The sequence below is a fragment of the Trachurus japonicus genome, chromosome 12 (assembly GCF_045865225.1).
Source record: "Trachurus japonicus isolate A0001 chromosome 12, Traja_1.0".
Lineage (NCBI taxonomy): Eukaryota > Metazoa > Chordata > Actinopteri > Carangiformes > Carangidae > Trachurus > Trachurus japonicus.
The window spans coordinates 7,372,792-7,928,485 of NC_140918.1; the positions used below are offsets into that span (position 1 = coordinate 7,372,792).

At 42.2% G+C, this 555,694-nt stretch overlaps 12 protein-coding genes across 43 annotated transcripts; 9 read left to right on the forward strand and 3 right to left on the reverse strand.

Moving 5' to 3' along the window:
- Positions 1 to 1,429: 1,429 nt before the first annotated feature.
- On the forward strand, positions 1,430 to 186,287 carry LOC146977016 (netrin receptor UNC5D-like). The gene is made up of 18 exons (XM_085792877.1): positions 1,430 to 1,771; positions 109,909 to 110,115; positions 136,288 to 136,431; positions 136,695 to 136,798; positions 151,918 to 152,092; positions 153,261 to 153,428; positions 156,458 to 156,622; positions 157,030 to 157,062; positions 160,290 to 160,475; positions 163,511 to 163,660; positions 164,442 to 164,660; positions 165,572 to 165,656; positions 173,012 to 173,183; positions 176,260 to 176,490; positions 180,429 to 180,578; positions 182,365 to 182,532; positions 182,792 to 182,970; positions 185,446 to 186,287. Exons 1-18 carry the CDS (start codon positions 1,684 to 1,686, stop codon positions 185,651 to 185,653), a joined length of 2,832 nt encoding a protein of 943 aa, XP_085649003.1. The 5' UTR covers positions 1,430 to 1,683; the 3' UTR covers positions 185,654 to 186,287.
- A 15,446-nt stretch (positions 186,288 to 201,733) lies between these two features.
- On the forward strand, positions 201,734 to 224,204 carry tnfrsfa (tumor necrosis factor receptor superfamily, member a). Its single transcript, XM_085792878.1, has 10 exons — positions 201,734 to 202,034; positions 213,043 to 213,229; positions 215,876 to 216,007; positions 219,878 to 219,989; positions 221,091 to 221,230; positions 221,312 to 221,413; positions 221,505 to 221,551; positions 221,721 to 221,999; positions 222,263 to 222,299; positions 222,877 to 224,204. Exons 1-10 carry the CDS (start codon positions 202,002 to 202,004, stop codon positions 223,176 to 223,178), a joined length of 1,371 nt encoding a protein of 456 aa, XP_085649004.1. The 5' UTR covers positions 201,734 to 202,001; the 3' UTR covers positions 223,179 to 224,204.
- Positions 224,205 to 226,308: 2,104 nt separating this feature from the next.
- LOC146977018 (uncharacterized) lies at positions 226,309 to 231,805 on the reverse strand. Its single transcript, XM_085794311.1, has 3 exons — positions 231,533 to 231,805; positions 228,011 to 229,790; positions 226,309 to 227,015 (listed from the first exon to the last, which is right to left on the reverse strand). Exons 1-3 carry the CDS (start codon positions 231,803 to 231,805, stop codon positions 226,516 to 226,518), a joined length of 2,553 nt encoding a protein of 850 aa, XP_085650437.1. The 3' UTR covers positions 226,309 to 226,515.
- Positions 231,806 to 234,773: 2,968 nt separating this feature from the next.
- Positions 234,774 to 237,586, forward strand: LOC146977019 (lysosomal membrane ascorbate-dependent ferrireductase CYB561A3-like). Its single transcript, XM_085794312.1, has 4 exons — positions 234,774 to 234,961; positions 236,397 to 236,605; positions 237,074 to 237,228; positions 237,382 to 237,586. Exons 1-4 carry the CDS (start codon positions 234,775 to 234,777, stop codon positions 237,584 to 237,586), a joined length of 756 nt encoding a protein of 251 aa, XP_085650438.1. The 5' UTR covers position 234,774.
- Positions 237,587 to 239,676: 2,090 nt separating this feature from the next.
- trappc13 (trafficking protein particle complex subunit 13) lies at positions 239,677 to 250,120 on the forward strand. Of its 2 annotated transcripts, XM_085792879.1 has the most exons (13): positions 239,677 to 239,789; positions 240,869 to 240,937; positions 243,581 to 243,680; positions 243,806 to 243,890; positions 243,987 to 244,114; positions 244,211 to 244,283; positions 244,601 to 244,645; positions 245,023 to 245,040; positions 247,246 to 247,379; positions 247,471 to 247,669; positions 247,770 to 247,870; positions 249,539 to 249,686; positions 249,776 to 250,120. In XM_085792879.1, the coding sequence occupies exons 1-13, from the start codon at positions 239,744 to 239,746 to the stop codon at positions 249,881 to 249,883; spliced, it is 1,254 nt and encodes a 417-aa protein (XP_085649005.1). In that variant the 5' UTR covers positions 239,677 to 239,743; the 3' UTR covers positions 249,884 to 250,120. The 2 variants fall into 2 exon arrangements, with proteins under 2 accessions (XP_085649005.1, XP_085649006.1); XM_085792880.1 differs by lacking the exon at positions 245,023 to 245,040.
- A 2,243-nt stretch (positions 250,121 to 252,363) lies between these two features.
- sgtb (small glutamine rich tetratricopeptide repeat co-chaperone beta) lies at positions 252,364 to 260,981 on the reverse strand. Of its 2 annotated transcripts, none has more exons than XM_085792883.1 (12): positions 260,806 to 260,981; positions 258,703 to 258,815; positions 258,204 to 258,307; positions 257,531 to 257,606; positions 256,713 to 256,812; positions 256,375 to 256,479; positions 256,138 to 256,276; positions 255,975 to 256,037; positions 255,049 to 255,086; positions 254,814 to 254,897; positions 253,851 to 253,972; positions 252,364 to 252,481 (listed from the first exon to the last, which is right to left on the reverse strand). In XM_085792883.1, exons 2-11 carry the CDS (start codon positions 258,800 to 258,802, stop codon positions 253,861 to 253,863), a joined length of 921 nt encoding a protein of 306 aa, XP_085649009.1. In that variant the 5' UTR covers positions 258,803 to 258,815; positions 260,806 to 260,981; the 3' UTR covers positions 252,364 to 252,481; positions 253,851 to 253,860. The 2 variants fall into 2 exon arrangements, with proteins under 2 accessions (XP_085649009.1, XP_085649010.1); XM_085792884.1 differs by having other exon boundaries at positions 252,364 to 252,507.
- Positions 260,982 to 261,007: 26 nt separating this feature from the next.
- On the forward strand, positions 261,008 to 269,086 carry nln (neurolysin (metallopeptidase M3 family)). Of its 2 annotated transcripts, none has more exons than XM_085792881.1 (13): positions 261,008 to 261,171; positions 261,759 to 262,018; positions 263,159 to 263,307; positions 263,758 to 263,862; positions 264,135 to 264,237; positions 264,333 to 264,493; positions 265,169 to 265,304; positions 265,790 to 266,156; positions 266,883 to 267,084; positions 267,188 to 267,374; positions 267,484 to 267,612; positions 267,747 to 267,883; positions 267,983 to 269,086. In XM_085792881.1, exons 1-13 carry the CDS (start codon positions 261,128 to 261,130, stop codon positions 268,142 to 268,144), a joined length of 2,142 nt encoding a protein of 713 aa, XP_085649007.1. In that variant the 5' UTR covers positions 261,008 to 261,127; the 3' UTR covers positions 268,145 to 269,086. The 2 variants fall into 2 exon arrangements, with proteins under 2 accessions (XP_085649007.1, XP_085649008.1); XM_085792882.1 differs by having other exon boundaries at positions 261,010 to 261,028.
- Positions 269,087 to 269,348: 262 nt separating this feature from the next.
- On the forward strand, positions 269,349 to 322,053 carry erbin (erbb2 interacting protein). 2 transcript variants are annotated; one of them, XM_085792886.1, is made up of 29 exons: positions 269,354 to 269,988; positions 278,986 to 279,060; positions 295,417 to 295,611; positions 295,836 to 295,953; positions 297,561 to 297,639; positions 297,795 to 297,884; positions 299,227 to 299,283; positions 301,450 to 301,513; positions 301,846 to 301,920; positions 302,666 to 302,810; positions 303,577 to 303,649; positions 305,494 to 305,623; positions 305,736 to 305,851; positions 307,269 to 307,338; positions 309,084 to 309,183; positions 311,251 to 311,372; positions 311,780 to 311,953; positions 312,099 to 312,284; positions 312,381 to 312,498; positions 312,771 to 312,954; positions 313,049 to 313,544; positions 314,027 to 315,037; positions 316,176 to 316,319; positions 317,647 to 317,703; positions 317,892 to 318,062; positions 318,287 to 318,379; positions 318,481 to 318,555; positions 318,665 to 319,678; positions 319,721 to 322,042. In XM_085792886.1, the coding sequence occupies exons 3-28, from the start codon at positions 295,426 to 295,428 to the stop codon at positions 318,770 to 318,772; spliced, it is 4,242 nt and encodes a 1,413-aa protein (XP_085649012.1). In that variant the 5' UTR covers positions 269,354 to 269,988; positions 278,986 to 279,060; positions 295,417 to 295,425; the 3' UTR covers positions 318,773 to 319,678; positions 319,721 to 322,042. The 2 variants fall into 2 exon arrangements, with proteins under 2 accessions (XP_085649011.1, XP_085649012.1); XM_085792885.1 differs by lacking the exon at positions 316,176 to 316,319 and having other exon boundaries at positions 269,349 to 269,988; positions 318,665 to 319,676; positions 319,721 to 322,053.
- A 1,619-nt stretch (positions 322,054 to 323,672) lies between these two features.
- srek1 (splicing regulatory glutamine/lysine-rich protein 1) lies at positions 323,673 to 336,623 on the forward strand. 8 transcript variants are annotated; one of them, XM_085792896.1, is made up of 13 exons: positions 323,673 to 323,981; positions 324,162 to 324,295; positions 324,980 to 325,491; positions 325,937 to 326,068; positions 326,462 to 326,577; positions 326,740 to 326,904; positions 328,700 to 328,878; positions 328,971 to 329,101; positions 329,213 to 329,324; positions 329,432 to 329,536; positions 329,917 to 329,988; positions 331,142 to 331,256; positions 335,562 to 336,610. In XM_085792896.1, the coding sequence occupies exons 4-13, from the start codon at positions 326,038 to 326,040 to the stop codon at positions 335,739 to 335,741; spliced, it is 1,206 nt and encodes a 401-aa protein (XP_085649022.1). In that variant the 5' UTR covers positions 323,673 to 323,981; positions 324,162 to 324,295; positions 324,980 to 325,491; positions 325,937 to 326,037; the 3' UTR covers positions 335,742 to 336,610. The 8 variants fall into 8 exon arrangements, with proteins under 8 accessions (XP_085649022.1, XP_085649018.1, XP_085649017.1 ...); XM_085792892.1 differs by lacking the exons at positions 324,980 to 325,491; positions 325,937 to 326,068 and having other exon boundaries at positions 323,681 to 323,981; positions 335,562 to 336,623; XM_085792891.1 differs by lacking the exons at positions 324,980 to 325,491; positions 325,937 to 326,068 and having other exon boundaries at positions 323,685 to 323,981; positions 329,210 to 329,324; positions 335,562 to 336,088.
- A 2,410-nt stretch (positions 336,624 to 339,033) lies between these two features.
- On the reverse strand, positions 339,034 to 347,001 carry LOC146977025 (leukemia inhibitory factor receptor). 2 transcript variants are annotated; one of them, XM_085792888.1, is made up of 16 exons: positions 346,570 to 347,001; positions 346,374 to 346,430; positions 346,122 to 346,178; positions 345,907 to 346,021; positions 345,660 to 345,817; positions 345,403 to 345,548; positions 344,065 to 344,206; positions 343,827 to 343,915; positions 343,499 to 343,709; positions 343,205 to 343,390; positions 342,952 to 343,083; positions 342,070 to 342,231; positions 340,707 to 340,850; positions 340,517 to 340,604; positions 340,321 to 340,402; positions 339,034 to 339,802 (listed from the first exon to the last, which is right to left on the reverse strand). In XM_085792888.1, the coding sequence occupies exons 1-16, from the start codon at positions 346,643 to 346,645 to the stop codon at positions 339,296 to 339,298; spliced, it is 2,352 nt and encodes a 783-aa protein (XP_085649014.1). In that variant the 5' UTR covers positions 346,646 to 347,001; the 3' UTR covers positions 339,034 to 339,295. The 2 variants fall into 2 exon arrangements, with proteins under 2 accessions (XP_085649014.1, XP_085649013.1); XM_085792887.1 differs by lacking the exons at positions 345,907 to 346,021; positions 346,122 to 346,178; positions 346,374 to 346,430; positions 346,570 to 347,001 and having other exon boundaries at positions 339,195 to 339,802; positions 342,061 to 342,231; positions 343,205 to 343,381; positions 343,493 to 343,709; positions 345,660 to 345,811.
- A 10,540-nt stretch (positions 347,002 to 357,541) lies between these two features.
- Positions 357,542 to 448,842, forward strand: mast4 (microtubule associated serine/threonine kinase family member 4). 19 transcript variants are annotated; one of them, XM_085792897.1, is made up of 30 exons: positions 357,542 to 357,999; positions 373,233 to 373,386; positions 379,002 to 379,142; positions 400,168 to 400,195; positions 419,948 to 420,036; positions 424,011 to 424,080; positions 424,261 to 424,281; positions 424,832 to 424,910; positions 427,534 to 427,688; positions 427,774 to 427,849; positions 427,950 to 428,159; positions 428,908 to 429,009; positions 429,421 to 429,553; positions 430,660 to 430,721; positions 430,857 to 430,948; positions 431,239 to 431,447; positions 431,535 to 431,673; positions 432,590 to 432,722; positions 432,828 to 432,993; positions 435,041 to 435,142; positions 435,826 to 435,948; positions 436,204 to 436,313; positions 437,074 to 437,195; positions 438,023 to 438,237; positions 438,845 to 439,063; positions 439,497 to 439,723; positions 440,606 to 440,728; positions 441,337 to 441,473; positions 442,060 to 442,244; positions 442,375 to 448,842. In XM_085792897.1, exons 1-30 carry the CDS (start codon positions 357,781 to 357,783, stop codon positions 446,115 to 446,117), a joined length of 7,584 nt encoding a protein of 2,527 aa, XP_085649023.1. In that variant the 5' UTR covers positions 357,542 to 357,780; the 3' UTR covers positions 446,118 to 448,842. The 19 variants fall into 19 exon arrangements, with proteins under 19 accessions (XP_085649023.1, XP_085649025.1, XP_085649024.1 ...); XM_085792899.1 differs by having other exon boundaries at positions 427,552 to 427,688; XM_085792898.1 differs by having other exon boundaries at positions 379,002 to 379,135; positions 400,164 to 400,195.
- Positions 448,843 to 473,842: 25,000 nt separating this feature from the next.
- Positions 473,843 to 495,233, forward strand: pik3r1 (phosphoinositide-3-kinase, regulatory subunit 1 (alpha)). 2 transcript variants are annotated; one of them, XM_085792916.1, is made up of 15 exons: positions 473,843 to 474,153; positions 475,363 to 476,011; positions 485,989 to 486,081; positions 486,267 to 486,341; positions 486,655 to 486,786; positions 487,456 to 487,657; positions 488,096 to 488,178; positions 492,955 to 493,156; positions 493,279 to 493,459; positions 493,566 to 493,691; positions 493,787 to 493,929; positions 494,025 to 494,201; positions 494,330 to 494,404; positions 494,503 to 494,673; positions 494,793 to 495,233. In XM_085792916.1, exons 2-15 carry the CDS (start codon positions 475,675 to 475,677, stop codon positions 494,980 to 494,982), a joined length of 2,187 nt encoding a protein of 728 aa, XP_085649042.1. In that variant the 5' UTR covers positions 473,843 to 474,153; positions 475,363 to 475,674; the 3' UTR covers positions 494,983 to 495,233. The 2 variants fall into 2 exon arrangements, with proteins under 2 accessions (XP_085649042.1, XP_085649043.1); XM_085792917.1 differs by lacking the exons at positions 473,843 to 474,153; positions 475,363 to 476,011; positions 485,989 to 486,081; ... (2 more) ...; positions 487,456 to 487,657; positions 488,096 to 488,178 and adding an exon at positions 490,036 to 490,340.
- Positions 495,234 to 555,694: the final 60,461 nt, after the last annotated feature.

The window sequence follows — 555,694 nt, forward strand, 5'->3', positions numbered from 1 at the left end:
TGAGATTAATTACATCATTTGAAAGTGGACATTTGGAAAGCAGTGGTCCAGTTTAGCTGTGATAATGTCTGCTTAATTGGCAATAGGACACCAATCAGAGAGGCCATATGCTCAAAGGCTGAGGACTAGGCATTAATTAGACAAGGACAGTGGAGAGATCTGACCAGAAACCATGTTTTTTTATTTTTTATTTTTTTCACAGGAAACAAACAGGGTGCAGCTGGAGATGTGAAGAAAAGAATGCAGGGGGGGGTGGGGATCTTAAAGGGATAGTTTGACATTTTGGTAAATTCTCCTATTACCATAATCCCTATAGTCATAGCAGTAGGTTCATTACCTTTAATTATCGGTGCATGTTGTTTTGAGATGCGCGGGTCAGAGCCGTGAGCTGCTCAGTGAACACAATGGAGGTGAGCGGTACAGGTCCCCTGTCCCTCATCAAACTCATCAAATACACAATCCAACAACTCCAGGGAAAAGTTGTGACCTGCACATTCACCACGCTATGAAATAATAATGTAACGTTACGAGATGGAGTTGTTTTCGAGGCAAATGCATAGCTGGAACTGTATTCCAGACATGACTGCTGGGCAGAGAGATTTCAAAAGCACGTCATATTTGCCAAATGCAATGCTACATATTTATACATGATTATTTCATAGCGTGGCAAATCTGCAGGTCACAACTTGTCCACCAGAGCGTTTTTTTTTTTTTAAAGTATATTTTTTTGGCTTTTTGGCCTTTTTTATTTGATAGCACAGTGAGATAGACAGGAAAGGGGGAGGCAGAGAGAGGGGGAATGACATGCAGGAAAGGTCTGCCCGATGCGGGACTCGAACCGGGGACGTCTGCGTTGAGGACTGTAGCCTCTACATGGGGCGGCCGCTTTAACCACTGCGCCACGCACCGCCCCTCCACCAGCGCGTTTTGGAGTTGTTGGATTGTGTATTTGATGAGTTTGATGAGCGACAGGGGAACTGTACCGTTCACCTCCATTGTATTCACTGAGCAGCTCACGCCTCTGCCCCGCCGATCTCAAAACAACATGCACCGATAATTAAAAGTAACGAACCTACTGCTATGACTATAGGGATTATGGTGATAGGAGAATTTACCAAAAACGTTGAACTATCCTTTTAAGAGAGAAAAAGAGGAAGAGAGATATCACCGAAAGACATTCCCTGGTCATTGAGGGTGGCGGGCGCGTGCATGAGCACACCTTTGTAATTTCTCAACAGGTCCACAGAGGTTTGGACAAGACCACTCTCACTCTCACTCCCTACTTCCTCTCCCTCTCTCTTCTCTCGCTCTCCCTCTCTCTCCTAAAACCAGAAAGCTGCTGGCTCGCGCGCCTCTCTCTGTCTAATTATTCCACTCTGGCGCGAGGCACAGAGCACCGGCTGCTGCTGCTGCTGCTGCTGCTGCTCAGACCACCGCGCCACTTTCCACCTTCTCTTTCTCCCTCCGCACTGCGCTTCCGCGAGGTGACGGCGGCTCTCCTGGCGGAAACTAATTAGTCCCCCCCCCCAAAAAAAAACAAAACACCTGGAGAGAGACGTTCCGCGAGGGCGGTTTTTTCGAGGAGCGACAAATGCCCGAGACCCGCGCCCGGTGCCCCCGGACCCGCAGGGGAGGGAGACCAGGACCAGGACCCGGACCCGGACCAGGACCAGCAGAGCAGTAATGGGACAGTTTTCGGGAGGATGCTACTTGAGTTTTGCCACCCTCCTCGTGCTTCTCGGCTCGCGGGTCCCGGCCACGTTAGCTAGAGGTAAGACACAACTCAACACAACACAACTCCACACAGCACGGCACGGCACGGCACGGCGCAACACAGACTCTGTCTTTGATGAGCCGCGGCTGCTGCTTTTTGATGTCAGTCCTCGAGGATAAACTCGAGGAAAAAAAGGTGCGCGTGCCTCGACAGACAGACAGACAGTGTTGGAGCTTGTGTGTGTGTTTTCTTTTTCTTTTTTAGTTGGTTTGTGTTGTGGAAAGTGATACCAGGTTGTGTTTACGTGTGTGTGACTGTGTGGGAAAAAAAGACAAATTTAAGAAAAGTAAAGACATTTCTCAGGCTGCCTTTGATGTAAGCCAAGTTTTTATTTCTAACACGCCACGCTCTGGCTGATGAGGAGTGTGTGTGTGTGTGTGTGTTTCTTCTTTACCCACTGCTGTAAAATGAAGCTAATTATCACTTAGGTTTTTTTTTTTTTTTTGTCAGTGCATCAGTTCTGCTCAGATCTTACCTACACTCTCACAAGATGCAATTTCTGCTCTGTTGTGCTTCGCCATGTTTTAACAGTAATTCAGAGGGGAGAGTGTTTTATCTCTTTGACCACAGCCCATCGTATCTATTTGACAAATCAAAAGAAAGTTATTTTTGCACCCATCATCTCATCTTTGAATCCAGATATCACAGAGCCGCCTTAATTATACGTATCCTCTCATTGAGAAATTGTCCTAATGAGTAAAATATCAGTGCAATTGAAGAAGCTGCTTGTGGCTGTCCCTGTTTTTTTGTGCTGCTCACCCCTGTGGTCTGAGCTATTGTTTCACACACAAGAATAAAAAAGCCCATCTACTCCCTAAGCTTGATGATAAATGGAGATGATTGCTTGAGAGCTGCTGTGCTTCTTCTTCTGCAACTTTAATTGGTTGTTTTTCCTTGCTTTGCTTTGACAGCTGTGGATGCTTTTTATTTTTGATTTCTCTGCACATGCAAAAAAAAAAAAAAGATGTGATTAACAAAAGGCTGGTTGATGCAGGATAGGAGGTGTGATCTACTGTCTTTCATTATGGTAATGCACATATGTGATGTAAAGCTGTTTGTGATGCAACCCTGAGATGTTATGCGCTGTCTTCGAAATGTCTCCATTTGGTCAGTGTGTGTGTGTGTGTGTGTATCTTTTCCTCCTTTCTTCCCTGACCTATTGACATCCATTTAGCTCACATGGCAGTGTAACAAAGATACATTTGCAATTCAATTAGTTAACTAGCCCCAAGGTTTTCATTTTTTTTTTTTTTTTTTTGCATCTCAAGTTTTGAAATTAGCTTTGACTTGAAAATCTGCATTGCATAAATATTAGATTACGCATGTGTATCTTCAGGGCAACTTTGCATAGGGATCATGGGGGTTTTTTGTCATTCTTTCTAAGTCGGTCTGAAAGGCGAGGAAATATAACCTTTCAAAACAGAAGCTGTACGTTGTATTTACTCAACTGGCATTTTCACAGTGGCAACATTTACATGTGAAACAATATTGGAAAGGAATGGCCTATGCTTGATGGAAAAAAAACAAAACAGAAACATTTGCCTTTTGAACGCAAGATGCACTTCCCTTAAGTTGAATAAGGTAGATTTTTGTGATACATCTGGCAGCTTTTCAGCATTTGTGACGGCTCTTTGCCAAGCTGTATAATAAATATTTATGTTATGTAATGGTATGGATGTAAACAGTCAAATACTTTGACTCTACTTTTAATGTAAAATCTGCAGGAAAGAGGAGCTCAGTTGGAAAAATCATCTCTCCAGCTCCATGTATAGTCCTACAGATGGTAATTTCCTTGCCAATTAGGAGCTAAGCTGTAATTCAGGCATCTGAATTTATTCTTTATCTTGCAAGGGCGGGAACTTAACCACTCATCTGCAAGCGTAGAATTTAAAGCTCTAGTGCACTAAAGGGGGTATAAGGAGCATGAAATGACAATAACAAACTTACCCCAAGGAGAAACCTGGAGTCAGTGCCCACAGGTGGATGGAGGGAGGAGGAGGAGGAGGAGATGGAGGAGGAAGAGGGGGGCTGATGATGCTGAGCAGCAGCAGTGAGTATAACAGAGGTGTTCGCAGCAGCAGTGACAGAGTGAACGAGCACATCACAGCTCGGATGTGTTCACATGTGAGTGTGTGTGTGTGTGAGTGTGAGTGTTAGCAGCACGACTTGAACTGTGCCTTCGTGGGATTTTCTCCATGAGTTCCTCCATGAATGTAAATGAATGTCTTTGGAGAGAGCTATTCAGAAATTTCTGAAAATGCTCAATTGTCAATAATTTCAGCTAAAGCCAACCACAAAACAATTTTTATTTGATAGTTCATGCACAGACTTTTAGTTAAAAAGGAAAATGGAGCTTTTCCTGAAACATCAAAACATCAAACATTTGTGGAATATTTTCTGTTTTTTAGTGGACTGATCATTTTTGTTGATAAAATACTCACTCCACAAGCTGAACCATGGTAAAGTTTGGACTTGTTGCATGGGAAAATCACAAGAAATGATTAATCAGTTATTCTTTCTCTTCATTGATCATCTGACTACTTCAGATCTAATTTAGCGATACCTCAGAACGATGCTCTTTCATGTTTTGTCCAATTGAAGATTGAATAGGAGCATTTAACATAATCCAGTTCTGAAATTCAAGTTTCTTTTTTAAAAGCACTTACAGATCCCAAGGCCATTTGTAAGGCCACCGAGGATGTCACGCAAGAAAATCACTGATATCAGACGTAATGGTCGAAGTTGTCACATACTGACATTTAATGCATGAGTTGGTGCTGTGAATCACAGAACACACCTTGAGCAACATGCAAGTAAACATCAGGCCCAACAGTTGCCGGTAGCCTCTGAGTCAGCTGTTACCTGGCTTCTACCTACAGTAGCTGTGGGTGAGAAGGCAGCACTCATGGTGTTTTGATTTGCTGTGCCTTTTTAGAAAAGAAACATTATGAAACTAGGGCTGCACCTAACGATTATTTTCATTATAGATTAGTTGTTTGGTCAATAAAATGTTGAAAAATGTCAATCAGTGTTTCTCAAACTACAAGATGACGTCCTCAAATGTCTTGTTTTGTCCACAAACCAAAGAGATACCTGGTTTATTGTCACAAAGGAACAAAGAAACCAGAAATATTCAACATTAAAGAAGCTGAAATCAGAGAATTTGGACTTCTTTTCTTAAAGAAATACTCAAACCGATTATTCGATTATCGATTTTTGTTCGATTAATAGATTAATTGTTGCAGCTCTATATGAAACCAGTTTATCAAACTGGCAAAGGGGTGACTGTAAATACATGTAACCAATTTGGCTTAGCTTAATTCCCTCGGCATGACAAAATGAAATCATTTAATCAATCAGATGATTGTTATAGTTGACCTGTGATTGTTGGGGGGCAGTGGTTACAGAACCTTTTTGAAACGAGCCATAATTAGTGTGTGTGTGTCTATACAAATGGCTCAACTCCTATTTCCATTAACTCTGACTAATGTGCCAAATGTCTTTTTAGTCCATGGTTGAAAATAATCCTCCTCCCTCTAAATGCAGCTCTTGTTGTTGTTGTTGTTTGCCTGACTTTCTGCTGTTACTTAGAAACTCCACTGGCCAGCTTTTTAATTAAAAGACTAACATTATATCTTGAGTGGCCTAATGAATGGGCTGAGTGCCACAGACATGGGAGGGGGAGGGAAGTTAGAAATTATAGAGAATTGGATGAACATGTGGTTTGTTTGGTGATTTGTCAACAGTAATAACAAATACAGAATAATACCAAACTTTAAGGCTGAATGGTGTGAACTTAATTGGACAGGCTGCTTGATTTAAACCGTCATTTAGGTGCTCTGTGTGGGTGAAATCAATAGATGCACTGTAGTATCCCCCCACCCCCCCCTGCAGCAACGCTGACGTGACACACACAGTTGTTAAGACATGTAACTGGTCAGCTGCCTGAAGCCAGTTAGCTGCCTCTCTGACCAAACGTAAAAGAAGCGGCGGCCTGTCACGCTGCATGACAGACGCCTGATTGACCGGCGCAGATCATCCGCCACTCCACCAACCTTCCTGCAACCACAATGTCATACAGAAAAAAATAAAAAAATAAATATAACAACAGAGCAGCACAGTGGGACGTCTGCACAAAACAGAATTTCATTTAATTGCAGTTGCATAAATTTCCTTTTAGGTTAATAAGATCCACAGAGCTGTTAGTGGCTGAGGCGTTGAGCATGGCATGAGTGGAAAAAAACTCAAGAGAAACATGAATTGGGTGCAGGGAGAGAGGGATGGAGGGTGGATAAAGGGCAATGGAGTCATCTCTGCCATGTTTTATTTATCCCCAAAAGAATGACTGCCAGACTGTTTCTCAAGCCCCGGCTTTGATTTAACTGACATTTCACATGAGCTGAATTCGCGAGCGCAGCCGGTGCTCGGTCTCTCCACTGTTGTTTCTGCTCTTGTAGGAGATTGCACGGTGGTCGTACACTCACTGCCCAGTTTCAGTCGTGCATTATTCAAAGGGGAGCCCATCTACTCCATCCAACTCTCTCTCATCATTCCTTCTTCACATTCAAAGGGGGGGAAACTAAAGCTCACCACAGAGAGCCAAACGAGGGTGGTGGGTGTGTGTGTGTGGGGGGGGGGGATGCTGTCAATGGTGAAAGCACAAAGAGCTGGGGAAATGATATAGGTAATGTTATTCAGTATGCTCGGAAATAAATATACACACATACTCATTACGCTGATAAAGTGTGATGAGAGTCTGCTTTGGACACAGCTATTGTGTTTTTTGTGTGTACGGGATATTGAGACTTTGGATTCTAGTCAATAAATAAGCTTTTGTACGCGGTATTCCTCAGAGAGGGAGGATTGATTGGAAGAGAATCCCTTTTGTTTGCTCCAATAAAAAAACAAAAAAAAACAACAACAATGCTTTCATTATAAAGCTGCTGATGTAACTTCATATTTCTGCTGCGGGTCCATTGTGGTTATGTACAGTATGGATTCATGGAGGTTCTCTCTCCACTCCAGTTTGTGGCTAGTTTAGTTTTTGTTTGTATACACTGGTGATTCTTCATGTTCATTTATGATCTCATGTAGAGTCTGTGAGTTTTTCTTTGGCTCTTTTATCCCTTTTTTAATTCAGTGCACATCCAACCAGGCTGTACAACCTGAACGGAAGCTTGAAGATTGAACTTAATTAATCCTGAACTTTTAGCTCTGTTGAAGTTGTTGCTACTACAAAAGGAGTTTTTCTGCACCAGTGATCTTTGCCCGAGAACAAACACCGGACCTGCAGAGACGAGCACAGAAACCTCTGACAAACTCCTGCAGCCAAGTTACTCTCAACTGGCAAACAGCTGACGTTGCCCTCGGCCAGCAGCGACATCGTATGTCATTTCAGTCGGCGAAATGAGAAGCTGTTACCTAAATGTGCTCCTCGCTAATAAGAGCAATTTAGCCCAACAATCATTTTTTGGTCAATTGGGGCAGCTAAACTCGGTCATTTGAACCGGGGTGCAGGAATAATTTACCACATTTAATTCTACACAGCAGAGTGCGGTAAAGGAAGGATTGGCGTTTGATCAGGTTTACGTCAACGGTCGGAGCAGCTGTTGTTAGGAGGATCGGCTCTCTCTGGCTTTTCTAAGTATAAACAAGACTTTTTATTGATCCCACTTATGTGAAATTAACTTGTTACAGCAGCAAGGAAGTAAACAACAAGCACAAGTAAAGAATATCATATAAATAGACAGTCTATACAGTCATGTACCAAGATATATCAGAAAATATATACTGTTTTAAGAATAGAGATATATAATATACAATGTTGCTTATTCAGTTGTTGAGATACTGCAGAGTGTGGGTGGGCATGAATAGGAATACATGTACAGTTTGTACATACAGAATGGTAATACTACACATACACACAAAATAAATAAATAAATGCAGGCAAACTTTATGAATACAACAATAGGAGGTAGTGGAGAGTGACGTGTGAAGACGGCAGATGGTTATGTACTCCATAGTGATGAGCATCCATCATCATCTATACATGTTGTATCTGTGCTGAATGTTTTGCAGACAGAGTGACAGGGATGTCAGATGTTGCCACTCCGGTCGCCTCCTGCAGATTTTCTCCTTTCAGCCTTGTCGACGCGGCCTTGAAGCTTTCTGTTCAATAAGAGCTGGCAACGCTGTCATGTGTTTCCTAATAACACAGAAAGGGGAAGCCTTGGAGATAACTGCCCATCCACAATGCACCATTCAATGCCTCACTGGCTAACTCAAGGGCATCGCCACAAAGGCTAGATTCACGCCATACACCGTTCACTTCAATGCCAAACACCCTCCCTCTCTCTTCCTCTCCCTCACAGCTCTGAGCTGCACTTTTGTTTCCTTTTAAACCGCTTTTATTTCATAAATACCCCCCCCTCTCCCTCCCCTCTCGTCCTGTCCCACCCTTCTTCATCCTTTGCTTTGTTGTTCACTCCTCCCGTGCAATTCCTTTCGGTGTAATTTAGTTTCAGTGGATTGTTGCTGTGACAAATGTTTTGGTTCTGGTATCATTTCTCAACTCACCTGACTGAGGGAGAAAGGAGGGCTGAGCCCGGAGAGGCAGAACGAGGGAGCCCGGGGTATGTAGCAGGAAGCAGAGAGGAGGAGAAGGAGAAGGAATAGAAGGAGGAGAAGGAGAAGAAGAAGGATAGGGGGGTTACAGTGCAGAATACTTAAGTATCTCATGTTATCAGTAACTGCCACAGCAGTTTGTCAGTAACAGCGAGCACCTGTCACCGCTCTCCCTGATGAATTGCTTTCAAAAGTAATCAAAGGCAAATACATATTTAATCACATTGGATTAAAGCAGGGCTTCAGTGTTTATTTGTGTAGTGTGCGATTTAAGATGCAGAAGTAAACATCCTCTACGCAATCAGAACATGTTTTTTTTTAAACATTATTATTATTATTTTCATAAAGGATCTGTGGGTTTCTGAGCACATGTCAGATCTAATGTGAAACATATTGGAAACACATCAAAATGACAAATGTAAAAAAAAAAAATCCATTGAGGTAAACATGTGATTAATTTCCTTGTTAGTGTGCCACAGAGCCAATACAGTGCTTCATGTAACATACGCTGTCATGGCCTGTACGCCCGCTGAGCTCTCTATCAGAACAACCACCACCAGCAGCACCGCCACCGCCGCCGCCGTCGCGCTAACAACCGGTTAGTTCCTCCCTTTTGCTCTCAGAACAGCCTCAGTTATTCACGTCGTGGAATCCACACGATGTTGGAAACGCTCCTCTGAGATCCTCTCCTCTGTGTTGACATGATTGCATCACGTGATTTTTTTTTTTTATTCGCAGATCTGTCGGCTGCACTCGTACAGTCGAGCTGCCAATCTTCTAGCCTACTCATCCCCGAGGTGATCTGCAGGGTTCAGATCTGGTGACTGGGGAAGGCAGCTGAAGTTCACTGCAGCTCACCATCATGTTCAGGGAGCCAGTTTTAGGTGACTTTTTTTATGCGTCTGTGTGACAAGATTCATTATCATTCTGGAAGAAGCCATTAGAAAAAGGGCTCCTAAATTCAGTCGGGCCAGATTTTTTCAAACAAAAGAAATTTATCTGAGCCAGACGTTTTCAGCGGCTGGTGGTGAGCAGCAGGCAACCAACATAAATGAATGTATTGAAAAATAAGTGATGTTCAGTCTTTGTTTCCCTTTAAAATTTGGTCACAGTTGAATCAAAGTGCATATAAACAATGCAAAAAAACCTTAACAGAACAGAAATGTAGGTAATAGCAATACTTAAAGGGACATTGTGTAACTTCTCCCGTTATCTATTCACAAAAATCGATTATTTCGTTCAAAAGTATGTTTTTCATTAATCAGTAATCACCCCCATCAACAAACTGAAGTGTTCCGGTAAGCTCTGAATTTGCCGTTCATATCATTCATATATACATCGATCGTGACAATATGTCGCCATGACAACATATTGTCACGTGCATTGTTTTGCCTCCTGCTGACGGACCACTTGTTTACATAGAGGCTTGTTTATGCTGTTCGTCTGTCGTCCGTCTGCCCAATTTCACGTGAATGCAGCATGAAAAATACGATTGAGTTGCTTGCGATATACAACCGCAACGCTAGCTGACCAGGACATCCTTGAAAAAGAGATTGTTAAATCTCAATGGATCCTTCCATAAAGGTTAAATAAAAAATACAAATAAATAGATGGGAGTAATTCCTACACAATATACCTTTAACTCCACTTTGGAAATAAAAAATAAACATTTTGATCTCATCTAAACCTTGGCCCACCTCCAAAGTGCATAAAAACCAAAATAGTGCCCAGTATTAACAATAACTTGCTTCTCTTATGTATTAAAAATAAACATTTACTTTGTATGAATTTCTGAAGGCTGACAAAATGTGATTTCACCATTTGAGTCGGCCTGTTTTAGAAGGTGATGCACTGAGGCTAAGTGAAGGGATGCATGATGAGCAGGCAAACCGTGATTGATTGATTGATTGATTGATTGATTGATTGATTGATTGATTGGTATTAAAGGGCCTAAAGTGAAAACACCTGGACTGGAGTGTTGATATAATGCAGACGTGGTCCATGCGTGGAGTCTGACCGTACCATCTGCAGCCTCAGCAGAAATTCAGATTCCTCAGACCAGCTATGATTTCTCCAGTCTTGATCTGTCTTGTTCTGTTCAGCCTGTGTCCACAGCAACCTCAGACTTCTGTTTTTGGGCTGTCTGTCAGGAGTTGGACCTGACATGGTCTTCTTCTTCTTCTTCTTCTGCTGCTGCTGTTGTAGCACATCCACCTCTAGGTTGTGGCGTGTCATTCACCCTGGGAAGCTTCTCCTTGTAATGCGTAGTTATCTGAGGTAACTGTCTCCTCTCTGTCAGCTCTGACCTCTGACAGCATCTACAAGGCGTTTCTGTCCATGCAGCTGCTGTTTAGTAGAAGTATTTTAGGGTTTATCCTGGATAAACTCTTTAGAGACTGACTGGCTGTTTGTGCCTGTGTGTGTCTGTGTGTGTGTGTGTGTGTGGAAAATCTCAGGAGATCAGCAGTTTGAGAAACGCTCACACCAGCTCCTTCGACTCCGACAATCGCAGCCACAGTCAAAGTCAGTGAGGTCACATTAAGTGAAGCTCCTGATCTGTATCTGCCAGATCTTCTGCAGATGATTGGCTGTGAATAAGCAGGTCTACAGGTGTTTTCGACGCCACCAAGGTTTTGTCAGTACATGTTAGTGAGAAATGTGCAGCCACATGCACCGGTGCAGTTTCTTTGAATGCTGTGGCACTTTCCAATTTGTTGGTATTTACAGGGAGAGGAGAAGCTGACCCTGCTTTTTTTTTCTTTTTGTCTCTCTCCTGACTCTTGTCGTATGAGCACAGTCTCACTGGAAAAGGTTGGTTAATGGTTGAGAGGCTGTTTCTTGTGGCTTATTCACATTTCCCATATCTAGAAATCTTTTTCTGACTTCAAGGAAGGCAAGGTCTCTCTCGCTCTCTCTCTCCATCGAGTGAAAGGAAGAAAAAAAATCAGATGACAACCCCAAGCTGCAGAAGAGAAGGACTGTGCCTGGTTATATTTCATGCAGCTTCAGTCTGTCCTCGGTGGCTATTTGGTGCTTTTTTGTGAGTGTCAGAGATGCAGTGTTGGGATTTAAGAGTCCCTGCTGGTGTACGAAGCCCACATAATGCCTCTGTGAAGCCACGCGTAACTATATGTTGTAAAAAACCAACAAAGCTCTGTCATTCACAAAATAAAACAGAAAGTGGAATACCATTGGCCTTTTGAAGAAGATGCCTTCTGTGTTGTTCAGAAGAAATCCTCGGTCCTGCAGATAAAGGAGGAAAGGGGAGGGGAGGGGGGGTGATTCAGAAGCTGAAATGCATCAAATACCAAGTTGAACTCGTAGATGGAAAAAATGATGATTTACATAGACTTGTTTGTATCACACTGAACTCAGGTCAAACAGACGATATCAAAGACAAATGCAAGTCTTAAATAATAAGAATCCAGAGTCGCATTGACAGAAATGGCAAATAAACCTAGAAATAAACTGCAAATAATTGGACGCCCGTCAAAAAAAAAACATCCCTCACAAGCAGAAACATTTTAATTAACCTGTGCAGGATTAAAGAAAAAACATATCTGACTTCAGTTCCCCCAGTTACTGTATCAACACAAAAGACCTTGACAACATGATCAGACTTGAAAGAGGCTAATCATATTTTAAAAATCTACATGAAGTTGACTAATAACAATTTAATTACATTCTTATCTAAAACTCAATTTCACGAAAAACATTCCTTTTTTTTCCAGAAAATATTTCAAAGTCATTAACGCCTTCGTTCTGGATGTCATTGACATGTCTATATGAGTCTGAATGTTTAGATGCATGAATTATCAGCCGTTTATATAAAGTCCAGCAAATATTTACATCATTGCCACCATCAGGCTTAGATTATAGGATGGAGGGACTGAATCTGCAGTGAAGAGTGTTGATATGGCTTTATTTGTTTAGACACTTCATCCATGCGAGCATTTCATTTCCATAACAAGAATAATCTCCGTAGATACCAACACATCATGTGCATATAATGGACATGCCTGTGTTGGTTTGCATGGTTGCTTGGTAGCAGCACATACAGTTGCAGAGAATACAGTAGCATAATTTAATGCAACAGCTGCTGTTTGCAAAAAAACAAGCACAACTACGCTAGTTCCTTTATCTGAACCTAGGAAAGAGTCATGTGATCGAATCGTGACAATACATGTCGTTTCTATTTGCATTTTACCTGTATAAATAAAGGTTAATTAATAAAAATAAAAAAGTCTCCAAAGGGCCACATTCAAGGCTAAGATGGAGCTAATGAGGGACCAGCAGCATTTCCAAACATCTCTTTTAAGGAAAGTCGCTTCAAAACAAAAAAGTACGAATGGGGACGTAACCTGTGAGCCACTGCAGCAGCTATCCTCTGTAACCGTTTACCCCCGCTGTCTCCTTTCATGTTTGTATTTGGCAGTGAAAAGCAGGCGGCAACTTGATAAAAGGGCAGTTTTCAATAAGCACAGAGTTCAGAGTCCACTAAAACGCTGCAGCTCATCTCCCGGGCTCGACGGCTCGACGCTGTCCACCTCTTTGCTGGCCTTCCTCCATCACCTCTCAGACCCTTTCAGCCTACACAAGTCAACCGTCCAATCACTGCGTCTGCTCCCTGCTCTTCTCCCTCCTCGCTCGCTCCCTGCTACGATGTCACTCTTCAAGTCAAAGCTGCAGTTTCTCTGTCCCTCTTAATGCTCTGGTACTTTACTGCAGCTCCCCTTCAAACCCCAGCTGGTGTCTTTTTAATCTGACTGATGCTCTCACCTTCTTGAAGTGTGCTCACCTCTCATTGTTTTACGTTTTATACCTTCTTCTCTTTTTGGATTGTTGAAGAATCATCTTTTATTTTTCATTTGCACCATTCTCCATTTACATATTGTCCTTGCACAGATCCATCTGGGTATAATCGTGGCAGCGTGACCTCCTGCAGTCTTTGCCCATCGGTCGATCACGTTTGTTAAATATGAATTTTAAGGGAGGAGCTGAAAATCATATTTGTTCTTCTGATTTACATTTAAATGAGAATGAATTAAGCATCTTCAAACAAAATGTGCAAGAAATATGGACATAACGTATATTAATATTCGTCCATGCATGTGTTGAATTGGCTCCCTCTTGCATATTGACATTGCTTAATGACTTGAACAGTTGAATTTAAAGGCTTTACCCTACGTGAGCTCGTGTGTTTTCTCCTGCTCTCCGAGCGCCGTTTGCAAGGTTATGCATGTGTAACTTTGATGAGGTTCCCCTTCAGCCAAGGACTCCCCTTTGTCATTAAGATAGATAACATCTATTCTGTGCATCGATGTGGCTACATTCATTTTAAAGACCACTTTTGTTTCAGCTCTCAGACAGCGGAATCAATAAATAGCTTTGCCTATTTCTGCTTCATTTCATCTTAGCTGGTTTTCAGACCAACTCAACCACAGTGCTGGAGACAATACTGTGAAATAATACAAGGTACAAGGCTCCTGTGCACGGTGCATGTTTTATTTAGGACCTAAATAATTAACGTTGGTGTTATATTTTTATCATTATCAACCTTTTCTCTGAGGAAATCTGACCAAAACCAACAATTTGTCCTAACATGTATTTCTCTATAGCCTCAGTCTGAATAGCTTATTGTTTGCCTCCAAGCTATAGCGCTCCACTGTCGATGGCAACCAGCACAAGCTGATATGTTCCTTTTTTATTACAACCAGCAGCTTTATAACCGAGCCTTCATATTTTAAAGGCCGCCTGAGCCTCTCTTCTGATTGGCTGAAGGAAAATAAAATTAAAACATAGCAGATTTCAGGTGAAAACCCTCAGAGAAACCAAATCCTGCAAGTGTCGGATGGTTGGTGGGTTCAGGTGGGCGGGGCTTAGCGACTGCTTTGGTGTGACATCACAACGTCACAGGAAGTCCTGATGGCTCGTTTTTAAGGCTCAGTTTCTGAACACAGGCTGCGTGCATTTCTCTGTGGACTGAGGCTTTTATATGTTCACAGTAATAATATAAAACCTGAGAGCTGCTTTATAATCAGAAACTCTCAGTTCTCTTTATATTTCTTGACATTTGACAAGCTGAATGCACTTAATGCAACTGGTCCATTATATTGAGAGGCTGAATGCAAGTAAATGGTCTTTGGTTTAAAAAAAGGAACAGGCACTAGTGAAAAAAATCTGAAATGTATAGCAGAGCAGCCATTGTCCACATGTCAGACTCACATTGAACCTGGTGATCTAGGTGCTTGAGTGAAGAGCCTATAGATTCGCTTCAGCCTTTCATGCCGAGTGATGTGATCTCTCGCGGTTTTGCTATAAATTACTTTCGTGAGAGAGCGACTCTCGTTGTCACATGTCACGGCGGGAAACGGGTATGAAACACTGCGTATTAGACAGTAAGATATCTTACAGTATTTCTGCTGCGGGACGTTGCAATTGGCAGGCCTGTCGCGGGCTCCAACCAGAGTATACACATGTAGTGACAAGGCCCATATTCAAAGCACTGAATTGGAGAAGCATCTGAAATTGAAATGTCAGGTTGAAATGAGCATGCTGTGAATTAGAATGTGGAAACAGAAAAAGACAAGCTATTGTGCAGCAGCAGTGGCTCGCGTTGACTTTTTTTTTTTCTTTTCGTTTTGTGCGCGTGTATGTGTGTGTGTGCATTGTGTTTACCGACTGTGTCCAATACCTTGATGCTAGATTTGGGGGTTAGAGTGGGAAAGCTCAGAGAACAATCCAGCTTTTCTTCTGTGGAGGATCATAATGAGACTGCAGCAACACTCTCCTAATCGGTTATCTTGAGATCTGCTAATGTGTAGGTATACTTCTCCTTTTTTTTTCTCCCTGTCTGTGTGTGTGTGTGTTGTATAGCTGTAATCCAAAAACAAGGGCTGATAAAATGAGAGGATAAAACCCAATTACCCAGTAGGCAGTCCTGAGTCATCTCCCATTTGTTCCAGCCATTTTCTCCTCTGTCTGCTCCTCTTTTATCTCGACTTGTATGGTTTACTCAAAGACCACCCTGGCCGATTGTAATCTGGAGGTGAAAAAGAAATGAGATAAAAAAAAAAATTCAAAAAGAAGCTGAAGTGATAGAGTGAGCTAATCGATGCCAAGCGGCTTGCACACAGGGATTCTCTTTTCTCTTCAGTATAATCTTCCAATGTGATTGTTGGGTTTGTGTGGACCGGGGCTTCTGAGGGGACCAATTAAGGAACGGCAGGGCAGGAGCCTGAACCGCTGGCTCCCCTAATAGCCTACAGGCTGGAGTGGTCCTGATCCATAGTCAGTCGATAACACGCAGGCCTCTGCAGCCTCGGCCGATGAATGCCAACAACCAATTCAAAATGGCAGAAAGGGAAAATAAAAAAATAAATAAAGATGCATGTTCAAAATGTTGATGTATAAGGAGAAGGTTTACCCCAAAGCTGAATAAATATTTCATCCCCCAAAAGAGTCGTTGTAAGACAGGCCACAGCCGGCTCTTGACCTTTTGCAGAAGATTAGAGAATTGGCCATCCTTTCTGAACTTTAAGTACACTGCAGTTATATGTGTGTGTGTGTGTGTGTGTGTGAGTGGGTGTGACTGTGTGATCATTTTTCTTTGCTGGATTTGAACGTCCTTGTTGGCCATTGAACACAGTGTTTGTTCCGCTCCTCACACACACACATACACACACACACTCGGAGAGAAAATGGGTTGCAGCTTCTTTCTCTCTCTCTCTGCTGACCTACAAGGTGTGTGATAACCTACAGGAGCTGCAGGTTTGTTTTGTCAAAGCTACAAGGAAAAAAAAACTATAGGGATGGGAACATTTCACATTTAAACTGATAAAGTACCAATAACAGGTTTCTGGAAATGCAACGCTACCTGTTTTCGGTGCTTTTTTGTGTGTTTGTGTGGTAATTTAAGTTATTTAATAAATTAAATTAATCAAAACGTATGAATTTTGAATATTTATTGTTGTGGTTCAGTGTGAACAAACAAAGTTTGCATAATGAGGGGAGAGGAGGGGCTGTTTATAGACAGTAGGGTTCTCAATGGGCCTGAAAATTAAAACCCAAACCCGCTGTCAGGTCCGGTGTTGAAACTCAAACCCGACTCACCAGCATTGATATTCTCTGCCAGAACGCGGCCAAAAAAAGAGAGGAAGCTCGAGGTCTGACCGGACCCGAGTCATTTGTAGATATTTTCGGCCTGAACCAGCACATCCGGTCGGGTTGGTCTGCTCGTAGAGACGGCTCTCTCGATGTGTTTGTGAGAGATGGACAGCGGGGGAAGGAGGGGCAATGCGCCGTGTGTCAGCCAGACAGACACTCCTCCATTATCTCACAGAGAGGAGGGTGCGTTCAGGCACCGAAATGTGGTACCGTTTGATTTAACATGAATTGATATTCGGGATTACTGTGGGTATTCGGTCGGAGTCAGTACCACTAAAAGTAGTGGCTCATCCCTAGTAAAAACGCTCCCAAGTAGATGATTTTTTTTAAACACATCTCAAAGGGATTCTCTTCTCCGCTCTTATTTTGAAGGGCTACAGTCAGGTAGTCCATAATGCGGCTGCTTCAATCTGACCAGGAGCCATACTGTAGGTATCACTTGCTCTTTGAATTAGTGGTCTGCTCATGTTCCTCTGTGCTCCATTTGTGGATGCGCACCACTAGATGTCCACTCACAGGTACAGTAACTGTATAATTATAACAACTGGAGAATATCTGCTATTGTTCCCTTTTTCTTCTTCTTCTCTCCGACCTCTGCAGCTGCTTTTTATTCCACCTGTTCGTGACTGATATGATTTGCTTTTCAGTGTCAAGAGCTGACACATGAGAGTCCCTGTAATCTTTCCTCTAATACAGAGAAGAATACAAAAAAAACACACACACACCCTCTAATAACAAAGAGCAAATATTGACTTGGGAGACATTTATTTTTCAGTTTTGTTGTCAATTGAAGGAACATTCTCGTTATGCCTGGTCCAGCCTGACGGTAGTGGTGGTGGTCGTGCTTTTCTTTTCAACATTTTGAATTCAGCATGGCAAAAAAAAATAAAAAATTGGAAAGAACCACTGGCCTTGCACTCTTAATTTCAGAACATCTTTTTTTTTTCACTAGGAGCTTTTATAACAAGATTTTTACAGAGGAATCTACAGAGAAGACTAAAAATGTTTACAATTTACTATGCCATTATTATTTTTTGGCCATTGCAAGTTGTTCCAATAGCCCCTATATGCAAGAAACAAGGCTTACTAGTATCAAATCTTTTTCTACATAATATAATATTCGAGAGCTCTGGTTTCCTTGTGCTTGCGAGAAGCTCTACCTCAACATTATGTGTCTGCTTTTGCATCGTTTCCATCTGTCTTCTCTTTCCCTTTTTCCTTTCCACCATGACGAACGCAGCGGTAACATTTTTACACGTCCATTCTTCTTTCCCCTGTGTCATTTCATTACAGCAGCCCATTAGCTCCTTCGGGGAAATATTACCTATATTACTATGGCGCGTTGATAACTGGCAGGGGGAATCTGTCTGCCGTACTCTACCACTCCAACCAACCTGCGCTGCACTGTAATAACGACGAGGTGTTACCTGTGAATATCTGAGAGATCGAGTGACAGAAATTCACACTTTTTTTTTTCTTGGTGTTGATGCAAAAATAACAGTAAACCACTGCAGCGTATAGACCTAATCAACCTGAGTATTGATGCAAGATACATTTGTAGCTGTCTGTATCTCTGTACTGTGTCAATACAGTCACACACTATAGGATTTATTTATAGTACGTTTTGGAGTGTATGTGTGTTCTTGTACTTACTACGTTGTGAGGACCGGAAAGAGTTTTTAACCCACAGAGTGAGGACATTATTGGGAAGTGAGGACATTTTGGCCGGTCCTCACTTTTTGTGTTTGAGGGTTAAGACTTTAGGTAATTAGGTTTATATTAGGTTAAGAGTAATGGTTAAGGTTAGGCATTTGTTTTGGATGGTTAAGGTTAGGGTAAAGGGCTAGGGAATACAGTACATTATGTCAATGAGTGTCCTCACAAAGATAGCATTACAAGGGTGTGTGTGTGTGTGTGTGTAAATAAATGTGATTTGTTGATTGTTTTTAAGTGTCTTCCTGCGGAGGCCATGAGATCTCATGAGACCTAATTGTGGTTGTAGTTTCTATTGATTTTGGTTATTGTCTTTCCATCCTATATCATCACCCATTCATCTTAATGTATGTCTCCTCTGCTCATGGCGCAGTGGTGCAGTGTCACCTCTAGGGTTGCAAAGGGGCGGTAAATTTCCAGAAACTTTCCATGGGAAGTTAACCTGGGGAATTTTGGAAATATTCCAAATTGGAAACTTTCCATGGGAATTATGGGAATTTATGGGAATTTATGGGAATTAACTGGAAATTGGGCATAATTTTTTTAAATATTTTTTTTTGGGGGGGGCTTTTTATTGCCTTTAATTGATAACACAGTGGAGAGAGAGAGAGACAGGAAATGGGCGGCAGAGAGGCGGAATGACATGCAGGAAAGGGCTGCCCGATGCGGGATTTGAACCGGGGCCGGACTGTAGCCTCAACATGGGGCAGCAGCTCTACCAAGTGAGCATGTAGGGGGCGTGCCCTCAATAGCCCTGCAGTAAGCAGTGTGCTGTGTGAGGAATGAGGAATAGCATAGATATTCAAGTGTACTTGCATTGGTGGTTTTAGCCAAGATTATGCTACAATCTATTTTCCCCAACTATATTTAAGTTCCCTGTTAAGGGCCAACCTTCAATTTTGTAAATTTCAGATTTATTCCCATTTATTCCCATATATTCCCGTTAATTCCTATGGAAAGCTTCCAACTTTGAAAATTTCGTCACCTCACAGCGAGGTGCAGTTCTGGACTTGGGTTGATTTCCTGTTCCGGTTCCCCCTCCCTCCCCCCACCCTGAGCCTCTGCAGGTAATCTGGTAATTTCCTGCAGGATAGAGACACACGGGTTAAACTGATCGGCAACTCTTGGGAGCGAGCGAGCGCTGGCTGTGAATGGTTGTCTGCCTCGGTGATGGACTGCTGTGACCTGTCCAGGGGTGGGCTCCACCTCTGGCCCCACCATCACTTATTACTGGCTGCGGCTCCACCGTGACCCCTCAAGGATAAGCTGCTATATCTAACGGATGAGTGGACCTTCTTTCATCTCTACACAGTTTTTCCACTTTTTTTTTCTCTTTCTCCTCCTCGCTTCACGAGTCGTATCTCCCACACAGCGATGTTTACCGGCATCAAGCCGCAAATATTAGTGTTTTTATCAGGCACATATTTATCCGCGCAGTGTTTAAATTTGTGAATCCACAGGTTTTTCGGTGTTTATACAGAAAGTGGGGATCATGCATACGTCAAATAGACCCATCCACTCTCTGTCAATCCTTTATTCACATATTCTCTACTTATACCATGCCATTGCTTGCCTGCTTTGCAATGCTGCACTTTTTTTTTTTTTTCTGCTTTCCATATAGAAATCGGATGAGGGCCTGTGACAGGTGTCATGTCGCAGCAGGTGCGCCCCAGCGATGCTGAGAAGTGTAGGAAGACGTCTTTAACTTAAGTGCAGGTTGTGGTTTCCTTAACAACCCCTGATTACCACTCCACAGCGCAAAGTATGGAGTTGTAAAGCAAAATAAACATCTCGTTACATCTGTCTTTGCGCCTTGCTGTCAAACATTAACACAGTCTGTGTCCAGGCGTTTCTACAAGTGACCCAACACTGTCGTTTTACCAATTGGAGCCGTCCTCGTCAGGTTGCAGTTTATTCTCAGAGACACAAGGTCAGCATCAAAGATTGATTTGACCTCCAGTGTATCCTTCACTTGAGCCGATGCAGCGTCTTCATACAGTATCATTAAATATTTAAATTCATACAGCATTTATATACACTATAGGCCTCTTTTATACAGCCGTTTCAGACAACTGTCATTTTCATTGACCATATCATGTTCTGCAGTGACGTTAGGGCATGAATTAATCAGTGCAAATTTTTATTAATGTTGTTTTTACATGTCAATTATTGAGTTAATTTACCAGAGAATACAGTGTTTATGCAGGCATTTACACATTCATATTCACACAGTTAACATTTACATATTCAGTATTAGAAGCAGTTACTGTATAATGGTTGTAGACTTAGTTTTCCTCTTATTTACCTTAGTCCAACTCCTCCCAGCTTCTGATTTGTTGATAGCAGCTTGGAGACAGGAAGTGCTTCTCAACATGTGATTTAGACATTATAACTCATCACTGCAGTGATATCTCACTGCATTCATTTCAAGTGTCCCACTAAAAGAACCATAAAAATGATGAAACTCATAGGTATGCATCCAACACTTTTTTGATGAGGCGGAGTTAAAGTTTTACATTTTCTACTGTGTTCCAAATGAAATTTACTCTGGCACAGTAACACGTATCTTGATTCTGACACTTGTGTAGGAATCTCACAGGTCTTAGCTTTCTTTTGAGACCAAGATTATTTCTACAGCCCTTGTAGTTGTGAAGCTATACTCTATTTAGTTTGAGTCGTTAAGTCGTTTTGGACAGGAGGAGCAAAAATAGGCCTTGTATTGAAAAGGTTAATGATTAAGACATGTCACAAAATCTGAACCAAGACAAGTCTTTATGCCACAGTGTTATGTCCGCTTAGCTTGTCTTTTTCTTTACTTTGGTTATCATTATCTAAATTATCATTATGTATTCATTATTTGGGAGCTTTAGTGGTGTTGTGCTGTAAATGGGAACCTTGTTAGTTTTGTGTTTAGCTGGAGGACAGGATGTGATGGGGAGAATATGAAAATGTGAATTCTCTGATTGGAAACAGCTTTGTGACCAACAGGGTGTTAATAAGTCTGACACTGTGTTGTCACGTATTCTCCTTTGCTTCCCATGCCGTTTATCCCTGATGGCTTTCAAAGATCATAATGATTGTGCGATACTGTAGCCTTGCAGGTGCTTGTGTGGCTTGTTACCAAAACGAAGACATGAAGCTACTTTAATAAATTACCTTTTATCCTGCTACAGCACTTGAAAACAGTCTCTGCCTTTGGTTCGACTGTGACAATAGAAAAAGGCCGTTTTCACATTCATCTGCTGAAGGATGAAAGTTTCTCTGTTCACCTTAAATCCTGTGCGTGTCTGTGTGTGTGATGTGGAAATGTAAAAAAGCCTCCAGTGCACACGCTGTCTGCTGACAATGGACCGTTCAGTGCAGGGAGGCGGTAATTGAACTTTTATGGAGGGAAAACCCGTATCAGACAAATTATAATTATTAAAAGCTGTAGTTTTGTATGTCGTAAGATCTGTCGGACAGTAGGAAATTAATTAGGACAGTTTTATTCAGAGCTGTAGCTTCAGTCTGATGACTTTACTTCAAAGCTGGGTGTATAATACCCAGACTGTACCACTGTATTTGGTCTTGGCTTTAAAGCTAAAAGTTTAAGAGCTTAAAGTTTCACTTTTTTATGATGCACTTGATAAACCTGTTGCATTGTGGCAAACTGTGAAGCAAGTCCATACTGTGAAAATAAGTAAATTCATAATAAAACATTTATCGCTGCCTCGCTCTCACAACAACTGCCAAAAATGTTTATGAAGTCATCACTTTGTGCCAGGACAATAAAATGATAAGTAACACTCTGCTATTTTATTTAGCGCTCATATGGTTATGTATCACCTCATAAATTAGAGACAGCTTGCCTTGGATGTTGATGTGAAACTGCAAACCTGTTGTCATCCTTCAAAGACGTCTGAGGGTGAGAGCTGAGATCCAGTCAAGAAAAAAAAAGAAGAAGCCAACTGGATCTTTCCTTATTCAACCTCCTTTCTCAGCCGAGCTCGGTGCTTCACTAATGCATTACGCAGGGAGATGGCATTGATCACACGGCAGCACAGCAGCCCAGGCGAGGCGGTCATTAGGTATTCTTTTTCATCGCCGGCCACACCTCCTTTGGCATAGTTTGTGCTTTGACAGTTTTATCAGAAATGAAAGCGCTTATACTCTGTTTGCAGAATTAACAAAATGCTTTGTCAGACTCGGGTATTGTCGTGCCCGCCTCCGCCCAGCGAACAGGGAGCATCTCATCAAATCAATTCAATTCACAAAAATCTCTCTCGCAAAGTGGTGAGAAAGCCAACAACACCCATCCTCACTTCATCACTCGCTTCGTTTTGTGTGTCTGAGGACAGCGCGGCCTGTACATCATCCTCTGTACGTAATGTGTCAGCGGTGGGAGGCGAGTTTGGCCTCGGGCCAATTCATCTCTAATCCATTAGGTGGCAGGCCAGAGCATAATCAAAGGTTAATCTCAGAAATTGATTGATGGAAATGTAAGTGGGATTTTTTTTTCCCAATGTGAGGCTCACAGTTTGTGTGTGTGTTTGTGTGCATCTTGGTAGTTTGAAAACGAACACGCTTTTATTTTGTATGCAATGAGGAAGTGATTCTGTGCCTAACTATGTTTTGGCTCCAGACGCCGCGCGCTGACTACAGAGCATCCCAAAATCTCGTTATGAAAATACAGGCCAGATGTTGTGTCTCATGGCTGCAGTGCAGGACGGCCTATTGAGCCCCAGCTGCTGGAGACAGAAACACTCAACACTTTATTCAGTGCATCTCTGGTTCCTTTATGATGCTGCAACCACTGACACATGGATTCATCTGTTATGTCTTTGTTTTATTTATGCAGATGACGAAGAAGTGGTGGTGTTTATTATGGTGGTTATTGGGTGGATGCATTAGCTAAAGGTCCAACTAGGGTGGCAAAGGGGCGGAAACTCTCCATTATGTTTTGTCATAAGCAGACATCCATGCAAAATAATACAATTAAGAAACATGACATTTCAACAGATTTATTTGTGAGTAGAACTTAATCAAGTTTTAATTCTTGTATGAACAATCAATTCCCCAAATCAGGAATAGCATAGATATTCAAGTGTACTTGCATTAAATCTGGTTGTTTTAGCCAAGATTATGCTATGATATATTTTCCCCAACTTTATTTAAGTTTCCTGTTAAGGGCCAACCTTCAATTTAGTAAATTTCGGATTTATTCCTGTTTATTCCCATATATTCCCGTTAATTCCCATGGAAGGTTTCTGTGCAAACTGTGAAAATTCCCTTTGCAACCCAAGGTCCAACCCATCCAATGAGGAGTTGTTCACTTTTGATTTTGAGGTTTTGTGTATAGAAAAGTGGAAATGAATCATTTTGACAAAAGGTGAGATGCATTCTATCTTGTGTGGTTCTGGCTCACACCGCTGCTGTCCTCTCTGTGGGTCAGAGATATTGATATACACTCTCACGCTCCCAGTCAGTTCTCCAGTTTATCCAGTGGGCCCTGTTGCAAACAAAAAGAGCTGACGGGGCAAAACACTTTTCACATTTTGACAAGTGGCAAACAGGAAGAAGAGTTAACGCAGGGAGCAGGCAATTTAGCAGGAAAATGACAGCGTGTAAGAGGCTCGCAGTCAGTTTGGTCGACAGACGACAGGGAATCAGAAATGGAGAAACGGTGCCACGGTGCTACGGCAGGAAACCAGGGGGAACAGGTGTGCAGGCAGGTGGCTGAATCCCAAAAGTGTCAGGGTGGGAAAACAGAACAGGGGCGACAAGTGGGCAGGTGAGGAGTGACGGGGTCCCGGAGGAAGAGGAGGAGGAAGAGGAGGAGGAGACGGCACAGGCGTCAACATGCCACATTTCTGAATGAGACACGATGACACAGGAAGCATTAACCTCATTAACCTGAAACCTGTGACCCCACTACATCAAAAAGAGGATATTTTTCTTGAACTTTCTCAATATCTATAATTGCAAATGTATTAAAAAAAAATGAATATAACACATAGGAGGACCTGAGTGAAATTCATTTCATTTGTAAAATTAATAATTTCCTACTTTAAGAGCCTGAGCTGTACACAAGAGGATTTGCTGAATACCTCTTTCTTAGATATTATATTTTTTTAAAAAAGTGAACCAGATTGCCCTGCTGCTACTTTAATATTTCCATATCCCAAAGCTGTGCCGCTGATAAATGGTCTTTGATTAGATTTCCTATGGAGTTAACTCCACAGTATATTGCATTAGTGGCTCAGTTTGGGAACTCTACTTTAATTGTATGTTTTGAACACTTTAAGAAGTTTATGTCCTGGAGAAATTTCTTAAGTGTTTATGAGATTATTAGGTTGCGTGTGTGTGTGCGGATATTATTTTCCAAACCAAGGCGTATATGAATTCTAAAATGTTCAGAAATACATCCCTAAAAGTTTTGATCCCCCTGCTCCATTTCCTCTGCAGGTAGCTGAGCATTAACCTTTAGCCAGTGCTTTTGAAATGATGGTTGGGGTGGTTGGGAGTCTGGTACCCTTGCAGCCCCCACCCCACCCCACCCCACCCTCCAGTCTCCCAACACCTCTGCTTGTTGCCCCTGTGAGCCTCTTCCATTAAAAAAACGAGGGTTTGGTACAGTAATGGCAGCAGGCTTTGATCAAGAACCCTTTCTCCAAGGTGAGCAGAGCAGAGGAAGTGAGGGGCTTCACATCTGTAAAAGAGCCGAGGACAAACATATTAGGTAACACTTTATAGTAAGTACACACTATTAAACATTAGTTAAGCATTAATACTGAATTCTTAATTTATAACGCATGAATACTCATTAGTATTTAGTTTATAAATACAGTTAGTGCTTATCAATGATGAGTCAAACATTTTAACTGTGTTTATAAACTACATACCAATGAATATTCATGTGTTTATAAATGAGGAATTCAGTATTTAATGCTTAGTGGTTACCTATATAGTGTTACGACAACTTATTTTATTTAGTGGTATGGAGTACTTCCTGTTTAGCCAGTTTGTGGTTATAATGCATCAGTGCTCAGTGATAGAAATGTTCACATCATGATCTAAGAGCAGATGAGCTCTCCTTATCAATTCATCTAATACAGGGTTGTCAACTTCTTTTTAGTTTAGGGGGCCACAAGCCAGACCAGGAAAATAATAGCATGATACCATATAAATAATAAGAACATTGAATTTTTCCCATTGTTTTAGTGCATTATTAAGGTGTTTACAGTTAATGAACTATCCTTTTACAAAACATATCATGAACAACTTTTCTTGATAAAAAACACAATATTATGCCTCTTCTTTGTCATTTTCACAGTTGGCAAATTCATCCTGAGGGCCGGATTGAACCCTCAGCCGGGCTGGTTTTGGCCCACGGGCCACATGTTTGAAACCCCTGATCTGTAACACATGTAACATGTCTTCTTTTCTCTTTTATGCCAGTTTTATCTTTTTTTTCCCTTGCTACATAATTCAGACAGTAATTTCCAAACACGCCGTCCAGCAACCTTGAGACTATGCTCAAACTCTTGCATCAGCCCTCCTTGTTAAGACGAGCTGTGTAAACGTCTCGTGGCCGCGGCACGGTCTGGTGGAGTGATCTGACATCTCACCACTTCATTCATATCAATGCATTTCTGCTTTCTGCATCCGCTGGACCCTAAGCAAAAAAGCCTGCATGGGACAAAGCCTCATTCAACATCACGTTAAGAAGTCAAAGTCAATGCAGCCGCAATGTGACTGTCTCAGTAGTTTCCATATCAGTGTGTTTCACCGGCCACAGGAGGCCCTATGCTATTTAAATGAAAAAGTAGCATGGTTCAGATTTAGGATGAGTGTCCCAACGCTGGGTAATTGCCTCTGAAACCCTGATGAACCGCTGCAGAATTAAAAAGCAGCTGTAAAGTCTCATTTGGAAAAGAACTGAAGGAAAGTGGGATCATAACTATGTCACGGGTGGATGACAGCCCACTAATATTTTATCCGAGATAAAAAGAGAACGATGAAATTATGAATCTAGCTCATCAGCCATCTGCTCCCTCCTATTTCATTGTGGGCCTCTGTTCCTCGCTGACACACATTAGAAAGCTGACGGGTAGCGAGTGTGAGATCTCAGTCTAACCTTTTGGGGGAGGGCTAAGAATAAACACTTCAATAAACTGTTTTTGATGGCTGCTAGCTGTTGCTACCTGGACATTCAGACGGCGCACCACCGTGGAAAGGTCACTTGTCCCAAACATATGGGTAATTGGGCCTAAAATACCAGCTGGCATGTTTTCTCCCCCACAAGGTGCACCGGGCTCTGTCAACCTTTACAAGACATCCTATTATGTCTCGTACAATATAGAAAGGCAATTATGTTCTGTCGATCCTCATAACAATGGTTTCAATTTATGCCTCAGATTTTTTTTTCCTACATTCAGCAGATAGTGTGAGAACTGATAAGTGTGAAGCCTAAAGGCTAACACTTGTATAATTGTTGATATGAGGTTGTGACTTTGGAAAAGACACTGAGGGATTATATTTTAGAGTAACTAACCCTTTTTGTAGTCGGTGGGGAAAAGGCTGCATTTTTCCTCTCGCAGGTTTTTTCACTCTGTCTGGCTTTAGCATCACTGCACACAAGGCACAAGCTCTCAGATCCCTGATGGAGGAACAAGCTGACACCATGGGTCTGCCTTCAAGAGTCTCTTGACCCCTCCCTCCTCTCCTCACCCCTTTAACGTGCCTAACTAAGCACTTCTTTACTTAACCTCGTTACCTTATTGAATAGACTTATAGGCCTTGTTTACACAAAGCAAAAACTGTGATATTTCCATGTAGGGCTGTCTGATGAATGGTATTTTCATTGTCATTGTGATACGAACATGCATGATAAACACATTGCAGAAGGTTGCCTGAAATGCAGTGAGACAGGAGAGGAGGCAGCACAGGGTTCGATTAACCTGCTGTTTGTTTAATTGATTATTCATGTGCAATTTGTTCAATAAAAGTATACTCAAATTATTACTATATGTAGTGTTTCTGGGTAGTTACGGTATCAGCAAGGCTCCCATTGAAACAGAAAGAATCAAGAACTGTATGGTGAATATGCACACTTGAATATTTGCTTATTTATTGCAAGTCATATTGTCATTGAACAGCGTCATTGCACATCGCACATTTTGCTCAAACTCTGCAGGCCTACTCCAGGTGTGTTGTGTTTTTTGGAGGGGGGGGGGGGGGGGGTTGGGGAAGAGTTTTAGGCTTCAGAACGTCACAGTATGCAACAGGAAATGCATCAGCGGCATGTCTGCAACAAACCTCCTGCCATTTCTGAAGGAACAGGATGTAACTTGTGTCATTCGTCGTTGGTGTTGTGTTTTTTCCAGGAGTCTGATTGACTAGTATGGCTCGAAGCTCATAGTAGCTCTAGATGGCATATTTATGTGAGTTTTTTGTATTTTTTTTTAAATGATCTGGTGTGTGAACGATATTATGTTTAAAACCGTAGCGGGGGAAATATCCATTTTTGTAACTGGTTATGTGTAAACGTGACCTTAGTACTTGGCACTTACACCCAGGCACTGAAGCTTTAGCGACGTTCTCCACTTTTTAGTCACTTTGAATAAAAGTGTTAGTCAGTAAATGTAACTTTCTTTCTCGGCCACTGTGTTTGTAATGAACTGATTACCTTTAAACTTAATGTGCATAATAGCACTGAATTGACTTTTCCAAATCGTGGCCCACTTGAAAAAATAAAATCTCTGAAATGTTGGCGGCACCACGTCTGACCCCCACAACAATACGGAGAGGCTAAACGATGCCCTCGCCACAGAGCTCTCTTCATTTCAATGATAACCATCACACACTACTGAAAGCAGAGGAAGCTCAGTATTTCGTTTTTTGTTCGACGGGGGAGGAGGAGGAGGAGAAGATCACTTGTCAATTCACCATCTGTCTCCTGACTCTTTTTTTTTTTTTCCTTCCTCCTTTTCAGTCTTCCCGTTGCTAAACGACTTGGTTCTTCAGTTTTTCCCCTGGATGCAATCTTTTACCACACAATCAGAAAAACAAGTGGTCCGACTGGCACAGAAGCTCCTATCACTGGCTTATCACAGTGATGGCTCTTATTATTTCTCAGGCCTCTGTGGTCTAGCGTGGGTACAGCATGTTTTACTGTCAGTGCATTGTACATTCCTGTTTTTATTGTCATTAGCCTCCCATCTGTCAAATCTGTCATGAATTGTAAAACCCGTCAAAGGAAAAAAAAAAAAAAAAAGAAGACGTGCATTCATAGCAGGAGACAGGGCACGCCAAAATGTCATCACACAGTGCAGAAATTAATGTTACTATGACGAGGGATTGTTTGGTGATTGAATGGCTCTGACACATCCTGCTCTGTGTTTTGTCATTGTACTGATTGTTGTCAATTCTTTGACAACTTTTGTGTAATTTCAGCACATTTACCTCAACGTCAGGACATTATCAGGACATTCCTGGGTTTTGCAGAGTGAATGTTTTTTCCCCCTCTGTCATGAGAGAAGGCCGTCAATAAGTAAGTCGTAGCTGTTTCTAAAAGTAAGAACACAGGCGGCCTTGGAAGTGTAGATGAAAAACGATTTTCTCTTTTACTTTTTCCCTTGCAAGAGTTTTTCCCCTCTTAAACCAACTACAGAGCACAAACTGATGTGTATACAGAGCTGCAATAGAAAATATATATAGCCCAAAGTCAACAAATTACAATTTACTGCTTTTCTGACACCAGCATCTCATGGTCCTGCAACGGCAAGGACATTCAGTAAATGGGTTTTATGAGTATTAAAGGAGACATATGATGCCCCTTTTCCACAAATTAAAATAGTTCCCATGTGTCTTAAAGACATGTCTGTGACATGCTTTGGTCAAAATACCCCAAGGATCAAACATCACAGCTCTTTACATCCGCTAAAAACAGCCCTGTTCAAAACGGCTGGTTTCAGTGCCTGTCCCTTCAAATGCAAATCAGCGCCTGCTTGCCCCGCCCCCTCTACCGATCCCAGGTAGGGGTGGTATTATGCAAATTCGAAAGCTAGTTACATCACTGGAAGACAACTGAGGGAACAGCTCATAAAACCACATGATTTCAACCTAGGGAGCCTGAAAATTACAGATTTTTTTTGTCAATTCTAGCATTTTGGGGGCTGGAAGGCAAGACAAACACCCAGATATTTGTTAAAGAGCCTTCAAAAAGTGATATTTCCATAATATGTCCCCAATCCAGATTTTTTCAGTCCCAGTGCTGATCCCTTTACCTGGGCTTAATGTAACCAGATACCGGTCTGGTTGTGTTTTGCAATGCAATCAGCGTGCCCAGCACCTACTTCCATACAGCTCGCTCTGTGTTTGTATGCTTGATGCTGCTGACATGTGATGTAGCATGTGTCAAAAACACAGACTTTAAGTGAATAGATCGGCGTCATGGATCAGCCCCGTTATCCCAAACTTGATCTAGCTGTTTGTTCAATATCTGTGCTGACATCTTAATATCAAATCAGTGCAGTTGAAAAGCGTGCTGCAGTTATATACTGTTATATTGTGACAGTGGTGCAGGAGATAGAGTAAGAGATGAGAGTGGGTCAGCCCAAACCGGACTGTTGGTGGTTGAATCCCGCCCCATCCCAGTCGCTGTCGCTGTGTCCTTGAGCAAGACACCTTACCCACGTTGGCTTTTGGTGGCCAGTATGGGCCGTTTGCCGAACATTGGCAGCCATGCTTGTGTCAGTCTGCCCCAGAGCAGCTGTTGCTACAGATGTAGCTCACCACCACAGGTGTGAATGTGGTATAATGTTTTTTGTAAGTGCTTTGGGTATCATGAAAAGCGCCATATAAATCCAACTCATTATTATTATTATTAGTATAGTCTTCATAGAACATAAATTAGACTGCATGGTGTGATATTAGATAATGTTATTTTACTTTATATCATCACGTCTCAGCAGGTGAATTCCCAAAGTTCTACGTTGGAGGTTTTTCTTTTGTTGTTTTTACCTTTTGGTTTAATCACCGTCTTCAGATCCTCATTTACAACAAAGCTTTAGAGTTCCTTTTTTACTTTTGATGTTATTCACTTGTGTGGAGGTGGGAAAATGCTGTTCGCTTCAGAAATGCCAACGCCAAGGGGAGTTGTCAAGCTCTGATCTGCGTTAAGGGCATACATCGATCTGACCTGCGCTTGAGAGTCCCCCCGGACCAACCGCACGCAAACCCTGCTTCCCACTGCTAGCTGATGGGTGTGGGAGACCACGAGGTGCCCTCCTCAGCTCCTCGTTCTCTCTCTCTCTCCAGTTTTTTTTTTTTTTCCAACTTACCACTTGTCTCACTGTTTGCGAGGATGAGTAAGGGCTCTGTCCTGGAGGCATTTCACTCGGAGCACCTCTTGCACGGCTCTGCTTGTTCCCTCCGCCGGCTCCTCTCTCTCTCTCTCTCTCTCGAGCTGTTCTGTTTTTAAAAACTCGAGTGTCAAAGTTCTCCGCTCTCCTCGCTGTAGACTCTCCTGCACTTTGTCTTAATTTGAGCGCTGCTGTTTTCATCCTGCCATTTGAGGAGCCGCGGAGAGCCAAAGAGCAGCTTTGTAGATTTCCGAGCCCCTTTTTACAACCTACACCACCACCACCACCACGGTGCAACTAATTCTTGTTGTTTGAAGTCTTGTTTATTGCTTGCAGTTGTTACAGGAGCATGTAGAGAATGACAGAGGGATGAAGTGTGATCTGGGAGCTTTTCAAAGCTCGCTGTCAGACGCCTGCTGGAAAATAGAAAAGTGGGAGGAAGTGAACAAGCTGCTTGGTCACTACGGTACCCGAACAAATGGATTCCCACTTTTTAAATTTTTTTTATTTATGTTCATTAATATTCAGGCTCCTGTTGTATTTAAAACATGCTGAATTAGACTTTAATTATGTTTCTAATCATACATTGGAATATGATAAGGCCTGTAAAACTAACTCTCTGTGAACTACAGTAATAGATAAAGTCGTAGTGAGTAACTGCTACAGAGGCTCCGAATAGATCATAAATTCATTATTCCCACTAGACTCACAGGTAGCTTCCCAAAGATGGAGAGTATCATTTCACCTTTTTTTTTTTTTAACTTTGAAAAATTACATCAGCGGAGCCATAACTCATGTGTTTCTGTGTCCTAATTACATATTTTAATGCTACAAAATCTACATTATGAGTTAATTTTGACAGTGCAAGACTTGTTTGAACAGAAATGTGGAGAATATGATGACGTTTGTGTGGGTTTTTGTTGTTACAGCTGCTTTGTGCAGATGTTGTCTCTCCAGGCAGGTGAGCAGTGCATGTGTCAAACAGCAGAGCCAACTGCCCTCAGTGACTAATTGGTGTATGTATGGTATTAATATTTTTGTGCATAAATGAGTGTTTTGGGCCGTCAGAGCTTCATGTTTAATGATTGAGTGCGGTGCAACCAGCTAAAACCCTCTGAGTAGGTGCTGCAGGTAGGAGTTAAGATTTATGTACTTGCAATTCCAGGTTCTTATGATCTGTAGATGTTTGTATATACAGTATGACTACTAATTAGGGATGTGCAATCATTTTTTTCCCTTCACTGATACCATTAGGTGATAACTTCCTGCTTCTCATAACCAATGTTGATACCGATAACGTTCTTAATAGTTTATATTCATTCTTGAGGTTAAGAAAGGCTGAGATGTAGTGAGTTAAGATGAATTTAACATTATAGCTCTGCCTCTTGTTGTGATAAAGTAATATAACCGACATGAGTCCAACAGTTATGACTCAACATTTAAAATCAACATTTATTACTGTTTGAAATCAACGTAGGGGGCAGACGGACTGATTGGTGGCTGATTATAATTGGCTCTAGTAATCAGAATAAAGAAAAGATCATTGGACTTGGATCTGTGTATTTTGGTCGATTGTAACTGGCCGATATCGGGCCGATAATTAAAGGTACCGATAGTTATCATGTTACTGCTGATCTGTTTGAAGTTATATGACAAATATGTGCCTTTTAGTGACTGCACACATCACAACTCTCATGTTTCCTCCTTATTTCCATACAGTATCATTTAATTGAGCAATAAAACCATAGTGCAGCAGTGTGTGTGGAAACCACCATGAGACCATATGCAGAAACAGACATCAAGCAAACTGCAACAGCTAATGAGGAGTTACCTCAGAAAAAGGTATATTTTTTAATGCCAGCATTAAACCTTTCAGAGATGAATCCACCTTGTTTTTGTCTTGTATAGTGTTTCCAAGATTTCTGTTGGAAAGTACAGAGACCTCTAGCACTGTAACTTCTTCTCATGAAGTGAATTTGTATTGACAGTTTGGGAACACAGCATGTGTGTGTGCAGTGTGAGTAGATTTGTAAGCAGAGGTGGAGTAGAGTCGGAGCCGTGGAGCGAGATTCGACCATTATGTAACTATGCAGCATTGGTTTTTAAAATCCTGATAATGACTCTGTTTGCGTGTTGCGAGTTTCTTTGCCTGGGTAATAATTAACTTAACTTGAATCTAATTAATCCTCAGTCAACTTCCTCAACACTGAGATATAATGAGGCTAGTGTGCATTTCATGAGTTGTTTTTAGCATCATCCTTTCATTTGTAATTTTTCATTGTGGGAAAAGTAGAAAGCTACCTCCGTGATGAATTAGGCAGAAAAAGAAGAGAGATACGCTGACTTCTTGTTAGTTTCAGATTCACCATGACCGACAAGAGACCCAGTCAATCTATATCACAATCAGATTTTTAAAAGGAGGCCTTGTGAATTATTCACCATCTGATTGAGCTCGTCGTCTCGCTCCGATGCAGGAAGGACAGGAGTGTAAGACACCTGCTGTAAAATTAGAAAAACAAAAAAAGATGACAAAAACTATTTACACGCCTTGACGTGGCGTGGAGAGAGAAATCAAAACGCAGTGTACAACAATCACCTCACTAGTTCTGCTATTAAAGCTCTCACATTTAACATTTAACTTGTTTTTAGATGTTTTATTTGAAGCGTGGATCCATGAGGAGATATATTTATGTCGATTTTCCATTGCAGATAACAGCAGGACAGTGAGCCAATCAAAAGAGAGGGGATTCTGAGCCTCTCCTCTGATTGGCTGTCTGTGTTTTTTATAAGTGATCATATATAGCAGATTTCAGGCATAGACAAACCCTGCATTGTAGGAAGGTGCATGCAGGTGGGCGGGGCTTGGAGCACAGGTGAAGACAGGGACTGTGTAGTTGTGACATCACAAAGTTGCATGAGTCCTGGCAGTTCGTTTTCTCTGATTGAGGCTAGTATTAACATAGAACATTTACCTTTTTATTGTTAATCCAAAAAGCATGGATATATCACTTTATACAATATAACATGGGACATTTAATTATTACTTATCATTATTATATCTATTACTAGGAGAAGAGCAGTTTATACTGTACTTAAATGGGCATAAATAACAATCAGAAGACAATGATGGTTATTAACTGTGTCTGGAAAAGCATGAATTTACTCAACACGCTGCTCAAACACCTTTGGCTTCTCACACACACACACTCACACACACAGCAGGTTTTCAACCACAGCCCAGGACAGCAACAATCAAACACTTAAACTGTGGGCGTCCTGCCCTGTTATTGTGTTGCTTTTTTTTTTGTTTTTTCTTCCGGTAGATGAATTAGAATATGTTGTAATTACAGTCTATCAGAATAAAAGGGAAATGCCAAGTCTGAAAAAGGAATGAAAATTCAATAACCCCGCATTGTGCAACCATTAGTTCTGCTCCAAAAAATCTCTTAGAGTTCACTTAAGTGATTAATTACGACAACAAGAAAGTGTTCAGCCTCGGAAAAACACCGGCCCTACAGTAATTATTTTGCACTCACTCAACGTTAAAACTCAATCGGTCAAAAAAAAACTCATTTGGTCAAATCTGCTTATCTTTACCAGTCACACACACACCCACACACACACACAGGCGCAGGCTTGTTGTGCTGAAGTCGTCGGCTCCGCGTGGCTTCTTAGCGAGCCCTTCATGTTTTAAGCCTGATGAAATGCTGATCATAGCAAGACGCACTTGGTGATGGAGAAATACTGCTTTCATTTCATATTTCAGTAATCTTGTCCACATTAGCCCTGGAGGGCTCCCAATAAAACACACACCACCCCTCTTTTTGCTGACGGTACTGTACTTCTCTGCAAATGCCAACAAGAACATCCCATCTTCAGTTGTTCTCTGATCTTCATCCCGTTGAATGTAATTTCATTTTTGATTTTTTTTTTTTTTTAATATCACAGCTTTTTCTTTTCATGCTGTTAAACCTGTTTTGTTCTTTTAATTACTTTTATTCTCCGATATGCCTCTCCTGTGTATTCACAGCGTTCATGAACTTATAGGAGAGTATTTTAGCACTACAGTACAGTATATGTATTGAAATTAGATTTTTTTTCCCCCCATGTATTAAAGCTGTCAGCCTTATCTTAAATGTCAAGCCAGTTATCTTGTCCCTGCATATCACATTAGCCCTCCTCGCTTTTAACCCCAGAGGTTCAACCGTTCCCTCAGATGCAGCTCAGATCACAAACTTCATAACACTCGATGGAGATGCGGTTCATGTGCATTACTGTACGTGCGGACTGCCCGCGCATAATGCTGCCTTGTTATTCCCCCGTGCTTGTGGGAGTGTGTGGGGTGGGGTGGGTGGGGGTGTCGCGACCCCTCCATCATTACGACCACCCACTCCTCCATCTCCCATCTACCAGTCTGACTCGGCCACGTATCTGCACACAAAAAAAAAAAAAAAAACACAGCTTTTTAAATAAATTCTCTCTCGCCCACGTCGGTCGCACCTCTGAACCGGCGCAGATGTTATCCCATTACCAAACAGCACTTCAGCAATTCAAATGTGGCAAAGTTTTAATAGATTGATTTTTATTTTTTACTTTGCAAATAAAGATTTAAAACACAAAAGTTACCCAAAATGCCAAACAAGAGCACAGAGTCGCTCTGTGAGGCACTGCTTGAATGCAAACGTCAGGATGCTAATATGCTCATGGTGATGGTGTTAAGGTGCAGAAGAACAGCAGGTGTACATTTACCAAGTTCATTATCTTTTATTTTAGTTCAGTTTGTTCAGGGAAAATGCTAATTAGCACTAATTAGCACTAGGATGTGATGCACCAACCACTGACAGACTAAAGTTGTCATCCCAAGAGCCACATTTGCTTCATCTGCATCTGTTAAAGCTACAGTACTGTGCAACAGCTTTAGGGTCACTTCAGATGTTTAGATTCTTGTCCATGATGAAGTACAATCAGGGAGGCATCCATGTTTATTCTGCAGCATGACAATGACCCAAAAACTACAGCCAGTGTCCAAAATCACTACTTTAATTCACAAGAAGAAGACTTGACTCCTGCAACAGATGGTATAGCCCCACCCTCACAGAGTCCCGATCTCGACATTATGGAGTCAGTCTGGGTTTACATGAAGAGATAGAAGACAGTGAGACAACTTCAATCCACAGGAGAACTATGGCAAGTTCGCATGGCAAGATGGTTCAACAACCTGCCAGTCAAGAACCTGGAGAAACTGTGCAAGTATTTGGAGGAGAACTGGTGCTGTTTTAAAGACAGTATTGATAAAGGTTTCTTCTGTTTACTGAACTTTGTATGAAGTTAAAGAGGAACTATGCAAAATTTGTATCTTTTGATTAAATTTAAATGATTAACTTATTGAACAGCGTTAGAGTAATTATGATGGTTGAATGACTTGTTACATGGAGAATGGAGGCTCTCTGCCTTCCACCTAACGTCTCTTGGCTGAAAACCAATGTTGCAAGATCAGAGCCTCCAACCCGGTGTCTCAGATCTCGTCTCTGAGGCACCATGACATGCATACGCCCCATAATCTGTAATCTCTTGTTTATGACAGATAAGACTACACAAATATACACATCATAAAACACTTATGATATATAACATTATCCACTGCTCCATGGATTGCTTTCTCGTCGGTTTGTTGAAAACAAATGCACATGGCCAGGAGGAGGGTTAGCAAAACAGAGAAAAAGCCACCAGACATGCATAGTTTCCATTTAATCAATAAATAAAGTCTATTAATGGCATTATTTTTGAAAGCATCTCCACAAAATGCAGATTTACAAAAAGGAGAATGATGAGCAGATGAATGAAATAAGGATAAAAGCCACTTACGTTCTTGGGATGAACTGGTGGAGCTGCAGGTCTGATGCAATGAAGTTTAAACTGTGATATTCAGTGTCAGTCTTGTGATTTGTTGTTGCGTTGCTGGTGGATATATTTCATTCAGCGTACAGCATAAATTATTCACCTAGCAACATAACGACTTCAGACGCAGATCATCCTGCCTCTACCTGATGCATGAAGGTGTGACTTCGACGCTGCTTTGCACGCACAACTGCTGAATGTGTCGTCACCACCGTGGTGTTAACACATTCCCTACAGCTCGATTATAGAGCAGCTGTAGATCTGAGGAGGTGTCTGTTAAAAAAAGTCATTCCCGCATCATATTTTGACATGTTTTGAGAAGGAGCGTTATTAACAAACCAGACGCAGCACTCTTAAGAGAAGAGTCGTCCTTGTGGCTTTTTTTAAAAAACAAAAAACTTGTGTTGCTTTTGCTGCAGAAACACAAACAACAATAACACAAAGGAGATGTGGCGCTCTCTTAAAGCTAAAGTGGAAGGAAGTGTTATCGCATTAAAATGGGGTTTGAGTCACATCTTAAGTTTAGGAGAGATGTTCGATATCAAAGTGTTTGTAGTTGCGGGTAGCACAGTCAGTTGTGTAAGAGAGGAATTAGAGCTCAGGTGTTTGAGGTTTTATACAAAGTTTCTCTGTAATTGCGGTGTCAGTACAGGAGGAAAAACACATGAAACACACTTTTTTTTCTGTCTATTCCACATCCCTCTGTGAAAAAAGAGGAAGGCAGAGCTTCCAAACTTAATTACATTTCAGTATCAAAGAGCAGGCAGCAGTTAGAGCTTAAGGCCCCCACTCCAAAAAAAAAAAAAAAAAATATATATATATTATATATATATATACAGTCCAACCTTTTTTTCCTCATTACTTCACAAGACAGGGGCGGAAGGGCTCCTTTTCATTTCACATGTGTGTGTGTGTGTGTGTGTAGGCTGCAGTGGTGGTGGTGTAAGTAGTCGTAGTGCTCATATGTTTCTATGGGTCAGGAGGCTGAGCTGTGTATTTGTGTTTGCATATTGTTTGTCGACGTGTCTCTGACTGGAGCCTTTATGCTTCGGAGAACAAAGGCAATGTTTCCAATTGTGGTGGATTTCATTTGGTTGATGCATTGTCATGGCAGCGGAGTTGGACAGGTGTTGTTAGTTATAAAATGTATGCGTTGGCGCCCACGTCTTTCTGCGATGGCGGTGGCGGTGGAGGAGGGAGTCTAAGAGGGTTTTTTTTTTTTTTTCTCCGTGGCCTGGGGAACAGCTGTAGCACTCTGTGTTTTTTATTCATTACACAGTAGAAAAACCATCAGTACTCTGGTCCTCTGGGGAGTGTTTTGTTCGCCGCTGTATGGCCTTCGCTGTACGTCTGGCGTGCTTGTTTGAATATTAAAGCGCCAGGAGTTGAATTCTAGTGTGTTTCTGTGATGTTTTTTTTTCCACTGGAGGTGAGGTGATGGATATCAAATGGAAATTGACATTCTGGGGCGTGGGATAATGATGACAGTGATGACAATATAGACAGTGGAAACGGTGACACAGGGGCGGTGGTAATAATTAAAGATGTTGATGATGATGACGATGACGATGACCGTGCACCAAGGTAATCATGATGTCAGGTTTTGACGAGGCGCCAGTGATGGGGAGGTTGAACGCGAACACCCATATACTATATATGTATAATATACGTAATCAATCTAAAGCCTCATTACTTCAGAGGTAAAAGACAAAGACTGCAAAACTAGATCATAATTGTGTCCTTCTATATCGGACCACTCGTGTATAGAGAGGCCCAATAACCTTCATTGGCAGGAGCGCTGTTCAAGCAGTGTCAGGGGTAATCAAGCGTTCTATTTTCCCACTCTCATCACTTACTGAAAGTGGGCCGCCATCTCCCTGACTGGACCTAGCAGACACACACACACACACACACACACACACACACACACACACACACACACACACACACACACACACACACTGTGGCCTATACAATTATCATAAGCATCGCATAAGGTCATGTCTGCTATCAGTGGTAGTTGAGATGGAAAGTAAAGTTAATGACAACCCTCGTATAAGAGCCATCGTGGAGAATGTCGCCATCAGAGAGGTTAAAATGACTCAGGGTGGCGCTTCAGTGCAGTGGAGTTCAGGGATTTTATCTTTCTTTTCTTTTTTTCTTTTTTTAGGACTTTATCGAGTTATAGAAAAAGAATTTAAGATTTCTTCTTGCAACACAAATCAACCACAAAATAATTCCAGACCAAATGAGTAGTGGTGGTGTTGATCAAAGTTATGAAGTTTAAAGGTATAGCTGCTCAGAGCTACGCTACGGAGGCTAATGGAATTTCTTGGTTTCCCTCATCAAACTCATCAAATACACAATCCAACAACTCCAAAACGCTCTGGTGGACAAGTTGTGACCTGCACTTTCACCACACTATGAGATAATAACAGAATGTTACCAGACAGAGTTGTTTTAGAGGTAAATGCAGAGACTGCGTGCTGAAAAACTGCCCCCGACGGGAACGCGCATCAGCTGTTTTGCATGAATTTACCTCGGAAACAACTCCGTTTTCCGTTATTATCTCATAGCATGGTGAATGTGCAGGTTACAACAAGTTGTTGGATTGTGTATTTGATGAGTTTGATGAGGGAAACCAAAAAATCCCATTAGCCTCTATAGTGTAGCTCTGAGCAGCTTGCGGCTCTGCTCTGCCGTTCTAAAAATAGCTTGCACTGACAATTAAAGGTAACGAACCTACTGCTATGACTATAGGGATTATGGCAATGGGCCAATTTGCCAAAATGTTGAACTATCCCTTTAAATTACATGTCCTGGTTAAAGTGAGGTCCAGAGCAGAGGACTTTTGAGTTTTTTAGGAGGAACATTGAGAACGAAATCAGTTTGTGACGGCGGCAGCAGCGGAGGCGACAGAAAACTCTAGGACGTGTCATTTGAGTTTCATCCGTCCCCTTTTTATTCCATCTCTTCTGTTCCCTGGCTTTCTAAATTCTTACAATGTCCTCAACAAAGCTGGAAACCTCTCTCCACATTCCTCGAGGCTTTGAATCCCTTGTACCCCGTGTACGATTTTTAATGAAATAAATAAAAGCCGCCTTAATATTTCATGAATGGTGTACCCACTTCGTTATGCGAGTTCCCGATGAAAGGTTCCCGTTAAAATGTGAGCAGAGAGAGAAAGAGAGGCTTACTTCCTCACCTGCCAGGTGAACTGACTGTAACGTCTGATGGAGCTGCGGCACATGAACGCATCACGTGAGCAGTTTAACATCTGTTTTTTTGTTTCTCAAATTGTTTTTCTTTTTTTTTTATTCGTGAGAGTGCATCATGTGTTCTTCATCAGCCCTCTCCGTCTGTCAGTGTGTGTTTTGCAGCCTTTGTACTGTGCGTTCACTCATCATGACAATGCTCCTCGCCTCCCCGCATTGTCTTGCCTTACGATGCAATTTGTTCCAAGTCCTCTCTCATGCACACACTCCTCATGTCTCCATCACCACCGCTGCTGCTGCTGCTGCTGCTGCTGCTGCTGCACCCTCGCAGTCCAGTTAGTCAGCTGAGAATCTCTGGGATTTTCAGAAGTGCATCGCTTGCCAATTCCTATCTATCAACTCTGCATTGTGACCTTGGGAAGGTGCAAAGAATCACTACTCAATCAATGCTATTAATTAATCATGTTTCCTGCTGGAGCGCACTGCACACGCCTGCAGGAGCTGCTGCTGCTGCTGCTGCTGCTGGTGGACAAACACACTTTAACTTGAGGCGGTGGTGGTGTGTGTGGCTCCAAGTTGGGAGGCCTGGCCCCTGTAGCACATGAAGCAGCCAGTCATTAACGTCTGACTGGCTGTCGTTGCACTCTCCCCTCACTCCTGTTGGTCTGCCACTTCTTTTCTGATGAGGACATATTGAGTGGAGAACCGCAAACCCCAGGGTTGTGTCTCAGCAGCCTGCTGATGTGCTTGAACTGTGAAAATGAGAACGGAGGAGGGGGAGGGAGGGAGGGAGAGAGGGAGGGAGAGAGAGGGGTTAGGGTTGTGTTGTGGTAAAGGTGGGAGAGGGGGCATGGAGTTCTCATGCAGGTGGAATTGTTTTCTATCTGCTGAACTGGAAAACATTTCAGAGAAAATGTGTGGGAGTTTTTAGAGGAATGCCAAAACACTGTGTTGAATAGTAAAGCTTCAAAATGCAGCAGTGACTCGGCTTCAGTGAAAAGTGCTTCACCTATAGAACCGTTTTATCAGCGGAAACAGAGTGTGCATGGATACAGCACAGAGAATCTGTGCATCTAATTATTATCATTATTCACTATAATCATCCAATGTTATTGGCAAATATAAGTTCTGCTTGAGCCCAAGTGAACTATGTGGACGTTAAAGGGATAGTTCAACATTTTGGCAAATTGGCCTGCACATTCACCACGCTATGAGATAATAACGAAGCATTGAGATTGACATTGAGTTGTTTTCGAGGTAAATTCATGCAAAACCACTGATTTGTGTTACTGTCAGGGGCAGTTTTTCAGCGAGCAGTCTCTACATTTACCTCTAAAACAACTCTGTCTCGTAACGTTCTGTTATTATCTCATAGCATGGTGAATGTGCAGGTCACAACTTGTCCACCAGAGCGTTTTGGAGTTGTTGGATTGTGTATTTGATGAGGGAAACCAAGAAATCCCATTAGCCTCCATAGCGTACGTAGCTCTGAGCAGCTCGCGGCTCTGCTCTGCCGTTCTAAAAACAGCTTGCACCGACAATTAAAGGTAACGAACCTACTGCTATGACTATAGGGATTATGGCAATGGGCCAATTTGCCAAAATGTTCAACTGTCCCTTTAAGGTATCCCAGTTCACTGACACAAGTAAAGATTGCAGTTTGCTGTGAATTCTGGGAGTTGGAGTGAAGCTGTGAGTGAGGTGGGGAGCCGGCTTTCTTAAGACGTATCACTGTAACCGTAGAGCTTAACTCTGATCATCCAAATCTTTCACAGTGAAACGTCCCACACCGCCACCAGGAACCACGTTAAAGTGAAATATCACGAATGAATGAATGAATGAATGAATGGGGAGGGATTATGGGTATGATTCAGAGAGGATTGCAAGGGGGGTAAAAAAAAAAGAAAAAAAAAAAAGAAGTGAGACATGGAACAGCGGTAGACACAGCGAGGGAGTTTAAAACATGATAGTGGAGTCATGTAAAACCTTCACTCTGTGGTTTTGACAAAATGTCCCATCATTCAGCTGTTCAAGGCCACGGTCTCACTTCAGCAGGTCTGTGTCACTCCTGCTGTGTCCTACCAGGTGTTACACTCCTCTTCTCTTCTGTGCAGAGCCAAGGCATCTGCAGCTTAATAAAACCATCCCATAGTAGTTTGCGCTTCTGTTTACTCTTGTTGTCTTGTTTTCTTCCTCTTACCCTCACGTTCACCTCGTTGTTTCCACTCACCGTCTCCCTCCCTCTCTCTCTGTGTCTTCTCCCACAACTGTCTTTGTTTTTGTTGTTTCTCTCCGTCTCTCTCATGTTAGAAAGATTCATTCTTTCATGTTCTGTTTTGTCTCTTCAAACTGTTTTGGGTAATGCAGCATATCGCTGGTAATTATAGCGGCTTCCAAAGAGCACGGATTAAGGTGACTTCATTCAGAACAGAAAAGATGAGACGACGTCTTTTTGAAATTGGGTTGCAGAGATTGTGTTTTCCCCCCTCGGTGCGGGGCGTCTGGCAGGCAGAGGAGTGTTTTGCACTTTTTGTTTCTGATGTTTTTGTCATGACTTGTGTAGCGTAGCACTTACTACAGAGTCAGGTGAGGTGTTGCTGCTTGAAATGTTGACATGGCCTGAAGGTAACGAGCCTGACTCCCAAGTACTGTATGTGAGATGGATTTTTAAAAGTGAATACAGTTCCTTGAGCCTCCAACACATCTGATTCTCCTCAGGCTGAGCCCTATGTTGTGTAAAAACTATTGGTGGGACTCGATTAAAAGAATTAATCTAATTAATTAGAGCCTTTGTAATTAATTAATCTCGATTAATTGCATATCATTATTTGACACAAGAACAGCATTTTTCAATTTAAATGGATTTTGGTACATGACTGAATCAATGAATAGACACATAAATGAGCTTAAACAACAAAATCTTGCGTTAACATTAAGTGCAATATGAATATAGAACATTATGATTGCATTGTTCACAAGGCACAAACTTAAATTAAAGTTAGCTATATTCAAGCTTTTTTAGGACTTTTTGTAAACTTTATATGCCTTAAACACATTTGTTTATTATGTTTTTAACAGGGCTGGGACTTTATCGCATTAATTACGATTAATTAATCACAGAAAAATAACGCAACAAAAAAATGTACGCATTTAATCGCAATTTGTGTCGCCAATCCACACTCGACAAGATGATTTTTTACTTTAATAAACAAAACCTCTTTAGGTCGCAAACTGGAACTCTTCTGATCCCACAGGATTAATGGGTAAAACAATTAAAGCGTTCCATTAATGAGTTATCCTGTGTATGCAATAACCTCCACTGTCGGCCCATATACAGTTCTTTATGTGGTTAATATAAGCGTTGGAGTGAAAACAGCCGACCGCCACGGGGCTCCGCCTCGCCCTTGGAGAGAGTCACCTCCAGCAACGCCACGGTTGTTGTCGTCGTATTGTGCTTTCCAGCGTTATTTGTATAAACAGCTATTGATCCTACGGGAAGGACTGGCACAAGTCAGCAACTTTATCAACAGCTGAAAAGAAATGAAATTACATTTTTTGATGGATGCTCCTGTCAGACAGAAAGAAAAACAAATGCCTACAGCGTGAGGAGGAGGGTGTGTGTGGGGGGGTTGCAATCCTCGCCAAACGTTGATTGTGCAGGTAAGCCAGGCCTGTGCTGGAAGTTAATGCAATACTTTTTGGGATGCAGCTACTACAGGTATTGGTATTATTTATTTATATGAACAGTGCACCCCTGACCCTCTTGGAGGTTACTAATTTGTCTCTTTTTTTGCCTGTTGCACCTTCACATTCCTTTAATGTTGCCTTGTTAACTCCGGCCCCGGTGATCGAATTGTAATTCCCCAGAGCGGGAGTAGGCTTGAGCAGCAGCCCTTAGACTGAGAGTGCTAATGAGATCCCAGCGAGCTCTTTCATAATGAAACATCTTTGAGGCCAATTGTCCATCACTAATAATCATATGGTAATAACCACCGCACAAAAAAAAAAAGAGAGAAACCCTGCGCTGAGGAATATAGTTACACTCATTGACTCTTTTAAGTGCATGCGCTCCTCTTCTTCTCCAGCAAAGGAGACGAGACGGAGAGGACAAAAAAAGGGGAAGGTGATAAAAGTTAAAGCGGCAGAAGAGGACAGATAGAAAGAACGGAGGCGTGAGTGCAAATAAAGTAAGTTTTTAATAGGAGGGAAAATATGGAGGCGGGCTGCGATAAGAGAAGGGAGGGCAGGAGGAGAAGAAAGGAAACGGCGAGAGACGGCAATCCCACGTATTTAATCAATAATGAAAAAGTGCAGATGACAACTATGAATGTTAGCGTGAATAAGTGATCAATTAAATCAGTTGTTGGTGCATGTGTGTGTTTGTTTTTGGGGTTGTGGGGCTGTGTGTGGACTGTGTGTGAGAGTGTGTGTGCGCGCTAATGTTGCTTTAATGTAGTTGCTAGCAAATGGGCCATTCATCATAACGCTCCCTGCTCATTTACAACTGGTGCAGGTTGGGAGGACTGCATTAGCGCCACCACTGGGACCGGCAAGCACAGAACGTAATGGAATCTAAATTGCTGCCATCCAAAATCATGTGTGTGAGCGCTAATTAGAGATTCAGAGATTTTTTTTTTTTTTTTTTGCATGTCATTATGGGATTTGTTCAGTTGAAGTGGCAAAAAATAAACTTCTTGAAACATGTTAAAGGCTCGGAGCGTGGGCCGGGAACAAATTTTCTTACCTGTGTTAAACACCCCGAAAGAAAAATGTCGTCTTCAAAAGGCTGAACATCGGGCATAGAAATGTTGCATCACTTGAACCCCTCTGAAAGAATAATGAATACGGAGCCACAGACTGAATATCATTTTAAAAAAGAAAGAAAAAAAAATCAAGGTTTTTTATTTATTTATTCCATCTCCATGGTTACAAGGACAAGCCATGTGACCGGTTTTGAACAGAACGAGCGTCACTCTGTGATGTCCTTCATGATATTTTATTTCTCTGCTCCTTTTCTTTTTCTTTTCCTCACTGGGGTTAAAACACACAGGAAATGAACAGAAAATATATAAACTTATCTTCTCAACAACTTTTCCTTTCTGGTCATAACACCATTCAGCCTGAAATGGTTTTTAAAAAAAAGAAAAGAAAAAATGAATACCTTTAGAGGAACGTGTTGAAAATTGGCACATTAGTGGTGTAATTACAGCTCGGCGGAGACGCACCATCCTCTGAGTTTTCCCAGAAAAAAGCCATTATCTGTGTGGTGGCGGCGGCGGCGGTGGTGAGCGCTGGACTCGGAGTGAGGGGTCAATAAGAGACGGAGGAGATGAGCCAGGATAAACAGAAATGCCAGTGTTGGGGCCTGGCAATGGTCACACACTCCCTCCCACAAACAGACACACACACGTACACTCCTATATGGACAAATAAACATACAAATACTGGAGCAGCCGACTGTGACAGACTGTAGCTGCTCCGGCTAAAAACAGCAAGTTAAAGATATGGCTCGTTGCCCAGCACATCCAGGCCTCTCAAAGCATGTATATCAGTGTTTAAAGAAGTCAGCATAATTCACTATGTAGTTAGTTATGTGTATCGCGGGCCAACGTGAGATAAAAGCAATGACAGGCCTCAGTATTAACAAAAGAAAAAGACTTGACTGAACTACAGGAAAGTTATTTAATAAGAATTTAAATGCGTGATTCCTCATCTGCAGTTAAGGGCTGCACAGTGTATCTTTAATTTGAAGTTTCTACCAAAGTAAGAATGGAAAAGAAAATGATTCATTCCATCAGACGGGTGCTAAATGTTGCATTTTAAAAGGCTTAAACTTGAACCTTAAGAAACGTGGATGGAGAAAAGTTCCTCATCGTCTAGGAGTTTAAACGTGAATGAGCGGCAGAGTGTTTAATGTTATCCTCGTTAATTGCTGACAAATATTGCAAACATCAATTCTTTAAACAACAGTGAAATAATTACGTTAATGAATTAACCTATTCTCTGGCGCAGACCCGCCCTCAATTAACAGAGCCAAACCTAATTATGAAGAAAGAAAGGAATTACACTTGACTTTCAACCTTGGGTTAAAGAAAAATAATGAGCACATTATTTAAGGCCCAGCCGATGAAGATGCTGACGTTGATACGCGGCTACAGGATGCAGTGTGTTTACATCTAAGCTGCCCTGCTTATTTTAAATATATAATTTACGTTTATCAATACACATCCACACATAATCACAATTCTCCAATGTATGGCCTGCGTCCTGCGGGGGTAAACACCATGCAGCCGTAAATTAAGGCGTTCTTATGCAGGGATGTCAAGCAATTATACAGATAAGATATTTGTTACCTGCTAAAAATAACAAAACCAAGAAGGAAAAGATGCAGCTGATGCACCGGCTGCAACACGGCCACATTGATCTGTTGTGTCTGTGTCCACGATGAGACATTTGTGGAATTTACTCTATGTAATACAGATGCAGTAAATGACTTTATCATGAATGTAGAGCACAATTCCTCACGTAACTTTGAGATTGAAACACTCGTACACACCTCCAATGTAGGATCAGGAACCAACATTAATATTTTCCCTATTGCAAATGTTTATAAATGGTCCCCATTTATTAAAATACTAACTCTTAATCACACAAGTGCAAACACTGAGCCTCAGGGCTACGTCTACGTTTTGCAACCCCCAAAATGGAAACAATCTTGAAAATGAGGCTGTTTTTAGTCTAAAAAAACTCTGCAGTTGCACGTCACAGTCTGAGCAGGACTTTTGGGTATTTGGAGGAAAAACCGAGGCAAAGAAGTGAATTGAAGGTGAATGAAGCGAGTTGTGAGGAGTTGAGTTTGCAGGCGATTGGTTCTTTAAAGAAAGTGGATTTGTTGTGTTGGTGAAGTTGTTGAACAAACTTTGGTCATCTGTAAAAAACAAAACCAAGCAAAAAACAAATCTGCAGCAGAACCTTTGCCACAAACAGTAGCAGAACCACAAATTGGCTCACTTGAAAAAAAAAAGAACGGCTGAAACTCCACAAGTTCACATTTCCACCCCCACACCAAATGAATCGCCAAAGATACCTGCCTGGAAGCAAATGACTCTGACTCTTCTTTGTTTTCCAAATCTATCAGGTTTATGTTGCTCTGAAGGGTCCATGTTGAGCTTGAGCCCAGCCAGGTCCTACAGTACATATAGTCCAGGGGCCATTGGGAAAGAAATGGTGATTTCTAAAGGCTTTTGTGGAGCAGGACCTTTTTGTTACGAAGACATTTAATCACGAAAGGTCAAAAAATCAAAGAGTCACAGGCTTGAGATGGAATTAGAGATGGACGGATGAAGAGAGTTGAGGTTCAATTGAATTGCTGCCATTTACCAGCATGCACCAATCCAGCAGATATAAGTGTGGAGCACAAATATAATGGTAGTGGTGGTGGCAGGGTGTTTAGTTTGACTCATTAACATTTGTATGGATCACAGCAAAAACGATGGTGAAATTATTAACGGCTAACTAAGTGAATAATTTGATAGATTACATAATGTTCCATCTAAAAATGACATAACCTCCACCCTCTGCCATCTCCATTAAATTGAAATTATGAATCATCAGCAGATAGATACCTCTGGTAATGTCCCCAAATAAAAACGGTAAAAAAAAAAAAAAAAAGTCACTGGACATAGGACCAGGGGGAAAAAAAACACTGATCATTGATCCAGGCAAATGTGCTGCACTTCTCATTAAACAAGCAGTAAACATGACTCCAGCACCTGCTATAACAGAGCCGTCTCACCTTGAACCTTATGTGTTTTTACCTCGCTGTCTCTGGGCAAAGACATTCACCACATCATTAAAATCCAGGGCTCGGACCAGATGCGACTCAATTCCCATCCATGGCAAAAAAAAAAAAAAAGATGTGGGAGCCCTCGGGGTCATATTGTCTCTTAGTTCAATTTTTTTTTTTTATTATTAGATGTGGCAAACAGCAATTGGCTGATCTTCATAGCTTGTGTTCAGCTTGGCACCTATACCATAGGCCTCAGGGAATATATGTCATAAAATGTGCATTGATATGTCTGTATGATAAGTTTAAATGACATGATAGTCAACATGAAAGAGGTTGTGCAGAGGAATAATCTGACTCTGCAGCGTTTTATGGTCTTCAATCACCAATCATCAACCAGTTAAAGAGGAACTATGCAATTAAACAGCTTCGGAGTAATTGTGATGATTAAATGACTTGTTATGGGGAGAATGGAGGCTCTCTGCCTTCCACCTAGCGTCTCTTTACTGAAAACCAACCTTGTGAGATCAGAGCCTCCGACCCGCGAGAAACATGGACTGCTTTACGGCACTATGACACAAACATGTCCAGACCAATAGGTTTTTCTATCTGGTTAAATAAAAAAAGAAATCTTGGTAACGTTACCCACCTTGGTAGACGTCGGCCAACTGATTGCCTTCTCGCCTGTGTCGTTACAAATAAATGCACATGGCCGGGAGGAGGGTTAGCTGTGAGTTTTTACCACAGTGAAAATATGCACTCCCAAACACTAGGGGGAGCTCTGTAGAGGAAAAAGCGCCTGAACTTGCACAGTTCCCCTTTAAATACATTTTCCCTTTGAGTTGGAGGAGACCAAAACGGAGCTAAAAAGAGACTGAATATCAGACTCGACATCCACTTACTGGCTGAAATTGTATTTTGCATGTGCCAGAATAGATGAATAACACCACTCGGGAGTGTGTTTTTGCCCGATTTTTATCATCCTGACCCTGCAGGAGCTAAAAATACGACTAATAAAATAACATGTCTAAAGAGCCAAGCTGCCGTCCCAGTCATCCAGCTTTTTCTCATCCTTATTAACCAGTTGCCGTGGATGAGGGTGGAAGTGGCGAGACGAGAGCAGTTGGTGGCATGAGCAAAGTGAAGTGAAAATAATTTAAAAAAGCTGTCAACAGTGATAAAATATTCTTTCTCGTGTTGACAGAACATACAGTACTGTGCAAACACAACAGATGCTCTGACAGCTCTGTAACCACAGTGAACATATTTACTATAGATCACATTTAGATAAGAGTTGCTACATTATGTTAATAACATTAATACATTAATATCACTGATGCACCGTGATACATGGCTTTTCAAGCACATGATACATTCTCTCCATGTATACAAGTGAAGAATAATGAGTTACAGCCACATCTTTACCCTGTTGCACTTGTTGGTAAAAAAAAAACACAACAAACACTTAACCCTGCACTGGCACTCCGCCAGCCATCAATCTGTTCTGTAATCAAACAACGCGCTAACTCGATGATGCACAGGAGATTTCCTCCAGAGAACCACTCTAGTGCGCTGACTTAAGAATCGGTAACAGCTTTTTTTTCATCGACTTCCGTGACTTTGAATGTTGGAATTTGCTTATCAGTGTTTTGTTAGACACAACATCATTTGCATAGATCCCTATCTACGAGTGTGTGTGCATCTCACTGAAGGATGTTTATTTTGTACCTTGAATATCTTTAAAAAAAAGCTCGCTAAGACCAATAAATCATCCTCCTAATCATATAGAAACATAAACTTTTAGTAGATGATAATGATTTGAGATGTGACGCTGGAATATTATGTCACACTCTGATGGTTATAACGTGGAAGCTAATTGAAACCGAAAACACACGCCCACGAAACGCCTCGTTCAAAACATCACCGATAATACCCAACAATGGCTTTCTTTCTTTAATGATTGGCGTGCATTGACAACACGTCTACCTCTAGCTGTTAATCATCGTAAAAAACCCTTCTTAATTACAAACTGCACCTAAATGGATATACAGAGACGGCAATTATATTCATTCAGAGATGCAGAGTGAGGGAGCGCTGACAAAAAAAAATCAGCCGTCATTTAAAATCCTCCCGGCGGTATACGGGGCTTTTATCACAGATATCTCTGCAGCACGTTGTCTAGAAACCGTATCTGCAAAAAGTACACACCCATCAGGCAAATAAACACATTTCACACTGCAGCACAGTGCATCACTATATGCTCCTATCTCTGGCCATACATACGCAGCAGCAGCATCATCCACACACACACACACATACACACAAAAGCTGCATACCAAACCCTGGGAGTGCATCCTAAATGAAGGTAAGCAATCATACATAGCTGACCAGTTCGTTATGATGTGATAATTGGCTGGGAATCATCAGACTGTGAGATGGCAGGCTGCAGGCTTGTTAGTTTGAATTGCACCTCCATTACACTACACTAGTGCATGTTTGTAAGTGCAATATGGATTAAGATGTGTGTATGTATGTGTGTGTGTGTGTGTTTGTGTTTACCCCAATGCCTTTCTTTTTAAATATATCTCTTCAAGCCAGGAAACTAACCAACCTCACAGAACATTACAATAACGAGGCCAGTTCAATTACACAATGTAAGTTAATGTGGTGATGTATTGAATTATTGAAGTGTAGGCTTCCCCGTGTCACGTTTTAAACTTTTCAAAGAAGCATCCCTCGAGTTGAAGCTGTAAATATTCCACTTCCCCGTCTCCTCCTCCTCCTCCTCCTCCTCCTCCCGTGTCTTCTACAGTCTCACACAAATAGCCCAGCCCTGTGGTTTACCCCATCACTCTCACTTGACTGGCCTTGCGCACCAGTTGGATATGCATGGCCATGTTAATAGATAGAAATAGATGCAGGCAGTGACTTCATAACCAAGTTCATGATTCACCCAGTGCAGCATCTTTGTCAGGCCAAGTCACATCGGACTGCTGCCTCTTCTTCTTCCTCTTCTTCCTCAGTTTTTTCCCAGGAGCGCATCATCAACTGTAATGTCCTGGGATAGTAACATTAATGTCTCATGCGCTGCAGGCTGGGAGCCAAGCCAGGCCAGGCCAGGCCAGGCCGGGGCCATGCTGAGGCCACAACCAGCTGGGGACTGACTCATGGACGCAGCACTAATTCCCATATGCTGTGACTATCACGATGACTAGTTGGCAAACTGCTGTTTCCTAAACGCGAACACTCAGACTCTCTGGTCTCTGACTGACGTCGTATCTCACATGGATTTTTGTTTTTTTTTAGTATGCATCAATCTGTTTTTATTAAGAGGCTTTAATTATCCCCTCGGTAATAAACGATGCAGTAAATTAAAACGATGGCACCACCAGCCTTCAAAACTTTGTGCTGAACTTTATAAATAATTTGTCTTTCTTACTTCAACACGTCATAAATCAAAGTTAATGTCAGGGTTGTTATTGTAAAACGTTACAGTAAAAAACAAAACAAATTTATGCCTCACCTGTCAGATAATGTTTATCCAAAGTGAATCGATACTTTTATCACCTTGTTTCCATATTGGTAAATATGTCAATACTGTCTTGGAAATAGAAGATGAAGCCATGATACAGAGATGAGTCGATGAGTCACCTTCCAGTATGGTTTCAGCATAATAAACCGATTCTGTGTGTTGACATGATTCAAATTTCTAACATTACATTAAACACAACATTTAAGTCGGTGTCATAATATCTTATCCACAGCTCTGTATTCAGTAGTTTATGATTGTGTTTGCCTTGGAATATGAATATGTTAATGCAGAAGAAGGTGGATTATTAGTAAAGGGAGATCAAGGACAGAATAAACAGGAAGTGGAGACAGAAACGGAGGACAAGAGAAGAGAAGAAGAGAGTCAGGCTGCAGGAGGAGGAGGAGGGACCAGTTTCCAAATATGAATCAGGGGTCTTGGCAGTGACAGGGCCCCTAAAGCTGCATGACACCTGACATGTTTCATCTCCAGCCGTGTCACGTACCCCTCGCCACAGTCCTCGAGCTACGGATGCCGCGGCGACGCACCGAAATAGAAATGACAATGTGCGAGAAAAGAAAAGAGGGGAGACTTACGAAAACCAGAAAGGCCTCAAACGCAGCGGGCCACGTGCAAGGAGAGGAGAGACCAGAGAGAAAGAGGGAGAGAGGGAGCACAGCCGTTTTGCTCCGGATCTATCCATATCACTGATGCAAAGACGACCCCAAATCCATTACAAGCCAATTATATGTGCTGGGCCGGGGCTGGGGCTGGGCGCTCACTCGTGAACTGCAGTGCTTAATCCACAAAGAGGAACTAATAGGAAATTTGAAAATAGAATCCACACTTGAGTAAGTTTGGAGGGATTTGGTTGGATTAATGAACTGTCAGGCTCACTGTCAACATGCTGGGGAGTGCAATCCTTTACCAGCCTTTGCCTAGTCTCTTTCTAGTCTTCGTCTTTCTAGTCTCAAGCACACACACGCACGCACACACTCAGACACACGTGGAGTCTTTAAACTGACATGTTCAGGATGCCAAAAAGAATGAACATGACTGGTAAACCACCTGCGTGTGATCTGTCTCCACTAATGTGTCCTCTGCTTTTTAACCGTCTCTACATCTCATCTATCATGTGAGCACAGACAAAGGTGCACACACACACTCACACACACACAGAGAGAGAGAGAGAGAAGTGCTCAGGAATATAGGACAGACCACTGCTCCCTCATGAGTGAAGAGCCTAAATGAGCTTCCCCCTCCTGGAGTAAAGGCAGCGTGTGCTGTAGTCCAAGGGGACACATTCTGCAATCACAGGAGCAACCAGTCACACTCCACGAGCTGAACGACAGCGGAAGAGGAGGGAGAGGGAAAGTGGGGCCCTGAAAGCAAGAATCAGAAAGGTACAAAAAGCGACAAAGAGTGGCTCGCATTCGGTTTTGACTGCAACGCTCTCGAACAGATGGGGAAAAACACTCGTAGAGAAGAAGTGAAGGAGGGTTATAGAACAGAGCCGGTGATAAGGAGGATGCACTGCGAAAATGATTGAAACACGGATATTTATTCACACAGATCCGATCCCACGCTGCGGCTGCCACATTGTTTTGGAGAGAGCCTGATAGAAAATAGCCAGCGCGACGCCTCTCTCGGCGGTTGGAGGTTCGTATCATGGCAGAGGATAAAAAAGATAAACCCATCAGAGCGCATGATCTGTGACACAGGTACGGGCAAACAAAGTGAATCTGTTTCGGGGACAAATTAAACAGGAAATGAAATTAAACACCAACACAATAGGTCCTGTGGCTAACCTGAGGCATAGTAAATGTCTAATCAACACTGAACGCCTGTTTATGTGAGACTTTCCATCCAAGCAGACGTAAAAATACAGAATACAGAAAAATCCTCCTGCTAAACTGGAGTCATAAGCCACTCAATGGGCATCGACAGTCCCACTTTTACAGCAAGGTGATTTCATGTTCAAAAAACGTTTTCCCACCCGCACAGTACACCAGCGTACAAAAATGGAGCGCACCTCAGCTCCCCCTTTACGCTGCATGAAAAAGCATTGGTTGAATTGAACGGACTTCCGCCCAATCACAGCCCATTGACCGAAATCAGAAGTTACATGCTGCTCGGTGCTTCTATCACTCACTGTTGGTTCTGATGATACAAGTCAGCGGTCCTGCGATGTTTGTTTCTCTTCTATAAAACACATTCTACATCTCGGAGGCGACGTCTTTCCACATACGTACAGGCTTCCGTCTCCTTACAGATGGGGCAGAGCTCCGTGGGAAACGGTAGGGGAGACACAACCTGAGGGGGAACCGGGATCTGACACAACAACGGCGGGAGAAGCAGGTCCGTGCAGATGTGCATGAAAAAACAAGCGAGTTGTACCAAATGCACGTAGTTACTGCGTCCTTTTGGTTGCAAGCGCGCATGACGTTTGTCTACATTGAAAGTAATTGGTTTTAGAGTGAACCAGATGAGTGTGGTTCAGTTTCACATGAATGTCAGCCTTTTAGAAAAACCTTTTATTGACATGCCCCATCCCTCGCCCATGGCCACAGTGATGGATGAAAGTAGTGGGTTGTAACATAACAGGTGCATAAAGGACCAACCATGTTGTCTTTGTGTTTCGATAAACTTTGTTTGATCTGATAGGACGATGAGTTTTTCTTTTCTTCGAGGCTGTTGAAGTGAATCCCACCAGGACCAGTTCGACCTCGGAGTCGGAGGCAGAAACTCCACTCATTTCCAGCTTTAATTTCACATCTTTATCAAATGTTTCACTGCAGCTAATGAGCTTCAGCACCCCCAAAAGTCAACACTGTCGAGAAGGTTCGCTAGTGCACAAGTCAAAGTTCGCTGGAGTCGATCCACACACACATACACACACAGAGAAGGACGGTGTAGGTTTTTACTGTGTTTGAATTTGTTTTGTGTTATAGCATTATTACTGTTATTCCAAAGAACTCTCAATTGCCCACAGGTTTCACATAATAACAAGACTAGACCAGAGTCCTACAGGTCTGAGTGTTTGTCAGGACCACGTAGTTAATCAGTCACTGACCAATGGTGACTCAAAATGTAGAGATTGATTCTCTTTTGTACCACAAAGACTCAATCTGAACCAACCCATGGCCCTTTGAACCACATCATCCTTGCACTTTTGCACTTGTTATTCTCTGCTTTTAACTTCAAGCATCACAATTGGGCATCAGACAACAAGTCCCAGCCTGGTCCATCACTTTTCTAAAGCATGTGATGGGTTTTTTTTTTTTTTTTAATTTCCAGCACGTTTGTGTGTGTGTTCACATGTTTTCTTCAGTTGTGGAGCTCCCAGGGCCAGTGTGATGAATAGCTGGCAGCAGTGCTTTTTAAACTGGCACCGGCCAATCAGGAAACAAGGCTCTGACTTCAATACTCCGAGAGTCAATCGGAGCCATTCATGTTTCTAGAGGAGGCCTCACTGTTTGTGGCACCGCCAAAAAACTCGAAGCACAACTTGCAGCTTCTGTAAAGTCATAGTCAAAGGAAATGATGTAATTTTTTATTTTTTTAATAAGGATGGGATGAGGCTCAGGGTTGGGCTCTGCTCTAATAAACACACCACACACTTGGCATTAAGTTGCCCTGCTCTGTTCTTCTTTTTCTTTTTTTCTGGCTTTGGTATCAGCACAGGAAGCCAGGACAATAAGGAGTGAATGCTGGCAGATGGCCACGCTGGAAAAACAACAACACTGCTGCTGTTGCTGCTGCTAAAGACGGATGTTGCATGGTTGGTTTTAGTGGAGGAGCTGCCCATCTGACTGTAGAAGAGCAGAGTTAAAAACAACACACACCACATAGAAGATACCTCAGCAGTGATGGCTGTCCTCGCCCCTTGCAAGCAAACAGCAGTTATACTGCAAACAGAAGCGCCGTTCACTTCCTGTCTGATCCTGTTGCCAACACCAGTCGGTGCTGATCCATAAGAATGCAAACACACACATTACAGCCAATGATGACAGAAACTAGACAGTGTGTTTGCTTCATGACTTGATATTTGTCATAAGGACCAGTTGCCACAAATGGAAAGCTGGAGTAGCAGAAGAAATTGTTTTTTTTTTCTTTTTACATTACTGACTATATTTAAATAATTTACCATCAGCTTGGACGTGCACCGTGGGAAAAAGAAAAACAGACAGCAGGACATTATTTAAATGCACAGGAAAGCAGCTCTTCATGCGAGGAAACCATATTATTCCATCACCACCCACAACCACCACATGAAGTCTCAATCTCATTTTTTATTATCAGATCTTGTCCGTCATCTACCGCCCGTCTCGTCATCTCAAATTTCTCTCTTCTCCGTCCACCTCGGACCCCCCCGTTATCACCTCTCCATCCCGCTCTTTGTCTTCACCCTTCGTCTCCTCTGGAGGGCAGTTCACATGTGAGTGTGAGTGGGCGCGCAGAACGCAGATAGCGCTCCTCCTGCCCCCTCCTCCTCCGCTTCATTTGATTGCCTTCGTGCATCTGCACCGCGTCCGTCTGTACTATAGGGAGCTCCAGAATGGCTTACATCCAATTAGACTGTCAATCCATCAGTCCATCCCTAACTAGAGGGAAGAGACAGGGCAGAGAGTGTGTGAGGCCATTTATGTTTCAGTTCATGTGTGTAGTGTTTTTTTTTTTACACTCACGTCGGTTCATGGCTCTATTAAAGCAATAAGAAATGTGTAGTGATAATCTGCCAGCAAAGACACAAAGCCTACAGTACAGAGCGCACACAACACACCGGCCACTACATCCTACTCTTTTTTTTTATTGATTTTGCCCTAGACATGATCCATGTTTTTCCATTTACTTGTCAGATTTTATGTTCTCAGACACAATACTGATCTAATAAAAGGCCGTCTCAGATCCATTCTTGCTATTTGCCACCAGCTAACACAAATGTATTTGCCCGTCCCTGTTGGAGCTGCTGCTGCTGGGGAGGTGGAAGTGCGTCAGTGTAAAGTACAGCAATCCTTTGGCATTTTGTTTGAATTTGAAGGTGCAACAGAGAGAGAAATGGTGTGTTACTGGAGGCGTTGTGTGTGTTTTTTCCCCCCCACCTGTTAACAAAGACGAGTCGCTAAAGTTTCACATTCAAACCGAGTTAAATGTGAAAGAGCAACACTTCACTCCTCTGTTAATACCAACCTGCTCCAATTCAGCAGACAAATGAAACTGCACCTGAGTCAATAAGATCTCTCTTAAAAGCCCGACTGTACGCCCTGGGGAGCCCAGTGTGTATGTGTGTGTATGTGTGTGTGTTGACACTGAATGTATATATACTCTGTTAGGGGCAGTATGAGGAGGGGAACTGATATTTGCAATGAGATGACAGTGGGAAAACAAACAAGTCCATTTGTCTGGGTATTAGTCCGGTACAGGGTAAAGCCTGATTGATGCAGTCATTACTGTTCCTGGGCTGGAAGCAGCTTCACTAGAAAAACCTGTTTAATCTTGATAAAATACAATGCAGAAGGAGATAACAACAGGAGATGAAGACGTATCTGTCAGGGTGGATTATGACTGGGACTGGGATCAGATCAGATTTTAAAAGCACATTATCCTTCAAAACATAAACTACTGTAGGAGAATTCAAAAATAATCGACGCAGAACTCGGTGGTCCATGTGTTGTTGTTGTTGTTGTTGTGCCTTGTGTCTGTGTGGTCAGTCAGTGCTGCAGCATCCATCCCGTCCTCTCCTCTCTCCTCTCTCCTGCTGTGATATTCAAGGCAGGATGCATCGGCTCCCCTGCCTGCACGCGCTCGCTCGCCGAAAGTTTCCTGACATTGCTCCCGAAAAAGAGATAAATATGAAATATGAGAGCTTTCAGTACTGCTTAGGCCGGCAAAATAAGTCAATTAGTCACGGCAGGCGGCAGTCAAATGGAGATTCTGCATGATGGTCTTAACGAGGGCCGCATAGGACAAGCGTCCGACAGCTTGTTAAATTAATCCTTTGGGTCTGCTGCGAGTGGAATGAGGCATGTGTCTGTGTGACCTGCTTATGTCCTCCACATTACATTACAGGGGGAAATGCGCACACACACTCACACACACACACACACACACACATACTCACACACGCATAACAGACTCTGAGCTCCAAATGGACTGTAGCAAATATTTCTGATCAAAGTTTCTCTCTGGCCCCCGTGGATGCACAGACATGAAACCTCCAGCCAGAAGGGATCTCTCTCTTTCTCTCTCTCCATTTCTCTCTATCTCTTTTTTTCTCTCCCTTTTTCATTTTGTTTTCCTGTGTTGTTGTATTTTTCCTTATCTCTGACTCATTTCATCCTATAAACACACTTCACCCCCCCTCCTCCCCTGCAAACACAAGCGCTCTCATTATGTAGGATCTAATGAGTATGTTATGTGACAGCTTGATTCAGGAAGCCTGTGTGTTTCTCTGCCTGATTTACAAACCGCACTAAATAAGTTTGACTTTTTTTTTTTTTTGGCATCGTGCGAGTCGGCTACATGTGCGTCTCCGCTTCTCTTTGTCTTCCCCTCTCCCTCGCTCCCTCTTTCTCTCTCATCTTCTGCAGTTAACAAATTCCCAGTGTCAGGCCGTTTGCCAACCTCACATCACACCTCTGTCATATATCATAGATACTATCTGACCCCCCCCACCACTACCCTCCGCCTCAACCTTCACAAAACAACCTTATGAATATCAAAGCCACCTAGGCGCTCTATATTTGAGGAAGGATATCCAGCTGCCCTGGGCAGTTTTGTCCAATCCATCTCAATCTCCCCGGCTCCTCGCTCTCTGTTTACCCACCTCAGAGGAGCAACGCAGGCTTTGGGCTCCGTCTCCTCGTGTACGAGCGTGTACGAGAGTGTGAGGCTGTCTGATCCTCGGAGGTACGGCCCGGGCAATTTACTCCTCTGTTCTCATTTCCAAACCATAACAGAGGCCTATAAATTGCCCTGGGGGAACTATTCTTGACCCCGCTCATGTTTTTTTTTCTTCTGCTTTTCCCAGCGCCTCCACCTAAATCACTGCCTCACCCTCTTTGACACCTGTGTGTCTGTGGCACAATTTAAACATCCTTCAATAAGAAAGCGCAAAGTAGCTCCAATAACCTTCATATGGACTCACACATTCACACACACACACACACTGTACTTCAATGGCCCCTGTGTGTAATTGCAGTTAAAGCATAATTAGAGGTGGTTTTAAAACAGGGGGTGTTGCAGTAATGGGTATTATTAAGGACTGTTTTAAAGCACTGTAAAAGGATGCAATAACACAGGGCCGTGTTAATGACTTAAAGAAGCAAGAAGTTCCCCCGGTAAATGAACAGGATGAAGATGTGAGGCAGGCGATTGGAGCTGCAGCTATAGCGACCGGCGTCATTTGTTTTTTCCTCCTCCCGTCTGCGCGCGTGGAGATTATCTGGTTGAGTGATGGAGGTGGCCTTGATCAGCCCCCTCTCCCTGCATACATCCGTATATCAGATGTCACACCGCCGCGAAACCATCAACCCTTCACTGGCCTGGGACGCACATATTTACCATGGTAAATGGCACCCCTACTCAGTAAACACTCCTGTTTTTCACCAACCGTCAGCACGCGGGGAATTGATGATGCATCGTCCGCTGTACATTCCCTGTAATTGCTCGCTGGGTGATATCTGGGAAAAAATGACAAGCTGTAGTATTCCTTGAATGAAATGTCCTGCAGGCGAAGATGGGTTTGAAGAGTTGGCGTGCTGCCTTTTTTTTTTTTTTTCTTTTACGACTGCCTCTTTCTTTCCTCTTTTTGATTATAGCTCACCCTCATTAAGCTGCTGGCATTTGAATTGGGCGAATCTATCAAGTCAATCAGAATTAGCTGCAGGTCTTATTTTGTTTAAAAAAACAAAAAAGAGTAAAGGCCTGTCATGATAGAGAGAATGAATCAGTTCACTGAACAGAGAATGGACCAAGAAAGCTGATTGCGAGGACGGAGGAGAGGGAGAGAGAGAGAAATATGTTCAGCCATTAATTAATCTAATAGTTTTCATGGGACAAAGAGTGCATATCTCTGCTGCCTGCATAATGAGAGCCCGGGAACAAAGTCATCGACTGCATCCCATTTAAAATGATGTGAGCGTGGGCTGAAGTCCAGGAGAGGAGGCAGAATACAAAACTGTGGAAATCAAAAGGCTTCACCATACATACCCCCCTCCCCACCCCTCCATACCTCTTGATGCTGTTTATTTAATATGGCTGTTCAGTAGTAAACACTTTACGTGCTAAATCCCTGGAAAAACAGTCTGAGAAAAAAAAAAAAGAGCTTACTCTACATCTCTCTCATTTTTAATCAGTTATGAGTATTTCACATTGGAAATCGTCAAAATTAATTTTCAGCTCTTTTAATTGGTTGAAATAGCAGTGAGAGAGTGGCACCGGGATTTGATTGGAGAGTTGGGGTGATATCACAGCTCACTGGTGCAAAACGGTTTGGGAAACAGCCTAGATCGTATTGAATTTTAATTCAATGGATCTGTGATGCGTATGATACAGACTGGGGGTGGGAGGGGGAGGGGGAGGGTGAGGATGGGGAAGGTGGGGTTGTGTGGGGGAGCAGGAGGCCTTCTGGGTAAACGTAATTTACCTTTCCCATCATTTTTCCACAGATTTCATATGATATCAATTTCATCTCGGGTATTTTATTTCACACCAACGAGCAAACACACACGTAGTATACAGATCCCAACACACACACACACACCCAAACAGACAAAGGGGTTTTTATATCAGCCGTGTTGTTCTCCCTCTCCGGGGGCCATTTATATGAATTCCCCCGTGGAGATGAATTGTGGGTTTTTATAGTTAAAATGCGTTGGACAGTTTAATAAATGAATACTCAACGTCAGGCTAAAGGTCTTGATATATTCTGTCATTAGATCTCATTCAACTGTTTTGCACAGTCACATAGGTTCACTGTCTAAATAGACTCTTGAACCAAGAGGTAATTATCTCCACCCACACGGGCAAGATGTGGTCGTTTGTGTAATTGCGGCTGAATGTTGGTTTCCAACTAACGCTGAGAGGTTTTTCAAGTTCGTCCCCTATTAAATATGTTGACTTTTGCCACAGGGAGTTGACATTTGTATCCCACAATGCTTTGAGAAGAATGGAAGTTAAATGCACAAATGCATGATTTTTTCTACTGTGCAGTGTTGTGCAAGTTAATGAAAAATAGTAACTAGTTACAGTTACTAGTTACTTCATTTAAAAAGTAACTCAGTTAGTAACTGAGTTACTTAAACCAAAAAGTAATGCGTTACTGAGAAAGTAACTTTTTCGTTACTTTAAAACGTTTTTTTTGGTGTTTTTTTTCCAATGCTCCCACTAAATAAAGGTTGATGGAATGGGCTTTATGCACAGCTCCACTTACTTCCTGAACTTAAACCAGCTCCTTTATTTCCTGTCTTGCATTATTGGACAAACTGATTAATCCAGGTGTGTCTGTGACTCTGACCTCAGTAGTCACAACAATGGTCAGACACCTGGAATCAGGAGCAGTGGAGCTGTGGAGCTGTGCATAAAGCCTTTTCCCCTCTATCCGTCATTTCTGTAGACTGATGCTGATGAAAAAACGCGTATTTTTATCTGTAAATTTTACCATCATCATCATGCTGCATCTTGACCGAGTTACATTCAAGAACCTGACGGAAAGTAGGTAAATTCACTCCAGCGGTCTTTTTTTTTTTTTTTTTTTTTTTGATCTATCAGCTGTGTTTACCCAGAGCGATTGCTCTGTGTTTAGCGTTTCAGGCGTCAATTGGAGTCCGTCTGTCTGTCGGATTCATACCGCTGCTGCTGCTCGGGTGGAGTGGGTGCTTGTGTGTCTCGCTGTGACTCTGGAGCTGTGTCCCAGGGGCTGCAGGCTGCACTGGCGCACAGCTGATGGGTCTCGGATGCTGCGTTAGCTACGTTACCTTAGCTCGCCGTCATGCCCTGACCTGAGGCAGCTGATGTGTGGTCGAAACCACCGTGCGTTTCATTCAACCGAACTGTAGTAACGCGCCACTTCACATTCTCAGTAACGGCAACGGCGTTGTAACGATGGGAAAAGTAATCAATTAGATTACTCGTTACTGAAAAATATAACGCCGTTAGTAACGCCGTTATACTCTAACGCCGTTATTACCAACACTGCTACTGTGATAATGACATTTGTAGCTTGTTATGTTTATTTTATTTGATATGGACATCACAAATACATTGAGACTGTTCCAGTGGACAGACTGAGATGCTTTGCTTGGGTGTATTAGCACACGTGCTAATTTTCAACACCAGTCCATAGGCGGCTATTCTAACACAGAGCATATTATCAACAGTATGAGATAAAACAAAGTGCATGATCACAACAGTAATATGCTATTCTAAAAACACAGAGCACAAGATCAGCGAGAGGAGATGAAACAAACAGAAATCATGGTTGCAACATTAATATTAGCTTGACTTAATGAAGTTGATTGGCATCATGGGAGTTGTCGTCTCCACTGTCATTGCTGGATTCTTTCAGTTAAGATTCCTCTGATGTGAATTATCAGCAAGATTTCTAACGGAGCCTTACTATCTGCAAAGAGCTCCTCCTCTCCAAAGCACATGGACAAATTCAGTATAAACACTTAGGAAACGAGTTTATTCCTTTAAAAATCTGTGTTTCTGGACAATGCTCCAGACACAGGACATCTAGGGCATCAATTTCTCTGACAAGTTAAGACCTAGTTGTCCTAAAATTTCATCTGATTAAGTTAAAAACAACTAAAATCTAAAAACTGTATTTTAAAAATGTGGATTCATACTGTTGCTGGAAACATTTGGGATGTGTTTTATTGCAGAAAAGTTACATCATCATTAAAGGTTAAAGGAGCATTGGTAATGGCTAGAAACCCCAGTATGAAGCAGTGCAATTGCATTATTTTTCCCTAGGCCAGAACCATATCAGAAAAATATGTGATCGTGATGTGCGATGACACTGTTCAATATTGCAATTACGATATGACTTGTGATAAATAAGAAAATATTCAGGTGTACATATTAACCATACAGTTCCTGTGTCTTTCTGAAAACATCTCAATACGCTGTAGTTCATATGCCAGGCCTGTAGTGGCGCTGTAACACTGCCATACAAATACACCAAAAACAGAGACGAAGAGTGGAAAGCCTGCGCGCTGTAAACAAACTCCAAATATTATAAGTCGACTAAACACGAGAAGTCGTGTCAGTACAAATATGACGGTCGATGTTGCAGGGACGCGTTTCAGGTGCGTTATCCAAGGGACGCGATGGAAGTCTGTTGTTATTGTTGCTACGTTACGTCGGTGCAGCTCAGGTTACAGGTGTGAGGTGTATAAGTGTGAAGCTAGTGTGTTAATAAAACTTCCTCATCACCCGATTCAAAAGGAGGAGAAGGGTTAATATAAAAAAAAGGTTCAAGACTTGTACGGCAAATGAGGATGAGCAAGAGGGAAAGTTGGAAAAGATGTGCTAAAGAGATTTAACATAGAGAGAGGAAGGTCTAACTTTCAGAACTAAATCATTCGACGTGGGTCCCAGGAGAGGGCTCAACCCCCCCCCTCTCTCCCCACCCCACTCTGTCGTCACGCTCCTTCAGCTCTCACGACACTGTCACGAACCAGCGCACACCTTGTCACCCTCTCAGAGGAGATGACGGGTGACATCAGGGGATAATAGGCTCACCAGCATTATCAGGACCTCAAATCATTACCTCTGGTTCGTCAGCATTTATCTGCAAGAAATTACCTTTGATGCAGTTTCCTGTAAGTTGGTAAAGGTTTTTTTTTTTTTCCCCCCCATAAAGTGAGTCAATCAGCTTCCTGTCATTTCTATCAACAGACAAAAATAGCTGTGTGTCATTTGCATGACAATGACAGGAGATGGCAAGACTATGAATATTTTGCCGCAGGGGCAGCATATAAACCGAAAAGGAAAGCAGCTCGAAGAAGCAGAAACCTTTCAGTTCCCCAATGGTCCAACACGGGGGAGAAGCTGAAATTACCAATAGATAAAATTACCATAACTCACCAGACACAAATAAAACCATTGAACCATAAATGTAACCCGCGGTTTAAGAGCTTCCAGCAGCCTGCAGTAATCGACGGTATCAAATGTAGAACCAAAAGTGTAAAAGAACAAAAAAAAAACCAAGGACTTTCCGTCATCAGCTGCTGAAAGAGGCTCACTCAACACCCGGATCAATAGTGGTGTAAAAGAAAGGCCTCGGCAGAGCTTTAATTAATGTGATCCTGAAGCCACAAAAGATGTTTGGACTAAATCATACACCACTTTGGAAAACTGCTGTGTGTTTGTGTTTGTGTGGAGCACAGGAGGAAGGTTTCATCCTATAAATGACCTTTCTGAGCGGAGGCTGGGCAGAGGGGGGATTAGAGGAGTAAACAAACAGTAGATTTTTTAAAGAGTTACTGTTACTACTGCTGGAGGAGTTGGAGAAACGATCCGCGACCCCTATTTTGAAAATGGCCTAAAAAATTCCTTCGGCGTGTGCAGTCGGCGGCGGCTCTGACATTTGGGGGAAGGATCTGGGATCTATGGTTCGGTCAGTGAGCTGGGAACCCACAGGAATATGACACTTTCATTTAATAATGCCAGAGAGAGACAGACTGGAGCTCTCGCAGTCTTAACCTCCCCTCCCAATTAGATCTTTTACTTTTACTAAGTCCTGCCGTGCTCTTAAGTCCACGGCTTTGTCGCCCTTTGAAAAGTTCCCTCTCAGGTGCAGATGTTATCCAGGGTGGAGAGGAAAGACGCAAAGTTTAACATGAGCCGCTATTCTAATGGTCTTAAGTTTAATGCTGCTCTGTGATTCCAGGAGAGCTGTGACGCTGAACTACACCGTGCCGTGCTGCAATTTAGGGCAGATAAAGGCTAAAGTCTCAAATTAAAAATCAGTACAATGAGTGCCATACAAAAGTTTCACAGTGTGGTGGTAGATGTCCATGTGTTGTTTGATTATGAAGCAGCATAGATTCTATATTGATACTGTGAAAAGTATCAAAGCCTGAGAGAAATGCACACAGAAACTGAGTCTGAAAGGGGACATAATATGGAAAGATCACTTTTTGAAGGCTCTTTAACATATCTTGGGTGTTTGTCTTGCCTTCCGGCCCCCAAAATGTGAGAACTGACAAAAACATCTGTAATGTGCAGGCTCCCTAGGATGAAATCCACGTTTTACGAGCTGTTCCCTCAGTTGTCTTCCAGTGATGTAACTAGGATTCGAATGCATAATACCACCCTTACCTAGGACCAGTAGAAGGGGCGGGGCAAGGAGTGGCTCATTTGCATTTAAAGGGACAGGCACTGAAAGCAGCCGTTCTGAACAGGGCTGTTTTGAGAGGATGAAAAGAGCTGTGATGTTTGATCCTTGGGGTATTTTGACCAAAGCATGTCACAGATATGTCTTTAAGACACCTGGGAACTATTTTAATTCGTGGAAAGGAGGCATAATATGTCTCCTTTAAAACATGCTGTCAGGACTTCCTGTGACTTTATGATGTCACAACAAAGCAATCACCAAGCCCCGCCCAGTCCACCTTCAGCCAGGGTTTAGCTCCTCTGAGCGTTTACTTGAAATCTGTTATTTTATATCAGATAACTCTGAAAACAGTAATCCAATCAGAAGAGAAGCTCAGATCCTCCTCCTCCTCTCTTCTGATTGGCTGACACCCACCTGTTGTTACTACAGCTGCTATATCTTAAACACTGTAAGTAAAAAACACTATAAAACTGTAAAATATGTGACTTTTAAAATCTGTGAGAAGATAATTAAATATATTTTCAAATTAAAAGGTTTTCCTGTGAGGAGACAGACTATAAGGATAGGATACAGTTGGATATTGTTTTGTTGGGGACTTTTGATGAATGTTCAAGCGAGAGCACCTGCTGGGGTTTCATCAGTCATATTAAAACCTTGGAATAACATTAAATTCATTAAAATATAATTGCTTTTTAACATGCTCAGTTTTTAATTGATTTGCCCAGACTGTATATTCTGACTGAGAGTTAATCATATATAGAAATAAAAAAGGGAAACGATTTGCAGGTTATAACATTGATGAGCTCCGTCTCTCATAAACAGTCTGAAGTGATTACAATATACTAACATCAGGCTTTTGTTTTTGTTTGTGTGTCTTTGTTGTTTAGTGATGATTTGTTTGCGGTGAAACGGGAAACAGACATGACTGGAAACAGTGGAGGGTGTTGCTGGAAAAACTGACCTTTGCATTGAAGATTACATTTGAGTCGGAGAAATAAGCTATGAATATCATTAAAAATAAATGAAAAGCGAAACAACGTGACACATGGCGGGTCATTTTATAAAACGTGTTTATGAAGACATTTCCATTATGCTCAAAGATTGCCATACGTACATACATTTCCTTACATATCATTTTCATACTCTTCTTTGGTTCCAAAACTAAAATGGAAACTTCTTACTCACAACTTTGTTTCAAATCAAAAGCTATTTTCATTGCACTGTAGCATTGTTAAAGTCTGTGTGGTGTGAGATCATTAGCTGTTTGATTTGTCATCTTGGGCTAGCTCCATTTCAACTGAGCTACTTGCTCTGAAGCTTGTGATTGTGGAGGAGGTGAAGCAAACTGAGGCCATATTTATAACCCTCATCGTTGCAACCTAAAACACTCAATTCTTTCCCACTGTGGGTCCAAAGCAAACCCCCGTATTAGGGCTGAGAGAGACATTTATCTTGACTCCCAACTGTGTGTTATAGTGGTGGCTTCATATGGACACATGGTACAGAAGTGCTGTGGACAGTGCTCAGAGGGAGTCGGACCCTTAGGCTCTCACGAAGAAGGATGACAAACCTGAGGTGGCAAGTTGAAAGTCAATCCATCAGTGTGAATGAATCTCCAGTAGCACTTATGTGGACAGGGGAGATAAAATAGAAGGAAAAAAAAAACATTATTGTAAGACTGGATTGACGGCAGGTCCAGGGAGAACTGCACATCCAAGCATTAAGCTTCAACATAGCAGCATTTCTTGGCAACAGGGATTTGTCACAACACCCTATTTTAGGTGCAGAGACGAGCTGTGTTTCTAGGATATGTTGCTCTCTATGGTTTGTACAGGCTGCATGTGCACCAGCTTTTAAAGGTTGACACAAAATCAATGGATTTGAGTGGAGTTTCAGCTATTAGTGGATTTTATAGTGACAAAACCGGCACAGATCATACAATGCCAAGTCTGATCAAGTAAATTTGCTCCAAATTTCCTGATCTTAAAAGGGGAAGAAGGTTTAGAGTCAAAAATTGAGGGAAATGACTGACAGGAAGGTAAACAAACACTCGTCTTCACACATGCCCCGCCTCTTTTTGGATGAGCCAGGATTAAGGCGGAGTCAGCTGCTGCCAAGACGGTGAGGGAGGAGCAGCTCACTCTGAAACTTGTGAGCGACAGTTTATAATATCCTAGATGGTTAGCATGTTGGAGATTAGCACAGCTAGCCCCACCAGTCATAGTAACATCACTGAGCTTTTAGAGGAACATTTGAATAGAAAATGCACAAATTAGTTTCACTGTGCCACCTTCTGCTGAGGCCTGTGCTTCATTTTTTTCCCTCATGTGTTTCTTATTCTTTGTGAGTTTTTTCTCTGTGTTTTGAGGAATATTGTTGCCCTGAGACAGATCTTGATACCACAGTAATCTGAGATTTACCTTCCATCGATTTTCTATTATCAGTTATCCTCTTCATGCTCGGGCGGGGGTGGCGTTGGAGAACACTGATCAAAAAGGCAGGGAACTACCCCGCAGAGAGAGAGTCTGCGAAGAGAAACACTCCCTCGTTTCATTCCTGGGAGGAAAAACTATAACCTTTCCTTCAAGTATCAGCTGGATCAGTGATCTCTAAAACTGATTTCCTTTATCTTGGCAGAGAAAATTTCCTGAAATGTCTTTAAATCCGCAGCCATTTGGGGTAACGTCAGTCAAACAAAGTGGCACTGTTTGTTCTCCGTCTATGTGTGATCCCCATTTGTTTATTTGTCCTATCACTTTTTCTTTTTTCTTTTTTTTGCTTCGTCACCTGTGTGAGAGCTCGAATATTCCACAGGCTGCACTTGATAATCTAAGCAGGTGTGCGCTGATCCTTTGGCAAACCAGGAGGTAATTACACTATTTGCGTTATTGACAGACTAACCACCAGTGATTTCACACCCAAACAATGAAGGGTGAGGAGGGGTGAGGTGAGGGAGCGGAGTGGAGTGGAGTGGAGGGGGTTGGTCGGCTCAGAGGGAAAGGGTGAACACTGTATAAAGAGAGCTTAAGAAAAGACCCGAAGAAAGCAGGCTGGAGTGCGCCACAGTGAGCCAGTGTAAAAACGGAAGAGTGTGGGAGAAAGAGGAGTGAGTGAGTGAGAGGTAATGAATAGCAAATCAGCTCCTTTATAAAACTCCTGCTTTCAGTGTTCAATCAGAGGAGCCCTGGATTGGCAATTTTCCTCCGGCACAATAGTACAGGCCCGAGAGTACCCTGGCCTCGGTTCAGAGAGAGGGAGAAGGAAGAGTAAGGCAGAAACAGAGACGTAGATAAAGAGAAAGAGAGACCTGGCCGGGGCCCAGCCCCCCCACCCACCACAACCCAGTCCTCTGTCAAGTTTGGCGAGAACCGCACAGACAACAGGGGGTGCTCAGCAGCGACTTGCTCTTTGACCGCTCCACACACATCCGCTCTCTTCTTCATTGATGTATGAGGTAATGAGAGCTGAGAGACTCTGTGAAGGAGCAGCAGCAGCAGCAGCAGCAGCTTCTCTCCTCACCTACGCTCATTTGCATAAAGGAACTCCCAGTTTCCTGCCAGTGATAGGAAATAGCCTCAGGGGTGGAGGAGAGGAGAGGAGAGGAAGAGGCAGGCGGTGCATGGATGGAGCACAGAAAAAAAAAATATGACTGACAGTCTGAACTCTGCGGGGTCAAGCTGCCGCACCTGTATTAGCATTTTTCAACCGTGTGCGTGACCTACCTGTGCGTGTGCACACGTCTCCTGTCTCTACATCTTCCTGCTTGAAACAGATAACGTGTGACTGATGTGTTAATGATGAAATTTTAAAGAATTGCAGGGTGGATTTCATCTGTTTTCTACATCGTATCTGCAGATCGAAACAGCCTGCTGTGGGAAGCTGCTGCTGCCTTTTTTTTTTTTTTAAGATAATTGTTATTGTATGACATGCCAACTGAAATTGGAATGGAAATGCTCATTAAAAGTGAACTGAGCATGAAAGAAAAAAGTCAAACATAACTAATTTAGTCCAGCCTAATAAGACCGCTTGAGCATTTATGCTATTAATTTTGCCAGGCACAATTTTCACTCCTTTTTAAACTGCGGTGGTTACATAAAAGAGGAGGAACAAAAACATCCTAATTGCCACTATAAATTGAGATGAAGTGCTGCACAGCAGGCCAAACAGTTGAATGGCTCAGTTCACTCAGGGCAAACTGAAATCAACAACAAACACACACACACACACATAGAGACAAGCTGACTAACAAACACATTCTTTCACCTATAGATATATATAAAGCTGTTCCCACACACACACACAAACACACACACATCACAAACCACACTGCACGCTTTGTATGGAAAGCAGCAGCGAGCATTAAAGGCGACTCTCAGGAGAAATAATTACTCTGGACAGTGGTGGGGCTGAATCCAGATGGACTTGGCAGCGCCGTGCACAAACCTGCTGCCAGTGTACACAACTCATACCTGCATCCCAGCGCTGGCTGCCAGGCCACCCAGCCCTTTAAACACCAATTTTTTTTTTTCTTTGTTTGTTTTCCCTCTTGCATAAAGTCTTTTTGGTAGATTTCATTTGTACCAAATTCCTTGTGCAGCACTTCACAACAAAAGCAGGCACAGGAAGCTCAGCAGCACACTAAATGCAAAAAAACAAAACCAAAAAAAAAACAGTATGGGCGCAGTGGGAAAGCCAGAGTTACTGGAAAAATAGGTGAAATAAAGAAAGACGAGATTGCGGCAGCGGTAATCAAACATAATAACCATTATCGGACTGTAATTGTTATGGATGTTCGCTTCTCGGAATTTCATTTTCTATGTTTTTGCTGCTGATGAAACCTGAAAAGTGTGAATTTAACTGCTTTCTCTGTGTCATTGAGTTTGAGATTTGAGCTGTAACGCCACCGCTTTTAGCTTCTTTCAAAATATCCTCTTAAAAACCCATAAAGTAGCCTGGCTGTGTGTCTTTATTTGATGTTGTGTAAGGCTTTTATTCTATTACTCAGCACTCAAGGACAGAAGGAGCACTTCTGACATCTTGATGTGTGTGATTGTGTTTTCTAGTTGGTTCTTTGGTGGAGTTCTTTTTTTCCTTTTAGTATTTGTTTAGACTTGGATGAATATATTCCTCCAAATAACAAGGAATATTTTCGTCCTGTTGGATATGGACACATTTTCAGCATCATGTGTCCGTGTGTTTGTCTGTTTTGTCTCCTGCTTCTTCTGGATGTTGCTACATCACGTTTCTGGCTGCAGGTGTTGGAGTCGCTGGAGATGATTTCCTGCCAGTGTGCACAGGAAATAACACGATATCTGTCCCTGGCTTTGCTTCTCTGAAGCTAAAAATGCGGAAATGTATTGATATTTAGGGATACAAAACCCTGCTGTGTGTACAGTACCAGCAAAGTAAAGCAAGAGTGTCACATTGAGTGACATAATAAGCTCCCAATGTGTGTACAGCTTCTTTGTCCTTATTTCCTATAAAACAACACTGGAAGTGTGGGAGGTGGGCAGCAGCAGACGCTTCACTTCTGAACAACTCTGTCTCCCGGAAATGATGTGCAACAAGAATGCAACAGCAAATATGCATTATGGGAAACATGGTGGTGGCTGTCGCTGGCTGGATTATGATTAGGGGAAATGTGTAATGTAGAAACCAAGAGGTGGTGAGTGCATGGTGCAGAGACTGGAGTTCATACAGGAGTGGTATTTTGGTAAATGTTGGGGAAACATGGTGGATTTGATTCGATTCAATGTAAATGAACTCACCACAGACTTCTCTAATAAAGAGGAACTATGTAGGATTTTTGTCTTAACTGTGCTACATTTGTACCTTAATTAAACAGCTTTGAGGTAACTATGGTTAAATAAATGTCTTGTAACTTGTTACAGGGAGAATGGAGGCTCTCTGTCTTCCACCTAGCGTCTTTTGGCTGAAAAACCAACCTTGCAGGATCAAAGCCTCCAACCCGGTGTCCCAGATCTCGTCTCTATGGCGCCGTGACACAACACTCGCCCCGTAACCCGTAATCTCTTGTTTGTGACAGATAAGATAACGTTATCAACCACTCCATGGATTGACTTCTCACCGGCTTCGTTGAAAACAATTACACATGACGGAGAGGAGGGTTAGCAAAACGGTGAAAAAGCGACCAGACTTTATAGTTCCCCTTTAAAAGTTATATATATTGTATAAAGTGAGATTTGCACACAGCCTGTATTTGCTAGTTTTGTGATGTCCTTAAGCCCCGCCCATGTGGACCAAACATCCAGCATCATGCAGGATTCGGAAATCTACGCGATTATTATTTGATTTACTTAGAAAAACAGTCATCCAATCAGAAGCTCAGAGCCTCCTCTCTTCTGATTGGCTGCAGAGAGAGTAGCCTGGAGCTCTCTGTTTTGTGGGAAAAACAAATGTAAAACATCGACTGTGAACATTTGAACTGATGTATTCAATAGATTTGGGCTTTGCCAAAATATTTAAATGAACATTTCTCCCACAGAAAAGCGGAGCCACTGTTTCCCCCCGAAGGCCTCGGCACATCACAGCTTCCACCAGTCGATACAGAGTGATTACAAAAATCCATCAACAAAAGTCGATCTGCGCTGTGATCGACTGCCATCAACGGACTGATTGGAAATATTCAAAGTAACCGGTGCATACGCTGATAATGACGCTGCGGAGCTGGTTGAACTTTGGTTAACTGAAGTTCACACAGTTTTCAAAGGGGGTCCAGTGGGGATGTGGCAATATTCATCCAGCTGTGTGAAATACAGATCATTGCCAAGTTTGAACTCTCTTGCTATGGACGTCCAATTGAAAAGAGAGAATGAGAGCGAGGGCCGAGAGGGAACAGGCAACACAACAGGAGGTTGTTGTAGCTCTGTCAGAGATGAGGGGTGTGAAGAATCCCCTTTGTCAGGTTTTCTTGGGAAAGCTGCTTTTTTTTTTTAACTTTAAAGAGCCTAAAACACACGATCTGGAGTCTTGTTGTACCACTTTATATTCAGCTGTGTTTCAACCATAAGAAAGTCTTCATGTATAATTTGGAAGTTGATATTCAGGGCATGAAACGCCTGCAAGACAGATTGGCGCCAGCTCCGGAGGAAGCCTCAGAGGAGTCGTTTGTGTCACTTCAACAAAAATGTCTGTAGGAGTCGCAGCTTCAGATTATTTTCATGATCAGTTAATCGATCAGTTTTTTTTACAATTAATTATTTAGTGTCTGAGAGAAAGTCATGAGAAAGGCTGAAGGGTGATGCGTGCGCTCGCTCGCCTTGTTTTTGTTCAACCAAGAAAAAACAATGTTTGGTAATCAAGTTGAGATACTTTTGGATTAACTTTCCTCATTTAAATATCCCATCAGTGTTTTTCTGTTTACTTTATATCATTGCACTTATTTGTCCTGTCGTGTTATTTTTCTGCCGCACCTCAGGTCACTCACTTAACTCTGTGACTTTGTTCATCCGTGGCCGTTAACGTGCGGCGCATCCACTCGACCACATGTTTTGGCCCACATGCGGTCGTCCTCTCTCTGCTATCAGCAGGCCCCATATGGATCCCTGCAGGACGGACACACAGATGGACACAGTGGGGGACTCGCAGCCAGCCCTGGCTGACACCGCCAGCCTCCCGTCTCATCAAGCCCCCCCAACCCCCCACCCTCCCCTCACGCAATGGCAGCACATCAGAGTCACATCAGGAGGATTTCTGATTTATCCATTAGCAATGAAATGATTTAAATGCTAATTTGCCTTAGCCTCATATTTGCTCTGGTTGTGTGCTTTTCAGACTAATTAACATCCAGAGTTGCTCGACAGAGTTACCATTCACCCATGGAAGAGGACATAAGTGATGATCTCAGAGTTACACATCAATCATTTCAAAAAAAAAGGAAAAAAGCTGCACACATCCAGAGGTAAACAGTTTAACAGACTTAATTTACATTATTAAAGATATTTTCAATTTGCAGAATAATGTCCACAACAAGGGTTTTTCCCTTCTCCTTCTCCTTCTCCTCCTCCTCCACTGAGCGTTGTGTAGTGAATCATGGAGCCTTCCCGGTTTTGTGGCATTGAAAAATTAAAAAAAGATGAAAGATTAGAAACGTAGAAAATATATTAAACTTCCAGCGCTTGTGTGGCGATAATAACTGAGCGATCCAATTCCATCTCAAACAGACTGTTTGAAGATCAAAGCTTGCGACTTTATCTCCAAACTAAGTTGAACGCGTCCAGAAAGAGGGCAGCGGACGCCGAGGCATCTCCCATTCCACACTTCCTGCTTTTCCAGGCGTATGTTTCCATATGAATGTATATGGAATATAACTCTAATTTAGCTTGAAATTGAATTTTTCCTGGAGAAAAAAAAACAAAACAAAACAATTGCCCTTCTGCTTACAGATACATCATAAGAAGAGTTAATGAATTTGTCTGATGATAACTGTTGTGGATTATCACACAAAATTCAGTCGCTACAGCGGAAGTGAAATCTGTAGCATCTGATAACGACTTCTCTCTTTGCTGCTTCCATATCAGCTTTTAGTTTGGGTGTTAAAGGATAAACAGACATACTATAACTACATGACAACAGTCTACAGGACCATAAAGAAAATGGTTGCAGATGGAGCAGAGAGGAGGAAACAACACGTGTAATTGATTCTTTCTGAAACATGAATGACGATGATGATGATGGAGGAGGAGGGCTAATGGTAGGACAGAAGATTTAGATCTGACGTGTTAATTCATGTGTTCACGCCGCGTTCGAGAGCAGCTGCTCATCTGAGCAGACTGACTAAACAACCATGGCAACGATGAAAAGTGAGGTTATTGATAAATAATTGAGGGTGTGGTCGCTTTGAGTGACAGGTGGGAGCTATGGAGTCTCGCCAACAAATATTTAAGCACATAAAGGTTCAGATCAATTTAATGCCCTGAGGTTTCTCCGATTTTTCCCTGTTAAAAGGGTTTTCCATGGAGTTTTTCCTCAGTCGATGTGACGGTCTAAGGACAGAGGATGTTGTTACGATGCCATGTAAAGCCCTTTGAGACAAACTGTTTGTAAAAACGGGCTATACAAATAAAATTGCCTTGCCTTGCCTTGCCTTGAGGCCTGAAGGCGCCTGTAAGAAAAAACTTATTGTATTTAGATAGATAGATAGATAGATAGATAGATAGATAGATAGATAGATAGATAGATAGATAGATAGATAGATAGATAGATAGATAGATAGATCATTTATTGTCTGCCCCAAGGGTGGCAGAAATTTGTCTTTGACAGGGCTCATCACTTTACATACACTCAATAAAAACACAATAAGGCAATAAAAACATTTACAACATTTTGAGGCGACCTTTTGCGTAGTGTTGATCATGCATGTTGTTATCACCCTAATACCCTATATAGTGGACTCATAGTATCCCATAATGCAGTGTGAAAAGTAGTTTACAACCGACGGTCTTTGATTACGCGACAGTAATGACATGACTACCTGCGCGGCAGAGTAGTTTCCTAAAGTGTTTTTCATTTTCTTAATGAGTTCACTATATAGAGTATAGTCCTCTATAGAATTCCCCATATGGTGAACAGGGAGAAGTGACTGAGTGAGTGATTCTGGACAGTCCTGCAGTTGGAGTTGTGCAAAATTATCATAATTTAAATTGCATCAATACTTCTACATATCATGAGGCTTCAGCATCTTGTAATCAGTTGTGTAATTTCTTTTACACAGATGCATTTTGGGATTTCTTTCTTCCCTCTCCCTCCCCCTCAAAGTCCTCAGCATAATTTCTTGAATGTATCCAATGAGGCTCCTGCAGAGCAGAGACTTGAAACTAATTACAGCTGTAGTTTAATTGTTCTTGGCAGTAAATTGTTTAAAGACAGCGACAAGGTGTTTCCTAAAGTGGCAGGAGTAGTGTTTCCTCCTTAAGGACGGCGTGTTGCGTGTTGCGCGTTGCGTGTTGCGTGTTGCGCGTTGCGTGCACCTTCTCTCCCTCACACCTGATGTTGGTATTGTGATTAAACACAATATGCCGTACACCTCTCCCGCTGCTTCATTAGGAATCCAATTTATTGCATGTTTTTTTAAGGTGAAAAGGCACACTTGAGATTAATTTTTCGGAGTGTTGTGAAACCTTAATCATTTATTTATTTTCACGGCCCGAGGCGCTGAATATTCATCAGCGTTTTGATGTATAGGTGTATTAATTTACTTCAGTTTTAATTGTTGGGAGGCCAGACGTTTATGAATATTTTGTGTGCAATTAGCATGCCGCGCGGTGTTGATGAAACATTTCAGTAAATTACAGAGGATGGATCATGTTTTAATTATCTGCTAATTTATCCGTACAATGCCGGGGAAGAAAATGCGTTGTGAGTTACGGCCCCCGTTCGCTTCATTATTCAGCAAACACACAGAGAGAAAGAGAGAGACGGAGGACTCCTTTATTTGTCCTTCCTGGGAGTCAACACCTGGAGAGAATGACCGGCGTTGGATCCACGTCGACAGCGTCCTTGCAGCTCTTTAGCTGAAGAGCGATGATCTCTGGATGGAGCCAGAGTCCGTAGCGGTGGTGGTGGTGGTGAATCCTCTAACAAGGACAGCGTTTGGCTCCGGAGCTGAGCTTCTCCCCAGTGGGAAGCAGAGAGGGCCCAGACCTGTGACTGTCAGGATAATTGGCAAAGGCACCGGGATCATACAGCAGCAGGATGACAGACTGACATTCATTACCTTTAATAGTATTTCCCCCCCATCTCTCTGTCACTCTCTCCTCTCTTTATTTTATTTTATTTTGTTTGTGCCTTTGCCCTCATCAGCAGTCCCACCTGCCGCCCTGCATGGGGTCACACCATCCACTGTCTGCCCCCCCCCCCCACCACCCCACTGTTGTTGTTACCCTTGGCACCTGAGAGATAAAGACACTTCCTGCTGACTGATGACCGCCGGCCTGTGCAGGGATGAGCCCCGCAATTTGTAACGATACAGATATGCCTGTGTGCGTTTTATGCGGGTCCTCAAGGCTGCGCGTGTCGGGTCACAGGCCGGAGCAGCAGCAGCAGCAGCAGCAGCAGCAGCAGCAGCAGCAGCAGCAGCAGCAGCAGCAGCAGCAGCAGCAGCATTATGAAGCACATCATAAAAGTCCTTGTAAATAAAGCAAAATGTTCTTTGGAGCAGCCCCCGCCGCGTGGAACCTTGAAATAGCCGAGTCCTTAAGATGAATAAATGGGAGTTTCATCAACCTCTGGTCGCTGGGTCGCGGCGGAGGAACTACCTGCCTGAGCTTTGAGGGCCTGTTTGAAGAGCTGTTTATGATTCTGCAGCGACCGGAGCAGATAATGACCAGCTGTGGGCATCACTCACCGAGCTTCTCAGGGACCTCATTGGCACACTAAAAGATCTCATTATGACACTTTACAGATGTCACCCCTGCTACTTATGAGGTTTGCCCGTTGGCCCCTCATGATATGTTGGTCCTGACAATCTGGCCATGGTCAACCCCCCCCCATCCCCTCCTCCACCGCCGCCATCGCCCGGTCGTGGACCTCTGGGCTGCTGGAGGCTGCAGAGAAACGAGGTCGGCGGCCAAGTTGAGAGTGTGTGAACAGTGAGCGAACTGAGCTGCTGCTGATATTTTTATTTTTCGAGCTGAATTATTCCACAGCTCTCTTTTTTAACTTTCTGTTCCCTCAGGTTTTTTTTTTTTGAAAGTTCTCATAATGAAATGTGAAAATCTGTTATAAATAGACTTGAAAATAACACACAGCATTTGTATTATTATTTTTTCTTCCAAGGTGTAAATTATGCAATCACAATCGTATATTTGCTTTTTAGCTTCAGTTTTGTTAACTCAAAGCTCAGCGTGCACTCTGTGTAAAGTGCAGGCTGATAGACTCTGCTGTAAAACAACAATTGTTAAATTGCCTTTGCAGTTTTCTGCAAATGAAACGGCATTAACCGGGGCGGCTCCTAACCACAGGCGTATTACAGTCATCATTTACACACGGACCAGTTTTTTTAATGAGTGCTATCAGCAATACTTTGGAGGCGCCTGATTGGACGGCTGTCACCCTCGAACGCGTAAATCAAAGCGTAAATGCGGGATATTGTGAGGTTTTAAGATGCGTCGTATCCAAAGGTTAGTCGAGTGTAAACGCAACTGACTTGTTAAAACCACAGACGTCGATTTCTAACATCACTCAAACGGAAGAAAATGATCCAAAGTGCAGTTTTTTTATTCATAAAGCACGTTTAATAACAAGAAAACTCCATGTGCTCCTCAATGTATAACATATATATATGGAAGAAAATATAATGAAATAAAAAACACTCATATAATAAGAATAGAATAAGAAAAAACACACACACATACAGCGAGTACTAATAACATCATGATTGTGTATCAGTTTATCAATATCTTTATTATTGAATCGTGAATTCTAGAGGATCCACCACAAATCTATCTACAAATAAGTTACCTATATTATGAAATAATCTATTTCTCTTTTCTCTATGGCCACTCTCAGCTCTGTGCTGATGTGCAGCTTAATCTTGAATATAAATCCAGTCAGAAAATCAATGACACGTTGCTGCGTGTTCACAGAGGAGTGAGGTCAGAGCAGGTGAAGGAAGCTTCATTCACCTGCTCTGACCTCACTGCTGCTGCTGCCACATAATCACCTACCTGCAAATCACTGCCACGTTTATTACCGTCACACTCACACTCACCAGCTTTCTGTGTGTGCGATGATGTTCAACATGGGAGATAAACCCAGCTTCAGTTCAGGACGTTTTTTTTTTGTTTTTTTTTGCCGTTTAAATATTCACACGATTTGCAATGTATTTTATCCAAGGCCGCTCAAAACAAGAACCTAATCCAGGTGGTTGTTACTGTAGCCATGACGACAGAGGTCTTCTAACCTTAAGTAGGAAGTACTTGTTATATTCCTATTGTCCACTCGCTCACCCACAGTATGTTGTTTGCAGCACAGAGGACTCAGGAGGGGACAAGTGTGGACTCGGCAGCGGTTCGTGCATTTTAGACCCTACGTGTTAAATTGTTCCATTATTATGTGTTGGGTAATTTCACATGTACATCTGAGAATCACATGTCTGAGGGCTGATTACATTAAAATGCATGCTGTCCTATAAGATGTGCACCTCCTGCACATTATGGTGTTTTAATTTGTGGCTACAGAGCGAGTTTGGCTCTTGTTTTGTGTCTCTTATGTTTGTTTTGTGTTGTTTTATGTGGTTTGGATTGTATGGATCGCACTTTTGCCTGAGGCTAATTTCCCACTGGGGACCACAAAGTATATCTTGTGTTATCTTAAAGACACGGTAGCTCCATTGTTGTTCCAGCTCACGTGCAAGTGTTTTAAGCAATAAGGGTTTGAAGAAGAAGAAGAAAACGCTGCACTAGTGAGGAGTTTCTTTATCTGCTCTGGAGACGTATTGAAATCACATTAAAGGGATAGTTCAACATTTTGGCAAATTGGCCCATTGCCATAATCCCTATACTGTAGTTTTAGGAGTAGGTTCGTTACCTTTAATTGTCGGTGAAAGCTGTTTTTAGAACGGTGGAGCAGAGCCACGAGCTGCTCAGAGCTACGCTACGGAGGATTTCTTGGTTTCCCTCATCAAACTCATCAAATACACAATCCAACAACTCCAAAACGCTCTAGTGGACAAGTTGTGACCTGCACATTCACCACGCTATGAGATAATAACAGAACGTTACGAGACAGAGTTGTTTTAGAGTTTTCATGCAAAACCACTGATGCGCAAGCAGTCTCTGCATTTACCTCTAAAACAACTCTGTCTGGTAACGTTCTGTTATTATCTCATAGCGTGGTGAATGTGCAGGTCACAACTTGTCCACCAGAGCGTTTTGGAGTTGTTGGATTGTGTATTTGATGAGTTTGATGAGGGAAACCAAGAAATTCCATTAACCTCCATAGCATAGCTCTGAGCAGCTCGCGGCTCTGCTCCGCCGTTCTAAAAATAGCTTGCTGCGACAATTATAGGTAACAAACATACTCCTAAAACTATAAGGATTATGGCAATGGGCCAACTTGCCAAAATGTTGAACTATCCCTTTAACGATCAGTTAATGTTAGCGCCTAAGAGTAAGAAAGTAATGCAGTGCATGGTTGTCTGACTTGATTAATGTAGGATACAGCCTCTCTACACCAGAGGTCATGGGTCACGTACAGAGGCAGGAACAAAGTGAGATGTTTGAGCTCTTGTTGGACGGTGCTGCAGCCTGCAGTTACTTTCATGTGATGTTTTCCAAAGCACAAGCAGCAGAAGTGTGTTCAGCACTGTTCAATATTCAAAGTATGAATGTCAGGAGTAAACAGGGCCCAGCTGAGCAACACTGAGCGCTCACTGACGCCGTCCTCTGTGTGCGATCGTCTCTCTCCTCCGGCATGAAGCTTCTGCCGTGGCATGAGAGCCATCCTGGAAGGCTGCTCCACAATGTTAGCCTTGTTAAGTGTTTATCTGCAGCCTCATTAGTCACACGAGACAGACACATTAATACTGGCAGTTAATGAACTGCCTGGAGCCTTTAATTTGATTTGACTGCGCGTAGAAACGGGTCTACTTTTGATCACTACTGTAGCAGCGGCAGCGGCAGCAGCAGCACGGATCAATACGATCACATGTTGCACTGCAGCCTGCTGGATGAAAACAAATATCTGTTATTCACTGTAAACAGACAGAATCGGCGAGAACGGTTTCTTCTGTGATATTAATGAAAACATTTTGAAAGCAGAAACGGTGAGCAGGTGGTTTCCTCGACATGTCTTGATCATCATCGATGGCATAGAGATCAATACGGGCGCCGCGTTGTTAGGCTGATTATGCAGGTCCAAGCGCTCGGGGGGGTGATGACCTCACAATCTGCAGCCACATTTAGCCTACAGGAGACACAATTTTTCCCCGACGGTTTCTAGGAAATCAAGCTGTTCCTCGTCGTCTTGACAAACCAGGATTGACACACGTACACGCGGCGAAAGACATCAGGAATTCACTTTGTGGCGAAAAATTAGAATTATGCATACATTTGCATAAATGTTTCCTTAAAACGCTTTTGTTTTGTACTTTTTCCCCGCAGTGAGCGAGTGGCCTATATTCCCTCTGATTACAATCTCAACCCGACTGCTGCGGCGCCACAGGTTTTTTTCTTTCTTTTTTTTTCCTTTTTTGATTTGCAGAGAACTCGGTGTGGTCAAACACTAATAAGCGTTTTAACTGACAATGTTATTGACAGTATCATTAAAATGTCAATACGCTATGAATATCATTACAGCCTGGAACCACTTCTCACAGCAGCAGCAGCAGCAGCAGCAGCAGCAGCAGCAGTAGTGGTACTACTCTGTTGAACAGGATCCTCTCAGCTCAGCTTTTGTTCAATATTTAACTGTTACCTTTCTCTCAAAAGACTCATAAATGTATTTTTTCTTGCCTTTGTATTGATTTGGATCTAACGTAATTGATCATTGGGGAGGCACTTAAGACACTCGCACTGTTTTTCTACTTCTATAGGCAATTCAGCTTCATCCCACCCCCCACTACCCCCCCCTCCCATTTTCTTTTGTTTTGTTTTTTTATTCATTACAACAAGATTCAACCTCCTGGGATTCCCCATGATGGAGAATCACAGATGGGGAAAATAAACGCTGGAATAATGTTCTGTACAAAACTGTTGGTAACTTCGATTCAAAGAAAATCAACAGATGAAAAGAACGTGTGTGTGTGATGGAGAGCGAGGAGAAAATCCTCCGAGTGCAACGCCTTCCTGGTGTAATATCCTACTTGAATGTAATGTGTGCATGTCAGTTTCATATAATTAGTATTTAGCTTCATTTCAGTAATCCATGAAATGATGCTTGTTGATGCTACGCGCTGCTCTGTTGTTGTTTTCTGCAACACACACACTCACGCTGCAGTGATCAAACGCTCTGTGTTTTTCTGTGCATAACATCACTCCACTGCAGATCAGATGTAGCACAGGCAAAGTGTGTGTGTGTTTCCCTGTGAGTGTGTGAGTGTGTGTGTGTTGTGAACTTGTAAAACTTTTCACATAACTGGATTCCTCAGAGCTTGTGTATGTACACGTCTATAGAAAACACTCTTCAAACAGCCGTTCAACTGCAATTATCCCCCTAAACAGCCTGAACCATGCAGCCAGAAAAACATGAGGAGAGAGTGTGTGTGTGTGTGTGTGTGTGTTTGTGTGTGCGTGTGTGGCAGCAGCTGCTGATCTGAGACCAGTGTTTACTCTGCTGTTACACACTGGTCCAGTCTCTGTAAATATTTGTCCACGTGCACTCTTGCTGCTTCCTGGTGCAACTTTTTGATGATGATTGATGCTGTGATGTAATAATGACATCATGACACAATGACCAGATTTAAAGGGACATTGCGTAACTTCTCCTGTTATCTATTCACAAAAATCGATTATTTCGTTCAAAAGTCTGTTTTTCATTAATCAGTAATCCCCCCCATCAACAAACTGAAGTGTTCCTTTCAGCTCTGAATGAGCCGTTCATATCATTCTTATCTACATGGAGCGGGTAAGCTCGGTGCTGGTTGCCATGTCGTGTCGCCATGTTTTTACGTTCAGTGGCAGCGTGACGGTAGGAAACCACGGAAACTCACCGGAGACACCGGAGCTGTCGGCTCAGGTGGAGGTGGCGTCTGTGAAATGTCACCGCGGTAACGCAGTGAGGAGGAATGGAGCGTTACACTGATGCTGCATTCACCTGCAGTCGGGCAGACGGCCGTCGCTAACAAACCAGATGTCATTTTAGTCTCAGAAGTCCAGAGAAAGCCGGTAAAACGTGGGTCAGGTAAACAATAGGACATCGCCATGACAACATATTGTCACGTGTATTGTTTTGCCTCGTGCTGACGGACCACTTGTTTACATAGAGGCTTGTTTATGCCGTGTTATGTGCAGCGGCTGTCATACGTCTGCCGTCTGCCCAATTTCACATGAATGCAGCATGAAAAATACGATTGAGTTGCTTGCGATATACAACATCAATGCTAGATGGGAGTAATTCTTACACACCGTACCTTAAAGGAGCATTTACACCATATTTTAGAGCTTTGATGTCCAAACACAAAACCCAGTGTCCCTGTTTTACACAGCTCGCTCTCTAAGAAGCAACGGCCCTCGAGCCGATGGCTCTGATTGCTCTGCAGCTTCTTTAAAACACACAAGTAGATGGATGATGTGAACTGATGATGTGCCAGCACGCTGTCATATGTTTTTTTTCCCCCTTCTTCTTCTATTTACATCGCGCTGCTACAATTCACCAGGCAGTCATCATGGCGCGAAGTGACAGCCTCGAACGGATATTGTACGATCTGTCACAGATTGTGAAGCAGCGCAGTGTGACACACAGTGAGTTTTATTGTCTGAAGGCGCCTTCACAAAGGAAACCGGCTCAGCTGTGTGTGCTCTAATGAAGTAATAGCAGCAATCTGTCCTGATGTTGACCTCTGGATGGATTTGGTTAGGGGAAGAAGGAGAGATCCTCATCATCCTGACTCCTTAACGTTTTCCTCCGACCTCATTAAGCCGTGAAATTATAATATTCCCATCATTAGGGCGACTGGGTTTTTCGAGATCATATATAGGAGACGTGCGTTCTCTGTGGGAAATTAAAAACATGGAACATGACACATTAAATATACAGTGCAGGCAGATGCGTCTAATAAAGGCCTGCAGCCTGTGGCCATTATGGTGATGATGATCAGCAAGTTCAGATTCAAGTTCACAGAGCACAGGCTGCAACATTAGTAATCACATAGTGTGTGGTCATCTGTAATCATTAGTTCTTTTTATCTCTGCAGTTATAGATCGGTATTTTTTATTAGCTTTTACATTGTACTCACAGATTAAACACAGCTCTTTTGATACTTTCTTTCTTATCTGTTGTTCAGATTCCTGTAGAATAAATGCTACACCACTTTTCTTCCTTTTGTTTTGGCTTTTCAGGGTTATAACAGGAGACTTACCAGCAGAGGAGGTGAAGAACTGCTCATAAAACTAACTATTATAAACTGTGACCCTGTAAATCCAGTCTAATCTCTGGTAACAGGTCTCCACCTGTTGTTTATTTCAGTTCTTCTCCCAAAATGCACGAAACAGAGAGGAGAGAGGTAGCTGTTAGCAAATATCCTTCAGGATGACATGCAAACTGCAGCTCCAGCCTGTTGGGGCTCTGTGTAGTTGTGTGTGTTAGGAAAACAGACTGAAAAAACCCTCAGTAAATGGGGAGCCTTGACTTTCTGCTCTTATCACATTGTTAACCACCAATTTTCCATCTCTTCCTCTGGCTGTGGGGCGTCGCTCCACTTCAGTTCAGATATACTTCAGAGTCTGATACTATATCAAGTTTGATTTCATTTCCGGCACATTATACCACCTGCATGGAGATGGAGGAGGAGGAGGAGGAGGAGGAGGAGGGAGGGGGGTCCTTTAACTTTGAAACCAGACCCAAGTGACTGAAGTGAGGGATGATTTCCATCTGCTGCTGCTGCTGCTGCTGCTGTGGAAGAAAAACATACATAAGATGTGAGGTGACACAGACACATACAGTCCCTGAACACACTGTTTGTTAAAAGGCAGAGGTGTGAGAGGCGGCTTTGCTTTCACAGCCTCCCTGTCTTAATTAAAGCAGACTGTATATCTGATGTATATTCTCTCTGAGCTATAAAGAGCCTCCACATTGTCAGCGGAGAGAGAGAGAGAACGCGTGACCCGTACGACCCCGAACGCGGACGAGCAGCCGGCCTCCCCGAGGAGAACATCGGGCCAGTGACACAGCCTCAGAGGAGAATTATGATGAAGGGAAACTGATGGACTTGAAGTGTTTTTTTGTTCAGGAGGATTGTAATTACAGCCCAGAGAGCCGGGGAATAATTATGTGAGCTCTGTCAGCGAGTGATAGAGGGGCAAGAGGAGAAAATGAAAATCAGACGTATCTCCCACCTCTCAAGAAGGAGGGACAGGATAAAAAGTGGAGCATTACTATTTTTTCTCTCCCCCCCTTTGCACTGCAAAATGAAAAGAAACAAAGAACGAGGCATTTCTTTCTTTCTCCCCTCTATCTCCCAGCTGCTCTAATCTTTTCCTGTTCATTTGTCCCTTTCCTCCACTTTTTCTTTCCCCTCTCTCTTTCTCTCTCTACTCTGACTCTTTGACTTTTCTATCACTCTCACATTGGTCCACCACCACCGCCCCTCTTCCCCTCCTCTCCTCCCCCTCTCTCCGACACTGTTCCCGGCTACTCGGGGGGCAATTACAATTTAAAATGACAAAATGGAGATCATCACCATGTCACAAGATCAAGTGAAACGAAATGGCCCATGAAAAAAGCCGACGTATGCTAGTGTGCAGCTCGCCCGTGCACCCGTGCATGCACGTGTTGTGCAGCTGCATGCGTGTGTGTGTGTGTGTGTGTGCAGCTCTGCTTTTGTTGTGCGTTTGCTCTGCTGTACAGTACTTCCTCTAACAGTGTATGACATCTGCCCACCACAGTTGTGTCGTTGGATCAGTTTCTGAGTGAATCACCCTCGGATGCAGTCGGGGGTAATGTAGTGTAGCAGAAGGAGGGTCGCCCCCGGTCCTCTCATTTTCCCCCAACACCATTTACTCCCAACGTTCACCCGCTCCCATGGAAGCAGCTGCATTCACTCTTCCAGTGAAGTCAGCATTTTTTTTTTTCGTTTGCCAATAAAATATGTCTAAATCCTGCACGCGCTGCTTCTTGATAGTCATGATCCCTGAGCGGGATTTCATTCTGCATCATCCCACACTTTGACTCTACTTCATGAGGTTTTTCTTTTTGGATGAGGAAAGAGAATTGGAGTTAGTCATTAAAAACACACACACACACTCACATTCACACTCACATTGCTTGATGTCTGAATCCTCTGTGGCTTTCCTGAAACAGATGGGCTTATAAACTTTAACACAAGTTCTGGAAAAGCCAAGGAGACGCTGGGGTGGCATCAAATCCAATTGTCTTATTATTTAAATCTCAGCAGCAGTTTAATGTTTTTAAAAGAAGTGATGTTAAATTAAAACCTGGGGTGCTGCTCACATGTCTTCACCCCGGCTGTGGCGTTTCCTCATTAGGAAACTTTTTTCTCGGGAGTGGGGGGGGTGAAGCAGCGCCGCTGTCGATCCTCCACATCCTTTGCCTCAGCTTTAATTACACTACAGTCAGACAAGTAATACAGGCAGCCGCCCCCTCCAGTCGCCAGGCTGATCAATAAATGGACCGACTCCAAAGCCGTTCGCTTTGGAGTGTGTAAGGAATACGAGCAGGAGTGGGGCGGAAAGAAAGAGAAGGAAATGTGAGAAAATTGCCTTGTTACTCTGCTCAGAACTCTTCCCTCTGTTCATTACTTCATTTGTTTCATCACCTTAAAAGCAAATTTGTTCCTGGGTGTTCATTCTAAAAAATAACAAAAAACATCTGATTAGAGGAATATGGGCTACGTTGCCTCGTGTTTGCAGCAAATTAACAAAAAGCTTTTGTGTTTTTTTTTGTTTTTTTTATGTTTCCCCCTGGAGCATCAGCACTCACAGCACTGGAGCTTGGTTAATGTACATACTGTTTGTTTAAATGCAAAGCGCAAGGCAGACAGAACCAGCAGGCCCGTGCTCGTTTGAAGGAGTGATTTTTTTCTTTTCCAACAGCTTTCCTCAAGAAAATGTGTTTCTGATATTCAGATATAAACAGAGTCACTTGGGGGACGGCGCTGAAATGAACGCTGTGGCAGAGTGCACCATTACTGTACTGACAGAGAGAGGGAGGGAGGGAGGGAGGGAGGGAGGGAGGGAGGGGGAGAGAGGAATATGAAGTGAGGGAGACGGCGGACAGAGGAAGTGCTCCGATGGGTCGAGTGAAAGATTTGTGGGGACGGAGAGCAATATGGAAGAAGATGATTGAGAAAGATGGATAGGAAAAGATGAGGGACAGAAGGAAAGAAAAAAAGGGGAGGATGATTTAGAGACAGCGAGAGAGGGGCGAGGAAGAAATAGAGCTGAAAAGCAGCGAAAAGGAGGGAAAGGGAGCTAAGGAGCCGGCGACAGGAATAGAGTATAGAGGAGGTGTCACCGTCAAGGGTGTCTCAATGAGATGCCATAAAACACTCTCTTATTCTGCCTACTGTCACAGCAGAGAGTCAGCAGCCCACAAATAGAGGTGTGAGACATGCACACCAATGCTCACACGCTGACACACACACACACACACGCATACCCACACACACACAAATGCTTTAACATACTCCTGTGTTTATTCGCCCTCCTGAGTTTGCAGCGTGTTGCAGTGACAGTGTTTTTGTTTTTCATTTCTGCAGGAGCAAAATAACCAGCGGACAAATTTGTGTCCGGAGCCGTTTCCAGTGTCTCTGTGATGGCTGTAGGAAAATCATTTAAGGAGAAGCAGTTGTCAGAATAAAGGAGGGTTGTGTACTTCCTGTTTTTCTTTATTTTCATGCTGAAGGGACTGAAGAGTGTCTTTGTTGCAGACTTGTATTTTTTTCTATTATCTTTTTATTATTCCTGTCATTTGTAATCAGGGGATGTAAACAAAAAAGATACCACAAAGCCGCCATCTGTTCCCAGTTCACTCATTTAGTAACAGTAATAGTGGGTTATTTGGACAGTCGCTATTCAAACAAGTGGCAGTGATATTCAACATTATGTTGTTTGCTACAGTTATAATGTGCAGAATGGTGTTTATAATGACAGTGATGTTCAGCACAGCATCTTATAATGGATGCTGTTGTTTTTGTAGGAGACAGAACAAAGTGATAAACCCGTCAACAGGGCAACAAGTGCAGGTGCATCACTGTTTCCTGTCCCTTAGAAACAATTGCTGTGTTGTTTGAGCTGAACTGGTTTAAAGAGGAACTTTGCAAGATTTTGTACCTTAATTACACAGCTTCGGAGCAATTGTGATGGTTAAATGACCCTCTACCTTCCACGTAGCATCTCCTGGCGAAAAACCAACCTTGCAAGATCAGCACCTCCGACCCGGGGTCCCAGCTCTCGTCTCAGTGGCACCACGACACAACACACCCCGTAATCTGTAATCCCTCGTTTATGACAAATAAGACTACACAAAAATACAAAATAAACTGCAAAAAGGCGACCGGACTTGCATGGTTCCCCTTTAGGACCAAAGTTTTTTGGTGGGACTTGATGTTCATGTCATCTTCTCTGCAGTCCGTGGGTGGCTGTGGCTCAGGAGGTAGAGCAGGTTGTCCACTTACCAGACGGTCGGTGGTTTGATCCCTGACTCACATACTGTATGTCCAAGTGTCCTTGGGTAGGACATTGAACCCAGCATTGCTGATGTCTCATCGCTGTGAGACTGTGTGTTAGACACCATGCGATGCCAATATCGGTAGAAGCGCTGTATGAATATGTTCTTGAATGAATGAATGTGAGTGTAAAGTAGTGTTAAGTGCTTTGAGTGGTTGTAGAGATGATATAAATACAAGTCCATTTATAATCTGCCTTGGCTCTCTCTATAATTGCTCCTACTTGGAGGCATTATCACATACGAGTTCCTCCCATACGCCGACGATACTCAGCTTTATGTTGATTTGTCTATGATGCAAACTATCTTAGATTTTAATGTAAAACCCTTTCACCTGCAATTTTCCCTCATGAAATTGTGAGATCGCGCTCTGTTAATGAAGTTTACTATTAGAATTACTTGCAATGTGTTTCTGTATTTGGTTGTGTTGAGTTTGAAGTCTCAGGGCCACCGTAGGGCCAGCTCACTTCTTTGTAATGTGTGTTGAATAAACACACAGATCCATCCAGTCACCTCTTCTGTCACCTGTCGGCCTGTCTGACTTCATGTTCACTGCTCCTGGTTTGTCTGTTTGTAAACCAGAACTACAGCGTGTTTCCTGCGGTCAGGAGCAAATAAAGCGAACTGCAGGTGTGAAATCTTGTATCTGAAGAACACAGTGTGTCTGAAACCAGACAGGCAACGCTGTGGTTAAGTAAGTTGTTGGTAAGCAAGGAAAAATAAAGCAGGATTTGATCTATGTGTCCACAAATACCTGTTTGTCTCCAGGCAACACATAGCATGCAGGAAAAAAAACAACAACCACCACCACCACCAGCACCTCGCTGAAGGCAGTGATTATTTCTTGATGCCCTAACTGTCAGAGCACACAAGAACAGACGGAGCGTCAGCTGTGTATCAGTACAGTGCCACCACCACACTCACTCACGCACACACACACTCACACTCACACACACACACACCGTCCATGATCAGGTTGTGCTAATGAAGATATTGCAGGGCTGTATGAGCAGGTGGAGCAGCAGAGCCACAGAAAGGTCAATGAGGCAGCTGAAGTTACACTCAGCTCAATGCTCCTAATTGCTGTGTTTGAGCACCGAGTGGGAACGTGTGACACATTCTCGCTCGGTTCGCTTCAGTGAAGGGGCCCCATTAATGACAGGCTTGTGTGAGTGTGTGTGTGTGTGTGTGTGTGTGTGTGTGTGTTGTGCTGTCATTACCAGATGTTGTTATTTGTTAATGAGACCTGTTAAAAAGAAAAAAAAGTCTTGGAAGTGGTGTTTATTTCTGATGATATGTCTGGAAGGGATTCTCCTTAATATGGGTACACACATTTGAGCTTTTCATTAAAAAAAAACAACATCCCAGAGCTTGAATGTGAATAGGAAAAGTGTCCGTGGTTTTAATTGGAAGCTGGGTGGGTGATGTCCGTTGTTTGGAGGTGAGTTGCAGTCGCCACGTTTAGAGGAGGAGGAGGAGGAGGTGCTGCTTTGTTATAGAGTCATGAAATAAACATAGTCCTGTGCATAAATAAAATATATCCAGTGTGTCTATACTGCTCAGAGTAGGAACTGCACCTATCACGGATTCAAAGACAGCCAGAAACACGTCTCAGGCATCCAAGACAATCCCCGTCTCTGAGACCCCAAAAGACATTTCAGTGTGGTGTTCAGCACTTTTTTGAAAAGTCAGCATCGTGTATTTGTTGATATGAGGGATTTAAGAACATCCCATTAAGCAGCTGCTCTGTAGATTCCCATTAGAGAGAAATGGCCAACAGCAAAACAACCACAGTTTCCTCACACAGTTTTTCTTTTTACCTCGGCTTCAACTATTTAGTTTTGTTGCTAGAACAAGAGCTGCAGAGCTTCATGGGAAATAGTAACATCATGTCTTTTTTCTCAGAAGCAGAGCTTTGTATCTTTTGGGTGTATTTACAAGAACATCAGTGAGATGAGTGTGCTTGTTAGAAGAGGAGGAGGAGGAGGAGGAGGAGGTGTACTGTACAAGTTGCTGACACTTGTAGACTTGAAACAGCAGGTGAGTGTGGAAGTGCACATGAAGGTGAAGCTATGACACCAGTCAATCATCCACACCTCCTTCATGTGTGATTCCCCCTCCAGCCTCCAGACCCTGTGACATGCTGGTGGTATCTATTCATACCGCGCGCCGCCACCATTTTTAATATTTCAAAGGCGGCTCGAGCTTGAAGAGAACTTGAACTCCAACACATCACATCAGCCCCCCCAAGTCCCGTCTTCTTCAGCTGTAGCACAATTTAGTCACTTAACCGACAGGGCAGGAGGCAGCAAGTGGAGTTGGTAAGTGGATTGCAGGCACCTAAAGCCGATTTATCTGATAGATGTTTGGACCTTGTCCGTCAGGCTGACCTCTGGGGGCAAACTGTAAATTAGATTTTTTTTCCCCCCTCTCTCTCTCTCTCTCTCTCTCTCTTTCTCTCCCACTCTCTCCCCCAGCACAGATTGTGTTGCTATGTGCTATGTCACCTCTGTATGTCATCGCTCCACCACTGTCAGCAGAGGAATCACCCAGTACACAGATATTATGAACTCCCCTCGAGTCGATTGCGTGCGTTGTGTATGTGTGTGTGTGTGTGTGTGTGTGTGTGTGTGTGTCTTCCGCATCTCCCGGGACCGTCGACGGCGCGTAGATGGCGCGGAGGGGAGGACGGAGACAAAACGAGTGATAGATGGCGCGGCGAAGGAAACGGTGTGGAAGAGAATGCTGCGTCAAGCAAGTCGAGCGGCCGGCCATCGATTTAATCTTGTGCGCTCTCCTGATTCGGCCGTGTCACGGAGAGATTGAAAAGCCTAAGTGGACGTGGGGGCTGTGTTCACTCACCTGAGCACACACTGCGCTGATAATCCCTCCCCCCTTGCAATGAACCCTAAAAGCGGGCCTGAAACAGTGGACCCCCCGGACCAAATGGAACAGGAGGAAGGAGGGGAGCGGGGGCTCTCGAAACATCACAAGACACGGGGCGGCGAGACAGCTGTTTCAGGTCTGCTAACAAGCAGCTAAATCCACTAGAGGGGCCGGTCTATCGATTTACGCCCCGGCTTGGAGGAGTCACAAAGCTTGTGCAATTGGATCCTTTGTATCCAATGAATTCTGCCTCAGATATCTACAGAGATCCCCTCGGCTCAGAGACCATCGATTGAGCTAAAGAGATTTTTATCTAATGAATATTCTAATTGCTGTCATATGAAACGCCGGCTGCTAACTGTATGAGGAATGTGTGTTTGAATAGATTTGATAGATCCTAATAAAGCAGCGGGATTAAGCTGTGGGCTGATGTTTATGTAGAGCAGAGGGAAATTGATATTGATCCCAGGGGCCATCCCTTGATTTCTCTGCGTTAACATGGCGCTCCCTCCCTCGTTTGTTCCTTTCTATTCCTTCGCCGGCTCGTCTCCTGCCCCCCCTGTACGGAGCGCGCAACAAATGTCACCAAATAATCTTTAATTAAAAGAGAATTTGTCCGTGAATCAGATTCAATTTAAATTATCACATTTTGACATTTAGCCCGCTCACATTGCATTGTGGGATCAGTCGATGTTTGGGATTAGTCATAATCCCGGGTATTTGCTGAATACATTCATTAATGGAGAAACGTGTTCAGACAAGTGTGCACGCTTCTGCTGACTTACAGTGCTTTGGGATTGACGCACACATGAACACACACACACATGCATACATACACTGCCTCGCTCAATAAACCAGGTCTCAGTCCTCCTGCATATTATACGCTGATGCCACGTGCACGCCGGGGTGGACGCACGTGCACACTCCTGACAAGCTGCATAAGCAGGAGCCACGCAGGGTCGACGCGCCATGTTTTTTAAGATTAAGTGGCAGCTTCACCTTGACCCGCCCCGACCTCTCTCTGTTCCCTTTTACCATAGATCGTCCGGGCCAAATCAAAACTGTATTAATTTAACCACCGTGTTGTGTGTTGATCATAACAGCCTCCTATTTTCCTGTAGATAGCTGCTGCCATATTTAATCACCATCACTTCACCGTCCTCACACCATTTCTCATCAGATCCATTAGCAGATAAAACAGTTCCATTCCTGACGACTCGATATAGCCGCGCAATGTCAAAGCTGAACTAAACTCCCCGGCGATGCCACCTGCGTCAGGCCCAAAGCTTGTTTAACTGCCTACTCTTACAAATTAGTTGCTGTTTCAGGGCTCTGAATCGGCCGCGTGATGAGCCAGGATGAGCAGGCTTTGCATGGCATTATCCAAACGTTGCTTAAGCATCGATTCATTCAGGGCGTTAAGAGTAACACCACCGCTGCTTCACTTTCACAGAGCTACACACACATATGTGGGGAGAGCTGTCCAGTATAGTATTTCAACCCTGCTCTTCTCCTAAGATGCACACACTGAGGGTGTGTGTGTGTGTGTGTGTGTGTGTGTGTGTGTGTGTGATGGGAGAGTGAGAGGTGGTGGTTGTGTGTGTGAGGGGCTCAGGCTGCAGGCTGTCAAGGTCTTCTAATTGAGGTGTTATTGCCTCTGATGTGGGCTCTGGCAGCAGGTTTATAGTGGTCTTAACCCGTTAATTAAAGTCCAGTAGGATTCACTAATGAGGAGCGAGGTGGCTCCTGCATGCGTGAGGCTGTGCAATAAGACGTGATCCTCACCGAGTCCGTACGGACAGCTGACGGCACCGCCCCCTCCTTATGGCGCCCGTATACTGTCGCCTTCTCAGCTACAGCTACTTTTTTTTTTTTTTCCTGGGCTCCCTCTTTCCTGCGTCTCGGCACCTCGTTGTGCTGATGAAGCAAAGCCGGGCTCGACTCGGCTCGGCTGAGTAGCCCCGCAACACTCTGAGACACTGAGCAATGAATCTCCCCGTCTTATTTTTTGTTTGTCATGAGTATTTGTACGGTGTGCACAAATAATCAGGTTACATAAGGGAAGAATCTGGGACACTGTGCAGAGGATGTGCCACGAGGTGCTGAGCTGAGCACGCCCTGCTCGCTCCCTCGCTCTTGCTCCCTCACTTGCTCATTTGCCTGGTAATCTGAAGTGAAGCGTCGTTTGTATGACAACAGCAAAGAGACGGTGTTGACATACTTTTGCCATGTCCATCTGAGCTTGACAAATGAGGGTATTCAGCCTTAAAAGATCTCAATTCTTGTTGTTTTGCTACTTTTCTCTGTTTTCTTTAAAGATTCATCAGGAATCCTTGGCACAGTACACTGCAACTCTTCACTTATTAAGGGGGAAAATGGGGAAATTGTTCATTAGTGATGTATTGCACAGCGGAGCGTTGCTTTCATCCGCCCTGCTCTGCGGAAATCATATATATCCTTCTGTCACCAGCTTGTTAGATGTTTTTCTTTTTCTTTTTTTGCGGCTAAATATTTCTTGTCCCATTAAAAAATCCGTGTCTGACATGCCCAGCGGCGGACTATACAAACACAACCTTTACCTCAACTTTGTTCCCCCTGTTTATTATTCATGTTGTCTTGATCACATGCCATTCACTTCAGAGCTGTTTGGGGCCGGATCACAAATTGGCCATTCCACTCGGATTACTTTACCTGGGCAGTTAAAAGTAGCGTTTGATGAGCTCCACTGGGACGGAGGGAAGGAGAGCAGGGGCCGGCCGGGGCCCCGGTGCTTTGAACCAACTGGTCGTCTGCTCGCTGAAGCAAATGAGAGATGAGGTGAGAGGATGGTGCTCGGTGCAGGAGGAGGCGCCGGATAAAGTTTTTTCTAACTTCGCTGCATTTTTCAGGTGGCCATTAACACCGTCCCCCTTTTGACACGTTGCGAGCACGCAGGGTGACACGGAAAAGCACTGCACAGGTGTTTGATCGTCATGAATCTTTCATGTCATACAACCACGGATGGACTTTTGGCCAATATCCATTTTTTTCCTCTGCCCTGCAGTCCCTGGAGGTTCTTTAAACTCTTATTTTGAAATTCTATTCAGGAGTAATGTCATGAGACATGAGACAGTCATTACTGGAGAGCGGGTGGAGGATTATGTGGACCATCTTTTCTGCTGCGTCTTCTTAATTCTCCAGAGGGGAAGAAGAAGGAAAGTGAAACTCGTGTCGCTGAGTCTGAGTCAGACTGATTGTGGCAGGAGTGAACATCTTCCCATCATGCAGCAGACTGAGCCGTTCAGACGATGGCGACGTCCTTTGAAAGCGTCGTCGGATCTTGGAAACTCTTAATCTCCTCTGTAAAGCTGGAGGTGAGACTGTGCTGCAATCACAGTGTCACAGGTTGAACGGTGATACGTTCTTACACTTGCAAGCTTTGTTTTTTTTCCTTTTTTTTGTGTGCTTGATGTCCTCCAGTTTGATGGATGCAGTCTGGCACAATGTGCTCACTCATCAGAAAGACAATATCCAGCAGACAGGAAGTTCTGGCTGAGCTGTCAAAATAAAATATAAAGGCAGAACACACTACAATATTAACCACTGACGGCTGTCTCATTCATACCATAATATGTATGAGTATGCTACTCATGCTTATGAGATAATGTAATGCTAGAAACACGTGACATATTTCATAAAGATACTAAATAAGCAGAGGTAGATAGATGTTCTACCTGTAAACCTTCCAGTCCTTATATTAGCCCTTCATATATAGTTATTATAGGTGTATTATAATATCCTTATTCCACTTGTTTATTGTTAATCAATGAAGCATGCCATTATCATTATGCTATTATGCAATATTATTGGCACTATGGCTATCACGCTAGCATGCCAATAATAGTGCTTCTGTATTACATATACATATTAGATGGAAATGTAGTATGCTAACTGAAAAATCAGGCCAGAAATTGAATTTATAAAGTCAACCTAGTGTCATCTTTACATCCTGCATCAGTTATGAAACTTAAATAAAACACAGCAGCCACCGCGGCTTAATGATGTTAAATATTTCATGCAGTAAGAAACGTAACGCCGCCTTCATCACATATGAAGACACACATTGCTACATTTAATCACCAGCTCTCCAGCACAACGACATCTATTTTTTAAAGCGGCACACTGAGAAACAAAACACTGATCTCTGCGGGAGATCCTGTCGTATGCAGCTACAACATGAGAGTGAGGTCAATGAGACTCTGATCATCTGAAGGAACATATCGGTCGCTTATATCGCTGATAAACAAACACCAATGCCAGCAGTGTGGGGTAAAGACTTTTAAAAATGTTTGAACTAAAGAAAAAGAGACCAGTGACATGCAGCTGAGAGGAGGGAGGAGAAAAAAAAAGCTTCAAGTGTATCACCCTCATAATCAACCTTGTACATAATGACAGATGATTAATGATATTAATACAGCAGCCGTGTGCTTAGTCATTTGCAGGATATTAACTTTTTTATTGAATCTCATTTTGCCCCTGCCAAACATTTAATAATAAAATGACAAAACAGCACTGTTTTAAAATAAAGTTGGGGGCTCTAAACCTTTTCTCACATCTGGCCGCACAGCAGTAATTTATTCATAAATCCATTCAATAATAAAAATCCCACTTTCATTTGTGGTCATGTTAAAGTTCTGCAGAAGGCGTGGAGGAGGGAAAATGTGAGAAAAGGAGTGAGAGAAGGTTTTTTTTTTTTTAAAGAGGATTTTACTTATTTATCGACTCCCCCACTCCCCACACCCCCGCCCACTCCACAAGAGTACACTCACATTAGAGTGAGCTGTCAGGTTGCCAGTGTGATTGCAGCCGAGATTGTATACACCACACAATGCCTTTAATTATGTCGCTGTCTCTCCTCTGTCAGAAAAGACAAAATGGATCAGAGGCTATATGGGTACGAGTAAGTAAGCAATTATCTTCTTTTGTCTGCGATCACTGTCAGTCAGCGGCGGCTCGCTCTCCACGCCGAGCGCGCTGGTAGATGAGGTAATAATGGTGCTGCATATAACCTGTCAATAAGGCCTCTCTGTACCTGTGTCATTACTCTGTGGTGACTGGATTGGTGAAAGTGATCCGAGAGTCTTGGTGCAATCAGATATCACTCCCCCAGCAGACGATGAAACAGTGAAACACAGTCAAGTGGCCTCTAGAAGAACAGGTTAGATGTTATGGATAATAGTTTGACATCAAATACATGTGCTTTATGGCGCTTTTCTAGCCTCGTAAACAGTGGTGTAGTGGTCCCTGGAGAAGTGGGTATACTCTAAATTTTCATCGTTATTTAACCTCACCTGTGAATTTCCAGCCTCTCCTCCATCTCCTTCTCTACCTCATCCAGCTTCTCCTCTACCTCTTCCTGCCTCTCCTCCTTCATCTGTTCTAGCCTCTCCTCCTCTACCTCCTATGGTCTCTCCTTCTCCATCTACTCCAGCCTCTCTACTGTCTGTCACCTGACAAAAATATGTTGATGCATGACATATGAACAGATACATTAGGGATACAATAGAGCTTGGTGGTAGGCCTACAGTTATTGCCTGAGGAAAAAAGGATTTTACTTTCACACACTTATGTGTCATTTATTCCCCCAAAATGTATAAAATTACACGAGCATCTGGAATCTGAGGTTTTTTTCTAGGCCTTTTCCTGACCAATGTTATTTATTTTTGTTTTTTAAACAGTTGCTCCCTTTCACACAAAGGATAGGCCTACATGGAAATAAGCTAGTAGTAAAAATAACTTTTTTTTAAAAAAAAGTGTTTGCCATTAAATATTGGCTTTTATTCATTATCTGTATTGTTGAGGCTCTACAGTTAGATACCATTTAAGTAACTTACACTTTCACTGATAGAGAAGTGTTTTATGTCCATTTTCCTTTTCTTTGACATCCTTATTACCAAGCACAGACCCACAGGCAGAGCACACACGCACGCACACACACACACACACACACGCGCACGCATGCAAACAAACAGACAGACAGACAGACAGACAGAAACACATGTAAATGACACCACTGATGTTAAAATCCGTCTAGCTAACGTGACCCAGGCAGAACAAAAGCCGAACATGTTGACAACTTACATTCGCGGTTGCAGATTCAAGCACCGTGACCTCCTGTCCCGTCCGACCAACGAGCAGGTAACTTTTACAAGCAGACGGAGTGACAGCGGGGACAGCCAATCACATGTACGTTAGCGAGAAACGGCAGAGCCAATCGGAGATCGATATTCAGGTTAGAGGCGGGACTTCTAGCAGAGACCGACTGTTAACCCTTTGTGCGCATCAGGGGGGATTTAGAAGTGGGTATACGCAATCCTGACTGAAAAATAAGTAGGTATACGCCGTATACCGGCGTACCCCCTCGACTACACCACTGCTCGTAAACCAGCCTCTCGCGGAAGTGCATTTCATTTCATTCCGAGGGAGAGTCTGGTCTCATCCCCATTCTAAGCGTTTGGACTGAAACCCTCAGAAGGCCGAGCCAATCAGTGTCGCCCACTGTGATTGACACAGCACGTTGGCCAATCAGGGACCGACTGGTGCAACGCCCCGTCACTACACCAACTTGCTGATTGGCTGAATGGGGTTGTCTGTCAACGCTACTACCAAAGATATTAAACCGTCTTTGCTACTACTCCCGCCCAGCTCCCGCCCAGCCCAAACACTTAGAGAGGGGATGAGGCCAGACTCTCCCGAGAAATGAAATGAAATGCATTTCCGCGAGAGGCTGGTTTACGAGGCTAGCGCTTTTCCACAAGAACTACTTAAAGGGCCAACAAGCTAAGTGTTTTCACACTACATTTCCCATGAGCCTCCACGCACACGGTGAAATTCTTGGACCGGCTCAAGACAGACAAAAGCGAAAAAATTTGCCAAGAATGTTTTCATTGGTCAAGAATGAAAGTAGTTCTGACTATAAACGGCGATTCGGCGGTGTTATCCCGTCCGCGAAACCGAAAGTAGGAAATGCTGGGTGAGCCGACCACTAAATTTTAATAACAAAATAATGATAAAGACAAAACGATATATTTATCGAAAATGGACCCAAGTGTGGTTAACGTAGATTCATCCATATTAAAGGGACAATGAGGAGTTTGTATTTGGTTATAAAAAAGTCTCATCTTAAGTCAACTAAACAGCTTTTCCACTAGGTACTTTTTTTGGTAACACCTCAGCCGAGGTTTCAAGCGAGCCGAACCGATGCTAAAATGTGACGTCAACCGACTGTCGGCCACTGATTGGCCAGAGTGTCGTCACTGGAAGAATCAAGAGCACAAGAATCCAACACATCATCAGCAGCGACCACTGCTCTGTACTATGACTGTTGTCATTCTTTCACTCGAGTTAAAAAGCTGCTGTGAGTAAAAACCACACTGTTATCTGTCGACAAGGTGCAGACGAGTGTGTTTGGTGGACGACGAGAGGATCTACTGTAAAAAAGAGAGCGACTGTAGCAGCAGTGCTAAGATGACCCATGTTGAGGAGGCACTATGAAGTACTCAGTTGACCTGAGTCGAGTCGAGTCAGTCCGAGTAGAGCTGTAAGTGTGTACTGGAAAAGAGCCATTTGAGTTTTCTGCAAGTTGGACGTACTTAGACACACAATAGTTTTGTTTTTTAAAGTTATAATCCTCCAAACTTTGGTCCTGATTGACAGAGTAGAACTCATGGTTTCCTGTTGCAACATGAAGTGAGGTTTATTAGTGAATTTTTGTTGGCAGCCCAACAAGCTTGTGTTGTTTGAATAACATAAAATCTCTCAATAATTGGCTTCTTCCCATCACGAGCAGCCGCTCTGAGCAGCGGGGTCAGTGGAGGAGCCGGTTACCTTCCTGAGAAGCTGCTGCTGCTGCCGCTGCTGCTTCCTGCTTTTCTTCTCTTTGCAATATTTAAAACTGATCCTCTGTCAACCAAAAAGCAGAAAAGATCTTGTTGTGTTGATGAATGTTTGATGACCGTTTCTCTGTCAGCAGTAACCTCAGTGTCACAAACATCACGTTGTTCTGTTGTTGCCTCAATATTTTTGCCAGCTGCATGTTTCCGCAGCAGCAGCAGGAAGTGTGGAGTTTGTCTAAGAGTTAACAACTAAAGGAAAGTGAAGTGAACAGTAAACACTGATAAAGGCTGATAAAACTTCCTGTGAGTCAGTCCTCCATAGAAACCACGTATGTTCATTAATGTGCGTTTCTATGGTCTTATTAGGGCTTCTGTTTGATTTTGTTCTTGTTAGCTTTCACATACAGCGGGGAAAATAAGTATTTGATCCCCTGCTGATTTTGTAGGTTTGCTCCCCCACAAAGAAATGGACAGATATTTATTTTATGGCAAGTTTATTTTAACAAAAAGAGACAGAATATCAAGAAAACATCCAGAAATAATATCATCATATAAAAGTTATAGATTGATTTACATTTTATAAAGTGAAATAAGGGCAAAATAGGATGTGATTTACATTTTATCAAGTGAAATAAGGGCAAAATAGGATGTGATAGGGTACATTTATAACAACCTTGTGCAGATAGATAGATAGATAGATAGATAGATAGATAGATAGATAGATAGATAGATAGATAGATAGATAGATAGATAAAGCCTACTTTAGTGATCCCAAGATGGGAACTATACAACTAATGACTATAGGCCCAACCCATTTCAAGTAGACAGATGTGTACTTCATATGTCCATCCACATACAGTATGATTGGCTGTTTTATATTTTCTTTGTCTCCTTGTGATCTTATTTAAATGTGCACTAGTAACCGGTATGAATACAGTGCAGGGACAGTGGGTGAGTGTGACGGTTTGTTTGAAACTGTTCTACTTTAATCTACACAGGAGATCAGGTGACATATAAATCACAATCTTTCTCTTACTGTGTTTCCAAACTGTCACTTTACTGTAACACACCAACATTTGTATTTCGATTTAAATTGCTACTGTCCATCATCGATGCCCGGTCTCTGAAAAGTGGAGTCACAAGTTTGAGTGGATTTGGGGGGGATTATCCCTGCTCTCTGTGCTGATGTACACGAGGCTAAAGCTTATTTGTCATATTTTTTTTTAGTTTACACTCCTCATTTCTTTTGAGCAGGAAAAAAGTCTCTGACACGCCGAATATGAAAGGCGCATTCAGACGTCTGCTGCGTTTATTCAGATGAGTTTGTTTCCTTCCTAATATTAATGTATATGAGCAAAACTTAGTTCGCGGTGGCTGATGGGATAGAGACGGGAGACTGTTTTTGTCAGTTTGACATCCAGGTAACCCACTTTTGCTTCAGCATGTTTACTCTTTGATTATTGGGAGAGCTGAGGGAAGCAGTGTCTCCCGCCTGCCAAAACCAGGCTGGCGAGCTGTCACAACACCGATGAAGACGCACACACCACCTGGGTGTTTGTAGGTGGTGCGCAGTCACAGACACACACTGTACACGGCTTGTTTGTGCACATGTTCACACGCACTCTGTATCTTCTTTAAAAAGAAAATTGGTGGTTTGTTTTCGCACATAAAGATATATTTTCTTCTTGTGGTGCTTTTAGAAAAACACTGTACATGTCAAGGAATTAAGATGAAAACAAAACAGCAAATTCACACCAGAGTTTCTAATACAAAACTATTAAAGGTCCTGAAACTGCAATTAAATATTTTCCATCACACATACAGTATCAGTTTCTGTTCAAAGGTTAAAGGTCGTGTAGTTCACACTTCTTCAGTAGAAAACCCCATGTATCTCCATCATAGTGAAGCTTTTATCTTCTCTCTGGAGCTTTAGCAGCAACAGGTGTTGTGAGCCAATGGGAAGAGAGGAGACTCTGACACTCTCCTCTGATTGGCCAATTGTTGTGTGAGTGGTCAAATGAAAATGTAGCAGATGTAAGAGAGGAACCAAATCCTGAGAGATTTAATTGAATGGTCTCTTGGTGGGCGGGGTCAGGGGCTTTGTTGTGACATCACAAAAGTCAGGAAGTCCTGTCAGCCTGTTTTAAGGCTCAGTTTCTGAATACAGGTTGTGTGTGTGTTTCTCTGTGGACTGTGGTTTTCATATTTCCACAGTATTAATACAGAACCTTGAGATGCTTTACAATTGAAAACAACATTGACATCTACCTCATACAATATCTAACCTTTAATAAGAGACAGAATAACAGAATATCTTCACTGCATCACTTACATATTTGCAATGGCCACTGTGCTTTATTTTCCATTAATTCAACATTTTTGCAAGTATAATAAGTGAATAAAAAGCGGAGAAGAGCAGGAAGGGTTGCAGTCTTCCCCTCAGCTTCCTCTGCATCTGCCCCCAACAACCTTCACCAGGAGAACAGCTCTGTTCGTTTGCCTGAGAGACAAAACCCAGGACCGGAAAGTGTAAAAAGTTTAAGGCAACTCAGACGAGCGTATCGACATAGCGAGCTCCTCAGATCCTCTCTTTTCTCCCAGATGTGTCAAAGTGTCAAATGTGCTAGCAGGCATGTTATACAAAATGTTGTAGCATTACTATTAATACACCTAAAATGTAAAATAACCAAAAAACCTTTCAGAAGACGGAGCAAAAAGAATCAGGCATCAACCCTGTCTCTTTTGTTCGCGCTTTGCACTTTGATAATCTGGTTTCATTTCCATTTCACTAATGTTAAAGCAGCACAAGTCTGATGCCATACGCCCACACACACACACACACACACACACACACACACACACACACACACAATATCCCTGCTCTTAGATACACAGGATAAATCTTGATGGGAAGTGCTGTGCTTTCCCCTCCTCCTCCTCTCCACCATCCAGGTGTCTTTAAACAAGGCTCCTAGCCCCCCACTGCCTCAGTGAAGCTGCTGTCCAACAGATAAGAGCTTGGTCGCACTGAGCATGCGTGTGCGTGTGTGCATGTTTGTGTAACTTTGAGTGTGAAGCGGGGCATTGCTGATAAAGTGAAACGAAGTCGACTTTTTTTTTCTTTTTGACATTTTTCCTGCTTCGTTTAAGCAAAAATTCATTGAATCAACACAGGAAATGAACCCCCCAACCTCAGACAATGTGGCTGCCTGAGTGTGAAATAGTTCATCAGAGCAAAGAGTCAACATTTGTCTGGTCTTGTTTTGATTGGACAACACTTGACATGTGTGTGTAACTGCCTTTGCCTGCCAGTGCTTCAGTTGTGCCGCACACATTATACAAGTGTGTGTGTGTGTGTGTCTGTGTGTGTGTTGTGTCCTGAGATGACAGATGAGAGGTTTGCATCAATATTTGAACAAAGCGCTCTGGCATCTCTTTCTGTCGAGGCCGTGCTGTTTTTAAGAGGCAGTAGAAAATGTCTCGCTTGTGTGCGCGTGTGTGTGTGAGACTCTCGTTACAAAGAAATTACAAGTTAAAGTAGATTTGGAGCTCCGGGCTCCTCCGCAGTCAAACTCAAGTCGCTGTCTCTCCGAGAGACTCGCCTCAGGACAGGGAGGAGGAGGAGGAGGAGAGGAAGAACCAGGAAGGAGGCAGAGAACCTGGCTGTTTCCTGGTTACCACCACTTCGGATTCAATCCAATATTTTGGAATATTGTAGCTGCTCTGAGGTCAGATTTCTTGAGCAGTTCCTGGGCACTTCATCACCTGTTGGAGCTGCAGGCTGCTGTGTTTTGATGTGGTTCAGTCACGGGTAGTATAAGCCGCGTTTCCACTACGTGGTACCGGCTCTACTCAACTCGTCTCAACTAGGCTCTGGTAGCCTACCAGGTACTATTCTAGAGAGCGTTTCCATTACAGGATAGTACCGCCTTTAGAGTAGCCGGTCGACAGCGCTTAACAAAATAAAAAGGAAACTAAGCAGGATTTCTGAGTAATTGTGTTGTCCTAATCGTATATGTTATGTAACGTTATCCACCGCTCCGTATTTATTTTTTGCTGGCTTCATTGTAAACAAATGCACATGGCCAGGCGGAGGGGTAGCAAAACAGCGGAAAGGCGACCAGACTTGCATAGTTTGTTCATTTTAAAGTATATATTTTTCGGCTTTTTGCCTTTATTTGATTGTGATGACAGTAGAGATAGACAGGAAATGGGGAGGCAGAGAGAGGGGGAATGACACGCAGGAAAGGTCTGCCCGACGCGGGATACGAACCGGGGACGCCTGCGGCGAGGACTTTAGCCTCTACATGGGGCGGCCGCTCTACCCACTGCGCCACGCACCGCCCCATAGTTTGTTCATTTTAAAACATTTATTTATTGAAATGTGGTGATATCTGATGACCCACGGCCGCTGGTGACGACTCTCTGACCAATCAGCGGTCTGCAATGTTTACACGTCACATTTTAGTACCACTTCTCCCGTTTTGGAACCGTGGCCGAGCAGGTATTAAAAATGTAGAACTGGGTACCAGATTCCAGGTACTTTTATGTAATGAAAACACAAAAAGGCCAAGTCGAGTCAAGTCGAGTCGAGTCGAGTCGAGCCGGTACTATGTAGTGGAAACGCGGCTATAGTGTCTGAAAAACACTGAAGACAGTCAGGCTTTTTTCACGTGTCGCCACATTTGCTGTTGTGTAACTTGAGAGATCAAGAAATCCCACCCAGGCCTGTCTGTCCTCCCCCCGTGGCGAACTTGTCATTCAGAAATCTCTGCAGATGGAGAGAGGAGCTGCATATGTGTGGCTATCTATGAGTGAGAGAGTGAGTTAGTCTGTGTGTGTGTGGGTTGCGGTCCACCAGTGGGCCAACGTCAGCCGTGGAGCCAAAAACAAGTAACTTCATCATGTTAATGAACATTTCCTGAAAATGTGGAACTATTCATTTTTATTTTTTGTTGTCTTCCGTGCACTTGGATGATCTGAGCAGATGCTCCCCCAGCGCCTCGCACTATCTTCAACACCCACCTATCATCTGCTTCAGCAGTCTCCCTCCACCCCCACCTCCTCTGCTGTAGCTTCACCTCTTATCCTCCATCTCAACCGTCCATCTGCTGCGTGGATCTGCGTCAGCGCCGTCTATGGAGGAGACGCCACCTCACACACACACACACACACACACACACACACACACACCGGGCGTATATCATTAATACAGTGCTGACCGATGCCAGGCTGTATTTATTCATATATTTACACAGGCGCGTTAGCCTCCGAGTCGCTGTTGTTTACACAAAGGCAGTGACACAAAGCGGCGAGGAAAAAAACCCCATAAAACTGAAAACTAGCCTGCGCCTCGCTCCTCAAACCTGTTACTGAAATGTCAATGTGGAGAAGTAATTAACAAATAATCATGTCACTGGCTTTTAATTAAAAAATGATGAATTAATTAGTATATTTGTTTGTTAATTCATGGCTGAGCAGCTGCTTCTGTTTTAAAAATAGCAAATGTCTCGTGTATGAAAGCAGTTGAATAACTTCTACGTCCTTTTCTTCTACTGTCCAGTCTTTTTTCAGATGTTTATCTTCCCCATAAAATAAAAATCCACGACGTCTTTTAGTCGGTAATATTTAAAAACTGGAGTTCTGCTCAATATTAAAGGATGGCCCAGTTTCTTATTATGGGAGAATAATTCTGAAAATGAGATATGCAGTAAAATGTTTTGGGCTTGGAGCCACTGATTATTGGGTAACACATTAAGGCAATGTTGCATTTTATTAAAGCCATATTTTCTCCTCCTCTCTCTGTTTTTTTGCTCCTTTTCTTTCATGCAAACAGACACAAAGCGCTGCCTCCTCTCTGTTTCCTGGTGACTTGCATGCAGCAGCTCCAGTTGAGAGGGTCGGTCATTCAGTCAGTGGTGCCTCACACCTGTCGGAGGTTTGAAATCAGAAATAAAAATCGGTTGTGTGCCATTGTGACAGTGGCTGTTTTGAATTCAGCCCAGTTCAGTGGACGCCATTCATGGGGAGCACTCGGATATGGCAACACAAAAGGGACACAAATGAGTAAACTTGTATTAAAAAACCAGCAAAGCGTAGAACGGAGGTGGAGGTGCTGCTGCTGCTGCTGTGTTGACCCAGCTTTATTCATCTCCATTATAAGTCGTGTTGCTTTTCAGTGTGTCAATAGCAATGATCAGACCTGTTTACCCACGTCAGGCTTTAGTGCACAACTATGTCAACAGCAGGTACAGTATCTAGCAGCAGAGACATGAGCAGATACAGGAAGTCTAATCCTCTGCACCACATATTCAGCCCTGAACGTGATTAAAAACACAGAAACAAAGGCGACACATCCTAAAATCTTCCTAAAAATCTGCGGCGGCTGATTCTAATCCTGCAGAGACTTGACAACCCTGTTAGACAGGCGACACAAGCCGCAGTTGTTTCACAAGCAATGACCCATATTAACCCGGTACTAATTGTTTTGTGCAAATTGTCAAAAGGCCATCAGATTTGAACTTGTGTTCAACAGCCCATGTCAAACAAAGTGTGTGTATAATGTGTGTGTGTGTGTGTTAAAGAGGTATTGTAATGACTTCCTGTAAAGTGCAGCAGAGGCAAAAGGTCCAGGTTCAGAAGGCAACAGCTGCTTGAACAAAGTAGGATCCTCGTGCAATCAATTCTGCATCCCAGGAAGTGGAGGTGTTCGCCATATGGGAGCCGTTCACAGTGTGTGTGTGTGTGTGTGCTGTGTGTGTGTGTGCAGGATGTGGGATGCGTCACATGCAGGCTTGTCATTTGAGGCTTGTGTTGAGACATCAGGTGGTGGGTTGAGCAGAGCGGAGCTGCACCAAGGGCACTTGTTTTTTTTTTGATATTGGACGAGCGGAATCAGCAGATGGATGAAAACTTTATGGAGCTCACAGCGAAAAGAGAGAATAAGAGTTAAATATTAATAGCAACCTCGGCTCACTTTGAAGGATAGCACCTGAGAAACTCTCGCTCTGTCTCTTCACCAGTGACTCGGCACCGCTCTGTTGTCCTGCGAGATCCACCGGCATTTTTCCTTTGATCCGAGCAGGACTGGGCATCAGGGGGCGGAGCCAAACTCTGTAAACAATCAAACTTTAGACGCTGAAAATGAAACCGTCAAACAACTGAGAGAGTTAGCTAAGTTAGCTGGTAGCTAAAGGAGCTGTATTGATTTAGAGAAAGACTGAGGAGAAACTGAAAAAGATTCAGGGCTTCTGGGAAAAGTATCTGGAGCAGGATAAGATAAGCTGCTGATCGTCATGGGCAAACTCACCCTGGCATGGGATTTACTTTTCAGGTGAATCAATCTGGGGCGGGATTCACCAATATGTTCTTAAGAGAGATCTTAAGAAATGTCTTAAGATCTAAAATTAAGAAGTTCCTAGGAAAGTTCTTGAGTGCAATTCTCTTAAAATACGTCACTGCATTTCATTGCATGCACCAACAAACAACATATAGTTTGCATCTTAACCGTCAGTCACTCACTAATCATGGAGAAGGACAAAAAGAGATGCAGAAACTTTTCAAGGCAGGAGCTTGATGTTATGGTTGATGAAACTAATGTACAAAGAAAATTAATAATATGGGAATTACAGCGGAAAATGCAAGAGGGTGGGCCAAAGTGGCTGAAGCTGTGTCAGCGGTGGGAGAGACCCTGAGGGACGGTCCAGGCATTAAGAAGAAGTGGACAGACTTCAAGTCCGAGGTAAAGAAGAAGGGAGCTTAACAGGCTCTTTGTGTAATTAATGACAAATTATAGTATTTACTTAAACTATTAGTCTAAACTTTGTTGAAAAAGGTGATATTAGAGGCTTACCTATTCACCATAGGAATTTTAAGACTGAGAACAAATTTGAGAACTTACCTAAAAAATACCTAAGAACTTTTTTTGGAGAAGATGACTTCTTCCCTTTTTCTTATTAAGACTGAAGTTAAGAAAAAATGACACTGAAGACTATTTTTTTTCTTAAGAAGGTTTTGTGAATCTGGCCCCAGATCTCTTTATTAATAGGTGCTATGTTTAAATAGCCATGTAGTTCTACTATACAGTAATTCAACACCTGCTACATAAAGCAGGTGGACAATGAGGGTCAGAGTCAGTCTGCCAACAGCAGGTAGCGAGTCGACAGCACACCTGCATCATGGCCTGGACTTGCAGTATCTTGCACACCTTCCAGTCAAGACTTTCAAAATAAAACGAGAGTGCATGCAGATTGTTAAACATTGAGAGATTGAGTGATGGATGATCTTTTGTTGCCCTCTCAGCGCCCGCTCCTGGATCCAAGCCTGAGTTGTTAGAAGACACTTGGCCTTGATCTGCAGTGTGAGCTGTCAGGTGGGCAGACATGCAGGCTGATGTACAAACCGCTCTGGCTGCTTGTAAACAGAACAAAAGGCAGCAGGAGGAGAGCACACTGCTGTCACACTGGGTCTGGCTGTTTGTTTAGGTGGGAGGGGGAGGTGGTTCGAGGACCCGCAGTAGCTTCTGACCTTGATCCTACAATCTGTGAGTCGAGAAAGTCGTCCTCTCTCGGATCAGCCGGAGTTTGGAGGTGGCGGCGTGGCGGCGGGGTGGCGGTGTCTCTGCCAGGATGTGATTTTTGCCAACGTGGAGGTAGAATCTGGCCAACAGCGCCGGCCCTTTAGTCTCTCTGCAAATCACTGCGAGCGTGCTGGAGCAGCAGTCACGGTTGCTCTGTGTGTGTGAAGTAGCCCGTGCTCGCACCCAAAGGCATCACTAAATTAGTCCAGTCAGCTGGGGGCTCTTTCCCCCTCATTTCTTTTAGATTCCCACTAAAAGCTATGAATACATTGAACTGACATAAGAGACTGCACTTACCCATCGCTTTTAAATTTGAATGTGAATAGATGGAGCATTCGCTGCACTTGAGGAAATTAAAACGTCTGACTTTCCTTACAGCTGAGGCTGTGTCCACACACACACACACATACATAGGGTTGCAAAATTCTGGGAATTTTCAAAGTTGGAAAATTTCCATGGGAATTAATGGGAATATATGGGAATAAACTGGAATATATGGGAATTAATGGGAATATATGGGAATTAATGGGAACATATGGGAATAAACTGGAATATATGGGGAATAACGGGAATATATGGGAATAACAGGAATATATGGGAATAAACGGGAATAAATCCGAAATTTACAAAATTGAAGGTTGACCCTTAACAGGGAACTTGGGGGGGGGGCAAGACGAATTTCAATAAAGTTTATCTAATCTAAATCTAAAGTTTCTGGTAATTTACCGGAAATTTACTGGAAATTTTCCGCCCCTTTGCAACCCTACACACACACAGGGTGTGATTCCAGGACAAAAGTTTGTTTGTGTGTGAGACAGACAGGGAAGCAGACAGAGGAGAGGGAGAGAGAGTGTCTGATAGAGCCATCACTCAGGCCTCTGGCATTGATATCTTGTTTGGCTCTCAGACTGGGCTAGATGTTCCTGCACCCCCTTATGTGTTATTGCCGGGCCGCAGCGCCGGTTGTAGATCAGTGTGAAAACTGTGAAGCGCCGGGCGCAGCGGGTTCCTGACTGACGGCTGCTCAGCAAATTGAGCAGAGATTATAACCGGGTCCTGCATGTGCACGTCGTCCGAGGGAACATGCAGATGAAGCAATAACAGCCGTTGTTGCACATGCTGGCCTTGCTCCGAGATGTAAATGCGTGTAGGATGCTGGAATGGCAAACAGAATACCAGCAACCCCCCACCGCCACCGCCGTTGACACCATCGCCCCCCCCACGGCGCTACGATCTGCAGCCACTTCGTCTGAGCTACATCTCACATGATAACAGCAGGAGTTATCTCATTGCCATGTGTGTGCCGACCACAAGGTGCAGAGCCGGAGGGAGTCGGTGTGTGTGTGTGTGTGTGTGTGTTGGGGTGTGGGGGCTTATAGTCGCTGCACTTTGTGATCTATATTCAGCAATTTCAGGGGCAAAGTCGACGCGATGCAGCTCCCACAGACGGTTAAGTGCTTGTGTTTCCCCCTTGAGTCGCATGTCCCACCACCAGCCTGAGGTTAAATCACACCAGAGTTCCCTTTCCAGTGTCTCTCCTAATCTGTCTGCTGCAATCCTATCCACCTGCTAAATAAAGCATGGAAAGTGAAGAGACATCTAACTCTGAGCTAAAGCCTGTGACGCTTTTACTACCTTCCTCCTCCTCCTGCTGCTGCTGCTGCTGTTGATACTCGAGGTATTAGTTGCAGCGTCATTAAATAGTCGCTAATATAATACCTGACCTATAAACAAATGAGTCATTACATGGAAGGCTGTGGCTTTGTTCGACAGCAGCTGTGTGTTTGTGTATTCATGTTCCCATCTATCATTGTCTGAATGCACACTCACGTCTCATGTTTTTGCATCTATCCAGACACAAACATGCCATGTCAATGCTCCGCGTGCAAAACAAATTGGAGCACTCTGTACAAGAAAAGCTTGCCTGGGGCTAGTCATTTTGAAATTAAAAGCATGTCTCTTTGTTCAGCAGCCTCAGTTCCAGGAACGAGGAAGAGAATGCGAATGCGTCGCACGGAGGGGAGAGAGACGAAACACCGAGCAAGTGCTGTGATTTTCACAGCCAGAGAATCACAGAGTCTTTTATCTATTCGCCTCAATCAGGAGACATCCGGCAGGAATGGTAGGAGGATTAGATTAGCTGGAGAGAGGGAGAGAGAGAAAGAGGAGAGTGGGTTCTCTAATCCTGATGGGGTTTTCAGGTACAGCCATCGCTGTGGAGAAAGCGTGCAGTGTGCAGTGGGGAGTTGAGATGGGGAAGGGGCGGGGTGCAGGACAGTTTGCCTCACTAAACCCTTCACACTTGCATGAAAGAGGTTCCAGCAAACCAGGGGATTAGTCAGAGTGTAATTACACTTGCGGGGGCTCCAGAAGTAGCAAAACGTCCGGAATACACCCCGGACTGTCAGAGGAGGACAGGGAGTAATACCTGATAAATGCTGCTGTCTGTGATTCTGCAGCTTGAATCATTTTCTCTGTTGATCAACACTCGTGTGCCTTTTTCTTGTTAACGTCCAGTGAAGTGTTTACTCCTCTAATTTCTACTGCTTTTATTCAGGGAGACAGAACCTGTCAACATGTTGGACAAAACCGTCATTAGGGGTGCAATGGTTAAACAACGTAGTTGACAAAAATCAATAACAAAGTTAGTCGGCAAGGAATTCAGTAGTCGATAATTAGTTGGTAGCGTCATTGCCCGTGTTTCTCACACTGTGGAGCTGAACTAAACGTAGCTCCTTCCAATCTCTGCTCGGAGTTGCGCAATAGTGTGTGTATTTGTGTGCATGGGGGGCTGTTTAGATGTAGCATCTTTTGACGCGACGCCGTAGCACCGTATGTGGAAGGACGTTGCCTCCAAGATGTAGAATGTGTATCATAGAAGTGAAAAACACATTACAGGACCACGACTTGTATCATCAGAACAGACATGTCTATGATTTTCAGCATCCTTTCATATTTAAAAGAGGGGGGACAGAACCTGACAGTATCCACAGTTGTTTAAATAATAGCCATTGAGTAATTCTGCACTTCATAATCCAATTAGTTGATTAACTGTTCAGTAATCAATGGATTAATCGACTATCAAAATAGTTGTTAGTTGCAGCCCTAACCATCATACATTGTTGTTACACGCTGCTCATCTTAAAGTATGTACAGTTATTACTATGAGAGGAGCTCAGACAACAGCTGCATATTTCAGCTGTCGTCCCACTGCTGCACCACTTCATAAAACCAGGATTTTTCATATTAGCGCTGAGATAACTCAACGTCTCCCAATTCCTACAGGACCTGAACACCTCCTCATCCTTTGTAGCAAACAAAAGCACTTATGACATAAATAATTTCTGAAGAAACATGAAATGTATTATTATTGTAAATATATTTTGCAGGTCTTGCAGCCTAGTTTCCTGCAAAATATCCCCTGTAGCGCTGTGTTACATCTGTGAATATTTAAAATATTTAAACACTGACGCAAATGTGGAGAAGTTCTACAAATGGTCATGACAGAGGATGGACTGTGGGGACGGGCCGGTGCTCTGTTGTTGTTGTTGTTGTTGTTGTGTTATTTCTCACACAGAGCTCCGGAAACCATTTGTTTGAGGGAGACGTCTCTGGAAGGAGTAATGGCTACCGGTCGGGTGTGTTTGCAGGGAGGTGTGGGGGGAGTGAGTGATGGTGGTGGAGGAAGCTGGGGCGAGACAGAGAGAGAGAGAGAGAGAGAGAGAGAGAGCTGGTTTTGTTGTTTTGAAGACAACGCTGCCAAGTAGATATCTTGTTTCTCTCTTTAATTCTTTAACCCTGTGTGATTTCCCAGGTGCCCGAGGTGAAGCCCTGCAGCATGGCCAGTCCGGGACGCTGCCCCACTTCCTGGAGGAGCCCGTCGACGCCTACATCGTCAAGAGCAACCCCATCAAGCTCCGGTGTCAGGCTCGGCCCGCTCTCCAGATCTTCTTCAAGTGCAACGGGGAGTGGGTCCACCAGAGCCAGCACATGTCCCAGGAGCACACCGACCTGGGGACAGGTACAGCAAAACACACATCGTCTATACAAACATATACACCCTGCAACTTAAACATGGATCCCCCTCCTGTTTAAGTGAATCTCCTGTCACTTTAAGTTATGAGCGTAGCGTTCATATCTGTGTTAGCAAGAGACGAAGTCTCCAGAATGAACTTTCCAAATGGGGCTTTATGACAAAGCCCAGGGCTGTGTCCAACCCTGCAAATATATTTTTGCCTCACTTCTTGAGCGCATACTGTGTGTCACATTTGATCTAAACTGAAATGACAACTGTTAGACCATGAAAGGCACCAACTTGTTCAATTTTAGGATTTGACTTTGAACTCTAAAAGAGTGTCTTTTTTTTCCCCTGATGCAACTTGCAGAAACGCCGTTGTTGTTGTTTAACTTCAATATGAATCCATTCAAACCACTGACATTTTTCCTTTCCTTTGTCTAAAGCTCCCGCTTTTTTATTGCATCATCCCACAATGGAGTTTTAATATCTCAATAGTTCACAGCAAATTGAATAGCAGCAGTACAAAGACTTTTCTCCCTCCATAATTATGACACTGTAATTAAAAAGACTAGGTCAAAACCTGGTAAATGTGTGGACCGTGTCATACGGGCCTGTCTGCTGCTGGCTTCACCTGTTTGACTCCTCTCTGTGCTCACACACGCAGTGTTTTCATTCATTCAGCTGAGCCCCAGTTAAAGCTGCTCTCATTTACATGTTAGTATGAAACAGTGACTGAAACGTGGCTCATTAAGGCTCCATGATAACCAGTGTCAATGTCATTTTAAAAAAAGTAATCACACACGAGTTACAAGACAAAGACTGGGCTGTGATTTCAAACATGTTTTTTAAGTTATTTTTTGACAGTGTAGAGACAATATATAGCAAAGATCCCCTTGGACAAGATTAAACCTAATGATTTGCTGTTTCTGGGGGCAGATGTGCTCTCACCACTTGACCGCCCGACTATTACCTATTTCAGACATATTTACTTTTATGTTGGAAAGATTTGTGCAAAAAAAAAAGTAGTCAGATTTGTCACAAATTGCTTTTTGGGGAAAAAACAGAACAGAGGTTTTCTAAAAACCCATGAAATATAGTGACAACATGTGGCTACACTGCTTGTTCCTGTTAAATCATTTTGAAAGACAACCAATCAAATAGAAACTCCACTACACAGCTGACAAACCAATCAAAGGTGTAAATATACCACCCACTCAACTCTATCACTCAGTCAGTCACAGATATTTACCTTTATAGGACCCGCTGGTTTATTGTGGGGCCCTCTTATTGAAAACCTTGTATGTATACATATAACCTGCAGCCAGCACTACTGACAAACCAAGTGACCTGCCCTGACCCAGCAGGTCAAATACCTGCGACTCCCAGTCATTCAGAACTGAAGAAGCCGATAGGATGAGAGGTGAAAAGCCCTCAAGTGTCGACAGCCCAGTCCTTGATTCAGACCTTTTCTCGGGTAACCATGACCTGGATGGGTGAGAGTCTAAACTCTGTGGCCTCAAGTCTGCACTTAACTTCTGATGACCGCCATCTTTTTTTTTTTTTTTTGAATTATAACTTTTCTGAAAGGTGTCAGGATGAAGGCTTCCTCAGTATCATCTCACTCCTGATGCTTCTACTTAACAGCACACCCCCTCCTCGTCAATATCTCCCTCCAAGAGTTAACAATGGAGCGCTAACATTTTACTGTCTCCGCTCTGGAGTCATAGCTCTGCTCCCATCTGGCTCTTATCACCATTCATATCAGCCTCCGTTGGGACCGATGAGAGGAAGCAGAGGCACAGACAGGGTGAGAGAATAAAAAGCAGAGCACCTTTAAAACCCCACCTGTGCTGGACTCTCATAAAGCAGCAGGCTGACCTGTGTCAGGACGTGTCCTCCTGACTCCAGGCCGATGGAGGATGAGACAAGATAGGACTGTTTTATTGGTCTCCGTTGTAACCATGCCCCTCACAAATAATATAGAAATAGATACAAGAGCAGATTGAGAAAGACTGAAGCCTGCAACATCAGGACACATTAGTCACATTAGTTGTTTTTCCCCCATGCAAGAAAGAAGAATTTGCATGAACGTACTTCAACAATTTCATATTTGAGTCATCGTGGAAGTTCTGTGTGTGCTATTCTGAGGCCTGTTTCCTGTCTGTCAACACTTCACACTGTTGCTATACCACCAGATCTCAAAGGGGAGATGACAGTGTTACAGACAGACAAGCAAAGTTTAGATTTAATGAAGGCAGAAAAAAAAACAGTCGTGCTGTTTATTCAGCATCTGTTCGACGCTGCCTCCATGAACTCGTGGCTTCATCTTCCTGGCAATACTATCTGCATCATCCCATATTAGAAACAAGTCTTTTAACCTTTAAATATTGTGTTAGATTTAAAGGAGCTGTGACAAATATTTCTCTAATCGATAACAGGATTATATAGATTTCCTCTCAGCTGTTTGAAGGAGCTTGTTTTAGTTTTCCAGATTGTGACTTCACTATTCAGGTTCAGCTGTCACTGGTCTCATCGTGTTGTTTTCTCTGGTTTTTAGAAAACAAAGGGGGAAAAAACAGTACTCAAATGCCGAACACTGAACGACAGACAGACAAAACAAGTTAGCAATTAGCTGGTGATCATATTGTAGTGGAGCCTTTAGCAGCTAAAGAGCCAGATTGTCCTCTCAGGAGTCAACACAGAAAGCTAAAAGAGCTGAAAGTGAGTGGATATTGGATTTGCATTCACAGGGAAGGACCATGAGGCACGACACAGACTGAATGGAGAGAAGGCAACTGTTTACTAAATCAACTTAAAAAGGTGGAAATATATATCAGTGTTGTTGTGCTGAGCTTGTTTCCGCCGCCCCCAAAGTGGCCGAAACATCAGTTATTGCAGGTTTAATCTACCGCGTTTGGAATGACCGCAATCCATCCCATATATCCCATTACTACCTCGGCCCAGCGGCTCGCTGTGTTTCCATCCAGCTGAGAGCGATGTCAGGGCAGCTCCGGTCCACACAGCTAATTTCACTTTCAGCTGAATACAACTTTTTTTTTTTTCCTCCTCTTTAGTAATTTTAGCAAAAATATATAAAGAGCTTTATGTTTTCACAGGCAGTGGCTCTCACTTAACAAAACCTAATGGAGCAGTGTCATAGACAGTGATATGGAGCCTTTAGTCCATATTTATAGGCAAACTGGGGACACTCTACTGTGAGTCCTTTTGTTTAGCATTAGAGGTGCATGCGATTTATGGATTATAACACAGTGTAATGTGGCTGAAAGTGGATACCAGGACATTTTTGAGTGTTAATGAGTTTTTATAATTAATGTTCATGATTCCTAATATGACATACGATATAGATACGATATGATACGATACAATGTGATATGATACAATACAATAAAATATGATACAATGTGATATGATATGATACAATCCAATGCAACAAGACAGAGCGCGATATGATACGATACAATGTGATATAATACAATACAATGCAATATGATACAATGCGTTGATACGATACGATACAATGAATACAATGTCTTACTATGTCTATAGTTTTGACTAAAGTACATTAATACACATGCATTATCTGGGGATGGTGATTGATTGATGATTTCCCAAATTGATATTCCCCATCTGATGTTTGATTCAATATTGATATCAATATATTTCACCAATTATTCAGAGAACTGATGCTGCAAATTATTTAAACTGTGTGAGTTATGTTAATACACTTTGCCACGTCAGCCATGTTTTGTGTGTTCATACAACGAGGTCACAGCTTCACACATGCACAGGAGACTGTAAAAGGCAAATATTCAAACCAATATCGATTTGAATAGGAGGATCCATTTATTAAATGTGTCTGCAGATAGGAGAACCAGTTATCTTTCAGTCATGGCTTTTGCTTCATACTTGTAACACAACCCTCCAGTTTTGCTCTGTGGTGAAGAGTCCTCATGAGGCTTCAGTATTTTTCTTGTCCGTGTCATCTGAGTGTAAATAAAGTCTCATAATCAGACACAGGAGGGAGCAAAGTGAAAACGAATGGAGCAGTTCAGGGTTTTGGCAAACAAGAAGATAAAAGCACAAAATAAGTGTGAAGAGGAGGATTCTCTGACATGATATCAAATATCTAGAGACTGTTACAGCCACACACACTCACACACATGATGAAAAATAAAGAAGTGGTGAACAAAATGTCCCCAAATGAAGCCAATAGCAGTCGATTTTTTAAGAACACTGGACCTGGCCGTGGTTTTACAGCCCACACTTGACTTGGATTTGTGTGTGTGTCTCTGTGCACGGCACGCTCCAGCAGCCTCCCTCTGAAAGTGGTAAATAACTTCAAATGTTGAAATCATCATTGCTTAACACACCATTTTCACACGGTGGAGATGTTCCTCCAAGCGTGGTGTAATTTTGAGATTCCACATCCAGCCTCCTTTCAATCTAACACTAAATCAGCATGTTGATGGCTTTTGCTTGCGGATGTTAGTCCATTATGTCTTTGTGTTTGTTTTTGTTCACGCAAATTGTAATGGCTTTGGAAAACTATAATGGAAAATATGATAGCCAGTAGCATCATTTGCTGTTTTTATTTATTTTATTTTTTTTTAATCATGTTTTTTTATGTACTGTTTTAGAGCTTTTTGAAACAAGAATAACACAAAAACTCTCCAACAGATTTTAGTGACATTGTGTTAAAACTTAACTAATGTGTAAAAAATTATATGAACACTGTGTGATGTGTCTTTTCTAAAACCTGACTAATATATAATTATTGCTGTAGGTAAAAAAAAAACTTGTCAGAGGCCCATGCAGTTTCACATCTCAACACAACATCCATTTATTCACTGTCACACGAGCAGTTTGGCTCTGAGAAATATTGAAATATTGTCCAGACATTCACAGTCCCCATGGTGTTTCACCTATAGCGCCACCAGCTGGTCAGATTTTAAAATTGTCTCCACTTTTGTTGGATGAGCTGGTTCAAAGTTGAGCAGACATACATATTTAATGCATGTGGTGAATTCTTATGATTTGGGGCCTTTCATCTAAAGCACCACAATGAGGTCACTGACATTTTTGGTTTTTGATTGAAGTGTATAACAGCTATTACCATGAAACTCGGTAAACACATTCATTCATTTTTTTTCTCCCCACTCTTGATGATTTGATTTGCGATGCCTTTTGATCAAGCTCTGATTTTCATCTGGGTCGAAGTTTGAATTTGTCAAATAGTTTGGTTTTTGACCACAGACCTGCAAAGCTGAACTCGCTGTGCTATACGGTATCTAGCAAGCTAACATGCTACGTAGATAGCATGGGAAACGCATTCTAATCATCAGCATGTCAATATGTTACCATGTTAATATTTAGATAAGATAAGATAAGCTTTATTTTTCATTTGCACAGATATTTGTGTTGCACGACAAGCTCCACAATCATCACATCTCCACATTATACAGAGTATATTTCACTCATATTATAAAAAAGAATTGCTATACAATAAATAGATCAAATTACAGCTCAAAGCAGGCCTCTTGAACCCATTTACTTAACCGTAGACTCTTAAAGCCCTTCTCTACTGAACAGTGCAGGTGCTACAGTTAGGGTTGCCACCTTTGAGTTGTGAAAATAAGGGACACTCGACCAAATGTCGGGCGGGGGGGGGCACGGGTCAAAACGCCACACTTTTCATGTAGGCCTATGTATTTTGTACACGTTCAATTTCTTGTATTAACACATATTTTAAACTGGAATGGGGGCAGGTACAGTGCACCTCATTGAGGTTATCACTTGACGTAGCTAAGGCCAGGACGGGCTAGCCTACTTGTTTGATCCAAAACATAAAGTTGCAATATCCCACTTAAATATAATAGTAATACATATTAATGCCTATAGCCTATGTGCAGTCTGTATACTGCCTGCTGCCAACATGTCATGTCAAATGTCATAAGTAAAAGTATGTTACATTAAATGTAAAAAAAAAAAAAAATTATGTTATGATCTGTATACTATCTACTACCGTAACATGTTATGTCAAAATGTCATAAGTAAAAAAATGTTACATCAAAATGTAGTATGTGTGTATGTATGTATATATATATATATATGTATGTATGTATGTATATATATATATATATATAATAATAAGAAAAGAAGAAAAAAAAAGCAAAAAGATATGTATGTATGACAAATATTCTTATTCTGTGGGTAATGGGGGCGGGACTAGATAAGCTTTTGCTTCTCCCGCTTTTCCCTTTCGGCCATGTATTGTATTATTTGATGATGAAGTGTGATGATGATGATTTAAATTGACATGCCCGAAATAAACAAATTGATTGATTGATTGATTGATTGAAGAGGCTGTCACATGTTACACATGTAATGATTCCTCACAACAGCCTAATAGGCTTTATGCACAGCTCCACTACTTCCTGAACATTTAAACAAGTTCCTTTATTTCCTGTATGTATTATTGGACAAACTGATTAATCCAGGTGTGTCTGACCTCAATAGTCAGAGAGCTGGCCAGCTTAATGGGAGGACTGGGTGGTTTAAGTTCAGGAAGTTTAAAGCCTATTATTAACAGTGATTTACCATGGTTTGAAACGTATGCAAATCAAATAAAAATGCATCTGCACAAAATGATCAGAAATAACACTGTGCTAATGTTCAGACCAGTTCAAGACCAGCGGCATAGGCTACCAGCAACAGCAGGTCAGACGAATAAACAGCACCCACTGAGTTAGTTTGCTTTTGTTTATGTAATAATAATAATATAAAATAGGGCTGTCCCAAATGATTATTTTTCTCCCGATTAATCTATCGACTATTTTTTCGATTAGTCGATTAGTCGATTAGTCTAGCGATTAATTTTTTGACAAATCTAACAATTAATTTTTGGTTGACGATTAGTCATTTACAAAAAAAACACTTCTCTTATTTAAATTCTTCAGATACTCTTTCTGGTGTGCATTCCTCTTAATCAGTGGTTCCCAACCTTTTTTCCTCAAAGCCCCCCCCCCCCCCTTGCTTTTGTCAAAGACAAGCCTTTTTATTCTATTTTGTGCCATCCTTATTTTGTCTTTATGTCAGTTTTCCTTTGTTGTGTCATAATTGTTATCACGTCCCTATAAGCAGGTAGGTTGTATGTAGGCTTTTGTTCCTATTGATTTTGATGGTTTTGATTATCCAATTGGATGTGTTATTGGAATTTTAAAATATCAATATGCACAAATCTAATTTTGATAACCTCACAACCTCAGAACAGACAAAGCTCTGTGGACCCCCTGACATCTCTGACGTCCCCCTGAGGGGGGCCCGGACCCAAGGTTGGGAACCAATGCTCTAAATAATCTTTTTTTTTTTGGAGGGGAAAAACTATGCCACATCAGTTTGCTTTAACCTGGAAAATAGACAGATGAGTGCACACTGAAATATTAGCACAGTGATTTTGAATAGGCACATTTATTTAGTATAGTCATAGGCAGAGCAGTGTTTCCTCTAGGATTTTTTTTTTAAGCCGGGGGTGCAGGACATCACCCTCACTTACGATCTGCTGCTGTGCTGCGTCCGGGTGCACAGAGCAGCAGCGGATTTAAAAAACAACAACAACAACAAAAGACAACACGAGGACGTGTTTACATCTATGGATACATAAAGCAAGGAGACTGTGGCGGGTGGTCCGATTGTCCGACGAGGGAGGGGGGCGCGGGGGGTCCGCGTTCGGACCTATGAGTTCGCTTTTACCGCGCACTGATGTCATGCATGCGCCCTTCGCTCTGTGTGTGTGTGTGTGTGTGAGAGAGAGAGAGAGCGTCAATAACGGTGAAAGAGCGATGGATAGAAAGTGTCCTACAGAGAGATCTCTGCTTTGTTGTAGTTCTGACAAATGCTGGATCTTTACAGAACACGTGCGAAGTGATGCAGCATTCATGACAACTCTACGGGACAAAGCCCGTCCCGTATTGATTCAAAACGGGACGCACTATTTTATTTCAAAACACGGAACGATTCCGTATTTTAAGGGACGGGTGGCAACCCTAGCTACAGTATCAGACAAAAGCTGTGGGTAGCACCTGACACCTGCTTCCTTTGCTTTCCTTTTTTTTTTGTTATCACCTCAATTGAGCTTCCAACTGAGCCGAGGTGAGGTGATACCAGAAGGTGACATGAAAACCCTGCAGACTGTCAGACAGGGACCTGGTGTACAGCCAGTACTCTGCTTCACTATACAGCCTGTTTCATTCCTCTTACTGTATTATATTATACTTTTATTATCACAGCTGGTGAAACCACGGCACGGTCAAAGTTCCTGTGTTTTGTGTGATGTTAAAGGGCATTTTCTAGTCGTAATCAATGTTTACCTCAGATATCAGGTCACCTATGATCAGTTCATTTCATACCATCCAGCGTTTGGACGTTTATATTTGTTTTTGTTCAAGAATCTATTGTTTTTTTTGTTGATCTAATTTAATTGTAAAGCGAATTTTAAAATTTAAATGATGGTCAAAAGGACGTTACTTGCGACCACGGAACAATTTTAAGATTAGTCCGGAGCCGGAACGATAGATTCATGAACAAAAATAAACGTCCATACGCTGCAGTTGGGAGTATGGATGGTACAAAATGAACTCATCATACAGTAGGTGACCTGATATCTGAGGTTAACATTGATTATGACTGGAAATGCCCTTTAAAGACGACAGCAGAGTGACAGTCTGCTGGAAACACAGTAACCTGCTCCACAAAGTGAGTTCAGTTGAGTTGAGTTGAGTAGCATAGTGGAAAAAAACACCAGTCATCTTGTTTGCACACTGATTTTACTTGACACTTTCTTTTTATTGGATAAAATGACAACTTCTCTTGAACAGATGCCTGGCTCTTGGCGCACATGCTACATGATTAGAGAGTAACATGTTTTTCTTCCTCGCTCCTGGTTTTTTTTTTCATTCTCATCTTGTCAGTCTCTCCGTTGCCAGTAGCCATTCTTTCTTTTCTTTTTTCCTTTTTTCCTCTTAGCACTCACACAAACAAAATATATCTGAGCTCAACTTGTATTATAATGTTGTGCGCTTTGGTTGAAACTGCTAGGAGGTTTCTCCGCCCTGCATGTTGATGTGCGGCTTTGCTGCTCGGGCACGCTTTAGTATTCACAGGTGTGGGGGGGATTCAGAGGGATTTCTCAGAACCTGACCAGGGATTTAGTGAGTGTTTCTAAACAGCATCTGTCACTTACTGTGTCTATGTTACCGCGCCGCGCCGGCAAGAGGTGCGGGCCGACATGCTACATGTTGAGAAAATGAACATCTTTGCACCCAGTCGAAAACACTTCTGGCTGTCTATCCAGCTTCATCTGTTGGAGGCGGTTGAACAGCTGTATCTCAGTGCAAAGCTATTATAGTCTGACTCAGGTGGTAGAATGGCCCCTGGGTCCAGCAGCGAGCAGGGGGCTGTAGCTATTAAAGCAGTAAGCTGTGAATTAAATGCAGACAGACTCAACAACACATGCCCTAACGTTGTTTGACCCAGGGGGGGGGAGAGAGGACAGAGACCGTGTCTGTCCGGCGGCAGCAGCTAACTCGGCCGGGGGAGTTTTATATTTCAGCCTTGTGTTGTGTTGTGTTGTTTTTCTCAGATGTGCCTCGCAGGTGACGGAGTGGCAGGCGAGGAAAAGAAATGTCGAAACGGGGAAAGAAGGAAATATCCATTATAGTTTCAGCCGATGATGTTGCCAAAAGCACGAGAGGAAGAAGCTGGCACTAGGCGCTCCGGATCGTGCTGCGTTTCTCAATCTGTTCGATGTGGTGTGTGTGGCAGAGAGAGAGAGAGAAAAAAGAAGAAGATATTTTTAACAGCATGTAATGACCAAATATTCCATACCTGCACCTCATCTTCTGCTCTTTGTGAGCTAATCCTGACAGTTCAACTTTCCGTGACGATAAGCGAGCGTGAGCTGCATTTGTCTCCTGGCTTCTTAAAATTTTTAACACAGAGGAAAATGAGAAGTACTTCCCCCCACACCCACACATAAGTCAAATATACGCAGTTTCCAAACCTTGCGTGCAACCTCCAGAAATGTTTTCTCCTCGCAAAAAAAGGAAATGCACAAGATTTGAATCCATATTGGTGCCACAGAGACACTTTATGTTGCACCTCAAAGAAAAAAAAGGTTGTGCACTTGACAGCTTGCCTGTTCTGGGCAGACCACATTTATCTAAAGCAGGAGGGAAGCCACATGTAACTTAATTCTTCAGGAGCACTTCACTGACACAGCAGCGACTAAAAGTACAGACGTGTCGGATGATGAAGGAAAATCGTCTTTTCTTGACTCGCGGTTTTATGTATTTCCTCGTGGATCTGAGACACTGTGGTCTCAGCGTCAACGTCGGTAATTTGACAAAAAGCTTTCTGCCCAGAGACATGAGACTCCTCAGATGTGTGTTTATGTGCGAGTGTGTGTTTGACAGTCGCCTCTTTAATTTACACATCGTACACTACACACAGGCGGCGCCGAGGACAACAACACCTCCGTTTGTTTTCTGAAGATTTGAACCGGTCTCTGTCTCGCTGCAGGACACGGTGTAGGTTGTAGAGGATCTAATGAAAGCCCATTTATTATCATTATGCAGTTATCATGAATATCAACATTGTTGCGCTGCTCAAACCATTAGCTGAGCAATGGTGTGCTGTCAGGCTGAAACATATTGTGTCTGTCAATAAAGAAGTGTTCATCAGATGAAAGAGGGCAGTGAACAGTTTCTCTCAGTTTATGATGAGATGCTCAGTGCTTTGTCTTTTGTGGTTTATTGTGTTTTATGTATTTTTGTACTCTCTTTTTGTACTATTTGAGTAAAGTGACTAAAACCTGTTTAACCCTTGTGTTATGTTCACATTTTGGACCCTTTGGAACTGTTCGGGTCAAATTGACCCGGAACATTATTGTTGGTTTTAAAAGAAATATAGAACTAAATATTTACATAAAAAAACTCCAACATATATTTTCTTTATCTCAGTTCCAAACAATATAGATAACATACATGAATCATGTTTGCAATTAATCTCTGCTAGATCACATTTAACAATGGAAGTGTCATTTGTTTTTTGTGATAAAGTTATAATGTATGTAAAAAATCCACTATAGTAAAGCCTTGGGGTGTTTGTGTGTGTCTGTGTCCTTGTAAGTTTGTGTGTGTCTCTGTGTCTGTGCGTGTGTGTGTGTCCATGTGTGTGTCTCTGTGTGTGCGTGTTTGTGTGTCTGTGTCTGTAAGTGTGTGTGTGTCTGTGTCCATATAAGTGTGTGTGCGTGTGTTTGTGTGTCTGTGTGTGTCTATGTCCATGTAAGTTTGTGTGTGTCTGTGCGTGTGTGTGTCTGTGTCCATGTGTGTGTCTCTGTGTGTGCGTGTTTGTGTGTCTGTGTCTGTAAGTGTGTGTGTGTCTGTGTCCATATAAGTGTGTGTGCGTGTGTTTGTGTGTCTGTGTGTGTCTATGTCCATGTAAGTTTGTGTGTCTGTGTCTGTGCGTGTGTGTGTCTGTGTCCATGTGTGTGTCTCTGTGTGTGCGTGTTTGTGTGTCTGTGTCTATGTAAGTGTGTGTGTCTGTGTCCATGTAAGTGTGTGTGTGTCTCTGTGTGTGCGTGTGTTTGTGTGTCTGTGTGTGTCTATGTCCATGTAAGTTTGTCTGTGTCTGTGCGTGTGTGTGTCTGTGTCCATGTAAGTGTGTGTGTGTCTCTGTGTCTGTGCGTGTCTGTGGTCCATGTGTGTGTGTGTGTGTGCGTGTTTGTGTGTCTGTGTCTGTAAGTGTGTGTGTGTCTGTGTCCATATAAGTGTGTGTGTGTCTCTGTGTGTCTGTGCGTGCGTTTGTGTGTTTGTGTCCATGTAAGTGTGTGTGTGTCTCTGTGTGTGTGTGTGTGTGTGTGTGTGTCCATGTAAGTGTGTGTGTGTCTCTGTGCACGTGTGTGTGTCCATGTAAGTGTGTGTGTGTGTGTGTGTGTCTCTGTGTGTTTGTGTATGTCTGTGTCCATGTAAGTGTGTGTGTGTCTCTGTGTGTGCTAGCATGTCTTTGTGTGTCTGTGTCCATGTAAGTGTGTGTGTGTCTGTGTGTTTATGTGTGCGTGAGTGTGTTTGTATATGTGTGTGTGTTTGTGTGTGTCTGCATCCATGTAAGTGTGTGTGTGTGTGTGTGTGTGTGTGTGTGTGTGTGTGTGTGTGTGTGTGTGTGTGTGTGTGTGTGTGTGTGTGTGTGTGTGTGTGTGTGTGTGTGTGTGTGTGTGTGTGTGTCTGCCTGTCTGTCAGTCAATGTATTTCATCCGGGTCAAATTGACCCGAACATCCTATGAAGGACATAAATGCGTAGGGGTATTGTAGCATATCATGTCAATATTTTTTTTTTTCTTTCACACGTTCTTCACATAAAATAAGCCAAGGCCATGGATTTTCAGGTCGAAAAGTCGTATCCTTGTATATTTTTTCTTTTAGTAAAAATTTGAAACGGGTCAATTTGACCCGAACACCACATAAGGGTTAACAAGCAGCAGCAGAGGGAGGCCAGTGTTAAGGGTTAAGTTAATATAACACATACAGTAAAGCATTCTTCCTACTTTGATTCTAATTGGTACTTAATTTATACACACAGTTACACTGTAAATGTATGAACTCTGGATCATGTTCATTGCTAATTGATTGATTCATAAAAATGGATTCTGCATTTGTAATATATCAGTTACAAACCAGTTATTTAGGAGATGACAGTGTCTCATAAGATAATTTATCAAATGTTTACTTGACTTGCAGCACATGTACAATGTTTTAGACCTGTACCAATGGTTAGTGAGCATGTCAATAGATGTTTTACTATAGATGAGCTTAGTTTTTTTTTTTTTACTTTCTTTTTAATTTAAGATTTTCTTTTTGTGACAAGACAAGCTCATCAAAAAAGCAACACAAGATCACAGCCTTCTGCTGTCACAAAGCACAACATACAAAAACACAAACATATGTAAAGGACAAAAATAAATAAATATAGAGCTTAGTTTAACATTCATAATTGTGTTTATAAATGACATACTAATCACAGTCAGTCTAGGAAGAACACTTTATAAAGGATGAATTCATTCATACTGGATGTTTAATCATGTGTAGTTATTATAAAGTGTTACCCAGTGTTTTATGTTGGAGATTTGCTGTGGTGTAAAGCACTTTGAGACTCCAAGAAGAGCAAAAGAGATGACATAAAAGTGCAGCCCACTTGTTATTTATCATATTACTGCCTTTAATACATTTATGCTTTGTTAATGAGTTGGTTACCACTGGACAGGGCCATGCAGGCTGCTCCCGTGTGTCCAGCCTTGTTGCTGCTAAGTTAGAGCAGCTGGTGATTATTTCATATTTAGTGACCAGGTAGAGTGTTGTTGATTTTCCTCCAACACAAAACTGCCCAGAGAAGATTTTTTTTTCTTTTTTACATGTAGATCCAATAGTCCTGCTCCATCCATGTGTCTCATGACCTCTGACCTCACCTCAGTGCAGGTGGTTGCTCTCTGTCGGGCCGTGTTAGATAGTTTTAACAGTGAACTCACCCTCTCCTCTGCTGGCAGAGCGTCGACAACTGGCCTCAAGTGAACTTCCCTCTTAAACGCACAGATTTAGCAGCCATTATAAAACAGCAGCGGCTCATGAGAGGAGAGATGAGATGAGTGTGCTGCGTGGTGATGGCGAGAAGCTTCTGATGGGATAATCAAGATCAACAAACTGTGAGGTAAGAACTTGAAGAGAGAAAGAGACGGGGAATCTTTTCAGCCCGGTCTCATTACTGGCCTCGTATACCTTTTGAACAGCTGTGGCAATCAGAGTGGCATTTTGAAAATAGCTCGGTAAAAAAAAAAAGAAAAAAAAGAGAGGGAGCAGAGCGTTTCTCCAAGAAGGAAAATAATATTGTTTGAACGATGCAGAATTTGTTGACGTGGATATAATAAGGCACAACAAATCTGCAGCCAGAGGCAGATGGTGCAGCATTTAAAAGACGGAACTGTGGAGCTCCTGAAAGAGCAGAGCTCGAGCTGTGTCATGTCGTCTGTGATGTTTTCCACTGATCCACTGAACTTAACCTGCTGCATCACTCCACCAGTCTGTCGTATAGGCTCATACACAACATGTACAGTGACAATACAGCAGAAATGAATAATAGAAGCAGCATTCAAGTGTGATTGGATGACTGAAAAATGAAAAAGCTACATTTGTAATTCAGATGCATCACGTTACATCGGCGCTAAAAATACATCTCGAGAATTAAAAATCCGAGATGCCAGACAAAAAGGAGGCCGTGACGCATGGGAATAATTGCCTACTGTTAATCCAGTGTTTATGGATGAGAGAAAGAAAGAGGGAAGAGAGAGAGAGAGCAAGAAGGAGTGGTAACGAGGAGCGGGTGAACTTTAATTGTCTCTGTGCTTTTCATTGCCTTCGCAGCGTGTCACATCAAGTGGCAGGATGACAAAGATCTCACCTGATGTGTGCACAAGTCTTTCTGTTATTCTGCTGCAACCTGCTGCTGTTTGCTGGTGATTTCATCAATGTAAACACGGCGAATCGCTGTTTGCAATCGCTCTGCCCAGCACACTAGTTTTAAAATTGGAAGCTGCAGATTTATCACGTATATATCTGTGTAGCAGCCTTCAAATGGTCCAAGAGAGTTTGGTTAAAGAAAGTGGAAGAAGGGAAGGCTTTCATACACACCACCTGTGGATGACAGATACTCTTGTACTTGTTGCATGTTTCTTTCCCCACCCAAAGTATTTAATATGCACTCATTACAGAGTCACTAAATTATCAGCCTGAACCAAAACAGACCCAGTTCTCTGATGTTTATTCCCGGCACGTCTCGGGTTTTCACCAAAATACCAGCGCTTTGCGTCTCAAACCACCATCTGTCTGTGCCCCTGTCGCACCTTAGTGCCAAATGTGCTCCGCTGGGGGATGAAAAATACCAAACAAACAGAAAGAAAAAAAAACACCTAGTGTGTCAAAGTGCTGCCTATTGTTGTTGTTGTTGTTGTCTTTGTGCTGCCGTGAAAATCAGGTGGTCGGTGAACCAGAAAAACAAAGATGCTTCAATAATTATTTCCCCCTAATATTGAAAATCCCTGGCTAATGCTGTTAATTTCATCTGCAGCTTATTATTTAGTCCTGGTCCTGTGTCGGATGTCCTTGACAGAGCCAGACTGTCTCCTGACATCTCACAGATAAAACGCAGGAACACATGAAAAGCGCCAGGGGGGTAAAGACAAAGGCCTGGATGCAGATCAGATTTTAACATCTATTTATCATCTAGTTTTAATCCTCATGTTGAGCTTTGATGTTCCTCTCTCCTCTGGTTTCCGGTGTTCTCAGCAGTAAGGTGTTCTCAGCAGTAAACCTACAGTACATGTACGGTAAAGTGTTTGGTTTCTCCTTTTCGGCTTCATTGTGATGGAAATGAACCCAAACGCACCTTGTTTCTGTTTCCTAAACCCTCTAGTTGTCGTCGTTAACCTCTGTGAAGTCACTGCGAGCGCTCTGTGTGTGTCTGCTGCCAGCGGGGAGGGGATGCGGTTCACGCAGCACAGGAAACACGACGACAACGAAAAGAAAAAGAAAACAGTCTATTGATATTTTAAGCTTAACTTTGCACTTAGTTTGTGTTGAATGACGCCTTGTCATTGTTTCTCCTTAGTCATGGAGAAGTGGGTCGTCAACAAACTTTATTAAATTAACACTATACGAGTTGTGTGAGATGATGAAACGGTAGCTGGACGTTTTGATAGACAGTGCAAAATGAAATGGAAGACAGCAGTGTCTAAGTCCAGATCAAACACTCTGAATTCAGAGAGAGAGAAGGCAAAGAAACGTGTCTTAATGTGTCAGAGTGCAAATATCTCCCTGGTCCTGCAGGATCTGATCTCATAAATCTCAAATATGAACAAAAAAAAATCCTAAATCTTTTATAATTAACTGGCCAGAGGTGCGAGGTTATATTGGTCGATAACTTAAGAATCAATACCACCAATGCCAAGTCTATAGTCCCAGTCCAACTTGTCACATCCCAAATATAAACATCTCTTTAGCCGAGCCTGTTTTTAGCTTCCTGATGATGCATCTAGTTTTTTTTGTGTTTTTCTTTAGTTTATTTAGCTCAAGAAGTTGGAGAGTTGGTTTCTCGGCTGGTGGAGGAACATCTAATCCTTCAGTTTATCAAGAAACATGAAATCAACACATTTGATGACCGAATTATAATGATGAAGAAGGACTCTCTCTGTTTTAACATCTGCGCCGTTAATTCACAGAAAAACAGTGAACGGACACGCTCCGTGTTGCACACCTCCCCCCCCCTCCCCCACCCGGCCCTGGTTCTGGGTCTTATTCTATGGAGACCTGCAGACTCACTGCGGGCTCGACATCATTACACGGTCTGAGCTAGTTTTGATAGACTGAAGTCAGTGATGCTTGTAAACACCTGAAGGGATTTCATTTAGGTACATTTCATCTAGTAATTACTGCTCTCATTCACATCTAATGTTTTTTTGTTTTGTTTTTTATTTTATTTTGCAAAGGCTGCTCGTCACAGTTTTTCATTTTAAAAGCATAACAGAGACTGAGAGGGAGCAGAGGGAGGCAGGATGTAATAGTCCACCACTGGGAGGTTTGTTGCTGCAATCCACATCTGTTGAGTCAGAGCGGGAGTTTGAGTAAGTAAATGAAATTGAATTTACTGTATCTCATCACATTGGGTGTATAAAGCCGGTTTTTAGAGGCAGCTCTGAGCTCTGCTGGTGCTCGGTTGCTAGTTTTCCTGTGGGTATGTATGTGAACATGTTGGAGAGAGAGTGTAAACCTGTGTTGTGCGCACGTGACCGTGTTTTTACGAATCCCAAGTGGATCTCATGGCGGTGAGTAAACTCGGTCTGCGGCTTTACGAGCGTCATCGGAGCACTGTAATGTATGTGTGCCCTCGCTTTAGCACCCGCGATAACTGGCCTAACGTGAACCATGAAACAAGAGACTGATCAGGGCTGACAGTAATGGCCGCCCCCATGTAAACACAAATGGAGAGAGCTGTCTACTGAGGACACGTTTGAGTCTGTATTTAAATATTACTGTGCAGCAGTGGCTGGGAAAAGAGACGTCCAGCTTAACAAAGACAAAACGTGGAAATGCACCATGGGAGAGAACGAAAGAATGAGACACGGACTGCAGAACATCCATCCATCTATTAGTTGTAGGGTTTATCCATGGAGGATTGTAGAGGCTGAAACCAACTCCAGCTGCCACAGTGTGAGGTCGGGCACACACCGTGGACAGGTCCCAGTCTATCAGGGCCGACATATCCATATTCATTTTCACACCAATGGGTGACTTAGGGTGCTAGTCGGGGCCGTTTAGTGGCTGTTTTGGTAAGAAAACCGGAACCAGTCAAGAGAGAGACAGGATCCGGAATTTGATGGATGCACCTTTCCGTCAAAATAAAAGCACCAAGCTAATAAAAATGTGGTGAAACTTTTTAATTTAAAGAATATAATAACCTCTTCTAAAACAGATTTTTGTACATCCATGTTTAAATGAATAACATGTTTCAAAACCAGAGATGGAAATCGATCAAAGTTTTATTTTGGTGAACACTTTTACTTTCCTCTTCTCCTCTCTGTATGAAGAGCCTGGTGAAGCAAGGCTAGGGCCAGTTGTTCCGTAGGCTACTGTGCTGAAACACGAGCGCGATCAAACTTTGACGTCAGTCACGTGACGAGCGACCAAAGCGGCTGAAAATGTTTGCCGTTTTGGAAGCTGTCTTGTCTGAAGCGCACCCTCGAGCATTTTTGACACTTTGGAAGCTTTTGGTGTGAACACACAGTTACAGTATACGTTAGGAGTTTCACGTTTTGCGTACGTAGTCGTGCTTGTGCACGTGACCAAGTGTACCGTACTCAAGCACGGTTCACTGGCACTCACACTGGCCAAATAATCCAGATTTCAGGGGGCAAATGTGCTTGGGCACGGTACAATTGCCTAGTGTGAGTGTGGCCTTTAGAGTCACTAGTTAACCTGCTGTGCATGTCTTTTGACCGAGGGGTGGGGCTCCAGACCAGGGAATTGAACCCAGAACTTCCCAGCAGTAGCTGTACCTATATAGATTATAGTTAGACATAAGTATATAGGCTTTCCTGGGCAATTTTATGAGGATTTCCATAACTTCTAGATTGTCAGCCATGTCTTTCTACATTTATGTGGGGTCATCTGTCACTTTACACGGAGCATTTTCCACTTCCACCTTTCCTCCTGCTGGTTCTTATGCTAAAAGTAGGTAGATAGGAAGCACTGAAGCTCTTATCCCGGCTGCCGCTTAGACACTTTGACTTCATTTCACTCAGATAGGATCCTTAAGAGAGGAGAAGAAAAGTCATTATGACACAGAAAGTTTAGCACACTGAGGCTTTAGACTCATTTTAAACCACATTGTTCTGTCACTGATCTTAACTCATCGCTGTGAATATTTCTCATGCACCCTCTTCAAATTGAGCTTGACCTGTTAAATGAGGTCCATGACCCGGTGAACCCAGGTGCGGCGGGAGCAAGTTTTTAGAGGATGGCTTGATGACGCCTGAGCCGCAGAGCCAGATGGAAGGAAACACAAGGGCGAAGCGAGAAAACCAGGAAGACAAGTGCAGGAGCCAGAGGGGGTGGAGGGAGTGGGGGGGGCGGCTGGAGGCAGGTGGTGGAGATGGAGCAGATGGTACCGCAGGGGAGAGGAGACAAGGGTCAGGATGCAGGTAACGGGCTAAATCAGAATAGCATCTTATCTAAAAAATTTTTTTTTAAAAAGGTGTGAAGGTGCAGACTGAGTGAAGCAGAAGCTGCGATGTGGCAGCAGCAGAGCTGGGTATTTGTACAGGGCTTGATTACAGTGATGAGGTGCAGCTGGCGTGGCTCGACTCTGACTCCAGAGCACCGACTTCCACTCAGACAATCAGACACTGGGAGGAGGCAGAGAGAGAAAGTGTGTGTGTGTGTGTGTGTGTGTTAGGAGGGAGGGAGGTTAGAGAGGCACAGAGGAAGTGACAACAGGTGAGGGAGACCCAGAATGAGAAGTGGAGGAAGTGCCAGGGAAGCAGATGTGACAGGAAGATAATCTTTTCCGCAACCAACATTTGGATTTTGCCAAGAAGGAGAGGAGGAGGTGCATTGTCGGAGCTCTCTGGACAACGTGATTATTGCTGCACAGCGGAGTCTATCTTCAAATTCAGCGCAACAGCGTTTATTTCTTTATCCCTTTTGCAATTGCTAAGCCTTTTGATAAACCACAGGCAGACAAGGCTCAGCTGGATATTCCATGTAATCATTGCTACCCAGATTTTCACCCCCCTTCAAGGAAAACAGCTCGCACCGATAAACTCCTTAGAATGATTTTAGGGAGCTGTATCGAGTCTTTACAGACACTAAATCAGAGGTTTAAATCCAAAGACAAAATAAAAAGCGGGGTGGTTACTGTAAACACGGCACAGCCTCGGCTGCGGCGCGCTGCTCGCACGCTCTGACCTATCAGAGAAGACCGCTTTATTTTTGTCTCAGCTGAAACGCTGCGAGAGGGGTAGGGGGGAAATAGATGGAAGTGAGTGATAGAACTCAAGAGATTATTGAAGGACAGAGTGAAAGAAGAGGAGAGAGGACAGAGGAACAGAGGGGATATCTGTGCCGATAGACTCCAGCTGAAAGGATGATACCCTGATGGAGAGATAAGAGAAAGAGGGGATAAGGGAGAAAGAGGACACTAGAAATGGGAGAGGGTGGGAGAGAGGCTGAAAGTGGACACCACGCTGAGGGAGTTGGGGGGGGTGGCAGCTCTTTGCAGATTCACAGATGAGGAGATAATGATTGAGGGAAAGCGTATAAATACGGGAAGTATGGATATATATGTCCCTGTTGATGCTCCGTTAAAGGGATAGTTCAACATTTTGGCAAATTGGCCCATTGCCATAATCCCTATAGTCATAGCAGTAGGTTTGTTACCTTTAATTGTCGGTGCAAGCTATTTTTAGAATGGCGGAGCAGAGCCGTGAGCTGTTCAGAGCTACGCTACGGAGGCTAATGGGATTTCTCCGTTTCCCTCATCAAACTCTTCAAATACACAATCCAACAACTCCAAAACGCTCTGGTGGACAAGTTGTGACCTGCACATTCAGATAATAACAGCATGTTAAGAGACCGAGTTGTTTTCGAGATAAATTCATGCAAAACCGCTGATGTGCATTCCCGTCGAGGGCAGTTTTTCGGCAAGCAGTCTCTGCATTTACCTCTAAAACAACTCTGTCTCGTAACGTTACGTTATTATCTCATAGCGTGGTGAATGTGCAGGTCACAACTTGTCCACCAGAGCGTTTTGGAGTTGTTGGATTGTGTATTTGATGCGTTTGATGAGGGAAACCAAGAAATCCCATTAGCCTCCGTAGCGTAGGTCTGAGCAGCTCACGGTTCTGCTCCGCTGTGCACTGACAATTAAAGGTAACGAATCTACTCCTAAAACTATAGGGATTATGGCAATGGGCCAGTTTGCCAAAATGTGAATGAACTATACCTTTAAAGAGCGACCCTGGTGTTGAGTATATGGGCATGAAGTCAGGACAGAGAGAGAAAGGTAGGGAGTGGTTGGTGGTGGTGGTGGTGGGGAGGAAGCGAGACGCCTCGGAGTCTCTGGGTGTCACAGACTATTAGTTAAAGAAATAGCAGTGGAACAAATGAAGTGGCCCACAGAGTGAAAATTACTTGTGTATGCAAAACTGGCTCTTAATAAGAAGACATGCAGGTTTTTTGGATAAACATAAACAAGGCGACCGGGGGGACGACACGAACGAGGACTCACAGCATTTTAATGGTTGAATTATCATGATTTTTTTTTTTATGCATGGAGTAATGCGTCCCTTTGGTTCCAGGATTAAGTATGACACACACAGCTGGGACCAGACTGAAGATGTTGCTGGGAGCATGTTCCGCTTGTCTAGCAGGGTTCGTCTGCTGCTGGCCCTCAGCCAGCCCTCGCAGCCCCCACACACACACACACACACCACACACACCCCACACACATGCCACGCCACACCGCAATGTCACATCACACAAGCGTTTCCCCAAAGCCGGGTTCACATCAGACAGTGGCTCTCCTAAAGCTCCATCCATCCACCTCCTAGCTGTCTCGCAAAAGGATCCCTCAGACAAACTCTGCATGAATATCCCCCCATATATACACACACACACACACACACCGTTACCGTGGCGATAAGTACCACATCCTGGGACATCCTGGACCCGTTTGAGCTGCAGCAGCCGGACCAGTCGAGTTTCTGCTGAGCCCACTTGGATCAGAGACCACTTGTAGCTGGCAGCGCCTCGGCCCCCTCAGAGCCTTTTTCACAGAGCGGGCCAAGGAGAGACAATGGGCCAAAGCCGGGAGAAATCACACCACAGGCCGCGAGCCAGACACAGCACAACACAGACGGAGAAAGACACTGACATGAGATGATAAGTGAGCGTCAGCAGCACTGCTACAGCTCTGTCCTGACTCCTTTTTACATTAGAGACATATTAAAGGACATGATTGAGGGGGCAAGTAGAAGCCGCTCCAGCTTCAGGTCTGTTGTCAAGGCTTGGTGGCGTTTTGTCAGGAGCCATTGGCAGGAACCTGAAGGGAGACAGAGAGAGAGAGAAAGAAATAAATAAACAGGTGGCCAGGGCTGAATGCATGTTTGTTTTTTCTGTGAATGCGGGGAGGTGACCACATGCCATCGACATGACTAAGTCGTTTTTGGGTAATTTTTCTAACGCGGTGTCATTTGAAGATACTTGGAAAAGAGACAAAGTTCTTTGATCGTGTCGCCAAACGTGTCGGTGTCTCTGATTTCTCTCCTTTGTTTATCTGTCCTGCAGCAGAGACACTGTGGCCTCTCACTCAGACAAATGAAGCCGTCTCTTCATGTGGAAGACTTTATTTATTACCAGGGCTTCATGCATTTTGTTGTGTGTGAAGGCTTTCATTCATACTGGAATCATTTCTTCTTCAACTTTTTGATTATGATGTGATACGGGCGGTACGATGAGGTGCTGGTTAGCACTCTTCAGGTTCTCCAGCTTCCAAAAACATGCACGCTAGGTTGAGAGGAGACTCCAAATTGTCCGTAAAGCGTGAATGTCAGTGCATGTGTTGTTTGTCTCTGTATGTGGCCCTGTGTCAGCTGGGGTTGGCTCCAGCCCTCCCTGCAACCCTGCACATGGATGGATGGATGGATTATGATCTGATACAGGCTGATGTGGAAAGCATCACCGTTGTTGTTCTGCGGTCTGTGAGCCAGAGAAACAGTTTTTGCAGAGCTGCAGCTCACTCCGCCCTGTGTGAGTTTGTCTGCTTTCAGCACAACACGTTGCATCAGGAACAGTAGAGACGACTGTTGTTTATTCATTAGTTTCTTTCTGTTTTCCTCATCATTAATGAAGATGAGTGGGTCTGATTGTGACAGAGCCAGTGTGAATTAAGAGACAACGCTCCCCATCAGGCTGCTGTCAACAACATCCTGACAAGTTGTCCAACTTAAAGCACCGTATAGGTCGCTCACCTTACGGTCATACCTGTTGTTGTCACCAACAACTTTGACAACACATAACTTTTTCCTGAAAACTGTGAGGCCTTCAGTTTTAACAGTTGCACTGTTCGCTGCTAAACTGAGCTGAAACCTAATATTCACATTTCAAAGTGTCGCCCTCGGGCTCCGCGGGTGTTGTTTGCTGCCGTATTATTTTCATTACCAACTCGCAATTACCGGTGAATAAATGATGGTTAGTGCATGTTTCTCAAACACATAAAACCCCCTCTCACTAAGATTTGAAGGTGTGCAAGAACCTTTATTATTATTATGTTATTGTTATTATTTAATTTTCACCTCTGTGTGTTTTTAGCCTGTAGCTGTATGAGCTTCCATTTGTAATGTGAAAACACCTGTTTCAGATGCAGAAAAGCAAAAGCACATTAACCTGAATGATGCGTTCGTGTGCATTTACTGTATATCTCTATAAACAGCGACGTCTTTGATGTGATGACAAACTTGCCCCCGCACTGTAGAGTGTGTCGTGTTTTCATTTTCCTGTAGTTAAATCTGCCTCACTCTCTTAATCAGCCACGTTGATTAAGCCTCTAATTTGTAGTGGTGTAGAGGAGAAGTAGTTGTGTGAATGTGTGTGTCTGTGTCTGTGTGTCTATTGTGCATAATATCAGTCAGTCATTGCAGAGGATTACAGTGTCTTCAGAGAACGGATCTGTTTGTAGACAGAGTTTTGAAGCCTTTTCTCTTGACCGCGAATTGACAAGTTTATCAAAAGCTGGAATCAGAGAGTCGCTGCAGAGGATTACAGTGTCTTCAGAGAACACGTCTGTTTTACATTGCTTCATTAGGGCCTCCTTTGATAACCTTTCATTTCACATTATTAGTTTTCATTTAATCCCGGCCCATGTCTAAGCCGCCGCGCTGTCTGCAGCGTACGGCGCGGCGGTGGTGGCGAGAGCCTGTGGAGAGACGGCTCCTCTACAAGTGTAGGGCTGCGTAATTAAGCAATAAGCCACGAGAGGCTAAGCTTTACAGTGATTTCTCAACAGCTGCTGTGAGATTTGCCGTCAGGCACGACTTGTTCGCCGTTTCCAAAAATCTGTGTAAAGGACAACCTCCTGCAGGAAATCCACAAACTAATCTTTTGGGTCCAGAAACACAAGATTTTAAATTCTTCCATAAATTTTTGTTAAAGTTTTCCTCGTACTGTCAGCTGGAAAAAAAATCTAAATTCAAACAGACATTTAATGTATTTCTTTTCTATATTGTTGCCTAGTTTTCATTCCAATCTCTATTATTCCTGTGCACCATTAAAGGGATAGTTCAACATTTTGGCAAATTAGCCCATTTCCATAATCCCTATAGTTTTAGGAGTAGGTTTGTTACCTTTAATTGTCGATGCAAGCTATTTTTAGAACAGCGGAGCAGAGCCGCTAGCTGCTCAGCTACGCTACGGAGGCTAATGGGATTTCTTGGTTTCCTTCATCAAACTCATCAAATACACAATCCAACAACTCCAAAACACTCAAGACAAGTTGTGACCTGCACATTCACCTCGTTATGAGATAATAACAGAACGTTACGTTAGTTGTTTTCAAGGCAAAAAACTGCCCCCGACAGGAACGCGCATTAGCGGTTTTGCATGAATTTACCTTGAAAACAATTTGCCAAAACGTTGAACTATCCCTTTAAATTGCTGATGGGAGGAAGTGGTTTTCACTGTGAAACAATCACAGGAAACACAGCGTATCTGTCACTGGGGTTCACGCCAACGCCAAAAAGATGCACACAGGCTAAATACAGTAAATATGGTGAGAAAAGACCAATTACTGACAGCTGTTTATTAAAACAACATGTGTTTGTTTGTTACACCATGTCACTTCCTCTCGGCTTTTATTTAAAACATCGTAGCAGCTCCATTGGGTGTGAAACACAGTCCTCAACCGTGTCTCTGCTGCTGCTACACCTGATGCCATTTTAATCAGAGCCACCTCAGCCCTCTACAGTTGTTGGCTAACGCTAGTTTTTTCCTTTGAGGGGCAGTGACACTTGTTATTGTCACAGCCTGTTCTCCTCCATGACGGCTTCATTCAGTGCAGCCAGAATGAATTTTGAGATGGAGGAGCATCCAGTTTTGGATAATGGGAATTTTTTTTTTTTTTTTTTTTGCAGCTTTCTCTCAAGCTCAGCCAAACCGCCAAACCTGTTGTTTTGTACGGCTAAGTGCTGAGAGTATGAGGTCCTTCGACGGTGCACAGCGCTCCTCTGAAAAACTCTTCATGTGCATTCTTACGTTAGAAAATCAAGGACAAGTGGTCGCTGACTCAGAACGAGCCGGAGCTTATGTTTTGTGTTTTCTGTTGCACTCATGTTTTGCAGTAAGACGAACAATCACAAACACACACACACACACACACACACACATGCACTTACACAATTCATACCTAACCATACTGAGGCAGATTGCTGCCAACGCTCCTCCTGGGGCTTGAATAGTTGCCACTTTATTAGCATAAAGCCCGAGAGTGGCTGGAGACAAAAAGTTTCCTTGTCCAGCCTTGTTCCAGCAGCAATAGCAGCAGGAAGAGCTGTGTGCGTAATGGCTGTTTGTATCTCTGCATTCACATTTTAATAAATCTGTTCAGCCGGTGCTGGAGAGAGAAGACATCACATTCTTTGGATGAAAGCTGCAATTTCACCAGACACCCAATAAAGCCACCTTATTATACATTAATGGTTCGAGGCTGTCATCTTTTGTGAGTAGTCTGGCATAATTGAAATACCGGGGCTTTTAAATTCCCATCAGTTGTCTGGGAAAATGCTCATCTCACGCCTGGCTCATTATGGGCTGCATCACAAGACAATATACAGATATTAACAAATGACCTGGCTGACATTAACTCAGACTCTCTGCTGCAGAAATAGAGGATTTGATTGTCATCGAAAGTATCCGTGTTCAGCTGCGGCGTTTAATTGCACTGTTATGCTACCTTAAATTATAGCCTCTTCAAATGTTTTCCAAGACAACAATAAGAGGCAGATGTGCTCCTCCTCTCCGTTAATGCCTCCACTGGAAAGCATTTAGTGTCACTTCTCTATAAATGGATTATAGGTTGATTCTGAAAGAGGATATAAGAGCTAACTTACAATTTCTCTCCGGCACAAACCACCGTTTTCCCACCGCTGCCCCTCTGTTTGCCCAACTCAAGCCTTAATGAGGGTTTGTCAAAAGAGCAGTAATGACATGTATTTGCTGTGAAGTGGTCAGCTCTGTGTGTGTGGACCCACTTAGAGAAATAACACATTATAACGTCCAAACAAAATCCCTGAAATGTTTTTTGGCTTGACGAGCAGCCTCCGCTCCGTCTCTCCTCCTGGTCAAACGGTAGATCATCTGTTTACCGCTGATAATCTTATCAAATTCAGATTTCACTCATCATCCTGTCCCCGACGATTCTTCATTCATCTCTCTGATTGATCATCGCTGTGTGATCTAATGAAAGCTCTAATCCCAAGCAATCCAAAACCATCTTGTGTGTCCGCAGGGCTGAAGATCCGCGAGGTGATGATCAACGTGTCTCGGCAGCAGGTGGAGGACTTCCACGGCCCCGAGGATTACTGGTGTCTGTGCGTCGCCTGGAGTCACCTGGGAACGTCCAAGAGCCGCAAGGCAACTGTCCGGATCGCCTGTAAGCAAAGCTCCGTGTCATTTTGATTCCCAGACTTGACCTTATTGTCTCGGAAAAGGTCATCCTTCTTCAAAACCGGTGGTGTGATCTTTTATTTTTTCTTGCAGAAGGCTTCATTCTTTATGTCTGTCTGCGTTTGTGCAAGGAGGAGGTCGTCAAACATGAAACGAATCTGACTTTTTAATGTGCATGTTTAGATGCTGCTTCATGCCGCTGCTGTTGCTGTTGTTGTTTAATGCAGTGCTGTTTATTCTCTCCCACAGACCTGAGGAAGAACTTTGAGCAGGACCCCCAAGGCACCGAGGTGCCTCTGAATGGCATGATTGTGTTGCATTGTCGTCCCCCAGAGGGAGTGCCGGTGGCTGAGGTGAGGGGGCTTCTTGCACTTCAAACAAGTAACATTTCCTCCTGTGTTGCCTGGAGAGGAGCAGTCATCTGTCTGCTGCACTGACAGAATAACTCTGTCTTCATGATACAATGTTTTGCTACTCTCCAGCCACAGCAAATCAAAGACATTGGTGCACTTTTCCTCTCCCCCCTCCCCCAACCACCCTCAACCCCAAGTCTGGTTTACGCCAGAGCCGCCAGTTTGATGAGCTGAAGACAGCCATTGGTATTAATTTCTCACACTCATTCTGTTCAAGTCTGGAGCCATCACTCACACACCGGCGATAATAACTGTCCGTGTGCGCCGCTATGTTCTCTGTTTCCTGTGTTCACGGGTAAAAGGATGTACGGCTATGACTTATTTAGATGTCATGTATTCATTTCATTCTCAGTATCACCTCCCCTCTCCCCCTTTGAGTCCTGTCTATGTGTGTGTGTGAAAGAGAGTGGCTGTCATTGCCATTTTAATTTTTACTATGAATATAAAATGAGGCTCTCACGGACAGTCCTGTTGAGTGGTGTGTGTTGTTCTGCGCTCTGATGTTGTCTGCCTTCATGTGGAGGCTCAGTAGGCAGATATGTCAATATCAAAGCCTGTGTGCCCAAGCTTCTGAAGCTTTGCATTTACTTAAAGGCACAGTCCGTGATCTATGGGTAAACAAAATGACAGCCCTATACCAGCACATTTCAAAGGCACAGGACTTGGATCCCTGCTGTTTTTCCTGCAAGTGATTGACATGCTTTTACATACACTAAGAAGTTATTGATGTTTTTATGAAGCTAATGGTTAAGGCTTTGTTTACATCTCTATATTGTAAACAGAACATTAAAACAGACATGTGTTTTTTTATGTTTTCAAACACCATCAGTTGAGAAACACATTGATTTTCTTCAGCTTTTAAGTCAGACTTCACTCAGAACAGTCACATTAGGGACCAGTGTTCCCCAAGTTTGGCTCTTTTCAGCACGTTTGGTTTTATGTGGAAAAATTGACGGCGATGGAAGATCAAACTGTACGCTTTAGATGTATTGATGGAATTAACTTTCATATTGGAAGACATCTTAATATTCTATAATTTCACTTATTTTGAATTCCCACTCTACTGTATGATTAGGCCTGCAAGGAGTTTTAAAACATCATTCACCTCCTGTAAATAATATGCAAACACAACCCTGCATCAGTGTTGTTTGCTCTGTATGAGGCTGCATTCACAGAAAACTGCAAACTGCAAATGATGAGCTAGTAGAAGCTAACAGTTAGTATAGAGATCCTAAATGAAAGTGAGCGGGAGTCAAAATTTTGTTTCGTGATCCGATTGAATTGTATCATGAGAAAAATATATGACCTCTACCTATTTAAAACATTGCATTTAATGCCAAAAAATGTGTAGTTTTTCATAAAACGGCAACGGAAGAATTAATTTTGTGTGAGACCGCTCTACGGACTACAGTAGGCTAACAGGCAGTGGAGTAGCTGACACGGGAAAGGGCGACATGTGGTGTGTGGCGTCACCTACGCGACCTGTAGTCTTTCTGTTTACGGATTTTTGGAATTTTATTTTTTAATAGTTTAAAGAAACAACCCATGCCTTCCTTAAATCTGTATCACCCAGGAAGAAAATGAAAGGAAAGCAGTTTATCAGATTCCTGACATTTATACGGCTTGCAGCCAGGGACGCAGTTACGGTTTGTTTACCCACCCCGAGTTATGACGTAAGGAAAGATGGCGACGCTGTGGATACGGTCAATTGTGTACATCAGTTATAACTGATAACTACAAACAGATAACAACAAACATGTAACTGATAACTAGTACTAACAGCTAACAGATAACTGAACTGATAACTGATCATTACAAACAGCTAACTGGTTGTTCAACCACCTGTTGACCAGAAGTTTCCAGGTTATATATCATCACCACTTTGCTTCATAATAGAAGCACCAATTGTTCATGCTTTCGTAGGCTACTGTCATTTGTTGATTATAGGCTACAACAGTTATTGAATTAACTATCAGGTAGAAGAAAGGTATTTTAAGGCCTACAAACCACAAATACAAGCGGCTTAAGACAGAACTGAGGGGTTCTTAGCAACGATGCTGCTAAAATAAAACTTGGATAGATTGACTGACATGCAGTGTTAAAAATTAAATAAATAAAAGTGAACAAAAATTGCAATAGAGTGAAATATAGGATTGCACTAGGTTACTTGTAGAATTGCAACACTTAAAAATTGTCAGACAACTGGTAACCAAATGAGAAGATAGGATGCCGTCTACAGATTTCACCACGTTTGGTTGGGAAGGATTTTTAACATACGATAATGTTATAGGGTAGTATGTTCACTTCTGTTAATGGCTTTTGGTCGCTTAAAATTCAAACAGCTGCATTAAAAGTGCTGCAATTCAACACCATCTTAAATTCAGGCTGAATGCCGGCACTTGTGTGAGTGTGTTTGAGATTTATATTACCCAAACATTTCCTCTGCAGGCTCTATTGTTGGTTCTGAATTGTTGTATTAATAAAAAGCTTGATCCCCCCCACAAAATATATATATAGTTTTGGGTTTTAAGACTCCTTGAAGACAGCCATGGATTCCATCCAAAGCACACATAAAGCATGTAAAACTGTGTTTGTGCATTTGGTGTTGTGTGTGAGAGTGTGTGTGTGTCTGTGTGCACGCTCTGTGTGTGATGAATGATTCAGCTCACACAAATGGAGCATCGGTGTACCGCGAGTCTCCCCCATGCATTGTGGTCATCAAATAGGCAACTCCTCATGCATTCATTAATGTGACTCCGGCTAACAAAGAGAATGGTAATAGTAAATAATGCAGGGACAAATCCAGCTCTCTCTAGTATGAGTTGCACTGGAAAGGGGAAAAAAAAAGAAAATACGACATCCAGAGTTGGAGATGCGGGTGTACTTTTCTCTTTTCGTGACTTTAGGCATTGCTGAGAGGTTAAAGCCTTTTTTTGTAACCAGCACTGTGAAATTTGGCTCAGAGAGAAGCCGGAGCTCAGCTACAGTTTGAGTTTTAAGGAATTGAGGTCAGGATGCTGTGTGATCTGTTGAACTCTATTTGTATTCCGAGGCATATTTATTTTGGTCATGACATCTATTTGAATATTTCATACCACTGCGATTTGCAACGGATCCTGATGGAAATTAATACTTGTGCTGCAGAAGACACATGAACAGTTTTTTTTTTTTTCTCCCGGAGATGACAATAAACGCTCAGTTGACAACATGCAAATGAAATGAGTTCCAACTTTGCATGCTGTTTTAAGACATAAACGCTGTGCAGCCGACTTTACAGCTCGAAATCCCCTTATGCCGCTGCTCTGTTCCTGTTCTCAGAGGCAACAGTAACAGTGAGGGGAGGAAAAGAAGTTTATCCGTGCCTCGCTGTAACTAAGCCACCCGGGAGTTTACTGGGCTGCTGTGTAGGATGTTAATGAAAATCAGAGAATGCCATATTATCTGTCCCAGCAGTGATAGAGGCAATAATCTGCGCACATTGTAAGCCAGACCACCAGAGAATGTATCGTAGTAAAACAGCTTAAGCCTGCTTCAGTTTATTGGTGACAAGAGTTGAGATGGCCAAAGCTCCACTTTTCATAAAGAGAGAGGGAGAGAGAGCATGCTTTGTATTCATTATAGCCTAATACTTATGTTATTATATGATTGGCTGTGATAAGAGTAGGTAAAGGAACAGGAGGAATATCTTTCATTAAACCATTCAAGTCTATAATGACAGAGTTGTTGCAGGAGATGGATCATGACCATAATAATGAGAGAAAAAGCAGAAATGAAGAGACGTGGTCGTCTCCAGAGGGATCAAAAAGGATCATAGTGACTTATCAGATCACAGATACAGTATAAGCATGAGCCTGACCATGCACGGCTTTAAAAACAAGCAATAAAATCTTTAAATCAATTCTAAAACTGACACATAGCCAGTAAAGGGCAGTGAGGATTTGTGTGGCGGGGTCACTTCTTCTTCTTCTTCTTCTGAGAACTTGTTTGTTGTATACTCCCAAGATCAATAAACTACCTAAGCAGAAAAAGGCAGCTCTGAGTAAACAACTGCAACATCATTAGATACGGCTCCCAGACTATATGAGAGACTTTTAATAATACATGCGCTCCTCTGACCATGAAGGTTATTAGAACGACCTCCAGTCTGGAGTCGTTCAAGCTGCAAATGTCTTTGTCCGACACCCAGGTCTTAATTTCAGCGGCGCGGCGCGGGACAAACGTAACACACACACACACACAGGGGACAATCTCTAACCTGTTGGACACACACGGGATGAGAGCCTCCATCACCGAAGCCGGCGGAGTTTTTTTTTTCCAGACAGCTGATTAAGACGTCGTAATCCACTGCGTCAAAGGCTGATCTGAGATCAAGGGGGAATTACAATAGAGAAGCTGAATCAGCAGCCGGGGCGGTGAAGAGCCAGAGCCAGAGCCATAGACTCGAATAGTAGAAACTTCTGATTCTTCTTCATAAAAGAGAACAGAGGAAATCATCAGTGTGGAGGGAGACTTAGATAAAAGATATCAGCGCCGGGATGGGTCTTTGAGTTTGACACTCGTATTGACAAACAAATTATGTGTTGTAAATGTCAAGCCAAGCGTGATTGTGCAACTAGACGGTGCCGCTTCTGCTTTAGATTTGTTAAATACTTGATTTACTTACTGCCACAACCGCAGGCAGTGATTGCTTCATCCAGGGTTTTGGTTTCAAGTCTGAGCCAGCCTATTGTCCGGCCTGTTGCTCCAAATGTCATGGAGGGAAACACCTGCTGAGGGCTGAGTGGAGTGAAGTGGAGTGGAGTTGAGTGGAGTGACGTCTGTGTCTTTGTGGCTTTGTGAGGCTAAGGCCTTGTCCACACCAGCCCGGGTTATTTTGCTACCAAAGTTTTGTTAAATAAAATTCTGCATCCACACGCGTGGTGTAATAAAAATACTTTGTACACACGCAACCGTAAAATACGCTACCAAGTGATGCAGTGTACGTGTAATATGCCACAGCAATAGGTGGCGATGTAAGGTAAAATGGGAAGGCTGTTTTAACCAATCAAAATAGTTTATGCCGGGTGCTTTGCTGCTGTCTTCTTCTAGCAGGTGTTGGGGTCGCTAGCAAGAGGAGCAGTCTCCTTCGTTGCTATTTCGTCCTGGGTGAGGGATCCCTCCTCTGTTGCTCACCCTGAGGTTTCTCCAATTTTTCCCTGTTAAAAGGGTTTCGGGGAGTTTTTCCTCAGTCAATGTGAGGGTCTAAGGGCAGAGGATGTTGTTATGATGCCATGTAAACCCCGTTGAGACAAACTGTTTGTAAAAATGGGCTATAAAATTGCCTTGCCTTGCCTATTTCAGGTGCCTTCATTGTTGAATTAGGTTGAGCAACTGGATATGACAACCGAATACAGCTGACAGCATGCCAACAACAACTTCCAACTTCCAACTTGTCCATTTTAGCTAGCAAGCTAGCATTAACTCTAGCTAACAACCTCTACGTAGAGATGTGTAGAGGAGCTCAGCTCAGGAAATAATAGCGGTTGTCATATCCACACACAACCGCTGAAACCCGAATCGGCAGAAAACTTCTCTCCAGTTTCAAAAGACCACGGTTTCAGTGTTCCAAAAGCACGGTTGCTTGTGGACAGAACAGTAAAACCGGGAAGTTCGCGGTTGCAAAATAACCCGGGTTGGTGTGGACAAGGCCTAAAAGTTTTTTGGTAAAGTCTCCTATAACTTCAAGAAGAAAAAAAAGAAAAGGAAAAAAAAAAAAACAGTTTTACAATCATTATCTCCACATTAACTGGCCAAGTATTCTTTACCATGTGTAATTAATCATCAAGGCCTCTCATCCAAAGTCATTTGAAGTGCTTAAAATGTAATTATTCAGTGATAAACATAACATTTCCAGAGACCAGCGCGGAGATAAACCAAGGACACGACAAGGGTTTTTTAGCCACCCCCGCCTGGAGAATATGCTGCTGTCAGATTTGGAGGGCTCATTTGTTTAATGTGATTTCATGAAAGTCATTGTTGCAGTGAGAAAAGGCCATACATGGCTTTGGGAAGGCGGGGAGGGGCGCAGGCAGGAGAGGGGAGTGAGAGGAAGAGGAGGGGCGCTTGTTAATGAAACTCAACCTTAATTGAATCAGATGGAACAAAACCTAGTGCGATGCCTTGTAATCGTCTTCATGTCACTTTCACTTCCTATTTGAATGATTGCGAATGTAGGTCATTACATTTTTGCTTTCAGAATAATTGAGTGTTCGGGGCCCGATGCGGGGAGGAATTGGGATGACTCGAGGAGGGCATACTTTTTATTGTGAGCGTGTGAATGTGTGTTAACTTTAAGATACCTTTTTTTCCGTAAATAAACACGCGCTCCTCGGGGCCTGCATGTCGGCTCTCTCATCTCCACATCTTCAAACAGCTTGAAGCTATCAGAGAAATGAAACTCAGCTGCACGGTTACATGCGGCTTCCCTGCTGACCATTTGATGCTGATTTCAATACATCATGACTTCATTTTGTTTGCTCTCGCACTCTCGCTTGCTCTCCTCTGGCTGGAAATGAACTGTTACCAAACAAGTCAAAAGTTATACGGGAAACTTTCAGGGGGGAAACATGCTGCAGAGAGAGTTTTCAGTTCAGTTTTCTTTCTTTCTTTTTTTTAACTCGGCTGCTGCTGTTTATTGGTCAACACTGTGACCTTCACAGCCACATAAGCCCGCCACCGGCAGCCTGCCCGCCAGGCCTGATGGGCCTGATGGGCCTGATGGGTTAGGTGTGGTGTAGCTCGCCACTGGTTGCTGCTATCTAAGTGGAACAAATTTACCAATTAAGCAAATCCGTTTCCTGCCCTCCCCAGGCGCTGGCTTATCAGGCTCATTTGAGTCTGTCCTGTCTCTCTGCCTTCTCATCAGCATGTGCATCTCTCTATCGCTTCTCCCCACCCCCACAACCCCCCACACACACCAAAGGGGACACTCTAGGACCAACGCAGAATGCAAATCACACTCTGGCTTTATACACTTCCTGCAGCGAACACTGGAAAGGAGAGAAGGAGGGGAGAGGAGGGGAGGGCCTCAACGAACAAGATTAATCAAAGCAAAAAAAAACATGAGACAGGAACACCGACCACAGAGCAGGACGATTATTTTAATTCATTTCGGTTTGAGAATTTGCTGCGATAAAACTGAAAACTAACCAAAGACAGCTCAAATGTATTCCACTCCTGTGATCACAGGGAGACTAGAGAGGCAATTATGAGGCCAGAAGACGATGGTTTAATGAAGCTACACCTCTCCACTTCTGATGTCTACCTCAGCTCAGCTCATGTTCCCTTTTACAACGGTGTGTTTAGAAATCGGGGACAAACTCATTCATTCATAATATAACATTAGTATGAGCCTCAAACAAACGTTCAAGAGCGTCCCAGTTTGAAACGTGTGTTTGAAATTTGTCATCACTGAGGCTGTTTTAAGTTGCTTTTTCTTTCTGAGGGTGGCTTGGCAGCAGTGGAGGAGTTTCATCCTCACACTTCATCCCATGAATAAATACAAACTCTATATTTTAGTCACAGACGTACAGTAGGTTCAAGTCCCTTTTAATACAATACGATCCTCTTTCTCTACTGCAAAAACTCAAAATCTTACCAAGAATATTTGTCTTATTTCTAGTCAAAATGTCATTTCTAGTCAAAACAAATCTAATTATACTTAAAATAAGACTCATCACATTAAAAAGTAGCTTGTTTTTATACACTTTTTACTTTTTTCAAGCATATTTTTACTTGAAATAAGTAGAAAAATCTGATAGTGGAGCAAGTTTTTCTTTCTTATTACAAGCACAAAAAAATGGCTTTCACTGGCAGATTTTTGAAATTGATTTGAAAATTAGTTTGAAACAAGTGAAAACTGTCTAAAAACAAGTTAATTTTTAGGTGATGCGTCTTATTTTAAGTGGAAAGAGATTAGTTTTGACCAAAATGGAGACATTTTGACAAGAAATAAGACAACTATTCTTGGAAAGATTTTGAGTTTTTGCAGTGTATCTAAATGAAGGCCTATAATATCTTTAAAAAGAAGCGGAAATGGCATACAACACAAGATCTGGTTAAACAAACAAAGCATCCGATAGAAATCACACACCCTACAGAGAAACTGGGAGCATTTTCCGAAGACGTGCAGCATCCTGAACAATCCAGCAGCGTAACAAAGGGAGTGAGTGAGTGAGGAGCAGATCGATGCCACGGTGACTGATACTTCAACACTCAGAAGGATTGATTTGTAAATTGTCGGTCTGTTTCGGTGTGGTTGCCAGGTTCTGACAAACACAAAAATGAATGATCTTAAATAGTCTATGATTGTGCCACTTAAACATCCTGATGATGACACAAGTGTCCCAGAAATCCACACCAGTCATCAGTCTGCTATTGTCAGATCACTTCACTGTAGATCTGGAAAATTGACCACTTTTTTCTCATTTTCATTTTATGAATTTGAAAATCATTTCAATAGTTGTGTAATATAAGGATTTACCTTTATTCTACAGTACAATGAATGAATGAATTGGGACTTTATCGAAAATAATACAATAAAAGAAGAGGCAAATCAAATATAATAGAATAAATACTAACGTATCTGAAAAGGAGCAGGAAGAAGCATCATCTTATTTAATCCTATTCCTCCTACAGCTATTAATAATTAGATTCTAGGTTACCAGTTAATCATCTGTTGACTGAGAAATGATGCTGGTTTGCAGTCTCCCGTACTTTGATGAATATCTCATCAAACTCTGCAGACCTGACCGTTCCTGTCTTCAGTTGTGTGCAGCCTGTGCTGTTATCTGTGTAAAAACACACTCGGGCAGGTAGGGCTGCATGAGCCTGCCAAAAAAAAACCTTTTGCCCGCATCCTTGAATCTTCATTGAAAAGTGGAGCAGCAGAGTCGGAGAGCTCGACGCCAGCTTCTCAGAAGTGTGTATGTGTGTGTGTGTTACTGCCACAATGGCTGGAAAACAGTACACACTCTTTTGGCAAATGGTGGAGGAATTTTAAAATTACCCAACTTTGTATGCGAGATAGAGAGAGAGAGTGAGTAGGGGAGCTTTCTAGTAGAGATGAGTGCCAACGCTGACTTAATTATGCAGATTGGGCTCCATGACGTGACTGATCCATAATAAATTAAATAAAACAGATATCAACAGTGTCGGTGGCCGTAAAAAAAACAAAACAATCTTTCCACTGTAAGTTACACTTATTCAGCCATGGCAAACCACCAACTCAGCTTCCTGTGCCACAGTAATTCCTGGCCTGGAGTAACCGAGAAAAAATATATATATATCCCAGTGAGTCTCAGTCAGTCAGTGAGAAATATGGAGTATGAATGTGGGATAAAGGATGACTGGTATCAGAAAACGCCGGATCGATGCATGTCTACTTTCTGGATCCATGCTGTGCTGCTTATCTGCAAACATTGATAAGAGAATGAAAGTTTTTACATTTCAAGAAACCAGTAGCAGTTTTACCAGGTATAATAACTGTTCCCCACGTCTTAGTGTATTTCAAGCCACAGGTATATATAAGTATTTTCTCATATACAAGACCGTACAAGAAGGTTTTTATTAATTTCCATGAGCTCGTCCCCTGGTCTCATATTGGCATATACCGAATCTGATGCCATCTCCGTGACTTGTCAATATACTATTAGTGCTGGAGCCGAGGTTTTACAGTGAGATATAAATAGAACAACAGAGGCAGCAGCCGTGTCGCAGACCACTGAAGTGTCAAAGCAGCAGCAGCAGCACCACATGCCACTTGCCCACCCACTGTATCTATAACGCATACATAGCATTCATAATGTACATACCTCCATGGAGAATGCAGCAGAAAATGGCCTCTTATATGTCCTTGTATAATTGATTAAAAGACTCTCCATAGTTAAAGTGCTGTGCGGCTGGAGCCACAAGTGCGTCCTTGGCTCACTTTAATATTACACGTTCACCAGCAGTCATTCGTGGGTCAAAACCAGCAACTCTCTTCTTCTAAAAGCCTAATAAAGTTGCTTAAAGGGATAGTTCAACATTTTGGCAAATTGGCCCATTGCCATGATCCCTATAGTCTTAGGAGTAGGTTTGTTACCTTTAATTGCCGGTGCAAGCTATTTTTAGAACGGCGGAGCAGAGCTGCAAGCTGCTCAGAGCTACGCTACGGAGGCTCATGGGATTTCTTGGTTTCCCTCATCAAACTCATCAAATACACAATCCAACAACTCCAAAACGCTCTGGTGGACAAGTTGTGACCTGCACATTCACCACGCTGTGAGATAATAACAGAACGTTACGAGACAGAGTTGTTTTAGAGGTAAATTCATGCAAAACCGCTGATGCACGTTGCCTTCAGGGGCAGTTTTTCAGCAAGCAGTCTCTGCATTTCCCTCTAAAACTCGTAACGTTCTGTTATTATCTCATAGCGTGGTGAATGTGCAGGTCACAACTTGTCCACAAGAGCATTTTGGAGTTGTTGGATTGTGTATTTGATGAGTTTGATGAGGAAAACCAAGAAATCCCATTAGCCTCTGTAGCGTAGCTCTGAGCAGCTTGGCTCCGCCTAAGCGGCTCTGCTCCGCCGTTCTAAAAATAGCTTGCACCGACAATTAAAGGTAACAAACTTACTGCTATGACTATACTGTAGGGATCATGGCAATGGGCCAATTTGCCAAAATGTTGAACTATCCCTTGAAGTGGTCTAAAAAGTGTTGGTTACTATAGTAACAAAAGTTCTAAGTTGGCAGCACTGCACTGTAAATCCCCTGGTGACATTATAGACAATTAATGCACATATTTGTGTTGTAAGAGCAACAGCCAATAGGGAAACTCCAAAACTCCATCAATGGTAACTTAACTTAACTTTATCACTCACTCACTCACATACATATATTTATACAGTTGCAGTTCAAGCGGTATGGTTTTAATGACCCTGACTCAACACATTAAATTCATTTCGCTGATACTCGTGATAGATTTTCTTCTTTTCCTGTAATGTAGAATTTATTACCTGGTGGAGAGCCCTGCTACGTCTGCAGTGTGATATATATAATTTATAATATGTTCAACTCCTCGTCAATAGAACTAATTTAATGACCGATCTTATTTTCAGGGTTTGTTTTCTTTTTTTTTGACCTTGGCAAATGACTGTTGATCCATCTCAAGGATAATAAGGTCATGCATTAATTGTAATAGATTGTAAAGTATCCAGGTTATTATGTCCACTGGATTTATTCAACACACATACACACACACACACACACACACAGGTCTATGAGTAACACAGATTTAATGCACAAGCGTCATCGCAGTACACTGTAAATGAGGAGAAACACTTCTACGCAGCGTTTAATGATTAATGTGAAACTGCTGATGAATAGACAGTAGCTGCACATTTATCCAACTCATTATTTTTCCACTCGCTACACCGTGATAGAAATTAGATATGCCGTTGTAATACAGGATAACCCACACCCAAGTTAGTTTTTGTTTTGTTTTTTTTCCTTTTTGCTTCAGGCAGTGTATGTAGTTATACTCCTGCGTTTCCTGAGGTGACATATTATCCACTAAATGTTGAGATATATTTAATTTAAATTGCATAATGGTGAAATCTTATGTATGTGTCGAGTTCAATTTTGCCACCAATCTATAAATATGCACCACATCTGAATACGTGTCAGGAGTGAACAAAGGTTTGAGGGTTAATTTTCAATTCAGTGAATTTCCCACATCATATTACTCCATCACACTTGTTTGGAGCTGCCTGCAGGAAAATGGCTTTTATTTATAGTTGTTTTTTTGTTTTTTTTCCTTAACCAAACTCCAAGAGCATTTCAAAGTAATATGATCTCCTTTAACTTAATGCTCCGTAGCAATTTGTCTTGGATTGATATAGTGTTTGTAGTTACAAAGCTGACTCTACAACACTTACTGACTGTCCTTAGATGACTTAGTAATTAATGTGACATTTCCCCACATCATAACAACACAGACAGCTGACTTAAAAATAGCCAGTGTTTCATCCAGAGTGACAATATAACACTAAAGCAATAATCCTGGAGCCGTATGAGCCTACGAATCTTCCTCTAAAATGTAATTTGTTGCCTATGTGTGAGGCTGCACAACCCGTCGGTCAGCTCGGAGTCGGCTCTCGGTTCATTATCAGCTCAGCAACATCTAAAGGCTGTGTCTCTCGATGACATTAGAGACGCCTTTGAGCTGGAATCTTTTCAAATACAACAAATAACACACAGACTATGTAAAATGTGACCCTGGTTCAAAACAACAACAAAGCTCGTCTCTGTCGCCCAGAGAAGGTGACAAAGCACAAAACCTCCTCCCTGTCAAGGTTAATTCCCTTCTTCATAGATAGTAGATAAGGCTGCAGACAGTAGGAGAAGGTAAACTTTGCACAGTCTGAGAGAGAGCAACAATACTAAACCAGGGTTTCTGTAGACTGACGGGTAGATAATAATGATAGATCTGAAAAACCATAATATAAAAGCAGATTTTGTCTGAACAAAGTAAAAGTCTGCACCGTTTTCCTTTTGTGGGAAGTTGAACGTTGGCTGCTGCTGCTGCTGCAATGGAGTAAATTGATGTTAGCAGCTGTGCAGGATATAATACAGCACAGACGGCAACACAAGAGCTGATTAGACATTGAAGGTGTGAAATGGTGAAAGGCGAGAAATATAAAGAAAAGGGGGAAGGGGAGGAGGGTTTGGGGTTGATGGAGTGACCGATGCAGCAAGCCAGTGTGGTCGCTCGGTTTGTCTTGAAAGCTGTGCAGCCAAATGATGAAAAAAGTTAAATTAAAGGCACATGATGAAAGACTTCTCGAGCCATCAAAGGGAGAAAAAAAGGAAGGAGGAAAAAAAAAAAACGCTTGTGACAACGTGACTCCTGATTTATTGATTTCCCCCCTCGCTCAATTTTTTTCACCCAGGGTGCTTGGAAAGAGCAAAGCAATCTCTGAGTTTGTTGGCTGTTGTTACATTCCCTTGGCAAATGGACACTCTCAACAAACACACACACACACATACATTGACACACACATACACACAAATGCTCTGGAGTGCAACCCCGTGCACAAACATATGGAGCTCCCAGTGGGGCGGAGTTTTTAATCCTCAAATACACTGCCATAAATCAAACCCCACTCCCCCATGCCCCAGCTCGTCTCTCTCAATGAAAAGCTCAAGCCAGTGGCACATTAATAGCAATTTACAGGGCCAGTCATGCGCGGAGAGGAGCATCAGCAGAGCGTCCTTTATTTTGTAATTCCTTATTACTTTCACTCGCTACACGGCCACTGAATCGGTAACGGCAGAGGATGTGACCTACCTACGCTGCATCGCTCCCGCCAAGCCCGTGTCACTCAATGTTGTTTCTTTTTTTTCCCCCGCTAGCCCCCCCTACTAATCTCACAATGAGAATCAGTCTCTTCTAACCTTATGTAGTAGTACTGACAGGTGTTCCTATTATTTTGTGCACCCCATTTTTATCACTGAGGGGTTAGGAAATATTACAGACACCTCTCTGGATTGAGTGATACAGCTGGTAAATGGATGGACTGCACTTACAGAGCACTCTTCTGATCTCAGAGACCACTCCAAGTACTTTACAATACATTTATACTTTTTATACATCACATCCATACTCGCTGTCATACATCACACCTGTACACAGACAGACATCCACAAGGGAGCTTCAGCACGTGGACCAGTGGAGCTGGGAATCAAACCTCCGGCCTAATGATTATCGGGAGACTTGGGAGGCACATTCCCTTCAGGGTAGAGACATCCTTAGTCTCTTTTTTGAAGGAAGGAGTGGGGTTAAAGGGATAGTTCAACATTTTGGCATATTGGTCCATAATCCCTATAGTTAGGGAGTAGGTTTGTTACCTTTAATTGTCGGTGCAAGCTATTTTTAGAACGGTGGAGCAGAGCCGCTCAGAGCTACGCTACGGATTTCCTGGTTTCCCATCAAACTCATCAAATACACAATCCAACAACTCAAACGCTCTCGTGGACAAGTTGTGACCTGCACATTCACCACGCTATGAGATAATAACACAACGTTACAAGACAGAGTTGTTTTAGAGGTAAATTCATGCAAAACTGCTGATACGAGTTTCCTTCAGAGGCAGTTTTCAGCAAACAGTCTCTGAATTTGCTTGGAAAACAACTCTGTCTCATAACGTTCTGTTATTATCTCATAGCGTGGTGAATGTGCAGGTCACAACTTGTCCACCAGAGCATTTTGGAGTTGTTGGATTGTGTGATGAGTTTGATGAGGGAAACCAAGAAATCCCATGAGCCTTCGAAGCGTAGCTCTGAGCAGCTCGTGGCAAGCAACCAAAGGATTTTAAGATAACCATTTCACGTCACGTTTGGTCACCAGTGTTCTGTTTGTTTGTTTGCTAGCGTTGCATCATTATTGCTGATTTGCATCCACATTTTTACTTGTTTTCATGTCTGATGCTAACCTGGCTAAGACTAGACCACGTCTCAAGCTGCTAGACATCGTGTCTCTGACATCATTGTGTTAAGCCTGCCTATTCTTCTCCAGATGGATCTGCAAAGACATTGAGCAGGGGCGAATTAGTTGAACCTTTTTCCAGCTCATCTAATATCAATGCATTATGATGCAGATGCTGACATATTGTGGATTAGTGGTTGTATTGGGGTGTTGGTGGAGGAGGGGGTAGGTAAGAGGGCATCAGTGGGAAATGGCATCAGGCCTGACTCTTCCTCCTGAGCCACAGTCTACGGTTCAACAGCTCCGCAAATTAAACCCCCCCCAAAAAGATCCTGAAGTTGGAGCAGCAGCTTTCTGAATCGCTTTAACCTCAAACCTTCTTGAATGTGGGATTTATTGCAGCACTGTTGCATAAACTGGTTTAAGCGCTGATCTCATTATTTCAGCTTTCATCTTCCAACGTGTTTATGCCCACATACAAACCTTTAGCCCGTTGAGTCACCACCAGTGTCTGTGTGTGTCTGTGTACACACTCTCTCTGCTGATTTCAGGTGGAATGGCTGAAAAACGAGGAGCTGCTGAACTCTGACGGCATCACCGACACCAGAGGCGACCACAATCTCATCATCCAGGAGGCTCGTCTGTCTGATTCGGGGAACTACACCTGCGTCGCCAGCAACATCGTGGCCAAAAGACGCAGCGCCACAGCCACCGTTGTCGTCTACGGTAGGAGAAAAAAAAAAAGTCAAACTCCTGATATCCCTCCTTCCTTTTTATTCAAATTGTTCAAAAGAAAAATGCATCTAAGGTTAGATCCTGTCTCAGCCCCCCCCAAAAAAAATAAAAGAAGAGGACCTGACAAGAAAGCGCTTCAGGTTTTCACTGCAAATGATCAAAACAATGTCAAACAGCTTTTCTTGCCTGCATCAAAATATCAGCTTTCGCTACAGAAGCAGCCTGTCGAACAAGCACCTCAAGCAAATTCCCCAAAGTCATTAATATAAAAAGCCGAGCTAAAACCGCAACGTGTGGCCTTTTTTTCTTTTTTCTCTCTCAAGAGTCTAATGAGCAGGTAATGGGCGAGTGATCCCTCATGTGTAAAAACAAGGAGACACAGGCACAATATTTACAATAACTCAATTATTAATGATGGAAAGGCAGTGACGTGGGCTGTCACAGCTCCTTGCCTTTTATCTGCCAGCGCTAAACACCTTGTGTAAAGCACTTTGTATTGCTGCAGGCCAGCACGCAGTGTTTCCAGCATTTTTACAGCCCTGAAGCGAGCTGCGCCGAGACAAAGGCAAGTAAGTGAAATCGTAATGTCATTCTAGCGCTGCCTCCTCTCACACTACAGGAACACCTTGTTAATTGGAGGATTTCTGATGCTCGTTTTAACCAACCTCTCATACAACCGCTTTTTCTTTTTTTCCCCCCTGACGAAGGGCATTTAGCTTTTGTACAAATACATCTGATTCTATCTGACACCCCGTTGCTGAGGCCCATCAATCATTAATTTCCACAGCGGTAATGAAGTCTCTGACAGGATGACTATTCCCAGTAGCCTCAGACAGATGTACAATGGTTGAATGCTAGTATTTCTGCCTTTCCTGTGACAGCAAATGAGCTGATTAGTCAATCATGCCACATTATTCCAGGCAACAAATCACAGGAGGAAGTAGATGGAAAGGGAAGACATCATTGATCATCATGTCAGAGACACCTCTGTGTTTTTCCTTCCCCTCCCCTGATGAGGCGTTTGTTGTCACATCTGATTGATCTCCTGTGATGTAAACACACTAATACTGTACATTGTTATCCACAGAATATAGGACAGATTTTTTGAATTTTTTTTTACCATCTCCAGCTGTCATCTCTCTCTCTCCCTCTCACACAGTGAACGGTGGGTGGTCATCGTGGACAGACTGGTCGCCCTGTAACGTGCGCTGCGGTCGCGGCGTGCAGAAACGGTCCCGCACTTGCACAAACCCGGCTCCTCTCAACGGGGGAGCGTTTTGCGAGGGCATGTCGGTGCAGAAAAGCACCTGCAACACGCTGTGTCCAGGTGAGCGCAGGGACGCCGTCCACGCGCTGTCAGTGTCTGAGCAGCAGCTTTAAAGCGTGAACGTCCTCCAACTTCACAGGCCGCAGTTGGTGGTGTTTTAATGAAAAGCCACTGACATAAAAAGGTTCACATGCTGGGAAAGTGGACTGAAGTGGTATTCAGGCAAACTCTGCAGCTGTTCGTGTATATAACTTATACAATATACTGTAGTTTCTTTTCTGCTACTTTGATTCAGTACTTCCTCTTCTTTTGTTGGCCCATTCATTGTTTAATTGTATGCAATATTTGACTTGTTTAAAGGGATACTTCACCCAAAATTGATAATTCACCAATTTTCTACTCACCGTCATGCCAAGGAAGGGTTGGGAGAACTTTCCGAGTTATCAAAACGCTTTTGGAGTTCCAGGGGGGGTCCGGCTGGCTACAGATTTTCATATAGTGGCGGTGGATTGTGCTCACTTTTGAATCATCCAAAACACAGACTATGAAACATCCAGATACCTCCATACTGCTTGTCTGTACTGACCCAAGTGTCCTGAGGCCGCCACATGAAAAAGTTGTTCGGAAAAAAATAATGTGATCTCTGTTTTTAGCCTTGTTGTAGCAGTAGCTCCCAGTGGCTGCGCGAGATGTTCTTCCGTACATCATACATCCAATGGTTTACGACGACGAACGAACATCTCACAGCGAATCTTGCGCATTTGCACAAACATCAACAGAGCCACTGAGAGCTACTGCTCTCTTCAAAAGTGAACTCTATCCGCCGCCATTATATGAAAATCCGTCGCCAGCCGGACCCCCCCCTGGAACTCCAACTAAAGCATTTTGATGACTCCGAAAGTTCTCCAGACCCTTCCTTGGCATGACGGTGAGTATATTGGTGAATTATCGATTTTGGGTGGAGTATCCCTTTAAACATGTTTTGCATGAAGACGCTACATCTGTCAACCTATGTTGTGTGAGGACAGTAAAGCTGTCAACATCCTGCTGCACACAAACTCCCACACATTGTTATTTTATACCAAACTTTGTGCATATTTAACAACTGTTATTAATTAGATACTTAGACGTAATTAGGTGGATTTATCTACTCTAGGCTAACTCTGTCCTCCTGCTTCCTGTCTTATGCTACGCTAAGCTAAGCTAAGCTAACCGCCTCCAGCTTTGATCCTCTCAGACTCCTCTCAAGAAATCAAACGAGTGTTTTCCCAAAAAATGTTAAACTACTGCAACTGCTGCTGCTGGCAGACATCTCTGGGGATTTGAGCAGCTCGTCCTTGAATGCATCAGCATGAAAAGGGGCTCTCTCTACTCACATGTGCGTTATCACACAACAATAAGGTAAATGCGCGGGGGGGAAAACGAAAGGCAACAAAATGGTCTCTGTGATGCTCTCTGTCTTTAAAATACCTGAAATTAATAGAAAGTAGCGACTTGCCTGGAAGGAAGGAAACATGTTTGAAAGCCTCAGGCTGCGCTTTGTAGTTAGCTTTAGTCTCCTTTTGAACTACTTACATTTCACCATGAATGCGTCACATGTTTCCACTGCTGATAGTGACGGAGGTCCGCATCTGAAATCTAAAGCAGCAGACCATGGAAAAATAGCAAATGAAGAGAAAACGTATGGGGGAAATAAACGGAGAGAGGGGGGTGAAAAACAAACAGGCGGAGCTTATAAGTTGGTTAGAGGAAGAGCTGAGCAGCAGTTCCAGTTATCAGAAGTGCCGTGTAATCTGCTCTGCCCAAGTGTTTTTTCTAGACAAGCCCCAAATTTATGATTTCAACCACAGCACCAGTATAAAGGAGAATGCTCATCAGGTTTAAGGAAAAAAAAGTTATCAGGGGCAGGCAGTGCACTCCTCCAAACATTATCTCCTCTTTGCCAACAGCCTACTTCTGAAGGATTCTTTCTCTGCATCTGACTTCTGAACATAAACAGAGTGCATTTGCGTTTAGATTAGCAAGGAAGAAGGGAACTTGAGAGCGTTTGGAGGTGGAAAGGAGACTTGATGGAGTGTGGCATAAACAGAGTGTCTCTATGCTCCGAGTCAGCAAGGCGGCACAATATTTCGGCTCCCTGAGGAAGAAAATGTTGGTTGTTTTCACTTTTTTTTTTTTTTTGGAAAGTTAGAGGTGCAGTCGCTGCTAACTTGAGTGTTTTCTAATGAAGTTCCAGAAAACTATTAAATGACTCAGTTTAGTCTGTATATTTGAATATTTTCCCACTAAAAACCTATATTCTCTTGTACAAAATAAACCTAAAATAAACCTAACAGTAGTAAAACAGAGTTTGCATTAGCACAACAGCTAATTCTGCTGATTCTAACGCTAATTGCTGTGAGAAGTCGCCATCTGTTCTCTTGATTTTACTTTTTTTCTGTGCGTGTGTATATATAGTATATATATATACAGTATATACATACACATATACACGCACAGAAAAAAATCATATATGTAGCCTACGTATATATTAATAGTTTTATTGACAACAACACAGTGTATAACATTATAAAATATATAAACATACAAAGGAAGAAAAAAGGAAATATTTATCCAATTCATATTTTGTAAAGTTTAAATAGATCATATGTTTTAACAGCTTTTTTATTTTCACAATCAGAGGTATTGTTTAACATATGCAGAAAGTTCCAGAAAATGTGTCTTCTTGCCTGCAAATGTAGATTTTTGTATGTGAAATTTGGATAAAATAATTAACAAATAAATCAAGTAAAACTGGGAATTGAGATTCTTATCAATTCATTCATTCAGTGTAACCAAACAAAACATTTTTCCAGCATAAATTAAACTGGGGGTAAATATGATCACTGATAAAAACAGCCACCAGTTTACTCTGGTGTGTGGGCCAGACCAGAATAAATGAACCAAAGTTTCATTAACAGAGTCACAGTGGAATCTGTGTACATTTCACATCAATGTTTTGATTTTACTTTTTATTCACATTAAAACAAACTGTATTTGTAAGGAGAAGAGGAGCTTTTAACCCTTTGTCTTTGTGTCTGATTGGTCAGTTGACGGCGGATGGGGCGAGTGGAGCGAGTGGTCGCTGTGCAGCTCGGACTGCGAGAGGCAGCGCAGCAGAGAGTGCACGGCCCCGGAGCCCAAACACGGCGGGCGGCTGTGTGACGGGGTGGCGCTGGCCACGGACAACTGCACGGGCGGCCTGTGCACGCAGAGTGAGTTGCATCATCGACATCATCATCATCATCATCATCACCATCACCTCATCCTCTCCTCTCTCCGCCGGTTCACAGTGAGAGAAAAACAGACAGTTTAACATCATTAGCGTCAGTCCCACTGTGTGCAGGGACTGTGCCATTATAGATTTACTGTTCATAATTTTTTGGCAGTGTGGGCTAGATCATGATCGTCATTATAATCATGCTCATTACCAGCGCCCTCATTCATCTTCATTACTCATCCAGTCCACTCCACGTACAGAACACAGGGAGTGTGCGCGCAGGCATGGATGCATACACACACACACACACAAAGGAGTAGTCATTAAATAAACAAACACTTGTAGTGCTGAGAAAAGGTCATAGAGAAACTGTCAAAGTCTGATGTTTCTCTGTCTTTGCAGATCGAAAGTTGCTACATGATGCTAAGCCGCAGGGTGAGTTTCTCCTCAGCTTCCACTTCCTACTCTCACCTTATTTTAAAGGGATAGTTCACCCAAAATTCAAATTTCACTCATTATCTACTCACCCTCATGTCGACTAAGGGCTGGGAGAAGTTTCAGAGTCCTCCGTGCCTTCTCTGAGTTACAGCGGGGCTCCGTGCAGCACTGCATGTCCATATGACGGTTGCGAACGGAGCTCACCTTTCTTCGTCCAAAAAGACACACCAAAAAAACATCCACCATAGTGCTCGTCTGTAATGTCCCTCTTGTATTGAAACCCCAACATGAGAAATTGTTCCGAAAAAATTATTAAAAAAATAAAAACGTATATGTTTTAAGCTTGTTTGTAGCGGAGGCTCCCAGTGTTGCTCTGCCAGAATCTTGCACGATTTGCGGAGCCTTAAACAGGGTGTCAATGCAAATCGTGCGAGATTTGCACGGACCAGGAAGAGCAGTGCTGGGAGCTTCTGCTACAAACAAGCTTAAAACATATACTTATTTAATTTTTTTCAGAACAATTTCTCATGAACATTTCTCAGCCCTCGACATGAGGGTGAGTAGATGATGAGTGAAATTTGAATTTTGGGTGAACTATCCCTTTAAAGATTATCAACTCCTGACTTTGTCTGTACACAGTGACCAAAGACATAACAAATGGTGCATTCAAGGACTGCTTGTTTTAGTTTATGCCAGACTGCACCGTCTACTACTATAGTAGCATTAAGTCCAGGTTTGACGAGGGGGGTTAGCACGAACACTCAGCAGAGCCTTTATCATCGATTCAGCATGGAGAACAGGCAGCATGTGAGGGAAACATCTGACGGGCCGTTCAGCCGTGGAAATCAGTGATTTTCCTCTTTGAATAAAACGACACTCAGCTTTTTAATGGTTTGCAGGTCGCCTTGATGTGAGAGGAACCAATCACTGTGACAGGTGTACTAGTTCTGTGGGGAAGGAAAAAAAAAAGTCGGTGTCACTCATTATGAATGCACCTGTATTCAAAATAGATAGTTATCTGAGATATCGGTGTCCCAACAGACAGACAGAACACATCTTGTATGAATAATGAGCAGCAAATACAAGTGAAATGAATTTCTGTGTGTGGTTTCTGTGTCTTAGTCAGAGGATGATGATGATGATGATGGTGGTGGTTAGTGTGCGTTCTCTCCACCCCTGACATCCAGTCCCACTTTAACGTAATGACATACTGTATGTTGAATCATGTCACTTTCACTCCATTAAGTGGTGTTAATGGTCTTTAACAGTATTTGAACCCGAGCACTTGTGCATGTTAGATTTTCTCTACACACGACTATCGCTTCCCCAAATAATTAATGAATTTACCTCAATGTGATTTCTTCAAACTCAGATACAATACAATACAATACAATACAATACAATACAATACAATACAATAAAACTTAATTGTCCACCATCATGGAAAATTGCCTCCGGCTCACCATAAGAGAAATACATATTTCATTAAAAACAAAAGGAAACGGTTAGAACACAATTAAACATAAAAAATAAAAATAAAAAGTTGAGAGCAGTTCATTGCTAGTGCCATTGAATTCATTTGTTACATTCATTTATACCGAACAATTACACCTACACCCACCTCCATGGTGTAAAAACAACTGATAAACCAAAGAACCACAAGGCCAAACATCTGCCATCACCATATTATCATATGTCTGTTATCAGCACAATATTGATATTTCATTTTTTTTAAATATCACAAGTTTTGTCTTCACTAATATATTACAATATCCCTATATGAAACTAGTTCAACTGCTTCCAACTTATTATTACCTCAGTTTGTGATAGTGATTTGTGTCAAATGACCCTCTCTTTTGGAACAATGTTTTTTTACTCTGTTAAAGTACCGTATCCCTCCACATAAGTGCACCTTCATTTAGTCTGAGCTAAACTGTGGAGAAATACAGAGCACTGTAGTTGTGCTTATGCATAGTAATATAGTAGAAAAGTCATGTTTGACAATGCAGAAGTGAAAATATTCAGAATAAACGACACTAGCAGCTTCAACTTCTATTAGCTTTTTTTTTTTTTTGTAAGTAGCTAGAACTCTTTTTAGTGGAGCCGCCCATCACTCAGTTTCTGTGCTGGTGCTCCTGCTGCTTCTCTGAACCAGCAGCACACTGAGCTGAATCTACTGCAGGTATAACACTGACGACTGGAAAGCTACTGTAAGCACACACACACACACAGCATCAAACAACCCAGACTGTCACTTTGTACTGTACTCCCACTAATGCTATTATTTTTGATGCATCTGATGAAGCATTTCATGCCAAGCAGCCTGTGGTTTACCGCTGCATATTCATCACTTTGTGCATAATTGCTGTGTAGAGTAATGGGCCGTTTATGTGTTGATTAGTGTTGCGTGGTAGTTGGTGCAGTGAAAAATCAATTTGATACCTACTAAGCTGCTGGCACATGTTCTCCTAAGTCGTCCTTTAACACAGTTGTGTGTTTTTTTTGTGTTTGTCAGAAACAAGAGGAAGAATCCAGCCAGGCTGCCAAAACTTCCCAAGCCCTCAATTAACCCGCTACTGTAGCTGTTAATGCCGCTTTGCATATTTTGTCAGTTTCTCTTCATTTGAGCTTCAGGTTACTTAGAGGATTTCTCAGCATGTCCTGTTTCAGCACAGATCTCATTATCTTGCGAGAACAAGCTAGCAGCTCCTTTATTTCCCACTCATTCTTTTCCTTTGTGGACTTGGACGCCACAGCACTGGTGGGACCAGATAGAGCATAATCATCGCAGATGAGCTAATTTAATGAATTGGTTTTGTCACATTATCCCAGTGGAAAGCAGAGTGCCTGCAACACCAGAGCCAAGCAGTGTTTGAAATGACAGTCAGGTGCTGGGTTGATTATAATCGCTTTTCCTTCCGAGGTTTCTCATTAGTAGCTTTAACACTCTGGGATAGAACAATGAAGCTGTGTATCAGGAGGCACGGCAGATACGGAATAGAAAACAAAAAAGGCGCTAAAGTAGTTTGAAAACCAAGGTAGACTTGCCTCCTAGACTTTCACAAGTTCAGCTCAGCTGAAATTCCTCAGCAACACAGGTTTTATTTTTGGGAGGGGGAAAGATTCCTAATTAAGACTCAGCAGACAAAAAAAAAAGAAGTGTCAGAAGAAAAAAGTCACTAACAACGTGTTTCTGTCTCTGACTCTGACTCCAACTTTCCAAGGTGTGGAGAACAGCAGCGACGTGGCCTTGTACTCGGGCCTGGCAGCCGGGGTGGTGACGGTGGTGCTGCTGATCGTCGCCGTCACGCTTTATCGAAGGAGCCAGAGCGAGTACGGCGTGGACGTCATCGACTCGTCCGCCCTCACCGGGGGCTTCCAGTCCTTCAGCTTTAAGACGTCTCGTCAAGGTGAGACAACGACGGCGAGGGTGCAGTGACTCAGGCTCCTCCACAGCAGACTTTTACTTGGATTTAATCTTCATTTAAAGGGACAACGAGGAGTTTTGGAAAGCGAAGTGTTTTCACACTACATTTCCCATGAGCCTCCGTGCACACGGTGATTCTTGGACCGGCGCAAGACGGACGAAAGCGAAAAGAATGTTTTCAAATCAAGAATGATGAATCAGATACCGTCGTAGTTCCATAAGTTCCATAAACGGCGATTCGGCGGCGTTATTCCGCAGTAATAACAAAATAATAACAAAATAACAATAAAGACGAAACAATATATTTATCGAAAATGGACCCATTAACAAGTGTGGGTAACTTAGATTCATCCACATTATTATGACACTTTTTTCTAACCAAATACAAACTCCTCATTGTCCCTTTAATCAGGCTGAAATCTCTTAATTTGATTCAAACAATCAAAAACAAGGACAACACAACCACACAATACAAAAAAAACTAAGACGCACGCAACAAAACATTACAGTCCAAATGAAATATGTCAAATAATCAAGTTCATTCAGCGCCTGAAAGCATCAGTGGGGAGACGAGGTGAGGAAGTTCCTGGATACTGGCGATGATGGTGAGGCTGTTTGGAGCTTTGTATCAATTATAAATGAAAAACATAAGATGGCTGTTTCTTCCCGCCTGTAGGTAGTAGATCCAACCCACGGAGCCACACAGAGAGCAATGATGAAGCTTATAGTGCTCTGTGATGCACTGGGTTTAGATGCTGGAGAATTGATGAGAACTCCCTCAGACATGAAGGTTAACTGCACCATCGGTTTTTTTGTTTTTTTTTACGGCTGGAAGGAGACACACGTCCTTTAAATCTACAGCAGAAACTTTATTTCCTAACTGTATCCACACTGCAGAATAAAAATCAGAAGGGACAGATGTTATGTGAAGTTGTTTTTGCTCAGAAAAAGAAATCATCAAAGGTTTGGTGGTTATACAGTATAATATAATTAAGAGTTTGCGGACATGCTGAGGAGGACGTCCTCTATATTTCACTGTATGCATCCACACTAGTTTAAACCAGTGGGGTGTGTGTAGAGAGTTGTGTTGTTAATTTGCTGTAGTCTGGTGGTGTCACATTTGATGATGTAATTAAATGATTCATGCATAATCACACCCCATAAATTAGAGAGTGGAGTTGAGATGCGTCTGTCATTCCTGCTGCGATATGACAGCCGCAGGTATTTTCTCCTCTAACTTATTTATATCCAGTACAGGCGCCGATTTAAATTTTGATTTGTACTCGATTTAGGGAAAAAGAAGAAATAAAGAGGCTGAGAGTTGGTACATGTAAAGGGGGTGTGCGTGATTTTTGAAGTGGTCTGTTTTTGCCTCTTCACCATCTAAAGGTACTTGACTTTGCAATAAGAGGTTGTTCAGGAGGAAATTGAAAACACAGTGGTGTGTTCATAAGGATCCCTGCAGCCACGACAACACAACACATTACATTTTGTGTGTGCACTCAAAATATTATATACAAATATGGTCATGTCATAATCAAAAAAAATATATTGTTTTTGTTTTTGTCAAACAGCAAATTGAAATATAACTCAGTAACTGCGTTTGCAATTATTTCAAGTGAGTTCGACGCTTGAGGTTCAAAGAGGAAAAAACCTCAGGATATCAAATGAGGTCTGTAGCCTCGCCTGGTGCCACAGTCAGATGCTATTATGATATAAATGAAGTGTCACTCTCCTCCCAATGTGAGGGCTCAGTATGAATGAGGAGACACTAGTCTACTGCTATTCTATTGCACTTTATTTTTATTCAAATACCATCAACGTCCTCACATATTGATGTAACTGTACGGAGTTTAAACCACACAACATGCAAACAGGCCGCGCAGTTTTGTATTTGTATGTATATTCATGAATAATGCATGTATTTATTTTGTATTGTGATATAGTTACATCAATTATTAAAATGCTTTAGGGGCCTGAGTGACTGGATTTTTTTTTTTTTTTTTTTTTTCCCCAGTTTGTTTACTTGAGCCTTCTGGAGAAGCTGTAGTGCACTAAAAGTCCAATAACATACAGTACGAGGCTTAATCTATAAAGCACATCATGTATTTATTGCTTTATTGCAAACATCACTTTGCCCTGAGCAATAAACGCTCAGTGAGAACATATGGTAACAACCGCTGTTTGTGTTCTCACAGTGTAACTCTCGCCTGTTGGAGCCGAGACCTTCTTCTTTACTGGCACTGTATAACTTAAAGGCCAGCGCATCAGTTTGTTGTTATCATCCTACATACATGAATTATTCATGATTCCAAAATTAAAAATGTAATTTATTAGTGTTTTTAATTTTTTATTTGTCTTCGTTTATTTATTTTTGTCCCCCAAATGGAGCATTTGTGCTCCCGTGTCTCCGAAAAACACTGGAGCAGTGTTTTTTTTTTTTTGCCACAGATTGAGGCATATTTTTTACAAGGCTGGCATTATGGGTCGCCACAGCAACAGCTCTCAGCGGGGCATAATAAAGTTCATTTTGATAACACAGCAGGAGGCAGGAAAAGCTTTAATCTTGATCCATGTTCCCCCTCGATAGAGAAGCTGAACCAGCCCAAACACCTGGAAGGTGGTCGCTGCTCCATCCACACACACACACACACACACACACACACTCTCTCACACACACACACACACACACACACACACACACCTCTGACTGCTACTGTACAGGAAAACTGTAAATATTCACATCCTAATGCATTCAAACTGTGATTCAGTGTCAGTGTTATTACTGAACCCCCAGACTCTGTTATTTAACATTTTGCTATTTTATTCTAACACAGTACAGTAAATTGTCTGCCTCTCTAGTTTCCATGGTAATAATATTATAGCAGTAGTCACCATGACATCCTCTGTAGGTTTTTTTTTTTTTCCCGCTGTTGTAGGAGGAAGTTTAAAGTGTTAGTCTCTCATTTAAAGATGTCTAATGAGGATAATTGGCGATGCCTTCCTGTGTCTTCCCAGCGAACCCCCTGCTGATCAACTCCTCCATGCAGCCGGATCTGACAGTTTCGCGTACGTACACCAGCCCCATGTGTTTCCAAGACTCCATCGACAAGGAGCTGATGGCCGAGCGCTCGCTCCTCGACCCACTCCCCGATCTCCAGGTCAAAGGTCAGTGATTTTTTTTTAAAAACTGTCACGGGAGCTCTCGTCTCGTCTTGTGGTTGTCGGCTACTTTTTTTGGAAGAGAGGTTGTTACAGAGAAGGTAGCAGCTCTGCAGTAGCAGCAGTCCGGAGGATAATCCATCCTGCTTTGAACCTGTTTTTTTTTTTCTTTCATACAGAGACAGAAATGGTCATGACCTTGTAAGGGCATGACAAACTGACTATCCGATAGGCCACATCCCCCGTAGTTACTGCTGCCTCACCTGTCAACACGTTAGCATCTTCACCAGTTGGTTATCCAGGAAAGAAACTGTGTTGGTTTGTTGTGATTCGCTGCTTAGCTTTTTTTTTTAAGCTACAGCAGTGGTTCCCAACCTTTTTTGGCTCGTGACCCCATTTTGACACCACAAATTTCTGGCGATCCCCGTCAATCAAGATGCACCAGCTCAGATTTTATATGCTGCATTTATATTTGAACTCGATTTATATTTGAGAAAGTGAAAGTATAGAATACACTTGTTTAACATTGTCTGTGTTGTTTTTAATCATAATTTTAAAAAGAATAATAATTAGTTAAAAAAAAAAATGTCAGTCTTTTTTTTTTAATCAATTACTAAATATTTCAGACGACCCCATTTGAATTCCATGCGACCCCACGTGGGGTCCCGACCCCAAGGTTGAAAAACACTGAGCTACAGTATATATTTCTTACTGGAGCTGTATCAGTGTTTGATCTGAGTTTGTCTCACTGCACCAAAGTCACTGCTCTTTCCCTTTGCATCTGCAGGGGTGGCGGAGAGGGCAGAGTACCATGTCATGTCGCACCCTCAGACGTTTCCGAGGGGCCTGGCTCCGGACTACAGAGGAGTCGCCGTGGGGACGACGCTGGGCAGGAGAAGCAAAAACCTCTTCACTCCTCAAGTCTCTCTGACTCCCAGCAGGCCTCTCCACAAAGCCACCGCCGTGTTTGGACACGCTGGAGGACGGCTGGTTGTCCCCAACACAGGTCAGCCTTCAATATGTCCAAGCTGAAATCCCTACAATGAGAAAGAAAAATAAATCACCAACAGAAGCCACAAACTGGAATTTAAGCCGACTTTGAAGCTGCAGCAGAGACGAAACAGAACATCCAGCGCTGCATTTTGAAGTTGTTTGACCTTGTCAGTGTTGGTCCGCAGCGAAAATGTGAAAATGCCATCGATCGACCGAGTAACATTAAGACGAATATATTATGTACTGAAGTGATGAAGTTAGACAGCATTGGCATTTTTAACCAACCGGTGGGGTCCTGACAAACACAATCCATATTTCTCAGAGTGCACGGGGGAAGTGTTTCCATAACTGCAGTGAATGCATCATTTGGAGAGTTTTGCCAGATGAATGAATTTAAAAGAAAAAAAAAGCGGAAATTGTGGATTTCAGCTTTAACATTTTTGAGAATGCATACTGTACTCTGCATGGAGAAAATGTTAACAAGTCTATGTAAAGTAAAAAAAAAAAAAGCTCTGATGCTCAGTCAAGCAGATTATTCCTGCAGCGCTGTCTCGTGGCCTACATTCATCATCCTGTCCACTGCGGGCCTTTATCTACTGCAGCGTAGATTGGCAGTAATTGTTTATCATATAGTAGAATATGGTGTTTGGGTCTAAGACAGAGACACTCTCTCTATGTATGTGTGTATATGTGTGTGTATGTGTGTGTGTGCATGTTAGAGGGAGAGAAACTGCAGGCAGCATCGATTCACAGGCGCTGTGGGACCTTCCCTCCGTCACCTTGTTCTGGGGCCGTCACCTCTCCGGCTGTCACCCTCCGTAAAGAGACCTGACAGCCGAGTAGGTGTGCGTGTCCTGTGTGTGTGTGTGTGTGTTTGTGTCTGGCTGCGTGTTGATCAGCTCTTGCATACCTCCCTCTCTGCAGGTATCAGTCTGCTGGTGCCTCATGGGGGGATCGCAGACGACACTACCTGGGAAATGTACATGATCATCAACCAGGAAGACAGCAGGTGAGGGACTCCGACTGAGGAGCTGCGTTCTGCCGTCTTTTAAAGGGATAGTTCACCCAAAATTCAAATTTCACTCATTATCTACTCACCCTCATGTCGACTAAGAGCTGTGAGAATTTTCAGAGTTACAGGGGGGTCCGTGCAGCAGTATTTGTCCATATAATGGTTGTCAATGGATACCAACTTTCTTCGTCCAAAAAGACACACCAAAAAACATCCAAAGACCTCCATAGTGCTCGTCTGTAATGTCCATCTTGTATTGAAGCCCTGACATGAGAAATCGTTCCGCCAAATCACGCGAGATTTGCACTGACACAGGAAGAGCAGTGAACTGAGACACTGGGAGCTTCCGCTACAAACAAGCTTGAAATATAGACTTATTTAATTTTTTTAAATAAAAAAAATATATATTATATATAAATATATAAAAATAAATTTCTCATGTCGGGGCTTCAATACAAGAGGGACATTACATACGAGCAGTATGGAGGTATTTGGATGTTTTTTGGTGTGTCTTTTTGTTACGAAGAAAGTTAGTATCCATTGACAACCATTATATGGACAAATACTGCTGCACGGACCCCCCCCCGTAACTCAGAGAAGGAACGGAGGACTCTGAAAATTCTCACAGCTCTTAGTTGACATGAGGGTGAGTAGATAATGAGTGAAATTTGAATTTTGGGTGAACTATCCCTTTAATCTTTAAGACCCCTTCACGCCGCGTCTCCCCGCCCTCTTCCTGCCACGTCGGCTCCGCCTCTTTCATGCACAGATACACAGTACACTCAGTACTCAGTACATGCAGACGTACAGATGTATTCCCACCTCAGCATGGGGTCCTTGCTCGTCTTTGAGAGACTACAGGGGAGGACACGATGTGTCACAAACACACATCATGCAGCTGCAGACTGATAGCATTACGGCCTTAAGCGACTGTCTCAGCGGAGGAAGATACACTCTACACGACTCTGGCGGCACTGTTTTGTGTTTTTTTGATACAGCTGACAATATCTGCCTCCATCGTGATTTGGTTTTTAGAGTGGTAAACTTTGTTAAAGTCATGACGATAGATGATATTGATTTGGTTTTTGGTTTTGACGGAAGGAGATACGCCGCAAAGTTTAGGTGACTTGTTGCCTGCCAGCGGGAAGTCTATTTCTGTAACGTTGCCGTCAAGATTTCCACAAAGCTATTACTCAAGGAGAAAATGGAATGACAGATAAGATCCGTTTTGAAAAGGGAGAGTCTTAATACCTTTGACTTCTTTTGCAACTGAGCCTCAAAAGCTATGACAAGCAGAAATCAGTTTTTTTTGGACATGTTCTTGACTTATAGCAGACAGTATCAGTATGTGTCAGTGTGACTGTAAAACCCTGCTAGAGAGATATCACCCTAACAAAGGCGGCTAAGCGCAGCGAAACTCAATTTCCACGTCCAACAGAGAATCAAGTGACATTTAGTGGCGTATGAAATTCAGCTGTCATTTCACCTCAACCCCTCCTCCTCCTCCTCCTTCTCCTCCCTTCCCCCGTCCGCCGCCCACCCATTAAAGGGATAGTTCACCCAAAATTGAAATTTCACTCATTATCTAGTCACCCTCATGTCGACTAAGGGCTGGGAGAAGTTTCAGAGTCATCCGTGGCTTCTCTTCGTAACAAAAAGACAAACCAAAAAACATCCAAATACCTCCATGCTGCTCGTATGTAATGTCCGTCTTGTATTGAAGCCCCGAAATGCAAAATTGTCCCGAAAAAAATTAAATAAGCTTATATTTCAAGCTTGTTTTCTTCCCAGTTCGTCTAAATTTGACGAACCGGGAAGAGGAGCTTCGAGAAGCTTCCGCTACAAAACAAGCTTGAAATATAGACTTATTTAATTTTTTTCGGGACAATTTCGCATTTCGGGGCTTCAATACAATACGGACATTACATACATATGAGCAGCATGGAGGTATTTGGATGTTTTTTGGTGTGTCTTTTTGTTACGAAGACAGTTGGTATCCATTTGCAACCGTTATATGGACATGCACTGCTATGCCGAGACCCTCTGTAACTCAGAGAAGCCACGGATAACTCTGAAACTTCTCCCAGCCCCTAGTCGACATGAGGGTGAGTAGATAATGAGTGAAATTTCAATTTTGGGTGAACTATTGTTTTATTGTTTTATTTGTTTTATTGTTTTATTTGTTAGGATCCCCATTAGCTGCGCTCTAGAACGCCGCTAGTCTTCCTGGGGTCCACATTTAAAACCAGTACATTTAAACATAAATCTGCAATCCCAACATGAAAAAGACAAGTCAACAAAATCTTACATTAAATCTGTACAATCAGATTGTCATTGTCATCTACATCAAAAAACATGTGTAAGATAACTCTGTTGTATAGCAGTTATGAAATAAAATAACAGAAAAATAATAAAATAAGAGGGTAAAACAAATGAAAATGACAACAAGAGATTATTACCCTACATAAGACCCTTTGATCCCTTTAAGCGCCATAGTCTTGTGGGTAGAGATACAGATCAAAGGTCACATATAGGCTCAGTTAGCCCCGGCTGGTTGTACAGTACACGCCCCTACCCCCAAAGTCTCCCCCCCCCCCTCCCCCTATTTCAGCCAGTGCTGCTGCCCTCTAGGCTCCTGCTTTGCTCTGATAAGCCTGATGCTGTTTACTTCTCTGGCTGTCGGGTAGGAGGCTGCAGGAGCCCGTGCACCGCTGAGCTGTCAGTCAAAGCCTATCTTCTGACAGCCGCAGAGTCCAGGGGAGAAATTGGATCCTTTCTTCCCATTCAAACCCGGGCCATCTACATAAGACGACGCTTCCCCGCTCGAAGAATGGGGAATCGATCAGCTCTGGCTCGGTTTCAGGTGTTCACAAGAGGCTTTCCGTCCATCCTCTGGTGCTTTTTACAAGGATGTTTTGTGTGTGTGTGTGTGTGATCTCTTTCCCCGGCTCGGCTCGGCTCGGCAGGGGTCAGTGGGTAGTGCAAGGACAGAGAGCCATTGTGTAACAAAATATACCTAATGTGACGTGACTCGCGCAAGTCTGGTTGAATGTGCTCAGCAGTTTAATCCTCATTTCCTGAGTATCCTTTACAGGAGGAGGCAGCTACAGTAGTTCTCTGTGGCATCGGTCACAGCTGCATTAGACCGGGTGTCATTTAAATGGTGTTGTTGGTTAATTGAGCCTTTGTTGGCCTTCTGATTGGTCTGCTGATCCACCAATCAGAGCGCTTCTTCCCACGTCACGAGTTGTGCAACGTTCTACGGTTGGACAACCCTAGGATGAAACCGTACGAAACGAGAGAGGAAGACAGCAATTTCTTCGGCAAAAACTACTTTTTAATTTTTCAATACGGTTATAAGTTGTGCCTGCAATAGTGACTGCCGATATCCGGAACATTATTCCCGGAGTCATTTCTATCCCATTCCCCAAACCGAAGACATCAACATACTTATTACTTTAACCTTCAAAGTTATCTAGCAAACATTACGTTACCGTTGCTAATGTCTTTTGAACTTTGTGAAGTTTTATGAGGAGAAATGGGAGATCGGAGATTAAACGTTATCTAGTAGCTAATGTTAGCTAGTGTCGTTAGCTAGCTAGCTAGTGAGTGCCCAAAACAATGATTTTTCCCCACTTTTCGGAAAAGTCATGTAGGCCCTAATGCCCGTGTAACGGAGGGTCTGGGTGCACTCAGTCACCCATAAAGAACATGCAACACCTGACTACCAAGCTGTCATTGACCTCTTGGCACAACCCCACCTGGGGCAGTCCGTATCGAAACACAACGTAGAGGGCCAGATTAACATCGGCTACACCCGTTCAATCGCTCTTAAGTATGTCTGTCTTCTATCACGGACACCGTTTTTCTGAAATAGAAGTTAATTCAAATTTTCCTTACAAGCAATTTAAATCTGCCTATTTTTCAATGGTTTCCAATGGGAGTTAACCCTTTTGTGACCATTGTTTGTCCAACCTAGCAACAGTAACTTGACAAAGGGTAAATTATTCTCCTCTGTCTGCATGAGTTGACCCAGCGGATCTCTGACCGCTAGGACCATGTGCAACAAGCTTTAGCATTACATGCAAAAAAAAAGTTGCCTCAGCACCGTGGCCTCCTAATGAATGTGCAGCATCTCCGATATTCACTTTGTGTTTGTTAAGGGAATATCTGACTCTGCAGAGGCCGAGTTCCCCATTAAGTTCACCAGCGAGTCACTATAACTTTGTGTGTCTGCCATTTGTGTTAGAGCTTGTTCCCTAAAAATACCTGCCTACTGCAGAGAGCAGCACTGATGAGAGCAGTGGCATCCAGAAAGCAAAATAAATGTGACTCAGACACTTATTTTTTTCTTCCTGTATCCGCCCAGTGCCACCGACCAGATCTGGTCTGCTACATTATTTTAAGACAGCAGCTCCACATCTGGACCAATTCTGTTGAACACACATAAGAAAATTCTTCGGGCTATCAGTTAATACAGACGGATAACAGCCAGACTCAGGCAGGAGGACTCGGGCCAGAAGTTTAATTTTCTACCATCAGGGAACACAGGAAGACATTACATTTGTTGGTCATGAAATCGGTTAATTAAAAGACATTAAAAAACCTGTGTGTGACTGCAGAGCCTGGTGGTAATTATCTGCCTTAAAAAGGTATTGATTCGTGCAACTTAAAGTAGCTAAAGTTGGGGGGGAAAAAGTAGGCTACTTTGTGTTTTGACAGAATCAGATTATGCATCCCTACTTTTCACTGAAGCTATCGAATGTTTACATTGAGCCGAATATTAAAGGTGAACTCGCAGGGGAACAGCTGGATCTCTGATAAACTGCCTCAGGTGAAGTCAATTTTTATATTTTTTTCAGACTACCTGGCTGATATAAAATCCTAATAGTAACCACAGAGGCTTGAATAATAAAAGAAAGGGTTGTTAACAGTTTTTACTGTGCTGTTGTGCAAATCGTCCTCTATGGAAACGTCCAGATAGATGTGCACGGCCTTTTGTCCAGTAGTTTTCTGTTTGTTTGAAATTTTAAAAAACTGACTTTTTAACGAAAATATTGATTCTGTTCCAGCTCAGTTTTCTGGTTGTTTAACTCAGAGAGCTTGACAGACAGACTCTCAAATACTAATGAGGCTTTTTGAAAAATGATTTATTCAGAATCGTGATCGAAGCAAATACAAACCATGAATGTCACACTGGATAGTGATGTGTTGATGTGTGTGAAAAGGTGGAGGCTGCGCATATAGGCTACAGTACAAGACTTATCGCTAATAACCCCCGATCTACTATCTATACCGAAACCATCATCCCGGCTGTGATATTTCTTTGTTCTCATAACCACAGACAGTGATGCTAAATAACCATCTTTAATCTTTGCTCACAGGCAATCTGGCTAATTACCATAGTCTCAGCAGCAGGTAACCTTGGTTTCCTCTGAGCCCGGGGCTGATTAGCACAAAAGTGCAGCTGCAGGGCCACAGTGCTGTCTGGATGTGTGATTTTATTTTTAGACAGCAGATCATAACCTCTTTTAATATTTTAGTGTTGATTGGTAACAGCATAATGAAGAACAAAAGTTTCACACCAAACTCGGCACCAGGAGCTGTTAAAACAACAGGAGCCAAACAACCTCAGCCCATCCCTTCAGCGGGCTCACACAGGATATGTTGATATAGTATAAATGCATGTACACATCGTCTCATCATCTACATAGCTCTGTCTTATTGGCAACAATTTCACTGGAATAGAAACTAATTGAAATCCCTGCTACAGTGCTAATGTTGTGATCACTTGATGATCAGTACAGAAGTAAAACAGGAAAGTAGTTGCTTCACTTTGATCACCTGTGCACCAGTTAAATGCCACTCGTGCTAATTGCTGCTTTGTCTTAGTATTTAAGCCTAAAACAAGCTTTAATTGATCAGTTGATTGGAGGGAGTTCTAGCAGCTATTTTACCAAATGGATTCATGATTTTATTTTATTTTTTCCCCCAGTGCTTTTCTAGTGTTGCATTCTCTGCCTTTTCAAAGTAACCATCTATTATCTGAATGTGTTTGGGTTTTGACAAAAACAAGACGTCTGTAAACGTCACCTTTTGACTCCAGGAAACTCATGAGCAAGCTTCAATTTTTTCTTTTTTCTTTTTAAACAAACGATTAACTTTAAAAAATAAAAGTAAGTGTTAGATGTAGTTTGTGTAATTATCTGTTTTTGTAGTCAGTGTAAAAAATAAAAAAAATCGGCGCACTGCTTCTAATAAGCGAAATAATGGTTATAATTAAGGTCAGACAGCTGCAGCTTTTGAAAGCCACTGCTGTTCAACTCCACTACGAGAGAAAATAAAATGTTTGTTTGGGAAGATTTGATGCATTTTGTATTGGGTTGTTTTTCCCTTGGAGCTTCCCCACCACTATCTTATCTGTGATGCAAAATGAAACATATTTAATATGCACACTGAGTGTGTTGATTGTACTTTTCTGATGTGAACAAGCTGCACACTACTCAGTATAGTACTGTATGTAGCAGGGCAATGGGCTTTACAGCTTTGTGTGGGACAACATGCAGAGATTCTACTTTTGAAGTCTTATCTCATTTCCACTTGTTGGTGTTTTCTTGTATCTGCGTCCATGTCCTCATGTGTGTGTGTGTGTGTGGGTGCCCGCTCGCATTTGTGATGCATCTGTGCCTTCGCGCGTGTGTGTGTGTGTCTGCAGCTCCGTCCCCGACTCTGTAGCTGCATTAATGATGCTGAGAAAAAATCCACGCTGCTCCAGTGACAGCAGCAGCACCAACATGGTGTCCAGTGTGTATGTGAGGTGTCCAGCCGGGCCAGCTGCATGACTGATGGTGGTCCCATCGATTGCTCTCAGTCTTCGGGGCTTCCAGCCAAGATTGGGCCCCTGGCCAAGAGCAGCTTGGCCCAGCTAATCTGTCACCAGGCCGGCCAGAGCAGGCTTCATAAGCTCCATCGACCCACGAAGCTTACACGCTCTGTGCTAAAGCCTGTCCTCTCCAGCCTCACTGTCCATTAGTCTTGGTGCTTTAATCTTCCTCTATCTGTGTGTCTGTGTGTCAGCTAGTCAGGGATTGATTCATTATGAGTGTCCAAGGATTTGAGTTTACTTTGTTCAGAGGCAGGGGTCACACTCTGCTATCTGAATGCTTGATTAAGCAGCGATTCATTAGCAGTGATATTCTTGTTCTCATGTTTATACACTCTGAAACTCAATAACTGTTTGTTTTCTCCCTCGGCGCTCTCCAGAGCAGCAGACTGCACTTTATCCTAAATAATGGCCATATCATGAGATTTGTTATTTTCTAATGCTCGTCTTTCTTCACCTCTGTGTGCAGCACTTTGTCCGAGAACGGGCCGGAGATCTTCCTGAGCCCCGCCGTCACGTACGGACCGCCGGGCCTTGACCTGTCCTGTCCCATAGCCATGACCGTAGCCCACTGTGGGGAGGTCGACGCCGGCAACTGGACCATCCGGCTAAAGAGACAAATGCAGGACAACAAGTGGGAGGTGAGCACCTTTTGCAAAAGACACAAATTGTTTTTACCAGCACTCAGGAATATCAATAAGATCTGATAAACTGCTTCGCCTTAACTTTGATGAAAATTGTTCATCCTGCGGCGGAGTCATGCGAGCATGGATCCGATTTCAGGGTTGCCAGCTCAGATTCATCATTCTGCATGAAGTTCAGGCTCTTGGAGCTCTACCTCATGCTGTCACACGTCCAAAAGAAATGTCAGGCCAGATGCAAATGACGGCTATTAGTCACTGAAACACTCACTCCTCTCTCTCTCTCTGTCTCTCTCTCTCAGTTTAACGATGGTGGTATTTTAAAGTGTTGCAGGTGTTGAAATTTAGAATCGGTGAATTCAGCTGGACACGTCAAGTGAAATTAAATTAAGGAGAGGAAACATCTGGACACAGAGCAGATGTTGCCGTATGTCCGCTTTGGTGTTCTGCCACATGACAAACTGAAACGTTAACAATAATAATATTAGCATCAGTTTTTGCAGACGTTTCAACCCTCACCTTCGCACTGCGCTGACGTTAGCTAAAACTGGATGGGTGTTGACACGTTGCCAAATCTGCATGGATTGGGGGGATAATATTTTTCTGCACAGGTTCAGCAGACAACCTGATGATGTAATGTAACTGATGACACTTTTCTGTCCTTGTGATAGAAAATAAAGCTTTTTGAATTGAATTGAATTGAATTAAATGATAGATTTTTATTCTTTGGCCTCCCAGTCAGAGAAAGAGAAGATAAAGTGGTTGCATGAGGAGAGTTAGAGGAACATGAGGGGGATGGAGAGAGGCTGGAGAAGCTGTCAGAGTCGCTGGGCTTGAGGAAAGAGCGAAAGAGAGAAACGTCTCTAAATAGAGGACAGATGAGACATGAGTTCATAGCTTCTTGCTGTTAACTACTTTTTTTTTCGTCCTCCGCTGTCGGACTTGATGCCACCGTGACTCACTATCACCTCCTGAGGTACAAACTGGTCCAAACAGACAAGCGTAGTCTGTCAGGGGTTAGCTGCTTAGCATGTTAACTCCAGCCCTGCACCGCTGCTACACAACACACACACAGGCGTCTTTGACATAATGTCAAAGCTGTTATTTCCTCACACTCTGCTGCTGATAATCACTGATAATGTTTTGAATATTTCAAAGTAAAAGCACTTCTACATATGAGGTCCTTTTTGCAGCCTTCAAACTGTGTGAGGTCAAAAACAGATAAAAACTGTCAAGTGTGCTTTTTGAAAGATTTAATACTTCATTCCTCTAAATGCATTATAGTTCTATCTGCTGTGATTTCTGCTGTAAAGGGGTTTTTTTCTCACTTTCAGCTCTTTCGGTAAAATAACACGTCTGAAAAAGTCCTTCAACTCTGCCCTGTACAGCTACTTCACAGTCTCGCCGAGGACTAGTACAGACATCCGACTTGAATCCAAACACCCTCCATCCATTTTCTTGTGGCTCCTCGGCGGTAGTAGACATATCTAAGATGCTCTTTTAATGTTTAACTAACCTCATCAAAAAGCTATGGGGCCCTCTCGGAGACAGAGTGACCCCGGCGCCGCCGTGTGAGCGTGACCTGAGAGGGGGGCCTCGTGGCTTCTCCTCCTCTTTTCACTCGCTGTGACATTTACACAGATGTAATTTGCCAGCAAGACGTGTTGCACAAAAGGGAGCTATCAAAAGACTCATCACTGATGGGAGCTGTATGCCATCAGACAGCAGAGAATAGCGGAGGGAGTCAGCGCAGGAGGAGGAGGAGGAGGCGGAGGAGGAGGAAGAGATAGACAGAAAGATACAGACGGGTTCAGGGGAAAGACGAAGAGATGTTCTCCAAGAAAAAAGCAAGAAAGGTGCGACCCGTCTCTGTCACAGTGAAATAATGAGCCCTTTATCTCAGGAAGGATGCTTACTCAAAGCCTAATCTCTGGAATTAGTGATATAATGGGAAATGGAGGTCTCTCTCTTACTCTCTCCTCTGTCTGCCTTCCTCTCTCTCTCTTTCCTTCCTTCCTTCCTTCCTCCTCCTCCTCCTCTCTCTCTCGCTCCGTCTGCCTCTCAGTGCCATTCCCATTAAAGCCTGCACTTTTGTACTGCTAGAGTTTGACTCCATCATTTCTCCCCCCGGCTGCCTGGCGGGGATGAGCTATGCCATGGAGATCCTTCATGTCTTGCTGCAGCGCTAATGGGGGCTGGTTTTCGGAAGCTGTGGTCCACTAAATTACCCTCCGTTGCTTTATATTCGTTCGAGCAGGGCCATATGCAAAGGGGGGGGGGGGGGGGCAGGGGGGACCCAGGGGTCACAGTTAAAAGGTGATTTAGGGAGGACTGAGCACAGGAATGAGGAGCAATTGGCCATCGGATCCAACCGCAGCAGCGCCGCTAATCCATTTTGTCAGTGTTACTGTATCCCCCATCTGTTTAGTGAGATGTGTCGTTATTCATTTGGCCCTCGTTCACTTGTGCGCACTTCCTGATCCTGTGTGAGTCTGTGAAGTGTTTTAATTTTAATAACGTCCATAACAACAATACAGTCACTTGTAAAAATAGGAAAAAAATGTAAATGCCAGATCCGCAGCTCTCGCAACTCATTAACTGACTCCAAAAATATTCTTTTCACAGGTAATAATTGACAGAATGATGAATCCTGCCTGATCAATCAAATGTGCTAAGAGGTGCATTATTCACATATCACAGGCTGGATGTTCATCTTTTGTGTGATGGTTAAATTAAAGCCTCTTCCTCCCTGTGCAAGCACATTCTTGGATGTAATTGAAATGTTAATAATCATGAATCAGCAGGCTGAGCTCCGCTGTGTATAACTAGATGCTGATTCCTCAAAAATCAAGAGCTCAAAAATCATCTGCAAGACGGCATCCCAGTATCGAGCCGTTCTCACAATTAACTCCGAGATGAAGCGCCACAGGCTTCCAGAGCATCGCTTTTATTTAATGCACTGGACCTAAATCTGGTCTCTGCTGGTGTGTGTGTGTGTGTGTGTGTGTGTGTGTGTGTGTGTGTGTGTGTGTGTGTGTGTGTGTGTGTGTGTGTGTGTGTGTGTGTGTCTCCACAGGAGGTGATGTGTGTGGACGAGGAGAGCACGTCCTGCTACTGTCTGCTGGACGCCCACAGGTGCCACGTGCTGCTGGAGCATCCAGGTCGCTACGCCCTGGTGGGGGAGCCGCTGAACCAGGAGGCGGCCAAGCGGCTGAGGCTGGCGGTGTTCGGTAGTCCGGATACCAGCAACTCTCTGGGCTTCACCCTCAGGGTTTACTGTGTGGACGACACGCCGCATGCTTTTCAGGTACAGTGTACAGAGGGAAGAGGAAATGGTGTCAGGGTTGATTCAGTGTACTAAAAAACTGTTTTGTCATGTTTTCATCTCATCAAACACCATGTTAAAAGAGCTATGTGTATGTTTTAAAGTGCTATATAGCTAAATTTAGCATAACATGACATTTTGCATCAAACTTAAAGGTAGAGTCTGTGGGATTATTCCTAAAAAATGAGAATATAGACAAAAGAAATCCTGCTTCATCATCACCTATGGGCTTCCACTCATGTGTGGTGGTGACCGTGTCTGTATTTTGATGTTTTGGTGTAGTTGGGTCGTTTCTGGGCGGGGAGTCGGTGTGTTTTCCCCAGCCAATGACAGAGCGTAGGTGAAGTTGGGCGTGTGGCGCTGTGGGCTTGTATAAAAACTACTACTACTACTAGAGGAGGGGCCCAATTTGAATGTTGTGTTTACAAATTGTATTGAAAACAAACCTACAGACGCTACCTTTAATAGCAAACAAAAGGAAATCTTTTTTTCCCCACAAAATATTAAAGGGACTACGAGGAGTTTCGGAAAGAAAAGCGAAAACATTTGCCAATAATGTTTTCATTATGAAAATGAATGAAAGTTCAAAGACGATCAGATACCGTCGTAGTTCCGACCATAAATGGTGATCCAGCTGCGTTATTCCCTTGACGCACTGGGCAGCGGGAAACCGAAACTAGGAAAATAATAATATCAAAATAACTATAAGGCAAAACAATATTTTTTTTGTCGAAAATGAACCCACAACAAGTGTGGGTAATGTAGAATCATCCACATTAATATGAGATTCTTTTATAACCAAAAGCAAACTTCTCAAGGTCTCTTTAACTTTACATTGATTTTAGAGGAAAAGTCAAAGGATCCATGAATATCTACAAAGCTCTGTTGACATGTTACGGTCTGGAAACCAGCACCAATGCAATTCACATATTCATGCTGCTAACGTGGCTAAAACTGTGAATATATCCAGCCGAGCTCTGGAGTACAATAATAAGCCAGTAAGTACCGTATGTGACAGAGGAAAAGTGGCTGGTGGTGGTGGTGGCGGTGGTTTCGCCTGGAAGAGCTGCTGCTGTCTTGAGTTTTTCTTTTTTTTTTTTTGTGCTCCACTGAAGATCTGCCTTCAGTTCGGTAACATCGCCACTGGGAGCTGCCTGATGACTCGGAGACAAAGAGGGACTTTTAATTACAAAGACAACAGATGCTCTAAGGTTGCTTCTCTGCCCTTTCTTTGCGTAATTTAATTTGCTCTCTGTTAATTAAGTGCGCCCCAGCATTGCATTTCATGTGACAAGTATCTGAACGCATTGAAATGAAAAAAAAGAAAACCCATCCTCCGATCCGGCCTCAGTTCATCGCCGTACTCCTTGGTGGAGTTTTGTGAAACATTTTCTCTTCAGTGTGGGTTCACGCCAATAAAAAACACATATATACACCTTTTTTTTTTAATTCAAAGGCAGCGCTGCAGCCAAAAAAAGAAAAAACTTCTGCCAGGAGTAATTTGTTTCCTTTCTTAATTAGAAATACACAAACAGCTTTTCTGAATTAGCGCTGCTAGTCGCTCCACAAAGCCAAAAGTCCTGCTTCACTTGTGCCTCCATTCAAGAGGTAAAATTGCACGTGAACAAAGGAGAAATTGGTTGTAGGTGCCAAGAGCCAATTCACTTCACCTCTCCATCAGTCAGCCGTGGTTATTTGTTCATTTGTTTTCTTTTTTTTGCCGCCTTTTGTTTGTGCTTCATACGACAATTAATTTCCCCCGTGAGCTTGAAGCAGGAATCGATCAGGTTCAAGGCAGCGCCATGTGTTTGTGTGTGCACTTTGCATTTCCCTCTTCCCCCTCTGTGTTGTGAGACGGAGAGGATAAGCAGCACCAGGCATACAGGACTCACCGCCTCGCATGCATCCCCACAAGATGCAGGAGATGTAAACACAAACATGCAAGGACCATGTTTACATGTGTTATTCTTCTCCTATGACCTGGAAAAATCACAATTTCACAACGCACAAAGCCAAAAAACAAACAAACTGCAGGCCTTTGTTGTTCAAGCCGTGTGTCGGAGGAACTTTTTTTTTTTTCATCTTTTTATCTTATTTTGAAAGTGTTGAGCACTGTTGGTTTGTCACTTGTGCCATTTGTGCTTTGATCCTTTTCATGGCTGGTTACCTGTCAGGAGCATCAGTGGCTCCAGCAGTTCAACTTTTAGAGCCCAATCACTCTGGGTGCATTAAAGACACCACTCTTTCATTTGTTGATTTTCTGTTTTGTTTTGTTTTTTAAAATATGCTCACAGCAGTTTTCCAACAGTGCGAGAAGCAGAGAGCAGATAAAAATGGAGGCTTCCTGGGTGCACAAGCAGCTTGTGCAGCTCTTAAAAACCCAAGACAACTCTTCACTAAAAGCTTATTTTTGTCGCAGTGGTTATTTCATTATCAGCTCATCTGTCAATTATTTTTTTTAATTAATCATCGAAGGAAAGTCAGACATCACAAGCAAAGCAGCTCAAAGAGATTCAGCTTGTATCACAGAAGTCAAAGAAAACCTGAGTCACAAATAAGAAGCTGAAGGCAAAATATAGAAAATAAGGCCGTCGATTGATAAAATTATTCAATCTTGATTGATCATATGGTGTAGATAGCTAATCCAGATTAATTGCATGTTTTTTATTCAGGATATTTTTCAAGTATAAAGGCCTAAAGATGAGATCTGCTCTGCTGGAGACTCATTTCACATCGACAGTAGGCCTAACTGCAAATAACCTCTGGGTTTTGTCAACAGACACAGTGGCAGACTGCGAGACGATTCATTTCCAGCGACGGATAAAACAATGAATCAGGTCAAAGGCCAATATTTAAAGGGGAACTTTGCAAGTCCAGTCACTTTTTTGCTGTTTTGCCAGCCGTCCTCCCTCCCCCACCTGGCAAAGTGCGTTTTGTTTTCGACGTAGCTGACGAGAAATGAATCCATGGAGCAGTGGATAACATTATATATCATACGTGTTACAATGTGTATATTTGTGCAGTCGAATCAGTCATAAACGAGATCACGGGTTACGCAGCGTGTTTGTGTCATGTTGCCTCCAAAACAAGGTCTGGGGCACCGGTTCGGGTCTTTCAAGGTTGGTTTTTGGCCAAGGAAGGCCTCCATTCTCCCTGTAACAAATCATTTAACCATCACAATTACTCCAAAGCTGTTTAATAACTGAATGATATAAATTTAATAATGGTAAAAATCTTGCATAGTTCCTCTTTAAAAAAAAAAAAAAAGTTGTCAAATGTGCAATAAAGCATAATTTTCCCCTTAACTTTGACAGGGATAATCAAAACATCTCATAATGATATTGAAGAAACTGCATCACTGTGTGTTGCTATGGTTACATCTCCAGCATTAGCATCAACAGCTGTTAGAAAGACACATTGCAAGTTTAGCATGAAGCTTCACTCACCAACAACAGCTGTGGTGAAAAAACAACGCCCCCTTCTCTTCTGCTAATTAAGTTAGCATGCTAACCAGCTAGCCCCGTGTCACTTATCCCCAGTAACGACTCACTGACTGCAGCTTCACATCTGCAAATTATAACCCCTCAGTAACTGCAACAATCATCACTCTCTCCTGAAAGGGAAAACTTACAAAGAGCTCCTTTAGGCAACTTTCTTATTATCACTTCTTCTTCTAAATTTGTCTCAATTCAACCTTTTCCAACCTTTGGGAAACAATAAGGATCTATATGTGTGTGTTTGCTGTATCATCAGTCAACAGAAAGCTATTGTTGCACATAAACTGCTCTGTGCAGTGAGTCCAGGCTTGGTACAGTGTGCGTGTATCAACCATAGCTATAAAATGACCACCTTTTTTCCTCGTCTTTGTCCGTAAAAAAAACAACAACAACAACCTGTGTCTTGTTTTTTTCCCTTATCAGGAGGTGGCAGTGGGCGAGCGCAGCAGGGGTGGGCGGCTGCTGGAGGAGCCCAAAGTGATGCTGTTCAGGGGGAACACTTTCAGCCTCCAGGTGTCCATCCAGGACATCCCACAGTTACTCTGGAGCATCAAGCCTTTCACCACCTGCCAGGTACGACACTCACCACATGTTTGTCTCGTTTAGAGTAAAAAAAAAAAGGAATGTAAAGCATGTGGTGCGCCTCAGCTTTAATTTAAAGAGAGCACAGCTGCTTTTCAGGGTCACAGATCGGGTAAAAAAAAAAAGAAAGAAAAAAAGAAGAGGAAGAAGCCGGGACCTTCATCATCCCAGCTTCCTCTGTTCCTCCGTCTGAACTCTCCTCCTCCTCCACCAAATCCCCCTGTTTCTCACATGGTCACATCAAAGCCAAAGGACAGTAGCAAGGGCACAGCACGATATCACTAAGACTAGCTATCTCACCCGCGCACACACACTCACACACTCACAAAATTAATTATGACTTCCAGGCAGGCACGAACACACACACATCACATAGTTATCTTCCTAGGGGTCTATATGCTGCATGTTCTGCTCTGCCCTGTGATGTTTATCCCACCAGTGACATCCTATTAGCAGAATTAGCCCACCACCACAGCGCCTCCAGAATACCAACGAGGTTTTTCTTGGAGGAAGGAAGGAAGGAAGTGGAGGAAGAGCGGTGTGCGGTGTGATGGTCCTACAGGGAAGATGACTATAGGCTTTCATTCAGACACTACTCTAGCCTGAAGGAGGCTTTTTACAAGTAGCCGTCCTCCTGTCTGATGGATCTGAAGAGAGGATGATTCATCTGTAAAACAGTGTTTTTGACCCGCTCTCACTGCGCCACTGTCTGGGTCACACTGTAGTTAGTAATGGAAGTCGAAATTGGCCCTTTTTTTTTTCTTTTGCTTCCAATGGCTTCAGAGCTCTGCTGCCACTTTTTAGTTTCTTTTTTTAACAGTTGTCACATTTAAAGGGAAAATGCAGTGCAAACCTGGTGAGTTAAGGCATCTGTGTCCTAACTCCATCATATAGAGCTCATGTTTTTCTGAATTTATACTTTAAAGCAGTGGTAAGATGAGAACAAATAACAAAATAAATACAATTATTCTATTTTGGGCATTATTATAAAGTCTTATTTATGATAATATAACATGCCAAAACCTTATTTGCCATGCTCATCTTTCTAATTGCCTGCCAGACAAATGATCATTCATGACATCATGACTATTAACTGCTAACTGTTTCAAAACTCAGTGGGTTTGCAAAGGGAGTTCCCGGCCAGAAGCTAAGGCTATTTTGGGGGGGCCTTGCCATGAAAAAATTTGGGAACCCCTGCTGTAAAACAGACACAACCAGTGGTTAATTTGGTGAATATGGCCTGGAGTCTGCTTTTTACTGCAAAAAAAACAGTTAATTGTCATGACTATTTGTGCTAATAATGTGGGCTTGAGTCTGCGCTAATGATTGCATGAAAACCAGCCATACTGTAGGGTGTAAAGTGAAACAACTGTAAAGTAGCTTAATTAATTTTCCCCGAGCAGCAGCGGGGTAAAATATTGTCTCATTTATGAGGACGATTTTGCACGGATGACTCCGGCTCTTTTCACATGGTGAGCAGGATGCGTCTTGGGTCCTGAGGGCACTAATGACTGCTGGTGTTTCCTTCTGACGGGTAAACTGCTTGATTAGCCAACATCAATGATCGGCTAAAGAGGCCACTCATTCAGTCTTAATTAATCATGTAAACAGCAAAGTGGGTGGCAAAGCGGGATTCAAATAACGAATGTCTTTAGCCGGGGGGTTTTTAATGAGTTTGTTGTCTCCTCTGCCTAATGCCTCCATCGTTCTCTCCTGTCCGCCCTTCACGACGGCCGCCGCCATCGTCGTCTCCTCCTCATCCTCCCCCCATCTGCAGGAGTTCTCCTTTTCTCAGGTGTGGGCCAGTAACCAGCGTCCCCTGCAGTGTGCCTTCTCTCTGGAGCGCTACAGCCACTCCTCCGCCCCCCAGCTCTCCTGCAAGATCAGCGTGCGACAGGTCAAAGGCGAGGAGCAGATCCTGCAGGTCTACACGTCCGTGGTGGAGGTGAGATGAGACGACGGCAGCGGCGGCGTGTGGGCTGCAGCCGTGCGCCGTGCTAATAGCTTCTTTTATTAGACTGAATAATTCTTGATTTGATTTAAGAGCTTGCTTAATGAGCCTCTCAGGGAGCTTTTCATGTATGGATTGCAAATTGTCTCGATAAGTCCCTCGTCCTTGTCTTCGTGCTGAAGATTATAAGCCGCACCATCAGTAATCTCACTGACACCTCACTCTTTTCTTTTCTTTTCTTTTTTTCCACCAGAACGAGAAGGGAGTGGTTCCCTTTTTCACTCAGTCGGACTGTACCATCACCTCTCAGACGGGGTCAAGGGCCTTTAAAATCCCCCTGTCTATCCGTCAGCGGATCAGCGCCACCTTTGACACGGCTAATGCCAAAGGGAAGGACTGGCAGCTCCTGGCTCAAAAGCTCCACATAGACAGGTATGAATTATAGCACTCTGAGTTCTCCTTCTTCACTTTTCTCCATCTGCCAGGTGCTGAGTCATTGCAGTGTTACGCAAAAGCTTGCAGTCACACACACACGGATCAGCTGATCAGGCTCTGTTTAGGTCGTTCATACAGAATAATGCAATAATGACTGGGGAATGGGGATGCATCGGAGCTGCATATACGCTGGGCCCACTTTGAATACTATTTTTAAAATCTGGAATTTAGGCACCGTGTCAGCCCTAATCTTCCATCACCAACCAGCCTTCAGTAACACGCCACACTGCTGATTTCATTATAGATCTAGAAACCAGAGAGAGAGAGGGAGAGAGGGAGGAAAAGATGTGAGGGCCAACTTTAGCCAGTCGGAGAGAAGATGCCATGTTTTGCAGGAATGTGAAGGAAGAAGGGCTCAGACCGCTGACAGGCCGGCCTCTGGCAAGAAAACGTGTTCACTCCTCATTAGCAGCACGTCTTCATGTGCTGCTGCGTCCTCCAGCCCTTTTACTAAACTCTGCAGAGGTTGTGCCAGGTCAGTGTGTTTGCGTAGGCTTGTGTAGTGTTGTGTGAGGGGTTTGTCAGTCGTTTGGTGACGGGGTGATGTGTGTGTGTGGCTCGGCAGAGAAACGCTTACAAACCACGACAAGGCTCTTCTCTGTGTTGCCAGTTGGAGAAACATGAGAGGGAAAAAAGTTGACTAAGAAACTGTGACAGGAACTATGTGATTAAGAAATAAGGAATCTCACTTAAACCTGGTATGAAAACAAAACAAACAAGAAAAAATGTGACCGAGGAATGCGAGAGAGGATTTGAGAGCTCTTCTTTTTTTTTTTTCAGCCCAGTCGAACACACCAAGAAGCATGTAATGGGAATGTCTCTACCTAGTTAAGCTGATTTTGGTAATTATTTCCATGAATGTGTGGGAACGTTATCACACAGAGGAAGGACAGTAAGATGGGATGGAAAGGGAAAAGGAAAAGTAGGGAGAAGGCAACAAAGGAAAATCCCATTGTGAGGAAACAGTGCACTCTGTTGGATGGGAGTTATAACAACAACAACAGCAGAGAGAGAGAGAGAGAGAGAGTAAATAAACTGTGGCCTGCAGTGAGTTTCCTCAATAATAAACCACATGAGTTCACAGCACAAACTGTAGCTAAGTCTCAGTGCACAGATAATATTGTGAGCCGGAGTAAAAAAAATCATCTGTGCTGATGATTCCTGACTGATTAATCATTAGATTAACTGATTTAATTTATTTTAAGACATTTTTATTGCATTTTTATAATCTGTGTCTCTCGTAGCTCCTCTGCATAATTAAAACGTTTTATTAACATCCTCCTCCGCTCACAGATATCTTTGTCTCAGTCATACTTCATTTGAATATTTAACCCTCACCTTGAATCGGAGTTAAACAATGCAAATGCATAAATAAGTTGTTTGGAAGTTAATTTCTCCACTATGCTAATTATTATTATTATACAAGTGTGAAACCTCCAGTGCAGAAAATATGCAGTTTTCATCTTCTATCCAGCTGTTAAACATTTGAATTGAAACATATTTGCATAATAAATGAAGGGAGATGGGTTTTTATTTTGTTATTCAAAGGCACAGATTCTGTGTCTGGTGGAATATTTTCCATTTTAATTATTTATTTGTTTTGATTATAAAAAAAGACAAATGCTAATGAGGAAAAAAAAATAGCAGCAGCCGCTCCAGTGATAAAGCTGCAGGTGGAGCTCTGCCAGTAGTTTCGACTCAAGGGCCAAAGGTCGCAGTTTAGTTGTCACGAGAACAAAGCCACTCCTCAGGCGATGTGTAATGACTTTTTTTGTGTGTGTGTGTGTGTGTGTGTGTAATGACTTGTGTTTGAGGAAATGACCCCAGTGATGTCACAGTGATGTCATCCAAAGAGGGTTGGTCTTAACAAAAAAAACTGTAGCTGTGGGGAGGGTTGAAAGAAATAAACAACGTTTTTCAGCCTTGGGGTCGGGACCCCATGTGTGGTCGCCTGGAATTCAAATGGGGTCGTCTGAAATGTCTAGTAATTGATAAACAATATACATAGATACATTTTTAAAAAAACTTATTATAACACCGCACACAATTTTAAACAACTGTATTCTATACTTTCACTTTCACAAATTATAAATCGAGTTCAAATAAAATGCAGCTTATAGAAATATCTAAGCGGCCGCAGTCACGTGATCGCGGGGTCACCAGAAATTTGTGATGTCAAAATGGGGTCACGGGCCAAAAAAGGTTGGGAACACTGATTTAGCAGGAAGGGAAGGTCAGAAGTAGAGATTTGCATGATGGGAAATGTAGGATCCAGTGTTTTTAGAGCTTTTAGTGTCTCTTATGAAGTCATCAACTCTCTGATTGTGTGTTTCTTCTCATAATAAACTGTGATAAACTCACTTTACTTCTGATCTACCTTTAATATAACCCTCCAACGTCTCTGTCCTGCAGGAACCTGTGCTACTTTGCATGTCAGGAGAGCCCCTCGTCAGTGATTCTGAGTCTTTGGGAAGCCCAGCACCAGGACTCGGGGGACCTGGACTCTCTGGCCAGCGCCCTGGAGGAGATCGGTAAGGTCCAGTCCCCGACGACCGCCACGCTCTGCGGCGGCAGCAGCAGCAGAGAAGAGCAGGACTCTGAATTCACTAAACTTGGGTAGGACAGGTGCACACAGCAGATCCAATCATGATGGACTTTCAACTGCATGAACACTGACGGCCAGGTAGGTGTCCTGTCTGCTGACCGAAAGTGAGGAGGAGACGCAAAGTCGGCAGCAGCGGCGGCGGCGGCGGCGGTGGTGGTGGTGGTTGGGGAGGGAGAATAAACCCTGTTATGGACTGTTACTAAAGGAACATCTCTGCTTAACCAAAAGGCAAAACACAGACACACAGAAACCATGGATCACCTGAGAGTCCAGCAAAAAATAAAACAACATCTTGGAGCAGGATGGAAGTATCCCACACCCATGTTTGATTGAAATACGTCAACTCCTCGACGCTTTGGAAGACAGATTTGATAACCTGTATGTGAGGATTATGGGTGACGAGGACTCTTCATGTGGTGTGGGGAAGTGTGTTTTAGACAAACTGCCAATCAAATCCTAGTGGCGTGACCTTCCCCTTCGGAGGATCATCAGACAGACGCGCTGGCACTTGCCGTCAAAAAAAGCGGCCGTCCGGGTGCCGTCGAAACCTTTGGTGTAACGTCATTATGTTGTCATTCATTTCCTATATCTCCTGAAGCTTCTGTTTCTTTTCTGCACCGTGTCTCTACTGTTACTGCCGGAGATAGATGGGAGAGAGAGAGAGAGAGAAAGAAAGCAAAAAAAAAATAGGATCTTGATGTCGTAAGAACATGTCAGTGGCTCTGTGACAGCGATCGACCACGTTGATTAGCGTTTAAAAAGATCCGACGATGTCCACGTGCTAATTAAACAAACATAAAGACGAATAAGAAATGGCTTCTACAGTGAAATGCATCACATAGACAGTGACAGTCATTTTAACAAACGGCCTCGTGCATAAAAAAACACTGAAGATCACTTTCCATCAGCAGAGTAACACAGCCAGCTGCACCGCATCCCCTAGTGTCTATGGATTAATCAACTTCTGGTTCTTTTTGGAAGAAAATTAATCAATCAATCACATGAATTAATTAATTTTCCTTCATTTTTGAATATCAATTGTGACTTTTGATGTGTCGCTTTGCTGGAGCTGTTGTTTTTCCTTTTTTGTGTCTTGTTTTTTTTTTTTGAGGATCGCAGCTTGGAGTAAATACCAGTACTCGGACATCATCATCATTATCTGGATCTCATGTTCATGTAAGAGGCCGGTTCTGGTTCTGCCTTTTAGAGGACAGACAGAAGTGAGTGAGCGTTGATCTGGAAGACCCCCCCATCCCCCACTCCCCCCACATTCAGTTGCTCCACCTGCCCCCTAAACCTAAATAAAGTGACTTTGTGTTGACCTCTGTGTTGCCTCTCTCTCTTTTCATCTACTTAATGAACTCATTGGTTGAAAGTTAGTCAGAAAATAAAACTTTATTCAGCAAAGAGATGAAACAGAGACCCATACAAAGTCCAACATGAGGCTGTCCCCCCTCCCATCAACCAAAGATTTTCCTAGTTGACTTTTAGTCGTTGGTTTAAAAACAATTATTCAACTACTCATGACACCTTCGTATTCACTGATATCTATTTTTGAGGGCACCAGGAAGTGGTCTGGGAATAGAAATAAAAAAGATTTAGTAGTATAATAATATTATTGTATATGCTGCCACCAAACAGCAGCTCAGAGTTTTATTGGTCACATGTGAATGTACATTGTGCAGTAAAATGAGGGGGAAAAATATGATATTATATGACAAATGTCAAATATGATGGGAAATATTATCAAATAATCAACTACAGTAACTCTGAATGTGTGGGAACAACTAGCACGGACTCTGAAAAGTTTGCTCATGTATTTTTCTTATGAACTTAGAAATGCACATTGTCCATAAATACACAAACATGCAGTAACGGAAATGATTTAGCTTCCTTAATCCCTGGGAAACATATTTATTTATACATGTAAAGCTGGAGAGAGCGCCCATGCTAACAAACTGTTACTAACATTAGGCTACTCACACATTTGAGTCATGTTTGAGGTGTGTGCATCAAGTTTGCGTGGTGTCTCATCCTCTTTGGGGGACGTTCTTCACCCGCTTAATGATCACAACAACTTGAATGACTTTATAACTGCAGAGACCAGTCATGTAAACAGTGGCTGTTTTTCTCCCCAATCAACTAAACAATTAAAACTTGGTGGACTCAGACTCTGCTTATCTTCTAAAGTTGTGTCGACCACCTGACAGCAGCTTCAGTCTTCACCATGTGGATGTTGCATTGTGTTTGTAGAAAACCTGAAAGGAGGTAGATACTTGCTCTTCTCTCTTCTTGCGTAAGACCCAGAGGAGTTACGTGTCCAAGATGCTGTTTCCCATGTTCCTGAAAATCTGCTGCTTTTTATCCCCCCAAATCTAATTAAACTGGACTGATGAAACAATGCAGCTGTCGTTCCCCTCCGCGGTGTACTTATCGGCATGTTTCAACATTTTGGGAAATAAGCTATTTGATTTCTTGCCGAGACTTAGATGAGAAGATTGATGCGACTCTTATAACTACAGTAAATACGAAGCCGCAGCTCATCTCATCTAATTCTCAGCGGTAACACAAACACCGCTAAGCCAGTTTTTCCCCAAATGTCCAACTGTTCATTTAATTGACAAGGACTCCCCGCTTTCATCATCAAGCTGCCAAAGGAGGATGCAGATTCAAGTGTGCACATGCTGGCTCTGCAGTGGGTAAACCACATTCCTGTTGATTTGTGTATTCATGGAAATATTCAGAGCTATCCAACCACAGAGATATGTATTTCATTGGATAGCTGGAGTTCCTGGAAATCTGTTTTCAGTGAACCGTGACTGCCAAATAATCAGGCTGCATATAACAGAGCGGAGCTGTACTCTTTGTCATTCTGCCTGGTACGGATCAAAGAGCAGCGCGAACCCCCAAATCTGTAAAGGAGCGACTGATTCTCCGCTATCAGCTGAAAAAGGTCACCGCGCAAAAAATAAAAAAATAAAAAGGCCAAAACCTGGAAACCATCTACACCTGGAAGATACTGGCTCTCCTGGAGGCCTCCCTCCAGCTCTCACATGCTGAGTTAAACTACTTACACAGATGGCCACGGTGGGACGGAAGCAACTAAACCTGAACTAAGCAAAACAGATCTGACAGTACAGGGTAATCTCTCCTCCATATCTTTTTTTTATTCAATATATATGAACTCCTGTTTGATTTTTCAATTATTTTCTCATTTAAGCATTTTTGGTTTGATGAGACAGAGAGGAAGACGACAACTAGAAGTTGCACCGGTGAATATATTTGGCATTTTAATTAAAGTTTCTTGACTAATCAGTTAATTAAGTAGCTGTAGTCTGACTTTTACCATTAAACCTGGTTCTTTTTAAAGCTACTAGCACCTACAAGTGTCATTAGCGCTGCAGCTAAACAAGCAGCAGCTATAGACGAGTGTTTAGCCACCTTAGCTGCAGAGGTGTTAGCTAACAAACAACTTTCAACAGCTTCTGAATCACAAAACACTTTTTTTCCCATCTCAAGGTGACTAATTAGATAAATAATGATATAACCATGTTTTCCTTATTTATCTTTTTTCTAATCTGAAGTAGCGCCGTGAGCTGCAGAAGTAGAATAAAGGTGTTTTCAAAGATTTAAAGGACTTCAAGGTCTTGAAGTGATCTACATGGATCTATTATTTTACATTCGTACAAAGCTGCATTAATGTTTCTATAGAAAATAGATGGTTCCAACACTCACTCCTTCCATCAGCAGCTACTTTCCAAAAAAAAAGCACATGGACAAGAATTTCCAGCCGAGTGTTTTCTCTTTTTTCATGCTGACCTCCTGTGGATGAGTGTCTCCCATCGTGCCACCTGGAAGAGCAATCTTTCCCTTCCCAACGTCTGGTACGAGGGAACAGCTAATGGTGCCAAACGTTACTGTTCTCGGAGAAAATGATTATTACTGTAGCTTCTCTCCAAAAAAAAAAAAGACAGGAGGAAGAAAACCCATCATGGTCAAAGTATTTCTTCAGTTTTCTGAGCTATTATCCACAACATATCCCACTGATGTCTTCTCAGAATCACATCTGAAACACAGAGTATGTCCAGCGACCCTGTGTGGTAAATCTGTTTCTGGTAGAAGCTCAGATTTTACCCCAAACTATTTAGTATATTTACAGATGTATCTGGGCAGAAGACACACTGTTTCCAGCTGTGAACCGAGCAATTTTAGGGCCGGACACTGAGGGAAGTGAAAAGTGAAAAGCCAGCGCAGTGCAGACAGGGAGGGACATAAACTAACTGAAGACATTCCTCCTAGAATAAATAAGAGAATGAAGCCAAAGATGGGACGAGGACTCAGACAGGTGGGTCGTTGCTGTCCCAGTGTTTGGCTCCTTAGAGGAAAATATCAAAACCTCAGAAAAACTGAAGTTATTCTAGTGGACAAACAGCTCGTAAAGGGGGAAATGTGTCCTGACATCCGTCCTGTCGAGTAAGAAAGCTGCAGAAGATGGATGAAAGCTGATGGTCCACTGAGAAACCAAATTACCAGTTGCATATATAAAGAACCGGACTCCATGGAAATGTCACATGTTACAGCCGAGCCCATTGTGGCACCGTCACCTTGATGCCACTTTTCCACATCGAGGTTGGAAAATACTTAATAATAAAAGGTTTTGTCGACTCCTCTGCACATACGATCAGCGTTGCACCACGTTCCCCTCTAATTTTTAACGATTTCCCAGCAGCCACACCTTGCTATGCAGATCTATAACGAACAGCGACGACATTTTTCGATTTATGCCGCCTCATAAAAGATTTTATAGTCACTGTTGGAGCTGAAGATTTTCTTTCTGGAAGAGTCTTCTTACATTAACTGAACTTTTTTTTCATTTTTTTTTCATCTTTGCTATTTCAAGCCTCCACCCTCTCATTTGCACACACACAGACACACAGAGACATACTGTATATACGACCACATGCAAAATTTAAAAAGGAAACTGAACTTTACGTGTTGTGCTTCACAGAAATCACACACTTTTCTAACTTATCGTGCCTCTCTGTGTGGGTTCAGTGTCATGAGAGAGTCTGAGCAGAATGTTTTTTTTTTATTTATCCTACACCATATCAAAGAAACTAATATGTTATATGCAAAGCCGTATCGTTTCTCCGTCCGTTCGTTCGTCGCCATGCCACCACCTTCTACACACTTTGTTTCCTAAGAATACTGAAGCATTTAAAAACCTGTTATCTCCTCCGATGCCAGGAACTTACAGCGATAATGAGCTGACTAACAGTGATGTGACCATCTGTCACCTGAGGATGCTCAGTGTGTCCTTTGACTCAGTGAGTGTGTGTGTATGAATGTGTGTATGAATGTGAGTGTGTGTGTGTGAAGAAAAGTTCTGTGTAACTTTTAAAAAGCTGTATTACACGTCCTTGGGAAATCCAGCCTACAGTTAGTGCTACTCTTTCAGCTTCTTCTTCTTCAGATGTGTGACGTAATGTGTGTTTTTTTCCTCACAAGGCTACTATCTTAACCCTCCTGTTGTCCTCCTGGGTCAAGGAAGGAAGGAAAGAAAGAAAGAAAGATGGAGGAAGGGAACAGATTGGATCAGGGAAGGAAGAAGAACGAAGGGAAAGAAGGGAGGAAGGAATTTTCACTTCCTTCCTCCCTTCTTTCCCTTCGTTCTTCTTCCTTCCCTGATGGTGGGAAGAAGGAAGGAAGAAGAAGGAAGGATGGAGGGAAAGAAAGAAAGAAAGGGAACAGATTGGGTCAAAGAAGGAAGGAAAATGATGTTGGGAAGAGTGGAGAAAGGAGGGAGGAAGGAGGGATGGAAGGATGGAGAGACAGAAGGAGGGAGGAAAGAAGGACCATTCGAAACAGATTGACCCAGGAGGACGACAGAAGGGTTAAGATCTGCATTGCTTTGGAGAAAATAGAAAACAATGCTAGCTTAAGTGAAACAATATCATGTCATCAATCAACCGTGGTGAAAGTTTCATTTCAAACTTTATTACTTACTTTTGGTTTGTTTTGTTTTTAAGTTGTTGTTTCTACTTTTACAGCTTTTTTTCCTTTATTTTCTTATTCCAGGAAGAACGACTACTGCCTTTTTAAAACTCTTTACTCCCCTATGATTCTGTTTGTTAAATGAAACTGCTGGAAATGATTTTTGTTCCTTCAAAATAATATACTGTGTAACGCATCTGTGTATGTTTCATTTGAAACATCTCTGTGCTCGACATTGGATTCAAGTGCTAAATGAATGTTTATGTTCAGAAGGTGGAAAAGTGACAGCCATACTGCTTATCACTGGTGATGTTCTCTCTTTAGGCCCAGCTCTTCTTCTTCTTCTTCTTCTTTCTTTTCTTTTTCAAAGATTTGCAATTTTGAAACTGTGTATACTGTATTGTGTTGAAATAAATATGCAGTGAAAGCTCATAATTTACTGTCTCAGGTTATGTTTTTAGTGGTTTTTAAGTACTTGTAATGGGTGTGGTCCAACTTGAATTCCACTGATTCTGGATGATGGAAAAACAAGTGTCGGTCCAACGTGCTATAAATCTCCATTGTTGAAGATTTAAATTATTGGATTGTTTGAGGTACAAAACGAGATGTTGTCGTGGTTCTCTGAGGCTGCACGTATCGATAGGAGCCGTAAAAATCATTCGGTGTTATGCGAATGTTTTTCTTTTGAGGTTTCAATGTGAAACGTCTAAGATTTCAAAATAAATCTGAGCCTCACTTTGGCTACGTATTTGTTTTCCTTGTGGCCCAGCATAGGCCCGGTTTCATTACCCGATCCTGGATCATATACAGCAGCATTTTAAGATGCTATACTTCCACATCTGGAGCAATTCTGGCACAAACACAGAAGGTCGTCTGGCCGCCGGTCAGTTCAGGAGAATAAAACCTGGAATCAGCTCAAATGTGGGAGGGCGCATGGGCCAGAACTGGGCCGAGGACTCGATGATTGGGCCAGAAGATTCATTTTGATGTCTCTAGATTTCATGACAGGACAAACAACATGTTGCACACTGAGTATCAGATATCATGGGCTCTAATGTGAGTTTAGTTTTGCAGCATGAGCCACAGGTCGAGAGCTGCAGGCAACACAGGCCTCATTTAAATAAAGATACAGCTCTTAATTAAGGCAAGAGAGCTTTAACACTGAAAATCATTTCACTAAGTTAATGAACTTTTGACTTATAATCCTGTAATAAACTGAATATATATGGTGTAAATATAACAGTGTGAAATCATTACTGCGTCTTCAACATGTGGATAATTAGGCTGAATATCTTCTGTTTAACGCAGCAGATTAATTATATAAAGTTACACTCAGTACAAGTGTGTTTTAAACAGCATCTTGGATCTTCTAATTAAAGATGCAGCTTTGCTCTCGCTGTACGACTAATATCTTAAACCTACTAGTAATTTTCCTTTTACGCATCAAGCTACTTTAAATAATGGAAATATTAATACTGTGCAGTGTGAATTAAAATTTCGCTGCAGCTCACACAGAGACGTGTTGAAGCTAAACCAGCGGGTAGCACAGGTTGTGCGTGTTGCAGACGTGGGGGGAACCACAATGAGGCTGATGGGATGTGACATTCTGCTCGGTGTGATGCATGCATTTAATATATAATGTCAGCATAACCACTAGATGAAGTAAACAGAGCAGAGCAGGGGTTTTCTTTTTTGTTTTGTTTTTTTGTTTTTTTAATGATCTGGTCGTGCATGACCTCAATGTACGACAATGAAAAACCCGCCAGCGTCATGAATAAGTGGCCTGATCTATTCCTGTCATTGTTACACGCTCTTACTCGACAACAGCAGCAGCAACAGCAGCAGCAGCAGCTGACAGTTACAATTAAACCCCAAACAGCAGATGGCACTGTACGCTTTCTTCTCAATAAAGGTTATCTTGTCTAGACATCCTGTATGTGTGCGCATGTGCAACACGCACACACAAGTGTAGGTTGTTTCCATGACATGAGGTAGTCACACAGGCTTGCATGCATGTGCCCCCCTCTCCATACTGTGGGTAGGGTCCATCATGGCTCAGGCCTGGCACTCACTCAGCTACAGCAGCAGCTACACCCCGTCTGACAACGCCAGAGCTGAGACGACTACAACTGTCTTTTTTTTCTTTCTTTTAACCACTGCAAAGTCTGCAAAAAGTGACAGAAACAACAGGATCACTTAGTTTCCCACAGTATAGAGCAGGAATACTCGAGTTAATGTTTATCTGCTCTACCTGCTCTGGTTTAGTATCGTCACTCAGCCATGCAAGAAGAACCATGTCCCCAGCCCGGATGTCATCTGTCCAAGAAAGGCAAACAGGGCCGGCTGCAGCCTTTCTCAGCAGACCGCGCTCTCTTCCCCTCCAGACGCTACACACACATCCCTGGCACAACCAGAGACCTCTCACCCTGTCTAACACGCCCCACCCCGCTAGCTCGCCTCTGGACAACTGCTCTGACTCAAACGGATTAAAGATGACTCTCTTCTCTCACTTTCTTTTTCTTTTTTTCACCCTCTCTCTCTCTCTCTCTCTCTTTCTTTTTTTTTTTTTCCAGGCCGGATGAAAGGCCTCCCAGACACCCACTCCATGCACATACCATTCAGGCCAGGACACACAGGAAGTCTATGTGTGCTGCGCGCAGAAGAGGGGAGGGGGGAGAGGAGGAGGGGGGAAACGGGGTGGGAAGTGGCGGAGGAAAGGAGGAGGGGAGGGGAGGGAAGGGAAGAGGAGGGGAGGGGGGAGGAGGCTTAGCACAGAGGGAGAAAGGGGGAGAATGGAGAGAGGGAGGGGGGTGAAAGAAGGGCTAAATGCAAGTCATGTGAAGCTCATGAGAACTAACCTTACTTACAAAAGCTGGAATCTTGTTTTTCTTTCACCAGCTCTTTTGCTGCTGCTCTTTTGTCTCATTTCCCGATTGCTCCCCCCCACCCCCCTTGTCCTCTTAATCCTAAATCTGTTTCTCCGCTGTCACCATGGCAACTTCATCTTTATTTTTTCTTCCTTTTTTCAAGGCAAAAAAAGTCTCTTCTTCTTCTATCTCCCAACTCTGAACTTCAAACTTTGGAGCAGAACAGATGGCAAAGAACAAACTCCTTCTCTGTGCTAAACATTCGGAGACAGAAGCTTAGTTATGCATCTGCCAAACACTTAATTGATTGAGGCAATAAATCCTATTTGCACACAACTGTGTGTAAGTGTATTATGATAATTGCATACTAACTTTCTTGACCTCTTTCTTTTTAATTCTTTGCTTAGTATAAACTGGATGGATGCAGAGAGGCTGCTGAGCCGAGGCGAGCCACCGACACCAGCAGCGAGCTGAATTCCACTCAGTTTGTTTGGAGGATCTGGTTCTTGCAAGAGGCGCCATGCCATTTAGTTATGAGATTAGCTTCAGCCCAAATTTGCTATGGAACTGTGAATAATTGCATCACGTGGAAATGGAGCGCTCAGTGCATTTGTTGCTTTTACAGGGGAATATTGCCCCAGTGTGTGTGTGTGTGTGTGTATGTGTGTATGTGGGTGTGGGTGGTGAGGGGGGGTATTGCCTGCAGCCCCCAGCTCGCGGGGGAACGGCGTCACGTCGCATGCTTTGAATTACTGTACATTTGCGGCTGGTAGACAGTCGGCTGCCAACTGTCTCTCAGTGGATCAGACAGCTAACATCAGCACTGTGGGTTCTGCCACGAGTCCTCCTTTAATTCCCACTCAATGTCTTTTTCCAACACACTTTCTCTCACCACACACACACATATACACTTTAATCACAGCAAAAACCCACACAAACTTATCCTCTTATTATTTATTCATGCCATTTTCTCTCCCTCTAAGCATATAGGGCTATACAGCACCATACAGACACCGACACCCACACACATTCCTGTACACAGCTCTCTCTCACACAGACGCACACATTTGCCAGTGTTTACACAGTTCGCCAGGCAGCTAATCTTCACTGTGCTGCTTGCTGACTGAAGTCTGTCTTCTGTGGAAAAACTCTTTTAAAAAAACAAGAAAAAAAAACAGTCAGGTGACTAATCAGGCCACATTACAGCAGCAGCAGCAGCAACTGAGGCCTCCGACCGAGGCTGCCGCCCGCCTGTGTTGCCCCTCCTCTAAATCCTGCCCAGGTGGTGTTGGTGCCAGGGGAAAAAAAAACTACCGATGATGACATCACCTCAAAGGTTTCAACAAAGACGAGCATTCCTCAGTCAGTCACAACCCTGTGTTAATATGCAGCCCGTCTCCATCCAGTTAAAACCAGTCAAGACACTTTTCTCTCTCTTAGTCATTAGCCTCACTTTTACCCCCCTTCCTTTTTTTTTTTTTTGTACCTCACAAGCAAACAGTCTCAGGTCCTTGACACAGATCCTCCAACTGTGAGTGTAAGGAAGCATTAAAAGATTTGACAATAAGACACTTGACAATATATTTCCAGTATGTTGTGCCAGGAACCCCCCCGCTACACCTTTGTCTTCTGCTTTTGTCAAACGACTTTAGGAACTTGTGGTTAGCTAAAACATTTTTTTCCCACTGGTAACTAAGAGGTCATTGTTTTTAGAGATAAACAAAGGTATACTCTTCAAACGATTTCCACCATTTACTCATGAGGCCTGAGATTGTGTTTTATTTTGAAAAATCAACCAATATTAAGGATATCCTGGAATTGTGTCATATTTTAAAAATGTTGATTCAGACTGACAGAATTAACTCTTGACCCGTGTTAGCTTTGCCAGTGTTAGCCTGTTAGCATGCTGAAGCTAACATTTAGATATAAAAGCTGTAGGCCCTCGTTATGATATGCTCTATCTTGTTTTAGATGACAGATGACAGCTTTAGTCCATTTGGAGATAAGCTGTTACCATTTTTATGTTGTCAACTGGTTGATTGTTAGAAAAACCTTTTGATATTTGCCAATTTTTTACTCATAAAACAGAAATGAAGCTACGTTGGCATTGATTTGGAGTTTGGTATTTCTACCCAGCCAAATGTTCACTGACTTTTTAGCTCCATTTTTGGTCTCCACCATCTCTAGAGAAAAACATGCGACCCTTAAAATGACGGATCTTAAACTAGAGTAGCATACCATTTTAAAAAAAAGAGAAAAGAAAAATCTATGATTTTAGCATAGCTTTACTATAGGCCTAACAGTTGTGTTTTAAATGTCTTAACAACTTTTTGATGATGAAATAAAAATTAATTAATTAATTAAAAAAAACTCTCTGTAATGATTTGTCCCAAAGACTTTTTCTTCTGGTGCCGCCTCATGTTGACTTGTTGGCATGTTGGCATTTCTTTCATGTCCCAATGCCTTAGTAGTTTCCATTAAATAGGGAACAAACATTCATGGGTTCCTCAGAATGAATTGCAATAAGTTTGGTGATCCCCCATCATGCCATCAGTAGCCTATTTTAAGAAATAGAAAATAGAAAGTACCTCAAATGATCAAATGTTAGCACGATACGATAACATGCTAAATAAAGAAAGTGAATATGATTAACTTATTCTTGGTGAGCATCAACATGTTTATGTTTGCATGCTGAGCACCTCAGTGCAGCCTCATGGAGCAGCTAGCATGGCCGCAGACTCTCGTTTTTAATCTGAAGCAGCTGTCTGTTGATGAGAGCAGCGAGACTGACCCAAAGCGGGGAAAGGTTCAAGCTGAAAAAAACCCAAAACAGCAGCTAAAAGAAGCTAAAACGCTGCCTGGAGACGAGGAGGAGGAACTCTGGAGCCGGGTGGATTTGTATCTGCAGCTGACCCTGTTCCCATACAAGCAGTCATGTGATCCAGTGTTAATGTAAAGAATATTGATTACTGCCGCTTTAAATTCAGCTCATTTGTTGGACTATTTGTTATTTATAACACCACTCATGCTGGTGTGTGTGTTTTCACTCTCCACTTGTGTGTCTGCATGCTTGTGAAGGAGGAGGAGGAGGAGGAGGAGGAGGGCTGCACTGGATGAATGTCAATGCTCCAGACCTCCACACAGAAGGAGAGAAACATAAACAAAATCATCAACTTCTGTGTCGGGCTGCGGCGCCTCATCTCAGCAAAAACATTTGCACCGTGACCTTTCACCCTTTCACTGTAAACAGGCGGTAATGACCCCGCGGCTGCTGCTGCTGCTGCTGTTGTTGTTGTTATTATTGTGAGCTCTCACAGAAGCTGGCGTCCTGTTGGCTCCAGTCACGTTAACCCCCACTTGATGATTACGAACACTTATCTCATTTCAATCTGTGTCCCAGATGAATGATGACGAAAGTGTGAAACCGGCCTCAGTGTCCCAACATATCAACTCGGAGATGATACAAGGTCACTGTCCTTGTTCTGAACCTGCCGTATGAAGGATGTGGATCCATTTTTATACCGTTTCCTGTCCCGTTATCTACTGTGAATTCAGCCATGATGTCGCCGCTGTGCATTTTTCTTCTAGATCTCTAACAAAATTAAGTAAAGATAAGGTACACTGCAGTAAATACGAGACTGGCACACTCCTTTGTGGCGAGGGTTGATGCAAATAATGAGATTCATTTCAAGGCATTCAGCTCTTAAGCGCCCTGTCCCTTTTCTTTAACCTTCCTAAACAGCAAGCGAAACAATACATAGCGGGCGTCACAAGATAAGTTACTGACGCTCAGGAAGGTTTCCCTTCCCTTTATTTTCTCTCTGTTTTCCTCCACAGGTCACTTCTGTGTAACAAACCCTGCGGCTCGCCACCATCTGCTGCAGCACACAATCCCTTCATACACAAATATACAAACACACTCACACCATACTCCCACGCAGGATATGCAAATTCCTCCCGAGCTATATACACAACATTTAGTAACTTTAACTTCTCTCATCGATACAAACATTCGCCACCCCTTAAAACTATGCAGTGCATGATGATGAATGGAGTTGAGTATGTTTTTGTGATATTTGTTGTTGCACAAGTGCTCTATCTGAACTAATCAACCCAGTGGCCATAAATACAGACTTGTTCAGGATAGGCCTGCAAATAACTCAGTCATGCACTTCCTGTTTTTGAGCACGTAGTCAGTGACCTCAGAAGGAGGAGCACAGGATGTGTTCCAAGTGGAAGATACAGATAGAGGGTTCCTAGATAGTTTTTTTTTTTTTCTAATGAGACACATGTCCAGCTTTGGCAGGAGGCGATGGGATGCATCTGTTGTGCAACTGCCGATGAGGTGTTGTTGTGTTGTTTTGTTCCAGATGAAATGGCGGGTGTAAAAGTTTGATCACCTCTTTCCGCTTGGATCATCCTTTTCTTTAATATTTCTTTTCATTCAGAGCTCCTTCTTTTTGAGCCAAAAACACTAAAAACATTGTGACTCATGTTCTTTCTTTCAACAACACAGTCGAGCCGGAGCTCCTCAGATGTTTAGTTAGGCAACAACAGTCAGGCGCCCTCTTTTATTCTCAGATGCTCCACAATGAGCAGCATCTCTGGTTTGATCAGATCACACAGTTTTCATCAACAGGCACTTTTTTATTTTTTATTTTTTGGCTGCCTTGGTTGCATGCAAAAGGTTGATGCAATCAATCCCTGCCCAGTTCCCCCCACGCTGCACCATCACGCCTCTGGTCATATGATATTTAACTAATCACCATAAGGTTTCATAACACCTTAGTTTCTGCAAACTGCAGAGTGAGAAGTCAGATTTTACTCTGCCATGCCAGCAGCCAGAGATCTACTTCTACGCTCTGATTGGCTGGAGTTTATTTATTTGTTTGTTTGTGTTGTAAATTACCCCGGCGTGGTTTAGAAGATGTAGATTTGCTCCAAAATCTTCCGCTTTTTCCTCCCCAGACAAACAGACCCCAGACCGACTTGAGATAAGATTTTTGTCAGCAGGAACCACATTTGAGAGGATGTTTGTTGTTTGATGTAGCTTAGTACAAATAGTTTAATAATGTGATGGTTGTAGACTTCCTTTACAGCGGCTACTGCAGACTTCTCAAAACGCTGAAACGTAGTCTGGTGAAAACGTTGGTTCCTCTTCTTGTGAGACACAATAGAGACAAATTAGTAAAACAGAAACTGGTCAGCCGTCCGTGGGACGAAGGTCCAAGTGCTCGATGGTCCAGAGTGTGTATCTGTGTCAGAGGTCGCCAGTGTGCTGCGACTGCATGGTGGCCCATCAGTCAGTTATTACTAGTTAGTTACACATTACATAGTCTGGTTAATGTGAGTGCAGAGAGAGTTACCTATATGAGTGAATGTGGATCAGAGCATGAGATGACCCAGTTACTCAATTACAACCACAGCGGTGGAAGAAGGAGTCAGCAAAAGTAGTATGTTGATTTCAAAATAATGACGCGCATTCAAACTGTTTATTTCTCAATAGAGGAAATATATATATATAATAGGGCTGACAAAGTTCATGTGACAATACAAATTCTTTTAAATGCCACTATTTTCTTTTTTGACACGTGGTTATTAGCACACATTCTTTGATTCTGACCTTTGACCTCACCCATCGTTTGAATCACTTGCTGGAAATGAAGCAGCTGCAGTTGTAAACTAATCTGTCTCTGCTAACTGTTCCCACTCAGATGGAGCCCTCATGTTGTTATTTGAACATATGTTTTTATGCTAAATGCGGTAAGGCCTTTGAGGGTTTCCTGTACAACTTTTGTCATTGTTTTTGATTAATGTAAGATAAAGTAACATTTGCATAAAGCCACATATTTGACTATCTACATATTTGTACATTTTGAACAGATAAAATAAATATGTGTGTGGGGTTATCTGATGGCTTACCCCATAGTGTGTAGCCTACTATGTGAACTTGGTGAACTACAGCGGCTAATAATGACTATACAAATGATTACTGTGTTAGAAAAAATGAAATAAAATAAAATAAGGAATAAAATAGGAACATAATATACATAATGTAAGAATTATGTACAAATGACACATGTCATATGTTATATTTAAGCACATCATCAGCTGAATACATTTAAAATATCAATGTAAAAGTACTTCTTCTGTACTAAAATGGCCTATGTGAATGATACATTAATACTTGCATTACATTACAGGGTCAGAGGGTTAGTGCAATGGAAACTACTGGTGTGTTAAAGGGATAGTTCACCCAAAATTCAAATTTCACTCATTATCTACTCACCCTCATGACGACTAAGGGCTGGGAGAAGTTTCAGAGTCCTCCGTGCCTACTCTGAGTTACAGGGGGGCTCGGTGCAGCACTGCATGTCCATATGACGGTTGTGAACGGGGCTCACTTTTCTCGTCCAAAAAGACACACCAAAAAACATCCAAATACCTCCATATGCTCGTGTGTAATGTCCCTCTTGTACTGAAGCCCCAACATGAGAAATTGTTCAGAAAAAAATGAAATAAGTATATGTTTTAAGCTTGTTTGTAGCGGAAGCTCCCAGCACTGCTCTTCCTGGTCTGTCCAAATCTCGCGTGATTTGCATTGACACCCTGTTCACAGCTTTTTTTCTGAACAATTTCTCATGTTGGGGCTCCAATACAAGAGGGACATTACACACGAGCACTATGGAGGTATTTGGATGTTTTTTGGTGTGTCTTTTTGGACGAAGAAAAGTGAGCTCCGTTCGCAACCGTCATATGGACATGCAGTGCTGCAGGGAGACCCCCTGTAACTCAGAGAAGGCACGGAGGACTCTGAAACTTCTCCCAGCCCTTAGTCGACATGAGTGAAATTTGAATTTTGGCTGAACTATCCCTTTAATATTTTGGATGAGTTGTATTATGTATGTTAATGTGTGGGCAGTTTTGAATTACCTACTTTACATGCAGTTTAGTGTGAGGTTTAAATGGGAACTGATTTTATCTTTTCACATTATTTTGTATTTTTAATTTTTTTTTTTTAATAAATATGCAGAATCTTGTTTTGTAAAGGCAGTGCTGTAAACAAAACAAAAAATACAACTACTAACTAACTAATCAGCCTGCAACAGGCCACTTCTACAGGACAATGCTGCCCTCATTAGTATTCAAGCAGGGGACGTTCTGATTGGCTTGCCGGCCCCGTGACGTCACGCTGAGCGTTCCGTGCTGGGAGAGAGGGGAGGGGAGGGGGGAGTCTTCTTCTTCACTGTTTCAGTCCGCGTCTCTTCTCCCAGGAAAAAAGGAGCGCAGAGAAGTTTTAGTAGAAGAGAGAGAGACAGAGGAGCTGAACTCATGTAAGAAACCGGATGACGGAGACTTTCGAAGCTGGATTTGCGTGGCCGCTGCGTTTGTCGCTGTAACCGCGGGGTTTTATTACTTTTTTATTTCTTTTATTTTTTCACACACGCGAAGTCCACAAAGTGTCGGGGACTGAGTCTGAGGCTCATCTCGAAGTTCCCAAGATGAACTTCGATCCGCTGCTCGGGAAAGCTTCTGTAAGTAAACACGGCGAAAAACCTCATCAATATTCATCTAATCGATCATATATCGATCTGTATGTGTTTGTTAATGTGTATTATTACTATATATAAACTTGCCGAAGTTTAATTAATAGTTAAATATGCTGTTAACTAACTCGAGACTGGCTCTTGTCCCGCCGCGCTCGCGGCGCTACAGCAGCACACTCCACTTTATTATTTGTTATAAAGTAACAGTATTGATTATGTCGGTGGTGCACGAGACCACTTTAATAGCGAATACACGCTGTTTCATAAGGGTGGAGGATCCAACAAGATAAACTTCTTTCTAGGGGCTCTTGTGTGTGTGTTTGTGTGTATGTATGTGTGTATGTGTGTGTGGGAAAAGGCTGCGGCTGTGACACGGAGCAGAAATCACGACCAGGCCCGTGAACTTGTGCGAGGAGATGAAACAAGCCCGTTCATTGTCCCGCAGGAGGAAGCAACACTGTGTTTGTTGTTGTTGTTCATCAAAGTGTTTATTTCTGTAGAGGCTTCATCTGTGCTCATCTCAGGCTCCTTGGCTCCTGTTTGTGGCTTTTTTCTTTTTTTTCTTTCTTTTATAATAAACTGAGCTCAGGTCAGTTCAGTACAGTACATGTGCTGTATCATTCACTCAACTCCCCCCTTCCTCCTCCTCCTCCTCCTTCTTCTCCTCCAACATTACAGCCACCATCTGTGTTGGACATCATGTGGTCATATTGTTCAGACATTTCAGCATATGATGATGGCTCCTGGTCTGTCACAGCGGATGTAGCTTGGCCCCCTTATAGGCTCTATTAATAAGTGCAGTGCAGCCAATGGCCTGCTGTGAAGTGCTGTGTGAGAGTCCATGTGCAGACCAGTGCAGCAGCCAGTGTTAAATCAAACTGTGTGTGCACCACCACCGCGTTGCATTAACTTGTGTCTGAACTGAAGCTCAACCTTGTTGCCAGTTCGTCAATTAAAGCCGCAGCACAGAGTTTTTTCCATCCCAGTTTATTCCACTCTCGAACCCTCACAGAGACGTCTTTTCATTCCTTCTTCGTCTGTTGTTTTTTCCAAATGTGTGCACCAACCAAAAAAAAAAAAAACCCTGACACCATGGATCCTGTAAAAAGTAAAAAAAAAAAAAAAAAGGTCAGTGTGACGCTTTAAAATTGTAACCGTTCATTAACAACTATAGGATCTGATGATCTGGCCCCCTTTTTTTTCTCTGGGTTTACACTCCAGCAGCAGCGTGATGATAAGATGTGAAGGTTGGGGTCATCGGTGTAACATCTGCTGATGTGCCCCGGGAGCTTTTTGCTGCTGTTTGTTTTCTGCATTGTCTGATGTTGCGTTTTAAGTCATGCACTGTTCCATTACTGAAATCAGATTTTACTTCTCCGGGTGGCAAAGTCAATGTTTATCTCTTTTGTAAACCACAGTACATTCTGGAGGCCCTGCCAGCAGGGTCTTGTTGCTAAGGGACTATGAGGAAACTTCACCCCCTCCTCCTTCTCCTCCTCCTTCTCCTCCCTCCCCTCTAACAAACACACATTTACAGAAACATGCACACACACACACACACCCCTCCAAATTGGCCTGAGTGAGTGTACGTGCCTGGCCGTCCAGTAAACTTCCTGTCTAGAGTACACAGATATGCTGATATTAGTGGCATCAATTTACTTCTTAGAATTGTCATGCCCATGGAAATATACACTAGATGTTAATCTGCGTTTGCTTACTGAGTGTCTGGGTGTTGGTTCACACAGGAAATACCCCCCCACCACCCCCCCTCTTATCCCGCTACCCCTCCTCTGTCTCTGTGGACAACACAGACAAGGGCAAGGACTGACATCTGGGACAAGTGGAGGCCAAGCCGTGTCACTGGGGACCGAGCAGCGGTCAACAAATCAGCCGCTGTGAAGTAAAGCAAAGCAAAGTAAAGTAAAGTAAAGCTCCTAATGCTGCTGGTAAAGAAAAAATAAAAATAAAAAAGCTGCTGCTGGCTGCTCAGCATGGCGACCAACCATGTGAACTGTGAGAAGTGTGTGGAGTGAGCCCGAGGGGGGGGGGGGTTGTTGCATGGAAGCTGCCTGATGCAACGCAGTGCAACCCACACTCCCTGTCACTCAGTCAGTCAAGGTGTTTATACCAAAGAAGGAGCGTGTGATGTTTTATTGCCGGTGATTGATTGTTGATCAAAGTTCTGCTGCTGCTGCTTCTGTTGTTGTTGTTGTCGTCGTCTTCGTTGTTAAGGTGAATCACTCCTCAGGTTATTGAAGGACCCACTGACTCACTGAGGGAGTGCCACCTGTTCAGGTGCAGCCGCCGCCTCACGTCATGCATACCAACGCAGACGAGTCAGCGCTCAGTCACACACCTGAGATAAGTAAAGGATGATTTACTGCGCCGAGATAAACAGAACCCACTTCGCTCCGCTCCCTGATTGTTCCTCGGGTTAATCCCTCTCGGTCCTGAGGAAGTTTCGCTCCCACAGGTCGTTAAACGTCTTGAGTTTAAGGGGCTTTAATTCCAGTCAGACGGTGATTTAAAGGAGCAGGCTGTGAAATAACTTGTGTATGGAGTTATAGTTCACGACTGGACCGAGATTAGAGCTGAAATAGTTTTTGATTAATGGACCTCGAGTTTAATGGTTTAATGGTTCCAGTTGTATTTCAAAAGAAGAATCACCAGATGCTCTTTGGTCTCAGCTTCTGCAATGTAAAGATTTACCTCTTTTTTTTTGCGTATTACATAACAGGCAAAGTGAATTCACTAGATTCACATATTGAACACATTCCTTTATTGATAATTAGCACAAGGGATGCCTGATAACTCCTTTTTTCCACGGATAACCGATAACTATCTGCTTCCCATAACTGATGCTGATAGTCAATAACGATTTAAATAGTTTAGTTTATAGTTAGAAAGGCTGATAGGGCAGATAATTATCTGTACCGATAGTTATTGTGCCTCCCTAATTAGCACATACAGTAATTGTTAGTAGTAGCTGCTGTAGGTTTTTATCCACACAGGTCAAGTGTGTCCTAATAGTAAATGTTAGAATATCATTAATCGATCACTTGTCCCATGATCAATTCATTCCCAAAGCTTCTAGTCGCAGCTTCTAAATTGAAGGTTTTCGCCAGCCGGTCTTTGTTTTGTTATTATAAAGTGAAAATCAGAGGGTTTTTTGGGACTCTACGTCTCCTCCTCCTCCTCCTCAGGCTTCAGGTGATCAAGCAGCACGAGACTCTGGATCAGGAGATATTTATTTATCAGATGAAATTGATGAAGGTGGCACCGTGGATCATCAGACATGTGACACAGCGTGAAAGACGACGGGCACAAATGGTTCACACCAGATCTGTCCTCTGACTTCCTGCTCCTCCTGGAGAAATGAACAGATTATAACTCTCTCACACACACACAGTCACACACACACAAGTGTCGACGAGTCTCAGAACAAACTCCACCTTTGTCCTGAGAGTGGACTTCTGTTTAGAGAGACATAAATCCGACATGAATTCCAGCTCTTGATGGTCACTTAAGTCCCTGTTGACCTGCTCCACCAGTCACATATTCTACATTTTTGCCCTGATGTGTTTATAGAGGAGTCTATAAACTCCTCTTCACGGCTTCGACCCCCCCTCCCCTCCCTCTCCTTCTCCTTTTTTACACAAAGACAAGCTTTAATGGAGCTAATGTGATTGTCTCTAGAGCGAGGTGATGGATTCCTGCACATACTTGAATCTATTAGTCATCCTTTTCTTGCTCTTTTCATTCTTTCTTTCATTCTCTCCCCTGCTGGTGTTGTCTTGTGAGTCGCCGCTGCCGCCGCTCGGCCTCTTCTTCTTGCAAAAAAAAAAAAAAAAAAGCAAGAAAAGAGAAGCCCTGATCAGAATTTGAAAAGGTTCCCTAAGTTAATAGCCCTCCTGCACACAAATCTCCACAAATTCAATTTAGCTGAATGTTGTTGACAAATTCAATGTCCTCTCTTGTGCTTATCCGTCTTCAGCAAACGCGCCTCCACTGTATGAGTCACATGTGCACATGAGCGGAGCTGGGGGCCCGACCACAGAGACCACCTCGCCCCCCTCTCTCTATCTCTCTCTGAACACTCTCAAACAAACATATTGGAAAGTGTGTGTCACGCTACTGCTGCACCTGCTTTACAACTCTTGAACTTTTTTTTTTTTTTTTACAAATCTCACGGCCTCCCCTGCTCTCTGTTCAGTCATCACAACAATACGTCCGCTTTCATGTGGTCCACGTCGACGTCAGTCAGGGGTGTCAGTCATTTCGCCGGCGTGCGGTCGGCTGCCAGGAAATTCATTAAAGCTGTCGTCATCTCAGATTGTTTTCTTGTTGTGAAGGTGAATGCGGCCTAACCTGCTGGTGACACCGCCGTCACACTCCGTCTAATCAGCCGAGCACACACTCCTGAGGAAACTCAAGAATTCATATGTGTGTGTGTGTGTGTGTGTGTGTCGTGGAGCTGCTGCTTCCCTGAGTTATAAATACCCTCCGCTGGCGGATGTGTTGTGGGTCTAATCGGGTGCTGGTGCTGCGAGGCAGAGCTGCTGTGGAGGGAACAGTTTGGAGCTGAACCCTGCATGAAGCCTCTGTATTGTCTGGAGCTTCCTGTGCTCCCTGAGAGGAGGGGGCAGCCGCTTTTCACACGCTCCCACACATACACTGTATGTGCAATTGTGTACTCTATTGTGTGTAATCATCACTCTGTGTGCAACAATACGTTAACACTTTCTTGTCTGGTGTCTGTCACTCTCTCTCTCTCTGTCTTCATCTGGGCCTGATGGTGATGAATGTCTCCGAGCTCGGCTGAACCCGGGATGCATTTACAGTTTGATGCTCTTTCACCAGCTCCTACTTGTCTTAGTCATCTAACGCAAAATGTCAGTGTAATTCATCACTCAAGGAAAGTCACGCATGGTCGCTCCCACCCCTCCATCCCACCCAAACAGCCACCCACCCACCCACCTCCGCCTCCAGAGAGTGCCAGGGTTTATCTGTAGAGCAGAGCTCAGAGCGCCGTCAAGGTCGCCTCACACAAACCTGGATTACTCCCTCGGCCACGAGCTGCAGCACATCCACTTAAAAACTCAACTCAGGACAAGTCAGGTCATCTTGAATAATAAGCCAAGGCATGATAGTTAAATTAGAATTGCATTAAAACATCAATGCTAAACTTGGATATTAGTTTTTCACTGATAAACTAACGATGTTAGAGAGAGAAAAAAAAAACAGTGGCCGATGGGTTCTGTTTATCATTATTCCCAAAAGACGTATTTCATTTCATTATGTGAGTTTCTTCGGGTCATAGAAGCATCTGAGTCGTCATAGCAACATAAATTAGATCACAGGGCAGCTATGGGTTCGTTAATGAAGACTAAAATATCAAACCCAGGGATATTTTTAGCTTTGAATAAGACCAGTCAGGCAGAAAAGAATTGAGTTAAACGTAATAGAGCAATCAATCTATAAAGTGATCAGCAATCCAATCAGCACAGAAATAATCTGAAGCTTCTTTTTTGATGATCAATAATCGCACATTTATGTGAGGATTTAATATGTTTCTCTGTTGTTTTATCACAGTAAACAGGAGAAATGTAGGTTTTTAGTAAACATTTTATAACACACAGCATTTATAACTTTAATATTTTATACCCAAGACAGTTTATTGATCAATCACACTGCAAAAACTCAAAATCTTTCCAAGAATATTTGTCTTGTTTCTTGTCAAAATGTCTCATTTCTAGTCAAAACTGATCTCTTTCCACTTAAAATAAGACTCATCACCTAAAAATTAACTTGTTTTTAGATCATTTTCACTTGTTTCAAACAAGTTTTCAGTTGAATTAAGTAGAAAAATCTCCCAGTGAAAGCAAGTTTTTTTTGTGCTTGTAATAAGAAAGAAAAAATTGCCCCACTATTAGATTATTTCAAGTGAAAATATGCTTTAAAGAAGTAAAACGTGTCTAAAAACAAGCTACTTTTTAATGTGATGAGTCTTATTTTAAGTATAATGAGATTGTTTTGACTAGAAATAAGACAAATATTCTTGGTAAGATTTTGAGTTTTTGCAGTGCAGAAACTGACAACAATGAAAATAATAGTGCAGCCTCACATGAGACAATAATCTTGATATATAGAAGATTAAATATTGATTTTGTTTGGACAGTTATGTTGACACTCATATTTATTCACCATAAATGAGACAAAACACAATAGACCGAGTCAGATTTTTTTTTTAGCGATCATATTGTTCTCATGAATGCTTTTGGTCACAATAATTGTGTGGAGAATATGATATTGTGACAGCTCTAACCAGAGAGATTACATCACGGTGATTAATAAAGAGAGATAAACAGATGTCTGAGAAGTTCAGTCAAGTAGAAAGAAAAACAAATCCAGTGGCTGTAGATAGTGTGTCCTCTCTAGTAATGAGGTGGAGGGGCTTTCTCTCTTGTGGTTGTGGGAGGACAAACTGTGATGGAGTTACAAATGTCACTGATTTCACTGACATTTGGGGCTGAGGTAAAAAAAAAAAAAATGTTTTGTATTTCAAAATTTGTTTGTAACGCGCTGTGAAAATCAGCAGCTGAGGCAAGAAAACATGTTTGTTCCATCCTCCCTCCCTCAGCCCTCGGTGTCATGTGCTGCTGGAGTCCTTAAATATAATCAGGGGGTAAAATGGCTAAATTCCTCAGTGCAGCGTGGAAATAAAGCAGTACCGGTCAGTAATCAGTGTTAGTTCATACCCCAGAGACCTCCAGCTTTAATCTGATGATCTGATTTAGTCGTTGTATAGTCACAGATCAACAGATGACTGTATAACACTCAGACACTCAACTGTAACAGACTCCGGTTTCTGGATTTGGTTTTTGCAGGAGCAAGTTGAGAAAAAGTCATGTGATATTTGGTCTTTTTGGGTATTTTGAAGATCTAACAATCCTTTATGCACGCAGACAGGGCCGTTGCTAGGAATTCTGGGCCCCCTGAAAGAATACAAAAGTGGTTTCCACTTTTTTTTTCTTAGACTATTATCATTTTTTATTTAGCCTACTTTGTTTTGATGCTAATGCAGCATTACTATGAGTCATTAGTCAGGGTCTTATGCAGAATGAATCAGTCATACAAAGATTAGACTACTGGGTTTTTCTGTGGGCCCCACTGTCCGCTGGGCCCCTAGAATTATCATCATCTTTCTCCCCTATACAACGGCCCTGCACGCAGATCTAAACTCGATCTTGTGTGAGGAGAATGTGCTCGTACAGTATTGTACGAATAAACATGTTGTCGGACAATTGATGAAAGCAAAAAGGGAGAAAAGCTAATAGGGAAAGCATGACACAGGGAGTCAGGTCCGAGCGGCTCCGGATCCAGGAGCGTAATGAGGTGCATCATGTCTGTGCTTATCAGTTGGCTATGATTGAAATCATCTGTCCGATATGAAATGAAGAATCTCCCTCGGTTGATTTGTTCGTGTGTGTTTCTGTTTTTCAGTTCCTGCCCCTGTCTCTCTCTTTCCCTCTCTTTCTCTCCTTTTTTTTATATAATGGAGCTCACTGTAACTCCCTCAGGGATGTTGCAGTGATCACAGCCCCCCCTGCCCCTCCTCTTAAATGGCCCATTGATAACCTGGGTCAACTGAAAGGATGTCCTGTCATTTAGTCACAAATGCATTCTCAGTGTACATGGCATGTGAAGGGTCTGTGCCAAGGCCATTTGGAAGAACCCGGGGTGTTTTAGAGGAAGCGGAGCGAAGCTACTGTTGTCACATAAACAGAAGGTCTCATTATTTTATTGTTACTTTTTATTAGTTTAACTTGCATCCACACAAGCGGTCCACTAACCTGTCACACACACATACATACAGATACAGGCTTGAAGGAACGACAATAGGACAGTGTTTCGCCCCAGATCGTCTGCAGCCCGGCCCACTCATTGTACAGAGGATAGAGGAGACTGTGAAGTGGACTGAGCCACTCCAGCCAGTGAGGTTGGAGAGCTTCCAGGGATTGTGGGTTTGGAGGGCTCTCTCTGCACTGAGGTTACGGTTTCTCCGCTTTTTTTTCTGCCTCCTTGCTTGGTTATGGAGGTAAAACTTAAGCCACATTGCGGCTGCCCATAGCGTTTATATACACACTTACATTTGTGCCTATGCCGTTTAGCAGCCCTCAGGATATTAGTGTGAACACATGTCGTTGGCTTTGCTTGTTTTCTTCCCCTCCCGGGTGCAGGAAAGGCCACGTTGGAGAGAAAAGGCGGGATTCCCTCCAGACTGTGTTAATGACTAAATAAAAAGCTGGATTTGTTGGAAAAGTGGTCGTGCACAAAACATCTCAGCTGCAGTAGCACTTTTTCTTCTCTTCTATTCTCTTTTTGCAGCTGATCAAGAGAAAACTACAGTAGGGAGATGAATCATCAGTGTGAGGATTCACTGTGCTGTACTGAAGATCTTCAGTGTTGTTTTTGGGCTGTTGGTTGGAAAAAAACATGACATGAAGACGTCATCTTGGACGTATTTCACTGTCTTCTTGCATAATCTGCAGATACCCCTTAGCAAAAAGTAGTATATTTGAAGTTCATTTTATTAAGTATGCTTGAGTATAAGTATAGCAAGTATACTATGGACCATGTACTTGTAGCGTACTAGAAAGTATACTAATTTAATACTTCTTCAGACTAAATTGGAACATTTTAAATTTATAAAAGTATACTTTATAGGTACTTTTAAGTTTACAAAAGTACACTTTCAAGTATACAACAAGTACACTCATCTATATACTCCTAGTGTACTAAGTATATACTTCTAGTCCACCTTTTAGTTTATTAAACTATATTTTATAAGGTAATTTTAAGTTTACAAAATTACACTTCCAAGTATACTGCCTCAGTTTTAGTATAATAAAATGAGTATACTAGTACACTTTAATAAACTACTTTTTTGCTCAGAGTATCATGGTGTGAATAGTAGCAGGCAGCTTTTTTTTAATGAAATGAGATGAGATCTTCTGTGGATTAATCTCCAGCAGGTTAGTTACTACTGCTGCTGCTGCTGCTGCTGCTGCTGCTGCTGCTGCTGCTGCTGCTGCTGCTGCTGCTGCCGAGGCCGAGTGCACCTGGGAATGTTTTGAATAACCGGCCCTGAAACTGAACAAAGACTGGAAGTGATGTAATCTCTATGCTCTCTATGCATCTCCACTGTCACACAGACACACACCAGCTCTGCTCTGCCTTCTTATTGGCAGTCGTGATTTATTACATTGCTTTTTTTTTTTTTTTTGGTAGGGGGTGGGTATTATTGATTGATATTTCACATTCCCCCTTCTTCTCTCTGCGCTGCCTGCAGAAGTGTAGCGTTACCTTGAGTGCTGCTCATTCTTTCCCACTTGTCTTTTTTCCCATCTTTCCTTTTCCACTGCTCCGTCGTGCACGTGTGCTCACACTCACATTTTTCTCTCTTGCCTTTTCACACGGCCTTCCTTCTTCTTCTGCTTACTTCCATGTCTCTGCCCCCCCTCTCCCCGTCCACCCTGCAGTCATACACATAGTGTATTCAAGTCTAAAGACTCACCCTTGCACTCATGCAAGCTGTTGCTCCCCCCCCTCTTCTCTCTCTCTTTCTCTCTCTCTCTCATTTTATCTCCCTCCCCCTTTCCCTCTCTCCTCTGCCTCCCCAGAATGTTTGGATAGATCTAAATGGTGTGATTGTGACTGCTCTGCCGGCCGTCTGCCCCTCCACGTCTGCCTCTTAGCGTCTTTGGAAAGTCTGACGTGAGCAGAGCGAGAGGAAGAAGGGAAAAGGCAGAGGGAGAGAAAGAAAGAGAGGGAGAGAGGGAGAGAGAGGGGAAAGTTCTTCTGAGTAACAAGGCATGGCGTCTCTCCAGAGAGCCGAGTCTATAGCGTCAGGAGTCGGCCTCAGCTCCAGCCTGTCCCTCTTTTTTCTCTACCTCTGCAGCCTTTCTTCCACTCATTCTCCCACACTTGTCTTTTTTGACTATTCCCCCCAGATCGTCCCATCCTCGACTCCCTGTCTACAGTTTCTCACTTTTGATCGACCCTCCTCCTCCTCTTCCTCCTCCTCCTCCTCCTCTTTCTCTTTCTCCCTCTCGACCTGGCCCTGCTCCACCCTAACCTGTTCCTTTCTCTTCGTCTGTTGGTCCAGTAAGTAAAGGTTGTGGGTGGAGGTGGGAAGGTGGGAAGGTGTGGAGGCAGAGAGACAAAAAAAAAACCTCCAAATCTAGGCCTCTCATTTACCCAGGAGGTGTCGCGTTGCGTTTGAGGCGCTTCGTGCCGGTGTCGCATGTCGAGCCATTCAAAGAGCCGGGGTTTAAGAATGTGGGTCATTTGAAGTAGAGGCACTAAAGTGTGTTGTTTGCCAATGAATGGGGCCTTCTCACATTGACATGGTGAAAAGCGTGTGAATAAACACCAGCGCCTGGGGGCCACACTAAAGTGTTCGGCTATATTCTTCTCGGCTCCCCACCTATACAGAGGCCGGTTATTATCCCGGCACATGAATGGATTTCTGGATTCACATCTGATACGGACACCGTGCTGAGGGCAGCTCGGATACCTTTATCGAATCCATGGCCCACAATAGAGGAAACAGAGACTCCTCTTCTTCTTTTTTTTTTTTTTCCTCATAAGAAAACCAGATCATGGAGTAATTAAGTTTGGTTGCCTGGTGCGCTGCATGTTGCGAGTGTATAACTCTGCATCCTGCTCCTCCGCACAGGATTGTGTTGCCTCTAGTTGTGACCAGCTGCATGGCTCCCTTAATTGCTTTCCCACGGCAGATGTTCAGATCAGATGGTTCAAATTAAGTCGTAGATTGCTCACACAAGGTTTCCTATGAAGATAGACTCTCCTCTTTACTGTCCTTCATCTAATGGGTCTGAGTGGGCGGCTCAGTCTGTATACTGTGTGTCCATACTGTGGAAACACATAATAATGCAAAGCTTTTGTCTCTTGTCTTTTCTCTTTTGTTCAGGTTCAGGTGTTGGTGTTGGTGGCGGCGGCGCTCCTCGCGGGGCTCGTGTGTCACGCGGCAGATCCTCCGGCCTCTCAGTGGGCCGGCGACGAGCAGCACAGGAACCTCACCCTGCGACGACACAGAACCTGTTTGGAGAACCAGCAGTACCTCCACCAGGGGCTCTGCTGCCTCAACTGCCACGCTGGTAAGGACGATCACACAGAGACGCCCTTCATTTACAGGCTTGATGTTAATAAAAAACATATATTTGTCCCTTTTTATAACCAGTGTAGTTTTACACCTCCTCTCTCAGACTTCGCCCTCAAGCTCTTGTAGCAACAGATCGGTGTCAGACAATCAGATTGGCTGGCCTGTTTTTTGACTATAGCAGATGGCAGATAAACACCCGGAGAAACCAAATCCTGGAAGGTGAACCGGGCTTTGTTGTGACATCACAAAGTTACAGAAGTCCCAACCGCTCTTTCTTAAGGCCATGTAACTTCTCTGTTGACGTGGATCTTCTCTGATTGGCTGGCTTATTCTTAGACTGAATAAAAGTATATTGCAGATTGCAGATAAACACCCAGAAAAACCAAATCCTGCATAGCCAAATAGTGAGGCTAGATAAACAGGGCCTTGTTGTGACATCACAAAGTTACATAAGTCCCAACAGCTCTTTCTCAAGGCTCAGCTTCTGGCTCTGTTGATCCTTTCTGATTCCCAATGGCTCTTTTTAAAAGTTTCTGACTCCATACATTTTTCTGGGGATTACACGCTTTTATACTTTCCTATTATTAACATTAACCCTAGATGTGCTTTATAATAATAAAAAAGACACTGAAGTCTCACGCTATACGATATGGCAGCTTTAAGTAGAATATACAGTAGCTAAACAGCTCCAGTTGCAACAGTCAACTAATTGCAATTAATTCCTGCATCTTAAATTATTGATCCATGTCCTCCACAATAAAAGAAGGAAGTGAGCACAAGCTAGATGCAATCGCTACAATGGTGTTTTTTCTGTCTGGGGGGAAAAAAGCAGTCCAGTCAAATGTCAAACCTGAACTGCGTCCTAAACGAGTTTTGCAAATATCCTCTCTCTGCCGAGTCTGGAAAGAATGTGTGGTGGCCAGCAACAGGAGGTAAAGCTGCTCCGTCCCGGCAGGTCAGAGTGACTGACACTCAGTGAAGGACTATGAAGCAAAAGGGTTATTTTCAATTCCTGAGTAATAAAAATTACCAACCTTTTTAAATTTATTATTCTGTCAAGAATTTAGTGCGGCTGATACCAGCTTTTTTCTTTCTCTTTCTCTAACTCTGAACTTATTTAGCCAAAATGCAATTACTGCACACTGATTGAATTATTTCATTTACCATTCTGAATTCTAAGAAATCCTTATTTTTTTTATATTTAATCAACTCAGGTTTTGTAATTCTGTTTTTTTTCCTTTTAAATAAAACCTCAGAGTCTCTTTCACATTCGCATGCAGCACCAGTAAATTCCCGACGTTATTAAGTCGTGTTTGATTTCTAAAACACATGCACCCTTTATCAAATTATGTGCACATGAACATTAAATTTAAATGAATTTAAAACCTGGAGGTTTGTTTAATCACATGGTTTTGTGTATGTGTGGCTTCATACCTGTCGGCTTTCGCTAATCAACTTGATTTCTTGCGTCTAAAAAGCTTAATTTCCAGACTTTTAGAAAATCATTAGCATCCACAGAGACACAGAGAGAGAGAGAGAGAGAGAGAGAGAGTAGAAACCCATTCATGGGCAATAATGATTAGATATTAAGAGATAAACCGGAGCACGCTGTGTGCTTGTGATACTGGGTTACAGAGAAATATCTTGGAATTTATGCTTTTCCCATTTTTATGATCCTGTTTTCTTGCATTCTTGCCATTTGGTCAGTTTTCACCACATGTTTTTAAAAAAACCACTGTGACCACTTATTGGAGTGAAATGTTTGCTTTTTGCTTCTTTTTGTCAGCATGAACTTTTTTTTTTTTGAACCAGGCATAATGTTTGTTTGCTCGGCTGCATATTGAAAATCATTTAGAGCCACACTTTTAAACTAAAGCTAAAACAAACTGTATTAGGCCTGAACCAACAGACCCGACCACAGCACCGGCACTCCGCTCCACTCCACTGAATATTCATCGGGGGTTTTAGGCCACAGATGTCTTTGCCGTCTCCTGCATTTTTCCCATTCTCCGCTCTTGCCTTTTTTCCATTTGTGCATCGGATAAATCCTGAAAACACATGAGAGTCAACTGGTTTTATTCAAGGCATGCGTGAACCGAGGAGAAAAAATTCAATGCATGACAGCCGACCAGTGAAGGAGGTCACGTAACTGTGTTGTTGAGTGAATCGGTTCATGTCGAAACCCCCCACACCCCACCCACCCTCCCCCGTCCTTCCTCCCACCTCCTCTCTCTCTCTCTCTCTCCTTCCTTCTCTGGTCTCCCCATGAAATGTGGACTTGAACTTCCTGGAAACCTGTCATCTCGTGTAAAACGGTGAATCATGTGCAAGCGAAGAAAAACCTCACGCTCCCACCCCTTTACACTTTTATATCAAATCAAACGGCCTCCTTCTCTCTCCGTCTCTCCCCTCGACTCACGTCCCATTGGTTCACAGCTCAGAGGCCGTTAACATGGTCCGATCCCTTTGCTCACTCGCTCGCTGTGGTATGTCCTGCCCCGACATCCTGTTTGAGCAGGAAGCACATCACATTAATGACGTCAAAGATCCACAAGAGCTTAAATTAGCTGCATAAATGGGTTTATATGTTTATCTTTTGACCACTTGTTGTCTGATTGTTGCTGTTATGTCGTACCTGCAGGAACCTATGTGCAGAAAGCCTGTGAGAGAGAGGAGGAGCAGGGCACCTGTCTTCCCTGTGAGCACGGACAGACCTACACAGAGCACTCCAACGGCATGAACCGCTGTCTGCCCTGCACCCACTGTCGCTTAGGTAACCAGCCTCTGCACATCTGGATGTGTGTTTTTAATAACACTGTGTTTTTTCATTATATCACTTGAATGTTTTTGGCTCTTTATTTGATATAACATCAACAACACGGATCAGATGATGCATTTTTATTTATGAACTCTCATTTGCATGTTTATTGATTCTTACTTGTTTTCAGAAGCCAAGACATTCTCTGATGTCTCGTTTTATTCCTTTATTTGGATTCCCACATTAGCCAACACACAGCGGTTACCAGGGCTCCACACTCAATAAATCAAACAGTAACTAAAACAAACAATATTTAAAAACACATTAAAACTAAAAAGAACAGAACAAAACAAAACAAAACAGGGCAAAATGAAATCTCATCAGGTGAATAATGAAAGAAAATAGACTTGTGGTCTCTGTTTGTGTCAGTAGATTAGGTTTTTTCCACAAAAAGGTGTTTTTTTGAATGATAGAAGATAAGATTTTAATTCAGCCATGAAAGTAATTAATGCTATTTGTCCGATTAACAGTCCAAAACTCAAAAATACTCACTTTACCATCACAGACCACAGAGGAAACCTGAAAATATTCACATTTAAAAAAAAATGAACACACACATGTTTATCATAATGGAGTGGGTGGGGGTGTCTATCTAGCTGTAAATCTACAGCTACAATGCGTTTAGCGTGTCAGGTCGAAGCAGCTTTGTCAAGTGTGAATGCTGAAAAATAACTCCCAGGTGGTTTAAAGAAAACAAAACCCAACTGAATTGCCCTTTAATTCAATCCATTGGCTTTTTAAAAACAGTTACATAAAAGTTGGCGGGGGGAGGGGAGGGGGGGTAGGGGGGGTCTTCTCTAATCCAGTTTGTCAAAGATATATTGTTTGGGAAAGAAGAAGCAGTAGAAAACCTTTTTGTCTCCCCACCCCCGTCGCCTTTCACATACGCTCACGCTGAAAATGTGATCTTATGATGTTACACGGAGTCGCGGGGCGTGTCTTTGTTGTTTTTGTCTGGCGCAGCGCTGAATGTGAGCATGTTACCTTGTCTCTGGAGATTTGCTTGTGTGTCTGTCCCTACCTGGGTGAACTGGGTGTGGCTGTGTCCCATTGTCTCCCACACTGGGCGTCTTTGTGTCCGGTGAAAGGCTGGAGCCACAGAAAAGAGACTAATGTTACATAGGATGTGTTTTGTGCTCCCTGGTCGTGGGTTTTAACATCGACCTTTGTCTTCCCTGCTCTAGTTTTTAAACTTATTTACCACTTGAAGATGTTTCAAAAGTTACTGAAGGTCAGTTGTTGATTGGATGAATCCTCCATGGAGTCACATGGAGCTTCAGTTGAGTTTATCGTCTCTATAGAAAAGCCTCACGTTGGTTTTCATTTAATTGAGATGAAACGAGCTGCATCGTTTTTCGTTGACCAGACAGGAAGTGCGGAGAGAGAAAAAAAGCTGCTCATATTCAGTTTAAACTGAACAGGCCCCACCCTGCCCGCCCCCTCCCCAGCATTCAGACTCATACAAAGCACCTGCCAATTTAATGAAATAACAGAATCAGTCGATTATAGTGCGTTCTTCAAACACCAGCTGCCTCTCTGGCAGCTGAGCGTTGACTTGATGCCAGATCTTAATGTTTTTTTTTTTTTGTTTCGTTTTGTTTTGTTTAGTTTGTTGGGTTTACTCTGACTCCCGTCCTGTCGGAGGCTTTGTTGCTCTCTTCTGCTTCTGTCTTAGCGCTGAGCCTAAGTATGTAACAAAACAGAAAATAATCATTTTCAGTAGCAGTAGCTGAGCCAACATGGCGACTGGTCAGTGTAAAAAAGAAAGAAAAAAGTGTAGCTCGATCGAATTAAGTAAATGTCAAACAAATTAATTAAATTATTAATAAATAATTAAGCCACACAATGTCATCAGCCTGTTGAAATCGAACAATGTCCGTTTTTGTCTATAGCCATTATCACAACTTGCCTCTCAAACCTTTTTTTTCTCTCGCAAGGAGCATTTTTATATCTCAATAGTTTCATTGTGAGAAACGTCAAAATTCAAACCACGAAGCATTTAGAATATATTAAATCTGACACATTTTCTCAGATAATCAGTTGTTATTGGTTGTGGAAGTTTCCCATGAGTGTTTACGCCCAGTCTTTTACAAATGAACTAATCAACCCTTGGGGGGAGAAAGTGCTTCATATTGGAAAAGATTTGATTATTACAAGTCATAAAAATGATAATAACCAAACCCACTGGTCCAATAACTTGACACAATCAGCATCTAAACTGCTTCTGTGTGGGTGGGGGCTTCTTAAATTCATAAATACATAATATCACATAACATAACACATTCTAGATTGACAAGGACATTAAAAACTTGTACAGATGTGATGTGGTTCCTCCCAGTGTTCCCAGTGGTCAGTTTGTAAGAGAGGGAGTGAAATAAGGTTTTACCCATATGAAATAAATGATTTAAAATCCGTGAATGGAAAATGTTGGTAGCAAGTTCTCGCTCCGTATATCTAGTCCTGCATCGCATAGACACAAGTGGCAGCAGTGATATCTACAGGCCTGATCTACTGAACTGCATTAGGTTTCATTACATCCATGGTCACTAATGATTAACGGCAGGGCAGCAGACACAAGGCATTCAGTGTGGAGAGAAAACACTCCAGTCTTTACTCTAGTTTTTTTTTTTAATCCTTAAAGTTTAGTGTTATATTCCCCATTATAAACCCACAGATCAGATCACTGCAGTTCATTAGCAACACGCTCCAACACTTTCTCCACAGCTTCCTGAAGACTCTAATAAAAAGTGTTTCACTCGCTGTGAACTCTGTAGCTTCGCTGAAGTTGTAATTGTCACCTCTGGAAAAAGTCCTCATTTAGGTGAATTCACTCATCAATTTGCACCAGAAAATGTAACTGTAAAAAAAAAAAAAAAAAAAAAGAGTTTAAAAACTTTGTAACTTACTGAAATGAGCTGAATTGTGTGAATACAGAAGAGGGTATTAATGTGGATGATTAGAAGATAGTGAGAGAGCGCTCACACTTTGCTACCAAACCAACCCGACGCCGCAATTTCGCTTTAATTGGCGAGTACGGACAATAGACATGTGTGAAAGTTCGTCCTGTGGAGGTGTACCGCTGCTTTATTATTAATTCTGATTGTATCATAAAGGGCCGGGCCTTTTGCCTTTCAGGTCTCAGTTTAATAACCGCACCGTGCCGCTCCATCCCTCATTATCCTGTTAAATCCAGGCGAAATGTATTTAATGAGAAGACAAAATTGGAAACTCAATTATCTTCGTTTTTTTTTTTTTTTGTTTGGTAAAAAGATTTCCTCATAATTGCCAACGCTCTTCAAATTGTCTGAGAAGTCCACCATGTTCCCTCTCATTTAACACACGCCACTGGTCACAGGTTTAATGTGAGTCTACTTATTAAACTCTGAACTCGCTTCACAAACTTAGAGGAAGTTGCACAGGAGTCACACCGCTGCACACAGCTGCACAGATGTACAGGAGCCACCACTGCTTTACATTTTAAGAAATCCAGGGGCCCGGGATGCTGTGGTTGAAAAAAAAACAAAAACGGGCTGTGTGCCAGTGCGCCTGCTTTATCTCAGTGGCTTTAATGTTATAATTCAGCGCATACCATCTCATAGGTCCTTCAAGTGCAGCGCTGCCGTCTGACTGTCTGCGTATTGAGCTGCTAAAAAAGATCGTTTTATCGTATCTGTCTGCGTATTTGATGTCGGAGTAGATTGGTTTACTGTTTATCTCCGTGTCCATCGACTCAGTCTGATTTGATTTGATGTCCTTCGGAGCTTATTGGTTGTGATATTTATTCATGATGTGTCTGCTCTTTTATCTCCGTCCAACTATTCACAGATGAGACTGTAACTGCGCCCTGCACCACCACCACAGACACCAAGTGCGAGTGCAGACCGGGAACCTTCTGTGTGCCCGACCAGGCCTGCGAAGTCTGCAAACGTTGTGCCAGGTGAGTCTGACTGACGTCTTTATTTAAAACTTTGTACCACTGACCCTCACAGTGTCACCGGGTTTCTATCTTAAAAGGGAGATTGAGGGGTAGGGGGGCAGTTTTACACATCAAAGTGTGTTTACAGGGCTCAGGGAGAAGTCGTGTGGGGAGGAAAGATGAATAAGACTGAGGCTTCACAGGTCTGATAACTGATAGATGGAGCTGACCACACCTCTGTAGCCTGATCCTGCTCCTCAGCCCGACCTCAGGCTACAAGGCCACGTTAGCTGCTACGCAGTTGAGTTGCATTGTGGGGAATGTAGGCAGCAGGTTTTGATAAGAAAGAAGACGTTGAGGTTCGGGTCTCTTTTTTTGTATTTAACTGTCTAACATGAATCAAACAGTGTTTAACTTATAAATGTAAAACAGACACAGACTGAATTTTATGCTGTGCTTTTTTCTATGTGTTAAAGGGGTAGTTCAACATTTTGGCAAATTGGCCCATTGCCATAATCCCTATAGTTTTAGGAGTAGGTTCATTACCTTTAATTGTCGGTGCAAGCTGTTTTTAGAACGGCGGAGCAGAGCCGCAAGCTGCTCAGAACTACACTACTGGGATTTCTTGGTTTCCCTCATCAAACTCATCAAATACACAATCCAACAACTCCAAAACTCTCTGGTGGACAAGTTGTGACCTGCACATTCACCACGCTATGAGATAATAACGAAACATTACGAGACAGAGTTGCTTTCGAGGCAAATGCAGAGACTGCTTGCTGAAAAACTGCCCCAACGGGAACGCGCAACAGCAGCTTTGCATGAATTTGCCTCGAAAGCAACTCACAGCTTGTCCACGAGAGCGTTTTGGAGTTGTTGGATTGTGTATTTGATGAGTTTGATGGGGGAAACCAAGAAATCCCATGAGCCTCTGTAGCATAGCTCTGAGCAGCTCACGGCTCTGCTCCACCGTTCTAAAAATTAATGCACTGACAATTAAAGGTAACAAATCTATACCGACTATAGGGATTATGGCAATGGGCCAATTTGCCAAAATGTTGAACTATCCCTTTAATAAAACTTGATATTAATTATTTTGTTTATTTTTCTACAAAATTGCAGGTGTAAATCGGGGGAGGAGGAGGTGAGGAAGTGCACACCCTTCTCTAACACCGTGTGTCGAAAACGGGAGACGTCCCCGACTGAATCCTCTCCGGCCATTCCCCCGACACCGACCCCTGCCCCCTCCTCAGTGGACATTGGTAAATTCATGCAAAACTCGCTGCTCTGATTGTTCTGTCTTCATTTCAAAATGATTAATCTCTTTTTTTTTTTTTTTTCAGCTATTCCTATTTGCATTTTCCTGGTCGTCATACTCGTCGCCGTTGTCATTGGAGTGGCTGTGTGGTGGTTCCTGTTCAAGCAGCGTTCATGTGAAATACCATGTATGTTGTTGACATCATGTGTTGTTACTCTGTGATGCAGTTTTTCTTATCAACGCTTTGTTTTTAATGCTGTTTCTCTGCCTTCAAACAGGTTTCAAGAGCCACTCTGACTCCAGTGAAATAGTGAAGATTCCTATTGTAAGTTATTGTTTTCTTCTGTGTTTACTGGGTTTTTTTTCTCTTTATTATATAAAGGGTTTATAATTGTTTGCTGTTGCGAGCCACCCGTCATAATGACTGTGGATAATCCGTGGGATGATGCGTCAATGTTTTCCAATCGTCTTTCATGTCTCTTTGTTGTGTGCAGGATGAGAGCGGGGCCACGGCGGAGGAGAGGCAGAACAATCAGAACGCCGGTCTAGAGGGGGAGGAGACCCGCCCGGAGTCACGGCCGCTGCTGCAGGAGACCCAGGCCGGGATCACCAAGTCGCCGCCGCTGGAGGACGAGGACCGAGGACTGGGGGACAGTTTGCCCAACACCACCAGCTCGTCTCAGACCAGCCTGTCGGCCCTGCCCACCGCCGCCTCCTCTGGAAACACCCCACACCAGAGCCCCAGCGCCTTCAGACTGCCGCCCGCAGACGTGGTGAGAAGGCCATGATAATAGGAAGCACCAGAAGGATCATTTTCTGTTATTTAATTCACACATTATAGACTGAATCTCCTTATTGTAGCAAAACTCTCGTCTGTCAATATTGTCAGAGAATTTCTAATATTGAGGAGAAGTCATAAACTGGCTCTGCTATTGTTCTCATGCTGGTTTTCTACCCGGAAGTAGTTGTAAACAATAAGGCGATTTGATCACATTATCACACATAATTTACATTTGTGTTTTGTCTCATGTTGCAGGATGATCCTCTGCGACATCGACTGATGCCGCTACTAGGTGAGATTCCTGCCGTGGGAGGAGGAGGAGGAGGAGGAGGGGGAGGAGGAGGACAGAGAGAGAGAGGGGTTTTCTACTCCAGAGAAACATTTCTTACTCATTTTTTTTCTTTAATGCCATTCGATTTTCCCTAAAAGGCATCCAGCTGTGCACAGAAAACCACACAGTTTACTGTAGTTCATGTCAGTCCACAGGGAAGTCAGATAAACATTATCTCCTCAAGATCTCACATTAGCTGCCTGATAGATTAATAATCTCATGACGGTCAGGCCGTAGCCGATCCTTCGGGGGTTTGGAGCACGCCGTCTGTTTTTCTCATGCTAAATTAAAAAAGACGTGGCTCAACAAGATTTGTTTGAGCCTCTGTTAAAATTTTCTATGTGCACATCCCCTGCGGGAAAATGCACCGACATGTACAGTACTGAATGTTCCTAAAGTCATAGAAACAATACGAATACTGTTTCCACGTGAGGTTTTTTGAGGCTTCAGCTCATCATTCATCACTCAATGTGAACATTTATTATCTATTTCACAGTGCAGGCAGCTAAAAGTGTTTATTTATCTTTTTTTTTTAAAGGGTCTGAGAAATCCCTGAAGAAGAGCTTTGATTTGTTCGACGAGTACCTGGACGTGCGGATCCACAACAAGTTCTTCAGGCTGATTGGAGTCAGCGACAACCACATCCGGATCGCGGACAACGGCACCCCCGGTGACAAAGTTTATGAACTGCTGAAGAACTGGATGCAGAGGCAGGGACTAAAAGCCGACATCAACGACCTGTTGGACGCTTTGCTCAGTATGGACCAGCGGCGCTCGGCCGAGAGCATCGCCTCCTTAGCTCTGCAGAGAGGCTACTACAAGCACGCGGACACGCCCTGAACGCCGAGAAAGGAACAAGGGGCGTCGAGTGAAGTAAACGCAGCACGAGAAGAAAAAAAAAACTTAAAAAGCACATGAGTGGACGCTGCGTCTCACGAACAGGCTTACCTCTTTGTGGCCGACCCTTTGTGGCCATGTTTTAAAAAAAAAATAAAAAAGCCAGTAGTTTTAAAGAAGAAAAACACGAAAAAGGGGAAGGTCAAGTCGTATTGATCAGCGCTTTGAGGATGTTGACTGTCTGTCCAAATACTGAGGTGTAGTAAACAACATGAAGACGAGAAGGAGAGGTTATGTGGTCAGATTCAACAGCGACTCCGCCAAAGACGGCCGTGAAAATGTGTTTTTTTGTTTTTTAAAGATTAAAAAAGAAGAAAAAAAAAGAGCAGGAGAAACATGAAGGCGCCGACGTCCACCGGCCTGAAAACGCTGCAATGTTTCAGCCTCGAATGAAGCGAGAAGCAGCCAAATACTGAAAGCTTCGACGTCTCCGGGGGGGCGAGTGTCGCGCATCTGGTTGTCCAATCAGAGCGCGGTGCACTGTCGCCTGGAGACGAGGATATACACTGGTTTGTAGGAGTGGCATTAGCTATGTCACCGATACTGTGCCTCTTTGATGCACTGACCTCTGGCACATGTAGGATTTTTAAAACTACAGTCATGCTATGTTTTTTTTTGTTTTTTGTTTTTTGTTATTTAGACCTCGGCTTCTCCGAAACCGTATGTAACAGTCCACGAGCATTTTGTCGACTAATGAAATGAAAATATTGTTATGGCAACAGTTAATGTTACTAATCATAAACTTTACCTCTTCAATGCCATTTTGAAAAATCTACATTTTACTTTTTTTTTCTTTTTAGACATTCAAAACGTCAGATTTAGTCGAATGAATCCAGATGTTTTTCGTCCGGTCTCGTTCTGTGTGTTCAGTGTTACGACTCATGCGTTGACATTGGAGAAGGATTTTCACAAAGCTCTTTCTGTTAACTGTTGATAGTTTAGTAAAAAAGAAATATATGAAAAAAAAAATGTTTCCACAATGTTTTCAAGTAAATTGGAAAACTTCAAAGGTCGTCTTTATTTATTAATATATTTATTGTAATGAATAATAATTATCTTTTATTATTTATATCATTGCCAGAAGCGACCCTGGAGAACAAGCACACTGTCTGTCTGTGTGTGTGTGTGGCGGCGATGATGTTTAGCTACAGGGCAAAATGACTGACAGCAAAATGTTTCAAGGTGAGGGTGGAAGTCGTCGTGGGTTTTTTTTTTTTCTTTAGTTTTTGAACTCTGTTCCCGCTCGGTGCGCTGCGTTCAGAGCCACACTGTCAATTTGTCAACGTTACATGTGCCATTTCTTTCCACAAATGAGTTTCCATTTAGGCGACATTCATCACAGTGTCCAAGAATTTTTTATTTTATTTTATTTTATTTCATTTTTTTTCTCTTGATGCTGAGAGCTGAATGTGCCAAATTGAAGCTGGAGTGACATCAGTCTTTGAAAAATGTTTTTAGTCACCGAATGACCCCGTAGTTGTGCTTCTGTACACACAGAGGGGGGTTGAGGTGACTTTGAGGTGCAGGTACGCATTGTTTTGTGTTAGATAGACGAGATGAAGGAAATCTTTTCTGGATTATAAAACAGAAACTCAGATTTTATTTCCCCTTAAAATTGTACATACATACAAATGTCCAGAGGCCTCACGATGTGCATAATGTAGTTTCTATGCAGCACTATTATTAACAAACCAACGTGAACACAGTGAGGTTGATGAAGTGACTGAACACAACACACGACGTGCAAAGCCAGAGCGGTTGTTGTTGATGTTGAGACCTTGTAAACTAGAGTTTGCCCGTTTTCCTGCAGTCTCTGATGTACAAAGTGAAGAGTTACAGAGTTATATATTATTGCTGAAGAGTGATGCTACAGTGCTGGCACTGCCATCTATTGACAGACAATGAAAATACAGCCTGCATCAATTTCTAGGGACCCTATGCACTGCTTTCTCACTCCACATTCTCACTTTATTCTTTTGTTTTTAACTCATTCATTTCTCAGCTCGTTGCCTTTTATCTGCCCTGCGTCTCCTCTGCAGTAGCGTAGCAGTGAATAGGCTTCAGTGCATCATGCTTTGTGTGAGTGTATGTCTGCTTTTTTCTTTTTTTTAAATATACTTTCTGTGTTTTTACCTTTTTACATATTTCATTACAAGTCCTAAGCTGTTCAATTAACTTCCCCTGTGTAAACACTTTCTGTTGAAGCGTGACCGTTAAAGCCATTTCCCCCTTAGTTATTGTTTGCTTGTCAAGGATTTCAGATTTAAATTATGCAAAGTACAACAAAGCTGTTTTTATGTCAATTTCAAAATAAATGTTTTGTACAGATAATTTTGCTTGATGATGTTTTCATTGTTTGTTTATGCCCGAGAAATTATCACCTGGACAATTCGCATAGTTGTGCAGATAAAACATCAGAACAGTATTTTACATTTTCTATGTTTGTTCCAAACAATCTCACTGTTAAATGAAAACAGAGGTGTTTCATTCCTGATATATAAAGAGTATACTTACCTCCACCACTTTTAATCACCAAGCCAATGACATATACTGTATATAGTATACTAACATACATACAGTCACACAGAATTGACATGTTATAACTAAATATTTTTATTTAATGGTAAACTACTTTAAGGTAAATTAGGCACCATAGATGGAAATGACACAAAACAACAATTACTAGTGTGTATGAGTGTAGGCTACATTACATTCTAAGGTCATTGGAAAAATACAGAAACAGACATTATAGATTATATTGTAGCTGCACACTGCATATTATTTAACATTAACCTGATAAAACACAGTTAAATATAATATAAAATCACTGTCATGAAAAAATAGAAATTGTAAATGTCTTAAACAGACTTAAAATAACATATATTACAGGCATTCAACATTATACACAATAAACACTGCATCTAAAGAAAGTGAGATTAAATATATCTACACAAGCTAGCATAACATAACATTCAGAGGTAGTTGTGTTTTATGTGACTTTGCTGGACATTATCAGCATGTTATAAAAGTTATTGATTGATTATTATAATAGTATAAATCCTCCCTCCTCTCTATTTATCACATCTGTAGTGCTATTTCACATTGGAGGTTTTTCCTCTTGCTCAGCCACTTTGTTTTCATCCTGTCATGGCCAACTCCATCACTCAAAGGGGATGTTGTATTTCATTTACTGGCCAGCAGGTGAAGCTATTGTTGGTGAATAATTGTTTTGATCAGTCTCCATCACCATTATTAATAATTTGCTGCAATTTTGTAATTTTTATTTACTTAGTCTTTTTGCTTCAGTCTCATCCTGTTCAGCAAAGAGACTGAATTTATTCCTCAGAGTCAGATGCTGAATATAACTAAGAAGATTGTCTCCTTTCTTTCTCACACTCCTCTCTGAGGTGTCATGACTCCCCTTTTCTCTCCGTCTTTCACTCTTGTCGTGGGGGTAGAAATTATTTCGAACTCTTTTCAACACTCCATCAAAATAATAGAAATGTTCATATTCATCATCGTCATCGGGCAGGTTGTCATCATGCACAGATGTATGGCCTTTCTCCAGCTCTCCTGTTTCCTTAAACGCAGCCGTGGTGGTTTCCCTGGAGGAAATCAGCTTTGATCCGGCTCCTGCAAATCTCTCCATGCAGCGTTTCCACCCAGCTTCAGTGCGATCTATTAAACCTCTGCACGGTGGTGGCGCCGTGTCATCTGCAGACTGTGGAGGAGAACTTTCATCACTGCTGGGAAATGTGAGCAGGAACAGTAAAAAAAAAACTAAAAAAACATGCCTCATTTCATCTCACGCTACTACATACACTGAATTTGAAAGTCATTTTCTTTGAATTAGTTAAATTAGGTTTTCCACAATTAAGTGGGCCATAATTAACCGATTTTCACTCAGAACTCAGTCGTCCCTGGTTCCTTCCTTTTATCCTACTTGCAGCAGCTTTATCTCCAATAACAGTATATTCTCATAGCCACTCCTGTTGGACATTGAAAAAATCCTGTGCTCATTTCATACATTAAATCTGTTCCCTCTTCTATTTAATGTATCTATTCAAGTAAAACTTTAAACAAGATAAGTATTTGGGGGCTCATCTTAGCTTACTTAAGCTTACTGTGTCTTATCTTAGATTATTTTAGCTTGATTTAGTCTACCTTATCTTATAGCCTACTTTAGCTAAGATCATTTAAGTTTAATTTGGTTTTGCTCAGCTTGATTTAGTCTAGCTTGTCTTCGTTGATCGTATATTTTAGCTTGAGCTTAGATTAGCTTCACTTAGCCCAGTGTCAGGAAAGTGGGACTTGTTCTTTCTAAAGGTCAACTAAATGCACTCTTCAGCAGATCTAAAGATAAGTAATCTTTTTTTTTTCTAAAATATTGCATTGGGGTTACAAGCTTGATAATTTCTTTGTTCATCAGTATCTTGAAGTATTTAGTTTAGCTTAAGCTCAGCTTCATTAAGCCCATCTTTGTTTATCTTCCTTTAGCCTATTTTAGTGTGAAAGCAGGGGAAAACCGTGCCTCTAAAAATTAATAATTACCTAGTTTGAAAAAAATGTCATTTTAATGTTTTCCTGTGGGTTATGAGATGAGTTATTGTTTTGTCTCTGAGACTGCACACAGGTTTGTGCCTGGCTAATAAATAATGGCACATTTCTACACATTCCTTTCATTGATCAGGAGTCTGTCTCCACAGCTTTATGAAGTTTTTAAAGACTGTTTTCTGCCTATTTTCACAGGTTGTTAAAATATAAAATATAAGGGCTCACTCCTGGATCTTCTTCAGTTGGAGTTTCTGGCCTGTTTGTCGTCTCTCCCTCTGTCTTCTCTGTGGCTTCATGAGGCGTGGTGGTTATATTCTCTCTCATCCGGAGGCCCGACAGCGGCTCTCTGGTTGTAGGTTCAACATTCCTCGTTAAACCTGATAAGATAAACCTAGGCTCGGTGTCCGTCTCAGGCTCGGGACTTTTGTCCTTTGTGGTTGTTGTTGGCGGTCCGTCAGCTCTCTGTGTGCCTCCCTGACTCGTGACCTCTGAACTCGGCGTTGTCTGTTTAACCGCCGCGTTTCCCGTCACTGTCTGTGCCGTGTGCTCTGCTGTTGTTGTTTCTGTGTCTGTTATTTTGAGTGGGGGAGGTGAAGGTATGACTGTTTCTTCTGACGGCCCATTTTCCTGCTGTTTAGTCTGATTTTTGCTGATGTTTTCATGAGGTGTGCTATTAGTCTCTGTGTGCTCCATTTCCTGTGTGGTTTGTTCGACCTGTTTAGACTCCGTCGTTGCTTTAACTTTACTTTCTGCGGGTCTCAGATCCATTGCCTCTTTTCTATCTATCGCATAATGTATGCATAATAAAAACAGTGTTTCTCTCAAGCATTCACACTTTGAGTTATCTGCTCCAATAATAAAGTTTTCCTGTATAACTTCAGTGATGGATGGCGGGTTAACCGGCTGCTTTATGGGTGTATTTACTATTTTCCACCCAGTGTCTGAGCTTAGAACTGTTTTTATTTCAGATGCTGGTTGTGTTTCTGTCTCCATCAGCAGCAGTGTGATTAAGGCATCTTCTCCCACCTCGGCGAGCGTTTCTTTGTGATCGGCGTCGTTATTATCTATTTGATTCGTACAGTCTGTGTGTAGGATGTATGCTAATCTGTCCTGGTTTCCATTTCCAGTATGCAATCCCTCAGTTTCACTTCCTGCCTCTGGGCGCCGAAGCTCTGCTTGTTTTGCGATTATCTTCCCACTGAAATCTTCTTTATGATCATCCTGAGTGGCCCTCAGCTTATACTGCCGTCTATTTACGACGTCTTTCTTCTCTGTGGATACCAACGAGAGCTTCCTCTGAACGTAAAATCCATCACCATCATCATCATCATCATCATTCTCAAGCAGACTAGAAGCAGCTTTTACAGAAAGTTGTTTTCGAAGGCTTTCTTGCAGAGTCGAGCCTCTAATTGACATCAAAAGCTCATTTTTCTTCATGAAAGTGTCTTCACTTCTTTGTGTCTCTAATTGTGATGTATCTGAGGTTCTCACTGCAGCAGTTTGGACTCTGTCACGTTGATTGACTAAAGTGTTTGACAACCGTTGTCCATCATACTTCCTGAGAGCTTGGATGTTCATCGCTGGCTGTGCGATGTCTTTTTGCCTTATTTGTGCTTGTGCTTGTGCAGTCTGTTGTTCTGGTCTCTCTTTAATGGTCATCGCCGGTCGTAATTCACCCTCTTTAAGACAACAGGAAATCAGCACAGCTGGAGCAGCACAGCGTCTCTTTGGTATCGCTTTCTGCTGTTGAACGGCGATGGGCTTCTCCAGTGAGAACGCCTGAAAACCGTGGCCTGAAGCAGCTCGTGAGCCGTGATGCAGGGACCATGCAGACTTTGAATGAGGGCGATCTTCAATTATATCCATTGCAAAATGACTGACGACGACTTCACCTCCAGCCTGCTGAGTCGGCCTGGCTCTGCTAATGGCATGCAACTCAAGTGGAATATCTGATGTCAGACAGACTGGGAAACTTCTTCCCTGTGAATGATTAGAAACAACCTGCAATGACAAGAAAGTAAGGTAGAAGTATGAAATCGCCATCAGAGCTATAGGACGTGAAACCAAAACAAAGGAGGCCAATCCATGGGAAAACCTAGAGTCATGCTACTGGCTAAGCTAAGGCCTAGGAATAGAAGTCCTTGAGTGATTGGTTCAGGAAACAAGTGGTTCCCAACCTTTTCCAATCATGACTTCATACAGAGGCCAAATAGAGGGCAGTTTTTTTTTTGTTTCAATTCATACGATCAAACTTTCAGGACTGAACTAAAATCAAGGGGCATTTGTTTGAGCAAGTGGATATCACTTGTTTCTTCGCTCTCTTTCTTTTTAATTCTTCCAGCCATCCATTTTTGATCTCCAGTTTTTCTCCAAGTAAACAATCCTTCAACACACAATCACTCTGAGAGGTCAACATGGTCGAGGGGAGCATACATCAGTCCGACCGCCCAAAAGTCAGACCGCTCATTTCTCCGACTACCCATTACTCCGAGTTATTCTACAGTGTTACGGTTAGGTTAGGTTTAGGTTTAGGGTTAGGGTTAGGGTTAGGGTTACTTAAATCGGAGAAATGGGAGGTCGGACTAATGGACGCAAAAATAAAGAAATGTATGCACAGAGAAATGGGAAGTCGGAGAAATAGGTAGTCGGACAGACGTCATGCGCCCCATGGTCCAGTGGTAACAACATGAAACTTCTGATCAATTCATCAGCCCACTTAGAAAACCTTCGCAGTGCAAAGATCCACTTGTCCAGAATGAAATTTCTATTGGATAGTTGATAGATCGGGAAAACTAAGGTACAATAAGAGCTATAGCCTACTTGGTTGGTAAACATTTCCATGATGTGTTATTGTAGTTAGCATTTAGCTTTGTGCAGCCACACAGTCGCCACTGTGGCTGTAGTCGACTCTTGAACTCTAGAAAAGCAACATTAATGGCTCCTTTTTAGTGCCTCTCTCTCTCTCTCTCTCTCTATGCCCGGCCTGGTCTCTTTACCATAATGGCACATACTTCTCTAAGCACATGAATGCACCACACACACTCACACACACACCAGTGACCATGCAGAACATTCATTGTTAACTGGGCCAATAGAGAGGAGATTAGTTTCTTAAAGGGATTAATTCACATTCCACAGCTGTTGCACTATTTCACTAACTCTATTTTTATATGTCTGTGTAACCGTAAGGAAATATTACTCTGCTTTTTCATTTTTAGTGCTCTACTTGACAGCTCTCAGGTTTTTCTGCCTTAAATCTCAAATGAGCATGGAGCGGGAGTCTCACGGTGAAGTTTCTCTCGCTGAGTTTAAAGCATTAGCTGGTAAAAAAAAAAAAAAAAACTCCTTGAAAAATGCTTTTTCTGCCTCATGAATATTCCAAACAGGTGCCAAAATATGCTGCGTGTCAGATATTCTTTTCATCAGCAGTGTGAAATTAGTGAGAAAATAAACCAGGTTGCTGCAATCAAATTTCGGAGACTCTAACAACCCCGCCAGGTACACTGATAATTCATGCAAACAACAGAGAGCAGCAAAACTGTGAGGATAAAAATAAACAATGTGTTGATGGAAGATGTGGATTCCAGTGGCAGCATCATTGCACAGAGAGCTACACATCATGGGAACAGAAGGCCAACGGCCCCAGATTTATATAAGTATTGACTCAAACAGGCAATATGACTCCTGTGGATTATTTCTGTCACATCCTGATGAGACAAACTGTGTGTGTGGACATCACGTACCACATATGCCAAGTAGGAAGGGGAGGTCCTTAGCGTGTGCAGCTCAGCAACATCATGGTGGCTGCAGCTTCCCTGGATGCACATGCAGTCTTTCTCAGTTTGGATCCGGAGAAGAAGTGCCCCCGGTCCCGTGGGAGTCATCGGTCCGCCGAGGAGGAGGAGCAGTTTTCTGCATGAGCTCCAGCTGTAGTAGTAACCCACGACCCGGTCCCCGTCCCTGTCCCCCAGGGGACCGAGCCCGGAGACGAGCAGGGACGTCAGCAGCAGCCACATCCTCATTGTGCTGAGAATCAAGTGCTGGACAGACCTGACCAGACCAGACCAGCAGTGTATTTTTTTTTTTTTTTTTAATCTCTAAACTGCTCTTGCTTCACTTTGTATAGGCAAACCAGGCAGTAAATGAAGGCTCGTCGTGCTTTATCTAACAAGGTGCTGTAATTACACAGAGGCTTCACTCTCACACTGGTGAAGCTTATAGCAGAGTGTAATGAGCCATGTTGCTTCTCCTTTTTTAAATTAATCTGGATGTGTATGTATGTCTAATTTCATGAGAGCATCAGCCAGAACAAGTGCAAAAAAAGCACAGAGCGCAGTGTGAGAGAAAACATTCAAGACACTGGAAAACTAAATAAATGTTGTACTTGAAATAGAATCAGACATCACATCTGGTTAAATCCATCTTATATAAATGTACTACAAATCCTTGATAACACTAGTATCATCTGCATGCTGCATGAAACTATGAACTGACTTTGTAATAATGGAGCAGGTGCACACACTTTATTGCCCTGTGTTCCCACTGCTCTAACTTTTTGCATATTTATCAGACTTTGCCCATAAAACTCACTCTTGCTCGGACGAGCGAGTGTCACAGAGCGTTACTGTCACTTTGCCTTCATCGTGTCAGCAGGTAAGAATTCACTCCGTCTTTAATTTATGATAAATAGAGATTCAATTGAAACTAAACCTGTTTTGTTAAGTATATATTTGTTTTTTTCTATGTGTATAGGAAAATGTTGGTTATTTTTAACTCTTTCTGAGGATTTAAAACATGTTTAAGTCTAAAAATCATTATTAGGTACTTTTTTTTGACAATATTTTATTAATAATCCCTCTTCCCCAGAATAAAAATGTGATATTTAGTAACTTTATGTGACTTTCTGCTGTAAACAGATAAATTCTCATTCAATATGCAGATAAACTGCACTGTGGCTAAAGGTTAAAATCCAAACACAACAGTTATGAATATGCATTAAAGCTGCCACATGAATCTATCCAACATGTGCACAGATTTGAGTCCAGGTGATGCTGAATATTTGTTAATTTTTAAACCACAGCCTCCAGAAAACCCTGCAGCCCTGACCGGTCACACCAGTGGTTATCACACACACACACACACACATCAGCAGAACCAAAATGGGGAACACCAACACTTCCTGCCAGCTGAGCAACTACAGCCAGAGGAACGTGCGTGTGTTCGTCACAGAGAAAGCCGTGGAGCTGGACGCCTTCATCGTCTCCGAGTCCGGGCCCATGGACAAGATGGCGTCCGTCCTTCCCGTGGACAAGAAGTTCAGCTTCAAGAAAGACGTCAAGTGCATCCGGGTGCTGGCCTCCCAGACACAGGAAGTGCCGTGGGAGGCCGACCACTTCGTCTCCATCTTTGTGGAGGGCGACGACGAAAACATTTGTTCCAAGCAAATCATACACAACATGGCGCTGAGTGCTCCGGTGACCGTGCTGCTGTACGACGTGTAGCAGAAAGTTACACCTCTGTCCAGATAACCAGGCAAATGATGAGGTGTGAAATTGCATTATGTCACTGCCACCTGGATATTTCTTTTACTGCTGTTAACATGACATCTCCCTCATGATGGCTGCAATAAAATCTCCTCTCAGCTTCACGCTCTTCTCGCCTTTTTGCATTTTGTCATTACAAAGTAAAATGAGATTACACATTCATTTGGCGTGACGCTCCTTGCGTGACTGGTCCTGTGTGATCATCCGCCTTAACCCAGATCTCAGGATTGTCACTAAACTGTGGGGCCTTTATTCAGACTGGAGGTCTGTGCCAAATTAGATGACATGCTAACGACTCTCTGTCACTCACATGGTCACTTTGAAAAAGAAAAAAGAAAACTTTTCATAACACCTCAGACTGTTCGTACAAGTTCGTACACAAAGAGACGCACGCAATCCAGCCTGAGGAAGACTTAATGTTTCAAATTGTTTCATGTTGTCTGAAAGTAGATTCATCATAATCATCCCTATTACATAGTTGAGTTATAGTCATGTGTGATTTGTCTTTGAAGAAAGTCTTGAATCAATTATAAAACCTAATCAGTTTGAACATTTTTACGTCAGACCTGAGCGTGTCCAATGTAAATGTGTCTTATTATGACTTTCAACTTACTTTTGTAATAAATAAAAAATCCAGAGTCTTTGATAAATCAACATGACCCAGCAAAAAAAAAGAAAAGGAAAGAAAAAAGGAAAAAAAAAAGTAATTTAAGTTTAAAAGCCTGCATCTGTTTGTATTTTGTAATCATCAACCATGACTAACACCTCAGCACTGAGCAGGACAATGCAGAAAAGGACAATTGTTTCCCTCCTAGACCTCCCCTCGCCAAACCTCCACACTTATCTAAGGTCAGAAACAGTTTCCTGATGGATGCTGCGTCAGCCACCATCACATAAGTGTGAATGAACGAATGGATGGAAGCAACAGGAGGAGACTTGGAGCTGCAGTTCTGATTTTGGAGACGATTCAAGTGAAGGAGAGAAACTCTTGTTTGGTGAGAAGGACAGTTTGTTTTTTGGAAAGTTCAAATAGAATAGAAATACTGAAAGTTGTTTGATTTAGAGAATAATTGTGGTTCAGAAAATAACAATTTTACAATATAAAATCATAAATTAAACAAATTTCATAGAATTTAGCACCATTTAAAGCTTTAAAAACCAGAAGTGTCATCATAAGACTGTGGCTTTTGCACTTTTAGAGACTGAAGTGTATCTAAAGAGGTTAGCATTAGCTTCACCTCTGGTAAAATGACTTGCATTGCGTTTTGTATCACAGTGTGAAATGGCCTGTTCTACGGTAGTTTAACTACTACCATCCTGCTTTTAAAGGACCCGTCTCTCTCTCTCTTAGCGCTGGTATTGATTCAGTGCATTTAGATTCTCACATTAACTCACTGTATGTTCTGCTTATGATATAGTGCATTACACTCTCTCGCACAGATATGAAGCCCTCAGTGTCTTTCTATGTCACCTACGCCCTGTGCGTGTGCTTGTCCCTGCTCTGCGTGCTGATGGTGAGCTGCTGGATGTCACAGTGGAGGGGGGGCTTCTCCTGGGACGACCCCGCCCTGCAGGTCAACTGGCACCCTGTGCTCATGGTGTCTGGGCTGGTGGTCCTGTATGGCAATGGTAAGTAAATAAATACACTCAGTAAACACTTTATTAGTAGATATTGATATAAAACAACAGCTGTATAAATCTGTGTCTCACTCTTCCAGAGAGGTTTTGATACTGTGTGAGTTTGTGATGCTGCTGCTGAGCTGTCGGAAAGGGAAAAGCAGCTGTTTAAAGTTTTGTGTGGCTCTGAGTGGAGCTCTCCAAAGTCTGAGCAAACAAATCTGTAGTCACAGAGAGGCCGTCAGTGTTTTCCTGGACCGAGTTGTGAGCCTAAGATTTTCTACAGAAAGCCTGCGTGACATATTAGAGGTGTCGAGTTTTGAAGTATCTGGGCGTTAGCCAAACAGGCAGAGTTTCACAAAAGATGTGTTGCATTCTGGGAAATGTAGGATCCAGGGTGAGTGCAGTTTGACCCACATTGGAAGTCTGAGCTCCTCAGCCTCTGCAGCACTGATATACTGATCTTATCTCATTTGTGAGTCCCCCAACTTAAAGGGATAGTTCAACATTTTGGCAAATTGGCCCATTGCCATAACCCCTATAGTTTTAGGAGTAGGTTTGTTACCTTTAATTGTCGGTACAAGCTATTTTTAGAACGGTGGAGCAGAGCCACGAGCTGCTCAGAGCTACGCTACGGAGGCTCATGGGATTTCTTGGTTTCCCTCATCAAACTCATCAAATACACAATCCAACAACTCCAAAACGCTCTGGTGGACAAGTTGTGACCTGCACATTCACCACGCTATGAAATAATAACAGAAAGTTACGGGACAGAGTTGTTTTTTGAGGCAAATTGTTTGTGTATTTGATGAGTTTGATGAGGGAAACCAAGAAATCCCATCAGCCTCTGTAGCGTAACTCTGAGCAGCTCGCGGCTCTGCTCCGCCATTCTAAATATAACCTGCACCAAAAATTAAGAACCTACTCCTAAAACTATAGGGATTATGGCAATGGGCCAATTTGCCAAAATGTTGAACTATCCCTTTAAAGATACCTCTTTGATATTTAAAGTAAGTACATTGTAACTTGTGTGGAGTTGTGATTCAATAGTGCACGAACAAACAAATGAATGATTGAAGTGAGAGTCTCAGTATCTGATGATTATTCTTCTCTTAGCGGACAGATGTATTTTCACTCTGGACTGTGTTATCATTTTAATTAGACATCATGATACCTGGAAAACTGAAGTGAGTCTCTGCATGCAGACAGTAAACTCATTACACTTTTCACTGCATGAGTGCGCTAGCTATGTTCTGAATGTAAAACATGTGCATGAATTATCAGGACTTCTTAATTTCATCCTCAGATGACAGCAGCAGCAGCAGCAGCAGCAGCAGCAGCAGCGATGACGAGGAGTAATTACTCATCGATCTAGGCTGAAAGCAGAACGTGGCAGATTATCACTTTGTTTCTTTCAGCTGTCTCTTGTCCATCTGTGTCTCTGCAGCAGCTGTTGTGCATCGTGTGCCGTTCACCTGGAGGCAGAAGAAACACACCTGGAAGTTGGTGCACGCCGGACTCATGCTGTTGTCTTTGCTCCTGTCCGGACTGGGCCTGTACACTACGTTCAACTTCCACAGACACTTCAACATCACTCACCTGTTCTCTCTGCACAGCTGGGTGGGCGTCTGCACTGTAACCATGTTTGCCATTCAGGTATGAATCACAGATTTATATATATACACTTATTGAAGGTATTGGTGCACACACTGCAAAAACTTACCAAGAATATTTGTCTTATTTCTAGTCAAAACAAATCTCATTAGGCTATACTTAAAATAAGACTCATCACATCACACAGAGACACTTTTTACTTCTTTCAAGCATATTTTCACTTAAAATAATCTGATAGTGGGTCAAGTTTTTCTTTCTTATTACAAGCACGAAAAAACTTGCTTTCACTGGCAGATTTTTCTACTTATTTCAAGTGAAAATTTGTTGAAACTAGTGAAAATGATCTAAAAACAAGTTAAGTTTTAGGTGATGAGTCTTATTTTAAATGGAAAGAGATTAGTTTTGACTATAAATGAGACATTTTGACAAGAAATAAGACAGATATTCTTGGAAAGATTTTGAGTTTTTGCAGTGCATGATTCTTGTCCTTTCACTGTGCTGCTTGCTTAGTGGATCCTCGGCCTGGCTGGGTTCTTGCTCCCTTGTTCTTCACTGTGGTTCAGAACCAAACTGAAACCGGTCCACGTCTGGGTGGGGAAAGCGATCTTGATGCTCAGTCTGGCTTCCTGCATCAGTGGCATCAATGAGAAACTGCAGCTCGCACTGTAAGTGTTGATAATACGCAACTGGCAAAACAACACTGCGGCCTTTATTTCAACTGGAAAACAGTGTTATTGCACTGTAAATCGGTTTCCATGCAATTGATCCATGCAAAAAGTGCATTTCCTAATCAAATTTTGTTCCGTCTGCCGCTGCAGTAAAGGAGGCGGCGGCGGTGGCGAGCCGTACAGTTCACTGCCGGCGGAGGCACAGTTTGTAAATTCCCTGGGCCTCCTCATCGTGGCCTTTGGGCTGGTCGTGTTTGGACTCTTGTCCAATAAGAAATGGCAGAGACCGGAAACTGACGGCGAACAAATCCTTGTGAGTATCGATGTAGGGATAGTGTTCATCATGTTATTGTAAATCACTGGTTGATTGTGTATCTGTGTTTTAACTTTGTAAATCAGATAATAATCTTGTCATTTTTATTACAGCTTCTGCAGAATCAAAAAAGCTCAGGATAATAATGGATGCACTGAATGCACCATGGAGCGTTGCAGGTTTTCTTCTCTGGATGAAGAAATTTATGCACAATTTTATCAGTAATATCTAAATAATGTCTTAAAAACCACCACAATGGCACGAAGAAGTGATGTCACTGACCTCACAGCACATTTTTATAGATGCAAAAACCTCTGCACTCAGGTTTACTCATCAGTGAAGACAGGGGGAGAATTATATGATCCATACATTTCTAATGATGTCCCTAAATTTAACCTACAGCTCATAGTGTCTCTGCAGCTGTTTATGGCACGGTGTTGTACAGTCTTGTAGCAATCAGTGAGTACAGTCAGGCCTGACCTACTGCTTGTCTGACCGTGAAATAAGCCGACAGCTCGAGGTGTTCTGGCGAGCTGATAGTAGCCTCAGACGCTGGGGGTCGTCGCAGGTATCAGACATTTTCTCGTCCTCATCACCTGCACTGTGAAGGAATTACAGAGCAGGAGCCGACTCAATTTACCAGCCACACACTGTGATAACAAGTTACCCACTGCATTTACTTGACATTACCATTTTAAGGTGCTTGTACTTTTGAGTATTTCAGTTTGTACAACTTTCTACCTCTAACTCCACCAGTGACTTCTCTAAAAAATCATGTCATTTACATTGTTTTTTTTTCTGTGTAAGAATTTCTTCACTCAGATTTATCATGTGATCTATAAAAATAAAATTGTTGAGTGTAATTCAGAATTAGACGATGAGTTACTGTCGAAATGATTGTATTTGTTTTTTTGCAGTGCTTTTTTTTTTCATGAAAATATTCTGCGACCTTCTGTGTTTTTCTTGTTTGCTGTAATCAATAATTTAGTTAGTTCTTAGTTAGTTAAAACATGATAGGTAACAATGAAACAATGCAGGGAGAGGCAAAAAACACACAGTGGGCTTATTTGAAGACTCCACCTTATAATAATATTAATATTACAATTTCATGTACAAAAGCACAAGATATCAGAAAACATGAAAAAAATAATAAAAATGATAGTGACTAACAACAATAATATAGAAATAAAAACAGAAAATACAGTATAAGTGTGTGTGGGTGTGGGTGTAACATATCCAGTAGGCTATCTGGATCAACATCTGTTACTGTTAAAGGTGCTCTACAAATAAACTGAAAGGTCATGACTTGACTTCTTTCAGTAATTTACTTATGATGAGTGCACTGTTTCCAGTTGTAATTATTTTTGTTAACATGCAGGTGGTGTTGACACCTACACAGCTGCATCCGGTTGTGTTTTACGCAGATGTTTGCTGCTTTTGTGTCACTAACCACATCAGAAAGTCTGTTGTAACATTTAAAGGTGCATTATGTAACTTCTGCAACTCTGAGGTTTCTTAATCAAGACAATACCATTGCTTTATCACATTTATATCCATTTATATTATGAAGAGAAAAGAAAAGAAACAAAATAAAGCCGTCTTGTACTTGCACTCAAATGATTTAGGGGATTAGATCAATTAAATACATACATACATTGAAGATTAATATCATAAGTAGACATGCTTTTCCTACCTTTTTAGTGTGGCTTTACTGCATTTGAAGGTAGCTATGTGTTGGAAGACTAGTAGTGTCATTAAAAATAACATACCGGTAGGCTAAGTCAAACAAAATTTCTGTTATGATGATGAACTACTGTAAAATGCCAATGTAATACTGACCCACACCACTAGATGTCAGTGTAGTGCAACATCTAGTTTCACTTGGGGTGTGTGGAGAAAATAAACAAGCAGTGATACATTCAATTCTATCAATACCGACGGCAAATAGTTCTTATTTGAGTTAGTTGTTTTTATTTTATTTATTTATTTTATTTCATTTAAAAGAAAGATACAATATAAAAATGTGGAAGGGGGGGGAAAGAGCTGTTGTTACACATCCCGTCTCATGGGGGCGCTATCGTATCTATGGAGCGTCTCGAATTAAACACACGAACGAGAAATCCATTTCCGCTAAGGTTAAAGTGCACCAGTTAGCATAGCAGCTAACATCCTCCCGATAAGACAGTTTTCTCTGTCAAAATGGATGTAAACCAGGCCAAACAGGAACATCTACTCGCATTAAAAGGTATCTTGAAGTCACGACAGCTGTGCATATATCTTGTGTCCACATTTTGTTTTTTTAAAAGGGTAAAACAGACACGTTAATGTTTCACTCTTGTCATTTTGTTGTTGCTGTTAGCTGCAAATGATGCTAATGATGCTAATAGAAACAAATGTCTGAATTTGATACTGAACGAGAAAGACACTGTTTGTGACACTTGTATCTTTAAAGAGGGTGTTTCCTGGGGTTTTTTAACCTTAAAGCTGAAAGTCTAAGCTATTTACTTTATCGAAAATTACTCCATAATGACAGTAGAGATGACAGTCAGCCTGGGTGTCAGGCAGCTGCTTGGCACAGATGTTTATTCAGTTTTTCTTACGAGTAGCCTAGGTGTCAATTGATGTTTATATTTTTGTTTACAAGATCCAGTTTTACCCTCAGATCTTAGTGTGTAAACAAAACACAAAGCTCTTATCAGCGACTACGCTGTTAAGTTAAATTGACCTCCCTTTACCTGTAGTAGCCCAGTATTTAATTAATGTCTAGCTGACAAAATACTTCTGCAAAATCCTTAGTTGCACTTTTTTTCTCATTATGATTATGATCAGTAATTTGAATATCTTTGATTAAAACGAGCAAAAGCAAGATGTCATGTTGCATTGTGGGAGCTTGTGACACTGTGGCATTTCTCCCAATTTTATAAACTATTGATTAATTGATCATGGAAACACTTAGCTAGTTAGTTTTAAGCCCTAAAGCAAATGCAAATAGACTTGGCACCTAGTGTAGTTTGTTAAAGTTTTAGACAATTGTTTGTAATGTTATGGGGAAGTAACTACTGTTTTGTTTTGTTTTTTAATATTGGACTACTATTTATTGATAGTGTTTAGATGATTTGATCAATATGATTTTACTGACCTGGGCAATTTCAGACAGACTCAGTGCAAAAACTGATAGTAATCCCTGACACATGACTGTGTGACTGCTACATGAGACTGAAGTTACTTAGGCTAGAGTGGTTTTCATACCAGTATTACCACACATGTTTAAAAACAGCACCATTGTAACTAACTTATACTAACCAATATCTCTTTTCTTTACAGTGATGCGATTAACAAAACCAACGCTCTTCACAAACCTACCAGTGACATGTGAGGAGCGAGATCTTCCAGGTGAGTCGGTTCAGAGCAACAGACTCAGAACCTGAGGGAGGATTTAATTTTCCTCCAGAGAGGAGAGAGTGTGTTGTGTGTTAGCTAATGGTCTATGTAGCATCTCCTTTATCTGTCTGCTTCATGTCATACACAGCATCTTGATATTGTCAAGGAATCAGATTTGGTCCATTATTTTACTTTTGGTTCATAAAAACGTAGCAGCAGCAGAAGCATCAAGCACAAATGACAAGAGGCCTGGAGACGATCCATGAAACTGTTAAAAAATACAATGAAATCACCTGCAGAGTTTGGTCATATAAGTTCATTACTATTAGATCACCTGACCTGCAGGTCTTCAGACTGTGGGAGGAGACCGGAGCACCTGTTAGAAACCTAAACAGACACAAGGAGGGCATGCTTACACACTGCTCACAGAAAGGCCCATGGCAGCTGGTTCAGACACTGGATCTTTGTTCTGTCATGTGCAAACAAATGAGCCACTGTGCTGCCTTTGTTAGTCATTTAATTCATCACTGGGATTATGGGCATGTTGAAAAGGGCTTCTATCGCTTGCTATTTGCTCTGGAAAATACAGAAATTCAGCATTTGCAGCTAAAAACTAAACCCTATAACTCTATACATAAATAATATCTCAAATTTATATTCATTTTATGTCAAAAACAAGAAACCTCTCTGGTTTCCTCATGCTCTACTAAGCATGTGACTATGAGTGAGAAACTGACAGTCTGTCTGGCTTTGTAAAGTTACTAATTCTTCATTTTCTGAGAAGTTAATGTCACTATTTCATAATAACGTGCATGATCGGAAGCAAAATAAGTAGTGAGACCAGACAGAGGTGGGCGTCCTGCTTCTGGTTTCTGTGTCTGTGATGGGAGTAGTTCTGCTTTCCTGCAGCTGATGCTGTCTGTGGTCAGAACGACCTTACCTAACATCTCACTGAGGGCGACAGCAGACAATCTAATGCACGACAATTTTTATTTAAGGAAACGGCAGCCAATATATTAAAAAAAAAATCTTACAACCGCATAGCGAGGTTAAGAGGATGCAGGAAAATACTGGAAATAACTGCCTTAATGCTTTCAGTCTGTGCCTGCATTACTGAGCTATAATAATAACCTTGGTAGAGTATTGATGGTGCAATAAAACGAGACTATCATAAATTAAAGCTGAAGCATTAAGAGTGCAGCTGGCTGTAATGCACACTGCCCTGGATCTTTTCCAAATGTTTGATTTATTAATTCTGCATAGCTACAGATAAAATATTAGATTAAAAACGCAGAGTACGATCCAGTAGCTGGAGGCTAAACGCAGATAAAATGGGGTTAAATCGGCCCTTTTCATACACGTTGTGAACTCAGTTGCATTTGGCATTTGAATCAGACCCAGTCTACATCTGCATTATAGATTTACTGTCCCAGCTCCAGCTCCCAAATTTAGATGGGAAAGCCTGCTGAGTTTCTACTGTTTGTTTTTTTTTTTCCATCTGCCGGAGTAGAGCACCGAAACGACGTGTAAGCGGACGCCACGGTAACCATAAATCATGTTGGCACTTCTAAGTAGGTTTGCTATTTATATAAGAGCAGGTATAGAGTATCCTGAAGATGAATTACTCAGATTTGACATAAGAGTCATAAAACCTCCACCTTTAACTCTGCACTGATTATTACATAATCTCCAGTGTCCGTCTAATGAATGAATGAATTAATATAAGTGAGACGTGTTGTAGATGAATCACCACCGTCACACGTCACACAACAGTAGGCTTTGTAATATGAGTAGTATTGATGATATTAGTCAGTGAATTGATCACAGAGTTAGATTCATGTGGAGCAGAGAGAAATCTGAGCCCAAATGAAACAGTTGTGGTTCAGTCTGCTCTGAAACCTGATCTTCAAAGGTCTCTTCTCTCTCTCTCTCTTTGATGCTTCCTTCCTTCCTTCACGACACACAATCCTCAGAAAATGTGTGCACATCTTTTTGTAATATGCACTGTTTGCATACGCGGGGAGTAAACTCTTTTGTCAAGCTGCTGCTGACTGATCTTTTTTCTTTTTTCTTTTTTTTTTGTCGGTGAATGGAAACAAATTCATTCATTTAATTTAAAGCTGCAAACAGCTCAGTGAGCTCATAATGCACAGGGATCTCTTTGATGTTGTTGCTTTAATAGAAATAAAAGTGCTGCCAAGGGGGAAACTCACAGGAGTCTGATGGTTGTTTAGGTGCTGCATGCGTAGTGTACACACACAATAAGCACAATAGACTTTAAATACCCTGTGGTTTTAATAGTAGTAGTGTTGCACTGATCCAGCTCTTTTATCTACTTTATTATATCCGTCTATACAAAAAACTAATTCAGTGCTCTCTTATCTAAAATCTATGAACCACACTAAGTGAAATTGGCTTTATTATAATTATTATATTCCTTGTGCATAGAGTTGTAACTTGTAATCACACATGTATGTGGTTAAATCGCTCCTGTCTCTGATGAAGCCGGTGTTGTTTTTTGTTTTCTGGTGCTGTGTAATGAGCTGTGCACTGCAAATGCTCAGGCAAGTGCTTTTTAACAGCTCTCAGTGGAAGTGAGTGACGTTACATATTATGCACCACCTGCCACTGCAAAATGTGTTTTTGCCTCCACAGGAGATTTGTTTGGTCAGCTAATGAGAGAGGACCCGTCCACCATCAAAGGAGCAGAGACGTTGATGCTCGGAGAGATGCTTACGTTACCACAGAACTTTGGGTAATTAACTCTGATTTGCTGTAGAGAGTGAAAGAATAAAAAAAGAAAAAAAGAAATATGAGCTTTAAATATCTTTTTATAGACAAAACAGTTGATTTAATTGTTTCCACATCTTTGCATTTCAGAAATATTTTCCTGGGTGAGACCTTCTCCAGTTACATTAGTGTGCACAACGACAGCAACCAAGTAGTAAAGGATATTCTTGTTAAGGTACTGTTAAAAAAATAAACTCTACAATGTTTATTACACACTCTTTACTCTTTTTCTACACATAATTGTCTTGTTTTGTGACGTGTGCCTCCTCAGGCCGATCTACAGACCAGCTCACAGAGGCTCAACCTCTCTGCGTCCAACTCGGCGGTGGCCGAACTCAAACCTGAATGCTGCATCGACGACGTCATCCATCACGAAGTCAAAGAAATAGGAACACATATGTGAGTTGGTTTTTTTTTTCCACTATCTAGATGCTTTTATTTTGAAAATCCTAAATCCTAAACATCTTTGTCCTTTTTTTTTCTTCCAATCTCCAGCTTAGTTTGCGCCGTCAGTTACACCACACAATACGGGGAGAAGCTCTATTTTCGGAAGTTCTTCAAATTCCAGGTGGGTTGTATTATCTTGGCGTGTTCTCATTAGAAGACAAGCGGGTAAACTGGTGCGTTAACTTGGAGGAGGCCTGAGAAATGTCACAGGTCCGCAACAGAGCAAACGCAATTACCATCCACACACTGCTGCATCTGCCCCCTCAGTCTGTGAACGCACCGTCGCCCCTGTGCTTCTACTTTTTTAGCAGAAAGAAGCGTATTATCTGTCAGATTTCCATTCCTTCTTCCATTTTTTAATGTTTTTTTTCTGTAAAAATGGAGATACACTGTGAGAAAACAACATCAGCTTTCAGCTTGCAATCTATTTTCAACCAGGTGTTGAAGCCGCTGGACGTGAAGACGAAGTTCTACAATGCGGAGGTGAGTCAGGGAAACGCACACAAAGTGCAGCTGTCGGCATTAAATCACTCCTGCACGCACGTCCATCATCACATCGTTCTGCAAATAGAAGAACTGTACAGTATGACATACAAGTTCTTGTGTAGCATACATCACATGCTTTACATCATATTTCATTTCATGGTTGGAAACTTTTCCAGAAGCTAATAGACGGAGTTAGAGTTAAGACATGAAAACTCTTGTTTTCCTGTCGAGACAATTAGCTTTTTTCCCCTTTTTCTCATTTTCATATCAGTAGTGTTTTTTGTTTTGTTTTCTACAAATATTCATTGTCATCATCTTTTTTGGCATGTAACTTCATTTGTTTATTATGTCTTGTATTTTATTTTCTCCATTAGAGTGACCTCAGTTCTGTGGTAATTGTTTCTTCTGTTCTCATCGCTGAAACATTAGTGTCTCTTAATCCTTTTTTTGGTGCAGCAGACTTTGTCTTTCTGGGCTCCAACAGAAAGGTGCAAAGTGGGGAAAAATGGAAAGAAAATGTGTCATGACTGAACGTTAGACGGTTAAAGATCTTAAACAAAGTGCAGTAGATTAAATTTAACCTATGAACTTTCCATTATTTTCCCTTTGCCCTTTTCTTTGGACGCTCGTGCTTCCTTGCAAACTCATCCTACACAGGGCTTGGACTTTAATTGATGTTTGTGGTGTCAGATTGTGGTGGGTGGGGGTTTGCATTGATCATATAATTGATCCTAATTGGGCAAATGATCAGTTGATTGTTCGCATTGTCAATTCATCAAGATTTAAATACATTGCAGATATCAAGGATGAACTTTTGAATCTCATCTTTAATTTTTGTGTTTCTGGGTGGAAGCTGACAGTGTGAAGGAACGGGCCAATTATTATTATTGTTTTATTATCAGTAATTATAAAACAAATATCAGTGTTTAATCATTTTAATGGAGTTTAATTGAGGAGATAATCCAGCGCGAGGTGTCAGGTATTGGTTGGAATGGCTTTGCATGAAGCAGAGACGCTGAGCTCTGTGATTTAACATTAACCTCGTTCACACTGGTTCATGGTCAGTTCTCATGTTCTGAATTGCAGGCATGAACTAATCTCTGCTTGTCTCTCCTTGTTTCTCTCTGTACAGTAGACGTTGCACTGAAAACCTGGCACTTGTGTTGACCACCGAGTGTTGCTCTCTGGAAGCATCAACTAGTTGCTGACAAAAAACACGACACATTACATATGCATATATCATATATCACATATATAAGGTGATTTATATGATTTGTTAGACTATAACAGAGCCAAATATTTTCAGCAAATTTTAAAATTGTTTGAACAAATGTCAGTTGCATTATGATAAACTAGGAGAGGTTATTTTGTGCATTTTTATGTGCATGTAATATGAATATTAATAATTGATAAACACATTTTCCTGATGAAATACTCTATAAATGATAACCCTAACCCTATAAAATGTCACAGAAAAGCAACTAAAACTCTTGTATTCAACATTTAATTTAAGTAAAAATAAACATAAAATATATAAACATAATCAAAATATTCATAGGTTACCATCAGGCAAAATAGTCCATCTCAGCATCATATATATTCTATTATAGGATTAAAATGACAGATGCAGTAATTTACATCACTTAATTTTGCAATCTTAGCTTCTTTTTTATTTTAAGCTAAAAAATCAACAACAGTTTCCTCTTAGTTTTAGTGTTTTATGAATGAAAGGAAACAGAAACTGCAAATGCTTGTAGTAAAAGTGAGTCAAAAAGGTATTCATCCTTCAATAACTGATTAGTGACTACTGTGACTTGGGTATTATTAAATGTAGTGAATTTGAAATATTTTAGTCAGCAGTACCGGAGCTCTGCAGAATTAGTTTCAGGTATTGTCAGATATAAATCTATGAGTTCCTCAGCAGAGTGATCAAAGTGACAGTTGTCTGATGCTTCAAATGATCTGATTGGTCAAAAACACACAACTAGTTGATGTCACAGAGACGACACTTTATCGATTGGTCGAAATCAGTCGTTGTGTGCAACCGCTACTCGTATGTTCTGCTGTTCAGCACTTGCACTAACAAAGTCCTCAAAGGTTGACTGAGCAAACGTCGTAGAGTTCAATGTTTTATCTGTTGTAACGTTGTCTTCAGTGTAAACGTAGATGTTTATCTGTCACATCAGCTGAAGAGTAGCTCAAAGGATAAACTCACTTCTTCTCAAGTGGATCTCAAAACAAACACACGTGACCACATGTTCATCACACAGTGTTTCCTCCTGCTCATACTGGCTGTGGAAAGACACGTTTCTGATCCAGTTTGACATCCAATTCCTCCTTTTTTCCTGTTAAACTGATGTGGAAAACTTTCAGGATGCACCTATGGTCATGTGAACATTGTTTTGAGACAGACTTGAAAGACTGTGATGCTGTATCCTTTATTAAGACAGTAAGATTTTGCACAAGTCTAATCCTCTTCATACTTAAATGAAGGAAGTCGAAGCGTTGCTCAGTTCTCCTTGGAGATTGTTTCCTGTTGTCTTCGCTGTGAGCAGCAGATGTTAGTGTGTGTGACTCGTCTCTGTGCTGTACCTCAGACAGATGAAGTTTTCCTGGAGGCTCAGATCCAGAACATCACCACCTCGCCCATGTTCATGGAGAAGGTCTCTCTGGAGCCCTCCATGATGTACAACGTCACAGAGCTCAACATCGTCACAAGTGGAGATGACGGGTAAAATAATAAAATAAAATAAAACACACACATCTTCCCACTTTGAAAACGATTCATCAGCTTTTACACATCCGTGTCTTTTCCCCATCAGGGAGTCCACGTTTGGGAAAATGTCCTACCTGCAGCCCATGGACACGCGGCAGTACCTGTACTGCCTGAAGCCGAAGCCGGAGTACGCGGAGAAGGCCGGCGTCATCAAGGGCGTGACGGTCATTGGCAAGCTGGATATCGTATGGAAGACCAACCTCGGGGAGAGGGGGAGGTTACAGACCAGCCAGCTGCAAAGAATGGTATCAGGAATGGATCACTGTCAAAATCCTCAAAGAAACTCATTTTTAAAAAATTCTCTTCCATGTGAACTTTTTCCGATCTTGCCCTCGTCTCCTCCAGGCTCCGGGCTATGGAGACATCAGACTGTCTCTGGAGATGATTCCTGACACTGTCAACCTGGAAGAGCCGTTTGACATCATCTGTAAAATCACCAACTGCAGGTAAAAAAAACACATCCAGACTATTTAAATGGATAGTTCACCCAAAATTCAAATTTCACTCATTATCTACTCACCCTCATGTCGACTAAGGGCTGGGAGAAGTTTCAGAGTCCTCCGTGCCTTTTCTGAGTTACAGGGGGTCTCGGCATAGCAGTGCATGTCCATATAACGGTTGCAAATGGATACCACTTTTCTTCGTAACAAAAAGACACACCAAAAAACATCCAAATACCTCCATGCTGCTCGTATGTAATGTCCGTCTTGTATTGAAGCCCCGAAATGCGAAATTGTTCAGAAAAAATTAAATAAGTCTATATTTCAAGCTTGTTTGTAGCGGAAGCGTCTATTGCACGAACCAGGAAGAGGAGCTTCTGCTACAAACAAGCTTGAAATATAGACTTATTTAATTTTTTTCAGAACAATTTCGCATTTCAGGGCTTCAATACAAGACGGACATTACATAGGAGCAGCATGGAGGTATTTGGATGTTTTTTGGTGTGTCTTTTTGTTACGAAGACAGTTGGTATCCATTTGCAACCGTTATATGGACATGCAGTGCTACGCCGAGACCCCCTGTAACTCAGAGAAGCCACGGAGGACTCTGAAACTTCTCCCAGCCCTTAGTCGACACGAGGGTGAGTAGATAATGAGTGCAATTTGAATTTTGGGTGAACTATCCCTTTAATCAATATCATATGATTAGATTATTGAATTCCAGACATGATCCAGTTGCACCCAGCTCTCTGTTTATTTATTTGTAAGGATCCCCATCAGCTTTGCCCTAAAGCACAGCTGGTCTCGCTGTGGTCCACATTGAAACAATATATTTAAAAACAAGAAGACAAGACAAAGCAACAAAACATTAAACTTGACAGGACACATGAATCATCATCCTAAACCAAAAAAACACACATGAAGCAGTGTACAGTTACGAGATCATCTCGCCAGTGGGTTATTTAAAGTGGAGGCCAAGGGCCCCCTGGGGGGCGGCCAGGGGCTGCTGACCCCTGGCAGGCGGCCAGGGGTCAGCGGCCTCAGCAAATTGGAGTAAAGATAAGAGAAAATGCAAATAACAAAAAAAATTGAATTATTATATTTGGGGCATTATTATAAAATATATAACAATAATACAACATTTGCCATTATTTACCATGCTCATCGTTTTTCTAATTGCCTGCCAGTCAAAATTTCATTAATTATGTCATAAACTGTTAGTGTTGACCAGGCAGTTTGTGTCTGACGTCGGGCCTCAAACTCGGTGGGTTTGCAGAGGGCTAATGCTATTCAAAGGGGGAACTACGAGGGATGGAAAAGTTTGGGAACCCCCGATCTAGGCCATGAAAATCAGATCAAAATACCCCTGGCCCTGACCAGTATGTCCAAGGTCTTTCTTGATTTGCTTTTAAAATATTGATTGAGTCATTGGCAGTGTAGTGGTAAAGAATTTCATATTTCCATTGATCTGTATTCTGATGTATGCCTCAGAAAATTGGTGTTTGGCTTAGGAAGTAAAAACCAGCCCATAGTTTTCTGTCTAGTGGCTTATGTATATGACTCATAATTGCGTTTTAACTGATGGTACTGATATGATATGAAGATAGAAGTGCAGCATTCATTCTATCCTCAACCTTCTCCTCTCTCTCTCTCTGTGTGACTGTCGTGTTGTAGTGAAAGAACCATGGACCTGGTGTTAGAGATGTGCAACACCAGGTCGATCCACTGGTGCGGCGTATCGGGACGACAGCTGGGGAAACTCAGCCCCGCTGCCTCGCTCTCTCTGCCCCTCACCCTCCTCTCCTCCGTCCAGGGTCTGCAGGTACCACCTCCACACACACGCTGTTATCAAGAACCTGAAATCTAAGATGGCTGACACTCGGTAATTTAACGTCACGGTTTGTGTTTCAGAGTATTTCTGGACTGAGACTGACGGACACCTTTCTGAAGAGGACGTACGAATACGACGACATCGCACAAGTGTGTGTGGTCTGTCCGTATACCAGCAACGAGAGCTAGAAGTTTTATCAACACTTTTTTTTTTTTTTTTGCATTTTAGATAAGATTGGACCAACTGTGGAATTCTGCACATGACGCTGACATTTCACTCTTTTTTGCAAACCTAAGGGGGATGATGCTGTATTTTAAAAATGAATTGTGAATAATATAAATCACTTTCTTTGAAGATTATAATGTAAATGTGCATAAATGTTAATAAAATCTCTGTAAACTTTGATTTCCTATTGCTTTTAAAAACACGTCACTGTGTCCGTTGTGGTTTTTGAAACACAGAGAGAAGAAGAAGCAGAAAAATTAATAATATGAAGAATTATTTATGAAACATCTGTTCACTGGAGATCTGAGAAAGTTTTTACATCTATTTTGACATTTTTAGATCCTCAGGATACAGACGACCATTTCAACTTGTCCTGACACAATGTCAGATCTTCACTACATGAATTCACCTTAACAATGTTACAGTGATATCTGTAACAAGTTTGGGGAAAATGTAGATGTTATTAGTCACATTCAACTTTGTTTATTGTGTATTTTGTAGGTTTTTTTGGCAAATGATTTGGAGTTGAGTATGAGTGTTAGGAGGTGGAGAGGAGAGAAGGGAACAAAAGGAACCAATAACTGATCTACAATAGTAGTATAAAGTATTTAATATAATAGTATGGAAATATAGTTGTATTATAATATATAGAAGATATACACATGCATGTCATTCCCCCTCTCTCTGCCTCCCCCTTTCCTGTCTATCTCACTCACTATCAAATAAAAAAAAAGGCAAAAACGCCAAAAAAAAAAAAAAAAGATATACACTGTTGACCATTAAGTTGGAATACATATATATATTAACTCTTCTTATGACATGACTGTGACAATGTGGTTTATTCTTGATAGATACAGTGTATATCATCTCAAAACTGATCAATTTATTTATCTCTTCCAAACATATCACAATGATATTAAACCACAATTAACCTTTGCAAACTGTGTAGGTTCAGGCTTTTAAATAAAATTGGGGGTACTGAACAATAGGATTGAGGGCTTGATTGGTTTAACAGAAACACATTCATGCATAAGAAGTCCTATATTCCTTTTTCAAATGTCACTCAGTCACTTGATTGAGTATGACCAACCCTGACATGGATCAATGCATTAAGACGTCATGGCATACTGTCTACAAGCATGAATTCATTTCACCTGGGTAACAGTATCATCATCATTGTACCTGGTCAAAGGTGATTACTTATGAGTCTAAAGAGGAATAAAAAGATTCCAACTTTACGGGCAACAGTGTATAACAGTATAAGTTTAGTTTCTAAAGTATGTTTTAGAACGACAATAAATGAACCTTGATAATCATCTACATATGATTAACACAATATCACTGTTATCTTTTAAATGTGCAGTTGACATGAGACTATAAAAGTCAGATTGTTTGGATTTACTTAAATGATTGAAGTTTAACTTAATGTTGCTGTTTATGGCACAAACAACAGTAAGTGGTCACACAAGCTAATTAGTTTCTTTAGTTGCTCTTCTGTGTGTGTTCCTAATAAAAAGAGCTGTTAGAATAACTGATCGGATTCAGGATTTTATGTTATTTAACATGAAATGACACAAAGGCAGAAAGTAGAACGAGGAGTGTGAGCAGTTGATCAACTTCAAGACATTTATTCACATGTTTTAGACAAAACATTGTGCTGCCCTAGCATTACCTATTAGTTTCTGTAAAGCATCTGATCCCAAATACCAGATTTATTTAAGAGCATGCAAAATGACCCACCTGAATATGTCGTTACTAGTTCATGAACAATTAAATAGGCTTAAAGGGAGACAGGGGGGCAGTTATGTATTCTTCTTTTTTTCTTTTTTCTTTTTTGCTAAAGTGCAATAACAACATTATGCAGGCTGCAAACACTGCTATACAATTACACAGTCGTCTTAATCAAAAGTTAAGTAGTACTCGTTGAAAAGCAGTGATGTGAGTCCCACACGATGAAGGACTGAATGGTCTGTTATCACCCGATACACAAGTAGGAGCGTGTCCCGTCTACAAAAATAATATTAAACCAGATGTGATATAAACAATTAAACCTGACATCCTCTATGTGAGTGTGTGTGTGTGTGTGTGTCGTATGAGAAAAAAGCTGAAATGTTCCCTGCAACACTGTAAAAGTACATTCCTCCCTCGCCCCATCTTACTCATCTGGACTAGACAGAAGGATCTTAAACTGAAAACATGAAGAGGGATTTTTCACCACACGGAAAACACACGACCTCTGCAGTAAAAGCTCTGAAGAAAGAATTTTACTCATGATCCGTCCACAAGCTCAGCTCCTTCTTGACTTTTTGTTTGTTGTAGTTTGTTTTTTTTCTTCTTCCCCTATGACTTGGGTGTTTACAGTATGTTTTGCCCTAAATGTGTGGGATGCTTCTTCATTTCATGGTCCGGTCTCCAGGCCCTCGTCTCTCTCCACCTCAGAGCCTTTTTAGTCACAGTAAAGTGCCTTCATCCCCCTCATCCTCATCTCTTCATGCCAGCTCCGCCGGGGACTTTAAGAAATGGGTGTAGAGATTGTAATCGCGCCAATATGGTTGCCCTTCCTTGGAAAAATAAAATAAACATGAGGCTGTAAATGAAAAGGAATTCATGTTAGAGATGAGAAAATGATTCTATAGTGAGCTGGAGTTTGGGGTAACACTTTACAATAAGGGTCCCTTAATTAACGTTAGTTAGTACATTATTAAGCATTAATTAACTGTTTACAGATATATTATCAATCATTATTATGTATTACTGTTAGGATTAGGAAACACATTAATTAAAGCAGAAGTAAGCGATCCGGTAGTTTTAGCTAACTTCTTGTCAGCCGATGGAGTTAGCAGTCCCCGCCCTCGTCCCTAGTACGTCACTACATTAACGCGCATCCCTTGGCTGCACACACAGAGAGGACCGCCCCTTTACGCTGTTCTCTCTCCTCATTGGATAAAGGCTGTAGGATACAAGGAAAGTTTTCTCCTCGGCTTACAGCAGAGCAGAGTGACTGACAGACCCGTGTTTCAGACCAAACACTCTATATAAGTGATTGCTGTTGGAAGAAAATTCCGCTTACTTCTGCTTTAATGTATTTTTTAGTATGGCTTTTTTGCCTTTATTTGATAGCACATAGTAGATATAGACAGGAAAGGGGGAGGCAGAGAGAGGGGGAATGACATGCAGGAAAGGGCTGCCCGACGCAGGATTCGAACCGGGGACGCCTGCGTTGAGGACTGTAGCCTCTACATGGGGCGGCCGCCTTAACCACTGCGCCACGCACTGCCCCATTAATGTAGCCTATTAGTAAGCAGTTAATTAATGTTTACTACTCAAAGTTAGTTAATAAATTATCAAGTAATAATAAAAGTTGAATAATGTAATTAGTTAGCATTATGTATGCATTAATCATTAATTAACACATTAGTTTATATATTAATGCTTAAAGGTGTACAGAAATGACCATTTGTCCCCTTTTGTCATGCTGAGTTGTCACGAGTTGCCGCACGAGTTTACCCGAGTAAGGAAAACGAATTTGATTGGTCGTTATCGAGCGGGCGGGACATTCAAAGCTTGGGGCGAGACCGAGCTCAGTGTGTGTGTGTGTGTTGTCTCAGACGTTTGATTGACGGATGACTGATCCAATATCAGTGGCTGGTGAATCGTGAGCAGGCTGACGTATAATCTGTGCGCCTGCATTATCCAATGCGAAAAAAAAATACCACACTTTCATCCCAGATTTAATCAAAAAAAGAATTTTGCACAAAGTTTGGCCTCCATAGATGAGTTATTACACTAATGTTAGGACCCACAGTGGGCTCAAATCCAATTTTCTTTTCTGTACAGCTTTAATAATGTACTAACTAACGTTAATTAAGGGACCCTTATTGTAAAGTGTTACCGAGTTTGGTTTGAATAGATGATAAAAATAACAAATACCTAGAGTAGATCATGAGTGCTCCTCGGCGCTGCCGCTGAACGAGCGGCTCCGGATGTGGTTCCTCAGCTGCTCGATCAGCTCTGGGTTCTGCTGCTGGATCTGCTGGGCGAACTGCTGGCCTCTGACAGAGACAAGAAGAAAGCAGCTATATTTACCTGCCATATTGTTTTTTTTTTGTTTGTTTTTTTCCTACCAGAACGACAGCAGAGATTTGAGAGATCAGTCTTCACCGCCTGCTGTGAGACAGTCTCTGATCTCATCTCCTCACACGTACGAGCCAGCCAGCGCCGCTTCATCGGATGGAAACAACAAAAAGCTTCTCATGCTGAGTTTCAGGGGATAAAATGTTGTCTGCTATAAAAATGTCACATCAATTTAAAGCGTGATTACAAACACAATATTTCATCCTGTCTCCATCTGCAGCAAACGCCTTTCCCAAAATCAAATTTTTCTCCAGACTTAAACTGTGTTAGTGCCACAGTGTGTTGGTGTATCATTTTGTCACATTAGTTAGTAGTAGGAGTAGAAGGCAATTTGGGAAATCTTATTTGGTTTAAAAATAAAATCCATTGGACAAAGTGACAACACCACTCCCATGTGTCTGTATGAAGTTACAGCTCGATTGCTTAACATGCAGCATGAAGACTGGAAACAGGTGGAAACAACTAATCTGGCTCTGATTAGACGCAACAAAATCCACCGACAAGCGTCTCTAAAGCTCACTGATCTGTGCTCAATCCATGCAAAAGGTGCAAAATGGCAAAAAAGTTTTTACATTTTAGTCTGTGCAGCTTCATTTTAAAATCCAAAACACAAGACAGACAACTTGTTCCCAACATGTCAAACTATTCCTTTCACTTTTTCATTCTCTATAAAAGTAAAAAGTCTGTGGGTTGACTAACATTAGGAGCATCATATGAAACGCTCTGAATGCTTTTATTGTCTCAGTTGACTTCACTTACGCTTCAATCAAGCTGGAAATGTCTGACAGTCCGCCCACTCCCGCCGCAGGACCCCCGACTGCATTAGACATCATTCCTGACATACTGACCGCACAGAGACACAGTGACAGTGAGTCAGAGCAAATTATATCACAGTGTGTGTTTGTGTGTGTGTGTGTGTGTGTGTGTGTGTGTGTGTGTTTTAATGCTTCCACTGACACATCCCTAAATCTAATCTATTGGTTTTGACACTTACAGCTGTTGCACTTGTTGGTTCTGCATCACACTTGCAGCCTGTGAGGAGAAAAAGAAAAAAGCTAAAATCTATCATGGTCTCCTCCAGATGCATTAAAGGAGACATATTATGCCCATTTTTTCAACAAATTAAAATAGTTCCCAGGTGCCTTAAAGACATGTCTGTGACATTCTTCGGTCAAAATACCCCAAGGATCAAACATACAGCTCTTTTCATCTGCTCAAAACTGCCCTGTTCAGAATGGCTGGTTTCAGTGCCTGTCCCTTTAAATGCAAATGAGCCACTGCTTGCCCCGCCCCCTTTACTGGTACCAGTACTCACAGGAAGGGGTGGTACAGTATTATGCAAATTTGAAAACTAATGACATTATTGTATGACAACTGAGGGAACAGCTGGTAAAACCACATGGATTTCAACCTCAGGAGCCTGACAATTACATCATCTCACATTTTGGGGGCCGGAAGGCAAGACAAACACGCAAATATATGTTAAAGCGCCTTCAAAAAGTGATATTTCCATAGAGTAATATGTTCCCTTTAAAAGGACAAGCCCGTCCTGATGTTGGTTCTCCGGGCTCTGAATTGACCTGAGCAGCTCTCTGATTTAGATGTCTCTTGTCATTGTTGCAGCAATAAAACCCCCCTCTGGCATGCGGGAGTGTTTTTCGGCTTGGCAGACGATCCCGCGTGTCATCATTTAATAAGTCAGGTTTCTGCAAGCTCCCCTCCGCTGTATAATAACTTGTGTCTGAGTAACGGGCTAACTGACACTCATGGGACTAATTAGGCGGAAGAAAATCTGGTCTAACCTTGCCAGAGACAAAACAAGCATAAGACACCTGTCTCCAGGACAAATGGTTAAGTCTACTGAACTGCTGGTAAACTCTTATTATACAGTTCTCACATTAGCAGCTTTGCTCTTCTTACCATGCTAATGAAGGCAGGGTTGTTGATTAAACTGGCCATGTCGAACCCCAGCCCCGCAGCGATCTGTGGTGCAAACACAGTCACACAGCACTTCAATGATACATGCATGATGTTGCATAGAGTAAGAGCTAATAAAATAGGCCTTGTTGTTTTTTTCACTCACCGGACTGGTCGCTTCTTTTTGCTTCTGCTCTGCGATCTTCAGGTTGGATTTGTAGGTGTCGTTCTCGGGGTCTAGTACCAAAGCTTTCTTAAAGTAGGTAATTGCCTCTGGGTATTTGTTCATAGCTGTCAAAGCCAACCTGGAGCCAACAGAGGAGAGGGACAGGCAGTGATTTTTCTTTTTTATAACAGGAGCTGACTGCACAGAAAAACTCAGTTTAAATAACACTGAACTCACCCCATCCGCCCGTAAGCTTTACTGTAGGTAGGGTCAATCCCAATGGCTCTCTCGCAGTCACCAGTCGCCTCTGTGTAATTTCCCAGTTTACTGTGAGCTGCAGCCCTGCCAGGTGTTAAAGCGCTTAAGCGTTATCTCTGGCCCCCTTCTTTTTTAATTACATTCAGATACATGGTGCACAAAGGGGAAGGACTCGCACGGTGCACCAGCGCTGTCTAGACCGGTTCAAACATTACATCACTGTCTGCTGTCGTGGTGAAGAACAGTGAGGCACAACAACAGCACAATGTTGAGGTGCAAAACAACGGCACAGGGTGAAATCACGTTGCTGTAAATACCTGTTGCAGTAGTACACGGCGTTTCTCAGGTCCAGATCAATGGCCTTTGTGTAACACTCCACTGCACATCTGTAGTTCTCTTCTTTCATGTGATTGTTCCCTGAGAATAAAACACTGAGTTATTCACAGAGTAAAAAACATAAAGAAGAATGGCTGTGGCCTTAAAGATATAGAAGAAAATGACAGGAATGGATGCTACAACAACTTATTAGTAAATCATAATTTAGTCCAGCGCTTCAAATAACAGCTCTGTTCATTATTTATTAAACTAATGATCAATTTCCCAATTAACTGATTAGTTGTTGAAGCTGCCAAACATCAGAAAATAGTCCAATGTAATATCTTTAAACACCAAGATATTTATTGTATCCTCTATGCATTGAATGTGGTGTGTTAGTATATGTTGTGTGTATGCTATTATGTCTCTTGTGTCCTTCTGCTGATCATTTCTACTGCATGTAGTGCACCTTAGGAGATAGTTACTCAAATTTTGCTGCATCATTTGTACAACGACAATAAAGGTAATCTAATCTAATCATCTATCTGTTAATTGATCATGTGATAAATCAATTTGCTCCATATCTAACATGGCTGGTACCAGTGCCTAGAGATAAACAGATCTTCAGTAAAAGCCAGAAAAACATTAGACTATCGTCAATGATAACAGACATAATCAGTGTAAACACACCATTAGTGTAGCATACTGGATCAATGTTAACTCGAACACATCTGGGACCCATTTAGCACAGCATGGATCAGCTCTGTTCCTCCCTTCCTGTTCCCGTCACGTATCTAAATCTGAAGAGTTCTGACGTTACCTTCGTTCTTCAGCTGCTCCGCTCTCTCGATGTCTTCCGGAGACGGGGACGTCTCTGGTATGGTGATGTTGTCATTCTGAGCAAACGCAAAACAGCAGAATCACAAATGCTGATTAGATCAAAGTGAAATCAACTGTGAATAAACAGTGACTACTCAGCATTTAATAACCCCCCCCCCCCCCCCTCCTCCTCTCTTATGGCAGACAGTCTGTAACTAATAACATTAACAAGGACTTTGTCTCATTCAGTTTGACAAGTCGAAATGTCAACTGTGAGGCTTTGACTGTAGATTATGCAGCATACATTCATTTTATTTTATTTTAGCCACATCACACATCCCCGGGATATAAAAGCTGAATTATTCATTTCAAAGTCTTATTAGGAGCCATTTCATAAATTCTTATGTAGAGCTCCGACTGCGACCAGGCTGAAGCAGGGATCAGTCATGTTATCAACGGTGCTGGTCGTTTTATTCTATTCTATTGTATTGCATCATGTAAATTGTGATTTATGGACTGTTTTTATGGAGATTTGTTGAGTTTTATGCATCATAAAGGTCCTTCTAGGGACAGGATAGCTACCTAGCTCAGGCTGCTACTGTTAACACTGTGTTACATGGCTTTGCTTCATGCTATCAAACTGTCCCTACACAAATAACCCATGCAGCACACACCTTGAGCAGGGCATTGAGGAAGATCTCCCTCAGAGGCTGTGGCACAGCAAGATGGCAGTCACTGGAGCTGATCTTGAAGGTGGTTTCCAAACACTGTATCGCAACTGCAGAGGAGGATCAGTGAAATAAGACAGGGTGAATGTGATGACAGAGCTTTTGTGTTTTTTGCACAGATAAACAGCCAAACAAAATGGTCTTAGAGCCTTAATGGTGAGTCAGAAATTGGCTGCACATTCAGAGCGGAGAAATTAAAACCGTCCCGTCCATCCTTCATGTTGGATGAGAGGAGACACACCTCCACACAAACTGCACATCACATCACTTGTGACTCTCTGTGATGATAAAAACCCACTCGCTGTTTATTCTCTCTGCATCAGAATGAAGAGCATTTATTTAAGTTCACTGTGAGTGAGACGGACAGGAGCAGGAGGCGTCCTACATTTCTAAAAGGTGCTTTGTGAAGTGAGTGTGTGAGGTGCAGACGGTTAAGTCGACCTACCTTCCAGACTCTCCTGCTCATCAGAATTCAAAGCACCGCAATGTGTTTGATCTCGTAGGAACTGCACAATAGAGAATGCCAAACGCTTCTCCACCGCCATTTTTACCTAGAAACTGACGGGCACAGGAAGTTGTTGGAGTGAAACACACACAGACGCACCCACACACACACACTGATGACTCTAATATTAACTCATTAGGTGACACTTCAGAATAAAGGTACAATTCACAAGTTTGAGTAATGCATAACTTACACATGAGTCATGAACAAATGAGTTACTGCTGGATGTTACATGAGTTATAACATGTAAATAATAATCTGGTGATTCAACATGGCAGCAGCATGTTTTGTTATTATTGCAGCTTTTTCTGCTATAACTTATTAATAATAACAATAATAAAGATTCTGATTCATAGCGTCTTTCAGGGCACCTAAGGACGCTTTACAATAATCTTATCCTCTAAATGTGACATAAACAAACACTGTTGTTCAGTGACATGTAGCTCAATCAATGTCCTGAAATACCTTCTTCTTTATAACTTGTCTCTCAGTGCCACAAGCTTTAAATTGAATGTATGGAGTTACTGTACATTAACAGTCATTAAATGGCTTTAAAGAATCTCCCCTCAACATTAAATATTCATGATTAAAATAAGCAGAAATCAAATGTTTTTTTTGTTGTTTTTTTTATCAAGAGTGGCTCAAAACACTGTTTCCTATTCATGTTGGACTCACAGCAAGAGATAATTGAGAAAATATGTATTTAAGGCTTTTAATTTATGGAACGAATCATTGTGAATCATGTATTAGTTATGCATTAGCGTAGCATGTGTTTTGAATCCTCATTTCTCATCCATGATCAGAATAACAGTGTTAAGTCTACTGGTTTGTTATATTTTTTGTGAACCTTTAATATGCTCTTGGCTTATTATGGAGTCATTTTCCAGGGCTGGAGCAGGCGACTGCCCACAGGCCCCACAGAGCCCCAGATTCCCTGCATGTCAGTCGACCGTTTGATGATTTATTTAATTAAAGAACTTGAAATATAAATGTTTGACATCAATTAGGGCAAATCTTGCGGTATTGTTTCATTTTGTGGCCCCTATCTGCAGAGAGGCCTGTCATTTAATTAACTGTTAGAGGTTAATCCAGTCATGTTATTAGCTCTAACAACAATAATGACTCCCAGTAAAGATGCTGCTGCTGCCATTTAGCTCTCATTTCTAAGATACCTCACAGTAGGATGGAGGATAAATTATTATTACTCATAATAATAATAATAAAAAGAGAAAGCATTGCTCAGTAATTGCTGGTGGTTTGGTTCTCCTCCTCTCTGACGTCTGATCCAAACAGATCCACAGTCAGTGCAGGTGGTGGTGACATAAACAGGATATTTACAGTAATTTAACTCTGTGTGTTGTGGAGGTGATGGGGAAACACTGCCTCATATATCCATCACGTGCTGTAACCATGCGTTGCTATGTTCGTTTAGGTCTGGCTCTCTCTCACACACACACACACGGCTACTCCCCCCTCGGTGTGTTGACACATAGCCTACACATATAGCCTACACACACACACGTACATGCAGTGATGCAGAAGCTGTGATGTAGGTAATAACTACCACACTGGGAGTCCGGGGCTGTTTGCAATCACCACACACGGGGGCTTCAGTATTGTTTTAATCACAATGCAACTGGAGCTAATGCTGCGGCCCATGATGATGATGATGATGATGATGCTGATGATGATGATGCCACTGGTTGAATTGCATTGAACTGAATTAGCTGGGTGGATTTCCTATAACAGCCTGTCCGTCTCCACTGACGGCGGACTGATCGGCTGTGTGTGTGTGGTTGTGTGTGTGTGTGTGTGTGTGCAGCCTGTGTGGTGGTGATGCTGCTGCCTGCAACAACAACCATAACACAACCTCCTCCTCCTGGCAGCAGCACAAACAACGACACAAAGGTGAGCCTCAGACCTCTGCACGCCCTCATTTATCAATAACATAACGTCAACGGATCCCGATGCGTGTGTCCCCCCCAACACACACACACACACACACACATACTCCCAAACACCCCCCCCCCACAACCCACCTACCTGAGCTCTTCTCCAGCTGTCTGCTGCTACCGCGTCATGAGGACTTGTGTCGGATTGATCGCATCCTCCTCCTCCTCCTCCTCCTCCTGCTGCTGCTGCTGCTCTGCGCATGCGCGGTGACAGCGGAAATAAGAAGCAGCATTTTCCTCACGCAGGAGAGGGAGGGTGAGAGAGAGACTAGTGCTGCCTGTCTGTGTGTGTGTGGGGACTGAGCTCCAGGACAGTAAGACAAGGAAGTGCGTTTGTTTTATATTGCACGAGGAAATAAAACAAAAACAAAACAAACCCGCATGAGAGAGAGCGCGTGCAGGGCAGGGCAGGCATGTGCGCGTTAAGAGCTGCAGCGGTGACGCGCACGCTCTGCAGGTAATAACAGCTTGATCTGACTTGGCCTAACTCTGTGTTGTTTTATCCTAACACCTGTGTGTGTGTGTGCGTGTGTGTGTGACAGATGGGAGCTTCATTTGATTCAACTAATACTCTTACAGTAATTCGTAATTGCACTTTTGTTTAATGTGTGTGTGTTTTAATTTTCACGCGCACTATTAATCATAAAAAGTGCATTAAAAAATGATCTGGGAGAATAGCTGAGCTGTTTGTAGGTTTTGGCTGTGACTTGTCATATCTCCCCCTGCAAATTATTCCGCGCTTCTTTTTTTTGTTTTAATGATCCCAGCTCTGAGTGGGGGTGAGGGGGGGGGCTTCCTCTGCCAAAGCCGTGAAACTCGACCCAGAGTGGACACTAGCGAAAGGTCGCGGCCGCTTAGCATGGGCAACAATTCAGAGCATGTTTCCAAGCGTGACCTTGAAGAATTTATTGCTCTGTAGTAGTAGAGAGCCACCTGTTCTCCTCACTCATTCAGCTTTTTTATAGGAAATATAATATCAATTTACCAGCTTTTTTTTTTTTTTTGCATGAATGTATAATCTGTCCCCTTTTGTTTTTCTTGCAGCGTGTCTAAACCTCTGTTGAGAATGACCATCCAGAACAGCTCTGTGGCTCCTGCCAGAGACTGCTCCCAGCAGGCAGGACATAAAAGAAAACCTAACCCCCTGAGATGGGACCTGTCTCCAGAGGAGATCAGGACCATGACTGACAGTGTGATTAACAGAGTAAAGAAGGTCTACGATGACATTGGGGCCTTAAACATTGAAAACGTCTCTGTTGAGAACACCCTCAAAGCTTTGGCCAACGTCAAACTGGACTATGCATGTGAGTTCTCTCTTTTTTGTCAGGTGGTGTTCACTATTTTCCTTGTTGTCATCAAATCCAAGTGTTAATGGTGCCCTAAATAGTTTTTAGAGCAACGGTTGTGTGTTCATCCACAGCAAGAAGTAGTCCCCTTATTCCACTTTGAGAGGCGTTTACACTGTCCAGCTGTACTATTAAGGCTTTTTCCAGTCGCAACAGCATGATTGGTTCATGTTGTTTTCACCTTATTAGTCTATGTGTGTGTCATCATGGTTAAATATGGTAACACCAACTGTAGCCGGAATTACAGCAGATTTTGTCACAGCTGTCGAAGATACTCACTAAATTTTACAGGTGTTTACTTGAGATCAAAGTTAGTTCGTTTCTGAGGTCATGGATCGGGATGTTTAATTTATTTTAATTTATTTGCACATTATATACAGTATATACATCAAAACAATGAAATTAAACATTGTGCAGGAGAGGTGGAAGCCAGAAAAGGCTTATGAAAATACCTCCCCTATGTAAAAAGAACAGTGGTCATCTTCAAAGTAAAAAAGCAATTTAAATAAAAAAATAAAAGATACAAATGGACAGATCCAATAAAGTGCTACAAATCTTTGCTAAAGAATGATCTTTTCAGTTTTTCAGTGTAGATATTGATTTTAATGATGCAGGTAAATTGTTCCATAATGACAGTCCGTGCTTCGATTGTGGGCAATATGGAAGATTTTGATTCAGTTTGATTTATTTAATTCTTGCTGGCAGTGGTGTCAAAAAGGATCCACTGAAAAGTGTAGAATTTTACATTCAAGAAAAGAAAAACACATTTGACAAAACATATTTAAAAGATGAAAGTCTTGTATGATATGAATGGAGGACTGAGCAGAACTTAAAAAACAAACAAATGTCAACATGTTGATGGACATGACAGCTGGTGTGATCCATCATAAGATAGTCTCTAATTAACTTTTTAAAAGAAAGATTTATGTCTTCACTAGGATCGCCACAGAGAGGGTTCAGGAAATTGGAAACTGTTGAGTAATAAACTGTTGACAAGAAAAATGTATTTATTATTTATTAATTATTATTTATTCATATAATTTACTATGTTAAAACAAATCACAGCGTCCCTGCTCTGTGTTTGTTCTGTCTCCTCAGCATCGCGCCATGTTCTCGATTTCCCCCAGTACGTCTGTCCATCTAAGGAGGTTCGGTCGGCGAGCACGCAGGCCGACAAAAAGCTGTCGGAGTTCGACGTGGAGATAAGCATGAGGGAGGACGTGTTTGAGCGGATCACCGCCCTGCAGGTATACGCCTCATGTCACATCCACTTGAATATGCACTTCACTCACTCACTCACAGCCTTTTAATGAGACTGCAAGACAAGTCCACACAGACAATCAATGAGGTGTTGGAGTGATACTAACGCCTTGGAAAAGATTTGGATTTGAAGCTAGTTAAACTTGGATGTGTGAAGATTTGATGCAGTTATCACAGTAGTTATGCTGATGATAGAATATTTTCACCTTTTCTGTCAGCCAGAGGGTAAAATATGATATATGTGCAACGACCGACGTGTTTGGCCTCCTCAACTAGTTTTTATTTAGCCTGGAAAAAGAAATTTAATCTGATCTAATCAGTGGTGGCCAATGCCATATTTCTTTTGGTGCAGGGCCTGACTGACTGACTGACACACAGCCTAAATAGGTCAATAGTGCATTCAATAAATGTTTGTTCATGTGATTGTGTTTTGACAGAAAAATCTGGAAGAAAAAATTTCACCTGAAGAAAAGAGATTCTTAGACAGACTTGTCACATTAGGCAAGAGGAGAGGGCTGCACCTGTCTAAAGATATACAAGAGGTAATGCAATATATGAGCCGCTTTAAAACTGCACTCGCATCATATAGATATAGATGTATAGCACGAATAAGGACTGTGAGTAAACCTTTCTGTTTTTGTCTATGTTGCTTACTGGAATTTTCTTTTTTTTTGTTTGAACTTAATTGTCTAATGCACTAGACTTCACTTCATTCTTACAAATATTTTCTTTATATTTTGATAAAAAATTCTGCTTCTTATTTCCTGGAACTCAAACGTAATCTTCCTGACTCAATTTTCTTTTTTCTCTTAAGGAGATAAAAAGAACCTCTAAGCTCATTAGTGAGCTCTCCATCGAGTTTAACCAGAATCTGAACGAGGACAATACGTGTCTTGTCTTTTCAGAGCGTGAACTGGGTAAGATTATAAAAACAGAGCTTCATGGATCGTCTGTTGTTGTGAATGTGCTTTGACTGTTTTCCCCACTCACGGTGCTGTGCTCTGTTATTAAGGTGGACTAGCCCACAGTTATCTGAATGCACTGGAGAGGACAGCAAATGGACGGTATAAAGTGACACTTGAATATCCCCATTACTACCCCCTGATGAAGAGGTGTTACAATCCTGAGACCAGGAGGAAGATGGAAACAGCTTTTCACAGCAGGTGTAAAGAGGTAACTAGAGTCTGAGAGTCAGTCTGTGGAAACCTTCACTTTACCCATAACAGCAGGTCCTGTCTGTCTGCTCTGTGCTACAGTTGATGCCTCTGCACCTGCAGGGCTGACTAAGTGCTTAAAATTGTAACGCTGGAGATTTTCACACAATGAAAACTCAGTTTTTAAATATTATTTATGGTCGTCTTTTTCAACCTGGGCATGAGGAATTCAGAGTAATTATGCATGAATCCCATAACATCATGCAGTCACACTGCAGTGGTAACAGCCTCTTGTTCACTGTGCACTCTCCTGGAGTTGTGACTTATAAAAGACTTCAAACTATGAACAAAAAAGTTCACATTGCACACACACACACATCTATTTTGGCAGGTAATTCCAGTTGAAATGGACGTTTTATGCATTTCATTGTCAGTGAACTGAATATTAAAATTATCATGCACCCTATTTTGGATATCACAGTTGGGCATATTTTGTATTTTATATTTTTGATTATTGGTTCAACCATAACACTGTTGCAAGTGCAAATATCTGCTGCTGCTAGTTCACACTAAAAGTGGATTTTATATTGAAGCTGTCAAAGGACTTCAATCTTAAGTGCTATAGCTAAAATTATCTGAATTAAATGGTTTGTGGAAAGCAGCCATTGTTTACATCTGTCTTTGTTTTTCCAAGGTAAACACGGCGATCCTGGAACAGTTGGTCCATCTGAGGGCAAAGGTCGCACGCTTACTGGGTTACAGCAACCATGCGAACTACGTGCTGGAAATCAACATGGCCAAGAATGCCAGCAATGTGTCAAACTTTCTAGGTATTGCCGCCTCGACATCCGAGGCGTACACGTGTTGTATAGGATGAGGTCCTAAACCATCTGACAACGGCTCTGCAGTAGAAAAATAAACTTAAGTGGACAGACGGATGGGAGAGCAGATACCGACTCAGCTAGAGGAGAGAAACGCAACACTTGTGCTTGGCGCATGTCACGTAGTGCATGTCCCACCACATGCCTCATGCCTGTGGCGTAACATGGTAATTTATGGCATGTGAAAAGCATGCGGTACATGTGACATGGTCATACTAGAAAGTGGAAGCGGTTAAATGTGTATGTGGGGTCGGTTACTTGTTGTTATAGTGCAAAAGTGAAAGGGCCTTAAGTTCAAGCCCAGTATAGAAGGAACGTAATGGATGATAATTTTAAAGGGATTTAATATGCACCTAGAAATAGATAAAAAGACAAATTACATGTTGAGGATTTGAGAAAAAACATACTTTATTGTCCTGTTCTCTGTTTTACAGATAGGTTCTATGAAACTCTGAAACCCGTTGGCATCAAGGAGAGAAAATACATCCTTGCGCTAAAAAAGCGGGAGTGCTTGATGAAGGGCTTGCAGTTTGACGGGCAGATCAACGCCTGGGACTTGCCCTACTACATGAACCAAGTGGAGCAGTGCAAGTTCGCTGTGAACAAGGACAAACTGATTGAGTATTTCCCACTTGATGTGGTCACAGAAGGACTGCTCAGTATTTACCAGGAGCTGCTGGGCCTCAGGTTCACCCAGGTCAAAGACGCTCATGTGTGGCATGAAAATGTCAAACTTTATTCGGTCCATGACACCGACACAGGGGGGGAGATCGGCCAGTTCTATCTGGACTTACACCCGAGGTAAAGACAAGAAGCCAGCCCCATGAAATTGCACCATCACTCAAACCTAGGAGCTCCTGCTCTTTGTGATGGCATTCATCTTAAAGGGATAGTTCAGCATTTTGGCAAATTGGCCCATTGCCATAATCCCTATAGTTTTAGCAGTAAATTAGTTACCTTTGATTGTCGGTGCAAGCTATTTTTAGAACGGCGGAGCAGAGCCGCGAGATGCTCAGAGCTACACTACGGAGACTCGTGGAATTTCTTGGATTTTGTATTTGATGAGGGAAACCAACAACTCGAACGCTTTCGTGGACAAGTTGTGACCTGCACAATGCTATGAGATAATAACAGAACGTTACGAGACAGAGTTGTTAAGGTGAGGTAAATTAGGTAAATTCATGCAAAACCGCTGATGCGTGTTCCCCTCGGTGGCAGTTTTTCGGCAAGTAGTCTCTGCATTTACCTCCTAAAACAACTCCGTCTTGTAACATTCTGTTATTATCTCATAGCGTGGTGAATGTGCAGATCACAACTTGTCCACGAGAGCGGTTTGGAGTTGTTGGATTGTGTATTTGTTGAGTTTGATGAGGGAAACCAAGAAATCCCATGAGCCTCTAAAAATAACTTGCACCGACAATTAAAGGTTACAAACCTACTCCTAAAACTATAAGGATTATGGCAATGAGCTAATTTGCCAAAATGTTGAACTATCCCTTTAATCCTTGCTGCCTTTTTCTCCGTCAGAGAGGGAAAATACGGCCACGCGGCCTGCTTCGGGCTCCTGCCTGGCTGCAGAGGACCTGATGGAAAACGCCGGCTCCCGGTGGCAGCTATGGTGGCCAACTTCACCAAACCCAGAAAGGGCATGCCGTCTCTCCTCCAGCACCATGAAGTGGAAACCTATTTCCACGAGTTTGGTCACGTGATGCACGAGCTCTGCTCTAAGGTCGGCCGCTGTGTATATGATGTCCTATTATAGTTGCATAATGAATTCTGGCTAGAATGAGAGAGTCTGAACTCCTTCCCGTCTGTCTGTGTGTGTGTGTCAGACCGTTTTCTCAGAGTTCAGTGGGACCCTGGTGGAGACGGACTTCGTGGAGGTGCCCTCGCAGATGCTTGAGAACTGGGTCTGGGAGAAGGAGCCTCTGAGAAGAATGTCTGGCCACTACAAAGACGGCAGCCCGATCCCCGACGACCTGCTGAACAAACTGATCGCCTCCAGAGTCGCCAACACAGGTCCAACATCTGTCCAAACATCTTCGCACAGATCAAGTCTCTGTTGACGTATCAGCACGCCAACGGCAACACATAACACACTCACAGTGACGGTGTTTATTCCCCTCAGGTCTGATGAACCTGCGGCAGGTGGTCCTCAGTAAACTGGACCAGACGCTACACACCAGCTCTGATGCAGACACAGCTGAGGTGTATGCAGAGCACAGTCAGGACATCCTGGGTGTTCCTGCTACACCAGGTCAGTACATTAGCATATACTTGGAGAAGTACACCATATGCATGAGGATGTTTCATTCCCTGTATAAAACACAGACCTTTGTCTTTGGAATATACATTAATAATGATATGGTGACAAAGTTGTGATCTCTGCAGGCACCAATATGACAGCAAGCTTCAGTCACCTGGCTGGAGGATACGATGGTCAGTATTACAGCTATCTGTGGAGCGAAGTCTACTCCATGGACATCTTTTTCAGTCGTTTTAAAAAGGAAGGCATTATGAATCCAAAGGTTGGTTAATACATTATTTTTTTAAATACATTTTATTGTAATTATTCGACTCCTTTTTGTGGAAAATGTCCTTATCAGTTGATCTGTGCCTTCACGCAGGTTGGAAGAGAGTACAGAAGCGTGATTCTGGAGGCTGGCGGCTCTGAGGATGGGATAGACATGCTGGAAACCTTCCTCGGACGAGCACCGTGCCAAGACGCTTTCTTTCAATGCAAGGGACTTATTAAATCACAGGAAATAACAAACAGTGTAATTCAATAACAGCCTGCAAGAGTCATTTTGTCAAAGCTGCTGGATGCAGATCCATGTCTGTGGGAAAATGACTTTACTTTAAGTACATTATAGGGTGCTTAAAGTGTTAGTACTTAGTGTTTAGGGTTTTGTACTTGATGTCTGGACTTGCAGCTTCTTGATGAGAGGGATGTGCTGCTTTTCTTAATTGTTTAGTAAATGTAAACTAACTGTATGACTGTTAAGAACGGTTACAACCAAGACATTTGTAATCTTGGACTCTTGAAAGTTGTGACAGCTTTTTCTATTAGTTTTTGAAACTGTAAATTACAAATGTATGAACCAATGCAATCCAATACTCAGTGATAAAAAATATCTGTTAATTCCAGCCTTAGTTCTTTGTTGCAAACGCTAAGATTAATGTAGACATGTCCAAGTCCATATCTACAAGTAACATCTGTTAGACACCAAGTGAAGGCTGGAAAAAAGGTTAAAAATGTTGAAATATAAATATATAAATGATATGATGCTTTTAACTGTGTTCAGACACGCTGAATGCCTGCATGCCTTGGAAAAATCACAAAATGCATGAGGCTCGTGTAATAAAATACCTCTGAGATATCTCCAAATCTCTCCTCTGAGAGAAAAAAAGTATTAGGAAAATGTGTTTATTACCATATTTTGCAAGAAGGGGGTTTTCCAAATGTTGAGGAGGACTTCCATATTTCCAATTCCCCTCTCCGGCAGGTTAAAAAAAAAAAGTTACACTTACACCAGAGGGCGCTGCAGGATCACAAAGACCGGTTTATGACTTAGACATGTTTAAAAAAAATGTATTTAATCATTGATTTAACTATTTTTTCTTTATGTGAATACAATAAAAACCGCATTTCTTGTACTTTTACTGCAATAAATGGTCTGATTGTTGTAAACTGATGCTATTTGTATGGAAATGTGTACATGGGTTTTAATAAAAAATGTCTTATTTTTGTCTGCTCCATAAAAATCTAACCTGGATCTAATCGATAGATAGAAGAAGGGGGAAAAAAACACCCAGCCGAGGGGCGCAGAGAGAGGGGGAGATACGGCGGATTGAGCGAAAGTGTCTGGGTGAGATAGTGCGAGCATCATCGCTGGGGAGACTCTGTAGTGGTGGAGCTGGAAAGGCGACTTGTTCTGGTGGACAGGACAGCCTACTACTACCCCTCTCTCTAGTCTACATGCAGGCGCAGCAGCAGCAGAGGTCGCAGCGAAGAAACACAAACCCACCGCACCGCAGCGCACCACACAGCACACCGACCGACCGCTCCGCTCCTGGTTGGTAGCAGCCTGAATGTAGCTTCACTCGACTCGACTCTCGGGGGCCAAAAGAAAAGCTGCAGCAGTGTTTTTTTTATATGTATAAATCGCAAATGATCAAGCGAGAGGAGGAAATTATGAGTGAAAACATCTGGGTGCGGCACACTTTGAAGGAAAAGGCTTCGCTCTGTCGGAGGTGGTACGCATTTTTGCCTTTTGTATTTCCTTGCTGAATGTCGTGTGGACATTTTGGATTTTTTTTTTCTTTTATTGCTCCGTCTCATTTTTTTTCTTCATTTTTTTTTTTTAATTTTAGTCTCAACCAAGTAAGGACCTTTTTTTTTTGGTTTTGTCGTTTTTAGCTCTTTGCCTTCGCTTCTTTCTACTTGTTTTGTTTGAGCAAAGTGTGTGAAAACAACGCTAGCAAGAAAAAAAAAAGAAAAACACACACACTGAACTGCCGTTAAGAAAATCAGCAAAGCTAGCTAATGCTAATGCCCACTCGGTGAGATACATTTTGACAGCAACACCTCAACCACAACCTGGACATCACCACTGACTCTACTTTAACTTAGGTAAGTTTTCTTTGTGCAAGTTTCTTTTTTTTAAAACTCCTGTTGTCTGTGTGCACCCCCCCCCCCCTTCTCCTCCCCCTCCTCCCCCCCTCAGTACAACATGCTAACATGCTAACAGCGCTGCTAGCGTCGAGCTAAAGCTAAACCACTGAGGTCCCATTCTGATGCTGCTGATGTCTTCATGAGTCTTTTAATTGATAAATCCCGCAGTTTTATCAGTGAAATCGTAAGTTTCCATTCACACATGGAAGTTGTCAGGTTAACAATGGTGCTTGCTTCGTGTGTGGGTGAACACAATAGTTGTTTTTTTGACGGCAGCTGTCTGTCCTGTGTTTTCGGTTTACACATCAACAGCTGTAACACATCCACATCATAATCGCAGGTTGGCATTTACACGTACAGGTGTGATTTAAATAATCTGGGTTTATTCTTCGAGCATTTTACGGTGTGATTTAGTTAAACAGCTGCAGTGCAGCAGCAGCAGCAGCAGCGGTGGTGGCATCTTTTGTTGCGGAGCCGCCGGAGCACCTTCAGCGCCGCGACCGACGGGACTGTCGGTCGGTCGGCGGAGGGATTAGCGCGGTGTGCACTCAACATATCGGCGTTTTCATTTTCTCACCACTTCGCTAATCAGATTACTATATCCCACTTAGCTCCCAATGTAATTTAATCCTGTTAAGAACAGAGAGAGAGAGAGTGTGAGGGTGGATAGATGTGGAGCTAATCTCTAGGTTTGATTTTTAGGATTTTTTTTTTCTTCATGAAAACAGGTCCATCCATGCCTTGGCCATGACACTGCTATGTGTGTGTGTTTTTATTATGTGAAGTGTCTGTTGTGAGGCACCTCTCTGTGGGAAAATGCTGCCAGGAGAAGCGGCCCACAGAGATCTCAGGAAACCGTGACGTAAACGGTGTTCAGGTGAAAACAAAAGCATTTTTTTCTTTTTTTTCAGAGCTACCTGGATTACATCCGTGAATGCTTTGTGGCTTTAACACGTCAATGACAGCCTGACATTTATGCTCAGATCTTATCTGTCCCACCTGAATAGCTGTTCATCTATAATAACCCGACCTCATTCAAACTGTAAACTGAGTTCTAGACACATTTATGCATGCGTGTAGATTACCTGACATTGAAATATGATATAAACTTGACCTATTTGAACCAACCCTGTCAGGATGCAGGCCTCTATGTTGCCAAAGACAGAATACATTATCCCATGATTGACACAAGCACTGCAGGTAGTTATACAGTAGCTAGGTGAATGTCCTCCAGTCTGCTTGTTGAAATGCAGACAAGGCTTCTGCTGCTGCTGCTCCTGTTATAACTCAAACCTTGAGTTTGATGATGGCTGGCATTGTCGTGTAATAAACAAACAAAATATGCAATATCTGGTTAGCCTTCCAAGGCTGCATGTGCTGTAAGAAGAATAATAATGTAAACAGAGACAAGGACCTATCAGCTGCTGCTTGTCTCTGTTGCAGGGGCCATAATCTAAAAGCTGGTAGCCAGCTGTTTGTTGATCATTAGCCAGGTATTCATGATAATACTCACTAGGGGTATGCATAATCGCAAAACATCATAGTGTCTCTGCAGTTCCGGTAATTTCTTTATACTTTAATATGCATAGACTTGTGTTATTCTTGTGCCTTCATTTCCACCTTGCAGTTTCTTCTTCTTCTTCTTCTTCTTCTTCTTCTTCTTCTTCTTCTTCTTCTTCTTCTTCTTCTTCTTCTTCTTTCTATAATCTTCATAATATTACTATGTAAGATTAATCTTCAGTAATCATAGAAACATGCACAGCCTTACTACACTGTTATGTTTTGACTGTGCTGTTGAAATTCTGTGCCGGTGACCATTTGATTTAATTTATCAAGATCCACGTACGATCATTTACAACAGACCGTATCTCGAATCAAAGATAAGGCTCGTTCTAACAAAGGCCCTACACTGTGCTGTTCTTTTCTCACATTGGTGCTAAAGTAGCACTGCTGCAGATAGTACAGTGCTCCAGCAGTTTGTTGTGCCACTTGGAGACAGAGGAAAAAAAGCAAAGACATGACAATAGCCTTTGAGTAACGCAATGTTTCCTTATCTTCGTTTTACAACAGAAAAATGTTACTCTGGCAGCTTAATGGTTAACTCTAAGTCCATAATACTCCCATTGTGATTTTTTCCCCCTCATATCTTTATATCATACTCTGGGTTTGGACAAACACAACTCCTGAAGGATTAGGCCCAGGTCACACAGGTTAAAACCAGTTTTTCTTTTCTTTTTAACAGCCTCAAACGGTTTGGTTCAGCATTTCTAAACTCGTCCTGGTTTTCATTGGTGGTAACACATCCAACAACCCAATTAAATGACACCTTTACTTGTTGAGAGTGATGTAATTCCTGTTGAGACAGGTCACACCGAGTGAACATCCTGAACTGTAAATCTAGTCGAGCAGATAGAGGAGTGTCACAAGGGTGGGATGTCTAATTTTTTTATAGCTTGGCCCAGAGTTTGTGTTGAACGATTGCCCAACAGGCCTTTTCTATGAGCAGGGATACTGTCTGTCGCTGTATGTCGCTGCAGCTGTAGGTGTATTTGCATAATAATATGGCCGAAAGTTTGTTCTCTTAACCTTTTAATATTCCAACTTGTTGTGAAACCACACATCATTACATTTAGCCTGGAGCAGTTTCATGTGCTTTGTGTTGAATTGGAAAGAGAAACATGACAAAGCAACATGTCAACAATGGATGAGCACATGATTAATGACTAAATATTCATGTGATGTGGTTGACAAATTGTAGCTGATGATGTGTTGCCATAAAGAGCAAACTTGTGAGGGAAATATAACCATATTTCTGTCCATATTTCCTATATGTCATGTTTTCAACCTAAGCAACATTGAATATAGTTGAAACTACCATTCTGTTGCCTCATTTAAATGTATGACTTTAAAGAAATGCTGAGTAACATTTGGCAAGTTGTTTCAGTTGTCATGTAAACAGTCCTGACTCTTCCCTCTTGCAGCAGGTGCAGGCAGAGCAAGGTGTTACCTGTTCTACATTCAGTACGTCTACATGCACAGTTTAATCGAGCTATGCTCAAGATTCGATTTTGGCGTCTAATCGGACTTCTGTCCTTGTCCCAGTTTACATGCAACTGAGAAAATCAAACTGACAGTGTCCTCCTCCTCAGGCAGCGATATGCGTCGTTTCAGCAGGTTAATACGACCCCCTGTCCTGTTGACTTTTCTGTCCCCAAGTAAAAAACTGAATATTAAGTTGATAAGCTTAATAAAGCTTAATAAATTCTCAACTACAGTCTCAACAACTCATAAATTCTCAACTACAGTCCCAAACCAGTTTCGGCTGAGAATAGGATACAAATAACGGTCCACGGGCTTCCTTTTTCTCTCTCTCTCTCTCTCTCTCTTTTAATAAAACACAACTTCAGTCCGATTAAGGCGTATGCTGAAGGAAGTCGATTTCCAATCGCATTATCTGGGTGTCTTAATCGCAGTTGCAGAACTCCGATATTAGTCGGACTAACACGTTTACATGCACTTCTGTTGTCCAGTTATAGTCGGATTAAGGCAATAATTAGTTTTTTTCAAGTGTCATGTAAATGTACTGATTATCTCTCAGTTAATGGATTCGCTTCACAGAGCTTTCTATGCTAATACTGAAACAATTGGTCTATTAATCAATTTGTTCATCGTATTTTACCTGTCTGGTGTTAAATTGGATCATATAATATCTTTCAGTTCGTGACTGCTGCAGTCTTGAAATGGAGACAACAGTCAGTAGGTTTATCAGTACTGGAAATATAGAGTAGTTGTAAATTGCAGTTCTCGACCTTTCAGAGTAGATTTTATTCAACATAGAATTTGTGGACTTATGGGATATATTCATCAATTAATACTGAACTGTGTCCATGCATTTTCAACCATAACCATAAATAAATTCTGAACATGTGAGCAACCGAACCACAGAAATATAAACCTTTGATGTCTTTTAAAGTAGATTTATTTAGATGCATCTAATGAAGTGAGATTGCTAAAGATCATTCAGAGTGCCCTGTCTCTGTTGTGGTGAATGTATTGGCATTTTTCTCATGTGTGCATGCATTGTTTTGCTTTAGAAGTCACTGAGTGGAAGACAGACCCCACCCCCCACCATATCTGGTGTATGTCACATCTATTCCAGTTTGGCTACAACAGAGAGAGAGAGAGGGAGAGAGAGGGTAAACATGGAGTTGACATTTCCAGCCAACTTCTGCTACAGCGCGTCTGCTCTAGTTACAGTTTCACTGCATAAACTAGTGCGACTTCTTCGCTCAAGCTATTAGTAAAAATTTGTGCATGTGCTCCGACTGGTTCAGGGTAGAAGGCTGTCTGTCTGTCTGTCTGTCTGTCTGTCTGTCTGTCTGTCTGTCTGTCCGTGTGAAGTGTTTCGTCTCCGAGCCTTTGAGCCTTCCCACGGCTTTTCAATGCGCCCTCTCTGTCCCCATCATCTGCCTCTATAGAGATTCAAAGTATTTGGCAGCTGAGGAGCGTTTGTCCGGTTCCTTGATTCAGCTGAAGCCATGCAGCAGCAGCAGCAGCAGCAGCAGCAGCAGAGGGCAAAACAATGGATGATTTGATTTCAGGCAGTGACAGCAGATTTGATGTTGCGAGCTCACGCGGTCATATGACAAAGCAACGTCATGGGATGAGTCAGCCACCTGAGGAATGGCATCAATAATGTGAAGAAGTGGGACAATTGTGATAGTGGGTGCAAAGATTTTATGAATGTGCATGTGCCCTCCTGAGGATTGCAAATGTCAAAAATGTGAGTTTTCCGTGTCACGATTGTGGCGCATGCTTCATAAGTTTAGATCGCCATGGTAACCGAAGCAGCAAAGGCTAAGAGGATCTGGAGCAGGGCTATATTCAGACGTGGGATGTCCCGTGCTGATATTTATAATTTATGGCAATGTTTCAGTCCCACTGACTTACTCAGGCAGCATGAAAAGCCCTGACACACTTCTCTGAACTTCATGTGACTGCTCTTCAAGACGCACATTTCTTATGACTCTTCTTGTAAGACGTCATTTCTGTTGTTAATAATTAAGAAAACTAATTTCCATTCGCACACTCTAAATGGTTTTAAGTTCATTTTTGTCACGCCACCCTTGCAGCAGGTGGTTTGGATGTATCAGAGCAATATTTGAAGAAACACTTTGTCATAACGGTAAATCATTTAGAAAGGAAAACCAGCATTTTTATAGATTTTTATTTCCTCCTGGTAGTGTTGCCCGCTGGCTATTAAAGCTGGCTTTACAAACAGCTGTCAATATACATTTATGACCCTTAGATATTAATATTGATTGAATACCCCATTGGGTACGATAAAGGCTTTTCATACAGTCCATCCAGCGTTGTGTGTCTGTTTTTTAGCTCATTATTTTTCAGAAAACGGAAATATGCATAACAATCAGCATGCTGGTCTATCAGTTTTAAGATATACATCTGTGTATTCAGATTCTCCCCAATGATTTCTATGCTTGTATGACCCAGTTTAAACAACATCTGTCTCTGCCTTCAGTCTTGCCGTCAATCAGCGGATACAGACGTGAAGCCAAATCCATCTGTAGTTTGGTGTCTAAACGAGGAGCCGCGCTCTGCCCCTACAATAACCCATGGGAGAAAAAAAAGAAATGAAATAAGTTCCTGGCATGAAAGCATGGCATTTCTGCAGAGGACCTTGTGTAATGGAATAATTGGGAAAGGGTTTTGCTTTGTTTATGGAAATGGAAAAGAGGAAAGAAAACAGTTCTTAGAAGTATAGAAGTGATCTGTTGTAATATTGCTCACAGATAAGACGTCTTCATGCGGCGCAGTCTAACTGATTTTATGTGCAGGAGGCCCGGCTATGCATTATCCTCAGGCTGTCCACATACGATAAGAGTCTGAGCACTGGGATGGGCCAAGAATCTAAACCATACTGCAGCATAATGAAGCATTTTCTATAACCATTTAATATAGTCTATATAATACTCAAAATTGACTAGTGATGGACTTGGATAGTGACATAGTGGTAGATAGAAATATAACTGCTGTTTTCAGGTAAAATTTACCTTTGAATTTTGACTTTTACAGCCTAGATGCATAGATAATAAGATATTATTAAGCTGGATCTGAATTCTGAAGCTGGTACTGTTTGTCTGTGTTTCACAGCTGGATCGGAAAAGCCAGGGTTAACGAAAAGCGTTGATAACCAGTGTCATGAGACAAGCTACCCAGGACTGATTTTTCCCGTCTGTCTGTCTGTCTGTCTGTATGTCTGTCTGTCTGTCTGTCTGTCTGTCTGTCTGTCTGTCTGTCTGTCTGTCTGTCTGTCTGTCTGTCTGTCTGTCTGTCTGGGGTGAGGAGATGCAGCAACGTCCTCCTGTGAACAGTCTCAGATCCTGTCCAGGCCTTTAAACCCTGTCTTCATATAAACCTGGGATTTGTGACTGTTACATTTCAAAAAGGGTTTCAGCTCAAGTCTGGTTTCAGTATGCAGCTCACACATACATCTCATGTGACTACTTGTGATCAGATATTTTTTCCCCCCTCTGCTTATAATGCAAATTACTGCACATCTCACCGGCTCCTGTGAGCACAGCCGGTCCTCAAAGACAAAACAGTTCATCTGTTTTTGGCTCTCAGACTCCAATTCACTTGCAGAAATGATTAATCTCGTTTCTACCCTGTGCTACTGTTGTTGGAGGTGGTTGTTTCACATATTCAGTGGCTCCACTGGTACAAAAGGAAAATGTAAATCCTCTCTGACTTACTTCAGAGTGATACGGTCCACAGTGCAGTAAATGATGCATGTCTATAGACACATGCTCTGCTGACTTCCTCCGATCGTTGCTTTTAATAACTGCGCCCACGTTGTGTTTTTGATGGAGTCAGTCGGTTTGTAAAGGGATCACCCGGTGAGAGCAGCTCCCTTTGAACCAAGGCCGGCGGTTTGGATTAAAATGAAATCAAATCTGGGTTTGTGTACACGGGCAAAGTGGTGGGTTCGGAACCACAGAGATGTTTGGCTTTTCTGTCGCTGCACTAAACCGCCTGTAAGTTTTGGGTCCAGCTCTCTGTTTACCACTTGACGTCACCATGGCTGCTCCCCACCTTCATCCGCGAGCATCTCCTCTCTCTGTTGTCATCAAACGAACGCATTTCCGACTGTGTGTTCGCTCTCGGTGGTGCGTTTGACAGCAGCCTGAGAACGGGCCAAATTTGATTTAGTTTTCAGTGTTGACTTCTGAAGAGTCTATTAGCAGAGGAACAGGCCGGGTAGGACGAGGGGAGGGAGGGGGGGTGGGGTGGGGGGCAGAGAAACCGGTATTACTCATACTCAATTAGCGCAGTAATGAAAAATAATGTCATTATTACCATAGCAAACACAACAGATAAACAGCTGTGTTACTTGGCTTCATCGGTGTAACTGAAATAAGCCCTGCCCTTTCTGAACTTAATGAGGACGCGCTGTTACATTTCTATCATACAAGTGGGTAATCTTACATCTAATGTCTTTATGGGGGAATCCAGAACATACATATGTATGAGGAAGTCTTTATGGCGCCTTTTTTTTCGGAGCTTGGAGCACCACTAATCCCCTTTTAAAACCTTTTTATCTGTATCAAAATTAGCAAGTCAGGAATAGAGTATCGAGAGATTTGTTTAAGGAAGCGGCGATGTTCATGTAAATTGTCTTGTGCACAGGACAAAGTGCTTCCTCATTATCGAAGGAGCTCATGTAAATACACCGCACAGGTGATTTCCTTCAGCCGGCTACTTTTGGTTTCGTGCTGACTGGGGGAGCGTCTGCAAAGGAGAAGAAGAAGCACTGGCTGTCGGTCCCCTTCCCCCACCACTAACACCACCACCATCACCCCAGTTGGAAAATTGACGCTTCTCCTGCTTTTATTCCAGCGTGTGACGGCAGAGGGAACTTTTGTTTGGCAAATTCAGGATCCCAAATAGATGTGATGAGGATAAAGGCACCCGGGAGGAAGTGGAGCAGAAACTAATGAGTGTCAGTGCAGTCCAGTGTGATTGCAGCTGATTGGGAGACTGTATGAATAAGTCAAAATTTTCTCTTTTCTTTCCCCCCTCTTGTCCTTCTCTTCTTCTCTCTCTCTCTCTCTCTCTCTCTCTCTCTTTCTTTCGTGCTCTGTAGCTCCATTGTGCTCAACGAGGTTAGCGGAGGGATGATGCTATCTTTTAGCAGCCTCGGTTTGTCTCAGATCAGCTGGCAGGGCTAATCTCTTTCCAGACATGCACGGACAATACTGTTGTGTTGTGCTCTGACCTGAGAGGTCAGATCGTGTCACATTTTAAGGCTGAGTCTTGTTCAGGTTTCTTGGTTTTAGACAAACTGGACGTATGTTGCTCTAATCGCTTTAATAGCAGCACGGTCTCCCGATCTCTCTGGGATTCTCGTCAAATTGTTAATTTAGCACATGTTATCAGTTTTGTGAAGGACATAAGTGGGAAGCTAACTGAGCATTGGACATGGTGGAAATGTGTTGCTATCTATCTGTGTGTCTTGAGGCAGCACTAACGCAGCATGAAGGAGGAGCTCTTCTATTTCGGTATATTCTCAACTTAATAAATTCCACCTTCATTCAGCTCTTTGTAGTTCAGTGAGGAAAACTGCTGACAAAACAGGTTTTTTTTTAAATATCCAACATAGTGAACAGTAGCTCTGCACGGCCCCTAACGAGCATAACTTAGCATGATGATGGAGGGAGACGTTCTTTTGACCTGAAATTGACTGCACTTGAACATGCCCATTTCCAATGGAACGTGGGCCTTATACAGGATAATCTAATCTCATTACTCTGTTTAGATCTTGGCAGGAAGCTATCAGAGGAATTTATACTTTTTCGAATTGGGTTGGAGCTGTTTGAGAAAGTTGGTGTTCTTTACTTATACTTATGTTCTCTTTTATCTCTGTCCCTTTATTAGATAAGCAAATTGTTGCTGTCGGATCTGTCGTCTGCCATCCACTGGGATCCAGGTGCTTGAGTCCTAAATGACAAGGTATGTAAGGCACCACGTTAATTTCACCCAACGTCCCCACTGCCAGAAATTGGTTCTTTATTTACTGCTGCTGTGACTCGACTCTGCAGGTTGCACAGCCATTGATTTGTGATTTTATTTTGCGGTAATGAACAGCCTGTCAAGTGACACTCAACAGCAGGACTGAATTTATTGCTGGTCTTGGTTTGCTTTGGACTCAGATGTAAAGTGCAAGCAAACACATCCTGTATGAGCAGTCCTGCCCTTGTGGAAGTGATGTATTTGTGTCAAACATTAGCCCAGCTCCAAACAAGAACAAGAAACAACAAGAGTGCCCCACCCTGTTCTCCTGGAGGCCAAGAGACATGATACACCTGCCAAACTAGCTCTGTGCGTAGTCAGCATCCTATTTCATCTTTTAAAAAAAAGAAAAGAAAAAAAAGGGGGTCAGGAAATAGCCTCCCATCTGATAGAGCTCAACCCACTTTTCAAAATACGGCATGACCACAGTTCACAGTGGGATTCAGGCCTCTGACATTTCTGACGGTAATCCAATGAGGCAGCTGTGATACTGGAGGCAGCAAAGGTCAACATATGTACCTAACGTAATGTGAAATTAGCAGCATGGTAATTAAAACTGACTTTGAGGTGGTGCCGTTACTTAGGAGGAGTTTTCTTCTCTGCAGCTGCTTCACACTTTAAACCCCGGCCGCCCACTGAAGGGAATTAATAAATTGTTGCATTGTTGGATTGTGACACCGGTCCACAAGACGCAGCGACAGGCTGTCAACAACCACGAGGCTGTTGATCATGATCGCGGGGAGCGTTTGTTCTTGCAAATAGGTGGTTAAAAAAACATCCACGGCTCACAAACTTGCCCCCAGGCCCCAATTTTAGGTGAAAAAGGACAAACTTGCCAGGAAGTGCCTTCAGGCTGCTGAGTGCTCCGTCATGTGTCCACACCGAGGGAGAGGAAAGGAAACACAAAACTTAATTTGTGACCCTCCGGGGCCGCAGAGCTCCCGCTGATGATTATATTCTCTGTCAACGTTAATGGACACCCGGCGAAGACTTGAATATTTAATTTGACCATTTTTGACCTGTGTGTTGGGGAAACAGTGACAATTAAATGACGCATTTCCAGACGTCTAGACATTATCCTTTTAAACCGTAAAGTCAGTTTGTTTAGAGGACAGACGCTGCGGATGCAATGTCTTGTGACCTGAACAGTGACAGACAAACAAAAGTGAATGACAGAATAAAGCACGTCATGTTAACCCACTGCAGTGCTGCATGAGGCTGTATTGTTTCTGGGCTCTGCTGACAGGAACAGGTTTCCCTTTCAAAGCGTGAAGGATTTAGCTTTGTGTCAAGTGCAGTGCGTCCACATGTACTGGTTTGACTACTGTGCATTCTCCTGTAGCTCATTGCCACCGTATCTGCATAACTTTCACACGGCTGCAGGCTGTTACATTGTCGATCTACATTTGACACTTGGATCTGAACCAAGATCAACAAACTGTTTTTTTCTTTGTCCACAACTGGGATTTCTTTTTCTTTTTTCTTTCCATATAAATCAACACCAAATTACATGAGGCAGAAAATCGTTGCTGCACTGTTACATGATGATTACAGGGCTACAGTATGTGAGCACGCGTTCAGCGCTGTGATCAATACAAAGTGTCACTTTAACAGCGGTTACAGACTACAATTCATTCACATAAGCATGCCGGGGGATTTGCCGCCAACAATTGCTGTCATTGTACACAAGTCATATGACAAGACATGTTTCATTCTTGGTGGATGACGGTAACCTTTTTATAAAATATTTGCAAACACACCTTCAGCCTTTACAATTGAGGGCAATTCTCGTGACCTTTCAGCATTGGCAACTGTTTGTCTGTCACTTTCTTCAGAGTTGAGATCTCTCCCTTTCTTTGTATCATTCATTATTATTTAATTTGCAGACATAGATTTAAAGAGACCCCGAGGAGTTTGCTTTTGGTTATAAAAGAGTCTCATATTAGTGTGGATGAATCTACGTTACCCACACTTGTTAATGGGTCCATTTTCGATAAATATATCATTTTGTCTTTATGGTTATTTTGATTATTATTTAGTGGTCGACTCGCCCAGCATTTCCTGGTTTCCGGATCGCTAGTTGGCATCGTTTATGGTTGGAACTATGACGGTATCTAATCGCCTTTGAACCTCTGACTTTCGTTAATTAATTAATGAAAACATTCTTGGCAAATGCTTTCGCTTTCGTCTGTCTCACGTGGAGGCTCATGGGAAATGTAATGTGAAAACACTTCCGCTTTCCGAAAGTCCTCGTCATATATGTCAAACTTGACAGAGATAATTGTAGACCAATTCCGTACGTTGGCCTCTTAATAGACGTAATGAATTGTAATTTGTATAACGGCAGTATATAATGGCACAACATATAGATTAGACTCTTCTTATGCATCTTAGAGGAACATCCAGTCGGCTTTTCATGCTCACATTGGTAACTGGTTGTCAGATAATCAGGTAAATTGATGATTTAAAAAAACATGCTGCTGCTTCAGGGTGTCACGGGGGCACAGTTGGAGTCTCCAACATGGTTTTGATGAGGGTGGAGTTTGCAGTAGTGAGGGCAAAATAATAGTCTTTGGCTTTTTTTCCCTACACACAACCCTTATTTAAGATGGAAACGTGAACTAATTATAGAGCTTTCTGGTTATCTAAAGGGCTGTAGTTCTCATTCAGAGAGGTTATACATTATTTCTGATTGGAGATGGGGTGGGGGCTGCACCATATTCTGACCATCTTCACAGACAAATTTTTCAATGTGAACAGTTTTTTTTAGTTTTTTTTTTAGAAAAACACAGTTAATGAGCAAACTTTATGACTTTAACAAGGCTCTTGGGAAATGTTATCCATCTCCATATTCTCCAGTAGGCAAACAAGGGAAATGCGGCAGTTGTCTGCATGGATACGTGGCTCTGACCTGAATGTGTCTGACCTGGTTACTCAGACTTGGCAAACTGGTTTTTGCTTCCTCGGTCTTTGTAGCTGGCAGTGACAGACAGAACGACAGACAGACAAGCAACTGTATCTGTTACTCAGTCCTTCACAGCTCTTCACTGGAGAAGCATCGTCCCGTAAACATTATCACTGTGAGAGGTTTTAGAAAGCTCCTCTCTCGGTGTCTAAGACGAAGCCCATTTATTATTGAAGTTACAGTAAACATACACAGTCACATCAGAGAAGACGTGTTCTTCCACTTAACTACTTCTCAAAGCAAAAGCAAGATAACTAGTTAGACTTTGTATCGCTTTTGCTTTTGCTTGTGTATCGATTCCTGCACTTTTTTTTTTCCCGACTGTTGGCCATCTGTGGGAGTGGCCTAGATCATGAGCTGCTAGCCCTCCAGGTCCTCTTGAGCTCTCCGAGTTGGAAACAAGTCAAACAACATTGGTCTGCAGCACTTGAACTCCCTGTTGATATTCACATTAGCATACTTGGTTCACTGTAAACAACACCAGTCGTTTCCTCTCTTGTCCCTCTAGTAGTTCAAGATAAACTGTTACAGTGAATGAGGTGGCTGTGTATCCTCGATGTCACATGGGGCTGATTTTGGACTAGAATGAATGAGGTTCTTGACTAAGCGCAGTGAAATCTAACACTTTCTGTTTCCTGCTATTTTTGTGGCTGTCACATGCTGCACGTCTGCAAAAAGGCATTAAAAATAATCCAATTTTGAGCAAATAAGACATTTGCATTAAAAATATAGCCTGTCTCAATGTTTTGCATTTATTGCCCCCATAATGTTTGGTATAATATCCATAACATCAGTGGTGTCAGTATGTGACTGTAGTAGCTGCAGGGTTTATGTAGAAGTGGGACGACCTTTTTCTTTGCTCAAGAGAGGGCAAAATATTAAAGATTAGAGACAGTGGTGGATGCTTTTCTTTTTTTTTTTGGCTGTCCTTTTGGATGTTTTGTTATTTCTGTTGGATCACAGTTCACTCCATTGCAATACGATGCACCAGGAAGACATAGTGTTGTTTGTACAGGAGGTAAGGAGGTGCTATTGGCAGCCGCCGCCGCTGCATCCTCAGTGGGTTGTAATCGGTGCTGGGTATTGATCGCTTGGCTGCTGAGGAGCGCCAGAAACTTTAATTGAATCGGCTCAGCAAACTGATGCTACTGATGCATTGTTACTGTGATTGATTTAACGATACGCTACGATAAAAATCAAATGCCTTTTTGAAGGAGTCAAATATTTATGAACTGCTTGGACAGATAACAGCTGTGGTGAGGAACCTGAGCTCTATGAAACAGTGACTGCAACAATCTTAACAAGAGCTAATGCCATCGATCGGATCCCCACTGTGCAAATAGATCCCAGGGGCCCCATATTTAACTTGATCTCATATTTAATTAAAAACTTACCGGCAGAAGAGATTTTACTATTTATAACCAGCAGGACTGTTTCTGCTTCGCCCTCGGTTGAGTTTTGATGAGCTCTCCGGAAAAACCCAGACTATTTAAAACAACTGCTGACCTTTTTAATGTACTGATATGTGTACAGAAAATATCATCCAGCAGAGCTCCAGTCCTTTTTTAGGCTTTAATGAGATTGTGTTTGAACCAAGCTTTTGTGTGTGTGTAAACAAATGCACTTCTGAAGTTTTAAAGGTTGGCAGCTGAATTATTAAAAATAAAAAAAACCTTGCCAGTTTAGATGATGCAACCTTTATGCAAACAGTTATGCAAACCTCAGACCCTGCTGACCTAGCAGTCGACCTGTTCACTGTGTTGCAGCTCTTTACTTTATCACATTTTGTTTTGGACATACGTACATCGGTGGCTCTTGTTTGTGTCTGTGGCTCTTCTCAGGTCCTCTCAGTATAGGGAGCAGTGTGGAAATAGGACATGAAGCTGCAAGAGGAAAAAGAGGAGGAAAAGGGTGTGTGTGTCAGTGTGTGGTGAGGGGAAGATGATGAGCAGAGAGGCAGCTAACTCACACTAGATAATGCGTCCAGTTCATTCGATAAGGCAGCTCTGCTGTCTTTCAAGCATACAAGTCTGCCAGCTAATATCTGCAGCCTTGTTTCAACAACCAAGGCTTTTCTTCAGTTTCACATGGGATACCAGGCAGGTTAAACAGTTGATTTAGCTTTATCTGACATAGGTTTCACTATGGGCTCAGGGACCAACTTTCCTAAAGTATTAGCAGAGTTTAAAAAGAAATGTTCCCACTTAGTTTTCCTTTTCATTAGCCTGGCCCAGCTCCACATGACAGACACCGAAGAGAAGCTCTTGTCTGAGAATATCAAGCTCTCTGACCTCAGGATGGAACTTTTTTTTTGTATGACCCGAAATAAAGTCGACGTCAAGTGACGCTTGCGGTGAGCTTGTCTCACAGGATACCCTGTTGTTGTTGCACATCTCAGCAGAACTGTCATCAGTCTACACGTAGCCAGGAAGTGGCTTTCACAGGCACAACATCAAGGTAGCTACAGAAGAACTCATAGAAGGCTGTGGTTGTAGTTCAGATACTGAAGGTTTGGCGAGGAGGAGCATTGTTCTCTAAGCTGGTTGGGTTCAGTCATCCATTTATATCATAGGAGACAAAAGCCTTTGTAATGCCGTGATTTACCAACTCAGAGGTTTAAAATAAAATGATGAGAGATTTATATCATGTGATCAACATCAAGTATCACCAAATCAGATCCTGTGAGTGGTTATGAGTCATGTCTCCCTCTATATCTCCATAGTCATGTATAATTATTTCCATACAGTAGATATAGAACCACCACATTGAGGGAAGAGAAGATGCTTCTTCTTCTTCCAGTCTCATGTGTAATGGGTAATCTGCTGGATCGCTACTTGATTTGCTTGATTTACAGAGAGAGCAACCCTCATAGATGTTGAGACGTCGAGCGAAGGACTGCGATGAAGTGAATCACAAACACAGGCGCTGGAAAACGCCCTCTGAAATTCCTCTGGGAAAATAGAGGCTGTTGTCTCCATTTGTCCCAGTAAAATAATCCCTTTCATTCATTCATTCATAACTAAGCTGTTCCACATCTGATCGCTGTCATTCTCACTGGTCCATTCAGTCAAACACATGCTGGATCATAATAGACTATGCTTGGTTAGAAAAAAAATCAATGAGCATGAGGTGGCATTAGCAAAGCAGTTTATGTGTGCTTGAATTGATTCCTGTGCATTTTCTTCAGAAATAAATGTTCTTTTTTTTCATTCTACCAGCATTAGCTTGGTTACGAAACATAAAGTGAATTGCAGTGACAGTGACTGTTCCCAGCTTGTATGAGAGGTCAGAAGATAAACAGGCTTTTTAATCAGCGTGTTGAATGGGAGGGAGGAGACGCAGCCCCTTGGAGGTGGACGGTGTTATTCCAGTCTTTGTCGTCCTCTGGGGGATCCATGACATCTCCATAACCTCCGAGTACTGAGGGGCCTCTAACAAATGGAGTGAGAATCAGACCGCATTCATTTGCCTTGGGCCCAATCCGTGTCCAAAGAAGAAATAACGTGGGAATTATTCATTAGCGTAATTATGATGGTCATCTCAAAGGGAATTGAAATGAACACACTCTGGGATTCAGAGTGTTTGAAATCTCCTGGACCGTGAGAGTAAGACGCATCATCATCAAATGTTTCCCCAGAAGAAGTTGGTTTCAATCAGTTGTGATGGGAGTGCTTTACTTTCTTTCTTTTTTTTCATTTCATTGGTATATATGGAAAAAAAACACATTCAGTAGTGTGTTATGATGGTTTATCTACAAGAAAACTACAGAGAGCTCCTTTTGAATTCCAGTGTCAGTGGGTTATACTCAGTTTAGGATTGAAACCTACATTCATCAGGTTAGTTATGGTTCTAAACAACCATTTAGTTTGAATAAAAAAAGAAAAAGAAATGTAAACTCTCTGTAAACATCCTGCAGGGTTTAACATTCATGCTTATCAGACACGTGTCAGACGTTTCCATGTGGCTAGGCCACATATTTGTAGTGGTGGTAAAGTGTGTAAAGCTGCTTTCACTTCTCCCCGGCATTAAAAAAATTCCCTGTCCTTTCATTAGCTGTGGAAACGGTTTTTCCACCTTTTTCTAACTGGCATAAAATATGAATGTGCACTTACACTGTGTCCCTGCTTCTTTTTGAGCTCTTATCATGCAGGGTAATGACTGAGAAGGCAGACACCAACCACTGCTGCTGCGGCTTAAATTAATGTTACCAAGAAAAGCTTGTTTGTGAGCTCGGGGTGGGTGGGTTGGAGCTATGGATAGCAGGGTGGTAATATCACATTTTCAAATGGTGGAAAAGCTTTGTTGTGTTTCCTGTGTTGTTGTTTTTCTCCCTGTTGTGGTCCTGCACATGCCGGCTATGTAATCCTGTTGCTGCAGCCTAATAGAGTGATTATGCAGAGGGTTGACCCAAATTCACAACAGATACATTTATTGAAAACGACTCGTTCTTAATTAACCGTTAGTGTGGGAATTATTTTTTTCTTATAAAACTTACAGAGCCAGTTTTGCCTCTGTGATGGCTGACTGACATTTTTTACTGGAATATCGACAAGCTTCATTTCACTTTAGGAGAATTTTACCAGCCAGTTGCACAACTATCACTCCCTGTAGCTGTTGTAGATCATCTCTGGTGCAGCACAAGACGACAGTCAGTTACACATTTCAACAGCTGAGGTATGTTACAGTATTGTTTGTGCAGCAAACAGAAAGCCACAACAGTTGCTCCAACGTAAACAATAAACATTGTTAACAAACAGCCAAGTGGTGGGTTTGGGGTCGTGTAGCCGTGTGTCAGGGTTTATCAGAGTACTCCATCTTCAAAACACTGTTTGTTGATGCTCAATACTGTTTGACTGTCAGCAGATTTTCATCTCTGAATACTGAGTGCATTCAAATCCTTCCTCAAACACAACCTTATTCTGTAGTTTGAGCCGCTAATGCTACACAAAGACAAACAACAAAGTATCCCAGTAATAAAGAAACTTTTCAGATCATTGAACTTTTTCTCCATCTCTAAGCGTTTAGCTCATGTACATATGTATGAGGGACAGCAGCCTGGTGCTGTAACCAAACGGTTTGTCCTACTTTTTTTTTTTTTTTCAAAGACGTGAAATTTCAAAGTCTTGCATAACCATATTCAAACACAGAAGAATGTGTGTAGGCTCCATGTAAATGCTCAGAGAGATGTAAGTCTCATTGTTATGATGAATGCAGTGTATTGGAGCCGGTTCGCTGCAGAGTAGAAAATTGGGGGAAGATGCTGTAAAAGGCACTTTGTCTTTTGTCACAGATCGGATTACTTGCCCTCATTTCACCATGAATTCAAAGAAAACAATCATGGTTTTGTTTTCTAGAGTCATGCAAGACCACTGAGACCTAAGACCGCTGGTGAGAACCAAAACCAGAGGGAGAGTGAAACTGGAACTTCAGGTTCTACTAAGCTGCAAACCCCCACGACAGATACCGACAACAGGGGTTGTCTTTCTGCCTTTTCAGCTGTAATTCCAGCTTCAGTTTCCTGTTGCTTAAGTTTTGTATCCATTGATTGCTTCCTATGTTTAGCTATCAAACCCAGTTGTCAGGTTGTAGATGACCGGCAGCGCTAAAATAAGAAAGAAAGGCACGGATATGTGTCTAAATGTGCTGGGGAACAGTAGATTTTTTGAGAGTTTGGACTACAGAGACATGGATCTGTGTCTCTTAGTGTTGTCCTGTTAGCTCAGTATCCCACTGCATTATTGAGAGGCAGCAGTTCTCCTGTTGTGCCAGCTGGAGTTGAATGTGATGCTGTTAATGAGGCACCCAGAGGAAAGACATCACCACTCACTATGTTGTACACTGCTCTCCAGTATATTTACCCACCCTCCTACAAGACTGATGCACCCATACATTATTTCTCCAACGCAATTAAATGCTTTTCTTTATTATTTGCAACAGTTCATTGATGATATAACTAAATGGGGAAGGAGTTTAAATTTGCTGTATCTAATGCAACATTTCAGCAAAACCAGACCTTGTCTACATCGTGCATAAGTCAACACCTGCTGCATCAAACAACAAATGTGCTTTATTTTTCTGCCCTGTCATCACTATAGTTAGAGAATGTAATCACTCTCCGATCATCCTGAGATGACTGTAAAATGAAACCTTGTAAAGATATAGATAGAGCATTTGCATCTGTGTTTGCAAACTGCATTTCACAGCAGCGGCTGCCTGGCAAAATACGTCACCTAGAACTTGTTTTTATAATGTATTGTAGAGGAAGACGATTGCGTCACTGGAACTTCTCTCTCTGCGCTGGACTTTGATTGGTCAGTAAATAACAAACGGGATCTTCACAGTCAAGTTAGAGTTCAAGTTGAAGCCACAGTCTCGCACACTGTTGCAGCCCGCTGGCACTCCGCCCTCTGTGGAGGAAGTGACTTTTTTCTTTCCTCTTCCTTCGCAGACAGAGCCAGCGCAGCGTATCCCACACTCCCATGCAGACTGTTATGCGTTCTTCTTCTTGTGCATTGTTATTTTTTTTTTTTTTTTTTTTTGACGCCATAATCTCTGATATAAAATTTCAGCCGGCAATCCTGTAACAGTCCACTGCAATCTGGATCAAAAGCTCCTTTCATAAGGCGAGAGCTAGCCCTCACTAATCACATTCTGCTATATCAACCGGACGAGCGTTATTTGCTATAAATAACACGAGCTGCTTGCAATGCTCGCCGTCAGATGCTGCACTTGCGTTTCCGCTTAACCCGTCAAACACATGTGCACACTAATGATCACATCACACCTCCTGGATTTGTGTTTACTGTTGATTTTGCTCATTCAATAATATATCCTTTGTCTTTACCTCCAGTCTGTTGTTTCATCTCTGCCGTCGACTTCTCAGTGAGGTGGACGAGACGAGACATGCATTGGAATCGGACATTTCGAAACGGGAGACACATTAGAAACTGCTAATTTGTTCCTAGCACATTCTGTTGAGTGGCCACAGTGGAAGGACCCAATGACCTTTGGCAAACACACACACAAACACACACACACACACACACACACACATTAATCATGAAATACAGTGTAGTAGTCTAATTGTCTCAGTCTATTTCTGCCTAAATTTGCTTTCGACAACATTTCGTTCACATTGACCACGTTTTGCAGAGACGTCTTTACGGCTCGTCTGTGTTTTATCAGTCAATGACTTTCCCATAAACAGCGCTCTGTGTGTGTGTGTGTGTGTGTGTGAGACTTTGGGGGTCGGACAGCTGATTCTACCCTTGACCGTAGTCTCTATAGCAACAGCACTGACCCAGGAGGCACTTAAGTTACAGGGAGAGGACTGTGACGGGGGAAGTGGTTTCCTGGCTCTGACTGGGGGAATAAAGTGGGAATCTGTGACTGGTTTGCCCTCTGGACTATTTCATTCACTGTTTCACAGAGGAAGCCCCAAACATCACTGGCAGGCTGCAGAGTCACATGCACGCACACAAACACACACACACACACACACATTTTGAAATGTCTGGGTAGTTGTTTTCAGACTCTGAGCGATCTCGCTGCCATAGGACCAAGCTCTTATACTAGATTTAAGAAAATGTGCTGCTTAAATAAGTAGGCTAAGAAAGGAAAATCTCAGCTGAGAGCTTAACATGTCTGGAAATCTGTGTTTTCACGTCTTGAACTTCCTCAGTTCAAAAGTCAAAAGCTCTTGGTGGACTAAAGCTGGGTGAGTGTAAGCAGTCATCATTCCAGTAACATGTAGGTCAGTGGATAAGCCTATCTGTGTTGTAGGCAGTGCGGTTCTCATTACTACGCTGCCCTCCAGATTACTCTAGGGGGGGCTTCAGACAGACAGACAGACAGACACTGCCACGGTTATCCAGCCCATTTCACTCTCTTAATCGTCCTTGTGGGGTTAAGTTGTAGCAGAACAAAGTGAAAACAGCACATTAATGGCACAATAGGACCTTAATAAAGGATGTCATAAAGGAGGCAGGAGGGAGATGTACAATAACATCACTGCAATGCTTCCCGATGGAGGAAACGCTGCAGTTGTGCAGGAGTGTAAAAAAAACTTTTTTGTACATCAGGAGTTTGTTTTGCATCATGCAAATGTAGCAGCGGTGAGAAAATCCTCTCTACACATGTAACTGTTGTGTTGTGTATCACAAACATCTGACCTACTGAGGAGAACAGCTGAACTTCCTCTTATAGAGCTTGTTTGTTTTGAAGGACTTGTGTGTGTTCCCAAATTGGCCAAGTCCCTAACTCTCCAGCTTATCATTCAAGGTCCGCTCGCTGCTGTCTGCCACTTATCTTACTTGGCATGTCGACAGCATTGTGCAATATAAATTTGTTTTTTAAGCTTTGATAGATGGCAACACAGTACGTGAAAACACCACAACAATGTGTTTGTTCATGTCTTGACACATCCTGCCTGTGGCTCTCATCCATAGCGTCCATGTTGAGTCTCCTGAAGACATAGATGACAAAAACATTTAAAGGTCCATTGTGAAATAATTGGCTTACTAAGGTTTATTGGCAAAATCTGAATATACTAAGTGTGTAATCGCTATAAAATAGAGAGAGTGTCGCCATCTTGCGCTGCCATGTTTGTACGGCAACCCAAACGGAAAATCCAGCCAGTTCATAAACAAACCAATGAAGAAGAAGGAGTAGGAAACAGCAGACATATGGTAAAATGGTTTAGATCTTCAGCTCCATGCTCCTGAAATACTTGTCCCAGTTGTGGTAAACAAGTTTTTTGGTCTTCGGAGGCCACCGTCACTTTGCCGACGGGAGGAGTGAGCGCTGCAAACTAGAATCTGAACGCTGGATGTCACGGTTTTCCCCCCATTTCACGCACTGGACCTTTAATAGTCTGTGAACAACAGTCAGGTTCTGGATACACAACCAATATTTGATAGGAGGATGAGTTCATAAACAGTAAGAAAACACACAGCCAGATATTCAAAACTAATCCCACTCCCATCAGCTGAAGAGTTTTGTTTAGTGCTAATTAGCAAACGCTAGATTGCTAATGCACTCTTGATGGTGAGTGTGATAAACGCTGCGTCTGCTAAGATCAATGAGGCTGCAGAGTCAGACTGTACAGACTTGGTATCAGTATGTGTCTCTGGTGACCACTTGTGATCAGATCTCACTTCCTCCCCCTGTCTCTGTTTCCAAATAAACACTCACATGTGTTTATTTCACTGTGCAAGAGACCAAACGTCTCTGTGGTGTCAATGAGTTTGTGAGAGGGACGGCGAGAGAGCGGGACACGGAGGGGCCGAAGCGAATCGATGCTCTGCCACGGCTCCACGCTGAAATCAGGAGTTTCCAAAAATAAATCGATGTATGACAAACACCTTTCAGAAGTATAAAAATATTTTCGCTTTGTTGGTGAAAACCGTGGCAGCACAAATTGGACTTTGGCAGAGGACGAATAGGCAGACACTTGAAACACTGTGGCCATATGCGGCCCCAGACCACCGCAGTGCATCATGGGTACTGTGTTTACACCTGTGCTCTGTGTACTTGAGAGCAGATCACCCAAGTTGCATATTAAACTAGGGTTATTGTATTTAACTAAAACTAGAAAAAAATAATTTAGTAAACTGAAATTAAAATACAAAATGACAATTTTTCAACAAGACGTAAATAAAAACTACAATGAACAATGCAAAACTAACTAAAACTAAACTGAATTTCAGATAACATTAGCTTAGTTGTAGTTTTCTTAGAGATGGCTAAAGTTGCAGGAAGAAAACGCCACAGCTCAATATGAGATGACTTGGAGTACGACCCACAGGTAGATAAGAGTGAATGTAACGTTATGAGCAGTGAGCACTGACGGGAACTTTATGGGATGCAACTAAAAGGGACAGAGGCTTTCTCCTAATACCTGAAAAACTAAGAGTAGGACTAAATAAAAATTTTAACTGCTTAGTCACTTGGTGAACTAACTAAAACTAAACTGAAATAAACAAGCAAACTGAAAAAACAAATGAAAAATAAAAACGAATGAAAAATAACCTTGGTATGAACAGGGCCCGTCGCCAACACTGACATTTTTTCTGGTCATTTTAACATGATCAGGAGTGAGTTGTTGTTGTGATGATGAACCCATCCTTCAGGTGTGAGCGACCAGCTGCAACACGTTCACCTCCTCTGATCGTCTCCGGTCCTGATCGTCTGTCAGACTCTATACACATCAGATGATCTCCGCACAATGATTTCTTTCTCATGACCTTTAATCTGCTGTTGCGTCTTAATTGCTTCTGCTTACATACCTCACAATAATCCACAATTTACCCCGTTCTCCGTTAACCCACATCACACTCCCTGTTCTTCCACCGCCCCCCCCCGCCCGCCCCTCCTCCTCCTCCCACTCCCATTCCCACTCCACATAGCATGCGTCATCCATACTCTCAGTGCTCATTACTCGGGGTGAATGGAGCCAAGCCCTCTGTCATCCCCTCTGGTGATAGACCAGATTACTCAGTGTATTTATACATGAGCTGCCTGCTGCTATAGCACAGGGTGTGTGGGAGGCCGACAGCCTCTTGGTTGTGCATACTTCATGTGAGTGTGGGATGTGGGTGTGTGTACATACAACCACCCCCTTTTAACGAGATCTAGATAGAGCGATGTCTGCCCCGTCCTCCCTTTTTGACTCATCTTTTGGAAGTTTCCCTTTTGAAGGTCTACGACTCCTATCACGATGGGTTATTAGGACTTGTTTTGCATGTGTACAGAAATACACCTGCTTTGCATGGCTCACAGAAAACATCTCCACACACACACTCACACATGCAAACATTTGTACATCTGATGACAAAGACACTGAGATGGAAGCAGATTTCACAGAGGTGAATGACTGGAATAGTTGCTTGTAGCAACTGGTAACACAAACTTGTGTGGGTGTGTGACTGATGGTGTGGGTCAAGGCTACCACAGTTCCAGTCGGCCAGCGAAGGACTCGGAGATTATGTGCCGTGTCGGAGCTCAGATTAAGACGAGGGGGAGGAAAAGTCACATTCTCTACATGGTCCACAGAACAAAGCCGCTGTTGACCAGAGCACATTCCATAGTGGATACTGTACTTGGTGAAAAAAGAAAAAACCTGCCTGTTGACCCTGGAGCTATAAAAATCATAGCAAGTTTAACAGACAGGTTTACAACTCCCCTCCTATCCGCCCTGTAAGCTTTCCCCTCTAACCGGACTGAAAGCCGAAAAAGAATTTCTGGCTTCATTATGTCATTATTTTTTTGCAGTGGTGGTGAGAGTTTGGGATAAAAACCAGTCAAGGACATGGATTTCCAAAACGACGGCTGATTCATGGCCTACTTCTTTTCGCATTTATCCGCAGCTTCGACCCAAATGAGGCTACAGCCCACGATGTTGAGAAGCAGCTCACTTTGCATACCTATGGAAATTTCACAAGTGGAAAACGGCTTTTCCCTCAAGTGAGAGAGAGAGAAAGCTGAAACCAAAAATGTACGTTTATTATCAGGCTCCGCAGGGATACCGTTTCATCGTAACGAAAACCTTTAAAAAGCACAGGAAAGTAGGCCTGTTTAGCCTTGTTTTCCCTCTCACTGATCAGATGTATCGAGTTATTAATTCACTGAATGATGATGACTCACCGTCAGTAATCATCTGTAATCTATTTGCAAATTTGAGATCAGCACAAAGCTTTGCATGAAATAATAGGATTGAGTGAGGATGATGCAACCCACGCCTGTTTTGAAAGGCCCTTCTCCAGAAGTGCCTCTGGACTGAAGAGCAATTATAGATCTGCTGATACTGTTGTTGTGGAGCCTCCACACTGTCAACGCTTCACACCGTGGCCTCCTTTCATCCAGAGTCACCTCCTTGGAAATACGCGTAGTTGAACCTGTAGAATTGATGAATGATGGCACATCAAAGACATTTGTGATTCACATAAAGTTGATGGGATTTTTTTATATATTTTATTTCTCAAGAATCAAAATCATTGATACAAATCCATGTTATAAACAAATGAATATGGTCATGGTTTACATGCAAAATTAAACCATAAAGGAAAGACAAAAGAACAACAGCAACGTCAACAAACAAAAACAGCAACAACAACGAAACAAGAACAGTAGCAACAGTTACAATCATTTACCATTTCAGGGTAAAGGTGTTAACACCAACCTTCACCCTGGCTCAAAATTCCCCATTATTCTGTCCTTTATTTCTGTTAATGTCTTTTTCAAGTGTCCACTGAAATTTCAGGAACATTTTGAGGCATTCTAGATTTAATTGTTGTGTTTTTGTAGCTCGGAAAATAAAAGCTTTTCCCACCATACTAATAATATTATCCAGGTCTTTTCTTTCTGCATCGTCTCTTTTTCCTTCTGCATCGTCTCAGTTTATTCAAAACCCACCTTATCAGGATGTGGGCAAGATTAATGTTGATGGGTACGGCTTTCCACAGAAGAAATCGACTTCCTCAAAACTTTAGGTCCTGCTGAAACTTGTCCAGAATGAAATCCCTGAAAAATCTGCAGTGATAAAGGGAAATAAGCCACCTGGTAAAATGTCACCATGAGTAATATTGGACAAAAACATGCAAATAAGACAGAGTTTGACAAATAGTGAAATTTCCCTTTTATAGAAGGACCAGAGGTTTTGGAGATGTGCTCACGCTGAACCTGTTGGATCACATCCTCTTTTCTAATGTCTAGAGTCTGATTCTTACACTGAGTGTTTTCAATTTCCATCCTCAAGCAGCTTTCTCAATGCCAGTGGTTGACGTCAAACAGAAAAGATAAAGTTCAGGATATTAAAAATCCATGACACGGCCAGAGTCTTTGAACTGTGGAGAGTTGTATGCCTCTTTTTTCCTCGTTGATGCTGATGCTGCATGTTTTTTTTCCGAGGGCCTGTTCTCACAGTCGTCACCACTCAAAAATATGTCCATGTGTAGTTTTGACTGAGTGGAGGCATTTTTTCCCAAACTCTTTGTGTGACTTAACCCCCCCCTCCTCCTCAGAGCCTGAGTCATTGTTCTCCATGTGCTTGTGGACACAGACTGCTGACAGTGATCTGCCTCTGCAAAACAACATATGTGTTGTGTTCTGACAATTAAGACTGCAGTCACATGGTCACGGATCAGATACTCAGATCAGATGTCAAAATCTCTCTGTGTGCTCTGAATGACTGTTTATTTTTTAACCGAACACCAAAACTTAGATCAGGTCACTCGAAGCTGAAATGTGAAAGTAGCACTCGACCTAAGCCGTCCCCCACCCCCCCTCCCTCTCCTTGACTCCTCTAATCCCCTACTCCCCTTCCATATCTCCAGGGACTGAGGATGTCCAAGCGGAGCTTGTTTGTTCGTCTGGTGCCATGCCGCTGCTTGCGGGGTGAGGAGGAGACAGTAACATCGCTGGACTACTCCCACTGCAGCCTGGAGACTGTTCCTAAGGAGATCTTTAGCTTTGAGAAGACCCTGCAGGAACTCTACCTCGATGCCAACCAGATCGAGGAACTGCCTAAAGTAAGGCACACAGTTCTGTACTGTATATGAGGCCACTGAGTATACACTTGATGCATGCCTAACTTGTTTATCCCTTATGAAAAACATCCATTGTTGATGCACAGTCTTTACTTTATTCTCATTATCAAAGAGGGTTTGAGGAATATTTAAACATCTAATAGTAAACTGTTTATTCATGTTCAATTGATTTGGTTTATAAAGTTTCTCTTCTCTGTCTCCACCAGCAACTGTTTAACTGCCAGTTACTACACCGACTGAGCATGCCAGATAATGACCTGACGGTGTTGCCGGCGGCGATTGCAAACCTCATCAATCTCAGGGAGCTTGATGTCAGCAAAAATAGTAAGCAAAACGTGCCTACTCATTTTTTCCCTCACGTCCTCAGGCCGTCTTCAGCCTCTCCGTCCAGTTCCAAGAGCTTTTGAGCGGCAGGTCAAATGAGTCATTTAAAGCTGCTCATCAGATCGCGTTGCTGAGACCTGAAAACTGACGACGGCCTCCGGTGCAGCGACCTGTGAAGTTCAAAAGAGTAACTTAGCCTGGTTGTCCTTGTTCTGCCTTGACTCCCATCAGTCAATGAAAAAAAACACAGAAGAAAAATGCCAGGGAGAGAGTTGCGTAGATGTTTAGATAAGCTTTAAAAGACATTATGTGGTAAAGTGCTACGGCTTGTTTCATACGTCACGAGGCTGCGTAATTCAAAATCTCTGATGTGACGGATAAAAGCTGCAGACAAGCTCAGACCTGCAGCATCGTAGCTGAGGCAACACGGAGCTGCTCCTCACACCAGCTATGAGAATATCATAGAGTATAAAGTGTCTTGTCAGCGGTTTCCTCAAGTGGGAGTTAACAGCATTTGTTGAAAGTGTGACATTTACCTCTTTGATGTCATACGTTCACAGCAGGGGAATACGTTCAAGAGCGCCGTCCTTTTTAATTCTTTTGCCTGTTTGATGAAAACTTTCCACTGTGAGTTCGAAAGTCAGTAGAAAAACAGCTGCAGAGTTGATTTGTGTGAAGCTCTGACACTTTTAATAGCCAGCTGCACACAGACACACAGGATCAATCAGGTGACTGTGCTATTTTTAATTTTTCTCAGTACTTTCAAAACATCCTGTTGCATATTCTTTGCAACAGGTTTCTGCTCCAGACATGTCTGTACTCGGACGTCTGTGCTTCTCAACTGGATGTAAAACACTGCAGGCTGCAGCACAACATGGCTGAGCGCTGTAGAGGAGTACGCCTGCTCAGCAGAGGCTGCAGAAAGGTGAAAAAGGTAATTCTAATATAAATGAGTGAGTGCAGAGACAGCCTAATACTAAACAAATGGTGAATGATGTGGTGGTGTCTTCATGAGCCAGAGCTTTATGCGCCGTGTTGACATTAAAAGCAGCTTATCCTTCTTCACAAAGCACTCTGTGCTAAGTGTTGTGGACACAAAACAAAGTGAGTAGAAATAAACCTTGAGACTCAGTCACATCCTCTTTCTCGCCGTTTGCACACAGTGGACGTTTCATGAGAACACACAGGCGGTCGCTCAGTCTTTTAATTTTTTTTTTTCCTCTTCCTTTGCTTCTCTTTTATGATGTCACCTTGAGCGCTTTCCTCCCGGAGGTTGTTTAGAGAGGGAAGGTGCAGAGCCACTCTTAATGTACCTCAAGCGCACACACACGTCAGGCAGAAAGCCGTCCTGCTTGTCCTCACGACCGGCAGAGTGCTCGCAAACCACCTGTGTTTAACATTCACAAAAGCTTCTCCTGCTAAACACCAGAGGGACGGCCGCGCTCGCATTATCCCTCATCTTTTTGCCTCTGACAGGAGTCATTTGTTTAGTGCCAGCGGTGATAAAACAGTCGAGACACGACACTGCAGATGTTTCATCTGTGTTGTGTAGCCGGGGCTATTTTTAAAACCACTTACTGTAATGTGTGCTGGGTATTTCGCTGCAGGTATCCAGGAGTTCCCAGAAAACATCAAGAACTGCAAAGTCCTAGCTATTGTAGAGGCCAGCGTGAATCCCATATCAAAGTGAGTACAGCACACCCTTGTGTAATGGCTTTTCAAACTACACTTTACTTTAACGCTGCCCATGCATTTTTGAGCTTCAGTGTTTCGGGCCTTGCAGCAGCTTTATCAGGCTTTAATGTGAGTGATGTGATTCCTGTGCGGTTGTGTGTTGTCAGGCTCCCTGAAGGCTTCACCCAGCTCCTGAGTCTGACGCAGCTCTACCTGAACGATGCCTTCCTGGAGTTTCTACCCGCCAGCTTCGGCAGGTCGGTCTGTTCTCCTGTTTGGAACAAGATGAAAATAATGATAATAATAATGAAAGTACAATAAATAATGATGATAAGAATAAAAGCATTTAAAAAAAGGAAGTACAAAGTGTTCACTCAGTCTTCACCATCTGATGTCGAACTGCGCTGTGGAGTGTGTGTGTTTTGTGTGAAACCACATGCAGTGTAGTTCACCGGGTCATGACACCAACTTGTCTCTGAACCTATAATCGAGGACGCAGACATTTTGGTGCTCTGTTGCTATGAAATAATAATAATAATAATGTTCCTAAGGCGTCCATTAAAAATCCTCTGGACTTCCTGCAATGAAAAAAAGGTCAGAGACGCCAAAACGTATCACACACGTGGCGGAGTGACTGGTTTGATAAGGTTACAGCAGCCACACAGATTTCCTCTCTCTCTGTCTCATCTACAGCGCAGTTGGCTGGTGTTGACAAAATATTGATTATGACATAAGACTAGCTTATGTCACCTCCACATTATAGTGATTATGTTGATAATAACCTATTTAGACACAAAGTGAATTCCTATTTGTCAGTATCACTAATATGATGCCTGTACAGTGTATGAAGGCATAGAAATGATGATGTATAAAATGTTATTTATTTCATAACAACAGGCTTAAATGAACAGTCATGTTTGCTGTATTAAATATATAGTGTTTTATCTCTAAAGTTCCCTTTCTTGTAGGGTAAATACAGTGTTTTTTCTTTTTTTATATATATTATATATTTTATTATTAACAAAGTTACAGTGACAAACTGACACAACATAATCAAATCAGGGGACAATTGTCCACAAGGTGGCAAAGTAAAAATAAAATGACAGGACAATAGAAAATGAAGAAAAAATAATAATAACAATGACAGTAATAAATGAATAAATAAATAAATAAATACATTATACAATAATCAAAGATAGTGAGAGAGACATGGGGTAGCATCCATAGTTCATACCAATACAATGCTTTTTCATTGTGGTTTCTATTGTTTGGAGTTTACACAACAGTTGTTGTGACGTCCGATTGCACAGACCATGTGACATGATGAGGTTCCCATGTGGGTGTCAGTACCACAGGCCTGTTTCCTCTCACTAACACTTATCTTCTACTTTCTGTGTGTGCCCACAGCAGAGTGTTTGATTGTTGAGTTAAATGTGCATCACATGATAAACCAGAAAACTACTGAAGAAGAATGGTTATAACTAACTAACTAACTAGGCAGACAAAAATATTTCAGAGCGTAGACGTTGTCATTTAAATACTGCATAAGTACTGTTGCAGTGCTTAATCTTGTTAATTGGCTTTTCTACTCTGTTGCAGATTGACTAAATTACAGATCTTGGAGCTGAGGGAGAACCAGTTAAAGATGTTGCCAAAGTAAGTGTGTGTTTTCCCCTGTGTTCAGAATGAAGGAGTCGTGTCATGTTCGCGTCCTGAAGCCAGTCATGAATTTTTATCCTTCCTTCCTCGCTTCCTTCCTTCCTTCCTTCCTTCCTTCTTTCCTCACCGTCTCCTTCCTCTCACAACCCCAGCAGCGTCTCTGCTGTGTCCTCCATCCTGCCCCCCTCCCACCCTCACTCTTACCTCCGCCCCCTTGATTCACTCCCCACACCTCTAACTGTGGTATTATATTCCACGGTGTTACATAAGAGCCCCTCTACTTGGCTGCTTGCTGTGACAGGTTTTATAATCCTCTTCTGAGACAGCGCTGAGGGTTAGTTCACCATTTGAGAAGGTTAGAGTGCCACTGGGAGTCTGAATGTCCCACCAATGTTTGAGAAAGCTCCAGGTGACTGGTGGGGGGGGGCTGCTTTTTCTCTTTCCGTCGTCACTCATGCTTCACTTGCTGTATCATTCCATTTCATGTCCTTCCCGTTTTCTCAGAGAGAGGGAAAAAAAAACTACGTTTCCCTCTTTGCCTTTTTTGTCCTTCCTGCCTCTGGCTGAGTTTCCTTTTGTTATCTCACTCACTTTTCCTTTTTATTTATTTATTTTTATTCTCTCTCCACTGGCTGAGTGACGGGCCGGCCGGTCGGTGTATAAAGTGCAGTGCAGAGCCGGGGCTCAGAGCGGATCCTCTCTTCTGCATGTGTTTATGTGACAGAGGCCAGACCTGTTAAAGGCTGGAGCCCTGACAAAGAAAAGGACTAATTATCGGGAGCGTTGCCAGAGCAACACACAAGCATTTCACAGATGTAAACAAATGTGTGCGTGCACAAAAGGGGGGCCCAGGAGAAGTCTTTTCACAGCGGCCTCTCCTCTCGTGCGGTGCATAGACACACACACACTAAAGCACATGCAGAAACCAAACGTTCCTCTGTGTTTTAAAGAAGGCTGCTGTGTTCCTCACAACTTGAGGTCAGAAGTCACAGTGTGTTTTGTTTCTTTTTCCACCGATGAACATGTTTTATTCGAGCCAGCAGGGCTCAGTCTTAGAGCCCTCTCGGCTCACGCAGGGGTCTCTGCTGTTCTTGCCAACTTTGAGGTAAGAATGTGACAAAGCTGGCGAACGCTCAAACACACCGACATGACTAATGTTTTCATATCACACGGACAAGAAATAATAATAGAAACGGGGGTTGTATTGTATTTATAATTTACAGCGTATGGCTGAGATTGTTATTTAATGAGGAGCAGTGGTGTTGTTGGGCCCCTGCTCTCTGTTGCTGCGCTGCAAGGAAACACAGTTCATCCTGCAGTGAACGTAACTTCACAGCATCTCTGTTTCATCTCCACTCTTGCACTGGTGCATTGGGGTTTTTTTTTCTGATTCTCTCTTGAGGACAAATTCTCCCCTTATCGTGTCTGAAGCTAATTTGTGTATCACAGTTCCTTATCATGCAGAGTTGTATCATTTAATCATTGGACCCTGACGTATTTTATGAAACGTCTTTCAGTCAAGGACACGGAAGCAGCAGCCAAGTGAACTGCGTATTTCGCTTTAATCCTGCAGATCTTTAACTCTCATTGTTTGAGACTTGTGCGTGTGTTTTGTGATGTCTTAAATTCCCTCAAATGGCAACGGGGAGCGTGATGCTTATTCCCTTTTTCGACTTGAGCCTTTAAGAATCTCTCACCTCCACTTTTCTGTCACTGCCGATGATTTAAATACAATAAACACTTGAATAGTCCTGGTTTTTATCTGCTTGTTTACAGTGTAGCAGAGAATGTGAGACGGTGACCTGAATGCGGAGAGAAAATTCTGGAGCAAGGCTTAGGGGCTAGCATACGTCACATTTTCCATTATTCAAAGCATATTTCTGTCACGCCTGAGCTTTAAATGCTATTTATTCCCTCATAAAATTATTCAGTGTGAGGAACAAAGGCAGAGCATGTATGCTCCCCCAAAAGTATAGCCCAGAAACCGACGGATAATCTGAGAAGAAATCTTTAAAAAAGAAAAAGAAAAACACCTTATGTCCCAGTTGCTTCATCATAGGAGGGTAGTTTATTGTTTTCCATCAGAGTAGTCATATGTTATTATGTAGATATCTGATTTATTTGTTTTGCATCTCACTCCCTGTCTGTCCTTTGTGTCTACAGGAGCATGCATAAACTCACGCAGCTGGAGAGGTTGGACCTGGGGAGTAATGAGTTCACTGAGATGGTGAGTGTCTGTCAGTCGGTCTGTCAGCGCCCAGGGCTCTGCCTCTCTGGTGGTGACCTCACCTTCCTTCCTTCCTTCCTTAATCTGCTCCCTCTCTCTCCTTCATTTTTAGGTGCACAAACAATAAGCGCTCATTTTATTGTCTGCAAGATAACGATGTTATTGCACAATAATTAAAGTGGAATAAAATTAATTGCCGCACGGTTCATTTTTAGCTTGTTTATGAGTTACGGTGTTGTCTCTACCCAGCAGGCGCTTCTGCACACACACACATACACACATACACACACACGTCTTAATCACTTAACCTCCTCTCTTTTTTACATGTGCAGCCTGAGGTGTTGGAGCAGCTGACGGGAATCAAGGAGCTGTGGATGGACGGGAACAGACTGACGTTTTTACCTGGGGTATGATTTACAGTCATGCTCCCTGCTCACATACTTTCAGTGCCTGCTCTCCCCCCTTAAAAAATAATCCGGAGATTATTTCCTGTGATTTTCAAACTAAGTGTCTGCTTAAATCTTCATCAAAACAAACCACAGTCAGTTTCCATCAGACTTTGAGCTCTGTGAAAAAGCAGCGGCGGCGAAGGAGGAGGAGCTGCTGTTTAAAAATGATTCTCTCACTGGATGAGCACAATTAGACATTTTTACAGAAGAAAAAATAATAATGCAGACTTCTGGGTGTGCAGATGTCCCATACTGCCTTGTGAAAAACATCTGCAGCTGTTAAGTTATGACTTTCTTTGAACGTAATTAATTCATAACGACGCTTTGATAGTCTGAATGTGTTACATGAGATTCATTTTTCATCCAAATGACCGGCTTGTTTGTAAGTGGGTCATAATTAAAGCATTAGTTCTGCTGCCAGCCTTTGAATAGCATCAGCTGTAATCACAGTCTGGCCTTTAATAAGTGACGGCGTCTGTGAAACACATCAAGCAAGAACTGAACACAGCCACTGTTTTCATTTTTATATAATCTTCCATTAAAAAATGGAAAAACATAACTTGAGTTGATCATATCTGTGATGATCCTACCTGACTGGAGTTACTTTTACCTCACTAACTTCAACCACTACTACCCTATAATCCTAATTTTAAATGAAGACATCAGTGCTGATTCTGTGTGTGTTTGGTTTTGACCCATGCAGATGCTCGGGATGCTCAAACAGCTGACTTACCTGGACGTGTCCAAGAACAACCTGGAGATGGTGGACGAGCAAATCTGCGGCTGTGAGAGTCTGCAGGACCTGCTGCTCTCCAACAACGCCCTCACACAGCTGCCCGGCTCCATCGGTGAGGACCACAACACACAGACACACACACACACACACATGCATCTTGTATATATATAAAAAATAAATTTATGAAACACCTTAACTTTATTTTAGTGGATGCCAATGCATTTTCATTCCTGGGTTAATTCCTGTGTATTGTAATGATCTCACCCACCCAGATGTTTCTCCTGTGCAGCTAAAATGAAAGAAAAATTCAACCCTAACCTTTTAAGAAATCATGCTGAAAAGAAAAACATCAAGGAAAAAGATGCAATTACCATTTCTCCAATGATAATATAGTGTCGGCAGCAGTGCCAGGAGACTTGGGTTTTAAGTAAAGGATTCTCAGAATTATGCTATAAAACAAATGAGGATGCAGCTGCATCTCATAACTGCTCCTCTCTGATTTTTATTTCTTCCTAACAACCACTGTGGAGTTTGCATTGGTTCATAAACGGAGAGGAAACTATCCCATTTACATATAAACTCTGGACTGGCCAAACAGATAATCTGGATATTTGTAATTTACTTCCTTGGAAAATTGTGACTTTCATGAGTCAAAACCAGACTAATAAAATCAGATGAGCCCAGATGGACAGTGCTGTAGAAGTCAAAGTTGATTACTGTATTGACAATAGCATGAATTAATCCAGTTAACCACTGTAATTGATATTCCTCTTTCTGGTGCAACAGCAAGTGATAATCAATAACTGCCCTGAGCTGCTGCACGCATCTCTCTAATTCTCTCTACTGCTCTCTCTCTCTCTCTCTCTTTAACCCTGTAGGTTCACTGAAGAAACTGACGGCGCTGAAAGTGGATGAGAACCAGCTCATGTACCTGCCAGACTCAGTCGGAGGGTGAGCGTTTCACAGCGTCGCTTTAATATCAGCAGAACAACGACAGAGATCAGTGGATTATTTTCATCTGCTGATCGCATGAAACGTCTGTCAGATGTTTTGCCCCCGTCAACGTAATGTGTTCTGATGCTTTATTTGTTTTGGTTGAGGGCTAATGATATTGAGTTACTAATAACGGTCGTGATTATGAAGTCTGAATGACGACTATATTAAATTGTGGCTCCGGGTCTGGCTTATTGATTCATGGAAACAGTCTGAGGTTTGCTTGACTGAGGAGGAGTCGATGGTAATCGTTGCCCCGGTGACCCTCCGATGCAGCACTGACAGATTAAATCAGCGGCGGCTGTTCTCAGACGGACGCCGCCTGCAGCAGACAGGTAAACCCCACAGTCAACAGATGCTGCGTCTATAGTGGGCGAGGCAGGTCGACATGCTGACCCTCCATCCACTCTGAATTATTGTGGTCCAGCACAAAGATTAGATTCCACTTTAATCCATCTATGTTTTCTTTTGGGTTTTTTTAAAACCTGTCCACTCTCGCAGAAATAAAACACATAAATATGCAGTAACTGCCCACTGTACCATATATTCCTATTACAGCTGTGCAGTTCTGTTTTTCATTCATTGTTTCCAAACACTGTCAATTATCCCTTATGTTAGAATATGTCTCCTTGTGTACTTTGACACAGATTATGTGACAAAGCCTGTGGTTTAGCTTAATCCCATGCAAGGATTTTAGCTTAAGCAAGCTGATTTTTTTTCTTTTTTTTTTCTCATTTATACGCAGCTGATTTTATTCAGTGCACTGTGGGTGCACTTTGTCGTTTGTCCCCGGTCTATATACCCCCTACGGCAGGTAGGGAGTCAGATCCGGTATTTTTTTTTTAGAGTTCGATGGTACTATAACACAATAGCCCTCCCGCAGGTCCGACTCCCTTCGCATTCATGTGAATCCCTGGAGTGCATTTGCATTTTTCATTCAGCAGAAAGCCCCAGCTGCACTGCACTCGACTGTCAACACGGGCTCCGTTTGAAAATGTAACTGTTTTTAAATGACGTCCATGAGGCTTTTAAGGCGCATCCGCTTTGGTGTAAATGTCTCTGAGCGTTTCACTCGTATTGTAAGATGCTGTCACGCTAGCCGGTCTGAACCAAAGTTGGTCTGAGGTCTTGTGAGGGCGAAAACTTCCCAGCTTCTTGTCAAGTGTGTTTGGAGGTTGGTTTATAGTAATGTTGCCTTTGCAGCAAACACATATCAAAGTGTTCTGTGGAGAAATAGGGAAACATTTCACAGTCTCATAATTCTTAGTCATGCCAGCTTGTTTGATGGATGAGTTCTTATTGTACTATGTTCCAGAGCTGCGATATAGTATTTAAAGCAGGGCTAGTTTATTTATTTGGAAAAGCAATCCAACGTCATCTATAAACAAATTCATAGAGGATAATTCCTGGTGAATCTTTCGGGCTCTGTTCTTCTTCTTTCACCTGGATTGAAAGGTGAGGAAGTTGGTGCAGGCCTGTAATCCTCTGGAAGTTTGTTCCAGCTCCGGTGCTGCTTGTTCTTGTTTAGTTTACACTTGTGTGAACAGTTCACAGTGACTGCCTGGTGACCTGAGAAGCCACGAGACTCAGACAGTCAGAGATGAATTCTGCTCCAGAGCCGCTAAAAGATTTATAGACGAGCAGCAGTACTTTAAACTCTGACTCAGAGCTGAGACCTGGCGTGTTCCTCTGAATGAGCTGTTGCTCCGACCATTACAGAGATCTCACCAGGTACAAATGAAAGGTATATAGTAGTTGCACTACGTTGTTAAAATCCCTGTGTCTTCCTCCTCATGTCTCAGCCTGACGTCTCTGGAGGAGCTGGACTGCAGTTTCAATGAGATCGAAGCCTTGCCCTCCTCCGTCGGACAGTGTGTCTGCATCCGCACCTTTGCTGCAGATCACAACTTCCTCACCCAGCTTCCCCATGAGGTGAGTGTGCACACTAAAGTATTTATGTGTGTGTGTGTGCAGCGGTGCAGCCTGTTTCCTCTGCAACAGCTGTAAGAGTGTGACTCTTGTGAATCCTCTGCTCCCCTCACAGATGGGCAACTGGAAGAATGCGACCGTGCTGTTTCTACATTCCAACAAGCTGGAGTCTTTGCCCGAGGAGATGGGCGACATGCAGAGGCTCAAGGTCATCAATCTTAGCAACAACAAGTGAGTCTGGACTGGCAGAGTGCATGAATAATGAGGGTCACGTGCAAGGACAAAATGCAATTTTTTTCCCCCCCTCCATTTGTTTTGGATTATTTTTGCTATTCTTAAAGGTATAGTTCAACATTTTTGCCATAATCCCTACAGTCATAGCAGTAGGTTCGTTACCTTTAATTGTCGGTGCAAGCTATTTTTAGAACGGCAGAGCAGAGCCGTGAGCTGCTCATAGCTACGCTACGGAGGCTAATGGGATTTCTTGGTTTCCCTCATCAAACTCATCAAATACACAATCCAACAACTCTCTCGTGGACAAGTTGTGACCTGCACATTCACCACGTTATGAGATAAAAACGGAACATTATGAGACAGAGTTGTTTTAGAGGCAAATGCAGAGACTGCGTGCTGAAAAACTGCCCCCGACAGGAACGTGCATCAGCTGTTTTGCTTGAATTTACCTCTAAAACAACTCTGTCTGGTAACGTTCTGTTATTATCTCATAGCGTGGTGAATGTGCAGGTCACAACTTGTCCACCAGAGCGTTTTGGTGTTGTTTGATTGTGTATTTGATGAGTTTGATGAGGAAAACCAAGAAATCCCATTAGCCTCTGTAGCGTAGCTCTAAGCAGCTCGCGGCTCTGCTCCGCCGTTCTAAAAATAGCTTGCACCAACAATTAAAGGTAACGAACCTACTCCTAAAACTATAGGCATTATGGCAATGGGCCAATTTGCCAAAATGTTTAAGATTTTGGAGGAAAAAAGATAAATTCATTATCCAGCTCGACTTTTCTCAGATGTGTGGAATCACTGCTTTTCTGTGTTTCATGTGCTTATAAGACGTTTTCCACTGATCTCTAACATTTTTAGCTAATGATTCATTAATCAATTGAGAAAATGATCAGCATATTAATTATAAAATAAAATAAAATGTTGCCTTCTTGCAGCCCCTCACAGCATTCCTGAGGCTTCATTAAGAGCTATGTCAATTTTGTGATTTACACATTGGTTGTCATGGTGACATTCTTACAAATACGCACACACACACATTTTGAAATATAACCTACTAATTACAACATCATGCTTGAATAATCTTAATTCTGGTCAGAATGAATATGGGTTTGGAAGCCGAGGCCTGATTGAGGTTTTAATCAGGGGGTTTCCATTCCTCCTGTCTGCTCCGAGCCAAGTAAACTCAATAAGTTAAGCCAACTCCTCCTCGCTGCACTTTTTTAAAAGTAAAGATGAAATATTACTGCTGACTAACTTTATAGTGGGCCCTCGTAGATAAAATTTTGCTCACACAAGGAATTTGATGCAGAATAAAATAAAATCCACAACTCAGGGATGATGTAGAGGTGCGTTAAGGGTCTGTGAGTCTTTTCAGTTTCTGGTGTGAGTGTGTGTCTTTTTTGTTGCACTGCAGGTTGAAGAATCTTCCTTACAGCTTCACTAAGCTGAACCAGATGACTGCAATGTGGCTGTCTGAAAACCAGGTAAGAACACATGTATTATGTATAAAAACACAAAAGGTGCTGCTGAGTTCAGAGCTGTGAGACAACAGTCTGCGCTATAGAGACTGTAATGTTAGCGGTTTACGTGACTGGGCCGCTGCATTAAGCTATAAATTAATCTCCCCTCAAGTAGCTCACAGGAAAACACATTAAAAATGCAGCAAAAAACACTTCCAGGACATTTGATCTAAATGTGCTAAATGGCATCACCGGTCATGACGGTGAAACCCTAAACTCCTCTTCTTTAAAGTGTGGGAGGATCCTAATGAATGTCGGGACCATAGCAAATGTTTAAGGGGCCACAGTATGGATATGGTGATCCAGACGAGCCTGTCGAACCTGTCAAAGAGGGTCCGCACAAACCTGAGTGACAGAAAAGCAAAGCAGCGTTTTGAGATAAGGCAGCTGCAGGTAGTCGGAAGCAAAGCAAAGCGGACGTAGAGAGATCAGGGCACTTGAAATTTGGACTTCTGCCTCGGTCCATGTGGCCCTCGACCAGACACAAGATAAGACTAATAGAGGTGGAAATGTCTGAGTCTGGTTGGAGCTTGTCTGAGTGGAAGTGGGTTGGAGTCCTACTTTGTTCTAACAGCGTAGCTTTGCATGGGAAAGGAGTGTGTGGATTGGAACTACTTATAACAAGCTTAGCAAAGTGAGGCTGGAGAAGAGAGAACTGCATTGCTGCTGCAGTGTGTTTGTGTTTCCCAGCTTATAAATATTTCTAAATTACAGTCTGTTGATTCTTGCTGCATTATACAAATCAATTATTCATGCCTTTTTTCTCATCCTGGCTGGACTATTGTAGGTCTGTGTTTGAATGTTTATTGTCACAGAATAACTGCAGCTCTATTATCAGAGTGCTGCAGAAAAAACAGAGAGAGAGGGAGAGAGAGAGAGAGACCACCTCTCCTCTGTCCTGGTCTCAGGTCAGCTGTCTCTTGAATATGGAATCAAATTGAAGGATTTTCTTATCACTTAGAGGACTCTCCACAGTCAGTCGCCTGCTTATATTTCTGAATTCTTAACAGGATGTAGCACAGACGGGGCTGGAGGGTCATATAACCAGGGCTTTATGGCTTTGCTTTTGTCTCCAGGGTCTTTAATCAGCTTTTATATAAACATGAAGCCTATCGATGTGGCTGTTTTTAATCATGCCATGTCATGAATTCCTATTTGTACAAACAGTTCTTTCACTGAGGCTTTTGGATCCATTGTAAAAAGTAAAGCGAAGATTGTGTGAAGATGGTAGTTTCCGTCACATTTACAGTCTTGTTAAAAGATTAGTGACACTGTAAAGGTGCTATATAATTTCACTGCACTTAGTCAGTGTCAGGAGTGCAGCACCTGCCGTGTCAGCAGGGCAGAAATGAAACCCAAGAGAGGTAACAGGCACTGAGACACCAGGATACTGTTGTGCAGGTGCCACGACGCCAGTGACGGGGGCCTAGGGGACCCTGATGGAGCTTAACGCAGCTTCATTAAGAAATGGATGATGGGAAGAGACACCGCAATGCTCTTAAATAACATCCCAGTCCAAGCAGATTAGACAGAAAGAACCTCGGCTAGTCTGAATATCTGCACAGAGATGGAGGGAAACATTAAATTCATGTTGTGATGTGTTTTCCCTTCCATTGTCGTTGCGTGCTGTTCCCCAGGTCAGCCAGGCACAGAGAGAGCACCGAGTGTCACTCAAACCTACTTTTTTTTTTTGTTCTTGTCTCCCACAGTCCAAGCCGCTGATCCCCCTCCAGAAAGAGGAGGATCCAGAGACGCACAAAACGGTGCTGACGAACTACATGTTCCCCCAACAGACCAGGACCGAGGACTGTGAGTACTGTGCACTCAACAAGACTCAATTTCTCTTTTGTATTCCCTCGAGATTCATGTGACAGACGCTCAGGCTGCCTCTGACCTGTTTTCATTAATCAGTTCTTAGCAGTGGAGATGGGCATTAAAGGTTGTGGCTCGTTAATGAATCAGCGCTGCCAGGCAGTTATTGAACTCATTCAACTTTACTTTGTGTGACTCACGAGCGCAGTTTATAAAGATAAAAAGCAAAGGTCAGGGAAGTTGAGGGTACGTAAGCTTAAAGGTGAATAAAATAAGTCACCAAGATCAAATCGCCATGACTACACCTACCATCCATAGCATAGAAATCCTAGAGGTGACCTGCAGGGATCCCTGAATGAATATTTCATGAGGGTCCTCGTTACCTGAGACCGAAGCTGCAGAAGAAATACTAGTCTCCTTCTCTTGTCAAGCAGCTGTTAGTTTGGTTTGGTTTCCTGTTGCAGCAGACAGCGTGCGCTGACCCTGATGCAGCTCAGCTTTACAGTAATTAGTGGTTCAAGATCTGCATGCTTGAACTGCCAAGATGGTTGGTTGATAGTCAGCTGCTTGATTTTGAAAACAATGTCAGCAGTGAGTTGCACCATCAGAAACGTAACTGTACTTGTGACCTCTGCTCGCTCTCTGCCGCTCTTCCGCCTTTATACCATTTTTCCAGGGTTGGTGGGTAATTTTTCCGTACAAGCTTTTTATCAGTTTCCTTGTTCCTTTTTCCTGAGAAGCTGGAATAAGTCATGACCTGACTGCAGTAACAATGTTTTACTACTTGTTGATACGGCGAGTACACACACACACCAGGTGACTCATACCATCCATTGCACATTCACAGTCTGCTGTGGCGTGTTAAAGCTGCAAGACGACCCCATCTTGATATATTCTAATTTCATTTTATCATCGGCTCAGAATAAATCAGATAGTTGATGATCAATATCAGAATATATCTGCATGGTAACCACAAGCCACTGCATTAAAGGAAGGTGTGTAGGACTGAGTGGTATCTAGGAATGAGATTGCAGAACTTAGCCAACTGAATACCCCTCCCCTCCCTCTGCCCTTTCTCTAAGCTTATAGAATAAAACCTACAGGGCCTCAGATAACTTAACTTAAAAATGTGAGAGCTGCTCCCCAGAGCCGCTGGTTGGTCCAAATTGAGCTACTGCAGAAACATAGCGTTGCAACACAGTGGTTTCTTTGAAAGAGGACCTGCTGCCTACGTAGATATGAAGGTTTCAGTCTAAAAAAAAAAGGTCATAAATATGATCCATAAATATGACTTAATTACCAGTAACCCCCTCTTTGTCTTTGTCTACCTTTAAGTATCTGCATGCAGAAGTAAAGAGCATCTTTTTCACACAGGAAACCACACAGACAGATTTACCCTCTGAAGCTTGAAATGCAGCTTTAAAACGACAGGCGACAAACATGTTTGTGTGCAAACTCATGAGAATGACATCAAATTCTGAAAAAAACAAAACAGGATGGGATGTTTGTGTAATGCTACTTGGTCAAGTTTCAAATATGTTGCACCAGTTGGTGTCAGATGGGACAGACACACACACAGAGAGCAGATGAGCACAGAGACAGAGAGAGATGATGTTGCAGAGTCTCAGGGAAGCTGCAATATTACAACCACAAGCAGCGTGACGTCATCTTCGCAGTAATTGTTGCCCTGCTTCTTCCTTATGTCGGAGTCACGCAGGAGTGACATCAAAGGCGTGGGACCGAGTTGAGCGATGACTTTTTTTCACAAGTGTTTGTTTAGTTTGCGTCCTATGAGAATATGAACTGAATCGGTTCATTTGAATCCAGTTTATCAGAGCAGCACTTCCAAGAATTCAAAGGGGTTAAACTTCTGAATTTCAAGTTCCTCCACAGCTCCCCTCACTTTATTGGCAGGCTGTCATGTTGTGTTGTGTTTGTGCCACCTTGTGGTCAAAGTCAGATTTGCATGAACCGAACTTAGGGATGATTAACAAAGCCTCTGTTAAATCCTAACGGATCGTTTTTCCTTCTTTGTGTCATTTTGATTTGTTTTTTATCTCACAGACATCCCCAACTCTGACTCGGAGAGCTTCAATCCGGCTCTCTGGGAGGAACAACGCAAGCACAGAGCTCAGGTGGCCTTTGAGTGTGACGAGGACAAGGATGAGAGAGAAACCCCCCCAAGGGTTAGTGTCCCACATTTGTCACTGTGCACATAATTGGGAAAGGAAAATAACTGCGCTGACATGATTTACCACAGCTGCAAGAGCCATTGTAGCAGAATCAAGTCAACAACCCTCACTTTGTTGTAGCTGTTTTCACATTAAAGGTCCCATGCCCCATTTTCTTTTGATGTCAAATATTGTCTGGGGTCATAGGGGATCATTACTCACCTAGTTTGACAGCTGGCTCTCTGCATTAAGTTGTGAAAAACATTCATCCTCTGTCCCTGTTTATCTCACATAAATGTGTCTGGACCTCATGTGCATCGTTCTCCATGTAGCATCTCATTGAAAACTAACAATAATAATGATAAATCTTCACAGTAATACATTAGTGTATATTCATTTGAAGCCTGCTTGTGTTTGTTCAGGAGGGAAACCTGAAGCGCTACCCCACACCGTACCCAGACGAGCTGAAGAACATGGTGAAGACGGCCCAGTCCGTGGCTCACAGACTGAAGGAGGATGAGTCGAGCGACGAGTCGGGGAAAGATCCCAAACCGATCGAGAGGAACCACATCGGCGTGCAGGATGTGGGTGTGAAGGTAATTTTCATTTGGAAAGCAACATCACTTTCATTTCCCGTCTGTTTCACCTCACTTTACTTCCTCTTTAATAAACAATGCTTTCTCCATCCAAGTGGAGGGATATTTTTAACACAAAACCACCCCCTGGACTGTGTTTGTGCAGGTGATAGAGGCCCCTTGCCCCAACGGCATGCTGGCTGACAGAGAGCCCCAAGTATCCGCCAACACGTTTGCCCAAAATCCTGCTCCACTGGAATCGAAAGAGCCTTCAGACACGTCCATCAGCTCCCAAAAAGTCCCACTCAGATCCTCCGAGGGCTCGATGATGAACCACGAGGACACACTGGAGGTAGAGAACATTTATTTAAAGCACCACAAGTACATAATGAGGCTTTATTTGAAAAAATGCAGCTTTAAGCAAGTGGTTTGTGTTTTTCTTCTTCAGGACTCTGAGGAGCTGTCGGATGAAGAGGAGGAGATGAAAATTGCAGAGATGAGACCGCCTCTTATTGAGATCTCCATCAACCAGCCCAAAGTCGTGACTTTAAGTAAGGACAAAAAAGGTAAAGGTTTCGTTTGAGTCACTGAAATGTGGTGTTGTGACGCTGTCAGGTGTTAGGGCTGTAGTGTTGTTGTGTGTGTGTGTGTGTGTGTGTGTGTGTGTGTGGTACCGCCCCCCTCAGGTACCGCCCCCTCCTGCACCTGCTTCCAATCACTCATTAAGCCTCACATTAAAGTTAGAGGCCGAGGTGCAGCGCTGCCAGCAGACTGTGTGTGTGTGTGTGTGTTGCCGCAGTTGCGTACAGGACACTAACTGATATTTCTGATCCAACAGACGACGGGAAAGACGCCGACTCTCTGCTGGACGACACGGTGGCCAACAGCAACCAGAACAACAGTAACTGCTCATCGCCGTCGCGCATGTCCGACTCTGTGTCCCTGACCACGGACAGCAGCCAGGACAACTCACTGTGCACCCCCGAGAGAGAGGCGAAGATGCCCTTCCTCCCTAAAAGCCGGTTGGTATCACTCCTCAACATGTTCACACACACAGAGTATAAAGAAGACTCGTCCTCATGTTGTATGACATTCGTATGATTTCCTGTGTTTTAGGCACGAAGATGAGAACATGAACCAGCCTAAAGACACCACCCCTCTGCTCCACAACGGTAACGGTTCTGAAACGTCCCTTCAAGCGCTCCTGAAAACCCAGCAGAGCCCGCCGGAGAAAGTGGGCGACTACGACCTGTCCATGGAGGCGCGGCTGGCCTTCATCGAAAAGGGGATCAACAACGGCATGGAGAACAGCTACACCAAGTGGGACCAGATCAACATGAACGTGTCCAAGCCGCCCACCGACAACATGGTGCAGCTGGACGGCTCGGTGGCCCGGGACGACCTGGACGGCAGGCAGGGCTTCAACAACGACAACCTGGAGCGTCTGCACAACGGAAACCAGCAGGTCGGCGACTGCATCAACAGCCAGGCCATGAGGATGGAGACGTCTGGCGTGCATGTGGCCTCGACAGGCGTGACAGCCAGCAGTGACATGTCTCTGTCCCGCAGCACAGAGGAGCTGTCTCCGGATAAAAGGCCCCATCCCCCACAGGTAGGGATGTCATGATTACTTGTTTTCACAATTAACCGTGGTATTAAACACCACAATTAATTAATTGTAAAGATTCGTAATTACACCGTCACTTTACAAAAAATTATGTTGGAACCGTATCGGCAGATGTATGCAAGAATAAAGGTAAATGCTCAGATACGTAACATTGAATTGGTAGGAATTTATAAAACAAAAAACGATTAAAATAAATGTAAACATTTGGTATAGATGACAATTTATGACCTGAATATCTCAAACACTTCCCCTGGGGTTAATAATTGGTCATATATTAATAGATACTCGAAATATTTTGTGTAAACAATGAGTAATGTGATTATATTTTGACTATATTTAATTTTACACATTCATAGTGTTGTGAAATTAATTAATGCATAATAATCATGATAATCGTAACACTGTGATTATTTCTCTGACAATAATTGTACCAAGAAAATGTATAATTGTGACATCACTACCCGCAGGTGATGAAGTCTCACAGCGTCAGCAACATAGAAGCCGGCGGCATGAGGCTGTACGCCTTCGAAGGAGGCGACGACGACGACGACGACTCGTACGAAGCGGCGGTGATGACCAGGATGGCGGGGGCCGGGCCGGGCCCCGGGGCCCAGGGCCAGAGCATCGTCCGGAGCAAGTCGGCCAGCCAGCTGCTGAGCGAGCAGGCGCTGCAGATCTACCCCAGCTCCTCGGCCTCCTCCTCAGACCTGCTCTGCTCCTCCAAGACCCCGGCCAGCACCAGCAGATACCCGGCCTCCTCCAGCATGGCCATGGGCCTGCCCCCCCCTCAGTACAACATCCAGTACACAAGCAGTGCCATGACGAAAGACGCTCTCTGGGCCCAGAGGACGCCCATGCCTCCAGAGCACCAAGGCTACCTCCCTCCTCCGCCACACTCTCTAGCCAACACCAACTACTCCAACCGGAACCAGGCGCCTCCGTACCCTCTGCCGCCGCCGCAGCAGCAGCAGCAGCAGCAACGCGGGCCCCCCATGGCCGGGGACATGTGGGCCAAGGAGAGACTCCACTCCACCAGCAGCCAGCCGCCACGGAGCAGCACTCTGCAGCGGCAGAGCAGCAGCGCCTCCACCGTCTCCATGGGCGACCCGCGGCGCATGCAGCTGCCGGAGGGGGAGTACATGACCTACAGGGACATTCACACCCTGGCCCGGGGCCCGCTGGCCATGAGCCAGGCCATGCAGAGGCCCCTGTCGGCCCGCACCTACAGCATCGACGTCCCCGGAGCTTCCAGGCCTCACAGCGCTCGGCCGCAGCCCCATGAGCTTCCGGAGAGGACCATGTCCGTCTGCGACTTCAACTACCAGCACGGCAGCCCCAGCAAAAGACCCAACACCCGCGTCAAGTCGGAGCACTCGCTGCTGGACGGCCCCGGACCGGTGTCAGGAGGAGGAGGGAGGGTGCCGGCCGACTGGAGGGACCAGGTGATGCGGCACATCGAGGCCAAGAAGATGGAAAAGGTAAAAAAAAACTAAAAGTACTGATGTATAACCAGCAGTTTCCAGAGTGGAATTTGTGTCTAACCAGTGTTTTCTGGTGGTTAACCCACGACCAAACAGAATCACAAACAACATGTGTCGCTAGAGCCAAAAACCATCACGACATAGTGTCAATAACACACACACAGTACATAAAACCTTTCTTTAGTCCTTTTATAGGGTTGTTTCGCCCACACAAGTCACAGAAATACACTCTCAGGTCCACTTGCAGATAAGTTTGGTTTTATTGGTCCTGGTTTAAAGAAATGTTCCTCTGGGGTTTTTCCTCCCAGACAGAAACGGTGGCGCTCAGAGCAGTGAACAGTTTAACGTCAAGATCCAGCAGCAGGAACAGTGTTTTGTTAAAATGTGAATAATCTGGAAACCAAATGTCAACATTTTTCACTGGAACTACTTCCTACTGGAAACACAGTTCACTTCTTAAATGTCACAACTCAGTGTTGCAGTCACTGTTAATGACATGTCCTTCACTAGGGCTGCAACAATTAATCGATTAATCGCACAATAACCAATTATTAAATTAATCTATAACTATTTTGATAATCGAATCATCAGTTTGGGTAGTTTTTTTAAGAAAAAATAAGTCAAAATTCTCTGATTTCAGCTTCTTAAATGTGAATATTTCTGCTTGCTTTGTTCCTTTATGGCAGTAAACGAGTCTCTCTTTGGTTTGTGGACAAAATAAGACATTTAAGGACGTCATCTTGTGGTATTAGAAACACTGATTGACATTTTTCTACATTTTATTGACCAAACAACATTAATCGTTTGAATAATCGTTAGTTGCAGCCCTATCCTTCACCTTTTGTCTCAAAGACCTGGACAAATGACTACCTGTACTGACGAGGCATCATATCGATATTTGAGTGAACTGACCCTTGTATGTGACGCTGCTGCTTACTAACCCAACTGTGTTGTAAAATGCCTCTGATTGTCTTGCATGTGTGTTTTTTGTGTTGTTTTTTTTCCTGTATACGCTGTGTAAACCTCTCTGTTGTGTCTCTGTCTCGTCTGGTGGATTGCATGGCCACCGCTGCCTTGTCGTTGGTTGGTTGGTTGGTTGGTTGGTTGGTGCTGGTTTGCTCCCCCTCCTGTTCAGAACGCACTCTCTCGCTCCTATAATTCCAATACGGCTCCGCTGAGCTGGTCTCACTACGGCAGCTGTAGGGATATGCATGCCAGCCGAGGCTCTCTGCTCTTTAATGCCAGAGAGGGACAGCCCTACGGAGCCCTGGGCTTCAGCGTGAGTACCGTCATCAACGTGGTGGTAGTTTAGTTTCTCCCGCAGCTCGTACTAAAAGCCCTAAGACGCCCTAAAGAACCTCCAGATCATACTAGTTTCACATCCTTAACAATAAGGGGAATGTCTGTTGATGCTGGGAAGTGATCACTGACCCCCACAGGCCACCTTTCACTTGTCCTTTTATAGACAAATGAAAGTACACGTTTGGAGAAAACATCTGATTTGTCACCAAACTGTCTTCCTACACAGAGAATAGATTTCTATTGTGTCTGTGTAGCTCCAGTCACATAGACTTGTTTAAAAGGGGTGTGCTTGTTCTTGTTGTACCATCATCCAGGCTTCACTGCAGAATCAGATCTACAGCCAATTGAAACTACAGTACTTTCTCACCAAACTTACAAGCAGTGTGTTGTTGTATATATTTAATTTAGTCTACATCTCTGTTGTGCAGATAGAAGCTCATATTTCTAGTGACACATTCACAGCATGTCTGTGTTTCCTGTGAATCCCCGCTGACAACAAGAAGTGTCACCCTAAGCTGTGATGTGACAGGCCTGTCTGCATAAATTAAGCTTTTTAAAAAAAAATCTTTTTAGCACAGCTTTTTTTTGGTTGTTCTTCAGCAGATATGTGATATGAGTATTATACATGGTACAATAAGCGCCTCCCCTTTTAAACCTCCCTGCTTCCTTAACATCCCAGTCATTATCCGTTGTGCGTTCTCTCCCTCCTCTCTGCCACTCTCCAATCATCCTGTGATTGTAATGAATCTCAACAACCATGACTTTCTTTCTTCTCCTTTTTTTTTTTAACTGTGCTTTCAATCCTCATTCTGCTCCTTCATCATCTTCACTCCACCTTTCAATCGCCTCAGAATCACCTCTCACTTTGTGTGTGTGGGGATGAAAGCTTGTGTTTGTGAGAGGTAAGTGGTAGAAATGTGCATCAAAGTGGTTATTAGAACCAGTAGAGGAGGGGTTAAATAAAGAGATGTCTCCGAGCGCTGTAACCTCTCCCCTACTCGACTTTTATGATTCACTTTATCTCCAGCAGGCTAATACTCAGAATTACATGCTGCTTAGTGTCTGAATGGAAGCTAAGCACAGTTTAATCTCAGCTTTTCATCATTTTAATCAGATTCCTCTCTTCTAAATCTACACCTCGCTGCCTAATGTCATTAGCCAACATGAAAAATGTTAATGTCACTATCTAATTGCGCTCTGTGTCTGTTATCCTTTTGTTGTGAATAGGTTTTAGTGGAGCGCGCCTTTTGGGTTTGGGCAGGTTGTTTTTCAGCTGTATTAATCATCGCTTTCCTCTATTTCAGGATGATGTGTACGGTCCCCAAGGGCAGCAGAGCTACACCCTGGACCCCCACAGAAAAGTAGGTCTCCTGCATGCAGCGGCAGATGTTTGGCTGCAGAGCAAAATAAACAGAAAGTGGTTGTGAAATGTAAAAACATCGCAGATTGTGAAATGACTCAGATCTGCAGAGGTGGCCAGAAAAATCCTGCAGCAACACGTCGCATCATCGCTGCATGTTTTGATTGTTTTTCTTTCTTTTTACCTCAGGTGCCTTTGATGAACGGTCAGATGGGACCTGCTGGTCGTCCTCAGATGAGCCAGGCGCCCATGGCCCGCCACCCCTCCAGAGAGCAGCTCATCGACTACCTGATGCTCAAAGTCTCCCAGCCGCCCCAAGCACCCCCACGCATCCCGCACGACACGATGCAGCTGCAGGAGGTGAAAGACGCCGAAAAGTCAAAATAGAAATAGAAGGAAAAACGAGGCCATTAGAATCAGAGTCTTCCTCTGAGTCTTTCAGTTTCATATGTGCTTCAGCTAGAAAAAAAAGAAAGAAACTTCCTGCTGTGGTTTTTCACACATAATACAGGAGAAACGTTTAATTAACAATGAACAACCGTGAGTAAATAGCTAATGAAAGTGTGTGTGTGGGTGTGTTTCAGATCCGTGTGAAAGTGGAGAAGAATCCAGAGCTGGGTTTCAGTATATCAGGAGGAGTGGGAGGTCGAGGAAACCCGTTTCGTCCAGACGACAATGTAAATAGCTGTCATTATTTCAATATCTTTGATTTTTTTTTTAATTCAGTTACTACACCTTTAAAGCTTGTGTGAGATTTTAATATTCTCCATTATTTCAGGGTATATTTGTGACAAGGGTCCAGGCTGATGGACCGGCGGCCAAGATTCTTCAGCCTGGAGATAAGATCATCCAGGTATTCAACACCACCACTAAACACCTCTAGACAAGGTTCAAAAAGCCTGTGCCCAATTTTTTTTCAACAAACCTCATGTATGTTTCTTCTCTCTTTTCTCTTTTCACAGGCGAACGGATACAACTTTGTGAATATCGATCATGGGAATGCAGTGTCCCTCCTCAAGACGTTTCCAAACACTGTGGATTTGATTATCATAAGAGAAATGCAAGCATAGACTCAACTGAAAACTGACCTCCAAAGAGGAGGGGAGGGGAGGGGTGGGGCGGGTGTTGCTATGAGAGGACAGAAGAAGACGAAGAAGAGGAGGAGGAAGAAGACGCAGAGGAATAAAAAGAGAGACATTTATGTTGACTCTCATATTTTTATACACAGAAGAGGCTGATCTGTCGATAGCTGTCGGGACTATTTATACTAGAGATGTCTGGAGCCTTGATTTAAACGGGGAAAACCACTGAATGTAGTGGATCAAAGTGGAGACAGCAGCGAACATCTGCAAGTACGAGTCCTCAAAAGGCCGTCACTGTGGTATATACAGTATATTTTTATACAAAAGAAGCTGAAGATATGACCTGCTCTGATGCAAATAATTACTGTGGTCTCTGTACAGATCATCTTTTATGTTTCTCTTTGTTTGTTTTTTAGTCCTAAACTCATAAATCCTTTGTCATAAATTGGGTTTTTATTTCTGCGGATGGATATGAACATGAATTGACCACTAGGGGGCAGGGCTCCCTCTCTCCTCGTCATCCACTCTGCCTTTCTTCTGCTTTTTGTTTTGTTTTTTTTAATTGAAGATGTTGAAACGAGCGATCTGATGTGGAGGACAGTGTTATGTGCTTTTCATGTGGAGACGAATGTAGATCAAGGTGGTTTTTTTGATTTTTGTTTAGTTTTTTGGGAGGGAGGAAGAGAGATTTTTTTCTCTCTTTCTCTTTCTTTCTCTCTCTTCTTGCACGATCAAAGAGGTTGAGAAGAGGACATCATCCACCCTCTGCTTCCATAAACCTGTGAAGACCCTCCAGCGTACAGACACCTGTCCTCAGTCCATCCCAGATAACCTCACAGCAACTCGCCTGCTCTGCATATCACCTGACCTGACCACTACCTGTGCTGTGTGCGTGTGTGCGTTTGTGTGTGTGTGTTGGGGGAGGGAGGGAGGGAGGGAGGGAGAAACATCCTCACGTTTTAAGTGAATCGCAGCTTTCAGATGTTGAGGAAATGCACTCTGCATGTGATGTTTTAATGAGACTGGACCATGGGATGGAAATTCAAGTATCTGGGGAAACATGAGAGTGAGAGGTGTAGTGTGTTATTTGCTCGGCCTTGGTCTGCTCTGTAAGTCAGAGGCTTCTCTTAAAGGAATAGTTTGACATTTTTGGGAAATGTGCCTATTCACCGGGTTACAATAATTAAATGTAATATCTGATTTCTAAGATGTTTACAAAAACCACAAAATGTTTAAAAGACATTTTGTAAAATCACATCACAAACACAAGTTGTTTCCAGTCTTAATGCTAAGCTACGCTGAAGCTTTATAATGAACTCGCAGATACAGGGTTACTGTCAGTCGTCTTATCTCCACCACAAAGTGAACAAGCTCATTTCCCAAAGTGTAAAAAAAAAAAAACTGTTTGTTTAAGCAGAGAAAGTTGTGAGTTCTGCTAGTTAACCAAAGCAAGTTTGGAAGTGGTGGACAGAAGGCAGAAGCAGGAGTCGACTAGAGAAAGATACTCGAATAAGAACAGGTCATCGTTTTCACTCGTGTGTTTTATTTTGAAGGGCTTCATCTCTCGGGCAGCCACTGACGAGATGAGTGCATTCGTGTTCTTTGGGTTTCAGCATCTGCAGTTTTCTGTTTTTTGTTGTTTTTTGTTTTTTACATGGGAGAAGACCACAGTTTGCCTTTCGTGTCTACACAAATGTTTTTTCATGCTTTTTACTCATCACTTTAAAAGCAGCGTCTCGGTCTCTTTGTCTGTTCGTTTGTTTTTTCTTCGCTGTACAGAGAACAGATTTGGGAGAAGCAAGTTGTCAAGTGCCATAGACCTTGAACTGTTTGAATAGGGGAGGAACCCAGACCCCAGAAACCCAAGCAATATTCACACGTTCACAACCTTTGAGTACATTTGCAGCATAACGGCTTAGAAGCAATATTTAAAGCCTTTATTTTCATTCAGAAAAGCAACATCAGATAGCATTTTTAAAAAATAAAAAAACGATTCACAACCTTTTAGTAATCCCTGATGATTTTACATGATTTTTATATTGTGAAAATCTTTTTTTTTTGTAATGAAATGGCACAGGAAATATGTACAGTAGTGCTGAAGACATAAAAAAAAAAAAAAAGATTTCTCTGCATTGTGTAAAGGTGAATGTTTGTGTCACTTTGCCCACGGCTTTGTACTGTCTGTTGCTTCGAACGCCACGACTCCTGGTGTTCATTCGTGCAAAAAAAAAAAATAATAATCAAGTTTCACTGTTGGAAAAACAAAGTCCAGTCACAGCTGCATCTCAGATCTGTGTCGGTGGGTCGGGTTGGGGGGGAGAAATGTCGTGTTTTAAAAGGCAGTGTCGTCAAATTTTACAGTTGCATGAAATTAGCCTGTTGATATTCATTCACTGGTAAATAATTATTCAGTGAGACGTGTTTCCACAACGGATGGAAATGAGAAAATTCACAGAAACACACACACATGGAGTAATATTGACCCCATTTAATTCCAGCAGTACATTTGCGACCACTGAAAAAGTTTTTGTACAATATATATAATAGGATTTTTAATTTTTATCCCTTCTTAAATAATATTAGTCATATTGTTTAAAGTTAGCTGTTGGAAAGTGAAGCTGTACCTTCAGTTTTTAAACACAAATCTGACATTGGTAAAAGATTTTATCCAAATGACAATGTAATGAGCATTTCCCAAATGTTTTCACACGTCATATTATATTTGACACAGATGATGAACTGTTGTTTATATTACTTGTTTTAATTCTGTTGGTGATATCTGTTGACTTTCCAAGAGTAGGGGATGGGGGGTGGGTGGGGGGGGTGAAATAATAATTTCTGGGGTAATGGTCACTTTATATTCATGGCAAAAAAAAAAAGTGCAGTCTGACATCGTAGACAATCTAGGGAGATAAAACATGTCGTCACATTTTTCTTCATCCATGTTGGTCTGTTTCTTACTCTCCCGTATTGTTCTTATTTATTTAGCCAGCCTTCTGTGGACTTTAGACATTACTAATCAAATTGTAAATACTCAAAGGAAATTGAGAAAAGAGTTAACAATGGCATTAGTGACTTGCGATTGTAAAACCAGCAATAAATTGCAATGCAGAGGCACCCGTTTTAATGTATAGCTAGTATTTCTAAGGTTTCTCTGGAAACAGCCACAGTGAGATGATTGATATGCATTTATCCAACATTCCAGATTTTGTACATAATTACCTGTTTCTGAAGTAACCTGTGGAAAATAAACTAATGCTCTTTAACAACGCTTCTCTTTTCTTCTTTCTTTCTTTATTTCGTCCTCTGGGTTTGGTGAAAACTGGATTTACCTTTATGTTCTGCAGTTGTTCCTGTGGTGATCATGTGACTCATAATTACTGTGAGCTGCCACAGGGAGGCACTGCAGAGGTTTTAGTTGGGGGGGGGGGGAGACAGGTGAGCTGGCAGGAAAACCATTAACATCCTGCCCTGCACTTCACCTCTGGATGCTGTTCAGGCCTGTTGTTGTTGCAGCAACTTGGAGGAGAAAATGCAAATACTCACTCACACACCTGCAGGCAATAACGCATCCCAAAAGCATATTTTTTATTTTAAGTCCTAAAAGTTCACCACTGTATTTCAGAGAGGATGGTAAGGTGGCCTTTCCACTGTTGTTTTAATAGCTTTTTGCATAACAGTGGTATTGAATAATGTGTTTTATGAGTTATACAATATGTCCTGGTAGTAGTGTGTAGGAAATACAGAACAGAAAGAGATGATAAAGGATGGTGTGAGGAGTTTGCGTGTATCGTGCAGTGGTTCCCAAAGGATCGTGAGACGATAAATGGGAAAACTAAGTTTGGATTCACTTTTCTTTTTCAGTTTATGGACTTATTTATTATTAATCTTGATTTTATACAATGCACTTAAAACAATCAGAACTATTCATGCAAAGACACCAGGGCAAAAATAACCAGTTTCTAAATCTTTTATAATGCATTTTCTAAGCTTAGCATATTTATTTTGTGTACTGACACCATGTGGTGGGGGAAAGTAGTGTAGTAGTTGTAAATGATTTTGACTTTGATGTGTTTTTTTGTTCCCCTCTCACAGAAAATACTTAATTAGACTTTTTTTTTTTTTTTGAACTGGTCAGATGCGTACATGAACTGATGAAGCCTCTTGGATGAGAGGTGAAACGTCTTCCTAGACAAATAACTAAGTCCAGTTGCTTTCGATTTAACCTCCTTTGAAATACTATGACCTGGACAAATGAGAATATGCACCGGCTTACTTTATTAGACAATTTCCAAAGGTGTAGGCTAAATCAAACTTCCAATATATTTGTTGTGTGCTTTGAATAAGTTACATATTGTGATAGCCTAGGTTGTGCTGAAAAAAAAAGATGTTACTGATTTGATACCTTCTAGGGTTGAGGATACAGAAGCATTTTTAGATAAGAATACCAGGCGGGCAAGAAATAGATAGATAGATAGATAGATAGATAGATAGATAGATAGATAGATAGATAGATAGATAGATAGATAGATAGATAGATAGATAGATAGATAGATAGATAGATAGATAGATAGATAGATAGATAGATAGATAGATAGATAGATATACTTTATTGATCCCAATCTGGGAAATTACAGTGCGGCAGCAGCATTACACAGACACAGTGACGATAACAACATATAGCCTAGTATATATAAAAATGGGGAAAAATGGCTTGGACCTCTAGGGGTTAAATGATCAATTCTTGGTATATCTTTTATAATTCATGTAGTGCAATGAAAGTGTAATTTTTAGCTTTTTAATGCAGATCCAAGTATAAACTGGGTAGTTCCTGTCCAACACTGTAGGGGGCGGTAGTGCGACTCTGAGTTTATTGTCAACCCTCGTTAAAAAATCCGAAGAAGCCGGTGATAGCTCTCTCTTCGCTCGCCTGGATGCTCTGTGCAATAGCACCGAGTCTGGTGGTGACAGAGAAATAAATATTGTATTGAACACCACTTTTTTTTTTTTTTTTTTTTTAATTTAAAAATATATATATATAATCAACGTATTTATCAGTGTTTCGGACAATGAGCGGGATACCGGGGACCGCTGTCGTCCAGGTCACCAACCTGTCCTCGGCCGTGAGCAGCGAGCAGATGCGCACTCTGTTCGGTTTCCTGGGAGACATCGAGGAGCTGCGGCTCTACCCGCCCGAGTAAGAGCGACATAACCCGGCGCGGCTGGCCAGGAAACCCCGCGGATCTGCGGCCTTTTTCTGCGGATTCTCACCACACCAGATATTAAAAAAAAAAAAAAAAAATGAAGCAGTCGCGTGTAATGTGTAATAACAAACTAATGTTGTTTCTTTTTCCTCTTTTTTTTCTTCCTTCCTCAGCAATGCCCCTCTGTCTTTCTCGTCCAAAGTGTGCTATATTAAGTACCGAGACCCCTCCAGTGTTGGTGTGGCGCAACATCTCACCAATACTGTTTTTATTGACAGAGCTTTGATAGTAGTGCCATGTGCGGAAGGTGAGTGCAGCCTGTTTCGTTCAAACACATTAAATTAAAAAGAATGCAAATGAAATGAAATGTCTGACTTGTCTCAGTGGACTTGCTATGGCCTCCTCCCCTTCAGTTTTTTATTTTTTATTTTAATTTTTTTGGATGAATCCTGGGATCTTGTTTTGATATTTTTTTCCATTTTTTTTCTCCCCTTCTTTACTCACACGGAAAATTAGCAAGTTGTGCACAGGTGCTAGGTAATTTCTCAATAGCTAAGGTTTGTGTTTGGTGTCACAAGGTGGTTTTTATACAGAAAACATTAGAGCTTATGATGAGTGTTTTATTTATGAAGCTTCATTAATAAGGCTAACCTCACTATAAAGACTGGATCCTCTGGAACAAGTAGCTTCATTATATCATCACTTCTTGTATGTGAATTATTAAATACATCCATGGCAGCATTACTGTAGTTTATTTACCCCCCCTTCTCCTGTCTCTTTCATTTTTTTGGTGCTCCTTTTCTTTATATCTCCCCTCCCTCCCCTTTGGTGCCATTGTTGTTCCCTTGTGTACAGTCAAAAAAAAAAAAAAAAAATGATATCACCTCTAACTTGATGCTTTTTTTGTCCTCGTGACTTGGTGCTGGATGGCTACTGAGTTTATTAATTTGGTTTTGTATGTTTTTTCTGTGTGATTATGTGTGCATATCAGATGACTAGACTGGCCCAGCTGTTACACTACACTAGCCTGAGTCAGGCATTGTTTTCCAAGCCACTATCCCCGATCGGGCCAACGCAGCCTTCACGGGGGGAATGTGACCAGGAGAATAGCCCGCTGAGCCTTCCAAGATGGACACCTTGTCTCTTTTTATTTATTTTTCTTTTCTTTTTGGTTTGTTTCCTTTCATACTTTCCCATGTTGTCCACTCTCTACTGTCTCTATTTAGAAAAAAAAAACTACAGTAATTGCTTATCTCTAGCGTTGGTTGTGTTTTATATTTGTTATTTTGGTTTGTTGTTTTGATTATTGTCCAACCCCCACCCCCCTCTCTCTTTCTTGCTACAGCTGCGGCTTGTGTGTGATTGAATTCTGTCCAGGTTGCTACGGCATACCGGTGGGATGTGTATCACACATGGGATGCTAGGAGGATCACTAACCCACTTTTACTCTCTTGTCTCCTTCTCCAGTTGATGTAGTGAAGGGGCTAGACGTTATACAAAAAAGTGAGACCCAGTATTAAAAAAACTGTACCTCATTTGAAGATAAAACTCTTTTTAAGTTCTATTTGCACTTTTCAGGAGTGATGTAGGAGTTTTCCCTCTCATTTTGCTACGTTACAGCTCTGATGTGGATGTTTAGTATTTAATTATGACACAGAAATGATCCATTTCCTCTTTAAAACTTGGAAATTTGTGGCACATGCATTCATGTTTTGTGCCGTTGTTTGCTTTTTAGCATTGCATAAATGGACATTGATGCTCAGTGCCTCCAGCTTAAGATGAACTGAATTTGTAGTTATTTTATCAGCTGCAGATCTTAACCCAGAGTGGAATGAGCACAATTCCTAAATTGGTTGTTTTTTTTTTATTAGCTAAGTCTTGGCTAACATTTCCTACAGTTCTTAAAATTGTTGTTCTTTTCTGTATCTGATGTCCTGTGTGCTATTAGTGATGCAGCCATTGGGGTTGTCTTGTGTTGCACACCTTTCCAACACTGCGAAACGATCGCCCCCCTCCCCCCCACGGAAAAGCGCCCATGCTTGATATCGTATGGTTCATGACCAATATGTTTCCAGTACAGGTGACCCATGCATCAAAGTGTTGACTCATTCTCTGCATTGTGTTTTTTTTTTTTCTTCTTTTCTTTTTTTGATCTATGAAAAGAGACCAAGGACAAAAAAAAAAATCAGTCTTCTTTTGTTTGTGAAAAGAAAAAAAAAACAGTTAAACAGTTTTTTTTTTGCACTTCATTGAAAATAATAATTCAGATTGACTGAGAAGAATAATGTAATCAAAGCAAAGTAAGGATGCTCGGTCTCCAGTATACCATGAGTAGACAGTAGCACACTTGTAGGCTGGATGGGGAAGTGTATGCTCTCTTTCTCTCTAGAATACAGTGGGCTAATTGTGCAGACATAGAGGAGACAGACGAGTCCCTCTATTGCCTTCACTAATATCCGCCTCTGTCCTGCAGGGAAAATCCCAGAGGAGGCCAAGGCCTTGTCACTTTTGGCACCTGCCGCTCCAGTTCCCAGTCTGATTCCCGGCGGGGGGCTGCTCCCGATCCCGACTCCGGCTCCGCTTCAGAACGTGAGTCAGCATCCTGCAGCCTCTCCTCTCCTCTCCTCTCCTCTCCTCTCCTCTCCTCTCCTCTCCTCTCCTCTCCTCCTGTCTTGTCTTGTCTCAGTGATTTTATTACTTGTAATAAAAACTGCGTGTGTGTTTTTTTTTCTCTTTTCTTCACACCTTCAGCTCAACCTCCCGATAGTGAATCGGATGTCGGCCAGTGTTGACCCAGCGGCAGCGGCAGCGGCGTCGGCGTCAGCGTCCGCCCAGCCCCCCCTCATGGGGAACGTGGATCCCTCGAAAATCGACGAGATCAGACGGACGGTCTACGTCGGCAACTTAAACTCACAGGTAACGTGATGCGTTCTCACCTTCACATCCTGCACCGTCACGTTACAGTGCTGTATGTCATTACCGTGCTGACCCCGATGTAAGACGGTATTTTTTACCTCGAAAAAAGTCTGAAAAAGACAGTTCGTCTTAAATTCAAGGCAAGGTATTTGTATAGCCCATTTTTACAAACAGTTTGTCTCAAAGGGCTTTACATGGCATCACAACAACATCCTCTGTCCTTAGACCCTCACATCCACTGAGGAAAAACTCCCCGAAACCCTTTTAACAGGGAAAAATTGGAGAAACCTCAGGGTGAGCAACAGAGGAGGGATCCCTCACCCAGGACAGGCAGACGACGTGCAATAGATGTTGTTACAGACAGGGAAACAGTTTATAGTTATATTATAAATTATATTCAGGGTCTAGATATTTACACATGTAAACCAACGGGTGACGCCAAATAAATTCTCCTCAAGTGAGTCAGAGCTTTTCTTCCTCTCACTCACACCAGTGACGTGGGGAGATGCAGCCGCTGGGAAAAAAAAAAGTGGCTCAAAGGTTACAGGCTAGCTAGCAAACAACAGAGGAGTTATGATGCCAATTGTAAGATTATGGTGAACAGTGTTCGAATTACCCTGCAACTTTTTATTTATTTATTTATTTTTATTTATTTCTTCAGTTCATCCATCTCATATATATATACACACACAAAAAAAACATAAAAGACAAAGCATACCCTCTCATGTGTACTGGTTATATACTGGTTAATACGTTGTTAAATGCTGTTACTAGTAATCAAATCAGTAATAATAACATACCCTGCAACTTTTTATTTATTTATTTATTATTTTTTAACTGGGTCACACACACACACACACACACACACACGGGCTAACCCCAACCCAAGGCACAACACACTGAACCTACTCATAGGTCTCTCCCATAGACTGTAGTCTGTCCCTATCGCTCTGCTTGATGGAAGTGGCACACGCCACCTCAGGTAGCCGTCAGCAGTCTAACCTGACGGAGGGTCAGATATGGTACAGTCCACCTTAGGGGGGTCTGAAAATCGCATCGCATTAGATTTTAACCAGCAAGACTGCAACAGAGTTACAGTTACGTAATGACATTATAAATATTTCAACCACTGCTGTGTTATTGCAGTCTACCAGCTGTTATTTCACTGATACTGACAACATGATTTTAAAGGGATATTTCAACATTTTTGCAAATTGGCCTATTGTCATAATCCCTATAGTCAGGTTCATTACCTTTAATTGTCGGTGCAAGCTGTTTTTAGATTGGCGGGGCAGAGACGCGAGCTGCTCAGCTAACGCAACAGAGGCTCTTGGGATTTCTACGTTTTCCCCATTAGAGTCATCAAATACACAATCCAACAACATGACATCAGTCATTCTGCTGAGCAGCCGTGTCGGGAATGTAGTTCCGGTTATATATTTACCTCTAAAACAACTCTGTCTGGTAACGTTCTGTTATTATCTCATAGCGTGGTGAATGTGCAGGTCACAACTTGTCCACCAGAGCATTTTGGAGTTGTTGGATTGTGTATTTGATGAGTTTGATGAGGGAAACATGGAAATACCGCGCGCTGTGCAGAGCTCACATCTCTGCCCCCCTGATCTAAAAATAGCTTGCACCGACAATTAAAGACAACGAACCTACTCCCAAGACTATAGGGATAATGGCAATAGGCAGATTTGCCAAAATGTTGAAATATCCATTTAAAAAGATTCATTTTTTCTATGATTTTGTCTTATATTCTGGGTGAATACATTCATTTTTTCTCCCCCAGACGACCACTGCAGAGCAGCTGCTGGAGTTCTTCAAGCAGGTGGGAGATGTGAAGTTTGTGCGAATGGCCGGAGACGAGACGCAGCCGACACGTTTCGCCTTCGTAGAGTTTGTGGAGCAGGACTCAGTCGCCAGAGCCCTGACCTTCAATGGAGTCATGTTCGGGGACAGGCCTCTGAAGTATGTGCTTCAGGTTTTAAAAGATCATGTATGAGGAAGAACTTATTTACTCAGAATAACTGATGTGATCTTATTTGTTTCCTGTCCTTCAGGGTGAATCATTCCAATAACGCCATAGTGAAACCCCCGGAGCTGACGCCGCAGGCTGCAGCGAAGGAGCTGGAGAGCGTGATGAAGCGGGTGAGGGAGGCTCAGTCCACCATCGCCGCCGCCATAGAACCAGGTGACGCATTTCCTATCTGCAGTAAGTGACGAGTTTTTAATAATAAAACAAAACAATATTCTGTGTTTGCGCTCTGATGCTGAGTCCGCTGCCGTTGCTCCGCTCCAGCAGCCACAAAGACGCGATCGTCCAGCCGCTCCAGAAGGTCACGGCGATCTCGCTCCCGCTCCCGCTCACGTTCGCACTCGAAATCGCACAGGAAAAGATCCCGCTCGAAACACAGGTGAACATCGAATACTCTTGGTTTTTTATCACTTTTCACTCTTATGATGCTGCGGTCACGTGATGATAGTGACCTTTGTTTTTCTTCGTCCTCCCTTCGCCGTGTAGACCATCACAGAGGTCGTGGCACGGGACCGATTCCCGCGGCTCCCGGACCGGCCACAGGCGGCGCTCCCGCTCCAGAGACAAGAGGCACAGTCGAAGTCGCTCCAGGTACGAGGCAGCACGAGGAGCGGTTTTAGTTTTCAACGAGTCTAAAAGCTGATTCATGCTCCAGAGGAGGTGGAGATGCAGCTGCAGCAGCGGCGTCATCTTCTGCTGCTGCTGCAATTAGAAGTAAATCTGAGTCACTGTGGCGCCTCGTCGTGTTATCACTGCTTATTACAGCGGGGGTCAGCAGTTTCATAACCAGCCTGGTCGCCACCTGTTGACTGTGTCTGACACCAGAGGGAACAGTTCACCGCAGTATCTTCTAAACCTTTAATAAGACGCTGCTGCTGCTGCTGCTGCTGGTTTTTCACAGAGTGTTTTTGCTGCTTTTATTGTTTTCAGCTCACAAAACTTAAACTTAATTGGTGTTTTGTCGTCCACAGGGGCCACAGGAGGAGGAGCAAGGACCGGTCCAGGAGCCCTCGGAGGAAAGCCAAGTCACCATCACCGAAAAGGTAGATCCACCCTGCAGCACTGGTGTCCTCCTCCTCCTCCTCCTCTTCTTTTTTGATTTTATGCATTAATGTTTTTTATCATCAGAAAAAAATCTTACAAACATATTTACATTGCTACATGACTGGGTGTGTAAAAAAAAAAAAAGGGAGTCACCCCAAGGAAGCTACTTAAAGCAGAAGTAAGTGGTCCGGTCGTTTTCGCTAATGCTGCGTTCCAGGCAGGCTTTTGAAATCGTAAATTACAGCTTCAAGTCACAACTTACGACTTTGTAGCATTCCAGGCAACCCACTTGTGTTTTTCCGACCTGTTTTACCGGTGAAAGTCACTATAACGGCCACTTGTAACTTCCGACCGGTGAACTCGTACCAGATCGAACTGGTACCACTTCATGGTCGGAAAAATACGAGTTTCCTTGAACGCACCATAACAGTCCTCGTCCCTACGTCGCCACATTCACGGCGTCCCTTGGCTGCACACACAGCCCTGCATGCCGTTCTCTCTCCTCATTGGATAAAAACTGTAGGATACGATAAATGTTTTCTCCTCGGCTCAGAGCAGAGCAGAGGGACTGAGAGACCCGTGTTTCAGACCAAACACTCTATGTAAGTGATTGCTGTCGGAAGATATAACTATTTAAGACTTATATTAACACAAATATATCACTTACTTCTGCTTTAAAGTAGGTTTGTTACCTTTAGTTGTCAGTGCAAGATATTTTTAGATCGGCGGGGCAGAGACGCAAGCTGCTTCGCTAACGCAACGGAGGCTCATATTTCTACGTTTCCCTCATCAAACTCATCAAATACACAATCCAACAACTCCAAAACACTCTGGTGGACAAGTTGTGACCTGCACATTCACCACGCTATGAGATAATAACAGAACGTTACCAGACAGAGTTGTTTTAGAGGTGAATTCATGGAAAACCGCTGATGCGCGTTCCCGTTGGGCACAGTTTTTCAGCAAGCAGTCTCTGGTAGTGAGCGAGTTAAAGATTGAAATAACAGCGTGACATTTTTAGAGTGACATCAAGCTCGTTCCAAATCTGTGGTCGTCCTCCTGTGGGATTGACAAGCGCATGTGCAGAGTGCACATCAGGTTTGAGCTGCTCTGGTTCTCTCTGATTCTCACAGTTGTTGTTTTTGTTTCCAGAGTGAAGAAGGACAAGAGGAGGGAGCGCAGCAGGGACAGAAAGGAGCGCTCCGCGTCCAGGAAGAGGAGCCGCAAAGACGAGGACAGGATAAAGAGCAAGGCCAAGCCGATGAAGGTGAGTCAGGCTGCAGATACTCACTGACGTGGAGTCTGTCCTCGTCGAGTCGTCGTCGGGTAAAACTGCTGAGAACTTTAAACATTTCTCATGTAACGTGTCCGGTCGTGTTGAGGAGCTTCCTCCCGTGGTCAGATAAAGACTTCTATCAGTGACCTCGTTTACAGCTTTCCTGTGACAGACAAGCTACACACACGCACTTACCTGCCATTTTCATTTTTACCGTACAGTTCATGGTAGGAAGGTGTTGAGCTTGTTTCTTGAATAGGAAATTATTATACAAATATACAAATGCTGCATCACTCAGAATTTGAATCTCCATTGAGCACCATTATGTCTGTGTTAATGAAAGAACGCCTGTAACCTGCAGAGACGTAGATGAGGAGAGTAAAATATTTTTAAATTTACTACCAACCTCTAGGTTTTAAATATCCTTCTCTTTCTCCTTTTATTTTTCTTGTATCTCTATTAATTTATGTTATGCAAATGACCAAAGGTACATAAGGTTCACTGTAATTACTTCTAATTATATGTGACAATAAAGTAAACTTAACTTAACAACTTAACTTAACTTAACAACTTGACTTAACTTAGGGAAAAATTAAGTGAGTTAAGTCTGGTGGGTTTTTAAGATGATCCATAAACAATATTTACAGTAGGCAGTCAAGGATGAATGTTGTGTTCAGACAGTTAATTGTTGCTTCTTACTAAAATAATTTGCTAAAGTAAATAAGTAGAAATAGTGAATATAGAATATAATCTAGCAGATCAGTTGTCAATGACGCAAAACATTCAAACCCACATTTCTTATTGTACATGTTCCCTTTATAAAAGTCGTTTTCTCAGTGAGGAGCATTTGCGTCATCTCTTCTGCATCCTGTTTCTCTCACTATTTAAAGTTGCTTTTAATCTCCCATCAATATTATATACCTCCAGTCTGTTACATCACTATACAGAGTACATAGATGTGGATGTGGTTAATGCCTCCGTGTTCATTGAGGGTTGTGCGTGTATACAAGTTACCACAGTGTAAATCTGCCACTGTGAGAAAAAAAACCCACCAGTTTGATGTTGGGACGTGTTTTAACCTCCTGCCTTTCCATTTATGGCACATTAGAAATGATGTGTTTCACATCATGACATGTTTTCCTGTACCAAGCTATACCGCACACACAATATGTGCCATATTTAATTGAAAAAGGAAACGTTTCAGACCCGAGGGGCAGTAAATCAAAATGACGACACTTGACACCGACTTATCCTATACGTGTTAAAACCTCATATATGTTGTTGAGGCGGAAATAAAGAATGAGTGCAACTGACTTATTCTGTGTTGAATCAATAAATAATAAACTACTGAACAAGAAAACAAACTAAAAACCTAAATTCATTCCTCGAGGTAAGTTCTTCAGGCTTTTCAATGGTAGATATTGATCAACCTGATGCAGTGAAAGTGAACTGTAACGATCTCTTTGAAATGATGGATAAAATCTGATCTGATCATCAGATTTTGAGAGTTCAAACACTGAGCCGTTATCGCTGACCACCAGTTTCCCGTCCTCAACAAATTCCCCCCACGTTGATCTCGTTGCTTTTTGGTGAACGTGACCCCATCATCAAACCTCCGTGAATTCACCACGAAGATCACACAGAGGAGATAGCCGAGGGATGAAAGGTGTCACGTTTTAGACTCATTATCGCCCTCGATCTTCATCTTCTTCGTTGATAACGATCTGAACACCTCGTTCGACATAGGATGGCAGAACAAAATGTTGTTCTCGGAAACGGCTGCAAGCTCTGCGACGATCTGGGTTTTAAGAGAAACACAAGCTCCACAAACACCTGCAGAGTTTTGTTTCCATGTCTTTACTGTAGAAGAGCAGCTGCAGCAGCAGTCTGAGCAACTTCCTCATTATCTGATACTGGTGAATGAATTAATCTGTGATCTCAGTCTCTACTTTAAGCAAAATCAACATTTAGTAGATGCAGGTGAATGACGTCCCATCAGACATCATGATAAAAACATCTGGGCTGAACTTGTTCCAGTAGATAGACGCAGAAGCTTAGAATAGTTTGTGTGACATTAACTGACACACACGTTGTTTTTGTTGACACTTGTGACGTAATCTAATGAAAATGGACAAAAAGTTAAGTAGTTGGAATAACAGAGATTGATGGGGAAAAGCAAATTTATTTATATGGCACATTTCAGCAACAGGGCAACTCAAGGTGGTTTACATATAGTGCAAAAGAAGAACATGAAAACAATTGCAATTGCATGCAGCTACAGTATTTTTTAAAGATGCAAGTGAATAGAGAAAAATAGATAACAGAATAAATAGGTACAAAATAGTGTAGGGTCGATTCTGTGACTAGAAATCAATGTATGAAATCCAAGAAACTTTGCCCTCAGTCTTACACAGTTAGTGAATGACTCCTCTCCTCATACTCTGGTTTAGTATCACAAAGCCTCATCACTCTGCTCCTCATTTTTCAGATTGAGTTCAGATCTAGTTTAGATTTCAGTCATTCATGTTTCTAAGAAAATCACAGTATTAGTTTGACTTCTTACATGGGCTGATTTTGTATTTTTGCAGTTTCACTGTGTGATTCAGATCCGATGCCAATAAACGTCTGTTATAATGAAACTAATCAAGGAGCTTAAATGTAAATACAGAAACAACGCTAATTTCAAATCTTTTTTTTCCCTCTGATGTTCTGTTGGTGGTTAAAGGGATAGTTCAACATAGAGTTGCACGATACCCACGGTAGCCACGGTACCCCGCGGTGCCAAAACGTAACGGTTCCTACTATACTACAAATTCTACACGACGGTACTACCGTGGATTACTACTACCGGTGCCAGTTTCCGCTATAGCGGCCGCCTCTCCTCTCCTCCCGGCTTCTCACTGCACGCACTCCCTTGTAAACAAAACCCACATGCACCCACTGCAACCTAACTACACAGCTGCTGAATGATTGGCTGTTTGCCTGTTACTGGTGATGTCCGGGGATATGATAGGCTGTTTCCGCACGCTGGGTCCGCCCGTCTGTTATCTGATTGGCTGTTCGTGTGTTCATGCCGGCAAGAACGGACTCCATGAAGACAGCTGAGACAGCTCCGCTTCGATAGAAACTCGCTTCAAAACAAACAACGAGCTAAAGTTCTGTCTCGTCCGACGCGCGCACGGCTTCACAAACACGAGACAACACACTGACCACGGCTGAAGCACCGGGCGCGAGCGGCGAGTCTGCTGCGTCGTCGTCAGTGGCACTTAATTAATTTAGCTCTGTTTATTTTCTCATTGGCTAATATCAGGCTATATGCTCCGTGTACAGGCTGAGGAATAAAGAGTTAAAGGATGTCCAAGTATAAAGCACCTAGAAAATGCATAAAAATATAGTTTTCACAGGGAATCAGTTCCTGTTCGTTGTATTTTGTCCTGTCCTCTATGGTTTATTATGAAGAAGCATTATTGTCAAATAGATTTTTTTTTAAAAGACAGTGGATTTGTTTTTATCCTAAGTTGATTATTTATATTTGTTAAACATAAATTAATGTGCAAGAGACTGAATGGTTATTTATTTTCCACCATATAAATTCTAACTTCATTTATTTGTTTTTTATTGCTTATTTAAAAATATTTGTTTCAGTCTAATTCCTACTTCACTAGTATTATGTTTATCATGCACCAAACAACATTATAAGTAATTAATAAGTATTTATAACTTGTACAAATACATTGCAGTTCATAAAAATAATAATAATAAAAAAAGGTTGCAGTATCGTGATATTACCCGGAACCGTGATACTTTGTCTGGTATAGTACCGTGGTTACTCATTTTGGTATCGTGACAACTCTAGTTCAACATTTCAACAGACGGAGTTGTTTTAGAGGCAAATACAGAGACTGCTTGCTGAAAAACTGCACCAGACAGGAACGTGCATCAGCTGCTTTGCATGAATTTACCTCTGTCTGGTAACGTTCTGTTATTATCTCATAGCATGGTGAATGTGCAGGTCACAACTTGTCCACCAGAGCGTTTTGGAGTTGTTGGATTGTGTATTTGATGGGTTTGATGAGGGAAACCAAGAAATCCCATTAGCCTCCGTAGCGTAGCTCTGAGCAGCTCACGGCTCTGCTCCGCCGTTCTAAAAATAGCTTGCACCGACAAATAAAGGTAATAAACCTACTCCTAAAATTATAGAGATTATGGCCAGTTTGCCAAAATGTTGAACTATCCCTTTAAAATGACGTTGGTCCAGTTTGGTCTGACCAGGTTTGTGGTTGTTGGTTGTTCCAGGTGGAAAGGGACTATGACAGGGAAGAAAAGGACGACTACGGGAGTGAGAGAGAGGACTCGGCCACGCCGAGCGAGGACATGACACTATCGCCCTGCGTCCAGCACAACGGCAGCTACACGGGTCACCGAGACGAGGAGGAGGAGGAGAACGCCGGCTTGGGCGCCGACGGCAACAAGTGACTGTTGATGGAAACGAGACGTTGGAAAGGAAATTCAAATGAACTCATCGACACACCGTCGCGTGCGTATTAATGCATAAACACAGGATAACCACTTAGAGCAGTGTGTTTTCCCCATCATCATCATCATCAACTCCATCTCCATCTCCGTTTCCTTTTCATAAACAACTTTCTTGGCAACACATGGATCCTGTAATTCAGCTCATTATCTGTGACCCGCCTGAAGAGTAAGTGAGCACTCAGCACAGCAGAGACCCCCTTCCCCCACCCCCCACCCCCCAAATCCTCCTCTGTTAAACAGGCCAGTTGAAAATGAATGAGACTTTGAATCAAACACAGCAATACAAGCTCACAAAGTGCTGCAGCATCAAGTCAGTTCATCTCAAGGAAACACGAGACAGAAAAGAGCAGATTCTCACAGGAACAATAACTCGCACCCACAACTTTGTTTTAGCTTCAGATTTTAACCAGACCAAAACGTGACATCGTGAAAGTACAGATTAATTGTCCAAAGAGCTTCATAACCCTCTAAGATTGTCAATATTTATGTATGAAAAGTCTATTTGTCTCAATTTTGCAAGGACGACTAGCTGCATTAACAGTAATGAAGTAACGTCTGCAGTGGTTTTCGGTGGTAAAGAGGAGGAAAACATGAGTCAGAGGAGCCGCAGAAGTTGAAGAGGAGCAGATTTCATCAGTTTTTTTTACTGTACAAGTTAGAAACGCAAAGGACAGAAGGGCCTCAGGTCGGCAGCTACGCAGGATCACATCACATCACACATTTTCAAGCTTTACACACTTCCTCAGGCAGCGTCAACTCAGTTAATTATCCTGTGAGGTCGAAGGAGCATCGGTTTCTATGGCAACTGAGCAACAGAATTAGGTTTTACAGATGTTCGTTAATATTCTGTACAACAAAGTTTGTGTGAAAGCAGCTGCATTTGTCAAAACATGAAAAGAAAAAAAAAATGTTAGAGCTTGACCCGTAGTTTTGTTTTTTGTTTTTTTTATGAGGCAGCTGAAATGGTCTGTTTTTATTTAGTGACACGGTGAGGTCACTGTGAGGTCGTGTTGGGGTGAAGCGCCCCTCGTACTCTGCTGCAGCGACACTTCAGTGTGGTTCGAGACGACAACTTCCTGTATTCTGTTTATATTGACCGAGGGACGCAAGTGGTACATTAATACATCTGAGGCGTGCATAGATGTAATTTTTTTTAAAAAGGAGAGACAGTGGAAAAGTTTCTGTCGTCGCTGAAATGCTCATTTACGCTTAGTGTGGCGTTGGAGGGAAACTCTAAACCAGAGAGGATCTGTGAAGGATCTGATTCAATTCCTGCTTTGCACCATTTTTTCCTCCATCATGTGGGAAGTTGGACTCCAAAAGCAAAATGTACGGTGTTGATTTTATAACTTGAAGTGCTGTAATGCAGAGTATATACTGTTTCTGTGAACCTGTCTCTAAAATATTATGGGGAAAACAAAAACAACAAAAAAAAGGTTTCATTTTTCATTTGGTCAACATGAATACATGGCTTTATTTCCTGTTTACGTCCTGTACATGTAACTGCTTTTGTTTTTTTGTTTTTTTAAAATATATTTCTGATTGATTACCTAGTCGTTGCAACAAGATCACAAAGTATTATGTTCCCTCCCTGTTGTTGTTGTTGTAATGCCGTGAGAGAAAAAAGAAATATTTACTGTTTTATAAATACTAAACAGGCCTATACTGTAAAAAGAAAAAGAAAAAAGATGTTGGTGCAGGATGTCTGTCGGTCAAAGATGCTCTTAAACTTCACAGCAGCTGAACGTGATGTGTCACAGGTCAACGTACCGCTCGCAAGCACAGAAGGGTCAAAAAGTGCCTAGACGTAGATTGTACAGAATATTCTAATAAATAATACGGAGACTTAACTGACAGATGCAACCTGAGTTTATCGTTATGGTCGGATGTTGAATTGCTGAAACTGAGATCTTATATTAAAGTATTGTCAGCTGTCTGTAGTGATTAATTAATAGCAGAATAGGCTGAAATTTTGTGGATTTGTTTTCACATTATTTACAATTTTGGGCGTTAGCAAAGCCGGTATTGAGTAATGTATCAACAACAACAAAAAAGAAATGTATCTGTAAACTGACCCCAGATTGAGCTCAGTTCAACATGAAAGCTTGTTTTTTTTTCTTTAAAATCTTTATTTTTTTAAAACAAGATGTTATCACTGTTGTTTTTTGCCAAATTCCACTTCTTTACTGCTTTTAAAAATCTGATTTTACAGTATTTTTGTTTATTTTCTTGGTTTTTTCGTGTGTGTGTGTGTGTGTGTGGACAACCTGTGATAACGTTCAGTAAAAAAGCATTTCCAACAAAACTGACAGTATGTGACAGAGTTTTATATTTTATACCCCTGTATCCATGATGTATGGTAAATACTGTAGAGACATGTTCCATGGTTTTCTGCTGGGGGGGGCGGGGACTGGGCGCTCGGTGTAAAGATTTGCTAACACTGTTTTTGGAGAGCTTGGATGTGAGTGTCTGATCCACTTCAGGTTTGAATCTAACAATAGATCTGATCTGTTTCCAAAAAAACGCTCAATAAAGAGACTTTACATTCATATGTGTTGTGTTTTCTGATTGTTGCAAGTTGACCAGCTCGTGTGTAAAAGCTTCTTCAAGACAAATGGAAAAAAAATTGGAGGTTTTGCTCAAGCTTTCAAAGGGGAAGAGCATCATCTCCACTGTGAAACGTTGAGGAGTTTCAGTTATGTTTTGATGCATCTTGCACATGGAGCACAGTGCAGTGAACAATGAAATCAGAAAATCATCAAAGTTATCAGGAGCCAAACAAACTCCTCAGTGTCCAGGATCTGTGTCTCAGCCAGAGGTCAGATAAACACCTAAGTTCCCGTTCTGAGGTGGCCTCCTCCTACGAGTCCTGGTCTTATCCAAACCAAACATCTAAGCAAAGAACTGAAACTGACCATTGCCATTGCAAGAAGGATCTTGAGTTTGCTCAAGAGCTATTGAAAGTGCCTGACTTTAGTGACTGAAGGAGATACAACACTGGGTTAGATCAGCGTTATCCGATCCATGCCAAAATCAAACGCATTTAGTCTGTTGTAATGGATGTAGAAGTAAGAACAGTGGATGTCTCTACCATTTAAATGCATATGTGATCCTTGTCATCATGCCGTTGGCGTTTTTCTTGCATCATGACAGTGCTTTGAGTGCAGCCATCCTCTTACAGTTGCTTGGTGCCGCAAACCAGATAGTCGTTAAGTGCCGAGATCAAAGGCACCTTGACTCTCAAAGCCGTTTCACCTCTCAGACTTCTTCAGTTCTAGAAAAGAGCCAAAATATGGCCAGTAATTGCCTTCAATTTTAGCATTTAACAACCACAATGACCTGGATGACTGAGAACCTTCACAGATGTCATACAAACCAGATAATATATTAACTGTGAGTAGTACACACAAGAACAAAACGCAGGACTGAGATCTGGTGAGTGGTACAACAGTGTTGTAGAGATTACATTGATACACTTGTGTTTTTTGGGTCATTCAGTCCCAGTCGTCTGTAAATGAGGCCGTGTCAGTCAGGATGTCGTCATGACACCTGTTCATCTCGCTGCCCAGGATCGGACTGGTGCTGAACTGTCTTACATAGTCCAAGCTTGACCTCACCACTGTTGCAGGGGCATCTGCGGCACCACTGTCCATGCTGGCCTGAGTGCAAGTTTGGGTATTTGCAGGAGAAGCCTGAGGCATACCCTGCTGAAACATTTCCATTGTTGTATATCCACCCGAAAACACAAAAGGAGAACTCTGTAAGTTTGTTTGCTGTATGTTCAAGGGTGTGTCTTCTGTAGCTTCGGGGATGTTTTCTCCATCCGCATCCTCTGAGTCTCTTTGGATCCAGTCAGAAGTCGGTTCTGGCGAGAGTTCCTCGTCTTCTGAGTCGTGGAGAAGTGGCAACACGCTGGGGAACGCAGTCTCTTTCTCAACTAACTGAAGACTACTCGTGTCCCACTCCACCATCTTCATGGTGCTGATCGACTCTAGCAGTTCCTGTGTGAAATAGACACAGTTGAAAAATTCCTCCATAAATTCGTGAACAACAAACATCTGGGAGTATGAACAAGTTAAATCCTCATGCTTTAGCAAACAGCTGCCACTAGGACTGTAGAAGTCCTTGGTGTAGATACGTCGTACATTTATTTGATGAGTCCAAGAGAATCAAGAACTAAAAGTGAGTAGGGAGTCCTTGTTAGAAATGTTAGGACGTTAAATGTGTTAAGAGAGGAGGTGGTAAGATATTCTCAGAGGTACAGAGGGACACCCTGTTCTGATAGCATTCGGTTCCTTGTTCCACCGTTAGGGAACCTCAGACAAGAAGAGTCTGCGGCTGCGATTGGTCTGATTTCTCTGAGGAACCCAGAAGCCACTTAGGAACATGAGCCTCTATGATTCAGTCCAAGCAGAATTAACCCAGTTGACTGTAATTTCTGAGCTGTCTGGCAGGTAACTTGAGGAATTTGTTGGGTCTCTGCAATGCTAAGAAACAAAAAGCCCAAACAGGCACTTACCATCTCAAAGGGTTTTTCTAGTTTCTGCATGGCATTGCTGTTAACAGGGTTAGGTATGCTGGGCCACAGGACGACTTTTGCTCTAGATAAAGCAGATAGAGGTGAGTAGAGTCGATGTTGAGAAGAGATGTTTAATCATGTTAGGGATTAGTGTACCGGTATTTGTGCGTTTGTGATAGCGTCTTCAGTGTGGTACCTTTTTATTATTGGACCTCCAAATATCAGCACAACAACCACAACAACGAAGAAAGTGATGATAGCTGTCAGATTAACATTAGAAGACCCTATGAAAGGAAACAAAAATAGCAAAGATGAATGTTTAGAATCTGATGCAGATATAAATGTAAGACATTTAATTTATTAAGAAGCTGTTATATTGAAATAACCTTGCTGATTTGTTTTAAAGACGTATGCGGTGCTGGGTAGTCCTGCCCCCGCCCGGGTGAGACCTGATATCCGGACGTGGTATGATGTGTCACATTTGAGATCCTCCAATACATAGGTATCAATCTCTGGATCCACAGTAACATCTGGAATCAAAGAGTTGTCAACAAAAATATTTCAATAAAAACAGTCTTGAGCCATGCTAACAGTGAACAGATAAAGGGATGCATTCACCATGAAATATCTGAAGTGATCAGATTTAGATTCGGTCAAAATAGTCCGGCCGACTTTTATTTGGTGCTAATTAGCAAACGTTAGCATGCTTAAAGGGACAACGAGGAGTTTTGGAAAGCGAAGTGTTTTCATACTACATTTACCATGAGCCTCCGCGCGCACAGTGAAATTCTTGGACCGGCGCAATACGGCCGTCTTGTCAAGAATGTTCTCATTTATCAACAATGAAAGTCAGAGGTTCGAAGACGATCAGATACTGTCGTAGTTCCGACCATAAACAGCGATTCACCGGCGTTATTCCCATGACCCGCCGGAGTCGGCTCGCCCAGCACTTCCACCATTAATTAAAATAACAAAATAACGATAGAGACAAAATGATACAGTATATTTATCGAAAATGGAGCCATTAACAAGTGTGGGTAGCGTAGATTCATCCACATTAACGTGATCTTTTTTATAACCAAATAGAAACTCCTCGTTGTCCCTTTAACTCAAGACACTTGGACACCACTGTACTTAAGGAGCTTCCCAGAGCTGTTAACATGGCTGCATGACTTGTATTCATCTTGGAAAATGATTCTTCAAGGGTTTGATGCACTTCAAAATTAAACACTCTCATATTAACAAATGCTGTAATTTAGCTAGAATGCTGGTGGTTGATGATCGTTTGACTGTTCCAAGGATATTGATAAAAGTAGGCCTACTTGTCAGGCCTGTTGCATTAGTTGGCTAACTGTAGCAACATACAGTACATCAAAATAAAAGTAGTTTAACCAGTTATAAAGTACGTCTGGATCATTCAGAGAATCAGAAGACAGGTTTACAGACTCTGCTCTCACAGCCCTGTCAGTCAAACTACCCCCGCCACGTTCTTGACTAATAGACCACTGAAGCCATGATGGACTTATGTTAATGTTGTGGTGGTGACTGTGGCTTTGAAGTTAGCGCTAACTGTCAGCATCTGATTTTCGGTCTGACTCAATGCTCCACAAACCCCCAGAGACTCTGACAGTGAGAGATGAACTGCCTTTTTTTGCTGAACACAGCTCCTACAATTACTTACTACATTAGGCTTTCTATTGATAAACCAGAACATCAAGTGTAGGAGTTTGTTTTACTTACTTTGCTCACTTTTCTTTGTACTCGTCCCTCTGGGGGTGTACTCTGCATAGTGGATTATGTAACCCAGCAGGAAACCTCGGAGGTCGTCCTCCGGGATGGACAACCACTGCAGCACGGCCGAGGTCAGCGTCACGTTGAAGGTGCTGACGTTGGAGGGAGCACCGACGGGAGCTTTGCAGACACAACATCAATAGGTCAATAGGACTGTTTGTTATGGACAAAGTGAGTAGAAACCTGCAGAATTAAGATTTAAGATCTGATCTTAATGCTTGTTTCCTAGGTAAAGGACCTAATTGATTAGTTGGTCAACTTCTTTAGTTCACACTAAAATATCTCAACAGCTACTGAATGGATTTTTCTGTCATGCACAAACATTATTGATCCCCAGAGAATGAATCTGAATAACTTTGGTGCCTGCCAACAGCAGGTTGGTGTTTGAAATATCTCTTCAAGTGCTGAATGGACGGTTATGAAACCTGATGCAGTTGTTCAACTCTCTGTGAACTTCAGGGACCCTTCTTTTTTTTTTTTATTATTGAGTTTCATCGCCTTTAGACTTTGGGACCAGGTCAGGCCTACACAACAACTTCCAGTGCTGATTGATTAGGGTGAGACGTGGGTGAGCAGCATTACATCCTCACAGAGCTGAGACATACAGTGGGAGGAATAATAATTCACATATTAACCTTTTTTGATTCATAAAATTTCCCTTGCGTCTCTTCATTGCACACCCCGCCCCCTCCCTCACACACACCCCACCCCTTCCTTTTTTTTTTATGAATTGAAGAGCTACAATTTCTGTAGTTATGTAGTTTTATTGGGTCAGTATCAGTACCTATTCTACATTTCATGTGAATTGGTTCAATGGAAACACGAGAGACTTTCACTTACATCCTTCTTTGAAGTAGAACTGGGTCGTCCCGTAGGTGCTCTCGCTGTTGTTGATGTGCTTCATGTTGCAGGTGTCCTTCTCTGGGCGGACGTGCAGAGTGATGGTGTATCTCTTGTAAGGCTCCAGAGGCTCTGGTTATTTAAAGAACCAACATGGACCATCAACATCTTTGCATTTGTCTTGTTACTCCATGACAAAGATGATCTATTTAAAAACTTTGCTGAATGTAATGTTCATGTTTACCATGCACACCTCCTGAGAGAGATACGGTCATGTTGTTGTTTTCATCCTGGTAGAAGGACTTAGAATTAGTTTTATGACCCTTTGTCCTCCACTCCACTGAGTAACAGACATAAGTTTGGATGAGATCATCCGTCCAGGAGATGGTGAACGACGTGTTGCTGTGGACTGTGATGCTCAGCTTCCCGTCTGCGGCACCTGTGGACACAAACACAAACACAAACATGTCTCTAACAGCTCTTCATCTTCATAAAAAAAAAACAAAAAAAAAACAGTTTGCTTCTGTGATAGTGAACCAACGCTCACTGGGGATGTCCTCCTCTCGCTGTGGTACTGTCAGACTCTCTGGTGGCGAGGTGCTGGCGTTGTTGACAGCGCTGATGTTGAGATGATAAGACGAGTAGGAGAGAATCAGCGTGATCTCAGGCTGAGTGGTGTTGATCCGCTCTAACGGACGCTCGCCTGACACTTTACCCACAGTCACGTAGAAGCTGTCGTACAGGCCTACAGCAGGAAACTAACACACAGGGTCCTTTAATCATCCTGCTAACATCACGTATGGCTCCACAGAAGGTGAACTACACATTATATGTTTCTAATGAAGGACAAGATGCATTAAAAAGAAAAACTTTACCTTCCAGGTTAGAGAAAGTAGTCTTTGGCCTTTTTTCCCTACAATGTTGGAATCATTGTGGTAGACAATGCTTGGCTGAGCTGTCAGTTCTGCAGTAGGACCAGAAACATTATTTCAGCTTTAACTTTAATTGAACTTTTTCCTGCTCTTGAAAACATCCAGTCAACTTTTTATCATTCAGTTTATATAAAAGTTGCTTCTTAACTAGTTGAAAATAATCAAATAGAGACAAACTGACCTGATGGGACAGTGAACGTCTCGCTCCACGGGCACTGGGTGCATTTACTATTAGTGACGCACTGTATCTGCACAACGTAGACCAGAGAGGAGTTGAGATTCTCCACTGTGCATCGCTCTGCGCTCTGGGACTGAACTGAAAGCTGAGAGCAACATGGAAATGAAAAAATGTATCTATTTGTCTTAAAGGGATAGTTCAACATTTTGGCAAATTGGCCCATCTCCATAATCGCTATAGTCTTAGCAGTATGTTTGTTACCTTTAATTGTAGGTACAAGCTATTTTTAGAACGGCGGAGCAGAGCCGTGAGCTGCTCAGAGCTACACTACGGAGGCTCATGGGATTTCTTGGTTTCCCTCATTAAACTCATCAAATACACAATCCAACAACTCCAAAACGCTCTGGTGGACAAGTTGTGACCTGCACATTCACCACGCTATGAGATAATAACAGAACGTTACCAGACAGAGTTGTTTTCTAGGTAAATTCATGCAAAACCGCTGATGCATGTTTCCATCCGGGGCAGTTTTTTTGATGAGTTTGATGAGGGAAACCAAGAAATCCCATGAGCCTCCGTAGCGTAGCTCTGAGCAGCTCGCGGCTCTGCTCTGCCGTTCTAAAAAATAGCTTACACCGACAATTAAAGGTAACGAACCTACTCCTAAAACTATAGGGATTATGACAATGGGCCAATTTGCCAAAATGTTGAACTATCCCTTTGAGACTAGATATTAAGTCCATAGTTATGGTTACACAACCATAAATATCCACAGACAATCAAAGATGCACTTGAAAAGCAAATGTGAAATCTTTAAAGGGGCCTTCAAACTTATTTAAGGCATAAAGATACATTTACCCATCATACACAGCTGGAATCCCCTAAAACAAATGTATAATGTCTTCAGAGACTTGCAAGTAGACTACCTTAAGTTTTGCTTAAAAATTAAAAGACTCAGACAGAAGATTTTCTAGATGCATTTGCTTGATGTTTGACAGTTGTTCTCCACACAGGATAAACCCTCATTCATTTCTGTTGACCCTAATACAACAACATCTGCATGAGGAGAAAGAAAGAAATGTCTCAACAGTATCTCATCAACTGCCATGAAATTTGGTTCAGATTTGTATGGAGTCCTCAGGATGAACTGTAATCACTTTTGTACTTTTGTACTTTCATTTTAAATGTATTTTTATTTATTTTAGCTTGTCATATATTTGGTTTTGACAATTTCTTGCAAGACAACAACCTAATCAGTCCGGATGAACAGCAGTTTCCTAGCTATTGCACGTAAAGTCAAAAAGTTGAATCAACCACAGAAAGTATTTAGTTAAAACCAACCTCGTCCCATAGCAGGCTGCCCAGTGCTTTATATCTCACAGAGTAAAACTCAATGGCCTTCTTGTCGTCTTCTGGCCAGCTCACTGTCACAAGGAGTTTCCCAGACTGGCGTCTGAAGGAGACAGTGTATGGAGGACCACACCGCACTGAAATATATATTTTTTAAAAACAAAAAAAACATCAGCAATATTCACATTTATCATGAAAATCTGAGAATCTGATAAGAAACCTGCTCATATTTGATGTTTCAGACTTACACATGCTGTTTGGTAAACCACTGAAAACGGCTTTTGTGCAGTTACTTGATTTACTGTGTTCATAAACCTCAGCGGTCATGTTTAATGCTTTGAACACAGCAACATTTTCAGAGAGTGTGGCGATGTTGCCGAATGATCTGCAGGGTCTCTTTGGGGGTCTATAAAAAGGATAAGAGATGTTTATTATGGTGACACGTGTACATTTAAAAGGATATAAGGTAGAAAAGGAGGGAAATGTAAAACTCACTGCTTGATGACGAGTGTGTACGTCTTTTCTGAGGAGTGGTTTCCAGGTTTCCACACACAAGTTTGTACATCTGGGGTTTTATATTTACCAAAACAGTCTACACCATGGACACCGCCTGAAAAAGAGAGACAGCAAAAAGTAAAAAAAGATAAAACTGAACCTTTTTCTCCTGATCTGATCAGCAGCTCAGGATGAGTCAGATGTATTTTCATTACCTGGTTGAATCCCACAGTGCTGATAGGTGGAAACGATCTCCTCTGACTTGCACTTCACTGGAACATGATATGATGGTGATGAAAGTGTGAAAGTTCAGATCGATATCCTCAAACAATCAGATTTCACATGAATTCTGAGTTTCTCAATGGAAAAAAAACACGACTCGTCATGTCACTTTGGCACTTTCTCTTTTTTTTTCTTTTTTTTTTGATGAGAGTCTGCAGTGTGACAGCCGAGGATGAAGGACCTACCTCCTCGAGCTGCTTGGACCTGAGCGGACACTGTAGTGTAGTGGGCCAGGATCAGAGCTTCAGCGTGAACAACAGCAGAAACTTTAGTCAAAAACCTGCTTTCAGTGAATTTGCTACTGGTTTTAATTCATGACAAGAAACTGTACTGCTCATTAATGAATCCACAGCAATAAAACAGAGGTGACAGTCCACTTACCGAGGATGAGGAGCTGTGGATGACCTGCACAAGAAGAACATTTTGAATCTACAAAGTCAGAGTGAAATCCAACCATGTCTCCTCCTGAGACTCCAAGACTGAAGACTTGAAACACCGAGATGGTGACGTTCTCACGCTCGCAACCTGCTGCCAGTCACAGACATGGTGCACACATACACACACACACACACACTTATACACACACACACAGGCAGCTCACATCAGAGTGAACAAGAAGGAAATGTTTCAGGGAGATAAACAGTGGTGGTGGTGTCGAGGGGCGTGGACACACACTCTGCGATACAGCTCATAGAGAGCGGTGGCCGGTCCCCAGGAGTCTGAAGAAAAACTGTTATTTGTCCCCTGTCTCTACTTCTTCTTTCCACAAATAGAGCCGCTCAGCATACGAGCTCTTCAGATAACAGTCACTCTGACATGCAAACCGAAGGGAAATGACTGTAAAACACATCAGACTGTTGAATGAATTAATGAACAGAGAAACTCATCTGCCAGTCAAAGCAGGAAAGCACATATTTGGTGAATATTCTGAATATTCTTGAAAGTCAGCTTTCAAAGAAACTTGCTAAGAGGCACAACGTGATGACATGATGCATTTTGAATCATTTGTTTCAGACGTATTTCTGAAATATCATTTGTCACTTGTCTGTTTTGGGAAATGTTTCTGCCCCAGGAATAGAATCACTGAGTCACAGAAGTAGAAGTTTTGTCTCGCTATTTTTAAGAACAATTATAAGAATAAGAATAAGAATAAGCATAAGCATAAGAATAAGCATAAGAATAAGAATAAGAATAAGAATAAGAATAAAAACAAGAATAAACCCAAGAACAAGAATAAGAATAATGTTTAAATGAAGAGCACTGAGGAGCATTACTGTAATTAAAAACTCATTGTAAATACACTACACAACATTTCTTGAGTAATATAAGTGTTTATGGGGATAATTTATATATTCCAACAATTCTGATTTTCATAATGTTTGTGTCTCATTATGATTAAGTTTAATTACCTCATTTATTTTAAATAAAAACCATCAGAAAAAAATCAACAATTTGAAAAGGAGAAAATTATTTATTTCAACATGACTAAAAGGTCAGTTGGTGAATTGATTGGACCAGAACTTGACGTTTGTTATAAAACCTTTCAAATGAGACAAAAGGCAGATAACAATGAGGTGCGTGCGTGTGTGCGTGTGTGTGTGTGTGTGTGTGTGTGTGTGTGTGACTAAGATCTAGCGTGTGAGGGCACAGTTGACTCAGATAATCACTTTCCTCTGTGTGATGGCATGAAAGGTCTCTGAAGTCATTGCAGATTAATTTACAGAAACCTGCTCTTTTACCAAAAATCAAACTGTTACCTCTGGTCCATCTGTCACATGTGTGACATCAGAGATTATTATCATGTATTTCCTACTTAAAGCACCAGTTATCACTCTATTTACCCAGAAATGTCTTTTTGTTGTTGTTTTTTTGCCGCTTCACTGAGATGTTTGACCTTCACTGGTGTTTGTGCAGAGCTGAAGAAGCAGAAAGTCCCTCTGAGCTGACATTAAACTCAAGACACATAAGATGAAGAGAAGTTTCTGACATTGGTTTGAAGATGAATCATGGTCAACCTTTAATATTCTTGAGGTGGGAAACATTTGCACCTTCACCAAGTGTCTAATCTGGAGCTGATTGGACCAGGTGGACGAGATTTTAAAGAATTTGAAACCAGTTAATTGAACGAAAACGTGTAATATAATTGAAATATATGTGGCTTGAAAAGTTGAAGAGTTTTATTTTAGCTGAACAACTCATGTGATGTGATTGACTGGTAAACACACCTGGATGTTGTTTCTGCATGTTGTTTCCAACATTTAAACTCCAGCTTTTCATAACTCAAACATCTGTCCAGGTGAATTTCCTGCCCTCCGAGGGCTCTCTGGAGTTTTTCTTTTTTTTACACTGGTGAAACATGTAAAAAAAAAAAAAAAAAAAAGTCCTGTGCACACCAAACAGTTCAAAACAGGTGCGTAGGTGGGATGAGCAACAAAGAGGCAAAAAGAAAGGAAAAATGACCCTTCCTGATGAAGGCTCTCAGCCTAAACACATCGAAGCGTCTTTTATATTTGGCCCTCAATGCAATAAAGGCATTTTAATATTTTTATTCAAGATGAGTGCCTTGGTATTTTCTCTTTTTTCTAAATAACTGCACACTGTCTGAACTTGCAAAACAGATTACATTTATTGTCTGGAATCTCTCATTACAGATGGCAGGTCAATGTGTGTGTGTGTGTGTGTGTGTGGATAATAAATGAAAAGGATATTATTTGTTTTGCAAGTTGATTTACGGTGTGTCCCTACATTTTCTGCTTGTGCTCCTAAAATTTTAACTTTAAATTAAGGGCCACTGTGCCCCTAATGAAAAAAAAATGTCTGTAGCCAACTTTACAGCTGATCTGAAGCTCCGTGTTTCACATGAGCTTTTTTTTTATTATTATTATTTTTTTTAGAATAGAATAGAATAGAATAGAATAGAGTGTCGGTTTGTGCTGACATTGAGGGCACAGCAGAAGAGGCTGAGGGGCCGCTGTGTGGGGGGTAGGGCTGGTGGAGGAAGATTTTTTTAAATTTTTTATCATGAACTTGAATTGACAGTAAAACACATTTTCACCAATCACTTCACATTTCCAGGACATAGCGAATGACTCAACTAGCTGAGCTGCTGTTGTGGCCTTGGAGCAGTGGATGCTGGGTAAAAAGAGAACATCCAAAAACACAGTATAGGAAAAAGCAACAAACACGGACACTGTAAGCACATGTACTGTACGGTACGTGTCGTATGTTGAGAAACAATGTGTACTTGATGGTCTGGTGTGTGTTCCTCCTTCAGGGCTGAGCTGTAAAACACAGGAAGTTCACTTCACACCTCACTGGCTACAGTTAACAGCCTTGAAGAGCGTCATTAATGCTGCTTATCGAGGTCTCCATCTCATGACCGTGTACTCACACAGCTGTGGAGCAAAGTTTCAGCCTTTGGTTATTCTTAATTTTTGTGTGTGTGTGAACTTTCACGTCCTGCTCACTTCTTTTAACAACATGTGCTGAAGTTTAAAGGGTCAAAAATGGGTTTTTTTGTTTGTTGTTGTTGTTTTAACAAAACCTGAAGCACTTTTCTAGAAGGTTTTCAAATTTGAGGAACTGATACAGGATCAAAAGCACCAATCAAAATTAGAAAGAGAACATTGTAGAGCTTTGCCACAGGAAACCAATTTCCGCTAAACAAGTCAATGCCTCCTACTCAGGTTTTCTTGTGCGTAAATTTCCCCACCTTTAAATTTTTATCATCCCAAAGATCAGCGTTGTTCTGTAAGTCACTTGTGGCCTACAAAAGTTGAAAGATGTGGGTTTGTGTCACGGGGTTTTTGCTTTGAGGATCACAATCCTTTGGTGTCTTCATAGGTTTGCTTTGACCGACTCTCCAGTCAGCACTGAAATCATTTCCACAATGAACTTTTTTTACTGTTACATTATGGTTAGAAATAATAATAAACAAAAATCCTGTTTTGGAAATATCTGCACAATAAAACATTGATTGTGAATGTTCAAAGCAGCGCTGATGAGTCAGAGAGTTTTCGATGCACATGTCACATGTCGTGTTGAATGATTACAATCAGTTTGTATATTATTTCAAAAAGTGAAATGATGTTGGCAAAATGGAAATTTAATTCTCAACTACTTCCTGTTATTTTGTTGACTACATTCACACCTTTGCACCACTGCTTTTCTGTGATCATGAACGCCTCCTGATAATTAAAATAAATAGAACACAGTGAAAATACAGCAAGTAAACAGGTGCAATATGTTTTACATTTTTACAATTGAATAGAAATAAAAAGATCCTATAATCCACTGAACCTTGACAAATTACACTTTGTTTGAGAGAATTAAAGCTTGTGGCTACGTATGTCTGTGTAAATAGTGTCTCCAAGACAACAATTAATTGTTTTTTTTTTGAAGGGATGCACACAAAGTATGGCTTAAATTAATGCAGACTTTCTTACTGAACTCTAATAATCTCCTCCAGATCAGAGCTCAGGACTTAGTTTGAAATTGTGCAGGATTAAAATTAAATAAACTATTTATTTTGTGTTGATTTAAGGATTGTGCATCAAAAACAGGGAAAGGTGCTCCAATTGCAATCAATTGAGAGTTTTTTGTTTGTTTGTTTGTTTTTTAATGACAACATCCAGATCAAGAGGTCAGTTGCTCTGTCACCTTTTTTCCACCAACATCAGGAAACAGCGCCCTCCACTGGAGAATCACCATCAGTAACATTTCCATGTGAGCACTGGAGCAACACACACACTCATACTGAGACTGGACCAGTTCATGTTTCATTCAGTGGTCTTTCTCTTTGACGTGGGGTTTCCTCGAATACAAAACAGTGACTAAAACTTTACAGTAGAACCAGTGAAAACATGTTTTTTCTTAAATAAAAAAAAACTCTGCTAATGATGATGAGAGAAGATAATGATCTCCATGATGATGTAATCTCTGTAACAGAGTTTTATTCTGTTAAATAATGTGGAAAGTGGATGTTTTTACAGTTTGAAGAGAAGGAACTTTTTTATTATTATATGCAACACAATCAGATAGATAGATAGATAGATAGATAGATAGATAGATAGATAGATAGATAGATAGATAGATAGATAGATAGATAGATAGATAGATAGATAGATAGATAGATAGATAGATAGATGGATGGATGGATGGATGGATGGATGGATGGATGGATGGATGGTTGGTTGGTTGGTTGGTTGGTTGGTTGGGCCAAGAGGAGCGGTGTGGGGGGGCATCACACTGGCTAAATGACATTTGCTTCAAGCAGTTTTAACCTTTTAAAGTCGGCACAGAAGCTCACAGGCTATTAAAGTAATGATGACTCTGCATGTTACTGTATTATTCATACAGACTGCTGTCTCACTGTCAGAGCAGAACCACTTAAAACTGGTGCCTGACACTTTAAATTAGTCATATTTAATTTTTTTTTTCCAAGAATAACAATTCTGAGTAAACATGACACAAGCAGTGAGACCGCTGACTCAAATAATCACGTTTCTCTTCAAAGGTCACTGAAGAAAATCCCTCTGTGCTGACATTAAGTAAGTCTGACTATTTGCAGTCTTGAATTTAAAACAAGTCTTTTTTTTCATGCATCTTCCAATTGAGCCAATTAGCATTTTCATATCTTTAATTCGGAGGTGTGGGTGTAACTTTAAGAATTTTAAAGCAGTAAATTGAACTTTAATAAGCCCAAATTATGATTCAAAACACATTATTTTTATGTGTCTTTAAGATTTTTTGGGAATATTTTTCACAGCCTCAGAAAACATGAACAACTCAACAACTTGTTTTCCCAACTGCTGCTTCAGGTGAAGTTCCTGAACGTCCTCTCAGTGAACTGTGGTTTGATGACACGGCTGTATTTGAAATTTATAGGGATGGTGGTGGGGGGGTACTGTCACACACCGCCTGAGCCAAAACTACTTTAAACAAGGTGTCAGAGTGAGAATTTAAATGAAAATGTGATTCAGCAAACTGAGCGACCTCACATTTTATTCCAGGAGCGGATTCGAGCAGACAGATGAGGTGAAAATGGATTTTAAAACAAGCAGCAAAGATCAGTTCCAGCTCAGTGAGTCGTGTGTTTCAATTAGCCAGGTGCAGGGAGGGTTGGGGTGGGGTGGGGGTGTCTGTGTGTGTGTGTGTGCAGGTTTCAGATACCTATCAGTCATTCAGATGGCCCAGTCAACTGCAGAGTAATTATGTGCATTGACGACACCTCTAACCCGAGCGAGTGCCCACTCAGCCTTGTCAGATCATGACTGGTGGCTGTGGAGGCTGTTTTTATGCTAACAGCTCTGCTAAGGCTGCACTTTGGCACAATGGTGCAGTGAGCTAATGCTGTTTTGGTACACTGCAAAAACTCAAAATCTTTCCAAGAATATTTGTCTTATTTCTTGTCAAAATGTCCAATTTCTAGTCAAAACTAATGTCTTTCCACTTAAAATAAGACTCATCACCTAAAAATTAACGTGTTTTCAGATAATTTTCACTTGTTTCAAACTCATTTTCAATTGAAATAAGTAGAAGAATCTGCCAATAAAAACAAGTTTTTCTGCTTGTAATAAGGAACTTGCTCCACTATCAGATTTTTCTACTTATTTCAAGTGAAAATATGCTTGAAAGAAGTAAAAAGTGTCTAAAACCAAGCAACTTTTTATGCGATGAGTCTTATTTTAAGTAGAATTAGATTTGTTTTGACTAGAAATAAGACAAATATTCTTGGTAAGATTTTGAGTTTTTGCAGTGTACATAGTACAGCTGAGGTTGATGGGAAAGTCATAAAACAAAGAATTAAACAAATGAACCTTTTATAATCTGATGAAAAGTTATCAATATTTGAACCATGCAACAGGATACACAGACAAATCACTTTGCATCAGTTCGACAAATCTCAGTGAGTTGAAACCATAAAAGTTGCGCTCATGTGCTCAGAGACAGATGCTGTGTGCAGATATGGAGGGAGGCTCAGCTGTGTATTGAAAAAAAAAAAAAAAAAGTTGAGCAGCAATTTACACAGCAGCGCTCCATCTGAATGTCAACAGCTTCCCGGGTGTTGACATGTCAAACTGTCAGACTGTTAACACAAGGTCAAGAAGTGAGTAGGTGTGACGGGCGGTCTAACACTTAGTCTAACACTTAGTCAGATGTTTTTACTCTGTGGAGCTCGGTGACATTATGTAGGCAGGTAGTTACTGTAAAAAGAGGAAGTTGGCGTGCATCAATAGGGAAGGTGTGAATGATGTCACTTTAGGTTATAATGGGTGTTTTGTGGAGCTGTTGTGTCGTGTGCATCCCACTACTTCAATCTTCATCAGCTCGTCAGGTCTTAAACGTCTCATTAGGAAGGTCAAACTGTCATTAAGGCTTGACGGTGGGTTTCAGAGCTAATTGGTTGTTCACTCACTCAACCGCGGAGCTCACTGATGCCTACGAAGGAGGAGAAGCTATGAAAATATATCAAAGTGCTTCCAGCTTGAAATTTCCACTGTCAGTGCAAAATGACAGTTAAGAAGAAATGTGGAATTCAGAAGTTTTATTGAAGCTATATAAAACTTTTGGATGAACTGCAGGTCGGCTGGGCAGGAGGGTAAAAGCAAAAAAAAAAGAAAAAAAGAAATCCATATAGCAGGTACAGGGAGGTTTAGCTGACAGGGGAGGACTGTGCAGCACCGATGCACAAAGAGTCTGCATCCAAGAGCTGACCTCCTCATCTCAGAGGTCAGAGCAAACCAACAACTTGATAAACCAGAGAACTGTGGAGGCAGAAAACTCAAACCGATCTCTGTGGCTGCACTCACAAGAGGGACAAAAGAAAAGGAAAAACTGAACTGGAGGTGGAAATGTTGCGGTGCTTTTGGAGTTATGTTGCAGCCAGTGGGACAGAAATATTAGAAAACTGTATGTGTGTGTGTGTGCAGACAGACGACCTGCAGAGGGTGAAACTGAAAAGAAAGCGATGGTTTCTACACAGAGCAGGACAGACTTGTGAATCCAGCAGGAACCACTGAAGCTTTTGGAAAGTCCCTCACAGTCCCAACCCTCCCCTGACATGAACATGACTTATCAACTGGGTCGATCTCAAACTGGACAGACTGAAAAATGTCTCAGAGCTGCAGGAGGAGAGGGGGGTGAAAACTTATCAGTCAAATATAGAAAGACTCTCGACTGCCGCAAGAATTGTTTGCATGCTGTTATATGTGGGGTACCCAAGCTTTTGCATATAAATTGCATTTAATCTAAAATGCTGGGTAAAGTGATAAGAAACCTTTTAACTGCTTCATCATAGACTGATGTTCAGAGTTTGTAACTTGTAGGAGAAAACTCTCACTTTACACTTTATGATTTATTTGATTGCTGTAATTAAGTGATTGCTGTAATTTTGCTGTACTTGTACATTGACAATATAGGCTGATTCTGATTGCAGTTGTTGTGGACATCACTTCCCACTCTTCCCTCGCCAGCCCCCTGTGGAAATTATCCTCCTGCTGCCCATGAATGACAGGATTAATCTGGTGGGAAATCTTTAGCAAACACAAAGACAGACAACAGTGATGGGTGTAGTCCTCCACCATCAGCAGCCACAGTCATGACCAAACTCTGGGAAATCTGTCTTCAGTTTGACAAGTAAAAGCAAAGCATTTTGTACTGTGGTCTTCATGTATTTTGTATTTGGAAATCTGACATCTAACATCAGTAATGAGCAATGCGGCAGAAGTTTGTGGCTTTGGTTCTTTCCTGTCCTTTAATTTAATGTCAGTGCAGATATTTGTACAAGTGCGCCCTCCAGTGGGCCGTATGTGCAGTGTGTGCTGATAATCCTATGGTGCAGCTGGTGCAGGATACAGTGCAGCACAGACTTAAGACAGAATTACCTGGAAGTAAAGACAAATACTTTCTTAGAAGATAAATCTGTGTAATCTAAACGTTTGCTTTCGTGTTAAAGCCAGAAACTTCTGTTCTGGGAAATATCCAAGTTGTAATTTTCATGGCTCAACTGGGAAAATACAAGGAAATATATAGAGAAAATAAAACAGAGAGACAAAGTGTGGTTGAACTGTGAGTAGAGTGTATTTTATTTGCACTGATTTCATTGTGCTATACAGCTCTTATATGAAAAGTGCATAAATAAAGCTTCCTGTTACTGTTACTATAATACACATACTTTACTTGAGCCTCTGCTTTATTGTAAAGGAAATATACATTGTATTCATTGTGACCTTTGTTGAATAAACATATAACACGTTTTTTTTTAAACATGATGCAAATAAAAAGCTAACTTTATATAGATATAAAATTGAAATGTTTATTGATTTTGAATGAATTGGTGCAATCTGGTATCAAATGAGCCATTCCTTAGGCATAAATAAAATTAAATGACTAGTATAAGATAAAGGCGATTCATATAAAAACACACAAAACAACATGCAGAAATAAGTCACAATCATCCACAAGTATAAAGAAATATCTTGAAATGAAAATAAAAAAATGATACATAGTTGGCTTTTATTTTGAAATACAGTAACCCTTTCTCACTGTATGAGCTCTATAATTAAGACCTCAAATCATTTTTTTTAAACCTCACAAAAACTGAGATTTCAGATTTTTTAGAGACTAGCCTACCTCAAACATATCATGAGCCGATAACAACGAGTGTGTTTACTTCAGGTACAGCCTTCTGCTTCACTATAGAGATTGCCAAGACACGTGACCAACTGGGCGGCAACGTCATCAGAAACGCAAAGGATTGTGGGTATCTTTGGCCAATTTCCCCCGATCTACATAGCGCGCTAGACATGGACAATGTAAATAATAACAAAAGTACAATAAAAAACAGAATTAACTGGCACAATGCAGCGGGCAAAGGAAAACAACAAAGAACCATACCGCCTAAAACTAAATCCAGCCGCAAATAAACGATACGAGGACAAAATAAAGACAATCAAAGGGCTGGATCCCTATGAACATGGTGTGGTCCGCTGACATTAACCTGCTGCCCAACTTCCAGCACCCATATATATATAATTATTACACGGCTCTATTAAATGCTGCTCTGATTGGTCCAGTGCTGCGTTCTGCGGTCTGTTATTTCTGTATAACGGACCTTCGTCATGTATAACAGACCGTTGCTAGGGACGCCGCTCTGATCAGCGCAGCACAGAAAAGAGAAACTATGCAGGATATTTACCTTGTGTTTCATTTTTACCGTCATTAAACAGCGTCGGACTAATAGTGATGTTAGAGATAAATGACTTGTAACTTGTTACAAGGAGAGTGGAGGCTCCTTCCACATCGTGGCTGGAAACCAAACCTGCTGATCAGAGCCTCTGACCCGGTGTCACAGCTCTCCTCTCGTCTCGGTGGCACCGCGGCTCCGCGACACAAACGCACCCCGTAAACAGTAAAGTTAATCTCTTGTTTATGACAGATACGACTACACACAATACACACATCTTAACACGTGTATGGTAATCTATCGATCCACTGATTGATTATCAAAGGCTTCACATGCACGAACGGGAGGAGGCTCGGCAAAACAGCGGAAGTGACCAGATTCGCTAAATGCAATTTTAAATCGATGAAAGTCGTATTTTGATCAACATTATGTTTCAAATTAATTATTTCACTCGTAAACCGTGTAATAAGCGGGATAATGTACAGTTGGTCGGTTGTTATGGAGAAATAAACCCCTTCATGTTGAATGAAACCGGGTTCCATACAACCTGTCGGGGTTTATTTCTCCATAACAACCTCCGAACTATACATTATCCCTTACTTATATGGTACTAAATGTAACTTTTTGCCCTGTCTATCGTGCGAACGACTGTTGCAGTTCACAACACAGCAGGTTGATGGCATCTTCAAACCAGAGCAGTAGATATTTGAAACTAGCGTTCTTGCCTCCACAAATTCAAAGTCTGGCGCGTTTGTTTGTGCCAAAGTTTCCCACAATGCTTTGCGTTCCCCGCCGGGAATACGTCATGATGACGACACGCTGGCAATCTCTATAGTATTGGCAGAGCCCAGTCTCTGGTATTGGTGCTTTGACCTGTGGGTATTGATCCGATTCTCACCGGTGGACAGTAGCTACTGCTACTGAGCACCAGGTCTAAAGATGGTTTGGCAGCAGCTTTTTTTGATCTGATTGGCCCGCCCTCGCACGTTGTGGGCGGGGTTTATTTTGGGCAGCAGCAGCAGGCTCTGCTCGTGCGCGAGGTATGAAGCCACAGTGACAGCATGGGCTCGCGCTGCTGCTCCCGGAGTCACGAACGACTGGATACAACAAGTGGGGAGGAGCGGAGGGGGCAACTTTTAAAACTTACTGCTCAACAGACTCGATAAGTATTTTTTTTTTATCGATATCGATCAGTTTGGGCAAACGTCGTGACTTTTTTTTTGCTTGTTTTACCCGGGGTTAGATAGTTATTGGCGGTAGTGGGAGAAAAATAATGAAGCCACAGGTGTGTTGACAGGTTAATTAACAGCTTTTACGTCTTTGTTTTGACGGCGCGGCTTTTCATGGAGTTGTCTCAGCTCAGGACAGGAGCTGCTGATAGATAATCAATCAATTACCCAGACAAGATGGAGAAGGAGGAGAAGGAGAAGATGAAGAACCAGAGCCGCTGTTGTTTGGCTTCTGGAAGCGGAGAAAGTTTGTCGTCGTCGTCGTCAGGTTCAGACACCTTGTCCGAAAGTGAAGAAATTACGGCCGTGCTGCGCGTTCACGTCTCGGACTCTGGAAGTGTGAACTGCAACCCCGAGGAGACCACAGCAGAAGAAGATGAAGAAGAAGATGAAAAGGTAAACACAAGCACACACAAACCACATTTGAGGGATGCAAATGCAAACAAAGGCAGGGAGTTAATATGATGCATGCCATTAGTCCATGTAAACTCATTTAATATTTGGCCCCTGCTGTCAAAGAGTAAATTTACAAACAACCACCTGTAACCAGCTCAGCTCCTGTTTGGTGGTTTACGTCACAGAGTCAGTGAGCAGCTCAACAGGCTGACTTTGCTATAATCCACCTTTGACTCCCATTTACAAGCCATAATAATCAGCCTGTCACTGCACTGTGTGTGTTTTTGTTCTGACTCTGATGAGTCCAGTCTGGATGGAGCCTCATATTTCAAGTGCTTAGGCTACATGAAATTTATTGCCTCCTCACACCGTGTTATACCGTCACATTTCAGACTCCTCCAACCACTTGGATGGGAAAATGTCTTATCAGATGCACTTAAATCAAAAACTTTTAACCTCTCTCCCAAGTTGCTCATTTTGTTTCCTAATCCAAACAAACATGGTGGCTGAACATCTTTGCTGAAGTTTTTTCACAGCCAGAACCCCCCGACCAACCAATCCTGATATCCACTATATGAGATGCAAAAACAGCCTAACATTAAAGTTTAATAAATGCATCTATAAATGCAGGTTTGCCTGTCACAGTTCATTATTTAGACTGCCAGCCAAGTGTATACTGATTGTTTTCAAGTGTTTTACAAAGTAGCTGTGCCATCCCTTCTTAGTGCTAACCTACATTTGGGAATAGAGTAGCAACACGAAAAACAACTTTTTATTAGTCTCTGAGGATTCTGAAAATGCTGTCAAATTGATGTTTAGTGTTGCTAAGTTAGTTTTGCCGTATCAGGATATTGATACTTGGCTCTGACAGTAATGTAATGTAATGTAATCCAACACTAGCCCCCTAATCCACAGCAGCAGCCAGACTGCAGTCATGTTGGAGAAGGATGCATTTGTGGTGTTTACTCAGGAAACAGATGTGAAAAATGAGGAAGACAAAAAATGTCATGTCTCAGCCTTTTTTTTCTTTTAAAACTGGATGCTTTTTTCTGCACACTGGTTCGACTGGCTTGGATGTGTAGCGTAGAGAGCAGCCAGCCAGCCAGCCAGCTTGATGCGGTATGATGGGTGTGTTTTGAGTTTTCCAAACATTTGCCAGATCCATAAACCTTTTCATCACACAGGATGACTCCAGGCTGTAGGTGTGGCCGGCTGCCTGTCATCCTCTTTGATGATATCCAATATAAGCGATGGGAAAATACTGAAAGTTGTGCAACGTTATCCATCCTTTAATCCACACTTTTTGACTCATGATATCTCAGATGCAATGCACAAAAGGTATAGGGCAGCAATACAGCGGTAGTTGCTGCTTTTTTTTCCTGCACGATCTGAATAATTCCCCTGTCATACACTGACTTTTGAGGGATTTGTAAGAGTGGAAGAAAACCATTTTATTACAGCTCGTTCCTCTCTCCATGCTGTGTTTAAATCTGTATTTGTAAACAGATTCTCCTCTCATCCCTTGGAACATGCTCCCTGGGTGGTGTCATGTTTGCTAACAGCGGCGCTTTACTAATTTGGCTTGGCAGCAACAGTTTGATAATCCATTAGCTCAATGGTGCTGAGACACAGAGGACGGCTCGGGACTGAGTCTGATCTCTGATTTAATTTTCTCTCAGACTGAGCTACACTGTGATATTGATATGTATGTAGGCCTATTATACAAAGCAGATATATAATGTGATTTGGGTGTATTTTGATATTATATAAGTTGACAGTAGTTTTTTAAAACATGCCGCCTGCTCTTCTTTTGAACCAGTGTATAGGATAAACCCTGTGGCCTTTCCTCCTCGTCTCTTTTTGAAATGTCAGTTTGGCGTTCATTTAAAACCGGTGGCCTCTTTCTCTTAACGCTGCTCTACAGAGGAGATGTAATTTGAAACGTTGCGCTGAACTAAATAGACGCCACGCCACGGCAGCGCCACAAAGCAGGCTGACAGGATGACCTGTCAGCGCTGCAGGGGTATTACAGTAAGGGTTAATCAGGGAGCTCTGACCTTTGACTTTGCTGACGTAGAGTTTAAACGTGGAAAGTCTTCAGAGAACTTGGGTGACATCATGTTGAAGCCGGGCTTGCTTACCACTCTGTTTCCACACCAGCCTTGGCTCTCTGCAGTGTTTCTAAATAGTGCACGACTTTCTATGGAGCTTAATCCAAACAATTTTTTTTTTTACGCCTATCCTCACAAAATCTCACAAAATGCACCTTTGTCCATCGCAGACATCTAAATCAGTCCAGTGTTGTGGGCAGTGACCAAAAACATTATCTACTGTACAGTCCGGACCAGATTATCCCACACATAATCCTTTCTTTCATGATGCAAAAGATATAACAACAATAGACTGAAATAGGGAGCAGAGTCCACATTTATTTTGGCCCAACATGTAATTACAAGTTAGAGATCAGGAGAATCTGCAGCACTTGATCCTGTTTATTATCGATAGAGATAATTATATGTTTTCAATTTCATATCACATGTCACTCGGTCTGTTCTGCAGGCTGCCAGTGAAGCATGGAGAAAGGCATTGTGCTTGTTGTCAACGTTACAATTTCACAATATTTTGTTGGAGCAACAGTCCAACATTTATTTTGTCATACATGTGACAAAAACAAGCTGAAATTCAAATTTTTGTGAAGCTGGAATGAGCAAATATTTGATGTTTTTGACTGAAATGATGAAAAATAGTTGAATAGTTGAATCATTTGCCAGTTGCACATCTAGTCTGGTTATTTAAAGCCAAGTTTAAGGATTTACTTGAATATCTATGTAAACTTTAGGAAAAATATATACAAACAGTTGTAGATTTCAGGTAATAACCAGCATGCAGACAAGTAAAGCCTGTCACTGCATTATGCCTTTTTTGTTCTGACTTTGATGAGTCCAGTCCAGGATGGAGCCTCATGTTTCTAATGCTTACATGAAATCTATTGCCTCACCCCCTGTTATAGCTGCCATCACATTTCAGGCTCCTCCAACCACTGGATGGGAAAATATCTTATCAGATGCACTTACATCAAAAAACCTTTAACCTCTTTCCCAAGTTGCTCATTTGTTTCCTAATCCAAACAAACATGGTGGCTGAACATCTTTGCTGAAATCTTTTCACAGCCAGAACCTCCTCCTCCTCCTCCTTATATCCACTCAGTGTGATGCAGAAGTAACATAAAAGTTTAATAAATGCATCTATAAATGCAGGTCTGCCTATTACAGTTCATTATTTTATGCAAACAGTTGTAGATTTCAGGTGATGCTCATGTCCAACACAGTGGGATGGACACACTGTTCGCCAGGCTACATGATCTGTCAGTGTGTGAATCATTTCTTCCTTTATCTTTCATACTTCTGTATCTTCTCATAGTCATAAATCTCCTGCTCTGTACTTCAACATTGCGATATCAGAGTGCAAAGATTACCAGTTGTGTTTGCAGCCTAATCCCGCCCTTTCCTATTTTCTTGTATTTACATTTTGTTGTTGCGGTAACAAATGCGTTTCCCACAGAGAGTCGATTAAAGATCAGATTATCCGGCTGGTTTTTACAGCTTTAAATGTCAGAGATGTACGGCATTAGAAAGCTGTAGCATATAATATTCCCACTGACCCAGCAGGATCACTTGCAGTGGGTTCGGTCATTTTGGCGTTTAAATCACTGAACATCTTGCAACAAAAGAAAAACGGGCAGATTATATTATTATTCTCCAAAGAGAATCACCTTTTCCTGTTCTTCCCCCACGCTGGGCTCACTCCTTCAGCCTTGGCAGAGACTTTCAGATGTTGGTGTAGTGGTTTTCTTGGCAGTTAGTGGATTATCTTCAGCACACACAGTCCCGAGCAGCAATATAAACTGAATGACTTCCTCAGTGCTGGGGAAAAGATCCAAAATGTGTTGTCATGCACTGCACTAGCTTCCCCATTAGAGAGAGCTCACTTGTGGTGGTGCCTGTTTTTGGAATAATAACGTGTCAAATCGTAATGTGAAAAGAATTAGCTCCCCTTCATTTCATGCTGCACTTCAGTGAGTTTTCAGCTTCTTCTTCTTCAGGTGTCTGGCCTGTTCTTTGTTCTCTCTTAAAACCTGTCATATGTCTGAGCAGCAGCACATCACCTGCTCAGGAGGCAGAAAAAGATCAGAAATTAAAATAATGGAACATTTAGCAGCTCAAAAGATCAAAAACCAAAACAGAAAGTAAAGTTGGTGTTAGTTTTAAATTCACTGTGTGGCAGCCAGGTAACATGACTCCAAATGGAATAGGTGATAACGCTGCTTTGTAACTGACCAATGTGTAAATAAAGTGTTTGCCAACAGGTTCACCATATCAGCTTAGAAGGTGGTGGTGATATTTCAACCTTGAAAAAGAAGCTGTCAACACTGACGTCTGTATTAAAAAACACATTTTGGGGCAGGTACCATGTTTTATCCATCACATTTTATTGTCCAATAAATTTCCTTGTAAGCCCTTACCCCACCCCCCACTCCCTGTCCGTTATTCCCCTCCATTGGCACTGGATTTATTACACCGACTCTCCATCCATTCATCTGTCAGCCAACTGGCAGCTGTTGTCACCCCTGTGTTTACCTCTATGTGTGTGTGTGTTATTACTCTGAATGGCCGAGTATACAGAGCAGTCAAATCATTTACAGCACGACCGCACCGGCCAAATGACAAATGACTTCCCTATAAGCAAAATCAATAATGTTAGATGGCTGTAAAAAGGGGAAAATAAAAACCAAACGTCCTTCATGCAAACAGTAGATTGAAGGACCAGTATCTTTCTCAGCACCTACCTGTGGAGCCGTTGGGTTAAAGCAGCAGACACTCTGCGTAATGAGTTAGTTCAACGAGGACTAACCATGTATGACACTCGGCTGCAGGCTGCATTAAAAAACAACTGGAGGAGCTTTTGTTGAATCGGTGCTGCTCTGTTTAGATTAGGAGAACACTCATTTGTCTCAGGAGACACGACAACGTGGTTGTTCGGTTCGAGCTCCGTCTACGTTTCTTCTTGGTTTGTTTTAAAATGTCAGCGTGATGAGAAGAGTGTGTTTTCTTTTTACCAGCGCAGTAACTCATTCGTTATCTCATTATAGTTTGATATTGTATTAAATCATTTAAACGTCTTGTTGAATTTCCACTTCACTGCTGTGTTATGGTATTGATAACAGTAATGGATCGGAAAATACTGTACTACATATCCCAAATTCTCACTTTATTAGAAACACCTCACTAAAACTACTACAACAACTATTCAACAGAACTGCAGTAAATCCTCCCTAACAAGGGTTAAAGTGTTCAGCAAGTCAGTTTTACTTCGTCCCAGAGTGCCTGAACATTGTAAACATCGACTTGGGTTAAACGTGGCCACTGATCCTGGTTGTGTTTGTTCATCTTATGTAATGGATCGACTCAAAAAACACACACTGGATGTTGTTATTTACATACTGATGAAGATTTAACAAACAGGACATTTAAAGTTTCTGCAAGTTCTTTATAGCGAGTGATGGAAAAGTCTGGAAATCCACATTCACGGCTTCATGAACTGAGTTCGTCCTCTGGAAAATTTTATTAAGAGGTGTGTTGATGATGCTCTCTGTGGCACCTAAACTTGGCAAGAGGAGACAAGTAAAGGTTTATACCCTCAAGCCGACTGCTTAGTGCTTACTATTCACAGTGCAGTGTGAGAAAGCACTGACTCAGCTTGTAAATGGTGATATCACTGCTGTTGTGTCTGTTTGGCTAATAATGTTTGGAGGCAATGGAAAAGTAAATGTTAACTTGATTCGACTCGAGGCTACAGATTTTTTTTTTCTAAATTATCCAATTTCTCTTGTGAGTTTCTAATTAATTCCTAATGTGAAGCGATCAAGGCTGTATCTCCTCCCCACCATCCGTCTCAATCTGACTTAATCCTTCGCTGGCAAATTGGTTTCAGTCTGTCAGGGCCCGTTCTGTGAAGTTGGAAAGGCAACTGTCTGTCACGCGCCGCATTAGTGCTTGCATAGCGTATCAATATTTGCTTCTGTTTTGACAATGTTTAACCCGGCGCAGCGGTCTAAACCCTGTGGTGTGCCCCCTAAATAAGCAGCCGTGTATTTAAGCAGGCAGCCAGGCCGGGGTGATTAGAGGGACAACCAGTGTCAGTGTATTCTCCCGAGCTAAGAGGATTAACACAATCTGGTTAAGACCCTTTTCACTCCTACAGTGGACTGCGTCTTTCCAGGATCCATCTTTGATTTTTGACTCCTCTCTCTCTTTTGTACGAGTTCACATCAGCGTTTAAACCAACCCCGTCTGTGATCACTGAGTTTTCAGAGTGATACAGGAGATCGTTGGCACCTCTTCAGCAAAAATGTCTCTCGGGAGGAATTTACCTGTCTGTCACTGCACATCATCGGAAGGAAGCAAGGTAAGACAGCTGAGACCTCTGATTGGACGGACAAACAGGGTAAAGCTCTACAGTAGTTCTTGTAATGTGTTTTCTGGACATTGTCGCCTTTAATGAAAGTGGGAATTCACCACAGCACTGTTGCATTTAGTTTTAACAAAGTGCAGACACGTAGCTGCTGTTGACGGTTTGTTTCAGGAGCTTTGCAGAATCAGAAGCAGATAATCAATCCCAGTGGTCGAGCCGTTACACAACTCCTCAGAGATTTGTTCTGCTCACATTTTTTTTTCCTTTTACTTGACTTCATGTAATTTTTGTTTTTCATGGCAAATTTCCCAGATCCTGTGTCGCCCCCCTCGGCCTGGGACCCGCCGTCACTGCATCGCGTTTTTTTGCGGCATATTTCACATTCTGATTCATTAAAGCCATTCGACTTAAATGCAGAGAAAATATGATTTTCCAGGTTGCACAAGTGATGCATGTTTTGTAAAATTCTTCTCAGTGCTGGAGTTGATAAATCTCATCATGTTGACTGGTCTGGTGTGAAACTGGAGGAGGAACGGACCAGTGTCAACACAGGAAGCTGAATTCCCCCGGGAGAGCACACAGAGTTCAAATACTCAGATTCTTCCTCAGATAATGTGAAGACGGTGACGATTGTGTCAGAAATTAAGCGTGCATCAGCTGACCGAAATGCAGAAGAGCAATTCAGAGTCCAACCAGTGAAGTGCTAGTGAAGTAAACACCAAGATCCTCAGAGTATAAGAGAGCGAGAGAGAGAGAGAGGTGCAGGACCGGCAGGAATTCGGGGAGAGTTGAACAAGACAGATGTTGGGTGACGAGGTCGTTTGCTCTAATGCAGCTCACCCTGAGAAAAGTTGTTCTCTGTGTCAAGAGTTCACCGGGAAGAGTTTACAAAGACGTAAGCTTTGCATGAAATGGCCTCAGCTTTTTATAATCACACACACAAGTGTTTGTTTCTGGAGGTTTGTACGCTGATAATGTGGAAAGAGGAAAACATGTCTTGTTTAGAAGCTGCAGAAAACAAACCCTTCTCTATCTCTCTATCATACATGTCTTCAAACAGCTGACAGCTTGCGAAACCCCTCCCCCAGATGACAACTTTGTCCAATTGCACGGCAGGTTTTGGACGCTGAATCAGTGGTGCAACTACTTGACTTTGCCAAAAACACAAAAGCAAAAGTGTAAACAGTTGATTAAAAACTGTTTGTCTGCTTTTAATGGAAGCTGCAGATGTTAGAATAGTAACAGAGCTTTATTTCCAAACTTTCATTAATTTATGAGGTTACTGGGTTGTGGTTGAAAGTGTCCCGGTCGTTATAGCTCATTCTGTGTGGAGACTAGAGCAGCTCTGGTCCCAGTCCGCCTATTAAGAGCTTGTCCTGGTTTTTTTTTATTGGATTTGGGGGAAATTTACACTCCAGCACCTCTGGCTCAAAGTCGGTTAGTTTCACCCTAAAAGCCCTTTCTCTCGTCATGTTTAAAAGTAAACACACACGCAGTTTGAAAAAACACAAACAAGACCGGTCTTGGTCTCAATACAGGCCTTGGGACCACATTTTCAAGGTCTTGGTCTCGGTCTCGGTGAACTCCAGGTTTTTTTCTCAAGATAAGTCAAGACCACAGGTGCAGGGACATCGTTTTTCTTTTAATCTCAAATGTCAAATGTCACTCGCTCACTTAAAATTGTTCCATAAAGTGTAACCATCTGAAAAACCAGTGTCAAAAGTGTGAAATACTTTAGCAGGTTCTGTGCTGTGTTATTCTGTTCAATCCAAATGTATGGTTTAGATTGTATATAAAATCATCTTTTCTTTTAAGCTGAGGAATAATGTAAATATCAAGCCACTGATTATTATGAGTATTGCTACTGAATACAGTGATGGTCTTGAAAATGGTCTCACATTTGTTTGGTCTTGGTTTTGGACTTGGTCTCAGGTCAGGTGGTCTTGACCACAGCACTAGTCAGCAGTATAGAAAACTAATTTGAAAAGCTGAAGTTGAATTGTCAGGTTGGTTGATGACATTTCCTTTTGGTACATGGTAAAATACCAGCCTTGAGGAAGTGAGGTTATGTAACAGGCTGCGCTCTGCTGTCAGCAATGCTCATTTAAACCTACAGTAGCAAGAGGAGAAGCTGCAGATTTCAGCTTTTAAAACTGTATTTTGTCTGGTTGGTGATATTCAAGCCAGATTCATGTTATACATTTCCCTACCAATGCTCATGAAAAGTGCGACTTGCTCATGTAGCGCCTGTAGCATGTGATGGAGAAACAATGTGGTAACAAAGGTTAGCAGTAATGCCTTTTGATGTATGGGGTCTCCCTTCCTGTTTAACTGTGAACGTGGACTCATGATGGTGTCTTAGCAACCGGTGATAGACACCGATAACAATTTGTTCTCTCTTGTTAAAAGGTTCCTTTCATCCGTCTCCAGTGAAGTGCTAAACAACACTTGAACACACACACTCTTCAAATGAGATGAATGTGCAGGGGTGTGAATAATACACATTTTGCCCACTCTCCCCCCTTTTCTTGTACATTTATTCTTTTTTATTATAATGGAAATTATGACTCAATCCACTTCATCTTTTGTAATGCAGAGAGAAGTATAGCTATAATATGTTTAATATGCTGTTGACAAAAGCAGGAAGAAAAACACTGAAATGAGTGTTTATGTTGCTGGTGTTGTTTTCCTAGCCGAGGCTGCAGCTCCAGCAGCAGAAACCACATGAAGTATGTGGAGACCACAGACGATCCGAGTATTTATTACTTGTTGTGACCCTGGGAACAGTTTCCCTCACTCTCTCATTCTTGCATTTGCCTGTGTAGTAGGATATACAGCTCTTCCTGCTGCTCTGTGTTTGTTTGGGTTGTGTGTTTGTGGTTGTGTACATGTGCTTAGTGCTGCATAGTGGTTTAGCAAAAGGAAAAAAAAAGGGTGGGGGGTGGGGGGGTTCATTTCTACCCCCATCTCCAGCACCGTCAGTCTTTTGTTGCCTTGGCTGGTAAAGGTCGACAGCAGGAGCTCAAACTGTGCAGGAACCACTTCTTTTTCCTCTGTGCAGCGTTATTGGTTTGGTGACTCTTTGGCATCCACCCGATACTGTATTAACTTTAATTTGTGTTCATTTCTTTGTTTTTCTGGGCTTTTTCCTGCACATTTCCTGACTTGATTCACTTTTTCTCTTTTACTTTTTCTTGTTTACTCTGATTCTTTAATACAATAACAGCTTGTAGTTGCATATTTGCAACATTTGATGGTTCGCTTGGAGCCTGAAGAAGCTGCTGTAATCACATTTTTATAACAATGTGTCAAATAACAGTGTGTAAGGTGTCACTGACTGTTGTATTATTTATTACTTGACACAGTTAACGCCTCGGTGGTGAACACATGGGATCTTATAGGAGAAATATTGTTATTTCTTATAGAGACCAAAAACACAGCTGAAAGACCATGAGCACGACTTCAAAGTACCAATAATGTTGCTGTATAACTTTAAGGTGTGTTAACGGATGTCGTGGTGTTTGTAGACCACAAGGGCATCAGGATATCAGAGTGTACAATCTCTAATACTCACTCAGGGTTGTTGTGTGAAAAGCAAACTCTACCATAGAAATGATGTTGGCGTGACAACAGATACACCTGTTTCTGTCACACACGATGTGTTCAGGTGTAGCCCAGTTTCTTCGGTTGATAAACACGACCGACTTTGCGTGTTGTGCCGTCCATCGCCTTTGTTTCACTTGTTTGCCGTCTTGCTCTTTGCTTTGACAACAGAGGACTGTTGGTACTGTCCACTGTGTGTGAAGCTGAGGGTGGATGGTGGATGGAGGAGGAGGAGGAGGAGGAGGGAGGGGCCGCTCAGGTTTGATCTTGCTCACAGGAGCTGTGCTTGCAGGGAGAGAGGAATGGTGGTAGGTGAAAGGGCAACGGCTGCTGCCAAAACTGCAGCGTGCGTGCGCTACCTGCCGTGCACGCCGCAGAGCAGGCTGGGATCGGCTCTCTGCAGTGTTTTCTAATGTAACCTAGTAGGTATTTAAAAAGCCTTAACACCCACTGTTAAAGCCAATGAATGCAGTGGTTGGTTCTGCACCGTCTCATAAGTGCACTAAATTTTTGCAGCACATCAACAAGATGATCATTCTTTATGCTCTGATATGATAACAATGTCCAAGCTGAGCTGAGGAAAAATCAGATGAGACTCTGACCAGCTTTGGCAGCTCTCCAGTTTCCACAGGCTCACATTTCTGCTTTGTGCATCAGGAGGACGAAGGCAAAAGGTTGCAATCACTAAAAAGCTTATGCAGAATTGTGTTGACTTCAGATTGTGCTGCATGCTTCTTTAAAATATTTAACATTATTGTGTCACATGCTCATCGAGCGGCCCAGTTTCTATTTGAAAATATCGATCATTTGATCTAATCTAATGCTTGTGTTGTCAAGTGAGAGAAGTGTCAGACTAGAAAACATTTGCACGCCTCCAAACTTCAGACATTGAACTCAGCGTGCAGATACAAGAGATAGCTGATAGCTGATTATCTGACTTCCTTTTTACGAGTTGAAAGTGCCAGAAATAGTTACAATGATCTGATCTTCCTGCATAACAACCAATAGAGTCACATCAGAAGCAGCACAACACAACACAGCATTGCCTCGCTTGCTCCATGTGATTGTTACTTGTGTGCAATAATGAAAATACTGATTATATCTGTAGAAACCTTTAAACATGGCAGCCTACAGTCATTTTTGAACCTCCATTAGGTCTCAGCGCTTGCACCATGTGTCGTTCTGCTCCACGCTGTGCAGGGGTTAAGGTCGTACTGACCTGTCCTCCTGACTAAGTTTGTTTGTAACCAGATGCCATGGCCGGATGATGTGGGAGTTTCACAGCAGCATAACTCTTAAGCTGCTTATAGAGGCATCGCTGAGTTATTATGTGTCTGCTTTAAATTGCATAACTGTATTTGATTGTGATTAATCTTAATATATCTGCCTTTAAAACACCTGGAGACGGTTTCTCCAGCTGTTTGTGTGGGGATTTACAGTGTACACACATTATAACACCACTCAAAGTAGCTGTGATGTAGACATTAATATTTATATACACAAACTGGCAGGTGTGCAGCTAACTGAACTCATAGTGCATGACCCGTTCAGACTGAAAAGTAAAATTGTGGCTGCATGGATGTTTTAATTTTTGCAGGTTGTGATGCATCATGCTACAGAGACTTTTCTGATCACATAGTTCCTTCTGAAATCTGAACCAGTTGAGGCATTTCTTAAGTTTTTAGTGATGCAACCTTCCTTTCTTAGTACTTTCTTTGGTTTTAATAAGAATTAAAGAAATAAAAATAAAGATACAAGTTTAGCAATAGATCCATGTGTGAAGTGGAAGGACATGACTGAACGTCTGCTGGTTGGTGCCATTACAGGAAATTGCAAAACAGATTAGGCTTTTGCACAACATGACAGTCACTTCACTCAGGAGAAAATGAATCAATTATCCTGTAGTCATAGGGCTGCACCCCTGGTTTGAAAAAAAAGAAGATGGGAGTTTGTCTATTCTGCTTTATGGATTAGGTGTGTATGTAAGGAAAACTGAGATTCAAAGATAATTTGAAACAAAACCACAGATCTCAGTCTTTGGCTCAACATTAGGTGGTGGGTGTGTGTTGGTGCTTGTGATTTGAAGGCAGGCTGCACTTCTGTTGTGCGGTGACTTCATTGTTATCTTATTAATGTGCAAAGAGGGGTTTAAATTGATGTTTTTATTGTCTTATAATAAATAAAAAGCTAGAAAAAAGCCACTATAGGAAGGTAAATTAATAATTAGCATTTAAAAACGAATGCATTTTGACAGACACAGTTCAGACAGAGACTTATGTTGCACAAATTCCTCTCCTCAAAAAGCTCCTTCTGAGGAAACAACTCATTTGAACACACCAAGTTCAACTTCCTTCTCACTTTCTTTCTGTCTTTCTTTCTTTCACTTTTTTCTGGCTGCCGTCCATCTTGCCGTCCGGTCGTGTCTCACAGCAGCACCGAAGATGTTTATATTCACTCTTCTTTTTTATTAGCTTCTCTACAGAGCATGATTATGTAATATAATGGATGAGCTCTGTGAATACATACAGTATATTTAAAACATCCATTCAACATGAAATGTGAGCATGTACTGTATATACATGTACTGTACTGTATGTGCTGCCTCTGTATAAATAGAGTGGAGCTGAGTGTTTAGACAGATACACGCTGCACCGTCCTGCTAATGGCCGCCTGTTTTTCAGCCTCAGCTCACACAGTCACAGGATGGATTGTGGGTAATATGTGCGATAATAACGCTCCTGGACATATAATGTGTGAAGTATGTTTCAGGCAAACAACGCACCACACTGTTCAAACATGTCAGGATCACAAGATCTTGATGCTTTGCTTGATGATCTGGTTTGAGCTTGAAGCAAAACGATCAATTCCCTCCCAAAACGAATCGGCAACTCCATAAAAGTCAGAGTTCCTATAATTGGCACCGTGACATTGATTTCAGGAGGAAACATTTTTAAAAATAAGCCTCCCTTCCATTTATTTGTGCTGCGTCTGTGTCACTGTTGCTCACCGAGAGGTCACGACCCCCCCCGGTTGTCCCCTGTCTCTGTCTTTAATAGCAGCAGGGAAGGTGGGGGGATCATGAATCATCCCGAGGAGAAACAGGGGGTATTTCCTTCCAGCAAACGCTCGGAGCCATTTATATATCTTTGTATTCTCAGGGAGGGCCTCTTCCTCACATCTCTGGGCATTGTTATGTGGTGTGAGCGTCATGCAAGGTCATTATTCTCTAAGGATACAACAGGCTGGTGGTGTGATGTCCTTATCTTGTGTGTTTAGCACATTTTCTTTCTTCTTACTGTAATTCCCATTGTGATCGGTTCTGAGTATTGTTGTGGAAGACGCCGTTTGGTTACTGAGACACAGTCATGCAATCGCAGTGTGTTGTCATTCCTGGGTGTGGAAACTGTACAAGTTCTGGCCTGAGAAACAGATCCATAAACTATTTTCTTTTTTCTTTTTCTTTTTTTTTTCGCTAAGCAATGAGTGAGAACATAATTTTGGGAGGACGACCTGGGAATCCCCCGTCCTAGATAATCTGTGGAGTTGAGTGCTGCCTTCAGGGTTGCCTGAGGTTTTTTACATTTTCATCTTTATTTCTCATCACTCTAACATCATGTTCCTGTCATTCTGATACAGTAAATCTCTCCTAGATTTAACTTTAAGTCTGTGTTAAATCTAAGTTTCCCATTGACATCATACTGTAGTATTTATGGATTGTATAGCTGTATGATACACTGCCCGTCCCCAAAAAAAGTCTCACACTCTAATATTTCGTTGGACTGCCTGTAGCTTTGATTACGGTACACATTTGCTGTGGCATCATTTCGACAAACTTCTGCAGTGTCACAACATTTATTTCCCTCCAGAGTTGCATTAATTTTTCAAAGATTCTCATTGCTGTTAAGGTCTTGACTCTGTGGTCACATTGGACCACATTTCCCACTATCCTTCCAGTTTTTTTAAAATGCGTCGGACAGTTCTTAACCCAATTTTAGTAGTTTCAGCAATCTCATTGGATGTTTTATTTGCTTGATGCATGCCAGTAATTTGACCATTCTGAGACAGATTAACATCTTGTCCACGACCACAGGATGTGTCTTCTGACATGGTTGTTAAAACAATGAGACTGCATCAGTTAGGATTAGATAAGTTTTTGTCAGCTGAAACATAATCATCCATGCAGTAATTATCCAATGGGAGGCTCTTACCTATTAGCTAAGTTAAATCCAAGTGGTGACTTTTGACGGGCAGTGTATATGTAGAAGAAAGATTGCATCTTAAACTGCAATGGTAACCCACTAAACTGATCAAACAGTCTAATTTAAAACAGTTTTCAAGCAGAAATAAAGATTTGTTAATGTTTCTACTAGCTCTTAAATGTTTTAAATATCTTAAAAAGGCTGGTTATACAAAATAAGACATTTGATAACATCAGCAGGAATCGTTTTTGATCACATCCTCCATCAATAAATGGATTAAATAACTGAAAATGATGATGATTTGCATCCCCTAACTTCAGTCGTGTGCAGGAAAGCGTTATCGTTCATAAGCGTTCATTATTGTAACTACACTGTGTGTGCACTACAGGCGTAGTAATTAAGTGCATCATTTACCACATTAACAGCTGGTTTCTCCCTCTCCCTCCCTCTCCAGCTGTTTTTTTAGTATTATTGAAAACACCTCGTAGCTCACTCTCATATTCTTGCCTTCACTCCTCTTTAGCTGTGCTAAAGCTCAGTGGTGGGTGTGGTTTGGCGTGAGCTGTGTACAAATCTCCACCAGCAGATAAAGATCCTACAAATGGAAATATGAACTTTTTTTTTTATTCCTTCGTATGAAAGAAAGAAAGAAGAAACTCTTTATAAAATCCCAGAATTCTCACTAGAAACTGAATAATGCAGACAACCCAAGGCTGCGTCCTCAGGTGGAACAGTATTATCAGTTCATTCCTCCAGTATGTCTTTGTTTCTTTCTCTTTCTCTCCATGGTTGTCTGCATTATTTAATATCTAACTTGTAGGATGGATCTTGTTGGTTTTTTTTTTTTTACTTTACATCTCACAGCAGAGCACCTGTGGGGCTCAGCTGTACGCATGCACCAACTACAGAAGTATAAAAACCTTATAAATGTATTTTTCTTTTTTTAATGTCTTCCTGTAGCTGGACCACCTCCTCTACCCTCCCTCCACGTGCCTCAGGAAGTCCAGTAACCCAGACCTGACTCTTGGATTAAGTCCTGCTCTCAAATTTAAACGACACCTCAGCGACGATGGAAAATACGTACGAAGGAGGAGCCTGGGTGGAGGTCTCACAGGTAATACATTTATTTATGTCCTTATACCATTGTGCGTGTGTGTGGGCTGGTTTATATTCTAACTGCAACTGCCACACCAGCACAGTTGCATGTCAATCTACAGCTGGATTCTTCAGGATCCATGTTTATTTTAATTTCCATCTGCAGCAGCTGTAAATCAGACAGATTCTCCAAACATGATCGGGTGTATAAATATAAAAGCAACTTCATTGAATATGATCTCACTTGGCCGCAGCTCAGATGCTTTTAGTGACTGTCATACTTAATAAGATATATGTGAAATTTGATTCATATGTTTTACTCCACCACCGGCTGGTAAAGGTTAAATACCTTAAATGCTTTCTATTTACAGTAAGAGCTCCTGATTTATCTTTACTGTTCCAAGCCAAACATTAACAATATCAACCAACCAACCAAACATACAGGGCCCTCATTAACAAACTAAATTGCCCCCTGCCCCTCCCCTCTCCTGAAACTCACTCACCTTCATACGCTGTTTCCTGCAGCTTTAAGATTTATTCATCGTGATAGACGACTCCAGGAGAAGAAAAACGACTCATGTTAATCATTTATCACATTAACACCCAGAAACAAATGACCACCTGTCACTTAGAAGATACATAGATGCTGCTGCCTAATGGGGAATTAATGGGTCAAGAGTAATTCCATTGAAATAAATAAAACTTGGACACAATCAGGGGTGGACACAGATTTGTTGTTGGGTTTTGTTTTTTTTGTGCCACCTTCTCAATGCAGATTTGGCTGAGTGGAATTTAAATTGCGGAGCTCAAAGCAGAAAACTGTGTTTTTCCAGAAACGGCCTCGGTCACTCAGGATAATCAGGATAATCCACAGACCGCGCTGTGAACACAGTTAAGTGTTTTGTTACCGTAGTGGCAATGTTGTATGTATCGTCCCTGCAAAATAAACATTAAAATAAATAAATAAAAAGAGAGAAGGAGTCTTGTCAAGGACATGCAAGTAAAAAAAAAACTTGTAATAGTGATAAACTCTGGTCATCTGTCACTGAAATGTGTCCCGGAGAAAAGGATTGCTCAAGAAATTCAACAATGACAGTGTCACACAATTCAAGAAGTGCATGAGAGATAAAGGGATTACATCATTAACCGCAGCATCAATGTGTCGTATCGGGGACTTTTTTTTTTTCCCACAGTCGCTACAGATTAAAAACAAGAAAATAAAAACACATTTTCTCCATCACCATCATCTCATCGTGATGGGATATGACAGGAACGTGCAACTTCCTGCCAGAGTTGGATCAGTTTTGGTGATTTCATTATGAGACCTTTGTCATCCTGTTTTGTCAGTGCTTCTCTCTCTCTGTGTGTGTGTTTTCAGTGCACAGGAGGAGGTGTGCACATACTTGTGTGCACCAGTGAGGATTTAACAACAAGTCAGAAATGTGATCATAGTTGTGTGGTGTTGTTTGCTTTTGGTGTGTCTGGGCGAACCAGAGCTTCAGAGTCCAGAGGAAGCAGGTCTTAATAATTACATGGTTTGGATCGCTGCATGTTTAACCACTTGCAGGCTTAAACATGGACTCGAAGCTTTTCTCTATGGAGGAATAAATAAGATGAAAGACTGTTGTATCCTCCCATAAAGACACAAATTGTGTTGCAGTGATGGGGAATGTGTAAACTGTCCTGTGTGTGAGGACTTTAGATTTACAGTATAGTGAAAAGGTCAGGCAGCAAATCCTGCAGCCTGGAGTTGGAGAATACAAAACCTACCTTCATATTTACAGTAACAGTGAGGGACTGTGATGACTCAAGGGCTTAACAAAAAAACTGTGCAAACAATTTACAACCAGTTTGCAGTAATACTGTATGTAACAGCTCTGAGTTTCAGTCTGCCTCTGGATAGAGAAATGGGAATCTACTTTCTCACATGAGTGTGGATACATTCCTGCCTCTGGACAGTTACACATAGACAGCTCTTGTGTTATGACTGCAGCCTTGTTTGCCTCCATTCACAAAACTTGACGAGCCACAGGCTGGTGTAGTGTAGTTTACCATGTGATGTCTATACAGAGGACTTTCACCTCACCAATTAAAGCCATGACCTTTTCACGGCCGATTGAAGGTTGTGTTTTCATTGTGCGCGGCTTTGAATGAAAACTTTGCCCTTTTACTTCTCGGTCTGCATGGGGGAAAAAAAGCTAGGCAAATAAATATGAACCTGACACAACTCCATTGTCTTGATTGTATTGTGAAAGAGAGATGAGTGTGATCTGTCTTGAGTTTCTAAACGGAGAAAGGATCGGATTGGATATTTGCTGTTACACAACAGCAAGTTTGTTCTTGATCAAACTCAAATATTTAAAACAACAGAACAGTCAGATGAATATCTCTTTCGGTTGAAGCACGCCTTGAGCTGCAGGCTTTACAAATGTTGTTTTTAGGACATCAAGTGCCTTTACTTTGACTTTGTGGTGTCTGAGAGCCCACATCATGTGTTATTAGACCGGAGCTTCTTTCAGCCTGTAATAAATTTAACACAATAGAGCTTGTCTTTTTAATCCCCCTCAGGAATCAAGTGTTTTTCTCTCTTTGACGTAACAATCATGTTGCAAAAATTAGTCTTAATGTCCTAAAATTTGAAGTTTTTCATCTTTTGATGAACATATAGGTGATCCTGTCTGAGATGCACTGATGTATGGCACTGTGTTTTTAATATTCCTCTATAATTCACATCATCGTTCAGAAATGTTCCTGACAAAGGGAAATCTGTGGTCAGGAACAGACTTGTCTGACCTCATAAATACCTGAATGTTTAAAAAAAACCAAAACAACCTTCACTCCTCGCCCCACCTCTCCTGATACCCTACTTTCTGAAAGTGTTGACTAGTGTCTGATGAGAGATTTCCTCTATGCCGGGATGTGATGGGCTCTAGTGAGGAAAACATTTGCCGGTTAAGGAAGGAAGAAGCTGAGTTTTCCCTCCTCATCCTGTTTGGTCTCCGTTCAATTCTCTTGGTTTTAACTGCAGAGATCACAGAGGAGCTGTAGCACAGAATATATGTTTTTTATCGGCTTTCTGTGTGTATGTTACTGTAGGTCTATGAGGGATATATTTTGTCTGCAAGCCACGGTGCAAAAGAAAAAGTGAAAGCATGTTTTCTTACATTTTTCACAACATTTTAAGTTTGTTTCTTCAGCTTTACCTTTTAAATGAAGTGAGAAAATCAAAGTGCTGCCATGTGGTGCGAGCACCTGTCTTCTACCTTCAAGGCATGAAACCAGTTAATAGCAGCACAACAAAGAAGCAGCAAGGTTTTATTTCTCTGGCTATCATCTGACAGCAGTAAAGGCAGCCATGATCTCCACTGCTGGGGATTTCCTCTCCCAGGTAAGTGTGAAGTCGGCTGCAGATTGACTTTCACATGGGAGGGAGATAAACAGAGAGCGGCCAGTCGGCCTGGATGTCAGGAGGAGGAGGAGACGTTCAGAGGATTAAAAACAACGTGCTGTGTTTTTGAAAAATGTTCCACAGCAACATGAAGTGTACATGTTTGGTAGTAAATTGTTATTGCAGCTACATTAGAACAAAAAACAGAAAATATCTCCAGCGCGCTGAATTGTGTTTAGACGAAGAATTTTAACATGTTTTGAAAACACAAAACCTTCAAGGACTTCCACTGCTGCAGCTTGAAAGCGTTGTATTTACTTTCAGGGAGCCTTTCATGCCTTTATTTGAGAGTCGACAGTAGGAAGATGACAGGAAATGAGAGGGGAGACGGAGACGGAGAGAGACAGACAGAGAGAGAGTGAGAGAGATGGGGAAGGAAATACAAGAAAGGTCACCTGCTGGACTCAAACCAGAGGGCGGGGCCGGTCATGATAGACGCCACAGGCCACCAGGTCACTCCTGAACTGTGTCTGTGCATTTTTAACAATACACTGCATGCACAAAACAACATGCCCAAGGCTCCAACAACTGGAGAAACAGTTTTACAGCTTCATATCAACGACTTATTATTGATTTAAAACTGTAAATCAGATGTTCAAAGTGCAACAGAGGTCACACTGCTCTTCTTTGAGCCTTGTCGCCACCATGTATTTTACATTATTCACTGTTTCAGATTCTTATAGACCTGTATGAATTCAGATTCAGCTCCTAGCAGGGCAGTACATTTCTGAACCTGCCCTCTTTTTTTTTCCAGATAATAAAAGTTCAGCACATCTAATGAGAGCAGACAGCAGCTTCAGGCCAATCCTAACCTGACAGAATATTCACTCACACACTGTACCGTACTCTGTGTGTGTGTTGAGCTGCAGCCTGTTGCTTGCTTCCTCGACTCTGCCGAGGCTGTTAATCCTCCTCTCTGCCTCCTGGGAGTGTTTACTTAAACAGGAAATGGAAATATACACATGTGGATCAAAGATGACAGCACTTGTGTGAATTATTTTGTCTCAGTTCAAGGAACGCCAGCGGGACAATCTTCGCCATCGCGTCTAATGCAGACGGCGAGGCTGTTTATGCTCCTGTGCTTTTAATCTTTGTCGTGCCTTGTTAGTGAACTGTGAGCTCAGGATAAAAAAAAAAAGGTGGATGAAGGATGGGAGCAGCAGGGTGCAGTGTAGTGTAGTGTAGTGTAGTGTAGTGTAGTGCCATCTAGCTGTCAGCACAGGGAGCTCAGGCTGCAAATGACTGCATTAAATATTCATGTTCAAACCTGTTGGTGCATCTATGAACTCACCTTGATGAGACTTTGAGGTGCGTTGTTGTTGGTGCTGTGGTGGTGGTTATGTAACGCTGAGGTCGTCGGTGAGCTCTTAATGGGCTTTCCCCACCCCTGGCCTAATTTAACCCTTTGACGTCCGGCCTCGTTGTGCAGGGGTCAGGGGTGGGGGGGCTTCATCGTCACATTACAGTGCTAACAAGAGCCGACAGCTGGGGTAATCTTACGTTACCGGTGCGTCATACGACCCTGTACTGTCTCCTCTGGTTGTGGAGTGTGGTGCTACAGTACTTTGTTTACCGAGACTTATTGTATAGTTTTTTGAATTTACAGTAAAATAAAGAGACCTGTTGATGAATGAATTTGAGGCATTTTGAGATGATTTATGGAAGAGGAAAGAAGAAAAACGGTTCAATTTCAGTAAAATAACCGAAGTTTAGATGAGAAACTTTAAAATATGATAAAATAAGATCTGTTATGAGATTAACATGTGTTTTTATTTATGTAAACACAAAGAAGGAACTACAGCTGTTGCATAAATGTAGTTTAAGTAAAAGTTTAAATGGATAGTTCAACATTTTGGCAAATTGACCCATTGCCATAATCTCTATAGTTTTAGGAGTTGATTTGTTACCTTTAATTGTCGGTGCAAGCTATTTTTAGAACGGCGGAGCAGAGCCGCGAGCTGCTCAGAGCTACGCTACGGAGGGTAATGGGATTTTTTGGTTTCCCTCATCAAACTCATCAAGTACACAATCCAACAACTCCACAATGCTCTCGTGGACAAGTTGTGACCTGCACATTCACCACGCTATAAGATGTCGAACTATCCCTTTAAGTATAGTTACTTTCTATGTGCTTTGGTTTATGTCTTTTCTTTAACCCACTTCATCCTGTCGTTGCTCCTTTGCAGGAAAGTACCTCCTGCTGCCCTCCAACCCCCAGCCGACACCGACAGCGTGGCAGCCGTCATCGGAGATCTCTAACCTGGTTCGAATGTGTTCCCTCAATCTGGGGAAGTCGGACCCCTCCCTCACCTCCAGCCTGGTGAGTGGTGTAGCCTACTTCCTGTTCAGTGTCCTCCTGATCCGAGCGTGAGCGCACTCAATCCCACTCACTACCTGAGCTCTGTGTGACCTTCACTGACCTGGTTATGTTGGGTAACATCATTTTAAAACATAATTTGCATAAACCACAATATCTGAATATCCAGTGAACACACACTCTGTTCAGTATTTAACATTAGATTCTGCTGGAAACAGATGACATGGTGTTTAGAGAAAGATTAAAAAACTGAAACTGAAAGGATGTTTGATTTACATGAGCTGTGTGAACATCAGTTCTGTATTTTGTGTGAGAGAAAAATGCTGTGATGTGGAAGCATAATTTAGCATTACATTACACACACTGTTGGTTGGCAAACCCAATCTGTTGTTTTATTATACAGTATGTATAATAATGTTTGGTGTGTATATTCATTTTTAGTACTTAGAGTTAGTTAGTTTATTCACTTGATCATAATTTAAACATGATAAATGTTTTAAATACTATTTTTATTACAAATTTAATCAACTGATACAAACTTTATTCTACATACAAAGCAAGACACTCTGCAGCTGCAGGAATAAGATTAAACTCTGGTCAACTTCTGGTCAAATGAATGGCCTGTGTGCTTTGTTTAATGGCTCTTATTCGTCAGAGCTTCAGATTTATGAGGAGGCTTTGCTGCACTGTGCACTTTATAAATATATTTATATCCATTAATGCGAATTATGACAAGTCACACAACATCAGCGTTCACATTTGTCAAGGATAATTACCTACGTGCATTAAGAAGAAGGAATCCAAAAGATTGTTGCATTAACTGTTCAATCACAGGAATGGATGCATCTGCAGATTAAGTTCTTATCAGTCCTAAAGGGGGAAATAAAGGGTTTGTACCTGGTGAAGTCATGAGGACGGATGACCTTCAGCTGTACCCTGCTCTTTGAGATGACACTGATAGATGCTCCGTGGTGATCGTGTTGTCTGAGGAGTGAGATCAGATCAGCAGCAGAGGCTTTAATCCAATGCTGTAAACCTATGACTCATCCCCAGTGTGTGTGTGTGTGTGCTATAGGTTATCGGTTAGACAAAAGGTTAATGTAATAAAATGCGTGTGAATCTTTTTGTTTGTGTGTGTGTGAGAGTGTAAGTGTGTGAGTATATTTTGGTTAACTGACACCGACACCATTAGTGGTCTGGAGTGAGGTGGGTTGACCCAGAAAAAGTCGCTGTAACCGGAACCCGACGAGGTCAAACTGTGTCTCGGATGACATCATGGCTGCCTTGTTTACACTCATAACAAACTGCAGCTACAGTACTACAGTACCTGAGTTTTACATGGAAATACAAAATATATAACAACTTGAGTAATAACTGGAGGCATTTCAGGTGATTTCCTTGTTGAATCTAATCACTGGTTTTTAGTGGGAAAGAAATAGTCTCGTTCCCTACACTGGGGGGCACTAGTGCATCTTCAGTATAAGGAACTTAAATACATGAGTCCTTGTGTTTTTGGAAGAGCCACAAATTAATCCCTTTGCTTATTGTGCCCTGCGGAGCAAACCAATACATGATTTCCTGCAAAATAATTGTCCTCCAGTGAATAAATCGTCCAATCGATGTGTGCAATGCCTCAATTTTGAGTTTTACAACTTAATGAACTGGATGAATTTCCAACGTCTTCACCAGAATTTTACATTCATGTTTCACTGATACCTGTGAATGTTGCTTTCACCTTCCAGCAGCAGCAGCAGCAGCATCACTCAGTGTTGTGTTGGTCTGTATTGGACAACAAGGACACAGTTAGAGCTCGAGTGTCTTTGCTGCAGGACACTTGAGTAGGAGGGATAAAGCGTCTGGAGCCGCATGCATTTTCCCTACACCTTACAAGGCATGAATAAACTCAGATATAGAAAACTTTATTCTGTCTTATCTGGAGGGATTTGCATGTGTAATCAGGGGTTATTTGATATAAAAAGCACCTGTGGCACTGAAAGTCCAGATCCAGTCCATAGTTAATGGAGGAGACTCTGCACTCAGCCCCTCAGGTGAGGCTGTAAGGTCGCAGGGATCCTGCAGCCTAACAGCTTTTTTTTAATTTTATTTTTTTATCAGACCACAGATACATGGTGGAAATTGAACCTTTTTACTAAGCAGATCATTGGGTTCAGTGCAGGAGCCCCGTCCACCTCCACCTCCTCCAGACTCCATGAGTTTTCATGCACAAAGAGAAAAACGAAGGCTGATATTTTGACTGAACTGGTTGGTTAATGGGGCCATGCACGTCCTTAGGAGATTGCACATGTTGTTTCAGCTCTGATAAATTACTAAATTATCTGAATGCAGTCCAACAATATTATTTAAGTACACTGGAGATTCATTTTTTTAATATATATTAATGATTAATGAGCCAATTTAATCCTGAAAATGGATCAGGTTCACATCAGATACCTGATCTGATATAGAAACCATCTCCGTCTTATTCTTCTTGCCACTGTTTGCATCCTCCTGAGATCTCAGTGGTTCGTGCCATGATGGAAATGAGATGCTGTTGTTTGAAACTGCTGCTCAGAAATCTTAACGGTATCTTTTTTTGGAGTTGGCCACGCTGTCACCTCAGGGGTTCATCTGCAGCCATTGTGTGGCCCTGCCTTCAGAACGGAGATGAGAAAAGATGGAGAATTGGTTGCTTTGACCTTGGGAGAGAAAGCCAAAGAGACAAACACTTCTGCCTCTAGCCACTGAAAATTGGTGTTTGTCTTTGTTTTGGTAATTGTTTGTGTGTACCCGTTATATTCTGTACTATTGAATAGGATTCCAGTATAATCTTCAATCAGCGCGTTTTAAAAATAACACAGACGACCCACGTCAGGAGCGTTTTAGTCATTGGCAGTGATGGTTTTCATTACTGCAAAGCACAACAGTCCGTGGCCTTAGTGGCGTTAAATGAATGAAGTGTTGCTGTATCTGCTGCACTGAACTTGAGAGGTTGTTGTCGATTCAAACCACAGTCACATCAGTGCAGATGTATCCATGTCTGAAAAGATTTAATGGGCTGTTCGATTTGGATCTTTCAATTTGAAACGGGCAATTTTGGAAAGTAATGACGCAAACAATTGTGGTGGGTTTTGGGTTTGGCAGTATTATTTTTTTTACTCGAAACTCCAGGATGTGACTCTACAGTGTTGCACATGCAGCTTCCAGGAAAATGTGGAGATTAATCTTTTGAGATTGTGTTGTTCATTATATAATGGAGTGAAATTCATTGCTTCATTGCTTCACGGTTTCTAAAGGAGCCAAAGGACTCGTGTAGGTGAAATCTCTGTGGGTGAAGAAAGGTGCAGTTTTTTCTAAGATGCTGGCTGCACACAGTCACGTATTCTGTGTTTAAAAACCTGAGCTGTGAGACAGGAGCCGCATTTCGCATTTGCTTCCTGAGGTGACCTCGGTGATTTTGTCACGACTCTTTTTAATCCACTGATGTGATAGACATTTTTCGAAAGATGCTGTAGAGACACAAAAAAACTGACTTTTTACTTACTCAATGTGAAGTTTGAGCACTTACAAGGTTAAAATAAAGCTCAAGTTTACGTCTTTTAATAATTTATTTCTCATTTATTTATTAAATGATCTAATTTATAAAAATTTTGTTGTGAAAATTGTCCATCAGAGATTCCCAGAGCCTGAGATGATTCTCCTTCAGCGTGACGGTTTTGTCTATTTGACCGGTCGTCAAATATTCAGTGAAAAGAAAAACAAAACCCGGCGGGATTTAATTTGGTTAATCAATAAATAAAATTAATTTTTGCTGCTCTAATTCAGCGTGGACTCCTGTGTCACCCTGAAATCTTGAATGAGGTGCAAACGTGCACATTCAGATTAATCCACATTAGATTCGACATCTCTGTAAATTGAAAAAATACACAATGGGAATGTGACTTTATTGTTAATTATCCACACTTTCCCCGCAGGTCACGGACCCCCCTCTGTTTCTATAAGCTAAGCTTTGCCCCCCAACCCCTCCCCTCCCTTCTTTGCCTCACAGGACTCCCTGTTATTGCTTTCTGCCTCCTTCATGCTCTCCCATCATGCCCCCTGGGTGTGCATGGCTCTTTGACTACAGCGTGGCACATCTCTCTTGACTGTGATGCTCTTTGGCAGAAAATCAATACTTCACTTCTGGTGTGATATGGAGATAAGACTGTCATAATCCTGATGTTGTGCCTTTGTGGACTCTCATTCTCCCTCATAATTGAAGTCAGCGATGTCCTTTACTGATACGCTTGTTGTTGCCGTCGTTGTTGGTGCAAAGGAAGGCGCTGCAGTTTCTGTGAGGTACAGTGGTGTCGGGTCATAAAAACCATAAAGCTTCAGACAGATACTCTAGTTGTTTTTTTTTTGCAGTCCACAATGAACAAGATGTGTTTTTATATATATATATATATATATATATATATTATGAAACTAATGGAAAAATGCAGTTATCCAGCTGAGTATTGCTACCTGTCCAACACAGGAGGAGGAAAAATAAGTTACCACCTGCACCTTATTGATCCACAGGCGTCTGTCTTTGTTCTGTGGTCGCTGCATGATAACACAACGATATGAGCTCCAGTGTGTTGTGTAAAGTAATGTGACCCATCATTTGACAACATGTTATTGTTTTGTGTGTGTATGTGTGCAGTATATATTGTACTATATATATATTTCAATTGCCTTATCAGGACGTCTTTGCAGTGTAGAAAGGAGACATTCATCTTAGCTGCCTTCTACAGAATGAGTGTATGTATTGCTGTTATTGCAGACGTATTAAACAGAAAAAAAAAGCACAAGTCTAAAAACTAAGAGAAAGAAAATATTCAAGAGAATCGGAGCACCAAATAAATGTATAAGTTATCAGTGAACAGTCTCCCTGCAGGGAGTTCTAGTATAATAGTGTATTTCAGCAACACTGAGGAATAATATTAAACTATCTCGCTGCATAAAAAATATTCAGCGTCGTTCTGCAGACTGGCTTTGGAAACCCCCTAAATTAGAAACCGTGCGTTGCGTTACTGTAAACATCAGCGTACTGCGATGTAAATGAAACTGTCACTGTTGATAAAGTAACTGCGTCTGAGACGTCGGACCTGTCATCTGCTCTGTTTGAGGCACAATCTTCTCCGTGACACTTGCGACGCACAATCTTAACTTTGTGGGGGTTTTTTAAACTGAAGAAAAATGAAACAAGCGCTCGCTGCATGTGCCTTTTTTTTTTTCTTCCCAAGTGGACTGGAGCAGACATAATTCTCATCTTGTGAATGCATACATTTACATGGTTTTTCCAATATATGTTTAAGATGAGGTGGAATTGAAAGTGATGCATTGCAGCCATTGGTTCCTCTCGGTTTCTATCTTTTGCGCTTGTTGTCAAGGTTAAAGACTGGCCTCCTCTGTTGGGGCGGTTGGCTCCACAGGCTTTTATCGTGGCTGGATATTCTTCCTCCTTTTGGCTTTGGACAGATGGAGCCTTTGCACTGCTTTGTATGGAGGAGGGAATCGACTCCTTCCTCTCCCTCACCAGCCTCTTCACAGGGCCGTGTCCCTCCTCTGCCTGCCTTACATCTGCAGGTCGCCTCTTTGTCTGATAAGCTCGGGCAGAGCAGAGGCTGTGGGTCACTCAATCAGCACTCGCTGCATGCTTTCAGAGCACGCCGCTCCCTTTTTTCTCCAGAGGCACAGGAAGCAACCTAAGCTGCCCACCTGCCATGAGGAAATGAGTCACAGACAACCCCTGGTCTTTTCCCAGAGGCGATTCTCTGGCCCTGCTCCAAGGCCACTGGCACAAACTGTCTGCCTTCATGGCCGCCCTGAACCCCACCTCAAAGCGCCAGCTTCACTTTGTGGCAGCTTTTCTCTAAACACTGTCCACTTTTTATTTTATTTCTTTTGCTCTATTTTGATTTATTTATTTATTTGCAGTCTCCGAGTATAAATCGTACATTGAGAAAGTTTTCAGACCACTTCGATGTTTTTCACTTTTTAATGTTGCAGCCTTTTGGGTTCAAATTAAAATTTAAAGCTTGTAGCTGCAGGTTCCTCTTCATAACCTCCGAGAATGTTTCCACACGTTGACTGGAGACCACCTGTTGATTGGACGCACACATGTCTGTGGAAGGTCCCACCGCTGACTGACAATATAGGTGATGATGCCTGCAGAGCACAGAAACAGGATTGTGTTGAGACTCCAAAGAGCACAGTGGCTTCTGTGATTGTTAAATGAAGAAGTCTTGGAACAACCAGGCTTCTTCCCAGAATCCATCCTGTGTGGAGTTGAGACCTTAGAGACTCATGTGTGTTGTTTTTCCAACTCGCATCCAATCAGCTGTGGACTCCAGTCTACATGAAGAAATGGCTTAGCTCCAAATTTAAGAAGAATGAAAGAAACCTGTCTGAACACTCATTACTCAAAGTGATATTTCAGTTAATGTTTTTCTGTTTTAATACATTTCTAAAACTCTGGTTTCATTTCACTCTGGGATTTAGACTGATGAGGGGGAAACAAGAATTTAAACCATTTTAGCAAAAGGCTTCGACATAATAAAAATGAATAAATTGAATGCCCTCTAAGTTTTTGTTAAAATGTCATACAGTATCTGTCTCTTGGTTTAGAAAATGCTGTAAAATAGTGAAAATAGTCCATCGCAATTTTCAGATACCAAATAATGTGATTTTTTTTTTTAATAATCGCTTGTTGCAGTACAAGGGCGCATTGACTGTAATGTAGTGCTTGTTACAGACATTAGGCGGTAGAGGAAGAGGAGACTTCCACTGTTGAATAAATGACCCCCCCCCCCCTCTGTGGACTGCAGCTCCTCATCTTCTCATCTTCATTATTAATCCAACGTGGACTTTTCTTAATTGTTCCTTTTTAAGCGGCTCCACAGACGGAGCATTGACTCGAGACTAGTCAGATGAGCGTAGCAAGGTTTCTCTAATTCCCTCAGGTAATCTGGAGGGCATTGTTCAAGATGAAAAAGTTGACTACTGTAATCCCCGTCCTCCGAGGTTTTAAGAGGTTTATTAAAAAAAAAAAAACACACACAACCAAACCAACCAGCCTGATTACATGTGCACAGACCTGGGCTTTCTACTCGCTACTCTCAGCTTTCTTATCAGCACCGCAGCACAAATGAGTGTTGCCCCATGCAGCACTCATCATCAGCCTCCTGATGTACAGGCTTCTTCAGACTGGATGTTGATGGGGGGGAAGTTGATAGTAGTGGGGTCCACCTGTCTGATGAGCCCGCTGTGCAGCTTTTGTGGTCATGGGTCGCTGTCATCCCGGGCCGTCCTCCTCCTCCTCCTCCTCCTCTTCCTCCTCCACCTCCTCCTCCAAGAGAGAAATCATTTGAGCTTGGCTGGAGATGAGGAGAAAAGGAGGAAAAAAGGGGGGCCCACTTAATATTCACAGAGCAGTACCACAGTGAATGGAAATGAGTGAGAGAGGGTCAAAAAAAAAAGAGAAGCGAGAAGCAAGAGAGAAGGGGGCGCGAAGAAAAACAGACTGAAACTGAATGCAAAACTGAAGGATGTAGCGTTGCTCTGGCAGCACGGCAGAGGAAGCACTTTATTCTCCCAAATGCTGCTATTTTTCAGGAGAGAGTGTGGACATTGGTTTAAGAGCGTGTGAAGATCCGTGGTCACTGTGTGTGTGTGTGTGTGTGTGTGTGTGTGTGTGTGTGTGTGTGGAGCAGAGGCAGCGCATGAAATTGTTGGAAATTGTCGTTATATAGGATATTCAGTTGTATACAGTAGTTGTACACATAACAGCAGCGTTCATGTCTTTTTTTCTTTCTTTTTTTGTACAAATTGGTGTGCAACAGTTTGTGTGACATTCTCACAGCAGGTTTGAGAGGTTGTGAGTCATTTTTATTTTATTTTATTTTATTTTTGACTTGAGCCTGTCTGTCGTTTTCCTCCCTCCTCCTCCTCCTCCTCCTGTGTGAGCTGTATCGTCTCAGCCGTCGTCTCTCTGTCACCTGCCTAACCTTCAGGTGCGTTTCCCCCTCTCTCTTTCTCTCTCCTTCTCTTTTTTTTGATATATTATTTTTGCAGCCTCCATGTGACTCACAGGCTGCATTAAGAGCAGGAGATGTGTTCGCTGCCTGCTGCAGACAGGATGCCACGTTCATTGTTGGGGTTGAAGCTGAACAATGCTGGGAAGGATATCCTCTCATTTTCATGGTCACCTAGGGGTGCATGCCCAAAAAGCGTGGCTGCACAGAGAAACGAGTCTTGGGGGGGCTCCCACTTGTGTCCCTGGTACCTCCCCACCACACTGCCACACCGCCACACACACTCCCCCCCCTTTCTCCACCCGTTGCTATGCTAAATTAGACCTGCCTATCCTCTCCCTCTCTCTCTCTGTCTCTCTTTCTCGCTCCATCTCTCCTTCACTCCTGAAGTTACAGAGGAGAGGAACAAGAGGAGGCGTCAGCTGACTGCCCCCCTCCAATCAGATAAGTTCTGATGGAAGTGTTTAGCAGCTGCTAAGATCAGATTTAGCCTGAGGGAGGGAGGGAGAGAGAGAGAGGGATAGGGAGAGGGAGGGAGAGGGAGAGAGGGAGGGAGAGAGCGAGCAGGAGGCTGGAGCGAGGCAGTGCAGCATGGCTCTGTACCGGTAGGGAGGCAATGATAAGTCGGGGCTCTGTACCATGGACGAGTCCAGCATTCTGAGGAGACGAGGGCTACAGGTAGGCAAAGCAAATGAGCGCCGCCGAGCTGCGACTGCGACGGGCTGATACTTTGTACTCTGCATGTGCAGCTGCTGCTCCTGCATCGGCTGCTCCGTTCACTGTCAGGACTTTGAGACCTTTTTGTGTTAACACTTGGCAGAACAGAGTGAATTACATCTTGGTTCTGCTGCTGCTGCTGCTGCTGCTGCTGCTGCTGCTGCTGCCAATGTGTCCTGCTTAAGAGAGAGAGAGAGAGGATCTGTTTGTTGGGGAGTTTTTCAGTAATAGGTGCAGCAAACGGGATGATCAGGATATTGATGTTGAGTAGTTGACTGAAATCAAGCTGCAAATGATGCACTTTGTTTTCCTTCCCTATAAAATGACAGTGACGGCTGTGGATCTGCGTCTGAACGGTGTTTTTTACTTTTTAAACAGCCTCTTAAAAATCATCTGTCACGTTTGCCTCGTGTTAGAGCAGCAGCCAGCAGGGGGAATGAGAGCGGTGTGTATGCACGGAGCATGGATTGATTATCCTATGCTGTGTGAAGGGCTTTCTTGAGCTTTATTGACTTTTTATGATAATTGGGGGGGGGGGCGAGGGATGGGGGGGGGGGGCACTTTGAGGCTTTTTTTTTTTTTAGCCGTTCACTCAGAGACCTTGATTGAAGTGTGAGCTCAGTTCAGGAGAGATGATGTAGTCGCTCAGATCCGAGTCCTGCCAGTCATCACTCTGACATAACATGAGATTTTAAATGAAAGTGTGAAGAGGAGGGACTGGGTGTTCTTAAATATGAAACTGTACGACGACAATCCGAGACCCTTCAGTCGTCAATCATCTCCTCCAGCCGAGCTGCATACTGTAGGTGTCACAGCCAGGTGTAAATTAGTTTTGATTTATTAGTTGTGCTTTCTGTCGTCTCGCCCACTCATAGAGCGATTGATGAAGACGCCTCTTTTTAAAATCCAGCTCCAAACTAACGGCACGTGTTTCCTTTTTAATCACAAAACTCCCTGTGATCCATTTAATTAGGCTGCACTATGGCTGATGAATTAGACCAATACAAACCGCTTTTTATGATCAGTCGTCATCAGTCATTTTCACAATAAACAAAGGTAAAGTGTTTGCTTGTTTGAGAACTCATGTTTTCCTCTGTAAAAGCTGCAAACATTTTGACTTTCATGTTCACAAATTTGGTGTCAATGTGTTCCTCTGTGATTAGGAATCTCTGTGAGAATTAGACTGCAAGAAATGCTGACGTTTTAATTTATTTATGCTCTTTGAGGGTTTTTGAAGGTCTTAATGGGTTTCTCAGGAGAAACCAATAATGTTTTTTTTGGTAATTCCAATTATCAAAAGCTTCCCGACAGTAATTTTGTGCACAGTTGCCCCTAATCTCCCTGTTCCCTTTTGTTGGACACCACCACCACCACCACCACAACCACCACCACCTCCTCCTCCATTGCACTATTTCCCCTCCTCGTCACAAGAGTTTCTTTATGTTCCCCCCTTCAACACGCAGCAAAAACCAAACACAACGGTCGCTCACTCGCTGAATGACTGACTGACTCACTGACTGACTGTCTGTGGTGGTTATGGGTAGCAGCGGACCGTGTACTGTAGCAGCTCCAACTTTCACATTCAAAAGGGAAACACGGAAGTTAGTTTGTCAGGCAAATGAATGCGGCTGGTTTCAGCTCCACAGTTTCCCATTCATTTCCCAGGCCAGGAAGGGATGACATCATTCCAGTCCAGACCTTGTTTATGTGAGTGAGTGCACGGCAGTAAGAGCCGGACTATTTACAGTACAGAGTATGTCACCACTTTTGGCCTTGATTCGTCTCTGGAGCTTTGCCGCCTCCCCCTTTTTTTTGTAAAAGTTTGGGCGAAATTAGCTGTTTTAGATCTGAAATTAATCAAATAGATTTCTTTTCTTTCTTTCTCTCAAATTCATATTTCAAAACCTCACTCTTAATTCATTCAGGTAATTGTTTGACACTTCAGGAAATCTGTTTATTCACTTTCTTGCCAAAAATGGATACGAGAATATCAATAACACTCGGGTCTGTTTGATAAATATGAAACTACAGCCAGCCGCTGATTAGCTTAGCTTAGCATAAAGAGTAGAAAAACAGTCTGTGCAGATACCAAAATCAAACCAAAAGCTCATTAATCAACATATCACAATCTGCACAAACCACCAAAGTTATGTTTTTATTATAGGGATTGTTATGAGCTGGGCTGTGTCTCGAACAATAGCAGCGCTTCTGGTGTTTATGCTAAGCTAATCAGCTGGTTTAATGGACAGAAACAGCGGTTTTATCATGTTGTAGTGAATAAGCAGATTTACTCAAAATGTCAAACTTTTCCTTCAACGCCACATCACAGCATCTTCAAATATTCATCCTCAAGGCTTTTTCTGCATTATAGATTAAAGTTGATTTTAAAAAAATAAAAAAATTAACTGAACTTATTTCCATAAATATCCAAAAGATGCAGAAAAATAAAATAAAAATAAGATCCTGAGGAATCAGTAGAGAAAGCTTCAGTGTGCATGCTGATGCCTAATGAATGTGACGGGGGTGCAGGGTTTATTTTTAGACTTTCCGAAAACAACCGCGGACTTCACTAACGGTACGCAGGAGAATTATTGTTTCCCAGTACCATTAATGAGTTCTCTTAATAAATTACCCAGCCTGAGTGTGTGTGTGTGTGTGTTCTTCAGTTCATCTGGGTTCAGTGTGAAAGTCTGTCGGTGTCAGAATGAGTGCGATACGGTGAAGTTCTACGTTTTATATGTGATGCTCCTGTCGTGTTAATGAACACTGACTCTCAAGTGTCTGCTCTGCTCTCATCTTCATCTACTTTTATTTTTCGATGAGGTAAATAGAAGGAGAGGAGCACTGACATGGAGATGTGTGATTGCTTTCTCTATGAAAACTCATTAACTTAAATCTTACAAGAGAGTGCTTCAACTGTTTTACATTTGAAGGATCTCAGGAGACTTGTGTGTGTGTGTGTGTGTGTGTGTGTGTGACACTCTGTGGTTGTGCCGACCTTCGTCTCACACGCCTGCTGTTATAGTTTAAATCTAGTAGAAATGGTGTCGGTGCACGATGGCGCCTGAGATGATGCTGCCACATCTGAAGGTCTTTGACTTTCATGTGTGAGAAGCAGCTCTTGTTTCTCCTCCTCAGGTCTGTCGAGCTGCTGTCTCCTGTCTCTCTCTCTCTCTCTCTCTCTCTCTCTCTCTCTCTCTCTCTCCTGGCCGTTTTCTCTCACTATGAAAAAAAAAATAGTTAGGATTTCTATAGATTTTTTTAATGACGCCCTGTGAAACACGTGTCGTTCATCTTAATTAGGAGCAACCTGTCAGGAGCTGTAACACGGCATCGCATTGTGAGCTTTTACTGTACTTCTGACATCCGTCTAACGCTCCCTCATAATAAAAAAGGTACACACAAGTGCAGCCGGTGACATTGTGTGTCTCCAAAGAGCCGTTTGTGTGAAGTGGTGTGAGGCAGCTGGTGAGATAGAGCCTGTCTGCCTGACACAACATGATGGTGTAGCAGCAGAAAAGGCCATCCACCTCCACCTCCACCTCCACATTATTTTAGCTCAGAGTCAGCCTTAAATCCTGCTCATATTAACATAAGTGTGTTTAAACACTGATAATCCCTCACCATTCAGGAATGTATAAATGCCAAATGGACTGCAATTATTATACAGAGCTTTAATGCACTTTACACTTCAGGTCGCACTCAATTGTTCTATATGTACTCACACTCAGATTCGCGCTGGCACACTGTGGTGATGGAGGTTGCATCAATGAGCGATTAGCGAACAAACCCACGCAGTTTTCCACAGTGGAAACGCTTATTAAACTGAAGCACTCAAAGAAAAGCTCCCATTCAGGAGGGACAAGTGAATAAGACAACCTTGCTTCAGTTGGAAAAGGGGTAAGCAGCAGCAGCCTCTCTGCTGAAGTGTCCTTGTGCAATATGGTGGAGTTTCTATCGGCTTACAGCGGCTCTTCAACTGAGCTGTGAAAAGGGGTCAAAGAAAATAATGTAAAGTTCTCCTTGAAGAAGTAAAATCACTAAAGAAAATGTTGATCGAGACTGGAAAGAGGAGAAATGAAAGCCACCAAACACACTGATGAATAACAGAAACATAACATTTATTACTTTATTAGTTTGAACCTCCTTGAAAGATAAAACACATTTGCAAGAAATCCATCCATTTGTATATTTAAAGTTATTTAAATGAACATGTTTCATATTTAACTGCAGAAATTTTACACCGACAAATAAAATGTGACAAACACAAAATGTGTTGGTAATGGTGTGTAGCAGAAGTGATTGTGTGTGTGCAATAGCAGCCTCTGGTGTGGATCCACGGAGCTGCCTCTTCAAGCAAATGAATCTTTTTATTAACCATTAATTCATCCATATATGAGCTGCTAAACATACTGGGAGGGGTGAGACTATTCATATTTGGCTGTTTATGAGGGAAACTTTTTGCACACACACATCTGCTCCTAAGGAGAAGTTTAATGCTGTTACTATCCTGAGCATGTTAAATGTTAACTTTAATTTGCTATATCGCAACTCATTAAAGAAGAAACGCTGTAATTCACCAAGGAGAAAGATCCTCTCTGGTAAACAACAGCAAACTAATGAGTTTACACCCATGAAAGGTCATTTTTCACATTTCTGTCAAAACAGTTTTCTTATGGAATAAATTTAAGGATTTTAAAGTTTAGTTTTTAACATTGTACAACAAGAGCTCCTTTATATACAGGACTTTTACATCTGACTGGTTCAAACTGGGCCGACACACTCATGTCGCCTCCTGCGTGTCATCTCCAGCAGTTCAACGCGCCTCTTGTCTGAGTTTCTGCTCGTTGCCTCTTTGTCATTTGCATTTGCTCCCGTTGAACATCAACAGAAACCAGTCAACATTAAACAGTGACATCAGCTACATGCAAATGTCAGCTCCTAACGTGCTGTAACATCAACAGTGTCACATTTCAAGCGTTTTGACAAACGGCAGCTCATTAACAGCCAGTATAATCAAACAACGTGCAAGTGCAGAGACACATTAACCAAACAAACAGATGTTTAATTTGAACTCTTATGGAAATAATGTCAGTTTAGCTGCAGCTGATTCAGCGTAACCCGCTGCAGGTGATCAGAGCCGCTCCATCCATCAGTGTTGGTTTAAAATGAGAAACTTTTGCTTCCATGCTGCTGCAGCTCAGTGTTTATGAGATGGTGCTGTGGCCACATCTGTAGTTCGGTTAGCAGTGATCTCTAAGTCCCCGGAGACTGTCCTCAATGCAGCCAGATCAATAACTGTGCATACTTTTTGAAAGCCTATCAGGAAAATCGCTGTCTTAAAAAAAACCCTGCAGCTTTGGACGGGACATGTACTGTAGTTTGACCTCGACCTGTGTCTAATCCAGACCAGACCAGACCAGCTTCCACCTGCCCAGACCACATGAACAGACATGAAACACCTTTTCCAAAACTTCTGATGAGCTGAGACTGGCGTACAGTGGAATTTACTTTTTGGCTGTAAGGTTGAATCATTACGGCCTTGAAAGGAGCTCCTCGTTAAAAAAAAAAGAAAGAAAAAAAAAGCGGGATCATCAAATTACAGAGTCATTACGCTCTGTGCCAGTCTTGAAATGAATCGTCTCCCTCGTACAACATTGGACGAGGCAGCGGCTTAAACATTTGTGACACCAAACATCCCGCTATACGAGCTGAGCGAAATGTGAGGATGCCAACAGATTTAATCAGCGAAGCTTTCTAACAGCGTCTGTGTTGGATCTTTTCCCCCCTGCTGGTTGCAAAAAAAAAATAAAAAAATCAATATTGTTCAGATCGAGCCGGGCATAATGGTGGAAAATATTACTTTAGACAGTAGGTTTGAGCGCACTGATGTAAATACAAGTGGGCTGCTCTCATGCAGCCCCTCTCTCTGTGTGTGTGAAGCCATCAGAGGTTTGTGGACGGCCGCGCTGCTTTGTTGTTCAAACCTGCAGGTCGATGCACACACACTCCTTAAGACAATCTTCAATCAGTCCCATAACGTATAGTCCGTCCACTGCCCCCCTACGACACATGTGCTGGGAGCAGATAAGTGGTTTTATTGATCAGTTTGACCGTATCCTAATCTCCAGATAAACTTGGTCTCTGACTTTGAAGCTGCATTTAGATTAGAAGAGGAGGAAGATTTAATTTGGAGTAAAAGTCTGTAATTAAGATCTTTTTTGTTGCTCCCATGTTTTTTTGTCTGCAGCCCAACAGACCTCTAGTATAAAAACACCCTCACCTGAGCTCATCTAGTTAATATAAAAAATATGTAAATGCGATTTTATAATGACTGTGAGAGCTATACTGTACTAATAACATTTCTATACTCTATTTGCATTCATAACTGGCCTGGTCCTTGTGTTGTAACAGTCCAGCATGCGGTACTGTAGGTAGGTGATGGCATTGAGCCCAGGGCCTGTTTCACAACAACGGATGATCTTACTGTTTGGCTGAACATATGGCCGTGATAGAGAAATGACACATCGCACAGTCGATATGTTTTAGACTTGGAAGTTGTTCCAGTGTGAAAGCCAATTAATTCTCTCTGCAGCTGCCCTTAATGACTCATGTTTACTGAGTGTTTAAGTTTTCAGAAAGTAAACTGTGATCCTTTTAACAGCTGCTCAGGGAAGTTAAAGTTTCTCCTATGTAACCACAAATGAAGCAAGGACGCAATTGAAAGTTTTATTTAATATACATGTCGTGTACTAAAGACATATTTTTTGCAATAAACTCTCAACCAATTGTAAGTATTGGATAAGTACTGGAAGCTCAACTTTACTGTTTAACAATAAGTAACTTTTATTATTCATAATTATCATTTCATTATTCAAATGGCCTCAGTGCAGCACTGCAGTAAACTTGGAAAATATAAATAAGATTAATGAAGAATAAGTAGTAAAAGGTCAAAAGAATAATGACTTGTATAATAATGAGTTTTCACAGTCCAACAGTGTTGTGCTGAGTAAACCAGTAGATAAAACCACAAACTGAATGAACACAGCACTGACTCTCAGCCAATGCAATGATGTCATTTCTAAATTAAACCAGAGAGTTTGTAGTTCACCTGCAAAGTTTGAAGACACAAATAAAGGTTCTTATCATCCAACGCAGACTGATGCGACTCTAATCAGGTGATTAAATTGGCCGTACGATTGATTGATTGATCGGTTGGCTGGCCCTTATTAACTGTTGTGTTCCTCATGACATCATACACACGTGTCAAAAGAAAAAAAAAGAGAGGCAGAGTTAATTTGGTCTTATTTTCTAACTCAACCTTTTATCTTCATTGGTCCAGTGAGCAGTGAGCAGTGATGATTAAGTTTCTTAATAACCTTGTTGTGGAGACGAAACGTTTTAATTCTTCCTCCTCACTGTCAAAATTACATGAAACCCACAGGCTGCAATTTGCTGGATGGCTCAGATGACGGTCGGCCAATAGTGACTCAGTTTGAGCTGGAAAGAAATCCTTGTTGATCGTATTTGATTATTATAGATAAACTGAAGCAGCCAACCATATGCAATACATTTGGACACAGTTGGACATTCCTTGCACTGTCTCCCACTCAATTCTCTCAATATTGATTCAAATCTAATCAAATTAAAGCAGAGACTCTGCACTTTAATGTCATATCCGTACATTTTATTTCAGACTTCATACGCTATAAAGCTCAGAGCCTGAAGAAGAGTAAACATCCAACTGTAAAAATAACTCACTGTGACGTACCTCAAGGTGTTGGTTTGACATCATTATGACTTAATATGAGAATAGGGATTTTCCTGCCAGTCAGCAGCAAAGCACAGGAGAAAAAAAAACCATGAAGGCATTTGATCTTGAGATGCAGGAAAATTCTTAATGCATCAAGGAGAATTATTAATGATGCATTACACATAGGCCTTTTTTACAAGAGCAATAATGCAGCTTTGATGTCGTGTCTTGGAGATGAAACGTTTTGCTAGAAGTCACTCATTGACATTTTTTACCCCGTGGAACAATAAACACTCTCAGGTTCGTCATGTCACAGTTGTTATCTCTGAAGCTTTGGAAAGAGATTACTGGATAAACAAATGATTAAATGCACCATGTTGACTTTCATCACCGGTTTGTCTTCTTGACTGACACTGTGGAAGATGAAAGGACTTCTCGCAATTACTCTCCATTTTGTATCGCACGTTTGACAGCTCAGCAGCCTATCAGAGAATCAGAGATAATAACATTTAATGGAAATACTTGTATTTATGTTAAGTATCTGACAAGGATACTGTACATGATGTCAGACAATTTAAATCCTGAGTGTCACAAAAAGTTTCAAAGTTAATGCTCATCAATAAAAAATGTTGCTCTGCATTTGCTCTTGTACTGTAGTATTATACTGTAGCTCTGAAATTATGGTTTTAATTAAAAACAAAAAACATCAACACAACAAACTTATTTGTTGAAGTGTTGCTGAGTAATATCATAATAATGACTCTTTGAGAATATGGAAAAAGCAACAGTAGCCCATTGGAAAGATTTGTTGGAATAGGAAACTGCAAGACGTGTTTCTTGTGAATAAGTTATTGCACTTATAAAATTGTAAGTTGCACAGTATAAAACATGTATTAATCTTCACATTTACATGGAAGTTATGCAAAAAGTTCTGCTCAAGTAAGTCCCATTTCAGCCTCTCATTTAATTAGTTTCCTCTGCCTGATCCCTCCTGGTTGTGTTGATACTGAGTGAGTTGGAAAAACAGTTTTGACTGTGTCATTAGTTCACTGCTCAGGCTCCAGTCTGACTCTGGAGAGAACATCTGCATGCTGAAGGTGACTATTAAACATTATGGTTTCTGAATTAGAATCAGCTTTATTGGCCATATTCTGTATGTGCACACTTACTCTTTGTACTTACATATAGAAAGAAGAGTCCAGTAGAACGAGGACAACAACTGAAAGGATAATACAAAATACTTAAATAAAAGTGCTCAGTGTCCAGACTGTAATGTACAATAACAAGTAGTGCAGATAAAATAAGAGGTAGTGCCGCCATGTAACAATAAGTGTGGAGTTACACAACAAAAGACAATAGCTTAGCTGCTTGCTTTGTAAAAGAAATACAGCAGTACAGTGCAGCCAAACAAACTATGTACAATAGTTACATTGTTGTATTGATTGTATATATATTGTTAACATCCTGTGAAGTTTCCACACCACAGTAGGTAACACTAATATTAGCTGCCTTGCTGAGGAGTCAAACTTGTTGACTGCTGAGCTATTGTCAAGTTGCATTTCCCATGTGTCAGCATGCACTTCAGTGACAAATGCTAAATACTACGTATATCTCCTGTTATAGTTTTCTTGTGCTGTTGTGGTTGTTTTTGCTGCATTAAGTGCATTCGTTTTGTTTTTCCCAGCGTCTACTGAGTAAGTTCAGCTTCATTTACTATTTGAAAACCTAATTTTATGAGACAGACAAAAACCAAACATTAGTCAGAGGAAGAGGTAGTTTGCATGTGTCACCTCGCTCTGGTTTGTAAAATAAAACCCATTTCATGCAGTGCACTCTGAATTCTTGTCATTACTGGTCAGTAATAGACCTCCTTCTCTGCAACAGCCTCCCTTCGTTAAAATGCAAAAACACGAATAGACAATATATCACAACTCCTTCTATTTCTATTTATGTAAATATTTCCCCCGGATTGATTTGACATGAATGTGTTTTTGAACAAATTGGTTTATTATCTTGGCGTCGTTGCTTTTTCTCAGGTTGCCTTTTAACATCATAGACGTCACACAGTGATTCTGTGTGTGCGCTGTGATTGGTGCGATTTCCCATCAGCATAAGTCATTCCCTGATGGTAATTAGTGTTGTGTGAGCTGCGGTCATGTCTCCCAAGGAAACTCTTGTGCCCTTGGTTCTTCTGTTGGCGGCGGGGGGAAGCCAGACATTAAGCCCTAATTGATAGCAAAGGGAGACTGGGGCTTAGCACTTTTTCTGCTGACTGCTGCAGCCAATTCACTTCAGCTAACCCATGTCCTACACTGTCTCAGACAAAGGACCTCACCCCTTATCAGGTTGTTATTATTAGACACTGAAACATCTAATGATCAAATGATGGGGATTTGTAGTCACCTGAGCTTGGGTTATTTTTCAGCCCAGCACAGCAAAAAAAAAGACAGGATCAGAAGGGAAAGATTTAAAATAATCAAGAGTTTTTATATTTGTCTCATGTTAATGGTAAAAAGGAGCAGAGGGAAATGTTTTTCAGCCAATATAACAGCCTGCTTCCTCACAAGAAGCTGCTGTAATTAAACCAGCAGTTCTGTCAGGTCTTTGGGTGGGGATACAGTGATCTGTACACAGTGTGCTCGCCCCTCACTGAGGCTCATGGTGGTTGGTCGTCAGCATCATTTCTGGCAGTTTTTCATAGAAATATGTTGCATGTACTGTAGCAGAACCTTTTTTTTCTTTCTTTTTCAATATGAAATGTGTTGTGTGATCCCTGCAAACAAGCCCAACAACAACAACAACAACAACACATTTTCCAGGTGTTTGTGTGCCGTGTGTTTGCAGCTTCACACCCTCGAGGTGTATTTGTATTCAACACATAAGTCAACAAGACTCAGTAGGGGGTGGCGGGTTTAACAAGACGCAACGTTACGAGGCATAAACAGCACATTTTTGTACTTGTGATTAATTTATTAGACCAATATTGGAGTTCAGAGGCTGTAACAAAACTTCTGTTTGTGAGACTAATAGATTAGATTATGATGGGTTTTTTTTATGATTGACTTTTCATTGAAGATGTCTCAAGTTATTTTTTCTAAGAACGATGCAGGATATGTGCTGGTGGAAAGCAAAAAAATGCTCCACATATACAGTACACTGATGCCGATATACAGCATCTATAATGCGTAATATATAGCTCTGGTTTGTTTAAGTGAACAACACAAGCTTCACTTTTTATATTCTTTGAATAGCTCATATGTTTTCTACTATTTTTATTTGCCTAAAGATAGTTTAAATCAATCTAGCGTGGACCTCTCAATAGAAAAAAACATTGGTTCCAATAATCTCATCTCATGTCCACTGCTTTTATTTAATGTATTGTCACACATGTAAATATTTCTCTCATGTTGCAATCTACTTGTGCAATATACTGTATGGGAAAAAAGGGAAACATGCAAATCTGTCCCATTATTCTCCACAATCCACCGTATTCACATAGCAAATGCTTCTGTGATCAAAGACCTTTTACATGTTGCATTAACATGCCGAGTCAAATATGTTTAACGTCTGTGCAGGCTTTACAATACTGCAAATGTCTGCCAGCAGACTGATCCTTTAAGCAACAAGCCTGTGAGAACACATAATCCCTCAAGAAATCAATGAGGGCATTGTTGGTGCTTTTTGCCAGAGCGTTTGGGTACACACAGTAAATCCTGACCTATGTTACTCTGCCGTCGACTGTGGGCTTCAGCAACATACACAGTTTCATATTTGAGGAAACTGCAGCTACAGTGAATGCGTCTTTTCTTTCCTTTTTTTTTTTACCATACATTTAAATTTTTACACCACAAATATTTGTCCCCAAGCTGTTAATTAACCTATTAATAAACTAATGCATCAATTAATTAACTTATTTAAGAGAGAGATGGTTTTGGGAGAGTGGGGTCTGCTGTCCGTGTGGCCTTCACGATCACCTGGCTCATCTGTTGTGTGATTTAAGTGAACAGTTTGAAATCCAGATGCAGCGTCTAAACTTGGAGAAGTTGTCTGTGATGGGATGTAACAGTTTCACACCTGCTCTGTGATCTCCCTCCATATGGCGGCTGTTTGTGAGGCTGTAAAACTGCAGCAGCCACAGAGTGGGTGAGCTGCTGCTGCTGTTGTTTTAAGCAGAACCTCAGTCTGTTCCTTAACGTTCACTGCCTTTATTTTTAAAGGTCTTTAAGGTTCGATGTTTTGTTGTTCATTTATGTAGCCTCAGATGAGGCTGTTGTTGTGTGTTTGTGCCAGTTGTCATTTATAAGAAATAAAATGCACATGTTGGCTTCATGGGATCTGATACAAGTGGATTTTTTTTTCAATCTGACAAAGTAATCTTCATATTCTTTATGTAAAAGATGGTGCTGTTGAAGTTCATTGGATATATTGCAGATGAATAAGAGTGAATGTGAACAGGCCAGTGCATAAGCATATGTTCAAATAATTCTTCTTTTTTCATTCACAGAAAGAGCTGAGTCTTCCCAGAAGAGGCAGTTTGTAAGTACCTGCTCATTTCTCTGCTTTAAACACACCTGTAATACACCTTCACCTGTAGGCACCACATCTTAATGTAGAAGTGGTAGAACGACATATTATAGTTGCAATCAGTATCACAAAATGTATCTAATCAGTCAAAATATCAAATAATGTCGTATAGTGATTGTAGATATTAATTAAATGATGGTTCATGTCTTATAATGACTTAAGACTAAGCATTTTTAGTTGAAAGGTGTTACTTAATCTCATTAAACTATATAAACTCTATAAATATTCCCAATCTCCACTGAGCTACAGGGACTGTGAGACGTCTCATGAATGATTATTTTCATTAATTGCATCATAAACACATCTTACAGTAATATTCCCTAAAATAACCACATCACTGACTGGGATGAGACTTGTAAAGTTCTCCCTGTTCTTTCACATAAAGTACTGTATCCTGCAGTCTGTGTCCTCAGTCAGAGCAGCTGTAAATTAGCTTCCAGCACACAAAATACAGTTCACTCAGAGTTAGTGTGCAGATCTCAGATGGTTTGCATGCTGCATGCCTTTTTTTTTTTTTTTTTTAATGACTAATAGTTAACTGTTTTGTTGTTATTTGTGCAAAAATATGTGCAGATATTTCACTTACAAATGATAATATCAAGCCATTTGCATTAGAAACAATGTAAACCAACAGTGACATGTGGGATGTGAGCAGTGCTGCTTTAGCAAGTCTTGTTCCAGCAAAGCACATCACTCGGTTACTCACATTTTATGTTGTTTTTTTATGAGCTGGAAAAGCCATTAAATGCTCCATATATAAGAGCGGCCCCATTACAGGTAATACTCCCTCCCTATCAAGTAGATAAACCCACTTTAAGTTTCTGTTCAGTATTTAAATGCAGTGTTACTTTCCTCCTTGCTGGCATTGATGATGATAATATAAGGAATAAACATGACATGATAAAAACACAGTAAAGATAAATCTGGTCACTTTGATAACATCACCACTCTCAAGTGTCTCGTCGTCAAGTTAGAGCCAACTTCTTCTTCCTCTTCTTCTTCAGCCGATTTGACCGGCGCTCGTTCTGTAATCTCAACATGAAAGTTGTTTTTTTTTTCCTCTGTAGATTCTTTCAATTACTCATCGCCACCTGTCGTCCGTTGGATGTTTCTCTTCCTTTTTCCTTTTTTTCTTTTTTTTTATTTCTTACCAGCAGTATGTGCAGTTAGTAAATGGATTTTTTATCTGGAAATATCCCAAAAGCTGGTTAAAAGTTAGCTTCTATGTTTCTCTGCAACACAAGATATGACCAGGATATTTCTCCAGCACCTCATCTGTTTGCCAGAGGTTCATTATGAAAACATAGTGGGAAAAAAATATACGTAAATGCTGTTTTCTAGTGAAAATCCCTTCACATTTTCATAATTGTATGAGTTTCTGAGATAAATCCAAACTCCTGCTCGGACTCGTGTTGACATATTTGCTTTTACACTACGCTGCCATTCTTTAGATAAATAAATATGACTCAGAATCACAAAACGTGGATGAACTTGGTTTTGGTCTAACGGTCCGTGTTCCCATTATATAAAGAGAGTCTATGTACCATGAAACTGTCCTTCAGCTGGTTGGTTCGATTCCCGTTCAGTAGGTCGTTAAAGTTGATACGAGTCCAATGATATGTCACATGAATTAAACCGAGTCGGGCACAATAAACTTCACGGACATTTGATTTTTTTTGGTTTTACAGTTTGTTTAAGTGCGTAGGAGAAAGATTTACCCATGACACCTTGCTGTTCTCCCGGCCACCTCACCACAGAGGGCACCTACTGTAATAGAGGTGAGCCATCACTAATGGTGATCTGCCGATTTATATTTAGAGCGCTGGAGCCTCCCGTGACCTTGGTAACCATAGTAATGGTGTTTGGATATGACAAAGTAGATGTGACTGCTTCACACTCATCGTAATCGCTATTTATCTTAATATTTGTCACCTGTTATTCCATTTATCACCTTGAACATGAACATGAAGTGATCAATAACTCATGTATTGACTCCTGTTGAATGTGCTTTAACATGAATGGGCGTCTTCGTCGGTGATGGATTTTTATCTTTCAATCTGCGTCATGTGTGAAGTTGTTTTCAACATGAGTCATTCTAGTTGAGTGATGACTGCGAACTATTTATAGACTGACCTTAATAACTGGAGGTCTTTAGCCCAGGTCCAATTAAATAACTGAAAATCAATCATTTGTATTTGCCGGCGACTTGATGCACAGTCGGTTTACTAGATGTGCGGTGTACGACAAAAATGCAGCACTGTCACAGTTTCAGCTGCTTCACTCAGCAGCAGGAGAGTTGTTGTTGACTGTGGCTTCTGTTACATGGTCTTTTTATGGTGATATTCAAACAACAGATGTTGCAGGAACTTCACGGCAGATTGTTACTGGTTGAGCCATACATAGAGATTTCTTTTCTGTGTTAGTTTTATGGTTGTTGTTCTCCCTGGGGTTTTTTATAAACATGGCATTTTGTCTGTTTCCAAGTGTGAAATTTGTAATAGCTCTGGGTCACATCAGGTGTCTTCGGTTCAGTCCTATTTCTTGATTGTTTGTATCTGCTCATGCAACATACTCATGGTGGTACAGTACCTTGTATATATTCATGGTTTGGATGAACGCACAATAGAAAAGTCACCGCTTCTAATGCAGAATAGTAAAAAGTCTTAACTTATGGATTTCAACTTTAACGCTGCACTGCTCATCAATTTTATACAATTTAAATGACTAGATGCACAGTGTGAAAAATGTTACTCATACAGACAGTTACAACTTTTTACCCACAATTTCCTGTTTTGGTTCTGTCGCCCAGCACAGAGTGGAAACACTGAAACAAACTCACTTTCAAATGTATGATCATGTTACTCGACATCCGCAGGATGAATTTTATAGACACCTGTTCTGTTTATAAGTTATTTTTGCCAAGACAGATTCATTCATAATATAGAGCACTTAACTGACTGTAAGTGCTGCAAATTAGCTGAAGCTAGACGTCTTGTATGCATCACATTTTCCATTTTTTGTGGCAATGTTGTATGTATCGTCCCTGTTAAATACACATTAGAATAAAAAATAAATAAAATAAAAATAGAAACTGTAGAATAAAATATTTGTAGTGATACAAACCTTGTAAGACAATTGAATCAACAAAAGGAGCTTTTTGTTGTTTTCATATCTCTCTTTTTTTTTATCAAGTTGTGAAGTCGTGGCGAATATAGAAAACTTTTAAAACAACAGGTATCATGATTAGTTAAATGTCAAACATTGTTAGATAAGTTAAAACTAAATAAGAAAAAAACATGACTCCTGCTGTAGTTAGCTGTAAGTTTCTAAAACTATTAATACTCAGGTAATAGTACATGTGAGTGTTGTGTTCATAGGTTGGTGCACTGCCCCCTAGTGGCCATAATTAAATGTTTATTATAATACACTAATATTTCAGTGTTTTGATAATTCATACTCTGCATATGTCTGTCCTCGACTGAAGGGTTGGCAGTGCCTGATAAAGCTGCTTATGTTAACAAAGCCAAACCATATAAAACTGGTGTTGTGAGGTCAGTGAAGATGAGCAGGATTAATCTCTGAAAGGCTTTACATGTATATATTCATAAAACCAAATAACTCATTCTTTCTTGAGGGGGTAAAAAAATATCTATCGGTGTTAAGAAAACAAACAGTGTTGGACGATAACGAGTGGCGGCTCCGATAGGAACAGAAAATATCTGCTGCCAAACTCCAAGTGCTGCAATTATCACCAGTAATCTTCAGCTAAAATATTGCAAAGTCACAACAGTGGCCCTCACCTTCTCCTAATGAGGATCTGCTCTACTATAAGGCCGCTGACATGATCCTGTGAGTGTCAATTAAACAATGTGGTCACAAGATTTTTACAAGAAAGTGCCACAATGGAGCAGCTGTGGCATTAATTAAAACGTGTTAATAAGGTTGTGCGTATCACTGATTCCACGTCAGAGGAGTTAAAAAAAAAAAAAAAAGCTTTCCAAGCTACTTTGTGTGCCAAACTAAAGAAATGCAGTCGGCCGGCTGGCGCTCTGCTGCAGAGGCTGATGTGGTGGTGGGTCTACGCCGGCTCCATCAAGGTAGAACTGATTTCAAATGAACTGAAGCTGAACAATAGACGCCGTGAGTCAGTCCAAGTTTTTTCTCACCCCGAGTTCAGTAGCAGTCGAACATTATAATGAAAAACCTCTGTGAGTCACCTACAGCACCTTCACCCAGAGCCTCAGAAACACTCTGACAAAGCAGATAAATGAGCACTGCTGAACATTTATTCAGTTTTATAATATTTTGATGACTGAACACATGTAAAGCATTGATTAATGTTTGCAGATCTCTTCCTCGAGTTGTTTACTGTTGGGTAGGAATCTCAAACTCCTGCACTGCACACGGCTGATTCATCCGCCTTTGATTTATAAACTCATGCATAAAGGTTGATGCTTTTCTCTTGGTAGTCTTTTGCTCCTGCTGCAGATTAATAGCAGTAAGTGATGTAGTTATATCTTTAAATTTGAGCATGCTCTCTTTTCTTTTTCTCTGGGGTCCTCTGTTTCAGCACAGAGAGACAGTCTCCACTTGTTGGCAGGAAAGTTTAAGGTCGGGGTGCGCTCCAAACAAACCAGTTTGCACAACATGTCCTCTCACCACTTCTGAAGGCAGAAGTGTTTATAGCGGCTCTGAACAGCCCGGCTCAAAGGGAGGGGCGAGACATGATAATAATCATTCAGATGGGGATAACAGAGTGCGCCTACACATTTTTTTTTTTCTTTCTTTCCTATCCTCAAAGACATCCGTAGTGTTGCGTTGAGAAGAGAGCTCGAGAAAGAACGAAGAACAAAACCCTTTGTACTTTGACTCCTTCACACGACGGGGCAATGGCTGAGACGAGCCTCCTTTTATGTTTCAGAAAAGTTACAAAAGTTGAAAAGCTGCAGATTTATTCGGCGGCGCAGGATTCATTTTAAGACGCTGTCAAACTGCCAATGTGACAACAGGTTTAAATGAGTTTGTGATGTACTGTTGCACAGGCCCCGAAATGAATAGTCACAGTTATTTGAAAAAGTGAATTGTCGGGTGTAAAAGGATGATGATGATGATACAGCTGCAACTAATAAACACAGGGAAGTCCATTTATGTTAATGGAAGTCTGAATGAGTTACTCGCATTCGCATTGTTGATGAGGAAAAAGTTTCATCATCAGGCATTGATGTGTTTGTCCAGACAGAAGAAGAAGCTTGTCTGATTGTGAAAGATCAATTAGCTGTCTCTGAACCGCATCAATTATCTGTGCACAGCTGCAGTGTTTACATCTATAACTTTAACAGGAGGACCTCTGCATACTGAATAATGCATGTCTCTCCATGAATTCTCTGCACTCCACCTTCACTTGCATTTCTCCAGACACCTCCATGTGGACAGAGGAAACTGCCTGAACACATGAAACGCTGGATTTATGTCTCATTGACTTTCAGATGATGGGCAGAAAGAACCTACACGAAAAACAGGGTCCAGTGCCATCGACTGGCGTCACGGGTCACGGATCGGAGGTTTCTGTTTGCGACAAAAACACAAACTCAGAGTCGGTTTATTTACTCTGCCACCATTGAAAGTTGAGGACCATTACTGAACCCTCTTATCAGATTTTTTAAAAAATAAAACCACTAATTATATCAGAAAATGTAGCATGCAGCATGAAAATGTTTGGACGTTAATGAGGCGGTGATGGTGCTGACGCCAGGTTTGTACTCTTGACCCGCTGTACTCGAGGCACAGGATGCTCTTCTGCTCCAGTTCCTGCCACCGTCTCTGTGGTAAATGCAGAGTTTGGTGTCATCTGCTGTGGCTCTCTGCTCCTCAAACATGCTCGTAGTAATAAAGTATTCATTGGCTCCCTGGATGAGTAAGCGAGGCAGCAGCCTCTGCTCTGGTTTCTGCACTTCTTCATCACCTTCATCTTCTTCTTCTTCTTCTTCTTCTTCGTCTCTCAGTCTTGGTTTAACACCACCAGCACCATCGTTGTTGCTGCTGCTGCTGTTGTTGTTTCAGCTGACTCATTTTAGCAACACCACACGTTTTAGCCGTGCATGTTTTTACAGTGTGCTGCTGTTAAATTATCTGATTAACTCCCCTGTAGTTCAAACCTTGGACACTTTCCTCCCCAGTGAGTCATTGATTCATTTTGACTTATTGGGATCTTGATGTTTTGGCAATAAAGCGTCTGCAGAGATAAGTGTGGATGAAATAAAATGCTAAAATGATGAAGAGGAGGCTCTGGGGTGTTTCAAATCCCTGCAGGGGCAGGGACAGTCAAGTCTAGTGCGTCACTGTGCTTTATTACTTTGTGTTCGACTCCACAGTCACACATCCGACACTCATGCCTCCCCAATTTAACTGAATTCATGCGTCTTCTGTATTTCCCCGCAGTGTTGTGAACAAATCCCTCTCTCTTTTACACCCTATATTTCTCTCACTTGAAAACGGTCAGCTGTGCACTGACTGGACTGATGTGGACTGGCAGGTAGTGGTGCATTATGTTTTTTTTTTTTTTCTTTTTTTTTTCTCAGAATATGACATCATCTTCTTCTTGTGTCGTGGTGACATTGCATCGTGCGCTGCGTAGCCGGCGTTAGTCAAGGCGTCTGTCAAGGTGACTGCGTGTCGGAGGAGCAGACAAAAAAAAAATGTAGATTTAATTTATTGCATTAATTTCTGCTATGTAGCAAGTCACCAGCTGGGGGAGGAGTTGTGGCTGTTGAGGTGGGGAGGGGAGGGGGGGGTTGGAGTGGTGGTGGTGGTGTCAGTGGTAGTGGTAGGGGGCTCAAATGTGCATGCGTTTGTTAAGGAGCAGGGGGGCGTGTATGAAGGGGAGGGGAGAAGGGGTATTGTCCTGCCTCTCCGTGCCCTCCGCAGGCAGCTGAGGATCTCATTTGACAGCTTCAAGGTGGAACGTGGAAAGACCAAAACAAGAAACCTTGCCACCAGCACCAGCACCAGCAACCAGCACCCTCCTCCCCCTTTCCTTTTTCACCCCCCTCCCTTTTTTGTGAGGGGAGAGAAAACCAATCCGTCTCATCGCACTGTGGTGGCTGGGTTTGGCTCTTTGTCAGTGCAAGGGGGGACGGCAGGCAGAGAAGCAGGCAGACAGGCAAGCAGGCAGAGAAGCAGGCAGTCAGTGTGAATGCATATCATGACCACAATAGAGCAAACGAGCACAGTTCAGCCATGAAAGCCCAGCGGGAGAGGCTGAGAATACCAGGGCTGACGCTAGAGTGAGTATTTTCCTCCGTTATCCTACCGGGGAGGCTGCTGCTCCTCTGCAGTCTGCAGCTTCATCTGTCTCTGTGTCATATTCTGTTGCTGTCTTTCACTGTTGCTTTAAGCCGTGTGTGTGTGTCTGTGTGTGTCTGTGTGTGTGTGTGTGCAGTGTTAGCATTAGCAGCAGCAGCAGCATCTGCAGCAGGAAGTCTAATGTCAAATCCTTCACAGCTAGGCAACAGTGGCTTGTGTATGTGTGCTTGTGTGTGTGTGGATGTGTGTGTTGTTGTGTGCTCACGCATTTGTCTTCCCGCACGTGTGTGTGATAGACAGATAACGTGTCACGCTGAGGAGTGCCGCAACAGCACAACATGCTTTATTTGCTGCCGTGACACACACACACACACATACGTACGTACACACACGCACACACACGTACACACTCGCAGTGCACCTATCACCTATGATGAGTCGTGCAGTGCAAGTGTTTGCTGGATGTGATCAATAAGGTGAAAAGCAGCGAATCACTGTGTTAAGATGGCAGCTCCCCCTCACCCCCTCCCCATCATCACAGTCGTTCCTTTTGACTTGATCCATTTTTTTTTTGTATTTGGGTCAACAAGGCGTTTGTTATGGTTCTCCTCCTGCTTCCTGTACACCCTGAGATTCAAACAGCATCTCATTTTAATGCACAATGAAGACCGTGTTGTTGTGTTGTGCTGTGTTGTGCTGTAGCAGCCAACATGTTAAATCCTTCATAGAGCATTGGGTGTGCGTTTTGTGTTGTTTTTTTTATTAGTGCTTCATAAAAGACGTGGCTGCAGTCAGTGTTGCTGTCAACAACAAATCTCATGAAGAAAACCACAAACAACAATGTGTTGGTTTGACTCTCAGGACTTTCCATCCTCCCCACCCTGACTGAGACACTCCAAGCCCATTGGTCCTTAAGGAGGACGTATATGGGTCACAAATGTATGACTTTACTTTATTTAAAAAAGCCAAATAGCTGCTCCTTAAACAATGCAATTGCAGTTTTTTTTATCAGATCAGCTACTGTACAGGAGCAGGGTGCATGTAGGATTCAGTCTAAATAATCTACAGTGTCCATGTTTATCATAATGAAGGACCATGTGAGGCAGTGAGGTGGTTGTGTGTTGAATAAGATATATCCTAAGATAGTGTGATCAGGCCCATTGATGGATTAGAAAATATAGAAGAAAAAAAACCCTGCAGTATTTTTTATATGTATGAACAGTGTGATGAATGAAGTGGGACTGCCACTGCAGTAAAAGTTATTCACCTCTATGTGACCTAATGCTCTGCAGTGCCACTGCTGTAAGTTGAGTTTGAATAGAGCTCAATAACCACATAGACACAGTATGGATGACGTGGTGTACAACAGGAGGAGAAACGGCTGCGTTTTTAAGCGTTCAGCTGTGAAATGAGGTTAATCTGTGACTTCGTTTACGATGTCTAGTGTTTTAGCAGGTGTGCATGTTTGTTCTCTTTTGCTTTCTGCCTGAATAGAAACCATTTTGGGGGGGGAAGGGGCAGGAGGAGGGGAGGGGGGGGGGGTCAAACATTGCAGAACCATGCACAGACAAACAAATGCCTTGGAAACCTGCTCTTTAAACACAGTTTTGCTTCACCTGACAGGGAATATTTACTCTTCATGATGCTGCTGTCTTCATCTGGGCACGTGTCAGAGCAGTGGTGGGGTGGAGGAGTTGTTTCTGTCCTGTCTGTGTGTGTGTGTGTGTGTGTGTGTGTGTGTGACAAAAGACGACTATTCATACACTCCATTTAACTTACAGCCTCACTCCCCGAAGCTTGAGCCCCACTCCCACTAGTCCTTGCAGCCCGTGCAGCCCGCTGCACGCTTTTCATTTTTGGAGGTAAGCAAGAGTATTTGTTTTTTGTTTTTGTTTTGTTTTCCTCCTCCCCCCCTTCCAACCATGGTTATTCTATTTTGAAAGGCCTGTAAGAACATGTTCGGGTCAATCTTGTGCTCATGTGTCACAAGGACTGAAAGTGGGTATTCATCCTGCGTTCCCAAAATCATCAGCCATTGAAACGACTTTGAAAAGAGGGAGGACACAGCACTTATATAATGTTTGATGGTGTCACCCCCTTCCCCCATCTCCCCCCTCTCTCTCTCCGTTCAGAGGTTTATGCTCCTCTTTCATGTGCTAAGTAGGATTTGTGGCGTTTGCAATACATCAAAGTGAAGAATGGTCTCAATCTGTCCGAGTCCCGGCTGGATTGATTCATTTAGGAACGAACCGTATTGAAAACAGTTTTAGTAATCGTTCTGTATCCGAGCTTATTGCTTATATCTTGACTCGTTTCTGCTTTTAAGTCTGCATCTGCTGATGGAGCTTCAGATTGGGTTTTTTATATGCATATATAAGAACATGGAGACATTTATCCTTTTACCACTAAAATGATTCTTCTGTCTGCGGGTCTTTGACTTCTCAGATGTTTTGAATCCACCAGCTTCGTTTTGGGGTTTCACTTTACAAATAGGTCACTGAGGTTGAAGCCATCTTGTTGTGGTTCTGCGTTGGGTTCATTCATTGCCTTCTTGTGATGCACAGTTTGTGATTCATGATGATCTGTATCATTTAAGGTCGATTTCATGACTCTTATTATATTAAATTGTTGAGTATATTCTCTTTACCATAGTCCAACTGAGATTTCATCACTTCAGACTTTTAGACCTCAGACTTCTTAGCGCTAGAAAGCTCATGCTTGTACAAGAATTAATAGTCGTGATCTCTGCATTCTGTTGACTTTATGACTTTTATTCAGGCTGTTTCTCACAAGGTTTTGTCACGAGAAGGAGTTGGAATGAAACTTGATTTATTTCTTTAATTCTCCGCTCATTCAAAACACTCAATTCTGAGACTTTTTCTATATCAATGAATAGCACGAAACACCCACTCATCTCACCTCTGATCTCCTCTTGTTCTGCTCAGCTTTCACACAGAGTCAAGTGGAGCAGGCATTCAAGTGAGTCAGCCCCATACAAGACTGTGGAGATGTTTTTAAATTGAGTGTTGTTTTTTTTTCTTTCTTTTTTATTGATAAGTTCAGTTTTTATTCCATCATGCACCAGCAGCACACAGGGTTTGTTGTTGCGATGCTTTGTAGCTTTGTAGCACAGCGACGTCTGCAGGTACGAGACGAACAGACTCGGTGTTGGTTTATCTCTGTGGTGGTGCTTCATTGTCTTATTGAAGATGTTGTGCATGAAGTGGATGTAGATATAGATGGTGAATGTGTGTGTGTGAAAGGTGCTGCTCACAGTGATGCCTACAGAGATGTGATGACTTACTTGACTCAGCAGTTACCATCAGCTCTTTTTCCTTAATTTATTCCACCAGTCTGCAATTTAAGTGTTTTTATTTCACGCCCACTGCTCATATTAGGTTTGTTTCCAGTGGCATTTAGCAGCTGTTTCACCAAAATCTCTTAATAAAACCAACTGTACACGACCTAACCGGCAACCAAAACATGCACATGGACAGTTGCAGAGCTACAAAGAAAGGGAGAAACATCCTGCAGCTCATGTGATACGTTTTGTTTACGTTGTGTTTCCGCTGGCCGGCCAGACACAGACACTTTGAGTGCATCTTTACATGCACGCTGACCTCAGTGCAGTCAGTGTGGTTTGCAAACTGCACATTTATTTGCTAACCTGCACACAAAAGGAAGTAACAGCACCGGGCAAGTGTTAACTGGCTTCTGTGTTTCATATCAGTTCTCAGGGTAGACGGTGATTTCACAAAAACATTCACGACAGATTGGTGCTTGTGCTAAATACTGGGATTATATAATCGCAGTAGATTGCTAATACAGTCGTGGTATATACTTTGTATGCAGTATTTTTTATAAAAACTCATTACAGGTCAAGATAGTGTTTATTTTTATTTTCCAAAACTGCCGGTAAATGAGTCTGGAGTTCAGAGAGAGGACGGTGAAGCACATGGTGACCTCCATCCTCACGCCGCTCTGTGCAGGTTTGACTTTGAACCGTCTGAACCACGGTTTCTTATGTGGAGCGCAGAAACAGAGCAGAGCCATAATTAGAGTGAAGGCTGTCACACCAGCCTGTGGGGAGACGGACTGAGCCACTCTGAGGGAACACACACACACACACACACACACTCGCACACTCACACAGACTTTATACTGAGAAGAATGGCCTCTGATAACACTGTATTACAGCAGAGGGAACATGCAGGTAGAGCCAGCCGTTTTGTTCCGGTCACGGTGGCGTTCTCCTCTCTCCTCTCTCCGTCTCTTCCGGAGCCTTTGAACTCCTTCCAGGCCGAAGCTCTTGGCAGGCGATTGGTCTCATCTGCAGCGTCCTGATGGTCCAACCGTGCTCTGACTGTGCACTTCTTCAGTGTCAGTCTCTGGACCTTTTCTATTCTGTTTCCTCATTTCAAATGTTTAAAATTTAAGAATTAGCAGCTTGTTTCTGTAGTCTGACAAGTCTATGGACCCTTTTATGGGTTTTGGTTTAGTGTTTTGCTGTGGCCCTGAACTGCAAACTCAAGTAGCAGCATCAAGTTAATTAAATGTGAAACTCTTTGGATATTCAGTTCATCATTTATATTATTTTCAAAAGCTGTGAGGCTTTGTACATGAAAGTAAACTGAATATCTCTTGGTTTCAGTCTGAGTCAGATAAAAATGAAATATCTAAATTCTCTTTTCCTGTTTTATGTTGTTCAAAATCAATAAATCAGGAAAATAATCAATAGTTTTGAAGATAAATTACAAATAATTGTTGAATTGTTGAACCAACAATGAGACTTTAACTTGTCATTTACTGTTGAATATCGTGCTGGACATGTCATGACAATATACATTCATATTTTACAGCACATCCAGGAACTAAAGCTGCAGCACACGTTATTGATAAATCTATTTTTTAATTAATTTATCCATCATTTGGTCAACCAACCACTCAACAGCCAGGTCCAGACATGCAGCAGGTTTACTGTCATAAGGGATTAAGAGAACCTGCGTTTTCTTCTTTTTATTTATAAAATGATTCTTCCTCACTAATCGTTTCAGTTCTTCAAATCAGCTGGAGCAGAAAAACCAACAATCTAATATTAACCCACATCTTTTTTCCCCCCCTTATTTACTTTCAGTTGCATTTATGCATGACATGATGTTATCAGATTTTCATAGAGATCATGACATTTCACCAACGTACCATGTACTCGTCTACCTCGCCCAGGCCACGTTCACAAACCAACAGGTTGATGATTTCAGCTCAAAGCAAAGTTAACTGTAAACGTTGTCGGCCAATGGTCGGCTTCTCTGGCAAATCTGTTCAACCACCTTGAAAGGAAGCATCAATAGCAGTCAATAGGATAAACTGAGGTTATCACAGTCTGTCCAGATGTTCAAAGCAGCATTTGAGACACATATGCACATGTCTTCAGTGCAGTATTGTCGTTTATAGTCTGAATATTCTTCAATGACTGACCCTTCATTTGAAGCTTGGATGAGACAAAAGTGAAAGTAACATATAGCTGCTCCATCAGTCACATGATCACAGCCTCAGACAAACACTGTTTCCCTTATCTCTTAGCTCTGGAGCTTTATTATTGCAGCGCAGCACAAGTGTCTGTGAACTTTGCTCTCTCCTGTGGAGAGGAGTCATTGAATAAAAGCAATCAATGTCCTGGGACGGAGGCTGGATTCTCTGTGAGAGGTTTATTATGGCTCATCTGGTTGGGAGGATGTTTTGTTCGTAGCTCTGACAGTTACTTCTGTAGCTGTACACTCTGCTCCCCACAGGCTGCTGTCAAGAGCCGACCCGAAACTCACACATACGTGCAGAAGCTTCAAAGTCAAATTCATCACTGAGCTGACGAAAGACCAGTTTTTGTGTGATGCGTGCATGAGTATTTCATTGCTGGGACTTTCTAGAAAGGTCAGATTCATCATAATTAAAGCAAAACTCTCTTTTTTAAATTAATGCTACTGTGGATTTATTTGATTATAAACCATAACATGTCCTGCATGTTTTCACAGTAGCTGCTTGTGTTTGGCTGCTTATCTGCCGATAGAGTCAATAAAAGAACCTGAGTCAAGGATCAAAGGTGATGAAGGGAAGGTGAGGTGAGGCAGGACTGTGCGCAGGGCGGGAGCAGCTGAGGGAAGAATTCCTGCAGCAGCAGAAGAAATCCATGCAAAAAGCACAGCATTTCCATTTCAAATAGGTCCTGCTTAATACACTGACCCACCAGACTCTTGGAGGGGAGCCAGTTTGTGAAAGCAGCGAGTGCACAGCAGCATCTGCTGATGATGCAGTACCCCTCTGTCTCACAACCCCCCCCTTCGCAGGATGTGAAGTGGTAGATGCCTGTTACATGATATGAAGCATGTTGAGCGAAGGGAGCAGGATGAGTGTTTGGGATACAGAACACAGTCGCAGTGAGACGGGAAAACAAAAAGTCAGCTGGTATTAGGTGTCATATCCCCGCAACAGAGGAGGCTGTCAACGCCTGACCTGGATCACACACTCTGTGCCTTTCAGATTCTCCTTGGGTTACTTTTTTTCATTTTTTTTATTAGAGGACAGAGGAGGACGGCGTGTCCTCTCTGCCAGTGTGTTTATGCCGCAGCTGGCTGCAGATGTGCCTGTGCAGAGGAAGTTGGGAGCTAAGCAGAGCTGTTGTAGGAGTACTTGTCAGGACTGCACCGGGGGTCGCTTCTTCCTTAACCCCGAGAGCCATCGCTTCCCCGAGAGCCCCCGAGAGCGTCTTCACAAGCCCCCGTTACCTCTGCCTCTTTGGCATGACTTGGACACAATGTCAGACTCCAGTCTGTGGACGGTCCTGTCCAACTTTAACATGCCACATTTCTTCAGTGGAGCTCGTCTGCGCCGCTCAAAGAGGTAACGTTTAAAAACGGCCTTAATTTTCTTTCCTGTCATGTGGTTTTGTGGCTTTACAGAGCTTCTTTTACAACCTGAGATGTGATACGCGATTTATTTAGTTTCCAAAACCTAACAGGTCATTTGATATTTGAAAATTATAACATGCTTTGTGGAGCAGTGGGTGGCAGCAGGGATGTTTCTTGGTGTATTTACAGTAGGTCAGCTGAGCCGTTTTATGAGGCCAACATGAATAAGACGCTGGGTGTTCCCCTCCTGCCTATTGTGTACTATTTGCTTTGTGAGTAATTGTAGAGTAATTGAATGAATGTTTGTTGTGGAGGCAGCCTCCTGGTCTTTACACAGGATGTGAGCTTTCTTATATGTCATCAGCGTTTTATTCACAGCTGAAACGTGGAAATTGCTGATGGTTCATTTTATATTTGTCGCTTCTTGTTGTTGTTGTTGTGACAGTTTCTGCCCACCACAAAACAGTCCTGACGCTGCCAAATGTTCAAAAACATTTTGTGACTCACAGTGAGTGTATAGCCGCTGGTTCTTCTTTTTGCTAAGCCAGTTTATCCCAGTTTTTTTTGTATACTGTGCAGCTACTGTATTGGTAAAGCCCATATAACTGATATTTATTTTTAATCCCTGTCCTGACCTATTTTATGCTGTAGAACAGCTTAACATGAAATACTGGCTTTTTGGACATCTTGTATTAGTACATTTTTTTTAATTTTGTCGCATGAAACCCGCAGTCAGATTTAGAAGATCTGCATGTTTGTCTGCAAACATGGCATTATGAATTGGCGTGAAGATAATGAAATTATTAATGGATTTTAATACAAATATGACAGCAGCTGTTAAAATGCTCTGCGTGTAGCGCATCATGTCATTACAGTCATCAAAACACTGAAAGGCGCTGACAGAGTTGTACAAAGTCAAAGTAAAGAAAACAGCTATATCTTCTGTAATATGTGACCGTTTCGGACGCTCGAAGATGTCATAACTGGTTTGCAGCTGTAACAATGACTTAAATACGTCATGCACTCGATCTGGAAACATAATCTCTCCACAAAAAGTGGGATTTGACAAAGCTGAGTCTGGGTAAATCTCTGTAAGGCTCTACGTCTCCAGATGTAAAAAACTGACAGTGGGCCTAAAGAAGACAGCTGTCTACAGCGGCGGGCGGCTACTGAAATGATCTGCAGTGCTTTTTCTCCAAGCAGCAAGTTTTTAAACACTATTAATAGAGCAGTTTGTGTGTGTGTCGCATGTCTGACTTTGAATTTAGGTTTGTCAGCAGCACAGAGCAAGAATTTATGCGGCATGGGGCTTTGTCAGCTCACCTGACAGCTCTGATGACAAGAGAGCCAAACTCGCAGAAGTAAAAAAGATTAATCATGGCTTTTTGTTGACACGGGTCAGGATCAAACGATTCCGATTCAGAGCAGCTGGAAATCAAAGGAGTTTTATCTATTTTTGCGTCTTCTTATTATTATTCTTCTCTCTCGCACCTTAAAATAGATAATCGCACTGAAATCTAAGAAATCGTCTCTGACAGATTCAGATTACTTTGTGCACTGATGTAGGTCAACGTAAGATGTGAAATCGTTGTAAAACGTGAGGTAAAAAAGTGAAGTGAAGTTTATCTATAACTTAAATAAAGGTATTTTTGTGGAGTATTTATAGGCTATTCACTGGCTGCAGCAGTTGTTTGTCAGTCTGCTGCAGATTTCATGTGTAATACAACAATGGATTGACGGGGTCGAGGGTTTTTGCATATATCCGAGACGGTTAAACCTCATATGGATCTGCTCCAAGAATCTCACACATCTGCAGTACAGCATACAACACTGGCCTACTTTCTCCCTATCATCTTCGCCCAGGGCTCCTTTATCCCCCACCACATTTAAACCTCTCACTAGCCCAACACGTTTTTTTCTGCTCGCTCAGTTTCCCCGTCCTCTGAGGTGTCTCTCCACCAAAGCTCAGCTCAGCAGCCGAGGTGACGAGGACGAGGACGACCATCGTACCCTGTGGCAGTTTTTTTTTCTGCAGCGTAATCCAGAGGCGTGCGGTCATGTCATGTTAATGTGTCCACGAGTGGCACTCAGCTGTCTAATAGGGGTTACGGGCGAGGGGAGGGGGGGTAACAAACACCGGGGTGGGTAGAGAGAGCAACAAGAGGGTTGATTGGGCAGCAGTGTGGCATTCTCTTGGCCTAATCCACAGTGAGAGGGTATAAATAGATCTCGTTAAATCTGATCCTCTTTGACTGAGCACCTGTGTACCAGATATTACTCACTCTCCCTCCCCACCATGATAAATGATTCATGGCATGTGTCCACACTCCCTGATCGCGGGGGTTAGCCCTACAAACCACTCGAGTAAACAAGGATGAATGGGATTTCAGTCAAAATAGACTTTCCCCCCCCCTCCTGATGATTTTTAGGGAGATGAATTAGGATTTTTGTTGCGACAGCAGGACCTACAGTAGACGAGCAGCTTGCGGACATTTCAGTCGTGCGTTCGCAGTCATTGTCTGAACAGGTGTTTCCTGCTGTGCACTTAAAAAGGTGAAGGTGACAGCTGACCTCAGCAGCGCCTTCACATTTGTTTATAAATCACACCTGACTGGTTTTCCTCCAGTCAAATCTTGCACAGCTATGTGTGAGAGCCTTTGATACAACGGCTCTTATCTCCTACACACATGGTGCAAAGTTCCCAATATCCTGCAGGCAAATTATCTTTCTCTGTGATCAGGTCCCTTCACACAAGAAATTAATCACCTCTGCTCCATTGTTTTGATCTCGAATTTCTAAATACCAGACATTTGCTCTGCAACTTTTTTAAGCATCATTGGAAAAATTTGCATCCTCTCATTTACAGCAATGGGAGCGCTGAGCCGTAGCAAACCACTGACTGGTAAATATCTCATCTCTGCTTATTAGTTTGTCACATATTCATCATCACATTAGAAAATTAGCACGTGGCTAATTGTTCAGTCATTTAGCGGGAGCCGGTCTTCCCGTATATTTCTGGTGTCGTTGCTCAATCGATGCATCAAATTTGTGGGAAATGGTCTGTGGATAATGCTAAGCTACCAGGCCCCTCGTGTGTCACTGATCCATCTTAACCTCTATTGAGTCAACGGTTAGTTAACGGAGTGGCCTTAAAGCTGAATGTTAAGTCATCAGGAAACATGAAATCATTTCTGGACCATTAGTATTTTCTAAATACAATCCAGGATGATCAAATAGATGAATGAATTAACCTGAATACAGCTGTGACCGAGGTCGATACCATAATCTATTAAGTCGTTCATCTATAGACTTTAGAAATTCTTACAGGTACGTATGGCTTTCTGGTTTTGATGCTCTTATCAGCTCATGAGGATGGATGACCACTTGGAGGTGCATCATGGGAGTTTTCTGAATCACCATGAACATGGAAATACTAAAGATTTCAAAATGCAACAGCTTTTAGAGTATGAAAAAAAACAAAACAAACAAGGTCACACCTGGGTGGTGAAGCAAAACATCCACCTACATATTAGAGGCCACATCCCATCCTCGTATCACACTGCACTTATTGTTATTATCACTCTGAGTCATAAAAAGTCTTCACATCAACATCCAAGTCCTGATTACAACCGGGAAAAGCGACGTTCCTGATCCCAACGCTCTGATGTAACCGACCTGGCTCATAATAATGTGCGAGGGCCATGCAAACCAAACAAACACTGGACGTCTAACATCAGCCCAAAGTACGTCATTCAGGGTGATTAAGCCCAAATGTAATGGCCTGTATTATCACTGGACATGGTTATGCACAGCATTATCAGCTCCTATAAAAAAAAACCACAGCCTTTCCTCCTCACTTCTTGCTGATGTGACACGGAGGCTGTGAGGGCTCTGCAGTGGCACCTGTAGGAGCCGCTCTGCAGCACTGTTGACACAGAGACGGAGGCCGCCTGCCTGCGCACACAGACATTTCTGCATCGTTGCAGGAGCTTCATGTGCATTTGATCGTTCTGTATGATCAGCGCCGCATCACACAGATAGAAGAGCTGATAACTGTGACTGATTTCCTCTCTTTCTCCCTCTTTTTCTCTCTTCATGGACGTTAATTCTTTATCTCCGTCTCCGTCCTGTAGCCACGCAGCTACTCTCATCTTTTGCAGCTCATGTGTTCAAACAGAGGGAAGAAAAATGAGGGGATGTTTTTGTGTGTTGTTTGTATAATGCACCAGATTGAAGTTGTTATTGAATAAAAAAACATCTTAGAAATTCAGTTGGAAATGGTTCAGTTCTCAGAGGAGGTTATGTAAGGGGATGTCATTGAGTCTCTGACCTTGACGTGGATTCAGCTGCACAGGCGCTCTCTCTGCATTTTCCACTGACAGCCTCTAATTTGAAAGTATAAACCCAAGACTAATCGGGACATTGAACGCTGAAGCCGCTTTAACGCTGAAATATTAGAGTTTTTTCCTCTCAAGGTTAAAAACCGGGCTCCATTTATGAGTCACATGTTGTTGATCACTGCGGCTCCTCGTGAGTCACGCTCCTGTATTAACATGACCAACCAATATTGTAGTATTTTGAACGCAGTGCAAAGTACCTGACTGAACCGAAGACGTTTTGCGTTGCTGTGTGAGCCAGTTGTCACTGTCCAGTGTCCACTCGCTCTAGCTTCCTCTGTATCAGGGAACATACATTATCTTTGCAGAAAGGTAATAAAATACACAGTTAGAAATACATATAACTGTGTTTGGAATAAGTGTTATTAAGTGTTGCTTCAATAAAGTTTGACTTATCAGCAGATAATCGCATTTTATAAGTGTGACGGCAACATTCAAGGCTGACAGAAAATCTACAACAATGATGCCATAGAACAGGGTTGCTGTTTTTGTTTTTTAATAAGTCAGTTTTTTCAGGTTTTGTAAATATTTTCATTTCTTTCTGCTATCTATGGTCGGATAAATAAACTATAGTGATTCTGATACTTGTGAAAGAATGATAATAAAAAGTTTCTTTAAGCAACCAAACACATAATGGGGAAATAAACTTTACCTCTACTGAAATAGTAACAGATTTATTTACTTTGTACTGTAAAAGCATCTGCATCGATTCTCTAGAGGATGATCTCATGTTTTTCTTTTCTTTTCTTTTGTTTTTGTTCTTCGTTCATCATTTGATCTGAACCAGTGTAGTGTATCACCCGACAGGAAGTGGTTGAAAACAGCATTTACTATCAGTTCAAACTTGTAATAATCTTTTGGAAATTAAAAACGAAAGGGAATTTGAAAACCATATGAACTCAGAGGTTATATTGTTATTATTATATAGCCTTTCTTTTCTTCCATAGTAATTCTGGTTCCTACAAGCCCAAAGACTTCCTGAATCCAAGCCTCTGTGTTACAATGGTGTTGTAAATTAATTTTTTCCCCTGTCATTAAGGAAATACGTGATAAGTGGTTTCTTTGTCCATTGTCCTGCTCTAATATCCACCTCTGTGCTTCGACAGCTGCAGAACGAGCAACAGAAAAAGCCTGATAGGAAGCGGTCAGTCTTCAGGTTTACCACGACCTCACTCTCCTCTCTCATCTCTCACAGGTAAGAACATGTACTGTGTGTGTGTGTGTGTGTGTGTGGTCACAGTGTCTTTGTCCCATGGATATTGGTGCAAAGAGGAGGGGGCGAGGGGCAAGAATGTAGTCCATTGTGTAATGCAAAGAAAAAACAAAAAACAACAACATTTTTGCAACAGCATATGCTTCTATAATCCGTCCCAGTTTCCATCCACAAAGCTGTAAACCTAATGGCTACAATATTGATATCATAAAACGGAGAGAAAAACACTTTATTACACAGTGAAAGTTGTTGACGGGTGCTAATGACAGAGGATGCGGAAGTTTATCTGGCACCGACAGCAACGAGAGAAAGTAAAAAAGCACTAAAAACAAAAAAGCGATCATTAAATGTTTATTGTCCTTCCTTTCGATGAGGTCAACTCTGTGGCATTTTGGGTGAGAATTGAACTGTAAGGCTGGAGGCCAGAAGGCAGTGATTGTTGCTGGGTGAGGAAGTGGTGGCCTGCAGAGAGGAAATGCACAGGAGCAGAGGGAGGGGAGGCCTCATTTACCACAGGGCGTTTTATTTCCTGGCATTGGTCAGCAAAAGCAAAGCAGCAGCAGCAGCAGCTCGGCAATGTTTAGTCTGTATCCCGACCCGACGGAGGGCTCCAGCTTTTAAGATGGACTCGGACTCAGACAGGTTCAGTGTTCTCAGCAACGAGTGCGTTCAGCTCTGGGACGACCTGGCGCTGTGGCTCAGACGTAATATTGGTACCAAAGGTAAGAAAACATCCTTCCAGCGGCCGTGTAACCGACCGCGCTGACGTTTTGCACTTGTGACGCAGGTTTTTGATCTGATGTTCTTCAGCAGAACAAAACCCCTTTGTTCACGAAAGTGACTACAACTCGTATTTAACCTGTGTTTATCCATTTTCCCATCATCCTCCTCTCAGACGACGTTAGAGTAGATAATATGAATCGTCTGCTCAGGTGCAGTCCAAATCCCATAGGCGTAGGTTATCATCTGTAATTGGGTGTAATCAAGATTACAGTGCAATTACATAGACGGGGATTCATGACTAACAAGATTCACTGGCTCTGTCATTGTTCCCCAGTATGAAGGAGGCTGGTCGTTATCATCACAGTAGGTGGTAGCATCATAGCTTCTGGTTAATTAACTGTTTTGGTCCCTGCCTCACTGAGGGCTGTAATTACGCCTGATTAATGCACAACCATAGGTTTGTTTTTAACACTATGGATGAGAAACACAAAGGCTAATTGGCGCCTTTCACAGAGTCCCTACAGTACAATATGTTCAATGGCCCTAAGCCCCTTATTTTCAATAGGTAATGCAGTATGTGGACATTACTAATGTAGGTAAACAGAGGGAGTCCTGTGTGGTTATTAAGGGGGAATTGTGCAGATACTTTCAGTGGAAGCGAGACTACAGTCCATGATTTATTTATTTTTTGTTTTTTTTGTTTGTTTGCTTGCATTTGCATTTGTAGACTAGATAACAAATATGAACCCTCTCAGACATGCAGCTCCAACAGCAATTTGTCTTGTGTCTGTGTACGAATAATCGCCTGAGTCACTTTTACATAAGTCGACATGGCAACCTGAAGTTCAGCCTCGAGACATTTCCACAGCTCTTTCACCAAGGTACAAGTGTTAATTCAGTGCTGCTGCATGGAGAAAGATCTCTGGTAAAACCCTGAAAAATATCTTCATCTTTTCTGCATAAATGGAAAGAAAACATACAGGCAAAAGACCAGGTTAAATTGTGGTGAAGGTTCTTCTCTTTTCAGATCAGTCTGTAAAAACCATCAGAGCAAAATATGTCTTTAAAAAAACTATAATTTCTATCGGCTGCATGTGAGCTAATAGGGAATATAAAGGAGTCCTTACTGTAGTTAATATCCTGTGATTCAGTGCTGTTCTGCGTGTTGGATTGAATAGATAAATGAAAAGTACTAAAAGACCAGCAGCAGAATTTGCTCTATAAGATTAAATGATGGAAATGATGTAAAAAATGTTTTAGTAGATTCACAGCGAGACGAGCAGCTGAACATCTAGAGGTAAAATTAATCCATCTGTGTTACAGTCTTAGATAAAACAATGTTAATGCGGATACTATGAGAGCATTCTGTCACTTAACCAGTCGGATGAACCTCATAATGTTACATATTACATTACACTGCTACATAACAAAACCAGGAAGCCAAAGTCCTCGTACATTTGCTTTTCTGGGTCCTAACTGTGACATGTGGCATGACAGAGATCTGAGAAGTTCGATCATGTGACACCTGACCTGATTCCTTTGCTTTGGCTCCCGAGACGAGACGAGAGGTTGATTTCAAACTAAGCAGATTGGCTCCTTCCTCCATCTCCTGTCATATCACTCCATGACGTCCCTCACCTTGTCCTGATGCAGATTCATCCAGATGTTCCTGTTCCTGAGATTTTCAAATATTATTTTATATAAATTTTATTATATTCAGCAATATTTCTACTTTGATAATTTATACCACAGTTTGCTTAATCAGTCCTGTTATATCAACATTGCTGACTGTCTATCCCAAATTATGCTTATATGTCTGTGTATTTCTACAGGTGACATCTCCCTGTTGTGTTTCTGATATTATATCTTAACCTATAAAGTGTGCAGACGCTCTTTACAGTACATGATGTGCACTTTGATGTGCACTTTAAATAAAAATAAACAGAGTTGAAGTTGAAGAAAGTCCTGCCCTATTTTTCTTCAGCACTTGCATTTTTATTGCCACATCAAGTCTGAGGTTTGATGAGTTGTGTACCTGTCGAGCTTCTCTGGGGTTTACAGCAATCACATTTGCAAAGCAAATCACCGGCTCTCAGAAGTTCAACCATTTAAGATCGGTGAGATGGAGAGAGGGAGTATTAAACTACACTGCAGTGCGCGCTGCCACCAGGCATCACATGTTTGACATTCAGAGACATTTCTGCACGCTGTGTGAAAACCAAGCAGCTTTTTTTCTTTTTTTATCTATAAAAAAAACAAAAACAAATTGGTCAAAATCGTGCTGTTTTCTGATTTACTGGCAAGTGCGTGAGGCGAAAGATGACATTTGACATTAAGCCAAAGAGACGGTATGCTTAGCTGGAAAAGGTCCACAACAATGTGTGTTCAGTGGAAATGATACACCCACAGCTCACTCCAAAGTATTTAGTTTGCCTGGTCGCTGACCTTGTTTCAAACTCTCCAGAGCACAGTTGTATGTATTACTGCAAGATGTCAACATCCACTGTTGGTTAATGTGGAGCTCTTTTATAAAACAGTATAAAATATAGATAAATTTCTCTGCAGCTGAAAGCTGTGAGGTCTGTGTTGATAGTTTTACTCGGAATAAATGAGTGTTGCTGTCGAAATGTAACTCTAAATCCAAATTTTAATTCCTCAGCTTTTGGTTTTTGAGCTGAAACACTGAGTTAATTACTTGATTGACAGAAAAACAACTATTTTGATATTCAATCACTGGTTAAAAATCTTGTTTTCAGCTAAAAAATTTCCAAACACTCCCTCGCTAGTCGCTACAGCTTCTTACCGTAATTGTGAAGATTTGCTGCTTTTCTGGGTTCAATGTGATAATAAACTGAATATCTTTGGGTTCTGGGATGTTTTTTGATAGCATCACCCTTCTTTGGGAAATGATTAGTTTGAATAATGAATTGATTAATCAAGAAAGTGATGTGAATAATAACAAATAATGAAAATAATCCTTAATTCTTGGTTTTCATTCAAGGCTCTGTAAATGAAAATGAATTCTTACCTGTGCACACCCAACACCAGAACTCTAATAATGTAGTATAAATGATTTTAAATAAAGTCTTTATTTTAAGGAACTTTTAAGGAATCGGAAAATGACCAGACCTAGTTTACTTTAATTTAGCCTCTTTATTGTGTTGTATCTGTTGTTATCTGTAAAATCTTTATCTTTGTGTAAATATCTCCATTTCTGTGTATTTTTCTTGCAGGAACCAGCCCACAAGACAGTCCTAGAAACTTCTCTCCCAGTGCCTCTGCTCATTTTTCCTTTGCACGAAGGTAAAACACAAACATTGATTTGAAGTGACAGAAATCGGCTTGTGAATATGTAAATAACAAAGTTTTAAATATTCCGCTTATTAAGTCTATTTACTGTATGCTTTCAAAGGCAGCATCAATATATCATCTTATCATCATAATATCATGTAATTGTGTATTTTTTTGTATTATGATCCACAGTCATTGCCACAGAGCAGACAGGTAACTTCATGTCAGGCCTCTGTTTGCCCTTGAATTTTCATTACCCCACATTTGTGAAGTTCACTGTTAGTAGACTTCATCAGTTTGCTTCACCGCCACTTTCAAGTTTTTATTTTACATCGTTTTTTTTTTGCATCTAGTTTCACTTTCCCCTGTTCCTCTAACTTCCTGTGTAGTGTGACCAAAACACTTCATGTTGAACAATAGCAGAGAAAAGGTCATCTGTCATCTACGACAACCATGTGGTCATTAGGATTGTAGAAGTTGTTTCACATGTTTTGAATACAAACATGGGAATAAAGCTTCATATTTCTGAAGTCAATTTTTGCAGATTTGTCTTTGAGCGAAGACAAATTAGATTTTTTTTCTTCGAGCAAAGACAAATTCTTCTCCCTGACTTGCATTGTAACGAACTGGAAATCTTTCTAATCCTTTGTTAATTCATGGCCTCAGTTGGACTTTGAAGTGTGACTGTTCTCTCTGTGTGTGTGTGTGTGTGTGTGTGTGTGTTGTGGTGGTGTGTGTGTGTGTGTGTGTGTTTTTGTGACAGGACTGATGGTCGCCGCTGGTCGCTGGCCTCACTTCCCTCCTCTGGATATGGCACCAACACGCCCAGCTCCACCGTCTCTGTAAGCGCCACGCACCCACCCAGTCTGACACAGAAACAAGCTGAGCAAACATTAGTTTTATTTGTTTTGTTTTGTTTTTTTATCTGACTTAATTACCAAGTCCGTTTGTTTTGGTGGGGGAGGAGACATCTGAGGATAGGATAGGAGAGGCCGACTGCAATGACAACAATGGTGATGAAGCCAGAATCACCAGAAGCCTCACAATGTTTAAAATCACAATTATATCCTATTATGAGTTAAGATCTCTGAGTATTGAAGTATTACGGTAAATACTTGGCAATTAAGTACAGTTTTTCATCTGCAAATTATGTCCCGACAGGAAAACTGTCAACATCTGTTTCTTCTAAAAAGATAAAGTCTGTTTATCTCACTTTAATCATCTTTATTCTTACAAAATGAGGTTGTCAAGCAGAAAAACTACCAGCAAATTACGTGAAAAGATCGATACTTGGCGTCAGTGTATCAATACTATATAGTGACACATTTTTACAACATATTTTGTCATTATTTTAATTGAGAGACCCTCTAGAGGCATAAAAATGAATGTTGTGCTTTTTAAAAGTAATCATGCGATGTGCATAAAGGTTTAACTGGGAGACTATTTTCATCAACTGTTTGTCATTCACGGCAAAAAGCTGCCAAGCTCCCTGTCTGAGATCGATGTGAGGCGAAAACTTTGATGCGGAAAGAAGAAGAAAAGAAAAAAAAACGTTCACATGCAGAAGCTAGTGTGCAAAAAAGTGTGAATGTTAATGAGACAACACCTAAGACTTCTTTTGTTGTTGTTTCTCTATCTAACTGCATTAACATGAATGTCCTGCAGTGGAAGTTCACAGAGGAGCTGGTTAAAACTTTTAATTTTATTATGTAAATGATGTAAATTGGAATTAAAATCTCAGCTCTTGTGATTTGAAATGTAAACTTCAAATTTTGATTTCTGTTTAAAAAATTTCACTCAGGCATGCATGATTAAAAACCCAAATTCAAATTTAAGTCGCCCTGCGGGACGTGTGAGTGAGAAAGTGGAAGTTTAAAATGAGTTGGATGTCTCACACACACACACACACACACGTGTGACTGCCTGGCTCACTGCAGCGATTAGTCTCCTCCGAGGCTGCATATGGAGAGAGTCTCTGTGAACAAACACTCTGAACGAGAGGCCAGAGATTTGTTCCAGAGAAAACATGGCTGACAAGTGGGCACACCGACAAACAACACACACACACACACACACACACACACACACACACTGCAACACAAACCCACACATTCCCCTGGTTCGCCCCCTCTCTCTCTCTCCCTCTCCCTGTTCTCATTGTGTTTACTTCCTCTGTCTCCATCTCTCCCTGTGTCTCAAACGCTGACGCTGAGAAGAAAATAATTGTATTCAAATACATCAGCATAATCATTTTTAAGGAAGCAGACGGAGCGCCGCGCAGACAACAAACACGCGTGTACAGTACAACACACTAAACTAAACGCAACATTTACAGGAAGCCGTGTCATACAGATTGGATGGAAAATACCCATATTGATGTTTGTTTGTGTTTTGTTTTGTTTTGTTTTGTGTCATGTCTGGGCATCTCGCACGTTTCCTGCCATTCACGCCATCTATCGACGGAAGCATGCTCTCGTTCTCCAGTAAAAGATTAGTCATGAGTTCAGTGGAGTTAGAGGAGGTGATGGGTTTTGGTTTGTAATAAGAGTCACGGTCGAGTTTATGTGTCTTTCTATTTGGGAATAAAGATACATATAATTTTCAGCCCAATATTGGCTGATAATAATCAACCAATAATTATTGGCCAAAATATAGAAAAATCTGATAATTATAGTATATTACAATTAGTCAACATTGCCTTTTGCTCATTTTGAGTCTTTTTGCCTCCTTAATTGATTTGAAACAATAACAAATATTGATTTTTGAAGAGTCATAACTGTTCTTTTTGTTTTTGTTGCGATTACAGTTGTGATATATATACAGTATATGATATAATTTTGGGTAGAGGCAGAGCTATGATGTTAAATTCATCTTTACGCAATACCTCTTATTAATTAAATGTTATTGGTATCAGAAGCAGATAATAGTTATCAGTTATCAGTATCGGTGGAAAAAAAACAGTTATCATGCATCCCTAGTATTATAGTATTATAGATTATAGTATTACAGTATTATAATTTAGGAAAAGTTCTGGTCTCACAACGTGTGTTTAATATAACGTTCCTAGCCTTGCCTAGCTAAGCTTAGCTTAGCATGAAGACTGGGAGCAGGAGGAAACAGTTAGCCTGGCTCTTTCCACATGTTTACACCAAAAAAAGGTTCAAAAACTGAAATATAAAAAATGGTGATTTGACCTTTTTAGCTCTTTCTCCTGTTTCCAATGCTAAGCTAAGAAAACATGTCTCTTGGAGTGTTCTCAATTTTCTCATCTAACTCTCACATTTCCTAAAAAATGTGAAACTATTTTCCTTTTTAGATTTGCCAGTTTCTCTAGTGAAACACAAGACTTTCTTTTAGCATGTTTGTGTGTGTTTGTTTTCATGTTTTTTTTAATCCACATTAAAAAAAAATTGCCATCTCTTTTTTTTTCTTTTCATGTTGAATATATATTTGTTTCATTTCCAGTCATCCTGTTCATCACAGGAGAAGCTGCACCAGCTGCCCTTCCAGCCTACGCCCGATGAACTGCACTTCCTCTCCAAGCACTTCTGCACTGAGAGCATCTCCGGGGACGAGTGCCGCAGAGCGACGGCCATGCGACCCCGCTCACGCAGTCTCAGGTATTACTCCACCTCTGCAGATGAAGCATTACGCACAATACTGGTGTCGCTACAACTCTTGACTTTATTCTATTTCATCTCTCAGCCCTGGAAGATCTCCCTCATGTTATGACCACGAGATTATTATGATGAATCACGTCTACAAGGAGCGGTTTCCGAAGGTACGGCCTCATAATAAGTGTTCCCCTGCTGTGTCGGCTCATTAATTATATTTCGCCTGTTACAGTACCAAACTTGCACCTTCTTTTGTCTTTTCTGCAGGCCACAGCTCAGATGGAGGAAAGGATTCAGGAGATCATCCACAGTAACTCTCCGGAGAGCGTCCTCCCGTTGGCAGATGGCGTGCTCGGCTTCGCCCACCACCAGATAATTGAACTGGCCCGTGACTGTCTGGAGAAGAGCCGGCTAGGACTCATCACCTCCAGCTACTTCTGCGAACTCACCGACAAGCTGGAGAGGCTCGTTCAGGAGGTGAGCGTGTCTTCAGTCACAGGACGACGGGTCACGGAAACGCTTCATATACCTCGATTTGTCTCGATAGAGAAACTGCACGAGAACCAAGACCCAGTTTTTGAGCATCATGTACTGCTTTTATGTTTTACTCACAGTATTCATGTCACAGTTCAGCACTTTACTGCCTGAAGGAGTTGAAAGAATCCTTAAAAAGTCTTCAAACAGCATATGGAGTGGAGGTTTTTCAATATGTTGCAGAACAAATTTGTCACCTGACAACAAGCAATGACCCATCCTCGATTCTTTTATAATATATTAAGACACGCAAATTGTTGTTTATTAAAATCTTTGAAGAAAAAATTACCTTCATTGAGTATATATTGATGTCTTTTTATATTTTCACAATGTGAAATTTTGTTGAAGTTTCACCAAAACACCAAGGTCATGAAAATATAATTTCTGAAAAGAAGCAGAACATTTTTTAAAAAATATTTTTTGGCCTTTTTGCCTTTATTGGATAGCACATAGTGAGATAGACAGGAAAGGGGGAGGCATAGAGAGGGGGAATGACATGCAGGAAATGTCTGCCCGACGCGGGATTCGAACCGGGGACGCCTGCGTTGAGGATTGTAGCCTCTACATGGGGCGGCCGCTTTAACCACTGCGCCACGCACCGCTCCAGAAGCAGAACATTTTTAGTTGAAACAGGCAGATTTTTATTATCCAGATATCTGACATCTTGTTTCTTCTGGTTGTTTCTATGTAGTCCACAGAGAGGTCAGAAAGCGAGGAGGTAAACTTCATCAGAGAGCTGGTGAAGAAGATCCTCATCATCATCGCACGACCTGCTCGACTCCTCGAATGTCTGGTACGTTTCTTATCTCCGAACTAACCCCTAAAACATTCCAGCTATTGGCAGCAACTGATCCAATCTTCTTCAACAGGAAAGTTCAGATTATCTTTGAACCTCAAACATTCAGCAGGAGTTGGTAGAGACCAAAATCTGAGCTAAAAGAGACAGGTTGTTGGATTTACATTTGTCTAATGGTCGAAAACACAACTCCAAATAAATTGTAATATTGTTCTGTTACTGTTGGATCTGTAAAAAACAACAGTCAACTTAAAAAGTGATAATTACATCATTGTACAGTAGTGTTCAGGGCAAATAAAACGTGCATGAAACATCAGATCCTGGTTTAAAAACTACAGATTTTTAAAAATGTCGTCTTAAACTTACGTCCATATCAGCGTCAGCTAAAATGTGCTGTTGTGTCTTCAGGAGTTTGACCCGGAGGAGTTTTACCACCTACTGGAGGCTGCTGAAGGACATGCTAAAGAAGGCCAGGGCATCAAAACGGACATCCCCCGATACATCATCAGCCAGCTGGGACTCACACGAGACCCTCTGGAAGGTACAGGAAATGTACTGATTATTAAACATGGGGTAAACCTTTATTATCCCACTTTATCCTGGTATAATATAGCGTTACCGTTCCTGCAGCCACACAAACACAACAACAAACTAAACACATTTGCAAAGGAATGAAGAAAGAGTTGAACTGTGGAGGCAACTAAAAGACAAAAGACACTCTTGACTAATGTCCTGCACTGAACAGCCTGTCTTCTTAATGACCCTCTGTCTCTCCAGATTCACTAACCAACAACATTCATTATGACTAATTAGAAAGGAATGGCCTCCCCACAGACCTTATACAGATCCACACAGGCTGGCTCATCAGCCTCATCTCTCCGCTCCTTCTCCCCCGAGTGTCTCCTGTGTTTCGTTTGCCCAGCGCCTCGTGTGCCTGAAGCGAACCTACGAGGAAGGACAGATGTTAAATAGCAGTGGAAATGTGTTTACAGGCTCTCCAGGGACGGGACAAACACTGCACACACAACACACACACACTCTGTGAAATTACACACATGGACTTTGGCATGATTGCATACAAACAGCAACAACAACATAAAAAAAAGAAAACCCCTTAAAGATGCAAGGTGGTTCGTAATGAGCACTTGTTCTGGAGTGGTGATTTTCAAAATGAGCGTTGGACTTGTGTCTGATTTCCGCCTCATTTATTCTCAATTCAGATTGTCTTGGAGTCAGCACCTCAGACTTAATAGGTGAATAAAGACTAAAGGCTGCAGTTTTTGAATCGTTGATAGGTTTTGATTTCTCAGCATTTACGTTTTCCTTTGTCTCAAAAACTTCACCGCAGGACAGGCTGAAGTTAAGTTATTAGAATGATTTCTGGTCAGTCATTTATTATGTTACAGTAGGTTTAGGGTTGTTTTACTCCCTTTTTTTGTATTTTTTTTAACTTTTATCATTTTATTATCATCTTTTTCAAACACCGTAGCCTCCATTTGTTTTCTAGTTTACACACACCATCTTCTGTCCTTTTATCAGCCTCTCAGTCACCTCACCTGTACAATAGGTGCTATATAAATAAAGTTAGATTGATAAACTCAATATTTTCTCTTTTTTAAATGTTTTTTCTCTCTGTTTTCTCTTTAGAAATTGCTCAGCTGACCAGCTGTGACAGCGGGATCGCAGAAACCCCAGAGACAGACGACTCTGTAAGCGCTCAGAAACTGATTACCGTATCGATCCGCGCCATCTTTACCGCAGGCGTAGCAGTGAAAATACAGATTTTTATCTCTTTGATTTGTCTCAGTAGTGTTTGTCCCTTGCTCTCTCTCTCTCCCCATCAGTCTCAGAGCCTGAGCACAGCCCTGCGGTGCCGGCGAAAACCCTGCGAACTGGACTTTGAGATGACAAAACTCATCAGCAATGGAGCCTACGGGTGAGGACGTCTCATTCTTCTAATCTATTATCTGATCTGATCTGAGATAGCAGCGGAGGGGGGTTGTTATTGCAACAACAAAGAATCCATTCTGAATTGCTGTTTTTATTTATCTCCCCCTCGTCTGTTCTCCTCCTGGTTTCCAACCAGATGTTAATTACAATGGCTAATAAAACAGATTTGATGATCAATGCTGAATTTTTTTTTTACCGTTTACTCTCCAAAGTGGAGCTGTTCTAATCAATCTTTCCCCCACCTGACTTGTAAAATAAAATGTTATTATTACGCAGGGCTGTTTATCTGGTTCGACACAAGGAGACGAAGCAGCGGTTCGCCATGAAAAAGATCAATAAGCAGAACCTGATTCTGAGGAACCAGATACAACAGGCCTTTGTGGAGAGAGACATCCTCACCTTCGCCGAGAACCCGTTCGTCGTGTCCATGTACTGCTCCTTTGAGACGCGGCGGCACCTGTGCATGGTTATGGAATATGTCGAAGGTCAGCAGCTGCGCCTTTGAAAGCAGCATTACCCTCTCCGACCTTCAGCATTCATCTGTAACTCACACTGCCTTCATCTTTTTGCAGGAGGAGACTGTGCTACCCTGCTGAAGAACATGGGTCCTCTGCCGGTGGATATGGCCCGGATGTACTTTGCAGAGACGGTGCTGGCGCTGGAGTATCTCCACAACTACGGCATCGTCCACAGAGACCTCAAACCAGACAAGTGAGACATCTTGAAAACATCATAAAAATATTTTCATGTTTTATTATTTTGTTTTATTTTTTTGCAACTTGAGTGCATTCAGGAGATAATTTGATGATGATTTGCCAGTTTTAACAATAAAAAAGGGGAAATTATTTGAGATGCAATTACTAAACATAATATTTATTGGACCGCTATCACTCCAGGGAAGAAGCTGCAGCTGTGAAATTCAAGTTGCTCCTCACAGCACTTCTTCATATCATGAAGTTTCAGTCACGATAGACAAACACAGTCCAGCAAAGTCATGTGTGACTTTGATCATGTTTTAAGACTGGAGGAAGAAATAAAATGAGTTATTATTTGACCCCAGTGAGTGATGACACCTAAATTCTTTATTTTAAAGCAACAATGGCACTCGGCCCAGAGTTTAATCTGCTGGTTTGGCTCAACAACCATTCAGTCGAATACAATCAAATATTGTTCAGACCTTAATTTGTCTCAGAGGATGAACCCAAATCATTCTGGTTGGGTTGGTCTGGTTTGGTTTGGACTTTTTCTCTGGGCCATGATGAAGTATATGAATTCAAGTACATATCATCCCCAGGACTATTACTAATTATTCAGATGAACCCATAATCTTTCGTTGAGCGCCATCATCAGGTCAAACATCTTGTTGTCCAGTCACATTCCCATCAGCCTCAGCTGCACTCTGTGCTAAGTAGCAAACATTAGCATGCAGAGATGATGAACATTACACCTGATGTCAGCATGTGGCATTATAAGCATTTTAGCATAATAATATTAGCATTTACCTAAAAGCATCACAGAGCTCTCAGTCTTTCTCAGTCAGTTGGCTCTCTGGAGTTTATATTCAATGCACAAAACAAGCATGTCTGACATCTTCTAATATATTTCTTCTCTCCTCTTCCTCCCACAGTTTGCTAGTCACATCAATGGGACACATCAAGCTCACAGACTTTGGGTTGTCCAAAGTCGGGCTGATGAACATGACCACTAACCTGTATGAGGGACACATCGAGAAAGACGCCCGAGAGTTCTCAGACAAGCAGGTAAATCTTACTTTTAACTGTGATGAAAGATGCAATACTGAACATATTTATTTAGAGTACATCTTTATTTATTTATGTATTTATTCATTTTTTTTCTCTGTGCAGGTGTGTGGGACCCCTGAGTATATCGCTCCAGAGGTGATCCTGAGACAAGGTTACGGGAGGCCGGTGGACTGGTGGGCGATGGGGATCATCCTCTACGAGTTCCTGGTCGGCTGCGTGCCTTTTTTTGGAGACACGCCGGAGGAGCTGTTCGGACAGGTCATCAGCGGTCAGTGTTTCCCTCCACCTTCCTCCCACACTAAGTTTCTATTGGTGCTGGTTTTTGTAAATAATCATCAGCTCATAACAGATGTCCGTGATAATTTAAGCCAGTAAATTGAGCCTTTTTTATTCTCTTCAGCTGTTTTAATTGCATGACTATATTCACTGAGCAATCAATTGTATTTTTATGTTTTTGTCATTTGCAAAACCCATTAACGCCCTGTTTCCTCACTTTCTCTGATGTTTCTGTTTAAAGAAGAAAATAAACTCTCGTCATTTATTTATTTATGTCAGTCTATTGAATACAGACATGTTTTTTTTTGTTTTTTTGCTGCTTCAAGGTGTTTCTCAGCATCTGGCGTGTAGATTCTGTTGAGCACGTCGGGTGAAATTCCCAAACCTCGCCTAGATATGAATTAAACATTCGCAAGTGACCACATGGAATTAGTTAGTGTGCATATTTCTCAATTTATTGAAGACTGAGATTTCCCTGTTGGCCACTAGAAAAACAGATGGCAGTAAGTGGATTTAGTTTGGCTTTAGACCACGAGTGAAGTTTTTAATATTATGATGATGTTACTTCATTCCCTCCCTTGTAGTCTCATGGTGACAGCAGCGCAGAGAAAAATCTTAATCTTGAAAACAAGAGCTTTTTTCTTGTCAGCGGCGCGGCTCAGACGGATCGCTTTATGTGGCGGTGGTGGTGGTGGTGTTGTTGTTGGATAACGGCCTCCATGTCTGTGCCATGGAAATGAATGGCATGCCATGACTGATTTGGTATGCTCTCAATCAAACTGTACCCAGCAACTGAGAGTGACTGTTAATTAAAAGGGCCAGAGCACACTGAATGCATGCCACCGTGGCCTCAGGCCGCGCATGCATATTCATAGCTCCCCTCCCAAATTTGATTAAAATGGGGGGGACAAACGGTGCACAGAGCAGACAATCAGCACGGTGCAGACAGGCAGACAGGCAGACAGGCTCCTCTTAACACTGCTTATCTAAGAGGCTTTTCACTAAAAGCTCGAGCGCATGTAAATTGTCTCATTCAACATTGTGCTTACATGGTAGAGGTAGCCTTGATTCGTCTGACTTTGCTGGTGAAGCACTTCAGCGGAGAGAGAGAAACAGATGTCGACTCTCACTGGGCACAATTAGGTAAAAGATGTTTTCAGACGAGGCCAATATGTAAAATCTAATAAAAAAAACACAATTCTCATTTGTTGTAAATAATAGTCAAATTGTTTTTTATAGGTAGTTATCAGGGGATGATGCACATGTAGCAGGGAGCACCACCACAGTGTCGTCATAGCTTCTCAGCTTGTGTGTTGCACTCATCCAAACTTTCCCAGAAGTTTTTTTTTTTTTACTACACAACACATTTTACACGGCCATCTGGTCAGCTAATGTGCCCAAATATCCATCGAGAAATGGCAGTAATAACTCTGCAATATGTGACAGCTTGGATTAAAAGCACGAAGGTCACGTTCCTCCCACCATACTAATAACATTAACACAAAAGGTTAGGTTAGCACCTACGTCAGTGCAAGAAGCTTTGTGGATGGCAAATTAAAGACATGTAACTGTCCACTCAGAGTGTATACAGTAATTAGCTTCTTGCATCTGGCAGTCTGGTTGCAACTAGATGGTGACCAAACTATGAAACTCCTTCTGCAAGTTAAAACACAGGAACTCTTTCACTGTAATATCTTAGATATTATATATAGTAGGTCAAAATGGTTTTGTGTTTTCATATGAGAGGAGGAAACAGGAAGCTCTAAACTCATGTGAAGTCTCCACAGCCTGACAAAAGCGTCAGCAATATCAACGAAACAGCACAAACCCACAAACCTGCACTAACACTATGACAGTAACGGTCACATCTAATGTAGTTGTAACCAGACTGCCAGATGCAAGAAGCTAATTATACACTCTGAGCTGACAGTTACATGTCTTTAATTTGCCATCCACAAAGCTTCTTGCACTGATCCGTCTCAGTTCTTCGATTGTTTTTGAGTGTTTTTGATTGTTTTATGTGTTGTTTTCCTTTCCAGACGAGATCAACTGGCCTGACGGAGAGGATGCCCCGCCCCCTGACGCTCAGGAGCTCATCACTTTGCTGCTCAGGCAGAACCCTCTGGAACGAATGGGCGCAGGTACACAAAACACAAAAGAGCAAAGAAAAAAAAAAAGTGGCACAGCCAGTAACTCGGCCAGGACTCGACAGGCCAACATAAATCCTCATGAGACCGTTAGCGCCACCTCAGCACGGCTCATTATTCCAAGTCACCGGGGGAAGAAATTGAGGTCATCCAGCAGCGGAGCAGTTTATCCCGTGGCCTGGTCACCTCTTCCCTTTGATCAATTGCAATTATTACCTTGCCAGTGCGTGAATCTAGCTCCATGCATGATCAGGCGGTGAAGGCGTGCAGCTCTGCAGACTGGAAAAGTGACCGTGACCTGGGACAAAAGCTTTTAATCAGAGCTGTGCATGTAGCCAGTTCACTCCGGGGACAGCTGGACCCTCGTTGTTCATCTAGATCTCGACCACGCCAGGCTGCCACTCAAACAGGCTCCTGCTATTCCTCCAAAGGTCACCGGCAGGAAATTGTGCTGCATAATTTATGGTCATGATATGCAGCTTTGGCCTGCAGCCACCAGGGGAAAGGGAAAACATAGCATAAGCGTTTCTTCAACCTCCTGTGTCTTAGCTGACACAGAGTTCAATGTCAGTGCCCCCACTGTTTTGTGCATGTTTCCTTCACCAGCAATTTTCACATGTGTCCTGAAGATTAAGCTCAATGTCATAATCCATCATTGGTGTTTGTACAATCTGCAGGTGGAGCCGCTGAAGTGAAGCAGCATCAGTTTTTCCACAACCTGGACTGGAACGGGCTGCTGAGGCAGAAGGCCGAGTTTATTCCTCAGCTTGAGTCCGAAGACGACACCAGCTATTTCGACAGTGAGTTATCCAACGCATTAAAAACAGAAAATCAAGAAGGGGGAACATTTACCCAACATGTTCTGAAATAACAGTTTTGTCACGTAGCGACACCACTAAGAGCTTGTACGTAAAAAGGAGATTAAAAAGCCTGAAGTTCATGGTCGTTATGATCCATTTTCCTCTGCTTATGTCACCCTGAGGGACCTAAAATAACCTGTCATAAATTAATGCAATTAAAATAATCTTTTAAAAAAAACTTCCCATCATTCCCAGCTCGCTCTGAGAGATACCATCACCTGGAGACAGAGGAAGAGGATACCAACGATGAAGACTTCAACGTGGAGCTGCGGCAGTTCTCTTCCTGTTCTCACAGATTCTCGAAGGTGTGTCCTTAACCTCGTTCTCTCAGACAAACACGTTCACATCATCATCATCATCATCATCATCATCATCATCATTACTGCCAAAGAGAGTTGTTGATGTAAATGAGTTGATGCCCTCATCTGTCTTGACACTGTTCTCGTGGGAAAGAAAGCATGAGCAATTGGTGTTTCATATGGAAATTTGTGTCCGCCCCGCTCTCCCCCCACCACCCGCCTCTCTCCTTTAGCCCTACAGTATTAAACATAGATTTCGGCTTTGCATATATTTTCCACTTGCAAATCAGATTTTTTTTCTTTTTTTTTTTTTTTCCTGGGTGAAGTGGAACACGGTACACAATACAGTCATACAAGCTGGGAGTCATTGTTGTGCTGCATTGCAGTATGCTCCCCTCTCACATCAAAACAAAGCATTACAGCGCGTTTCAAAAAGCAGCGGGGCGTCTCAGAGGAAGTGTCGAGCGCCGCCGAACCTTCTCCTCAGCTGCACCTTAACTCTGAAGACACAGCCAAGTCTGCATTAACACAGACGGCACAGTGTTCCTGCCTCCTTCCCCCGGCCTCCCCTTAGCTGCCAATGTTAAAACCCTGGTGTATAAGTACCTATGTATGTGTGTATATATATATATGGAGAGAGAGAGAATATCTACATATATATCGATGCATATTTGAGACTTATTCTGAACCCGATGATGTGTTTCCGAGCAGGATTTTGCATTTAAAGCGTGCACTGAAGTGAATCCTCGTCTCTGTGTTTTGTCAGGTGTACAGCAGCCTGGATTTGTCTCGTGGGCACCTGGAGGAGAAAGGAGAGACGGAGGAGAAGAAGAGTGAGAGCCCACTGACTGTGGACTCTCTCAGCTGGACGCCAGACTTTGCAGAAATGTACGCTCGCCTCCATTTATCATAAACACGATACAGAGATTAAATATGCAGCTGAATGCATAATACTGCTTCAGCTCAGATATCACATGTAACATAAGATCAATGGGCAGCTTTACTTCCAGAGAGAAACAGCAGCAGCAGAAATGTAGTAGTTTGATAGTATGTCTGCATACGCTCCGCTGCTTACAGAAATTTGCATTGTCTTACACGTTCAGACTTTTAATGCGATAGTTTGCATTATGTGACATATTGATCTATAGTCAGTGTAGATCCAGAAGCAGCAGGAACACCGACTCAGGAGCAGAGCGATGGGGTCGTCCACTGAAATGTGTTTTTGCCTTTTGAAAAGAAATGCCTACAGAGAGTGTTTGTTTCAATTTGAATATTTTCACCACTTTATTTTGTGGTCAAACACTCCTTTCCTTTGGATCTACACTTTGTGAAACTTTTAACTTTGTAAAGTGTTCTGCATTATTAGGTAGACCTGTATTCAAAGTCATACTTAAATATACGTTATTAGTTGAGTATAGTTATTTGGAAAACTAGTGATATATGTTCCCATCTGAGAGGTGGGGCTCCTCCTGAGGCTAAATCTGAGTGTTGTGACATGATTAATGAGGAAAGAAGAGAGAACAAAGTTGTTTTCATTTGCTCTTTTTGAAGTTATAGATAACATGTCCTGTTGGTTGCTTCAGGTCGTTCCTATGATGAAACCGTCTGACAGGTTCAGAGGGGAAACATCTGAGCTCACAGTTATCTGAAACACAACCCGGGGGTATTTTATTCTCTCTCTCTGTTCTCATGAGAATCTTTTCTGTCTCGTCCAGGCCTTCGTTGTCCCACTCCACAGACACAGACAGTATGAATCAGGGCCCCCGCCCCGGCTTGCTACCAAAGTTCGCCATCTCAGCCGAGAGCGAGGGAGACGAGACCTCGGGCCTCGGCGACCCCAGCAAGGCCTCGTTCTCCATCGGGGAGCTGCCGCAGGACGAGCCTGACGCCACCACCCCAGGCAGCACCCACAGCGGAGCCACGCTCTCTGGTACGACGTCACAGAGTCTACATACAAACACACTGAAGATTTTATGTGATTTATTTTATTTAGCACAAGTTAAAAAAAAAAACAGTGCAAGGAGGGAACGAAGCCTGGAAGGCTTGTACAAAGTTCCACTCCCATCATCTAAGAATTACATGAAACTCAAGATAACCAATTAGAAATACAACATAGAAAAGTTCAAGATAAACATTTGTAATTTACAGTGCAACACAGAAAAATTATAAAACATAAACAACAAAAGAAAGGAAGATGGATGCATAATTAACATTAACAGGAAAATAACACTGAAGGTTATGACATAAGGTGTTTTTTCAGTAACTTTTGTAAAGGATGTGAAAGATGATGTTGACCTCAGAAACACATCTAACCCATTCCAGAGTTTTGGACCTCTAAATGTGATATTAAATTGATGCCCAGATGTTCGACAGAAGGGTAAATGAAGATTGACACTATGCCTAGTTGAATATGAATGAAGGTCAGATGAAAAAGTTAAAAAAATGTTGACAAGTGTCAGGAAGATTTTGTTTACCGTTAGTTAGATCTCTGTGCGTTATAAAACATGTGCTTAACGACTGTCATTTTGTAATCACAGGAAGTTTCTCAGAACATCTGGACCAGCTGACACCCAGAGGTGAAGGGGTGGAGAGCCCCGACGGCACCAGTCACACCTCCACTGACCAGCCCGCTCAGACGGCTTCACTGCGGCCTGAGAGCGCCGCCGCTGCTGCTGCTGCTGTGGAGAAGACCGGAGCTGTGGCCAAGGTCCCGAAGTCGGTGTCGACCGGTGCCCTGTCGCTCATGATCCCCGGGGGTAAGACACACACACAGACAACACACACACACACAGTCTGCTGAAGGTTAAAGTCTGTCGGAGTCAAGAATTACAAACAACAGCGACAGACTTTGAACAAATAACGTGGAAGAGATGAAAACACGCTATGGATGTGTGTCAAATTGGCCCAAAGTGACACCCGCTGCGAGTTCCATTTTTACAGAGTGGCGGCGGCGAGTGACTCGAGCGAGTACAAGCTGCCGACGGGGAAAGTAAGCAGGCGGGGCCGGAGCAAAGAGGTCTTCGCTGCTGGGAGAGAAAATCCCATTAGTTTCACCCACAGCAGGAGCAGAATGAGCCAGGCTCATGAGCTTTATAGCATCATCTCAGAGCTCCCTGCAGGACCAGTCAGAGCCTGATTGATTAAATAACAGAGCCTCCTTATGGCCGTCTCTCTCTTATTTTTCCCCAGATATCTTTGGGGTGTCTCCTCTGGCCAGCCCCCTGTCTCCTTACTCCCTCTCCTCAGACCCTTCCTCACGGGACTCCTCTCCCAGCCGAGACTCCTCCCTCTGCGCCACCAACCCGAGGCAGCCCGTCGTCATCCACAGCTCGGGGAAGAAGTTTGGCTTCACGCTGAGGGCGATCCGGGTGTACGCCTGCGACAGCGACATCTACACGGTCTATCACATGGTCTGGGTAAGGACCCCTTCAACCAGTAGGACACAAACTGGTCTGGTTAAACTGGTTAAAACTACAGTACTTCTGGTGATTTTATCAGTTCAGTTGGTTCATGGTGCAAATTCCAGACCGACCACAGGGACCGTGTGATAGTGGATATGTAACTTTAGTTTGAACTCCAAAGGTATTGATGCTGAACTCTCTCCCAGTCTGTATCAATAATGTTTCACTTGATGACATAGGAGCGCAGGGTTCAAGTAGAGATGCAATTATTATTCCACTAATTTATCAATTGATTGATTTATTTGTTTATTTGGATCCCCATTAACTATGGCAATGCCAAAGCTATTCTTCCTGGGGTCCATACAACATATTTACAATGTATCAATACAATTTATGTCCCATACAATCCATGTTCAAATACACAAGGAAATACAAACAAATACACAACACAACAATACACAGACAATACAACAGCTCCCTAGGTCAGCAGTGGTACATAGTATTTACATATCATGATGTCAATACATGTCTATTGTCTACATATATTATATATATTGGTCACACAATTAGAATTCAAGTTTCTATAGCCCATTGATGTTACATCGAAATCAATCTAGAAAGACACGTTTCAGTCACAGATTCTCAAATTTAATATTTTGTGGTTTTCCTTTTTAATATTTAACAGTTGATTTGAAATCTCTAGGTTTTTAACAAGGCGAGCGTTGCCGTGTGTTTTAGGAAAATGAGAATTTTCAAACATTTTATCAACTTGATTAATAGAGAGAATAATCCTCAAAGTTATAGTTAATTAAATTAAAATGATATTAAATTCCCTTCCTGCCGAACTACAGATGTGAAAACACCATAATAAAATGTCTCTGATGTCTGTGTGATCAGAACGTAGAAGACGGCGGCCCGGCACATAAGGCAGGACTCAGAGCTGGAGACCTCATCACCCACGTCAATGGAGAACCAGTCCACGGTCTCGTCCACACCGAGGTGGTGGAGCTGCTGCTCAAGGTGAATGAGAGCGTGTGTTTGTCTTTAACCTGCTGCAGCTACTGTCAAGGTCTTAATTGGATGTTATTTAAAATATTAGACAACTCATTTTAATTATAGAGATTGGGGAAAATATAGATGGATATTTAGGGAGAGATTCAACCAACCTACTGTATTAAGTTAAGGACCTAATGCTGAAACGCTGTCACAGCACTGATGTGTTAAACCTGCAGAGCGAAGGTTTCCATTTCAAACGCTTCAAGCCTGAGTGACTGAGCAGTTTCTCTGTGGAGAAAGTAAAAACATTCAGCTGTGACGCTTCTACTGGAGCTGGCCTGAACATGCTGTACTCCCTGTGTTTGTGTGTGTGTGCATATGTGTGTGTGCTATTGTTTAATCAGTCCGTTAAAATGGATTAACAGTCTACATTTGACATATTCAGGAAATTGGACGCGAGTGTAGCAGGCGCTGCATCAACACAATCTCTGACTGCAATCACAAAATTAAACGAACTGGGCTGAACGAGGCTTTAATCAGCTTTTAACAACACAGAGGCTGCAGCCGCAAACTTAATCTTGTTAAAAGTTAAAAGTCGTGTTTCTTCCTTTTTTCTTTTTTTTCTTTTTTAGAGCGGGAGCAAAGTGGCCATCTCCACGACGCCCTTTGAGAACACTTCAATAAAAACGGGTCCGGCCCGGAGGAACAGCTACAGGAGCAAAATGGTCCGATGTGCTAAGAAGCCCAAGAAGGAGAAGACGCCAGAGAGGTAGAAATCTTCCACAGGCAGCTGACACAGTTCCTCTCTCCACACACAGCAGATGTGTGGTTTCAGAAAGTCCCCACAGGCTGTTGATGACATCTTCAGTGCTCTAAATGTTATTGAGGACAGGAACAATCGCTGTGCTCCACACACACAGAAATACACTAGATGTCAGTGTCTGCTGTTGGCCTGCAGGGGGCAGGTCGACCACACTGAAGGGGCGACAGTGATCCGTGCACAAGACCAACAGGTTGCTCTGCTTCTTAGAAAGTTTAAAGTAGAACCTGTTCAGGAGAATACCGAGAAACTGTTCAAGAACATACTGAGAAACTGTAAGAAAATTCAAAGAAGCTTCTTCTCTCTGCACCTGAGGCCTTTTCTGTGGAAGCTGAATTTTAATTAGTGTGCAGCTCTTCTCTTATTATCACGCTCTGGCTCTCAGGTGCAATTTGTACCTTTCTTCATTTTTTTTTTTACAATTGGAAAATGCTAAATTAGAAAAAAAAGCTATTATTACTTTACATCGTTAAATTCAAAACTGAGCTGATTTTTTTTCTTCTCTCTGTCTTTCTTGTTGCTGTTCTTCTTCCAGGCGACGCTCCCTCTTCAGGCGTTTTGCCATGCAGCCGTCTCCGCTCCTGCACACGAGCCGCAGCTTCTCCTCCCTCAACCACTCTCTGTCATCTGGTGAGAGTCTCCCCGGCTCCCCCACCCACAGCCTCTCCCCTCGTTCCCCCACCGCCACCTTCCGCCCCGCACCAGATTTCACCCAGTCAGGTGGAGGTCTTGATTTTTTTTATTTTCTTTTTTCTTAATTCACCTGACTGTCATTCAGAATATTTATTCTTTTTGTTTCGTATATCTTTACTGACTCAAACCCTCTGTGTTTGTCTCCCGTTCCCTCCAGGTGGTAACTCCTCACAGAGCAGCTCCCCCAGCTCCAGCGCTCCCAACTCCCCTGCTGGCTCCGGCCACATCCGGCCCAGCACGCTCCACGGCCTCGGCCCCAAACTGCCGGGCCAGAGGCTGCGTCAGGGGCGCCGCAAGTCCGCTAGTAGCATCCCCCTGTCCCCTCTGGCTCGCACGCCGTCCCCCACCCCGCAGCCGACGTCCCCTCAGCGCTCTCCCTCCCCTCTCCTGAGTGGACACTCTGTTGCCATCTCCAAAACAACCCAATCCTTCCCGGCCAAGATACATTCCCCGCCCACAATCGTGCGCCATATTGTGCGCCCGAAAAGCGCGGAGCCGCCTCGGTCTCCGCTGCTGAAACGCGTCCAGTCCGAGGAGAAGCTGTCCCCGTCCTACACGGGAGACAAGAAACACCTGTGTCCCAGGAAGCACAGCTTGGAGGTGACCCAAGAGGAGGTGCAGGACGAGGAGCTGAGGCCCGGGGAGCGCGACTACACCGTCCTGCAGAGCGTGGAGGAGGCCGCCTGCGAGCCGCTGGCCATCAACCGCGTGCGTCCCGTGGAGCAGGGCTGCTTAAAGAGGCCGGTCGGCCGCAAGATGGGCCGGCAGGAGTCTCTGGAGGAGCTGGACAAGGACAAGCTCAAGTCCAAGATGGTGGTGAAGCGACAGGAGTGGTCGGAGAGGAGGGAGTCTCTGCAGAAACAGGACGCCCTGCGGGAATCTGACTCATCCCCCATGTGTGGCGACGACAGGGAGGAAGGTTTTCTGGGGCGAAGCCAAAACAAATCCCAGAGCAGCCCAGAGTGCGGCCCCCTGGAGGCCAAAGCTGCCAGCACCACTCTGAAGGATGTTCTGTATAAGAAACTCACCACACGAGCCTCCGAGGGAATCGCTGAGCCGTCGGGCGGCTGTGGCAGCGGCAGCGGTGAAAACGAAGGCGGGCTCCGAACGCTGTGCTCCGGTCACCCAGAGTGGCAGCACTCCAGGCAGGGGAAGGACAACATGAAGCCGGACAGGCTGGACTTCAAAGCTCCCAACATCGAGTTCACCAGGAAGCGGCTGTCATTCGAGGAGAGGGAGGACTGCATGTGCCGTTTGTCCTCTGGCATCCACGAGAGCCTCCACTTTGGCTCCACCAGGTCCAAGAGCCTCCAGCTGGACTCGGCCATGCCTCATGACCACATGAAGGCAGGTCTGGGAAGTGTTCACTCCAGCCCTGAGGGTCTGGCGCCCAAGATTTTCTCCGGCCGAGCAGAGAGCGCTGTGGAAAAACTGCAGCTCATCTCCTCGGCAGAGTCTCCCCTCCGAAAGACATCATCCGAATACAAACTGGAAGGACGTCATGTGTCCTCTCTCAAACCCCTGGAGGGAACCTTGGACATCGGCCTGCTCTCGGGGCCTAGAGTCTCCAAAACAGAAACTTGTTTATCCAAGATGATGGAGAACACAAGCGACTCTGTTTCGGTGAGTCCTCCGACGTGGCTTCAGAGCCCCACAGAGAGACACATCACCGTCCCCCAGCTGAAGACCGCAGACAAGCTGAAGAGCCCCCTCGCCAGCTCCCCGAGCCCTGAAGCTGTTTCCTCTCTGAACAGCATCGTAGTAAATAACCCGACCACAGAAGTGAAAATAAGTACAAGTGAGGAGAAAACACAGGAAAGACTCAGTGACTCTGTAAAGGCTCCAGTCGCCAAAGTGGAGGCCTCATCCTTCACTATGAAACAAGAGAGCAGGACGGGTCTGAAGCCGGCTTCATCGCTGGCTCACGAGCACCGAGGCGCTCGTCACAGCTCCCACTTCTCCTGTGGAAAAACTCCGTCCATACGGGAAGTCAGCAACGAAGATCAGGAGGACGAAGCGGAGCAGCAGGAAGTCGCACCGCACACTACATCCCCGACGGCTGCCAGCCCCAAAACAGTCGTCTCTTTGACTTCGCCGAAGCCGAAGCCGGAGGCGGACGTTAAAAGTTCACCTGCACCTCCGGCCGCAGCTGCCAAGGAGCCATTAGCAGCGTCACTGAAGCAGAGCACAAACCCCGGTCTGGATACAGGTCAGCGTCAGAGCCGCGAGGAGAAACCAGCCTCAAAGATGACCTCTGTGTCTGAGGTGAACGTACAGAACAACTGTGCATCTGTGCGCGTTCCAGAGAGTGTGCTTTCAAAACAGCAACTGCAGAACATCTGCTCTTCAAATACAGAGCGGCAGGTTTCTATAACAACACCAGCATCTGGCCCCGCACCCGGCAGTAAATCCTGCAGCTCCAAATCAGACGGCTGGGCCTGCGAGCGACCTGTGTGTAAGGACGGTGCACAGTGCAACAGGGCGGCTGCGAGAGCGGCCTGTGATGCAAGCGGCTTCGGCTCCAAGAAGGAAATCAACACGTGCACCACAGCTGGGAAAGTAAATACAGGCACCTTGTTCCAAAGTGTTGCAGAAGTCACACTGAGCTCAAACAAAAGGGATAATAACACTGTGTCTGTGGGTAAAGTAGAAAGCAGTAGCATATCTGTGCAGAAGAAGGATGATGCCATATCACCAAAGACAAAGAGCAACAGCAACGTGAAAGATTCAGAGCAGCCATCAAAAACCCAGCCAGCTGAGAAAGCACAGCACAAATCATCAGCCCCAGAGCCGGGCGCCGGCAAAAAAGAAGAAAGTGTCATCAGTGTGAGTGAAAACGCTGCGCTCCTCTCAGCCAAGCAGAAAGGTTCGGCTTCAGCAGCTGCGGATGAAAATGTCCCGAGTCCCAAGAGTAAGTCAAAGCCTGACCCGCAACCTGTGAAGGCGGAGAAGGAGGCGAGAGCCGCCGAAGTGAAACCTCAGAGCGCAGCGGCCAGAGGAAGTCCAAACTCAAAGCAGAGAGACGCGTCTAAAGACTCGACGGCCTCCGCTTCAAACGCTCCAGCGGCCCACGAGGTCAAACGGAAAGAAGCGGCGCTGCCATCCGCTGGAGGTGACGTAAAGCGAGAGGAACCGGCGCAGCTGACGCACTCTCCCGCTCCGGCCGAGGTGAAGCAGAAGGAGACCCAGCCCAAAAGCTCTGTAGCAACCACAGTGAAAGAAAACACTGATTCCAAGCCAAAATCCCTCTCCCCTAAAACTGTCCCCTCAGCTTCAAAGACTCCTGTAGCTCCAGCACCGGTTATTAAACACAGTCTTGATGCCAAACACAAAGACCCCTCCCCTAAAAACGCCGCCCCGGTCGTTAAAGACCAGCACGACTCGAAACCAAAAGACGTCAGCGTCAGCTCGCCTCCCCGTCAAATGCAGCAGCTCAGGAAGGAGCTTCTGCCTCCGTCAGCTGTCTCCTCTCAGCCCGATCCTCCACCGGTGCTGCCCAGACCTGCAGGGAAGAAAGAGACGCCCCCGCCCTCGGCCAGGGTCTCCACTCCCACCTCCACCTCCAGCTGTGCAGCTCAAGACGCTGCAGCCAAGGTCTCCAAGGACGGCCCCAAACAGGACAGTCACAAGGGCCCGGAGACCAGAACCACCACCACCACAACAACCACCACCACCACCACCACGCCGGACAAACAGACGTCCTCCGGCCGCAAGGAGCCGCCCGAGAGGAAGAAGAAAGAAACGACTCACGACGTCGCATCTGTACAGAAAAACACAAAAAGAGACACAACCAGAGCCGCTGCCGCCGCCGCCGCCGCACAAAAAGACACTTCAGACAAAGACGGCGGCAGGTCCAAGCAGCAGAAGGAGTCGCCACGAAGCTCCAGCAACAAGAAATAAAAAAATAGAGAGAGAGAGAGAGAGGGGGGCAGCTGAGGTCATCGATCACTGCACAGACTCCAGATGTAATAAAATGTTCGACATGTTTTGTGCAAACATCATCATGCCTTCTTTTTGTTTTTTGTTTTGTTTTGAGGACCGGGCAAGCTGTTACATGCTGATGGAGAGGTAGACGTGTGTGTGTGTGCCTGTGTGTTGTGTCAATAAGACGACAAGAAGATGTGTGTAGGTGTGAATGTAGGCAGCCACGTGCTGACGATCTCTGCTGTTTTTCTTAATTCAGTGATTCACTTTTAACTGAATGTTTGTTTGGAGTTTTTTTCTTTGACGTTCGTGTGTGTGGACGGACGGCAGAGCGCTTCGTGCAATCAGAGTGTCGGGGGGGAGGAGCCTTACAGAGGTGGTGACGTACAGTACTGTAGAGTCAGTGCCATAAATGATTTTTTGAAATTGCACTCTTAACTTCTAGATTGGAAGGACCTGATGATGATGATGATGATGATGAAGTCTTTTTAATGCAGTAGAAAAACACACAGCTTCGCTCAACAAAACACTTCACAAGTTTCTGTTCTGGTCGAGTCAGTTGGGTTTTTTGTGCAGAGGGAATCCACTACGTCCTGTGCTGTTCACCTAAAAAAAACACACACACACACACACAAACACACACAGATGGACACACAATCATGTGACGGTTCTAGAAATAAATTAGTGTAGGGGCCTTAGAATCATGGGAAATAAAAACTTTCTGTTCTGAGCAAGATTGCGGTGTTTATTCACATTCCTCTGACATCTGTACATATATTTTTTTTTATTTTTATGCAATATGGTGTAAATATGACAACACTGTAAAACTGGGATACATGGGGCTTACATGATTGTTGTTTGTATTATATGTATAGATTTTTTGCAGTGTCATGTTTGTATGTATACGCTCGACATGAAGAGTTGATAACCACGTTTCCGCTCGACGGCTCGGTGGTCTGAAGTAAGCTACTGTGACGTGTCTCATCGACTCATCCTCCTCCTCCTCCTCTCTGTGACCTTCGACATGTTCTCACATGTTCCCGAATTAACTTGAAAAGAAAGGAAAAGTCACGAGGGAGGGGCTGGGTGCGGGTCGGGGTCGGGGTGGGGTGGGGTGGGGGTGGGGGGTGTATTTCTAAAAATGTAGCATTACATAAGAAAACTGTGAGGGCTGTCAGCGTTTCCCATGAATGTCTTTATTGTTGATGATGATGAGCTGGCCGGCTGACTGCAGCGTGAAGAATGATGAGTGTGTAAAAAAATATGAATTATTAATGAGATGAACCAGCAGTTCTGCACATGATCGCCAGGAATTTCTGCAGTAGATTTTTTTTTTTTCCTCCTCCTCCTTCTTCTTCTTCTTCTTCTTCTTTTTCATTTTAATTTCAAGGCTTTTGGTCAAGAAATGTTCCCAGAGTGCTTCACTGTCAGTGTTTCAGAGAATGTGGAGGTCAGGCTTCGGTCAGTGTTGTTAAAGTCATGTGCTCGTGTTTGGGACTCGTCATGATGAGCTGCAGCTTAAAGCTTCACCACAGGAAAACGATTTTAATACGAGGAATCCTGATTATCTGCATCATGCATTTAGTCCACAACATGCATTTGATGTTATGTGCAAAATACCTGGTACTTTACATAGAGGCTGTCATTTATCAGCATTCACACACAAACACATACACACATACGTACATGCATATATACACACACATGTGATTCTGTACTGTAGATGCCTTTTTTAAATTACAAACCCTAAATGACAACCAGAAAGTAGCCTAGGACACTAAGTATGTAATGCAGTATTTGCTCTGTCGTGCTGGCTCTATAAAAACAATAACCTTGTCTACTACATATACTCTTATGTTGACAAGTCAAACAGAAAGTACTTCATGTAACATGACACAGAATATAGTTTATCTAAACGGCGTACTGTCTCCGAGAACGACACTGAACCCTTGAGATTGACTGGCAGAGATTTTTAATGTTAAAAGAATCTGATGTTTACCTGCATTAGATGTGTTGTAAATGTATTGCTAATGTAATTGTGAGAGAATAAACGCACCTTAACTGTTTGCCACTGTTCAGTTCAGAGGACAAGCGATGGAGGAGATGAGTTTAACTGAATTGTCCCGACTGCAAATCGAAAACAAATCACTGAATTTTTATGTTTTTCTTTCTTCAACTCCCCACACACACACACACGCACACACACATAACACAAACAGGTTTTTCTTTCTTCCTGTGACGACTGACATTTAGATCCTCAAAGCACATTCAATGCTTGTTTACAAAGCATCATGGATGTATATTTTGTATATTGTTGATTTGCCAAATCTATGTTCTGTGTCACGGATAATGTCGTTTCTAGTAGTGTGAGACTTTGCTCCTTTGACACCGGGATGTTTAAAGAGAACATTTGTTTGTGCAGTAATCAATGTCTTTTCATACGTCAGGTTCTTCTTTGTCTGCTTGTCTTTTCAACTTTACTTTTCTTTATTTTGTCTTTTTCCTCTCCTCTGTGCAAAGTTAGTATTAGATGAACTTGCTTACAATGGTTTGTCTTTTAGAATATGTGCAATAAAAGTGTTTTGAGTTTTGTATTTTGCCCAAGGAAAGCTCTATGGATGTCATAGATGTTGTATATTAAAACAGATATTTATACTTCTAATGTTGCGTAATACTGAAAATAAAATGGAATTATAAATTACTCCTTTTATTTTTTTATTATTTAAAAAACCTGCTTATCATTCACACATCACTCAACACCTCATATTCACCATCAGAGTCTGCATGTGTTAAAGGCTTTATAAGAGACTTTCTTAGGCTTTATGGACTTACAGGAGCCATTTAAATACATGTTAGTACAATAGAATGATTAAAAATCCTACTTTTTGTCAAGTTGAATTGTTACAAACCACAAACATTTTGCATCTTTTATACCAATTAATTAAAAAAAATGTATAATTTGGTCCCAACTACATGAAAAAAACCCTGCTGCAGTCTGTCAGTCGGAGCACCGCAGGTCGTCTGCGACAGGGGGCAGTGTGTTTCCATTTGTGTGCCGGGGCGAGTACTGGTCAAATCGGTTCCTCTGTTACGCAACCTTCATTGAGCAGAGATAAAGAGGACTAATGTGGTGCAACACAGTTCAGAAATCCTCTCAAGATTAGGGTGAAGTGATAAAGCTGCATATTTAAACAGCCTCTCTCACACAGATTACTACTTACTAACTTCACACAGTAAAATAACACACATTCATCTTCATTCACCCTGTGTTTCAAAGTAAAACGCTTGCACTGTTATCCATGGGTATAATTTGCGCTCTACATTTGTGAATTCATTACAGGCACTTTCTACTGGAAAATATAATTCCTACATCTCAGGGAAATACACATTTGGCACATTTAGCCCTTTTAAGCCCCACGATTAGAGTGTTAACGGTGCAGATGGAGCCGTGTCCGTGCAGACTGATTACTAAGCAAAAATATTAAACAGAGGAATGAATAGGAAAAAATCCTCTTAGGGAATGGAGTGGACCGTTGGGAGAGGGGGGGGGGAGCTGCAGCAGCCAAGAGCACTGAAAGAAAGATCGTTGTGGTAACTAATTTATTATCATTAATTGACCATATGCTGCATCCCTGAGATGTTTTTCAACGGGGAGCAGTTCCCTCCCCCGTGAGAAATATCTGTCTAATGTTTCACTGCAGCTGTAGGCCCAAATGTTAAAGCTGTTGCTCTAATCTAATGTATATTAAAATGCAAACTAACCCCTGCATTCTTAATGTCTCACCTTACACTGGCATGCTGTCCCATGTCACGTACTGTATCTATAAATCACGGCACATAAACACATAGTTATAAAGCCATCATGTCACTGGGTTAAATAATGATGAGACCATTTTCATATGCATTTAAAGCATGTACATTTTTCATATAAGGAAGTGAAACAAACTTGCCCATCCCTGTTCCTTAATGAACCTGAATCTGGAAACATCTCTGTGGCTCATTGTCTTTTAAAAGTTTATTGGCATTCAGCTTTTCCAAGATTCGACTATCGACTTAATTCACCTTAAAATACAAACAAATAGCGTGCTGTTGGATAGATTGTGTGGCTATAATAAAAATGTATCTTCATTGCCCATCAGCCTGTTTCCAGATAGCCGAGCCTGGCCGGTTTGTAATCCAGTTTAGGCAGACTGATCAATACTAATGATGTGAGCAACCATGTGCATTGTTATCATCAGGGGGTGGAGTTAAAAAGGTGGGGTGGATGCATCTGTGTTCACCGCTGTGGTATGAGCTTAATGCTAACATTAGGCATACTAAAATGCACTTTACAAACAAGCATTACAGTTGAGGCTGATGGAAATGTGAACAAATTTGTTGGCATTTGAGCATAAACCAAAGAAAGGTCATAACGTCAGTTATCCTACAAATCACCTGGAGGGGGACGTGATGTGACCCAAATTTTTTGGCGGTCTTTCTAAATCCAAAATGTCAACCTACAAGTGGAACTAGACTCTCTTTCATGGGAACCCCTTGGAAAGTTCTCAAATAAACATGGTGCAGCTGTGTTTGAGCTAAATGCTAACATTAGCACGATAGGATGTAAGTTAACGATCTTAAAACACCATGGCATGGTAATATTTGTAGGCATTCAATCAAAAACCGAGGAAAGGTCATCACCGTAATTAGCCTACAAATCACCTGGAGGGGACGTGATGTGATGTGACCCAAATGCTACCATGAGCATGCTAAAATAAGAACCGTGAATCGAGAACAAATTTCAGGGCGATCCATTGAAAAGTTGTGCTGCCACATTTGCAGCCGGCACTAGCACTGGTTTGGGCTAAATTATAACGTTAGCATGCAAAAATACTGATGAAAGCAGTATTTTTTGTAGTTCTTCACATTAGCATGCTAACATATTAGCACTGAGAACAAAGTAGGCAGCTGAGGCTGATGGGAATATGAACCATGTTTTTCATAATCATAAAATAAACTTTCATTGGTGATGAGAAATTTTACTCAGAACTCAAAATGTCAACCTCAAGGTGGAGCTAGCTGTTAAGATTGATCCTCTGGAAACCACGAATGTCGACAAACTTCATGGTAATCCACTGGAAAAGTTCTCAAATAAATGAACATAGGCTACAACATGTAGAATATGTTCTGTAGGCTTTGGCACTGTGACTTTAAACATCCGACTTTCCCCTCTTGAACGTGCCTTTAAAGAGTTCACAGTCGACAAAGGAGAAAGGTGAGTCCTCTAAATAAAGGAGCAGACGCGTTGGGAAGTTCTCTCGTTCCTGTAGACACATGCAGGCTGAGACACAGATATATAAATCCACTCTGGCCTGTATTAACTTTTGCTGCTGGAAGTTGTTCAAGTACATTCTGTGACTTGGTGAGAAGCCAAAAACTCCAGCCCAGCTCTCATATCTCATGTTGCAACTAATGGCTTCTGGTCGAGCTTTAGTCCTGAGCCACCGGCCCATCGCGCACACAGGGAGGGGCCGGGGCATTGTGTGGGACGGGGGGTTCACTCGCACATTAGAAATATTAAAAACTCCTGCGTCTAGTGCTCGATGAATACAACTGTCCTTATGCTTTCTGTTGCTTTTCTTTTGTTCACTCTGAGACAATTTTACAAAGTGCCCATATTATCCTGACATGGATTCCACATTAGGGGCTTTGATCATTGTAGCTGCTGTAAATCATACAGATATAAATCAAATACTTCACTTGCTTTTGATCATTAAGTAGAAGAAATGGATCAGTGGTGGAAACATCTGTTGATTATAAAACAGATCCTGTCATGTGTATGTGTCCTATGGCCAGCCTCATGTGATATTTACTGTTGTAACACATTTCACTTTGTTTATATAGTCTGCTCAGCAAAGTAATACAAGTGATGCAATGTGGACACAGGGAAAAGTGTGTGTCTGAGAGTGTGTGCGTGTGTGTGTGTGTGTGTGTGTGTGTGGGTGGGCGGGTGGGTTGGAGGGCAGCTGGGCGAGTGTGGGCGCGTGAATGTGAAAAGTACACAATATGGAGATTGTGAACAGTCGTGAATACCAATAAAAGAATATTATTTTCAGATTTCATGGAAATGCTCAAACTGCTCGTGTTGCAACAATAAAATAAACAAACAGCGAGTTATAAGCGAGCGTGTCCTGCAGCTGTGATGAAATGCTGCGTTTGAAATAGATTCTGCGACTCGGAAAAACTTGCGCGGGCTCCTTGTGTGGCAAAACAGAGCGAGCAGCACGTTGATTAAACCCTTCTTCAAGGCCTGTGTAGTTAGAGTGAAATGAGAGGATGATGTATGACTGGATGATACTGTGGTTTCTGTGTAAGTCTGCTAAATGTTGGGTGGACGGACGAGCTATGTACACAATGAGCTCAATGCTGGCTCATCAAATCCTCCTCTCTAACTTCACATATTGTTTCATCTGCTTGTGTCACTGTGCTCTAGTGTTATATTTAGTTGCTTTATTATATCATGAGTTCAGTTGGGTCCATAAACAGGTGATATCACTGTTTGTTTTTCAGGTGTGAACTTGGTGTCCTGAGGAAAATAAACTGTTCCAGTCCAGAGTCCTACACGTTGCATAACTTTGTTCTGCTTTTTTTGTTTTCAGTTCTTTTGCATCCGTCCTTATCAAAACTGTGTGCCTACGTTACCCACAATGCAACCAAACCACTCGGGTTTGGTTAGAGATTGGGTTATGTTATGCAAGTGGTGATTAATGTGGCTCTGAGCTGCCACGGACGAGGAGTAATGTGATAAGAAAAATAATTTTCAATCTTCAACCCCAATGGACGCCGATTTTAATGACATCACTTGAGGCGGTTTATCAGACCTCACAAAAAGCTTTACACCACTTTTTGGACTCCGAGTCCTACAAACAAACAGATTGTTTTCTAGGTAAAATCATTATCGTTTCACAGAATTTCACTGAAGTTTAACTAAATGTCCTCTTACTGGCTGTTTGGCAGGCTTTCAGACACATCTCATGGTCTCCATCAGTGAACTGAAGTTGGCCCAGGGTCAGAGTTAATCATTTCTATTGGAGCGTCCATATCTTTGTTTGTGTTGGTCCATGCACATTCACAATGAGTTCTGATACTGGTGTCATGTTGTTCCACTGACCTGCAAAGAAGGTTAGACATGCACAACTGACAAGGAAGAAAAGGTGTCATTGAGGAAGCGGATGTAAACAATGTGGGATTTATCCAGAATATTCTGATTGTAAGAAACCAGCTTTGCAGAAGTTTAATAACGTGAGCCTTTGTCAGAAGTATCGCAACAATACACGCAGTGCATAGTGAGTTACACTGAATGTAAACATGACTTGTTGGAGCAACATTAGCGTTGTGTTTACCCCCATTTTTGTTAAATTTAGTCCAATGTTCAGCCTCTTTTTTCCTCAGTTTTGGTCTCCTCCAACACCAGTGGCAGAATCCGGCTCTTTAGCAGCTAAATACTCTTTATTTTGAAGTTCAGCGTCGTCTGTGTCTCGTTTTCTCATGTCCTTAACCTCAGTGTCCTTGTCTCCCATTGTCTTTATCGGATCGGCTTTTGTCTATGCCTGCGGTTGTCCTGTGTTTGATTCCCCATGTTAATGCTCTGCATACCTGTAAGGTAATAAATACTGTTCCACCATACCTGTTCTTTCCTGTCTGCATTTGGGTCCAGTCCTCTACATATCCTGACACCCCTTCCATTCATATACAAATACTGATTAGTGCAACTTTAAAATGATTATATTTTCCACATTACTATTTCCTTAGACACAAAGAAACCCAGCTAGGCCCTATAAAGTTGCGAAATAAGTAGAAATAAAAAATAAATACAAGAAAAATCCCCCCTGATCATTTGACCTTGACTTGACATGAACTCCTCCTTAAAAATCCCAAATTTTAGGGGATTTCACTCACAGACATCATATTGTATGTCTGTCATATGATCAGCAGCTCGGCCCACAGTCGTCCTCACAGTGTCAGATTCAATCATTGTTTGACCTGGCAAGAGGAGGCGGCCATTATTTTCAAACACACTGCCTCTGCTGTGTGGATTTATTACTATAGAAATGAAATCTTAAAGATAAATATCTGTTACACAATCTCTTGCTCGGCGCTTAGGCCGACTGCTGGACCCTTTTTTTTTCTTCTTCTTCTCGGTTTGACTCGGGCCAAACGTGGCTCCAAACAAACTTTAAATGACCTCCACAGTGAAGATTTAAACTGCTGTTTATGTATGTTTGTACAGAGGGAATCAGACTTGTTGGGATCATTTATAAACATAACAATACACTGACATGTTTGGAGTGAAGTTTCCTTAAATTAAGTGTTTTTCTAAACCTGTGTGTAGGACTGGAGTGATCCCGCAGGAGACGAGTCAGATCAGGACAAAACACACACAGCTCAGACTGAATCTGCTGATCCAAGTCGACGTAGGAGAACGTCGTTCATCTCCTTTTCTCTGTGAGTAAAGGTCACTAGACCTCGGGCTTTCAGATTATCCCTCTTCTCTCTCCTCTTTCCTTTTGCTGTCATATTTGACGGCACCTGTGGAGGCGATGAGCGGCATGAGAGGTCAAAAGGTGGCCGAGGGTGGGAAACAGTGGGTAAAGAGGAAATAAAGAGGATGAAGAGGATGGGTTCGGGGGGCGGAGGAGAAGATCCCTCTGTCAGACACAGGGCAGGGGTCTGGGCTCAGGAGAGTGACACGACCTCAGTGTGGTCCCACACACACCGAGCGCATTAATGAGCGTCTGAGAGGGATTTAAGGTCCAGAGCTTAGTGCAGATCAGGCTCTGAATCTCCGCCTCAGGAAAAAATGGGACGCGAGTCTGAGCCACCATTATGGAGGCTGTAGGCTCATGCTGGGAGAGACGCATTAAGGTCGTGTCTAATGAAAGCAGCACCTGAAACACTGCGAGACAGATAGTAGGACACACTGTATATTATTTAACATCAGAGAGAGGCTGGGGCTTGATGGGCCAGTGGTGCTGTCTTTTTCTAATCCAGTTCATCCCGTCTGAGATTTAAAGTGATGCTGACGTGGTTACTGTTTCATATTGCATGTTGTGGTCCACATCATTTGTAGCTATTATTTAGTTCTCATATTAATATTTTATGCGAAAAACTCCGCTTATAAAACATGCTTCATTTTTACTGCCTCGGTATGAAGTTGTTGAAATGATCTTCATGGACCTCGGCCTAACACAACAATAAAATTCAGCTTCACTGGCTGATAAAAGGGTCATAAAGCAGGCCATCTGCTCAGTGGAGAGGTGCCATCATCTGACTGACTGACTTTAATTGGTGCTCCATGTCCATACTGAAATACAATAAATCACATGATTTATCTACAATGACACAGAGAAGCTTCTTCTGACCTGGTGATGGCACGTCAGCATCCTATGTCTGTAGCTTCCAAAACCTATAATAAAACTTAATATTAGATTAGGTTTAGGCACAAACAAGACTTGGTTGTTTCAATAATTAGCTAGTTAAAGGTCTAGTCCGCTCCCATGCAGACCATTGGTTTTATGGGTGCAAGGCATTCAGCTATGGGGGTGTGTTTATGAAAGGCAAATGGTGAATTGATTTCCCTAGGACAAATACATTTACTGTAGATGTTAGAAGCAGGATGTTCTGTGCTTTATTTAAAACCTCTGTTATTTACCTTCAGCCCGATTTTAAATTCAGGGGATTTACTTTTAATAAAGTCTTTAAAGCAACGTCTACCTGACAAAAAGATCTGAGTTCCTCCTCCACTTCTAAACAGAAAACAGACCAACACTGTGTCTGAAACCGCTCCCTCGTTCAATCTTTCATTACTCTGTATAAAACAGACGCTAAACAGTTTAGTGTGGAGTAAATTGAGATTTCAGACTCCAATCAATCACCGTCATTTTTGCTCCATCATGCAAAAGGCAAGACACGCCAGTGATTAAAAAATTTGCGTCTTTACATTGGAGGATTCTTGGTAAAAAGTGTTTTCCGTCACAATCTAATCAGTTTAATTAGATTAGACAGGAAATAAAATGCGTATGTGGGTTTTGCTTGTTGATGGTTTTGGCAGCTGAAGGAACACTGTTGTACATATACACTGTTGCATGTTGTTTCAAATGTTTCTCAAAGGATGAGCTTGTTCTGCAGCTTATTCACTTTTCCATATGTGCAAATCCCGTCCTTTCATTTGATAATTCCCAGCTGCACAAGAGCTGACATGCATTCACCGCTCACTGGAAAAGTTTGTTCTGATTTTAAAATATACAAATCAAAATGACTCTCTGAGGAAGAATTTTGTATTTTGTTTTGTTTTTGAATTGTTTGGGTGACTCGACACCGTCTCTGCGTCATGGAAATGACTTGCCGAGTCTAAAGGTTGTGTTTTGAAGCGAGCGGATATGTAACACAAAGCCGTTCAAATAGTAACAGAAATAGACTTTGGACTCTACGATGCGCTGGTCTACTATTTCTACATGTTTATATGCGCATCTAAAAATGGATAGCAATGCGATTGACGCACTTACACTGCACAGCTCCAATAGAAACTTAGCAAAAGGGACAGAAAAATAGTTGTGTATGTGCATTAAAGATACAAATGTGTCACTAATGGGTACATCTGCCTGTTTATGTTGGCTGCATACTGTATTATGTATGCATTTCATTAATAATGAGAGTTTAATTAACATAAATCAATAAATAAATGAATGGTTGTGGCTTTTTAAAAATTCTTCGTGCCCTGAAACAAACTTGTATTACTGCGTGCCTTCAACTTTCTATAGAACGTGCTGTGTGAAGTGAAAAAAAAAAGCCCAAATGAGCATTATGTAAACACATTCCCTGCACGCACCGCCCAAACTGCCACAGCTGGCCGAACTTGCGTAAGAGGCCCTGGCTTCTGTGTATGCCATCCGGGTTTGTAGATCACTGGAAATCTGCTTTGGTTCAATCCCGTGTCACAGGCACCAAACTGCATGGCACTGCAACGGATGGATTAACATAAGTGCAGGATTGAGGTTGTCCCAGATAACCGGAGAATCAAAAGAGAGAGACTCTTTGCACGGAGTGATTTCCAAAAGCATTCATGAAAGTTTTCAGGGGTTGTCTAGAGGTTACACGTACTGGACTGTAACATGAGCCGAGTGAAAGTTTCGTGCTGTCGCAGCTTTGTTGAATTCACCTGATTGTCTTTGGCCTGCGAGCTGGAAAATGAGCAACTGAACAACTTATGTCATGAAGGAGGCACAGAAAAGTGTGTGTTGGACGAGGAGTGTTGTAACCGAGTCTCCACCTTACATTTTTGTTTTTAATCTGTATAAATACACATAAAGCAGAGCTGACAAGTAAGTGGTTTTGTTCAGGGAGTCAAGTACTGGAACTTTCTCTTGTTGAGCAGAGTGAAGCACAGAGGTGCTGAACCCCATTCAGAGGCTTTGGCTGTTCCCATGTCTCCAGTGTTTGTGTTAAACTATTCTAAGCTAGAATGATCTGGTGGCTCTAGCTAACACAGTTTCCATAGAGACATAAGTGTAATATCACCTAATTCGAGGGCAAGATCTATGTAACATTAAGGTGATTTTGTTTTCTTGCTTGAAGCATACAGTAAAAATCCATTTTGAATGTATTTTGACAGCATATTTAGCCTAGAGGCAGAGCTACTGTATGCAAACTCTTTTCCCATTTGCCTCCAATATGCAAAGCCATCTGCAGGCTGTAGCTTCATAGGTCTACACAGACAAAAAGTGTATCATCAATTTATTTATTTATTTCTTTTAAATCTAATATTAACTCTTTGCAAGTCAACACATTTCTAAAACAAGTGAGGGAACTATGAAGGTTTCTGTACCGTCATGAAGTTAGCATACCGTAGCTTCGATTGACCTGATGCTATAAATATCTTAGCTGACTAGGCCACACTGCAACCACTTCCTTCATCCAAGTTAAAACATGTTTGATTGCTTAATTATCCTGTCCACAGTTTGGGGTTGGTTTGCATAATAGTCCGTCTGTTTTCAGATAGAAATGTCTAGGATGGAGCATAATCTAATGAGCTGGATCTACATGAGTCTGTAGAGACCAAATTCAGAGCTAAAAACAGTGAGACGTAAATGTTGTAGGTGGCCAAAACCACAACTCTGAATGGAAAGTAATGTTGGTCCATATTCGCTTAAGTTTACTGTAAACAATTGTTTGCTAAGAGATCTGCCTCACAAATTAGAAAAATTATGATGTATCAAAGTTTTTATTGCATCCAAATAGCCAAAGAAAATCAGTTATAGCATGTTTTAGGGCCAGGACATATAGGCTAGTCTACAGGAAATTTCCTGTGGAGACAAAGAGTGGATGTGAAACAGCACAGCGAACCTTTAACTTATATATTTGTTTACGACGGCATGCTAATATGCACTTTAATGTGTCCTGATTGCTGAGGCGAGAAACTAGAATTTTCTTAATTTCATACATAAACACTACTTTGCATATGAATAAGAGAATTCATGGCGATGGGGAAATTACAGCCAACCTGCCAGAAGCACTTACCTTGGCATGAATATGGGGGGGAAGGTTATGCACTAACAAGTACAACCAGGCACTGATTAGTGGGTAATGTACTTACTTGGGTAAGTGGAGTAAAACGCTCTGCTGTGTAATTGGAAAAGACTGGATTTGCTTCGCTTGGGCTGCCAGCATGGCACAGTCTTAACAGTCACAGGAACACGTAGCTTACAGCTGCTCGTTTCATCAGCCCGAGATGTCGAAGCGACACAACAATGAGCCACTGTTGAATGGTAGAAACCTGTGGGGGAAAAATACAGCAAATTAAACACCTTAATATGTGTTAGGGTCACGTTTGTGTTGAGCACATGTTTGCATTTATCATACGATATATTGTGGCATGACTGCACGCAAACAATGTCGGGTATTTATCGTTAACCTGGTGGAGATTTGATTTAGAGATGAAGTATGAAGAAATGTAATGGCTCAGTCGCAGTATTCAGCTTTTCCGCGAATAAGACACTTAAATTTTATGTTTCTAAGTAAAAGTATTAGACGAAAAATGTACTTAAAATGCTCATTATGCAGAAAAATGGCCATTATGAGCATTATATTATTAGATCTTAATGTAATGCTGTTACTGTGTGCACTGTTGAGTAGTTAATTGATGACAATCCATCACATTTTATAAGGTCATCTATTATTTTGTATGTGAAATATTAATTTGTAAAATAACAAGTAACTACAGCTGTGAGATAAATACAAATGTTGAGCAAATAAATACCAAAGTAAAGTACAGTATATAAGCTTGACATATGTTTGTGTTTTCAATCACTATGATACAGTGTGATATTTAAGTCACACCAACACTTAACGTGTGAGAGATTATTACAGCCCCAAACTGAGGTAATTCTTTAAAGTGAAAGTAGACAAATCTGCTGTTGGCAGCTTTCTCACACTGTGCAGACCAGTGGCGACAGACTAGTCAAGCTGCAGATGTTTGCAGATTATAGGCTTGTGCAATAATCAGCTTGGTGGAGACGTGTTCACTCTCTCATTACAAGCGGCCGCGTGCGGCAGACAAAGATGCAAAGATCTTTGTCCTTGTTGGAAAACCGTGCGAGCGCAAAGTTTATTTTTTAACCTCGATGTGGAAAAAGTAACCAAATTAGAGAAATATGTGCTAAAGACGCGTGAGCCAAGAGCAGTTTTGTAAACACACAGTCGAAAGCAAAGATACCAGAGCCCGTTTCCAATGGATCACTCATACACATCTCATGCTTGTGCAATCACCGAAGACAAGCTGGTCACAAGTGAGAGCCAGCTAATTCATGAAAGCCACATGATTAATTCAGAAAGATGGAGAACCTCCCCTAGAATAAGGCCACATCAGGTTCTTAGTATTGGTCTAATGCTTCCAGGAAGAGTCTGCATGCTGCTTGCTGGGAGTCGGTGAGTCAATAATTCAGCCAGCCACAACCTGAAAACGTTCTCTCTCAAATCTCTCAGGACAAAAGGAAATGAGTGAAACTTTACACAAATCCGGCAGCGCAGCACACTGAGTCTCGCTGCTGCAGTGTTCACTCACAGCAGACTGAGATAAAGAGCTGTTCCTGTTTTTACACCAACCCCTTCCCTAAGGCAAGGTTAATTTTGCTTCCCCCCCTCCCTGAGTGGACCATTACCACCATCATCAGATGATAAATTGATGACTAAGCGTTATGAAACTTGCATGTGGTGCTGGAATATGTGGATACATTTTGGAAGTTGCGCTATAGAACAACTGCATAACCCAAATTTGCTGGGAGCCGATCTGAAAATTTAATGTCAGGTCACTTTGCCTGAGCTATAACTGGAGAGCAGGAAGGAGCAGGGAGAGTGAGGAGTATATAGCTTGCAGCAGGAGCAGTATAAGCAAAGCCTGCAGCCTCCGCTAACATGTTTCATGTGTGTAGCATCAGTGACATCAAAGCACACAGCCTGCAGGGACACACTGGCCTAATGTACGGCACATAGAGATAAATATGTCTTACCTACACCACCACCGTGTACACTGAAGTGTTCAGTTCAAAGAAACCTGCATTAAAAAGCCATGGAGCAGCAGCAGCAGCAGCAAAGCTAACCTCTGTAATGACACAGACTATTTTGGACCCACGCTCAGCTCAGAGGAAGCGTTTCTCCTTAATGGATGACTCATGCTGGTTGTTGACAAGAACATGGTCCAATGTTCCCAGAGGAGTTGTCCTGAAAAGCCTCCCACTCGCATTATTCATTTAAGGGACTCAATCAAGAACCAGGTTATCAGATGAGGTGAGATGCTTTGATGACGTCGCAGCGCTCACATCCTTTTGTGCTCTCTGTTTTCAGTCTGAAGATAATCTCAGTCAGTGTGGATGCAAACACTGGGCGGCCTTGTTGTTATCTGAGAAGCAAGCAGCAGTGTGAAAATATATAAAGATTGATTTGGGCTTTAGAAGAGAGTCATTCAGAACTATGGTAATCAGATTTTACACGGAGGCTTCACTCAGCGTCGCCCTGACTTTGTCACTAATAACATTTCCTGTGGTGTTCAGGCAGTTCAAGTGGAGCAAAAAAAAAAAATACAGGAGTGTAAAGAAAAGAAAACTCAACCGTTTCACTCAGATGAATGCATGAAGTCAGTAACAATCAGCTAATTATATTGATCTCCTCTAGTAAGCTGGACGAAAAAAAAAAAAACTGCAGTTTGTTCCACTGTTTTACAACAACAAAGGTTGTCTGTGTGCACGTTAACGCTGCTGGTTTTGCTCTGCACCTCAATCCAGGGTCACGCTCATTCATTTATAACACATTACCAGGAAAACAATATGGACATGTGGGGAAAATGTCTCGTCCGCAACCCACAAAACCCCAGTCCTGACTCACGTAATCATATGAAACATTCACAAACTAAAGAAAGAGAACGGTTTAAAGATTTCAGTATGCAAATGATTAAAAATCAGATTCATTATCGCTCAGTTATGCAAATCTTTTCTGATCTATAACTGCCTTTAATAGGCGCCTTTGCTTCAGTTTTTTAAGTCGAGTCTGTCGGTTAAATTCTGCTCAGGCATGCATGGCTCCCAGGGGCATAAGTTATAGTGATCCTCAGACTTTTCTCTCAGCCTCAGCTCTACCCAACATCACAGTGTTTAGCATTGTTATTGCGAGCATGTTAGCATGCTGATGTTAAGCATTTTACATATAGCCTTCCAATCCTGCTGCTAGCAAGGTTATAGAATAGCTCGACCGTTTTGCAGATGTAGTAAAGCATGAAGCAAACAGAAACATGCAGTCCAGATATCAGCATTTAGCTTGAAGCATTGCTTAACAACGCTGCTGGGAGGGCTGCAGTCCGGTTCACCCTTGTTAAGGACATAACACAAACATGAACATGCACATTTGAAAGCTGTGTGTCTGTATTGTACAATACTTGAGATAACAAGAGGAAACATCAAAGGGTTCCAGAGAAGAGTGAAGAAAGAGAAGTAATCGTCTTGAGTTTACTACTATTATTAGAAAAGAGTTTCTTAATGAGTTTGGCAGGGAGAGAGTTGAGCAGACAGGATGTCTGACTCTAAACAGGGGCCGGAGCCCTCTAACAAACCCTCTCCACTCGCTAAATCAGATACGGTGCCGTCCCGAGAGAGGACCAACTCCAAGGCATTACCACTGCTACGCATCCTTAAAAGCACAAACACCAAATGTGTTCGTAAACAACAAGTCTGCTTTAGCAAGAAGTCCAGAGGATCAACATCAGCTCCCTTTTGGGTGAAATCACAATTGTGGATGTGAATGTTCAAGCTTGAATGAGTTGTATTAAAATCATTATTACCAATGTGGAAAAATGTAAATATGGCGTGTGAGTGTAGAAACATCTGATGCAGTCTGGTCTATCAACAGTGGTGTTGAATTTTTTATTCAACACAACTGTAACAGAATGATCGACTCCTCTCTCATTTATTTGGTACAGGGATTAAGGCACACAAAGGATCCTCACATTTCTTGTCCTGCAGCTGTCTGGGCCTAAAACCCTCCTGGGGAGAGTCGAGATTGGTGTCACGATCAGACAGGGAGAGTGAGCTGCAATATTTTTTTATATCATTTCCTAGAGTGATAAAATGCCTCGGAGCGATGTTCATAAATGTCAGTCACGCCCTGCTGGTGGAGGAGGACTGCGCCTCTGAATTAATATTATATGGCAAACAATGCTCAATCCAGGTTTATGGGTCTATTCCGGATGCACACGCTGCACAGTCTGAGCCTCCAGTCGTGCAGACCTGTCGCGGCCTGCACTGTCAAGCCAGACTAGACGCTATGTGAGCTGTTGAGTGTTTTATATTTAGTCTGTTGCTGTTCTTTCCTGGATGTTTAATGGATGACATTGCTAAAGCTCACAGCTTTGGAGGCAAATTCTGTTTCTACCTTAGTTTTCCCACAACATATCTTTATATCAGGAACAATGTTTACATGACAAAGTCAATGATTCTTCAGGATCACGTTTTCAAAATCTAACTTTCCCTGATAATCGTAATAGCAGCTGCAAAGATGTTTATTATCACTTGATAAAACGTGATTATGGGGTTGATTACGCAATAGATAATTCAGTCTCTAAACTGAAAAATGTGACGATTGCAGACCCCAAGGTGACATGTGCCTTTTTCTATCCAAAACCAAACAGTTTTCTGTCATTCAGTTGCTTGATTAATTGTTGCGCTTGCTTCAGCACATTATAATAGCTGGGAAAATCTGTTCCTTTGGGTGTTGTCGTTTGGGTTGTCTGTCAATCTCCTCGGGATGATAAAACTCCTAGAGATCTCCACTCCCTACTGAGAAACGGAGCCGCAGACAACCTTGACACCGTTTATGTACCGAAGAAACAAACGGGACGAAACATGTCGATCGGTGCGCTTTAGCTTTAGAGCAGCTGGTGGGAGGATTTTGTTACGTTTGGACAGGCGAGCTATTTCCTCCTGTTTCTCGTCTTAATGCTACGGTAACCAAAATGACTGTCTTCGTATTAAATGCACATGCTGGGATCGGCTTTCTTGCTCTCATTCAGAAAATAAGTACGTGTCGTTCCCATGATGTTGAGCCATCCCCTTTAAGGGGTAGGGATGTAGTGAGAATGCAAATAGTGTTAAAAGGGGTGGGGGTGTGTTTCATTGTGTGTTTTATAAGCTTGGACTTCCAATCTGCACCTGTTCTTATCAACAACTCCTTGAAATGGTAAAATGTGGAAATGAAAAGCTGGTATACTTCAAGCATTTGTCCCACTTCTGACAGAAACTGCTGTTAAAACAAAACCACAAGTCAATCTTGACAACTACTTTTCAGCGTAGCTTGCGTTTGTCTCGCCTGATGGACACTCTGTGGGGCCTCTCTGTTCCCAGCTTTTTTTTATGATGCCAGATGGTTGGCCTTATACACAAAGCAGCGCCCTCTCCATCATGTCCCGATCGCTGATACCTAAGCTCGTGGTGGGAACTGGATGTGCAGTCCAGATGAAAGTAGCAGCTCATTGCTCAGACTGTTGCTTTAACTGGTCTCAAGAGCCCCCCGGACCCCTCTCTTTCACCGCTGCTATCAAAGCCTCTCTTCTCTTTCAGTTGTTCTTCCTTCTGCCATCTTCTCGAGGTGTTTTGATCCTCTCGCCATCTGCTGTCAGACTTGGGCCAAATGGACATTAGCAGGCATAGCGAGGACCCTGTTTGCCTCTCTTGTGTCATAAAGTTGAGGATCGTATGGCGAAAGAGGTCATATCCCTTTAATCAAACTGAAAACACAGGATATTATGGGTACTACAGTTGATAGATACTAATGCTATCTCTGACTCTGGACTCAAGCCATAACACTGAGCTTGTTTCCACATGCAGGAATCCAACAGCCTGCCAACAGCGCACTTTTTATTTCTCGAAAGTCTCGGCTCAAGCAGCAACTTGAGATCCAAACTGACATGTTACATTCTGTACGAAAGGGCACTGAACGTCACGTTTATCAGTCATTTCCATGTCATATTAGATGCAAATATGTGCTTTAAGTTGGCAGTAACATCATGAAAGATCTGCCTTTTTATGACCTTTTCTTTTCCTTTTACATTTAATGTGCAGATGAAGGATGTTGCAGCTTCTGAGGCTCCGTGCAGCTCAGATGTGATTCCTGTTGTTAAAATCTTCTGGATAATAAAATATTCGCTTTCATTCATCCTTTACATAAGAAGAAACCAAGCACTCGTCACTAAGTGCTGTTTATGCAATAAAACATCCATCACAAAGTGTTTTGATGAACCACATCACAACACAGGTTCAAGATAAAAGTCAGTCTTTCATTCTGTGTTGATTGTAGATTCTCTTGTTTGCATTTTTTCACTATTTCCTGCTGTAAATGACGTGTATGAGCAGAACAGGCTGCAGAGTACGTCAATAACACTGAATTACAGCGTGTCCAACAATGTATCTTACAATCTGAGTGAGAATGTAACAGCAGAGCTGCAGCGCCGGTGACGGGGGTGTAGTATAGGGGTGAGGGGTGGGGGGTGGGATGGATGAGTATCCACCAGGAAATTCAATTTGCAGCCAGATCTTATAGCCCCCTCATGTAATTCAAATCGACAGTTTGAAACCCTCGCTGTACGTTGCTGACGAATTTGAAATGTAGGTGAGAAATAGCTGGACTGATCCTCGGTGTCAGCGCAGAGAGAGGAACAGTGGAGGGAAACATCCTGGGACTATACAGCCTATAGCTAAAGTTTATTAAAGCTGATGTTTCAACACTAACATGCAGACAGAATCATAATGATTTAATGCTTTTAGAAATTATGTAACCATTGAAAAGGATATTTGAAGATGAGTTGAGAAAACAAAGTAGCTTGTGCAGACAGCTCTGTGAAGCTGTAGCTTACGTGAGAAACAGCAGCGCATTGAGCTAAATGGAAGTGTCAACATACACAACATACTATAAAGGCCTTTGCACACTGAGTCTGTTTTTTTCATATGCGTTTTTTTAATCCATCACCCGACAAAAATCGTTACGTACAGACACCTTTTTTTTTCACCCATTTTTATTTTCTGTTCCAAACTTTGGACAGGGAGACAAAAGTCATCACGCAGTGAGGATGACTTTGTGGTCCTATCACTTGTTGAGAAATAAAAAGAGAAAAAGAAAATATTGTGTCCATCCAATCCTGAGAGGACGTCAAGAATAAGGGGACCTGCTTGTAAATGAGCTGTGGAATTACTTCACCAGTTTATTTCAGGATGTCAGTGGTCCAGTTTGATAGATTATTAGCTCTACTGAAGCCACACATTAAAAAGAAGACGACTAATTTCCATGATCCTGAACAGTGGCTGGCACACACACACACACACACACACACACACACACACAGGCAGCTCAGTGGGGATATAACAGCCTTGAAACACTGATGTGAGTGGTCAGAAAGTAGAAAACTTTAATGACGGACGAAAGTTTCGGAGTCGGTGTAAACATGATTGACACAACACGAGGTCGAATTTATTTTTTAATGTGCGGCAATTTCGGACAAAAAAAAAAACGGACTCAGTGTGCAAAGGCCTTAACAAGGTAACAATGACAATGCTAACATGCTAATTTTTAGCAGGTATAAAGCATAGGTACAGCGTGTTAGCACGCTAAGACTGGCTACTATAGGCACTAAACACAAAGTAGGCTTCATCTGAGGCTGATAAGAATTTCAAATGCACAGTTAAACAAAACTTGTTGTTGAGATAAAGTAGTAGATGGCCTGATCTTAAAGTACTAGATCAGACCATCACCACAATATGATTCATCTTCAGGGAACCATGAATGTCGGCTGTCAGGTATCGTAGTGAAAACAGTGACCTGCTGGTGGTGTTAGAGGAGAATTCAGGGCATCACTGAACACAAAGGAGGATTCATGCTCTCGAAACCATCAATTGTCTGTTCTAAATTTGTACACATCCAGTAATTGTTGAGATGTTTTAGTGTGGACCAAATAAGTGAAAAGTCAATTTTGTTATGGCAGTAGAGGGAGGAGAGAGGTGTTCACTGAACAGGCTTCATCCTATGGGGATCAGTACAAACTTGGCTGAGCTGCACAGCCCTTCCCCCCAAGTAAATATCAAACGGTCTTGACCACGAGGATTCATTGTTTTCTTTCAACAGAGAATCGGTTTCAACCTTGCCAAATAAATCCCCAGTGAACACTGGGACCAGCAGTGGACATTGATCTCGAGGCCGCGGGTCGACCAGGAGAAGTTATCATTCACTGTGGTTTCGTAAAAGCGTATTATTAATGTCAAGAGGGAAAAGCCCATACTGGAACAAAATGTCTTCCCCCTTCTCTGACTGATGGAATGACAGGGTAACAGTGGCTCGCTCGCTCTCCTCGGCCCTCTACCATCCAATCTTTGTGAATTATTTCCGCCCTCACAGGGAGCGCGTTGTGGCAAACACATCAAACAAGATTACACTTATGGAGCAAGGGTATATTTACTCCCCCTCTGAGACATATTTAATTTGCTTGTTGCCTTGGAAACATGGATCTCGCAAAGAGTGGCTGTGGCGTCGCCTGTAATTATAGAGCAGGCCTCTTCATCAGAGGCTTTAATCTGAAAAATGAATACACTCGGGCTGTCAAGCAGGCCCTGTGGCAACTCACACATGGCCTTGGACACCGTGAAATAGCAGCCACAGGAATTAGACCTCATTATTGCTTTTGAACCCATGAACTTGTGAAATGAGCATTAAGTATAATTTTAAAATAATGGGGGAATAGGGCAATTGATGTCACTGTTCCCTCTAGCGCGATACAAAAAGAAGACATATATTTTGACAAGAGAAAGGAAATGAGCATACGAAGGGTCACCGCCGTTTCTGTATGTCGATTTACAGGAGTAGCTCAATGCATTTGTCTCACGTTGTGGGGGGGGCGATAAATAATTCAAGCCGGGAGAGATATTCCCTCCAGAGGCACTTAAGGAACTCCATATAGTGATGAATAAGGTGGAGTGAGTCTGACGTAAATCTGAGTGAGTTTCATTGGTAAAAGCCTACAAAATGAAAAAACGTCAATGACCTTTTACAGTCAACAATATATCGGATCAACCGATAAAGGTCCGAGAGGAGTTTAAAGACACGCTAGCTGCTCTGTGAGGCTATGGAGGCAGATAACAAAACATGCTGGTGCAGCTTTCACTTTGTGTTAGCATGCTAACATCTGATTATCAGCAGTGTAGCTACCCAACAACGTCACAACACTGAGACTGATGGGAATGTGATTAGTTTTGCATTTGCAAGTATTAGACAAGTTGAAATTTTGATCTTGTCATGGCTCTAGATTTGAAAAACATTATTACATAACATGGTGGACGTGACATGAATGTCTGTACAGATTTCAATGGGGGAAGAACAGCAAAAAAAAACAGCAAAGGGTTGGTGAGACACTTCAAGTCAAAACAAATTATCCTCAATTAGCTGGTGGCAGTAGAGGATAAATCAGATGACCACCAGAGTTATGAGAAACTCATCCTCTGAGAGTCATGAATGTCGGGAAAAAGAAAAAGAGATACTTCAGTCTGGACCAGAGTGGTAGACCGACCGACCGACCAACCGACAGACAGCCAGACAGATAGACAGATAGAGCAGGCCTCCCTCCTCAGAGCCACACGTGGCTAAAAGTAGAATTGAGGAAGAGATAGAGATATAAAGGCAGAGGGTTAAAGCCAGAGAAGACACGACGAGGGGGCTGGCACGGAGGAGGAAGAAGTATTCAGGGTCCACCCAACCAGAATCATGTCTCGTCTCTTGGAATGGTTTCAAGCCCTAGTGCTCCAAATGAGAGGGCCCTGGAGCAAGGGTGCAATCTCTGCTGGCGAAATCACTGGCCTGTGCTCATCGGCCATAAACATGTCACTGCCGAACTAGGTCACTGTTTCTCTCTCTCTGCGTGTGCACATCAAACGGGGCAGGGGGGCCTCCGGTACAGCGCTGGCTGCATGGCGACGGCCACTTTTTTCTGCGCTGCACCTCCACATGATGTGGCCCATTTTTTCCTCCTTTGTTTACATGACATGTCACCACCTCTTGCTCCTACCACAGCATGCAGTAAAAACGTGGTGGAGGAGGAGGAGGAGAAGGAGAAGGAGGAGGGTGGAGGGTGGGGTGAGATGGGGGGTGCAACATCAGTTGGACAGCCAAAGAAAACAAGAGTGAAAGAGGAACAGAGGAAGTGCATATGTGTAAGGAGATGTCAAGAGTAAAAAGAGAAGTGTGGGGAACTGCAAAAGGAAGTCTTGAGGTTTGAAACGTGGAAAGCCTCACCAAGGCGTCGATATGGAAAGTGCATACTCGGAGGACACTGAAGGAATACACTGTACATCTAAAAGACTGTAAACCCCATTGAGTTTAAACAGTGCTGCTAAATATCTGAAAAAGACAAGAAGAACAAAGAAAGACAGAATAAGAAAGAAAAAATCAGTCCAAACATTCACATTAGATGACTGCTCAGGTTTCTGTCTGTCAGTGATTTCCCAGAAGTCTCCACTACAGCTTGCCAACATTATTCATTAATCACCTTGCAGTGTTTTGTTCCAGGACATCTTGTTAATGCAAGGCAGAAGTTAGTGGATTTTTTTTGGCGGGCTGTTCAGCTGTCATGTGACAGAACTGAAACCTTCTCCTTTCCTCTTTACTCCTTTTTTTTTATCATCAGGAACTATCAAACTTTCACATTTATTTCCTTTAATGACAGTGAAATCGGAAGTTTGACACCAATTCCATCTTGTCAAATTTCTGTAAAATGCTTAGTAAATGAGTGAATGGACGAACAATCATAGCCTTAATGCTCTATACACTACAACACTTGCATCTGCTTGATGTGTATATACATAGTAACTGTTCACCTACATATTCTGTCTGGGTTGCCTAGTTTCTGCAGGTTTATATGTTTTAAAACAAGAATTTGGGTCTAAATTGACCACAAAGAAATGCAAAAATATAACAACATGCTTTCAACATACAGTATAATTTCACATTCTTTTCACATATGTCCAAACCTGAGATGCGAACATTAAGATTCACAGTTGCAGCACACATTTTGCCTAACCCTAACCCTCAGGATGTATGTATGTATGTTCTGTAAAGCATGTGGGAATTCTTCAAGGAGAGAAAGACTGGAGCTGTGACTGTTAGTGAAAATGAATGATTTATGGGCTGGACCAGTGAAGAAGGTCATTGTCTGCCGCATCTGATGAGTTGATGGTTGAGTAGAGAGGAGCGTTCCTTCATACCAGAGGAATTCTGTTACTGACAACACACACACACACACAGACACACACACACAGGCCGCGGTCTGTGCCCTGTGAAAAAAGGAATTTGCAGGGGTTTCTTTGAATGGCAGGATGTGGAATTAGGAGCATAAAATCATCAAGACGAGAGAATGACGCTTAATTCCAGACAATGTGAAGTTGTCTGCTGGAAGGGGCGGAAACCTCGGAGGGCCGTGAAAGACGCATTATTAAAGCTAGAATCATTGAGCAGCCCACCACTTTTGATATGCAAAGATTATACAGGAATGTCAGTGTTGCGTTGTTGATGCTGAAACAAGCATATCTCATATCTCATAGCTGTGCAAACAGAGAGTCTAATGCACACAATGATGAAAAATGTTTTCATAAACATTGGTAATTGCTGTTAGGTAAGCGCAGATCTGGTTCAAGATAATTCCTCTTCATTATCATAAAATACAGACAGAGATAAAGCACAAGAATATGCAAATAGCACAAAGGTGACTGAGTTGAAAGACTGGCGAAGAATAATGTGCCAATGGGGAACCAAAACATAGGGAGGAAGTATCTATTTTCCCTTTTTTTTTTTGTTTAAGTAGGCGTTGGTGGGTGATGCATTTCACAAGTTCACCTTATGTTGGTGAGCATTACGGGGTTACCCATGTGAGAATTCTCAGCTTGCTCACAAAAGTAAAAGAATCGGTGAATAGAGCGAGAGGGAGAGAGTATAGGGTAAGGGTGGGGTGGGGTGGGGTTGGGGTGTGTGGGGGATAAAAAGCTGGGCGCCTGAGAGCTCTATACACTAAAGTTAGCCATTATTAAAACCTTGAAAACACTGCATAGATTAATGGTTTAAGGGGCCCGATCCACGCAGAGGGAATTCTTTAAAAAGTAGGTCCCACTGTTATACGACATGAAAGGAACCCTCTGCTGCGTACCTGCAGCTTTAAATTCAGCTGTCTGAGAGCCTGTACGACAGTCTACCCCCACACAGCAACATTTTGACAGATTCTGGAAGACGACTTTTTAGTTTACCTTCTTTTTTTTTTTGCACTATGCACTTTTTTAAACGTGTTTTAAAATTCTCATACTTGCAGTGTTATGCTGAGTGCAGTTATGAGCATGCTAAAACAATCTTTCTGCATGCTTTATGTCTGCGAAAGGAAACACAATGCACACAATACATGCATGTTTGTATTCATGTGACACCGATGTTTGCAAATGTGCAGTAAGCAGTTGGCTGATTTTGGTTGAGATCTGACATACATTTGCGATATACTTCTCTGAATTCTGGCGTTGCTGACCTATTTCAGATTGTTTTGGAACGTAGCAGCTCAGTGGGTGGTCGTAGAGCACTTCACACTTTGAAATTAGCATAATAAAAGCCGAAGAGGCCTGACAGTGACAGATCTCAAGTACTTTTCAATGAAATGTATGTCAACTGAAATTGCTTAGGTTGTGGGATATTCAAGGAAGCGACAAAAACAGCTCAGGGAGTAAATGAAATTCCAAATGCATAGGAAACTACATATCTGTGTATACAGTCTAAATTTGTAGTAACAGTTCAGCATTGTGGAAAATCCACTTGTTCTCCTTCTTGTCTAAAGTTAGATGAGAAGATATAATGTAAGCTGAATATGAAGCTCCCCATCAGCAGCCACTTAGCTTAGCTTTTATTAGCCTGGCTTATCATGAAGAGTTCAAGTGAGGGCTGAAAAAAAAAAAAAGATCTGCCTACCAGCACGTCTGATGCTCACAGATGAACAAGCTGTATCTCGTTTGTTGAATCTGTATGAAAAGCGGAAGTAACAGGCCAGCTGCTGCAACTTGTACTGGGGAGTGTAGCCACAAAATATTCTTAGCACAAACACATTCCTTGTCCACTGACCAAGTGTACAGGATACGGTACAGTTAAGTTAAGTGATAAAACATAAAAGACATTTGTACCAAAAAGTAGAATGGAAGTAGTAGGAAAAAAATGATGACAATAAATAGAAATATTCAATCATTCCAGTTTAACCGCAGGCACATGCAGAACAACACACGCACATGATCATAAACACACACACATACTTTATGCACCTTCCACCACAATATATGTACAGCACCGCTAACATCACAGCCCTTGTCTTTGTTATTTTGTCTAAGTTGTCTTGTCAATTCTTGTAATAAGTTGTTCCCTATGTTCGTGTTTTTCCCCACCTGTCCTGTAACCATAGCACCTAATTAAAAAAATAGAAATACTTATGTATTTTTCTTTTTTTAATTATGCCATTATAAATAGACCAGGACATGATGACCTATCCCTAACCCATTAAATAGAAACATGAGGTCTTAAATTCTGGTAAAGGATGTCACCTGTTGTGGTGCACGAACACATACTGAATAGCTCGCTGATTGACGAATAACCAGCTTTTTGTCAACTCACCCTATATTGACACAACTTGGCCTGCTTGTGCAATATATTCCACTGTGCAAACAGACCGAACAAGGTGTTACAACGATGCACTTGTCTGTTAGAAAAGTCCATTGCAGAGCGCAGTCAATGTTTTGTCTGGCTTCAGGTAGAGATCCTATAAGGGAGCAGTTTGGGTATCTGCAGCACAGCAGATGGGTCACTCACCAGAGTCTGACTATTTAATCAGGGGGTGAGGTGTGGTGCTGGCAGGCAGAGTGGGGTGTGTGGGGGGGATTATATGGTCTGGTGGTTCAAATATTCATTTCCATCATCTGCAGCAGAAATATAAACCCTGTCTTTAATATGCAGTGGCGATCAACTGGACAGTGTGGTCTGGCTCCTAAAAGGCAGTAAAAAAAATATCCCCTGTATAAGTATAAACACAACAGGAGGACTCATGAGGACAGAAAACAATACATTCAAACATAACTCTACCATTCGAGTGGTAAATGACAATTGTGTCATGTTTTTTTGGGGGGGGTTTTGGTACGTCAAAGGACGTCAAAAGGGCATTTTGTTTAAGTTTCTCAATGCACCACAGCAGAAATGTTCAGTTCCTACTAACTGTTTATTTCAACACCAACAGCTCCTCTGTCTCTTGTACTTCTTCCTCTTTTTTCTCAGTGGTGATGCCTATGTGACTGCAGAACACTTAAAGGGGCCTACCCCTTCTACAAAGCTGCTTACAGCCTGTTTTAGCACAGCCGGGACAGTAGGGTTTATACTTGATAGGGGATTTCTGCTAGCCAGCCCTCTTTCCCTACCATAATTAGGCCACCCACATTCACAGTCATGAGCCTCACATGGTGACTCTGTAAATTTTTGGTACCTTCCACGCTGAGGACATGTAATGAATAAGGAGAGAAGGAGAGGGGGAAAGGGGAAGAACTATGGATTGAGTAAACACAGTTACGTGGTATTATGGATGTTTCTTGAAGTGGTACAAAACCCCTTTTGTTCTGGATGTTATCTCTACGAACACATGATGTTATATACTAATTATACTTCCCAGAAAGAAGAGTGTGGGATTAACGAAGAAATGAATAATATTCCACAGTAGTTTTTGTTCTGAAAACCTCTAGAGTTTCTGTCCAGCTTGTTACAAAACATTAAAACTGATATCATAACTTTTCCATCAATATTCTGCTGTGAAAATAACCCTGTCAAATAATAATAATAATAATCACTATCCTATTATAAAAGTCATAAATGAGGAAAAACCTAAAGTATTTTAGTTGATATCAAGTCTGGGACCAGGTTATGTAATTTCCATAGGTGTTTCGTGTTGCGTGCGAGAGTATATGGAACGGGGGCATGTCCGCGGAGAACGACGATCTGATTGGTCCGCTCGCCTGATGTTCGTGATTGACAGGTACGCGGACCAATCACCGGCCGCGCTTTGTCCCACCCCCTCCTCGTCGGCCGCAGCAGAGAGGCGACGTTCAAGGGAGCGTTTGTTCGGGACAGGGCAACCGTGCCGTGCCGTTATGTCGACTGGCTGACTGTATAGCTTGTAACAGTTTGTACTACTCGTTAAACCGGATTTAAACCGAGGCGCAGGACTTCTTTTCTTAGCCGAGTCGAGATAAAGGATCTGCTTAGGGCTGCATTTTTTTTTATTATTGATGGTTGCCCGCAACTGTGAAGTGAAGTTTTTTCCTTTTTTTTAACGACGCGGAGGAAGGAAGAGGAGAAGAAGAGGAGCCACTGTTGGATTTGCCTGTGGATCCGTGCACACTCGGTATGTATGTAACTACTGTCCATTACTCCACTTTGTTGAATGGTAAAAAGTCTAAATTAAAAAGCTGCTTATTTGTAAAGTTAAGTCTTCCTGAAGGTATTTCGTTAAAAAAAAGAAGAAACCTGTGTTAAATGTTGTCTACCTTTTTCTTTTCGTTTTTTTAAACTAACTTCCAAATGGTGTGTATTTCTTTTACTTATTTATTTTTACCACTACTGTCCTGCTTTACCATCTGTTGTTTGCTCCTGTTTCACTTTAGTGCCAACTTTTTTTTTCTTTTCTCTCTTTTTTTTAAAGCAAATTCGCATCGTAATTACTTCCAGCAGATGGCTAATTAACCCCAGTCCTGTTAGCATGCTGCTGCTAATGCTAAGCTAACTAGCCTCTCTGCTCAGACTCTGTGTCGCTGCTGCTGAGAAGAAAAAAACAAGCAAAATAAATAAATAAACTTACACTCATGCAAACGTTGTTCAAATCAACAACTTTGCCGGTGGCAGCAGAGTTTTTTCTTTTTCTAAGCCATTGTTAACACACCCAGGAGGTTGCTGTTTAGTTAAACACGAGTAAAGACAAGAGCCTTGTGAGTGAGTCTAAGCTGTCACGGATAATGCTAATGTTAGCAACCATATGTTGGCTGAACAGCTCTGAAGTAGACTTATGTAATAAAAAACTGCAAAATGCAATTGTTACTATCATTAAAACAACTAACAGTAAGACCTGCACAGATAATGTCTATACTTTAGTGACAGTTTCTATAGAAATAGCCTCAACTGAAGTAGATTAATTAAATATAACAATATAACAGTCAAAAGCATTGCAAATGTTAAATTCATTATCTGCCATATTATTGGCTTGTAGTAATGGTTATAAAGTTTGTAGGAAGTTAAGGTTAAAGTTAATGACTTAATAAAATAAAATGATCCCTATGTATGCATGCATGTGCATGTGTAAATAACTAATGTTAAGTATTAAGTATTAATTCACCTTGTGTTTCAGACTTAGTTTTAATGCTGTAATGATAAATTCTGCCTACGCAGTAAAAACCACAACGACTCTTAAGCAGATCTATGATTCAATGTTAATGTGTATAATGAGCTTATCTCGTAAACTTGAGTCTGTGTGCATCTGATGCATTGTGTGCGTGTGAGTGTGTGATACATGATTGTCTTATGCAATGTGTTGCAATTGGCCTCCACTCTCATCTTACAGGTCTGGATAGCATTCTCCAGATCACAGCTGCAGGCCATTTACTGATGGGTACATACTGCGAGGCAACACGCCAAGAGAGCTGCAAATCATTCAGAAAAGACAGGATCTGTGAAAGAATGAAGACAAGCTAGAGGCTGTCTCCACAGAGCTGTTAAAAGACTGTAGTTTTCTCGGAGGTGCACGGCATTCAAGCATTTTTGAACTCGTAAATGCGCACCCGGACTAAAAACGCATCAGAGAAACCTGAAAAGTAACTTTTGCCGGTTGAAGCTCATCTTCAAGAAGAGAAGGCCTTGACACAAAGAAATCAATATGAGTGCTGAAGGATATCAGTACAGAGCGCTTTATGACTACAAGAAGGAGAGGGAGGAGGACATTGATCTCCATGTGGGGGATACGCTGTTGGTAAGCAAAGGAGCTTTAGTGGCTCTTGGGTACACTGATGGACTAGAGCAGAGACCAGAGGAGATTGGATGGCTGCCAGGCTTCAATGAAACCACTCAGGAAAAGGGGGACTTCCCTGGGACATATGTCGAGTACGTCGGGAAGAAATGGATCTCTCCCCCCACGCCCAAGCCAAGGCCCCTCAGACCCTTACCTGTAGCTCCAGGCGTCTTCAAGGCGGAGACAGACTCTGACTCAGAGCAAGGTGAGTTGAACACCGCACGCCACACATAGCTGTAAAAAATAAGGAGCGCTGCAGCAGCCAACTATTATCCTCATTATCGACGAATGTACCCGTTAATTTCACACATTCGCGCATCTTTTAGTTCGTCATAAACCATAGATATTCTGTTAACTGTCATCTTGGTTATTTTAAGTGTACGCTCAACTTCTCTAAACAAGTACATTAACAAAACAGTGGATGCAGAACTTGAATACCATCCATTCAATACAGTCAGTCAGCGTAAAATGAGGCTAGCCTCTTGTGAGTACTATTGCATAAATTCACGCTTCACATCTGACATCCGTGACAATTTAAGTAACTAAAGAGTAAGATATGACTGGTAGAGTGGGTGAGTGAGGGTGAATTAATCGACAGAAAAAATCTGAGTCGTCTGCTATATCTCTTGCCCTCATCAGTGGGTGGAGTTTGCTCTGTTTCCATGGTTCTTACCCTGTGACTTGAAGTATGAAATTTCGGTCACGTGAGTAACAGGTGGTTTGGTGTGTGTGTGACAGGGGGTTCCCAGGCATTTGGATATAAATGTCCTCGTCGATCCTTCTTTCTTTTCTTTTTAATAAAACAAGCAGCTCTCAGATCAAGTGTGAGAAAGAAAGAAGCTTATTTTGCACAACTGTCTTTAAGAAGAAGTTTCTGTCCGGTGCTGTACAGCTGCCCTGAATGTGAACCAAACTGGGTCCCAGAGGACAATGGTGCTGCGTCTGCAAGCATCCAGGCTATAGTACACGACTAGAGCATCTTGTGCTGGCCATATGTTACCAGTGGATATCATCTTTGTTTCTCCACAAAGCTGCATCTTAAGGGAATTTAATTCCCTTATCACTGTTGAGACAGATGATTAGATCACTATGTATGGGTGATTAAGGCAAATTACTCCTCTGGAAACCAGGAGGAAACGGCAAGGCTAACCCAATTAAAACTGAACCTACTCTGTATGCCATCCTGCATCTTTACAGCTGTTTTATTCACTTTTTTGGTTTATTAGCCAGCAAGAACCGATCTCAATCGATTATTCGGCATTATCAATGTTTTCCAGTCAACCTGCATTTTGACTGACAGACTTACCGTCAAGAGCTGCAGGCCGTGGCTTTTGGTCAGGAGGTGCTGGAGCTCCTGAAACCACAATGCTTAGTTTGCTTCAGCATTTTTTTTTTTTTTTTTTTTTTGAAAAAACCAAACAGCCATGGTTTTATCACAAGCCTTTCTTTTTTCATTTTGACCAAGTTAGATGAGCAGTGTTCCTCTTTCATGCAAAACGCCACTGAACACATCAGGCCGATCTCTGCAGTGGGCACAAAGAGATTAAATCTAAGTCTTATTCTTTTTTAATCTTTGAAACAAGCTGAAAGTCAGACTGTTGCAACTTGCCCAGTGTTTTGTGACACATCTATAAGCAGCAACCAGACTATTAGCTCAGTATTGTAGTTAAATGTTCTTCTTTCTGCTTTTTTTTTATCTCTTTATTAAAACTCTGACATGACTGTCATGATGGCTGTGTCTAAACATAACCCCCCGCTCAGCCTGCCTTCTCAGGCCACAGCTCTCCTCCTCTGCAATTAAAAGCAGCATCTTTTTTTAAAAAACACTGTGGCTTGCATGAGCGTGCGCTTATAACTTTCTTCTCACCTAAAGAGCAGTTGCAGGCAGCCAGGTTTCTAGTTTCTGCCCCTTTTGTGGTACGATTGTGAAATTCTTTTTCCCTGCGGTTTTGCAGAGCGAGCTGCGTATGAAGGGGGCATGTGTTGAATGGCTGTGTCGTGGTTGAGTGGCAGCGCCGAGCCTGGAGCGAGTGTGAATGTAGCACCGGGAAAAGAAAAGTCTCTGTGTCCTGTGCTGTGAGGGAGTTGGAGAGGGGGAGAGGGAGGAGAGGAGGGGGGGTGAGAGAAGGGGCCCTGAGGTTGTGGGTGAGGGAGAAAGAGCTCCAGCTAAAGGGTCATTGCACGGGATGGTGTGCAAAAGGATCAGGACTGGAGCGGAGCTGGAGGCTTGGCAGAGGGGCCGAAGCAGGAATGGGGATTCGAACGGGGCGGAGGGGGTTTGGGGTGGGGGGACTTGGGCTCTGCATGCTCAAGGGGCTTTGAAGAGGGGCTGAGGGCTCAGTAGTGATGGAGGCTGGGCTCTTGTTGCTCCCAGAGTGTTTGTGATTTATTGCACACCACCAAGGGATCTCGCTCCCTTCCTCCTACTCCTCAGCTTTTTTCTTTCTTTCTTTTTTTTTGCTTCATCCTCCTCCTCCTCCTCTTTTTTTTTAAAATGTTTTGATAGTTCCTACAGTCAGCTCTGGCAGTGGGAAAAGAGGTGGAGAATGGAGGCTTGGAAAGGGGCCTCTCCTCTCTGAGCCACAGGGGTTTACATGAGTGCAGCAGATGTGGAGAGGGTAAGAGAGAAAGAGAGGAGGGCCGGGCTGGGAAACTATTCCGCCTCATTCCAGCTCTCTGCTCTTTTTTTTTTTCTCTTTCTCTCTCTCTCTCTCTCTCTCTCTCTCTCTCTCTCTCTCTCTCTCTCTCTCTCTCTCTCTCTCTCTCTCTCTCTCTCTCTCTCTCTCTCTCTCTCTCTCTCTCTCTCGAACATTAAAGTGTTGCTCCTTTTTCTGGGCCTCTCAGTTGAGAGAATATACATGTGTTTGAGCGTGCCAAGAAAAAGGAACTTGGCGATTGAAACCCACAGAACGAAGCCTCACTAACTCCCAGATTATACCTCGGTTTGTACATTTGATTTGACACAGAAAACGCAGAACGGATTCCTCCATCACACCCTTTTTCATACCTTTCATACTGACGCAAAACAGATGAATATATACCTTTGTTTCATCAAAATAACAAGGAGTTGAAAAATTGAGAGGTGACAAATGGGTTTTTTTTTCTGAGAGGGGGATTTTTATCCTCACAATGAACTCTCAGTCTGGGAATCTTCCTGTAGTTTAGCAGTATTGTACCATCATGTTGAACAACAGTAAAGTTCAAGGACACTCAGATATTTATGTTGCTGAGGCGGGGGCTCCAAATGGTTCAATAATTATCTTCAGTTCTCTTCAGTGTTTTGTTTTGGGGTTTTTTTTTTGTGTATAATTGCCCTTTATCTCCCAAACAGCCCCCTCTGAGTGAACATTCTTCCAAATGGTAGAGATAAAAATGAATAGCTGGTTGTTACTCTACACGCTCTTGCAAGGTTCAGCCTACATGCTGAGTCTTGTTTGAGGACATATTTGATGCCACTGGTCTATCTCCTCCGGCTCCACCGACTCTTATCAGTGTTTCTGCGTCTAGCTAACACAACATCACACTTCTACACTCAAGATTCATCAGTTTAAAAGCCACATGTTGTGTTTTTATAAGTCATTTTTATAACTTTCTGTTAGATACATCACAAAAGCAGATTCATTTATGTATACATTTCAAGCCACATGTTGTCCTTTTTATAACTTTCTGTTAGATACATTACAAAAGCAGATTCATATATGTACAGTATATATTACATTTCCACTGCGTGCAGATTGATACTGCATAGCTGTACCTTAAAGTAAGGTAAGTCATATAGAGCTATGTGGGTTAAGATAGTTCACTGCACAGGCGCGAGAGATTGACAGAAAGAGGCTGCGAGGAGGACGAGAACAGGCCGTACAAAGGAGGCAGTGGCAGGGAGAGTACTCTGCATAGCTGGAGATTGAGATAATGTAACTCTCCTTCTCGGGGCCTCTTTAGCACTCAGGCTGACATCTGCTGTATTGAACACTCATTCTGTCAGAGCTGTTGATTTTCCACTACTAAGAAGAATTCATCTCTCTTTTCTCTTCTCTCTCTCTCAAATTGGACATGTAACAGCTTTGGTTTTGGTTTCCACTCGGTGTATATTTAAGTTTCTATTCAGAAAAGGACGGTCACACGTCGCAAATTTCAATCCATCCCATCCAAAAGTCTGTGGCAGAGAGCGAACAAGGCACACAAAGTTTTATAACGACGATAGTTTTGCTCTGATATAGTGCTCCTCTGTGGGACCAGAGGCAGCTGGGGCCAGGAATGTGTTGGCGCTTCTTTGGTGGAGGGGTGCGCACACTGCACAGACTGCATGGTAGACTGATTTGTAGCTTTGTGATGAATCAGTATTGTGCTAAGTGCTGATTGCAGTAACTTGGACAATGCAACTGGACAATAAATGGTCACACAGTGAGCAGGACCCCCAACGATCGCCGTTTCACACCGTCATTGTTATCAGTGTACATGCTGCCCGCTATGAGGCAGATCTTTCTTTGACTTTTGTTTTTTTTTTGAATCGGTACATTATTATAATCAGATGTGAGAGATTTTACTCTGGTTATAATAAAACAAATCTATTTTAGTCTCATTTTGTTTACCCGAGCTGCTAAATATTAGCTTTTAGCGTTGGCGTCCTGAGCGGGGGAGGGGCGAGGGCGGAAAGAGTGGCGACGTCAAATCCCCTGCCTGCTAACGTCAGACTCGAGCTGGATTTAGATATATTTTCGGCTTGTCATAGTTTCCACCACCGTCGAACTGTGTCACAGTCAGGTGTTTATTAGGAGACGTTTTAACTTTCTTCTTTTTTTTTTTAGAAGATGAGGGTGCAGCTTATTAAGGTTTTCTGTGGTTGTCTCACAGTGTTAGCAACTTTCCAACACTGATGTAACGACATACTTCATCCTTCTCTTATAATCCCTCACAAAATCTTGTGAAAAGGAGTTGCTGATAGATCTGTGAAAGGAATAATCAGTTAATCAGTGATGATGATGAAGAATCACACTTACACACATTAACCTGTCCAAATATAAACTCCTGTAATCTGCATTAGATTCAGCAGCTATCAATGAAATAGTGGCATAAAATATCAACACATCCTCGTCTTGTGAGCTAAATTATTTTCTTTGCCTCTCAGCTCTGTTGTACAACACTCATCTTGCTGTTTTATGCAAATGTCAGAGCTCAGGAAACTGTAATTTTTTTTTCCACCACCTTATTGCATTAGTGTATAAATCCAGTAAGACTGGAGATGTGTGCATGAGAGCATGCACACAACTATTTCATTACTTGATTGTGTGCAGAGACTGAAGTCTGAATTGGCAAATCTTCTTTACTGGAGTCAGAGCATGTCTGCTAGCAGGATTAAGAAAGAGACAGAATAAGGTGGAGAGAGAGAGGCAGACTGATAGACTCTAAGAGGCTGTGCAGTAAGACAGAGGTGAGATTAGACAGAAACAGAGTCGAGGGGACCAGAAAAGGTATTTCAAATATGTGATGTATTAAGAGAGGAGGACGAGCTAGTGCAGCTAGGTGGGTGCTGTTCGGTGAGTGTGTGTGTGTGTGAGAAAGAGAGGGCCTCGTGCTGAGGAGGTGTGGCGTTACATAACACTTTGAACAAGATGGATCATAGGCTCTGAAAAAGAATCAGTTCTAGTCAAAGTAGAAGTCATTTATCTAGCGTCTCAATGCACAATGCCAGTCAGCTCTATTAAAAATAGAATCAATTCCCTTCTTGTAAAGGCTTAATGTGCATGAACTTGCCAGGCAGAGGATCACTCATCCAGACTCAGACAGAAGTCACAGCAGCACACACACACACACACACATGCACACACTCACCCCTTCAGTATGAAACTCACATTGCAGTTACACAACTTTGAAGAGTTAACCAACCGTCAATATGATGGTCTGTCTCCCCCTCTGTTATGTCATTAAAGGTGAAAGATAAAGGTGACATCGCACCGATACGCGGAAAATGCTCGTGCACATGAGGCACACACGTGTATTATAATATAGGACTTAGTTTACTTTACTCTATCAGACAGTGATATAACTGGAGACGCTCTCCTTGCAGATTCACAGATATGGAAAGTCACAATCATTTTTTTAACGTATTTTACTTAAAGAGCACAAGTTTCTTTTTAAATGGTTATAAATCTAAAGAAAATCCAGCATTTCGGGATGATAAAGTACAAGAGTTTGACTTAATGAAACGGCGAACAGCTGCTGTATGAATGTGTTACGCAAAAAAGAAAAAAAGGACATGTTTTTGTGTGCGATGGCCTGACTTGTCTCTGTTTGTTTGTGTAGATCTGACCCAGCAAGTTTGTGAAGGAGACATTTTTCAGACTTGACAGTCACATGAGCAGAATCAGAGTCTCTATTGTGGCAGAAGCAAGAAAAAATCAGGTCACTGACTGACTGACTGACGGCGCCACATGTCCCTCAGTCTGTGCTCAGAGATCTGAGCTGACAGACGGTGATTCACACATTATGTGGCCACTTATCTCTAAAATGTGTCACATCATTTCATTTCAGGGAAAATGTATCATTTAGTGTGAGAAACCAGGCAAATGGTGTTTTTCAGATGTGGCCTGAATCCTGGTCAGTTGCACATGAGAAACCAAACGGGTTCCTCCTGCACTAGGCTTTGTGATTCGGTGCCAGTCTGCTCTCTATAGGGTTAATTGTCAAGCTGTAGCAACAGTCTCCTCATTGGCTGTTGCTCGGCTCCTGCAGTGCGTCTTGCACCCTGCAGGAGGAGACATTGCCTGTCCCTTTCTGCTTCAGCTTGGTGCTCTAACATCCATTAACATAAAATACAAGCATGTTAAAACACGTTGCCCCCCCCCCCACTGCACATTTATCAACTCTGTCCCTCTGTGTTTATTTTTTTTATATAAAGGAATGTCTCTACAATGCTTCACTTCTAGGACGCATTTCCTTCTCTTAATGATGCTGTGCAGACTGCCCTCTTTTCCACCTCCTGTAATATCTTTTTTTGTTTTTACTCATTGCTCTATAATGCGCCGTTATGCGTGGTGGTGGGGTGTTGTGTTCTTTCCACGGCTTATCAACTTTTACTGGCGTGCCTCGGCCCAGACCTCTCCCAGACGAGAAGAAACGGTATAACCTGAAAATGCCCGGTTACTTGAGTGGGCCCTCCAAATTTAACCTAAGTGTGTGCTATCTTTAGTGCGTGTGTGTGTGTCGGTGGTGCCCCAGCCCTGTCCTGCCCGCAGTCTGCAGTTCTTTCAGTGCAGACATACCGTTTGAGCCGGGGAGATTGTCCTGCCCCCCCACCACCACTTCACCCCCACGACTCCCCAACACCACAGCAGCAGCAGCACCAGTGGCAGCTGCAGCGACTTCCTCAACGTGTGGTTGACTGACTACTGACTGGCTGAGGCCTTTTGGGATATCATGAGAAGAGTCTGCCAAACATGCAGGCTTGTACAGACTCGTCCAAAGGGGCCCCACCGCGTCTCCGTACTTTCCTTTCCCAAATTGCCACAGACACCAGCTTCCATAGAAAATTCGACTCTCGTGATGTGTGTGTGTGTGTACATGTAGAGTCTCAGCTGTTTCCAGACGCAGCAAAACAACAGTAATACATTGTGTTCCTGCCGTAGAGAGCGCCGCAGTAAATCAAAGCGGACCATTTACTCCGTTCCTGGCGCTGATCAAACTGACGAGAGACGTTATAATTTTGCTCCTAACGCAGGTGCTTCTGAATGTTTACGGCCCTCCAGAGCGAAGCCCACTTTCAGCTTCGCTCGGCTTCTCTGACGAGGTTTGCAGAAGCGCGTTTTATCTCCTGCGCCTTTAGCAAACTGTTATAAAAGATATGGCAGAATCAGCTGTGCCTTTTTTTTTTTTTTTTTTGATCCAGGCAGTAAAAGCCATTTAGTTTTGTCGTTTGTTTGTTTTCCCATCATCATCATTAACAATATCAACACAAGTGCTTCTAAATTTGGTCATTTGCGTGTGTTGACATGCGTTTCCATGGTTTTGTCAGACACAGCCAGCAGCACGTTGATCGTTTGATCCCGTGCCAAAGCATCTCAGAAATCATCACCGATAGCTTCAAACATTGCTGCCATATTTCGTCCGCCACTCGATACAATTCCATCGGCGCCCGAAACTATCACATCGTTGACAGTACCAAGAAGCAACTGTATCTGCGGCCCGCGCCGTGTCACTGATAGGTCGCCCGCAGACGGGGAGTAAATAAACAGAAAGTGTTCGGTTTGGATCACTTCAAAGACTCGTAAGCAGATACAATCAAAACCTATTTGGTGGTTTGTTTTTATTTTTATTTTTTTTAAAGTTGTTCAAAAGTAACTAAACCATCTCAAAAACATGTTATTAAGCTTTTATATAAATGTTATCTTTAATAAAAACCCAGTGGGGTTCGAGCCTCGGGGAGGGTGATTTCCATAGATATGAACAGTGGGCAGGTGGATGGGTCGCTCGGTCGGCCGGTCGCAGGTTTAAATTTAGCCTCAGGTTGTGAATTGAGTTTCTGAGAAAAAGGCTGGCAGGAGAATGGCAGCCGTGTTAGATATCTTGTCTGGGAGAAAGGTTACACTTCCAAGGTGTGCGATGGCAACTCTGCGTGTCCCGATCTCTATTTAGGGAAACTTTGGTGTTCCATCTCAGAGTTCACTGCTTCTGAGAAAACCCCCCTCACTCCCTCCCTTCCTCCGTCTCTCCTCCCTCTCTCCTTCTCTCCCGCTTTGCCGTTCCAATAATGTCTTCCAGATGACCAGTTGTCCTACATGGAGTTTGGTGTGTTCTGTGGTTGGAAGGACTTTTGGGTAATCCAGCTTCTTCACACGCAACATGCCAGCCTGCGTGCTGCGCCGGGCCAAGGAGGATGTGGAATTGGATGAAGTGGTTCATTATTTCTCTCCTGATTGAACATTTTTTTGGTGGGAGAGGTCCTCGCTTAATGACTACCACGCATGCATCAGCGGGAGCGGCAGCAGTTTAGATATTTTTTTTAATGCGTGATTGAGAGAGAGAGAGAAAAAAGAAAAAAAAGTGATAATTTTTAAGGTAGAAAGAAAGAAAAATATGGTTACGAGAAAGGCTTCCATTCATAGTTTCTCAGCATTTTGACTCGGCAGACTCGGGTGTCGAACAGTTGAGCCTTTCAGTAAAAGTGCCCTTTGAAAATGTGCCTTTTGCAAATCCAAATAAAACCTCTGCCAAGCCCTTCATCCTTTCATTTCCACACCTGGGTACAAAGTTCTGAAGGAAAAATGAGGAGAAAACTCAGGCCTGGCTTACCTCATATCACAGGGTATTTGCTCAGCCCCGTGGTCCACCAAACACTAACTTTAGTGCTCAGCACCTCCTTTTTTTTTTGAATTGCTCTGTTGTAAATACTCACCTTTTTTTACTTTTGAAGGCAGAGCTTTGGTCTTGTACCTGCTCCCTTTGAACTTCTAAGTAGTTCATAAGTCATGCGCTCAATCAGCCGCCGCTGGTTAAGATGAATCGCAGGCCTCGCTATTTAATTTCACACACATTCATCAAAAGTCTGACTGACAACAGATTAGATTTATTTTGTTAGCGCTTAATACCGGGTTGGGCCGACTTTTACCTTCGTATATTGCTTCACTTGTGGTCTCGTCTACGCCGACATGAGTAAGAAATCACCTACATTTTTTGCACAGAATAAACTCATTCATTGTCTCCACTCTGCTCAGGAAGAGCTGGGCTGAGTGAAATCCCCTCAGAGGCACCGTGTTTTCTAAACAGTCAGAAAACCGACACGATAGATTGTTTCATTCTGTCTAAATTTAACAGCTTTTCATACCAAGCTCTTTTGTTTTTGAATGCTGCGGATGCCTCTTTCTCCACTTGCAAAACATCTGCAAGAGTAAAAATGTTGAAAATAAGGATGATTTGATGAATTACTCTCCAATGAAAGAACATTATGAACCTGAAAGAACATTATGAACCTGATAAGTGAATATTTGTCTTGGTTTATAAGTTTGTCACTGTTTTATTTCAACACATTTGTGCTCTAGTCACACAGAGTGGGTCTGTGAACCCTTTTTTTCAGATCCAAAGAACATGTGACCAGGACAAAGCATTGACCCCTATGAAGAATTAGCAGGAATCCAGTTTCACTCCCTTTTTAAAAACCCTCCTTTGTTGATGTGTCTTCTCCTCCAGGCCTCTGTCTGCTGGATCTGACGGAGCAGTTCTCCCTCCCAGAGACCGCTCCACCCTTACTGGCCCGGCTGCTGGAGGCTATTGAGAGGAAAGGTGAGCTCAGCCGAGGAAACGATTAAGTTACTCACCACGACATGCTACCACACATGTGCATCATGCAACTATTGAAGGCCTCTTTTTTTTTTTTTTTTTTTAAACCATATTTGACCTTTTACACAAAACCTCATGAAGTAAAAGATCATATTTTGCAAGTGAATATAATGATGTTTCCATTGCAGGTCTGGATAACCCCACTTTATATCGAACATTTACCGCCGGTGCTGGACTTGAAGTCAGACAGTATTTTGACTGTGGTAAGCAGCTTTTTGATTACACTTTTTTTTTTTTCAGCAGCCTCATAGTCGAATGAGGGAGACGAATACAGAGAAGAGGAAGTGTCACAGACTAAAACAGCATCGACAAACAGTGGTCATGAAGAGAGCTAAATGTGTGTGCATATAAAGTATATTTAAAAAAGAACAGAAAGTTCCATGATTTGTTCAAAAGGCTCTGTTGGCAACCGCAGTTGTGTGATGCGATGCATGTTTGCACATCACACCTGAACCTGTAATTAACCATGAGTTTTACAGCGTCTAAGCTTGTGTCCCTGTGTCGTGTTCATTTCAGATCCTTCCTCTGCAGACCTGGATCAGTTTGAACTCCCGGTGCTGTGTGACGGTCTGCGCCGGTACCTACAGGACCTTCCACAGCCCATTGCCCCCACTGCAATATACGCTCAGATGGTCCTCACAGCTAAAGGTGAGAACAAAATAACGTCAGCGAGGATTCAGTTATCACACTTCTTTTTTTTTTTTTTTGTAGTGTAGTGCACTGATGTCCTGAAACAGAAGCGCTGACGTAATGAGCCTCTGCTCTGCTGTTGAACATTCAGTACTAACCACAAGACCTCATCAGTGCCCTTTAGCCCAGATAGAAAACGTTTTATATTGATTCTCTTTGTGCATACTCATGCCTGTGCAACAAATGATTTGATATATACATACATATGATTAGTGTATTTTATCACTTTCTCTTTTCCCCTTGTCTGTCTTGCTGCCTCTGTTGCAAGCGCAGTCAAAATTCTCACAGCACGCTCTTCTGCAGGGCTGCACTTTCTTGCCGTCACATGGCCAGAAACAGGATATCTGTGGTTAATAGGAACTAAAACAAGCCTGAAAGTGTATCTCTAGCATCTCTGAGCAGCCAATCACCTGCCAGTGTACCTTACGCTTATTGTCAACCACACAATCTCTCTGTGGTTTTTTTCGAACCTAACTGCACATGACACTTTTTTCCATCTCCTCATTGTTTAAAGAAACTGCTTTCATTTAATGAAGTTCGACTTGGGGGTAGGATTTAATGCAGGTAATCGTGCTTTTTTTTTTTGCTGACTTTTTTCGGGGGGCCTGTTCTCGTCCATTTCAACAGAGGTGGTGAATCCTGAGGAATGCGCCCAGCTGCTACGTCGCATCGCCAGCACCCCGAGCCTGCCTCCCCAGTACTGGCTAACTCTGCACTGTCTGCTGAAGCATTTCGCCAGAGTGTGCCACAACAGCTCCAAGAACCTGCTCTCTGCTCGGGCCCTGGGCGAGATCTTCAGCCCCGTGGTCTTCAGACAACAAGCCACCAGGTGAGTGTTGCTCGCTACAGCAGCAGCAGCAGCAGCAGGATCAGGACACTGCTACATACTACTACAGTGTGTCAAAGATAGACACTCAGATAGACAGCAGCGTTGGCTCGCCCATGCAGCACTGAGACAGACAGACTTGCACATGCAGCCGTGCAGAAACTCGCATTCAGGCAAACACACACACACACACATACACACAGAGCACACTGTGTCAGGCACTCATGGGTTTTAGCTGTACACGGATATAAGTTGGAGCTTTTCTACTTACCAGCTGTGCTGCACAATTAAAGTAGCTAAGCCTGAATTACCACCAGATTGAAACCAGCACACAGACACACACTCACACACACACACACACACTAAAGGACTGTCACCTGGGCTGTAAAACACAGACTTTATTTAACCCTGCGTTTTCTCTCTTTATTATTCACCCCACAGTTGTGAACCCAGTCTGGATGCTCACATCAAGATCCTCGAGGTTCTGGTGACCAGTGAATGCAGCGAGACTCAAGCTGCTCCAGGTAGTTACAACTTTTAATGTTTCTAGTGTCCACAACAGTTGCAAAGGCATTTTATTATTTATTTTACTTTTATTTAAAACAACGTGAGCCACACGTTTCCAGCTTGCGTGTATCATTGGACGCAGCACATGGAGGCCGTGGTCTGCAGAGACCGAACTGCTGCAGACTATGAACCGAACGCCCCAAGACCCCGACCTATTAATAGCTCCAAGAAAGGTGTTGAGACTTGCTGCGGTCGCAGGGGGCCACAGGGTACACTGTGGTGGCAGACTACTGGCATTGTTAAGTGAGAGCATGTTTGGATTATTAACATACTGGTCGGTGGGTGCGAGTGTTTAAAGTCGAACACACAAAGCGCAGAACGGTCTCTGCTGCAGAACAATGAAACAGTCTGAGTTGGACAAGTCGCTGTCTGTGTTTTGAGTTCAGAAATGAGTTTTTCAGAAACAAAACTACATTCCATTACAAGTTAATGACGCGGTGCAATTATGTGCAGTTAAGTTCCTGTAGGAATGTGTTGACTACAGTGGACATATTTGTGTTTCTGTTGTTGGGGTAGCGTTGAGTTCTGTGCTTGTACTCGCCTTTTTTGAATTGAGCTGGAAACATCAAAGCATTGTCGGTGTAATAGCAGTAATTTCCATTTGACCAAGTAGGAGTGAAAAGAGAAAATGAAACCTATTGATAAAATCTTGTTTGACATTCTGGCTGGTAATATGTCAAATGGCAGAACTGCACAAGTCGGTTCTTTTTTCTTTCTTTCTGTTTTTTTCTCTTCTGGCTCTTCCAGTGGTGGTCTACTCTGCACAGATGAGGCGACTCTGCAGCGCGTTGCGTGGCACAGTTATGTTTTTACAGTGCTAGTTAAAAGCACTGTCGTTGGCTGGGCCAGAGGCCCGGGCCTGGCTGTGGCTGTTTAAACATTTTATTACCTGTTAGAGCTATTTATAATGTCCCTGTGCAAGGCCCACTCTCAGCTGTCAGTAATTTGCACCTGCGGGAACGCTTTGGCAGCCGGACAGACGGATGGATGGATGGATGGAAGGATGAAGGACGGAAGGCGAGGACCAAACTGTTGGTTGTTTTTACGCACATGACCCTGTCAAACATTTGATTTAGTTCAGGTGTGCCAGACTGGTTTCAGTCACCTGTCACACACACAAGAAGAGAGAGGGAGAATAGCCTACTTTGTAAACACATATGTACATTCTGTACATGTGTTTCTGTGAATGACCCGTGTGTGTGTGTGTGTGTTCGGGTGTCTGCGTGCCTCCTCCCAGTTACTGCGTGCCTATTTTAAGTAAGCGACAAAAGGCCCACTTAGATTTGGTTGGCTGGAGAGTCGACCTGCTCCACAGAGCACTTCTTGTTAACCGAGCGCTGCCTCCAGTTTCTAGGGCCACTCTCCTCCCCCGTCCCTCTCCTCCCCCTCCTCCCCCCTCCTCCTCCCCCCCTCGGTCCTCCCCTCCGCCTGGATCTCCACATGTCCTCCCTGCCTCAAACTGCCCAGCTCAGCAAATATTTGAAACTTTGCAAGTTAATCATAAGACCGAACACCCCCTGCCTCCTCCTTTACAAACAGAGAGAGAGAGGGAGAGAGGGAGTGACCGACGAGACAGACACACACACACACACACACACACACACACAGCTGGCACGAGTGGCTGCTTTCAGAGAACAGGCAGCACTGACACCAGAGCAGCTACTGCTAATCATTAACTATCTGCCTCCATGCGAGCAGGCCTCGGCCTCACAGGGCTCAGAGAGAGAGAGAGAAGGAGGGAGGGGGGAGGAGGAGGAGGAGGAGGAGGAGGGAGGAGGAAGAGGTGGGTGAGGAGGAGGAGACTCGGCCCTTTACCACACTCCCCAGCAGGAACTGAACAGCTAGTCAGTCAGCCAGTCAGCCAGCTAGACAGTCGCATGCTGCACCTGCCTCACGCCGAGGGGATTTACCTGGATTTCATTAAGAAGCACATAAAGCTGCAGAATCAAAACGAGCCACGTCCAGTTTTCATCTCCTAAGGTCTGAACTATGAAATGGAGCTTTACTGGAGGACTTGAAAGTAACTCTGTTGGATTTAATTTATTTTCACTTTGGGGGAATAAAAAAGAAGCCGCACAGAAGAAGTCGTCAATTCAACAAAATATGCACAACTTGCAACGTAAGTTTATCGCCCTGCGTTCCCCTTAAATTCTTTTATTTCTTTATTTATTTACATACGTACTTACTTTTTTTAAATTTATAAATCGTCCCACAAAAGTGGAACAGTGCAGTTCTGTTGTATTCTGCCTCCAGGCCACAAGGAAAGGGGTAAAATAAGACACAAGTAGCTCATGTTAAAGAAAAGAACCAGACGAGAAAAGTACTTTTTCTGTATTTGAGCTTCCAGTCCCAGCGATCAGAGAATCAGAACCGTTTTGCCCGAGGCTACTGCTGCTGTTCAGGCTCTACAGTCAGGAGTGTGTAACGTTGTATTGCTGAGACTTGCTGATGAATCTTTCAGAGTTCAGTGTGGACTTTGAGTTTATTCTGTTGGAAGAGGCCTCTGCTCTCTCTCTCTCAGATTCAGAACAGGTCATGTGAGGACCGTACTGAGCATTTGAAACCCTGCAGAAATCTTCAAAGAAGGATTTATTCATTTAGGTCACAGGCTGGAACACTGAGACGTTTGTTCTCGGAGGCTGATTTATAGTCGCTGTGATCTGTTTCATTACTTCATATGTTCAGCACGCCGACTTCCAAGCCCCAGTCCTCTACCAGAACCTAGACGGAGACCAAGACTCAGTGTGTGTGACTTGAATCCCTCCACCTTACCGAGAACTAGGTCTATTTTAATTTCACTGAGGAAATCAGGGGAGCTATCTCTGTCATGCCGAGTGTCATGCTGTGGGATTACAGGCGTATTTCAGAGCCCTGGATGCCACTGACCGGGCCAAGCATTATAATTTAGCTGCGTACGTGCTGCTGCAGCAGAGCTGGCTTTGTCTGGGTGCCAGCAGTGGGACGGACTAAACCGCCGCACGACACACAGGGAGGAGGGGCCGAGCAACCTGCAGGAGAGCGAGCAGCCCAGCTCAACAGAGAGAGAGAGAGAAGGAGAGAGAGAGAGGGAAAGCATGGAACAGGCTGCAGCTCCTCTTTTTTTTCCTCCCGGCTGCTAGCGGAGAGAGAGATGCTGCACATTTGCTCCTCAGGCTGAAAGCTCATCAGCTCAGACCGGTCGCTGCAGAAAGAGAAACGAGATAGGAGATACTGTTACGTCTTCTTGGTTTTCTTTTGTTTAGCTGCAGCCTTGTAAAGAATTAAAAACCGAGGGAGGTAGAAAGGTACCAGAATGACCTCATCGCCTCTCAGGAAATGAAAGATGCAGGAGTGGTTGGTGACAGACCCCCAATGTGATTGGCTGTGGTAAGTGATGTAACACGTTACTGAGCAGGCTGCCCTTAATGGCTTTTCAAATTGCTGTTTAGGTTGAAACGACACGTTCAATAGAGAATAAACTATTGCACATCTTCTATAGAGAAATCTTTGCAGCCAGTTTATATTTCACAGGATGTGTCTTTGTGGACAGACTCATGAGTGGATCTGATGTTTGACAAGACTAAGTCGTTCACCTCACTTGTTTGAAGTATCAGATATTTCTAGTAATGTGGAGACGAGGACATGAGGCTGATGGAGGCAGATGTGGTGCTGAGCAGCGCAGCGGAAACCATGTGCTGCCGCTGCTGCTGTGCTGTGGTCGCTCCATCAGGCTGCCTTTCTGTAAACCTCTGCGCTTTTTTTTTAAATTCATTTTTTTTTTTATGCCATGTCACAGTTGGAGCTGCCCGGAAAAGTGAACGGCGCTCGGGGCGAGCAAAGTCGTGCGAAGGGCTGTTGCAGCAGAAAGGGGGTTAATGCAGAGGGGAGTGAACAAAGGCAGTGCAGATTTGTGGGTTAAAAATAGATCTCTGCTACCATAGTTCTGCTTCTGCCGCGAGCCTCGCCGTGGAGCTGTCAGCCGGCGAGCAGCCGTTGCAGATTTAAGATCCTTTATAGATCCATACGTGCAGTTAAAATGTGGTCGGTCCAGTCCTGGGCTGCGTCTTGGCTCTCGCTGCTGCCTTAAAGCTGCCGGAGGAGGAGGTGACTGTGGTTTTTCAACATTAAAGCTGAGCAGTTTGGAGAATTCACAGTCAGCTGTCTGTCTATTTTATTATAGATTGTGCTAAATGTGTAGTTTAATCTGTATTTTCCTGCTCCCACGATGAAAGAACTCTTTAATCCTTCTGCTTTCACAGTGTTGATGATGGGAATCATTCTGTGTGCACAACAGTATAAAGCTCCTCTGCTGTATTTGCAGCGAGGAATATTTATAGAGAGCCCCCTTTTTTTTTTTTTTTTTTCTTGAATGAAATTCATTCTCCCTGACTCACGCTTCATTTCTCCTCCCACTGCCTCGGCATCACCGGCTCTCTGCTGGAGAGGGGCTGGATTTTTTTTTCAACCCCATTAAATCAATGGAAAGAGGATGAGAGCGAGACAGAGCCACACTGTGTGTGTGTGTGTGTGTGATTCTCTCGCAGTGATCATCCCTAGCAACAGCACAGATTTGCTATTTTAATGCATTTCTGCCGCTTTAAAAGAGAAAAATTCACCTGGAGTGTGATTCGCTGCATCATAACGAGGGTTTAATTCCCACTGTGCACCGGTGTTGTGTGAATGTGAGCACATGCACGCTCCTGTCGCTGTGCAGAGCCTGTATTTACATTGTGCTCCCACTCCTGTCCCCACAGCTCTACCTCCTAAGCCACCCAAGCCCACATCTGTGACTAACAATGGTATGAACAACAACATGGCTCTGCAAGACGCTGAATGGTACTGGGGAGACATCTCGAGGGAGGAGGTCAACGAGAAGCTGAGGGACACCGCAGACGGTACTTTTCTGGTGCGAGATGCCTCGACAAAAATGCACGGAGACTACACCCTGACTCTGAGGTGAGCTCCTTCCTCCTCTCGGCGTGAACTCATTTCCTCTTATCAACACTTTTTTTTTTTTCTTTCCTTATTCTTTTTCAGCAGCGTGTTAAAACTCTGTGTGTTTTCTGTTTTGTCTACAGAAAAGGAGGCAACAACAAGCTCATTAAGATATTCCACCGGGACGGGAAGTACGGCTTCTCGGACCCGCTGACCTTCAGCTCAGTCGTTGAGCTCATCAACCACTATCGCAATGAGTCACTGGCTCAGTACAACCCCAAGCTAGACGTCAAGCTGCTGTACCCGGTGTCCAAACACCAGCAGGTAGGACGTCAGCAAAACCCCAACACTTCCACATTTTATAGAGCTTGTTTCAGAGCAATGCATCTGCAATGTTTGGCATTCGCTGATCATGAATGTGTGTTTTCAGGATCAGGTGGTGAAAGAAGACAACATCGAAGCTGTGGGGAGGAAGCTCTGCGAGTACCACCAGCAGTACCAGGAGAAGAACAAGGAGTACGACCGTCTGTATGAGGAGTACACCAGAACGTCACAAGTGAGTGCAACACGCGTTCGAGCTACTGTCAACAGTCTGAGTGTGATATCTGGACATTAAGCGTTAATACTGTGTTTCTCTCTCTCTTCCTCCAGGAAATCCAAATGAAAAGGACGGCGATAGAAGCTTTTAACGAGACTATAAAGATCTTCGAGGAGCAATGTCAAACACAAGAGCGGTACAGCAAAGAGTACATCGAGAAGTTTAGGAGAGAAGGCAACGACAAGGAGATTCAGAGGTGAGAACACGTCATTAATTTTAATCATGGCACCTGAAAGGAAGCAGCATTCACGGATAATGAGTTTAACCGTGGTCAAATGTTTTCGTTGTCAGGATCATGGGGAACTACGAGAAGTTGAAATCGAGGATAAGCGAAATCGTAGACAGCAAGCGTCGACTGGAGGAGGACCTGAAGAAGCAGGCGGCCGACTACAGGGAGATCGACAAGAGGATGAACAGCATCAAGCCCGACCTCATCCAGCTGCGCAAGACCAGAGACCAGTATCTGATGTGAGTGTAAAACACACACACACACACACCGTTACAGAGCAGCTCGTCCCCTCTGGAGGAAAAGTTAAAATGGATCTGCCCTGGTTTCTAATGTCCACGTGTGTCTCTGTGTGTGTGTCTCTTGTTAGGTGGTTGACCCAGAAGGGAGTGAGACAGAAGAAGCTCAACGAGTGGCTCGGCATCAAGAACGAGAACACGGAAGAGTGAGTGTCGTTTTTATCAGCGCACAAATAACTGATTTACTCTCTGCTTCTTAAACTTAAACTTAAACATCTCTCTCTTTTTTTTCTCGTTCCTCCAGTCAATATTCTATGGTGGACGATGACGAGGACCTTCCTCATCACGACGAGCGGTCCTGGAGACTGGGCAACATCAACCGACTGCAGGCCGAGGCGCTCCTCCAGAGCAAGAGAGACGGAACATTCCTGGTTCGAGACAGCAGCAAAGCGGGATGCTACGCCTGCAGCGTTGTGTACGTATCCATCCATCCGTCTGTGCTCGAGTTTGAATTTGACACTGTCATCAACCGCACACACAAAGAACAGCCTAGTAGTGACCGTTGTCCTCCTCTTTCTCTCTCTCTTTCTGCAGCGTGGACGGCGAGGTGAAGCACTGCGTCATCAACAAGACCCCCTCAGGTTACGGCTTCGCCGAGCCGTACAACCTGTACAGCTCGTTAAAAGAACTCGTACTTCACTACCAGCACACGTCTTTGGTCCAGCACAATGACTCTCTGAATGTGACGCTAGCGTACCCGGTCAATGCCCAGCAGAGACGGTGAGGACCTGGACGTTTCCCCGCCGCCTCATGCACCGCCATCACCACCACAACAACCACCACGACCTTCTTCCCCCACCACACACACACATATACACACACACACACATATACACAGGACACAAAAAGAAAAAAAAGGCCTCATGGGAAGTCGGAGATTCGTGTCCTTGGACTCCGTGTGACTTAAACGAGGCTGTGATGACGCCCCCGAGTCGGACTTTTTTTCCGAAAGACAAAAAGACGGAAGGGGAAAAAGAGACGCAATAAAGCCTGAAACATTTCAATGACTTTTTTGCCTGACCACGAGCCTGAATGTAGATTTATTTCTCTTTTTTGCTTTTTGTGGGAGCACAGAATCAAGCGGAAACTGCTGACCTCTCCCCGAGCGGAGGACATTTGAGGCCTTTTCCCAATGGTGCTTGTTCTTTTTCAAAGCTTTACCAGCCGGAATGTCTAATCGCAGCAGATAAACTCTTCAAATGGAACTGTACCCACCGGCCACAACTTTGTTTTTCCACTTTTTGTTGTTGTTTTTTTTTTTCTTCCTTTCACATCATTTATGTGTGTTTGTGTGTGTGTATGTGTGTGTTTGTGTCTTTTGTTTCCGCACAAGTTTTGTGTGTGTGTGTGGCTGTGAGTGAGTGTGTGTGTGTGCGTGTGTGTGTGATCGTCCATGTGACCAAAACTCATAGAATCAGGAAACTGTGTGACGTCAGGGGCTGTGTAACACATTTGCTTGTGTTAAACTGTTCAGTAGCAAAACCATGGATCAGCTGATAAATGTAGCAAAATGGCACTTTTAAGAAAAACAAAGTTTAATTTTAATTTTTCTTGTTTTTTGTTTTCGTTGTTTCTTTTTGGAAAAGACTCCTATGGACTTTTATTGAAAGAGCAGAGAGGACAAGAAGTCGGAGACTTTCCTTCTGTCGAGCATTACAGTGCAGAAGTAAACTTGATCTTTACTGTGGGCAGGTGAAACTATGGACTTGATGTTTCATGCAAAATCTGTGAAAAACGTGGAAAAGTCATGAAACAAAGTGCACCATACCAAAAAGTTCAGTTCCTGTTTAGTTTTATTCTGATCTGCCATGCAACTTCTCTCTCCATTATTTCTTCAGAATTGTTTTTATTCTGTTGCAACCCACAATATAAGCTTGTTTTATTGCTTGAAAAGTATCTTTTCCTGTGTAAATATCCAAGAGGATATTTTGTGTCAAAATGCCAAGATACAGTACAGAAACTGCTTATGATTTTTAAAGATAATAATAATAATAGAAACATACACTTTATTATGATTTTACTTTAACAACTGGTATAAAGATGGAAAAGATGAGTATTTTATTAGTCTTTTTTTCGCTTCAAACTAATGTTCCTCTCAGGCAGAGCCTTCTGAGTATTTGAGCTGCTTCAGTCACAGTTTCTTACAGAGCTAAGCCTACATGCAGTTCTTTGTTGAAATGGACAAAGAAAGTTCGAGCACTCAGAGAATGGGATGATGGGATTGTATGACCCTTATCAACCATAACCATGAAAACAGTATAGATTTATTTTGTTATAAAATATATATACATATATATATGTTCCCACATGAGAATATATGGAAGTAGACTGGTGTTTTCAACTGATGGATATTGTTATTAAAAGATCAATATACATTGTCCATTTAGTATTTTTCTGTATCAGAAAATCACTGTTTACATGGGTGGATCAGCTCATTTCAGACAAGTCTAATTTCATAGTTCGAAGACGACTCGTGCCAGTGGAATGATTCGTTCAAGCCCCATCTTTACTTTTAGCTTTCACCAGTGATTGGTACATGTGTGGAAAAAAAAAGAAAAAGGTCCAGCGGCCTGGTGGAAACATCAGGAATTATATTTTAAATGACTGTTATTGTTTGAGTGTCAGGATACACCAGGATAACCAATGGTCACCTTCAGTAAGGCGAACTAATGTGGAAAACTACACACGACCTGTCTGCCGTTAATAATAATAATAAAAACAAAAATAATAATATAAACATATATATACCTATTTTGAGATCATAAATCTACCTGCCATAAAATAATTCAGGTTTTTTGTCCCCGCCCACCTAGAGAAAAAAAAAAAAACATGTGCATGGTCAGCGCAACTGTTAAACTGTTAATAAATCTTTGCGTAACAAATTAGATGTTAAAAAGGAAAGAAAAACCTTTAACCCAATGTAATTTTGATTACTGCTTTTTGTTTTTCATTGACTCGTTAAATTAAGATTCTTGATTCTCTCCATCTTTGGCACGATTTCTATTCGTATTTTGCCAGGTTTGGGGTTGCGTCGCAGCAAAAAAAAACAAAGTGATGTCATCTGTTACTATAGAAACGCTGTGTTAAAATCCGACCGCGGAAGAAATTGAAGCCCAAGAAAATATTTTGTTTTTAGTTTCTTGCGTAATTTCCCCTCCACTTCGTCGTGCTGGAACAAGCTGCTGTACACACGACTCAAGTTCGAAGTGTAACATATGTTTTAGATGTTTTTGACCAAATTATTCATGCAAGATTAATTTTATTTTTAGCACATTGATATTAACCGTCATTTATTGTAGGTTTTATCGGTTCTTTCAAAGCCGTGAACGGATGTTACGGAAACGAAAATCTGTCACATCCAACAGTCGTCTGATTTTATTTACAGCTGCTGACATCAACTTTGTTTCTTATTGTTAAAATATTTTCTTTATTTTATTTTATTTCATTTTTTAATAGTTCTTGGACAACATGCACCATTACTTTCTTTGGCCCCAAGTTCTGGGTTGTATGATAATTTTTAGGTGTCCTTTTATTTTATTTTATTTTTTATTTGAAGCTCATCTTCTTTGTGGGTGTCCCAGACATGATGATTGGATTGAGATTTACCAGTGTTCCCCAGTTTTGCTTCAAATCTGTATTGGGCTTTGTTAAAAAGGAAATAAAACACTTCTTAAAGAAACCACTTCTTGTTTTAGCCTTTATTATTGAATTTTTTCAGTTGTTTTGTTTTTTGACATGTCGGAGCCACTGTTTGTACAAACATATTGCACTTTTGTGGTTCCCAGAGGATGAACCCTGACACCACTGAATTTTCCTCAGTCACTTTTATGCAGCAACTAATGAATATATAATGTGGATTAACTTATTTTTCACACATAAGATGAAAAAGCTGCTTGTTTAATGGCCCAAAAGCCAAAAGGTTATTCACTTTACTACATTATAAGACAAATTAAAGCATCAAAACCTCATATTTTAGAAGATGGAACTTAATAGAAGTAACAGAAGAGAAATAACTGTGGTTCATAATCAGTTGCAGATCAATTTTCTTGTAAACCCTGAACCTGGTTCAGTAGGTGACCCACTGACTTGAGGTCACTGAGATCAAAGTTTTTATTTGTCAGATATTTTGGGTTTTTGACCAAATACCAAAAAAAAAAAAGACGAAGCAGGAAGCAGAGCTGTGATTTTTAGTATGTTGACATGTTAACATTAGCGGTTAGCTCAGGGCAGCAGCGTGCCTACGTGCAGCCTCAGAGCAGCTGATAGCGGCTGCAGACTCATGTAGCCTGGCACTATGAATCATGTGTTTGACTGTAGATGATCACACAGCTTGAACTCCTGTTCCCGGCAGCGGGAGCTTTTATAAGCAGTGCACCAACCAGTTCTGGGTTTTTTTCTTTTTAGGGTTTTTGACAGACAGCTGGAAGCCTTCGCCTTGTCGTTGCGAAACATCTTTGATGTTGGAAAGGTACAAAACTCAGTGGACATGACTGTCATACCAGATATGCAAAAAAATGCTTGAACACAATGTCAGTTTGGAATTTTTTTTCCAACAGATTACATCCATCAATCTGACATGAAATGTCTTGTGTACAGCGGTGGAAAGTTACTACATTTGCTCCAACAGGCCTGAAGTAGCTTCTGGTTGTTCTGCACCAACATTTTACATTATTATAGATCAAACTGTTTACAAATGATATTAATGGGATCACAAGAAGGAGGTTGTGCACTTAGGAAGGACACATGGGATGTGTTATTTTTATGTTTTGCATGTAAGCATTGCATTTGATTTTGAAAGGTCAAAGGTCAAAGGTCAAATCCACAACACATGGCATCAAAGTCACATGTATTTGTGGGAAGTAAATTTTACATCACTGATACAAACACATGAGCATCATGAGTAGAAACTTAAAAGGGAACTGGTAGCAAGTGACTGTTAAGTTGCTAAGTGACTGTTCCTAGAGACTGAAATAAATAAATCAGATTTGCTGCAGAGCGACATACTTTTACTTACCCACTCTACCACATCTGTTTGACAGATGTGCTTCCTTTATGAATTTGGATTTCAGTTTGAAATGTGCAGCTTACATGTTAATGCATACATGAAATCCTAAATATTACTCTCCGATGATATTTCCACTGCAGTTTCGAAACTTTCTTACTCGTCGATGTGTTTCTACAGTTTGATTTTTGCACATTTTTACTGAACTATTCAATCAGTTTTTCTTGCACCACAACTCACACCTGTAGAGGAAAAAAATGAAACCACAGCGAGAGCATTACAACGGCACGTAGCAGTGCATGCTCTGCAACTTTCCACTGGTTAAATGAAACGGCGCCACGATGAGTAAAAAAAAAAAAAAAAAAACCCACATCTGCTCTGGACCAGTTTCTCAGGGACCTCACAGGTCGGGTCATTAGATTAGAAATGTAGCACAACGACCACTATGAAATATTAAAGTAAAGCATTTCGTAACATGACATACTGAGGCTGAGGTTTAGGCTCCTCTCTTATTATTATTATTATTATTATTATTACAGGCTACTTTAGCGTCAGATCAGTGGTCATGTTAATGGCCTACAACTGTGATTAACGGTCATAATCTGCAGAGGATGTTTTAATGACAGGAGGATTTGCATCAGCTCTGAGTTTACATGAGGACAGTTCCTGTGGACAAATCATGCATGAACATGACACACAGTATCTCAGCTTATATAAGACCGCCGGTATGAATTAATTAGAGTCCTCCTGCTCTTTCTCCTGCTGCTGGTTATCGACCAGCTAGAGCAAGAAAGAAAGAAAGAAAGTCACAGCGTTGAAAAGTCTCATTCTGATCAACGTAAAGATCGTTATGTTGCACAGACACAGACACACACACTCTGCCACTCGTCTTCTTTGTAAAGAGGAAATCTTCCTCTTTCAGGTCAGACGCATAAACTGTAATGTAGCCACACCGGTTGCAGAGCTGTAAAAGGATGAGGTTTGAAGATAAGGCAACGGGTTCAGACAGCTTATCTGAAAAAACGCTGATAGAGGGAGCAGAGACTCTGGCATTGCACAGAGCTCTGTTAATGTTCAACCAATATATCTGAAGCATTGATGAGCAGCTCTCAGAAAGAGATCTCAGGGGGACCAAAGGTCGTCAATCACCACCCCACCAAGTATTAACAAGCTGAACACATTCTGCTTTAAATCACTCTACAGCATGAGTCTCATTTCTTTTAGCTGCCGTGATGCAGACGAGGTATTTCAGCAGGAAGCCAGAAGTTTTAAGCTTTTTTTTTCCACTTAACTGTGTTTGACATATTTAGTCTACAACAGCCTTCTTTGTTATTTCTTATCACCAAAAAATTATCTCAGACTTTTATCGGTTTATCTTAATGTTTCAATCACATGTCATGCTATTTAGACCGTAAAAAAAAAAAAAAAAACTTGAGATGAGATCCAATCACGACCGTGTGAATCCACCGAGCTGTTTCACATCTGCTGGTGGGAAGTGACCCAGGAAGCAGGTCCACTCGGCCGCCTTGATAAGTGTCAAACAGTAACCACCTGAGATCTATGATCATGGCAATAGACACACTCTGAATCTCAGACAAGCTGTGGCAATAAAAATAATCAGCCTCCACTAAGTGCTGCGTCGCTCAAACACGCAGCGTCCAGTGGCCAACGTGTGGTGTGACAAGTGAACCTCCAGGTGTGCAGCTGTGACCCCTGAGACACAGCCTCATCAGCCACACTGTCAAACAACTGAGCCTCTTCCTAGACGCCTACGAGAGGAAGTAACGACTTGCAAGAACAATATGTTCTGTGGCTGATGATGAAGTCACGCCGTGTGTCTTGACTGCTGACACCACAGAGCTGCTCTGGTTCTACTGTAAAAACTGTTATATGTTTGCTTTTCATATTCTTTTTTTACCATATTTCATTTCCAACTGTAGTTAAACAATGTTTTCTATTGATCTTTTTGTTAATCTTCTGTATACTCTAACTTGTGCTGTGTTGAAAACTTGCACACAGGTTTACAAGAAGAGGGGGAAAATTAACCAAATATGATCAAATACCCTTGTGTATTTTTCTAATAAGGAAGATAAATAAGCCTTTGTTATGATGGCGCCATTACCATTGAAGATCCTGTGTTACAACAACTTTGCAAAGCTTAGAGACAAACACAGATTTGCATGTTGTTTCTCACACATTTGTGAGTTTTTTCCTGCAAATTCGAGAACATCCAAGTTTGTTTTTCTTGTAAATTTGCAACTGTAAACTTTAAAATGTTTTGTTTTAACTTGGAAATGTACTCCCCCTCCCTTCCAGCGCATTCCTTTTAATCTACAATGGCCCCAATATGGCATCACACTTTTTATATAAACTATTTATTGCAGAAAAAATGTGCTGTATCCTGATATGTTTGGTTATCTGGATATAAAACAAGAATAAAATTAAGTTAAAGCCCCAGTATGTAGTATTGGGGCTAAACCGTGACATCCAGCGTTCAGATTCTAGATTGCAGTGCTCACTCGCTCACCCCTCCCGTCGGCAAAGTGACGGTGGCCGCCGAGGACAAACACGGTCGCAAACTAACCGCTAACTGATAACAATATATTTGACCAATTACTATTGGTTTTTTGTATCATTATTATTTTTTAACTTAACTAGCACCGTGTGTGTTTTATAACGGCAGAAAAAAACCAAAAACAACAACGTCGATCATCCTCCGATCGTCCGAGTCACGGATACTCAATAGAGTGTTTGAACCAAGTTTGTCCACTTTCGCGTACCGTATTCAAAGATGGCGACGCAACATGGCAGCCTCCGGTGGGTGCACCGGCCACCTATGTATTTGTAAACAACTCATTCTAAGCTACGAGACAGCTTTCATTTGTATGCGGTTGTGATTAGACTTCGGTAAATACATATTTATGAAAGCAATATTTGATTTTTGCTAATAAAAAGCTACATACTGTCCCTTTAAGAGTATGAGATTGCACATCCACTCAGGTCAAACCTTCGCATAGCCCAGGTCATTACAACAGTTGTTAAATTGAATATGTAAATAAAATAATCTAATCTTCCAGAGACTGTGTCGTTAAAGGTTGTAGCAACAGTTCAGTTCATTTGACAGCGTTGGACACTTTAAAAGCCAAAGAGGTTCTAGACTGGGTGGAACGTAAATCTATAACGCTGTCTCCGGACTATATCCAAAGATAATGCTCAGGGGGTGATTACCTAATTGCTAATGTGTAATATGGGTCTCTCAATAATTAACGAGGCAGGGTTCACTCAGCTACAATGACATCAGCTCTGATTAGGAAAAGTGTGTGAATGGAAGTCAGAGTGCTGCAGCACGAGAGCCGGAGCAACCGTAAATTATTCCCCAATCAAAGCGTTTTACAGCTGAATTCATTCATTTCATAACACGCGAAAAGAACAACGGAGTCTCTGCAGCTTTACAGTGAGACATTAACACGTCTGTCAGAGACTGTGGTATCTTTATTATGGTTTTTCCCCCCCCTTCGCTCTTGTTAAAGCGTGTTCCCACTTCAAAGCTGCGCTCAAGGCCATGGAGAATAAAACACCTTCAGTCTGTAGCCTACTGTCACTGATTTTCCACTCTACATTTACCTGTCGTAGATCGACCGATCATTAGATCTCTGAGTCTGTGACTTCAGGTATAATGAGATTGAAGCCACCGAGCCTTAAGCTACACAATGTCAGGCCTGTGGAGGTCATAGGAGACGTTGGTGTTAGTAAAGCTGGGAGTTAACCACAGCCATGCTGGCCAACACATGGTCACCCAGGTGAACCTTCTTCAGGTGTGTAGCTGCGACGGTCCACCCTGTGACACGACCTGATTAGTCACACTGTCAACACCTGAGCCTCTCAGATGGAATAAGACGACTTTAGCGGCCCTGAGAGTCACATGCTGCTGAGTGCGTCGCGCCCTGCAGAAGTGTGCACACTGTAAATTCCCAGCTTGTTAATCAATAATCGAGGGACAACGACTTTGCCGGAGCAATATGTGGCGTCTGGCAGATTATGAAGTCATATAGTCGTATATAGTCTATCTCGATTGCAATCATTTCTAACGAGCATGAGGTGACTACAGGTCCTTGAACCTGAGCTGATGCTCTTTAAGAGACATGCACAGGTATTTTTAAGAAATGAAATCAATAAATGGATCAAAAACCTACAGAGACACTGATGGTATTGGTGTGATGAATAGCTCTACTGTCTCAGTTATAGCTCATAGTGACAATTTATGCTTTGTTATTACCTTTGTGTCGTCAGTTTAGAGTTAGAATCATTGTTACCTGGTGATGAATCTTAATGATATTTTTCATTTTAAGGTAAAAATCTTGTACGCAATCAAATTTTTATGGTTCCCAGAGGATGAATCTCAATAATATTCTTAATTTTAAGTTAAAAAGTCTTACACGTAATCAGATTTCCATGATTCCCAGAAGTTGAATTGTATTGATATTCAAAATTTTAGGTTAAAAAGTCTATGTACAATCAGATTTCCATGGTTACCAGAGGATGAATTGCAACGTTTCTGGTGATTTCTTCTTGAACTAACAGCAAATCAAAATTCACTTATTTAGCAAGTTGTCTTCACTTACACACATTAATACACATCTAGATGTATAAATAAAGTATAAAAAGTCTAAAAACAATATGCAAGAGTGCATATTGTCTTCAACATTGAAAGATAAATATGGTACAAGTCCAGATTGTGTAACTATTTTCACTTATCACATTGGTTTTGCACGTGTGGTTGGCTTGTTATTGCACATGCAACATCATTAGCTCTCACACTTCACCACAACTCCCCTTCCAAATCCATATAAAAAGCACCATGGGAAATAATTTACTATAAGTGGACCAGTTGCTGCCGTACAGTAAAGCTTAATGGAGAATGCCGTAAAAATTCCCTGGTAGCTATAACCTGTCACCACTGGACCGACCCTCTAAAACAAGCACGGCACTTATCAACCACGGACACCTCGCTGGAATGACAGCTGATCAAATCTATGTTTAGCTATCACAACACAGTTGGGGATTTATAAACATTTCAAATGTCAAAGGTCACAGTGGAGCTGACCTCTGGGCTCGAATGCCTGGGGATTCATTGTGATGCTAATCCTGTTTTATCCAGTCGGACCCTAAAATAAACCCAGCGCTCTGAAGAATGAGCTGTAATCCTCCATCAGCGAGCCCGTGCGCTCCTGTTCTGAGCTGGGATGTTATGTCACAGTCGGAGCTGCACGGTTAAAACCATCATCAAAATGAAAGACAATGGAAACATGAGCAGGTACAACAGAGAAGAACATAAAGGGATTTTCAGAGTTGATTTGAAATGTTTTTGCCCCGAAACATGTAAACAAGACAAATGCGTGACTATTGTACGATTTCCACGTAAACAGGTCAACAGGAGCTGGAATAAACACAAATAGCCTACACAGGATTAAACATGTGGATAATTTCAAATAAAAGTTTAATATATTGAGAAATACAACTGAACAGAAATAGCCAGACAAAAACAACCAACCAAGAACTGACATCCAGGTTTTTGTTCACCTTTACCTGAGGAAGAGCAGCTCAGAGTTGGAACCATGTGAGTTATATCAACATATAATACAAAATAACAGAAACAGATACAGAAATTTGCTGTGTGTGGTGTTTTGTTTTACTTAAGTTGCTCACAATCGAGTTGCATTTAACTTATGTTGACTTAATTTATGTTATGTTACTTAACTTGTGTTGTTATTTTGAAGGGAGCTTTTGTTTGAGGCAAGGCTATTTCCTTTGTATAGCCCATTTTTTACAAACAGTATGCCTCAAAGGGCTTTACATAGCATCATAACAACATCCTCTTAGACCCTCACATCGACTGAGGAAAAACTCCAAAGAAAAAAACCTTTTCAAATTTGAGTGCCACTCATCTCAACCAACAGCTTATCTCAGCCTATAAAAAACTGGAAACAGAAAGTTAGAAGTTGTGGTTGAATCAACATTGCTGACTCATTTCTGGACCGAATCATAAGTGAAATCATACCTTTATGGATGTGAATTTCTATCTTTATATCTTTAGATTTACCATGCAGAGTGCAAGAGTTCAGACAATTTCAGAAAGAAAGCAAAGAAATTGCATTTCCCAGAAATGAAAGCATTCTTTTAAACTTACTGATAGATTTATAGTGCAAGGGGGGAAAAAAGATTTCTTTTTTTTTTCAGGAAATCTGTGTTTTGAAACACAGAAAAGTAAAGTACATGTTGTGGCAAACAGGCTTTTTAATCTGGATTAGCACCTACATACACTCCTTATTCTATACATTCAGGGATGTACGTATATGCTGATGGAATTTGTTAGAATTTGCTCTAAGGAGCTTTAAACCCAAATTGCCCCCAAGTCCAGATGGCAACTTGATGGAGTAAAGAAATTGGGGTTGCGATCTCTGTAGAATAATATAGGGCTGCAAGCGAAGCAGCTTGAGCCAGTCATATGTGAGGTTCAACATGCAACATGCTACAATCCTCTTAGGCTCAGGTCCAACTTCACGTACATCTGCAGCGATCTAATGAAATGTATTTATTTATATATTTATTTATTTTTTGCCTTAATGCTCTCGGTAAAGCGAATGAATCATGACCATGCAGTAAGGATTACAAGATGGCTTCATTATGGACAAAAGAGATGGGAAAACGACTGTGCACAAAACAAAAGACATCAAAACTAGCATGGCTTCAAATCATCGCTCAAGTAATTCTCTTTAATGTAGCTGTCAGCTCTGCTTTCTTGGCTTTAAATCAAAGGTCAGACATCTGGCCTCGGGGCTTTCATGTAATTGCTCTGCTTTTCTAAAATGGACAATAGCATCAAATCTATAAATTTGATCAAATCCTCAGTGATTAACTAAATGAGCTCTGTTGTTAATCTATGGAATAGGGATCCATTAGAGGAGATCACTCACCATCTTGATGGGTTACAACCCCCAACCCTCCACCACCACCACACGTGTTGGGATGTACACAGGAGGTCACGGAGCACATTAGACACGTTTTCATTTTCCACACTTTAATTTTGATGACATATTGGACTCTCCCATCCATTGTTGAGCCTGCAGATGTCAGGAGATAATCACAATGATTTATGATTGTAATGGGATAATTCCCCACAATCCTGAGTCCTGTGTATGAGTATCATGCACAGTATCATGCACATGAGAAGCTGCACACGGGAAATGATAATTACATTGTTGTAAACGTGTGACCATTTGGATTAATGGGATGAAAATAAGACTTTATGAACTCCTAAATGCATCCCTGCAGGGCCGTTGCTGGGAGAAAGATGATGACAATTCTAGGGGCCCACAGACCAGTAGGGCCCACAAAACCCCCCAGTGACCTAATCCTTCTATGGCTTAATTATTCTCCATATAACCATGACTAATACTCATAGTAATGCTGCATCAGCATCAAAACAAAGGTTTAGTCCATGCTGGAGTAACGGTACCCTCCACAAACTGGATTAGCTAATGTAGCACAGACAGGTTAGAGGTTACTAGTGCTATAGCTGAGAGAACAGAGAACGCCAAAACATAAATCTACTGTAGTCACCAGAAAACGGGTGGAGAGAGAGGCCGGGGGCAGAGTCATAGACAAGGAGCGCAAAATATTCCAGCTTTGGGTGAGAGCAACATTAAGATAGCTCGTAGGCTAGGCTGGGCAGATACTAAGTTACATCAGAGTTGCTGGCCGTCCAGTGTAATAGGCCGTCTCACTGTAAATGCACTCTCTACTGGCCCCATCTCGTCCGAGAGCAGCGGTGACCGTGTGGCCTAGGGTCTCGGCCAGCGCACGCAGACATAAAACAGTAATTACACAGGAATTGCTTAAACATGGTTGAACACTGTAATAGATTGAAGTGATTTATAATTTAGGTTATCACATTGTGGGTTATTACTGCAAAGGCAGTTGCTGTGTTATGTTTTGGTTGGCCAACACTTTTGAGGTGTTTACTGAGCCCAAGCGGCACCTGTAGTGTGTGAGTCTGTTGCCCGGAAGTCTAGAAGTAAAGACGTGTTATGAAGCCATGCCCGGCCTGATTTTTGCCTCCTGCACAAAACACTACAAACACGATGAATAAACTGATACTGGATTGAAGCGTATTGAAAAATAAAATGCACTTTTTCTTACTGAATCAATACAGGACGGCCCTGCATCCTGGTATAACCCTGTCAGATTCATTTAATCAGTAAAACTTTAAATTAACTCAACTGTCTTATATTTCTCCAGATGATTTGTTTATTAGGGCTGCCAGATAGATTTAAATTTTTAATCACACTTAATCGCAAATGAATTGCATTTTTATTTGTTCAAAATGTAGGCTACCTCAAAGGGATATATTTCAAGTGTTTAATTATGGACAAATACGTTTTGTGTTACGCAAATATGACTTTATCAAACATTTCCATTCACCACGGATACCTGGTTTTGCTACCTGGAGAGCTCATAATGTGGCACTTAAAGCAGAAGTAAGCGATCCGGTCGTTTTCGCTAATGCTGCGTTCGAGGCAGGCTTTTGAAATCGTAAATTACAGCTTCAAGTCACAACTTACGACTTTGTAGCGTTCCAGGCAACCCACTCGTGTTTTTCCGACCTGTTTTACCGGTGAAAGTCACTATAACGGCCACTCGTAACTTCCGACCCGTGAACTCGTACCAGATCGAACTGATACAACTTCACAGGACAGAAAAACACGAGTCTACGAGTTGCCTTGAACGCACCATAACAGTCCTCGTCCCTACGTCACCACATTCACGGCGTCCCTTGGCTGCACACACAGCCCTGCATGCCGTTCTCTCTCCTCATTGGATAAAAACTGTAGGATACGATAAATGTTTTCTCCTCGGCTCAGAGCAGAGCAGAGGGACTGACAGACCCGTGTTTCGGTCCAAACACTCTATGTAAGTGATTGCTGTCGGAAGATATAACTATTTAAGACTTATATTAACACAAATATATCACTTACTTCTGCTTTAAACAAAGACGGTAACAGAGTAGGTATCTTTGATGTAAACGCCTTCTCTTGCTGTGTCCAAAATCACTCACTAAAGTCTGAAATTATAAATAGGCTATGCATCATAAACTCCGAGATCGAAAGTCTCTGATGGCTAAGCTCCGACTATCTGCGCATGCGTGGGAAAATTACGTAACAAAACAAACATGGCGGCGGCGGTGGCGCCCTAAACTCCATAGAAGAAGATTGTGTACCTCCATTCATGGCTGCGTGTTTTGTATTTCCCTCCAACTCTCCTTCGTCCTGCACGGTGGCAGTGACGAGCAGACAGCGGTCAGAGGTAAGGACATACTTTATTTGTTGTCGCTCTCTTCTTCCGTTGTCTAGATGAGATTATGAGCCACATTTACAACGGGATCTTCTGTGCCAAACCCGCAAGAAGCCATATTTTTTTTTACAGATTTCAAAATTGCCGCGGTTTGTGCTGTGTAAAAAAAAAAAAAAAGTCACAGCTAGGCGCCTGCGCAAATAACATCAGAAACTGGGATAGCCTGTATTTATCATGTAGCCTGGGCCTACACAGGGAATAACCAGGTTTCATCGAATATGATCATAACTGGGACATGGCTCAAAAAGTAGCTATATTGTCCACAAACCCTCAAAGGCCTCAATCTAATTGGCCTATGACGATAGCATCCAAGTGGTCAGTCCATGTCCAAACTCCAAGTTTTTTGCAATTGATTGAAACTATAGGTGGGGTCTGAGGTCATTATGATCAAACGTGTGTTTTTTTATGCATGAACACATTATTAAGTTAAAGGTTTATACTTATTTGAGGATCAGAGAATGCTCATGATTTTATTGATCCTTTGATCATGCATCTATTGCATCAGCAGCAGACATTTGAGGTCTCCAGATGATGAATCCTCATGACTTCCTGAATCATCTGACTTTTTCCTCTTTTATAAAAACTAGTCAAAAAGAAAACTGAAACATGCAGGATTGAATGTGAAATATGAAATTACAGGATGTTCTTTATGCCACAATCACCTGCAGCCTGCAGCACATGCTTGAAGAGTTCAGTCTGCAGATAGAATAATCAGACAGAGCATGAAATTACCTATTTTTCAATTACAAATGTATGGTAACAGCGGAGTGGAAAAGTATAGTATGGAGCGCTCTGACAGGGCCGTGGCAGATGATTTAGATACATGTTCGCACAGTGCCAGGGACTCTGCACCGAGAGCGGAGCCAATTCAAATATAGCACAGACTCTTGGGAAAAAGTTTCCTTGAAAAACATGATTAATGGCAGTCCAGCGTGTTTCAGTGAGGCTGCATGGCGTGACTAATGCAAACAGGTTTTCTTAGGCAACACACTAACCTTTGCTCAACTGGCACATACGGAAATTACATTTTTATTTCAGCCTCTATTTGACCCCGTGGAGTAGAAAAGAAAAAAAAAAGCCTTTGCAAGCGTGTTCGTGTTAATTTCAGAATATATTACACCCATGAAAATTTCAACACAACTGGTAAACCAGCAACTGATCATAAAGTTATCATAACACTCAGAAGATGACCTCACAAAGTGCCGATTTCATTTAACCGAACAGAAAGCAGACTGTGAAAAAAGGGCAGAGTGGCTGTGCAGTCGTTGCATCAGCAGGAGAGAGTTGGCTGTGTAAATTTGAGGCAGCTCTTTGAGCAAACAATGATATAACACTGAACAAATAGCGAGAGTATCACAATGTGTAGCAACACCATGACATTTCTAAGAACTGTTGGCTAATTTTGGTTTAGTATGTATAAAGTCAAGTCCTCATTGAACTGCAGCCTCACCTCTCAGCTATACTGGTACGCTATAGGAGGAATATCAAGTAGCTGTATAGTGTGTTTAACAAACACTAACGACAAAAATGTAAAGAGGCTACAGACATGCTAGCAGCTTTTTGAGCTGTGTAATACAGTGGTGATTTGAGCTAAATGCTTACAGCAGCATGCATGACTACAGATTTACTGGATTTGGTGAATTTAAACAGACAAAATATATTTGGTACAGTGTTTATCATGTTTATTGTCTCTAGCACTGTAGCAATTGTGCAACTATTTGGTTCTTAACCTAACCTGCGCTGGATAAAGGATATTTCATCCTTAGAGGAACCTTTTATGTGTGCTTTTATTTTTCTAATTTAACAACAATGCATAATAAATTCATAGCACCAGATGTAGTTACCATATGGGTTTTTGGGAACATTTGAGGAAGTTCATTCAGTAGTTGTTGAGACATGTCAGTCAGAACAAATAAAAAAAAAAACCCGACCTGTTGGTAGCACTACAGGAAAAATCAAGGGATCAGTTGCGTTTATCCTCCTGGGACAACGAATATTATGTGCAGCGTTTCAGTCGGTCGCTCAGTCCGCCAGTTTTCGAGACATCTCAATAAAAAACAAAAATGTCGACCTCTTTGTGACGCAAGTGGAAAAGTCAAAGATCACCAAAGACGTCAGGTTTCGGCATTTGGAAATTATAACATAATGGAAATTCAACAGCTGTTCAGATATTTCAGAGTGGACCAGAGCAGGAGACGAACCATCCGACCATCAGGTGTTTTAGGTTTCTTTAAATCTGCCATTTTCTGTCCTTTGCTTCCTGGATGATCTGCCCAGATTTAGGTTGGTTGGTCACAAATGGACCAACCAGACATTTCACCAAGATAAACCCTCTGAATGTATATATCCTCTCTTATCAACAGCTGCTTTCAGCTCTTATCGGTCTTCACCACAAGAGGAAACAGGGGTCATGGGAAATACGGTCCTGATTTTTTTTTTTTCAAACACCAGTGCCAGATAATTGGACAGCCACTTCCCAAACACTTCGGGGTACGATCTGGGAGGGATTTTATTTGGGTGTTCCTATCGCTAGTACTCACTGGAGCTATATTTCATGGACACTTGACTCATGACCTCCAAGTCCTTATTTAGAAACATCTGAGGGTGAAATTAGATCTTAGCAATATGCATAAGTAGAAATCCAGAGCATTGCAGTTTATTTCTAAATCTTGAACTTCATGTGGAAAACTCCCAGCTCTGTGCCAGACAACATCTCGTGTCCCCGTCATCGTCGTCGCTCCTTTACGCATTCCTCACCGTCATATTCAAGCATGGTGTTCCAACATCCTTAAACCTTCAACAGCTGAGAGTATCAGGCTCCCCCCCTCGAACACATGAAGGTTGACCAGGCCGTGATTACTCAGAAACCATAGCTGTGATCATCATCATGCCTACATCAAACATTCAGAGGGTGGGATGCGTGAGGCCTTTAAATGTGCCCATTAAAATGTGAGCCACAAAACAAACAGAGCGAGGGTGCAGAGAGGACGTGGAGGTGGCTGGAGAGAAGATGAATGACCTGTGTTACTAAGACACGCGGCGGGGATAGATCACTGGGTCACCTGCCTGATGTTGAAAGACTGGAACGACCTCTGGTTTTTGTAACTTGCGAGCTAAAAGTAGGACCAGGAGCTCACTCTGAACTCTGTCAAACTGCCCCGGCCTCATCACAGGTTCATGTGGTTTCACAAAACCTGCAAGTCTATATAAAGCATCAAAGTCCATCCTTCTTCACCACTTTACCTGAATGATAGATTTGATGATGAAAAGATATTGATTTTGCAAACTTCTGCAAAGAAGTCTCCACAGGGCTGCAGTTTCAAAAGAAAGACATATGACTGCACGCAATCTGACATGTTCACAAAGTAAGTCTTTTTTGTTGTTGTTTAAACATAGCAACACTGCCATCTTCTGGACTGGGACTATATGGAGATGGATTACAGGTGTATTTTAGAGGCTGTAGGTAGTCTAACCTCAGGCCTGTAGAGGGAGCTGTGGTCCACATGTTCTGTCAGACGTAGAAGTATGAAGAGGGGTCTTGCAGCTTTGGGGGGTGAGCTTCTTATCCTGTGGTGCCACCATCAGGTGGAACATTGATCTGCTTGAGTCACGTTGGTAGTCATTGGTTGATATTGGCCTGAGTAATCTTCCTTAACACTACAGACATTCATCTTTGCTGTATCCAAGTATAATAGAGTCACAGACACAATCTTGGCACAATTATCCGCATATTGTAAGTGATTTATGACTGTAATACACAATACAGAGATATACTGTACATTGCCTAATAAAGGAATCAAATAATTTCTCAAGGAAGGACTTTGAGTAAATGGTGGAGCATCTCTTTAAAATGAATCCATAGAGGTTCCACCATGAGTGAGTTTGACAAATAATTTGACATTTGAATAATTTCATGGGAGAGGAAAGTAAAGTCCTCAAGAACATTTTCAACCCCCCTAAAGAGAAGGATCCTTAATGCTCATCAAGTTTCATAATATGTCCATTACTTGAGTTTGGAGTAGGGCTGGGCCGTATGACCTAAAATTCATATCACGGTATAAATCAAATCCCTTCACGGTAACGGTATATATCGCGGTATAAATTTAAGTGTAAAAATTATAATGGAAGTGTTTCTGAATTGGTTTTGTAGTCCCTTAGCAAAGCTAAATTGACTAAAAAAAAAAAAAAAAGCAATGATGTAATTTTTAGAGCATTTATTGTGCAGAAAGCAGATCTCAAAACACAAAATAAAACTAGCACTTTATGGTGCAAATAGTGCAAACGAACACAAATAACAATGCCATAAATAATTAAAAGAATCAATCAATTAATAAATTGCTCATGTTACCTGGCCTCAGTCCCTGGTATCTCGTGTTCTCATGGAGGAGGAGCAGAGGAAGAATTGAAAGCTGTCAGATAAGTTTGTGTCATGTTGTTGTAGTTACGTCGGGTTGGATGCCATAATATCAAAAAAACGTGTGCTTAACATAGACGTCGGACGCGAAATAGCCGCGTTTTTTTTAATTCTCTCAGAATACAGACATTTCTGATGCATATCCAGAGTTTTGTTGATATGCACCATATTTGATCAAATATTGGTGGCTCTGTTTATGTTTGTGCGCATTCGCGAGATGCTGCGAGATGCTGTGTTTACATCATACATCCAATGGTTTACGACGACGAGCAAAGTGTACCTCTTTCAACTGGGCCAAGGTCCTAAATGTCCTGTTTAGTGTGACTGTGACCGATGTTGTTTGAGCGGGTCCCGGGTCTTCCGCACCATGGGCAACGATGCTAACGTTTTCGCCAAGAGGTCAGTGACCACTTGGCAAGTGGATTAGCACGTCTTTTATGGGTGAGTGAGTTTAACTTCAGTACCGCTAACCGCCACACGCTGTTACTTCTCCTTACTGGTACCTCGTGACTGTGACTATACCTCCGTTACATGACCATTAGCCCAAAAGGTTTTCTGTTTTTAATGATGTATGTGTCAAAAGTAATGAGATCTCATACTGGAAATCATCACGACAGACTAAAAAGGATAAAGAGAGACAGGTTTGAAGATGAAATTACATATATTCTGTACAAAAATAAACTTTGGCGCTTAGACCCCGGGGAGTAGACCAGCTATGTGAACTGATCTAGACACTTGTGTGGCAGGAAGCATGAGGCCGCCTGTCGAGGAAACTTCTTGGATGAAGATCCAGATGAAGACTGTCCATATCTTGATGGAGGTGGGCTGACAGTTTTGCTGCAATGGCAGCTGTTGGATGGCAGCTGCTGGATGACAGCAGAGAAAGAGAGTCCTTTTAAATTTGACAGCTTATGACTGAATGGTCGAAGAGAGAGAGGGTGGCAGACTGTGATTGGATGAATTAGGTGAAGAAAGGCGGAGCGAGATGAGTTGGTAAATTACAGTTAGTAAATAGCTTGTCTGATACCTTGGTCAAAGAGCTCAAGTCTCCTGGGTTTCCTGTTCTTTTGTAGGGTGCTGCTTTGTTTCCCCTTTTCACTCTAAAATTGCTGCTCAAGCCCAGAGGCAGGAAAGCAGTCCCGAGTTGGTCTTTAGCAAACCATGAAAAACGATGAGCAGTTTGTTCCACTGCCTATCACTTTTGGATTATTGCTGGGAATGTGGAACAGTGTGAACAATATGAACTGGAAACTGAATATGAGATCAGAGATGTAAACTGGTGCCAATCCATGCAATAGCTGTCACAGTTTAGATTTAGTTTAGAACATTTATATAATATGATCAAGTTGCAAAAAAATGTTTACAACAAAATGTATAATTCGATACATGAAACATTCCCTGCTTTTGATTTTACATGGAGCATCTTCCAACTCATTGTTGATGTTATGAAACTGAGCTCAGTTCATATTAGTTTCAAAACATAAACTGTGAGCTGAGGACAATGATGTTTACTCAAGTATAATTAAGAAAAAGTTTGGGTGTATGATTGACAGTCAAAATTAATAGAAAACTTGACTACTTACCAACTAATATAAGCTGTCTGCCAGAAATATGGGAATTATTATGATTCAGATATGAACTTTGAAACCAAGTACAAAGGGTTGATCAGATGAGAGGCATCTTTAAAATCAAACCATCTCTGTCCGCCATGGAGAAAGAGACAGTGTGTCTGTATTAACTCTCTATATATCCTACATTGAGAATGAAATCATATAATCCTCTGCAGCTAATGGGTTTACAAGTGAAACTTTGAGAGGGGAACACAATACCACTATTAAAGTATCCCATTGGCTCCACAATGAAGTTTAAGATTCTCTCACTCACACAGCCTGAAATGGATTACCTCCAAGCGGGAGCATGCCTATGTTCCCACTGGACTCTCTCTACCTATCTGGACTCTATCTATCTGGCCTGTCTAGCCTCTACCGGGTCTTTTTACTAAACTTAACCAACTCCTTTCTTCATTGCCTAAACCCAACCAATGGTGGGACCAAAGGGCTGTGGGAACATAGGGCTGAGGGAACATAGGGCTGTGGGAACATAGGAATGACCCCCCTCCAAGCTACAGCTCTGTGTGCAGTCAGTAGAAAAAAGTTCCTATCAGACTCCCCAAGTCGTGGTTTGTGCATTTGTCACGGCACCTAAACTGTGGGATTGATTGCTGTTTATAATTTACACAGCCACTTGTGTGTTTCTTCTAGGCCTAAGCTAAATATGCAAATTTAAAAAGTGCTGCAAATAAAAGTCATTATTATTATTTTTCATCATTTTCATTATTTGTATCCAGAGTTAGTGGCAAGGTAAATTTTCAATTGAGTAGAAGTTCTCAATAACCTCCTCATTTCCACTGTTGATAAAACACTGTTGTCCCTCGGTTTAAACAATACAATCATCGGCTATTTTATTTATTATTTATTTCTAAATTGGCTTTATATTCTGAGAAATATAACAAAAAAAGCACAGACCTTTGCCATTATTCAAACATAATGCAGTATAGACCTTCAGCACTAGGTGGCAGCCTGCGTGTATGATATACCATAGATGACAAGTCTGACTCTCTTTTCTTTCGTCATCTATGCCTGAAATTGATGTTGCTGAATACTCTTAGGCTGTCTTTACACTGCACGGTTCAAGTGGCCCAATTCCGATTTTTTTCTCTCAAGTGGCTCAGATCGGATCTGTAACATGAATGTGTAAACGGGACAAATGCGCATGGAATCGGATATTGTCAGATCAGATTCAGGCCCCCGTTATATGTGGAAATAAATCAGATACAAATCGGATCTCTGCCAATGCGTCTGCAGTCTAAACAGACAGATCGGATCTTCCCTGGCAATGCGTGTCATACGTCATCAATGATAATATTAATTCACGTGCTCACGCGTCTCGCTGAACCTCTGTAGTCCGTGATTGACACGTGGGGCTGACCGGGACTACCGTGGCCAGCTGTGGCCAGCTGTAATCACTGTCACAGGCGTTACAGTGTTTAATAAACTCGTCGTCCCTGTAAATGAGGGAAACCTCAGTGACCAACGAGTTAAAATAAAGGTTTAAATAAATAAAAAAATAATTTTTGTGGTGTCCGCGCGTCTGTTTTTTTCCCCCTCACTAGTTCTTGTTTTCATATAGCCACTACAGTAACATTCATTTCTATGCGGATCGATACGAGGGCAAGCGAGGGAGCACGAGATAAACACCAGATTTCAGGTTTTCCTACCGGCAAAAACTGAACCGAGCCGATAAGAAATCAAGAGAGGAAAAACAAACATTGTATAAATGTGTGAGGCTGTCCCGTCCTCACTACGTGACCGACGGAGGATCAAACGGTGGCACAACGTCACCGTCACTGTCTCATCTCACAGCAGCTCCGCTCCACGCATAGACTGTAAAAAAAAAGGCTCCACGCAGCCACTTCACTAACGTTATTTTGTAACGTTCACTTTGTAAGTGACGTGTTGGATATAAACTCTGTACACCAGACTCACCTTTGTTTAAAAATATTATTATATTATATATTATTATGTGACAATTTCCTGAAATCACTAGTTTATTTCCAGCGGGTTGTTTCATGCAAGCACAGCAGGTGTAAATGCAGATTATCAGATCTGGGTCACTTCTGATAGAACATGTAAATAGACCGTCAAAAAAATCGGATATAGGCAACAAATCGGAATTGGGCATCAAGACCTGCAGTGTAAAGACAGCCTTACTGAGAGACTTTTGGGAAGCTCTTGAAAAATTGTAAAAGTGTGTTTTCTATTGTCCATAATCAAGGAAACGCCATCATGAGAAAAAGGACATGAATGACAAATGAATGATTCACAGCAACAAAAATAGCAGTTAAAATGTCAGCTCATTATTTCTGATTGTGCAGAATCACTCAGTGTTATTTCTTTTTTTACTTGTGGTGCTGTGCTGAAGTTTTAGGCACTCCGTCCACATATTAAGATTTCAAGTGGATTCTGCAGCAGGACAACAACTCCATACATACAGTGAGACAGAGACTCACTGTATGTATTGAGAAGAACTAGCCTATCTCCAGAGACGAGGATTCCTGCAGCAGATGGCCTGAACTCCACAGAGACCTGATCGTAACATCCTGGAGCCATTACATGAAGACAGAAAACACTCAGACAGCCTAAATCTGCAGAACAACTGTTCTCCAAGATACTTGGAACAACCTACCTGGGTGGGTCAGTTAGTCGGCTTATGTTTACCAATTGTGATTACAAATTGTTGCAGTTGTTAAGGCATTTTATTCATCTTACCATATTTATGTCAGCTGTGAGCCTGCAAATATTGGCTTTAGCTACTGTGTGTCAATTATGAGAGTACCACTTCATGCTTGGCAGAGGTCCACTGTTGATGGTGATGTTGCAAATAAATTCTCAAATGTCCTCCTCTTGACCTCGCTCCCTTTCTATCTCCTCCCCAGACTTCTCCTCATCGTGTCCAAATGACTTTATGATAAGGACAAGACTTGACAGAGGAGAAGAGAGGAGTGGTGCCAAGCTACAGGCAAAACCCACAAAGACAGGCCTGGATGGTCATAGTCTTATAATATAGCTAATATAAGAATAAGACCAAGAAGCTCATCTACCATTTGCAGAAGAATTAAAAATGTAATACTATATGATGTCATGTTGTTCTGGACAAATTGCAATGTTTGCACAAAATACCTTTTCCACCAAGGAAATCTACCTAACTAAATAAATATGTTTATTTAGTGATATTTATTCACCATATCAATGTGTTTCAGGGTTGGATATTATCCTGCCTGCGTTTTTGAGTGTTGCTGCTGCTGTGAGCAGTGAGCCTGCATTGAGTCTGTCAGTGAGGATGATGTGCCATGCACACTTGTCTCTGGAGACGCTGCTGTCCCTGTATGGTCAGCAGGTATCATGGGCTCAATCCCCACCAGCTGTGAAACATTTACAGACAAGGGAGCAGTCAGGGTGCTCAGGGAACACGTGAGTGCTCCGCCTTCATTTATTGTTATGGTTTTCCAATAATAATAAAAAAGAGAGACTCAAACCCGTGCAAAATAGTTTCAATATGATTTAGTTGAATCTTTTTTTATGCAGAAATATTAGTTTATATTATCATATTGAAAATCACACACAAAAAAAACAGTTTTATGTTGCATGTACAAAGCCAGGCTATAGACCAAATAGATAACCTTCTTCATAGCAGGCACCTTGACTTGCCTTGTGTGAAAGACCCAGGTGTTGCAGTTAAAATTAATGATGCTGTATTCAGGAGTAGGAGTAGGAGTTTTTAAATTTTTGACACATGTGGCTTCCTACTGTGCCAAATGCCTTCAGTGAAAAGCCAGTTTAAGCTGGAGGAGACATTTTAATTTCTGTAGTGTGCATCATTACACCAGGTCCACAGATGTCTCATGCTATTTCTCAGTGTTGTTTTGAATTTGAGTAATGTATTATTGTCTTGGAAATGGTACAATGAGTGTAATGTAACGTTAAACATAGTGGCGCGACCGATGTTTGAGGTGGCCTCTCAGTGAAAACACCGGCCGTGCAGTGCGACTGGGTATCACTGTAAAGTGGATGACACTGTCGAGAGATGTTATGCACTATAGCTTTAAAGAGGTATGTAGGATTTTTACCTTGACTACTTTAATTAAACAGCTTCAGAGTAATCATGATGGTTAAATATATGACTTATCATTTGCTACAGGGAGAATCGAGGCTCTCTGCCTTCCACCTAGCATCCCGGGCTGAAAACTAACCTCTTGTGTCCCTGCTCTCGTCTTGGTGGCACCGCGACACAAACGCACCCTGTAGCCCATAATCTCTATGACAGATAAGACTACATAAATGTAAACATTGTAACATGTCATATTGTATCGTATATGCAACGTTATCCACCGCTCCATGGCTGGGAGGAGGGTTAGTGAACTTGTATAGTTCCCCTCCAATCCAACCTACAGCAATACTCAGTACAAAACTGACAACATTTTAACCCCTGATTTAATAAGCAACATTGCGTTAAACTGTTTTACTAAGCTAATTATCTGGTTTATCCTATGAGAAATGAATACCACAACATTTATTTTATTGGTAGCATTTTAGGAATATGTTGCTCATACTGGGATCCCGTGGATCTATGTATCTTGTACTGAGCTGAGAGGTGTGGAGGTGGTTCCTCTCATGTTTAGACCTGTAATCCTGAACTAAACCTGGTCTGGACTGAACCTTTTAACTGGTGTCAGCACAGCTCGATTTGAACTTGAGCCTCAGCAAAGAGAGGTAGTTAACCCAATAATCCTTTGTGCTTTGCGAGGCCAAGTAAGGCCTCATTTTTGCCTTTGTGGTAGAAGGACTGTGTATAGGCTACAGTATAGCTACAGCATAGCCTGTCTGAGGTATTGAGGTATTTCTTCAGTTCAGAGAGCTAGCATGGTACATTTTCTCTGTTAGCCTCCTGGATAACATGGTTTAAAGCTAATAAGCTGTCAATATCAGTGTTTTTCGCCCATACGCAAGTGCTACGTTTACATTAGCTTGTGGATACTACAATAAGCAGTGGTGGAATGTATACTTTTAATAGACTCATACTTTATTTGAATATTTTCAAATATTAGTTAATGTTATATCCAATATTTAATAACTTTAGTTACAGGTTATTTTTCAGGTTTAGATAAATGGTCAAATAAAAACTCAATCAATAACTGGCCCACATTGTGAATTTATACATTAATTAAGGTGACGGTTTTACTCAACAATATTAAAGCAGAAGTAAGCGATCCGGTCGTTTTGGCTAATGCTGCGTTCCAGGCAGGCTTTTGAAACCGTAAATTACAGCTTCAAGTCACGACTTACGACTTTGTAGCGTTCCAGGCAACCCACTCGTGTTTTTCCGACCTGTTTTACCTGTGAAAGTCACTATAACGGCCACTCGTAACTTCCCACCCGTGAACTCGTACCAGATCGAACTGGTACGACTTCACAGGTCGGAAAAACACGAGTTGCCTTGAACGCACCATAACGTCCTCGTCCCTACGTCACCACATTCAGGCGCATCCCTTGGCTGCACACACAGCCCTGCATGCCGTTCTCTCTCCTCATTGGATAAAAACTGTAGGATACGAGAAAAGTTTTCTCCTCGGCTCAGAGCAGAGCAGAGGGACTGACAGACCCGTGTTTCGGTCCAAACACTCTATGTAAGTGATTGCTGTTGGAAGATATAACTATTTAAGACTTATATTAACACAAAAATATCGCTTACTTCTGCTTTAAGTAAATAAAAAGTCCCATCTCAACCAGCTGCACCATATAATAGTGCACCAATTAATATGTTGTATTCTGAAATAGGCAGTTGAGCACAATCTTTAGTTATTAATATATTTTGATGCAAATACTTTAGTAATTTTTATTTAAGTAAAATTGTGAATGTATGACTTTTACTTAGTTTAAGTCCTGTATTCAAAATAATTATAAGATTAACGACATGATGGCCCATTGGAAATAACAAAAGTAAACATATTCACATAAACAGAGTTTTGTTTTATTGTATAATTGAATCAGTGACTGATTAATGTTGTTAGACAAGATAAATATTATTTTGTGTGCTGATGTCTATTGCAATAACACTTTTAGAAGCACATCATGTAAAAATATGAATATTTCAAATGTAATATAATATTTAATAAGAAAGGGTAACTAATTACAGTTGTCAAATAAATGTAGTCGAGTGAAAATAATATTACCAGAAGTGGTTCCTCCCTGATTGTGATATATTGAGAATATATGAAGTCACTGTTTGCGTCATGCAAACTTAAATTATGTCTTAACTTTGTCCATCCTTGATTAACTCTGCCAAGAAAGTCATAACACAGAGAGGCTGCGTGTAACAAACACTGTCTTCTTTCCTGACATTAAGGAGCCCTCGAGCATGGCCCTTAAATTCCTTGGAGAGATGATTCCCCAGACAGTCGGAAATATGCTCTGTGTAAACAACCATCCCTGCTACCATCACAGCCAAGACAGTCGACCGACACTCTGACCATGTAGGTAACATATTTGCACGCAGTCCAAGATGACAAGATGCAAAAGCCTTTGAGCACTGGGTCTGGAAAATAAAAGTCAATACCAATTACCTCATGCTTAAGTCTGTACAGATGTAAATAAAACATAAAACTGTATTGATAGGTTGAATATTCTTTTTTTTTTTTTTTTTAAAGTATATTTTTTGGGCTTTTATGCCTTTATAGATAGTACAGTTGAGACAGACAGGAAATGGGGAGGCAGAGAGAGGGGGGATGACATGCAGCAAATGGCGCCCGACGCGGGACTCGAACCGGGGCCGACCGCAGCGAGGACTGTGCCTCTATACATGGGGCGCCCGCTCTAACCACTACGCCACGCGACGCCCCTGGTTGAATATTCTTATCTTAGAATAAGTCTTATCAAACTAAAAACAATAAATGTGCACTAATGCGTTCCAAGGAAAATGTGCACAAGTTGTCTTGCTCTTTTAAATATGTAAATATTAAACTGGACATAAATCTTTCCTGACATATCAGCCCATCGACTGCTACCCCTCTGACACTATTAATAAACCTTTCGGTCCCTGTGAAGCCTGCCAGAGATCTATGGTTTCAAATGGCCCGAACAAAACATCTGTATTTTTCACTTTGTACATTTTTGCTCACTGATCCTGCAGTTCTGGTCTTGACAAGCAGCCTAAATCACTCCCCAGAGCTTTAAAGGAGGCCACACTCAGGCCCATATTGGAGCCATTTCCTGTCTCTGGAGTGGGCAAAAGGGTTGACCCTTGGTGCCCCCTCAATATAAATGCACAAGAACACACTTACATACACATATGCGCACATGCCCTCTTTTAAGACTACACCCCCACAGAGAGAAAAAGGGGAGTCACTTAACATTGCACTGCTGTAAGTGAATTACAGATTCTCTCAATTGCCCACTACGCTGCATCTCGAAGGAGAATAATGGCTGAGAAAATACAATTATATTTAATAACTTGTAATATTTAGAACCCCCAGAAGGCTGAGGAAAAGCAGAATCACAATTTTGGGATCATATGTATAGAGCTTGAAAATAAAGATCCTATCAATTTTCTCGCAGCTCGTTACAATAACAAGAAACAAGATGGGAAAAGAGGCTGAATTGTATAGAAATAATTGGAGAATAAAAGGTCACATCTGCACATTTACCCCTGGGTGATAATGTTTCTTTCGGTGTCTTAGTCTGGTGTGAACAAGCAGTGGATGAAACAGAAGCTCGATGCAATTCATAGTGTGATTACGATAGCAGCACGTCCAAGGACATACTGGCTCCAAGGCCAGGAGGGCTAAATAAGGCCGTATACACACACCACTGACAGCGAGAAAACCAAAATAAGAAAGAGAAAGAATAATGAGGTGAGAGAAAGAAAGCTGCAAAGTAATGTCTGTTTCAACATCTGTTCCAATGAGGCACAATCACAGGAAGTGCTTTGCCTTTGCTCCTTCACAGGGACACGAACAATAAACATAACAATGAGGCAATACATCCACAGCGAATAATGCAATCAACCCAAGAGTAATATAACCTCACAGCCTTATATATAGGACACGGATCAGTAGAAAGTCTATGTACTTGCCAGAAATACTTAAGTCAGATGTATGAAGAAAAAAATACACACCATAATCATTTTTTTGTTTTCTAACATACAACAATTTTAACTATAGCTGGAGTTCGCCTGTATATCAAATAACAATGTGAAAACAATGTAATAGGGGAGTTGTTCACAGTGATGAATGTATAGGGAATTATCAGCAGAGTCAACAGCTCCCCTCAGCTTTTTAGGAAACTCATTGTTGAGATGTCACGTCCACAACTTTTGTTCCCACTGCTCTAATAGTGCTGCGCAGCACTGTAGCAAATGTAAACTGGCATCTTTAGCAACTTGCTGGTGATGAATGTAGCAACTTTTTAGGTTCATATTTCCCTCAGGAGCTAGTAAAGACAACAAAGAGGTAAAAATGTGGATATTATTGAATAAAATCTTGGTATGCCTGTGTTATTTACTCTTCCAAAAGTAACAGTCTTGTTTTGAAATATAAAGTGTTGTGTGAGTCTGTTTGTGGGGCTTGATCAGTTTGTATGAACCTTTAAGTTCTTACGTAGAGGCTGAGACTCATTTTCTAAACCCCCAAATTTACGAGGTTCTTTTTGTGTTTAGCCTCCAAATTTGTGTGATCCTCCCTTTCCTCTGCTCCCCCCCAGTAGATTTCTGCAGGAAGCTTTTAACAATGGGACCACCAGAGGTTCTGAAACCCAGCTGTAAGAAACTCTACACACAACACACACACACACGTACACACACACATGTGCGATCATGTTTACATTTCACGCACACACCCACATGTACAGTACAGCACGGAGAAAGTGAACACAGCTATCCATTATCTTAGACATTGAATAGGACCTTCCACTGTTTGTATGATAAACCCATTGGCTTGACAGTAGATTAACACAGCTCATTCCAGAGACTCCTGATTAGCTTACAGAGACCGGGAACAGCTGACGAGCCAGCAGCACAGCTGACCTCATACTCAACATCTGGTTTATTTGCTCAGCAGAAGTGATGGTCCAGTCACAGCACCCCTGTTCAGTTTAGGGCAAAACAACTGGTGGTAGAAAATGACTCAGTGCATAAATATTATTCTAAGGCACTTGTCCTTTATTTCAGTTCTTCTTTTTTAAGATATTTTAATCTTCTATTACATCACATTTAAGGAGAAAATGTTAAAATATTACTTTTTGCTCCACTACACTTATTTGACATATTATTGGCATAAAAGTTTTTGTTTTTGTTTTTTTTTATAATATCACTGACTGTTATAAGGTATTAGCCCCAGCTTGAACCAGTAATTTCTTCATGCAAAAATGAAAGAAATCAATGCTGTTTTTAGCATCTTAAATACTGTATAACATTTGTAAACATTATTAAATGTTTCCTATTTTCTCAGTTAGTTTTATGTCACCGAATTTCTCTCAGGCTGCTGCTGGGACAAAACATGACATTTCAAGACCTCATCTTGGACTGTTGATTAATGAATAATAATACTAATTGCATATTCAACAATATAGTATTCAATTTTCATTCATTTTTCTGTATGAAAAAGCTTTTATCCTTCAAGCACAGTTCCTGATAGTACTTGCGTACGTTTACCAATATTAGCATACTTTAACACAGCTGCTTTGCTGTTTTTAATGAGGTAAATATCTGAATTCTCCTGCTACTAAAACAGCATAACATCTCAAGTGTTGAAAATGGCTGCGTTCCAGCTATTAATCCTGACCAGATGACTCTTGTGCTGTTCACCAGTTGTGGTCAGAGGCCAAACCATATTCACCTCAAAATACGGCATCTGTGGTCGAAGAAGTCAAGTCAAAGCGAACTTGATGAGGGAGCGCGGAGACCTTATGATCTTAATCATCTTCTGGTTTCACAGGGGGAGGTAGCATAGAGAAGGGTCAAACACACACACATGATATTCCCACCGAGTACCATGGCATATATACCTGAGGAGATGTGACCCCCATTTGCGCCCTTCTCTGCCCCGGGATTCAGACAGAAGACCTGTCAAACTGACCAAAATCCGTCAAAAATTAACTTCTTCACTATTATGACACAGGAATTCGAAAACAAACTGCTTGCACTTTTCAAGCTTGGCTACTTCTTTTACTCTTATAAAGTGTCACATTTGACCAGCAAAATGTTTTACTCGGTCACAAAATTATGTGTTGCTGACTGACGTGTGTGCATGTGCATGTGCTTGTGTGTCATGAATATTTCACTGACACTGTTCATCCTGTCATCTACGACAGAAACCTGGTAATCAGCTCTTCCCTGTTATTTTGAGAAGCTCATGATTGGACAGGCAGGACTGAGTTGGCAAAATAAAGTTTGATTAAAGACATGAGTTTTTTTTTTAAAGTTTAAATAATCACTATGACACTGAAACCACATGAGCAAACTCATAACTAACTCACTGTTGGGTTGCTACAACAGAAAATGTGGCATGTTTCTCTAGGATGATTTTGGGTGAAATTACATTTTTTGGTAATATTTTGCACATGGCTCAGCCCAAGGCCACACTGTCTCCGGCTCTGTGATGGGCCCCGCCTGGCTACAATAGCTGCTTCTTCTCCTTCTTCTTCAACCTATACCACACCAAAGAAAGCCAGTCATCAGCCTAAGCTGGAGGATAGTTGAGTCTGCCACCAGTCTCCCGGCCGTCTCCATATCAGACTTAACTAAAACAATGTAGGTGAATGTCATGTGGCAATTTACTGAATGATCTGTGTGGTCTCTGAAATATATTGTAGATCTGAGCTGTGTCCATTTTGTAAGTCATAGCAAATTCTGAAATGTATTAGGTTCAGAAACCCACTGTAACATCACTGTCTACTTGCTGAAATGTCAGTGATGAGAGAGTTCATAGGTCGGCTGTTTCCAAATTAGAACATTTGGGAAAAACTGGGACATGCTCATCGTTTTCCCATGTAAAAGTGTGACCCTAACATTAGGAGTCAACCCTGGCAGTCCCTATAGTGTGGACCCCCCCCAACCCTCATGCCTCCACCCGTGTCTGCAATGCTGTCATGTCAGATGTCACACCAAGAAATGACTGCACTCTGAGCTGAATATGATATCCTCCAATCACAATGGCTGAGTGGCATGTCAGAAATGTAATGCCACATGCTGGAAACAACTGTGCATGCGAACAAGCCCACGCCCACCGACGTATGTGTAAGCATGTTTGACGACTGTCTGGGGCGAAAGAAAAAAGTGATTATAGCAGTTCTCTTAGGCTACATCATCAAAAGCTTCATGCAATGACTCCTTGAAGGGGGGATTAATGTGATGCTGCCTGCAGGGAGTGACTGCAGTCCAGCTTTGGCACTCATCATTCTTAAAACAATCAATTCCGCTGACTGAAGGCCCACCAAATTTCCTGTATACTGACTATCACCATGGTCTGGGGACAAACTTTGACCAAAATCACATTCCTGTCATTGTTAGGCAGTCGTAGTCATACACAGCAAATCCCAGAAACATAATGGCCTCTAACTTTTGACTCTACTTCCACAACAATGCTGCTTGGACCCTTTGGAGGACACAGGAAGAAACAAGACTAACAATCCACAGTCATTCAAACAGCTTTTGTGAGCCTGGACCTGGATCTTAATTTCTGCATAATAAATGACAATGCTACCATTTTGATGTTAAAGACATAGCCTATAAAGTTTACCATGTTTGCCTTTTGCCCGTCAGTACTTAAAGCAGAAGTAAGTGGTCCGGTCGTTTTCGCTAATGCTGCGTTCCAGGCAGGCTTTTGAAATCGTAAATTTCAAGTCACAACTTACGACTTTGTAGCGTTCCAGGCAACCCACTCGTGTTTTTCCGACCTGTTTTACCGGTGAAAGTCACTATAACGGCCACTCGTAACTTCCGACCGGTGAACTCGTACCAGATCGAACTGGTACGACTTCACGGTCGGAAAAATACGAGTTTCCTTGAACGCACCATAACAGTCCTCGTCCCTACGTCGCCACATTCACGGCGTCCCTTGGCTGCACACACAGCCCTGCATGCCGTTCTCTCTCCTCATTGGATAAAAACTGTAGGATACGATAAATGTTTTCTCCTCGGCTCAGAGCAGAGCAGAGCAGAGTGACTGACAGACCCGTGTTTCAGTCCAAACACTCTATGTAAGTGATTGCTGTCGGAAGATATAACTATTTAAGACTTATATTAACACAAATATATCACTTACTTCTGCTTTAAAGGTACCACAGCGCATACCCTTCTTTGTGCATTAAAGGGATATTCCAACGTAAGCAACCGATCAAAAAGCCACTCCCACAAATAATGCTCAGAACAGCACCAAACGTCATCAACAGTACAAACAGGGTCCCAGCACATAATACGGGGCAAACATCTGTTAGCTTTGCCTGGTTTCTATTGAAAAGAGACCAAAACAACTCACCCACTCTCCTCCAGATATGCTATGCAGCAACTTTCCACGTCCAGGCACTGACATCCAGGCACTGACAACACAGGTCCGAGTCCGTGGCAGCCAGTGACCACACTGACCACTTGATCCCCCCAGGTCCAGCACATAGACTCCTCCGCAGCTCTCCCTCTTTCACTTTTCGCCTCAATTTCCTTTAGCTTGTCTTCAGTAAACTCAGTCTCAAACGGATAGAGGCGCGCATCGAAATGAAACCAGTCGTCGTTGTTCTCAAACTGCATAAACTCAGCCGTTGTCCCTTCTGTGATTTGTCGCCATGGTTACAGGTAGTCAGCTGGCGTGGATTACCGAGTGAAGTAGAGTCCCGCAGGCCGCAGCCGAATGAAAATGCGTGTGTATTACTCCATAAAATAATGCAGTCAAAGTTTCTATGTATCTTGCCTATCAGTTTATAAAAGTTATTATCGAGTGTTCACAAGGAAATGAACGGAATCCGGCATTTTGCGGGAGAAAATCACGTACAGTAAACAAGCGCGAGATTAGACGTGACGTCACACGCGAGAAGACGTTCGTTGCCAAGAGACTGAAGCAGACATCACAGAAGGGACAACCGTATCCATGGAGACAACACGGCTGTAGTTTATGGAGTTTGAGATCAAGGACGACTGGTTTTATTTCGATGGGCGCCCCTATCAGTTTGAGACCGAGTTTACTGAAGACGAGCTGAAGGAAAAGGAGGAGAAAAGTGAAAGAGGGACAGCTGCCCGGTGGAGTTTAAATGCTGGACCTGGGGGAATCAAGTGGTCAGTGTGGTCACTGCCTGTCCATGGCCGCTGAAACCAGATGTTTGTGCTGCCTGTCGGACAGTCCGACGCGTGTTGTCAGTGCCTGGGCGGAAGGAGGAGAGTGGGTGAGTTGTTTTGGTCTCTTTTCAATAGAAACCAGGCAAAGCTAACAGATGTTTGATGCCTTGTATTATGTGATGGGAGTGGGACCCTGTTACTGTTGATGACGTTTGGTGCTGTTCTGAGCATTATTTGTGGCTATGAGTGGCTTTTTGGTCGGTTGCGCGTAGATCAATAGACTGCGCTGTTAGTTATGGTGCGGTCATTGCTAAAGTTGCTACAACTAGAGAAGCTAGCGGTTAGCAGAGATTCAGTCAAAGATTTGACCAGATGATATCACTGTGTGTGGATTCATCAGTTTGCTGAATTTTGTTGAAAGGCAGTAATTCCTTCTCTAAGGATGGATAGCTAATGTCTCAATTACCAACTTCTGTGTCAATCTAATCTACCCTGAAGGTCTTGAGATGTTTAACTGAATATGTGAAAAATGTGACCAGCTGGTTGTCAAATAGTTTATTCAAAAGTGGGCTTGGCATCACCAAACTCACTTGGATACACCACCCTATACTACCACAACTGTCTCCTCAATGTTTTGCACTAATCCATCCAACAGTTGTTGAGATATTTCAGTCTGGACCAAAGTGGTGGTGTTGGCAGTGCATTATATTAAATTAGTGCATGGCATTTTAAAGTATGAAAGGCTGGGCTGCATGTGAAAATGTATTAACTAGATTAACATGCCAAGAGGGCTAAATGCATATGTGGAATTTCAACGTCATGCATGACTATAGGCAGCGATAAAAGATTCACTGCTGTAATGACGAGCAGAGCAGCTTAGTGTGTCTGTGGTTGACTGAAAGTCAGCGGTCAGTGGCCGACTGACTCAGTGTTGTGAGAGTCAAAGGGTCGAGACCCTGTGCAGGATCTTTACAGAGAGAGGTGAAGCTGCAGGGAGATCCCCAGGAGGGAGGAGACTGAAGACACTTCTAATTGCTGCCCACATGTGTCAGATTGTTGTTTTCAGCTGCCTAGGGGGTGTTTGTGGGGTTACTTTGAAGATAGTGTGATAATCATAATCACATGTTCCCATGCATACATCAGAAAATAACTTTAGATTGGTATATGAATGCCAAAGGGGTGAAGCCTTTTAGTGGAAAATGAAATTTTACAAGTTAGTCTCGTCTGAAAACTTTTTGAAGGCGAGTGTAGCATGAGCCCTTGTGTCACTAGACCAGGCAGTGTCTAATAGGAAACAAGGCCTAGATCCACTTATCACACTGGTTTCCATCTGTTTTTTATCATGGGCAATTCCCTATTTGTTGATGACTGTCCAAACATTTATTATAGACACATTTCCAGTATAAAAGAATAAATAAAAGAAGGGGTAATAAGCAGTAACAAGAATAGTGATGTGGGGGTAACACTCCAGAGATTTCCATTTGCTCTACTTGCTCCATTTGCTCCATTTGCTCTGGTTAATGTTAGAGTTCAAAACATAGTCAAAACCTGTTCTCATCAAAGAGGAATCAGTTAGGACGGATCTGCTTTCTTTCACTCTGAGTTGACACAGGACTTTACTGCTCAGTTCATCCCCAGTCATGCTTATAGAAGAGACTCACACTGCTGCTACCAACCAAGAGAAAAAGTAACCAAGAAAGTTGTTTTATCTTAGTCATTTCCTTCGCTGTTTTTTTTTTAGATTAAAAAACAGAAACAACCATCAGAATAAGTCACACTCCACAGTACAAAGCCAACATGTCCTTTTATAGCAATGAGCTATACTGCAGAGGCAAACACAGAAGCAGAAGTGGCTGCACCATTTTGCTTTTGTTAATACCAATGTGCTATTAAGACACTTCTTCATTGTGTATTTTTCTATCAAGTGTTTTATTAGAGATTAAATGGCAGTCGATTGAAAACAGGCCGTTCAAATGGATTAAAAACTGCCAGGACAGTGTATAAACTGCACCAAACACCATTCATTTGGCTCTTGATGGTAACTTAAAGGGGTATTCCGCCAATTTTATTTACAATGGTGAGTTTATTGGAAACCTGGACTTCAAAGTGCAAATTTAAAAGCTTATGCTCAGAATATGGGAAATAAGCATTTGCACGGGAAGCATTTGATTAGAGGTTTATTGGTTGCATTATCGGGAATGTGGGATTCACACTTCACACATTCTTCAACTAGTTTGAAGATGGAATATTTTGACCTCTGCTCCTTTATGTTTTCTCTTTTAATTTGCATTAGTAGATTTATTTTGGCCACTTGGGGGCGGTATAATAAGCTGAAAACACAAAATAAACAACATCATCATCATCATTCATCATCATCATTATCATCATCATAATCAAGTCTTTGTGGCAAACAATGGTAAACAGCTTCCTATTTATACACCCTTAAAGCTAAAACAGTGACCTGGAAGAAGCTAATGCTCTGTTGGGATTACAAGTGAAACTCCTCACATTAGCTTTAGTTGTTTGATCCATTGATAATATGATAATATTGATCATTACTGCTTCTGTCTGTCTCTTGAGAGTCGCACAACTTTATGGAAATAAATTGCTTCAAGATTCATTAGTGGAAGTTAACATGTGTTGTAGCTACTATTTAAATATAGTTACAGTTTTCTGGGTATCAAAACAGTGCACAATACCACCAGGGAATACCATACATAGTATATGTTTACTGTGAGCTGTCATCTACCTTTACACACAAGCACTGTCCTCTTGTATACATTAGAGATTCCTTAGATGCTCGATGTAAATAGCTTTCACTGGAGGGGAAAGGTTGTTATGGGGGGAAGAGGCTCCTCCGCTTAGTTTCAGCATAACCCAGTGATTGAGTCAGTCTGCAAATGAATGTTGTCTGTCAGACTGTATATGAACTGAGCTAATTTCCTTCACTTAAAGGGATTTACCATCCTCGGGATCTACATTTTGTCTTCATTACCTCAGTGGAGCCTCACACCGCAAATAGCAGCTCAGACAGGCTGCACTGATTGAAGAAAAATGTTTTTAGAGTATTTTATTCAAAGACAGTATTTGCAAAATTGAATGAAGACGCCTGTGATTCATTAGGGACCCTGAGAGGCTTGTATCTTGTACACTCCTAATGCTCTCTTCCTGTCTCCATGTATACAGACAGTTACAGGGGGGGAGAGAAGAAAAATGCATTAGAATAGACTTCCATAGCTAATAGAGGAACATGGTACATCAAGCAGAAAGGCAAGGGGACACAGGAAGGGGAGGGAGCTGTGTAAAAGGTCAAAATGAAAACACTAAGGGCTCTTACTACCACTCTATTTGGATTGTGACCATGAGAAAAACACGTATGAGTGGGCTAAGATGTGTGAGAGGATGAGGAAAGGGGGGAGCCGGGTGGGGAAGGGTATGGTGCGGTGAGGAAATGCATGGAAACTAATCAGAGTCTTCCTGAGTCTCAGCCAGAGATATCTGCAGGGCTGAAGACAGGAAGGACTCCTGTAAACTGTTTCATTCACTGGGAGTTCCTCAGATCCTGTCTGGTGCAGATGCATCTCTTTGTGTAAATCTTAAGTCATGCATGTGTTGTGTTTGCATATAGGTTGTGTAACCCCATGTTATTCTTTTTGCTGTATACTCGATAGGCTGCAACAGGATACTGTATGTATGGCAAATACCTCAGTCTGCATGCCAGCTGACGGCATGATCTTCATGTTTGTAGTTCTTTGTATATAAAGAGGTCCATAATATTTACACACAGACATGGAGAAGACTAACAGTGACTGTGCTGCACAGTGAATGAAGAAATGGAGACAGACATGCAGGTGTGCACGAGTTTGGGCATTTATGTGGGTGTCACGACACAGGAAAACACTATAGTGATGAGTGTTTGTGATTACATATTGTCAATGCACATCAGAGGGAAGGAAACTGCGAGATATAGAGCAATGAAAATTGATTTTTTATTTGATTGAATTTAGTTCAGAGGGGTTTTATTCACTTTACAACTTCAAAACCACTGAATGACCTTCACAGTAAAGTCTACAGTAGGTGACCTCAAGGAAAAGCCATTGGATACGGTCCAAGACAACACATTCAGAACAAAACAGAAGCAGCCGTTGGTCACAGGCAACAACAACTGGACTGTAACAATAGAAGCAACACGCCAGAGACAAAAGGACAATAAGAAGTGAGGCAATGTAGAAAGAAACATCACCTGCTACGTCCAGCACCTGTGGAAAAGTTTTTCTGGCTCTGCACATTTTTTTGCAACCGGAGCTGCAGTAGAAGATCGTTGCTAAGTCCTAAATGGTCGGCTATTGATTACCAGTTATTATGAAGGTATCAGTGGGAATCTGCAAGGTAAATACCGGCGGTTCCTACAGGGCGTCACAATGTAGTTTCCTGCTTGTAATTACCAAAATGAGGCTGTTACCAGCTGTTTGCTCCCCAGTAGTTTGATATGACTGGAGTCTGCCACCCGAGGATCTGCATGTTCTACTTATGAACTATTTCAAGATGATGATGATGATGATGAAGTAAAATGGGCAAATTTACGTCTGGAGATGTTGGACAGATTTCAAGCAGCCTGGCTGCGTTTCAGGATTATGGACAGAGCTGCTAGAGCATTGCCCAGAGTTATCACTGTTAAGGCAGATAATCGTTTTGGCTCCTGCATGGTAACACTGCACTTGAATAGTTGCTTGTGTGAACGCCTGAATGAATACTGACCACAACCCTTCCTATTACAATCCCATAATAATCAAAGAGTGATTCTTTTAGTGAGTTCTCCTCAGCTGTCAAACTTGATTCTTCATCACATTTTAAATTTAGACCTTTTCTAACCTACACCTTTTGTAACACTATCAATCACCAGGAGCTGAATCAGGGGATTTTTTTCTACTGTGGTCAAACACAAACAGCTCAACAATTTTTTTTTTTTTTCCTAGTGTGAAAGTGAACTGAACCACGCACTCACACTTCACTGTGAACTCCTGGATGTTGTGATATGTGGCTGCTCAGTGAAAACACGATTTGGTATCAGATCATAAAATTACTGAACAAGATATTTCAGAACTCTATAAGCTTGTTGAGGCTGGTTCATTTTGGCTGTAATCTACCCTACACTGAAAGCATTGTGCATCGTTATGAAAAGACACCACATTGTGAGACATGAGTGTTTAATATGCATCATTTACACAACAGTTTACAGTAAGACTTGTCATTTGCTGCAGATCAGCACAACGTTCGAGTCAAATGAGACGACATAATTAAGCAAGAAACACTGACTTCAGACTTCTTCATACTGTTGTGGCCATATAACTTTCAACACACAGTTGGCAAATGATTGTGGACCCCTGGGAAATGAGACTCGGTGCCAAATGTGGTCTGAGATCACTTTTTCTTGTTTTATCAGGGAGTGTAAGAAAAAACAACGTGATGTTGACATTAGCCTCTAATCTGCTCCACTTTTTTGTCATAGTCTGAATTTGATCAAAGTTCAGTTTAATGTGTTTTTCTTATGAAAAATGCCACATCGCCATTTCCCCACCGAGCCTCTGATAAAACAGGCCAGATTTGTAATTCTCCATGATGCAATCACAGCTCTGATGCAATGAAAATTATATTTTTTATAACTATTAAAATCGGATCAGGCTGTGTTATGAAAAAAACAAAACAAAAAAACAGTTCAATATTGAATTCTGTGCATTAAAATGAGAAGATTTGGAATGAGGTTGAAATTAGCAAATGCATAACGTGGCTCAAGACATCTTTTCTTGTCCTATGAGATTAATGTTTGTTGTGCATTGTCCCTGTTTTAAATAAATACATTTCTAATTCTTAACTTCTAATGATTCTGTGCAGATATTTACAACTGTCCCACCCGCCGCCTGCTTCCTCCTCCTCCTGTTCACCTCCCTCCTCCTCTAGTTGCTGTCCCGCTCAGCTCAACGCACTCGCAATGGAACAGAAGTCATCCCGACCAGTGCAGTCAGTCAGTTTGAGGGGTTGGTTCACTGTTAACACTGTCGATGCTGCAGCTGAGGACATGACTTGTGGACACTTGTCAGTTTTTTAGCCGATTTCATTTTTTTTTTTTCTTCATCTCTGAAGATCTGCGTTTCTCTGAACAACACAGCGGCGCGTGGAATAAACTGAAGCTCCGTCCGGGACCCAATCAGGCAGCGACGTCAAGATGCTCGGGATCAGTCAGCGTTTCACTTTGACAGCGGTGACATTTGTTGGTGAGTAATATGAACTTGAAGGAAGTTTGGCGTGTGTGCGGATTTTGATTTCATTTGGTTGAAATGACAGAGTGACAGACGCAGAGAGCGATCTTTTTCCTCTCAAGGTCTCCAGCGCATCTCTGCGTAAACGCCGTCCAGCAGCTGAGATCATCGCGCTCTGCATAATTGAACGACCAAAAAAAACGGCTAAAAGCATGCGTCGCCCCTGCGCGCCCATTAAAACAAGGTAGTGGCACCACTGTGTCCTCGTTAACTGCCCCTAAATACTTTCCGTCCAGATTACCCAGATGTTATTTCTTCTGACTGACGGAAACCGCAGAGTGGGACTTAATTGTCCCTACGTGCAGCAGCGTGGCATTGCCTCATATAATAAGAGACATTACAGTCAGTCAAATATTGCGCCTTAATTGAACGCTGCCCACGCCAAGTGTTTACACGCGCGTGTCAAGACATCCTGGAAAAAGTAAATTGCTTTGCTTTTGCAGTGTCATGTATTTTTTTCACCATGTTTCTGCAGAGTGTGTCATGTGAAATTATGTCATGTGTGGATGAATGTTCCACTGATCATTATTAGTGATTACATTTTGGTTTATATAAGGTGAAAAGTGAAATTAATATTGACTTAGCAGCAGCTCTGAGAGGCAGCGGGGCTCTGTGTTAGTAATGGATCATGTGTGTGTTGGTAGTGGGGAGTCCCTCCGGTGATGGGATGTGATCTCAGGTTTTTGCTCCAGAGCAGCAGTAGTGAATTAACTTCTAGGTCATGTCCAAGTAGTTCAAACATGAGGGAAAGTACCGGCAAAGTGGAGAGAAACCACTCCTCTGAGTTTGGAGGAGGAGGAGGAGGAGGAGGAGAGCAAAGTAAACAGTGCATGTCTCTCTTTAATTCTCAGATTCCTACGCTTACATGTGATACTGGCTTGTGATGGTCATTAGAGAATTGAGTTAGAGATGGAGATAAATGTGTGTGTCTGTCTCGCTCTCTCTTCTGTGTGCATGTAAGGAGATCAGAAGGCGCTCACAAAGCAGACCATCATCACATATAGACATCAGGTTTACATGCTTACTCCCTCTGCCTCCTTATCTACTGTATCTCCTCAGGTCTTGATGCATGTCATCAAACTATGATCTTCTCTCTGTCTGTGCAACTTCAAGATGACTTGTTTAAACCAGTTCAGCTTTCTCACTGCAAAAACTCAAAATCTTTCCAAGAATATTTGTCCTTTTTCTTGTTAAAATGTCTCATTTCTAGTCGAAACTCATCTCTTTCCACTTCAAATAAGACTCATCACCTAAAAATCTACTTGTTTTTAGATCATTTTCACTTGTTTCAAACAAATATTCACTTGAAATAAGTAAAAAATCTGCCAGTGAAAGCAAGTTTTTTGTGCTTGTAATAAGGAACTTGCTCTACTATCAGATTTTTCCACTTATTTCAAGTGAAAATATGCTTGAAAGAAGGAAAAAGTGTCTAAAAACAAGCTACTTTTTAATGTGATGAGCCTTATTTTAAGTATAATGCAATTTGTTTTGACTAGAAAAAAGACAAATATTCTTGGTAAGATAATTTGAGTTTTTGCAGTGCTCCCAGTACCTTACCATCATCCATACCTCCACACCCTTCTGAGTGCTAAGTCCAGGACTGTTAGCAGGGCTGGAGGACCATGACCTCATCTGGGTTACACAGGGGTGGAAGACCATGCTGGGAGATCCCGTGTTGTGCTATCGGAGCTACCTTTGCCTGCCTCAGAGGCCCACATGTGGTTATTGTAGTGGCAGCATTTAATCTCCGTAAATTCCTAACGGAGATGGGGCTACAGGTGGTTTGAGTTTGGCCAGTGCAGAGGAGAGAGGGGCATCTGGCTTCAATCAGCATGTGTCGGACCAGAGTGACCGCGCTCACTAAGGGACGTCAACACCTTCGCTCCAGACCACGGCTGTAACTAATGATTGGTTTTGTAATTTAGTGAACTGATCAATCATTTAGCCAGTAAAATGTTAAGATAAAGCGTGAGCTCGTGACGATAAACCAAAACAGAACTGAAACTATGAGTTGCTTAACCAATATAGTTGAAATAATAATTTGCAAAATTTCGGCCCCTTGAACAAGAGAGTGTTGCTTTTCTCTCGTTTTGGATTATTGATCAAACAAACCAAGACATTTGAGGGTGAGACCTTTTTGCTTTAAGCATTTGTAAAGGCTATTTAATCACATTTTGACATTTTCCCAAGTATATCAAGCTTGTGTGTATTATTTCTGGTGATATCAAACAGGACAAAGCAGCAAATTCTCTTATTTTGAAAAGCTGGAACCAGCAGATGTTTGATATTTTTACTCGATATTTGACTTAAGTGACTAATCAAATAGAGCTGCAACCAATGGACAGTTTCATTATGGTTTAATTCAATTTCAGTCCGGTCGTCTATACTGTATATCTATAACATCAAATCATAACATACATTATCTCAAGGGGCTCTTCAGGGTGAGGTCAGGACTTAATGATATTACAGAGAGAAAGCCAACAGTCCCTACAATGAGCACTTGGCAGCAGCAGAGAGGAAAAACTCTCTTTTAACAGGAAGAAACCTCCTGTAATTATTCTTGTTTTAATTAGTCAATGGATACAAAAATCTATCAGAATATACCATTGTAAAAACAAGCCCATCTGACTTCTTCCATCATAGGACGATGTCTTCAACTTGACCTGAAGTCTGCTAAAGCTTAATCTGAGAAGATGGAAGCAAAAAACATTTGAAAATCTGGATACATGATGTATGCAACTGTTGTCTTCTCTCTCTCTCTCTCTTTTGTGAATGTGATTGAACTTAAGCGGCATGTGGGAGACAAATATCTGCCACACAGAGCTTGTGAAGCTTCATGGAGATCACACATGATGAGATGTGTGTTTGTCAGATGTGAGAACAACCACAGGAAATTATGGAGCTCATATGATGATTCCTTTACACTGATGCTGTCTGTGCATCTGGCTTGTCTCTCTGCCAGAGAATAGACTACAGTACATGTTCCTCTTGCTTGGGAATGTACTTAATGTTTTAGTCTTTGTAACTTTTCTCTGCCACAAAGATGGAGACGTGGGTGAAAGGTTAGTCGGACATAAACTGATTTAGATTCCTTAACATTCCTTTGGGGACTGGGATGTTTTTTTCCTGCAGTTTCTCACATCTCAGATTTGGGAATTTGTCTTTTCTCTGCATTTTTGCATGCACACAGTGGACGACCACAGTGGACGGTTAATTCATTGAAAGCCGTAGGGTCAAGGAATATAAGTCTTCAGACATTAAAGCTCTGAATTCAATTTATGAGCCTGGCGAGACAGAGTAGTGAACTCGGCCGTTGCCGTCATTAGCAATCTATCTTCTCCTCTTCCTCCTCCTCATCCTCCTCTGCTTTCTCTACTATCTTTCATTGGAATCAGCTTATTCTGTTGTCCGCAGTAATCACCAGTAATTGGACATAAACTAAGTAATTATTATTCTCTGCTTGTGTCCTCTTCAGCATTTCTCATGTGTCCATTTTTAGCATTGTCATTTTTTCCAGTGTGTCAAGTTTAGCTGTTGTAATACACACATTTAAATGTGTGAAATGAGATTGGGTTTATTATCGCTGCACCATAACACTGTCGGACACCTTTAGTTACCATACACATGCTCTTACAGTGACAAACAAGAGACCGAAGCTACATCAAGCATCTCAGCGAAATCTTCTCTGTCTGTGTTCTCTGTAACACATCAAGTTGCATCACATGACCTTTCACATACAGAGAAGTCTTTCATGTGTCGGTGTCAACAGGAAGCTGATTGTTTACGCTGCAGTAGATTGCTTAATTGCAGAAAATACAACAAACATTTAATGACAATGAGATGGACCCGTCACTAAACGTTAACACAAGTATGAAGGAAGTCATGGTTTCAGACAACATTAATTTGTAGTTTCTGGGTCATGTGATCGGAGTGTGACGAATCAGGGAAGGACATGACGTGACTGATAAGTAGCCAAGGAGCTAACGAGGGTGGCTTGTGCTATTGTTCACATCCAGACTAAAACTCCAAACTTTCAAAACGAGCAGCAGTGTTGTCACTGCTGTGTGATGTGTTCTTAAAATACAAGGTAGTGTTGCCTCATTGTAGTATTGGTAGGTCAGCCTGCTTTGGTTTAGATTGATATATCTCAACAATCTTTGGATGGATCACCACAGTGGACGTATCTTACAGATTTACGTAGGTGATAACCAGACTTTTCCCGTAGTACAGCTGTAACGGTTGGAATTCATGGTTTACCCATTACCAAATGAATTAATATAAAATTTAGTATATTCATCCATCCGTCCATCCATCCATCCATCCATCCATTCATTCCTCCGTCCATTCATTCCTCCGTCCGTCCATCCATCCATCCATCCATTCATTCCTCCGTCCATCCGTCCGTCCGTCCGTCCATCCATCCATCCATCCATCCATCCATCCATCCATCCATCCATCCATCCATCCGTCTTCCCATCCATCCATCCATCCAGTCGGTCCAGGGGTTCAGGACTGTCCCACTGTGAAATCAGACAGAATAGACTTTCTGTAAGTGTGTAATACTGTAGATTCTTCTTTAGAAAGAAACCCACAATGCACAGTGTTGTGACATTTTCCATGGAATGACATGCAGTGCATCGTAAATCATCATAAACAATCTGAGAGGAAATGAGATGATGTTTTTATAGTAGAGCTGCATTGTTTAATGTGTTCCCAATTTCAACTGAAATGGTTGGTGACACTAGTAGTTCTCAGAAGAGAGAAGTGACTCTCTGCAGATCTTCACACAGTGATATCCTGACCCACAGAGAGGTTAAAATGCACCACCAAACTAGGAAACCAGTTGATCCGAGGGTTTTCAGTAAGTATGACACTGTGCCACTCCCCCCAAGACAGAATTGAGACAACTGGCTGCCAAATTAGCTGTGAGCAGTTCCTGTTTACAATTTTCCTGATTTACAATCAACCCTGACGTACCACCCAGAGCAACATGTTAGAGTTAGAGTAAGGGGCTACACCCTTAAGTCTGGAGTAACAATACAAAATGCTTTCAAACCATATATGACTATGTCAGTATTGTTTACACCTACACTCTGTCTTTTGTCAAAAACAGAGGCTCAGGTCAGCATTCGACTCCTTTTTGTTTTCAGGGGTCAGAAGTCCTGAATAGGAAGAACGAGTGCTGAGAGGCAGACAGGACATGGTGTGAAACATCAAAACAGACTTGGTCACCGTCACCGTCAATTCCTGCCTGTCTTGGCAAAGCTGAGATGGAAACAAAACAGCAACCCAGTTTTTTTTTTTTAACCTGACCAAAAATAGTTCGGTCTGTAATCACAAAACATTAAGACTTAGGACAAGTGATGATAGAAAAGTGGAGCATTAATCTTGATGGTGAAAGGGAATCGAACGCTATTCTGACACTTTGAAATAAGAATCTGTACAAGCTCAGATTGTTCCTGTGATCCATATCTACTGTTATAGCTATGATTTACCGTAGCTGCAGTGATAGACATAAATAAATATGTACGTGTTAAAATGTGTTTGCAGGCTTGACATTGAAACCTCATGCAGGAAATGCACATACTGTAAGAAACTCTCCAACTCACAACTCACACTAAAATTGAACAGACATTTTTATGATCAGTTTTTGTACTTGTAAAGGGAAAACAGAACTTTGTTTCAGCTTCTAACATGGGGATTTGCAGCTTTTCTTTGTCTAATGTGACTTTAAACTGAGTCACTAAGGGACTCTAAAACAGTTTCACTATTTTCTGACACTTCAGATAATGAAATGAATCATTATTATATTAGTGTTCATCAGCCTGTCAGCTTAGTTTAGTGGATTATACTTATTTATCACAGGGACTATAAGGAATTGTCAAAGAGAAGCATTGTGCCAGATTTAGCTAGTAGCTCGCAGGTAACACAATACAACGACCATTCAATCAGTGTGAGACAAAATTCATAAGGTGTCCACCACACATGGGACATGCACACTCCAGCTCTCCCTTTCCAACCACTTAAAGTCAACAAAGAGTCTCCCAGACATGCTTGTCTGCAGTGATGAGAGTGATCTGTGCATGGTTGACAGATAAACGGTAAATTTGGTTTAAGGAGGTGTCAACATTTCATTCTTGTAACTGCTTTGGCATTTGGGTGGCACTGTCGGTGTCATATGAAACTTGTTCAACGGAAAACAAACTCATGCACCTGATGTTCACACAGAGGTGACTGAAAATAGTTGATCTGGCAGGAAGTTTCTGTGGATGAACACAAAACCAAAGAGCATATACTTCACTGCAAATGCATACTGGTTAAGGGGAGGTTCAAAGATTTAGCCCTGAGCCTGTGAAACCACAAAGGCCACCCACATGACTTCAGTTTGATACTCTGCTGCCTTAAACCACAAAACATGTCTTACTGCTTTTTGTCTGTGCAGCATGTGGCAGCCATGGTGCAAGAGTTTACAGAGTGGAAGATGTTCAAGTTCAGGTAAAGCTGGTGTGTTTATATAACAACAGTCACAGCTTTCCTGGCACTGGTTGAAGCTGAAGACTGTTGCATCAGCAAGTTACAAGTTTTGCTCATCGGAAACAAAACATCAGAAAGGAGAGTGTATTTTTTAGAGATTTTATTTGGCTTTTGTGCCTTTGCTGGACAGTTTTAACGTACAGTTATAAAATGCAGAGAGAGAGATGGGCATGTGATGTAATAAACATCACGAGTCAGAATCAGACTTGAGGCCCATGGATGATACAATATGTATGATGTAAACATTTTCACAGACTAATCATTTAGGTCTTAATTTCCGCATCATTTGAGTTTTGAATTACTTTTATGTTCTTGAGTTAGCAAGAAAAGCCAGAAAAAAATTCTAATTTGTGTTAAAACAAGGAAGCTAAACAAGGACAAGTGATGTGTTTTGTTTTGTTTTTTTGGATTGTCCGAACAACTATTGGCTGGTTTGCCATGAAATTTAGCACAGATATGGCTCAGACCCAGAGGATTACTCCTAATGACTTTGTTGACTTTCCTAGTTGTGCCACCAGTTATTTTCACTGGTAGTTCAACATCTATATGATGGATTAGCAAGAACCTTTCTGACAGATTGCTGTGTTTTCTAGTGAAGGATGCCTAATGACTTAAATGATGTGAGTGCCAATGTGACTAATTACAGCCTCCCAGAGCCACAAACATAGCTGCAGTCTCTCAGTCTCGCTTTTTTTTTTTTTTCCTTGTTAACCATGGTAGTGGTGTGGCTCCATGGATGGAAATGTAGGTTGGTCCACCGCTTTGGTCCAGACTGAAATATCTCAACAAGTACTCGACTGATTCCCATGAGTTTTTCCTAGAGACATTCATGGTTCTCAGAGGAGATATCTGAACGGCTATAGGGTCAATCCAGGACTTTCCCCCCAGCGCCACCATCAGGTTGTTTTAGTTTGAGAAGGAAAATGTGCAGTTTTGACATTCTACATCTTTGTCAACTTTGGTGAAGTTTACAATGTACAATAATTAAATCTACGAGTATTATCACAACTCAATTGCTTACAATGACTAGTTGAGTCTATTGTAAGGCATATGCACCATCTTTGGTTCTGCTGTTCCTTTCTTGCTATGTATGTTCTTGAAAGACAAGAAAGTGAAGATTTCCTTTGAGTTTTCATCGAGCATCATCATTTAATCAGAAATGTTCAGTTAGTCCATTACTTTGGTTTAACTAAACCTAACCCTAACCCTAAACTAACCCCTAACCCTAACCCTAACCACAACAGTCTGGTTTTCTTTACAGTGAGCATTGCTGCATCACAGCTGCTCGTGTGCCTGTAGACTCTTAATCTTGTTACAGTCTGAACTGCAAATAAATAAAAGTGAATGATGACTGTCAGGAACACACACCAGGGTTGGGCTTTACCACACAACTGAGTCATCGTTTGAATCATTATATTCTATCTGTGACAGCCGCAGACAGAGGAGTGAGACACAAATAAAAGGAAACTCAGGGTTGCCAAGGTGACCGTTTCTGTTAAATGACTGCTAATATGACATCACCTCCACAAGTCTTATGGTTTTAGCAGCGACGTGCTGAACTTAGTTTCCCCTCTCGTTCTTGTAAAAAAGATGTATTTCCTGAGTTGTGTCTCAGTCAGACACGTATTGTTTACGGGTTCTCGTCGATATCACATCTTCAGCGTGCATAGAAACTCAAGATGTGCACACTTTCAAATTTGCAAATAGGAACATGGAAAAAACTTCTATTGAGAATCCAAAATTTACACTGAACAATAACAGAAAAAGTTGTTTTCTGCTTGGATGCAGTGGAAAAGTGTGTGAGTTGGCAACATGTGACAAATGTGACTAAGTGCAAAGAAAACCAACTCAGCAACAGATGTGTGAAGCAATAACGAAGACAGTTCCTTAAATTAATACAACATACAAAAAAGGTTGTCTGCATCTTTTTTCAGAGCCATCGACTTTGTGTAAGGAAACATTGGTCAATATTTGCTCGACACTTTTTACGGTGACATTGAACCAGATTGTGTTTGACTATGAGGGGATATCTCCAGCAAATGTTTGAAAAGCTAATCTTCCTATAAGTAGCCTCAAAGCCCCAAAGTAAACATAAAGACTCCCCTGATAGTGAGATAAGTGCAGGATAATCCCCGAGCTTCACCCAACACCGTCCACACACTGGAGACAGAAACCGATATCTGTCATAAAAGGTGTTCAAATAAACAAGACCCCCGTGAAGGTGCAACATCACATGTCGTGTCGGCTTACGTAGGTCTTACCCCTCCACACAAGGTCAAGCCACACACAGACACACATGTATAAACACACAGACACACGTTGTTGAACACATAAAAGCATTCAGCATCTGTTTCACACTTCATCGCTCATCACCACTTTACTTCAGACTGCTACAATTTAAGCATCTCGGGAGCATCCTCTGAACCCCGTCGCTGGGAAGTGGAATAATTGTTTCCACATTGAAGAAATGTCTAAAAAAAAATCTTTAAAAAAAGACAAAAAAAAACATTCTTGACAGGCACGCACCGGATGATTTGCATCACATTTATTAAAAAATGTTTGTTTGTCCCTTCAGTCAGCCACACTCACATGCCATACCCACAGATGTAAGCCGCATGCATGGAAGTATGCTGAAGCATTTTTCAGTGCGATGACCTCTGCCTCTGCCACAGTTGTTGTGAGGCATCAGGGGCAAAGAGGAGGGAGGTGGAGGCAGCAGCTGAGTAGACAGGGAGGCAAAGGGGAAAGCTGCAGGCGAGATGACAAGAGAGTTGTTGGGGAGGTCCGTATCAGAGAATGTGTGGTGGGAGGAGATTGCGCTATCCTTAGTTTGAAAAACAAGGAGAAGAGGGAAAAGTGCAGAGGTTAAAGACGGTGGACAACCACTGCTTCTGTTTTTCAAATAAGGAAGAGGGTTAGTCATCTCTGCAGCTCAAGGGGGGAACAAGTTGGTGTGTTTAGAAAGCGAATTTGGGTTCTGCAGACAGCACTGCTACAGTATTTGCATAGGAAGTCAGTGCACCTGGCTTTTATTTGCTAATAATAACTACAGCAGAATTGTTATCACTTTCTGTTTGTCTGTTGGTAAAGATGCAGTAGAATAATTGGCAAGATTTAGGGGTGCTGATAGAGAAACTTTGGACTTTGGAGACCACCTAGCTGAATGTATCCCCTAGCTTATAGACTCTTTGCAAAGCTAAGCTAAATGCACTCTAGCTGAAACTTCATATTTAAAGAGTAGATATTAAATCTACAGTTAAGTCCGGACAGCTGACCCAGGCCAGGCGCCTTGTTTTTGCAGCATTGTAACAATACCATGCCTGATTGGTGCTGAGAGAGGAAAGTCTGTTTTGACAATAGCAATATACATAAGGACAGTATCACCGTGACTGTAACACAGCCAGTGTTAAAGGCAAACCATTTCCCAGAATTGACATCAATTTGTAAAGCCCCGTTTGTTGTGGGTGTAGGTTGTGATTAAATGATTTGTAAAACAGGATTTAGGCCTGTCTAGAGTCATTTCCTTGTTTTTTACCACTGTGTGCCAATCAAAACCCCACTACTTCTTGTCAGAAACACACACACACACAAGTTTTTGTGTATTACAAAGACCCTAAATCCGTTTCCAGTTCAGGGGACATCCGTTTTCACTTGCTCTTCAAAGATCTGGTAAAAATGAGGTTGCTTCAATGTTAGAAGCATTTATAGTCAAGTCACGTCGCATTTTCATCAGACATCAACAAAGTCTCGGTGTGTGTTCTGGTCCCCGGTTTGATCGGTCAGTGCAGCAGGTCTCGTCATGATACCTACTCAGAGGAAAACATTTCAAAAGCAGTAGGGGTGTGCCAAAAAATCGATTCATATAAGAATCGCAATTCTCATTTAATACGATTCATAATTGATATAAAATGTCCCCAAAAAAATTTAAAAATAAAAAAATGAAACAAATCTGCTGGCTGCCAGCCTCCGTTTCCTTAGAATTTAAAAGGCAGCATGTTTAACTGCACTATTTTTTAAATAAAGAGGCACTTTTAATTTTGTTACTTAGCAATATGTGATATTGCTTTTATGCAACAGTTTCAACAATTCCATCTAAGGATGGATAAATGTTTAAAACTCAATACATGTGAAAAAAACACTTTATAGTCATTCTGTCTTGCAAAGCAGACTGGAGTAGATCATGAGGATCCTTTGCACACCGATAGACTGAAGCAGAAATCATTATGAATCAAATCGTTTTGAATTGAAAATCAATTTTGGATCGAATCGTAGCCCCAAAAATCAGAATCGAATCGAATCGAATCGTGAGATTGTAAAAGATTCCCACCCCTAAAAAGCAGCTCTGTACTCAAAGAATATTATGAAACTTTCTGTATTTCCTTTTTGTGTTTCCAAAATGAATAGAATTAGTTTAGGTGGTTGTATGGACACCTGTGAAGTGGTGATAGCTTAGATCATGGTTAGACGTCTCTCTCTCTCTTTCTTTTTGTGTGTGTGTGCGCAGCCCAAGCAGTGCCGCATCTGCATGTGTGCACCAGGCTCAGTCGCCCTCTGTCTCTCTCCCAGGCCAGCGCTGGGCCAGAGCCATCCATCAAACTGGCTTCATACAGGGAGCAGTGGGGCTGTGGCGTCTGCCTGGGGCAACATGTTCACGCTAACCTCTTCGACCAGAGGCCAACGGGAACGACCGCACTCATCATGACGCTCCTCTCCCGGACTAAAGTTGCATGGGGGGGTGGGGGGGGGCTGAACTAATTTGAGGTTGCAGTGAGCAGTACAGAAGGTCAGATGGGTGAGAATGAGGTAAAACATGTAGGTAAACAGTCGATACTTCATATGCTTCATATAATGGCATCAGCCAGGAATAGAGACCAGTGATTTTTGGTCTGGAGGTGAGATAAAGGTGACATTAATAGTTTAAAGAGGAACTGAAATTAGTGAAATGTCAGTGGTTACACCAGTTCAGACTCTCATTCTGTCTCAGTGTCCTTGTTTGACTCTTTAAGTCGTTGTGTGCACATTATTATTATTATTTTTCGTGCCTGTTTATCTTACTGGTTTTCAGGGTGTGTTTGTCCCGAGTGCTGTTTTTCTTTACTGTTCTTGAGTAGCCATGAGAAAACAGCAGAGAGACAAAACATGCAGGGGAGCTGTGACCTTCTGTAAACACATCTGTGTGTTTGACAGAGAGAGGGAGAGGGTGTCGACGGGGGCGGGATACACCCCCGCTGAGTCCATGTCCACACTAATGTGGATACGTTTAAAACATGTCTTCATTTTCGTCTTTTCTTTTCTCTGTCTTTTTTTCTTTTTTTTTTAGCGTCAAACCACAGTGATGACGTTTTCACCTCAGAGAAAGGATGTTATGAAAGTTTTAACATTCTCAGGTGCTAAATAAACAATTTTTAAAGTAGCAGATGAATTGAAAGTCTTATAAAACATGATATCAACAGATAGTGTAACATGATGCTACTCCTGCAGCCCGAGCCCTGTCCCGGCTCTTTAAATCACAGTGTGTGTGTGTGCTGTGATTCTTCTGAGCATATAATTATTTCTGCTGTGCTTGCTTTTCCTTTTCAATCCAGTAAGTTTACAAAACATCCCATAACTAGCAATTAGATTAATCTGTTGTTATGATCCACACTGAACAAACATTGGAGCTTCTCTCCAAAGAGCCTCATGAAGATGGCTGCAGTTCTGATGCCCGTGTTGCTTTGAATAAATAGAAACGTTTCAGTCGTTCAGTGATTTGTTTCTAGTCTAGAATTTTTACAGACGAATGATGTCACTCTTGTGGGTGCTAATCTTTATACACGCCAGTTAGCTTAGCATGAAAAACTAGGAGCAGGTGGAAACGATTATCTTGTTCTTGGCAAATATGGCAACCAGTCCCTCCAACAAGCCTCATTAATTAACATACTGTATCTGGTTTGTGGTTTGTGCTGTAACTATTTCTCAGTGAACAGCAGTTGATCTATCGACCCAGCAGCGCCCGTAACGCCAAGATTTCAGGAAGTTACTGCATCTGGCTGCCGTTAGCCGAGAAATATTAAACGTGCACAACTTATAATTTTGACATTTCAGTTTGTTACAGATATAACACACAACAGAGGAGGATTAAAGGCGCTGATAGACATTACACAGACATTTTAGCCTTGGAGAGAGTCAGGCTGTAACTCCAGTCTGTTAAGGTAAGATAAACTAATTGGCTCGAGCACTTTACGTAACGCACCAACGTAAATAAGCGAATTTTCCAAAGTGCGCTTCCAAACTGTTTCTCCAAGAGCAGTTGTGTTCTGGGAATGGTTTCTATATCAGCTCAACAAATCTACTTGAACTCACCACTAAGCTACATCTCACTTGCTCGTCTTATAAATAAATGCCATCAATCCACCTCAACAGACAGTGAACAAGAGGCACTTTGCTCTCCATGTATTCCTGTATCACTAATCAAAAATTTAACAATGTAATGGGCAGTGCAGATAAATGTGTTTTGGTTTAAGTGCGAGTTAAAAGCTAAAAGCCTTAGCACTTGATTATTTAAAACACTGAAGATAGCATAGATTAATTGCACTGCGATGTTGTAAAACTACAATTAGAGTATTATAGTTGTTGTTTAATATACAGTACAAAGCGTGTTATTTCAAATGAGACATATGGTTATTATTATGTCAGAATTGTTAGCATGTGAAATTGCACAGTCTGTGTGCACAGGATGAGAGACGACAATCTACACTCCTTTTTTTCTCCTCTCTTTTCATTATAATCTCACTTGTACCTCTGTTTTCTCTCAAGATTCCTCTTTGTTTTCACAGACTTTGCTCAAAATAAACCTGCGGTGATGCTTGTAAGAGTTGGCGATTAGCTGGACTATGGAGTTTACCCACGAGCTAATAGTTGGTTTTGCTATTTTCGCTCGCTGCCCCCTTCATAACATGTATGATTGTTTTTGCATGTTGCTTATTGATTCTGGGGGAAGGTCATTCTCTGACCCTTGGGTGTGTGTATTTTTAGTTTCTACAGAGGTATTTGATGTATCCCAGAAGCCCAGCCTCTCCCCTGTATGTTAAAACTGTTGTGATCAGCAGATTGCGCACTAGACTATGCTATGTGTGTGCGTCTGTTGGATGGATATGGTTCGCAGGGTGTCAACCACCCCTGCATTATAGAGAGAGAATTTGGGGGAGTGGGTGAAAGCCTTGACAACCGTCAGGGGGGATGATGTCATGCGTGGGACTCGGCTTGTATAAGGCTGCATGTTTTCTGCACCGGTTGAAAAGCAAAAGCTCTGGAGGATACATCTGGAAGTTTCAGAGAGGGGAATCTGACACCGCTGAGCCGACATGTTCAGTCAATGAATGAAAGGACGCACGGAGAGAGGAACAGGGGGGTTGTTACTGTAGGACGGGTGGGGGACGATAAGAAGATGAATGGAGGGAGGAAATCGTGTAGAGATGCAGGATGTTCTTGGGGGACGGAGGGATCGGAGGGGATGGATTAATAACTGGGTGGAGGAGAGGAAGCAGATTGAAAGAAACAGTAAAACGTTTTCATGGTTCCCAGATGATGAATCGTAATGAACCTCTTGAAGACCCTCTTGACGACCCTTTTGCACATAAAACATCCGGTCAGTTGTGTCAGTTCATTGTTTCTCCTCCAGGAGATCTTGATCTCTCTTTTCTTATAATGACATTTGATTTGGTGAGGTAAATCATAATGTAACCGCAATAAAAATAGGACTTCCTGTTTGACTCTGAGAGCGATTCAGAGCAGCAAAACAAATCAACCAATAAATTACTGGCGTTTATTTACCAGGTATTATTTTATTCTTATTTGCCTTTATTTAACCAGGAAATCCCATTGAGATCTGAGATCTCTTTTACAAGAGAGACCTGGCCAAGGTCATACAAGATATAAAATAAAAAATAAAACAAAATTCAGATACTCACACATAGTTCATACGAGAAAAACAATGTAGATACCAGTGAGGACTTTTGGGGGTATTACTACCTCAGATATACAACAAAAATATTGTAACAGCTCTAACAGTGACACACCCATCACCCTCTGCACAACTGTTCAGTGTTAAAGAGCCAAAGACTACTATAGCACCAGACTAAGCTCATGACATCAGCATGTAGGCTGAACATTTTCATTATAACCTAACGGATACTGGATTCTTTTGAGTTAAAATCCTCAGATCAGGTGATACAGATTTTTTAAAAAGATAATATGAGCAGGAAGTTCACATCCTGAGTCAGAGTCTGATAAAGCACCAGACTCAAGAGAGAAAAATGTTAATTCATAGTACATGATTGGGATAGATATGCATCAAAATTAAGTGAATTCTTCCCTGACTCATGGACCAACCTTCCAGCAAGTTAGGTGCAAATGTGTTCAGTACTTTTTATGTAACCCTCCTCACAAACAAACACACACTGTTCATACTACACACTTTGATGTAACTGCTCTCCTTGGACCGTCTTTTAATAAAAGTTAAATGGATTCATCGTCGTACCTTCCTCTGCCTACAGACATAATCTCGACTACAACTCAAAGGAATTCGGCCTTTTTGTTCTTCTCCGCTGCGTATGAAGGCACAAACACGCCTACATTCATGACCTCTTGCGTCCACTGCACACACACACTCGCACACACCCCACACTGCACATTCACCAAGAATAAAGCAGCATCGGAGCAGACGGTCAAATGAGAAAATTAAGTCAAAGTCCGCAGAGACGAGACGCGTCTGAAGTCCAGCTCGTGATAACCATTCCTAGAGTGTCTACAGAGGAAAAGTGTGGTTACTGTTAGACTGAAAAAAAGGCCGTTAGAGGAGAGTTATGGGGAGAGAGCAAGAGGGAAAGGCTTTGGAGAAAGAAAGAAAAAAAAAGCAGATAAGGATAAATGAACAAAGAAGGAATCTGGAAATATTTCAGTTTCATAACTTCGTCTTCATGGCTTTAGGCTGCCCACGGCCAAGCCAAAATATGAGGCTACGCTCTCTTGCCAGTAGTGTCTGCTGTTAAATGCCAGCACATGGTGAAGAAAAGCTCCAGCTCCCACCCAAAACCCCTTTTGACCTCTGAAGGGTCAGACACCAGTCAGTCATAAAAACATTAATGAATCCATTCTTCTGTAACACTTTATTTGAGGCCTATCTCTATAACGCATTATAATCATACTTATAATGAGTTATAATGCAGTTATAACACTGTATAACTATAGTTATAAACACTCATAAATGATCATAATGCTTTATAACAATAATTATAAGTATTTTATCATGACTTATAAGGTCAGGTATTACGTTATAATTATTAGTAACTCGCTGACAATGCCCACATCGATGCATTATAAATATTTGGCTTATAAACATGTATAACTATCATTATAAACACTCATAAGTTATCATAAGACTTTATAACAATAAGCATAACACATTATAGAGCATTTTATAATGGCTTATAAGGTCAAGTATGATAATAGAGTTATAATTGCTCTATGATGTGTTATGCTTTTTGTTATAAAGCCTTATGGCAATTTATGAGTGTTTATAATGATAGTTATACACGTCTATAAGCCCATTCTTATAACGCATTTTTGATGTGGGCATTGTTAGCGAGTTACTAACAATTATAATGTTTTCTAATACCTGACCTTATAAGTCATGATAAAATACTTATAATTATTGTTATAAAGCATTTTGATCATTTTGAGTGTTTATAACTATAGTTATACAGTGATGTAGGCCTCAAATAAAGTGTTACCCATTCTTTTACTCCATCTGATGTATTGTTACGATCACCCCCGTGTCTGAGCTGCTGCAGATGTTTGCTTGCACTTAAATTTTAGGCGATTTGTTTTAATGGTCTGTCCTGGATCAGCTTTACAAGTGACACGTGTTGTGTTTCTTACCACAAACTGATTAAAGCAGAGTTTCAGGGGTTGCATGATGACTTTGTTGCCCACAGGTGCTGATTTGTGTTAAGCTTTAAAGCCGATTATAGCTGGTTAGATATGTCACAGATGAGCAGGTGTCAGTCGGGTGTGTGTTTTTACCGAGGCTTTGAAGACCGCAGGTGCTGACTCTGGGTCGTTTTTATAGCTGGTTTGATGTCTCGCAGGCCAACAGGCGCTAATCTGTGCTGCTCTGGGCTCTGACTGCCGCTGCTATCACACATATATCTGACTTTTGCTGCTTTGCTTGACGTGTAGCAGGATTGTTAAATAGAGTCGTTTGGGTTTTGATAAGTGCGGCAGAGAGGGCGGCAGGGTTTTATTGTGGGTTGGTGTGGCTGACAGACCGCCAGGGTCAATCAGGAGCACAGGGAGCTTGACTGAAAACAGACTTGTTGGAGTCTTAAGGCTGTGACATTTGAACAATTTCACATTAAACATTTCTGGTGAGCAAAAAGATTTCTCTTAAAATAAGCTATGACACAATGTCCGTCTTTTCCGCTAAAGGCAGGACCAACACAGGAGCAGCTTCAGTCCTCTACACAGGAGACGTTCAGGAACAGCGTTGACTGGAGGTCTCCCGTGTTTTTGCAACACTCAGAGTCCAAACACAGTGACTTCAGCTACGTGCGTAAAACAGAAGAAAATAGCCTTTGCAGCTTATAAATACGGTTTGGGTTGCATTTACAAGCGCATGGGGCACAAGCTGTAACATGGCCCGCATCAACAGCTGGACTGTTAACTGACTCAAAAACAAGGGGTTTGTTACCAAGGCAAACACTGTGAGTGGTGAATTCAGTAGTTGATTCGTTAATTATTACTGTATGTCAGTTGACATAATGATAATTTTTGACAATGGATGGAGTCAAAGGCATCTGAAACCTGAACACATGATCTTGGGATGAACATTTTTCACTTTTATCTATTTAAGTAATTAACAGTGAAAAAAGCCACCATCCATAGGCAAAATACTTCGAAGAGGTGCTGGAGCTGAACTTTGAAACTTAGAAAACAACAAAATAACAACCACACACTCAAAACACTGTGCATATATCAATTTATTGCAAGCTTTCGATCATTGTGATCGATGCCTGAAGGTCACAATGACCGAAAGCTTGCAATAAATTGATATATGCACAGTGTTTTGAGTGTGAGTGCTATTTTGTTGTTCCCTATTTGAAAAACAATAAGCAAAGAGTCAATCTACTGGAAATAATCAGTTATGGCACTTTTATTATAACAATGTTATAAGATGCTTGTACAGATAAAATAAAGACAAGACCAGAGAAATAGTAAAATCCCTTGACCCATTGTATTTAAAAACAGTAAGTAACTGTATGAATGAGCTCAACAGAGACCAATATAATGTAAAATATGTGCACCAACTAGTTGCCTAAGGGGTTAAAAGGGCCTTCTTTTCTTTAAAGTAAAGACTTTGTTAGTGAGCTAGCTAATCTGACCTCTTCATGCAGTCTGCTCCAGAGTCTGTGTGCGTCGATGGCAAAGGTCCTGTCTCCCAGCCTAAACAACCAGAAGAGCCTTATCAGAGAACATGATGATAGTTGTAGCCCTGAACTCTACATTACTACACCATATGTCTGCCTTTCTTGCTGTCTCGCGTTGTGCTTGTGTTGATTTTGTAATGTAACCAGGCCACAGCCGCGGTCTGTACGTGGTGGTGGGCACTGTGGTCCAGTAGCTGCTGAGATACCAAAGTGTTGGTGTGACCCGACAACACTGATCCTCGCTGCAAACTCCTCACCATCTGTAACAGAGAGAGTACCATGTGAACCCTCCAGACAATGATGGACAGCTTTATTTGCCAATTCCTCAGAGGCTTATGAGGCCATTTCCATCCACAAAGGACAAGCCCACTTATTGGTTTTCCAGGGCAGATGTTGGCTGAGCTCACAGCTGCTTACATAACTCACTGGTTTTGATTTGAGCAGAGCCGAACCGGGAGACACCGAACACAGCTAAACTAGATGGGTACTATACACAAAAGACGTGTCTGTCAGGAGACGAAGGGCGCTGCTGTCCTGTATGATTTACAGCTCAGGCCGGTGTTGACTGTGAAATGTACTTGAGCTCAGTCAGTGATAAATTGGAAAGGTCTGCTTGGCAGGAAGCCATCTTAAATAAGCTAAATTAGCTGTGCGTATCTATATGAATGTGTGTGTGAGTCTCTCTCTGTGTGTGTGTGTACCTGTGGATTTGAGGGGATGCCTGTAATCAGGTTAATAGGAACAGGAAATGGAGCTTCTCTGGGAGATGGAGAGGGGGTATCAGAGGAAGTACAGAGACGAATGAGGGAGAAACAGAGGGGATAATATTTCTTGGCTGAGATTCCAGTATATGACTCCGCAGAACCGCCTCTCTCTCTCTCTCTGTTACTCCCTGTCTGCCTCTCTTTACCAGACGGCAACGTTAAAAGTGTAATCTTATATGAAATCCATGTGATCAACATCCAAACAGGACTGGATGATGACAGGCAGCAGTAGGTTTTTCTAACTCCCTTGTTTATTAGAAAGCAGCGAGAACAGCCATAACTGACCTAATCACATGTAATTCATGCATCTAAGACTTAAGGACAAGGTTGTATTGTTTTTTGTATTGTGCTTGTATCGTTTTCTGCATATGCGACATGCATAAGAGTCTGAACTGTTAAGATAGTATATTACATACACACTGGGCTGCCCACCCTCGAGGCTATTATCTAATATATTGGTTCATTTTTATGGTATATTGGAAAACCAGACTCCAGAGATTCTTTGTTAAAAAGATAATCTACAGCTATGAAATTCATACACATGCCGCTAGAGGAACCAGCTACATGATGTTACCTCGAGCAGATTCCAATATTACGGAGGAAGAAGGGGTTGACCAAGTATTTGTAGGCTTGACTAGTAGTGATTAGAGGCGTGGTTGAGGCGTGGCCTGGCCCCTGATTGAAGTTAACCAGTTAACTCCATATAAAACAATACTGAAAACATTAAAAGTTAGTGACTTATTCCTACTCACCGAAGAGAAAGAACAGCATTGACTCAACATTTGCCATGTTTTAAATCCTTTTAGTCCTTACAGTTTATTCAATGGTTTAATAAGACGGGTTCTGTACCACTCTGACAACAAGTGCGTGATCCAATGAAGATGCTTAGTGCAGTGATTCTCAAACTATGGTACGCTCTACCATATCTATAGGCTCCCTCTAGGTGGTACACAAAAGATTCACTGAATTAAACATAAATGGTGGTACTTTGAGAGGCCAGTATTTTCTGGGTTGGTACTTGGTGTAAAAAGTCTGAGAACCACTGGCTTAGTTGATGTCAAGTTTGTTTGTTTTTGTTTTTTTCCCACTTTGGAAAATGCAAGAAGGAAAAAGGAAAAGCGGTTTAATGGGTTCAATGTCCTGTCATTGCCTAGATGCAGTAAAAAGACTGGAACTACCATATTCTTCATTATACTGCCTCGGCTGACGGATTATAAATGCTGCTGATGAATGTCATTAGCTGTTGTAGGAGTTGAGTCATAAACCAAAGGCATCCGATAAATCAAAATGTTGCCCTGAAGATGGTGCTGATGAAATATTACGGGTTCACCAAAGTTATGTCAATGAATTCATCATAAAAAAGGTCACATCGGTGCGTGAACCAAGTTTTATGGCAATCCATCCAAATAGCTGTACGTGCCACTATAAAGCTTTATTGTGGCACTGGAGGAAAAATCTAGAGGTTCATTCTCTGTGGACCACAAATGTCTGTACAAAATTGTCATGGCGGTCCGTCTTAATAGTCGCTGGAATATTTCTGTCTACTGGACCAGCTGAACGAACAAGAGGGGTCAGTATTCGTCGAGCTTAAAGACTTCAGTCCAGACTAAATATGGAAGTTCTCTATTTTGTTTGGGCCAGACACATTAAACACAAAGAATCATCATCAAAAGAACAAATTGCTGCTTTTTTGTGTGTGTCTCTGTGTGTGTCTCTCCATCTATGTGGTCTGTGTCTGCTCGCTCTTTGTTGGGATCTCACTGTTCCCCCCTCGTCTTCTCCTCTGCACTCCCTCACAAGTCCGGGAATTGAATATGAAATTACACCAAATTCCTTTTGCACAGTTAGATATAAAGGGTGTCATTGTGGCGCGGACACAATGAGACATGGATGGATTTATATAGAGCCTCTGTGATATACTCAGCTCGGTGACAGACGGACGCAGTCTGTGCACGGAGCAGAGAAGAAGTCATTGTCCTGCAGGTCAGACCAGAGCGCTTCACACTGTCGTCTGAAATTCCTCTGGTGTCCTCCAGAATTATTGCGTGTATGTGTGTGTGTGTGTGTGTGTGTGTGATTTGGTTCACACAGTTCACCCCTCATCTTAGTATATCTCTATATCTCTGTAAGCAGTGTATTACTAAATATTTTTATACCGTTATAATTATATAAATATTGCAGCTATATTAAAGGGATAGTTCACCCAAAATTCAAATTTCACTCATTATCTACTCACCCTCATGTCGACTAAGGGCTGGGAGAAGTTTCAGAGTTATCCGTGCCTTCTCTGAGTTACAGGGGGGCTCGGCGCAGCACTGCATGTCCATATGACGGTTGCGAACGGAGCTCACTTTTCTTCGTCCAAAAAGACACACCAAAAAACATCCAAATACCTCCTTCCGCTTCATTGTAGCGGAAGCTCCCAGCACTGCTCTTCCTGGTCCGTCCAAATCTCGCGCGATTTGCATTGACACCCTGTTCACGGCTCTGCAAATCACGTGAGATTCCGGCAGAGCAACACTGGGAGCTTAAAACATATACTTATTTAATTTTCTTCGGAACAATTTCTCATGTTGGGGCTTCAATACAAGAGGGACATTACAGACGAGCACTATGGAGGTATTTGGATGTTTTGTGGTGTGTATTTTTGGACGA

Bases quoted from the DNA above. Each gene is read 5' to 3' on its own strand.
- mast4 (XM_085792897.1), top strand. From the start codon at position 357,781: ATGGAGAAGGAGGAGAAGGAGAAGATGAAGAACCAGAGCCGCTGTTGT. The intron at 420,037-424,010 runs GTAAGAACATGT...TTTTTCTTGCAG, and splicing joins TCCTCTCTCATCTCTCACAG to GAACCAGCCCACAAGACAGT. The intron at 427,689-427,773 runs GTATTACTCCAC...TTCATCTCTCAG, and splicing joins CCCCGCTCACGCAGTCTCAG to CCCTGGAAGATCTCCCTCAT.
- pik3r1 (XM_085792916.1), top strand. From the start codon at position 475,675: ATGAGTGCTGAAGGATATCAGTACAGAGCGCTTTATGACTACAAGAAG. The intron at 493,460-493,565 runs GTAGGACGTCAG...GTGTGTTTTCAG, and splicing joins CGGTGTCCAAACACCAGCAG to GATCAGGTGGTGAAAGAAGA. The intron at 494,405-494,502 runs GTGAGTGTCGTT...TCGTTCCTCCAG, and splicing joins AAGAACGAGAACACGGAAGA to TCAATATTCTATGGTGGACG.
- LOC146977016 (XM_085792877.1), top strand. From the start codon at position 1,684: ATGGGACAGTTTTCGGGAGGATGCTACTTGAGTTTTGCCACCCTCCTC. The intron at 1,772-109,908 runs GTAAGACACAAC...GTGATTTCCCAG, and splicing joins CCCGGCCACGTTAGCTAGAG to GTGCCCGAGGTGAAGCCCTG. The intron at 182,971-185,445 runs GTATGAATTATA...TCTGTCCTGCAG, and splicing joins CAAAAGCTCCACATAGACAG to GAACCTGTGCTACTTTGCAT.
- LOC146977018 (XM_085794311.1), bottom strand. From the start codon at position 231,805: ATGTGGCTGCTGCTGACGTCCCTGCTCGTCTCCGGGCTCGGTCCCCTG. The intron at 229,791-231,532 runs GTACGTGATGTC...TTGTCATTGCAG, and splicing joins CTTCCTACTTGGCATATGTG to GTTGTTTCTAATCATTCACA. The intron at 227,016-228,010 runs GCCCTTATATTT...ATGTTTTTTTAG, and splicing joins TGAAGAAGATCCAGGAGTGA to TTTTTTTTTTACTGTTCCTG.
- LOC146977019 (XM_085794312.1), top strand. From the start codon at position 234,775: ATGAAGCCCTCAGTGTCTTTCTATGTCACCTACGCCCTGTGCGTGTGC. The intron at 234,962-236,396 runs GTAAGTAAATAA...GTGTCTCTGCAG, and splicing joins GGTGGTCCTGTATGGCAATG to CAGCTGTTGTGCATCGTGTG. The intron at 236,606-237,073 runs GTATGAATCACA...CTGCTTGCTTAG, and splicing joins TAACCATGTTTGCCATTCAG to TGGATCCTCGGCCTGGCTGG.
- trappc13 (XM_085792879.1), top strand. From the start codon at position 239,744: ATGGATGTAAACCAGGCCAAACAGGAACATCTACTCGCATTAAAAG. The intron at 243,891-243,986 runs GTACTGTTAAAA...GTGCCTCCTCAG, and splicing joins TAAAGGATATTCTTGTTAAG to GCCGATCTACAGACCAGCTC. The intron at 249,687-249,775 runs GTACCACCTCCA...TTTGTGTTTCAG, and splicing joins CCTCCGTCCAGGGTCTGCAG to AGTATTTCTGGACTGAGACT.
- srek1 (XM_085792889.1), top strand. From the start codon at position 323,854: ATGAGCGGGATACCGGGGACCGCTGTCGTCCAGGTCACCAACCTGTCC. The intron at 329,123-329,209 runs GTAAGTGACGAG...GCTCCGCTCCAG, and splicing joins TGACGCATTTCCTATCTGCA to CAGCCACAAAGACGCGATCG. The intron at 329,325-329,431 runs GTGAACATCGAA...TTCGCCGTGTAG, and splicing joins AGATCCCGCTCGAAACACAG to ACCATCACAGAGGTCGTGGC.
- tnfrsfa (XM_085792878.1), top strand. From the start codon at position 202,002: ATGAACTTCGATCCGCTGCTCGGGAAAGCTTCT. The intron at 202,035-213,042 runs GTAAGTAAACAC...TCTTTTGTTCAG, and splicing joins CGCTGCTCGGGAAAGCTTCT to GTTCAGGTGTTGGTGTTGGT. The intron at 221,552-221,720 runs GTAAGTTATTGT...TGTTGTGTGCAG, and splicing joins AAATAGTGAAGATTCCTATT to GATGAGAGCGGGGCCACGGC.
- LOC146977025 (XM_085792888.1), bottom strand. From the start codon at position 346,645: ATGGTTGGATTTCACTCTGACTTTGTAGATTCAAAATGTTCTTCTTGT. The intron at 346,179-346,373 runs GTAGGTCCTTCA...ATCATGTTCCAG, and splicing joins GGTCCAAGCAGCTCGAGGAG to TGAAGTGCAAGTCAGAGGAG. The intron at 345,818-345,906 runs GTGAGTTTTACA...TCCTTTTTATAG, and splicing joins TACACACTCGTCATCAAGCA to ACCCCCAAAGAGACCCTGCA.
- erbin (XM_085792886.1), top strand. From the start codon at position 295,426: ATGTCCAAGCGGAGCTTGTTTGTTCGTCTGGTGCCATGCCGCTGCTTG. The intron at 299,284-301,449 runs GTAAGTGTGTGT...TTGTGTCTACAG, and splicing joins CAGTTAAAGATGTTGCCAAA to GAGCATGCATAAACTCACGC. The intron at 313,545-314,026 runs GTAGGGATGTCA...CACTACCCGCAG, and splicing joins AAAGGCCCCATCCCCCACAG to GTGATGAAGTCTCACAGCGT.
- sgtb (XM_085792883.1), bottom strand. From the start codon at position 258,802: ATGGCGGTGGAGAAGCGTTTGGCATTCTCTATTGTGCAGTTCCTACGA. The intron at 255,087-255,974 runs GTAAGAAGAGCA...TTCTCCTCACAG, and splicing joins ACCCTGCCTTCATTAGCATG to GCTGCAAGTGTGATGCAGAA. The intron at 254,898-255,048 runs GTAAGTGTCAAA...CTGTGCGGTCAG, and splicing joins AACCAACAAGTGCAACAGCT to TATGTCAGGAATGATGTCTA.
- nln (XM_085792881.1), top strand. From the start codon at position 261,128: ATGTGCGCGTTAAGAGCTGCAGCGGTGACGCGCACGCTCTGCAG. The intron at 265,305-265,789 runs GTATTGCCGCCT...TCTGTTTTACAG, and splicing joins CAATGTGTCAAACTTTCTAG to ATAGGTTCTATGAAACTCTG. The intron at 267,375-267,483 runs GTCCAACATCTG...TATTCCCCTCAG, and splicing joins CTCCAGAGTCGCCAACACAG to GTCTGATGAACCTGCGGCAG.